General features: G+C 39.9%; 2 protein-coding genes, 2 long non-coding RNA genes and 1 pseudogene across 13 annotated transcripts in view; 2 read left to right on the top strand and 3 right to left on the bottom strand.

The window, feature by feature from the left end:
* Positions 1 to 29,229: 29,229 nt before the first annotated feature.
* Positions 29,230 to 181,315, bottom strand: TRPC1 (transient receptor potential cation channel subfamily C member 1). 7 transcript variants are annotated; one of them, XM_036444188.2, is made up of 14 exons: positions 181,042 to 181,176; positions 175,426 to 175,580; positions 175,120 to 175,144; positions 163,429 to 163,530; positions 158,544 to 158,746; positions 94,370 to 94,501; positions 90,889 to 91,084; positions 86,158 to 86,494; positions 71,814 to 71,953; positions 70,180 to 70,323; positions 33,174 to 33,349; positions 31,510 to 31,711; positions 30,834 to 31,028; positions 29,230 to 29,632 (listed from the first exon to the last, which is right to left on the bottom strand). In XM_036444188.2, exons 2-14 carry the CDS (start codon positions 175,470 to 175,472, stop codon positions 29,405 to 29,407), a joined length of 2,127 nt encoding a protein of 708 aa, XP_036300081.1. In that variant the 5' UTR covers positions 175,473 to 175,580; positions 181,042 to 181,176; the 3' UTR covers positions 29,230 to 29,404. The 7 variants fall into 7 exon arrangements, with proteins under 7 accessions (XP_036300081.1, XP_045440076.1, XP_036300084.1 ...); XM_045584120.1 differs by lacking the exon at positions 175,120 to 175,144 and having other exon boundaries at positions 86,158 to 86,224; positions 181,042 to 181,315; XM_036444191.2 differs by lacking the exons at positions 175,120 to 175,144; positions 175,426 to 175,580 and having other exon boundaries at positions 181,042 to 181,222.
* LOC118722568 lies at positions 164,241 to 185,605 on the top strand. The gene is made up of 3 exons (XR_004989043.1): positions 164,241 to 164,252; positions 178,896 to 178,901; positions 185,512 to 185,605. It is a non-coding gene; the product is annotated as an uncharacterized LOC118722568 (long non-coding RNA).
* Positions 185,606 to 185,963: 358 nt separating this feature from the next.
* PLS1 (plastin 1) lies at positions 185,964 to 412,608 on the bottom strand. 4 transcript variants are annotated; one of them, XM_036444195.2, is made up of 17 exons: positions 368,874 to 369,043; positions 366,582 to 366,658; positions 334,592 to 334,695; positions 322,795 to 322,958; positions 320,539 to 320,668; positions 307,556 to 307,688; positions 291,673 to 291,754; positions 279,194 to 279,359; positions 278,970 to 279,112; positions 261,540 to 261,635; positions 249,043 to 249,238; positions 243,936 to 244,014; positions 236,882 to 236,996; positions 217,833 to 217,966; positions 217,039 to 217,162; positions 187,105 to 187,229; positions 185,964 to 186,497 (listed from the first exon to the last, which is right to left on the bottom strand). In XM_036444195.2, the coding sequence occupies exons 3-17, from the start codon at positions 334,659 to 334,661 to the stop codon at positions 186,362 to 186,364; spliced, it is 1,893 nt and encodes a 630-aa protein (XP_036300088.1). In that variant the 5' UTR covers positions 334,662 to 334,695; positions 366,582 to 366,658; positions 368,874 to 369,043; the 3' UTR covers positions 185,964 to 186,361. The 4 variants fall into 4 exon arrangements, with proteins under 4 accessions (XP_036300088.1, XP_045440078.1, XP_045440079.1 ...); XM_045584122.1 differs by lacking the exons at positions 366,582 to 366,658; positions 368,874 to 369,043 and adding an exon at positions 412,580 to 412,608; XM_045584123.1 differs by lacking the exons at positions 366,582 to 366,658; positions 368,874 to 369,043 and adding an exon at positions 406,937 to 406,957.
* A 9,788-nt stretch (positions 412,609 to 422,396) lies between these two features.
* Positions 422,397 to 424,292, top strand: LOC118722567 (annotated as a pseudogene).
* An 8,981-nt stretch (positions 424,293 to 433,273) lies between these two features.
* Positions 433,274 to 445,000, bottom strand: part of LOC118724159 — a 23,972-nt gene continuing 12,245 nt past the window's right edge. Inside the window, exon 3 of the long non-coding RNA XR_004989506.1 lies at positions 433,274 to 433,444. This is a non-coding gene — a long non-coding RNA (uncharacterized LOC118724159). The remainder of the gene's footprint in view (positions 433,445 to 445,000) is intronic.

Here is a 445,000-nt window from a genome sequence, read left to right on the forward strand (position 1 = left end):
CCACAGTGAGCTGCCCATTGGTGGGAGCGATGGGGCTGGGTGTGGTGGGGTGTGCTCCCCCCAACCCCCAGCTCCGAGGTTCATGGAGGCCCGAGACTGTCCTGAAGGGAGGGCTGGCTGCTCTGCACACGCTTGGGGACTTACGAGGCACCCCCTGAGCAGAGGGCTATGTGCCTTTACATCCCATAGGTGGGGGCTATTCCTCTTTCTTTGGGAGTAGGGCAGCCTGGCAGGTGCTGCTCGCTCATTAGTCGAATGAACAAGGAGGCGGGTCTTCCGGAACAAGAAGGCAGGCCCAGGCCCACAGCTGAGCCTGGTCAAGTAAAAGAGGGGGCGGAACCAGGTGAGCAGTGGTGGAGGTCAGGAGATCAACGGGGCGGGGCCAAGAGAACATCCTGAAGTGGTGAGGTAAGCAGGAGAAAGGGTCCAGGGCAGGGAAAATGGTGACCAGCAGGGTTCTAAAGAGGGGTCCGGGGGCTTGGCCGGGCGCTTAGCTGATCCGCGGGAAGCGGTCAAGGGAAGAGTGGGTTGAGGCCAGTGTCAAAAGCTGGAGGTGGTCCAGTGGGGAAGGCCCTGGTGCCCCTTGAATGTGGACCAGGGTCGCCAGTGGCCACCAAACCCCATATGCCTGAGCTCCAGGCTGGAAGCCAGCAAGCGGGTCCCTTGTCCTCCGGACAGGGCATTCCCAGCGAATGGGGCAGAAAGCAGGCCCCAGGGTCCTGGACACCGCATCAGTGAGAACCTCCAGAGGGCCTGGGCAGGTGCCCCAGGAGCCGAAAGCGATTTCCTCGGACTTGACACAACTCTCTCCGGATGTCAAAGACCATAGACAGTGATGTGGGCATCCCAGGACACTCCGCTGTGAGCTGCCCCTTGGTGGGAGCAATGGGGCTCAGGGTGTTGGGATGGACGCCCTTCCACCCCTGCTCTGAGGCTCATGGAGGCCCATGGCTGTCTTGAAGGGAGGGCTGGCTGGTCTGCACACGCTTGGGGACCTGGGAGGCACCCTGTGAGCAGAGGGCCATGTGCCTTTACATCCCAGAGGTGGGGGCTATTCCTGTTTGTTTGGGAGCAGGGCAGCCTGGCCCGTGCTGCTCGCTCATTGGTCGAATGAACCAGGGGGCGGGGCTTTCGGAACAAGGAGGCGGGCCTGGGGCCACAACTGAGCCTGATCATGTCAACAAGGGGGCTGGGCCAGGTAAACAACTGATGGAGGTCAGGAGATCAAGAGGGCGGGGCCAGGTGAAAAGCATGAAGAGGTGAGGTAAGCAGTAGAAAGGGTCGCGGGCAGGGACAGGGCTGACCAGCAGGGACCTAAATAGGGGGCTCTAGGGCTTAGCCGGGCGCTTAGCTGGTCGGCAGGAAGCGATCAAGGGAAGAGTGGGTTGAGGCCAGTGTCAAAAGCTGGAGGTGGTCCTGTGGGGAAGGCCTTGGTGCCCCTTGAATGTGGACCAGGGTCGCCTGTGGCCACCAAAGCCCCATATGCCTGAGCTCCAGGCTGGAAGCCAGGAAGAGGGTTCCTTGTCCTTCGGGCAGGGCGTTCCCGGCGAATGGGGCAGAAGCAGGCACCCGGGGCCCGGACACCGCACCAGTGAGAACCTCCAGAAGGCGCGGGGAGGTTCCCCCGGAGCCGAAAGTGATTTCCTCGGACTCTCTCCCGGATGTCAAAGCCCATAGACAGGGATATGGGCGTCCCAGGACACTCCACAGTGAGCTGCCCATTGGTGGGAGCGATGGGGCTGGGTGTGGTGGGGTGTGCTCCCCCCAACCCCCAGCTCCGAGGTTCATGGAGGCCCGAGACTGTCCTGAAGGGAGGGCTGGCTGCTCTGCACACGCTTGGGGACTTACGAGGCACCCCCTGAGCAGTGGGCCATGTGCCTTTACATCCCAGAGATGGGGGCTATTCCTGTTTGTTTGGGAGCAGGGCAGCCTGGCTGGTGCTGTTTGCTCATTTGTCAAATGAAGCAGGGGGCGGGGCTTCCAGAACAAGGAGGCGGGCCCAGGCCCACAGCTGAGCCTGGTCAAGTCAAAGAGGGGGTAGAACCAGGTGAGCAGTGGTGGAGGTCAGGATATCCAGGGGGCGGGGCCAAGTGAATATCCTGAAGTGGTGAGGTAAGCAGGAGAAAGGGTCCCAGGCAGGGATAAGGGTGACCAGCATGGACCTAGACAGGGGGCCGGGGGGCTTGGCCGGGCGCTTAGCTGATCCGCGGGAAGCTGTCAAGGGAAGAGTGGGTTGAGGCCAGTGTCAAAAGCTGGAGCTGGTCCAGTGGGGAAGGCCATGGTGCCCCTTGAATGTGGACCAGGGTCGCCAGTGGCGACCAAAGGCCCATATGCCTGAGCTCCAGGCTGGAAGCCAGCAAGTGTCCATTGTCCTCATGGCAGGGCGTCCCCGGCGAATGGGGCAGAAAGCAGGCCCCCGGGGCCTGGCCACAACACCAGTAAGAAACTCCAGAGGGCCCAGGGAGGTGCCCCCGGAGCCGAAAGCGTTTTCCTCGGACTTGACACAACTCTCTCCCGGATGTCAAAGACCATAGACAGTGATGTGGGAGTCACAGGACACTCCGCAGTGAGCTTCCCCTTGGTGGGAGCAATAGGGCTGGGGGTGGTGGGATGGACACCTCCCCCCCTCCCCCCCGCACCGAGGCTCATGGAGGCCCTAGAATGTCCTGAAGGGAGGGCTGGCAGGTCTGCACATGCTTGGGGACCTGGGAGGCACCCCGTGAGCAGAGGGCCATTTGCCTTTACATCCCAGAGGTGGGGGCTATTCCTGTTTATTTGGGAGCAGGGCAACCTGGCCCATGCTGCCCGCTCATTGGTCGAATGAACCAGGGGGCGGTGCTTCCGGAACAAGCAGGCGGGCCTGGGCCCACAGTTGAGCCTGGTCAAGTCAATGAGGGGGCAGGGTCAGGTAAACAACTGATGGAGGTCAGAAGATCAAGAGGGCGGGGCCAGGTGAACAGCCTGAAGTGGTGAGGTAAGCAGTAGAAAGGGTCAAGGGCAGGGACACCGGTGACCGTCAGGGACCTAAATAGGGGGCTCTGGGGTTTGGCCGGGCTCTTAGCTGATCGGCAGGAAGCAGTCAAGGGAAGAGTGGGACGAGGCCAGTGTCAAAAGCTGGAGGTGGTCCAGTGGGGAAGGCCCTGGTGTCCCTTGAATGTGGACCAGGGTCGCCAGTGGCCACCAAAGCCCCATATGCCTCCGCTCCAGGCTGGAAGCCAGCAAGAGTGTCCCTTGTCCTCAGGGCAGGGCGTTCCCGGCGAATGGGCAGAAAGCAGGCCCCCCGTGCCAGGCCACCTGACCAGTGAGAACCTCCAGAGGGCCCCGGGACGTGCTCCGGAGCCGAAAGCGATTTCCTCGGAATTGACACAGCTCCCTCCCAGATGTCAAAGCGCATAGACAGGGATGTGGGCGTCCCAGGACACTCCGCAGTGAGCTGTCCCTTGGTGGGTGCAATGGGGCTGGGTGTGGTGGGATGGGCGCTGCCCAGCTCCCTGTGCTCTGAGGCTCATGGAGGCATGTGGATGACCTAAAGGAAGGGCTGGCTGGTCTGCACACGCTTGGGGACCTGGGAGGCACCCCGTGAGCAGTGGGCCATGTGCCTTTACATCCCAGAGATGGGGGCTATTCCTGTTTGTTTGGGAGCAGGGCAGCCTGGCTGGTGCTGTTTGCTCATTTGTCGAATGAAGCAGGGGGCGGGGCTTCCGGAATAAGGAGGCGGGCCCTGGCCCACAGCTGTGCCTGGTCAAGTCACTAAGGGGGCGGGGCCAGGTGAGCAGCTGGTGAAGGTCAGGAATCAAGGGGGCGGGGCCAATTGAACAGCCTGAAGTGGTGAGGTAAGCAGGAGAAAGGGTCACAGGCAGGGATGCCAGTGATTGGCAGGGACCTAAAGAAGGGGGCCGGGGGCGTGGCCGGGCGCTTAGCTGATCAGATGGAAGCGTTCAAGGGAAGAGTGGGTTGAGGCCAGTGTCAAAAGGTGGAGGTGGTCCACTGGGGAAGGCCCCGGTGCCCTTTGATTGTGGACCAGGGTCGCCAGTGGCCACCAAAGCCCCATATGCCTGAGCTCCAGGCTGGAAGCCCGCAAGAGTGTCCCTTGTCCTGAGGGCAGGGCGTTCCCGGCGAATGGGGCAGAAAGTAGGCTCCTGGGGCCGGCCACCGCACAAGTGATAACCTCCAGAGGGCCCGGGGTGGTGCCCCCGGAGTGAATGCGATTTCCTCGGACTTGACACAGCTCTCTCCCGGATGTCAAAGCCCATAGACAAGTAAGTGGGCATCCCAGGACACTCTGCAGTGAGCTGCCCCTTTGTGGGAGTGATGGGCTTGGGGGTGGTGGGGTTGGCGCCCCCCCATGCTCCGAGGCGCATGGAGGCCCGTCGCTGTCCTGAAGGAGGGCTGGCTTGTCTGCACACGATTGGGGACCTGGGAGGCACTCCGTGAGCAGAGGACCATGTGCCTTTACATCCCTGAGGTGGGGGCTATTCCTGTTTGTTTGGAAGCAGGGCAGCCTTGCTGGTTCTGCTCGCTCATTGGTCGAATGAACCAGGGGGCGTGGCTTCCGGAACAAGGATGCTGTCCAGGGCCCACAGCTGAGCCTGGTCAAGTCAATGAGGGGGCGGGGCCAGGTAAGCAGCTGGTGGAGTTCAGAAGATCAAGGGGTTGGGCCAAGTGAACAGCCTGAAGTGGTGAGGTAAGCAGGATAAAGGGTCGCGGGCAGGGACACGGGTGACCTGCAGGGACCTAAAGAGGGGGCCCTGGGGCTTGGCAGGGCGCTTAGCTGATCGGCAGGAAGCGGTCAAGGGAAGAGTGGTTTGAGGCCAGTGTCAAAAGCTGGAGCTGGTCCAGTGGGGAAGGCCATGGTGCCCCATGAATGTGGACCAGGGTCGCCAGTGGCCACCAAAGCCCCATTTGCCTGAGCTCCAGGCTGGAAGCCAGCAAGAGTGTCCCATGTCCTCAGGGCAGGGCGTCCCTGGTGAATGGGGCAGAAAGCAGGCCCCCGGGGCCCGGCCACCAGACCAGTGAGAACCTCCTGAGGGCCCAGGGAGGTGCCCCCAGAGCAGAAAGCGTTTTCCTCCGACGTGACACAACTCTCTCCCGGATGTCCAAGCCCATAGACAAGGATTTGGGCGTCCCAGGACACTCTGCAGTGAGCTGCCCCTTGGTGGGAACGATGGGGCTTGGGGTGGTGAGAAAGTCCCCCCTCCCCCTGCTCCGAGGCTCGTGGAGGCCCCTGGCTGTCTTGAAGAAAGGTCTGGCTGCTCTGCACACGCTTGGGGACCTGGGAGTCACCCCATGAGTAGAGGGCCATGTGCCTTGGCATCCCAGATGTGGTGGCTATTCCTGTTTGGGAGCAGAGCAGCCTGGCTGGTGCTGCTCGCTCATTGGTGGAATGAACCAGGGTCGGGTCTTCCGGAACAAGGAGGCAGGCCCGGGCCCACAGCTGAGCCTGGTCAAGTCAAGGATGGGGCGAGGCCAGGTGAGCAGCTGGCAGAGGTCAGGAGATCAAGGGTTCGGGGACAGGTGAATAGCCTGAAGTTGTGAGGTAAGCAGTAGAAAGGGTCGGGGGCAGCGACACTGGTGACCGGCAGGGACCTAAATAGGGGGCCCTGGGTCTTGGCCGGGCGCTCAGCTGATAGGCGGGAAGCGGTCAAGGGAAGAGTGGGTTGAGGCCAGTGTCAAAAGCTGGAGCTGGTCCAGTGGGGAAGGCCATGGTGCCCCATGAATGTGGACCAGGGTCGCCAGTGGCCACCAAAGCCCCATATGCCTGAGCTCCAGGCTGGAAGCCAGCAAGAGTGTCCCATGTCCTCAGGGCATGGCGTCCCCGGCGAATGGGGCAGAAAGCAGGCCCCCGGGGCCCGGCCACCAGACCAGTGAGAACCTCCTGAGGGCCCCGGGAGGTGCCCCCAGAGCCGGAAGCGTGTTCCTGGGACTTGACACAACTCTCTCCCGGATGTGAAAGCCCATAGACAAGGATTTGGGTGTCCCAGGACACTCTGCAGTGAGCTGCCCCTTGGTGGGAGCGATGGGGTTGGGGGTGGTGTGGTGGGTGCCACACACACACACACACCCGCTTCGAGGCTCATGGAGGCCCGTGGCTGTCCTGAAGGGAGGGCTGGCTGGTCTGCACACGCTTGGGGACCTGGGAGGCACCCCGTGAGCAGAAGGCCAAGTGCCTTTACATTCCAGAGATGGGGGCTATTCCTGTTCGTTAGGGAGCAGGGCAGCCTGGCTGGTGCTGCTAGCTCTTGGTTGAATGAACCAGGGGTCGGGGCTTCTGGAACAAGGAGGCGGGCCCGGGCCCACAGCTGAGCCTGGTCAAGTCAATTATGGGGCCAGGCCAGGTGAGCAGCTTGTGGAGGTCAGGAGATTAAGTGGGCGGGGCCAAGTGAACAGCCTGAAGTGGTGAGGTAAGCAGGAGGAAGGGTGGCGAGCAGGGACACGGGTGACTGGCAGGGACCTAAAGAGGGGGTCCGGGGGCTTGGCCGGGCGCTTAGCTGATTGGGGGGAAGAGGTCAAGGGAAGAGTGGGTTGAGGTCAGTGTCAAAAGCTGGAGGTGGTCCAGTGGGGAAGGTCCTGGTGCCCCTTGAATGTGGTCCAGGGTCGCCAGTGGCCACCAAAGCCCCATATGCCTGAGCTCCAGGCTGGAAGCCAGCAAGAGTGTCCCTTGTCCTCAGGGCAGGGCGTTCTCGAAGAATGGGGCAGAAAGCAAGCCAACGGGGCCTGGCTACCGGACCAGTGAGAACCTCTGGAGGGCCCGGGGAGGTGCCCCCGGAGCCAACAGCGTTTTCCTAGGACTTGACACAGCTCTCTCCCGGATGTCAAAGCCCATAGACAGGACTGTGGGCGTGCCAGGGCACTCAGCAGTGACCTGCCCCTTGATGGGAACGATGGGGCTGGGGGTGGTGGGCTAGGCGACCCCCCCCCCCAACCTCCCCACCCGCTCTGAGGCTCATGGAGGCTCGTGGGTTTCCTGAAGGGAGGGCTGGCTGGTCTGCACACGCTTGGGGACCTGGGGGGCACCCCGTGAGTAGAGGGCCATGTGCCTTTATATCCCAGAGATGGAGCTATTCCTGTTTGTTTGGGAGCAGGGCAGCCTGGCCTATGCTGTTCTCTCATTGGTCGAATGAAGCAGGGGGCGGGGCCTCCGGAACAAGGAGGCGGGCTGGGCCCACAGCTGAGCCTGGTCAAGTCAAGGAGGGGGCGGGGTCAGGTGAGCAGCTGGTGGAGGTCAGGAGATCAAGGGGTCTGCGCCAAGTGAACAGCCTAAAGTGGTGAGGTAAGCAGGAGAAAGGGTCGCGGTCAGGGACACGGGTGACTGGCAGGGACCTAAAGAGGGGGCCCGGGTACCTGGTGGGGCGTGTAGCTGATAGGCGGGAAGCGGTCAAGGGAAGAGTGGGTTGAGGCCATTGTCAAAAGCTGGAGCTGGGGCAGGCCCTGGTGCCTCTTGAATGTGGACCAGGGTCGCCAGTGGCCACAAAAGCCCCGCATGCCTGAGCTCCAGGCTGGAAGCCAGCAAGAGGATCCCTTGTCCTCAGGACTGGGCGTTTCCGGAGAATTGGGCAGAAAGCAGGCCTCTGGGGCCCAGCCACCAGACCAGTGAGAACCTCTGGAGGGCCCGGGGAGGTGCCCCCAGAGCAGAAAGCGATTTTCTCCAACTTGACTCAGCTCTCTCCCGGATGTCAAAGCCCATAGACAGGGCAGTGGGCGTCCCAAGACACTCCGCTGTGAGCTGCCCCTTGGTGGGAGCGATGGGGCTGGGGGTGAGGGGATGGACACCCCCACACACACACACACCCGCTTTGAGGCTCATGGAGGCCCGTGGGTGACCTGAAGGGAGGGCTTGCTGGTCTGCACATGCTTGGGGACCTGGGAGGCACCCCGTGAGCAGAGGGCCATGTGCCTTTACATCCCAGAGGTGGGGGCTATTCCTGTTTGTTTGGGAGCAGGGCAGCCTGGCTGGTGCTGCTAGCTCTTGGTTGAATGTACTAGGGGGCGGGGCTTCCGGAACAAGGAGGCGGGCCTGGGCCTACAGCTGAGCCAGGTCATGTCAAAGAGGTGGTGGGACAGGTGAGCAGCTGGCGGAGGTCAGGAGATCAAGGGGGTGGGGCCAGGTGAACAGCCTGAAGTGGTGAGGTCTGCAGGAGAAAGGGTCGCAGGCAGGGGCATCGGTGACTGGCAGGGACCTAAAGAGGGTGCCCGTGGGCTTGGCCGGGCGCTTAGCTTATTGGCGGAAAGCGGTCAAGGGAAGAGTGGGTTGAGGCCAGTGTCAAAAGCTGGAGGTGGTTCAGTGGGGAAGGCCCTGGTGCCTCTTGTATGTGGACCAGGGTCGCCAGTGGCCCCAAAATGAAGAAGCTACAGACACTGGGTGAAGGTTAATAAAACTCTGGAAACTCACAAACAGAAGCTAGGTTAATGTCTAAGATCGAGCTTAAACCAGTACGAATTCATCAACAAAGAGCCTTCATATATGTAACACATTGTTTAATGACGGGAGAATCATGCTAAAAAATCAGAGAAACAAGGGGGATACTGGTTACCTTTATACTTCAGTGCCAATGAGTTGGTGTTTTTGAAAGAATCTTGGGGAGGCATTGAAACAGGAAGTGCTGACGTTATCACGTGGGAGGTGCCAGGTGAACAAGCTCAAGAGCTCAGGGTGTTCATTGTTTGGGCCTGGGGAGAAGATGGGAGTATTGATACCACCAATGTGATGTCTAGAGCAGTGTTTCCCAACCTTCTCTCATGATGAGAATCACCTGGTGGAGTTGTTAAACCACAGATTCCTGAATCCCAACTAAGAAGTGCTAAACTAGAATTTTTGAGAACATATAGGTAAAATTGCATACCTAACTTAGTGCTCTGTATATAAAATCTGTCTTAGAGCACTAGTTAAGTATACAATTTTACCTATATGTTCCCAAAAATTCTAGTTTAGCACTTCTTAGTTGGGATTCAGGAATCTGTGTTTTAACAACTCCACCAGGTGATTCTCATCATGAGAGAAGGTTGAGAAACACTGGTCTAGAGGACAGTGTTAGTTTTATGGATAGGGCCAGCTTCAGGGCTAGGTTTAAGGTTAGCATTCGTGTGGTAACCCTAATAAGACCTGCGTGATTCAGGGCCCACTCAGGTTCCGGTTTCTGGAGGCAGCTGCACACTAAAATGAAGAGGGAGACTAGAAGAGTTAATTTGGGACAAATTGGGGGCCAGGCAGGAGTCGTCCTCTAGTGGGAAAACTACCACTAGGCTCTGGCCTTGCTATCCCTTTCATTGAGGCTATGGGATACAGCCATTACCTTTAAGTGATTTTGGTAAATACCCATCACCCTTAGGCAGGTAATAAGCAGATTATCATATTAGTAAGTATTTACATGATTACAAGATGGGGAAGTTGCCTGAGTTACCATTGTCTCAATTAGATAGAGAGTGGTTGGCTCTGACCTTTCAGAGCTTCAAGGTTGACCAGCCTCTTTCTATTAGTGAGACAATGATTGGTTTCCGGCGTCTCCCCAGTTTCTTTCTTCTAAAAAATCTTGTATCTGCAGACCAGAAATAAACATATATAAACAAAAAATGTTTGAGTCCCAATTTCAAAGTCCAAGAGTCTAAGTTTCAATGTCCCAAAAGTTCTTCATTTGTACATGTTAGCAATGATATCTGGATGGTGGACAAATGGTGGCGATGCAGGTCTGACCATCTCTGGTTTGGTCCTGGGCAACCTGCAGCAACGCACAGCTGCTGACTGCTGGCATGGCAAGGCATCGTCAGCGTCTTCCATGTCTTGACTTTCTTCTCTTGTCTTCAATTTAGCTGGAGCATTCCTGCTAATTCCTCTCTGTTGTAGGAATCCACATGGTCTTGGAGTTGTTTTCTGAAAACATGCAAACATATCTAGACCAAAATTAATAAAGGAATATTTTCTGTAAATTTTACTTGGGATCCTTTTAATTTTTGCCCAAACAACTTTTTACTTATTTGATACCATGTGTGTTTTTCATGGCTGTCTTGCTGATAGCATTACAAATGAAAATTGGTTTTCAAAAGAAAAAAGAAAATTTTTCTAGATGTAATTTACTTACAGGACATTTTTTCTTACATGGTATTTTTCCACTATCCCCCTTTTTCTTATTGAATTATTAGGAGGCTTTTGGAAAAATTTTTATAATGCAGTTTTGATAGCTTTTAAATTTTAATTTTTTGCACAAAAACTATGACTGCTTTAGGGTTCATTGCATGTTAAGCGATTTTACCATGAAATGAACTACCAATAGGAATTTTGGTTAATATTTTAGGAACAGCTTTTTGTACAATTAAATTTTCTTGAATATTAACTTATTTCATTTATCCAACTTAAATTAATCTGAAAACTTGACTAATTTACTGTCAAATTTAATACTTTAACAACAATTTTAGTTTACCCTGTAAAAATTAATGGAAAGGATTATATGCATCCTTGAGAAAGCCCTGAGCACTCCTAGATTTAAGCTAGATTTAGATATAGGGCAGTTGCCATCAGCCACTTCTCTGTTGCCTGGGTTTCAATATGAGCTGAGCATGCAAAGGAGCCATGGGGCAGGAGACCTCCCTCAGAAGGGGCGAAGGTTCAAGCCCCTACAACGTTGTAGGGGTTGAGGATCTGTGTCCCACCTCTGTGGACCCCCAAGTTCTTTCTGATGGCCCTCCCTTCAGCCATCCTCTGGGGCCAAGCAGGGTGATGTGAGATTCAGTTCTGTCTCCTTGGTAGCCTATGCCCCTATGGCCTCTATGCCCAGCACCTGCCTTGGGATCCCATTGCCTGCTGGCAGGACCCTGGCATAGATCACATATCTTAGGGAACCCAGGTTTTTTCTCCAGGGAAGGCCCACCTCACACCATTGTGTGAGAGACAGATCCATGGTACCATTCACCATGAGGCTTCAACCTCAGCATGAACTGAAAACTCAAGCAACAGTTGTGGGTAATTGAATTGTGAGAAGAGGGTCCCTCTTTGTAAATAAGGCAAGAAGGGCCAATATAGGATGCTCAAGTGCCTTCCCAGTGAGGCTTTCCTCACAGTGGAAGAGATTAAATCCTTTCATGTCCTTTTAAATTGCTGCCAAACACTAAAAAAAAAAAAAAAAAAAAATAGATTTTTAAGTTTGTTTGGAATAATTGTATAATATGCTGTTGTAAAATACAAAAAATTATCATGACATTGTAGAATAATACCATGCAATTTCAAGTATTTTATATCTGTTTTAAAAAGATTTCCTTTAAGAAGAGAGAATAAATTTCTTGTATTACTCTGGGCACTTGAAGCTTTTCAAGAATCATCTCTGTTAAGGCCTTAAAATTTTAACATGGAAAAATCCATCAAACAAATATCTATATCCATATATGATTTACTAAGTTTTTGCATCAGTCATTCATATGCAAGCTTGTTATCTACTTCCTGCTGGTTACTTGCCTCAGGGCGGGAATTTCAAAAGGGACTGCTTAAAATGCCTTGGGAAACTAGCTTTAATTTGTCTCCCAATTCATCTTCGCCATCTTTAAAGCTAAAAACCTCTAGGGTTTTTATTCTGTACACAGAAAAGTGTCAAGCCCAGCTCAAAAACTATGCGCATTCGTTTTTAAACTGGCTTTTTCGCTTTACATGAGCACAGAAATCCCCAATGCATCATGAATTTGTAAAAGCTTTAAGTCATTAGCTGGAAAAAGGAAAGATGGCGAATATGAGGCCTCTTATGGTGGCTTTCTTGGAGAGTGGCGTCCATATTGGATCACCATGTGTCTCTCCCTTACCCCACATCCTGCTTACTTTGGGAGAAGTTTCTGCAACAGATGTGGCTACACATTTTTCATGCTTAATAGATAAAAATAGATCTCAAATTTTTTCTTTCTTTTTCGCTTTCTGAAGTAATAGCTAGCACCCAGTTTGGCCAAGGCCAGAATTTCCCTGTAAATTCTTTTATAATTTTTAAAAACAGTTAAAGTTCTAGGAATAGGTTCCTGCCTAGTATTTTTTGGTATAATGATGGAGGTATTATATAAAAATTGTAGTAATTTATCTTTTAATAGATGACAGCTAAGTTTTCCTGAATATCCACTAAGCCCAATTTGCCAATTTATATCACTCTGAAATAACATTTCTAATTGCTTCCCAGTGGGGGGGAGTAGATACACTTGGGCTCTTCCCCTCTAAGCTGTTTACAACGTTTTCTAATTTGAAATAATAATTGGGCCAATAGTTCTACATATATAACTGCAGTTTTAGAGGATTGATGTCCTAGGTGAACAGACCCATTCGATAATGGCAGGAGAATTTTTATTTTGAAAGATGACTCCAGTAGGGTTAATTTGTCCCAATAAAGGTAATTCGGGCTGTACCTGTGAGGAAATTGCCTGCTCAACCCTTAGCAACTCATTCCTAGCTTCATCTGTTAAAGTTCGAGGAGAAGAAAAATTAGAATCACCTCTAAGTAAACTAAATAAATTTGTCATTTCTCCTGTAGAGATCTTCAGATAAGGTCTTAACCAGTTAATGTCTCCTAATAATTTCTGAAAGTCATTTAAAGTTTTAAGACAATCTTTTCTTATCTCCACCTTCTGAGGCCTAATGCTTTGGTTTTCAATTAAGGTTCCCAGATATTGGAAAGGCGTTTCTTTCTGTACTTTCTCTGGAGCAATTCTTAAGCCCCATTTAGGGAGCTCCTCTTCTAATTGGGAAAACATGGCCAAGGTCTGTTCTTCCTGTGGACTTGCTAAGAGCAAGTCATCCATGTAATGAATAATGTAACATTGGGAATATTTGTCCCTTAAAGGCTGAACAGCTTGAGCCACATATTGTAGTTTTGACACAAAGTAGGGCTATTGGCCATTCCTTGAGGTAAAACCTTCCATTGATATCTTTTCATAGGCTCTATATTATTAGTAGATGGCACTGAAAATTAAAATCTATTTTTATCTTGAGGTGCCAAGGGAATGGTGAAAAAATAATCCTTAAGATCTACTACTATGAGGGACCAATTTAAAGGGATTTGTGAAGGCGCTGGGAGTCCAGGTTGTAAAGCTCCCATGGTATGCATAATAGGATTAACTGCTCTAAGATCATGTAATAATCGCCATTTTCCTGTGGCCTTTTTAGGGATTGTAAATATAGGTGTGTTCCAAGGACTATTGAAAGGTTATATGTGGCCAGCCTCTATTTGCTCTTGTATTAATTCATGAATATGACTTAATTTCTCCTTGGTTAATGGCCACTGATCCACCCATACAGGTTTATCATCTTTCCATTGTATAGGATCAGTATGAGGGTGAGGAGACTGAGCAGTGGCCACTCCTAAAAAAGGTTGATATCCTATCTGGGTTGTTAACTGCTTTCCTTTGCTGGTAACAATAAGTGCCTGTAAACCTTCTAAAACATCCTGGCCCCAAAATTGACTGCAATTCCAGAAATTATGTAGGGCTGAAACCATCCTGTCTGTCCTTCCTCATATTGCCACCTTAACACTGCAGCACTACATTGTGTATTATCAGGAACTCCTACCCCTTTAACTGAGCCCATAGCTTCTACCATGGACCAACTTGGAGGCCAGAATTCTTTTTTTTTTTTTTTAATATATTTTATTGATTTCTTACAGAGAGGAAGGGAGAGAGAAAGAGAGCCAGAAACGTCAATGAGAAAGAAACATCGACCAGCTGCCTCTTGCACACCCCCTACCGGGGATGTGCCCGCAACCAATGTACATGCCCTTGACCGGAATCGAACCTGGGACCCTTCAGTCCGCAGATCGACGCTCTACCACTGAGCCAAACCGGCCTCGGCTGGAGGCCAGAATTCTTTACTTATAACACTAACATCTGCTCCAGTGTCCACTAGACCACTAAATTGTTTTTCCTCTATTCTTAAATTAATCATGGGACGGGTTTTGCTAATTTCATGTATCCAATAGATGTCTGAGCTTCCAAATCCTTGCATCCTTCTTTTTCTATTTATAGCCTCACCTTGCTGAACATAAGATAGAAGTAGTATCTGAGCAATTCTTTGTCCTTGAGTAATATGATTACATTCTAGTATAACTTTAACTTCCCCTTCATAATCTGAATCAATGACTCCAGGCAGGCCAGTTAGTCCTTTTAGAGAGTTTCCACTCCTCCCTAAGATTAATCCTAAAATTCCTAATGGTATAGGTCCCCAAATTCCTGTAGGAATAGCTTGCTGAGCCATATTGGGGGTCAAAGTGACTGCTATAGTCCTATTAAGATCCAGGCCTGTGCTTCCTGGAGTTGCTTGGATAAGAGAATCCACTGTGGGCTTTTGGAGGGTACCCCCGCAATCCCTATTGATGACGGGATTGCGGGGGTACCCTTTTGGCCGTTTCCAAGCAACTGACCATGCCATCTATCTGGATCTAGCAGCTGCCTATTTCTATAAAATTTTGATTTACAATAATTGGCCTGGTGGTTCTCTTTCTGACATCTAGGACACCGAGAAATGCTTAAATCTTGAGGCGAAGTGTTCACACCTCTTCCTAGAATGTTACCTGTGTCCTTCTCGGTTGCCTATAATACATTCCTTTTGGAAATGTCCTATTTTTCCACACTTATAACACCTCTTATTTCTACCTGTTACTGCAGCAGTGAGTAAATTTGCTTGAAAAGTGCCTGATCCCACATTTTGACATGCTTGAATCATGTCAGTAATGGTACTATTTCTTCTCAAAGGCATCAGGCATTTTTTTTTTTTTTTTTTTTTTTTTTTTTTTTTTTTAGTGGCAAAGTCTCTTTTATTTATTTTTATTTTTTTATAAGTTTTTATTGTTCATATTATTACAAATGTTCCTTTCCCCCCCACCACCATTGCTCTCCTCCACCAGGTTCCCACCCCACCCTCTGCCCTTTCCCCTCTCCCCATTGTCGTCATCCATAGGTGCACAGTTTATGTTCAGTCTCTTCCCACGCCCCCCTCTCCCCTTTTCCCCAAGAATCGTCAGTTCACTCCCCTTCCATACCTCTGATTCTATTATATTCAATAGTTAATATTGTTCATCAGCTTTTTTTAATTTCCTTGGTTTTTAGATTCACTTGTTGATAGTTACATATTTGTTGTTAATAATTTTTATCTTTGTTTACTTTCTCTTCTAAAAGAACCCCCTTCAGCAATTCATATAATTCTGGTTTGGTGGTGATGAACTCCTTTAGCTTTTTTTTATTAGTGCAGCTCTTTATCTGGCCTTCGATTCTGAGTGATAGCTTTGCTGGGTAGATTATTTTTGGCTGTAGGTTCTTGCTATTCATCACCTTGAATATTTCTTGCCATTCCTGTCTGGCCTGCATGGTTTCTGTTGAGAAGTCAGCTGACAATCGTATAGGTGCTCCTTTATAGATTACTACCTTCTTTGCTCTTGCTTCTTTTAATATTCTCTCTTTGTCTTTTGCTCTTGGAATTTTAATAATGATGTGTCTCAGTGTGGTCCTCTTTGGATTCCTTTTGTTTGGAGTTCTGTGCGCTTCCTGGACTTGTAAGTCTAATTCTTTCACCAGGTGTTGGAAGTTTTCTGTCACTATTTCTTTCAGTATGTTTTCGATATCTTGCTCTCTCTCATCTTCTGGGACCCCAATAATTCTGATGTTGGTTCGCTTGAAGTTGTCCCAGAGGTTTCTTACATTATCTTCAATTTTCTGGATTCTCTTGCCTTCTAGCTTCTGTGGAGGAGTGTCTTCTGGCTCTTTATGTTCCAAATCTTTGACTTGATTCTTGTGATCTTCGCTTCTGTTTTTAGGACTCTGTAAAATATTTTTTATTTCAGACAATGTATTCTTTATTTCTTGTTGATCCCTTATCATTTCTCAATGACTCCTTATTAATTCTAGTTGATCTCTTTTCATATCCTCATAGGTCTTATCCATCTTTTCTAGGAAATTCTTGAAAAACCTTATAAGCGTAGATTTGAACTCTATATCCAGATGCTTTTTGTCCTCCATTTCTTTCGTTTGTGATCTATTTTGTTGTCGCATTTTGCAGTTCGGCATCAGGCATTTTTTACAATCAGCATTGGCATTCTCATAAGCTAATTGCTGAATTAAAATATCTCCTGCTACCTCATGTTTAATCTGTGGTCTCACTGCTCGAGTGAGATGAGCCACAAAATCAGAAAATGATTCTGTAGGTCCCTGCATACATCTACTAAAAGATCCCTGCGGGTCCCCTTTTGTTGGGAAAGCATACCAGGCTTTCCTTCCACAAAGTCTTATTTGCACATAATGTAATTGATTTTGTACAACCATATACTGTCCCAGTCCTGCCAGGATTTCATAAGTTATTTGAGCATTTGGCCCATTGTTTGTGTGGGCTTGCGTTTGACATTTCTCCAAGTATTCTCCTTTCCAAAGTAAATAATCTCCTCCATCCAGAGTTGCATGAGCCAGAGTATACCAATCAGAAGGAGTTAATAATGCATAAGGAATATTATTCATGATTTCTCCTGTAAAAGGTGCCATTGGACCATTTTGAACAACGCTTTCTCATAAAATTTATCATTTTAAAATCAATTTTTTCATGGCTTCTTATTATCTGATTTGGGTTCTGTGGGTCAGCTACTTGTATAATGAAATATGGTAGCACTCATACTTGGGTAAAAACTGCTGTTTGAATTTTAACCTTGCTATCTGACTTCGACCTTCGATTACTTGCTTAAACAATAGGGTAGTTACAGGAGATTGACTCTCACTGACTCAGTAGCTTCAGGGGTAGAAACTGTAGATAACCTTTAGTTCTGCTTTTGTATTATGGGCAAGATAGGGCCACATCCAATGTCAAGCAGGGTGTGACTGGGAGCCAACCCTGCAGGCTGTCCCCAGTCTTTAGAATTTAGTCCTGAGGGGCCAATCAGGGTTATCCAAGGCAGTGACATCACCGCCGACATGAGTAAAACCCCTGGACTGGGCGAAATTCGCTCTCTTCCGCCATGCTGCCTGCATGAGTGGGATAGCCCATGCTAGCATGGAGATGGCTCTTTTGTTTATTGCATCGGACTCGGCTCCCTATTTATTTTATTTATAACCTAATTCTTCCCCATTAACCTGGCTGAAAAAGACGTTCCCACCCTACTTACAGTTTGTGATTCTGCAGCTGGTTGTGGGCTTTTGAGTGCAGTGAATTTCCCTCACCTTTTCTTGGTGTATTTTTCCACACCTTTTCTCGGTGTAATTTTTCCACACCTTTTCTTGGTGTAATTTTTTTCTTTCTTAGGCTAAAAATACCTTCTCCTCCAGAAGTCCTGCATTGAAGGCACCAGATGTGGGAAACCTTAACATGACCCGCGTGATTCAGGGCCCACTCAGGTTCTGGTTTCTGGAGGAGGCTGCACACTAAAATGAAGAGACAGACTAGAAAATAGTTAATTTGGGACAAATGGGGGGCCAGGTGGGAGTCAACCTCTAGCGGGAAGACTACTGGCTGCTAGGCTCTGGCCTTGCTATCCCTTTTATTGAGGCTGCTATGACACCCATTACTCTTAAGCAGCTTTGGGAAATACCCATTTATTACCTCAGGCAGGTAATAAATGGATTATCATATCAGTAAGGATTTACATGATTATAAGATGAGGAAGTTGCCTCAGTTACCATTGTCTCAATTAGAAAGGGAGTGCTAAGCTCTGCGCTTTCAGAGCTTCAAGGTTGACCAGCCTCTTTCTATTAGTGAGACAATGATTGGTTTCTGGCATCCTGGTTCCTCAGTCTATGCTTTCTCCATCTCAGTAGCCTGTGAGCCCACTACTCTACTGAGCAGATCCCACTGCCACCACCCTATCTCACATCTGCTCCAGAACAGTTTTCAGGTCTCTTCCTCTCCCTACACCAGCACTAGCCTTAAAGTGCCCCCCTTCGGGAAATTGCTGGCACCAAATCTGGCTTCATGCCTAGGGACGCAGATACCCTCCACTTGCAGGCCGCTTGCCCACACATGTCCCCCTTCCCCCCCCCCCCCAAGTCAGAGTAGATGCTGTCCATAATGGGACCCACAATGGAACTATCAGGAAGGGCAGGCAGGTCGAAGGTCTCAAGATCACATTGTTCTCTGCATAGAAGGACTGAGAAATACAGCCCACAAAGCAGTTAATTATTAAAAAATAATAATAACAAAGGTTACCCAGGAAAGAAATGAAAATCCGGCAGTTTTCTTCTCTCACTTTACACAGGCCATGAGAAAATACACCAATTATTCATACAAACCTAGAAGGGACAACTTAATACCCCCCTCCCCAATGAGACCTTTTAAATATGACCTTGAAGGTCTTTAAAAATAGAGACAAGAAGACCCAAATCCAAAAACAAAAGAGATCAGGCCAAGGCTGAAGCCCAGACAAAGGCCTTTCAGTTCTTAGCCACCACTCTCATGAACCCCAAAGTGACAGTCCTCCAACCAAGAGTAAGTCAGGGGCTAAACCTCCTCCAGGCCCATACCTCAAGAGCAACAAGAGGGAACACTGGACCAAGTCCTGCCCAAACCCATGACTCCCACCCAGGTCCTGCCCAAGGTGCAGGAGGAAAGGCCACTGGAAATAAGACTGTATGTAGTATGGCCCTTCCAGGTCGGACCTTAGCAAGGCTGCCCTCTGGATCTGGTTTGGAGCTCCCAGACCTTGGACTGGCCACCATAGACTGAAGCTGCCCAGACCACAAGAAGGCCTCACAGACTTACATCACCAGGACAGAGCCTCGGGTAACAATTATGTTGACAAGTAAGCCTATCTTTTTTTTAATTAGCACTGGGGCCACTGCCCTCTCTGAACTTGCTGGGACCCTGTCCCCTCCTCAGTCTCTATTATGGGGGTTGACAGATTATTCTCATAGCCATTAACCATCTCACCTCTACATTGCCTGTTACTAAATAACTCCTTATCCATTCTTCTTGCCCAACCAAAATGGTACAGACATCCCCTCATAAAGCCCAGCTATGCCAAACAACATTCACAATACTTCAGTTTCACTCTCTCCTCCACAAAGCCATGCCATTCCTTAGACTAGGGGTGTCGAACTCAATCAGAGAAGGGGCCAAAATATAGTCTAAGGCTTAGACTATAAGTGCCTTATCTCCTCCATCACTGTCCCCTCCTCTAAACAAAAAATACTCTCCTTTCTCAGGCTTGTAAGTACTCTCACCTCTGAGTTTCAAATTTCAGTTTTCTTACAAAGCTCCTCTATAAATGGCAAAGGGACTACTCACTGAACCTTTATATCCTAAGACTAGCATTCTCATCACTTTAGTGTTCTGAAAACTTCTCTGACCTCAGCGCCTTCTCTCACACACACCTCTTCCCAAAGACAACGTTCATTACCGCAAAACTACAAATACTTATGTAACAGTGGGCTACTATCAGAAGCTGAACTCATTATCACCCAAACCTTAGCATATTATCTTTAAGGAAAAATGTGACAATTTTAAATCCAAGAGGCTAGAGGCCTGGGAACAGACTGCTAGACCTGCTCCTTTCTCCCCTGCCTTTTCTCCAGACTCATATGCCTATACATAATTTTCCAAAGTTTTTGGCAAGTTAAACCTTTAAAACATTACTATATTAAATGATAAACATCTAAATATTTAAACAAGTTTTAAGTTCATCTAATTTTAGCTTTTATTATTTAGAAAATCTATAAAGTAAATTTAAAACTGTTAATATAATCTTTTATACTTTTTAAAGATATCTTTTTTAAAAGGCAGAATGTTCATCAAATTGTTTTAATAATAAAGGACATAAGGCATGGACATGCATTTTTAAAGGAAAAAGAAAGTGAATTAAAGTTGTAAAAAATGTTTATGAAAGTTGTAAGGAGGTTCGTGAAAGTTATAGAAAATTTGTGGGAAGAAATGTTAAAAGGAAGTTATATAAATAACACAGGCCAGTAAGCCAGAATAAGCAGAATAGGGAAACTGAGATAGTAAAATAGCAGTCCACAGCCATCTAGTAAATCCTATCTCCCTAAACCAAGGACAAATTAAACTAAGAGAATAAACCTCATTTTGATATTTTAGACTACAACCCTCCAAATTAATGTCTCTTTCCTTCCACCAGACCATTTGTCATAAATCTTATTATTCTAGCTTTTACCCCACTAATACTAAAATGTATATAACAGTTTGTCTCCACTAGGTTACAAGACCCACTTGTACTCAGATAATACCACCACTAGATACCATCACAACCTCCTTTTGTGCCCAGGCTTCATCATCTCTGACCCCCAGAGCAAGGACAACAGGCCAGATACTTATGTAAAAACTCACCAGGGCAGTAAGTTCCAAATGCCTAGCAAGGGGAAAACTGGAAAAAAACAACAACAAAAACTTTGCCTCCAGAATACTTATCCCCCCACTAGCCTTTCTGGAAAAATAGCCCCTCTCGCATATCAGCCACATGACTAATAAATTATGACTTTCACTCTCCTGGAGATTTAGTGACAACATTCCCCTACCTGGCTCAGACTATTCCATCTGAACAGTGCAATATATTTTTTAACTCATTACAGACCTCTGGCTCCAGGGCAATTTGCAGGATTTCTCTCCAGATCACACCTGTTCACAGTGCTTCTAAATCTTAAATTTTATTTCCCTACAATGGTCCTCCTACTAGTCCTAGATGATCTCTTAGCCAAAGATGGAAAAATTTATTTAATTGCTAACCCCCTCTGTTGTTTTTATCTAAACTCTACAGGTCAAATAAAGGAAAAAAAAAAAAAAACACAACGAATTCTACAGACTGCTCAATGGCTCAAGGAAGTCAGTCAGGACAGCATAGAGCAATCCATATAGCCCAGCCTACAAACAGTTTTGCCCAAATTAACCTGACTTTTACCCCCTATGGGCCCCCTAACAGTATTTCTCCTCTTCTTCAGGCCCTGCATTTTCAGAATAGTTATAAATTTTATGCAAACAAGATTACAAGTCCTAGTTAAAACAGTAAGACAATTTGTCCTTACCCAGGTAAATGGGCCCTATAGGCCTGTATCCTAGGAAATAATCTGAATTTACTAATTGGGCATCCACAACAGCCCTTCCAGGCATGAAGTAGAGGAATGGCAACCCCATCCCCTCTCTTTTCCTTTATATATATCCTTTAAGATGGGAATGAAAGGGTTAAAGAGAATAAAACATGGCAGAAGAAAATTTATTGTGCTTAGCAGATATCTTGCAGAAAGCTTGCAGCCTTGAGCACAGCATAGCTCAGATAAACCAGAAGACACCTGGTGTGAGAGGAACCAAGGATGGACCAGACCCTTACATCAGCACAGCAGCTTACAGCCAGCAAGGATTAATAAAAACCATCCCTCCCTGTTCTCTTCATTGATGCCTTTCTTGGTCTCAGCCCACCTGCAGCCAGGTGCCTGGAATAAAATCTTTTTGATACATTATGGCCTCATCTCATTTTATATATGACCCTGGCCCACTTTGAACCTTTTAGTAAGGGCAAAGGCTATAAGAGAAGGATTGAAGAGAAAAAGGTGAATTGGTGATAATATACACAAACTTTTCAAAGAGTTTTACTGGAAAGATAAGCAGAGTAATATGGGGGCTACTGGAAGAAGATATAAGGTGAAAACAGGATTTTACAAGGGACTATATTAAGGCATATTTTCATCCAATGGTAATTCTGTAGAGAAGGCAAAACTGATGAATAGGAGGGAGGGAAATTTGCTGGAGACATGTCATTGAGCAAGCATGGGGAGATGTGATCTAAGGCACAGTTCACCCAATAAGCACAGGGAAAGTGGGCATATGCAGGTTAGTAGGTGAGGCTGTGAGAGCATATGAAGCTTTTCTTCTGATTGCTGTTCTTTTGGTAGTGAAATGGAAAACAAGGCCCCAGCAGCAAGAGTGGATGTGAAGGCAGCTTTGGGAGTTTGAGAACAGATGAGTTTCTTACATTGAGAAGTAATTTTCATGTGTTTTCTAACAATTTTGTCCAGTTTCCTGCTGCTATTCTGTGAATAATTAGTAGATTCCAAGATGCAGGTATGGTGTGTTTACTTCTCAATAGCAAGATTTTCTACCTCATCGTACAGAATTTCTGTACTCATTCTTTACATTGAAAAGACATTTCCATGTGTTTTCTGACTATTTTGCCCAGTTTCCTGTTGCTTTTCTATGACTTTCTAGTAGATTCTAAGACTGAGGTATAGTGTGCTTACTTCTCATTACCAATATTTTATCCTGTATTGTACAAACAGCTTCCTGTACTTTTTTCACATTGAGAAGACATTTCCATGTTTTTTCTAACTGTTTTGTCCAGTTCATTGCTTCTTTTCAGTGAATTCCTAGTGGTTTCAAAGACTGTGGCATATTGAGTTTATTGCTCTATTTCAGTCATTTCCCCAAGATTGCAAGCCCCTTTCTGTACTCGTTCCTAACATTGAGAAGTCATTTCCACGTGTTTTACAACTATTTTATCCAGTTTCCTGCTGCTTTTCAGTGAATTCCTAGTATCCTCTAAGACTGAGGTATACAGTGTGCTTCTGCTCTTTATTATGATTTCCCCCCTTATTGTACAATTGCCTTTCTGTACTCTTCCCTCTCATTGAGAAGTCATTTCGAAGTGTTTTGTAACTATTTTTCAGTTTAAAATTGTTTTCCAGTATATTTCTAGTGGTTTTAAGACTGCAGTATAGTGTGCTTATTGCTATATTACAGTATTTTCCCCACAGTGCACAAATTCCTTCCTGTACTCTTTCCTCACATTGTGAAGTCATTTCCCTTTGTTTTCTAATGATTTTGTCCAGTTTCCTGCTGATTTTCTGTGAATTCCTGTTATTTTCTAAGACTGGTATATAGTGTGCATACAGCTCTTTACCAAGATTTTTTTTCTCATGTTATACATATATCTTTTTACACTTTCCACATGTTCAAACGTGATTTTCACTTGATTTTTTCATATCTGGTATAAGTTATTTCTGCTTTTCCATGAATTCCTAACAGTTTCTTACACTGTGCTATAGGGTGCTTACTGCTCTACTTAAGGGATTTATCTCCATTGCACAGAAACCTTCCCAAACTCTTTTCTGAAGTTGAGAATTGGTTTACACTTGTCTTCCAACTATTTCTTAGAGTTTACTGCTTTTTTTTTTTTTTTTTTTTTTTTTTTTTTTTTTTTTTTTTTTTAATGAATTCTTAGTGTTTTCTAAGACTGGTGTAGTGTGTTTACTGTTCTATTTCAGAAATTTTCCCACAGATTGCAAACTCCTTCTGTACTCTTTTCTCACAATGAGAAGTCATTCCCACATGTTTTCTAACTATTTTGTCTAGTTTCCTGTTGCTTTCATGTAAATTCCTAGTACATTCCAAGACTCAGGTATACTGTGCTTACTGCTCTATACCAATATTTTTTTTCTGCATTGTACAATAGCTTTCTGTACTCTTTCTTCACATTAAGAAGACATTTTTCACGTGTTTTCTAACTATTTTGTCCAGTTTATGGCTGTTTTTCAATGAATTTCTAGTGGTTTCTAGGACTGTAGGACTGAGGTAGTGTGCTTACTTTTTACCAGGATTTCCCCCGCATTGTACAAACAGCATTTTGGACTTTTTCCTGATGTTTACAAGTGATTTCCATCTGATTTCCAACTGTTTTGTACCATTTAGTGCTGCTTTTGAGTGAATTCCCAGGGGTTTCTAACACTGCTATCATGTGCTTTCTGCTCTTTAGCACTGGATTCCCCACATTGTCAAATACATACCTTTCTACTTTTTTTCTCATGTTGAGAAATGATTTCCACCTGTTTCCTAACTATATAGTACAGTTTATAATTGCAGTTCAGTCAATTCAAAGTGGTTTCCAACATGCATACTGTGCTTCATCACTTATTTACCCTCACTCTCAAATACCTTCCTAAACTCTTTCCACATGCTTACTTTCTAATTATCTTGCATGCCAGCCTCTGGAGAGCAAGCCTACAACCCAAGCATGTGCCCTGACCAGGAATCCAACTGGTTACCTTTTGGAGCTGGGTTACCAATTGAGTTACCAACTGAGCAACTCCAGCTGGGCACTTCTAGTCCTCTTGGCAAAGTTGCCCAAGCTCCACTCCTCCTCTTAGGCCATGGCCTCCTCCACCAGTGGGGCAGCATAGCCTTCAGGCTCCATAGAGGTGGCCTCTAGCTGAACTCAGGCTCCCTGGAGGGGAGGTCACAGCTCTGAAGGTGGCCCCAGCTCCAAGGGTGGCCCGACCTCTGAGGGTGGCCCAGGCATGTGTGCAGAGCGCAGGCTGCCACTGCTGTGGGGACTATGGTGCAGGATCCCGCCCTTCCTGCAGCCCTGGAGAGGGACCAACAGCAGTGAGCACAGGAGCTAGACAGGTGTTCTGTTTTAGGACAATGGATGATGACAGTTCTCAACAATTGCCTCTCAACCAGGCATTATGTTGACTACACTAGAGGAAGTCATTATGTGATGCAGCCTTGGGGACAGTGCCCAGGACTGTTGCCCATCAAGACACAGATAGTTAAAAAGAAATTTTCAGAGCCCTAACTGGTTTAGCTCAATGGGTAGAGCGTAGGCCTGTGGAGTGAAGGATCGGGTTCCATTCCAGTCCCCGGCACATGCCTAGGTTGCGGGCTCCATCCCACCCACTAGGGGCTGTGCAGGAGGCAGCTGATCAATGACTCTCTCTCATCACTGATGTTTCTCTCTCTCTCCCCCTCTCCCTTCCTCTAGGATGACAATTTTTTTTTTTTAAGTTTCAGAGAACAAGGTATTTATCTTTCAATTACAAAATAGCAAGTATCATGAAAAATGCTATACCTCACATAGGAAAGATTGCAAAACATGCTAGAGAATGTGTTCAACAGTGTGTGAGCTCATCAGCTTCATGGCACCTGAAGCCGGAATGATGCCATCAGGAGGTAGGAGACAATGGAGAAGATGTTCTCCCTGCCATGTCCACCTTAGGCTTGTAGTCATGTAAAACCTCTGAAATTACAGCTTCAGAAATCCAGAAGCTATGAAAGTAGAGAGGTATTGGTAGAATCACTGCTACAGATGAGCTAAGGAAAGAGCTGTCCCAGTTCTCCGCTGGTTTAGTGACTAAAATGGTTAACAGCATGTTACGGTTTGCACAACATCATAGCAATAGATTTCAACACATTCCATTTTCAGGGCTGAGGAAAGGATGGAGTGGGGAATGTAGATGAGCAGATAGAGAAGGAAAGGCCTGAGGAAAAGATGTTGTTGCATATTAAATTGCCAGTGTGCAGCTTCTGATGTTTGACTATGAGGTATTCATTCTGACTTGACAATCTTTTCCATGGATAATTTTAAAGTTGAATTTAAAAGGTATTAAAATATTTTTATAAGAGTTTGTTACTCTGTGTGACCCCAGTTACACTGTATGTTGCCATTTATTACTGTCAGAGATTTGTAGACAGTTTCTTATTTTCATATTGAATCACATTACTTTTGTAATTCAAGTAAACAGCTGGGTTAATCGTATTTGTCCTTTTAATAAAATACTAGAGGCCTGGTGCACGAATTTGTGAAACAGCGTGGTACCTCGGCCTGGCCTGTGGGATCAGGCTGAAACCAACTCTCTGATATCCCCTGAGGGGTCGCAGATTATGAGAGGGCACAGGTCGGGCCGAGGGACCCCATGGGTGCATGATTGGGGCCAGATTGGGAGGGACCATGGGAAGACTCCAGGGCGTGTCTGACCCATCTCGCTCAGTCCGGATCAGCTGGACTTCAGCAACAAGCTAACCTATGGGTTGGAGCATCTGTCCCCTGGTGGTCAGTGCATGTCACAGCAACTGGTTGACCAGCTGACTGACTGCCCCCTGGTGGTCAGTGTACATCATAGCGACTGGTTGACAGGTTGACTGCCCCCTGGTGGTCAGTGCACATCATAGCGAGCAATTGAGCCGTCTTAGAATATCATTAGCATACTAGAGGCCCAGAACATGAAAATTATGCACAGATAGGGTTGTCCCTCAGTCTAGCCTGCACCCTCTCCAACCTGGGAAACCTCAAGGGATGTCCAACTGTCTGACATCCCTCTCACAATCCAGGACTGCTGGCTCCCAACTGCTCACCTGCCTGCCTTCCTGATTACCCCTAACCACTTCTGCCTGCCAGCCTGATCACCCTTAACCACTCCCATGGCAGCCTGATTGATGTCTAACTGCTCCTCTGCCAGCCTGTTTGCCCCCAACTTCCCTCCTCTGCTGGCCTGGTAACCCCTATCTGCCCTCCCCTGCATGTTGATAGTCTTCAACTGCCCTTCCTTGCAGGCCTGGTCCCTCTCAACTGCTCTCCCCTGCTGGCCATCTTGTGTACCCATAGGGGCAGGATATTTGACCACATGGGGGCAGCCATATTGTGTGTTGGAGTGATGGTCAATCTGCATATTACTCTTTTATTAGATAGGATAAAGGCTTGGTGCATGGGTGGGGGCCAGCTGGTTTGCCCTGAAGGGTGTCCCAGATCAGGGTGGGGGTTTCCTTGGGGCGTGGGGCAGCCTGAGCGAGGTGCCTGAGATTGTTTGCAAGCTGGCTCCCAGTGACCCAAGTAGAGGCCCTGGTATCTGGGATATATTTACTTTCTACAACTGTAACTTTGTAGCCTGGAGCAGAGACAAGCCTCCTGCTCACTCAGTGGTGGCAGCAGTTTCTGTTTGGATTTGTTTACCTTCTATAATTAAAACTCTTTAGCCTTGAGTGAAAGCTTAGGCCGGCAAGGGCAGGCGGAAAGCTTGGCTTTTTCCATTGCTGGGGAAATGCCTCCCTCCTGTTTTCTGTGGCTGTAGCCATCTTGGCTGGGTTTATTTGCATACTCACTCTGATTGGCTGGTGGGCATGGCTTGTGGGAATGGCTTGTGGAGTGATGGTTAATTTCAGATTACTCTTTTATTAGGTAGGATTATGCTTTGATTGGTTGAACAGCTGACCAGTCGACCAGACACTTAGCATATTAGGCTTTTATTATATAGGATAAAGGTAGAGTTTTTAAAAGTTATATGTAATTACCACTGAAGGTAGAAAGGTACTGAAGTTTAAAGTTGATGTTTTGCATTTTAGGACTTTGTTATCACAACTTAGAGACAAAACAAAACATTGAGTTGTATACTTTATTTTATTTTATTTTATTTTGGATGTTTTTTTAATATATTTTTTATTAAATTATTATTTTTGTACATATACCAATGCCCCCCCCCCGTACATACCCTCCCTCCCCAGAGTTTAGTGTCCATTGGTTGTATTTATATGCATGTATACAAGTCCTTCGGTTGATCTCATATCTCCCTCAGATGAGTTGTATACTTTAAAAGAGTGAATTTGATGATGGGAATTCTATCTCAAAAAAAGTATGAAGAGTAAAAAATTTTTCAATAATACAATGGACAGACTCTGTCTATTTACAATCCAATGTTGTTTTATTCACCTTTCTTCTAACAATATACTGTTATTGAAAATATACCACACAAGTAATCCATGCACACCATAGGCACTCCATAAATATTTTTATTTAATAATTAGGTATTTTTTTTATAATGACTAAAAATCCTGATGTGAAGTCCCAATTGGGAATTGCATAATCCTATTGTAGACAAAATATATAACTTTACATTAAACATTTTTATAAGAATTGGCCCCAAAGAGGGAACACTTACAATTTGGAAATTAAAAAGTAAAATGTGAAAAGCAAGCTAAAACACAAAACTAATATATTCAGACAATGATCCCAGGATCAGTGGTGCTTCCAAGATGACCTGTACCCAGTGGCCTTAAGACCACATGACATTCAGTTAAGAAGTCAATTATAGACCTAATAACCTCTTAACTGGAAATTTTGCAACAATATATAAGCCTTTGAAAAATTTTTAACTACATCCTTTGCATAAACATAGGAAATAAATTTTAATATATATTTTATTTTCTAATTTAACAAAATCAATACTTTTCATCTTAAGCAGCAAGAATAATCCACAAATCAACATGAAGTCACTTTTATAGAAGCTATGTTAATTCTATAGAAAATACTTTGGGAGAAAAGCCCAAGAACCTTAATTCAAATAGAACAGATCCCTGCAGGGTTTAACAATGTTTAAAAAATAAAACAGCCTGTGACCACACGTAGTACAAAAATATCTTCTAAGACCTGACTTTATAGCTATGAACATTCACGCCAACCTGAAAAAAAATTATGGCACTATTATAACAAGAAAAAGGTTAAAAACAAATGTCTAATCTTATAAAAGTATCTGGGTAAACCTGTAAACATAAACAAGTACTTTACAGCGACAAATAACAAATCTACTAACCATATATTTAAAAAATGATATGATTCTATAAAATTTAACAGGTAGACTTATATCAATAAATGGAAATCTATAATAATGAAAGTATAATATGCTAATTAGACCAGACATCCTTCCAGACATCCTTCAGGACAAAGCTGAAGTAGGGGGGCTGCAGCAAAGGTGGCAGAGGCCCCCAGCTGGCGGTGCCAGCAGTGGCCAGGGCTAAGGCCCTTGCAGGAATTTCATCCATGGGCCTCTAATGTATTTATAAAATACTATTAAATGGCCAAGGCCAGTTTGGTTCAATGGATAGAGCATCCGCTTGGGGACTGAAGGGTCCCGGGTTCAATTCCAGTCAAGGGCATGTACCTTGGTTGCGGGCATATCCCCAGTGGGGGCTGTGCAGGAGGCAGCTGATCAATGACTCTCTCTCTTTGATGTTTCTAACTCTCTATCTCTCTCCCTTCCTCTCTACAAAATCAATAAAATATATTTAAAAAATACTATTAAATGAACAAAAAAGTAAAATTAAAAATAGAGTAATTACAACCATGTAAAAGTAAATATATTACAATAACAAAACTGAAGTAAATTTAAATTTATAGAGACATAAATAGATTCAAATATTCATTAAGATTGTTTCTTTGTTACTTAGGATTACAATAAAATAAAAACAGATTATCATTTTAGATTAAACTATAATTCCAAACAATAAATACTATATTATATGTAAAGTCCTAAAACACATTTTATAAACCATGACTTCAATACTTCAAATTATTCCATAGAAGACATTTATTGGTCTTCATTTAGCGAATTTCTGGCAATGTTTATAATTATAACTGCCCTTCTTTAACATAAAAAGAAAAAAATTTTAGAGCATTATTCAAATAAGAAAACCAAGCAGCATGCTCACAAAACCTGCTACTAAGTCTGTTTTGCTTCCACAAAAAGCAACCAACAGAAGTTTTAAAAAGCTTACTCTATTTACATATTTTATTTAACATAGTTATGCTCTAAATATTTTGAACAATGCTTTTACATAATTCTGTATTTCAATATATATCTTATGATTTAATTTCAAGTTATGCAATCAGCCTTTCAGATTTATTATTGAAAATTATTCTCTAAGTGATTTAGAAAATGATTAGTTCCTTGGATAAAACATAGCATATTTAGAAGTTCGAAAGCCAAGTAAATCCCTTATCTCATTTTGGAATTTTGACAGATCTTGGCGCAGTTCATTTAGATTTTCTACAGTTGCCTGATCTGTGCTTTGCATCTTCTGTCTCATGGAAGTCAAGTAACGATGTACCAAGCAGCACATCACTTTTTGGTAGTTTTCATCTCTCTTTTGTTTCAAATTTCTCCATTCCTTCAAAACAAGCAATAATATGATACTAACAATGTGCATAAACAATATTTAAAAGAAGTAAATTTTTGAAAAATATTCACAGATACAAACAGAAATCTTCTAATGCTTTATTAGACTATACTTTTGCCACTCTGTTATAAAATAACATTTAACACTTGTTTAAAACAAATGTAGCCTGCATATTTGTTTTATTCATTCACCTGTGTGCTTATTTTGATTCAAAAATAGTCATAGGAGTCATCAGTTTATAGGAAGAATTAGCATAGCTGTAGGAGTCCTCAGTTTATAGAAGGAATTAGCAAACTATTACCTACACATAGGTAAAATTGAACTACTTTCTGGTTTTAATGGCTTGTCACCTAGAATGGTTTTACAGATGAACATTTGTTACTAGATTGATTTTTTTTTTTGAGAAATACAATAGAATAAGGGGGAGAGAAGAGAGAAAGATGCAAAGAGAGAAAGAGGGAGAGATCAACTTGTTCCACTTATTGATGCATTCACTTGTATGTGCTAGCCTGGGGATGGAACCTGCAACCTTGGTGTATCAGAATGATACTCTAACCAACAGAGCTATCCAGCAAGGCTGGGAACAGTAGTTCTGAACCTCAATTAAACAAAAATGTTATCTTCATCCAAATGGAATTCCATTCTTTTCATTAATAGATCCATATTACAAAAATTATTACTCAGTTATAGTTATATTTTTATTTCATTAATAAAAAATTAGTGGAAATTTATGTTCTTTCTTATTCTATTAGTACTCACATAAACTTTTCATTTTGTCTCAGCTTGTAAAGTCTAAATTATTTGCTATCTGGCCCTTTACAGAAAAAAAATTGCCAACTTCTGATTTATAGCAACATGTATTAAATTATTCACATATTGAATAACTTTCAATAACAACCAGAAAAAATATGAGCTGACTATCAGTATCTACACTCACAGAATAGGGATAATGAATATTTTCTCCATGTTTTAAAACTGAGATGAGATTTCATGAAAAAAATTCCAGTTCTATCTCTCATTTTCGAAAATATTGAATCCTTGCTTTATATTTTATCTATGCTGTGCATTAGGGATACAGGAATAAAAAAATCAAGACAGTCCCAGGCCTTAAGAAGCCTACATATTTATGCCTGGGAAAACATTTGAGGTTAGGAATTATTAAAACTTCTATGTTGCAATTCTAGTCTCTTACCTTTAGACTGTTTTGCCGTTTAACCCTGCCTTTTGATGTATGAGAGCAAATCCATTTACTGAGGCTACTAATCATGTAGCAGATGGTTTTTGGTGAAGGAATGATGTTGAAAGGTGGGGGTAATGTACATTTGTCATCAAAGTAACTAAGCCACAACTTTGCGCGGGCAAACTTCCATTCTTTGTCTTCATGATTCTATAAAAGGCAAATGAAAAAGCTGTATAGAATATGAACATGCACATGGGGAGTGGCAGAGGAAAATATATTGTTTTTAAATTGTCCATGTTCCTACATCTTGTAGGTAAAATTTTGCTTCATGATTTGCTTTTACTATACATTACTTGCATTAAAAATCTAATTTTAAAATGCTAGTAATTATTTTTTTTTATTGATTTTTTACAGAGAGGAAGAGAGGGGGATAGAGAGCTAGAAATGTAGATGAGAGAGAAACATCGACCAGCTGTCTCTTGCACATCCCCCACCGGGGATGTGCCCGCAACCAAGGTACATGCCCTTGACCGGAATCGAACCCAGGACTTTTCAGTACGCAGACCAATGCTCTACCACTGAGCCAAACCGGTTTTGGCTGCTAGTAATTCTTAATTCTTATATTTGGTTGCCTTAACTGTGTATGATCTGAAGAGAATATAGAGTTTTTATAAGAATAGACACTTACTGCTATCAACTGAAAGCTCTTGTGCAGCATTGCCACTAGCAGCTTGGTGAGCACAATCACAACCACCACGTTGTACGTGCCAACAATGACAGCTCCCACAAAGGACTGCAATTCTTCTCCGTAGCTGAATCTTGTGACAAAGATTGCCACATGTGCTAAGGAGAAAATATACCAGAACAAAGCAAAGCAAGTGCCAAAGAACCTGTAAAGATGATTACATTTTTGTTTAAAAGAAAGTTAAATAATTAGAAAAAACAAAGAATTCATTTATAAAAACACTATGTAAAGAAAACATTGATAATCTAAGAAAAACACTTTATAAAATAAATGAGGTGAACCCAACAGTAAAGATATGACTTACTTTAAACAAAGAAGTAGACTCAAAAGGAAAAGAAATTATTCCTCTTTAATCTCTTATTGCTTACTGTCCATTTTTAACATACCAATATATATGATCCTGTTAATGCCTAATCAAATTTTGTCACTCCTCTGCTCAAAAATACCAAATGGCTATCTCAATAGGCCAAAATCCTTACAAGGGCCAACAAGGTCCTACATGATCACATTATCTTTCTGACCTCATCTACAGCCCTCACTCGGATTTACCCCCCACCCAGCTCCCCACCAGGCTCCTGACTTTTCCTTGAATTTGCAGCCATACTTCCAACTTAGGGCATTAGCCTTTACCATTCCTTCTCTCTGATGATGCACTTCCTATAGACCCCTCCTTCGCTGTTTGATCTTTCACCAGCTTTACATATTTATCTGAATGTCATTTCTGTAGGCCTTCCCTAATATTATAAATAAAATTGTACCCTTACACATACTTACCCTGGCCCAAGCTTTGTCTCATTAGCCATTATCACTGTGTAATACATTGTATATTTTATTTCTTATTGCCTGTATCACCTCATAATAATATACTAATAAGCTCCATGGGGTGGTCCTGCTCATTGACACTCTACTCACTCAGCACTTAGAACAGTGTTTGGTATGCAGAATGGTTGGATGAACATTTATTATTCATTTAATCTTCCCTAAATAAGATGACATAAAAGTAACTGAAGAAGAGTTGGTACACAAAACAATAAATATGCAATTCCACACCTGTTATTTTATTAAGGAATGAGGGGGCAATATTTTATCTGCCTCACAACTGGTTGTTCAATTTCTTATTGAGCATAATTAAAGTATTATGATAACAGTAAATCAGAGAGAAAAATGTCATAAAATTCTAATAATTGTCCATTCTAATAACTCCTAACAAGCAAAAAATGTGAGAAATTGTTTTGGTTGTAACAGTGAGTGAGAAGCAGAGTGCTGAATGTCTTATATACAACCAATGAAGAGCTGCCCTACACCCCAAGCCAGCAGTGCATGAAGTGCCAAAAGCTCCTTCACTCACACAGCCAGAAGTGTGTGTGTATGTGTGTGTGTGTGTGTGTGTGGGGGGGGGGGGCGCGTAAAAAGCCAATAGAATAATATGGGCCTAGTAATTATTTAAGGTTTTATATGTAAAGATAACTATCAAGTGATACACTAAAAATAAGTATTTCTTATTAAAAAGGAATTTCTTAAAGATTTGAAGTTCCATTTCTGTAATTCCTACACAGCATGTTAGAAAGAGAGCAATATGTCTACTAAAAATTGTAAAAGACACTCACGAATGGAAGGTGTCGTTGCTCTGCTGCTCACAAAAGATGCCCACACAGTCCTTCTGCTCTTTTGGAGTATAGCCTTTATCATACAGTTGTGTCAATCCAATTGTGAATGAAAACAAAACAAGAAGGAACATCCCAAGAAATTTTCCAAAATCTTGCAGCATCTGTCCCATTGAAATCTGTGAAATTAATATTTTTATTAGAATGATAAAAAAAACAAAATATTAAATATTAATAACCAGGCAATAAAAGGAACACAAATATATGAGCCACAAACTACTCCTTTTGAGATGAGTTAGCACTTTTAAGACATCAAAACTCCAGCTATTTTCCAGAGCTCTGTGACTACAAGAGCACCAAGGAACAACAGCCCCACAAGCAGCCTGCCTGAGGCTGAAAAGCAGCAGCCTCACATTGCCTGCTCCTGTCCAAGGAGCAGCAGCTATGTGAGTGGCCCACTCCCCTGTCTGAGGAGCAGCAACCATGTGAGCAGCCTGGATCCGTCCAAGGAGCAGCAGCTGCATGAGCAGCCTGCCCACAACTAAAGAGCAGCACCCCATGCAGCCCACCCCCATCTGACATGCTGTATAGCATCAGCTGTGCTGGCAACCTGCCCCCATCTGAGGCACAGCAGCTGGGTGAGCAGCCCACTCCTGTCCAAAGAAGAGCAGCTCTGCAAGCAGCCTTCTCCCATTCAAGAAGCAGCAGCCACCTGAGCAGCCCGGCCTAGTCCAAGGAGCAGCAGCCACATGAGCAGCCCTCCCCAGTCTGAGGAGCAGCAGCCACACATAGACAACACCTGTCTAATGAGCAGCAGCTGAGTGAGCAGCCCAACCTCATCCAAGGAGCAGCAGCCATGCAAGCAGTCCACCCCTGTATGAGGAGCAGTAGCCCTGTGAGCAACCTGCCTCTGTCCAAGGAGTAGCATCCATGTGAGCACCCATCCCCATCTGAGGAAAAGCAATTACATGCAGCCTGCCCCTATCTGAAGAGTATCAGCCCAGTGATTAGCCCACCCCTGTCAGAGTAGTAGCAGCTGTGTGAGCATCCTTCCCTCTCCAGACAGAGGAGCCATCATTTTTGCAAACAGCACCCACCAGAGGAGCCACTGCCAACTGAGGAGAAGCCACTGCTGCAACTGACCAAGGAGCAACCACAGCCCAAGGAGCCAATTCCATCCAAGGAGTAGCCATTGCATGACTTGACATCTAGATCCATCAGTGAGATAAAACATGGGTAGACAAAGAAACCCCAAAGTAAAGAAAAGGAGGAATCACCAGAAAAGCAGCTGAGTGAAACAGAGGCATGCGATATGTCAGAAAAATATTCAGAATAAGGATCATACATTTCATAAACTAGATAGAAAAAATCAACAACTTATGTAAGAATCAAGAAGAAATGAAGAGTGATATAGCTGCAATATGAAACACTATGGAAAGTTTCAACAATACACTAGGAACGACAAACTCATTAGTAAACAGAGTCAAATATCAACAGTACAATGAAAAACAAACAAACAAACAAAAAACAGTACAATGATTGAAATTTCTTTTGAGAGCCAATTTTTTTAAAAACTTAAACTATATAGGTAGGTTCATTGTTATTAACTTAATTAGGATATCCTAAGTTGGCCTTTGCTAAGAACTCAAGGGGCCAAAGAGCCACATGTGGCTCGCGAGCCGCATTTTGCCAACCACTGGAATAGGAGAAGCATAGAACCAAATTAGTGAATTAAAAGACAGGGAAGCAAAAGACACCCAAGCTGAACTACAATTGGAGAAAAAAATTACAAGAAAGGAGAGCCTACAGGAGTTTTGGGACAACATGAAATGAAGCAACATAGAAATAATAGGGGAGCCAGAACAACAGGAAGAGGAACAAGGGTTAGAAAACTTATTTGAAGAAATAATATCAGAAAACTTCCTTGATGTGGGGGGAAAAAAAGGTCACAAAAGCACAGAAAGTCCCAAAAAAGATGAACCCCCCCAAAAAAACCCACATCAAAACACATCATACTTATGATGGCAAATGTTCAGGTCAAAGAGAGAATCTTAAAGGCTGCAAGAGAAAGACAGACAGTTACATACAAAGGATGTACCATTAGATTATCAAATAATTTTCCAACAGAAACACATCAGTCCAGAAAAGAATGGGAGGAAATTAACAAAGTGATACAAAGCAAGGGACTGAATCCAAGAATACTCTATCCAGCAAGGCTATCATTCAAAATTGAAGGGGAAATAAGGAACTTCACAGAAAAAAAAAAAAAAAAAAAAAAAAAAAAGAAAAAAAAAAAAAAAAAGAGGCTAAGGGAGTTTATCACTACAATGCCAGCAATGCAAGAAATGCTAAACGGACTAATGTAAAAAAGAAGAAATAAAAAGTGAAGAAGGAACACAGGCACAAGAAATAAGAATGTCTACAAACAAGTACCTATCAATAATGACTTTAAACGTAAATGGACTAAATGCTCCAATGAAAAGACATCGAGTGGCTGAATGGATAGAAAAACATGACACATATACATGCTGTATATGAGTCCCACCTCAAACTAAGGTAAACATCTAAACTATTGCATCGTACAACAATTTCAAACCTACAACTAAAAGACAGAATGTATATCATCCAGAACCACAGGATAGCTGGCTGAGTGGAAATTCTATAACTAGAAGGAAATATAACACAAAGAATCAGAGGAGCTGTAAAGGACTGAGGTACAGAGAGGAAGAACGGCTGAATGCCTGGCTGGTGTTCTCTGGCAAGAGAGTGAAGGGAACCCCTGACTGCACTGAACCCCAGTTCCAGGAGAAATGCCATGGACCTAGGCTCATATGGCGGGGGGGGGGGGGGGGAAGTCTGGATGTCATGTAGAGAAAAAGGTGCACAGAGACTCCAAGACTCAGGGAAGCCATGGTGTGCAGGGGTCTGGAAGTGCACACGCTCAAGTGCATGCAGAGAAGACTGACTGTTGAGGTTGCAGCTAACTATCCCCAGCAGAAGGGAGTCAGAAGCACCTTACTGCATTAAACTCCAGTTCTGACAGCACTGAACCCCAGTTCCGGGCAAGCCTGGGGGAATCTAGAGTGTTAGGCGGAAACTCAGGGGAGCTGTGGAAGGCAGAGGTCTGGAAGTGTATGCACAAGGGCAGGGCTTATGGGAAGCCAAAACTGTCTAATCAGCCCTGAGACACTGCCCCATCCAAGCTGAGCACAGATGCTGTTGCAATTTTGCAAGTCTGGTCCTATAAGGCTGTCTTCAGCACAGGAGGTCTCCCAGCGTAGACACAGCTGATACTAAAGCCAATTGGACTGGAGGTCAATTCCTCCCAGTGATACCAACAACAATCAAAATTTAACTACAACAAGGCTATACACACAGACCACAAAAGAGTGCACCAAGAGTGTCCACCTCTGATGACTGGGGAGGCTGACCCACTGGGCCACATAGGAAACCTAGCACACAAAGTACCTTATCAACTCAGAGAAGCAGCAAAATGTGGAGACAAAGTAACAGATCACAAATGAAAGAAATGGATTAAAATAAACGACTAGATATAGAATTCAAAACTATGGTTATAAGGTTTTTCAAGAATTTCCTAGAAAAGGCTGATAAATTTAGCTAGATCCTCAAGGATATGAAAAAGGACTAACTGTTAAACATCTACTGACTGAAATAAAAAAATATTCTACAGAGACCCGACAGCAGACTAGAGGACTGCAAGAATCAAGTAAAATATTTGAAATACAAAGAAGCGGCATAGGAGAAAATGGTGACAGAATAGACAGACATGTTCTGAGCCTTGTCCTGAAGCAGAAAGAAAGAACCTCTGAGGGATGCACTGGGGTTGTTTGTTAGCAAGCTAAGGGACAGGTGAACTCCAGGAGAAGGCAGAGAACTACTGGATGGGGTTCCACTGACAGGGAAGCACCCATAGCGGCTGGGTCCTCTCCTGGAACTATGGGCTCGGATGGGGAAATCTCGCCATCTTTAAAGGAAAAGTGGATCTTGTCAGAGACCTGAATATCCGAGAAGACCACCAAACATCTATGAGCCCTAGAATACTGGTCCCAAGTGGTGCGAATGCTTGGACTCAAAGGAGCTCTCCACTGCACCGTGGAAGATCAGTTTTCGCAGTGATACGGTGAGTCCCGGCAGAAGACAGAAATGCTTGCAAGGCGCACAGAAGCTGGAGGACTGGGGAGGTGTTTACAAGGAAAAGGCCCGGGCTATTGGGCTAGTGTGATCTGTGATTATGGAAGGGGCTCTGCAGAGATGCTAGCAAGGAGGATCTCTAAAGGGCAACCATTTTGATCTGACATGGACGGATAGCTGGCAAGTTTCAAGGGAGTGCAGTATTCTCGGACTTGCCCGCCAGCCTCCGAAAACAGGTTGAGTGTCACAGAGAAAAAAAAAAAAAAAAAGCAAGAGAGGCCTTAGAGACCTGCAATTCAACCCAGAAACACTGCCACACAGAAGCTGAATCGCAAACTGACCCTAGTGTAATAAAAAATAAAAAGAACACCAAAAATTAAGGCACAGACTGCTTAAAAATCAAGACTGAATTACAACACTGAGGAGCGGTGAGACACAGGGAACTACAATACTGTCCGGACTGGAAAAACAGGCATGCCAAAAAAATGATAGAGGAAGTGAATGATCTTTACTACTGCACATTTTATTTTATTTTTTATTTTTGTTTTTATTTTCATTATTTGCATCATTTACTCAAGAAACTACTTTTTCCTTTTTTTGCGTCACTTGATTTTACCTTTTTAAATATTACCTTTTTATTTGTAATAAGCATTATTACTACAACTATCTTACCTTTTTTATTTCATTTACTTTTTTTAATATTATTTTTAAGTGGCATTTTATTTGATCTTTATTTTACCTCAGGATTAGTGTTCTACATTCTATTTTCACCTTTCCTTCACCATCACTTTATTCTATCTCAACTCTACCTTTATGCCATCACTCTCTTCCTAATCTTTCCCCTTTATCTTAACCCTTTTGTGCTCTAGATTTTCCCTATTCTTTCTGTTTACCCCCTGCTAAAATTTTACCCCACTTATTTATATCTAATTTCCAACCCCCTGCTCCAAGTCCATATACACCTCCATTTTTGCTGTTCTAACTAAAAAATAAATAAATAAAAAACAAACAAACAATGTTTTTCTCTGTTTTTTTGTAGTTGTTGGTTGAATGTTAACTATATCAAAGTTTTATAAGATTATTTTGCTTATTCTTTTTATTTGATCGTATGTTTTTGTTTTCTGTGTTTTAGTTTGTTTTTTACTTCTGCTTTCCATTTCCTAGCTTGATATTAGTTGGTATTGTAGAGTGTATTAATCTCCAGGTACTTGTTGAGGGCATTTGCTGTGATTAATGGTTTTTCTATTGGAATTTACACCCCATATACATAGTTTGTTCCTCGTTTCTCTCTTAGTCTCATTCTAATCTCACTTTTTTTTTTTTTGCTCCTTTTCCCGATTTCATTTTGACACTCCTATTATTTTCTTTATTTTTACTCTTCTATCGCTCCTACCCCCTAATTTGCCTTTCTCTTGTGGTCACCATTATTGGAGGTTATTAATATTGAGAATACATCGCTATTCAGTACCTTGTGTGTTGTACCTGGTTGTGTTGTTTGCAAGAAAGAGAGAACTACATACCTAACCAGACATCCTGAGAAGAGAGACCATGGAGAGACAAAGAAACAGCCTGCATATGAAAGAAAAAGCAGGCATCAACAGAAAAGGAAGTAAACGAATTAGAGGCAAGCAACCTATTAGAGAAAGAATTCAGAGAAATGCTGGGACCGGTTTGGCTCAATGGATAGAGCGTTGGCTTGGGGACTGAAGGGACTGGGTTTGATTCCGGTCAAGGGCATGTACCTTGGTTGCGGGCATATCCCCGGTAGGGGGTGTGCAAGAGGCAGCTGATCGATGACTCTCTCTCATCGATGTTTCTAACTCTCTATCTCTCTCCCTTCCTCTCTGTACAAAATCAATAAAATATATTAAAAAAAAGAATTCAGAGAAGTGGTCATAAGGTGGTTGAACAGAATGGAAGACAAATTCAACAATATGAGTAAGAACCAAGAGGAAATGAGGAAGAACCAAGAAGAAATGAAAAATGACATCACTGATGTAAAGAACTCAATAGAAAGCATCAAGAGTAGAGTAGAAGAAGCAGAGGACCACATCAATGAGCTAGAATACAAGATGGGGAAAAATACCAAAGTAGAGCAGCTTCTGGAAAAAAAATTTTGAAAAGCTGGAGAGCCTAAGGGAAGTTTGGAACAACACAAAACAAAACAATATCTGCATAATAGGAATTCCAGAAGGAATGGAAACTGAGGAAGGCATAGAAAACCTGTTTCAAGAAATAACAGAAAACTTTCCTGATATAGGGAAGAAAAAACCCACACAAATCCAAAAAGCTCGCAGAGTCCCAAGCAAAATGAACCCAAAAGACTAATGCCAAGAGAGACAGAAAGTTATATACAAAGGAATCCCCATCAGACTAGCAACTGATTTCTCCCCAGAAACTCATCAGGCCAGAAGGCAATGGAATGAAATATACAAAGTCATGCAAAGAAAGGGTCTGAATCCAAGAATGCTGTTCCAGCAAGGCTATCAATAAAAATTGAAGGTAAAACCAGGAGCTTCCCAGACAAAAAAGGACTAAGGGAATTTATCACCACTAAACCAGCAATGCAAGAAATGCTACAGGGTCTGCTGTAAATAATAAATAAATAAATTAAATTAAATTAAAAAAAGGAAAAGAAATAGGAAGCAAAGCAGGAACACAGAGGTATAGAGTAAAAATGGCGAAAAATAAGTACCTATCAATAATAACTTTAAATGTAAATAGATTAAATGCCCCAATCAAAGACATAGAGCACATGTGTCAAACACAAGGCCCGCGGGCCAAATCCATCCCGCCAGGCCTTGCAATGTGGCCCGCACCACGCTGTCATCACTGCACTCCGCTGCATTTCCATCACAACAGTTATGACTGTTCAGTAAACCATTCGGCCCGCAATTTAGGCTGGATTTTAGATTTTGGCCCCTTCTCTGATTGAGTTCGACACCCCTAACATAGAGTAACAGATTGGATAAGAAAACAAGATCCAAAATTTAAAATGTAAAAATTTAAAAAAAAGAGAAGGAACCAAGATCCATTTATCTGCTGTCTACATCAAACCCACCTCAGAAAAAAAAAGGCACACAGACTGAGGGTGAAGGGATGGAAAAATTTTTCCAGGCAAATGAAAATGAAAAAAAGCTGGGGTAAGCAATACTTATATCAGAGAAATTAGATCTCAAAGTGAAGAACATAACAAGAGATAAGAAAGGCCACTTCATAATACTAAAGGGAACAATCCAACAAGAAGAAATAACTCTGGTAAAATATACGCACCCAATACAGGAGCACCCAAATACATAAAAAAAACTCCTCAAGGATATCAAGGCACAGATTAACAGCAATACAATCATAGTAGGAGATTTTAATACTCCACTATCACCATTGGACAAATCTGCTAACCAAAAAATCAGCAAAGAAACATCAATCCTAAATGACTCACTAGACCAGATGGAATCAATTGAAATATTCAGAACATTTCACCCCAAAGCCACAGAATATACATTCTTCTCAAGTGCACATGGGTCATACTCAAAGATAGACAACACGTTGGGACATAGGCAAAATCTCTTCAAATTCAAGAAGATAGTAATCATATCAAGATTCTTCTCAGATTATAGTGGCATAAAACTGAAAATCAACTACAATAAAAATAATCCAAAGAAATCAAACACATGGAGACTAAACAGCATGCTAATAAACAATGACTGGGTTACCAGAGAGATCAAGGAAGAAATAAAAAACATCACGGCAACAAATGACAATGAAAACACAACAATTCACAATCTATGGGACACAGCAAAAGCAGTCTTGAGAGTGAAGTTCATAGTTCTACAAGCCTACTGCAAAAACAAACAAACAAACAAAGAAAAAAACCCAAGAAATAATTGTAATTAATTACTTAACCCTAAATATCAAAGAGTTAGAAAGAGAGCAACAAGAAAAATGACATAGAGTCCAAAGAAAAAATACAAAAGATCAACAAAACTAAGAGCTGGTTCTTTGAAAGGATAAACTAGATTGAAAGGTTCTTTGAAAGGATAAACTAGAATCAGGCGTCTTCAAACTACGGCCCGCGGGCCACATGCGGCCCACAGAGGAGTCTGATCCGGCCTGCCAGGTTTTTTGGGCAGTGAGCGCAGCCGAGGTGTTACAGTAGGAATTAGTAGTTCATATAGTCCGGCCCTCCAGCTCTCTGAGGGACCGTGATCTGGCCCCCACTTTAAAAAGTTTGAGGACCCCTGAACTAGATTGATGAACCTCTAGCCAGGCTCACCAAGAAGCAAAGAGAGAGGACCCAAATAAACAAAATTAGAAATGAAAGAGGTGAAATAACAACAGACCCTGCCTAAATACAAGGGATTTTTTTAAAAATACCACAAACAACTCTATTCCAACAAACTGGACAAACTGGAGGAAAAATATAACCTTCCAAAACTCAATCAGGAAGAATCCAAACAGCTCAATAGGCCAGTATCCATGGAAAAAATAGAAGCAATCATCAAAATACTTACAGAAAACAAAAGTCCGGGGCCAGGTGGCTTCACGGGAGAGTATTACCATTCAAGGAAGTACTAAAACCTATCCTCCTCAGACTATTCCAAAAATTTCAAGAGGAAGGAACACATCCAAGCTGCTTCAATGAAGCCAGCATCACCCTAATACCAAAACCAGATAAATACAACACAATGAAAGAGAACTACAGGTCAATATCCCTCACGACCAAAGATGCCAAAATCCTCAACAAAATTCTAGCAAATCAGATCCAGCAGTACATCAGAAAGATCATATACCACAACCAAGTAAGATTTATCCCAGGTATGCAAAAATGGTACAATATCCGCAAATCAATAAATGTAATACATCACATAAACAAATTGAAAGATAAAAATCACATAGTCATATCAGTTGATGCAAAAAAAAGTATTTGATAAAATCCAATACTCTTTCTTGATAAAACTCTCAACAAGGTTAAAATAGAAGGATGATACTTCAACATAATAAAAGCCATATATGACAAATCAATACCTAACATCACACTCAATACAAAAACTAAAAACATCTTCACTAAGAACAGGAACAAGATGAATGCTCACTCTCACCACTACTGTTTGACATAGTACTGGAAGTACTAGCCATTGTGATTAGACAAAAAGGAAAAAAGGCATCCAAATTTTTTTAAAAAGAGGTAAATTTGTTAGTATTAGCAGATGGCATGATACTGTATATAGAAAACCCTAAAGACTCAATCAAAAATTATTAAAGTTAATAAATAAATTCGACAATGTAGCAGGATACAAAATTAATGCCAAGAAATCTATGGCTTTTCTATACACCAATAGTGAACTTACAGAAAGATAAACTAAAAAATCAATCCCATTTAACATCACACCAAAAAAATTAAGAAACCCAGGAATAAACTTAACTAAGCATGTAAAAGACCTATGCGTGGAAAACTACAGGACACTGAAAAAAGAGATAGAGGAAGATGTAAATAGGTTGAAGAACATACCATGTTCATGGATTGGTAGAATAAATATCATTAAAATGTCCATACCACCCAAAGCAATCTATAAATTCAATGCATTCTCCATTAAAATACCAACAGCATCTTTCACAAACCTAGAACAAACTGTTAATTAATTAATTAATTAATTAATTAATCTGGAATTAAAAAAGGCTGATAATAGCTGAAGCAATCCTGAGAAAGAACAACAAAGGAGGAGGGATCTCAATACCAGATTTCAAGCTGTATTACAAAGCCACTGTTCTTAAAACAGCCTGGTACTGGCACAAGAACAGACATATAGATCAATGGAATAGAATAGAGAACCCAGTAATTGTTTCAAACCACTATGCCCAATTAATATTTGACAAAGGAGGCATGAACATACCATGGAGTCAAGACAGTTTCTTCCATAAATGGTGTTGGGAAAATTGGACAGATACAAGCAAAAGAAAAAAAGAAAAAAGAAAAAAGAAAAGAAAAAGAAAGAAAGAAAAAAAGAAAAAAAAGAAAAGAAAAAAATCTAGACCACCAATTTACACCATGTACAAAAATAAACTCAAAATGGATAAAGTACTTAAACATAAGATGGGAAACCATAAAAATAGTAGAGTAATCCACAGGCAGCAAAATCTCAGACATATGCCAAAAGAACTTCTTCACTGATATTACTTCTAGGACAATGGAAGCTAAAGAGAAAATAAACAAATGGGACTACATCAAAGTAAAAAGCTTTTCCAGCAAAAGAAACCACAAACAAAACAACAAGAAACCTCACTGCATGGGAGAACATTTTTGACAATGTTATCACCGATAAGGGTTTAATCTCCAACATTTACAGGGAGCTCATATAACTTAAGAAAAGGAAGATAAACAACCCAATTTAAAAAAAAAAAAATGGGCAATGGATCTAAATAGATACTTTCGAAAGAAGACAGAAGGAAGGCGAAGAGGCATATGAAAACATGCTCAATGTCACTAATTATCTGAGATGCAAATCAAAACAACAATGAGATTCCATCTCACATGTGTCAGAATGGCTATCATCAACAAATTAACAAACAACAAATCCTGGTGAGGATGCAGAGAAAAAGGAACACTTGTGTATTGTTGGTAGGAATGCACACTGGTGCAGTCACTGTGGAGAACAGTATGGAGTTTCCTCAAAAATGGAACTCCTATTTGACCCAGTAATCCCACTCCTAGGAATATATCCCAAGAAACTAGCAACACTAATCAGAAAGGATATATTCAGCCTTATGTTCACAGTGGCACAATTTACCATAGCTAAGCTTTGGAAAGAGCCCAAGATTAGTGGATAAAAAACAACAACTGTGGTACATCTACACAATGGAATACTATGCTGCAGTAAAAAATAAGGAATTTTTACCATTTGCAACAGCATGGATGAAACTGGAGCACATTATGCTAAGTGAAATCAGCCAGTCAGAGAAATATAAATATCATATGATTGTACTCATTTATGGAATATAATGAACAGCATAAACTGATGAGCAAAAATAGATCCAGAGACAGAGAAACTTTGATCAGACCCTCAAACCTTAGAGGGAAGGAAGAGGAGAATGGGGGTAAGGAGGAGAGATCAACCAAAGGACTTGTGTGCAGGCATATAAGCTTAACCAATTGATACAAACCACCAGGGTGAGTAAGGGTATCAGTGGGGAGCTTGGGGGCGTTAAAAGGGAAATATGGACATATCTGTAATGCCTTAATCAATAAAGAAATTTAAAAAGTACTCCAAATGCTTAACAGAAAGCCATTCCAATCATAGCACATCTGCAGAGGATTTTGTTGCTATGAAGGAAGAGGTAGAAACATGGAGATCTAAGAAAGAGCCTAATTTGTGAGGCATAAACGGGAAAGTTCTTGTTCAAATCTAAAGGAAAATAAATTATATTTATAACTTCTTAAAGATTATGAACATACTAGAGGCCCAGTGCATGAAATTCATGTACAGGGTGGAGGGGGGTGTCCCTAAGTTCAGTCTGCACCCTCTCCAATCTGGGACCCCTTGAGGGCAGACAGACATCCCTCTCACAATCTAGGACTGCTATCTCCCAACCGGTCACCTGCCTGCCTGCCTCATTTCCCTAAACCACTTCTGCCTGCCAGCCTGATCATCCCACAACCACTGCCCTGCCAGCTTGATTGATGCCTAACTGCTCCCCTCCTGGCCCGATTGCCCCAAACTGCCCTCCCTGCTGGGGTCACCCCCAACTGCCCTCCCCTGCAGGCCTGGTTGCCCCTAATAGTCCTCCCCTGCAGGTCTGGTCAACCCCTAACTTCCCTCCCCTGCAGGTCTGGTCATCCCCAACTGCCCTCCACTGCTGGCCCAGTCACCCTTAACTTCCCTCCCTTGCAGGCCTGGTTCCCCCAACTGTCCTTCCGTGTAGACCTCATAGCCCCCAACTTCCCTCCTCTGCCAGCCTGGTTGCCCCTAACTGCCCTCCCCTGCAGGCCTGATGGCCCCCAACTGTCCTCCCATGCAGGCCTGGTCCATTCCAAATGCCTTCCCCTGCTGGCCACCTTGTTATGGGTATCTTGTTTCCACATAGGGGTGACCATCTTTGACCACAAGGGGGCGGACATCTTGTGTGTTCGGTGATGGTCAATTTGCATATTACTTCTTTATTATATAGGCTATCAGATATACAATTTTTGATAGATGTGGTTTCATATGCACAGGAAGATTCTGGAAGCTTACACAGGGAAAGGAGTGAGAGCTAGGGGTTGGAAGGCAGACTTTCTCACTTTGAATTTTTTTTTACTAGATATATGCATTTTTTACTTTTAAAGTACAAAAAAATAGTGTTTAAAAATAATCATTCCTCAAATTTAACCAGGTCAAATTTATATAATTAAATCCAGCTTCAAATAAAATTTCTAATTGCCTCATGTCTGCCATGATAACATACGCCACTTAATGATACAAAATGATAAGAGCAACTAAGTGGCCAAACTCTCCTAGCCCACTAGAGTGAGCCAGCTAATTAAATATAAGAGGTATGTTAAATATTTTAGGCACACCACAATGCAGGATCTATAATTGTGAGAGGTCTAATATATTTGACTTGCACCTGTGACTAGTCCATGGGCATGTTTCAAAATCTTACACTTACCTCACTTGCCCACCTTGAAAAATTCTGACAGAAATAACCCAGGGAACTTTTAGAATGTGAAAGCTCAAAATGTGTAGGCCTCGTTGGGAAAGAAATAATTTATGAGACCATGAGTGTGCAGAATAAAGCTATAGCATGTCTAGAGAATTTAGTAAGAACTTAGTAAGTTATTTCAGCAAGAATACAGTAACTGCTTTAAGTAACTACAGAAAAGATTGGCATTGAAGAAAACTTAGATGCTGTAAAGTTATAAATAGTATTTTCCAAGAGTGCGCATGTATGATGTTATACTTTTAATTTTAAAAATTTAGTGCCAAATTAGTTTTAAAGAGCAATTCAATTTTAACATCAAGATGAGCAATCTATAATAGTAAAGGTGTAATATGCTAATTAGACCGGATTTCCAGACAACCTTCCAAATGAGCTAGGGCTGCGAGGGCTGAGGCAAGCCACCAAGGCTGAGGGCCAAATCCCTTGCATTTAATAAGAAAACTACAAACTTCCTGACTTGATCTTTATTTTTTTTCAATTAAATATTTATTGTTGAAAATGTATATAACCCCTTTTTACCCAATTGACTCCTTCAAGCTCACCCCACCCCAAGCCTTCACCATGCAATTGTCTGATCCCAGGGGTATATATACAAGTTCTTTGGTTGATCTCTTCCCACCCACCTATTTCTCTTTAAAATTGTGTTATTAGTTATTACATAATAAGGCCAACCAAAAGCAACCACAGTGGAAATCATGGAGGTGACATCAGTTTGAGGAGAACATTAACCAAAGGCAAACACTGACAACAGTACTTTTATGTTAGTCTGAGATAGAATGTTTACTTATACAAAACTTATTAGCAGTTTTACTTGAGAAATATTAAAATTAAGAATAAATGAGGAAGATATCAACATGGTGGCCAGCAGGACAGTACTGAGGGAGAAAGTGTAAGTAAAAAAGTGTGAGGGAGTGTGGACATGTATGGTGTCTGTATGGGTGAGTGAGGGGCAGTCAAATCTCATGGGAGTTTCAGGAGCTGCACATCAGCTCTCCTGGACAGGAACCCCTGCTACTGCCACAGGCATTCCTGGGCTGGTCACAGCTCTGAAGTGGAGACTACACTATCTTGAAGGGAGCAGTGGAGGTTAGGAGGGAAGTCACACCAACACCCAGACTGGCCTTGGAGAATATCCCAAACCTGTGTAGTGAATCGCTCACCAGCCATAACTCACAAGGGACCTCCACTGTACCCCCTCATTGAGTGGTGTGCTATCTTGCCATGGGCTCCCAGATTCAGGCAGTGGTGCATGCCAGTGGGACTTAGTGTGACACTCCACCCAGCCCCTGGAAAGCACACAGAGAGATCTTGTGCACCACCCCACCATGGGCACCAGGGCCATGCAGTGAATTTCATGCCAGAGGGCTCTGGGACTTCACAAGGAGTCACACACTATAGGAACTTTGAACATGCCCCCACTGATGCCTAACCCCTGAAATGGATACCTGAGGGACTAGATCCATCGGGAAAGGGAGTACAACTCAGAATAGAGACAATAAAGGCATGATACTCAAGGAAGACTGGGCTAAGAAATCCCTGACCACTGTACTGCTAGGATATTCAACCTCTTGGCCTTCAATCAGGTGGCCCAGAGCCAGAAAGAGACAGCACTCACATTACATAGAAACATATACAAAGGGACAGCAAAAATGGGGAGACAAAGACACAGTCCCCAAAGGAAAAAAAAAGAGGACTTTCCAGAAAAGGAAATAAATAAAATGGAGGCAAGTAATTTGTCAGATAAAGATTTCAGAATAATGGTTATAAAGATGCTCAAATATCTGATTGAGAGTTACAAGCAGCTCACTGAGAATCACCAACATGGATAAGAATAAAGTAGAAATGAAAAATGATATTGCTGCAATAAAGAACACCCTGGAATGTTTCAATAGTAGACTAGAAGAAACTGAGGACTGAATCAGAGTTAGAAGACAAAGTAGAAAAAAAGACAACCAAACTGAACAACAGTTGGAAAAATAATTAAAAAGCAGGAGGAGAGTTTAAGGGAGCTTTGGGACAACACAAAATGAAGCTATCTATAATAATAAAAGTTTAATATGCTAATTAGACTGGACCACCTTCTGGACTAAACCACAGTGCCACAGGGGCGAAGGCAGAGGCAGCTGCTGTGGTGGTGAGACCTAAGCCCCTTGGACGAATTTTGTGAATTGGCCATCTAGTATCCACATAATAGGGGTGCCAGAGGGAGGAGAAGCTGAAAAAGGAATAGAAAAGGCATTTGAAGAAGTAATAACAGAAAAATTCCCTGACATGGGGAAGAAAAAAGTAACACAAGTCCAGGAAGCAGAGTCCCAAACAAGATGAACTGAAAAAGGCCACAGGAAGACACATCTTAATTACAATGGCAAACATTAGGAAGGAAGATTGCAGGATGGCAGTGAGGGAGAGAGTGAGAGTGAGGGAGCAAAGGGGGAGTCCATGGATGTGTGTGTGTGTGTGACAGTTAGATCCTGCATGATTTTGGATTGCTTTATCTAGGAGAGCCATTGCTACTGCTGAAATCATTCTTAGGGCAGCTGGCTCTGATAGAAATCATGCCATCTTAAAGGGGAGAGTTGCTATAACTAGGAGCCTAGCCTCACCACCACCCAGACTGGCCTCAGATACCAACTTGGGCCCGACAGTCATTCCAGCCAAAGATCCGCTACCTCAGCTGCAGGACTCCAGCCTCCCTGGCTGTGGTCTTCTACGGGTCCCAGAGTTCACCCCTTTCCCGCCAGCCCACCACATCATTTCTGGGCACCCTGCATCCCACCAGTGAGTCTTGAACTATGCTCCCCAGCCACCAAGTCCACAGCACTGGCCCTGCACATCCTGCAGGTGAGCCTCTGACTGCATTCCACTTGCCAAGCCTGCAGCATCAGCCCAGCCTCACGTATCCCACCAGTGAGCCTCTGATTGAGCTGCACCCTGCCAAGCCCACAGTGTGGGCACCAGGCCCCATGCATCCTGCCGGTGAGTCATGGACTGTACTTGCCCACCAAGCATGCTGCATCACCCAGGGCCCCAGGCATTCTATATGTGAGCCTCAGACCATGACTCCTGCCTGTCAAGCCCACAGCATTAATTCTGGGTTCCACATGTGTCTGTTCCTGGAACCATCCATGAGAGCAAAAATTGGGAGACAAAGAAACAAATCCAAAAGACAAGACAAAGAGGAGTCACCTGAAAAGGAACTAAATGAAACAGAGGCATGCAATATGTCAGAAAAATCACTCAGAATATACTATCTAATAAAGGAGTAATATGCAAATTAACCATCACTCAGCTATGCCCACAAGCCACGCCCACAAGCCAATTAGTGAGTATGCAAATAAACCCATCCAAGATGGCTACAGCCACAGAGAGCAGGAGGGAGGCTTGGATTTCCCAGGGAATGGAGGAAGCCAAGCTTTCCACCTGTCCTTGCCAGCCTAAGCCTCCACTCAAGTCTATAAAGTTTCAATTATAGAAGGTAAACAAATCCAAAAAGAAATGGTGGCAGCCATGAAGCTGGAAAGAGTGGGAGGCTAGGATTGCCTCTGACAATGGAAGAAGCAAGGCTTTCCGTACACCCTGGCTGGCCCAGGCCTTCAGGATCAGGCCTAAACAGGCAGTCAGACATCCCTCAAGGGGTCCCAGATTGGAGAGGGTGCAGGCTTGGCTGAAATTCTGTGCACAAATTTCATGCTCTGGGCCTCTAGTAAGGGTTATAAAATTCCTAACCTGGCTGGATGAGAAAATCAACAACTTATGTTAAGAATCAAGAGGAAATAAAGGTGACATAGCTGTAATATAAAACACAATGGAAGGTTTCAACAGAAGACTAGAAGAATCAGAGGATTGAATTAGTGAATTAGCAGAAAAAATAGAAAACACATATAATCTGAACAATATTAGAAAACAGGAGGAGAGCCTAAGGGATCTTTGGGACAACATGAAATGAAGGACCTAAATATACACTTTTCAAAAGAAAACATACAGAAGGCCAAGAGACATATGAAAACATGCTCAAAGTCACTAATCATCTGAGAAGTGCAAGTCAAAACAACAATAATGTACCATCTCAGAATTGCTATCAGCAACAAGTCAACAAATGACAAGTGATAAGGATGCAGAGAAAAAGGAACCCTCTTGCACTGTTGATGGGAATGTGGGTTGGTGCAGCCAATGTGGAAAACAGTACGGTGTTTCATCAAAAAATTAAATATGGAACTGTCATTTTACTGAGTGATCCCACTTCTAGGAATATATCCCAAGAAATTATAATAACCAATCAGAAAGGAGATATGCACCCCTATGGTCATAGCACAATTTACAAAAGATAAGATTTGGAAATAACCTAAGTGCCCATCAGCAGATGAGTAGATTAGAAAACTGTGGTACTTCTACTCAATGGAATACTATGTTACTGTAAAAAAGTAGTTTGTAAAGGGAAGGACGATATCAGTAAGTTCCATAATTCAATATTAATTACAATGTTGAATACATAACTACTTTTTACATATCCTTTTATCTAACTACCACTTTTCATTTACCCTGCAAGGTGGGAAAGTCTAATATTACCTCTGTTTTTCCAAGTGACAAAATGAAGCTCAGAAAGACCCAATGAATTGCTCAAGGCAATAGAATTAAGAGACGGCAGAGGTAGAAGTGAATTCTTGCTTCTAAATCCTTACAAGTGCTTTTCTAAAACATCACTTTGTGGTTTTGATCTTAGCTCTCCCATTAAAAATTTGGGATTGGGTATAATTAAGGATTTAGTTCACAAAACTATTCCCCAAACAGCAGGGTTTGTTGAATTAATACATAGTAAACATCCAAAAAATATACAATTGTTAACATTCCAAGCACATGGAAGTGGACACTCTTGGTGCACCCCTTTGTGCACTGTGTGTGTAGTCTTGTAGTTAAGCCTTGCTTGTTGTTGATATCACTGGGGAGAGTTGACCTCCAGCCCAATTGGTTGTGAGGATCAGCAGTGTTTCAGAGAGTCCACTTCAGGTAACTGGGCCCTGCTAGGACATCTAGGACACAAATCCACTCCATCAACTAGGGAAGCTGTAGAGAGCCGCTGAGAAAGCACATGGACATTTTTTTAATTTTTATCAGCTGAGTCCAGGGACACTGGCAGAATCCTGTTATCAGTACTGTTTTCTTAATCCATGTGCTTGGAATGAGGAACAAATAAGACTTTGACTCACCCAGTTCTCGATATGCTAAATATTGTACCAAAAAATAAGGAGCTTACCCAGATTTTGATGAATAGAATCTGGGCACACCCAAAACTCCTTTTGACCTTACACTAACCTTTGGAAGCCAATAAATATGCTGTGTTATCTGTGGTGAGTGTGGCTGTCTCTCCATCAGAGAGATGGAACCCACCTAGCTCCCAGCTTTAATGAATCTATTTCTGCCTCTTGTCTCTTTCTTTCTCTAATTTCTTAATCCCCAGCTCCTCCCCTCAGGAACCTGTCATTTTTCCATGAGGGATGCAGAAAAAGGAGAAACATCACAAATGTCACCTCGAACAGGGACCTGAGTATGGAGGAAAAAGCGAGGGGTCGCTTCCAAGACATGTGCACAGAGTAAGGTAAGTTTTTGGGAAGTGTATTGTGAATTGTGAATTCACTTGAATTAAACTAGATGTAAAACACTGGGTAATCTTTATAAGTTAAGACTATGCTCAAAGTTCATAGATGCTTTGTTAAGTGTAGTCAAATTCTTGATTTCTTTAAGTTTTGTTGATGAAACCTGGGAAAAACACAGAAAGCAGTTGCATGACCAATACTCAGCAGAAAGTCCAGAGAAAATTCCTGTTTTAATTGGTGATGATCTTGATTCAGCACAGGAGAATATAAGAATGTCTAAGTGGGGTGCAGCCATGGCCTTACAGCCCCGAGTGGCAGGGTGCAAATCTTTAAGAATACCATCTGCACCATCTCTGCTTCCATGTGTAAACTACTTGTAACCAGGTACAAAGGATTAAAGGAATTTTTCAGCAACTGCCAATAATTCTTTATCTTAAAATCTTTCTTTCCTTAAAACTAAAAAAAATAAATAAAAATTGAGAAAAAAAAAAGAAAAAAAAAAAGTAGATGCCAGAACCATCGCTGAAACTTCCCCTAAAGTAAGCAGGATGTGGGGGAAAGGAAGACCTGTGGTGATCCAATATGATATAGAGTTATTCAAGAATCTCCTAGAAAAGGCCGATAAAATAAATGAGACCTATGAGGATATAAAAAGGGATCAACAAGAAATAATAAGGGATCAACAAGAAATAATAAGGGATCAACAAGAAATAATAAAGGATCAACAAGAAATAATCAGGGATCAACAAGAAATAAAGAATACATTGTCTGAAATAAAAAATATTTTACAGAGTCCTAAAAACAGAAGCGAAGATCACAAGAATCAAGTCAAAGATTTGGAACATAAAGAGCCAGAAGACACACCTCTGCAGAAGCAAGAAGGCAAGAGAATCCAGAAAGCTGAAGATAGTGTAAGAAACCTCTGGGACAACTTCAAGCGAACCAACATCAGAATTATTGGGGTCCCAGAAGATGAGAGAGAGCAAGATATCAAAAACATACTGAAAGAAATAGTGACAGAAAACTTCCAACACCTGGTGAAAGAATTAGACTTACAAGTCCAGGAAGCACACAGAACTCCAAATAAAAGGAATCCAAAGAAGACCACACCAAGACAAATCATAATTAAAATTCTAAGAGCAAAAGACAAAGAGAGAATATTAAAAGCAACAAGAGCAAAGCAGGTAGTTACCTATAAAGGAGCACCCATACGATTGTCAGCTGATTTCTCAACAGAAACCATGCAGGCCAGATGGGAATGGCAAGAAATAGTCAAGGTGATGAATAGCAAGAACCTACAGCCAAAAATAATCTACCCAGCAAAGCTATCATTCAGAATTGAAGGCCAGATAAAGAGCTTCACTAATAAAAAAAAAAAAAAAAAAAAAAAAAGCTAAAGCAGTTCATCACCACCAAACCAGAATTATATGAATTGCTGAAGTGGGTTCTTTTGGAAGAGAAAGTAAATGAAGATAAAAACTATGAACAACAAATACATAACCATCAACAAGTGAATCTAAAAACCAAAAAAAATCAAAAAAAAAATCTGATGAACAATATTAACTGTTGAATATAATAGAATCAGAGGTATAGAAGGGGAGTGAACTGATGATTCTAGGGGAAAAGGAGAGTGGGGGGTGCTGGAAGAGACTGAACATAAACTGTGCACCTATGGATGAAGACAATGAGGGGTGGGGAAAGGGCAGAGGGTGGGGTGGGAACCTGGTGGAGGGGAGCAATGGAGGGGGGGAGAGAAACAATCTGTAATAATATGGACAATAAAGATTTATAAAAAAATTAAAAAAATGAAAGAACTTGGAAGTCTATTAAATCAAATGATAAAACCTTAAGTCTAAATGTATTGAGTTGTAGCACTGAAATGTTGATCTGTATATGCCTTGTATGAAGTCTAGATGATGTTAGTTAATCTATTAATTGGATATGTCTTTTATTTGAAATATATCCTTAAAAATGTAAAAGTATTATTGATTTGAGAAAATGCTAAGTATTTGAAAAATATAAAGTTCTGAAAGTTTAAGGTAGAGACTTAAACTTAAGTTTAAGTTTAAGGATACATTTGCCATAAAGAGGTTTTAAAGCTACACCTTATTTTTAATTGAGGAAGGGGAAAACATGCCCTTCCCACCCAATTCCAGCCAGCAGTTATCTTTAAAGAATGTTTTCATTTGCATTTAAACGGCTAAAGGTGACTCCTTTGAAATCAGCTTTCCTCTGGTAGCCATTTTTTAGGACAAGTTTACATGTGAATATAATATAGAACTGCTAAATATTTGACTTGCAAGCTCTGAAAGTTTAAAGTTCAGGTTGAATTGAGAGAGAAGTTAAATAATTGTGGTAAATAAATGCCTAAAATATAACTTGTTTTTGAGAAAATAAATTGTGCTTTCTTTTAAATAATTAGGAATTCAAAATATTTTACTTCTTGGTCTGATTTAAAAGAAAGAGGATTAATTCATTGATCCAGTTTGAATGTAATTGATATTTCTTTAAAGAAATTTAAGTATATAATCTCTAAATCATATATATAAATATATTGTATATTGTATATTTTGATCTTTCCAAGTATATTTCAAGATTCTGAGAGTGACTTTTAGACATTTCATGGGCCCTGAAATGTTAAAAAGTCTGTTCTCTTAAAAGAAATATTTTTTTAATTAAACAGATTGATACTTGAAATCACATAGAAAGCTTTATCAAATAAAAATTAATATATTTTATTTATATACATATATATTAAATGTTATAAAAACTTTTGCCTGTAAGAAAAGCAAAAACAATTATAAAAAACCAATTCTTTGAATGTTTGGCAGTAATTTAAAAAGGACATGAAAGAATTTAATTCCTTCCACTGTGTGGAAGGCCCCTTGGGAAGGACTTAAGCATTCTATATTGGTCCTTCTTGCCTTATTTGCAAAAGGGGATCCTCTTCTCACAATTCAACTGCCCACAGCTGTTGCTTGAGTTTTCAATTTATGCTGAGGTTGAAGCCTCATGGTGGCTGGTACCATAGATCTCTCTTGCCCAATGGCATAAACTGGGCCCTCCCTGGAGAAGAAACCTGGGTTCCCCAAGATCAATGCTAAGGCCCCGCCAGCAGGTGAGGGGATCCCAAGGCAAGTACTGGGTATGGAGGCCATAGGGGCATAGGCTACCAAGGAGACATAATTGAACCTCACATCACCCTGCTTGGCCCTGGAGGATGGCTGGTTATTCAATGACGGGTAAGACTCCTCAAGGGAGGGGCAACCTAAGCCAGGCACAGCCGCAGGGGGCCATCAGGAGGGAACTTGGGAGTCAACAAAGGTGTGGCACAGATCCTCACACCCCCACCCCCACCCCCACCAACATTACAGGGGCTTGAACACTAGCCCCTTCTGAGGGAGGTCTCCTGCCCCATGGCTGCTTCACGCTTCCCATGCCCAGCTCAAATTGGGACCCAGGCAACAAACAGATGTGGCCCAGCTACAAACACAGACTTGGCCCACCCAGCTCACATTGAGACTCAGGCAACAGAGAAGTGGCTGATGGCAGCTGCCCTATATCTAAATCTAGCCTAAATCCAGGAATGCTTAGAACTTTCTCAAAGATGCATATAATCCTTTCCATTAATATTTATAGAGTAAACTAAGATTGTTGTTAAAGTATTAAATTTGACAATAAAATAGTCAAGTTTTCAGACTAATTTAAATCGGCTAAAAGAAATAAGTGAATATTCAAGAAAATCTAATTGTACAAAAAAGCTGTTCCTAAAGTATTAACCAAAATTTCTATTGGTAGTTAATTTCATGGTAAATTGCTTAACATGCAATTAACCCAAAAGTAATCATATTTTTGTGCAAAAATTAAAATGTAAAGTTATCAAAACTGCATTATAAAAATTTTCTAAAAACTTCTAATAAATAAAATAAAAAGAAAGGATAGTAGAATAATAGCCTGTAAGTAATATCCTATAAGTAAATTATATCAGGCCTTAATTTATTTAAAGATCTTTGCTTTAAAAAAATCTTACTCAGAAAATAATTTCCATTTATAATGCTAACAGCAAGACACATATGATATCAAAATAAGCCATTAGAAAATCATTTGGATAAAAATCAAAAGGATCCCAAGTTTAATTTATAGAAATGATTTCTTTATTAACCTTTGGTAGAGAATATGTTCATATTTCCAGAAAACTCCAAGACTGTATGGATTCCTGCAACAATGGATCCCAGAGAGGACCTGATAGAATTGTTCCAGCCACAGAATAAGCAGTGGCTCACAAGAACAGAGAAATAATCCAGATATAAAGATAGTGAAGATGTCTTGCCATGATAGCAGTCAGCACCTGTGCATTGCTACAGGTTGCACAGGACCAAGGGCAAGGAAAGTCTGTGTGCATGCACTTTTAGACCATGTATACACACCCTTCTGCATAGAAATAACAATGTTTAATGTTTTCACCAAGACCCTGACTTGGGGTCTTGCTTTATTTTTAACACAGGGAATGGTATTAACTGCCACATTAAAGGAGGTATAATTCCTCAATTTTATGAATGGATCCAGTTCTAAAAAAGCTGGATCTACTGCAGTTTTGAGGACAAATGTCCTTCAAACCTCTTATATTTCAGTAGAAATACAAGCTCTTATTGATGCCTTAACATATTTTACTTCAGAGCCCATCAACCTATAGTAATAGTGCTTTTGTGATAAGTATAAGCAAAAATTATTGAAACAGCTACTATAAGGCACGCTAATTTAGAATAACTTTTCATTTAATTTTCAGCCTTTAAAATATTAGAGAAGGACAATGTCCATGTTTTATTGGAAGCAATGTCCTCAGTGTGTTATCCACCTCTCTGTGCCAACTTTTAGGGGTAAATCCCCAAGGACTTAAACCTAATTAAATCTGGTAAAATATATGTCACTCAATAGTGGAAAAAGCCAATCGTCCTCTTAAAATCATTTATTAAAACAAAAAAAGGGGGAGACAGATGTTATGTGTCACCTCCAGAGAGGCTCCATCATGCTTTTATACTTTAAATTTTTTTAATTGTTATGCAGAGGATTGTACAGCAGGTAAAAGGCATCAGGCCTCCTGTACAATAGCCTCCACTGAGTCAGCTAGGTAGAAAGGAGTATAAACCACACAAAGGTTTTATCAGATTCAGTAATAATGTAAGGAGCAATGCAGCCAATTCAGGTGCCAGAGTGTTACATCTGTCATCACAATGGACTCAGAGAAGCTCCTGTGTCCCTTTACCCAAAAGGACTGAAAGTTGCCCAGATGACAGCAAAATGGGAGAAGAAAACTGAAAGCTATGCAAGGGACTGTGGTGCCAACATGGAGTCATCTGAAGAAATTAAAGACTGAAGTGGAAGCTACTTCTTTAATCATGTTCCTGATCATGCTAGCATCTGTTACCTTCTAGTCTTCTGCAGTCTTGTGCGGCAAGTCCAAGGACTCTGAGTAAATCTACACCAGCAACAAAAGAGACTGATTTAGTAGCTAAAAATGTTAATATGTCCATAGTTCTGATTTATCATATTGTTGTTTTACATTGGCATTGTTGTTATTATTTAATAGCCAGAGTTTTGCTCTTGACATTCAAGTTTTGAAAATAACATGTATGTAATTTAGTTTATGCATTGGCATTGTTTGCAATTGTTTTTAATTTTAGAGCCCTATTATTAATGTTTAAATTTTATTTTAATTAGTAAAAAAGGGTGAGAAGTAGAGACCGCTGAGAAGGCACATGGACATTCTTTTAATTCTTATCAGCTGAGTCGAGGTCACTGGCAGAATCCTGTTATCAGTACTGTTTTCTTAATCCATGTGCTTGGAATGAGGAACAAATAGGACCTTGACTCACCCAGGTCTTGATATGCTAAATCTTGTACCAAAAAATAAGGAGCTTACCCAGATTTTGATGAATAGGATCTGGGCACACCCTATTGACCTTACACTCCCCTTTGGAAGCCAATAAATATGCTCTGTTGTCTGTGGTGAGTGTGACTGTCTCTCCATCAGAGAGATGGAACCCACCTAGCTCCCAGCTTTAATGAATCTATTTCTGCCTCTTGTCTCTTTCTTTCTCTAATTTCTTAATCCCCAGCTCCTCCCCTCAGGAACCTGTCGTTTTTCCGTACGGGACTCGGAAAGAGGAGAAACATCATAGGAAGCAGCTAAAATGTGGAGACAAAGAGGCAGGCCACAAATTAAGGAAATAAAGGAAAGCAAAAGGTTGGATATAGAGTTCAAAACCACAGTTATAAGGCTTTTCAAGAATTTCCTAGAAAAGGCTGATAAATTTAATGAGACTTCGAGGATATGAAAAAGGATCAACTAGAAATTAAACATACACTGACTGAAAAAAAAAAAAAATTATACAAAGACCTAAAAGCAGACTAGAGGATCGCAAGAATTGAGTCAAAGAATTGGAATACAAAGAAACAAAAAAACACTCCTACAAAAAAGAAAAAAGAACTCAAAAACTTGAAGATAGTGTAAGAAGCCTCTGGGACAACTTCAAGTGTACCAACATTATAATTATGGGGGTCCTAGAAGAAGAGAGAGAGCAAGATATTGAAAACCTATTTGAAGAAATAGTGACAGAAAACTTCCCCCACTTGGTGAAAGAAATAGACTTAAAAGTCCAGGAAGTACACAGACCCCCAAATAAGAGGAATCCAAAGAAGACCACACCAAGACACATGATAATAAAAATGCAAGGGCAAAAGACAAAGAGAGAATATTAAAAGCAGCAAGAGAAAAAGTTACCTACCTATAATAAAAGGTAGCACCCATACAATTGTCAGCTGATTTTTCAACAAAAACTATGTAGGTCACAAGAAATATTCAAAGTGCAAGAACCTACAACCAAGATTACTCTACCCAGCAAAGTTATTTTTCAGAATTGAAGGTCGGATAAAGAGCTTCAAAGATAAGAGGGAGCTGAAGGAGTTCATCACCCCCAAACCAGAATTATATGAAATGCTGAAAGGTATTCTTTAAGAAGAGAAAGAAGAAGGAAAAGATAAAGATAAAAATTATGAACAACAAATACATATATATAGACAAGTGAATCTAAAAACCAAGGGAATAAAAAATCTGATGAACAGTATTAAATGGTGAATATAATAGAATCAGGGGCATAGAAAGGGAGTGGGCTGACAATTCTCAAGGGGAAAGGGGAGGGGGGGGTGCGGGAAGAGACTGAACAGAAAGTGTACACCTAAGGATGAGGACAGTGTGTGTGTGGGGGGGGGGGCGGGGTAAAGGTAGAAGATGGGATAGGAACCTGGTGGAAGGGAGCCATGGGGGAAAAAGAGGAACAATTGTAATAATCTGAACAATAAAGATGAATTAAATTTAAAAAAAATAAACGTGTCTACATCAAACTAAAAAAAATTTTGCACAGCAAAGGAAGTTATCAAGAAAAGACAATCCACTGAATTGGAGAACATATGTGCCTATACATCTGATAAAAGATTAATGTTCAAATTTTATAAGGAACTTATAGAACTCAACACCAAAAAAATGACAAAAACAACCCTATTAAAAAACGGGCAAAAGATCTGAATAGATACTTCTCCAAAGAGGACTAACAGATGGCCAATAGGTACATGAAAATATACTCAACCTCACTAATCATTAGAGAAATGCAAATCAAATTTACAATGAAATATAACCTCACACCTATCAGAATAAACAACAAACATCGTGTTAGCGAGGATGTGGAGAGAGGGAAGCCTGGCACACTGTTTGTGGGAATGCAACTGGTGCAGCCACTATGGAATGCAGTATGAAATTACCTCAAAAAGTTAAAAATGGAACTGCCTTGGTGAACCAGGCAATTCCACCTCTGGGAATTCATACAAAAAAATCCAGGACACTAATTTGAAATAATATATGCACCCTGTGTTTATTACAGTGTTATTGAAAATAGCCAAGATCTCAAAGCAACCCTAATGTCTATCAGTAGATGAGTGGATAAAACAGATATGGTACATTTACACAATGGAATACTATGCATCTGTAAAAAAGAAGCTCTTTGCAGCAGCATGGATGGAGCTGAAGATAATTATGCTAAGCTGAGTCAGAGAAAGACAACTATGACACAATCTCAAGTTACACATGGAATCTAATGAACAGGATCAGGAGGCCTTTCAGCTCCTAGCCACCACCCTCACGACCCCAAACACAGTACGGTACTCCTACCACGCATAAGGCAAAGGCTAAGCCTCTTCCAGGCCCATGTTCAAATGCAACAAGGAAAGACAATGGACCAAGGCCTGCCCAAACCTGAGACCCCTGCCTGGGTCCTGCACAAGGTCCAGAAGAGTAGGTCACTGGAAATCAGACTGTAGTCTGGCCCCTCCAGGTGAGACCTCAGCCAGTCCAGCAAGACTGCTCTCTGAATCCAATTTGGAGCTCCCAGACCTCCTGGGACTGGCCACCGAAGACTGAAACTGCCCAGGCCCTAACAAGGCTCCTTAGACTTAAATCACCAGGACAGAACCTTGGGTAACAATTGTGGTGGCAGGTAAGCCGATCTCTTTTTTAATTGACACTGGGGCCACTTATTCTGCCCATCCTGAATTTACTGGGAACCTTATCCTCTTCTCAGTCTCTATTATGGGGGTTGTTAGATTAATCTCAAAGCCATTAGTCACCTCACCTCTACACTGCATCTTACTATACAGCCCCTTTATCCACTCTTTTCTTGGTGCCCAGTCGGGGCTACCATGCATAAAGCCCAGTTGTCCCGAACCACAGTCACCTACCTCAGTTTTACTCTCACCCCACAAAGCTGAGCCATTACCTGAACCCATTATCTCTTCCATATCTGTCTCCTCCTCTAGACAAGAAATACTCTCCTTTCTTGGGCTAAGTACTTTTGCATCTGGGTTCCCAACTTTAGTCTTCTGGAAAAGCCCCTCTATGGTGTATCAAAAGGACTCCTCACTGAGCCTTTAGATTCCAATGCCAGCATTTTCATCCTTTTAAGGCTCTGAAAATTGCTCTCATCTCAGCACCTTTGTACCTTATCCTTCCCAAAGAACAACTTTTTTTTACTGCAAAACTGCAGACTATTTAATAGTCTTATTCCAATCAGAAGCTGAATTCATTATCCAAACCTTAGGATATTATCTCTAAAGAAAAATGTGAGTTTTAAATCCAAGAGCTAGAGGCCAGGGAACGGGCTGTTGAGCCTATCCCCTCCACCCCATAATTTTCCAAAATCTTTGATAACTTAAAGGCTTTGGAACATTGCTGGGTTAAATGATAAACATCTAAATATTTTAAAATAACATAAAATACTAAAACATTGATTTATAGACAAGTTTTAAATCTGCCTACAGAAGGTCCTTTGTACTTTGTTGAAGGTATATTTTCTTGAAAGTAAGAGTGTATTTAAAGGTTGTTCATAAATGTAAATGCTGGTTGTTTACTTTTTGGCTGGCTTTTTGTGAATGGATAAAAGGCTTGTGAAAACTGTAGGAAAGTTTGTCCAGTGAGTTAAGATATGATCCTCCCTGATGGGATCCCTCTCTCTTAGTAAAGCAACCCCATCCAAACTTGCTCCTATTGCTTATGTCTTTAAGTTGAAGCCTAGACTTTATTTCTACCATTCATTCACAGTCCTTGACACTATCATTGAAAGCTTCAACAGGTCTTTCTTCTTGGTGTTTAGGAATTTCTCTCCGTTTCTAGCCTTAAAAGTCATACACTGCAAAGAACACTGAGTCACAGGACAATATAACAATAGGCCATCTCCAATCATCAGCTTACAATATCACAATCAACCTGGAACTACCAAATGATCATTGGTCCTAAGAGATTGACTACCAAGTCTCCCCAGAAGCCAATGGTTATTTCCTACAGCCAGTCCCTTTTACTTCTTATCCAACCACCTGGGCCTAGGCTTCAACTGCTCCTTTCCTTTATTATCACTTTTCCCTTGGATAACAACCCATTCTAGCATTCCATCCACTTTCACTGCAATAGAATATCAATCACTTATATGTCACCCCTTTATGGTAGCACCATGGCAACTACCCTCTCTGTTTGGATCACAGAACTGGGAAAAGGAACTTCATAACCTTTAGTCTACCTCTTCTCCCTACACTTCAGCTTATTGCCACAGTCAAAGATTTTTCTTCCTCTGTGGGGAAAACGGACATCTGCCCCACCAACTGGACAGGAACCTGTACTCTTGTCTAACTATCACCCAATGTAGCTATAGCCCTCAATAATCAGTCTTTACCTGTCCCCATAACTCATCATATCTGATACAAAGGGGAAGTCCAAATAATTCCTCTCCTCATAACCCTCAGCATCACATATGCTGGACTTAACCACTGCTCTATCATACCTTGAAATCCTGTCTCAGGAACTATAAGAAAACTCTGGATGCCTAGCAAGGTCAAAACTGGGAAAACAAGAACCTCACCCCCAAGGTAACCTATCCTCCCCTTTCATGTAATTACCCAGGCAACTTAGACCCCGGATCTTTTCCTCCCTAAAGATAACATCTAGACCTCAGTTGTATTGCAGCTTCAGGCCCAGAAAAGCAGCAAAACCAGACAAATGATTTTGCTGCTCAGGACCAGCCTCAGGACCAGCTTTTACCTTCCAAATCACTCAACAGGACCACTTTTGAGCCTTCACCAACCAGTCTCTCAGAAAAATCAGACTGATATAACCTCTCATTCCAACCATGAGCCATTTATACTGTGTTCCAGCTGACAACAATCAAATCCATGCCCCTATGATCTCAACACCTCCACTCAGCAAGAAGTAACTATGGGAGACATGACCTTCGTCCCTATTCCATAAAACAAAAAGGCTGGAATATTAGATTTAACCAAATAATTGAATCGATACTACCTCCCCTGGGAAATTAACTTTTAGGTCGCTTCTTAATGGACATTCCACTTGCTTAGACCAATTTCACTTGCTAAGACCATTATTTTTCCCCTCCGGACTTTCCCAGGATCTGGACCTGCAAAGAGAATTCTCCACTCAGAAAAAGCCCGTCTAGAGTCCTTTAAAATCCCCTGACTCTCCATTTTTGGGTATTGGTGCCATTTGGGGACTCATCCGATCTAGTATCCAGATGACCTAATAAATATATAATCCCTTACTACTTTGGCTTCATGTGTTCCTCATTCAGGGATCCTAAAAGTAAGACCATATTAATTCCATTTGTACTTACACATTCTTCAGTTCTGAGATCTATACTAGACAATCTATGGTTGCCTGGGACAAGGATGGGGGAAATACTAAATGAAAAAAGGTATCAAGAAACTTTTTAGAGGAATTAAGATGTTCTGTATCTTGATTATGGTGGTGATTAAACAAGTTTATACATTTGCAAAAGTCATCAAACTATACAGTTAAGATGGGTACACTTTATTCTTTATTTCCTACAAATTATACCTTAATAAAAATAATTTTTAAGAAATCATTTGCTGAACTAGATAATAATACTTAAGCATATATTATGACCTGCAGACATTTTAAAAAAAATAGAAACACAATAAATATTTGTTGGCCTGACTTAAATTATTGGTAAGTTTTATGGCTATTAAAACCCCATAAATTATTTTGCTATAAGATAAAAGCACACACAACAAATGAAATGACAAATGCAGTTTTTGTAAATACATCTATAGTTCTTTTGGGAAGAGACTAAATCAGGAAGACCTGAGTCAACAGTTTTAAGAAATACAAATAGATAATTCAGTAAGAAGTAATAATACACTTTCCCTTTTTCAATTCTTTGTAGAAGTTTATAATAAAATTTCTAGTATGCAAACTTAGTGATACCATTAAGTTTTTAGCTTAAAAAAATCAATGTACATGTAAAAGTACTGTTGACTCTTGACTAAAACATTCATTAAAGGTATTCGTGGCAAAATTAAATCAAAATGAGAGATGGTCTAAATCAGTGTTTCACATACTATGTTTTGATGGAAAACAGATCTGAACACATTTAATGAAAGATGGGTATGGCATTAAACAGATTTAAGTAATAATAGTTTGAATAATGTTAAGTAAGTTTCTGTACTTTCTCACAGGCTTTAATGTGATAATGTGAACTATGAATTCCTAAAAAAAGTTAATGGAATGTTTCAAAGTTATTTCAGTTAGGACTTGTTTAAGGTGTCACACTGTTATAGAACAATGGAAAGCTATTAAAATTCTGGAACAAGTGGAATAGGGAAACTGATTCAAGAAAATTAAACAAATCCAAGAAGCTTCTTGTACCAGGACCTTATCAACAGAACAAAGGGTTAAAATTTCTCACAAAAGAATGCAGGAGAGGGGAAAAGAGAACAAGGAATCTTAATTTAACCTCTCCTTAACCAGACACTACTTAGTGCAAATCATCCTGGATCTGTTAAAACAGCAGGAAGGAGTGGGAAGGAGGAGTGCATTCTTATCTCATCTCACTGTTTAAACAGAAAAGCCAGAGGTCTAGGGATTTAATTGCCAAGTACTTCTCATATATTGTGGAAAAGCCAGGACAAAGAAAAGGGGAGACCTTCAGAGTTCATCTGTATTAGAATATCTAGCAGAGGAATTTTTTTTTTTTTTAATTTATAGACAAGAAGGTATATAAGGCAGAAAACTTGTTCTTCAGATTAGCTGAGCCCATCTGCTCTTCATAAACCAGATGTAGAGATCTGCTTGCCTTACTTAATAAATGTGTAAGTTTTAATTTTTAATAAATTCACATCAACACAACACAATTATTATCTGGATTCACTTATTTGAATTCATTCCTATGAGCATGACAAGAATCAGGTGGGACAGCCCTCTCCCTCTGACTTAGGGGGCTGTCCAATTAACACTTCTCTGGTATCTGTGAGCGGGGCCTGTAACAACACTTCAGGAAACACTTTTGCAGGATGATAGCATGAACCAAATCAATTCAGGTTTCCCCTCCATATTTTATGTTCATGTCTTTTGATAAGGTAATTATGCCTTTTATTTGAAACTAGAGACCCGGTGCATGATATTCTTGAGGGGAGGGGGAAGGGTTCCTCAGCCTAGCCTGCATGCTCTCCAATCTGGGACCCCTCAGGGGATGTTCCACTGTTGGTTTAAACAGCAATCAGACATCCCTCTCACAATCCGGGATAACTGGCTCCTAACCACTCACCTGCCTGCCTGCCTGATCACTCTTAACCCCTCTGCCTGCCGGCCTGATAGCCCCTACCTTGTCCCCTGCTGGCCTGATCACCCCTAACTGCCTCTGCCTTGGCCCCCAACACCATGGCTTTGTCCAGAAGGAAGATGGATGTTCGGAAGAGGGCCAGTTGACCTGGTCTAATTAAGCATATTATCCTTTTCTTAGTATAGAGAGATTATATAGGATAGCATTGCTTAAATGGAGGGGGTGAATCAGTTTCAGCAGGAGGACATGCTCTTGGCAGATAAAAACACATAATCCCTGTATCTGGACTGATATCCAGCCATGTGCATTATACTCCCAAACCTGTCATTAAAAAATTGAACAGCTTTCTTACACCTTACACCAAACAGCTATTTCCCTTAAAACCCCTCCTCAGCCGCCACCTTAGGTTCTGCCTTCGCAGTTCACCCAGATTTGGTTCTGACTGGTCGGTTTCTATGCCAGTCAGTGTCAAAAGCCCCGCCTCTTAGGCAGCCATTGGCTTCCTTGCAATTCACTCAGATTTTGTCCTGTTTGGTCATTTGCTATGCCATCAGCATCAAAAGCTCTGCCTCCTAAGCAGCCATTGGCTCCTCACAATTCACCCAGATTTCGTTCTGATTGGTTTATATGTCAGTCAGCATCTCCAGGACTATCTCTGGGCCTGATCATAGAGGCAGGGCTGATCAACAGCTGTCCCAGGCTGCTGGTGAGCGGCTGAACTGCTGCCATCTGGGAAAGAGAAAGAGGTTTGGCTGCTGCTCCTGATCAGCCCCGCCTCTCTCTCTCCAAGATTTCAGCAGTTCAGCCCGCTTGCCTGCTATGCACGCAGCCTGTTGATCGGTCAAGCCTTCAGTTGTTCTGGATGTTACAACCCTGGCTCGATATAAATATAGATATATATGGATATAGATAGATATAGATATAGAGATAGAGATAGAGATATAATCTCCTGTAAAAATATAAAGGAGAATCTAAATTGTTAGTAAATTTTGATTTCTCAATGGAAAATAAATATTGCTCAGATTTTCAGGCTTTAACATAGAGTATATGTAGAGCCAATTACCTAGCAGAATTGATCCCACCTTCTAAACATAGTCAGCTACTAAAATCTGTGGGTAAATTCTTTAGTGTAATTATGAGTCAAAAAATTGTGAGTCCATTCTTTAGTGTAAAGACACTTAGGATTCAGTCCATCTCAAAAGCACAATTTCTTTAACTATAAAATACTGTAACATATAAAATTGGACTACATGAAATATTAATTATTTTAAGTCTAAAAAAATTAGGTGAGGAAGTATCACTATTCAATATGAGGTTTTCTCAAAAAATTGTTAGGTTTTATGCTATTTTCCAACTTATTGCATTTTAACAATTATTAAACACAATTAAAGAGTATTTTCTAAGATTTAGCTTACATATTTTTAAAATACTATAGTACAAATTCTGTTTATACAACACCTCCCTTAAATTTATCATTTAAAACTTTAAATATGAGCCAGGCTGGCATGGTTCAGTGGTTGAGCATTGACTTATAAACCAGGTCAAGGTTCAATTCCCAGTACAGGCACCTGCCTGGGTTGTGGGCTCCTCCCCAGTAAGTGTTGTGCAGAAGACAGCTGGTAATTGATTATCTCTCATCATTGAGGTTTCTATCTTTCCCTCTTTTTTACTCTCTGAAATCAATAAAAATATATATTTTTAATTATTTTTAAAAACTCTTTATTGTTCAGATTATTACAAGTGTTTCTTATCCCCTCGCCCCATAGCTCCCCTCCACCTGATTCCCCTTCCCACCCCTTACAACCCTGCCACTATCCTCATGCATAGGTGTAAGATTTTTGTCCAATCTCTTCCCACACCCCTCATACCCCTTTCCCTTGAGAATTGTCAGTACACTCCCTTTCTATGTCCCCAATTCTATTATATTTATCAGTCCATTCTGTTCATCAGATTTTTATTCACTTGATTTTTAGATTCACTTGTTGGTATTTGTTGTCATTTTGTTCATAATTTTTATCTTTACCTTTTTCTTCTTCCTCTTCTTAAACAATACCCTTCAGCATTTCTTATAATCTGGTTTGGTGGTGATGAACTCCTTTAGCTTTTTCTTGTCTGTGAAGCTCTTTATATGACCTTCTATTCTGAATGATAGCTTTGATGGGTAGAGTAATCTTGGTTATAGGTTCTTGCTATTCATCACTTTGAATATTTCTTGCCACTCCCTTCTGGTTGAGAAATCAGCTGACAATCGTATGGGTACGCCTTTGTAGGTAACTAATTGTTTTTCTCTTGCTGCTTTTAATATCCTCTCTTTAATTGTGCCCTTGCATTTTAATTATGATGTGTCTTGGTGTGGTTAATTATGTGATGTCTTGGATTCCTCTTGTTTGGGGTTCTGTGTGCTTCCTGGACTTTTAAGTCTATTTCTTTCACCAGATAGGGAAAGTTTTTTGTCATTATTTCTTCTAATAGGTTTTCAATATTTTGTTCTCTCTCTTCTTATGGCACCCCAAAAATCCAAATGTTGTTACACTTAAAGCTGTCCCAGAGGCTCCTTACACTATCTTCATATTTTTGGATTATTTTTTCTTTTTGTTTTTCTGGTTGTGTGTTTTTAGTTTCCTCATATTTCAGATCTTTGGTTTGATTCTTGGGGTCCTTTGATCTACAGTTGAATTTCTGTATATTCTTTATTTCAGACTGTGTATACTTAATTTCTGACTGGACCTTTTCAATTTTTTTTTTTTTTTTTTTTGCATTTTCATTAAGGTTCTTGAAGGTCTCACTAAGCTCCTTGTAGGTCTCATCAAGTTTCTGGGCAGTTTTTAGGAGATTCTTGAGTAACCTTATAATTGTGGTTTTGAACTCTATGTCCAGTAGTTTGCTTTCCTCCACTTCTTTCATTCGTGACATGTTTCTTTGTCTCTGCATTTTGCCTGCTTCTCTGTGTTGATGGAGTGGCTTTGTGTGGTAGGTGACCTATAGGAGCCACTGGCTCAGTCTCCCCAGTCACGCTCTTGGTGCACCCCTTTGTGGGCTGAGTGAAAAGTCTTGGTGTAGTTAAGCCTTGATTCCTGCTGGTACACTGGGAGGAACTGACCTCCAGGCCAATTGGATGTGCGGACCCACTGTATCTATAATAGAACTGCTATGCTAGAGACACACTTATGGGGCAGGATTGCTTCAGTGGTGCTTTGGTGCTCATTGAGTCTGCCTCTTGAAAGTGTCACATAGATGTGAGGATTTGAAATCTGGTGTAGTCTCACACTAATCACTAGGTACACTGGCTTCTGGATCTCCAATGGAGTGCAGGTCAGCTACTATCTGAGGCCACCCAGCAGGCACTACAGAAAGAACTACTGTTTTCTCCTCTTTGCTTGGGGTTTGGAGGTTTTGGAGCTATCTGACCAGAGCTGCAGTTTGTTAGGTTAAGCTGTAATAGGACAGGCCATTCATTGTCAGTACAGCTTAACTGCATGGAGCTTGGGTGAGTTTGTAGATTATGCGGGGTGGGGTCTCAGGGAGGCACTAGGCTAGGGAGTGACAAACAGCAATGGCTGCCAGACAGCCATCTTTGTGTCTCTGAGTTTCCGCGTCCCTGCATCTTTCATCCCAGTGCAGTAAACAATGATTCCTGCATGCAGCTCTGCAAGCAAGCTACTCTCACTTTCCAACCTGATGGCAGACAGTCCAGCTTCTCCCCATAGGAGTTTAGGTCCCCAGTGTCTACCCAAAAACTAGATTTCAGAGTAATTGGGAGCTTGTCTCCCTTCAGATTGGAAAAAGCAATGCCTGCTGGCAGCCCAATTTGTGCATCTCCGTACCTCAGCTTTTCAGTGCTTGTGCAAGTCTCAATGTTCTTTTCTCTTTCTCCACTCAGTCAGCTTTCCCGTGGTTCTGGGTGATAGACGTTTTGTCTTTTAGTTGTAGTTTTGAAATTGTTGTGCGAGGCAGCAGTTTAGGTGTTTACCTATGCTGTCATCTTGGTTTCTCCCAAAAATATATTTAAATAAAAATTTTAAATGTGAGATTCATTTTAAGAAGCAAATTTTTATATGCACTAATGTCTGAAGAATAATTCTATTCAAAAAGACATCTATGTCTATAAACTGGGGAGAGAGTAACAATCAACCACAATTTAGTAAAGTCTGAATACCTGAAAGCTAAGGATTATCATTCAACCATAAGGAAAGTAGATGAACAAACTGTCTTTTCAATTGTTATTTTCAAAAGCAAAGGTTAGCTTTAACATTATTAGGAAAACAATGCTCTAGTGGACAAGTAGAAAGATATTAATAATAATGACATCTAACAAGTATTATTTAAGAAATTTTAATCATCAACAATTGACAAGTGCTGGCAAGGATATGGAGAAAAAGAAATCCTCATGCACTGCTAATGGGAATGCAGACTGGTGCAGCCACTGTGGAAGACATGGAGTTTTCTCAAAAAGTTAAAAATGGGCCCTAACTGGTTTGGCTCAGTGGATAGAGCATCAGCCTATGAAGGGTCCCAGGTTCAATTTTTGTCAAGGGTATGTACCTTGGTTGCAGGCACATCCCCAGTAGAGTGTATGCAGCTGATCGATGTTTCTAACTTTCTATCCATCTCCCTCTCCTTCTCCCTTCCTCTCTGTAAAAAATCAATTATATATATTTAAAAAGTTAAATATGGAACTCCCATTTGACATAGTAATCCCACTTCTAGGACTATATCCCAAGAAACAAAAAACACCAATCAGAAAGCATATATGCACCCCTATGTTCATAGCAGTGCAATTCACCATAGCTAAGATTTGGAAACAGCCTAAATGCCCATCAGCAGATGAGTGGATTAGAAAACTGTACTATATCTACACAATGGATACTAAAAGCAATGCCTGCTGCTAGCCCAATTTGTGCATTATAAAAAAGAAGAAAATTATAAAAATTATATAATTATAAAAAAAAAGAAACTTTTACCATTTGCAACAGCATGAATGGAATTGGAGAACATTATGTTAAGTGAAATAAGCCAGTCTTAGAAAGATAAATATTACATAATCTCATTCATTTATGGAATATAATAAACAATGTAATTTGATGAAGAAGAGATCCAGAGACAAACGGCAGAGGAGGGGGGATTAAAGAGCAACCAAAGGACTTATATGCATGCATATTACCATAACCAATGAACACAGACCCTGGAGCGATGGGGGCTTGTTCAGAGTGGGAATGGCTAGGCGTAAGGGGTCAATTAGGGGAAAAGCAGACATATGTAAAACTTTAGACAATAAAAAATAATGTGTGTGTGTTTGTGTGAATGTGTGTATATACGTATATATGTATATATATATATATATATGTGTGTGTGTGTGTGTGTGTGTGTGTATTAATTACTTACCTGTAATGGACCCAAGATAGAGCTTGTTGTATACATGAAAAAGAGCCGAAGATAACTCAGAACATTTGCAAATGCAAACAGCCCTTCTGCCACCAATGTAGGATGAAATGCATCCCAATCTTTCCGATCAGCAAAGTCATGAAACTAAGGAATAAGCCAAAGGTAAATAGCTCTCTCAATTTAGGAAAATAAAAACTTATTCCAATTATTGAAAAAGGTTTTAATTACATTTCCTTGTGGGAGATCACTATGTTTTATAAATTTCTCTTCTTTTAATAGAAATAACATTGGCTTAACAATAAAATATTTATATACATATAAGGCAATATCACTATTCTATATAAAGTTTTCTCAGAAATTGTTAGGTTTTAAGAAATTAAAGTTTTAAAAACTGTTATTGAACTTTTTATGAATAAATGTTTGCTATTTTTTTCTTAAATTCCACAACACAAATTTTAAGTCAAATTATTAGCTATCCTATTAAATTAACCTTGTCCCTTGATTCAGGATTTTAGAATGAATCATAGAAGTTCTTTTTCCTTCTAAATGCCAAGGAGTACTTTGTTACCAGACATAGAGTGGCCCACATGCTCCAACCAAGCGGAATAATCAGATTATATACCAGTTTTCCTGGCATAATTATTAACAGCATCCATCCCTTTTCATTTTCAAAATGTTTAAAATGCTTGATTAATATATGATTTGGGCATCCCACTTCTAGAGCTAAAAAGACCAGTATATTAAAACAGTGACTTTCAACTCCTTACTTAACTGTACATCTATGTATAACCAATTTTTGTTTCTTAGAAATTTCACAATTCTGGTCACTGACCATATTTAACCTGTCCTACTACTAATTAAGAATAGAGTTTTTAATAAAGTAAAATGATGTTAAATAACCAATTCACGTTTTCTAGTCTATAATTAGCAAAATGAACAACAAAAAGACCCCACACATTAAAAAATAAATAAACAGAAAACAATGTATCATTTAGTTCCTTTTATGAGCCACCTCAGAATTCTAAACTCTTTAAACAAAGACAGTTAACACTAGAATGTGTAAAAAATTAATTCCATTCAGATAAGGCCCCCCCCCCACAGATATAAAGATATCTAATGCTAATTAAGTAACTTTGTGTTTTCATTTTAAGTATATACAGGTTAACGTGGTACATAAACCTAGCTCAGATATAAAGAATCAGCATTTGGTAAAAAGAAAATGCCTAGACAGACCTGGATTTAAATCCAGTCTTGCTTGGTTTATTACTGTGTGGAGTTGGGTAAGTTTATTAATACTTCTGAGCTTCATTTTCCTTATTTGAAAAAAGGGCAAAAGAAAAAAGAGTCTCATAGAGTCCCTGTGAGGATAAAATGAGATAAGTATAAAGCAAGTATTAAACCATGGTGCCTGGCATTTAATAGATAACCAACATTCATAGGTAATTAACATCATTTAAACTATTGCAGAGGAATGAAGCAATGTGCACTCTTCCCTTGCACAAAGATAGCTTTAAAATGAAAACACATCAGATACAGATTTGAGCCAATGGAACTCTGACTTAGGTAGCTAAATATATCAGGTTTCTCTTAGATAAATTTCACTTATGTCTCCAATTGACATATTTAATAGTCACCTTGTTGTGAGCAACCACTTTCAGGGCAAAGGTTGCCAAATAAAGGGAATTCATGACAAAACTGAGTTGATTACGAGATTCTTCTAAAAAATCTTCCAACCCTTCATACCAGAGTCTTTTAATGTCTGACCAAATCATCCCTAAAAAAGGAAGAAAAAAAAATCAAATAGCACTCTCTTACTTAACCTGAAAAACACTTTTATGTCAAAGTATTAAATAAATAATATTTGCATCAGCTGTAGCCTCATTAAGAAGAAAAAAATAACAATAAAAAACCCTTTTCAAAATTTGAAAGAAAATAGTCTTAAGTTTCATATGATAATATCTTTCCCAGAGAGGCAGTCAAACAAGCAGAATAAAAGAAATAAATTGATGCCATACACACACACACACACACACACACACACACATTACAAAGGCTCAGTTACAGTTCCTTTTCTCTATTCAGACTCACTGCTATAGTGACTTCATCCAAGCTAGTCTAATTGCTTTCTAAAATGTGTCAGACTTTCAAATTTATCTCTCTAAATTCAACCTGTATTTATATAATTTTCAATATCTCTAAACCTCTCTAAAATCCCACATGTATAGACACTTAGCTGCTCTGTCTCCAAATGGAAGTCCTACATGTCCAAACTGAACTCTTAATTTCTGACCCTAAATTCACTGCACTTAAGACCTCCCTATTTCATTGGATGGCATTTCCATGCTTCTAGTTGCTCCATCCAAATGAATCATCCTTGACAAATATTTCTTTGAAACCACACTATCAATATATAGCAAAACCTTTTGGTTCTACTTTAAAATGTACTTAGCATCTAACCCTTCTCATTACCATTTCAATTTCAAGCCACCATCATCTCTTGCTTGTATTACTTTAATAGCCTCCCTAGTTTCCCTTCTTTTATTCTGATCTCTCTAAAATCTATTCTCAATATAGCAACTAGATTAATCCTTTTAAAATGCCAAGTTTTACTTTTCTCCTTAAAACCATGTAGAAACTCCTAAAGGAGAAAGGATTGTCTGCAGCTCAGAACTCTTTCTCCATGGGAACATAATCTCATGGTATTATCAATTATGAAAACACTAGAGGCCCAATGCACAATAATTCATGCAAGAGTAGGCCTTCCTCATCCCCCCAGTCCTCCAACCTCCTGCAGGCACCAGCTTCCCTCCGGCACCCGGACCGGGGCTGCTTCCTTCCGGCCGCCTGCAGGCACCCAGGACCCGGGCTGACTTCCCTCCTGCCCAGGCTTCATCAAGAAGAACGTCCAGAAGATGTCCAGTCTAGTTAGCATATTACCCTTTTATTATTATAGGTACCAGGTTAAGAAAAATAAGGACAGCTGTGTTCAACATTGTAACAATAACCACTCACTGGAAACTACCTGACTTTGAGTGAACTCAGAGACCCTGCAGGCACACACAGCAAGAAGTAAAGACATGCTGAGAAGCAGGCTTCAGCTCCTACGTGTGATGTCTCTCCTAATGTGCCTACAGTGGGAGGTACACTCTTTGGGCTTTAGAAGACATTAGAGACCCAGTGCATGAATTCATGCATGGGTGGGATCTGGCCAGCCCACCCCGATTGGGGCCGATCAGGCTGGGCCGACCAGGGGGAGGGAACACGAAAGTTTGGCTGCATGAATTCACCCCCAATGGGGGAGAGGAGAGCAAATTGGGGGTAGGGCCAACTGGGAGGAGGGGCCTCGGGCAGTTGCTGGCCACCTCTGCCTTGGTCAAACTCCCAGTAGAACTCCCAGTCCAGGAGACAATTTGCATATTAGTTTGTTTTTTTTCATATAGGATAGTTCCTGCTAGATTTGAGGCCTCTCTAGCTGGTATAGGTCACATCCATCCATATGGCCTCATCTCATACAACTGAGTGTACCCACTACGGGGTTTTGAAGCAGCCCCAAACTTTTGTTAAGAACTGCCAATAAAGACCTATTTGAAGCTGTCATGTGGCATGCTGTACTTTATGTCTTTCTACAAAGTTCAATACAGCTGGTACCAGGTTTCTGCCTATTGTGTCCTCTGAGTGAGAATGAGATTGGGAACCTAAATCACTGCTGCTGATTATGCAGAGTGGGCATTACATCTTCCTGTATATTTCATTTCACTTGGAGTCAAAACTAAATGCCTTACAATGGTCCACAGAATTATACTACCTCCTCTCCTACAGATCTTTCCTTCCATCACTCTGGTAACACTGGCTTCCATAATACCTTACTGTTTTTTGACTCTTGCCTTCAGGCCTTTACACTCTCACTTTCCTTGGTTGGAAGTTCCTCACACTGATATCATCTGGCTAATCCCTCACTTCATGTCTTTGCTTACCACTTACTCTTATCACCCTATTTTAAACTGCAAACCCCAAGCTCCCCACTCCCAATCCCCCAACTTTGCTCTCTTTTTTTCCCCTTAGTACTTATCATTTTTAAACATTGGATGTAGTTAACTTAATAATAGTATGCCTATTAACTTCTTCCCCTCACTTTGGGTGAGCTCTTCAAGGATAAGAATCCTAAATGTAAATGTCCTGAGTAGTGCCTGACACATGTGGGTACTCAAAAAAAGAAAATTGCTAAATTTTTTGAATAAATACACATAGATAAAAACAAACAAAACGCCCCCTTTTCTGAGCCAGAGGTTTCTTCATAGATTATATATATATATTCCTCCTCACCCCTTGGAGTACCAGAGAAGAGTAATATAATCCAGGGTCATTTTATGATACATTGCTTCATTAAGATTTTTTTTAAAGATCATTAAATTAAAATAAAAGACTTAAATGTTGCAACATAAGATATGGCTGAATATCAAGTTAAGTCAATCAGAATCATTCTCTGGCTTACCAGAAGGTAGAATAGTTCCTCTGAGAAACAAATGAAGCATTCTTGAAAAAAACTGTTCATAAAATCTTAATTCATAATAGTACCCATATTTATATTATATAAAGAGTGATATGACTGAACTCAATGAATTTTTACTCACAGCTAGGAAATACAACTTTAATTTTATTCTTATAGAAATTTGTATAAACTGAATCTTATTATTTTTATTTTTATTTTCTATAAGGCCATATAACTAGTAACTGAGGAGCCGAGATTAATTTTTTATTTTTTATTTTTTTAATATATTTTATTTATTTTTTACAGAGAGGAAGGGAGAGAGATAGAAAGCTAGAAACATCGACCAGCTACCTCCTGCACATCCCCTACCGGGGATGTGCTCACAACCAACGTACATGCCCCTGACCGGAATCGAACCTGGGACCCTTCAGTCCACAGACCGACGCTCTACCACTGAGCCAAACAGGTTTCGGCTGAATCTTATTATAAAACAAAGAAAATATTCTTTCTTTCTCACTATCATTTAAATAGGCTATAAATAAATAACATAAGATTTCCTTTCTTTATGACTAAGATATACACAGCAATCTTTCATAAATAACTTAAATGGACCTGACTGGTTTGGCTCAGTGGATAGTGTCAGCCTGCGGACTCAAGTGTCCCGGGTTCAATTCTGGTCAAGGGCATGTACCTTGGTTGCAGGCACATATCCAATAATGAGTGTGTAGGAGGCAGCTGATAGCTCTCCATCCTTTTCCCTTCCTCTCTGTAAAAACTCAATAAAATATATTTTTAAAAATTTAAATGAGTAGAGAAAATGTTTCTTAGAGATTAGTTTCAGCCCAACATTTTTCAATCTATTCAAATAACCATACACAAATTTCACATTGAAGAGTTCTATAACAATGCAATTTGGAACTATATATGACAAAGTATAAATTATTTCCTAAATTAAATAAAACATAGCATTTTAGAAAAAAGAGCAGAAACAAAGGAAACAAAATGTTAGCAAAAATAAATTATTGTCTTTTACCTAAAGTTTAGATGTGTATTATTTTTACTGTATGTATCTAATGTTATTTTAAAATAGCTTTTATTTTTCAATTACAGCTGCCATATAATATTTCATTAGTATCAGTTGTACACATAAGTGATTAGACAAATAACTCACCCTTGTGAGTCTAGTAGCTATCTGGCACCATACATAGTTATTACTAGAGGCCCGATGCACAAAATTTATGCAAGAGTAGGCTTCGCAGCTACGGTGGATAGCCTCAATCCCTCCCTTGCAGCTGACTTGATCCCTCATAACCATAGTGGCTGCCTCAATTCCGCAGCTGCAGCCCCAGCTTTGTCTAGAAGGTCGTCTGGAAGGATGCCTGGATGGTCGTTGGGTCAATTTGCATATTACTTTTTTATTATTATACATTATTGATCACATTAGCTATATTGTACATCTTCATTACTATTTTTACAACTGCCTATTTGCATATCTTAATCCCCTTCCCCTTTTTAACCAGGACCCTAAACCCCTTCCCATCCAGCAACCATTATTAGTATCTATGAATCTCCTTCTGCCTTGCCTGTTCATTATTTTGTTTTTAGATTCCACATATAAAATCATATGACACTTTTCTTTCTTTATCTAATGTATCCCACTTAGCACAACACTCTCCAGATCCATCCATATTAGTGCAAAAGGCAAGATTTCACTTCCTTTAATGGCTGAATCATATTCCATTGTACACACACACTGCCTGTTCCTTATGCATTTGTCCATGGATAGACACCTAGGTTGACTATCAAACAATGCTGAAATGAACATAGGGAAACATATATCTTTTCAAAGTGAAATAGCTGGGTCCTTTTTTGTCTCGTCTTTCAGCTTTTATTTTAAAGCCTATTTTGTCTAAGGTAAATATTGCCCCCCAGCTTTTTTGGTTTCCATTTCCATGAAATATCTTTTATCATCTCTTTATAATCAATCTGTGTGTGTATTGATACCGGAAGTAGGTCTCTAGTAGTAGCATATATATGGGTATTGTTTTCTTATGTCTTTTGATTGGAGCATTTAATCCATTTATATTTAAAGTAATAGTTGGTAGTTACTGCCATTTCATTATTAACATTTTTTAATTTTATTTCCTTTCTTCCTCCTTAAAGAAGGCCCTTTAACATTTCTTATAATACTATTTTGGTGGTGATGAACTCTTTTAGCTCTTTTTTGTCTGGGAGGCTATTTATCTCTCCTTCAATTCTAAATTATAGTATTGCTGGGTAGTCTTGGTTGTAGGGCAGTAGTTCCCAATGTGGGGCACACAACCCATAGGCGAGCAATTTGATTTTTAAAAGGAGAAATTTGAGAATAATTAAAAATGAATTTTTTGCATTTCTTATGGTTCTAGGGGGTTCATATACAGTATATAAATATATATTGACATATTTATGCATTTCAGTTCTCTATTATGTTTTGAAACTTTATTTGCTATTTTTTTCATATCACTTCATATTATTATTTTAACAATGTCTTAGTGATTTCTTCCTCAGTACTTCAACTGTCCTTTCGTTCTTTTATTTTTCTCTTTCATGAATGCCACGTTCTTTGGAAGCTTGCTTAGAGCAAGTTAATGGACTTTTAGGCTTCCTCAATGTGAATATGAGTTAACTTTTTGTAATAAAAGTTATATGTCATTGGAGTGGGGGGCAATCAGGATTTTAGAGATGCTTAGGTGGGACATGGCCAAAAAAAAGTTGGGAACTACTGTTGTAGGGCCTTGCTTTTCATTTCTTTGAATATTTTGGGCCATTTCCTTCTGACCTGCAAAGCTTCTGTTGAGATATCAGCTGACAATCTTTTTTTTTTTTTTTTTTTTTTTTAATATATATTTTATTGATTTTGTACAGAGAGGAAGAGAGAGAGATAGAGAGTTAGAAACATCGATGAGAGAGAGTCATCGATCAGCTGCCTCTTGCACACCCCCCACTGGGGATATGCCCGCAACCAAGGCACATGCCCTTGACCGGAATCGAACCCGGGTCCCTTGAGTCCCCAAGCCGACGCTCTATCCATTGAGCCAAACCGGTCTCGGCTCAGCTGACAATCTTATGCGAGCTCCCTTGTAGGTAACTAACTGCCTTTCTGTTGATGATTTTAAGATTCTTTGTCTCTAATTTTTTGCATTTCAATTATAATGTATCTTAGTGTGTGCCTCTTTGAGTTCATCTTCTTTGGAACTCTCCACACTTCCTAGACTTGCATGTCTATTTCTTTCACCAGGTTAGAAGAGATTACCATCGTTATTTCTTCAAGTAGGTTTTCAATCCCTTTCTCTTTCTTCTCCTCTGGTACCCTTTGAAGGGAATGTTGGTATATTTAATGTTGTACCAGAAGCCCTTTAAACTATCCTCATTTTTTAAAATCTTTTTTCTTTTTTCTGTTCTGATTAGGTGTTTTCTGTTACTCTATCTTCCAAATCACTGAGTCAACCCTCTGCTTCCTCTAATCTAGTTGATTCCCTGTTATGTATTCCCTAGAGGCCCAGTGTATTATATTCATGCACAGGAGTGTGTGTCCCTCAACCCAACCTGCACCCTCTCCAATCTGGGACCCCTCAAGGGATATTTGACTGCCAGGATAGGGCCTATATGGCCAGTCAGAAATCCTTCTCACAATTCAGGACTGCTGGCTCCCACCCACTCACTTGCCTGCCTGCCTGATTGCCTCTAAGCACTTCTGCCTGCCAGCCTGATTGATGCCGAACTGTTTCACTGCCAACCTGATTGCCCCTAACGGCCCTCCCCTGATAGCCTGGTCACCCCTAAATGCCCTTCCTTGCCAGCCTGGTTGTCCCTAACTGCCCTCCCCTGCCAGCATGGTCCCTGCAACTGCCCTCCCCTGCCAGCCTGGTCATCCCCAGCTCCCCTCCCCACTTTAGGCCTGGTCACCCCCAATCAAAGAGTTCTTGCTGTAGCTCCTGTTGGGTGGCGTCAGACAGTAGGTGACCTGCACCCCATTGGAGATCCAGAAGCCAGTGTACATAGTTGTCAGTGTGAGATGACACCAGAGGAAATATATATATATATATATATATATATATATATATATATATATATAAAACATTTTTAAAAATAAATCTTTATTGTTCAGATTATTACAGGTGTTCCTCATTACCCCCCCATAGCTTTATATATATGAAGCCCTGTAATTTCTAAAAAGTTCTAGCTATCAATACAAAGAACTGATTTTTAGAGTGAGACACAAGGAAAATGTAACTACAAAAGTTAATAGATTTTTTAAAGGAAAACTAATGAATTAACAAAACAAAATACTTAACTCTTCAAAATGCAACCTAGAATAAAACATATTACATTGTAAAATACATATGAAGAGAACCAAGATGGTGGCATAGGTGGCCTGTACTTGCTGCTTCCCACAACCACATCAAAATTACAACTAAAATACAAAACAATCATCATCCAGAACTACCAGAAAGCTGGCTTAGAGGAAGTACTAAAATGAGAAAAATAAAGAAGAAAGCACACTGAGACTGGTAGGAGGCAGAGAGGCATGGAAAGCTGGTCTGGCACCCTGGTCTGTTGCTTTTTTTGGTGGAGAGGGAGTTCACCTCTTTAGAGGCCACTTGGAGGAGAAAGGGGTCCCTGCACAATACCAGACCCCCAACCCAGGATTCAAGAGCTGGGAAAAGAAATCCCTACAGGCAATAAGAACTACTGACTATAAAACCCATGTTGATTGGGGCTGTGTGACCCACAGGCTGCTGGAGTCTAAGCTTCTCTTCTTAAAAGGCTAGAATCACAAACTGAATTCTACCAGTGCCAGGTGAGGCTCTGGGGGACCCAAACATATGTGGGGAGAAACTGGACTGTCTGGCATAGGGGCAGGAACTCGGGGGTGGCTCTCTTCCAGAAGGAGGTGCTCACAGTGATCACTGTTTCCTATGCTGAGACCTCCCTAGTGCAGGGCTGACTGGCAGCCATTTATGTTTGCTCTGCCCCAGTGATGACCTCAGACCCCACCCCACCTAATTTACAACCCCGCCCATGCTGTGCGCAGCAACTTTTGCATATGAATGGTGTGTCCTTTCTCAAGCTACAGTTAGGTCAAACAGGCTGCAGTTGGGTCAGGGGGCCCCAAACATATCAATAAAAGGCTTAAGAACCTGCACCAGCACCAGCACCAGCCTACTTGCTTCACAATGGGATCTCATCTGGGCACTTCCAAACCCAATACAAAGAGGAGGAATATGCAGAACTCTCTGTAGCTCCTGCTGGTGTACCTCCCTGGAGACCCAAGAGCCAGTGTACCCAGTGGTCAGTGTGAGACCATACCAGATTACTACTCTTCACATCCATAAGTGACACAGTCAAGGGTCAGAGTCAGTGAGCACCAAAGCCCCACAGAAGCAAGTCCTGCTCCATATGAGTGTCTCCAGCACAGCAGCTCTCCCATTGTAGTCACAACTGGTCCCCACAGCCAATTGGCCTGGAGGTCAATTTCTCCAAAAGCAATCAAGGCTCAACTACAACAAAACTGTGCACACAGCCCACAAATGGGTGCACCAAGAGTGTCCACCTCAAGTGACTGTGAAGGCTGAGTAGGTATGACACCTACTACACAAGACCTATCTAGCAACTCAAGGAGACTTATCAGCTACCCAATACACAGAAACAAACACAGGAAAGCAGTCAAAATGTGGAGACAAAGAACCATGTCACAAATGAAAGAAATAGAAACTACTGGATATAGAATTCAAAACCACAGTTATAAGGTTACTCAAGAATCTTCTAGAAACCTCCAAGGAACTTAGTGAGACTTTCAAAGATCTTAGTGAGAATGCAAAAATAAATAAATAAATAAATTAATTAATTAATTAATTAATTTTAAAAAAGGAAAGGAAAAGGATCAGTCGGAAATAAAGTATACATTGACTGAAATAAAGAATAATATATTGGGATTCACAGTAGACTAGAGGATCCTGAGAATCAAATCAATGATTTGAAAAACAAGGAAGCAAAAAATACCCAATAAGAAGAGCAAAAAGAAAAATAATCCAAAAATATGAAGACAGTTTAAGGAGCCTCTGGGACAACTTCAAGTGTACCAACATCCAGATTTCTGGGTGCCAGAAGAAAAGAAAGAGCAATATATTAAAAACCTATTTGAAGAAATAATGACAAAAAATTTTCCTCACCTGGTGAAAGAACTAGACTTACAAGTTCAGGAAGTGAGGTGAACCCCAAACAAGAGAAATCCAAAGAGGACCACACCAAAACATATCATAATTAAAATGCCAAATTAAAGAGAGAATCTTAAACGCAGCAAGAGAAAAACAGATAGTTACCTACAAGGGAGTACCCATACGACTGTCAGCTGATTTCTCAACAGAAACTATGCATGCCAGAAGGGAGTGGCAATAAGTATTCAAAGTGATGAATAGCAAGAACCTACAACCAAGATTATTCTACCCATCAAAGCTATCATTCAGAATTGAAGGTCATATAAAGAGCATCACAGGAGTTCATCACCACCAAACCAGATTATATGAAATGCTAAAGGGTATTCTTTAAGAAGAGGAAGAAGAAGAAAAAGATAAAGATAAAAAAATGAACAACAAAGTGACAACAAGTAATTATTTATCAACAATTGAATCTAAAAATCAAATGATTAAATCTGATAAACAGAACACACTGGAGAGTGAAATAGAATCAGAGGCATGGGAATGAAATAGACAAATGATTCTCAGAGGGAAGGGGTATAGGAGGTGCAGGAAGAGATTAGACAAAGATGTTATATGCATGTTTTACCTATGGACACAGACAATAGGGTAGCGAGGAACTAGGGGGAGATGGCAATCAGGTGGAGGGAAACTATGGGGGAATAAAAGATGGTCATCCAACAGAGGGACTATGTGCATGCATATGAGCCTAATCAATGGACACAGGCAATACGGGGGTGGAGAATAAAGGGGGGTAGGGGGTAAGGGGGAAATAGAGACATATATATAAAATAAAAATTAATAAATTAATAAAAATATTATAAGAAAAAATATATTAAATCTAATCTATACAAGTGGTCAGCATAACCTTAAGAGAAATTGTTTCATCTGACAAAGATTTTTAAATGAAGCTCTCTGAAGCCTGAAAATTATCATGGAAGGAAATAAAAAGAGATTTCCTTCAAAAGTTGTAAGGATTGTAATTGAAAGTCAATACATTTGGCCTCTTGAACTAAAGTAAATAATTTGTGCGTTTGCCTCCCTGACAAAGTTTATATAAAGTTACAAAAAGAAATTGACAGCAGTTTGAAATTGAATTGCCAGAGCCCAGAGCAAAGAATATCCTTACATGATATTATCCTACAATGTCATTTAATTTTTGATATTTCACAACAGCATATACCTTCCCCCCTGCAAAAAAAACAACAAAAACACAAAAAGTTACAAACTTATTATCTGAATGTTTGGCAGCAATTTAAAAAAGGACATGAAAGAATTTAATCCCTTTCAGAAGGAACTAAGGCACTGGAGCATTCTATATTGTCCCCTCTTGCCCTTTTGGCCAAGAGGGACCCTCCTCTTACAATCCAACTGTCCACAGCTGTTGCCTGAGCTTTATATTCATGCTGAGGTTGAAACCTCGTAGTGGCTGGTACCATGGATCTGTCTCTCGCCCAATGGTGTGAGCTGGGCCCTCCCTGGAGAAGAAATCTGAATCCTCCGAGATATGTGATCAGTGCTGGGGCCTGCCAACAGGCAAGGGGATCCCAAAACAGGAACTGGACTAGGAGGCCATAGGGGCATAGGCTACCAAGGAAACAGAACTGAACCTCAAATCACCCTGCTTGGCCCCAGAGAATGGCTGGTTAGCCAGAGACAGGTAAAATTCCTCAAGGAAGGAACAACTTAAGACAGGCACAGTCGCAGAGGGGCCATCAGGAGAGAACGTGGAGATCAACAGAGGTGGGGCACAGACCCTTACCCTTCCAATCTTGCAGGAACCTGAACCTTAATCCCTTCAGAGGATTCCCATGGCTGCTTCACTTCCCATGCCCAGCTCAGATGGAGACCCAGGTAACAGACGGATACTTGGCCAGAAGCAGCTCCCTATATCTAAATCCAGCAAAGCACCAGGAATGCTCAGGGCCTACTCAAGAATGTAAATGATCCTTTCAACTAATATTTACAGGGTAGACTAAGATTGTTGTTAGAGTATTAAATTTGACAGTAAAATAGTAATCAAGTTTTCAGGTTAATTTAAATTGGTTAATAGAATTAAGTGAACATCCAAGAAAATTTAAGTCTACTGGACAAAAAGCTGTTCCTAAAGTATTAACTAAAATATCTATTGGTAGTGCATATCACAGTAAAATTGCTTAACATGAAATGAACCTAAAGCAGTCTTATTTTTATGCAAAAACTTAAAATTTAAAGTTATCAAGACTACATTACAAAATTTACAAAAGCATACATTAAAAAAGGAGGGATAGTAGGGTAATATCATGTAAGAAAAAATACACTGTAAGTAAATTACATCTAGAAAAATTTTACTGTAGAAAATTAATTTTTATTTGTAATGCTAACATAAAGACACCATGAAAATCACACATGGTGTCAAAATAAGCCAAAAGAAAATCATTTGGGCAAAAATAAAAAGGATTCCAAGTCAATTTTATAGAAAAGATTCCTTTATTAACTCTTGGTTGAGAATATGTTTGTATATTTTCAGAAAACTACTCCAAGACCATGGGGATTCCTGCAACAGAGAGGAGTTGTTAGGTCTGCTCCAACCATGAAGACAAGAGGAGAAAGAGTCCAGAGATGGAAGAAGCTAAAGACGCCTGGCCACGCTAGCAGTCAGCAGCTGTGCGTTGCTGCAGGTTGCCCAGGACCAAACCAGAGAGGGTTGGACTTACATTGCCACCATCTGTCCATCATCCAGATATCATTGCTGACATGTACACATAAGGAACTATTTGACATTGAAACTGGGTCTCAGAACTGTTGGACACTTAAATTGGGACTCAAACATTTTTTGTTATTATATGTTTATTTCTAGTCTGAAGATGCAAGATTTTTCAAAGAAAAGAAATGGGGGAAAATAGTTATAGAAATAAAGAACCATTGAACAGACTGTCAAACTATAGAGGAAGGAAAGGGAGGTTGGGGGACTATAAGAGATCAACCGAAGGACTTGTATGCATGCATATAAACATAACCAATGGATACAAGACACAAGGGGGGTGGGGGGGGGGGAGGGCCAAAACCGGTTTGGCTCAGTGGTAGAGCATCGGTCTGCGGACTGAAAGGTCCCGGGTTCGATTCCGGTCAGGGGCATGTACATTGGTTGTGGGCACATCCCCGGTAGGGGGTGCGTAGAAGGCAGCTGGTTGATGTTTCTCTTTCATCAACGTTTCTAGCTCTCTATTTCTCTCTCCTCTTCTCTGTAAAAAATCAATAAAATATATATTAAAAACAAACAAAAACAAGGGGGGGGTAGGTGAAGGCATATGTGGGGGGATAAGGGAGGCTGGGGGGAGGTCAAGGGCGAAAAAGGAGACATATGTAGTACTATTTGTAATTCTTCAAACAATTAAAAAAGAGGGAGAAAAAATAATGATCATCTGTAATAATCCTACCTAATAAAATAGTAATATGCAAATTAACCACCACCCCACTACATCCCAAGCCACGCCCCTAAGCCAATCAAAGCGAGTATGCAAATAACTCTGACCAAGATGGCTGCCACCACAGAAAGTAAGAGGGAGGCTTGGGTTTCCCCAGCAATAGAGGAAGTCAAGTTTTCCACAGACCCTGGCTGGTCCAGGCCTCCACTCAAGAATACAAAGTTTCAATTAATAGAAAATAAATCCCAAGAAAAATGGCAGCAGCCATGGAACTGGAGAGAGTAGGCTAGGGTTGCCCCCGGTGACGGAGGAAGCCAAGCTTTCCACCTGCCTAGGCCTCCATTCCAGGCTACAAAGTTTCAATTATAGAAGGTGAATAAACCCCAACAGAAATAGCTGCTGCCACAGAATGAGCAAAAGGCTTGGCTTCGTCCCAGGCTACAAGTTTCAGTTGTAGAAGATAAATAAACCCCAGATACCAGGGCCTCTGCTTGGATCGCAAGGGTGCCTGGCTGGCCTGAAAACCACCACAGGCCCCTCGCTCAGGCTAATCCACGCCCCAAGGGAACCCTCACCCAGATCCAGGACACCTTTCTGGGCAAAACAGCTGGCCCCCACCCATGCACCAGGCCTCTATTCTATCTAATAAAAGAGTAATATGCAGATTAACCATCACTCCCACACACAAGATCAAGATAGCTACCCCCATGTGGTCAAAGATCCTGCCCCCATGTGGACACAAAATGGCCACCACAAGATGGCCAGCAGGGGTGGACAGTTGGGGGCAATCAAGCCTGCAGGAGAGGGCAGTGAGGAGTGACCAGGCAGGCAGAGGAGGGAAGTTGGGGGCAAACAGGCTGGCAGGGGGGCAGTTAGACATCAATCAGGCTGGCAGGTAGAGGTAGTTAGGGGCAATAAGGAATGCAGGCAGGTGAGCAGTTGGGAGCCAGCAGTCCTGGATTGTGAGAGGGATGTCCCAGATTGGAGAGGGTGCAGGCTGGGCTGAGGGACACCCCCCTTTCCCATGCATGAATTTCGTGCACTGAGCCTCTAGTCTCAACAATAAAGATTAATTTAAAAAATTAAAAAATTAAAAAAAAAATAGCAATAGGTTCACACTCACCAAAAAAGCACTCATTAGAAAACTCTGTTTTTAACATTCATAAACAATTTTATAAACTCTAACTTCCATATAATTATGTAATCCTATATAATAAAGAAGTAATATGCAAATTGACCCTTATGCCCTCATGTCACAAGATGGCCATCCTATGTTTTCACAAGATGGCTGCCCCCCACATCATCACAAGATGGGCACCCCCACATTGTCACAAGATGGCCAGCAGGGGAAGGCAGTTGGAGGCAACCAGGACTGCAGGGAGGGCATTTGGAGGTGATTGAGCTGGCAGGGGAGCAGTTAGGTGTCAATCATGCTGGCTGGGAAGGAGTTAGATGTCAATCAGTCCAGCAGGGGAGTGGTTAGGGGACTATAGGGCTGTCAGTCAGAATGGTTAGGGGCAATCAGGCAGGCAGGCAGGCAGGTGAGTGGTTAGGAGCCAGCAGTCCCGGATTAGGAGAGGAGTATTCCAGATTGAAAAGGGTGCAGGCTGGGTTTAGGGACATCCCCCCAGTGCACAAATTTCGTGCACCGGGCCGCCAGTATTCAATAAATCTCTATTCCCTTATCATGAAGTTCAGGAACAGTTATCTATACAAAAATATTAGTTACATATTAAATGATCATGGAAGTGTTCAAATTAAATACAGATGTTTATAATGGCACCGAGCAAAGGAGAATTAATTGTATAAAAAGAGACAGAACCTTTCAAATGAACCTGATACTTACCAATAATCCACAGTATAAGAAGATAGTCTATTCTTTCAAGGGCTGGCCCCATAGTGTTTTTCTTATCCTCATTGTAGACAAGAGAATATAGGTTTAGTAACAGCAAGAATGTGAAATATGATGCTCCATGAATAATAAATTTCATAAAGGGTGTATGAATGATTCTGCCAAATTGAGATTTGGGAGCTATCAAATAGCAAAGTGACAAAAGTGGCCACAAGATGCCAACTGTTAAAACAGTCATTATCTTCTTACAGGTAGGCTTACGTCGGTAACCTGACATCTGTCCGAACCAAACAGTGTTCAAAAACTGTTGGCAGTTAGACTGGGAGACAAACTGAAAAGGAATACACAGATAAAAAAAAAAAAAAAAAAAAAAAAGTGAAGTGAAACCTGTAAATAGGATAATACCATTATTTAACTGATATTCAAAGTTTTAATAATAGCTTAAAATATGGTCCACATAGATTTTTTCTCACATGTAATAAAGAATATAGAGGTTAAGAACATAGACACACTGGAGCCAGATTACCTAGATTCAAATATAGGCTCTATCACTCATTAAATGACCTTGAACAAGTTTTTAAATCTCTCTAACCCTCAAATTCCCTACATGTAAAATGAAGATAGTAATAGTATCTAGTTCATAAACTTGTTACAAAGATTAAATGTAAAGCTCTTAAAATACTGCATGGTTAATAGCATTTACTATTATATAGTGATGGTTATTAACTAGCCTCCTTAGTTATTTTGCAAATTTAATTTATAAATGCTCTTATAATAATGTTTATAAAATTTCAATGTTAACAAGTAAAATTCATAGAAAGAGACTTTAGTCTATAAAAACTAATGATTTCCGTTACAAGAAACAAAGATGTCAAGATAACAAAACTATCTTGTTAACAAGATAACAAAGTATAAAATCAGACATATTTATGTCCATTAAAGCATAAAAACTTAAATGCAATAAAGTTATTCTTTAATCTACTTAAAACTGAATTCGGTGTGACAAAGAAAAATATTCCTAAATAAAAAGAAAATTCTAGTTTGCAAATTCCAGAAGTGTTTCCCCAGTATAATGCTACTTAAAAGGATTCTGATAGCTCTACATAAGTAACAGGATTAGGTTTAAAGTTACTAAAGTCAAGCACAAGTGATAATAACATCATTCAGATATCTAATAATATTTAGCCACTCTTTTGTTTCAAAATGATTTATCCTGAGATAAAATTTAAAACAAAACTTTTAAAAGCAAATTTCTATTGTTTATTATGCTTATTAAGAAATTTCCCAATATATTATATATTTCTTTTGGCATTTAATTCTTACTTAATCTTTTATTCTTTTGTGCAGATTCAGGTGTTCCTACAGAATCTTAATTTGTCTTTCAAGATGAAATATTGAAGAAATAGCCTTTTCCCCCACCAAATACCTAATTTAAAAACATGCCAAATTACTGGTTTTACCCTTCCCCCAAATAGCAAAGCAATCTTAGGATTATTTGCTGTCTTTGCCATTCCTCTATATAATGATGATTTAATTAACAGTAACATTAAATATTTAATTAGAAAAACAAAATTTCAACTGGAAATGTTACAAGTCTGTGGTGGATTTTAAATTCTTTGATACTCTGCTAATCAAGAGATGTGCGATCAATGTTCCCTACCCTTCAACAAGCTTGTGATTACTTTTTTAAAATTTTTGTTTATTTATACTTATTTTGTTGTCGTTAATATTCCCCTGAGGATATTTTTTTCCATTGGTTTTTAAGGATTGAACCTACAAGCCAGGTGTGCCCTTGACTGGGAATTGAAACTGTGACAACTTTAGAGCACAGGCTAGCACTCTAACCACTGAGCACCACTGACCATGTCTGTGAATGCTTTCACCCAGGAGATTCTGAAGAAGTAACGCTATGTGACTTCTGAAGATAGGTCATAAAAGGTCATGCAATTTTTGCTTTGAAGAACACTTGCTCTTGGAGCCATAAACTGCCCTGTATAATGTTCTCCGGCCATGAAACCATCCTGCTGTAAGGAAGCCCAGGCTATATAGAAGCATTCTAGTCAGCCCTCAGAGGATTCTCAGACTATCTCCTTGCAGCCTACCCACCATGAAAGCCATGCCCCTCCTCATTTACAGTTCTCAGGATGCCCACCTCTATGGACCCATCCACCTGAGCATCCAGCCCACTCAGAGTTCCTTGTTTAAGTCCTCAGGCACCAGAAATATGATTGAAAAAGCCTCCAGATGATTGCAGCCCTGATCATTAGAATTAACTCCAGGTGGGCCCTACACATAGTAAGACAGAGACAAATCATCTTTGCTGTGTTCTTTCCTAATTCCAGACCTAAAGGATCCAAGAGAATTATAAAGTGAATTATGAAACTATTATAAAATAATTATGAAATGCTGTTTTGTGCCTGACTCTTTTTTAAAAATATATTTTATTGATTTTATACAGAGAGGAATTAAGAGAGATAGAGAGTTAGAAACGTCGATGAGAGAGAGTCATTGATCAGTTGCCTCTTGCACACACCCCCACTAGGGATTTGCCCACAACCAAGGTACGTGCCCTTGACCGAAATCAAACCCGGGACCTTTCAGTCCGCAGGCCGACGCTCTATCCACTGAGCCAAACTGGTTTCGGCATGTGCCTGACTCTTAAGTATCAGGGTACTTTGTCATTCAGGATGAATTACCTAAATAAAGTTTACCAACTATTTGGGAAAATATTATCTTCTCCTTTAATCATATTTAATTCATCTTTAAAATTATAGAGTATCTTCCTTTCAATTAAAAATATTACTATTTTTTCTTTCAAAAGTAAAGAAGCATTTATTACCAAAAAATGCAAATAATGTTAATCACATACAACCAAAGATCATTGAGAGATTATGCTCCGCTAAGTAAGAGAAAACATCCAGAGTCTGCCTGAAATGAGGAAAGTGTCGGATTCTCACATAAAGGACTGGCTCAGAGCAGTCACTGCACAGTGTGGTAGAAGAACAAACTTCTACATGACTCCTTCACACTGCACCATTGTAGCTATCACAATAGGATCTGAATCACAGCCAGCAGTAGTATCAACAGGACAAATTATATTTAATACAAATGCCACCTAGAGGAGTGCAAAGCCTTCAGGAACCATCTCAACCATGACACTCTACATGTTGCCACCATATGCTAGACACCTATGGGCTTGCAGGAAAATCCAACCTATGCTGGATCTTTAATGTTGAATTCTGAACATCTGACATCAATGGAAGGATATTCTTGGATGGCAGAGCAAAGACTAAAGAAAACAACCTAAAAGCAAATTTACACAAAAGCTCTATGCTTCTGTCTGTCTCTGTTACTTTAAGTGGCTTCAAATCATTCTAAATCTATTGTACTTCTGCACTAAAGTTTAATGTAAGTTAGGCTGTGGTTATTTCTAACATAACAGAGTCAGGAAGGATCATCTCCAACTATCACAGGTATTCTCTTCTTAGTGCAAAGTTCATTGTTCAGATCCCAGCCAAAATCAATGACAAAAAGCAAAAGACAATAGATGAAAATAATTCACATGGGACTCTACAATGACCTTTGAGTACTTACAAATATATGGTAAACATTTATTAAAATAATACCAAATATCAAGTGTAATTGAAAAATTAAAAAATATGAATTCACAAGGCCAATGAAAAAGCACTTTTCTCTTAAAATAGGTATACATGTGGGTAAGGCATATTCATTCAATACTTGCCACAGGAGGCCAGTAGGGAAAAAATGAACAAATACCCAAGAATCATTTTTCAATGTTGCTTTCCTTACAGAACATTACAAATTTATATAAAAGGTACTTATTTACTTTTCTTTCATCTTCTTTTGAATGAAATATTTGATATCTCTTGTGTGTCCTCCAGGGATACAAATATGTCATCAGGAAACTGCCTCTTAGTTTTTTTCTTTCCAAACTAGGGTAGCCCTGGTTCTTTCCACCTCTCTTTGATTCTTTTCCCAATCACTTAAGTTGATTTTGTATCTTGTTATCTCTCTATTCTAACATTTTCTAAAATTTCATGTTTAAGTTGTAGAACAACATAGTAAATAAATTAACCTAAGATTTAGTCAATAATGTCTAGCCAAAATGTATATTAGAGGAAGTTTGCATGTTTCTACTTATATGCATTAGCATTGTATTTCCTTTTGAAATCATATAGGTATTTTATTGATTTATAATCATATAGATAGCTACAATGATTCAAATTATTGTACTTAATTTATTTCCTTATAAATTTTCTACTTTAACTAATGACCTTGGAATATTAAGAGAAAAAACTATTATAACAGATCAATAAAACAAACTAGACAAACAAAACACAAGAGGGAAAGTTTACTGTGAGGTCATGACATAAGATCTTACCTGTGTAGCTAATATTTCCTGTGTAGCTAATGTTCCCAAAACATTAAATTAATACATATTATTATTATTAAAATTAAAAATAATAGCAATTACCCCTGAATACTTGCTTAATACTAGTACTTATTATACTAAACTCTTAACTATATATTCTTAGTTAATTTTTAAAACTAAAGCTCAGACAGATTCAATAACTTTCCTAAGGCTGCACATTTTTATGAAGAAGAACTAAGATCTCAACTTATATGTACTGCTCCAAAGCCTTGCTCTAGCCACTAGACTACTGTGGAGGAAATAATGTAAATACATCACAGAAATCATCATACCTCCTTTTGGTTATATTTTATAGCAAGTTTTAGACGACTTAGATTCATTCTTTCTTCTAATAATCCTCGTTTGTCAAGAGGCTCATCACTCGATGTATGGTTTAGAATAACTTCCAATTCACGTGAATTCCGGGCTTGTGCAAGCAAATCTTTAGCAAACATTTTACATTGCTGGGCTAGTTCCTCATAATCATTCCTACAAAATAGTATGGTTGATTATTAGAAATGTTAGTTCCAACTTCTAACTATGCTAGATTCACTAGAAAACTTTTACTCGGTAATATTTTAGTTCTGATAGTGGTATGTGAAGTCATTATATCCTGACTGTTAAAGGAACCTACTGTGCATTAATTTTCCTCAGATTTGGGAAAAACTGTCACAATTATGTTCATGATGTTCACACAATGTTTCCATTAGAGTGTATATATATATATATATATATATATATATATATATATATCTATCTATCTATCTATCTATCTATCGATATCCCTAGAAATTCTGATATTTGCAACTAGTGCTTCTCTTAATTCATTTCCCTTATTCTTTACTAGAGGCCCAGTGCACCAATTCATGCACAGGTGGGCTCTGACCAGCTGGCCTGGCCCAATTGGGGTGGACTGGGGCTGGGCCTGTCAGGAGGAGGAGATGGCAGGAGGTTGACTGGGCCAGTTGGGGGAGGAGCTGTGAGTGGTTGTCCAGCAGGCCTCATCCCCTATTGGGATTGGGGGGCCAATTTAGAGTGGGGCTGGCCATGGGGAGGGGCTGTGGATGGTGGGCCAGCCAGCCCCACCCCCAAATGGGGTAGGAGGTGCCGATCAGGGGCCACCAGCCTGGGTGAGGAGCCAAGAATGGTTGGCTGGCTGGCCCTGCCCCTGATTGGCCCTGCCCCTGATTGGTGGGGCTAGGCAGGGGGAGGGGTTGCAGGAGGTTGGCCAGCCAGCCCCAACCCCTTTTGGGTGCGAACAGGGATGGGCCAGCTGTGGGGAGGGACTGTGGGCTTATTATGGTGGGGTGAAGCTTGGGGAGTAAGCGTGGGGACATTTGGCTAGCCCCACTCTTGATCTGGGTGGGAAAGTTCAATCAGGGGCAAGCGGGCACGAAGGAGGGGCCTCAAGGTTGGCTGGCCAGCCCTACCTACCCCAGTTTGCTGGCCACAGTGGGCATGATAGCGACTGGTCTTTAGGTTGTTATGGGCGTTACAGTAGCTGGCTTCTTATATATATAGATAAGTTTGGTATAAAAGTTCCTTTTATATTACTTATCTAAACAATATATTTATGGTAACCAATAAATGTTATTCTATAGCTTTTAACTAAACTTTTTTTTTCAATAACAGTCTACAACATGTTTATGCTATTTCTAATATTAAAATATTATTGATTCATTTTTAAAGTGTTCGTATAAAAAAAGTTTAAAAAAAAGATCTTAAAACATGTCAAGAATTCTCTTTCAGAATCACATTTCCTTAAAACTTAGGATTTAACTGTTGTTAAAGTCAGGCCTAAATCAATTTGTGAAGAACTAAGAAGTTTTAGTAGACCATTTTTAAAAAATATATCGATTATATTCAATATATATTTGAGTATAAAATTTTAGAATAAAGTTAGAAATAAATAATTATGAGTCCACTGAACTTCAGAAATTTGTATTCCTTTTTTCTTAAAAGGACAGGAAGGTAAAATAGGAAGATTTCCTATCAATTAATTTTCTATAAAACTGAATCTTTCATAAACTAGCTGCATAAAATTATCATTTAAAAATTTTTAAACTCTTAGGGGCTAACATTTTCCTCATCCATTTTTTGCATTTACTATGTAACCAAAATACCTAAGAATAAGTAGTTGGATTTCTTGAACAACTGAATTAGTACCTGCTTCTTAGTTTAGAAATCTAGTTGCATGTGGGAACATTCGTCTAGAATGTATATTTTTACAAAGATATCTCACCTTTAGATAAAGATTGTAAAACCTTTTTCTATATTCAAAGGTAAAATGAGTACATTTTATAAACCTAATTTGCTTACACTCTAATAGATTCCTGGAAGACTGCAAATAGGCTGTATAATTTAAATGGATATATAGTAGACTAGATGTAAAGAGTTCTCTGATCTAGTTACAACTCTGCTCCTAATATCAAGTCTGTTCCTAATTAACTGTTGGTTATCAGTAAAACAGCTAACCTATATTGATCACATTCTCTGCCTATAAAAACAATGGGTTATAGAAAAGGATTCTATGATCACTTCAAAATCTAACTTTATTAGTCTATGATAATAATTTAATCATAGTAGTTATTTCAAATCACTTTTTTGGAGGAATTGTATTTTATATGGTAACTCAGAACTCTGATTATGAGATTATAATAGAAAGTTCTTCATATTTAAAAGAAATAATTTATTAACAGTCTCATGTGCTAATTAAAGCAGCAACAAATTACATTTTAAGCATGTCTCATGTTCATCCAAGTATATACTTTGTTATTTCAAGTTCAGGTAAATTTTAATGTATCCAAATTAAAATATAGTATTTCTAAACTTGAAAACGTATAAACAGGTATTTTTAAAGATTTCTGGAACTCAGAGCTCTCAAGAACACACACTATGTACTGCTGTAAAGGCAAAAAAAAATTGCAAGCTTCATTTTGCCCTTCCAGTAAGTAGAAATATGAATTTTCTCAGTCTTATCAAATCATTGGAAGAAAGCAATGTAAGACAAGGGCTCCACCATCATCTGGATATGAAAAGGAAGGTGGGAACTGGCAAGAAATCTTGATCAGTTCTTCCTTCTTTGGAAGGCATCAGGGATACTTTAACTTAAGGGAAAGTCTCAAAGCTTTTCCTCATGTTGACTAAATGTAGTTTTCTAAAAAAAATTTTTTTTAAATGTCTATCAGTAGTTTAATAGGCTGCTTTTTCCAAAGGCTCCCTCCCCCAACTTACCTATCTACAAAAAAATTACTAACAACAATTTTTGGGGTATACAAACTGCACATAACTCTTCATTTCAGAAGAAATGTCTACATGCTATACTTCTCCTAACAGAAACTCTCACTTAACAGTGAAAATGAACTAGGTCTCTCTGTGTGAGATATCCCTGACATTCAGAAAGCATTCCATATGCTTCTAAGAGTTATGAATAATCACACTCTAGTGACTATAGGATGTGGAGTAGGGAAGATAGGACAGAGAGTAGTTATAAACGGTTTTGTCCTTCTCAAGTTGCCACTCCCACATCCACTGCCCTTGGATGCTTTTGGCAATGTGAAACAGCAGGGACTCAATAGGGGCAGAGAGCAGATGGGGAGACGTGACCTACATTATACCAGGGTCTATTCCACTAAAAGAGAAGGGAAACATTAGCAGATGGCAGCAAGATCTTGAATAAAATGTAAATATATCTTTTAAATTGCCCTATGAAAAAGGCTGAAAATATTCTGGAAAAAAGATAAAATATAATTTATATTTTCTATTCATTCCCACCTGAATTCCACCTCCACAAGGCTTAGTTCTTTTAAATCAGCACTAAGTTCAAATGCTCTCAGAATTGGATCTTCCTCTGTTAACATTATTAGAGCTGGGCTGGCCAAACAACGATATATATCAAGACGAAACCTACGATAAAAATGTATTCCATAATGTAAAATAAAATTATTATATACACATGATTAGTACTTTAAATTCACAATTTTCACAAATTTAAAATTATAGTATTCTAAACTCAAAAGAAAATAAAACAAATATACTTATTACAGGATCACTTACATAAAAAGAAAGATACTTTGTGATAAAATAATAAAAAATTTACTATTCCTGAATCCAAATTTATTTTAAACTAGAGACCTGGTGCATGAAATTGGTGCACGGGGTTGGGGGCTGTCCCTCAGCCCAGCCTGCACCCTTTTCAATCTGGGGTCCCTCGAGAGATGTCCAACTCACAATCCAGGAATGCTGGCTCCCAACTGCTTGCCTGCCTTCCTGATTGCCCCTAATTGCTTCTGCCTGCCAGACTGATCATCCCATCCAGGGGTCCTCAAACTTTTTAAAGTGGGGGCCAGATCACGGTCCCTCAGAGAGCTGGAGGGCCGGACTATATGAACTACTAATTCCTACTGTAACATCTCGGCTGCGCTCACTGCCCAAAAAACCTGGCGGGCCGGATCAGACTCCTCTGCGGGCCCGCGGGCCGTAGTTTGAAGACGCCTGCAACCACTCCCCTGCCAGCCTGATTGATGCCTAACTGCTCCCATGTCAGCCTGTTTGCCCCTGTTTGATCCTAACTGCCCTACATTGCAGGCTTGATCACTCCCAAATGCCTCCCCTCTGAACTGTCCTCCACTGATGGCCATCTTTGGCGGACATTTTGTGTCCACATGGGGGCAGCCATCTTGTGATGGTCAATCTTCACATTACTCTTTTATTAGATAGTATAGAGGCCTGGTGCATGGGTGGGGGCCAGCTGGTTTGCCCTGAAGGGTGTCCCAGATCAGGGTGGGGGTTCCCTTGAGGCATGGGGCAGCCTGGGTGTGGAGTCTGTGGTGATTTGCAGGCCGGCCATGCCACCCAGCAACCCAAGTGGAGGCCCTGGTTTCTGGAGTTTATTTATTTATCTTCTACAATTGAAACTTTGTAGCCTGGAGCAGAGCCAAGCCTCCTTCCTGCTTTCTCCCTGGCAGCCATTTCTGTTGGAATTTATCTTCTATAACTGAAACTTTGTAGCCTTTAGAAGAGCTCTGGGCCAGATAGGGTGTAGGGAAAGCTTGGCTTCCTCCATTGCTAGGGGAAACCCTAGCCTCCTGCTCTTTCCAGCTCTGTGGCTGCCGCCATTTCTGATTGGATTTATGTATCTTCAATCATTGAAACTTTGTAGCCTTGAGTGGAGACCTAGGCTGGCAAGGGCAGGCAGAAAGCTTGACTTCCTCTATTGCCGGGAAAACCCAAACCTTCCTCCTGCTCTCTGTGGCCATAGACATCTTTGTTGAGGTTATTTGCATATTTGCTCCTGATTGGCTTGTGGGTGTGGTTTGTGGGCATGGCTTCTGGTGTAGCAAAGTGATGGTTAATTTGCATATTCCTCTTATTAAATAGGAAGAAATATGTCAATAACTGATTTTATATTTTTTTATTAAGGTGTTACATATGTGTCCTAATTATCCCATTATCCTTCCTTCCCCCCCACTCATGCCCCATGCCCTTACTCCCCTGTTGTCTGTGTCCATTGATTGGGCTTATATGCATGTATACAAGTCCTTTGGTTGATCTCTCCTCCTTACCCCCACCATCCTTTACCTTCCCTCTAAAGTTTAATGGTCTGATCGATGTTTCTCTGTCTATGGAGCTGTTTTTGTTCATAAGTTTATGTTGTTCATTATATTCCATAAATGAGTGAGATCATTTCTTTCTCCGACTGAGTTATTTCACTTAGCATAATGCTCTCCAGTTCTATCCATGTTGTTGCAAATGGTAGAAATTCCTTCCTTTTTAGCGCAGGGTAGTATTCCATTATAAAGATGTATCACAGTTTTATAATCCACTCATTTGCTGATGGGCACTTAGGCTGTTTCCATATCTTAGCTATGGTAAATTGTGATGCTATGCACATAGGGGGGCATATATCCTTTCTGATTAATGTTTCTAGCTTCTTGGGATATATTCCTAGAAGTGAGATTACTGGGTCAAATGGGAGTTCCATTTTTAGTTTTTAGAGTTAACTCCATACTGTCCTTCACAGTGGCTGCACCAGTCTACAATCCCACCAGCAGTGCACCAGCATTCCTTTTTCTCCGAATGCTTGCCAACATTTGTGGTTTATTGATTTGTTGATGATAGCCATTCTGGCAGGTGTCAGATAGTACCGCATTGTTGTTTTGATTTGCATCTATCGGATAATTAGTGACTTTGGTCATGTTTTCATATGTCTCTTGGCCTACCTTCTGTCTTGTTTCAAAAAGTTTCTATTTAGATCCTTTGCTTATTTCTTGATTGGATTTTTATCTTCCTTTTGTTGAGATGTATGAGTTTGTGTATGGTGGTCAATTTTCTTTTTTTTTTTTTTTCTTTTGCCTGTATCTGTCCAATTTTCCCAATACCATTTATTGAAGAGACAGCCTTGATTCCATATGGCAGTCTCTTCAATAAATGGTATTATATGTTCATGCCTGCTTTGTTGAATATTAATTGGGCATAGTGGTTTGGGTTGATTTCTGGTCTCTCTTTTCTATTTCATTGATCTATATGTCTGTTCTTGTGCCACTACTAGGCTGCTTTAAGAACAGTGGCTTTTGCCAAAACCAGTTTGGCTCAGTGGTAGAGCATCGGTTTGCAGACTAAAAGGTCTCGGGTTAGGTTCTGGTCAGGGGCATGTACATTGGTTGTGGGCACATCCCCGGTAGCGGGTGTGCAGGAGGCAGCTGGTGTATGTTTCTCTCTCATCGACGTTTCTGGCTCTCTGTCTCTCTCCCTTCCTCTCTGTAAAAAAAAAAAAAAAAAAAAATATATATATATATATATATATATATATATATATATGAACAATGGCTTTGTAATACAGCTTGAAATTTGGTATTGAAATCCCACCTACTTTGTTCTTCTTTCTCAGGATTGCTGCAGCTATTCAGGGTCCTTTTATATTCCAGATGAATTTTTGGAGAATTCATTCTAGGTCTGTGAAATATGCCATTGGTATTTTAGTGGGGATAGCATTGAATTTATAGATTGCTTTGGGTAGTATGGATATTTTGATTATGCTAATTTTACCAATCCATGAACATGCTATGTTCTTCCATCTGTTTATATCTACCTCTATCTCTTTTTTTCAATGTCCTGTAGTCTTTTACCTCTTTAGTTAAGTTTATTCCTAGGTATCTTAATTTATTTGGTGAGATGGTAAATGGGATTTCTTTTTTAGTCTTTCTTTCTGTAAGTTCACTGTTGTGTGTAGAAATGCCACAGATTTCTTGGCATTAATCTTGTATCCTGCTACCTTTCCAAATTCATTTATTTAAGTCTAATAATTTTCTGATGGAGTCTTTGGGATTTTCTATGTACAGTATCATGTCATCTGCAAATAAGGACCATACTTCTTTTCCAATTTGGATGTCTTTTATTTCTTGTTGTCTAATTGCAATGGCTAGTAATTCCAGTACTGTGTCGAACAGGAGTGGTGAGAGGGCATCCCTGTCTTGTTCCTGTTCTTAAGGAAAAAATGTTTTAGTTTTTGTCCATTGAGTGTGACGCAGGCTGTGGGTTTATCATATATGACTTCTATGATGTTGAGATATGATCCTTTTATTGCCACCTTGCTGACAGTTTTATCAAGAAAGGGTGTTGGATATTGTCAAATGCTTTTTCTGCATAAGTTGATATGACTATGTAATTTTTCTCCCTCAATTTATTTATGTGATGTATCATGTTTATTGATTTGTGGATATTGTACCATCCTGGGATAAATCCTGCTTGGTCATGGTGTATGATCTTTCTGATGTGCTGCTGGATCTGATTTGCTAGAATTTTGTTTAGAATTTTGGCATCTATATTGACCTGTAATTCTCTTTCATTGTGTTGTCTTTATCTGGGTTTGGTATTAGGGTGATGCTGGCTTCATAGAAGGAGCTTGGAAGTGTTCTTTCCTCTTGGATTTTTTTGAATAGTTTGAGGACGATAGGTTTTAGTTTTTCCTTGAATGTTTGGTATAACTCTCCTGTGAAGCGATCTGGTCCCGGGCTTTTGTTTCCTGGATGCTTTTTGATGACTGCTTCAATTTCTTCCATAGTTATTGACATATTGATATTTTTAGAATCTTTCTGATTGAGTTTTGGAAGGTTGTATTTTTCTAGGAATATGTCCATTTCCTCCAGGTTGGCTTGTTTGATGGAACAGAGTTGTTCATAATATTTTAAAACAATCCTTTGTATTTCTGTGGGATCTGTTGTTATTTTGCGCTATCATTTCTGATTTTGTTTATTTGAGTCATCTTTCTTTGCTTCTTGGTGAGCCTGGCTAGAGGTTCATCAATCTTGTTTATACTTTCAAAGAACCAGCTCTTTGGTTCATTGATCTTTTGTATGTTTTTTTTTTTTTTTCCATCTTTATGACATTTATTTCTGCTCTAATCTTCATTATCTCCTTACTTCTGCTCACTCTGGCCTTTTCTTGTTGCTCTCTTTCTAATTCTTTGAGTTGTAGCATTAGATGATTTATTACCATTTTTTTTCTTGTTTTTTTGAGGTAGGCCTGTGGAGCTATAAACTTGTGCCCCATAGGTTTTAGATTGTTGTGTTTTTATTGTGATTAGTTTCCAGAATGTTTTTAATTTCTTCTGTGATCTGATTGGTAACCCAATCAATATTTAATAACATACTATTCAGCTTCCAAGTGGTTGAGTGTTTTGGATTTTTTTTTTTTTTGTAGTTTATTTCTAATATTGTATCATTGTGGTCTGAAAAGATGCTTGGTTTGATTTTAATCATCTTGAATTTGGGGAGACTTTGCTTGTGACCCAGTCTATTTTTGAAAATGTCTCATGTGAGGTTGAGAAGAACGTATATTCCACAGCTTTGGGGTGAAATGTTCTGAAGATGTCAATTAATTCCATCTGATCTAGTGAGCATTTAGGATTGTTGTTTCTTTGCTGAGTTTTTGTCTAGAGGATTTAACCAGTGAAGCCAGTGGTATATTAAAGTCCCCTACTATAAATGTATTGCAGTCAATCTCTTTCTTGATATCCTCCAGGAGATTTTTTATGTATTTGGGTGCTCCTGCATTGGGTGCATATATGATTACCAGGGTTATATCCTCCTGTTGTATCAAACCCTTTAGTATTATGATGTGGCCTTCCTTAACTCTTGTTATGGCCTTCAATTCCACTCCATTTTTTTTTTTTTTCCATTTGCCTGAAAGATATTTTTCCATCCCTACACTTTCAGTCTGTGTGAGTCCCTTGTTCTGAGGTGGGTCTCTGTAGACAGCATATATATGAATTATGCTTTTTCTTTTTTTTTTTATCCATTTAGCCACTTGATGTCTTTTGATTGAAGCATTTAGTCCATTTACATTTCAAATTATTACTGAAAGGTACTTATTTGTAGCCATTTGTACTTCTTGAGGTTGTGTTCTTTCTTACCTTTTATTTATTTATTTATTTATTTATTTATTTACAGCATTCCCTTTAGCATTTCTTGAATTGCTGATTTGGTAGTGATAAATTCCCTTAGCCTTTTTTTGTCTGAGTAGCTCCTGATTTCCCTTTTAATTTTGATTGATAGTCTTGCTGGATAGAGTATTCTTGGATACAAAAGCTTTGTATCACTTTTGTATATCTCCTCCCATTCCCTTCTAGCTTGATGTGTTTTTGATGAGAAATCATTTTATAATATGATGGGGGATCCTTTGTAGGTAACTCTCTGTCTCTCTCTTGCAATCTTTAAGATTCTCTCTTTGTCGATAACATTTGCCATTATAATTATGGTGTGTGTTAGGTCTTGGGATTCATCTTGCTTGGGACTCTTTGTATTTGAGTAACTTTGTTCTTGAGTATCTTGTCATTATTTCTTCAAATAGATTTTCTAATCCTTGCTGCTCTTCTTGTCCTTCTGGCAGGCCTAGTATAGATATGTTATTTCATTTTGCATTTTCCCAAAGCTCCCTTAGGCTCTCCTCCTGCTTTTTAATTTTTTCTCTAGTTGCTTTTCAGATTGAGCTTGTTTCTGTACCTGATCTCCTTTACTTGCTGATTCTGTCTTCTATTTCTTCTGGTCTACTGTTGAAGCCCTTCCATGGTGTTTTTTATTGTAGCTATATCATTTTTCACTTCTTCCTGATTTTTGCATAGGTTGATTTTCTCATCCATCTGGTGTGTGAATTGTATGACCATTACTCTGAATTCTTTTTATATCATGTTTCATGCTTCCGTTTCACTTATTTACTTACTTGATGATTCCTCCTTTTCTTTCCTCTGGGGATTGCTTTGTTGTCTCCTCGTCCTGACTACCGTGTTTCCCAAAAAATAAGACATCCTCCGAAAATAAGACCTAGCACGTGGAAAAATAAAACATCCCCTGAAAATAAGATCTAGCATATCTGTGGGAGCAAAAATTAATATAAGACACTGTCTTATTTTTTGGGAAACAGGGTATCACGAGAATATTCAGATGTTGAGTTGCAGGGACCTGGACTATGTGCAGTGGGAATTTTGCACCCCCCAAGTGTCACTGAAGAGCTCTGATACTAATACCTGTTGCTGTGGGTTGGTGGGAGCCACGCATACCCTGGATCAGAGTCACAGACTCTTAGTGTGGCCTTGTGTGTGCACCTAGAATCAGGGATGCTGCCTGTGCCATGTTGAAACAGAGAAACCACTGGCATATGCCAAAAATCAAAGTCCCCTATTACATGTCAGGAGTCAGAGGCTTCCTGTGTCCATGTCGAGAATCGAGTATCAAAGCCTCTGTTTCTTGGTGCTACTTTGCACTGAGAATCAGTCCCTGTGTGCATATATGCTAAGAATGTGAGTCACTGGCACTTAGTGTGAATGTACTGGGAATTAGGGATCTCAGGCGCATATAATAAGAAACGGAGTCCAGTCACTGGTGGTCAATGCTGCCTCTTATGTGGAGATTCAGGGTCCCAAATCTGCCCAGGAGACTGGATCACTCAGTTGTCCACTTCTGCCTTGCGGTAAATAGCCTTCTGTGTGTGCTTGCCCTGAATCAAAGTCAGGTGGCACTGCCACTTAGTGTGAGTGTGGGGTCTGGTCCCACAGGTGTGCAAGGTGAAAAACAAACTCCCTGTGTCCATATACTCAGGCTCAAATTCAGTGCTGCCTTCCTATGTGGGCACAGTGTCTGGTCGTGGGGAAGAAACTCCTTGGATTTGCACACCCAGGCTCAAATTCAGTGCTGTCTCCCTGTGTGGTCGTAGGATCTGGTCGCAAAAAACAATCTCCCCAAGGTCATGTGCCTATGCTCAAATTCCACTCAGTCTCCCTGCCTGGGTGCGGAGATGAGTCACAGGAAACAAATTCTCAGAGTTCACAAGTCCAGGCTCAAGTTCAGCAATGTCTCCCTGCCACGTGTGGGTGTGAGACCTGGTCAGAGAAGAACATCTCTCTAATGATGAGCAGCTAGGCTTGAATTCCACTCAGTCTCCCTGCCTGGGCCCAGAGAAGAGTAGCGGGAAACAAACTTGCTGTGTCTGACACCAAGGCTCAAAGTCAGGCAGAGTTGCCACTGCTTTGTGTGTGCAGAAAGCCTTATTGTGCGGATGGGGTCTGGAAGTTTCTATGTTTCTGCCATGGGGGCTGAGGTGGGGGGGGGGGGGGGAAATTAGCTTTGTGACTCACAGAAACCTGCGGCCCAGTGCCTGGAGTTTTGGTGTCCCTGGGTCTACAGCTGTGGTGGCAGGTATTGTCCTACCAGAGTGGCTGTATTGTCCTGGTTTGCTTCTAAGACCAGACTGGATGGTGGCGAGGCTAGGATTCTAGTCTCAAGCAGTTCTGTTCTTCAAGATGGCATGGTTTCTGTGCCACTGGTGTCCTCCTCAGAGTGTTTGCAGTGGCTGTAGAGTTTTGCCATCTAAGACTGCCCAGACTGCCAGCCCCCTGGAAGAACTGCAGGGTCTAACTGTCCCTATTTCACTCTCACACACACCCACACACATCCATACACACCTCCATACCCTCCCTCCCTTCCTTCCAGTCACCATCTTGACTCTGCCTGTCTAGATTTTTTAAAAATATATTTTATTTATTTTTTTAAAGATAAGAAGGGAAAGGGATAGAGAGTTAGAAACACCAATGAGAGAGAAACATCGATCAGCTGCTTCTGCACACCCCCTACTGTGGATGTGCCCACAACCAAGATATGTGCCCTTGACTAGAATGGAACCTGGGACCCTTCAGTCCACAGGCCAATGCTCTATCCACTGATCCAAACCAGTTAGGGTAATAATTAATACATTTTGATAATTAAATTATTCCTTCTTCAATAATAAAGACTAATTAATATACTAAATATATGTAACATATGAGTCATTCAACTAGGTTATTTTTTAAAGATGGTTCAAATCTTAAGAATCTTAAGAATGAAATCATGGGTTAAAAATGACAGAGGAGTAAGTGGATGCTACATGGACACACTCCCATAACCAAACTGGAATTACAACAAAAATATACCCAGGTCAATACTCCCTGGTTGGTGCAACTTGGTGTGCCCAGCCACAGGTCACAGGACCATGCTGCGTGTGTGCTACTAGAGGGAACAAGGGTGCCATCCTGCCTTGGGTGCCAGGGCTGCACAGTGAATTGCATGCCAGAGGTCTCTGAGTTCTCAAAGGGAGTCACACACTGAGAATCCGAAGTAGACAACTGAGGGACCAGAATTGAGGAAGAACGGGGTACAACTCAGAATAGAGACAATAAAAGTGTGAAACTCAAGACAGATTCAGCCTCCAGTCTAGCGATTCCCAGATTATTGAACCACTTCAACACTTCAAACCCAGCAGGGAGCCCAGGGCCAGAAAGAGACAGCAAAAATAAGGAGACCAAAAAAAGAAAGAAAAACCCAAATGAAAAAAGGAGGAATCACCAGGAAAGAAACTAAATGAAATGCAGGCAAGAAATATGTCAAAGAAAGAATTCAGAGTAAGGGTCATACAGTTCCTAAACTGGCTGGATGAGAAAATTACCAACTAATGTAAGAATCAAGAGGAAATGAAGAATGATATAGCTACAATAAAAAAATAAAAATAAATAAAAAAACACAATGGAAGGTTTCAATAGTAGACTAGAAGATGCTGAGGACCGAGTCAGCGTATTAGAAGACAGGGCAAAAAAACATACCCAATCTGAACAGCAATTGGAGAAAAAAATTAGAAAGAAGGAGGAAAGCTTAATGGAGCTATAGGACAACATGAAATGAAACAATATCTATATAACAGGGGTGCCAAAAGGACAAGAAGATGAGCAAAGATTAGATACCTTATTTGAAGAAATAATGATAGGAAACTAACTGATGCAGGGAAGAAAAAATTCACACAAGCACAGAATCCCAAATAAGATGAACCCCAAATGACCCACACCAAGACACCTGGTAATTACAATGGCAAATGTTAATGACAAAGAGAGAATCTTAAGGGCTGCAAGGTAGATAAGAGGATTATCTATATGGAATCTCCCATTAGATTATCAAAATGATTTTTAAAACAGATACAGATCAGGCCAGTAATGGAATGAAGTATACAAAGTGATGCAAAGCATGATACTGAATCCAAGAATACACCAACCAGCAAGACTATCATTCAAAATTGAAGGGAAAATCAGGAGCTTTGCAGACCAAAAACGGCTTGAGAGTTTATTACTAACAAGCCAGCATTGCAAAAAATGCTAAAAGGACTGCTGTAAAAATGAGAAATAGAAAGACAAAAAGGAACACAAGCATAAAAATGCCTACAAGCAAGTACTTATCCTACATAATAAAAGGCTAATATGCAAATAGATCAAATGGTAGAACAACTGGAACAATCAACCAACCAGTCACTATAAGATGTGCTGGCCACCAGGAGGTGTGTGTGGAACATGGCTGCATTGGCCACAGAAGGCCGGTGGAGCAGGTGAACAGGGATACCAGATCAAGGCGGTTGCCAGTCGCTATCATCGGGGAGAGATTCTGGTGATTACTGAAAATTCCTTGCCTGTGCACATCGAGGGCCCGCCCAGCACTTGCACCTGCTGCTGGCACTGTCCACATTCACACCCGCTACTGGTGCCAGAGTCACCACGTGCACCCACTACCAGCACCAGCACCCACAGCCAGTGCTGGAGCCACCACTTGTACCCACTACCAATGCCCAATGCCAGTCCTAATTGCTCAGCACCATCAGCAGGTGTGGTTGCTGGTCCTGATTGCCCCTGAGGGCTTCTACCTCTTCCTATTCCTAAGGGGTGATCAGGGTAGCAGCAGTTGCTCACACTCACTGATGTTGCTGGCCCCACTTGCACCCACTGCTAGCACTGGCCCCAGTCGCTCAGTGCTGTGAGCAGGTGTTAGAGGGGCCAGCGCCATCAGCACGTAGGCGCAGTGGTGGCAGGAGCAGGGCTGCTGGCAGACAGAGAACCAGGGGCCGCAGTTGGAGGAGCCTGGCTGGGGTATGAAGGATGGGCTGAAACCTGCACCTGTGCCTACCACAGCCTTGCAGCCTACAGTTCCTTTCAAGGTGCACAAATTTATACACTGGGCCCCTAATCTATTATAATAAAAGCATAATGTGCTAATTAGACCAGATGACCTTGCAGACGAAGCCATGACTGCGAGAGAAGCCCGGGTCTCAGGTAACGGCTGGCAGCCAAAGGGAAGGCAAGATCCCAGGGGCCTGCCGGTGGCTAGAGGGAAGCTGGGTACTGGGTGCCTGCTGGCGGCCAGAGGGAATCCTGTATCCCAGGTGCCAGAGGGAAGACCGGGTCCTGGGTGCTAGATGGAAGCCAGTGTCAGCAGCCAGGAGAAGGAATGCCTGCTCTTGCACAAATTTTGTGCATCTGGCCTCTCATAGATGCTAAAATCCTCAAAGAAGTTCTAGCAAATAAAATCCAGCATTACATTAGAAAGATCATACACCATAACTATATGGGATTTATTTCAGGGTTGCAAGTCTGGGATAATGTCCACAAATCAATAAATGTGATACATCACATAAACAAATTGAGAGGAAAAATCACGTAATCATATCATTGATACAGAAAAATCATTTGACAAAATCCAACAGCTTTTCTTGATAAAAACTCTCAGCAAAGTGAGAATAGAGGGATTATACTGTAATATAATAAAAGCCTTATATATCAAACTTACAAGCCAACATCATATTCAGTGGGCAAAATTAAAACCATTTCCCCCAGAAAATGAATAAGTCAGGGATGCTCACTTTCATCACTCCTGTACGAAATAGTACTGGAAGTACTAGCCATAGCAAACAGACAAGAACAATAAATAAAAGGCATTCGAATTAAAAACGAAGAAGTAGAACTGTCATTGTTTGCAGATGACATGATCTTGTACATAGAAAATCCTAAAGACTCCATAAAAAAAGTACTAGATTGCCATAGCTGGTTTGGCTAAGTTCCTTTGGACTGAAGGGTCCTAAGTTTGAATCTGGTCAAAAGGGCACATGCCTGGGTTGCAGGCTTGATCCCCAACAGAGAATGTGCAGGAGGCAGCCAATCAATTATTCTCTCTCATCAGTAATATTTTTATCTCTCTTTCTCTCTCCCTTCTCCTCTGAAATCAATAAAGATATATATATATTTAAAAAACTACTATATTTAATTAATGAATTCAGCAATGTAGCAGGATACAAAATTAAAACCCAGAAAACAATGGCTTTTTTATACACCAATAATGAACTCACAGAAAAAGAAACTAAAAAAACAAACAACAACAAAAAAAACCTATCCATTTAACATTGCAACAAAAAAAAATTCTGACAAGTAGGAATAAACTTAACTAAGGAGATAAAAGACCTATACTCAGAAAACCACAGAACATTGATAAAAGAGACAGAGGAAGACATAAACAAATGGAAGAATCTACCGTGTTCATGGACTTGTAGAATCAACATCTTTAAGATGTCCATATTATGTTAAGCATCTACAGATTCAATGAAATCCCCATTAAAATACCATTGGCATAGCACAAACTCTCCAAAAATTCATAGCTGCAGAAATCCTGATAAAGAACAGAGTTGCAGGGATCACAATACCAAATATTAAGCTATATTACAAAGCCACAGTTCTCAAAACTGGTATTGGCACATGAACAGAGATGTAAACCAATGGAATAGAACAGAGAACCCAGAATCATCCCAAGCCCTTATGCTCAATTAATATTTGACAATGAAGGCAAGAGCACACAATGGAGTCAAGATAGTCTCTTCAAAAATGATGCTGGGAAAATTTGACAGATACATGCAAAAAAAATAAAATTAGAACACCAACTTACACCATGCACAAAAATAAGCTCCAAAAGGATTAAGGGCTTAACTGTAAGATGGGAAACCATAAAAATATTGAAAGAATCCATAGGCAGCAAATACCAGACATATCATACCAATCAATCTTTTTACCAATAGAGCTCCTAGGACAATGGAAACAAATGGATCTATATAAAAATAAAAAGCAAAAGAAACCATCAGCAAAACAAGAAACTCCCACTGCATGGGAGAACATGTTTGCTAATGTTATATACATGATGGAGATTTAATTTCCAAAATGTATAGGGAACTCATACAACTTAACAAAATGAAGATAAACAACCCAATGAAACAATAGGAAAAGGTTCTAAATAGACACTTCTTGAAAGTGGATTTACAGAAGGCGAAGGAACATATGAAAACATGCTCAAAGTCACTAATAATCCGAGAGATGCAAATCAAAATGACAATGAGTTTGCATTTCACACCTATGAGAATAGCTATCATGAACAAATCAACAAGTGACAAATGCTGTTGAGGATGTAGAGGGAAAAAGTCTTGTGCACTGCTGGTGAGAATGCAGACTGGTGAACCAATGTGGAAAAAATCATGGCGTTTCCTCAAAAAAATTAAAAATGGAATTGCCATTTGTCCGAGTAATCCCACTTCTAGTGATAGATCTTAAGAAGTCAAAAACACCTATCAGAAAGAATATATGCAATCCTATGTGCATAGCAACATAATTTACAATAGCCAAGATTGGAAACAGTCTAAGTGCCCATCAGCAGATGAGTGGATTATAAAACTGTGGTACATCTACACAATGGAATACTACAGTGCTGTAAAAAAAGAACTGTACCATTAATGGTACAAGGATGGGCCTGGAGAACATTATGCTAAGTGAAATAAGATGGTCCAAGAAAGATAAATATCACATGATCTCATTCATTGTGGAATATAATGAACAACATAAACTGATGAACAAAAATAGACCCAGAGACATAGAAGCATCAAACAAACCATCAAATCTCAGAAGGAAAATAGGGGAAAGGGGATAAGACATCAACCAAAGTACTTGTATGCATGGACACAGGCAGTATGGGGGTGAGTACATGTACTGAGAAGTAGTAGTAGCCAGGGAGAGGTCAATTGAGAGAAAAGGAGAGATATGAATACTTTAAACAATAAATAATTTTTTAAAAGAAAAAGAAAATATAAAAAATGGAAAACTAGCTGTAGAGAACCTAAACAACCAAGAAATGAAAGTGGTACTGTATAGGGCAGCTTCTGGGGGGGAAAAAATTAAAAAGCAGGAGAGTCTAAGGGAACTTTGGGACAATACAAAACAAAACAATATTAGAATAATAGGGGTTCCAGAAAGAAAGGAAACTGAGGAAGACATGGAAAACGTATTTCAAGAAATAATGACAGGTGGAGCTTGAAGATGGCGACTGAACAGTCGGACTTGTTCTGACTCTGGTCCCAGAACAGACAAAAGTAGCATCTGAGCAGCTCAGGGAATGTTGATTGGCAGCTGAGGGGCAGCGGAATTCTCAAAGAAGGTAGGGAGCTGTCCGCTGGACAGGATTTCCTGGCCGGGTGGCCAGCACTGCCGCGGCGGCGGAGGTGGCGGCGAGCTGAGGGCTGCGGCTCGGGGGCTCCGCCACCTTACCAGGAAAGGAGTAGCTTCTCTGAGGCCTGGAAAACCCCCGCGGAGAGGTCCATCAAGCAGCTGAGAAGCCCGACTCGGCACAGACACGTGGATTCAAGGGAGCTCTTCGGTCACCCATGGAAAGGTCAGAGTTTGCGGGGATAGCCTAAGGGTTCCTGGTCCCGAGGTGCAGGCAGCCATAGCCGGAGCTCCGGCGAGGCCCCGCCTCCACTGTAGCGGGGAGCGCCAGCTGAGGTGAGCCCAAAGAAGGCTGCAGCGACACCTAGTGCTGGGTTTGATGTAAGCTTCCCCAGAAGCGGGATTTAAAAAAAAAAAAAAAAAAAAAAAAAAAAAAAAAAAAAACGCCAGGGGACAGGGGACAGAGTGTTAAGAATCGCGGCTGTCCCGCCAAGGGTGGAACATCTGGACACCTTGGCGCCTGATCCCCTTCACCCCCTTGCTTCGGAATACTAGGGAAGGACTGCCCAGTTGGGCATATCCTGGAAATTGCAGGGGGAAATTGCCTTCCTGGAAACAAGGGATCGGAGCCAGAAGAGATAGTCTGGGAGCCAGCTGGCACCCTGCCAGCTAGAGCCATAGAGAAAGAAGGCCAGAGCAACCAAAAAGACTGGGAGGTCAAACCAGTAACACTGACACCTAAGAGCTGAATTACAAACCGCCCTTTTTTTTTTTCTTTTCTTTTTTATTTTAATCAATCAAAAATAAATGGACACTAATAACTAAGATATAGCCTACTTAAAATTAAGGATTACCTTACAAAACTGAGGTGCAGTGGAATGCTGGGAACTGCAAGACTGTCTGGTCCGAGAATTAGGAGTGCCAAATACATTAACTGAGGAAGTGAATGACCACTACTGGACATTTTTATGCTAATTTTACTATTCTTTATTTTATTTTCATTTTTTACATCTTTTATTTAATTTTCATTTTTTCATATATATCTTTTACATAAGAAATAATTTTTTTCTTTTTTCCTTACTTGATTTTACCTTTTCAATTATTACATTTTTCAATCTCTATCATCATTATTACTACTGCTATTTTGCAATTTTTGTTTCTTTTTTTTTCTTTTTTTCTTTTTTTTTTTCTTTTCTTTCTTCTCCAGTACCATTTTATTTTTTCTTTATTTTACATTGGGAGTAACCTTCATTCTATTTTAATCTCTACTATAGCATCATTCAACCCTATCTCAATTCAACCTTTACACCATCACTCTCTTACTAAACTTTACCCTTTAGTCTAGTTTATCCTATCCCTTTCCAGCTTTAGTTTTTCCTCTACTCTTTCTGTATACCCCCTGCTAAAGCTCTCACTATATTTATAGACCTAAGTTCCAACCCCTGATCCAAGTGTATAAATACCAATCTCTGCACTATATTATCTAGTTAAAAAAAACAAAACAAAAAAAACCTGTTCTCCCCTCTATCCTTTTTGCATTGTTTGTGTGAAGGTTGATTATTGTGAATTTTTATGCTTTTTAGTGAAATTGTTATGCTTATTCCTGTATTGTTATTGTTGCTTTGTATTTCTTTTAAATCCCCTGTTTTTGTTTGTTTCTTTTACTTCTGTATATCATAGCCTTACTTAATAATAGTGGATATTGTAGTTTGTCTTAATCTCCAAGTATTGTAACTGGCATTGGCTGGGTTCGGAGGTTGTTCTATGGCAATTTTCTCAACATATATATTGTTTGTTTCCCATTTCTCTTTTAGTTTGCTTCCTCTCTCTCTCTCTCTCTCTCTCTTTTTCCCCTGTTTTCCAACTTCATTTTCTCATTACTTTTTTTCTTCTTTTTCTATCTCTTGATCCCTCTTTTTTTTATTTACTTAATTTTTTAAATTTTAATTTTCATTTTTTTTAATTTCTCTTTATTTTATTTTTACCTTTCTTCCATCTCTCCTATCCCCTAAGTTGCCTTTCTCTAGTGGTCACCTTTATTAGAGGTTATTAATATTGTAAATACATTCTGGATAAGTGCCTCTTGTGTTGTACCTGGTATTGTTGTATTTTGTACCTTTAAATCAACGCAGGAGAAGGAACACCACATAACCAGACATCCTGAAAAGAGAGGCCATGGGGAGACAAAAACATAGTCCGCACGTGAAAGAAAAGCAAGCATCACCAGAAAAGGAAGTAAACGAGTCAGAGGCAAGCAGCCTACCAGAGCAAGAATTCAGAGTAATGATCATAGGATGGCTAAAAAGAATGGAAGAGAAATTTGACAATAGCCAAGAAGAAATGAGGAAGAACCATGAGGAACTGAAGAAGAGCCATGAGGAACTGAAGAAGAACCAAGAAGAAATGAAAAATGACATCGCTACCATGAAGAACTCAATAGAAAGCATCAAGAGTAGACTAGATGAAGCAGAGGACCGCATCAGCGAGCTAGAAGATAAGATGGAAAAAAATACCCAAGTAGAGCAACTTCTAAAAAAAAAAGATTAAAAAGCAGGAGGAGAGCCTACGGGAGCTTTGGGACAATACAAAACAAAATAATATTCGAATAATAGGGGTTTCAGAAGGAAAGGAAACTGAGATAGACATGGAAAAAGTATTTCAAGAAATAATGACAGAAAACTTTCCTGAAATAGAGAAGAAAAAACCCACACAAATCCAAGATGCTCGCAGAGTCCCAAGCAAAATGAATCCCAGAAGACAGTCTCCAAGGCACATTATAATTAAATTGGCAAACAACATCGACAAAGTAAGAATCTTAAAAGCAGCCAGAGAGAGACAGAAAGTTACATACAAAGGAACCCCCATCAGACTAGCAACTGATTTCTCAACAGAAACTTATCCGGCCAGAAGGGAATGGGATGAAATATACAAAGTCATGCAAAGTAAGGGTCTGAATCCAAGAATACTGTACCCAGCAAGGCTATCAATCAAGATTGAAGGGGAAATCAGGAACTTCACAGACAAAAAAAGACTGAAGGAATTTAACTCCACCAAACCAGCAATGCAAGAAATGCTAAAGGGTCTACTGTAAAAATAAAGAAATAGGAAGTGAAGAAGGAACACAGGGGTATAGAATAAAAATGGCGTCAAATGAGTACCTATCAATAATAACCTTAAATGTAAATGGATTAAATGCTCCAATCAAAAGACATAGGGTAACAGATTGGATAAGAAAACAAGACCCATACATCTGTTGTCTACAAGAAACCCACCTCAGAAAAAGAGATGCACACAGACTGAGGGTGAAGGGATGGAAAAAAGTTTTCCAGGCAAATGGAAATGAAAAAAAAGCTGGGGTAGCAATACTTATGTCTGACAAATTAAATCTCAGAGTGAAGGACATAATAAGAGATAATGAAGGCCACTTCATAATACTAAAGGGAACAATCCAACAAGAATAAATAACCCTGGTAAATATATATGCACCCAATACAGGAGCAACCAAATACATTAAAAAACTACTGGAGGACATTAAGAGAGAGATTAATAGCAATACAATCATAGTTGGAGATTTTAATACCCCACGTCACCCTTCGACAAATCATCTAAACAAAAAATCAGCAAAGAAATATCAATCCTAAATGACTCACTAGACCAGATGGAATTAATTGACATCTTCAGAACACTGCACCCCAAAGCCACAGAATATACATTCTTCTCAAGTGCACATGGGACATTCTCAAAGATAGACCAAATTTTGGGACATAGGCAAAGTCTCTTCAAATTCAGGAAGATAGAAATCATATCAAGTATCTTCTCAGACCATAATGTCATAAAACTGGAAATTAACTACAATAAAAATAATCCAAAGAAATCAAACACACGGAGACTAAACAGCATGCTATTAAACAAGGACTGGGTTACCAGAGAAATCAAGGAAGAAATTAAAAACATCCTGGAAACAAATGACAATGAAAACACAACAATCCAAAATCTATGGGACACAGCAAAAGCAGTTTTGAGAGGGAAGTTCATATCCTTAAAAGCCTATTGCAAAAAGCTAGAAAAAAGGGTAACAGATGATCTAACTCTACAACTCAAAGAGTTAGAAAAGGAGCAACAAGAAAAGCCCAGTGTAAGCAGAAGGAAAGAAATAACAAAAATCAGAGCACAGATAAATGACATAGAGACCAAAAAAACAATACATAAGATCAACAAAACCAAGAGCTGGTTCTTTGAAAGAATAAACAAGATAGATGGACCTCTAGCCAGGCTAACCAAGAAACAAAGAGAGAGGACCCAAATAAACAAAATCAGAAATGAAAGAGGTGAAATAACAACAGTCCCCACCGAAATACAACAGATTTTACAAAATACTACGAACAACTCTATGCCAACAAACTGAACAACCTGGAGGAAATGGACATATTCCTAGAAAAATACAAACTTCCAAAACTCAATCAGGAAGAATCTAAAAATCTCAATAGACCAGTGTCTTGGGAAGAAATTGAAACAGTCATCAAAAAGCTTCCAGCAAACAAAAGCCCAGGGCCAGATGGCTTCACAGGAGAGTTTTACCAAAAATTCAAGGAAGAACTAAAACCTATCCTCCTCAGACTATTCAAAAAAATCCAAGAGGAAGGAACACTTCCAAACTCCTTCTATGAAGCCAGCATCACCCTAATACCAAAACCAGATAAAGACAACTCAATGAAAGAGAATTACAGGCCAATATCCCTCATGAACATAGATGCCAAAATCCTCAACAAAATTCTAGCAAATCGTCTCCAGAAGAACATCACAAAGATCATACACCATGACCAAGTAGGATTTATTCCAGGAATGCAAGGATGGTACAATATCCGCAAATCAATAAATGTGATACATCACATAAACAAATTGAAAGATAAAAATCATATAGTCATATCAATTGATGCAGAAAAAGCATTTGATAAAATACAACACCCTTTCCTGATAAAAACTCTTAACAAGGTGGGAGTACAAGGATCATACCTCAAAATAATAAAAGCCATATATGATAAACCCACGGCTAACATTATACTCAATGGGCAAAAACTAAAATCATTCCCTCTAAGAACAGGAACAAGACAGGGATGCCCACTCTCACCACTCCTGTTTGACATAGTACTGGAAGTACTAGCCATTGCAATTAGACAAGAGGAGGAAATAAAAGGCATCCAAATTGGAAAAGAAGAAGTAAAGTTATCTTTATTTGCAGATGACATGATATTGTACATAAAAAACCCAAAAGACTCCATTAAAAAACTAATTGACTTAATAAATGAATTTGGCAATGTAGCAGGATACAAAATTAATCCCAAGAAATCCATGGCATTTCTATACACCAACAGTGAAACTACAGAAACAGAGACTAAAAAAGCAGTTCCGTTTACCATCGCACCAAAAAAATTAAGATACTTAGGAATAAATTTAACTAAGGAAGTAAAGGACCTATATGCAGAAAACTACACAACACTGAAAAAAGAGATAGAGGAAGATGTAAGGAGATTGAAGAACGTACCATGTTCATGAATTGGTAGAATCAACATCATCAAAATGTCCATACTTCCTAAAGCAATCTATAGGTTCAATGCACTCCCCATTAAAATACCAACGGCATATTTCACTGACCTAGAAAGAACTCTCCAAAAGTTCATTTGGAACAATAAAAGACCCCAAATAGCCAGAGCAATCCTGAGAAAGAAGAGTAAAGTAGGAGGGATCTCAATACCGGACTTCAAACTGTATTACAAAGCCACTGTTCTCAAAACAGCCTGGTACTGGCACAAGAACAGACATATAGATCAATGGAATTGAATCGAGAACCCAGATATCAACCCAAATCACTATGCTCAATTAATATTTGACAAAGGAGGCACGAATATACAATGGAGTCAAGACAGTTTCTTCAATAAATGATGTTTGGAAAATTAGGCAGACACATGCAAAAGAATGAAACTAGATCACCAACTTACACCATACACAAAAATAAACTCAAAATGGATTCAGGACTTAAACATCAGACGGGAAACCATAAAAATACTAGAAGCATCCACAGGCAGCAAAATCTCAGACGTATGCCAAAAGAACTTCTTCACTGATACTGCCCCTAGGGCAATGGAAGCTAAAGAGAAAATAAACAAATGGGACTACATCAAAATAAAAAGCTTTTTTATAGCAAAAGAAACCATCAACAAAACAACAAGAAAGCCCACGGTGTGGGAGAACATATTTGCTAATAACACCACTGATAAAGGTTTAATCTCCAACATCTACAGACAGCTGATACAACTAAATAAAAGGAAGGTGAATGATCCAATTAAGAAATGGGCAATGGATCTAAATAGAATATTTTCAAAAGAAGACAGAAGGAATGCCAAAAGGCACATGAAAACATGCTCAAAGTCACTAATTATCCGAGAGATGCAAATCAAAACAACAATGCGGTACCATCTCACACCTGTCAGAATGGCCAACATCAACAAATCAACAAACGACAAGTGTTGGCGAGGTTGCGGAGAAAAAGAACCCTCGTGCACTGCTGGTGGGAATGCAGACTGGTGCAACCACTGTGGAGAACAGTGTGGAATTTCCTCAAAAAACTGAAAATGGAACTCCCATTTGATCCAGTAATCCCACTCCTAGGAATATATCCCAAGAAACTAGAAACACCAATCAGAAAGGATATATGCACCCCTATGTTCATAGCAGCACTATCTACAATAGACAGAATTAGGAAACAGCCTAGGTGCCCGTCAGCAGATGATTGGATCCAAAAACTATAGTACATCTACACAATGGAATACTATGCTGCCATAAAAAAGAAGGAATTCTCATCATTTGCAGCAACCTGGATGGAATTGGAGAACATCATGCTGAGTAAAATAAGCCAATCAATGAAAGAGAAATACCACATGACCTCACTCATTTGTGGATAATAAAGATCATTATAAACTGATGGACCAAAAGATATTGTAGATACAGAGACAGTAAAGCAACAAGCAGATTGTCAAATTTCAGCGGGGAGGGGAGGAGGATCTGGGTGAGATAACAGATCAACTGAAGGACTTGTATACATGCATATAAGTACAACCAATGGACATAAAGCTCTGGGGAGGGAGGGGATGAATGGGAGGGAGGGAGGGGGGAAAAATCAATAAAATATGTAAAAATAAATTAATTAATTAATTAAAAAAAAAAGAAATAATGACAGAAAACTTTCCTGAGATAGAGAAGAAAAAACCCACACAAATCCAAGATGCTCGCAGAGTCCCAAGCAAAATGAACCCCAGAAGACAGACTCCAAGACATATTATAATTAAACTGGCAAACACCAATGACAAAGTAAGAATCTTAAGAACAGCCAGAGAGAGACAGAAAGTTACATATAAAGGAACCCCCATCAGACTAGCAACTGATTTCTCAACAAAAATTTATCAGGCCAGAAGGGAATGGGATGAAATGTACAAAGTCATGCAAAGGAAGGGTGTGAATCCAAGAATACTGTACCCAGCAAGGCTATCAATCAAGATTGAAGGGGAAATCAGGAGCTTCACAGACAAAAAAAGACTGAAGGAATTTATCTCCACCAAACCAGCAATGCAAGAAATGCTAAAGGGTCTACTGTAAAAATAAAGAAATAGGAAGTGAAGAAGGAACACAGGGGTATAGAATAAAAATGGCGTCAAATGAGTACCTATCAATAATAACCTTAAATGTAAATGGATTAAATGCTCCAATCAAAAGACATAGGGTAACAGATTGGATAAGAAAACAAGACCCATACATTTGTTGTCTACAAGAAACCCACCTCAGAAAAAAGGATGGAAAAAAGTTCTCCAGGAGAATGGAAATGAAAAAAAAGCTCGGGTAGCAATACTTATATCTGACAAATTAGATCTCATAGTGAAGGACATAACAAGGGATAATGAAGGCCACTTCATAATACTAAAGAGAGCAATCCAACAAGAAAAAATAACCCTGATAAATATATATGCACCCAATATGGGAGAACCCAAATACATTAAAAAAATTTTTTTTAAAAAACTGCTGGAGGACATTAAGGGAGAGATTAATAGCAATACAATCATAGTAGGAGATTTTATTACACCACTGTCACCTTTGGACAAATCATCTAAACAAAAAAATCAGCAAAGAAATATCAACCCTAAATGACTCACTAGACCAGATGGAATTAATCAACATCTTCAGAACATTCCACAGCAAAGCTACAGAATATATATTCTTCTCAAGTGCACATGGGTCATTTTCAAAGATAGACCACATGTTAGGACATAGGCAAAGTCTCTTCAAATTCAAGAAGATAGAAATCATATCAAGCATCTTCTCAGATCATAGTGGCATAAAACTGGAAATTAACTACAAAAAAAACAATCCAAAAAAATCAAACACATGGAGACTAAACAGCATGCTATTAAACAAGGACTGGGTTACTAGAGAAATCAAGGAAAAAATTAAAAACATCCTGGAAACAAATGACAATGAAACACAACAATCCAAAATCTAAGGGACACAGCAAAAGCAGTTTTGAGAGGGAAGTTCATATCACTATAAACCTATTGCAAAAAAAAACAAAAAAAAATGGTAACAGATGATCTAACACTACAACTCAAAGAGTTAGAAAAAGAGCAACAAGAAAAGCCCAGTGTAAACAGAAGGAAGGAAATAATAAAAATCAGAGCAGAGATAAATGACATAGAGACCAAAGAAACAATACATGAGATCAACAAAACCAAGAGCTGGTTCTTTGAAAGGATAAACAAGATAGATGAACCGTTAGCCAGGCTAACCAAGAAACAAAGAGAGAGGACTCAAATAAACAAAATCAGAAACGAAAGAGGTGAAAGAACAACAGACTCTGAGAAATACAAAAGATTGTTACAAAATACTAGGTACAACTCTATTCCAACAAACCTGGAGAAATGGACATATTCCTAGAAAAATGTAACCTTCCAAAACTCAATCAGGAAGAATCTAAAAATCTCAATAGACCAGTGACTTGGGGAGAAATTGAAACAGACATCAAAAAGCTTCCAGCAAACAAAATCCTGGGGCCAGATGGCTTCACTGGAGAGTTTTACCAAATATTTAAGAAAGAATTAAAATCTATCCTCCTCAGACTATTCCAAAATATCCAAGAGGAAGGAACACTTCCAAACTCCTTCTATGAAGCTAGCATCACCCTAATACCAGATAAAGACAACTCCATGAAAGAGAATTACAGGCCAATATCGCTCATGAACATAGATGCCAAAATCCTCAACAAAATTCTAGCAAATCGGCTCCAGCAGCACATCACAAAGATCATACACCATGACCAAGTAGGATTTATTCCAGGAATGCAAGGATGGTGCAATATCCACAAATCAATAAACGTGATACATCACATAAACAAATTGAAAGATAAAAATCATATAGTCATATCAATTGATGCAGAAAAAGCATTTGATAAAATCCAACACCTTTTCCTGATAAAAACTCTCAACAAGGTGGAAATAGAAGGATCATACCTCAATATAATAAAAGCTATATATGATAAACCCACAGCCAACATCATACTCAATGGACAAAAACCAAAACCATTCGCTCTAAGAACAGGAACAAGATAGGGATGCCCACTCTCGCCACTCCTGTTTGACATAGTACTGGAAATACTAGCCATTGCAATTAGAAAAGAAGAAGAAATAAAAGGCACCCAAATTGGAAAAGAAGAAGTAAAGTTATCCTTATTTGCAGATGACATGATATTGTACATAAAAAAAACAAAAGACTCCATTAAAAAAATAATTGACTTAATAAATGAATTTGGCAATGTAGCAGGATACAAAATTAACACCAAGAAATCTATGGCATTTCTATACACCAACAATGAACTTACAGAAACAGAGACTAAAAAAGCAATTCCATTTACCATCACACTAAAAACAATTAAGATACCTAGGAATAAACTTAACTAAGGAAGTAAAGGACCTATATGCAGAAAACTACATGACACTGAAAAAAGAGATAGAGGAAGATGTAAACAAATGGAGGAATATACCATGTTCATGGATTGGTAGAATCAACATCATCAAAATGTCCATACTTCCTAAAGCAATCTATAGGTTCAATGCACTCCTCATTAAAATACCAACGGCATATTTCACTGACCTAGAAAGAACTCTCCAAAAGTTCATTTGAAACAATAAAAGACCCCAAATAGCCACAGCAATCCTGAGAAAGAAGAGTAAAGTAGGAGGGATCTCAATACCAGATTTCAAACTGTATTACAAAGCCACTGTTCTCAAAACAGCCTGGTACTGGCACAAGAACAGTCATATAGATTAATGGAATCGAATCAAGAACCCAGATATCAACCCAAATCACTATGCTCAATTAATATTTGACAAAGGAGGCACAAATATACAATGGAGTCAAGACATTCTCTTCAATAAATGGTGTTTGGAAAATTGGACAGACACATGCAAAAGAATGAAACTAGATCACCAACTTACACCATACAGAAAATAAACTCAAAATGGATACAGGACTTAAACATAAGACAGGAAACCATAAAAATACTAGAGGCATCTACAGGAAACAAAATCTCAGACATATGCCAAAAGAACTTCTTCACTGATACTGCCCCTAGGGCAATGGAAGCTAAAGAGAAAATAAACAAATGGGACTACATCAAAATAAAAAGCTTTTTACAGCAAAAGAAACCATCAACAAAACAACAAGAAAGTCCAGTGTATAGAAGAACATATTTGCAAATGTAATCACTGATAAGATTGAATCTCCAACATCTACAGACAGCTTATAAAACTAAATAAAAGGAAAATGAATGATTTAATTAAAAAATGGGCAATGGACCTAAGTAGAATATTTTCAAAAGAAGACAGAAGGAAGATCAAGTGGCACATGAAAACATGCTCAAAGTCACTAATTATCCGAGAGATGCAAATCAAAACAACAATGTGGTACCATCTCACACCTGTCAGAATGGCCAACATCAACAAGTCATCAAAAGACAAGTGTTGGCGAGGTTGCGGAGAAAAAGGAACCCTCGTGCACTGCTGGTGGGAATGCAGACTGGTGCAACCACTGTGGAGAACAGTGTGGAGTTTCCTCAAAAAACTGAAAATGGAACTCCCATTTGACCCAGTAATCCCACTCCTAGGATTATATCCCAAGAAACTAGAAACACCAATCAGAAAGGATATATTTCATCCCTATGTTCATAGCAGCACAATCTACAATAGCTAGGATTTGGAAACTCCCTAGGTGCCCGTCAGCAGGTGATTGATCAAAAAACTATGGTATATATACACAATGAAATACTACGCTGCCATAAAAAAGAAAGAATTCTCATCCTTTGCAGCAACCTGGATGGAATTGGAGAACATCATGCTGAGTGAAATTAGCCATTCAATAAAAGAGAAACACTGCATGACCTCACTCATTTATGGATAATAAAGAACATTATAAACTAATGAACCAAAAGATAGATATAGAGACAGTAAAGCAACAAGCAGACTGTCAAATTACAATGGGGAGGGGAGGGAGATCTGGGGGAGAAAAGAGATCAACCGAAGGACTTGTATACATGCATATAAGTACAACCAATAGACACAAAACTCTGGGGAGGGTGGGTATCTATGGGGGGGGTAATGTAAAATATGTACACAGATAATAATTTAATAAAAAAATAAAATAAAAAGTAAGTATATTAAAATTTTATCCCATAAATTGGAAAAGAAAAAAAGCTGACAAAACAAGATGAAGGCCATCTCAAGAGACAACAAAGATCCCTACATAATATAATACTAAAGGGATTGATCAAACAAAAAGATATAATCCTGGTAAACATATATGCACCTAATATAGGAGCACTTAAATATATAAAAGAACTTCTAGATGTCTTTAAGGAAGAGGCCTACAACAATATACAGTCATAATAGTGACTTCAACATCCCACTGATTTCATTTGATAGATCTTCTAGACAAAAAAATAAATAAAAATAAAAATTAACAAGGAAACAGTGACTCTAAAGGACACACTGGACCAGAAAGATTTAATTGAGATTTATAAAACATTTCATCCAAAGCTGAAGAATATACATTCTTCTCAAGTGCATATGGATCATTCACAAAGATATACAACATGTTAGGACACAAACACATCTCTACATGTTCAAGAAGATTGTAATCATATCAAGCATCTTCTCAGATCACGGTAGAATGAAACTAGAAATAAACTATAGTAAATATACCCTAAAACATTCAAACATATGGATGTTAAATAGCATGTTACTAAACAATGAATGGGTTACAAATGAAATCAAGAAGTAAATAAAGATAACTTCCTGGAAACAAAAGAAAATGAACACACAACAATGCAAAAATCTATGAGACATAGCAAAAGTATTCCCGAGAGAGAAGTTCATAGCACTAAAGGCCTATTTGAAAAAAAAAATTATTAATTAACTATCTATCTAAACCTACAACTTAAAGAATTAGAAAGGGGACAATAAGAAAAAATAAAGATTAGAGCAGAAATATTATAGAGACTAAAAAAAATACAAAAAGTCAATGAAACTAGGAGTTGCTTCTTTGAAATGTTAAACAATGTTAGCCATACTCATGAAGAAACAGAGAACCCATATAAACAAGATCAGAAATGAAAATGGAGAAGTAACCACTGACAAAGTGAGAAATAAAAATGAATGAAATGTATGAAAATTCTATGAACAACTATATGCCAACAAGCTGGACAATGAGGATGAAGTGGCCAAATTCTTAGAAAAATACACTCTCCCAAAACTGAATAAGGAAGAATTAGAAAACCCAAATAGGCCAATAACAAGTGATAAAATAGATAATCAAAATCAATAATCAAAAAATTCCCAGCAAACAAAAGCACTGGATGTGATGGCTTCACATGGGAGTTTTACCAAACGTTCAAAGAAGAGCTATCTCCTATACTCCTTAAACTATTTTTTGAAATCTAACAGGAAGGAACACTTCCAAGCTCTTTTACTGACACCAGCATTCTCCTAATTTCAAAACCAGATAGACACTATAAAGAAAGAGGATTGCAGGCCAATATCCCTGATGAGCATAGATGATAAAACCCTCAACAAAATTTTAGTCAATTGGATCTAGCAATATATTAAAAAGATCATGTATTATGACCAAGTGGGATTTATTTTGGGGATGCAAGGCAGGTACAGAATTTGCAAATAAGTAAATGTGATATGGCACATAAAAAGACTACAAGACAAAATCACATGTTCATATCAATCAATGCAGAAATAGCATTCAACAAAATCCAACACCTTTTTTAAAAATAAAATTAAATTAAAAAAACACAACTCTCAATAAAGTGAGAATAGAGGGATTATCCCTCAACATAATAAAGGCCATACATGAAAAACCTACAGCCAACATCATACTCAATGGACAAAAACTAAAACCATTCCCCATTCCCCCTAAAAACAGGAATAAGACTCTTTCACCACTCTTGTACAATATAGTTCTAGAAGTCCTGGCCATAGCAATCAAACAGAAGAAATGAAAGGTATCCAAATTGGAAAGGAGGAAGTAAAACTCTCATTATTCGCAGAAGACATGATACTATACATAGAAAAACTCTAAGACTCTATAAAAAAACTACTAGATTTAATAAATGAATTTGAAAATGTGACAAGATACAAAATTAATACCCAAAATTCCCTTGCATTTATAAGCACAAATAGAAATTAAATAAACCACCCCATATCCCATTGCATCAAAAAAATTAAGATACTTAAGAATAAATTTAACCAAGGAGGCAAAGGACCTGTACTCCAAAAAGTACAGGACATTAAAAAAAAGTTGTTAGAAGAATATAGAAACAAATGGAAGAATATACTTTGTTTCATAGATTGGTAGAATCAACATCATTAAAATATCCATACTACTCAAGGCAATATACAGATTCAATGCAATCCCTATTAAAATACCAACATCGGGTTTCACATATCTAGAAAAAATACTCTAGACATTTATATGGAATCAAAAAAGACTTCAAATAGCTACAGCAATCTTGAAAAGCAGAACAAAGCTGGAGGGATCACAATACCAGATATCAAGTTATACTACAAAGCCACCATAATCAAAACAGTCTGGTACTGGCACAAGAACAGATAGATATAGATAGATATAGATATAGATATAGATATAGATATAGATAGAGATAGAGATAGAGATAGAGATAGAGATAGAGATAGAGATAGATATAGATATAGATATAGATATAGATATAGATATAGATATAGATATATAAATGGAACAGAACAGATGTGGGAACCCTTAACACGACCCGCATGGTTAGGGCCCACTCAGGGTCTGGTTTCTGTAGGAGGCTGCACACTAAAATGAAGAGAGAGACTAGAAAAGAGTTAATTTTGGACAAATGGGGGGTCAGGCAGGAGTCAACCTCTAGTGGGAAGACTACCGCTAGGCTCTGGCCTTACTATCCCTTTTATTGAGGCTATGGGATACACCCATTACCTTTAAGCAGTTTTGGGAAACACCCATAGCCCTTAGGCAGGTAATAAGTGGATTATCATATCAGTAAGGATTTATATGATTACAAGATGGGGAAGTTGCCTCAGTTACCATTGTCTCAATTAGATAGGGGGTGTTTGGCTCTGACATTTCAGAGCTTCAAGGCTGACCATCCTCTTTCCATTAGTGAGACGATGATTGGTTTCCAGCAAACAGAGACCCCAGAAATCTACTTAAGCCACTATGCTCAGTTAATATTTGGCAAAGAAGGCAAGAGCATACAATGGAGTCAAGATAGTCTCTTCAATAAATGGGGTTGGGAAAATTGAACAGATACAGGCAAAAAAATAAAACTAGACTACCAACTTATACCATACATAAGAATAAACTGAAATAAATAAAAGACTTCAATGTAAGTCACGAAGCCATAAAAATCTTAGAAGGAACCATAGGCAGCAAAATTTCAGACATCTTTCATAGCAGGATGTTTATGGATACATTTCCCAGGGCAAAGGAAAAAAAATAAACAAATGGAATTTCATCAAAATGAAAAGCTTCTGCATAGCAAAAGAAACTATCAACAAAATTAAAAGGGACCCCACTGTTTGGGAGATCATCTTTGGCAATGATACATCTGATAAAGTGTTAATATCCAAAGTATATAAGGAACTCATAGATTTTAATAAAAAGAAGACAAATAATTTAAAAATTGGCACAGGACCTAAATAGACACTTCTTCGAAGTACACATAGAGATAGTCAAGAGACATATGAGAAAATGCTCAAACTCATGGATCATCATTGAGAGGCAAATTAAAACAACAATAAGGTGTCACCTCCTACCTGTCAGAATGGCTACTATCAACAAATCAAAAAACAACCAGTGCTGGCAAGGTTGTGGAGAAAAGGGAACACTAGTACATGGCTGGTGGGAATGTACACTGGTGCAGTCATTATAGAAAATAGTATAGAGTTTCCTCAAAAAATTAAATATGGATCTGACATTTGATTCAATGATGCTACTTTGAGGAATATATCCCAAGAAACCTGCACACCAATGAGAAAGAATGTACAGCCGAGACCGGTTTGGCTCAATGGATAGAGCGTCGGCTTGGGAACTGAAGGGTCCCGGGTTCGATTCCGGTCAAGGGCATGTACCTTGGTTGCGGGCATATCCCCAGTAAGGGGTGTGCAAGAGGCAGCTGATCGATGACTCTCTCTCATCGATGTTTCTAACTCTCTGTCTCTCTCCCTTCCTCTCTGTACAAAATCAATAATATATATATATATATATATATATATATATATATATATATATGAGAAAGAATGTACACACCCCTGTGTTCATATAAGCACAAGCTACCAGCCCAAGTGCCCATCAGTAGATGAGTGGATTAAAAAATTATGCTACAATTTTACCATGGAATACTACGCAGCAGTAAAAAATAAGACTCTCTTGCCGAAACTGGTTTGGCTCAGTGGATAGACATCAGCCTGTGGACTGAAAGGTCCCAGGTTCAATTCCAGTCAAGGGTATGTTCAATGGTTGCTGACACATCCCCAGTAAGGGGTGTGCAAGAGGTAGCTGGTCAATGTTTCTCTCTCATTGATGTTTCTAGCTCTCTATCCCTCTCCCTTCCTCTCTGTAAAAAATCAATAAAATATATATTTTTTAAAAATAAGAATCTCTTACCTTTTGAGGTACCAAGAGAATATCATGCTAAGTGAATAAACTAATGGATCCAGAGACATGGAAGCATGGAACAGAGTGTGGAATCTCAGAGGGAAGGCAGGAGAGTGAGTGTGTGTATATGGGGGGGGTAATCAACCAAAGATCTTGTATGCATATTTGCATAACCCATAAACATAGACAATAATGTGATGAAGGCCTGAGGCAAGGGGCAAAGGCAGGATGAAGCAGGTCAATGGGGGGAGGAGGATATATATAATACTTTCAACAATAAATAATTATATTTTAAAAAAGAATGAAGAAAGGGGAAAAATGGCAGCGGAATAGAAAGACGTGTCCCAAGCCTTGTCCCAGAGCAGAAAGAAAGAACAGCTGATGTCGCATGGGTAGTGTTTGTTGGTGAGTTAAGGGACAGCTAAACTCCAGGGGAAGGTGGGGGACTGCTGGACGGGGTACCCCTGACTGGGCAGCCCCCGCTGTGGCTGGGTTCCCTCTCAGAAAGACCGGCTGGGACACAGAGACCACGCCATCTTGAAGGAGAAAATGGATCTTATCGGAAGCCTGAAAATCTACAACTGTGGAAACCACTGAACAGCTGTGAACCCCAGAATACCGGTTCCCATTTGTTGCAAACATGCAGATTCAGAAGAGGTTTACACTCCACCATGGAAAGTCAGATTTTTTCTGGGATAAGGTGAGGCCGCTGGTCCCAGCAGGCGAGAGAAACACACGCACTATGAAAGCTGGAGTACCTGGGAAAGTCTGTGTCTAGAAAAATCCATGACTGAAGGGGCTGGCGTGATCCATAAATGTGGAAGGGGGTACTCAGAGCTTCTAACAGAAAGGATCTCTAAAAAGCAACCCAATTTGATCTGACTCAAAAGGACAGCCTAAAAATTCCAAAAGTGTGCCAGCTGCTTAGACCCAAAGGGGAAAGTGGGACTGCTCAGACTTGCCTGCAGCCCCGTTGTTGACACATGGGCTTTTTCCTGTTCAAATCCTTGCTTCTGATTACTAAGCCCAATACATAGGATTACCCAGTTGGGGACACTCTGGGAGACTGCAGGAGAAAGTTGCTTTTTAGAACCTGGTGATCATAGCAGGGAGTGAACATCAGAGAGCCAGTTCTGGGGCAGCCCACTTCCTACAAACTGGTATTGAGTGCCACAGGGAAATCCTGACTTCCTGATCTATATGGCCTCTCTAAGCACAAGATAGAGAGGCCATATAGATCAGGAAGTCAAACCAGAGACACTGCCACCGAGGGGCTGAATCACAAATTGACCCTTGTGTAATCAAAAATAAAGGAAAAGAGAAATTCAGACAATACCTACTTAAACATCAGGACTGGCTTACAACACTGAGGAGCAGTGGAATGCAGGGATCTGCAATATTGTCCTGACTAGGAAATAGGAGTGTCAAACAGAACAATAGAGAAAGTGAATGATCTTCACTACTGCACATTTTATTTTTTTACTTTTTATTTTTTTATTTTTATCTTTTTCATCTCTACTTAAGAAAAAAAAAATTCTTTTCTCCTCAGTTGATTTTACCTTTTTAATTTTTATTTTCAATCAGTATTATTATACCTCTAGTTTGTGTGTGTGTGTGTGTGTGTGTGTGTGTGTGTGTGTGTGTCTTAGAGTCCTTTTATTTTCTCTTTATTTTACTTTGGGATTAGTGTTCTACATTATATTTTCATCCTTTCTATAGCATCATATTACTCTATCTCAGCTCTTACCTTTATGCCATCACTCTCTTCCTAACTTTTCCCTGTTTGGTGTGCTGTTGCTCTTACCCTTTTCTTGCTTTAGATTTTCCATATTCTTTCAGTTTACCCCCTGTTAAAATTTCAACCTATTTATATATCTATATAATATCCAATCCCCTGCTCCAAATCCATACACACCTCTCTCTTTTCTGTATTAACTATCCAAAAAATTGTTTTTTTCTCTCTTCTTATGTTGTTGTTTGCTTCAATGTTGATAATATTGATTCTTTATGCTTTTTTGTGAGATTGTTTTGCTTATTCTTTTTTATTTGTTTGTTTTTTGTTTGCATTGTTTTTCTTTATTTTTTTGCTTCTGTTTTCCCTCACCTAGCTTGATATTAGTTGGTGTTTGTAGTTTGTATTAATCTCCAGGTATTTCTTGCTGGCATTTGCAGGGATTAGTGGCTGTTCTATTGGAGTTTTCTCCCAGTATATAGAGTTTGTTCCCCTTTTCTTTCTTAGTCTCTTTTTTTCTCTCTTACTCTTATTTCCTTTTCCCAATTACATTTTGGCACTCATTTTTTTTCTTTTTCCTCTTTTTCTTTCTCTCCTATCCCTAATTTGCTTTCTCTGATGGTCACCTTTATTGGAGGTAATTAGTATTGTGAATACATTTCTGTTCAGTGCCTTGTGTGTTGTACCTTGTTGTGTTGTATTTTATGCATTTAAATCAACGCAGGAGAGAGAGAACTACATAACCAGGCATCCTGAGAAAAGAAACCATGGGGAAACAAAAAAAGAACAAAAACCAAACAACTCGCATATGAAAGAAAAGTGGGCATCACCAGCAAAGGAAGTAAACAAAATAGAAGCAAGCAACCTGTCAGAGAAAGAATTCAGAGAAATGGTCCTAAGGTGGCTGAAAAGGATGGAAGATAAAATTGACAATATAAGTAAGAACCGAGAGGAAATAATGAAGAACCAAGAAGAAATGAAAATGGCATCACTGCTGTAAAGAACTCAATAGAAAGCATCAAGAGTAGACTAGGAGAAACTAAGATGGCGGCAAAAGGTAAACACCTAAATGTAGCCTACTACAACAATTTTAAAATTGCAACTGGACCAAGAAACTAGAAACACCGATCAGAAAGGATATATGCACCCCTATGTTCATAGCAGCACAATCTACAATAGCTAGGAATTGGAAACAGCCTAGGTGCCCATCACCAGGTGATTGGATCAAAAAACTATGGTATATATACACAATGGAATACTATGCTGCCATAAAAAGAAAGAATTCTCATCCTTTGCAGCAACCTGGATGGAATTGGAGAACATCATGCTGAGTGAAATAAGCCAGTCAATAAAAGAGAAACACCACATGACCTCACTCATTTATGGATAATAAAGAACATTATAAACTGATGAACTAAAAGATAGATATAGAGACAGTAAAGCAACAAGCAGACTGTCAAATTACAGCAGGGAGGGGAGGGAGATCTGGGGGAGAAAAGAGATCAACCGAAGGACTTGTATACATGCATACAAGTACAACTAATGGACACAAAACTTTGGGGAGGGAGGGTATGTATTGGGGGGGGGGGGCAATGGTAAAATATGCACACAGATAATAATTTAATTTGAAAAAATAGCAAAATAAATAAAATTAGAACTGGAAAACAGAGCTGACATCGTCCAGAACCTACAGAAAGCTGGTTGACTGGAAGCTCTACAAACTAGAATAAAAGAGAAAAGAACGCTGAGCCTCAGGAGCTGTGGAGGTGCAGAGATCCATGAGTGTGAAAAGGGTGGGCAGCTGAATAAGCTGCTGACATACTCGCGGCCTTGAGATTCGAACAGGGATTCATAGGGTGGGCTGATGGGAAACCAAAGCTTGTCTGTGCCATCTTGGAACACCGCCCCATCCAAGCTGAGCACAAAAGCCCTCCTAGCTGAGACACTGCTGATCCCCACAGCCAATTGGCTAAGAGATCAACTTTCCCCAGTGATACCAACAACAAGCAAGGCTTAACTACAATAAGATTTCACACACAGACCACAAAGGGCTGCACCAAGACTGTCCACCTTAGGTAAATGGGGAAGCTGAGCTACTAGGCACTGCTAGGACAACTAGCACAAAAGCCATTCCATCAACTCAGGGAAGCAGCTAAAATGCAGAGACAAAGAGGCAGGCCACAAAGGAAGGAAATGGAGGAAAGCAAAAGAATGGACATAGAGTTCAAAATCACAGTTATAAGGTTTTTGAAGAATTTCTTAGAAAATTAAACGAGACCTATGAGGATATGAAAAGGGATCAACTAGCAATTAACCATACACTGACTGAAATAAAAAAATATATAGAGACCTAAAAGCAGACTAGAGGATCGCAAGAATCAAGTCAAAGGTTTGGAATACCAAGAAGCAAAAAGAACTCCACTGGAAAAGCAAAAAGTAAATAGAATACAAAAAGTTGAAGACAGTGTAAGAAGCCTCTGGGACAACTTCAAGCGAACCAACATCAGAATTATGGGGATCCCAGAAGAAGAAAGAGTGCAAGATACTGAAAACCTATTGGAAGAAATAGTGACAGAAAACTTCCCCCACCTGGTGAAAGAAATAGACTTACAAGTCTAGGAAGCACACAGAACCCCAAACAAGAGGAATCCAAAGAGGAACACATCAAGACACATCATAATTAAAATTCCAAGAGCAAAAGACAAAGAGAGAACATTAAAAGCAGCAAGAGCAAAGTAGGTAGTTACCTATAAAGGAGCACCCATACGATTGTCAGCTGATTTCTCAACAGAAACCATGCAGACCAGATGGGAATGGCAAGAAATATTCAAAGTAATGAATAGCAAGAACCTATAACCAAGATTACTCTATCCAGTAAAGCTATCATTCAGAATTGAAGGCCAGATAAAAGGCTTCATAAAAAAAAAAAAAAAAAAAAAAAAAAAAAAAAAAAAAAAAAAAAAAAAAAAAAAACAAAAAAAAAAAAAAAAAAAAATAAAAAAAAAAAAAAAAGAAAAAAAAAAAAAAAAAAAAAAAAAAAAAGGCTAAAGGAGTTCATCACAGCCAAACCAGAATTATATGAAATGCTGAAAGGTATTCTTTAAGAAGAGGAAGAAGATAAAGATAAAAATTATGAATGACAAATAATGACAAATAAATAAGTATCAACAAGTGAATCTAAAAACCAAGGAAATCGAAAAATCTGATGAAAAGTATTAATTGGTGAATATAATAGAATCAGAAATATAGAAAGGGAGTGGACTGATGATTTTTGGGGAAAAAAGAGAGTGGGGGTGCGGGAAGAGACTGAACAAAAATTGTACACCTATGGATTAGGACAGTGGGGGGTGGGGAAAGGGCAGAAGGTGGGGTAGGAACCTGGTGGAGGAAAGATATGGAGGAAAAAAAGAGGAACAATTGTAATAATCTGAACAATAAAGATTTATTTTAATCATGTAAAAATAAAATAAAATAAAATGAATACTAAAGGGAGCAATCCAACTGGAAGAAATAACTCTGGTAAACATATATGTACCCAATACAGGAGCACCAAAATATATAAAGAAAAAAATAATCCTAGAGGATATCAAGGGAGAGACTGACAGCAATACAATCATAGTAGACTTTAATCTTTTATTATTTTAAAAATATATTTTATTGATTTTTTACAGAGAGGAAGAGAGAGGGATAGAGAGTTAGAAACATCAATGAGAGAGAATCATCGATCAGCTGCCTCTTGTACAGCTCCCACTGGGGATGTGCGCACAACCAAGGTATATGCCCTTGACCGGAATTGAACCTGGGACCTTTCAGTCCACAGGCCGACGCTCTATTCACTGAGCCAAACCGTTTTCAGCATAGTAGGAGACTTTAATACCCCACTCTTACCATTGGACAAATTCTCTACACCAAAAAAATCAGCAAAGAAACATCAATCCTAAAAGACAACATTACACCAGATAGAATTAACTGCAATCTTCAGAACATTTCACCCCAAAGCTACAGAAAATACATTCTTCTCAAGTGCACATGGGTTATTTTCAAAGATAGACCATATGTTGATACATAGACAAAGTCTCTTCAAATTCAAGAATATAGAAATCATATCAAGCATCTTCTCAGATCACAGTGGCATAACACTGGAAATCAACTACAATAAAAACAATAAAAAAAATCAAACACATGGAGACTAAACAGAATGCTATTAAACAATGATTGGGTTACCAGAGAAATCAAAGAAAAAATTTTAAAAAATCATGGCAACAAATGACAATGAAAACACAAAAATCCAAAGTATATGGAACACAGCAAAAGCAGTCTTGAGGGAAGTTCATAGCTCTACAAGCCTACTGAAAAACAAACAAACAACAAAAAAAGAAACAATGGTAATAAGTTACATAACCCTACAACTCAAAGAGTTAAAAAGAGAGCAGCAAGAAAAGCCCAGTGTAAACAGAAGGAAAGAAATAATAAAGATCAGAGTGGAGATAAACGACAGAGAAACCAAAGATATACTATAAAAGATCAACAAGACCGAGAGCTGGTTCTTTGAAAAGATAAACAAGATTGATCAACCTCTAGCCAGGCTCGCCAATAAGCAAATAGAGAGGACCCAAATAAACAAAATCAGAAATGAAAGAGGCAAAATAACAACAGATCCCACAGAAATACAAATGATTTTTAAAAAATACTACAAACAACTTTATTATAACAAACTGAACTATCTGGAGGAAAGGGACATATTCCTAGAAAAATATAATCTTCCAAAACGCAATCAGGAAGAATCCAAACAGCTCAATAGGCCAGTAACTATGGAAGAAATTGGAGCAGTCATCAAAAATCTTCCTGGGACCAGACGGCTTCTAGGGGAATTATGGCAAACATTCAAGGAAGAACTAAAACCTATCCTCCTCAAACTATTTCAAAAAATTCAAGAGAAAGGTACACTTCCAAGCTGCTTCTATGAATTCAGCATCACCCTAATACCAAAACCAGATAAAGACAATACAATGAAAGAGAAGTACAGGCCAATATGCCTCATGAATATAGATGGCAAAATCCTCAACAAAATTCTAGCAAATCAGCTCTAGCAGCACATCAGAAAGATCATAAACCATGACAATGTAGGATTTATACCAGAGATGCAAGGATGGTACAATATCTGCAAATCAATAAACGTGATACATCACATAAACAAATTGAGAGATAAAATTTCTGGATTCAGTCATATCAACTGATGCAGAAAAAAACATTTGACAATATCCAATACCCTTTCATTATAAAAACTCTCAGCAAGGTGGAATAAAAGGATCATACCTCAACATAATAAAAGCTATATAAGATAAACCCACAGCTAATATCATACTCAATAGGCAAAAACTAAAACCATTTCTCCTAAGAACAGGTAAAAGACAGGGATGCCCACTCTTACCACTCCTGTTTGACACAGTACTGGAAGTATTAGCCATTGCAATTAGACAAGAAGAAGAAATAAAAGACCTCTAAATTGGAAAAGAAATAGTAAAGACATCCTTATTTGCAGATGACATGATATTGTATACATAAAAACCTGAAGGACTCAATCAAAAAACCGATAGACAATAAATGAATTCGGCAATGTAGCAGGATACAAAATTAATGCCAAGAAATTTATGGCATTTCTATACACCAATAGTAAACTTACAGAGAGACTAAAAAAGCAATCCCATTTACCATCACACCAAAAAAAATTTAGATAACTAGGAATAAACTTAACTAAGGAGGTAAGAGACCTATATGTGGAAAACAACAGGACACTGAAAAAAACAGATAAAGGAAGATATAAATAGATGTAAGAATATACCATGTTAATGGATTTGTAGAATAAACATCATTAAAATGTCCATAATACCTAAATTATTCTATAGGTTCAACGCACTCCCAATTAAAATACTAATGGCATATTTTATAGACCTAGAATGAACTCTCCAAAAATTCATCTGGAATAAAAAAAGATCCCTAATGGCAACAGCAATCCAGAGAAAGAAGAATAGAATACGAGGGATCTCAATACCAGATTCCAAGCTGTATTACAAACTCACTGTTCTCAAAACACCCTGGTACTGGCACAAGAACAGACATATAGACAACTGGAATAGAACTGAGAATCCAGAAATCGACCCAAACAACTATGCTCAATTAATTTTGACAAAGAAGGCATGAACATACAATGGAGTCAAGACAGTCTCTTCAATAAATGGTGTTGGGAAAATTGGACAGATACATGCAAAAGAATGAAACTAGATCACTAACATACACCATACACAAAAATAAACACAAAATGGATACAGGACATAAACATAAGACAGGAAACCATAAAAATACTAGAGGAATCCACAGGCAGCAAAATCTTAGACATATGCCGAAAGAACTTCTTCACTGATACTGCTCCTAAGGGCAATGGAAGCTAAAGAGAAAATAAACAAATGGGACTATATCAAAATAAAAAGCTTTTGCACAGCAAAAGAAACCATCACCAAAACAACAAGAAAGCCCATTGTATGGAAGAAGATGTTTGCAAATGTTATCATTGATAAAGGTTTAATCTCCAATATCTACAGGCAACTTATATAACTTAATAAAAGGAAGATAAATGATCCAATAAAAAAATAGGCAACAGACCTAAATAGGATCTTTTTGAAAGAAGACAGAAAGGGACACATGAAAACATGCTCAAAGTCACTAATTATCCAAGAGATGCGAATCAAAATGACAATGAGGTGTCATCTCACACATGTCAGAATGGTTATTATCAACAAATCAACAAACAGCAAGTGTTGGCAAGGATTTGGAGAAGAAGGAACCCTTGTGCACTGCTGGAGGGAATGCAGACTGGTATAGCCACTGTGGAGAACAGTATGGAGTTTCCTCAAAAACCTGAAAATGGAACTCCCATTTGACCCAGTAATCCCACTCCTAGGAATATACCTTAGGAAACTAGAAACACCAATCAGAAAAGATATACCGTATTTTTTGGACCATAAGACGCACTTTTTTCCCCCCCAGAAGTGGGGGGAAAAAGTCCCTGCGTCTTATGGTCCAAATATAGCCTACACATATACTTTTAAAAAAAGTTTTTTTACTTGCCCGGCTCTGTGTGGTCTCTGTGTGCTTGCCCGGCTCTCAAATGGTTCTAAATGCTGCTGTTTACTTTACAGGGTTGATTACATGTGTTTATGACTGTGATGTTGGGTTTTAATGCACATAAAATATTTTAGGACACTATTTGTTTCAGAATCTTTTTTTCTTCATTTCCCTTCTCTAAAAACTGGTGCGTCTTATGGTCCGGTGCATCTTATGGTCCGAAAAATACGGTATGTACCCCTATGTTCATAGCAGCACAATTTACAATAGCTAAAATTTGTAAGTGCCTGTCAGCCGATGATTGGATCAGAAAACCATGGTACATCTACACAATGGAATACTATGCTGCCATAAAAAGGAGGAATTCTTACAATTTGCAGCAACATGGATTGAACTGTAGAATATTACACTAAGTGAAATAAGCAAGTTAATGAAAGAAAAATACCACATGATCTCACTCATTTGTGAGTAATAAAGAACACATTATAAACTGATGAACAAAAAGATATATACAGAGGCAGTAAAGCATGAAACAGACTGTCATATTACAGCGGGAAGGTTAGGGAGAGATGGGCAAGATAAGAGATCAACATGAACGCATATAAGCATAACCAATGGATGCAAAACACTGGGGGGTGATGCCATGTATGAGATAGGGGTGGGGGCAATGGTAATATATGTACACATGTAATACCTTAATAAAAAATGGAGAAAAAAAAGGAGTCATCACCAGAAAAGGAAGTAAACAAAATGGAGGCAGGTGCCAGAAGCTGATCATTGGTTTAATAATAAAAAGAAGTTTCCACAGTCAAGCAATATGTCAGTGAAAAAAATCAGAAAAATAATGCTAGGATTGCTGAAATGGTTAGAAGACAAAACAATATGTATAAGAAACAAGATGAAATAAATAACCAAGAAGAAATAAAAAATCACATCAAAAGCTAATCACACAATAGAAAGCATCAACAGTAGACTAGAGGAAGTGGAGGAACACATCAGTGAGCTAAAAGACAAGGTAGAATAAAATACCCAAACAAAGCACCATCTAGAAAAAAAGCTTAAAAAACAAGAGGAAAGCCTAAGGGACCTTTGGGACAACAAGAAATGAAGCAATATCTGCATCATCGTGGTATCAGAGAGAGAGGAAACTGAGCAAGGAATAGCAAACCTGTTTGAGGAAATTATGACAGAAAATTGCCCTGACATAGGAAATAAAAAATTCACACAAGTCCATAAAGCTCACAGAGTCACAAGATGAACAAGATGAACCCTAAAAGACCAACACCAAGACACATTACAATTAAATTGGCAAATACCAACATCAAAGTAAGAATCTTAAAAGCGGCCAGAGAGAGACAGAAAGTTAACTACAAAGGGTTCCCCTTCAGACTAGTGACTGATTTCTCAACAGACACACATCAGGCCAGAAGGAAATGGAATGAAATATACAAAGTCATGCCGGGACCGGTTTGGCTCAGTGGATAGAGCGTAGGCCTGCAGACTGAAAGGTCCCGGGTTCGATTCCAGTCAAGGGCCTGTACCTTGGTTTCGGGTACATCCCCGGTAGGGGGTGTGCAAGAGGCAGGTGATCGATGATTCTCTCTCATCTATGTTTCTAACTCTCTATCCCTCTCTCTTCCTCTCTGTGAAAAATCAATAAAATATATTTTTAAAAAAAGAAATATACAAAGTCATATAAAGGAAGGGTCTAAATGCAAGATATTGTATGCAGCAAGGCTATCAATAAAAATTGAAGGTGAAATCAGGAGCTTCACAAACAAAAAAGGACTAAGGGAGTTTATCACCACCAAACCAGCAATGTAAAAAATGCTAAAGGGTCTGCTGTAAGAAGAAGACATAGGAAGCAAAGAAGGAACACAGGCATAAAAAATAGAAATGGCAACAAGCAAGTACCTATCAATAATAACTTTAAATGTAAATGGATTAAATGCCCCAATCAAAACACAAAGGGTAACTGAGTGGATGAGAAAACAAGACCCATATATCTGCTGTATACAGAAAACCCACATAAGAAAAAAGGTTGCATACAGACTGATGGTGAAGGGATGAAAAAAGATATTTCAGGAAAAGGGAAATGATAAAAAAGCTGGGGTAGCAATACTTAGATCTGACAAATTATATCTCAAAGTGAAGGCCAAGACAAGAGATAAGGAAGGCCACTTCATAATACTAAACGGAGCAATTCAACAAGAAGATATAATTCTGGAATACATTTATGCACCCAATACAGGAGCACCCAAATACAAAAAAAAAACAAAAAAACAAACAAACAAACAAACAAAAACCTTCTCAAGTATATCAGGGGAAAGATTGACAGCAATACAGTCATAGTAAGAAATGATGACAGAAACCTTCTTAATACCCCACTAACACCAGTGGACAAATCCTCTAAACAAAAAATCAGCAAAGATATATCAATCCTAATGATACACTAGATCAGATGGAATTGACATCTGCAGAATATTTCACCCCAAAGCCACAGAATATACATTCTACTCAAGTACACCTGATTCATTTGCAGTCAGGCCATATGTTGGGACACAGGCAAAATCTATTCAAATTCAAGAAGTAGAAATCATATCAAGCATCTTCTCTGATCCCAATGACATAAAACTGGAAGTCAACTAAAATAAAAAAATAAAAAATAAATCAAACACTTGGAGGTTAAAAAGCATGCTATTAAGCAATTATTAGGTAACCAGAGAAAACAATGAAGAAATAAAAACATCATGGTAACAAGCAACAATGAAAACACAACATCTCAAAATGTATGGGACACAGTGAAAGCAGTATTGAGAGGGAAGTACACAGCTGTACAGGCCTACCTCAAAAAACAAGAAAAAAATGGTAATAAATTATCCAACCTTACAACTCAAAGAGTTAGAAAGGAGAGTAACAAAAAAAAACTCCAGTGTAAGCAAAAGGAAGGAAATAATAAAGATCAGAGCAGAGATAAACGCCATAGAGACCAAAGAAACAATACAAAAGATAAACAAAACCAAGAGCTGGTTATTTGAAAGGACCAAGAAGATTTATTATCCTCTATCCAGGCTCACCAAGAAGCAAAATAAGAGGACCCAAATAAACCAAATCGGAAATGAAAGAGGTGAAGTAACAACCAATCCCACAGATACACAAATAATTATGAAAAAATACTATGAATAACTCTATTCCAACAAAATGGACAACCTAGATGAAATGAGCATATTTTTAGAAAAATTCAAACTCCCAAAACTCAACTGAGCAGAATCAAAACACCAGAATAGGCCAACCAATAACTACAGAAAAATTGAAACAGCGATCAAAAATCTTCCAGCAAATGAAAACTCTGGTCCAGACGGCTTTACAGGTAAGTTCTACCAAGCATTCAAAGAACTAAAACCTATCTTCCTCAGATTATTACAAAAAATTCAAGAGGAAAGGACGTTTCCAAGATCTTTCCGTGAAGCCAGCATTACCCTAATTTCAAATCCAGATAAAGACACCACAAAAAAAGAGAACTATAGGACAATATCCTTGATGAACATAGATGCTAAAATCCACAACAAAATTCTAGCAAATCGGATTCAGCAATGCATTAGAAAGATCATACACTATGACCAAGTGGAATTTATTCCATGGATGCAAGGATGGTACAATATCAACAAATCAATAAATGTGATACACCACATAAACAAACTGAGATACAAAAATCACATAATCATATCAATTGATGCAGAAAAAAAGCATCTGACAAAATCGAACTCCCTATTCTCAAGGGCATTCAGCAAGGTGAGAATAGAGGGATCATAAGTCAACAGAATACAGCCAACATCATACTCAATGGGCACAAACTAAACTCATTTCCCCTAAGAACAGGAACAAAACAGGGATGCCCACTTTCACCACTCCTGTTCTACAGTACATTGTACTAGAATTGCAAGCCATAGTGATCAGACAAGAAGAAGAAATAAAAGGCATCCAAATTGGAAAAGAGGAAGTAAAACTGTCCTTATTCACAGATGACATAATACTATACATAGAAAATTCCAAAGACTCCATTAAAAACTACTAGACCTAATAAATGAATTTGGCAATGTAGCAGGATAAAAAAATTAACACCCAGAAATCTATGGCCTTTTTATACACCAATATTGAACTCACAGAAAGTGAAATGAAATAAATAATCCCATTTATCGCCGGGTCTGGTTTAGCTCAATGGATAGAGCGTCGGCTTGGGGACTGAAGGGACCCGGGTTCGATTCCGGTCAAGGGCATGTACCTTGGTTGCGGGCATATATCCGGTAGGGGGTGTGCAAGAGGCAACTGATCCATGACTCTCTCTCATCAATGTTTCTAACTTTCTATCTCTCTCCCTTCCTCTCTGTACAAAATCAATAAAATATATTTTTAAAAAAATAATCCCATTTATCATTGAACCAAAAAAATTAAGATACCTAGGAATAATCTTAACTAAGGATGTAAAAGACTTGTACTCAGAAAACTACAAGACATTGGAAAAAGAGATAGAGGAAGACATAAACAAATGGAGGAACACAAAATATTCATGGGTTGGTATATGAACATCATTAAAATGTTCTTACTACCTAAAGCTAGCTATAGGTTCAATGCAATCCCCCATTAAAATGCCAATGGCATATTTAAAAGGTCTAGAACATACTCTACAAAAATTCATCTGGAAGAAAAATTTAAAAAAGACCCTGAATAGCTATTGTGAGAAAGAAGAACAATGTTGGAGGGGGTTCACAATACCAGACATCAAGCTGTATTACCAAGCTACGGATCTCAAAGCTGCTTGGTACTGGCACAAGAACAGATATATAGACCAATGGAACAGAACACAGAGATTGACCCAAATCATTATACTCAATATTTGACAAAGGAGGCAAGAGCATACAATGGAGTCAAAACAGTCTCTTTAATAAATGCTGCTGGGAAATTTGGTCAGATATATGCAAAAAAAAAAAAAATGAAACTATATCACCAACTTACACCATACACAAAAACAAACTCAAAATGGCTAAAAGAACTTAAATGTAAGATGGAAACCATAAAATTCCCACAAGACTCCATAGGCAGCAAAATAGCAGACATATGTCGCAGTAATATCTTTACAGACACAGATCCTAGGGCAAGAGAGACTAAGGAGAAAATGAACAAATGGGAATACATCAAAATAAAAAGCTTCTGCACAGCAAAAGAAACCATCAACAAAACTACAAGAAAGCCCACTGCATGGGAGAATATATTTGCCAATGATAAGGGTTTACCCTCCAATATTTACAGGAAACTGATACAACTTAACAACAACAAAAATAAACAATCCAATCAAAAATGGGCAAAGGATCTAAATAGACAATTAAAAAAAAAAGACATTCAGAAAGCCAAGAGACACGTGAAAACATGCTCTAAGTCACTAATCATCTGAGAGATACAAATCAAAACAACAATGAGATACCACTTCACACCTATCAGAATGGCTGTCATTAACAAATCAACAAAAGACAAGTGCTAAAGAGGATGCAGAAAAAAAGGAACCCTCTTTTACTGCTGGTGGGAATGCAGACTGATGCAGTCATTGTGGAAAACAATATGGCATTTTCTCAAAAATTTAAAAATGGAACTGCCATTTGACCCAGTAATATCAATTTTAGGAATATATACTAAGAAAACAGAAACACCAATCAGAAAAGATATATGCACCCCTATGTTCATAGCAGCACAATTTACAATAGCTAAGATTTGGAAACAGCCTAAATGCCCATCAGCAGATGGGTGGATTAGAAAACTATGGTACATTTACACGGAGTACAATGCTGCCATAAAAAAGAAGGAATTCTTACCATTTGCAGTAGCATGATTGGAAATGGAGCATCAAGCTAAGTGAAATAAGCCAGTCAATGAAAGAAAAATACCACATGATCTCACTCATTTATGGATAATAAAGAACATTATAACTGGATGAATGAAAAAATAGATACAGAGGCAGAGAAGCATCTAACAGATTGTCAAATTACAGTGGGAATGGTAGAGAGGGTGGGGGGGGGGAGGTAAGAGATCAGCCAAAGGACTTTTATGCTTGCATATAAGCATAACCAATGGACGCAAAACACTGGGGGGTCGAGAGAGGAGTGAGGGCTTGTGCCAGGGGATAGCGAAGGCTGGGGGATGATCAATGGGGGAAATAAAAGAAAATAAAATAAAGTACTACTATTTGTAATACTTTAAACAATAAAAAAGAAATATAAGACCTATACACAAAAGATAATAAAGAATTGCTGAATAATTAGGAAGATATAATAAAATGGAGAGATATACAACATTCCTGGAGTGAAAGATTCAATATTATTAAAATGGCAATTCTTTCCAAGTTGATTCAATACAATCCTTTTCAAAAATTCAAGCAGGCATTTTTGAAGTAATCAAATGCAAAGAACATAGTATAGCCCAAAACTTATATGTATACACACACACACACACACACACACACACACACACACACACACATACTAGAGGCCTGGTGCACAAAAATTTGTGCACTTGGGGGTGGGGGTCCCTTAGCATGGCTTGTGCCCCCTCATAGTCTGGGATCCCTCAGGGGATGTCCACATGTTGGCTTAAGCCCGCTCCCTGGGGATCAGACCTAAGCTGGCAATCAGCCATCCCTCTAGTAGCCTGGGAACCCTTGGGGTATGTCCAACTGCAGTCAGACATCCTTAGAACTGCCAAAGTGGTGGGAGAAAAAGAGGCTGAAGAGGCTCCTGTCATTGCCACTACACTCACAGCCATTAGTTAGGCTTGTGGCTGAGCGAAGCTCCCCCTGTGGGAATGCACTGACTACCAGGGGCCAGCTCCTGTGTTGACCATCTGCCCCCTACACTTCATAGCAACTGGTCTTTCCCAGTGGTTCATTGTTAGAGTTAATTTGTATACAGTATTACCCCTTTATTGTATAGGACTAGAGGCCCGCTGCATATAATTCATGCACATTAAAAGGGAATTAAGGGGAATACAACTAAAATGTAGAGTGGACATTCCCCAGAGCTATAGGTAGTCGACTGACAGAAAATTCTACAACAAGAAGGAAAGAGAAAACCAGAAGGAAAATCAGAGGAGCTGAAAAAAAGCCTAAGGTACGGAGACATGCTGCGCGCCCGCACGCAGGGGCGTGCGGAGAGGTCGCAGCCAGAGAGGAGGAGAGGGCTGGGTGCTGCCTGGCGTTCCCTAGCAGGAAGGAAATAAAACCCCCAGCCTGGGCTGAACCCCCGAACCGGCAGCACTGAGCCCCAGTTATGGGCCAGACCCTGGGGACCCAGGCTACGGCAGGGGGAGACGGGGCTGTGAGGTGGAATCCCAGGGGAGCAGCGAAAAGCAAGGCCCCCGGAGTCGCGCCCACATTGCGCACAGAGGACTGCATGTTGACTCTGATGCTGGATTACCCTAGCCGGAAGAAACAAAGCCTCCGGCGGCGCTGAGCCTCAATCCGGACTGCTCTGAACCCCAGTTCTAGGCCAATCCCTACGGACCCAAACTCAAGCAGGAGACAGGGCTGTGAGGTGGAGTCCTGGGAGAGCAGCGAAAGGCCGAACCCCCGGAGTCGCGCACATTGCTTGCAAGGGAAGGAATGTTGACTCTGATGCGGGATTGCCCTGGAGGGAAGGAAACAGGAGCCCCGGCCCTGTTGGGCCCCAGTTTTGACTGCTCTGAAACCCAGTCCAAGGCCAGACCCTGGGGACCCAGGCTCAGGCAAGGGGAGACGGGGCTGTGAGGTGGAATCCTGGGGGAGCTGCGAAAAGCGGAGACCCCGGAGTCAAACACACTGTGTGCAGAGGACAGTCTGTTGACTCTGATCCTAGACTCCCCTAGTGGGAAGGAGAAAAAAAGCTCCAGACTGGAGGAACACGACGAGGAGCAGGAGCCCCTGCCGAACACCGGCCAGCCAGGCACCAGCAAGGAGCTGGGCGACGGGGCCCCCGGGGGGTGGGTGCCCCTGAGCCATCGACCTCTGAGTGCGGGCAACAGAGCCAAGGCCGGGGGCTGCTTCCTGGGCTGCGCCGACCCTGGCAACAGGCTGAAGCAGCGCAGGAGCCCGTGGAGAACAAAGGGGTGCCACAGGCCAACCTGCTGAGCTCCCAGGACAAAGAGGAAGAAACCAAAGAAGTTCTCAATGTGAAGAAATTAAGTGAGAGCAAAAGATAGTAAAATTACTTAAGAAAGAATACAAAGAAGATCTTGAAAAATCAAAGACTAAGTCAGAACTCAACTCACCAGCCAACATTGCAACATAAATGCATTTAAAAAAAAAAAAAAAAGACAGAATGTTGGAACAGCGGCGGCCAGGCATAGAGTGGCCAGGCACAAGGCAGTGGCAGCCGGGCCCGAAGCAGGAATGGCCAGGCCCCAGAGCAGCAGCAGCCAGAACCAGAGCATCAACAGCCAGCACTGGAGCAGCCAGACCTGGGGCAGTGGCAGCCAGGCCTGAGGCGGAGGAGGCCAAGCCCAGGGTGGCCAGTCCGGGAACACCCAGACCCGGAGTGGCCGGGCCCGGAGAAGCCGGGCCCAGAGCAGCTGGGTTAGGAGCATCCAGGCCCAGAAAAGCAGTAGCCAAGCCCGGAGCATCCAGGCCGGGAGCGGCCAGGCTCGGAGCAGCAGCTGCCAGGCTGGGAGCGGCCAGGCCCAAAGCAGCGGCTGTCAGGCTGGGAGTGACCAGGCCCAGAGCGGCCGAACCCGGAGCAGCCGGGCCCAGAGCAGCCGGGTCGGGTGCGGCCAGGCCCGGAGCAGCAGCTGCCAGGCTGGGAGCGGCCAGGCCCGGAGCAGCCGGGTCTGATGCGGCCAGGCCCGGAGCAGCGGCTGCCAGGCTGGGAGCTGCCAGGCCCAGAGCAGCGGCTGCCAGGCTGGGAGCGGCCAGGCCCGGAACAGTGGCTGCCAGGCTGGGAGCGGCCAGGCCCAGAGCAGTCGGGTCTGGTGCGGCCAGGCCCGGAACAGCGGCTGCCAGGCTGGGAGCGGCCAGGCCTGGAGCAGCAGCTGCCAGCCTGGGAGTGGCCAGGCCCAGAGGGGCTGGACCTGGAGCAGCCGGGCCCAGTGCAGCAGGGTCGGGTGCAGCCAGGCCTGGAGCAGCAGCTGCCAGGCTGGGAGCGGCCAGGCCCAGAGCAGCCGGGTCTGATGCGGCCAGGCCCGAAGTAGTGGCTGCCAGGCTGGGAGTGGCCAGGCCTGGAACAGCGGCTGCCAGGCTGGGAGTGGCCAGGCCCAGAGAAGTCGGGTCTGGTGCGGCCAGGCCCGGAGCAGCAGCTGCCAGGCTGGGAGCGGCCAGGCCCGGAACAGCGGCTGCCAGGCTGGGAGTGGCCAGGCCCAGAGAAGTCGGGTCTGGTGCGGCCAGGCCCGGAGCAGCAGCTGCCAGGCTGGGAGCGGCCAGGCCCGGAACAGCGGCTGCCAGGCTGGGAGCGACCAGGCCCGGAGCAGCCCGGTCTGGTGCGGCCAGGCCCGGAGCAGCAGCTGCCAGGCTGGGAGTGGCCAAGCCCGGAGCAGCGGCTGCCAGGCTGGGAGCTGCCAGGCCTGGAGCAGCCGGGTTGGGTGCAGCCAGGCCCGCAGTAGCAGCAGCCAAGTCCAGAGCAACTAGGTCGGGAGCGGCAGTGACCAGACTCGGGGCAGCTGGTTGTGGAACGAACCAGAGCAACAGAGGCCAGTCCTGGAGCAGCCAGGCCCGGAACAGCCTTCTCCTCACCTGCCCCTGCCCCACAGCTGCCTCTCAGACATGGCTGGAAACTTTTGCGGGAACTTGAGGGTCTGCTGAATCAAGTGATGAAGGCTTAGATCTGGATGTGTTGAGTTAGTATAGCGCTGGGTTGTTGATCTGTGAGTGCCTTGGTGGGGCCTGGATGAGGCTGGTTGACCTATTTGGAAATGTCTTTTGTGTGAAGTGTATCATTGGGCATGTGGAGGTATTATTGATATGAGAAAATGCTAAGTAACTGATTTACTATCTGAAAAGGGATTTACTATCGGGGAAAGGGAGGGAGGAAGAGACTGAACATAAACTGCACCTATGGATGAGGACAATGGGGGATGGGGAGGGGGCGGAGGGTGGGGTGGGAACCTGGTGGAGGGGGGAAAAAATGAGGAACCTTTGTAATAATATGAATAATAAAGATTGATTTAAAAATAGAATTAAATTAAATTAAAATTAAAATAAAAAAATATATAAAAATATAAAAATATGAAAATAAAAGGGAATTAAGCCAAAATCGGTTTGGCTCAGTGGATAGAGCGTCGGCCTGCTGACTGAAAGGTCCCAGGTTTGATTCTGGTCAAGGGCATGTACCTTGTTTGCAGGCACATCCCCAGTAGGGGGTGTGCAAGAGGCAGCTGATTGATGTTTCTCTCTCATCGATGTATCTAACTATCTATATCTCTCCCTTCCTCTCTGTAAAAAAATCAATAAAATATATTTTTTAAAAAGGTAATTAATTAGATGAAATATTTTAATATTGCTACTTGCCCTTTCTCTATAATAGAAGTATCAGAGATGAAAGGAAAAGAGTAAAATGTATATGGAAATATATAAAGTTATTAATAAATAAGCAATCACAGTATGATATAACAACAAAAAATTGATGTAAAAACAACACTGATACAATGATTAACAAATTTTTTTAAATATATTTTATTGATTTTTTTTGCCCACCTCCCTCTCTCCCACACATCTCCTCCCTCCCCAGAGTTTTGTGTCCATTGGTTGTGCTTATATGCATGTATAAAAGTCCTTCGGTTGATCACTTATCTCTCCCAGATTTTCCTCCCCTCCCCGCTGTAATTTGACAGTCTAATTGTTGATATATTGTCTCTATATCTATCTTTTGGTTCACCAGTTTATAATGTTCGTTATCATCCACAAATGAGTGAGGTCATGTGGTGTTTCTCTTTCATTGATTGGCTTATTTCACTCAGCATGATGTTCTCCAATTCCATCCAGGTTGCTGCAAATGATGAGAATTCCTTCTTTTTTATGGCAGCATAGTATTCCATTGTGTAGATGTACCATGGTTTTTGGATCCAATCATCTGCTGACGGGCACCTACGCTGTTTCCAAATTCTGGCTATTGTAGATTGTGCTGCTATGAACATAGGGGTGCATATATCCTTTCTGATTGGTGTTTCTAGTTTCTTGGGATATATTCCTAGGAGTGGGATTACTGGGTCAAATGGGAGTTGCATTTTCAGTTTTTTGAGGAAACTCCATACTGTTCTCCACAGTGGTTGCACCAGTCTGCATTCCCACCAGCCGTGCACGAGGGTTCCTTTATCTCCGCAACCTCGCCAACACTTGTCGTTTGTTGACTTGTTGACGTTGGCCATTCTGACAGGTGTGAGATGGTACCGCATTGTTGTTTTGATTTGCATCTCTCGGACAATTAGTGACTTTGAGCATGTTTTCATGTGCCTTTTGGCATTCCTTCTGTCTTCTTTTGAAAATGTTCTATTTAGGTACATTGCCCATTTTTTAATTAGATTATTCATCTTCCTTTTATTTAGTTGTATAAGCTGTTTGTAGATGTTGGAGATTAAACCTTTATCAGTGGTATCATTTGCAAATATATTCTCCCACACAGTGGGCTTTCTTGTTGTTTTGTTGATGGTTTGTTTCGCTGTAAAAAAGCTTTTTATTTTGATGTAGTCCCATTTGTTTATTTTCTCTTTAGCTTCCATTGCCCTAGGGGCAGTATCAGTGAAGAAGTTCTTTTGGCATATGTCTGAGATTTTGCTGCCTGTGGATGCTTCTAGTATTTTTATGGTTTCCCGTCTGATGTTTAAGTCCTGTATCCATTTTGAGTTTATTTTTATGCATGGTGTAAGTTGGTGATCTAGTTTCATTCTTTTGCATGTGTCTGTCCAATTTTCCCAACACCATTTATTGAAGAAACTGTCTTGACTCCATTGTATATTCGTGCCTCCTTTGTCAAATATTAATTGAGCATAGTGATTTGGATTGATATCTGGGTTCTCGATTCAATTCCATTGATCTATATGTCTGTTCTTGTGCCAGTACCAGGCTGTTTTGAGAACAGTGGCTTTGTAATATAGTTTGAAGTCTGGTATTGAGATCCCTCCTACTTTACTCTTCTTTCTCAGGATTGCTGTGGCTATTCAGGGTCTTTTATTATTCCAAATGAACTTTGGAGAGTTCTTTCTAGGTCGGTGAAATATGTCGTTGGTATTTTAATGGGGAGTACATTGAACCTATAGATTGCTTTAGGAAGTATGGACATTTTGATGATGTTGATTCTACCAATCCATGAACATGATATGTTCTTCCATCTCCTTACATCTTCCTCTATCTCTTTTTTCAGTGTCGTGTAGTTTTCTGCGTATAGGTCCTTTACTTCCTTAAATTTATTCCTAGGTATCTTAATTTTTTTGGTGCGATGGTAAATGGAATTGCTTTTTTAGTCTCTGTTTCTGCAGTTTCACTGTTGGTGTATAGAAATGCCATGGATTTCTTGGCATTAATTTTGTATCCTTCTACATTGCCAAATTCATTTATTAAGTCAATTAGTTTTTTTAATGGAGTCTTTTGGGTTTTTTATGTACAATATCATGTCATCTGCATATAAGGATAACTTTACTTCTTCTTTTCCAATTTGGATGCCTTTTATTTCCTCCTCTTGTCTAATTGCAATTTCTAGTACTTCCAGTACTATGTCAAACAGGAGTGGTGAGAGTGGGCATCCCTGTCTTGTTCCTGTTCTTAGAGGGAATGGTTTTAGGTTTTGCCCATTGAGTATAATGTTGGCTGTGGGTTTATCATATATAGCTTTTATTATGTTGAGGTATGATCCTTGTACTCCCACCTTGTTAAGAGTTTTTATCAGAAAAGGGTGTTGGATTTTATCAAATGCTTTTTCTGCATCAATTGATATGACTATATGATTTTTATCTTTCAATTTGTTTATGTGATGTATCATGTTTATTGATTTGCGGATATTGTACCATCCTTGCATTCCTGGAATAAATCCTACTTGGTCGTGGTGTATGATCTTTGTGATGTTCTTCTGGAGTCGATTTGCTAGAATTTTGTTGAGGATTTTGGCATCTATGTTCATGAGGGATATTGGCCTGTAATTCTCTTTCATTGAGTTGTCTTTATCTGGTTTTGGTATTAGGGTGATGCTGGCTTCATACAGGGAGTTTGGAAGTGTTCCTTCCTCTTGGATTTTTTTGAATAGTCTGAGGAGGATAGGTTTTAGGTCTTCCTTGAATGTTTGGTAAAACTCTCCTGTGAAGCCATCTGGCCCTGGGCTTTTGTTTGCTGGAAGCTTTTTGATGACTGTTTCAATTTCTTCCCAAGTCACTGCTCTATTGAGATTTTTAGATTCCTCCTGGTTGAGTTTTGGAAGTTTGTATTTTTCTAGGAATATGTCCATTTCCTCCAGGTTGTTCAGTTTTTTGAGTAGAGTTGTTCATAGTATTTTGTAACAATCCATTGTATTTCGGTGGAGTCTGTTGTTATTTCACCTCTTTCATTTCTGATTTTGTTTATTTGGGTCCTCTCTCTTTGTTTCTTGGTTAGCCTGGCTAGAGGTCCATCAATCTTGTTTATCCTTTCAAAGAACCAGCTCTTGGTTTTGTTGATCTTATGTATTGTTTCTTTAGTCTCTATGTCGTTTATCTGTGCTCTGGTTTTTGTTATTTCCTTCCTTCTGCTTACACTAGGCTTTTCTTATTGCTCTTTTTCTATTAGGTCTAGTAATAATTAATGTCGTTTTCTAATACTTTTTTAATTCCAATTTAAACAATACAACAAAATTTAATCAACAATATAGTTGCCGTTGTTTTCTACTACTTGTGCCCAATGCTCAGGAAGCATTTTAATCCCTCTGTTGTAAAATTCTTGTGATTTTGATGCAAAAAATTCGGTCAATGCATTTTTGAGGCATTCTTCATTATTAAATTTTTTTCCAAGAAGAAAGTTTTGCAAAGAACGAAACAAATGGTAATCGGAAGGGGCAGTATCAGGAGAATATGCAGGTTGAGGGAGAACTTCCCATTGCAACTGGCACAGTTTTTCAGCAGTGATTCTTGCAGTATGCGGTCGTGCATTATCGTGGTGAAGAATTACACCCTTCCGATTAATCAGCGCGGGTTCTTTTTCTCTTAAAGCTTGGGCTAACCTTTCCAATTGGGCACTATCCACTGCACTTGTAATGGTTTGGGTAGATGGTAAAAGTTCATAATGAAGAATTCCTTTAAAATTCTACCAAACACACAACATCACTTTTTTTGCATGCAAGTCAGGTTTTGGCCTGGGCTGCAGAGCCTCATTTTTGTCCAACCATTGAGGCCGCCTTTTCAAATTAACATACAGTACCCATTTTTCATCTTCGGTAACAATTTGCTCTAAAAACGCAAATGGTTTTAACGAGAGAGGAGCGAACTGCAAATTCTGACTCTTTGATTACGGTTGTTGTCGGTCAACTCATGAGGAACCCATTTTCCAAACTTTTGGACTTTGCCAAGTGCACGCAATTGATTGGAAATTGTTTTTTGTGAACAATTTAAAGTTGTCGCAAGCTCTTGTTGGGTAATTTGAGGATTTTGCACCAAAAGAGCTTGAAGAGCTTCTTGATCAAAATTGGACACACGGCCTCGACCACTCTTGTCATCTAATGAAAAATTTCCCTCGCGAAATTTCTCAAACCAACGCTGGCATTTTCTGGCGCTAACTGCATCTTGACCAAGAGCACTACAGATGTTTTTTGCAGCCTCACTTGCTTTTCTTCCTAATTGGAACTCGGAAAGCATGCAGTGCCGAATATGCTCTTCATCCGCCATCTTCTTAGCCCTAGTTTTGCAACAAAAACCAAACCAAACACAAACTTTTTCAAGCAAAACTTGTTAATTGCACTTCACACGTTCTGTAGATACCACGTGTTTGAAGGTTATGTCAATACAAGTCAACGCCAAGCAAGATTTTAAACGAATGTTTTAAAACGACATTAATTATTACTAGACCCGATAACTCTTTGAGTTGTAGAGTTAGAGCATTTGTTACCCTTTTTTCTAGTTTTTTGCAATAGGCTTGTAAGGATATGAACTTCCCTCTCAAAACTACTTTTGCTGTGTCCCATAGATTTTGGATTGTAGTGTTTTCATTGTCATTTGTTTCCAGGATGTTTTTAATTTCTTCCTTGATTTCTCTGGTAACCCAGTCCTTGTTTACTAGCATGCTGTTTAGTCTCCATATGTATGATTTCTTTGGATTATTTTTATTGTAGTTAATTTCCAGTTTTATGCCATTATGGTCTGAGAAGATGCTTGATATGATTTCTATCTTCTTGAATTTGAAGAGACTTTGCCTATGTCCCAAAATGTGGTCTATCTTTGAGAATGTCCCATATGCATTTGAGAAGAATGTATATTCTGTGGCTTTGGGGTGGAATGTTCTGAAGATGTCAATTAATTCCATCTGGTCTAGTGAGTCATTTAGGATTGATATTTCTTTGCTAATTTTTTGTTTAGATGATTTGTCGAAAGATGACGTGGGGTATTAAAGTCTCCTAATATGATTGTATTGCTATTAATCTCTCCCTTAATGTCTTCCAGCAGTTTTTTTTATGTATTTTGGTGCTCCTGTATTGGGTGCATATATATTTACCAGGGTTATTTCTTCTTGTTTGATTGCTCCCTTTAGTATTATGAAGTGGCCTTCATTATCTCTTGTTATGTCCTTCACTCTGAGATCTAATTTGTCAGATATGAGTATTGCTACCCCAGCTTTCTTTTCATTTCCATTTGCCTGGAAAACCTTTTTCCATCCCTTCACCATCAGTCTGTTTGCATCTCTTTTTCTGAGGTGGGTTTCTTGTAGACAACAGATTTATGAGTCTTGTTTTCTTATCCAATCTGTTACCCTATGTCTTTTGATTGGAGTATTTAAACCATTTACATTTAATATTATTAATGATAGGTACTCATTTGACGCCATTTTTATTCCATACCCCTGTGTTCCTTCTTCACTTCCTATTTCTTTATTTTTACAGTAGACCCTTTAGCATTTCTTGCATTGCTGGTTTGGTGGAGTTAAATTCCTTTAGTCTTTTTTTGTCTGTGAAGCTCCTGATTTCCCCTTCAATTTTGATTGATAGCCTTGCTGGGTACAGTATTCTTGAATTCAGACCCTTTCTTTGCATGACTTTGTATATTTCATCCCATTCCCTTCTGGCCTGATAAGTTTCTGTTGAGAAATCAGTTGTTAGTCTGATGGGGGTTCCTTTATATGTAACTTTCTCTCTCTCTCTGGCTGCTTTTAAGATTCTTACTTTGTCATTGGTGTTTGCCAATTTAATTATAATATGTCTTGGCGTCGGTCTTCTGGGATCCATTTTGCTTGGGACTCTGGGAGCATCTTGGATTTGTGTGGGTTTTTTCTTCTCTATCTCAGGAAAGTTTTCTGTCATTATTTCTTGAAATACCTTTTCCATGTCTACCTCAGTTTTCTTTCCTTCTGGAACCCCTATTATTCGAATATTGTTTTGTTTTACATTGTCCCAAAGCTCCCATAGGCTCTCCTCCTGCTTTTTAATTTTTTTTTTCTAGAAGCTGCTCTAATTGGGTATTTTTTCCATCTTGTCTTCTAGCTGACTGATGCGATCCTCTGCTTCTTCTAGTCTGCTCTTGATGCTTTCTATTGAGTTCTTCATAGTAGCGATGTCATTTTTCATTTCATCTTGAGTCATCTTCATTTCCTCTTGGTTTTTTTTCATTTCCTCTTGGGTCTTACTCATATTGTCAAATTTGTCTTCCATTCTTTTTAGCCATCTTAAGATCGTTACTCTGAATTCTTGCTTGCCTCTAACTCATTTACTTCCTTTTCTGGTGATGCCTGCTTTTCTTTCATTTGTGGGCTGTTTCTTTGTCTCCCTATGGTCTCTCTTCAGGATGTCTCTCTCTTGTGTTGATTTATCTCTCCTTTCCGTGGATGATTGAAGATCTCCCTTGAATCCACGTGTTTGCGCCAACTGGGGTGTCTCAGATGCTCAATGGTCTCCTCTGCGGTGGTTTGTCCAGGCCTCCTGTTCCAGTCTTACCAGCGTACGGAGATCAGGCTCACAAGCTGGGAACTGTGGCGAAACAGGGACAAGCCGCCATCTCAGGATTACACTTTGATTTTGCTCAAAGCGTGGTTCTCTGATTAACAAATTGATCAAAATTATCCTAATATCTCCCTGTATACCACATTAAGAGTGAAAACTCTTTCAGTGTGCTTCACTAATTTCCCTTGTGATGAAGTATTTACAACTTTAACTTTGTCACATGCTCTTCAAACTTGGGAGAAAGCAACATATAACTACCATGTCTGAAAATGGATTCAGGAAGGAATATTCCTTCTCTGTGGTGAGTTTGTCCTTGTTATTTATTTATTTATTAATAGTCATCGCAAATGCTGGCATCATGGGAAACTGTCTTCGAATTAATTTAAATGGGAGGCAAGTGTCAGACAGGGACTAATCAATTCTGGGAATCAGAAAAACCTCCCCTTCTGCAGATCCTGTTAATTCTTCAGTTTCAATAATGTGAGGTCATAATCTTGCTATCTAATAAAAAGGGAATATGCAAATTGACCACAGTGGAAGCGGGGTTCCAGTAACACAAGACGGTGGTGCCCAAATCACACTGAAGAGGTGTCTGTGTAAACTATGAAATGTATGCCCTTAACACAATTCAAGAGGTATTCACATTACATGGAATGAACTGTTCACATTTCAAACTTTATTAATGAATACAAAAACATGTGATGAATCGCATGGGACAACAGGCAGACATTTTGATAAATTCTTTTAATTATGAAAACTTGGCAGCCTTTCCATGCCACTAATTCTATTACATTCACCAGTCTGTTCTGTTCATCAGGTTTTTTATTCATTTGATTTTTAGTTTCACTTGTTGATAAATATGTATTTGTTGTCACTTTGTTGTTCATAACTTTTTCTTTACCTTTTTCTTCTTCCTCCTCTTCTTAGAGAATACTCTTCAGCATTTCATATAATACTGGTTTGGTGGTGATGGACTCCTTTAGTTTTTTCTTATCTGTGAAGCTCTTTATTTGACCTTCAATTTTAAATTATAGCTTTGCTAGATAGAGTAATCTTGGTTGTAGGTTCTTGCTATTCAACACTTTGAATATTTCTTGCCACTCCCTTCGGGCCTGCATAGTTTCTGTTGAGAAATCAGCTGGCAGTCATATGGGTAGTCCCTTGTAGATAACCAACTGTTTTTTTCTTGTTGCTTTTAACATTCTCTCTTTGTCTTTTGCCCTTGTCCTTTTAATTATGATGTGATACTCTTTGGATTCCTCTTGTTTGGGGTTTTCTGTGCTTCCTGAACTTGTAAGTCTATTTCTTTCATCAGGTGGGAGAAGTGTTCTGTCATTATTTTTTCAAATATTTTTTCAATATCTTGCACTCTCTCTCTTCTGGCATCCCCATAATTCAGATGTTGGTATGCTTGAAGTTGTCCCAGAGGCTCCTTACACTATCTTCATATTTTTGGATTCTTTTTTTCTTTTTTCTTTTCCAGTTGAGTGTTTTTTTTGCTTCTTTGTATTTCAAATATTTGACTTGATTCTTGGGATCTTCTAGTCTGCTGTTGAATCTCTGTATATTATTCTTTATTTCAGCCAGTGTATTCTTAATTTCTGATTGGTCCTTTTTCATATCTTTGAGGATCTCACTAAATTTCTTAGAGGTTTCTAGAAAATTCTTGAAAAACCTTATAACTGTGGTTTCGAACTCTATATCCAGTATATTGCTTTCATACATTTCTTTCATTTGGGATTTGTTTCTTTGTCTCTGCATTTTGGCTGCTTCCCTGTTTGTTTCTAGGTACTGGGTAGCTGCTAAGTCTTTTTGAGTGGACAGAGTAGCCTTGTGTTGTAAGTGTCCTATAGGGTCCAGTGGCTCAGCCTCCCCTGTCACGTGAGGTGGATGCTCTTGGTGCACCTCTTGGTGTGTTGTATGCACAGTCTTATTGTAGTTGAGCCTTGATTGCTGTTGATATCACTGGGAGAAATTGACCTTCAGGTCAATTGGCTGTGATGACCAGCTGTATCTATACTGGAAAATCTGTTGCGCAGGAGACACCCTTATGGGGCAGGACTTGCTTCAGTGGGGATTTTGTGCTCACGGAATCTGCCCCTTGAGTGTGTCTCTTATAGATGTGAAGAATTCTAACCTGTTATGGTCTCATTCTGACCACTGGATACACTGGCTCTTGGATTTTCAAGGAGGTGCAAAGTCAGCCACTGTCTGTGGCCTCCCATAAGGAGCTCCAGAGACATCTGCAGATTCCTCCTCTTTGTATGGGGTTGGAAGTGCACAGATGAGAAGATAGGCAGGATGCTGCTGCTGCTAGGCTTTGGGCCTTCTTTTGGAAACTGTGGGGCTCTCTGACCCAGCTTCAGTTTGACAGGTTTTAGGTGGAGAAAGGACAGACGACTCACATGCAAAAGCTGATGCTCACAGTTTGGGTGGGGTTTTAAATTGGATGGGGTAGCATCTCTGGGAATCCTAGAGCAGAGCAAACAGCAATGGCTGCCAGTTAGCCCTGCACCAGAGAGGTCCCCAGGTCTCAGTGTCCCACGCCCCCATGCAGGAACAATGATTGCTGTGAGCACCTCTGAGAGAAAGCCGCCCTCATGTTCCTGTCCCAATGACAGTCCAGTTTCTCCCCATATGTGTCTGGGTCACCCAGAGTCTCGCCCAGAACTGGAGTTCAGAGCAAGCAGGAACTTTTATCTACCTCCCGATTAAAAGAGCAGCACATTCAATTGCCAGCACTTTCTGTGCCTCCTCACCTCTTACCAGTCTCAATGGGCTTTCTTCACCTCTCTAGTTGTGGAACTTCCACCCAGCAAGCTTTCCTATGGTTCTGGGTGGTAGTTGTTCCACCTTTTAGTTGTAATTTTGATGTGGCTGTGAGAGGCAGCAAGTACACGTTTACCTATGCCACCATCTTCGTTCTCTGTATAGAGTATATTTACTCCATTGTATGTTCTTTCCTCATTTGTCATAGGTTAATTGACTTATAGTGTGGGTTTATTTCTGGGGTGTCTATACTGCTTCATTGGTTTTTACTAGTATGTCTGTTTTTATGCCAGTACCATGCTGTTTGGACTGAGGAGTCACATTTCTAACTAATGAGAATATTAGTCATTAAAACATAGATGTAGAACATTAAACTGATAGCAGTTGTTAGCTCAGTAGAGGAGAGGAAAATTAAATTTGGTCAGGAGACTTCTGACCAAAATTAAAGTTAGGAGTTTTATAAGGATTTATTCACACATTACTTTTATAACTAAAATATGTACTTTTTTATAAAAGAATTCCATAGTCCCAAGATTACTCTAATATTATATATAGAGATCACTGATTTTCTCAATGTCAACATCCTATTCTCTTGGGAGATATTACAAATTCAATTGTTTTCAGGGACTAAGTGGGTAATAACATGAATAAAACAGTGTACATAAGGCTTACAGACATTCAAATTCAAAATTATAAAATACTGGGAGAAATCAAGATGGTGGCATAGGGTAGACACCTGAATGCAGCCCACCACAACAATTTTGAATTTAGAACTGGAAAACAGGGTAAACATCACCCTGAAGCACTGGACGGCTGGGTGAGAGGAGGCTCTACCATCTGGGAAGGAGAGAGAAGGCACACTGAACCTCAGGAACTGTGAAAGGCGGCTGCCTGACTTTGCTGCTGGCTTGCTTGCGGAGCATGGAGAGGGTGGGCCAAGTTCGCTGATGGCTTACTCCCTGTGTGCAGAGAGGGCTAACAGCTAATGCGTGGCTAGCTTTCTTGTTCGGGAGGAAAACAGAACCACCCTATTGCTCTGATAGATGGCCCCAGACAGGGAGAGGCCAGACTGTCAGGCAGTGGGGTGAGATCTCTTGGAGGTGTGTGAAGCCAGAGGCCATTACTGCGGGACTCAGAAACCAGACCCTCATAGGGAGGGGCTGACCAAAGCTTGTCTGCACCACCACGGGACACTGCCCCATCCAAGCGGAGCACAGAAGCCCTTCCAGTGGCTAGCTTTCTCGTTCACTGCAAATAGGACTCTCCTAGGGAGGGACAGACAGGAACCCAAAGCTTGTCTGTGCCTATACCAAAGAGGTGTGCACGCCTGCAACCAATCTTGTGGGATTCATTATAGCTTGTCTGTGCCACCCCAAGACTCTGCCCCAACCAAGCAGAATACAGAACCCCCCCCCTCCCCCCCAGCTGAGACACTTCTGATCCTCATAGCCAATTGGCTTGGAATCAACGCTTCCCAGTGATACCAACAACAAGCAAGGATTAACAACAAGACTGCACAAACAGCCTACAAATGGCTACACCAAGACTGTCCACCTCAGGTAATGGGGAGGCTGACCCACTGAACCATATAGGACACCTTAGCACACAAAGCCACCCTACCAACTCAGGGAAGCAGTGAAAATGCCAAGACAAGGAAACATCACAAACAAAAGAAATGGAGGACAAGAAGCGACTGGATATAGAGTTCAAAACCATGGTTATAAGGTTTTTCAAAAACTTCCTAAAAAAGGCCGATAAAATAAATGAAACCTATGAGGATATGAAAAGTTATAAATTAGAAATAAAGAATACATTGTCTAAAATAAAAAGTATTATACAGAGTCCTAAAACCAGAATGGAAGATCGCAAGAATCAAGAAAAAATTTGGAACACAAAGAGCCAGAGGACACTCCTCCACAGAAGCAAGAAGATAAGAGAATCCAGAAAGTTAAAGATAATTTAAGAAACCTCTGGGAGAATTTCAAACAAATCAACATCAGAATTATGGGCGTCCCAGAAGAAGAGAGACAGCAAGGTTCCAAAAACATATTGGAAAAAATAGTGACAGAAAACTTCCCCCAACTGATGAAAGAAATAAACTTATTGATACAAGTCCAGGAAGTGCACAGAACCCCAAACAAAAGGGATCCAAAGAAGACCACACCAAGACACATCATAATTAAAATGTCAAGAGCAAAAGACAAAGAGAGAATATTAAAAGCAGCAAGAGAAAAGCAGGTAGTTACCTATAAAGGACCACCCATACGACTGTCAGCTGATTTCTCAACAGAAACCATGCAGGCCAGACGGGAATGGCAAGAAATATTCAAGGTGATGAATAGCAAGAACCTACAGCCAAAAATAATCTACCCAGCAAAGCTATCACTCAGAATCGAAGGCTAGATAAAGAGCTTCACTAATAAAAATAAAAAAAGCTAAAAGAGTTCATCACCACCAAACCAGAATTATATGAATTGCTGAAGGGGGTTCTTTAGGAAGAGGAAGAAAATAAAGGTAAAAATTATGAACAACAAATACATAACTATCAACAAGTAAATCTAAAAACCAAGGGAATTAAAAAATCTGAACAATATTAACTGATGAATATAATAGAATCAGAGGTATGGAAGGGGACTGAACTGATGATTCTCAGGAAAAAGGAGAATGGGGGGTGCGGGAAGAGACTGAACAAAAACTGTGCACCTATGGATGAGGACAATAGGAGATGGGGAAAAGGCAGAAGGTGGGGTGGGAACCTTGTGGAGGGGAGCAATTGGGGGGGGGGGGAGAAAGAAACATTTGTAGTAATCTGAACAATAAAGATTTATTTTTTTTTAAAAAAAGAACAAAATTATAAAATACTTTGTACAGATTAAACAAAACCCTTCTGCATATTAAACATAATTGGCAGTCCATTACTTTGCTACCTCTCCCAATTTCAATGTTTCTCAACTTGTTGAAATTGCCTTCCTTTAAATAATAGACTCTAAATATCCCTTTGAAAATTTGAGTCTAAAACAAAATCACAGCAATTATATACTGAAATGGTTTTCTAAACTCAATGATCCATCAAGCTTCCATAACCCATTTATAATTATTGCTCCTAGACCTTATCCTCGTCTGAAATTTCACCATCTCTGAAATTTAAAAATACAGATTGCCTCACTTCCTTCATTCTAACATTAACTCTTCAACTTCACTGACCCTACATCTCTTTTTACTTGTTTTGTTAGTCTCCTTTTCTTCTGAAGGTCTTCTTAACAATTCCTGAAAATGACTTCAGTTCGGACCTTTCCTATAACTGTTTTTTCAAACTCTTCTGCAAATATATCAAACCACTTGCAGTTCTCTTAAAAAACTACAATTACAAACTGTACTTTCTGCATCAAATGCCTTTTATCTTTTAATTCTTATTCAAGCTTAAAACCTGCACTCAAGCCATAGTTTCCATACAAACTTTCAGAAAAAGCCAGGCATTGTTCTTGCCACTCCAAACCGAGCCAGGCAGCATTCTTTCCAGTCCCAACCCAACCATCCAATCAGCTCCAACTACAAACATTTAACAATCAAACTATTTGGAAAATATTTATAGTTAATATTAAGAAAGAATTTTAAAACTAGAAGTACTCTTAAGGATAATTTCTTCGTGTCATTTCACAGATTAGTCATTTTAAAACTAAAAACGTAAATAATATAGTCAACTGTCAACCAGATCTTATCAAAGAGAAACATAGACCTTATTGTAAAATAGATTTGAAAACAGAAAAAAATGTTCCAGTTTGACCTTTACACATACAAATTAAATTGATTTCAAGGAGACTTTCCCAATTTATGGATTTTTTACTGTCAATGCACCAAAGATTTGTTCTTATGATGAGGAAACAGAGACGGTGGATATTTTACAGTTTTAAAGCTAATTTCATATACACTGTACAATAATCCTTAATTGAAAACAGTTTGTCAGTGGTCTGCCTGGGACTTCAAAACCATCTATTTCATAGTAAATGTGCGTGCACTTATACTGAAAACTAGACTCTCAAGTCTGGTTCAGAACCATACACCTTATTCAATATGTGTGACCTTATTCAACTTATCCAGGATGGGGTACTTTCTTATTTATTCATTCCTCAGTTGTTTTTCTATTTTCAACTGGGGAGAATCAGAAGAGAAATAGACTTAAATATGTACTATATGAGAGGGAAGTAAGAGGCATTACAGGTTAATATTTAGTCAGATAGTAAATAATTCTAATATATAAAAGGCCAGGGGCCATCACAACTGATACAAACAGATGGAAAACCAAACTCAGGCTATGTGGGGCGATAATGCTGGCAGGGGGGTTAGTGAGGAATGACCAAACAACTGAACATCAGGCTGGTTGGGAAGACCAGGCTGGCATTGGGGGGAAGAGGGGGGGTGACGGCTGTTGGGGTGGTCAGGACAGTTGGGGGCAGTTAGGAGAGACCAGGCAGTGGGGAGGGGGGCAATTGGGGGCAACCAGGCCAGTGGGGGTGGGGAGCAGTTGGAAATGTCCAGGCCGGTGTGTGTGTGGGGGGCAGTTAAGGGCAATCAGGTCAGCATGCAGAGGCGGTTAGGGATGATCAGGCTGGCAGGGGGGCGGTTAGGGGCAATCAGGCAGGCAGGCAGGTGAGCAGTTAGGAGCCAGCAATCCCGAATTGTGAAAAGGATCTGGCCTAAACTGGCAGTCAGACATCCCCTGAGGGGTTCCAGTTTGGAGAGGGTGCAGGCTGGGCTGAGGGAACCACTAACACCCCCTCCCACCCCCATATGAATTTTGTGCACCAGTCTAGTTTTTCTTATAAAAGGATATTCTTCTACTACTTGGAAATTCTTAGACCAATAAATTCTATTTCTAAAAAGTAAACACTGCCTCCAGCCCCATAGGCATGAGTGTGAAATAAATCTTATTCCGAATTTGAAGAAGTTTCCTAATTATTCATTATTTAGTAAACATTTCTAAAACATGCAGAACTTATATTAAGCAAAGGAGCTAGAAGATTGGCTTTTACAAGTCATCCCAGTACCATATTTCTTAAAAGCTACATAGAAAGAACAATAAAACATTTCATTGGCATGCATCCCACCGCATCACACATCTATTGTCAAAAATCTTCATTTTCTAACCTGGAATGTCGGAGGCTGTCCTTTTTGTTTTTTGCAGAACACAATGTGCATTCACAGCCAACTGCATGGGGCTTAGGTAGAGACACATCCTGTTTTAACAGCATTGTAAGAATTTCATAGTTGTTATGATGAGCAGCTAAAATGACAGGTGCAATGTCCATAGTTGTTGAATACTCAGGATTCTGAATCTGCTCCATTAGTTTCTGAAAAATATTTATATAAATGTTCAAAAGTTATTTGTGAATTAAAAAAAACAATTGTTTGAAGAATAAAATGAAAAAAATGGAAAGCAAAAGAACATAATTATTTTAATGAATAAGATAAACATTTTGCCAGGATAAAATTTTTTTGAAACTTCAAAAGTTAATTTTAATTAATTAATGTAATATAATAATGACAAATAAAATCTTCAATAGAAAATATTCATATAAATAACGTTCTGCTTTACTAACAATAAAAGGATATCTAGAAAAATACATTAGGGAAAAGTATTTAATTTTCAAAAGATTATGAAAACATGCATAAGGGTAAAGAACAGGAATTTTAGAAAAGGAATAAAATGAAAAAACAGAAATGTTAAAAATAAACAGAGCATAAAGTTGAGAAAACTTTAAAAATTCCACCTCTGTGGCAAACTTTGTCACACTGATAGCAATAGGTACTTAAAAGGGATAAGTAAATAGGAAGCGCTCTTTATTTTGTACTAGAGGCCCAATGCACAAAATTCATGCAAGGGGCTCAGCCCTCCCAGCCCCAGTTTCATCCAGAAGGTCATCTGGAAGGACAGCCAGAAGGTTGCTCAGCTGTCTGGTATAATCAGTATATTATGCTTTTGTTATTATAGATAAATATCTATATATTTCCAATCACTACCTCTATTACATCTGTTACAAATACACAAAAACACTATCATAGCTAATATAGCCACTTTACCCTTATCATTTCATTTAATTCCCACAGTACCCTGCAGGAATGAGCAGTATTATCTCAAGAAGAAACTGAGACTCAGAGAAGTTAATGTGCCTGAGGTACACAATAGAATGCAAACTGCAAAGCAGAAACCAGATTTATATTATTCCGGAGCCTGAGCACCTTCACTACATGGGCTCATGGGGCTGATGATGGCATGACATGAAGCAAAAATCATTAGCAAATAAAGAATCAGGGTTGCCCTAGCAGGTTTGACTCAGTGGATAGAGCAGCAGCCTGTAGACTAAGGGTCCCAGGTTCAATTCTGGTCAAGGGCAAATGCCCAGTTTTGGAGCTGGATCCTCAGTAGGCAGTGTGCAAGAGGCAGTGGATCAATGATTCTCTCTAATCATTGATGTTTCTGTCTCTCTCTCCCTCTTCCTTCCTCTCTAAAATCAATAAAAATACATTTAAAAAAAAAGAATAAGTGTTAAATAAAAATGTTGACTGTTTCAATACTATTGCATATTCTTTCCACTACTCACTTTTTCACAGAGGTTTCCCTGAGAGTTGTTAGCTGATCAAATTCATGGTTTGTTACATAATTTTTACTAACATTGTAAAATTAGTGCACATACATTATAAAATATTTGGAAAATATAGAAAAACAGAATACAAATACCAATCATTTCTACTACCCAAAAATCATTTTATAGTATTCCTTTATGGGCCTTTCTCTATCTTTGGTATAAATAATTTGGCACCAAATAATTAAAACAATGGTCCCTAATATTTTGAAGATCAATGACACTTTTAATAATCACATAAAGCTACACCCCAGAATCTTCCCCAAAAATCATGTACAGAATCTTGCATGCAATGTAAGGAATTTCATAGACCATATTTTCAAGACATTTTATTATGCTAGTTTAAAAATATTATCACAAACTTCTTTATGAATACAGCTTTTTATTTATATATACTTTTTTTTATTGATTTCATAGAGGAAAGGAGAAGGGAAGAGAGATAGAAACATCAATGATGAGAGAGAATCATTGATCAGCTGCCTCCCGCACACCACACACTGGGGGTCTGGCCTGCAACCTGGGCCCTGACCTGGAATCAGACTGTGACCTCCTGGTTGATATTCAACCACTGAGCCATGCCACCTGGATGAATACAGTTGTTATTGTTTTTTTTTTAATTTAGGATTATCTCATTAACATAGAATCCCCTAAAATGGAATTATACATCAAAAGACTACAAACAGTTTTGAAGTTCTTGATAAATATTACCAAAGTCCTTTAATAACTTATGTTACCAATAATATAGGAATGTACCCTTCTCACTCTTAAGTTTTACTTACCAGTATGATCACTCTCAGTTTATGAATAAAAAATACTATCATGAAATATTTACTTTCTTTTGATTACTGGTAAATTTTAATGTTTTTTAACATATATATCCCATTTTGGTCCTCTTTTATGAATAGTTTGTTTATATACTTGGCATTTATTTAGTGGGGATTTCAAATTAATAAATTTATTTAAAATTCCAGAGAAATCTAAGAATGTATCCCTTTTCCCTCTTATTATTGGCTATAAAAAGGATAAAATTAGCTTGGCCACTCTTCCTCTCTAAAAATCAATTAAAAACATATTATTTTAAAAAGAAGTTTATATTGCCGAAACTGGTTTGGCTCAGTGGATAGAGTGTCGGCCTGGGAACTGAAGGGTCCCAGGTTCAATTCCGGTCAAGGGCATGTACCTTGGTTGCGGGAGCATCCCCAGTGGGGGGTGTGCAAGAGGCAGCTGATCAATGATTCTCTCTCATCGATGTTTCTAACTCTCTATCCTTCTCTCTTCCACTCTGTAAAAAGTCAATAAAATATATTTTTTTTTAAAAAGAAGTTTATATTCAGTCCTTTAAGAGAAAAATGGTCCTCATTTTTCCTATGAAACATTTAACTATATGAAAACTCAAAGACATAGCTAAAAGTTCTTAATTTCATTATTGATAATACAATCTACATGCTAAAAAAAAACACTTCTGAATATGAAAGTCAAAATGTATTAAAATACAATTTTGATAAGCCAATAATACAGAATGAATTCACTGAAATGGTTAAAAAAATATGTAAAATATTTGACATTGCCTGTCGAGAAGTAATATGCTATTAAAATTTGATCTTGCTGTTGCTGGAAGAATTCAAACAAATACTTATTTGTTAGTAATAAAGTATAAAGTGTTCTTTTACTGAGCAGGTGAAGATTACCACAGCCTTGCAACACAAGATTCAATTGATAGTAGTAATGGTAATGAAATAATAGCAGTCATTTGTTCCAATAACACGCTTTCCCCACAAGATAGTAAATGGGTTTAAATGCTAGAAAGTGGAACAGGTATAGCAAAATGTAAGAGTAACTACAGGATAGATGACAGAAAATTAAACAGGATTATAGATATTTCTGATCCTTGGACAAAGGCTACATTCTTAACCCTTTTTTCCCCTCTTTATTCCTGTGGTTTCTTACCACCAGTTACAGTAGTTCACACCATCCTCTGGAAAAAGTCACACACAAACTTTTTAATAGTCTAGATTTCAGTAGAATATTTCAGTTAATACATGTTAAAGTATGCAATTTAGCAGTTTCTCATTGTTCTCAGATAATGTCAAATAATCTATAAGCAATTTATAATTGTTTCTTAAACAATATTTTTCTACTTAGTATAGCCAGTTTACACTCCAGCAGTTTGCTTGTTTCACTACATTTTCACCAATATAATTTAAAAATTTTTATATACAACCAATAAATATCCCATTTTAAAGGCATAATTTATCTGACTATTAATGAATATCTTCCTAATTACAAAAGCAATAAAGAAAAATAGTAAAAAAATATCCTTAATTTGGCAATAAGATGGCTACCACTAGGTAACATTTTGCCACATTTCCATACAGTTCCTTTTCTATGCATATTTTTAACCTTGGATCATATTACATATACAGTTTACTATTCTCATTTTTGTCACTTCCTAGATTTTATTTTTCCATCTTCCTAAATATTCTTTTAAAAGTGCCATTTAAATATATAATATTTATATTTCCAACTTTCTATCTTAAAATATTTAGGTTTTTTTCACTACTACAAGATTACAATTAACATTTTTATCCACATTTCATAGGCAAATCCCTACAAGATAAAGCACTAGGTAAAAGAATATGAACATCTTCCCTTTTTCTGACATATCTTGCCAAAGTGCTATTCAAAAAAGCCCCCTAAACAATGGTGTAGGAGACTAGACTAGTTTTTTGCATTAGTGATTATTATTTTTTAAAATCTTGGCTAATTTGATAAGCAAATAATAGTATCTTGTATTTGATTATAAGTAAAATTTAGAATTTTATATTTTCTTTTCTGAGGATTTTTTCTTGTCCATTCTGATTTTGGTGTTTTTCACCAATTTGTCTATATTAAGATTATAAACTTGTGATATATGCTGCAAATATCTTTTGCCAGTTATTCTGCTTTTTATTTAAATTTTGCTTGATGACTGAATTCCAGAAATTTAACTTCTAAACAGACATTGATTTTATGCTTAGAACATCCTTCTACTCCCAGTCAGTAAACATTCACCTACATTTTCTTCCAGTTTAATGGTTTCACTGTTTACATTTAATTATTAAATTCATGTGGAGACTAATTTTTATCTTAAGCCTAACCTGCAGAATGTTCCAAACTAAAATACTAATCCATACTGACAAAATTATAGAAATATCATTAATTTTTTAAAACTTTCCTGAAAACAATATTATTCTTGCAAGTGTCTACTTACTTTAAAGCAATATTTTACAGAGCAAAAGAGATCTATTTCCCTAAGACAAATAAATTTGGGGGAAGGAAAATATGGCAATGGGGTAGGAGATTTATTTTGATTAAAAAATCCAAATTAATAAACATTTAAGAGTACTAACTACTATAGTTGGTCTTGATGATCGTTTTGGTCGATGATTAAGAAGTATATCAACAGCTCCCACTACTTCAGAGTCGATTGCCACCAAAAGTGCATCTGTGGACTTTAAAAAAAAAAAAGTTAAAAATAAAAATGGAGGAAAAAAAGATAAAGTATTTATTTTACTGATCCTATGTAATAAAAGGTTAATATGCAAATTGACTGAATAGTGGAATGACCAGTTGCTATGACATGCACTGACCACTAGGGGCAAACACTCAATGCAGGAGCTGCTCACTAGTGGTCAGTGTGCTCCCACAGGAAGAGTGCAGCTCAGCCAGAAACCGGGCTCATGGATGGTGAGTGCAGTGGAGTGTCAGGAGACTCCCACTTCCATGGTAGCCCAACTGCCAGCTTAGGCCCACACAATCACCTCCATGTGATTTCAGGTGACAGCTGGAGCATCCCTCAAGGGCTACCAGATTGTGAGAGGGTGCAGGCCAGGCTGAGGAACATCCCCAACCCACAAGTGCACAAATTTTGTGCACCAGGCCTTTAGTTTATAAATAAAACCATTTTTTAAAATTAATCTGTATTGTATACAGTAATACTGAATTTCAAAAATTTAGTCTGTCCAAATAATACATTTTGCCTTACTTTGAATCTTAACATTGCAAATCTATAAAAGAAATTGCCAAGAACTAGAACTACGGGTAAATTGTGTTCAATCTAATAAAAATGATTATCAATGCAATCATGAAAAGAGCAGACAATGGAAAATACGTAGAGGGAGAGCTCATCTCGAAAACATACATAGATGATTGAAATGGTACAGGTCAGAAATTAGTATCAGTAATCTAATCAAGTAAAACCACAAAGAACTAGGCTACAATGTCCTTTGAGACAGTAGGGAAAAGTGACTTTGTGGTTTTACCCCCAAACTATAGCTAATTTTGAAGCTTCAACTTCGACAGCAAGAAAAAATAACCAAAGGCTGAGCAAATGGGGACTTTTAACTCTGTAACAAAGTCTGCATTTTGATTTTATTATAATACTTGGAAATTGTGACATCAAGTTTTGGGGTTTCTTTTCTTTTTTAAAAAATGTTTTATGTTTCTTTATTAATTTCAGAGAGCAGAAGGAACAGGGAGAGAGATACAAACAACAATGATGAGAGAGAACCATTGCATACCCCACACCAGGGATCAATCCTGCAACCTGGGTATGTGCCCTGATCTGGAATTGAACCGTGATCTCAGAGTTCATAGGTCCATACTGAACCACAGAGCCACAGTCTGGGCTTGATAATTTTTAAAGAAAAATCATAAAGGCAAGAAGGAAAGATAAGAGATAAATAATGACTTAATCTAACAAAGTGCCCTGATTATTTTCACTCTGTATATTTTTAAACTGTTATAATCTTTATCAACTATTGATCAACATTCTTTAAAAAAATAAAACTAGCCCTAGCTGGTTTGGCTCAGTGGATAGAGAATCGGCCTGTGAATTAAAGGGTCCCAGTTTCAATTCCGGTCAAGGGCACATACCCAGGTTGCGGGCTGAATCCCCATTGGGGGACATGCGGGAGGCAGCCAATCAATAATTCTCTCTCATTGATGTTTCTATCTCTCCCTTCCTCTTCCATTCTGAAGTCAATAAAAAATATATATATTTTTAAAATAGGTCTAAAAATGACAGACATTAAGTGGATGTCTAAAAAATAGGAGCAAGCATCATCAAAAAATAGTTGGGGGCAATATTCAACCTATGTATTCTCATAGGGAAACTCCTCACCCTCATAAGAAAATTAATTTGTTATTTTATTCCCTAAAACTTTTAAGGTTCATTGGGCTATAACCTATTCTTTAAAGTCTAGCATTATTATTATTATTCTAGCAACCATTTCTCTTGGGTTTTTAGTTTTTACTGTATTTGGTCAGGTGAGGAAAAATAAAAAAGACAAAGAAGAAGAGGAAGAAGAAGATAAAGAAGAAGAAGAAGAAGAAGAAGAAGAAGAAGAAGAAGAAGAAGAACAACAACAACAACAACAACAACAACAAACAACAACAACAACAACAACAAAAACTGTGTTCTTTTCTCTTAACATTTCATTTCTGATTTTAAATGTTAACCTATATAACTAACAAAGTAATGCCACTGCTAAGTCAAAATACCAAGTAACTCCAGTAATCTGAGCTATAACCATGGCTCCAGCTGCACATCTCCCAAAAAAACTATACTGAGTGATTATAAACTAACTTCATGGTCATTATATCCCTGAAGGAATTGCCCCAACTACACTACAAATGCAAATATCTGGTTTTCCCAAGTACCCTTCAAGTCTACTAAATAAGAGAACAACTAGATTAAAATCAACAATGTAGGGAGAAAGAAAAAAATAACTGCTATTGTTGACCATTGAAAAGAAAATATCTTTATAGCAAAATCATTACACACATACACATACACACACACACACACACACACACACACACACACAGAGAGAGAGAGAGAGAGAAGTGAGAAGCCATTTAATGTAAGGACAAATGTGTTTAGTTTCAGGCTATCTGAAGAAACTAAAATGACTACATTATCAGTGATTCCCACTTATGATGATAGAGTTAAATTATATTCAGGTACAGTATTTGGTAAAGGATAAACTTCAAGTATAAAAATATTTACTTATATAGCCACTTCATAATACTAAAGGGAGCAACCCAACAAGAAGAAATAACCCTGGTAAATATATATGCACCCAACACAGGAGCACCCCAATATATAAAAAAACTGCTGGAGGACATTAAGGGAGAGATTAATAGCAATACAATTATAGTAGGAGATTTTAATACCCCACTATCACCCTTTGACAAATCATCTAAACAAAAAATCAGCAAAGAAATATCAATTCTAAATGACTCGCTAGACCAGATGGAATTAATCGACATCTTCAGAACATTCCACCCCAAAGCCACAGAATATACATTCTTCTCAAGCGCACATGGGACATTCTCAAAGATAGACCACATTTTGGGACATAGGCAGTCTCTTCAAATTCAAGAAGATAGAAATCATATCAAGCATCTTCTCAGATCATAGTGGCATAAAACTGGAAATTAACTACACTGAAAAAAATCCAAAGAAATCAAACACATGGAGACTAAACAGCATGCTATTAAACAAGGACTGGGTTACCAAAGAAATCAAGGAAGAAATTAAAAACATCCTGTAAACAAATGACAATGAAAACACAACTATCCAAAATCTATGGGACACAGCAAAAGCAGTTTTGAGAGGGAAGTTCATATCCCTACAAGCCTATTGCAAAAAAACTAGAAAAATGGTAACAAATGATCTAACTACAACTCAAAGAGTTAGAAAAAGAGCAACAAGAAAAGCCCAGTGTAAGCAGAAGGAAGGAAATAACAAAAATCAGAGCACAGATAAATGACATAGAGACCAAAGAAACAATACATAAGATCAACAAAACCAAGAGCTGGTTCTTTGAAAGGATAAACAAGATAGATGGACCTCTAGCCAGGCTAACCAAGAAACAAAGAGAGAGGACCCAAATAAACAAAATCAAAAATGAAAGAGGTGAAATAACAACAGATCTCGCTGAAATACAAAGGATTGTTACAAAATACTGCGGACAACTCTATTCCAACAAACAGAACAACCTGGAGGAAATGGACATATTCCTAGAAAAATACAAACTTCCAAAACTCAATCAGGAAGAATCTAAAAATCTCAATAGAGCAGTGACTTGGGAAGAAACTGAAACAGTCATCAAAAAGCTTCCAGCAAACAAAAGCCCAGGGCCAGATGGCTTCACAGGAGAGTTTTACCAAACAGTCAAGGAAGAAATAAAACCTATCCTCCTCAGACTATTCCAAAAAATTCAAGAGGAAGGAACACTTCCAAACTCCCTCTATGAAGCCAGCATCACTCTAATACCAAAACCTGATAAAGACAACTCAATGAAAGAGGCCAATATCCCTCATGAACATAGATGCCAAAATCCTCAACAAAATTCTAGCAAATCGGCTCCAGCAGAGCATCACAAAGATCATACACCATGACCAAGTAGGATTTATTCCAGGAATGCAAGGTTGGTACAATATCCACAAATCAATAAACGTGATACATCACATAAACAAATTGAAAGATAAAAATCATATAGTCATATCGATTGATGCAGAAAAAGCATTTGATAAAATCCAACACCCTTTCCTGATAAAAACTCTCAACAAGGTGGGAGTACAAGGATCATACCTCAACATAATAAAAGCTATATATGATAAACCCACAGCCAACATCATACTCAATGGGCAAAAACAAACCATTCCCTCTAAGAACAGGAACAAGACAGGGATGCCCACTCTCGCCACTCCTGTTTGACATAGTACTGGAAGTACTAGCCATTGCAATCAGACAAGAGGAGGAAATAAAAGGCATCCAAATTGGAAAAGAAGTAAAGTTATCCTTATTTGCAGACGACATGATATTGTATATAAAAATCCCAAAAGACTCCATTAAAAAACTAATTGACTTAATAAATGAATTTGGCAATGTAGCAGGATACAAAATTAATCCCAAGAAATCTATGGCATTTCTATACACCAACAGCGAATTTATAGAAACAGAGACTAAAAAAGCAATTCCATTTACCATCGCACCAAAAAAATTAAGATACCTAGGAATAAACTTAACTAAGGAAGTAAAGGACCTATACGCAGAAAACTACACGACACTGAAAAAAGAGATAGAGGAAGATGTAAACAGATGGAAGAACATACCATGTTCATGGATTGGTAGAATCAACATCATCAAAATGTCCATTCTTCCTAAAGCAATCTATAGGTTTAATGCACTCCTTATTAAAATACCAACGGCATATTTCACTGACCTAGAAAGAACTCTCCAAAAGTTCATTTGGAACAATAAAAGACCCCAAATAGCCACAGCAATCCTGAGAAAGAAGAGTAAAGTAGGAGGGATCTCAATACCAGACTTCAAACTGTATTACAAAGCCACTGTTCTCAAAATAGCCTGGTACTGGCACAAAAACAGACATATAGATCAATGGAATCGAATCGAGAACCCAGATATCAATCCAAATCACTATGCTCAATTAATATTTGACAAAGGAGGCACGAATATACAATGGAGTCAAGACAGTTTCTTCAATAAATGGTGTTGGGCAAATTGGACAGACACATGCAAAAGAATGAAACTAGATCACCAACTTACACCATGCACAAAAATAAACTCAAAATGGATACAGGACTTAAACATCAGACGGGAAACCATAAAAATACTAGAAGCATCCACAGGCAACAAAATCTCAGACGTATGCCAAAAGAACTTCTTCACTGATACTGCCCCTAGGGCAATGGAAGCTAAAGAGAAAATAAACAAATGGGACTACATCAAAATAAAAAGCTTTTTTACAGCAAAAGAAACCATCAGCAAAACAACAAGAAAGCCCACTGTGTGGGAGAACATATTTGCAAATGTTACCACTGATAAAGGTTTAATCTCCAACATCTACAAACAGCTTATACAACTAAATAAAGGGAAGATGAATGATCCAATTAAAAAATGGGCAATGGATCTAAATAGAACATTTTCAAAAGAAGACAGAAGGAATGCCAAAAGGCACATGAAAACATGCTCAAAGTCACTAATTATCCGAGAGATGCAAATCAAAACAACAGTGCGGTACCATCTCACACCTGTCAGAATAGCCAACATCAACAAATCAACAAACGACAAGTGTTGGTGAAGTTGTGGAGAAAAAGGAACCCTCGTGCACTGCTGGTGGGAATGCAGACTGGTGCAACCATTGTGGAGAACAGTGTGGAGTTTCCTCAAAAAACTGAAAATGGAACTCCCATTTGACCCAGTAATCCCACTCCTAGGATTATATCCCAAGGAACTAGAAACACCAATCAGAAAGGATATATGCACCCCTATGTTCATAGCAGCACAATCTATAATAGCTAGAATTTGGAAACAGCCTAGGTGCCTGTCAGCAGATGATTGGATCCAAAAACTATGGTACATCTACACAATGGAATACTATGCTGCCATAAAAAAGAAGGAATTCTCATCATTTGCAGCAACCTGGATAGAACTAGAGAACATTATGCTGAGTGAAATAAGCCAGTCAATAAAAGAAAAATACCACATGGCCTCACTCATTTATGGACATTAAAAAACATTATAAACTGACAAACCAAAAGATAGATATAAAGACAGTAAAGCAACAAGCAGACTGTAAAATTACTCCAGGGAGAGTAGGGAGATCTGGGGGAGATAAGAGATCAACCGAAGGACTTTTATACATGCATATAAGTACAACTAATGGACACAAAACTCTGGGGAGGGAGGGTATGTGGGGGGGGGGGAATGTTAAAATATGTACACAGATAATAATTTAATAAATAAAAAAATAAAAAATATATATTTACTTATATAAAAAAGCCAAGTCTGAAAAAGAATGTTTTAAGTTATTTTAAAAATATCTATATGCCTGGACAGTGTGGCTCAATATGATCCAGGAGGTCATCTCTGTGGGAGGTGACCAAGGAGCCAATCACCGCCCCCCATCACCCTGCCACTGTCACTGGTGGCCTCCCTCTGCGGGAAGTGACTTGTGGGTGCAGGCCAGTGAGTGGCTGACCGTGCCCCCCATCACCTCACCGCCACCAGTCACCATCGCCCTCTGATCATTGCCCACTCCTCCTGCTCACTGGCACCCGCCTTTGCTGGTCTGGCACCACCACTTGCTGGCTCCACCTCCTGCCAACTGGTCATTCTGCCGTTCAATTTGCATATTGGGCTTTATTATGTAGGATTATGTATTAATGAGGTTGTTATCTTCCTTCTCACCTCGGAATTTTCAACAATTCACATACTCTTTCCTTTAAGCTCGCAGTAATAAACCACTTCCTTTCTGAAGCTAAATAGTCTGCCCTAGCATTCTAGTTAATGCTTTGTCTTCTATAGGACCTTGGTCCTTCATTCACAGACATGCTAGTCCTACTCCCTACCTCCCCAAACATGAGATATTTTCTCACTCTTTGATAACTTGACTTGATTCTATCTTCTTTCCACTCATTTTCTTCCTCTCACTTTGTCAAATTTCTCAAAATCCATGTGCATCATTTTCTTAGTTCTACTGATGGGAATTTCAAAAATTCCTCATTTTCCTTGATTTCTAGGCAACTTATTAAGACTGTTTCTTTAGATTTTTACAATGTTGCACTGTCCTGACTCCTTCAATAACACCCTTCCCTTTTAGTGCCCTTTATTAATATAGAAGATGTCCCCTGAGAAAGAGCTGGCACTAGTAGCCTGCTCTTCTCTGTTGTCACTCGCTCACTCTCACAATGTCCATGGCCATGACTGCTGCTTTTCTTCAGCCTGACCACCACTCCCTAGAGATGAAATTTATAATCAGAATATCTTGGGTTTGCCCTTATTTTAGAACTTTGGGTAATTCATTGAAGTCCATAAGCCTCAGTTTTCTGATCTATAAAATGTAACATCTATATAGGCTGGCTATAATATTCAAATGTAATCAGGGATGTGAAAAAAAATCATGTATACACTGCAGATTATATATAGAGAGTCACATGTGTAAAAAGACAAAAATAATTATTATACGATAATGCCTCCTTTATCAAGAATCATCCAAGACTCCCTTTATAACCTTACTAGGGGCCCAGTGCACGAAATTTGTGTAGGGGGGCGGGGGGGAGGTAGTCTCCTCAGCCCAGCCTGCCCCCTCTCACATACTGGGAGCCCTCAGGAAATGTCCAACTGATGGCTACAGTCTGGCCTCCCTTAGTGGGAGACAACTGGGCTGATCAGGGAAAGGCACCAGCCCCATCACCCCACTGCTGGAGCTACTGCCAGTCACTGCAGCCATCATGTTTTCATCAACATGGACTCCAGTCCCTCCACCATGAAAAAAAAAAATGACAACTTCTTTAGGCATTTTCAAGATGTGTCTTTCATAGGATATGACATTTCTTTCTTTCATTTTTTTTACCCTCACCTGAGGATATGTTTCCATTGACTTTTAGAGAATGTGGAAGAGAAAGGGAAAGACAGAGAGAAACATCAAAGTGAGAGGAATGCTTTGATTGGTTGCCTCCTGCATGAGCCCTGACCTGGGCCCCAGCCAGGGAGAAGCCTGAAACTTAGGTACATGCCCTTGATCAGAATCTAACCTGGACCATGAGGTTGGCAAACCTAGGCATTATCCACCAAGCCAAATCGTCTAGGGCAGGTTATGGCATTTCTTAGCCCTCCAGCAGCGAACCTTCATTTTTTTCCCCAGGAGTGTGGTGGAAAAGCCCTAGGTCACCTTTTTGGATTCTTATACTCAAGTTACTAAGAATATTACCAGTGGCATACAGGGAGCTTAGCCAATGAGCAGTCAGAAAAGGTCTTTCCTCTGTAGTTCACACCTATCTCCTCTGATCTCCAACTCTGCCCCTGCCAAAGCCTAAAGCCTCCAGTCCTGAGCAGGGGACCCCCAGCTGGCTCAATTGCCAGGCTCTTCCCCCAGCCAAGGATGAAAGCCTCTGACCAAAGCTCTGGCCCTAGGCATGGACCCCCAGCTGGCTCCAATCACTGGCAGGGGACCCCAGCTGGCTCCGATCACCTGGCTCCTCCCCCACCCAAGACCAAAAGCCTCTGGCCGAGGCTGGGCCCTGGGCAGGGACCCCCAGCTGGCTCCCATCGCCTGCAGGGGACCGTAGCTGGCTCCCATTGCCCAGCTCTAATGGCCCCACTCCAATCAACTAACTCTGATCATGGCCAAGGCCAGCAAGTGCAGGTGGAAAGCTTGGCTTCCTCCATTTCAGGGGAAACCCACACCTCCCTTCTGCTCTCAGTGGCTGAGGCCATCTTGGTTGGATTTACATATTTGCTCCTGATTGGCTGATGGGCGAGGCTGATGGGTGTGGCTTGTGGGTGTAGTGAAGGTGTGGTCAATTTGCAAATTATTCTTTTACTATATAAGATTTTCTATACCTTTAAGTATTTAACTTTGAAACTAAACTATTTTGATGGAAATTTTCTGCTTTTAGAAGTACTATCAATATATATATATTCTTCCTTTGTCTGAAACAATGGGCACTGAATTGTAGAGGGCCACCTGGGAAGGCACATGGGCAATTTTCTTTAATTATCATCAGCTGAACTCAGGGTGTAGGCAGAGCCACTCCTTGGGAACATGTTTCCCCAAGACGGGCAACATGTTGTCAGCTTGGCTTTCATATCAGCCCAGGTGTCGGCAGGGGCAGCACTAGATATGTAAATCCAGGCATGCTAGGACCTACTTAAGAATGCAAATAAGTTGGTGATAACTTCCTGGTATTGGGGGTGTAAAATAAATGCACTGGACAGGTCATCATTATCTGTCTCTCCAGCAGAAGAGGGCAGCAACCCACCCGGGACCCAGCTTTGAATCTATTTCTGTGTCAGCTCTCTTTATTTCATTTATTTCTCAATTCCCAGCTGCCTCTACCAAGAACCTGTTTCATCTCTCTTACAATGCTGGATGTGGAGGAGGAAGATCCCTGCCAACTGAGGCTCCCACACTGAATATAATTTAATTTTTTCTTACTGACTCTGAGCCACTGTTATAAACATTATTATTCTAACATACAGCTCCCTCAGGGATTACCATGTATGTAATACTGTTGACCTCTTTCATAGTCATAGGCACTGAACTCTGTAGTCATCATGTCCCTTCTGCTGCACTTCTCTCTATGGATTAGAAAACTAAATAATTGAATTGTTTAAAGAAGAATCTAAAATTAACAAATACAGACTTTGAAGAAGGGGTCCAAAAGTATTCCTCTGACCAAAGTTTGTATGTCAGAAACTTCTGGGCTCTGGCCACTCAGAGGTACTTTTTATTTACTTTCTGAGTCACATTGATGTCTAGATAACTGAAATTGCTGGGAAAGCAACTTCTTTATCTATCTAGCTATTATATTCAGAGACAGTACCATGTTATCCATAAACTAACCTATTTATATTTTTGAAGTCTTCTGAGTGTTTCCAACATATATATATGGCCCAGTGCATGAAATTTGTGCACGGAAGGGGGGTGTTCCCCTCAGCCCTGCACCCTCTCCAATTGAGGATCCCTTGGGGGATGTCCAACCACAGGGATCAGGCCTAAACCAGCAGTTGGACATCCCTCTTGCAATCTGGGACTGCTGACTTGTAACTGCTCACCTGCCTGCCTGCCTGGTTGCCCCTAACCACCTCTGCCTGCCAGCCTGATCACCCTTAACTGTGCTTCCCTACCCCAATTGCCTCTGCCAGCCTGACTACCTGCCTGATTGGCCCTAACTGTTCGCTCCCGCTAGCCTGGTTGCCCCAAACTGCCTCCCCTGCCAACCTGATCTCGCCCCCAACTGCCCTCTCCTCCCGGCCTGGTTGCCCCCAACTTCCCTCCTCTGCTGGCCTAATACTAACCCCAACTGCCCTCCCCTGCAGGCCTGGTCTCACCCCCAATTGCCCTCCCCTGCACGCATGATCTCACCCCCAACTGTCATCCTCTGCTGGCCAATTTGGTTCTGATTGGTCAGTTACAATGCCAGTCAGCATCAAAAGCTCACATCCTAGGCAGCCATTGGCTAAACACAGCATACAGATTTGGTTCTGATTGGTCAGTTTCTATGCCAGTCAGCATCAAAAGCTCCATTTCCTAGGTAGCCATTGGCTCCCTACAGCACCCACATTTGGTTCTGACTGGTCAGTTTCTTGCCAGTCATGTCAGAAGCTCCACATCCTAGGCAGCCAATGGCTCCCCACAGCACCCACATTTGGTTCTGATTGGTCAGTTCCTATGCCAGTCATTGTCTCTGGGCCTATCAACAGGGCCTGATCATAAAGGCAGGGCTGATCAGTAGCCACAGTGGAGGCCTGAAGAGAAATGGAGGTATGTCTTTTGGCCAGATTGGGAAAGAAAGAGAAGCAAGTGCTGATCAAAAGCTGCCACAGAGGCAATGGATCAGTCCTTGCTTCTCTCTTCAGGCCTCTCCCTGGCCCCGATTTGTACCCCTCTCAGCAGTCAGTGCTGGGGCACAGCACCTACACTGGAAACAATCAGCGGAAGTCAGGGCAACCCAGCACTGATTGCAGGACTGACTTCCAATTGGTCAAGCCTAGGTCATTACTGGTCATTACAACCCAGAGTTTTTATATATTAGGATGCCTCATTAAGTTAAAGCTACAACAGAGCAATCAATCATATTATGTGAAAGAAAAAAACGCCAGAATTCATGTGCTAAGTCCCATATTAGGCAAACAAACAAACAAACAAAAAATACTCTCTCTCTCTCTCTCTCTCTCTCTCTCTCTCTCTCTCTCTCTCTCTATATATATATATATATATATATATATATATATATATATTATCAGTATTTTCCAGTTTAAAAAATTCACTCACCTTTAGTTTTAAGTAAACATTAAGTTTCAGGCAAAAAGAAAAATTTAATAAAACTTAAGAGAACATCAGAGTCAAATTAAAAATTGCTTTGTGAGTCAGGAGCATTTTGTTCTTATGCTTGTAAATTATATGGTCACAGAAAAATCTTTTCCCCTGACACATCTGGAACACTTGTGTATTTTTAGATATATAATAATATTACCATAATATAAATAAGAAAAACAAAGTCACCTTTAATAAGTCATGGTAATTTTCTCTGTCAGATATAAAACACATAAAATAAGGAAGGGATGTAAAAGTTGGAAGAAAAAAATAAATCAAGTAAAATATTATACTTTGATAAATAGGCTTTTGATTTGTTTTTAAAACTTTTTATGAGTCAAAATCAATTTAAATGTGAAAGAGAAGAAAGAGAAAGGGGGAAAGGAAAAAAAGAAGATAGGAAGGGAGGCAAGAAGAGAGGGAACTAGAAAGAAGAAAATATGGCATATCTAACAGAACTTAGAAGCTACAAAATAAAATTATCTAGCCTTGTACCTGACAACCGTAGTCCAAAAGTAGCTGTAGTATATCCAAATTTTCATTTTCAATAGTTATTGTAACAGCATTTCTCCCAAGCACATCTACGCAATTTATGTTCAAGTCACCTGAACTGCTTTCCTCCAAAATCTTTTTAACCATATAATAGTCACCTAAATAACAAATACAAACACAATTTAATACTCATGACATATTAAATGTGAATGACTGTAAAGAAAACTTAGCCTGTTAATTTAAAAGATTAAAACCTAAACTTGTTTTTTTATATGGAAATGGGCAAAAACATTAACATTTCTTTGCTAAAAACTTTTATCTTGGTAAAATAATATGTACATCAGCTGCAAACATTAAAAGTTGCTAGTTTAAAATTCATAACTGAATGATAAGGAGAGAAACTTTTAGAAGATATTTTAAGCAATAAAGATTGTCCAAAAATACATACTGAAAGCAAGAAAAATTATAAGTTTAAAGTTTTACATCTCAAATACATACCCACATTTACTCATACATCAAAATAGTTATAAATGAGATCTAGTAATAAGCTGAGGATATTATGAAGACATTTTATAGCCTTTGGAAAAGCAGTGTTAATATGTATATGCTTGACAAAAAAAAATGCCTAAATTCCTCTCCTCTTCTCCCCTACACACACACACACACTCATCTCATAAATGAAACTGTTTAGATTATATGATCAGGGAACACCCAACTCACAAAACTCTAAAATAGGAGTGGGGTTAATGCTGGTAGAGGCCAAAGTCAGAATATTTCAAAGTAAAATTTTAACCTGTCAAGAGCATGCAGGATTCCTTCTGCCTAACTCTAGCCAACATCAAAACAGTTGACCCATGGGAAAAAAAATGAGAATAATGACAAAAGCAATCATTTGTCTGCTGACCAATTAGTGCAGTAATAAGGGAAATAAATCAAGAGAAATCTAATTAACTATACAAAGAAAGCAGAGTTTTGTTTCTTTTAATTATTTCTTTTAAAATATAATAGAAACCATTTAAGTGACTTGCAAATACAGTTGTTCTTTAGACATCTATAAATTAAACAAAAAATCAAAACAAAACAACTACCACAAAAGAAAAACTACAGAAAAGAACAGAGTGAAAACCAGAGGAAAAAGATATGATTTCATAATACAGAAAAAGTAAATCTTAAAACTTGACTAAATGGGTGAATTAAAAAAAAAAAAGTAACATTTGGGGAGGGGTAAATTTCAAATAGATTTTCTATTATTATTATTTTTTTAATCCTCACCTGAGGATATGCTCTCACTTATTTCTAGAGAGAGGAGAGAAACATCGATCCTCGATATCAAATCTGCAACCTAGGTATGTGCCCTGACCTGACTGGGAAATTAACCCACAACCTTTTTGGTGAATGGGACAATTTTCCAAAAATTGAACAACCCAAACAGGGAGAGTGATATTATTTGAAATCAATGACTTTAAAGCCCTCCATGCATTTTGGATGAAGCTGAACCATAATTTTCTTGATACCACATCTCCTTAGTTACTTTAAGAAAACTAATCACAAAAAGAAGTATTTTCTTCATAGCACTATGAATAGACACTCATGCTCTATGGCAAAAACTTAACAAACACTTTAGAAAGTGACACTTTTAATCATAAGTTGAACTGATCGTGAATATACAGATAGACCAGTGAAACGGAACGAGAGAGGTAAAAGAGTTAAAAACATCAATGAGAGAGAAAAACCATTGATTGGCTGCTCCTGCAGGATCCCCCACAGAGAATGGAACCTGCAACCCCAGGCATGTGCCTTGACCTGTAATCAAACCAGTGACCTCTTGGTTGCTGGGTCAAAGCTCAACAGCTGAGCTACATTGGCCAGGCTCTTTTCTAGTTTTTTCTTTACTCCTTAATCTGTACATATCTTTCAAAGGCCCACTCATTCACTAAAATACACATTACCACCTTATATCCACAATTTTTACTTTAGGAATTCTTTCCAAATATAATACATTATGAAATGTTGTGTTTTAGAGTAAAATTTCTAAATGAAAAGGATGAGAAACATAGATGTTCTACAGTAGATTTGCTCTGGTGCTATTAAAGATTTTGCTTTTATTGGATAAATTTGATCCACAGAAAGGTTTATAAAACATTCATAGAGAGCGAGTTTGATTTCCAACTAGTAAGTCCAAGTGTGAACATGTCTTTTCTAACATAAATAATTTCCATTCATCCAATTAAAACTAGATCAAGCCGAAGCCGGTTTCGCTCAGTGCATAGAGCATCGGCCTGCAGACTGAAAGGTGCCAGGTTCAATTCCAGTCAAGGGCATATACCTTGGGTGTGGTCACATTCCCAGTAGATGGTGTGCAAGAGGCAGCTGATCCATGATTCTCTCTCATCGATGTTTCTAACTCTCTATCCCTCTCTCTTCCTCTCTGTAAAAAAACAATAAAAAGTCAACCAATAAAAAAATAAAAATAAAATAAATAAATAAAAATAAAAATAAAACTAGATCAATATAACATAGTGGTTAATAGTGCAAGCTAAAATATATCCTAGTTCTACTTCATAACTAATGCTACTTTAGACAAAGGAATTTTAAAATTCTGCTAAGTCTCATTTTCCTTATTTGTAAAATGGGGATAACAACAGATATATTATAGTTCATTGGGTTGTGAGGATGAAATGAGATCATCTATGAAAAGTATATGCACTCAAACCCAGAGTTGTTATAGTAAATAGTTGCCATTTGGTTTGATTAAAGTTTCAATGTAACAGTGGAAACTATAGCTACTTCAGGAAATTTCCACTTGTAGATTTGGTTTGGGTGATACAAAAGAGGTTTAATAATATTAGTGGATACAAACATGTAAAAAAAAAAAAAAAGTACTGCTATAACTCCAATTTATTTTTTACATGTAAAAGGATACTATAGTGTAAGAAATGAGCCATTTCCTCGACCTAACCCAAGAGCTCATTTTAACATACCTGAAACAGAAAATACCTACTTAGTCTTTCCTTAATTTTTATTTATTTAGCTTTTTTACTTTATATGGGCAAAAAAGCATGCATATTTACTTTCTACCCACCCCCAAAAGCCAAATCCCCCCAAAAAATCTTAATGATCTTATAAAATGGAAAACTGACAAATGATACAAAGTTATTTCAACTGCTCTACTGGACAGGCCACAAAACTATCCTATACAAAAACATTCTTTTGTTTTAAATATGTCATGCAATAATCTTAAATACACACAACATACATAAGTACTTACTAAAACCATATTTCTCATTTTGATAGGAACATCAAATTCCCTTTTTGACATACTTTCTGTTTGCTTTAAAATAACCACAGCTAGAGCAACACAATCTTCCATTCCCTCTCTTAGGGAATTTTTTTAGGGAAAAGACCTTACACAATCTACTCCAGTAATACTACATAATTTTACCTAATTTACAATGATTTTTGTGAGGTTATAGACATATGTTACACTTCTTTACATTTCCAAGACAATTCAAAGTTGTGTCCATAGTGGATTTTAAGGAATGTTTTCATAATATAATTTGATACTATTACATAAGAACATAAAAGTGGTTTACATAGGTGGCCTTTATAAGATAATGTATTTGCAAAATATTATGTAAATCAAATCCTACTTCAAAAGCAGTAAGAGGTTAGAGCCGTGGTCAGCAAACTGCAGCTGGAAAGCCACATGTGGCTCTTTGCCCCCTTGAGGGTGGCTCTTCCATAGAATAGCATGGCCTGGGCAAGTCTATTTTGAAGAAGTGGCGTTAGAAGAAGTTTAAGTTTAAAAATTTTGGCTCTCAGAAGAAATTTCAATCATTGTACTGTTGATATTTGGTTCTGTTGACTAAGGAGTTTGCCGACCACTGGGTTAGAGACTGATACTTACTAAAAAAATCAGGCGGCTCAGTGATTGAGCATTGACCTATGAACCAGGAAGTCATGGTTCATTCCCAGTCAGGACACATACCCTTGTTGTGGACTTGATCTCCAGTTGGGGGTAGGGGAGGAGAGGGGTGTAGGAGGCAACCTATGGATGATTCTCATCTTGATGTTTCTATCTCTCCTCTCTTTCTCTCTGAATTCAATGAAAATATTTTTTTAAAACCTTGCACATACAAAATATCCTCTGAAGTTAATCTTTTCATAGTGTAAAAACTGCCCTTTGAGCTTATGTTATCAAAGTCTGCATGATCCTAAACTGAGTTTTCTAAGTGAGCATGGCCATTGAAAGGTGTGAAAATTAACAAAGGGAAATCTTACTTGAAATAGTGTCAGGCCAGACCGGGTGTTCATATGCAGTACTAGAAGTCAAATTATAGGATGAATTGATTATCAATACAGAACCCAACAGAAAATCCTCAACAGGAAAGAATCATCAGTGGTAGGCCCAAACATAAAAGATATACATTAGGTCTCCTACAAGAAATTGACAATCCCAGCCAATGAGAAATCATCCTGCAAGAAATTTATCACCCCAGTCCATGAGAAACTATCATGCCCTTAACTCTCAATTGTCTCCAATGAACTTTTTTCAGAACTACCCCTCCCAACTTCCTTCTTCTCCATAAAACTTTCTTCTCCTTTATTTGTTGGCCTTGCCTATGGCTTTTGCTATAGCTTACTTGTCCTGAATTGCACTTCTTTGCTGTTTCCAAATAAACCCATTTTTGCTGTTAAAATGACTCCTTTTTAAGGTCAACAAAGGCACACTGAATAGATGTAGAAAAATAAATTGTATAGTATTTCACACCGGAAGTAAAATTTAGGGCAATCAATTTCTCATTCCTTTTATTATATGCAACAAAAGAAAGCATGCTTGAGTGAAGAGACTTTATATGACCATAAAAGTGAAGAATCTTTTTTTAAAGAAAAATATTAAATATCTTCCACATTTTTACCCTGTAATTATTTTGCACTACCTTTATGGCTCAGGAGCAATAAACCTTCCTCACTAATAAAAACCACGAACAAAGTTGTTCTGTAAATTTGGAGAAAATTTGGAACTATTTCTTCAGTCCTGTCTTTGTCACCACCTAGGATTATGACATATCTAATTCCAGTCAACAGTCACTTGTACACCAAGGCATTGGGTGGCTGAACTTAAAATATTATAACACAAATAAGATTTTAAGATTTTAATGAAGCGCGGGGGTGGGAGGGAACAACAGGTGAGAGCCCACAAACACGAGGCATCTTAAGCAAGGTCATGGGATTTTCACACTAAACAAGCCCTTTGGGCTTCCAAAAAGGAAACAAACAAACAAACAAACAAAACGTAAGTCCCCCAAGAGAGACCAGGTCATTCGGGTGGTCAGCAGCAGAGGCAGGGCCAAAATCCTAGGGTCCGCGCCCCCAACGCCACCTAAACACAGGATGCCAAAAAGGGAGACCAGGACCAGCGCCGGGCACAGTGGCTGCCAGTGGAGGGCCGCGCCCCCGCCGCCGCCAGCTGCACACTCACAGGTGGAGGCGGCGTGGGGCGCCTGGAGGTCCGGAGCTGGGCGCCAGAAGAGAGAAGGCCCAAGCTGAGGCTGCGGAGAATCTGAGGGGTATGGAGGACAAGAGCATCGGGAGCGGAGAATGGGGCCGAGCTCTCACCCTTGTCGCACGCCAGCAAGAAAAGCTTCTCATTCAGGGTGTTCTCCTCCTTCACCTCCCGCACATCCTTTAGCGCCATCACCTCACTGGGCGATGACGAGGACAGGGAAGAAAACAGGGAGGAGGAAGAGGCGCCAGAAGGATCCATGCTCGGACACAGGGCCGCCACCGCTGCGCCCCACGAAGGGGACAGACCAGGAGACCAGGGCCGCGCCCCGGGACCCCACCCGGCCGCAGGGCCCGAGAACGGATGGGTCGGCCCCGCCGCGGCTCCGAAGAGGGTCCCGTCTCCTGGGAGCCAGCATTCACCCTCCGCCGACAGCCCCAGGTCGGTGGCGGCACCGGCGCGACCCCAGGGCCAGCGACCCCTCCCCAGCCGCCTGCGCCCCGGCCGAGCCGGTCCGCGCCGATCTGGGGACGATAGAGTCGCGGGCGCCAGGGCGGCGAGCGGCCTCGCCAGAGCCGCAGGGGCCGCGCCAGGGGAGGGACGGCGGACCAGGCAGAGGCCGAAGGGGAGATGCGGAGGAAGTCCTGAGAAGCGGCTCTGCAAACGTCGGGGTCCAGGACCGTGGGGACCACCAGCCAAGCGGCGCCCCCAGAAAATTCTCGTGACTCCTCTCGTCACGCTCCGCTGTGTTAGCTACGCAGCCGAGCCAGGCCTATCGCAGGGGACTGGCCAGGCTTGGTGGGCGGGGCCTGTCGGTGAGTCTGTGTCTAGGTCCCTGGGCTATTGCCTGGCCTGGGAGGCTTCGGGCCAGGAGCTCAGCTCAGCGCCAGCACCTCCCCACCGCCTCCTGCGCAGAAGCCCATAGGCCTCTGGGCTGCTGAACCGTGAGGGCTCAGGTCAGTGGACACCCCTGTGTGACTGTGGAGTCATGTCCTGTCCCTGTGTCCACTGCCCTCGCCTCGCTGCAAGACGTCCCTGCTTCCCGAATTTCTGAAGACTCTTAACTCGTTGGTGATAGTAGAAAGTCGCAACATTCCTGATTCATACGTTTATTCGCATGTATCGATAATTCAAGTGTATTGTCACGTAATCATGGATAAGCACGTTTTTAGGATAGACTGTGCATCACAGCCCTTCAATGGCTTTTTCATACACTTTTAAGTCTACTGAAGCTTCTGTGTTTAGGTTATCCCCTCTGGACTTCCACAAGGGGCTGAGTTAATTTCTTAGATTCAGGGAAATTCTGGCCTACTTTAGTGGACAGACCTACCAGGTATTAGAGGGCTTTTCTTCCTTCAAAATGAAACATGGAGTTGGACTGTGGACCCTTCCTTGTGGGTTCTTGTCCTATGAAGTTTGAACAATAAATTCATTAACTAAAAAATCTACACTAATAAAAGAATAGCAGTTTCAAAGGTCAAAGCCCATCTGATACCCCCCTTTTTCTCACCCCCTTATCTTGCAACATTCTTCTATCCTCTGCCAATGTATGCCTTTCCCTTCCCCTTATCTGTGACATCTTTGTTGGATTAACTTGCATACTCATGCCTGATTGGCTGGTGGGCATCATGAAGGTACAGTCAATTTGCATCTTACTCTTAGTTTTTTTGTGGTTGTTGTTAATCTTCACCTGAAAATATTTTTTTCCATTGCTTTTTAGAGAGTGGAAGGAAAGGGGTAGCAGGAGAGGAAAGAAAGGAGAGAGAGAGAGAGAGAGAGAGAGAGAGAGAGAGAGAGAGAGAGAGAGAGAGAGAGAGAGATCTGCTGGTTTCTTTCCCAAACTTACCCAGACTACCGCTGGGGAACAAATCTACAACTTGGGTACATGCCCTTTACCAGGAGTTGATTGGGGACCCTTTGGTGTACAGACCAATGCTCTAATCACTGAGAAAAACTGGCCAAGCCCATTTTAGCCTTAAACAAAAATATTCCCTAGATCATAAATCTCTCCCTTCTAATACTGTTGGGTTCAGTTGCAAGTTTATGCATTTGGTAAAATGTCAAAGTTGCTCACTGTAAATTTGTGGTCATGTTTGGGTTTGTGTGTGAGTTTACCTAGTAAAATTTTTACTCCCCCCATCTAGTGCACAAATTTTGTGCAACAGGCCTCTAGTCATTTATACTGTCCAAACACACATCCTTAAAGAGACCTTCCATGACTATCCAAACTAAAATAATATTCACCCTAGTTCCCAAATCAGTCTCTATCATGTTACCATTTTATTTCTCCTACTATAGTTATCATTATCTAAAATTCCCATTTGTTTATCACATGTCTCTCTTTACTAGGATATGATTCATGAAGTCATATATTTTTCTTGACTAAATCTCCATGTCTAATGTCATACCAGGATCATAATAGGCAAATTTATGTTATTGAATTGGTTGATTCACCCTAATTACTTCCACAAAAACTAAATTTGTAGTAATATGTCGCTGGTTTCTATTAAATTTCTTCATGTTAAAAAATAAAAACAAAAAAAAACATAGAATGACCTTCCCTCTCCCAAAATAACCTAGAGGTGTTTTTTGTTTGTTTGTTTTAATTAGTTTTAAGTAATTATTTTTACTAACTAAAGAATTAGCCAAAACCGGTTTGGCTCAGTGGATAGAGCATCAGCCTGCAGACTGAAAGGTCCCAGGTTTGATTCTGGTCAAGGGCATGTATCTTGGTTGCAGGCACATCCCCAGGAGGCAGCTGATTGATGATCCTCTCTCATCGATGTTTCTGGTTCTCTATTCCTCTCTCTTCCTCTCTGTAAAAAAATCAATAAAATATATTGGGGGGAAAAAGAATTAGGAATTTTGTTTTAGTAATTTTCTCTTTTCTGGAAAATAACCTTATTTTATTTATTTTGTTATTTTCTGGAAAATAACAAAATTCATGCACAGGTAAGGTCCCTAGGCCTGGCCAGTGATCAGGGCCAATCAGGGCCTTCTAGCTGCCAACCAGGGCCTCCCTTCCCTGGCTGCCCAACTCCTGGTCTTCCGGTCAAACTCCAAGGGGACAATTTGCATATTAAGCTTTTACTGGAAGCCACCGTTTGCCGATAGTGTCACAAGAGTGCACCAAAGAATACAGAAGGCCAATGGACCTTGGGTGTTAGCAGGACTGACACTAAGCACCTTGTCTGTTGAGATAGTGGTGGCTCAAGACAATTCCCTAACCTGATAATCCTCTTACTGTTTACCAAACTTTACACTCTATATGCCTGTATGCATTACTAAAGGGAAAATGTGTATCTAAGTAAATAAATAGAAGACTAGGCCAGAAGTCGGTGTTTCTCCTCAAGAAAGAGGTCTCCACATGGCGCCCTATGCCTTTTTGGTGTGTGATTTTTACTTTTTATTATTATCTAAAGTAGGGGTGTCGAACTCAATCAGAGAAGGGGCCAAAATCTAAAATCCAGCCTAAATCGCGGGCCGAATGGTTTACTGAACAGTCATAAACTGTCATTGTGATGGAAACGCAGCGGAGTGCAGTGATGACAGCTTGGTGCGGGCCACATTGCAAGGCCTGTCGGGACGGACTTGGCCCTCGGGCCTTGTGTTTGACACATGTGATCTAAAGTTTTACATACGTACATCTTTTTTCCAAATTGACCAACCCCCTAGCCATTCCCACCCTGGGCAAGCCCCCATCACCCCAGTGTCCAATGCCTTCTAAATACATATTTCTAGTATAGTATTTTCATTTGTGTGTTGGCCCCTCCTTCAGATCCTGAACTCTGCCACAAAGGTTGCGGCAGGCTTTTATATATATAAATTTCAGGGTTATATATTTTGATGTAAATAAAATAAATACTGACACATTTGTACATACAGAGAATTTTTATTAAATATATTTTATGAGAAAAAGAACACCCTGAAGTGCTAAATTTCTTGTAAATCAGATAACTTAGTAAATATATGGTGAAAAAATCAAAAGGGGAAATATGATTTAAATAATCTTACAAAAGAGCAAGAACATATCTTAATCATCATACAGGAGAAAATCATCAAAATATTGAAGGAAAGGAAATCTCTGTTATAGAAGAATATACTTCATAGTTCTACCTGTTCATAATTCCAGTGAAAATCTTACCAATATGTATATTTTAATCAATGATAAAAGGGAAGTAAGACTTCTCATTCATAAAGTGACAGTATTTTTGTTGCACAGCAGTTTACTGGTACTGACAGTGGAAGATGAAGAAAGCTAATTTCTGAATTCAACTGTTAGTAAAGAATCTTTCCACTCCTAAAAATTTAGACAAAAATAGGTCTCAGACTTAGTTGTTCCTAAGCAACACAAGCATTGCGAACTTGTAGGAAGCTGCAGGAAAAAAACATGTGAAAATGCTCTATGTTAAAAAACACTTTGTGTTACTTTCTGCTAAAGAGATTCAGTTGGCATTTTCTAAATTATTTAGGGCTTCAGTAGAAATCAAAATTAGCATCTGTAACATGAAGCTAACATTATAGCATCAAAATATTTTGAAATCCTCTAGCCAAAGTTTGGCTCAATATCTGGAAGAAGTCAGTCACAGCAAAAATGAATATTTCTAAAAGAAATTTTCATGTACCAAATAGCTACAAACTGAAAAGTACACACAGTGGGGGCACAATAAATACTTATTGGTTGGCTGACTCACAAATTTATATATACCATTTAAGAAAACCCAGATAATTCGGTGCAAAATATATACATACACAGACATATTTCCCTAATAACATCTTGCCAACATATATATGTTGCCTGTCATTACCTAACAAGCATATATAAAGCATCAATGGAATTGAAATTAAGTTTTAAGTAAAAAGCTCTGGTTTCTTACATAAGAGAATGAACTTTGGGATTTCTTTAGGAGTTCTCATATAAAAAAAAATTTAATGCTGCTAGAACAATACTTGTCATTTAAAAATTTTAGACAATATAGAAATTTACAGAAAAGATAGTTTAGATCACTGCACATAGAAAGAAAAAACAAAGTGATGAAACTGAATTATGAATTTTAATGCAGTTATAATCAAATTTAACACAAATCAAAACACATTTCACAGGACTTGCAAAAAAAATTGTATTGCTCTTTTAGAACCATGAAAAAGATTAAATTAGTCTTGTTTTAATGAGACTTTCCAAAATGAAGATAATTTAATTGTGAAATATCGGCTTGATGATGAACATATTCTAAGTATCTACTAGTAAATTAATTGTGTTATCCAAAAAGATCGACAAACTCTAACTAGTATGAATAGGATACTGAATTCATTAATGAATTTTACAATTGTTTTGAGCATACAAGTAATCTCTGCTTTTATACCTACATTTCAGAATTCTGTAAACTGTGAGGCATTCCATGTGTTAATGTGGCAGAAAATAATATTAAATGTTTATTTTATTCTGTTTAGTCCTTTTCCCATTAAGCATGCAAACACTGTCATGACCATCTTTGGTTTCACTTCTACAAGGTCGTCAGGTAAGGCATATATCCTGGCACCAATCTTCCGAGCAACTGAAATAGCATATCTTGGGGGGGGGGGGGGGAAACACAAGAAAAATATATTGGTATTTGATATCTACTGTGTTTTCATTTAATATCTATATACATATACGTATAAGCGTGACTGGCTAGTAGCTATGACACACAATGACCACGAGGGGGCAAACGCTCAATGTATGAGCTGCCCAGCAACAGCAACTTTGCAGAGTCCCCTCTCTCACTCCTGGACCCTTTGGGGGATGTTGAACTGCCAGTTTTGGCCCGATACCTACAGACCAGGCCAAGGGACCCCACCTGTCTGAGGGACCCTGCTCACTCTACAGACACCCTTCAAGCTCCAGTGTGACTGGCCAGAGAGGGACCATGGGAGGTTGGCTCCAGGGTGTGTCAGTCCCGTCTCACCACCAGCCACCACTTCTAATTAACTTTTTTTCAATGTGCACGAATATATGCATGTTAATAAAAGAACAAAATATTTTATGATTTACCTTTACAAAAAAAGTTAAGTTTATGAGTAGTTAAATCATATTTTTGTATTTAAAACTGTGAGTCTTAAAGATATATTAACCTTACCTATATGGATTTAAGAATTTAAAGAGCCACTATGTTGTAATACAAACAATAAAAGCTTACTTAGCATTGTTCAGCTTGTCCTCATCAGAGAAGTCTTCTCTCTTTATCATTTCTTGACGAACTGCATTTGGTGCAATGGCATCTATTAAATCTAGGACAGGTAAACTAGTGCTAATAGATTTGTCCTAAAAAATAAAGAATAGATGAAAATTCGTATCAGACTAGAAGATCATGACTATAAAACTGAAAGCAATTTGTAAACTTTCTTTACACTCAACATTCAGCTTCTCTGCAACCAGCACACATCACAAATCACTGAAAATACACTTTCCCTCCCATCTTTTCAGATATTACATTGTAGAGTGTAAGTTGTGGGTGTGACAATTATAAAAGTATACTAACTACAGTATTCATTCTATATAAAATAAACATTTGAAAGGAAGTAGGAGATGAATTTTAAATAAATCATTTTGCAAATTCTAACAGTCCTATAAAATAAAGAGGAAATTTGCAAGTTAACCTGCACACCATCACAAGATGGCTGCAACCACAGTGGAGGCAGGGTTCCCATACTAGCAATCAGCAGGGACCTGAGGCTGCGTGATGCTGGGCCGGGGGACCTGAGCCTATGCCCCCACGCCTAATGGGGAATGACTGGGGATCTCAGTTTGTACTCCATGCCCAGCAGGGCTTGACGGGGGGACCTCAGGCAATGGCCACTGCCCAGCAGGGCTTGATGGGTGCCAGGTGGGGGCTGGGAGTGGGGGGGACTGAAGCTGTATTACCTGCCTGGCAGGGCTTGACAAGGTTGGGGCCAGCCGGGTATGGATCTCGCCCAATGTAGAGGGATAAAGGGAGAGATGTCTGGGTCTGGGTCTCATGCAATTTTTAGGCAAGCACAGGTGGGTGGGAACTTGACTCTGGGTCCCGCACACACCCCAGACTTTGACAGGAGGAAGATTTTCATATACATTTTACTAATTTTCTTTCATCTTTGACTCTTCTATTATAGAGAAAGGGCAAATAACAATATTAAAATATTTCTCTAATTCCCTTTTAATGTGCACAAATTTCGTGCACTGGGCCATTAGTAATATATATTTTTAGACCATGAATTCCTAAGCCTTCACTTAATTTTTTCAAAAGGAAAAATAATAATGGAAAGGAACTAACATTTACAAAAGCATTTTTCTTGTTGTTTTACTTGTTTAGCTTATTTAATCCTTTTAACAAACTGGTATTCAATAAATTATAATCTCTCTTTTAAAGATAAAGAATATAAAATTCACAGAGCTCCAGTGACTTTTCCACATAACCAGTAAGTACAGAATCACTATTTGAATCCATAACTGTCCCTCTCAATATTCTCTTCATTGTTGACATTACCTCCAAGACAAACTAAAAAGGGATAACTAAGTTTTAGTGACTAGAGTAGGGGTGTCGAGCTCAATCAGAGAAGGGGCCAAAATCTAAAATCCAGCCTAAATCGCGGGCCGAATGGTTTACTGAACAGTCATAAACTGTCATTGTGATGGAAACGCAGCGGAGTGCAGTGATGACAGCTTGGTGCGGGCCACATTGCAAGGCCTGGCGGGACGGATTTGGCCCGCGGGCCGTGTGTTTGACACATGTGGACTAGAGCATTGCAATTGAAGTTAGAAATCCTGGTCTGAATTTATTTTACCACTTACCAATACAAATTATCTGTTCTCTCAGCTTGAAGGGTAGCCGCTGTTTTTTGTCTGTTCAAAATCCATTTCTTACTACTTTCTCCATCCTAACAGAACTCACATTTTTGCTGTTACCTCCCACACATGGACATATACTCCAAGGAAGGCTGATCCCATCCACAGTTCCAGAGGTGTCCTAAATTAGTCTAGGCCATGCATTCTGAGGTTGTGGTGATCAAGTTACTCTTTTATGTATAAATCAGACATACAGTAATATCTATGTTCTTAAAATAACATGGGGAAAGGGTGTTTAGGAAGAAAATGTCTAAGAAGACTCCTTGAGAGAATAATAAAAACACATTGAAAAATACTAGTCTAAGGGATGCCCACTCTCACCACTCCTGTTAAACATAGTGCAGGAAGTACTAGCCATAGAGATCAGACAAGAAGAAGAAATAAAAGGCTTCCAAATTAAAAAAGAAGAAGTAAAACTATCTTTATTCACAGATGAAATGATACTATACATAGAAAACCCTAAAGAGTACATCAAAAAATTATTAGTCTTAATAAGTGAATTCGGCAAGGTAGTAGGATACAAAATCAACGCCAAGAAATCTATGGCATTTCTATACACCAACAATGAACTTACAGAAAGAGAGACAAAGAAAGCAATCCCATTTACCATCACACCAAAAAAATTTAGATAACTAGGAATAAACTTAACTAAGGAGGTAAAAGATCTATACATGGAAAACTACATTACACTGAAAAAAAGAGATAGAGGAAGATGTAAACAGATGGAAAAACATAGCATGTTCATGGATTGGTAGAATCAAAATCATTAAAATATCCATACTACCCAAAGCAATCTATAGTTTTAATGCACTCCCCATTAAAATATCTATAGCATATTTCACAGACCTAGAAAGAACACTCCAAAAATTCATCTGGAACAAAAAAAGACCCCGAATAGCCACGGCAATCCTGAGGAAGAAGAATAAAGTAGGAGAGATCTCAATACCAGATTTCAAGCTATATTACAAAGCCACTGTTCTCAAAACAGCCTGGTACTGGCACAAGAACAGACATACAGACCAATGGAATAGAATAGAGAATCCACATATCGACCCAGAGCACTATGCTCAATTAATATTTTACAAAGGAGGTATGAATATATAATGGAGTCAAGACAGTCTCTTCAACAAATGGTGCTGGGAAATTTGGAGAGATACATGCAAAAAAAAAATGAAATGACCTCCAACTTACACCATACACAAAAATAAACTCAAAGTGGATATAGGACTTAAACAGAAGAAGGGAAACCATAAAAATACTAGAGGAATCCACAGGCAGGAAAATCTCAGACATATACCAAAAGAACTTCTTCACTGATACTGCTCCTAGGGCAATGGAAGCTAAAGAGAAAATAAACAAATGGGACTACATCAAAATAAAAAGCTTTTTCTCCGCAAAGGAAACCATCAATAAAACCACAAGAAACCCCACTGCATGGGAGAACATATTTGCAACAATATCAATGATAAGGGTTTAATCTCCAAAATTTACAGAGAACTCATACAACTTAACAAAAAGAAGATAACCCAATCAAAAAATTGGCAACTGAACTAAATAGACACTTTTTGAAAGAAGACAGAAGGCCAAGAGACATATGAAAACATGCTCAAAGTCATTAATAATCAGAGAGATGCAAATCAAAACAACAATGCGGTACCATCTTACACCTGTCAGAATGGCTATCATCAACAAATTAGCAAACCACAAGTATTGGCAAGGATGTGGAGAAAAAGGAACTCTTTTACACTGCTAGTGGAAATGCAGACTGGTGCAGCCACTGTGGAGAACAGTATGGAGTTTCCTCAAAAAACTAAAAATGGAACTCCCATTTGACCCAATGATCCCACTTCTAGGAATATATCCCAAGAAACTAGAAACACGAATGAGAAAGGATATATGCACCCCTATTTTCATAGCAGCTCAATTCACCATAGCTAAGATTTGGAAACAGCCTAAATGCCCATTAGCAGATGAATGGATTAAAAAACTGTGGTACATCTACTCAATGAATTACTATGCTGCGGTAAAAAAGAAAGAGTTCCTACCATTTGCAGCAACATGGATGGAGATGGAGACCATTATGCTAAGTGAAATAAGCTAGTCAGAGAAAGATAAACATCACATGATCTCACTAATTTATGGAATATAGTGAACAGCATAGACTGACGAACAAGAACAGACCCAGAGACTGAGTAACATTGATCAGAATCTCAAACCCCAGGGAAGGAGGGGATTGCTGGGAGCAAGGGGGAGAAATCAACCAAGAGACTTGTGGGCATACATATGAGCCTCATCAATGGCCACAGATAACATGGGGGTGGAGTATGAGTGGAGGGTAGGGGATAAGAGGGGGATAAGAACACATATGTATAATAATAATAATATTAAAAAATTAAAGAGAGAGAGAGAGAATAAAGTGTGAGGTAGCCATAACCCAAGAACACCTGAGAATGCCTTTACTGCCATGCTAGCAGGCATCAGCTGTACGGTAATATAACCTGGGGCTATTGGGTAAATATTTCTGGACTTATGTTCCTGATCCTTCACAGGTGGTAGCCCTTACCTGGGCTGATCCTCCTGCCCAAAGTAGTCACTGATGATACCAAACACTTTGGTCATCCAGGAGGACCACAGGTGGGACAAGGAAGTATAATTACATAGGGGTCACCACCCAGCTGCCCTTTTGTACGACACAAAATTAAACCACTATTCCTTTGTGTGTAAAATTAAAGAGATGTTTCTGGCTTGTGAGGACACCATAGGAAGGGACCATCACTACTTCCTTCTGGGAGAGCTGTAGAAAATGAAACAAAGACCTTGTTTGAAACAAAAAGAAATTGACAGCCAGTTTAAAATGGAATTTCCATGGCCTAGAGCAGTGTTTCCCAAACTTCTCTCATGATGAGAATCACCTGGTGGAGTTGTTAAAATACAGATTTCTGAATCCCAACTAAGAAGTGCTAAAGTAGAACTTTTGGGAACATATAGGTAAAATCGTATACTTAACTAGTGCTCATCATGAGAGAAGTTGGGAAACACTAGCCTAAAGCAAAGAATATCCTTACATAATATTATTCTACAAGGTCATTATAATTTTTCCCAGATTTGGGTTATCTCATTACCTATAATAGTACCTTGCACCATGGGGTATCAATAAAAAATCATTTATTTTATTTTATTATATATATTTTATGTTGGTGCTTGGAGACAAAGGTAACACAGCTCTAGATATTTTATCTTTTTAAATATAGTTTATTGATTTTTACAGAGAGGAAGGGAGAGGGATAGAGTTAGAAACATCGATGAGAGAGAAAAACATCAACCAGCTGCCTCCTGCACCCTACCGGGGATGTGTCCGCAACCAATGTACATGCCCTTGACTGGAATCGAACCCAGGACCTTTCAGTCCACAGACCGACGCTCTACCACTGAGCCAAACCGGTTTTGGCACAGCTCTAGATATTTTAGAATTACAACAGCATATTGTACAATTATCCCAAACAAACATACAAACCAACCCTTTGAATGTCTGGCAGCAATTTAAAAACAACATGAAAGGACTTCATCCCTTCCACTGTGCAGAGGGCCTCCTGGGAAGGCACCTGAGCATTCGATATTGGCCTGTCTTGCCCTTTTAGCCAAAAATGAACCTCTTCTTGTGGTCCAGGTGCCCACAACTGTTGCCTGACCTTTCAGTTCATCCCAAAGCTGAAACACCATGGCGGCTGGTACCATGGATCTCTGGCCCGCCCAGTGTGGGGAGCTGGGCCCTCTCTGGAGAAGAAACAAGAGTTCCCAAAAATATGAGATCAATGCCCCGACCTCGCCAGCAGGTAAGGGGTTCCCGAGGCAGGTGCTGGGTGTGGAACCCGTGGGGGCATAGGCTACCAAGGAGACAGAACTAAACCTCACATCACCCTTCTTGGCCCTGGAGGATCGCTGGTTAGCCAGAGACAGGTAAGATTCCTCAGGGAAGGAACAACCTAGGACAGGCACAGTCACAGAGAGGCCATCAGGAGAGAACTTTGGGGTCAACAGAGGTGGGGCAAGACCCTTACCACCCTCCCTGCAACGTGGAAGGCACCTGAACCTTCTCCCATTCTGAGGGAGGTCTCCTGCCCCATGGCTGTTTCGCTTCCCATGCACAGCTCAAAGTGGGACCCAGGTAACAGACAGAGACTTGGCTGACAGCAGCTTCCCTCTCACTGCAACAAGACTTGTTTGAGAGGTCTTGTAACCATGGTGTGGGCAAGTGGATTTTTAATATCCAAGTCCAGCCTAGTAGCAGGAATGCTCAGGCCCTTCTCAAGAATGCAAATAATCAATTCCACTAATACACACATGGTAAATAAGATTATTGCTAGAATGTTTTTTTTAAATATATTTTATTGATTTTTTTACAGAGAGGAAGGGAGAGAGATAGAGAGCTAGAAACGTCGATGAGAGAGAAACATCGACCAGCTGCCTCTTGCACGCCCCCTACCGGGGATGTGCCTGCAACCAACGTACATGCCCTTGACCGGAATCGAACCTGGGACCTTTCAGTCTGCAGACCTACGCTCTACCGCTGAGTCAAACCAGTTTCGGCTGTTGCTAGAATGTTGAGTTTGACAGATGAATAGTAGTCAATTTCTCAGAGGAAATTAATGTGGCTAATGGAAATAAATGAATATTCTAAAAAAAACTGATTGTACTGTACAAAAAGTTGTTCCTAAACTGTTAATAAAAATTCTTATTGCAGAGCGTCTCATGTAACAGCAGCTGCGTGTTACTGAAGGATGTCCAGGACCAAACCAGAGACAGTCGGACCTAAATCACCACCATTTGTCTACCAACCAGATCTGAAATAGCATGGCTAATATGTACATATAAGGAACTATTTTACTCATGGTAAAATTGCACAACATATTATGAACGTAAAGCAGTCATAGTGTAGCGCAAATAATTAAAATGTAAAAGCTATCAAGACTACATTATAAAATTTCTAAAAGTCTCCTATTATTTAAAGTAAAAAGGGGGGTGACAGTGGAAGAATATCATGTAAGGAAAAATATCCTGAGAATAATTTACATCTAAAAAATTTGTATTTTAGAAAATTAACCTTCATTCAAAATGCTAACAGCAATGAAAATACACACATGGTGTCAAAACACATACATGGTGTCAAAACAAGCCAGAGGAAAGTTATTGGGGGGGGGGGGGGTTGTGAAAAAGAACCCCAAGTCAAATTTAAAGAAAATATCCCTTTATTAACTTTTGGTCGAGGATATGTTTGTATATTTTCAGAAAACAACTCCGAGACCATCTGGAATCCTGTAACAGAGAGGAATAGACAGAAGTGCTCCAGCATGAAGACAGAAGAGGCACAATTCAGAGATGGAAGATGCTGATGACGCCTCACCATACCAGCAGACAGCAGCTGCGTGTTACTGAAGGATGTCCAGGACCAAACCAGAGACGGTCGGACCTAAATCACCACCATTTGTCTACCAACCAGATCTGAAATAGCATGGCTAATATGTACATATAAGGAACTATTTGACATTGAAATTGGGACTCAAAAGAACTGTTGGCCCAGACTGATTCATTTGCCTCTCAGCATAATCATTATGGCTTGTCTCAGTTTTAGTTCTTACAAGGGTATTTCTTGGATCACATGATCCCACACACCTAGAGGAAATAATGAACAACATAAACTGATGAACAAAAACAGACCCAGAGAAAGAGAAGCAGCGATCAGACTCTCAAACCTCAGAGGGAAAGTAGGAGAGGGGTAAGGGGAAGAGATCAACAAAAGGACTTGTGTGCATTCATATGGGCCTAGCCAGTGGCCATGAACAACAGGGGGAGGGGGCATATGTAAGGAGGGGTTTGGGATAGGAATGGGGGGATGAGGACAATTATGTGATACTGTAATCAATAAAAAATAAAATAAAATAAAATAAAATAAAATAAAATAAAAATGGATATTAAAAAAAGAAAAATACTAGTCCAAGCCACATTGATTTAATTTGGGTTTAATTTAATTTAATATGAGGCCCTTACTATTCAGAGAGAATTATGAAAAGCTAGCAAACCCTCCTACTAGATGTGAATGAGAGGATAACACCTCTGTACCAGGAGCTATCCTATAACCAAGAGGAAAACCAGCTTTAGGGTGAAGTTGGCACTTTAGATAGCAAAGAATGAATGGACAAAAACTTGAGTCCTGAATGACATTCTTCAGTGACTAGTTCAACCAACCTTGAAGTCAGTCCTACACCTCTGGATTTCTGCTCTTGTTCTGTATCTTTTCCTTTGACTTAAATCACTTTCAACTTGATTTCTGTTTCCTGAAGTCAAAATTATTCTTTCCAAATTACTACAATGGAAATGTCACAGGAATTCTAGGAATATTAAGATTATATATGTGAAAGCTTCCAGTATAGTTTCTAACCAAAAGTCATTCTTAATAAATGTTTCATAAAACAATTTGAAGCATGGGAAATAGAGTAACTGCCTGCTCTCTTTGGGTCATGATCTATGAGCCACTGCATTTATTAATTTTAGAAAAGTTTATATTCTTCATTTTCAGGAATGCTTATTATATAAAACATTTGGGGAGGAGGGGTAGAAATAGAGGGATAAAAATAGAGTTCTTCAGTCTATCTCCTGCTGGTAACTTGGATCTGTTTTTGTCATCTTCTCTATTTCTGAAAAATTCTCACACCTGTTTTTTCAATGTGTGTTCTGCAAACTACCTACATGAACATCACCTGAGGTGCTTGTTAGAAGCACAAATTTATCCCTATCCTCAAATTAATGAGTCTGTAGATGGGGCAAGAAATCTACACTTTTTAAAAATTTCTTTATTGATTAAGGTATCACATATTTGTCCTCATCCTTTCAGAAATCTACACTTTTAATAAGCTTTCTAGATGTACATTGTTCTACTTCCTAAAATTAAATTTAACACTTGTATAATTCTATTACATAAAAAGCCAAGGTCTATCACAACCTAAATGACAGACGGATAACAAAACACCAGGTTAGGGTCCCAGCCAGCACAGTGGGCATTGGTCCTGGGTCCTGGCTGCCCATGGCATGGTGGCAGGAGGCAGCTATGGGTACCAGACACCTGCAGTGCAGCGGCAGGATGAAGCTGTGGGAACAGAAGCATGCTACCATCAGACTAGCCTCTGAGTCCCTCCACCCCCGTCCCCCTGCCCACAAGCTCCAGGGAACCAGAGCCATGCTGCCATCGGACTGGCCTCTTGGTTTATACCCCTAGCACGCAGGCTCTGGGTAAACAAATCCATGATGCAATTTGGGAATCTTGGTCCCTCCCCATGCTGCAATTGGACTAAACCCTACCCAAGGGGTCTCGGATTGTGAGAGTGTGCAGTCTGGGCTGAGAGACCCCCTACCCCCTAGTGCACAAATTTTTATGCACTGGGCCTCTAGTCCTATATAATAAAAGGCTAATATGCAAATCAACTGAACAACAGAATGACTGGTTGTTATGTTGTGCACTGACCACCAGGGGACAGATGCTCAATGCAGGATCTATCCCCTGGTGGTCAGTGCACCAGAAACCAGGCTCATGGCAAGTGAGCATAGCAGTGTTGGCAGAAACCTCTCCCACATCCATGACAGCACTAAGGATGTCTGATTGATGGGTTAGACCTGCTCCCCCATGGAAGCAGACCTAACTCATCAGTCGGACATCCCCCAAGGGCTCCCAGACTGTGAGAGGGCACAGGCCAGGCTGAGGGATCCTCCCCCACCTGCACAAATTTTGTGTACCAGCCCTCTAGTTCTATAATAAAATTGTAATTTCTATGTGCTTTCTTTTCATAATATTTCTGTGGTGATTCAAAAACAGACAAGTGGAGAGACCCAAGATGACTGCCAATGGGATGGCTGGCTGCAAGATAGTTTATGAGTGAGAGAATGAAATAAGAGTATGTGGACATGTGGGGTGTGTCTATATTTGTTAGTGAGGAACAGCTATATTTCACAGAACTGATTGGAACTGGAAGACCAAACTCCCCTGTCTGGGCAGCCTCTACTGTTGGTGAAATCTCTCCTGGAGTGGCTGGCTGTGCCACAGAGACCACACCTTCTTAAAAGGGAAACTGGCTGTGATAGAGAGACCAGCTGTGATCAGAAGCCCAGCCTTACCTTCAATCGGGAGACCTCGGATACCTCTCAGGACCTTACAACCACAATGCCAAGGGACTAACTGCTCAGCTGCAAACCCACGAACACTGGAATTGTAACCTCCCCAACCACGGGCTGTCCAGAGGGAGACAAAGTGGCACCGAAAACATGGACAGGCCCTGTGCCTTCTCACAGAGCAGATAGAACAACTGAATTGAACAACATCTACCTGGAACTGGCAAATTAAACACAGATGGTGAGGCAACATGTGGACAGAAAGGTCAGATATCACCTAAAGAAAGGTGATATTTGGGATCAAGGCTGGAGGGAGAAACTCATGCAGTGGGAAATAGAGTCTCAGAGGAAGACTAAGCCCCACAAAGTCTGCAACCAATGAGATCAGTATAGCCCTTGAATGTGGAAGGGGATCCATAAGGTTGCAGAAGGGGACTCTAGGTATTAAACCACAGTTATACTGGACCCAGAAAGGCACTGTGAAGAGGGGAAAGTCACACATAGTGCCAGGGGGAAAAGATATGAGTCTGCATGCCTTTTCTGGCCTTTTTTGTTTTGTTTTGTTTTTTTAAATCTTTACTTTTGCTTGCTAAGTACAGTATTTAGGATCTTCCAATTAAAAACATTCAACTAGGGGAAAATAGTTTTTGTGGCAACTGGGGATCAGAGTTAAGAGAGATGAACAGAAAACCAGCTGTGGAACAGTCTGTTCCTCCAATCCAGTATTAAGTGCGGCAGGAAAAGCAAAATTTAAATACAGGGTAGAGAGGCCTTTTAGCCCCATATATTAAGACAGAAACACTGCCACCCAGAGATCATATCAGAAATTGATTCTTGTGTGTAAATACAACTAACAGCAGCCTTAGAACCAAAGAGAACAGAGAGATCTGCCTCATTGAAAACAGGATTGTGGCTTATGACATAGAGGAGTGGTGCATCACAAGGAACTTCAGTACTGTGCTGACTACTAGAAAGGAAACAGACATGCCAAGCAGAACAGTAGAGGAAGTGAATGACCTTCACTACTTCACATTTTTATTTTACTTAAGAAACTAAATTTATTTTTCTCTCACTTGATTTTATCTTGTTTATTATATTGTTAATTTTAACTGTTACTACTAATATTTTACCCTTTTAAAAATTTTATTTGATTTTTTCTTTATTTTATTTTATATTGGGATTAGTGTTCTACATTGTACTTTTAATTTCCCTTTAGCATTATTTTACTCTATCTCAAATTTTCCTTTATGCCAACACTCTCTTCCTCACTTTTCCACTTTCTTGCCTGTTTCTCGTACCCTTTTCCTGCTTTAGTTTTCCTCTATCCTTTCTTTTTAATCCCTGTGAAAAATTGATCTTATTCATATCTAATTTCCTTCTACCTGCTCTAAGCCCATACACACTTATCTCTTTTCTTTCTTCACGATACAATTTTTTTCTTTCTTCCTTCCTTCCTTCCTTCCTTTCTTCTTTCCTTCCTTCCTTCCTTCCTTCCTTCCTTCCTTCCTTCCTTCCTTTCTTTCTTTCAATCTGTATTGTTTCTTTCCTGTATTTGTTTGATTGCTGGTTAGTTTTTGTTTGTTTTTGCTTCTGTTTTTCTTCTCCTTACCTGTTCTTTTCCTCTATTAATAGCTTAATTAATTCCAATCATTAGTCACCAGTCCCTATCTACTCTCTATTCTCCATTTCCAATAGCAAATAAATATATAGATAGATAGATTAAAGAAGGGGAAGGATTTTATTTATATATACCACAGGCCCAGTGCATGAACTTTGTGCATGGGAGAAGGGGGTGTCCCTCAGCTCAGCCTGCAACTTCTCCAATCTGGGATCCCTTGAGGGATATCCAAATTCCAGTAGAATCTGGCCTAAATGGACATCCCTCTCACAATCCAGAACTGCTGTTTCCCAACAGTTCATCTGCCTGCCTTCTGATTGCCTCTAACTGCTTCTGCCTGACATCCTGATCACCCACTAACCACTCCCCTGCCAGCCTGATTGATGCCTAACTGCTCCCCTGCCAGTCTTATTGCCCCTAACTGCCCTCCCCTGCAGGCCTGGTCACCCCTAACTGCCCTCCCCTGCAGGCCTGGTCCACCCCAACTACTCTCCCCTGCAGGCCTGGGTCACCCACAAATGCCCTTTCCTTTAGGTCCAGTCGCCCCCAATTTCCCTCCTCTGCCAGCCTGGTCACCCTTAACTGCCCTCCCCTGCAGGCTTGACCACCACCAAATGCTCTCCCTTGCAGGTCTGGTCCCTCCTAACTGTCCTCCTTTGCTAGCCTGATCACCCACAACTGCCTTACCTTGCAGACCTGGTCCCTCCCAACAGCCCTACTCTGCTGGCTATCTGTGGTGGCCATTTTGTGTCCACGTGGAGACAGCCACCTTTGACCACATGGGGATAGCCATCTTGTGTGTGAGAGTGATCATCAACTTGCATATTACTCTTTTATTATATAAGATAGAGGCATGCCGCATGGGAGGGGGCCAGCTAGTTTGCCATGAAGGGTGTCCTGGATCAGGTGGGGGTTCCTTTGGGACATGAGGTGGCCAGCCACACCCCTTGGAGACCCAAGGGAAGGCCCTTGTATCTGGAATTTATTTATCTTCTATAATTGAAACTTTGTAGTCTTGAGTAAAGGCTTGAGCTAGCTAAGGTGTGCAGAAAGCTTGGCTTCCTCCATTGCTGGGAAAACACAAGGCTCCTGTTCACTCTGTGGCCACAGCCACATTTGTTGGGATTTATTTATCTTCTATAATTGAAACTTTGTAGCCTTGAGCGGAGGCCAGGGCTGCAGGAGCTCAGCTTCCTCCATTGCTGGGAAAACCCATGAATCCTGCTCGCTCCATGGCCACAGCCATCTTGGTTGGGTTAATTTCCATACTTGCTCCTGATTGGCTGGTGGGAGAGCCTTGTGGGTGTATCGCATGTATAGTCAACTTGCATATTATTCTTTTATTAGATAGGATATAGTGGCCCTATGCACGAATACATGCATGAGTAGCTTGCAGCCACTTGCCTCAGCTGGTCGCCCTGCCTACTGCCATTGTAGCTCACTGCCCCACTCTCCTGTAGCTCTCAGTGGCTTGTAGCTTACTGCCACACCCTCCTGTATCTATTCCCTGCTTTTAGCTTGCTGTCTCACCCTCCTGGTAAACGGTCATTACATGTCACAGCATAATGACCATTTGCATATTATCTCTTTATTATATAGGATATATACTACAAACATATATACATATTTTCTTTTTTGTACTTTGTTTTCTACTTATCTTCTTATAGACTCATTTTCTTTCTACATCTTCTATACTGAACTGTGGCTATTTCCCCATTCATTTCATTGCTTGACCTTACAGTCTGGAAATAAATTCTGCCTTCTCAGATTCATCTGGGTGTTTGTTGTTTGGATGTTTGTTGTTTCCATTTTTTTGTTTGTAGTTTGCATTCATCTCTGAGTGTTTGTTGTTTACATTTTGTAATAGTTATTGTTTTATTGGCGTTTTCTCCCTATATACATATATTTTCCACCATCCTTTGTTCTTCTCTTTATTTTCTTACATTTTTTCCTTTTCTCAATATCATTTTTTCACTCTTTTCTATTCCCTAATTATCTTTTCTTTGTTGGTCATTTTTATTTGGGGGAATTATTATTATGAAGACATTTCTGTTTAGTGCCTGTGTGTTGTGTCTTGTATTTTGTGCATTAAGTCAACACAGGAGAGAGAGAGCTACACAACCAGACATTCTAAGAGGAATGAAAATGTGGAGGCAAAGAAACAACCCTCATATGAAAGAAAAGGAGGGATCACCAGAAAAGGAAGTAAACAAAATAGAGGCAAGCAACATAACAGAGAAAGAATTTGGAGCAATGGTCATAAGGTTACTGAAAAGGATGGAACACAAATTTAACAATATCTGTAAGAACCAAGATGAAATTAAAAAGAAATGAAAAATGGCATTGCTGTAATAAAGAACTCACTAGAAAGCATCAACAGTAGACTAGAAGAAGTGGAGGACTACATCAGTGAACTAGAAGACAAGTTACGAAAAAATACCCAAGCACAGCAGCATCTAGGAGGGAAAAAAAAGAAAAAGAAAAAGAAGAAGAAAAAAAAAAAAGCTTAAAAAACAGGAGGAGAGCCTAAAGGAACTTTGGGACAACACAAAATGATAAAATATCCACATTTTAGGGGTGCCAGAAGGAGAGGAAACTGAGCAAGGATTAGAAAACCTGTTTAAGGAAATAATGACAGAAAATTTCCCTTATATTGTGAAGAAAAAACACGCTCAAGTCCAATAATCTCAGAGATACAAACAAGAAGAACCCCAAAAGATCGACATCAAGACACATTTTAATAAAATTGGCAAATACCAATGACAAATTAATACTCTTAAAGGCTGCCAGAGAGAGATAGAAAGTTACCTATAAATAATCTCCCATCAGACTGGTTTCTCAACAGAAACACAGCAGGACAGAAGGGAATGGAATAAAATATAAAAAAACATGCAAAGGAAGGGTCTGAATCCAAGAATATTGTACCTAGCAATACTACCAGTCAAAATTGAGAGATAAATCAGGAACTTCACAGACAGAAAAAGACTAAGGGAGTTTATCATCACCAAACCAGCAATGCAAGAAATGCTAAAGGGTCTGCTGTAAAAAGAATAAATAGGAAACGAAGAATAAACACGGGCATGAAGAATAAAAATGGCAATAAAAAAGTGCCTATCAATAATAACTTCAAATGTAAATGGATTAAATGCCACAATCAAAAGTTATAGGGTAGCTGAGTGGGTAAGAAAACATGACTATATATCTTCTGTCTGCAAAATAGCCATCTTCGAACAAAGGACTCACATAGACTGATGGTGAAGGATGGTAAAGGGCTTTTCAGGCAAAAAGAAAAAAAAAAGCTGGGGTAGCAATACTTATATCTGACACATTAGATCTCAAAGAGAAGGCTATGACAAGAGTTAAGAAGGCCACTTCATAATACTAAAGGGAGAAATTCAACAAGAAGATATAATTCTGATAAATATATATGCACCTAATATAGGAGCACCCAAATACATTTTAAAAAAATGTATGGAGGATATCAAGGGAGGGATTAACTGCAATACAGTAATAATAGTAGAAGACTTTAATACCCTACTATCACCATTGGACAAATTCTCTAAACAAAAAATCAGCAAAGAAACATTAATCCTAAATGACTCATTAGATGAGATGGAATTAATTGACATCTTCAGAGCATTTTACCCCAAAGCCATATAATATAAATTATTCTCAAGTGCACAAGGGTCATTTTCAGAGACTGACCACATATTGGGACACAGGCAATGTCTCTTCAAATTCAAAAAGATAGAAATCAGCTGAAGCCAGTTTGGCTCAGTGGTAGAGCGTAAGTCTATGGACTGAAAGGTCCCAGGTTCAATTCTGGTCAAGGGCATGTACATTGGTTGCAGGCACATCCCCGGTAGGGGGTGTGCAAGAGGCAGCTGGTCAATGTTTCTCTCTCATCAACTTTTCTAGCTCTCTCTATCTCTCCCTTCCTCTCTGTAAAAAATCAATAAACCATATTTTTAAAAAAAGAAGATAGAAATCATATGAAGCATCTTCTCAGATCACAATGACATAAAAATAGAAATCAACTATGATAAAAACATTAAAAAATAAAGCACTTGGAGGCTAAATAGCATGTATTAAACAATGATTTGGTTACCAAAAAGATCAAAGAAGAAATAAAAAGCATCATGGCAACAAATAACAATGAAAACATGACAACCCAAAATCTATTGAACACAGTGAAAGCAGTCTTCCAGGCCTATCAAAAAATAAAAATAAAAAAATAAAATAAAATAAAGAAAGAAAGAAAGGAAGGGAAAAAAAAGAAAGAAAGAAAGAAAGAAAGAAAGAAAGAAAGAAAGAAAGAAAGAAAGAAAGAAAGAAAGAAAGAAAGGAAGGAAGGAAGGAAGGAAGGAAGGGAGGAAGGAAGGAAGGAAGTAAGTTAGGAAGGAAGGTAATAAATTATCTAACCCTACAACTCAAAGAGATAGAAAGAGAGCAACAAGAAAAACTCCAGCATAAGCAAAAAGAAGGAAATAATAAAAGTAAGAGAAGATAAATGACATAGAGACCAAAAAAACAATAAAAAGATCAACAAAACCAAGAGCAATTGAGGGAACCACACATTCGAAAGGATTAAGAAGATTTATTAACCTCTAGCCATGCTCACCAAAAAATCAGAGGACCCAAATAAACAAAATCCAAAATGATAAAAGTGAGATACCAACCAATCCTCAGAAATATAAACATTTATGAAAAAAAAATAGTATGAACAACTCTATTCCAACAAGATAGACAACCTAGAAGAAATAGACATATTCTTAGAAAAAATACAAGCTCCAAAAAACCTAATCAAGAAGGACAAAAAAAAAAAAAATCGAAATATGGAGGAAAATGGTGGCCGAACAGATGGACCCGTACTGAGCCTAGCCCCAGAGCAGATAGAAGGAGCACTCGAGGAGTGTTAGTTGGCAAGCTAAGGGGTAGCAGAGCTCTAAGAGAAGGTGGGGGACTGGTGGACAGGATTTCCTGACCAAGCAGCCCACACTGCGGCAGAGACCTCTCCTGGAGCTACAGACTCAGAGGGAAAACTACTCCATCTTGCAAAGAAAAGAGGATCTTATCTGAGGCCTGTAAAACCCACAACAGTGGAGACCACGGAACAGCTGTGATGCCCCAATTGGTGCAAACACGTAGATTTAAGGGAGTTCTTCAATCACCCATGGAAAGGTCAGAGTTTGCTAGGGATAATGTTAGGGATCTGGGACCTGGTGGCAGTGGCAGCAGCAGCAGCAGCACCTGTGTGACCAAGGCGGCTCCAAAAGTGGCAGCAGCTGCAGAGAGAATCGCCCAGGCACTGTAGGACCCACTGCTGGGTCTGGTGTGATCTTTAAAAAAATCAGGATTTTTTTAAAATGCCAAGGAAAGTGGGACAAATTGTTAAAAATCGGGACTGTTCCACCAAAAGTGGAACATCTGGTCACCTTAGCACAAACCCATCCTACGCCTGTTCTCCTTCATCCCCTTGCTTCTGAGTACTAAACAAAGACTAGCCAGTTTGGCATATCCTGGGAGACTGCAGGGGGAAATTGCCTTCCTAGAAACAGGGGAACAGAGCAGAAAGAGACTATCTGGGAGCCAGCACCGAGGCAGCCCACATCCACAAACCATAGAGAGTGCCATAGAGACAGAAGGCTAGATCAGCCAAAAAGACCAGGAAGTCAATCCAGAAGCACTGTCACCTAGGGGCTGAATTACAAACTGACTTTTTATTATTACTTTTAATTAATCAAAAATAAAGGGACACAGGTAACTAAGAAATAGCCTACTTAAAAATTAGGACTAGCTTACAAAACTGAGGTGCAGTGGAATGTAGGGAAGTGCAAAACTGTCTGGGACTGAGAAACAGCGTGCCAGTCAGAGGAAGTGAATGACCTTCACTACTGCACATTTTTAATGCTAGTTTTTCTATTTTTTGTTTTATTTTCATTTATTACATCTTTTACTTAAGAAACGAATTTTTTTCTTTTTTCCTCACTTGATTTTACCTTTTCAATTATTACATTTTTTTTAGTTTCAATCATCATTATTACTACTGCTATTTTGCATATTTTGTTTCCTTTTTCTTTTTTTTAAGTACCATTTTATTTTCTATTTATTTTACATTGGGATTAGTGTTCTTCATTCTATTTTCATCTCTACTATAGCATCATTCAACCCTATCTCAACTTGATCTTTACAACATCACTCTCTTCCTAACCTTTCCCCTTTTGGTATCCTGTTTATCTCAACCCTTTCCTGCTTTAGATTTTCCCTATTCTTTCTGTATACCCCCTGCTAAAATTTTAACAATACTTATATACCTAATTTCCAACCCTCTGCTCCAAGCACATACATACCACTCTCTTCACTATCTTAACTATTTTTTTAAATATATATTTTATTGATTTTACACAGAGAGGAATTGAGAGGGACAGAGAGTTAGAAACGTCGATGAGAGAGAAACACTGACCAGCTGCCTCTTGCACACCCCCCCGCTGGGGATGTGCTGGCAACCAAGGTACATGCCCTTGACCGGAATCGAACCTGGGACCTTTCAGTCCGCAGGCTGACACTCTATCCACTGAGCCAAACCGGTCCCGGCATATCTTAACTATTAAAAAAAAACTGTTTTCCTCTCTGTCCTTTTGTTGTTGTTTGAGTGAATATTGATTATATTGAATTTTTATGCTTTTTAGTGAGATTAATTTGTTTATTATTTTGTTGTTATTGTTGCTTGGTATTTTTTATTTGCTTTGTTTTTATGTTTTCTACTTCTGTTTCTCCTTGCCTTGCTTGATATTAGTGATATTAATCTCCAAGTACTGTTGCTGGCATTAGTGGTTGTTCTATTGGAATTTTCTCCACATTTATAGATAGATAGATAGATAGATAGATAGATAGATAGATATAGATATAGATATAGATATAGATATAGATATAGATATATAGATAGATAGTTTGTTTCCCTTTTCTCTCTTAGTCTATTTCATCTCTCCCTCTCTTTTTTGTCCTGTTTCCCAATTTCATTTCAAAACTACTTTTTTTTTTCTATCTCTTTCTTAGTCCCTCTTTTTTTTTTTTTTTTTTTTTTTTTTTTTTTTAACTTTTCTTCTTTCTCTCCTATCTCCTAATTTGCCTTTCACTAATGGTCACCTTTATTAGAGGTTATTAATATCACAAATACATTTCTGTTCAGTGCCTTTTGTGTTGGATTTGGTTGTGTTGGATTTTGTGCCTTTAAATCAACACAGGAGAGAGAGAACTACATAATCAGACATCCTGAAAAGACAGACCATAAAGAGACAAAGAAATAGCCCGCACATGAAAGAAAAACAGGCATCACCAGAAAAGGAAGTAAATGAGTTAGAGGCAAGCAACATACCAGAGCAAGAATGCAGAATAATGATCATAAGATGGCTAAAAATAATGGAAGACAAATTTCACAATATGAGTAAGAACCAAGAGGAAATGAAGAAGAACCAAGAGGAAATCAGGATGAACCACGAAGAAATGAAAAATGACATCGCTGCTGTAAAGAACTCAATAGAAAGCATCAAGAATAGATTAGAAGAAGCAGAGGACTGGATCAGTGAACTAGAATACAAGATGGAAAAAAATATCCAACTAGAGCAGCTTCTAGAAAAAAAAATTAAAAAGCAGAAGGAGAGCCTAAGGGAAATTTAAGACAATACAAAAGAAAACAATGTTTGCATAATAGAAGTTTCAGAAGGAAAGGAAACTGAGGAAGGCATAGAAAACATGTTTCAAGAAATAAAGACAGAAAACTTTTCTGAGATAGAGAAGAAAAAACCCACACAAATACAAAAAGCTCGCACGGTCCCAAGCAAAATGAATCCCAAAAGACCAATGCCAAGGCACATTATAATTAAATTGGCAAACACCAATGACAAAGCAAGAATCTTAAAAGCAGCCAGAGAGAGACAGAAAGTTACATATAAAGGAACCCCCATCAGACTAGCAACTGATTTCTCCACAGAAACTCATCAGGCCAGAAGGGAATGGGATGAAATATACAAAGTCATGCAAAGGAATGGTCTGAATCCAAGAATACTGTACCCAGCAAGGCTACCAATCAAAATTGAAGGTGAAATCAGGAGCTTCACAGAAAAAAAAAAAGACTAAAAGAATTTATCACTACCAAACCAGCAATGCAAGAAATGCTAAAGGGTTTATTATAAAAATAAAGACATAGGAAGTGAAGAAGGAACATAGGGGTATAGAATAAAAATGGCATCAAATAAGTACCTATCAATAATAAAATTAAATGTAAATGGGTTAAATGCTCCAATCAAAAGATGTAGCAGGCGTCTTCAAACTACGGTCCGCGGGCCACATGCAGCCCACAGAGGAGTCTGATCCGACCCGCCAGGTTTTTTGGGCAGTGAGCGCAGCCGAGGTGTTACAGTAGGAATTAGTAGCTCATATAGTCCAGCCCTCCAGCTCTCTGAGGGACCGTGATCTGGCCCCCACTTTAAAAAGTTTGAGGACCCCTGACGTAGGGTAACAGATTGGATAAGAAAACAAGGAAACCCACCTCAGGAAAAAAATATGCACACAGACTGAGGGTGAAGGGATGAAAAAAGGTTTCCCAGGTTAATGGAAATGAAAAAAAAAATCTGGGGTAGCAATACTTATATCTGACAAATTAGATCTCAAAGTGAAGGACAGAAAAAGAGATAATGAAGGCCACCTCATAATACTAACGGGAGCAATCCAACAAGAAGAAATAACCCTGGTAAACATATATGCACCCAATACAGGAGCACCCAAATACATAAAAACAAAAACAAACTGCTGGAGGACATTAAGAGAGAGATTAATAGCAATACAATCATAGTAGGAGATTTTAATACCCCACTATAACCTTTGGACAAATAATCTAAACAAAAATTCAGCAAAGAAGCATCAATCCTAAATGACTCACTAGACCAGATGGAATTAATTGACATCTTCAGAACATTTCACCCCAAAGCCACAGAATATACATTCTTCTCAAGTGCACATGGGACATTCTCAAAGATAGACCACATTTTGGGACATAGACAAAGTCTCTTCAAGTTCAAGAAGACAGAAATCATATCAAGCATCTTCTCAGATCATAGTGGCATAAAACTGGAAATTAACTACAATAAAAATAACCCAAAGAAATCAAACACATGGAGACTAAACAGCATGTTATTAAACAAGGACTGGGTTACCAGAGAAATCAAGGAAGAAATTTAAAAAATCCTGGAAACAAATGACAATGAAAACACAACAATCCAAAATCTATGGGACACAGCAAAAGCAATCTTGAGAGGGAAGTTCATATCTCTACAAGCCTATTGCAAAAAACAAAAAAACAAAAAATGGTAACAAATTATCTAACTCTACAACTCAAAGGGTTAGAAAAAGAGCAATAAAAAAAGCCCAGTATAAGCAGAAGGAAGGAAATAATAAAAATCAGAGGGCTCATTCTTGCATGAATCTTCATGTATCAGGCCTCTAATCTACACTAATAAAAGAGAAACATGCAAATCACATCACTTCGCTATGCCCAACAGCCAATCAGAGTGAGTATGCAACTTGAACCAAAAAACATGGCAGCAGCCCCGCCCCACAGCCACTCCCAGCCTGTGGGAGTCCAAGAAGTCAGGCACCAGTGCGTGAAGCTGGCTGCAGCCACAGAGACCAAGAAGCTGCCTGCCCCATGATCCAAGGCCGCACCTAGCCTCAGAAGCCTCACATCTGCCTGCCCCACATCCTGGGGGAGACAGAGAAACTGGGCCCCAGCTCTTGAGACTGGATGTGACCTGGGAGATGAAGAAGCTGCTTGCTCTGTGATCCCAGGCCACAGCCAGCTGGAGAAGCCATCCAACCCATATCCTGGGGGAGACAATACACAGGGTTCCAATGCCTGAGGCTGGCTGCAGCCTCGAAGATGAAGAAGCCACCTGCTCTGTGATCTCAAGACACAGCCAGCCAGAGAAGTCATCCCCAGTGCATCCAAGGGAAGATAGAGAAGCTGCCCGCCTGTGGTCCAGGCACCAGCACCTACAGCTGGCTACAGCTTGGTAGACGGAAAGCCACCCACCCCTAAGTCCTGGGCTGGCTGTGGCCTGGGAGATGGAGAAGCTGCCCAGCCGAAGTCCCAGGCACCAACACTTGTAACTGCAGCATAGGCGAAGCCACCTTCCCACCATCCTCTAAGTCTGCAACCAGCCTGAGCACGTATGGCTGACCAGAGGAAGGCTGACCAGAGGGAGGGAAGCCTGGATCCTGGGTGCCTATGGTTGGCTGGAGGAGGAAATCCTGGGTCCCAAGTGCAGAGCCGAGGCACAGGTGGTTAGGGGCAATCAAGATAGCAGGGGAGCAGTGAGAGATGATCAGGCTGGCAGGCAGAAGCAGTTAGAGGCAATCAAGCAGGTAGGGTAGCAGATAGGATCCATCAGTTCTGGATTGTGAGAGGGATGTCTGACTGCTGGTTATCCCACGAGGGGTCCCAGATTGGAGAGGGTGCAGGCCAGGCTGAGGGACAACAACTTCCCTCCCCTGCCACCTCTCCCATGCATGAATTTCGTGCACTGGGCCTCTAGCTCTACAGGACACAGCAAAAGCAGTCTTGAGAGGGAAGTTCATACCTCTACAAGCCTACTGCAAAAAAAAAAAAAAAAAAAGGTAACAAATTATCTCCCTCTACAACTCAAAGAGTTAGAAAAAGAGCAATAGAAAAGCCCAGTGTAAGCAAAAGGGAGGAAATAATATACATTAGAGTGGAGATAAACGACATAGAGACCAAAGAAACAATACAAAAGATCAACAAAACCAAGAACTGGTACTTTGAAAGGATAAACAAGATCGATGAACCTGTGTCTTGAGATCACAGGATAACCAAGAAACAAAGAGAGTGGACCCAAATAAACAAAATCAGAAAAAAAAGGTGAAATAACAACAAAACCCGCCTAAATATAAAGGATTGTTACAAAATTCTACTAACAACTCTATTTCAACAAATTAGACAGCCAGGAGAAAATGGACATATTCCTAGAAAAATATAACCTTCCAAAACTCAATTCAGGAAGAATATAAAATCTCAATAGACCAGTGACTTCAGAAGAAATTGAAGCAGTCATCAAAAAGTTTTCAGCAAACAAAAGCCCGGGGCCAGATGACTTCACAGGAGACTTTTACCAAACATTCAAGGAAGAACTAAAACCTATCCTCCTCAGACTATTCCAAAAATTCAAGAGGAAGGAACTCTTCCAAAATCCTTCTATGAAGCCAGCATCACCCTAATACCAAAACTAGATAAAGACAACACAATGAAAGAGAATTACAGGCTAATATCCCTCATGGACATAGATGCCAAAATGCTCAACAAAATTCTAGCAAATCGGCTCCAGCAGCACATCAGAAAAATCATACGCCATAACCAAGTAGGATTTATTCTGGGAACACAAGGATGGCACAATATCAGCATATAAATAAACATGATACATCACATAAACAAATTGAGAGATAAAAATCATATAGTGATATTAATTGATGCAGAAAAAGCATTTGATAAAACCCAACACCCTTTCCTGATAAACAAACAAACAAACAAAAAACTCTCAACAAGGTGGGAATACAACGATCATACCTCAAAATAATAAAAGCTATATATGTTAAACCCACAGCAAACATCATACTCAATGGACAAAAACTAAAACCATTCCCTCTAAGAATAGGAACAAGACAGGGATGCCCACTCTTACCACTCCTACTGGAAGTACTAGCCATTGCAATTAGACAACAAGAAGAAATAAAAGGCATCCAAATTAGAAAAGAATAAGTAAAATTGTCCTTATTTGCATATGATATGATATTGTATATAAAAAAAAACAAAAGACTCCATCAAAAAACTAATAGACTTAGGAGAAACCAAGATGGTGGCATAGGGTAGACACCCGAATGCAGCCTACCACAACAAATTTGAATTTAGAACTGAAAAACAGGGGAGGCATTGGCCTGAAGTGCCAGACGGCTGGCTGAGAGGAGGCTATGCCATCTGGGAAGGAGAGAGAAGGCACGCTGAACCTCAGGAACTGTGAAGGTACGGAGAACTGTGTGCGCGAAAAGGCGCTGGCTTAATCCTGGTGCGGAGATGAAGGGCCCGACCGAGATTGCTGCTGGCTTACTCCCTGCACGCAGAGAGGGCGGGCCGGGCTGAGTTCGCTACTGGCTTACTCCTGGCGCAGAGAGGGCGAACAGCTAAGGCGGCTGGCTTTCTTGTCCGAGAGGAAAACAGAATCACCCTATTGCTCTGATAAATGGCCCCAGACAGGGAGAGGCCAGACTGTCAGGCAGTGGGCAGAGATCTCTTGGAGGTGTGTGAAGCCAGAGGCCATTACTGTGGGTCTTGGGGAAGAGCCAAAGGGAAAACAAAGTTTGTCTGCACCAACCCAAGACTCCGCCCTACCTGTGGCTGAGCACAGAAGCTCTCCCAGAGGCTGGCTTTCTCTAAGGAGGGACTTGAAGGAATCCAAAGCTTGTCTGCGCCTTTACCAAAGAGGTGCGCGCACCTGCAACCAATCTTCCAAAACTCTCCACGAACAGGAATTTTCTAAGGCGAGACTGACAGGGAACCAAAGATTGTCTGCGCCACCCCGAGACCCCGCCCTATTCAAGCAGAGTACTGAAACCCTCCTAGCTGAGACACTGCTGATCCTCACAGCCAATTGGCTTGGAGATCAACGCTTCCCAGTGATACCAACAATAAGCAAGGCTTAACAACAAGACTGCACACACAGCCCACAAAGGGCTACACCAAGACTGTCCACCGCAGGTAACTGGGAAGGCTGTGCTACTGGGCTCTACCAGAACACCTAGCACACAAAGCTATTCCATCAAATCAGGGATAAAACTAAAATGCAGACAAGAAGAAGGACACAAAGGAAGGAGATGGAGGAAAAGAAAAGATTGGACATTGAGTTCAAAACTACAGTTATAAGGTTATTCAACAATATCCTAAAAAAGGCCGATAAAATAAATGAGACCTATGAGGATATGAAAAGGGAGCAACTAGAAATAATAAGGGATCAACAAGAAATGAAGAAAACATTGTCTGAAATAAAAAATATTATACAAAGTCCTAAAAACAGACTGGAAGATCGCAAGAATCAAGACAAAGATTTAGAACACAAAGAGCCAGAGGACACTCCTCTGCAGAAGGGAGAAGATAAAAGAATCCAGAAAGTTGAAGACAGTGTAAGAAACCTCTGGGACAATTTCAAGTGAACCAACATCAGAATTATGGGGATTCCAGAAGAGAGAGAGCAAGATACCGAAAGAGTACTAGAAGAAATAGTGACAGAAAACTTCCCCCACCTGGCGAAAGAAATAGACTTACAAGTCCAGGAAGCCCGCAGAACCCCAAACAAAAGGAATCCAAGGAGGACCACACCAAGACAAATCATAATTAAAATTCCAAGAGCAAAAGACAAAGAGAGAATATTAAAAGCAGCAAGAGAAAAGCAGGTAGTGACCTATAAAGGAGCACCCATAAGATTGTCAGCTGATTTCTCAACAGAAACCATGCAGGCCAGACGGGAATGGCAAGAAATATTCAAGGTGATGAATAACAAGAACCTACAGCCAAAAATAATCTACCCAGCAAAGCTATCACTCAGAATCAGAGGACAGATAAAGAGCTTCACAAATAAAAAAAAAGCTAAAAGAGTTCATCACCACCAAACCAGAATTATATGAATTGCTGAAGGAGGTTATTTAGGAAGAGGAAGAAGATAAAGATAAAAATTATGATCAACAAATACGTAGCTATCAACAAGTGAATCTAAAAACCAAGGGAATTTAAAAATCTGATGAACAATATTAACTGGTGAATATAATAGAATCAGAGGTATGGAAGGGGAGTGGACTGACGATTCTCAGGGAAAAGGGGAGTGGGGGTGCAGGAAGAGACTGAACAAAAATTGTGCACCTATGGATGAGAACAATGGGGGATGGGGAAAGGACAGAGGGTGGGGTGGGAACCTGGTGAAGGGGAGCAATTGAGGGGGGGAAGAGGATCACATTTGTAATAATCTGAACAATAAAGATTTATTTTAAAAAAAAGAAAAAAAAAGAAAAGAAAAGAAAAAAACTAATAGACTTAATAAATGAATTTGGCAATGTAGCAGGATACAAAATTAACGCCAAGAAATCTATGGCATTTCTATACACCAATAGTGAACTTACAGAAACAGAAACTAAAAAAGCAATCCCATTTATCATCACACCAAAAAAATTTAGATAACTAGGAATGAACTTAACTAAGGAAGTAAAAGATCTATACGTGGAAAACTATATGACACTGGAAAAAAAGATAGAGGAAGATGTAAACACATGGAAGAACATACCATGTTCATGGATTGATAGAATCAACATCATCAAAATGTCCATACTACCCAAAGCAATTTATAGTTTCAATGCACTCCCCATTAAAATACCAACAGCGTCTACAGCCATACCACCCTGAACACGCCTGATCTTGTCTAAAATACCAACAGCATACTTCACAGACCTAGAAAGAAGACTCCAAAAATTCATCTGGAACAAAAAAAGAGCCGGAAGAGCCACAGCAATTCTGAAAAAGAAAAATAAAGTAGGAGGGATCTCAATACCAGATTTCAAGCTGCATTACAAAGCCATTGTTCTCAAAACAGCCTGGTACTGGCACAAGAACAGACATATAGATCAATGGAATAGAATAGAGAATCTGGATATCGACCCAAACCTCTATATTCAATTAATATTTGAGAAAGGAGGTATGAACATACAATGGAGTCAAGACAGTCTCTTCAATAAATGGCATTGGGAAAATTGGACAGAGACATGCAAAAAATGAAACTAGATCACCAACTTACACCATACAGAAAAATAAACTCAAAATGGATACAGGACTTAAACATCAGACGGGAAACCATAAAAATACTAGAGGAATGCACAGGCAGCAAAATCTGAGACATATGCCAAAAGAACTTCTTCACTGATACTGCCCCTAGGGCAATGGAAGCTAAAGAGAAAATAAACAAATGGGACTACATCAAAATAAAAAGCTTTTTTACAGCAAAAGAAACCTCAACAAAACAAGAAAACCCACTGTATGAGAGAACATATTTGCAAATGTTATCACTGATAAAGGTTGAATCTCCAACATCTAAAGACAGCTTATACAACTTAATAAAAGAAAGATAAATGATCCAAGTAAAAAATGGGCAATGGATCTAAATAGAATATTTTCAAAAGAAGACAGAAGGAACACCAAGAGACATATTAAAACATGCTCCAAGTCACTAATTATCCAAGAGATGCGAGTCAAAACAACAATGTGGTACCATCTCACACCTGTCAGAATGCCCAACATCAACAAATCAACAAATGACAAGTGTTGGCGAGGATGCAGAGAAAAAGGAACCCTCATGCACTGCTGGTGGGAATGCAGACTGGTGCAACCACTGTGGAGAACAGTGTGGAGTTTCCTAAAAAAAACTGAAAATGCAACTCCCATTTGACCCAGTAATCCCACTCCTAGGAATATATCCTAAGAAACTAGAAACACCAATCAGAAAGGATATATGCACTCCTATGTCCATAGCAGCACAATTTACAATAGCTAGGATTTGGAAACAGCCTAGGTGCCTGTCAGCAGATGATTGGATCCAAAAACTATGGTACATCTACACAATGGAACACTATGCTGCCATAAAAAAGAAGGAATTCTTATCATTTGCAGCAACATGGATAGAATTAGAGAACATTATGCTGAGTGAAATAAGCCATTCAATGAAAGAAAATCACCACATGATCTCACTCATTTATGGATAATAAAGAACATTATAAACTGTTGAACAAAAAGATAGATACAGGATACAGAGACAGTAAAGCAACAAACAGACTGTCAAATTACAGTGGGGAGGCTAGGGAGATATGGGGGAGATAAGAGATCAACTGTAGGACTTGTATGCATGCATATAAGCATAACCAATGGACGCAAAACTCTGGGGAGGGAGGATATGTATGGGAGTGGGGGGCGGGGAATTGGTAAGATATGTACACATATAATACCTTAATAAATAATGAAAAAAAAGAAACATCAATGATGACAAAGAATCATTAATTAGTTGCCTCCTATATACCCCCTACTGGGAATTGAGCCCACAACCAAAGCATGTGCCCTGACCAGGAATGGATCCATGACTTCAAGATTCGTAGGTCAATGCTCAACCATTGAGCAACACTGGCCAGGCTGTATTTCCAGTTTTGACATCTCCTTTCATCCAGCTCCTCACCTCCTGAAAATTACCTCAAATTCAACAAGCTTAAAACTGAATTTATCTTATTTTCTAGAAAGCAGCTGAACTTCATGACATCCCCATTTTTGTTATACTTTGTTTTCCGTTTACCCAGGTCCCCAAATCAGGAGTTTTAACCTGTCTCTCTTCAGTGTTCTCCTAAATCAAGAAGCCAAATCATACCTGTTATTTTACAGTAGCAAATACTATTCATTCTTAACATTCTCAGTGACCACTCCTACCTCCAAATCCTTTACTTCATACCTGAGTTCAGCCTCAACTTCTTATATATTGTCCTTGGATTTAAACTATTCTTCCTCTAGTCATCTGCTCACCATATGCAGAACAGTATTCCTAAAATAGTCACTCTTCTTACGTTACTGGCCTTGCCAATATCCTTTATTAAAGGATTCCTCCACAACATTAACTCAGCCTTTATCTTCCATTGTATCCTTAGGAACCTTCTTCTCTAGCCAAACTATTTCTCCCTTTATTCAAGATAGACCTCTTCTAGCTTGTTACACCACTCTTGTTCTCCACCAATTCAAATCCCTCCTCTCCATGGTGCTAAAATCAAATCCAATTTTCTCCATCACTTTTCACTGACCATTCAATTGGAAATGATTAGTTAGATTTATCCATAATAGTAGTTGCATTAATTAATGACTATAATATCATTACTTTCTCAGTTATACAAATTTGCCTTTCAAATAAATGGCAAGCACTCTGAGGGTCAAATAATTTCTTATATTCTATATCTTCTTCTTTACCTGGAAATGTTACTGATAAGAGCTCAATAAATATTTATTAATTTGTTTCTAAATGTTTCCTTACTGTATTTTATTTGATTATACAAAAGCTTACTATTTTTCATAAATTAAAGTATAAAACATTAAGTTAGAGCATAACAATTTTAATAAGTGACTGTCAATTAGAGAATTTTACATGTCTCCTTTTCCTATTTTACATTTCTATATCTAAAATATATAAAGACAAATCATGGACTGAATTTTTTTTTAAATAAGCAATTAACAAAAACTCAATGCCATTAGTTCCTTTCAAGATGGAAAATAAAAAACACACTTGAACCACCAGGACTCAGGCAACAACTCTGCCAACATCCAGTTATCCTATTAAAACCACTTTGGGGCTCAGTTTAGGTCAAGATGAGAAGATAGAATTTTTCAATTTTTGACATTTCTTCTGTTCTACAATGGTGTTAAACACATAGAGTAAAAGCAAAGAATAGAATAAAGATGGGTAGATAAGTCTTAGGAGAACTTAGGGATTCTTCTGTTTGTACTCTTATTTTACTACAAAAATACATATTGCTAATTTTTCACCAATAATGAAATCACAAACACAAAGCTCACTGAATGAATGGGTACAAGCAGACATGCCTAGTTGTAGCTAATATCAGCTTGCATGCAAAAGCAAAACAATGAATAAAATAAAATAAAATAATAATAAAAATAAAAAAGCAAAACAATGGGAATGCATGACAATTAGTGGGTATGCATGTGCAAATTACATTTTGAGTGCTTTATGAATCATCCACAAATGCTTGGAAGTGAGCAGTAAGTGCCATTATGAAGCCACGTGACAAGTTTTCTTTTCCTACCAGTTTTTTCAATTCCCACTTGAACTGGTTTGGCTGGCTCTGTTATGCCTGGTAATGATGTGAATACAATTCTGAGACAGCTGCTAGGGAGCACAAAACATTACATATCCTATATAAGCAATGGCTTTTTAGCTTTCTTTTTCATCTGACAATTGGATTTTATTGCTCTATTCTATTTCTTTTTAATATTAGATTATCAGAATTTTATAACATTAACCTGCATTTATACTTAAAAGGACAACCAATTGAAAATATAAGAATTCGAACTGTATTAAAAATATAAGAATTCAAACTATATAGCATAAGCTCCTTTATAAGGGCAAAAACTATAATGTGTACAAATCTGTATTAAACTGTACAGTTTTGGTTTACACATGCCAAATAATTAGTATTCCTGAGCTCACAAATTGTGATCCAGAGATAGAACATTAATGTGATCCTGAAACTAAACCAAAGTAATTCTCAATGAAGTTTCTTCTTATACTTAATTTCTTACTCAAAATTTAAAAAATAGCTTTTGATTACCTTGAAGCTGGAAATAGAAGTATTTTTGTTTGCATTTTTAAGAGTCTGATTGACCCATTTAATTATAATTTCATCATTGACTTTTTCACCTTCTCCAAGATCTGATAACACATTCAATGTGTACCTGTAACAGAAAAGATGTATATTTGAGATTCAAAGGGGTTAAATTTGCTCCCATATCATTTATATAAATATTTAAGAAATATTCAGTTCTAATAAGTATTTTTAATTTTAGTCTGGCTTTTGCACTTAGTTAAAATCCGAAGTTACAAAGCTCAGTAATGAAAAACAAAAACTTCTAAATGGTATTTAAAAAACAATTAAAACAACTCCATACAAGGTAGTTTTTAAGAGACATTAAGAATAGTGATTGGCCGGGACCGGTTTGGCTCAATGGATAGAGCGTCGGCTTGGGGACTGAAGGGTCCCGGGTTCAATTCCAGTCAAGGGCATGTACCTTGGTTGCGGGCATATGCCCATAGGGGGTGTGCAAGAGGCAGCTGATCGATGACTCTCTCTCATCGATCTTTCTGACTATCTCTCTCCCTTTCTCTCTGTATAAAAATCAATAAAATATATTTTAAAAAAAAAGAATAGTGATTGTTTCTAGAGATTTATCCACTATTTAAAAAAAAAAGATTTACAAAGAATATAGTATCAATACTAAATCATATAAAAATTAATATTTTATAGTATATTTATTCTGTTTGTTATTCTTCCAAATGAACTAAAACTTTAGTTCAAAGGATTTTTTGAAAGAAATTGAGTGTTGCTATAAACATTGCAATCTTTACCTTCTCATTAACTGCCATACCAATGCCAGTGTCAGTGTTGAATTCCCTTCATTTAGGTCCTGCCCAGCAATACCAACCAAGGAGAATTTGGCCTTATTCTTCCCAAGTTCCACTGCATAGTTACAATTTTCAATCTATAAGTAAATAAAAGTTTTGGTATAAAGACAAATTTTAAAGTCATCTGAAAGATAGCTATGATGATACCTTAAATTTATATTATAGAATTTCATCTCATAATAATGCAGTGAAATTAAGAATTAATTATTCCAACTTTAAAGTGGAAGATATCAAAAGCACTGAGGGGTTAACCTAGATAAACAACTATCTAGAACATTTTAAGATCCTCTCTTACCTTAAAAGTTTTGACTGTCCAAGATTAAACAGCTTATTAATGGCAGATCTTTGAATAAAAACCTGGCTTTCCTGCATTCTATTGATAAAGGTAAAAAATATAGTTCTGCCTAAAGTTAAAATTAAGGAAAAGAGAAGAAATTGTTTCATTAAGAGTCTAAGTCATCTCCAATATTTTTAATCTAGATCTTTCTCATCCTCTGAAATTCCACATTTAGCTCACTTATTTGAGCAAAAGCTTAACCTTAACTGAACCAGCTGATGATAATCTATCCCATGTTTAACTCCCAATACTTCTTATTTTGTAATGTTTATGTATCATCATAAACTTATACTTAGCATTTGATGTACTTTCTTTGCTAACCATAGCATAAGCTCTTTTATAAGGGCAAAAACTATAATGTGTACAAATCTGTATCATACTCTTCCCTAACCCAGGCCAGGACCCAGCACAGTCCCCTGCCTATGGTAAGATCTGATTAACGAACGCCAAGTAAAGCCAATCAAGAGTGGGTATGCAAATTAACCAAACAAAGATGGTGGCAGGCCTGCCCCCCAGCTGCTCCAGGCTTCTAGGCAGCACATATGCAGGCATGGAGTAACCAAGAGGGGCAGGACGCCTGCTATGAGGGAGAGGACCAGGAACAGAGGGACCCACAGGAGTGGCTGCTCCAGATGGAGTGAAGACTGAAGGCTCCAGCCAGAGTGAAGGCCAGGTGTTGGAGGAAAACTGGTGCCAGCAGCCAGGGGAAGGAAGGCCTATTGCACAAATCTTCATGCAACAGGCCTCTAGTATATAATAAAGAACTAATATGTTAATTAAACTTGTCAGCAGAAAGACCATCTGGATGACCTTCTGGATAAAGCCAGGGCTGCAAGGGCCAAGCCCCATGCTCAAATTTCATGCATCGGGTCTCTAGTATATATCTAACTATGTAATAGAAGAATATGTAAGTTATCCGGGACAACATAATGTCTCGACCAAACAGCAGGGACCTCAGTCTGCACCCCCTATCCCATGGGGCTTGACAGGGTCCTTAGGCCTCACCCCTTGCTAAGGGAGACCTGAGACTGTGCACTTCACCTGGCACTAGGCCAGGGGACTTGAGGTTGTGACCCCACCTGGCAGACCTTGACAGGGACCTCAGGCTGCGCCGAATCTGAGTCTCCTGCATTTTCGAAGTGTGTGCGGGTGGTGGGTAGGGACTTGACTCTAGGTCCTATGGTACACCCCAGACTCTGACAGGAGGAAGATTTTCATATACATTTTACTAATTTTCTTTCATCTCTGACACTTGTATTATAGAAAAAGGGCAAATAGCAATATTAAAATATTCCCTCTAATTAATTTCCTTTTAATGTACACAAATTTTGTGCACCAGGCCACTAGTGTGTGTGTGTGTGTGTGTGTGTGTGTATGTGTGTATACATATGTATTACATATTATATATTACATGTAATATATAATATATATAGTAATATATATAAAATAATTTATAGATATACAAATTCTTATGAAATTGAGTCTTTGTTCTCAACCCAAATTGTAAGCTCTTATAGTTTAATAGAGGCCCAGTGAATGAAACTCGTGCATGGAGTAGTCCCCTTAGGCCAGCCTGCACTCTCTCCAATTTAGGACATCCCTCTCACAATCCAGGACCACTGGCTCCAAACTGTTCACCTGTCTGCCTGCCTGATCACCTCTAATTGCCTCCCTGAGGGCCTGGTCACCCCCAACTGCCCGCTGCTGGCCTTGTTGCCCCTAACTCTGCCCCCTTTCCCTGCCACCAGCCTGGTCACTCCCAACTGCCCCCCTGCCAGCCTGTTTGCCCTTCACTGCCCCCCCCACCCCAGCCTGGTCGCCCACACAGCCTGCTGCTCAATCGTTTGGTCAATCCCACTAACCCCTTGCTGGCCTGGTTGCCCCATTCATCCTGCTGCTCAGTCGTTTGGTTGATCCTTAACCCCCCTGGTGGTCTGGGCACCCCACGCAGCCTGTTTTGTTGTCTCAGTTGTGATGGTCACTTAGGCTTTTATATAGTATATAGACTTGAGGCCTGGTACACAAAAATTTGTGCACTCATGGGGGTCCCTCAGCCCAGCCTGCACCCTCTCACAATTTGGGACACCTCAGGTAGGGTCCCTAGGCCTGGCCTGAGATCAGGGCCTATCAGGACTTTCTTTCCTCTGGTTGAAGGCAGCTGGCCCCACCCCCGCAACTACCACTGCTTGCCATCTGTCAAGTGCTGCCCTCCTCCTCTGCCACTGGTGGCCAACCTCTACAGGTGACAGACAATGGCTTGGCTGGCTTGGGTCTCCCGCTTTTTTTGCTGGAAGGCATGGCCAGCCTTGCGAGGGGTCATCTGCCTACCTCATCACCCCTAACCACTTGCCTACTTACCTGATCATCCCTAACTGCTGTCTGGCTAGCTGATCACCCCTACACTATACCTGCTTGCTTGATTGCCCCTAACCATTTGCATGGGGGCAGGGCCAGCCCAGCGAGGGGCCACCTGCCTACCTGCTCACCCCTAACTGCTGGCCTGCCTACCTGATCTCCCCTAACCACTTGCCTGCCTACCTGATCACCCCTAAACCTCTGCCTGCCTGCCTGATTGCCCCTTAACACTTGCTTAGGGTAAGGCCAGCACTAACTTCCAGTTGGTCAGCCTCCAATAGTTACTGGTCATTACCACCCAGGGATTTTATATATTAGGGTAATGTATCACCAGTACTAAAAACGTACGTACGAAATACTTTTTAGAATAAACATTAGTTAAGAAATATAGTATAACTGACTTCTCCTGATTTTCTTTCTAAAATTCGTTGAAACCTCATTGGAAAACATTTTAACCTAAGACACACAGATGTTTTTTCTATGAATAAGAAAACATTTCCAGAAAAGATGAGAAAGGGACCACACAATAATAGAATTTACACAAATAAATGGGTATTGTTCTTTAAAAAAGAGAATTCATATTCCCAAAAGTCAGTGTATATAAATAAAAATGCAAGAAGTTCTTTTGAACCTGCTGTAATATCTATTTGGTTCCCTTAATAAATTAAATAAAATCTCTGATATGTATTCATTTTCTGGAAATAAATAATATTCCAATCTTCTTTATTTTTCCTACTAGTCTTATTAAATTATAAATTTAGTCTGCCTATATGCTATAGAAATGCAGAGATTTTTAAAAATGAAACAGATTCCTAATTTATGGAAATTAGGATCAGAGCTCTGAGTATATAACAGTGCGAACAAGGGCGATAAAAACCAGCATATTTTCGACTGACACCCATTTCATTAGGAGACTTTTTCAGCAAATTGTAACAAGCACTTAAATATAAAATGTATTTCAATGAAAGGCCATTTGTTTTATAATTTGACCAAAATTCCTGAGGGGAACAAGGGTGAGAAAGAATATCAGAATTATTAGAGGTCTAAGAAACAATATGACTGACAATGAAAGAAAAGATCAGAATTATTAGAGGTCTAAGAAACGATATGACTGACAATGAAAGGAAAACTAGAAATGGATACTAGCATAAGGGAAAATATCTGTTCTATTTTTTGACAACATGTGATTTCAAATTTGGCAAAAAACTTAATGTTTGAAAATGAAACTAAAGAAAGAATAAGAAATTAGATTCCTATGCCAAAACCGGTTTGGCTCAGTGGATAGAGCATTGGCCTGCGGACTGAAGAATTCCGGGTTCAATTCTGGTCAAGGGCACATCCCCAGTTGGGAGTGTGCAAGAGGCAGCTGATCAATGTTTCTCTCTCATCAATGTTCCTAACTTTCTATCTCTCTCCCTTCCTCTCTGTAAAAAAATCAATAAAAAATATATATATTTTTAAAAGAAATTAGATTCCTAGAGGTAAACTATGTTTATGGTAATATTTAACACTCTAAGAATGAATCTGCTCTCTGAAGATATAAATATACAAAGTTCAGAGCACTGGGAAAGAACTGAGCCTTGGGAATCACAAGAGTTGTCAGGCTAAAAGATGAAGACCCTGTTAAGGATAAGAATGAACACAAAGAAAGCAAAAAAAGAAAAAGAAAAAACTGAAAACACAGTGTTAAAAAAAGAAATGAATACTAAGCAATTCAAATACTTTAGACAAAAATAAAGCTTAAATCATTTGGAAAATGAGACAAATTACACATTGGGATGCAGGATTCCAAGGAAAAAGAAACACTGAAGAAATAATAAAGCTTATTTTTTAAACATACTAAATTTATTTCAAGCCTTATGTTTAATTCTATAAACAGCTAGTATTTTTTAAAAGAAGCACCCTCACTCTGACCGACTTGGCTCAGTGCATGGAGCATTGGCCTGCAGACTGGTCCTAGGTTCGATTATGGTTGGGGCATGTGCCTTAGTTGTGGGCACATCCCCATTGGAGGGTGTGCAGGAGGCAGCTGGTCAATGTTTCTCTCTCATTGATGTTTCTAACACTATATCCCTCTTCCTTCCTCTCTGTAAAAAAAAATCAATAAAAATATATTTAAAAAAAGAAGCATCCCACTTATGATTCATTTGTGACACCTTATGCTTAATATTAAAAAAATTCAGGTCTAATGACTGGTTCAATTTTTGTTTTACTATTATATTTTGCATCTAAAATTTTTATTTAAGTGAAATAAGCCATTCAGAGAAAAGTGTATCACATGATCTTACTCATATGTAGAATCTGATGAACAATGTAAACTTATGAACAAAAATAAATCCAGAGATATAGAAGCATCTAACAGACTGTCAAACCTGAGGGAAGGCAGAAGAAGGTTGGTAGTTGGGAAGAGATAAACCAATGAACTTGTATGCATATATGCATAATCCATGGACACAAACAATCCTATATAATAAAGAGCTAATACATAAATTTACTCCAACACACAAGATGGCTGCCCCATGTGGTGAAAGATGGCTGCCCTCATGTGGACACAAGATGGCTGCCACAGGGGAGGGCAGTTGGGGGTGAACAGGCCTGGAGGGGAGGGCAGTGAGGGGTGACCAGGCCTGAAGGGGAGGGCAGTTACAGGGAGACCAGGCTGGCAAGGGAGGGCAGTTACGGGTGAGTGGGCCAGCAGGGGAACACAATTAGGGGCAACCAGGCCTGCAGGGGAGGACAATTAGGGCAATTGGGCCAGGAGGGAAGGGCAGTTAGGAGAGACCAGGCTGGCAAGGGAGGCCAGTTAAGGGTGATGAGGGCAGTAGGGGGCAACCAGGCCTGCAGGGGAAGACAGTTAGGGGGACCAGGTCTGCAGGTGAGGGCAGTTAGGAGTGACTAGGCTGGCAGGGGAAGGCAGTAAGGGGCAATCGGGCCAGGAGGGAAGCAGTTGGGCATTGATCAGGCTAACAGGAGAGTGGTTAGTGGGTGATTAGGCTGGCAGGCAGAAGCAGTTAGGGATGATCAGGCAGGAAGGCAAGTGATTGAAAGCCAGCAGTCCTGGATTTTGAGAGGGCTGTCCCAGATTGGAGAGGGTGCATGCTGGGCTGAGGGACATACACACTCCCCCTCTCCCCCGATTCACAAATTTTGTGCACTGGGCCTCTAGTAGGGTGATGAAGGTCAGTGGAAGGGAAAGCAGGATATATGTAATACTTTCAACAATAAAGATTTTTTTTAAATAAATGGAACAACTTATGTAAAATTAGATAAAAAAATTTCTGAATTCTAGTTCCATGATTAGAACCATACAAAAACCAAATAAAGCATGAAATTTAGGCAAGTTAAACCACTAGAAATACTGAAAATTGTGATTATATATCATTAACATTATGACACATTTCCTTTTTGTCTTATTTTTAAAAATGTTTTAAGTATAAAGACTATAAATACAGTATATATCGATTCTAGAAATCTCAAGAAGTCCTTTTTTAAATGCATGTCTCTGTGTGTATTTTAAACAAATTTGATTCATACCTATATATGCCATATTTTATCCTGCTCATTTCCATGTCACTATTAGTAAAATACTAAAAATGCTATTTAGAAATATATATATATATATATATATATATATATATATATATATATATATATTGATTTCAGAGAGGAAGGGAGAGGGAGAGAGAGTGAAACATCAATGATGATGAGAATCATTAATCCACTTCCTTCTGCAGGATGACCCCTGCTACCTGGGCATGTGCCCTTGATCAGAATCAAACCTGGGACCCTTCCATACAGCCCAATGCTGTGGATACACTGAGCCAAATTTGCTAAGGCCTAAAAATGCTCTTTTTAATGGTGCATCTTACTTCATTTTACCCTAATTTATTAACCCATTATGGAACAATTACATTGTTTTCATTTTTTGCTCAGCAATATTGCTATGATTAATATTTTGGCACAAAACTTTTTGTCTTTCTGATTGTTTCATAATGATAGATAACAAATGAAATTGTTAAATTAAAGGACTTTTTGAAGATTACTGATAATGTATTACCAAACTGAATCCAGAAAGTTTGTGCATTAACACTGGGTGCAGTGCATTCCAAGATTTTCTTATTTTAAGTAGCATTTCTCTATAGTGGATAAAAAAAAATTGATGTGTATTACCCATCTTACTTCTTGTTTTGTAAATTGTTCACTCATATTTTTCAATATCCCATTTTGTTATTATAATTTTAGTAATAGCAATCAAGTTCTAGATATAGGTTTGTATGAACTATTTATATATTAATGACTAGAGGCACAGGTAGGGTTCCTAGACCTGGCTGGTGATCAGGGCCATTAGGATTCTCACCTACCCTTCTCCTTCTCTCACTCCCTCAGTGCCCTGCCATGTTCTGTGCCACTACCTGGTGGTCAACGCACATCATAGCAAGTGATGGAACTCAGTCTCCCGGTCGAACCCCCAAGGGGATACTTTACATATTAGACTAGATCACATGTGTCAAACACAAGGCCCTCGGGCCAAATCCATCCCGCCAGGCCTTGCAATGTGGCCCGCACCACGCTGTCATCACTGCACTCCGCTGCGTTTCCATCACAATGACAGTTTATGACTGTTCAGTAAACCATTCGGCCCGCGATTTAGGCTGGATTTTAGATTTTGGCCCCTTCTCTGATTGAGTTCGACACTCCTAGACTAGATAGATAGATAGATAGATAGATAGATAGATATTAACTATTTGTCATATTTGTTGCAAATATGTTTCCAAGTTTGTTTTTAATATATTTTATTGATTTTTTACAGAGGAAGGGAGAGAGATAGAAAGTTAGAAACATTGATGAGAGAGAAACATCTATGAGCTGCCTCCTGCCACCTCCTACTGGGGATGTGCATGCAACCAAGGTACATGCCACTGACCAGAATCAAACCCAGGACCTTTCAGTCCGCAGGCCGGTGCTCTATCCACTGAGCCAAACCGGTTTCGGCTATTGTTTTTATTTTTGCTTTTTAATTTTGCTTATGGTGTTTATTTTTATAATAGAGGCCAAGTGCACAAATTGGTGCACAGGTGGGATCTGGCCAGCTCCCCCTGATGGAAGCCCATTGGGCTGGGATGGTGGAGGGGAGGGGCCATGAACAGTTGGCCAGCAGCAGCCCCCTGATCAGGGTGATTGGGGCTGATTGGGAACCGAATCAGGCTGGTTGGCTGCCATAGTGCATGTCATAGCCATTCCTATCATTCTGGTTGTTCCACCATTCTGGTTGTTGGGATTTTATAAATAGACTAGAGGCCTAGTACACAAAATTCATGCACAGAGGGGGGAGGGTAATCCCCCAGCCCAGCCTATACCCTCTCCAATCTGGGACCCCTCGAGAGATGTTCAACTGCCCATTTAGGCCCAATACCACCACCGGGATTGGGTCTAAATAGGCAGTCGGACATCCTCTCACAATCCAGGACTGCTGGCTCCCAACTGCTCACCTGCCTGCCTTCCTGATTGCCCCTAATCACTTCTGCCTGCCAGCCTGATCATCCCTTAACCACTCTGCTGCCACTCTGACTGATGCCTAATTGCTCCCCTGCCAGCCTGTTTGCGCCTAATAGCTCTCCCCTGCAGGTCTGGGCCCTCCCCAACTGTTCTTCCCTACAGGACTGGATCCCACCCAACTGCCCTTCGCTGCAGGCCCAGTCACCCCCAACTTACCTCCTCTGCCAGCCTGGTCACCACTAACTGCCCTTCCCTGCAGGCTTGATTGCCCCCAACTGCCCTCCCTTACAGGCCTGGTCTCTCCCAACTGCTCTCCCCTGCTGGCCATCTTGAGTCCACATGGGGGCAGGACATTTGACCACATTGGGGCAGTCATCTTGTATGTTGGAGTGATGTTCAATCTGCATATTACTCTTTTATTAGATAAGATAGAGGCCTAGTGCATGGTGGGGACCAGCTGGTCCTGAAGGGTGTCCCAGATCAGGGTGGGTGTTCCCTTGAGTTGTGGGGTGGCCTGGGCGAGGGGCCTGTGGTGGTTTGCAGGCCAGCCACGCCCCCTGGCGACCCAAGCAGAGGTTCTGGTATCTGAGATTTATGTATCTTCTACAATTGAAACTTTGTAGCCTGGAGCGGAACCAAACCTCCTGCTTGCTCCATGGCTGTGGCCATTTTTGTTTGGATTTGTTTACCTTCTATAATTGAAACGTTGTAGCCTTGAGTGGAGGCTTAGGCCTGCAAGGGCAGGCAGAGAGCTTTGCTTCCTTCATTGCCTGGGAAACCCAAGCCTCCCTCCTGCTCTCTGTGGCTGTACCCATCTTGGTTGGGTATATTTGCATACTCACTCTGGGTGTGGCTGGTGGGCATGGCTTGTGGGTGTAGCAGAGTTATGGATAATTTGCATATTACTCTTTTATTAGATAGGATGATCACTTGGGTTTCTTTCAAATGTTGGCTATTGTAAATAACATTAAAATGAATATAAGGATGCATGTATTCTTTCAGATTAGTGTTTGGGGTTTCTTTGGATAAAAACTCAGAAGTATAATTGCTGGGTCATACAGCAGTTCCATTTTTAATTATTTGAGGAACCTCCATACTCTTTTTCATAGTGGCTACACCAATCTGCAGTTCCACCAACAGTGCACAAGGTTTCCTTTCCTCCATATCCTAACACTTGTTGTTTGTCTCATTCATCTGTTTTTAAGTGTTATTTATTATATTTAACCCTTTAAGTTTTTACCATGGACACATTTGGAATTTATTTTGGTGTATGATATAAGGTGAAGATCACCTTTTCCCATAATGAAATAGTTAATTAGTTGTCCTTGCATCATTTTTTGGATGATCCTTTCCCTACCGATTTTAGCAAGCACCTTATCATACATTAACTACATGTATTTTAGGATTGGTTTCTAGGCTATTCTAATCCATTCCATTCTTTTTTTTTTTCTTTTTTTCTTTTCTTTTTTGTATTTGCTCAGTTAGGGTGGAAGATTTGTGGTTGTCTATTATATTATTCTCTGATTTTTGTTGTGATTTTCTTTCTTTCTTCTTCTCCTTTTTTTTAACCCATTCCATTCTTATATATGTATTAAACTATTTCAATTACTTTAGCTTTATAATAATTTAAAAATCTTTTCTAAGTGCTCCTCCCTCAATAACCTTTAAAATATTTTTTAAAAGATTTAGGTCTTGTTTTTATTAAATTGTTATTGTTGAAAATATGATATATGTTCCCTTTCCCCTTATTGACCTCTTCTAGCCAACCCCTGTCCCTTGCCCCAAGAATTCACCACCCTGTTGTCTGTGTCCAAGTGTTATGCATACATGCATACAAGTTCTTTGGTTAATCTCTTCCCACCAATCCACCCTCTGAGATTTCACAGACTATTATGTCTCTAGATATATTTGTTCATTAGATTCCAGCTATGAGTGAGATCACGTGACACTTATCTTTCTCTGACTGGCTTATTTTGCTCAGCATAATACTCTCCAGGTCTCTCCACACTGTTGCAAATGTTCCTTCTTTTTTACTGCTGCATAGTATTCCATGGTATAAATGTACCACAGTTTTTTTTTATCAACTCATCTGCTGATGGGCACTTGCGCTGTTTGCAGATTTAGCTACTATAAAATGTGCTTCTGATGAACACAGGGTGCATACATTTCTTCTGATTGGTGTTTCAGGTCTCTTAGGTTATATTCCAAGAAATGAGATCACTGGGTCAAATGGAAGTTCTATATTTAATTTTTGAAGAAACTCTATGCTTTTTCCATAGTGACTGCAGAAGTCTGCATTCCCACCAGCAGTGCACTAGGGTTCCCTTTTCTCCACATCCTCTCCAGCACTTGTCATTTGTTGACTTGTTAGTGACAGCCATTCTAACAGGTGTCAGGTGATACCTCATTATAATTGTAATTTACAACTCTCTGATGATCACTGACTGAACATTTTCATATCTCTTGGCCATCTGAATGTCTGCTTTGGAGACTATTTAGGTACTTTGCCCATTTTTAAATTGGATTGTCTTCTTTTTGTTAAGTTGTTTGCATTATTTGCATATTTTGGATATTAAATTTTATCAGATGTATCACTGCCAAATATGTTCTCCCATACAGTGGGCTCCCTTTTTATTTTGTTGGTTTCTTTTGCTGTGCAGAAGCTTTTCATTTTGATGTAATCCTGTTTATTTTCTCCTTTGCCTAGGAAATGTATCCATAAACATATTGCTATTAAAAATGTCTGAAATTTTGCTGCCTTTGGTTTCTTATAGGATTTTTATGGTTTCATGACTTACATTTTAGTATTTTATCCTTTTGAGCTTATTCTTGTGTATGGTGTTAAGTTGGTGGTCTGGTTTCACTTTTGTGCATGTTTCTGTCCAATTTTTCCAGGACTAGTTATTGAAGAGACTATCTTGACTCCATTGTATGTTCTTGCCTTTGATAAATATTGAGTATAATGACTAGGGTTGATATCTGGGGTCTCTGTTCTCTTCCATTGATCTATATGCCTGTTTTTGTGCCAATAGCAGGCTGTTTTGAGTATAGAGGCTTTGTAGTATAACTTAATATCTGGTATTGTGATCCCTCCAACTTTGTTCTTCTTTCTCAAGATTGCTGCAACTATTCAGGGACTTTTCTGGTTCCATAATAATTTTTGGAGTATTTGTTATAGATCTGTGAAATATGCTGTTGGTATTTTAAAAGGGATTGACTGAATCTGTAGATTTCTTTCAGTAGTTTGGACATTTTAATAATATTTCTACCAATCCATGAACACAGTATATTTTTCCATTTATTTTGTATCTTTTTCTATCACTTTTTTCAACACACTGTAGTTTCCCAAATACAAGTTCTTGATTAAATTTATTTCTAAGTATTTTCATTTATTTGTTGCAATGGTAAATGGAATTGCTTGTTTAGCTTTTCTTTCTGGAAATTCATTATTGTATAAAAATGCCATAGATTTCTGGATGGTAATTTTGGCTACATTGCCAAATTCCATTATTAAACCCAGTGGTATTTTGGTGTAGTCTATAGGGTTTTCTATGTACAATATCATGTCATCTGTGAATAATGACAGTTTTACTTCCTCCTTTTCAATTTGGATGCCTTTTATTTCTTCTTGTCTGATCACTGTGGCTAGATTTCCAGTACTATTCTATCTAATAAAAGAGTAATATGCAAATTTACCATACCTCCACTACACCCACCAGCTAATCAGGAACAAGTATGCAATTTAACCCAACCAAGATGGCTACAGCCACAGAGAGCTGGAGGCTTGGGTTTTCCTGGAAACGAAGGAAGCCAAACTTTCCACCTGTCCTGGCTTGCCTTGGCCTCCACTTAAGGCTACAAAGATTCAATTATAGAAGATAAATAAATCCCAACAAAAATGGTGGCAGCCACAAAGCTGGAGAGAGCAGGAGGCTTGAGTTGCCCATGGTGAAGGAGGAAGCCAAGTTTCCTCAGCCCTGGTTTGCCTTGGCCTCCACTTAAGGCTACAAAGTTTCAATTTTAGAAGTTAAATAAATTCCAGATACCAGGGCCTCCACTTGGGTCACTGGGGGGCGTGGCTGGCCTGCAAACTACGTCAGGCCTCTTGCTCAGGCCACCCTACATCCCAAGGGAACCCCCACTCTGATCCGGACACCCTTCAGGGCAAACCAGCCAGCCTCCACCCATACACCAGGCCTCTGTCCTATATAATTCTTCTATCTAATAAAATAATAATATGCAAATAGACCATCACTTCAATACACAAGATGGCTGCCCCCATGTGGTCAAAGATGACTGACTCCATGTGGACACAAGATGGCCACCACAAGATAGCCAGCAGGGGAGGACAGTTGGGAGGGACCAGGTCTGCAAGGGAGAGCAGTTGGGGGCAATCAAGACTGCAGGGGAGGGCAGTTAGGGGTGACCAGGCCAGCAGAGGAGATAAGTTGGGGGTGACCAGGCCTGCAGAAAAGGGCAGTTGGGGGATACCCAGGCTACAGGGGAGGAAATTTAGGGGTGACCAAGCTGCAGGGGAGGGCAGTTAGGGGCAAACAGGCTGGCAGGGGAGTGATTAGGTGGTGATCAGGCTAGCAGGCAGAAGTGATTAGGGACAGTCAGGAAGGCAGGCAGGCGAAGAGTTGGGAACCAACAATCCTGGATTGTGAGAGGGATGCCCATTATTGGAGAGGATTCAGGCTTAGCTGAGGAACACAAATTTTGTGCACCGGGTCTCCAGTGTTAAATAAGAGTGGTGAAAGAGAACATCCCCATTTAATTTCTGTTCTTAGGGAAAACACTTTTAGTTTTTGCCCATTGAATATGATGTTCACTGTAGGGTTGTTATATATGCCTTTATTATGTTGAGGTATGATCCCTCTATTCCCACCTTGCTGAGAGTTTATTTTTTTAATTTTTATTTTTTTTAAATTTTTTTATTGATTATGGTATTTGCTGAGAGATTTTATAAAAATAAAAAAAAGGATGTTGGATTTGGTCAAATGCTTTTTTCTGCATCTATGAAAGTGATCATGTGGTTTTCATCTTTCATTTTGTTTATGTGATGTATCACATTTATTGATTTATGAATATTGTACCACCCTTGCATCCCTGGAATAAATCTCACTTGGTCATGTTGTATGATCTTGTTACTATATTGCTGGGTCTCATTAGCTAGGATTTTGTTGAGGATTTTAGCATCTATGTTTATCATGAATTTTGGCTTATAGTGCTCTTTCTTTGTAGTGTCTTTATCTGGTTTTGGAATTAGGACAATGCTGGTTTCATAGAAATAATTTGGAAGTGTCCCTTCCTCTTAGATTTTTGGAATAGTTTGAGGACTATAGGTGTTCTTTAAAATTTTGGTAAAACTCCCCTGGGAAGCCATCCGGAACAGAGCTTTTGTTTGCTTGGAGTTATTTTTTTTATTTTTTATTACTGCTTCTATTTCATCAGTAGTTATTGGCCTATCAGGCTTTTTGATTCTTCCCTATCCAGTTTTGGAAGATTGTATGTTTTTTTTAAATTTTATTTTAAATCAATCTTTATTGTTCATATTATTACAGAAGTTCCTCATTTTTCCCCCTCCACCAGGTTCCCACACCACCCTCTGCCATTTCCCCACTCCCCATTGTCCTCATCCATAGGTGCACAGTTTATGTTCAGTCAATTCCCCGCACCCATCACTCCCCATTTCCCCAAGAATTGTCAGTCCACTCCTCTCTCATATCTCTGATTCTACTATAATCAACAGTTAATATTGTTCATCAGTTTTTTTTTTAATTTCCTTGTTTTTTTAAATTAATAAACTTTTATATTTTTAAGAATAACTTTTAAAATCTAATAATTTTAAACCTTGTTTTTTCTGCCCTGGGAACTGAGAAGCAAATTTGTTTACATGTAAACTTGCCCTTGGGTTATCAAAAGGTGTAGCCATTCAAATGTAAATGAACACATTGTTTAAAGATGCTGGCTGGAATTGGATTACCTGTTCTGGGTGGGAAGGGCATGTCCTCCCCTTTCTCCATTAAAATTAAGGTGTTAGCTTTAAAACCTCTTTTTGGCAAGAGACCTTAAAACTTTCAGAACTTTAAATTTTTCAGGTAGCAAATCAATTACTAAGCATTTTCTCAAATCAATAATACCTCCACATTCCCAAGGATACACTTCAAACAAAAGACACATCCAAATAGATCAACCAACCTCATCCAGACCCCACACAAGGCACTCACAGATCAACACCCCAGCACTATAAAAATTCAACACATCCAGATCTAAGCCTTCATCACTTGATTCAGCAGACCCTCAAGTTCCCCCAAAAGTTTCCAGCCATGTCTGAGAAGCAGCCCTAGGCATGGGCAGGTGAGGAGCAAGCTGTTTCAGGCCTGGCTGCTCCAGGCCCCGCTGCTCCGGGCTCAACTGCTCCAGGCTCGACTGCTCCAGGCCCCGCTGATTAGGGCCTGGCCGCTCCTGGCCTGGCTGCTCCCGACCTGGATGCTCCCAGCCTGGCCGCTCCGGGCCCGGGTGCTCCGGGCTCAACTGCTCCAGGCTCGACTGCTCCAGGCCCCGCTGATCAGGGCCTGGCCGCTCCTGGCCTGGCTGCTCCAGGCCTGGCTGCTCCCAGCCTGGCCGCTCCGGGCCCGGGTGCTCCGGGCCTGGCTACTGCTGTTATGGGCCTGGCTGCTAACGACCTGGCTTCTCCAGGCCTGGCTGCTTCAGACCTGGCTGCCCCGGGCCGGGCTGCCACTGCCCTGGGCCTGGCTTCCGCTGTTCTGGGCCCGGCTGCTGTTGCTCTGGGACCTGGCTGCTGCTGCTCCAGGCCTGGCTTCTGCTGCTCCAGGTCTGGCTGCTCCAGGCCTGGCTGCTGCTGCCCCAAGCCTGGCTGCCACTGCCCCACGCCTGGCTGCTCCAGGCCTGGATGCCATTGCCCTGGGCCTGGCTACTCTGGGCCTGGCTACCACCGCTCCAACATTCTGTATTTTTGTTTTTTTAAAAAACGCATTTATGTTGCAATGTTGGCTGATAAGTTGAGTTCTGTCTTAATCTTTGATTTTTCAAGATCTCCTTTGTATTCTTTCTTAATTTTACTATCTTTTTGCTATAACTTGACTTCTTCACATTGAAAACTTCTGCGGTTTCTTCCTCCTCATCCTGGAAGCTCAGCAGGCTGGCCCACGGTGCCCCTTTGTTCTCCACAGCCTCCTGCACAGCTTCAGCCTGTTGCCAGGGTGGGCACTACCTGGAAAGCAGCCCCTGGCCTTGGTTCCATGGCCCGCAGTCAGCAGTTGAGGGCCCAGCGGCACCTCTCCCCCAGGGGCCCTGTCGCCCGGCTCCTTGTTGGCGCTCAGCGGAGGTAGCCACGGCGGCAGCTCCCACTTCTCATCGCACTCTTTACAGTTTCTGAGGTTCAGCGTGCCTTCTCTCTCCTTCCCAGATGGCAGAGCCTCCTCTTAGCCAGCCGTCTGGTGCCTCAGGGGCGATTTTTCCCCTGTTTTTCAGTTCTAAATTCAAATTTGTTGTGGTAGGCTGCATTCGGGTGTCTGCCCTATGCTGCCATCTTGGTTTCTCCTCTCATAGCCTGTATTTTTTTTTTTTTTTTTTAGGTATTAATCCATTTCATCCACATTGTCCAGCTTGTTGGCATATGGCTGTTCATAGTATTTTCTTACAATCCTTTGTATTCTGTGTTGTTAGTTGTTATTTCACTGCTTTTATTTCTTATTTTATTTGCATCCTCTTTTTTCTTGGGGAATAAGGCTAATAGTTCATCAATCTTATTTATCTTTGCAAAGAACCAACTCTTCATTACATTGATTTTTTTAGTTTCTATATAATTTATATATGCTCTAAACTTTACTTCCTTCTCCCTACTTAATCTGGTTTTTTTTCCTTATTGTTCTCTAATTTCTTAAGTTGTAGGGTTAAACAGTTTATTAATAATTTTTCTTGTTTTTTTAAGTAGGCCAATAGTGCTATGAATTTCCCTCTCAGGACTGGTTTGCTCTGTCCCAGAAATTTGGGGTTGTTGTGTGTTTGTTTTCATTTATTTCCAGGAAGTTTTTTTCTTTCTTGATCTCATTGGTAACCCATTCATTGTTTAATAACATGTTATTTAGCTTCCATATGTTTGAATGTTTTTGAGTTTTTTTTACTGTAGTTGATTTCTCATTTCATTCCATTGTGATCTGATCTGCTTTTTGTTATTCAATCTTCTTGAACTTGTAGAGACTTATTTTTTATTTTAATATGTGGCCTATCTTTGAAATGACACATGTGCACTTGAGAAGAATGTATATTCTGCAGCTCTGCCATGAGATGTTCTATAAATATCAATCAAATCATTGTGATCCAGTGTGTCATTTAAAGTCACTGTTTCAATTTAAAAAAAAAAATAGACAAAAATAAATAAATAAATGAAGTCACTGTTTCCTTGCTAATTTTTTGTCTAGAAGATCTATCCAGTGAAGTCAGTGGGTGTTGAAGTCCCCTATTATGACTGTATTGCTGTGAATCTTTCCCCCAAGTCCTCTAGAAGTTTTTATAATATATCATAATTTTTATAATATATTATAATTTTTATAATATGTATTATAATAAGTGCACACATTTTGCCATGGTTATATCCTCTTGTTGGATCTGTTCCTTTAGTATTATGTAGTTACCTTTATTTTCTTTTATGCTATAGCCTGTTTATTCTTCTAGAGGAATTTTAGAATTACACTATAAATTGCATCCCCCAACACATGCATAATAATCTGGCCACTTTGTATATCTTATATAATAAAAGGCTAATATGCAAATTGTCCTCTCAACAAGGAGTTCGACAAGCAGGCAGGCCAGCCAACCGTCCATGTCCCGTATCACCAGGCTGGCCAGACCCCCACCCATGCATGAATTCATGCACCAGGCCTCTAACACACACACACACACACACACACACACACACACACACACACACTGATGGCCAGATTATTATGTGTTCAGAGATCATAATAATCTGGCCACTCAGTGTAAATACACATGTATATACAAAAGGAGAATTCTTGGAATTCTAACTGGAATTATTTTCTACCTAAAATTTAAATTGAAAATATTTAATATCTTTATAATATTTATTCTTTCCAGCCAGGAATATGGTTATATTTCCATTTAGTCAGCTAGAGATAGTTTTTAAACCATAAGAATGAAGATAAATTTCATAACAGCCATGTTAATAAGTTATAGCAATTTGAGTCCATTTATTATTTTTAGATATTTATAGGGTTCACACCATTTTAAATGAAAGAATAAAGTAAAATGAAATTGCAAACACTTAAAAGTCTTAAAAGCAAATCAACCAAACAAGAACTGGTGAGGATGTGGAGAAAAGTGCACTGCTGGTGGGAATGCAGACGGGTGCAGACACTGTGGAAAACAGTATGTAGTTACCTCAAAAAAGTTAAAATGGAACTGCCATTTTACCCAGTGGTCCCACTTCTGGGTATTTACCCAAAGAAATCCAAAACACTAATTCAAAGGAATATATGCACTTTTATGGTCATTGCAGTGTTATTTACAATATCCAAGATTTGGAAGCTGCCCAGGTGCCCATCAATAAATGAGTGGATAAAAAACTATGATACATTTACAGAATGTAATACTAATTGGCTATAAAAAAAAAACACCCACAAGGCAATCTTATCCTTTATGACAGCATGGGTGGATTTGGAAAGTATGCAAAGTGAAATAAGCCAATCAGAGAAAGACAGGTACCATATCATTTCACTCTTATGTGGAATCTAATGAATAAAATAAACTAACAAAAAATTTTAAAAGTCTTAAAAGAAAATGAGCCTGGTATAGAAGATAGGAAAAGCAAAAACAAAACCAAAGCTGAATATTAAAGTAGTACTTCAACAGAACAAACAAGAACTTAGATTAAGGACCCCACATATCCCCTATTTGCAGAAGAAGAATAGTGGAGCTGAGCACTTCTCTTTATTATTCATCTGCCAGATATTCTCCTACCAACTGTAATTAAGTTATTGCCCTGCTCAAAAATATTCAATGGCTTTCCACTGCTTACAATTTAAAATACAAACTCTTTAATCTGACATTCAAGGCTCTGGCTGCAATCAAAACTTTTAGTGTTCACATCCACTTCTCACCTATAAGAAGATGCCCAGAAATACTTTATACTTTCCTATTTCTACTCCTCTTCCTAATACTCAGCCCCTGCTCCAGTCTCCTGACAAATTCTGTCCATTCTTCAAAGAATAACTCAAAAACCACCTTCTGCATGAACCCTCACATGACATGTGCAGCCTGTAATCTTTTATTCCTCAGAAATCATATCACTCACCTCTGTGTAGATTGTGCCATATCGTGATTATTTGTGCACATATCTCCCTAACTTCCTTAAGGCTTCCTGAGGGCCTACTCCATGCCTTGCACTATTTTATATCTTGCATTGCCCTGTACAAGTATTCAATAAATATATGTTGAAAAAATTTACCACAAAGCAGTTAAGATTTGGCAAGTTCTGGTAATTATAAAATAGAAATGCATTTATGATTGCTCTCAAATAGCATTAAGCACTATGACTTGTTAAAGACAAATTATCTATGAGATGTCTCTGCATGGGGAAAACTGCTTTCATCTTTCCAACACTTATTAAAGCACCCTTGTGAAAATGCTTTTCAGCTTCAAACATTTGGTTTGAATCAAACTGTGGGAATAGATCATACTTTACAAGCTTTAAAAAACTTGAAATCCTCTGTTTATATCAGGACAATAAAAACATATCTATTATCATTATTTCATTCACCTTCTTCATGTTCCCTCCAAGGGCAGGGTATGGAGGCTTGTTGACACGGCTCCAGTTGACTGGCACACGGGTCATTTCATAGAGCTGGAAGATCACTAGAGCATCTGCAAGATCACTAAAATAGGAGGAAAATAATATGAAAGAGAAGGAAATGCTGGTACTACCTAGTTTTATTAAGTACACTGAAGATGGGCTTATGTCTTTAAAAACAAAACAGGCTCAATCAATGCTTAAAGAACAACAGGTTACATCATTTGACCCAGAACTTCTAATCTAGAAATCTGTCCAAAATTTTTTCATTAATGTTTACAAACATAATATGTATGAGGACATGTATTGCCAAAGCATTTATACATTTGGAAACAAATTTAATACCAGTTATAGAGGGCTGTTGAATAAACTATTCATACCATACGATAAGACATAATAAGGTAGATTTCTATGTACTCACATGAAAAGCTTTACAAGACTTATTACATTAAAAAAGCAAGTGACAGAACACTGCATACTTTATTAGTCACTAAATTTATTTTAACATTTATTTAAATATTTATATGTACTATTGACTATTTAAAGTGATTATCTATGGGCAGGAAAGAAAGGATATGGAAAGGGTAAGGGACAGATGATCAGGTTTTGTTTTATTCTACATATTTCCTGAAACTTGTACAGTGGGAATGGAGTCTATATGTTGCTTATTTATTATGATTTTTAAAACTTTAAAAAATAATTATAGAAAAATCACAATAGCTACTGAGTAGACAGTTATTCATATATATATATGTCTAAGTGACTGGACTGGCAGACCAGCTGGTAGCTATGACATGCATTGACCACCAGGGGACAGATGCTCAACTCAGGAGTGGAAACCATAGGCATGGAAACATGAACAGACTGATTAATCTGGCCTGGCCTGCTCCCTCTCACAATCTGGCACCCCTTGAGGCATGTCAGACTGTCCGTTTCAGGGATTTAGCCCCATCCCCACAGGCCAGGCCAAGGGATCCCACCAGTGCACGAATCCATGCACCAGGTCTCTGTGTTAAATAATAAGGGTTAAGAGGAAGGAAGTTGCCCTGGGAAGTGCTACTCAGTTGATTGGATCATTATACCATATACCAAAAGGTGGCAAATTCAATTCCTGGTCAGGGCACATGCAGGAGGCAGTGAATCAATGTTTCTGTCTCACATCCATATTTCTCTCTCCTTTCCTCCCTCTAAAATAAATGAAAAAGCATGTCCTCAGATGAGGATTAAAAAAAAAAAAAAAAAAAAAAAAGGAAGGAACTTATGAGCAAGTATGAGTTACTGAAGAATACTACTACTTTGGATTCAGAAAAACATGTTCTAGGAGAATCCAAGATGGCTACACAGGTAAACACCTAGCCGCAGCCACACACAACAATTTCAATAAAATACAACTAAAATATAAAATGGACATTACCCAGAACTACAGGAAAGTCGACTGACTGGAAATTCTACAATGAGAAGCAAGGAGAAAACCAGAAGGAAGCACAGAGGAGCTGTAAAAGCCTAAGGTACGGAGACATGTGGCGCGAGCAGAGAGGACGGAGCCAGAGAGGAGGGCGGCTGAGGTGCTGGCTGGCATTCCCTAGTGGGAAGGAGATAAAAGCTCCGACTGCTCTGAGCCCCAGTTCTAGGCCAGACCCCGAGGACCCAGGCTCACGCAGAGGGAGCTGGGTTATAAGGTGAAACCCTGGGGGAGCGGCGAAAGGAGGTCCCAGAGGTGCGCACAGAGAAGGGAAGGTTGGCTGTGCTGTGGGATTGCCCTGGCGGGAAGGAGACAGGGGCTCCAGACTGCTCTGAACACCACCTCCAACTCCACTTCCAACTGAACTGAACCCCAATACCGGGCTCATTGGGGGAGAGCCTAGACTGTTTGGTAGCAGGCGAAAATCGAGGGCACCTTTCTCTCAGAGGCGCTTGCAATGAGTACTGAAGGACCCTGAGACTCAGGAGCCACATAGGGTGGGGCTGACGGAAGCCAAAGCTGTTGGCTCCACCCTGAAACCCCACCCCATCAGGGAAGCTGCAAAAATGCCGAGACAAAATAGATCACAAACAAAAGAAATGAAAGACAAAAAGCAACTGGATATAGAGTTCAAATCTACACTTAAAAGGTTTTTCAAGAATTTCCTTGAAAAGATCGATAAGGCCTATGAGGATATGAAAAGGGATCAACTAGAATTAATAAGGAATCAACAAGAAATGATAAGGGATCAACAAGAAATAAAGAATACATTGTCTGAAATAAAAATATTATACAGTCCTAAAAACAGAAAGGAAGATCACAAGAATCAAGTCAAAGATTTGGAACATAAAGAGCCAGAAGACACTCCTCCACAGAAGCAAGAAGGCAAGAGAATCCAGAAAGTTGAAGATAATATAAGACACCTTTGGGACAACTTCAAGTGAACCAACATCAGAATTATGGGGGTCCCAGAAGATGAGAGAGAGCAAGATATCAAAAACATACTGAAAGAAACAGTGACAGAAAACTTCCCCCACCTGGTGAAAGAATTAGACTTACAAGTCCAGGAAGCGCATAGAACTCCAAACAAAAGGAATCCAAAGAGGACCACACCAAGACAAATCATAATTAAAATTCCAAGACCAAAAGACAAAGAGAGAATATTAAAAGCAGCAAGAGCAAAGAAGGTAGTAACCTATAAAGGAGCACCTATACGATTGTCAGCTGATTTCTCAACAGAAACCATGCAGGCCAGACGGGAATGGCAAGAAATATTCAAGGTGATGAATAGTAAGAACCTACAGCCAAAGATATTCTATCCAGCAAAGCTATCACTCAGAATCGAAGGTCAGATAAAGAGCTTCACTAATAAAAAAAAAAAAAAAGCTAAAGGAGTTCATCACCACCAAACCAGAATTATATGAATTGCTGAAGGGGGTTCTTTCAGAAGAGAAAGTAAATAAAGATAAAAATTATGAACAACAAATACGTAACTATCAACAAGTGAATCTAAAAACCAAGGAAATTTAAAAAAATCTGATGAACAATATTAACTGTTGAATATGGAAGGGAGTGAACTGACAATTCTTGGGGAAAAGGGGAGTGGGGGGTTGTGGGAAGAGACTGAACATATACTGTGCACTTATGGATGAGGACAATGGGGGGTGGGGAAAGGGCAGAGGGTGGGGTGGGAACCTGGTGGACGAGAGCAATGGAGGGGGTGGGGAAGGAACATTTGTAATAATATGAACAATAAAAATTTATTTAAAAAATAATAATAAAAGAAAAAAAAGAAGAAGAAAAAAGAAAAACATGTTCTCCTCAGATGCTCAAAGTATATTCATCAAGTTTGTTTCCAATTCTGTATGATAAGAACACACACACACACACACACACACACAAACAAAAACAAAACAGCAATTGATCTTAAACTTGCTAAGTCTTTGATGTGTAATGTGACTTTTCTCTCTCAGTAGCTGTTCGCTGAGATATGTTTAGCTAAGATTCCTAATACAGTAGTTACTTTGCATCTGTGAGCACACACACAATGCCCATAAAGGGGCTTGGCCCTGTGCTGAGCAATGGAAGGAGTCTATTATGAAGGTAATTAAGAGTTGACTAGGTTATCTATTAGTACACGGAGAATTTTGTAATAAAAGTCATTAAAGTTATTTGTATATCTCCTGGAATCTCACCTATTTCATGATTTTTCCTTTTAACTTTAAATGAAGTCGTTCTTATTTCTATGTAGTATGGTATTATTATTATTCATATTTTGCAAGTAGTGAAACTGAAACCCAAGGCATGTGAGTCACCGGCCTTGAGTTTGACATGGTTGGTGTACACCCTTGGTCTCTCTTCAATAACTCACTTTAAAAACTTGGCACTGTCTGGGAAAAATGAGTTGCTTTGGTAAATAATTTTAAGTGCTGTGTTATTACCATTGCTGTCAACTGGTTGATCAGCCTTTATATATATAAAAATATGTTACACAAACACACAGCTCTCTTTTATAGCAGGAAACAGTCTCCCTTTATCTTTAAGGGAGGTGATACATGCATTCTGGGGACAAAGTGGAATGGATGTTGTGCCTTAGTGGATAGTGGATAGCTGCTTGTTAGCAGAATGTTTGTGTGTGCATCTGTGTGTATATGTGTGTGAATGTGTGTGTGTTTGTGTGTATATAGGTGTGCACTGTGCCCATAATGGTGTGGGTTTTTCCCCCTTTAATGTCACTGCTGAGAACACATATGTATGGGTAGTTGCTACTACCCATTGTCAAGCTAGGAGTTTAGTGGTGCTTGGTATAATTTCTGGGCACAAATTTATCATACAGTAGGTGTTGGGGTTAGCTTTTCGGCAGATGCCTATTAAGCAGATGGTGCTCAACTGCAATAAGGAAAGATGTAATTTTGCCCAAAAAGATCTACTGTACTGTCAGCAGCAGATCAAAGGGATGTTCATTCCAAACCATTCCAGACCAGAAACTGTAGTGGGGACAGTCTATAGGAGACCAGAGGGAGGGAAACCATAGAGAATCATCCTGTCACACTTGAGTCATTGGCTGGGTGCAGCCACTTGTCATGATGATGTCCATCCAAGTTGGGCCCACTCTGCGTGTCCTCACCATAAAAGGTAGAGCATGTGACATGAATGCATTGTGGGTGGGAAGCTTGTAGTTACTGATCATCCCTCTGGCAGAGTAGTGAGTAGACCTCACAGGTTGGCATAAACACAAATCCCAGAGATAGTCTTGAAAGGAAAGTAACTGTTTACTTCTCCCATCTTTTCTCCCTGTTACGGTACTTCTGGCTTCTGGCTGAGTGGTGTCCCCATAGGAGCACACTGACCACCAGGGTTGAGCGTCTGCCCCTTAGTGGTCAGTGCATGTCATTGCCACCAGTCATTCTGCCATTTGGTCAATTTGCATATTAGAGTTTTATTACATAGGATTCTGAACTGGAGATTAATGCCAAAAATACCAAGATCACTGGCTGAGGACTTATGATGGAGTAATTCTGCTTCTTGGTATATATTCAAAATACTATTTAAAATCTAAAACCAGTAGTGCCTTATTATGGTAATGACTTTGATGTGATACTCACATTTGATGAACTCTTAAGTGCATGTAAATTCAGTTAAATTGCAAGATATAAGCCATTTAGACCAGAACTCCTATAATAGTAGCAGGGCAGTGAAGGTCTCAAATACTGGAAGGGAGGAGCAGCTAAATCTTTATGGATATTTGAAGGAATGTCTATAGTATATAATTAAGAGAAAAGAATAATAGGTCTAGCCTATGGTTAGAGCATTGGCCTACTGAAGGTCTCTGGTTCAATTCCTGGTCAAGGGCACAAATCTGGGTTGCAGGTTTGATCCCCAATCCCAGTCAGGGTGTGTGTGGGAGACAACCAACTGATGTGTTCTCTCACATCGATGTTTCTCTCTCTCTCTCTCTCTCTCTCTCTCTCTCTCTCTCTCTCTCTCTCTCTCTCTCTTTCTCTTTCTTCTTTTCCTTCCCCTCCTTCTCTTCCACTCTTCCTTCCACTATTTCTAAAAATCAATGGAGAAAAATATCCTGTGATTATTCTAAATTTTTTTTTAATTTAGTATATACATATTTGTATATGAATTTTTAAAAGTCTGAAAAAATGAATACCAAACTGGTAGGTAGGATGAGACTTCTATTTTTTATTTTAGTAACTTAAGGTTTGATATTTTATTTTGTTTTTACAATAAGCATGCATTTCTATTTTAATCAAAAAGTAAATATAAAGCCCTAGCTGGTTGGGCTCAGTGTACAGAGCATCGACCGACCAAAGCGTCTTGGGTTTGATTCCAATCAAGGGCAAATACTCCTCTGTAGCCCAGGCCCTGGTCAGGGCACGTACAGGAGGCAACTAATCAATGTGTTTCTCTCATACCAATGTTTCTCTGTCTTTCCTTCCCTCTAAAAAAATTCAATGGAAAAATATCCTCAGGTGAGAATTAACAACAACAAAATTATAACTAATACTAATGGCCCTGTGCACGAAATTTGCCCATCTTGCACCCTCTCCAATCTGGGACCCCTCAAGGGATGTCCAACTGCCCATTTAGGCCTGATCCCACCACCGGGATCAGGTCTAATGGGCAGTTGAACATCCCTCTTACAGTCCAGGACTGCTGGCTCCCAACTGCTCACCTGCCTGCCTTCCTGATTGCCCCTAACCACTTCTGCCTGCTAGCCTTATCACCCCCTAACCACTCCCATGCCAGCCTGATTTATGTCTAACTGCTCCCCTGCAAGCCTGTTTTGCCCCCAACTTCCCTCCTCTGCCAGCCTGGTCACTCCTAACTGCCCTTCCCTGCAGGACTGGTCCCTCCCAACTGCCTTCCCTTGATGGCCATCTTGTGTCCACATGGAGGCAGGATCTTTGACCACATAGAGGCAACTATCTTGATCTTGTGTGTTGGAGTGATGGTCAATCTGCATATTACTCTTTTATTAGATAGGATAGAGGCCTGGTGCACAGGTGGGGACCAGCAGGTTTACCCTGAGGGTGTCCTGGATAAGGGTGGGGTTCTCTTGCAGAGTGGGATGGCCAGGGTAAGGGTTCTATGATGGTTTTCAGGCCAGCCACGCACCCTGTTGACTTAAGCAGAGGCCCTGGTATCTGGAATTTATTTCAGATACAATTGAAACTTTGTATCCTTGAGTGTGTGGAAAGCTTGGCTTCCTCTGTTGCCAGGGAAACCCAAGCCTTCCTTCTGGTAAAGATCTTAGTTGGGTGTATTTGCATACTTGCTCTGATTGGCTGGTGGGCGTGGCTTGTGTGTGTAGTGGAGTGATGGTTAATTTGTATATTACTCTTTTATTAGGTAGGATTATATTATCTTTTAAAAAATACTATACTTTTATTTTAAAATCCATTTCATTGTCAATTCCCAGCATTCTGGAACTCTAAACATTGGCTAAAATTCTTGTGATTTCTATAAATGCTCTCATGTTAACATACCTAGAGCTTAAAACTAGAAAAGTTGGACCCTCAACATAAAGCTGAAACACAGAAAAATGTTTACCTGTACAAATGATTAATGTAAGGGTTTACCCCCAAGGAATTCATCCAGTTTCGAAATGTCCTTTCTTCCTTGCTCTCTCCTAGAGTAGACACAAGTTCACACTGATGATTCAGGACAAAAGGAATCAAGAACCACATTTTAAATCCTCAGGCAGATATAAACTGGTCATACATACTTTGCCATGGTTCCTATGACACTACAAAATTTTTAGGCAAAAAAAAAAAAACACTCATTGCCAAAGTCCCTTTGCTCTCTCTGTCTAGACAGCCTCTATTTGCTCTAAAAATTTCCATCTAGTATTTTTTATTGATGTCTGTGAATTACTGAGGTGTGGGTTTCTCTGTCCAAAAAAGTAACAAATAAATGACAGACGTGTGGTCATATCCATTGTTAGAACTACATGCAATGTGATTGGCTAAAAATAAGAAATGAAAATATTTTAGCAGCCAGGGTAATATCAGCACATTAAACAGAAATAGAAAAGTTGTACTGTTTCCAAAGCTGTATTACTACATCTGTACAAAATGCATTTTACATAGAAAAGTTGCTGAACATACAAACCTAAATTTTAATTACACCAGATAGCAACAAAGGAGATGGGATTACGTGTCATATAAAAACAACCAATGAGGGGGATGTAACTGCTTTACATGCTTCTTGAATTTAAACTGTTCCTATTAAAAATACATAAGGGATACAGCTCCACACAGGGTGCTAAGAGAATGAAACATTTCATCATAGTAAGTTCCTAGATCTCAAAGATCACCTTGAGAAGAAACTCCTGCAGGCATTATTATTTAATCTATGATTACCTAAATTACCTGAGCATTCCTTTCACAGCAGTGTTTATATCATTTATAAGGAAAACGTGGGATATCATGTGACATAAAGGGCGCAGAGAGAGAAGTGTGCCCTCTTGGTCATTTTTGCCTTCTAATCATCCCCTTAATGAAAATGGTCCTCAGTGACTTGAAAATTATTGTTTGTCTTTCAGCAAAGTTAGGGAGACAGTGGAATAGTCTGACCTGCACCTCACCACCAGACTCCTGAAAAACGAAACATTTACAGTACGCCTCACATCACTTCTATACCAGAGATAAGTTCAAGGCACTCTCTAGACTTTGTCTCAGGTGAGATTCCCAGGACTACAACCATCTGAGTGTGCTCTAGGAGCCAATTTCTATAGAGCCAGCCCTGCAATCATCTTCAGACTAAGTAACACAGACAGTAAAAAACTGCATACCCAGAGGAGAAATAAAAACCTTGTAAAGTCTAAAGCAATCTGTTTTTTGTGCCAACTGTTCAGAAAATAATCTTCCTACTGTACTTTCATGTGGTTTCAATGCCATTACCTAATAGCTTTCCCAGAGTCTATTTGAATTCTTGTTCTATTAAATTATGTAACCATATAATTTATTGTCTAAAATTTCCCCCTCTTGTATGCATAAAAGTTAACTGATTATTCTGTTGTATCTGCCACTGCAACTTTATGAGACACTATAACCTATATGAGTACCTTTTTAAAAAGATCCAAGTTAATCTAAATATGTCTAGAAATATGCTTGCCTTATTTTATAGGAGTTATTAAACAGGTGAAAATTAAATATCTGAATTTTCCCCAAAGTAACATAAATACAAACATTGATGTATGTGACTTGGGTTTACCTTTTAGTTTTTTTCTCTATTACAATCTGTTATTTATCTGTATATAAGTATTTTTCTAGTAATTAGATAATTTTTATATTATTTCCACCTCTGAAAATCCAAGTTATCTTTTAAAATAACAAACAGTAGTGTACCAATTGTTTAATTTTTAATTAGAATAATATCTAAATTCTGCTGAACCTGGTAATTTAGTGTATTCTATTTAAAAAGACACTAAGCTTGTATCTTGACTGCAAGTGTAAGTTTCAGAGGTTCACATTTCTTCCTATTATTCCCAACTAATTATATCATTATTATTTTAATTTTTGATACCTGGAAAGTAAAATAGATTTTTAAGAGAGTACTTATTTATCTAATACCATTTCAAGTTGTCTTGGTAAATAAATGCTCAAAGCCAGCAGTGCTATATACATTTGTTTTGTTTTGTTGTTGTTGTTTTTTCATATTTTAAAACATACATATTTATTTATTTTTTATGTTGTATCATAACTGCCTTTTTTGCTATATGCATTTGTGAAAGAGCCATAGTAAACATTACAAAAACATATGTATTCCAGATTATAAATGACTAAAGCAATCTCAAAAGTAAAATCTTAATTGCTGATAGAAAAGATATAAAAAAGCTATAAAACATTCTTTTCATTTTCATAGTCAAACCAACATCTGCAATTGAATTTTCATGAAAAATAACAAATATATTAAAAATAGGCTAGTAAGAGGAAAAGGAATTGGCATATTTAACACTCACAAGCGGTATAAGTGGTTTCTTTCTCTCTCTATCTAACCATTACCGAGTTCATACTGTTTGCTAAATTCTTTCATGAAAAGTCATTTTTAATTATGTGATTCTTCACAATAAGTATTACTGGTCTTGTTTTATATGTGAGAAAACCAAGACTCACAGAGATCACTCAGATATTTAATGGTGGAACTATGATTGAACAGAGTATAATTCTGTGGCTGTACATATTTTCTATTACTATAAATGAGTTCTGATATGGTCTCTCTATACACAGCCTTTGTATTTGGCACAATTTAATATGAAGATTTAATATTTAGTTGGTCTTTTAATTTTTTTAATTCTATATAGATAAAATTCTTTGCCAATGAGAACATACTAATATATGAATATGGGATGTGATAAGGTTAAGCTTCAAACTTCATAAGGATCTATAAACACAAATTTACAGAGAAAAAATTCCAATGACAGTAAAGTCAAATACATTTTGGCAGATATATCAGGACATACATATGTTCTAAATAAAGATTATTGATAAATATTTCCCATGGTATCTTCTTATATAGTAAACTAGAGGCCTGGTGCACAAAATTCATGCACTTGGGGGGGAGTGTCCCCCTCAGCCCGGCCTGCACTCTCTCGCAGTCCAGGAGCCCTTGAGGAATGTCTGATTGATGGCTTAGTCTCTCTCCCCACCTAAGCCGTCACTTGGACATCCTTAGTGCTGCTGTGGAGGTGGGAAAGGCATGCAACAGAGAGCCAGTGCAGGAGTGCACTGTCCACCAGGGGGAAGCTCCTGTGTTGATCATCTGCCCCTTGGTGGCCAGTGAACGTCATAGTGACAAGTTGTTCTGCTGTTTGGTCGATTTGCATATTAGCCTTTTATTATATAGGATACTAATGGAAATATTTAGCAATCTGATTCACACTGAAAAATTCCAAAAACATGCTGAACACTAGCAAAAGAATGCAAACATTACAAATAGGAGAACAAGCAAATTGGAAAAGATATCTAGCAAGAATTTGGTGACTATAAGAAGCAGATCATTTTTAATATGCCACTCTAAACAATGCCTTCTAATGTAAGACACAAAGGGATTTTGAAATTTTCTAAACTCATAAAAACTTAGCAGTCTTCCTTTTTATTTAACTTTTTAAAATTATAATTTATTATATATTTCTCTGCTGAAAATTCTATAGTTTAATCTATCTTCCCTCTTAGTTATGTAAGTAGAGAAGATAGTCATTTTATTTTACTGGGCTTCAGGAAGAGTGAATTCAATTAATCATATTCTTCAAATAATATATTTGTTAACTCTGAAACTTCTCCCATTAATTAAAACAACTGTAATTATAAAGTGACAAAGACATGGGAACTCTGGTTGTGACAGTCAAAGAGAAAAAGATCATGAAACTGATTTCTCTCTCCTTCTGTCTTAGAAAGAGAGAAGGAAGTAACGGTGCTGTTAGTGAATGAACACTGAATCATCAAATTCTCTCCACCAAGAATCCCTATTTGAGCACTACCTTCTCCAAAACAGGTCAACTGTGGGAATATTTTAGGGTTGGTCCTTCAGACAACTGCCACCACTTTTTTACTTTTAGTTGGTACTAAGGTGGGTTTTGGTATGCATGAGTGAGAGGGTGAAAAATGGGAGAAGAAAAGAAGAGAGGCTAGAAAACAGAAGATGAAAAAGAACAAGATATTGAGAATATATTTGTCATTATGACAATTCATATATTATAAGCTTCAATGACATTCAGTAAATGAAACATAGCTAAATAATACAAAATAATCTGTTACAGAATCTAAATAGATCCTTTCAAAAATTACTTGTGATAAAGATGTTTATTTATAGGAGAGAGATAAGGGCTTTGCATCAAATCATGAAATCTAATTGTCAATATTGATTTCTAACGTGCTTACAACTATACTCCCATCATTATAGAGGGCAAATTAGGTGAAATTTACATAACCAACCCTTGCTCTGCTATTCAAATTAAGCTTCATTTGTGTTTCTTGCTTATTATCATTCACTCTTTAGGCATATTAAGACTGAAAAAAAAAAACACAGCATGAACAATGCAAAAAAATAAATATCAACCCAGATAGAAAGAATAAATTGTATTAATAAAAAGAACATTCAGAATTTATATATAGGGAATATAGGAAAGTACTAAATACAGTACCTACATTAGGAGGGGTCAAATCTGCATTTCATGAAGCAAAACAGGAAAGTAATATAAATTATGAGACAGATAACAATAGCCCACACACAAGACAAGTAATGAGTGATGTAAACTTTTTCATGTACAGTAAAAACATTAAAAAGAGAACAAAACTGTAGTCAAACTGTAGCTTTCAACAGAGAAAACAAGCTACAAATAATTATTTTTCCAATAGATAATTCAATGTCCATATTCATGGTGGAGTTATGTTATGTGGTCATTTAAGAAATATTTTTAATGTATGATAGTTTTCACTAACATCTATAGAGAAATGACAGACAATAAGTTTTACCCCACACGTTCTTTTAACCAAAACCAACAACCACTTTTTAAAATTTTAACTTTTAATGTATACACATGCTTATAAACAGTAAACTATGTCTCCCAGCACACTCTCCTACCTCTGAGAGTGAAATAGGTCAATACCACAGGAAGATATATACAACGAATCAATTAAAGGCATAAAGAACATACCTTCCAATAAATTCATATCGATGTCATTATTTTCAGGCTTGTGTAGGCATGGGTATGTATTAAATAGATTAGCTACAAAAGCTAAATTAAGTTTAGGATTGCCTGAAACCACATCTGCAGGAGTAACAAACTGTCTGCAGCCCAGTTTATCTGCTTCTTGAAGCATGAATCCAGCACGCTTCAGGTCATTTTTCTCCTAAAGAATAAAATAAAATAAAAATGGTCAAAATTAAACTTTTTTTGATTTTTTACAGAGAGGAAGGGAGAAGGGTAGAGAGTAAAAACATTGATGAGAAACATCAATCAGCTGCCTCCTGCACACTCCCTACTTGGGATGTGCCTGCAACCAAGGTACATGCCCTTGACCAGAATCAAACCTAGGACCCTTCAGTCCACAGGCTGATGCTCTATCCACTAAGCCAAACCAATTAGGGAAAGATTAAAGTTTTAATTGGCATAACCTTACATTGTTATACATATTTATAGGCAATTTGTTTTCTGGAAATATTTATACATATAAAAGCCTAAATAACTGTCCCACAGTTTGACCATCAGACCAGAAGCTATCACGCGCAATGACCACACCACCAGGGCACAGACGCTCAACGCAGGAGCTGCTGAGTTGTGGAGACTTGGCAGCTGCAGTTCTTGGGTAATGCACTCAGAACCAGAGAGGAGGGAGTCCGATTCCAGGGTGCATTACCCAAGAAACACCTTCTCGCAATCCAGGACCCCTCGGGGGATGTTGGGCTGAGAGAATCCGTGCACTGGGCCTATAGTTGTAAATAAAGTTGCTACAAACATAGGGGTCATATAATCTTTTTGATTGGTGTTTTGAGATTCTTAAGATAAATACCCAGAAGTGGGACTGCTAACTCAAAAGGCAGTTCCATTTTTCATTTTTTGAAGAAACCCCATACTGTTTTCCAAAGTAGTTAAATTAGTCTGCTTTCCCAATAGCAGTGAAATAGGATTCTCTTTTCTCTACATCCTTGCCATCACTTGCTGTTTGTTTTAATCAATCTGGCAGATATGAGGTGATACCTCATTGTGGTTTAATTTGTGTTTCTCTAAAGACCTTGAGCATTTTTTCATATATATTGGCCCTCTGTATGTCCACTCTAGAGAAGTGTCTATTCAGATCCATTGCCCATTTTTAAAAAATATATGTTTTTACTGATTTCAGAGAGGAAGGGAGAGGGAGAGAGAAACATCAATGATGAGAGAAAATCTTTGTCTGCCTCCTACACACCTCTTACTGGGGATCGAGCCTGCAACCCAAGCATGTACCCTTGATCAGAATTGAACCCGAATGCTGGGGTTAAGTACAGTAATTAGCATAATAAATGTGAGGTGTTCCTCAGAAGGCTGATGGACAACTTCAGCAGGGCTGAAGACCTGCATATTATATAGTACCTGCTGCAAAACAGCTGAGGGCAATTCCTCTAATCTGATGGTACTTTATTGTTTACCAAACCTTTCCTTTGATATTTATATCTGCTTTGCTAAAGGGAAAACATGTTAATAAAAAGCTGTGGGTCTAGAAATTCAGGGATCTTAGTAACTAGAGCTTTTCCATCTGGATCCCCCAAAATGTCTCCCAAATTTATATTTCTTGTCTAGTCTCTATTCATTTATGCACAGCTCTTCTCCATATTCCTGAACCTTTGCTGCTAAGAGAATGCAGCATTTATGGCGCCTCAATGAAAGTCATCTGGAGAAGAAGATTATTTGCCTGAGTGAAGGAAGAGGACCACTGGTAAAGGTGAGGATTACTGGTAAAGGTGGGGATCACTGAAAATTTGGTGTGGAAATTCACTGTGCATAAAGCTCGTACCAGCTTTGGAATTCAAGATCCAAAGAGAGTAAGGACGTCTTTTTCAAGCTAGGCCATAATGGGGAAGAATTTGATTAAAAGGCAAAAGAACTTAACATGTAAAAAGTTATTCTTAAATCAGGCTCAAGGTAAAAGAGTGCTGTTGTCATCTTTAACTATATGGGGTCTTGTTCAAATTGCAAAATATCTAATTTGTATTGGGGATCAAAAGTCTTTAAAACTAAAAAAGACCCCAGATCCTCAGCCTCAGATGTGGAGAGACTGAGCAGCTAGAAGGGTAGAGCTGTTAACACTCTTGCAGGGACCCTCTGATGCTTTGTTTAAAAATTACCATATGACCCATTGGGACAGGCAGAGTTTAGCTAAAATAACTTTAGAGGCCAATCAATGCTGTAAAAAGCAGGTTAAGATAAGATCTGTGAACAATAATCTGAGATCTAGGTTACATCCTGGCTGTAAGCACCAGGCAAATATAAAACATCTGAAAAGATCCAGGAAAAGAACTTTGATTTATTAAGTCTTGTCTATATGTTATCTATTGAATGTAGTTTTTTCTGTTATTTTTATTTGGTTTTAATGTGTTTATTGTTAGTTTATTAAGCATGATTTTAATTTAATTTGGTAAGAAATGTAGCCAGACCATTTACTGAATTTCCCCAAAGCAAACAGGATGTGGGGGTGGTAAGAGAGAATATGAGTAGTACAAGTGGCCAAGGGTGTCCTAGGAGACAAAGGAAGGTAGAGATAAAATTTAGCAGAATTCAAGGGAGATGTTTGGGATTTCCGTACTCAAAGAGAAAAAGGCCAGTTTAAGAAAAAAGTGAGCTCCTTTCAATCTTGGATGGCTTCTTAAACTGAGCTCAATTTCTTTGCAAATGTTATAGAATAAACCCGGACTACTTTTCTCAAAAAGATGGCAAAATGACCCAAGAAAAAAAATTATATGCTGTGTTTAAGCAATAAGATTGATGTTTTCATAATAAAGGGTAGTTATTGAATAATAATAAACTGAATTCCTCACAGTCAGTAAGTTATTTTTGTTACAGAATTTGCCAAAGTAAATGCCTTGAATAATAACAATTAGCTTTAAAATATCAAAATTACTTAAACAAGGATAAATAATGTAACTAAGATAAAGGATTTGTAGTGAAGCTTTTCGGTTATAATTATGGTTATATTGATAGTGGGGATTCCCTCCTTGTTAAAGAAGGGGGCTTGTCCCACAGCAAAACCTCTAAGGAAAGAATGTGGCAATTTTACATTTAAATAGCTACAGGTTTGCTTCCAAAGTTGTTGGCAACTTAAAACTTTGGAGTTTATTAATTAAGTAATAAAAACTTATTAAATAACTAGGAATTTTGAAAAGACAAAATACTGAAATGTTAATCTAAGTTTGCCTCAAATGAAAAATCTAGAGGATAGAATTGAATCAACTAAATATGTCTTGTATTTTATTTCATTTTTTAAATAAATCTTTATTGTTCAGATTATTACAGGTGTACCCATAGCTCCCCTCCATCTGATTCCCCACCATACCACATACCCTTACCCCCTGCCACTGTCTTCATCCATAGGTGTAAGATTTTTGTCCAATTTGTTCCCACACCCCTCAGACCCTCTTCCCACTGAGAATTGTCAGTCCACTCCCTTTCTATGTCCCTGATTCTATTATATTCACCAGTCCATTCTATTCTTCAGATTTTTTATTCACTTGGTTTTTAGATTCACTTGTTGGTAGGTATGTATTTGATGTCTTTTTGTTGTTCATGGTTTTTATCTTTACTTTTTTCTTCTTCCTCTTCTTAAAAAATACCCTTCAGCATTTCATGTAATCCTGGTTTGGTGGTGGTGAACTCCTTTAGCTTTTTCTTGTTTGTGAAGCTCTTTATCTGACCTTCAATCCTGAATGATAGCTTTGTTGGTTGTATGTTCTTGCTATTCATCACTATGAATATTTCTTGCCACTCCCTTCGAGCCTGCACAGTTTCTGTTGAGAAATCAGCTGACAATTGTATGGGTGCTCCCTTATAGATAACTGTTTTTCTCTTGCTGCTTTCAAGATTCACTCTTTGTCTTTTGCCCTTGGCATTTTTATTATGATCTCTCTTGATGTAGTCCTCTTTGGATTCCTCTTGTTTGGGGTCCTATGCACTTCCTGTACTTGTAAGTTATTTCTTTCACCAGGTAGGGAAAGTTTTCTGTCGTTATTTCTTCTAATAGGTTTTCAATATTTTGCTCTCTCTCTTCTGGCACCACCAAATTTGGATGTTGGTATGCTTAAAGTTGTCCCAGAGGCTCCTTACACTATCTTCATATTTTGTAATTCTTTTTTCTTTTTTATTTCTGGTTGGGTGTTTTTTGTTTTCTCATATTCCAGATCTTTGGTTTGAATCTTGGGGTATGTTGATCTATAGTTGAGTTTCTGTATATTCTTTCAGACAGTGTATGCTTAATTTCTGACTGATCCTTTTCCTTTTTTTTTTTTTTTTTTTTTTTTTTTTTTTTTTTGCATTCTCATTAAGGTCCTTGAGATGTCTCTTCAAGTTTCTCAGCAGTTTTTAGAAGATTCTTGAGTAACCTTATAAATGTGATTTTGAACTTTGTGTCATCCAATAGTTTGTTTTCCTCCATTTCTTTCATTCGTGACATGTTTCTGTATCTCCTCAATCTGGATGCTTCCCTGTACTGATAGAGTGGCTTTGTGTGGTAGGTGACCTATTGGGGCCAATAGCTCAGCTTCCCCAATCACCTGAGGTGGTTGCTCTTGTACACCCCTTTGTGGGCTCTGTGCAAAGCCTTGGTATAGTTAAGCCTGATTGCTACTGGTACACTGGGAGGAATTGATCTCCAGGCCAATTGATTGTGAGGACCCACTGTGTCTATAATGAAAGAACTGCTGTGCTAGAGACACACTTATGGTGCAGGCCTTGTTTCAGTGGTGCTTTGGTGCTTACAGAGTCCGCCTCCAGAATGTGTCACTTATGGATGTGAGGAGTTGAAATATGGTGTCTCACACTGACCACTAGGTACACTGGCTTCTGGATCTCCAATGGGGTGCAGGTCAGCTACTGTCTGAGGCCACCCTGCAGGAGCTACAGGAAGAACCACAGTCCTCTCCTCCCTGCTTGGAGCTTGGAGGCTTTGGAACTGTCTGTACCAGGTTACAAGTTTGCTAGGTTAAGCTATGATAGGGAAGGTCATTCATATACAAAAGCCACTGCTTGGAGCTTGGGTGGGCTTGTAGGTTGTGCAGGGCAGAGTCTCAGGGTGTCACTAGGCTAGAGCGTGGCAAAGAGCAATGGCTGCCAGCCAGCTGTCCCTGCGCTTCCAACTGCATCCCCATGTCCCATGCCCCAGCACAGCAAGCAATTATTCCTGCGTGCAGCTCTGCAAGCAAGCCACCCTCACTTTCCGATCTGATGGCAGACAGTTCAGCTTCTCCCCATAAAACTCTGGGTCCTCCATGTCTCTCCAGAAACTGTATTTCAGAGAAATCATGAGTTTGTCTCCCTTCATGTTGAAGAATGCAACACGCGCTGCCAGCTGGGATCCACTGCCAGCCGGGATTTGCTGCCAGCTCGGATAGTGCATGCCTCCGTACCTCAGCTTTTCAGCACTTGTGCCCTGAATGCTCTTTTCTCTTTTCTTCTAGTTGTAAAACTTCCACTCAGCCAGCTTTCCTGTGGTTCTGGATGATAGACATTTTAGTCTTTTAGTTGTAGTTTTGAAATTGCTGTGCAAGGCAGCAGTTTTGGTGTTTACTTATGCCACCATCTTGGATCTCTCAGTATGTCTTATATTTTATTTGAAATACATTCTTAACAATGTGAAGTTATTGCTAATCTAAGAAATGATAACATTTAACATTTAACTTGTCACCTAAAAGTTGAGGCTTCTAAGAGTCTAAAGTTCAAATTAAGTTAGGAGAAATCATATAGTTGTATGACAAAATGCATAAAGTATATAAATTTATTTTGAGAAAATAATTCTTGTATTTTCTCTGGAGAAATAGTAGTTTAAAATACATTGTAGTCTTTATGTGTGGTAATATTTCAACCTAGGTCTAATTAAAGAAAAGGAGGATTAATTCTGTGGTCTGAACAAAAGTTTAAATATAAAAACCAGTTTAAATGTAATTGCTATATTTTAGAATAATTATAAAATTGATATATATATTTGATGGTCTTTCCAAGTTAAATTTCAAGACTTTAACTGAGAGATAACTTTGTAACATTCCATGGGCCCTGGAGTGATTCAAGAATTTATTCTCTCTTCTTAAAAGAAATATTTTTAAACTAAATTATACTGGAAATCATGTGAAAAGCTTTATAAAAAATTAGAGGCCCGGTGCATGAAATTCTTGCACGGGGGCAGGGTGGTATCCCTCAGCCCAGGCTGCACCCTCTCCAATATGGGACCCCTTGAGGGATGTCGGACTGCCCGTTTAAGACTAAACATTCCAGGACTGCTGAATCCCAACTGCTCACCTGCCTGCCTTCCAGATTGCCCCTAACCACTTCTGCCTGCCAGCTTGATCACCCCCTAACCACTCCCAGCCTGTCTGATGTCTAACTGCCCCGCTGCCAATCTGTTTGCCCCCAACTTCCCTCCTCTGCTGGCCTGGTTACCTCTAACTGCCCTTTCCTGCAGGGTTGATCACGCCCAAATTCCCTCCCTTGCAGGCCTGGTCCCTCCCAACTGCTCTCCCCTGCTGGCCATGTTGTGGTGGCCATCTTGTGTTCACATAGGGCCAGGATCTTTGACCACATGGGGGCAGCCATATTGTGTGTTGGGGTGATGGTCAATCTGCATATTACTCTGTTATTAGATAGGATAGAGGACTGGCGCCTGGGTGGGAAACAGATGGTTTGCCCTGAAGGGTGTCCTGGATCAGACTGGGGTTCCCTTAGGGTGTGGGGCAGCCTGGGCAAGGAGCCTATGGTGGTTTGCAGGCCATCCACGCCCCTTGGTGACCCAAGTGGAAGTCCTGGTATCTGGAATTTATTTACATCTACAACTGAAACTTTGTAGCCTTGAGTGGGGTCAAGCCTCTTGCTCACTCTGTGGCCAGCAGCCATTTCTGTGGGGACTTATATATCTTCTACAATTGAAACTTTGTAGCCTTAAGCAGAGGCCTGGGCTGGCCAGGGTGTGCAGAAAGCTTTGCTTTTTCCATTGCCAGGGGCAACCCTAGCCTCCCATTCTTTCCAACTCCATGGCTGCCCCTTTTCTGTTTGAATTTGTTTATCTTCTATAATTGAAACTTTGTAGCCTTGAGTGGAGGCTTAGGCTAGCAAGGGCAGGCGTAAAGCTTGGCTTCCTCCATTGCCTGGGAAACTCAAGCCTCCCTCTGGCTCTCTGTGGCTGTAACCATCTTGGTTGGGTTTATTTGCATACTCACTCTAATTGGCTAGTGGCCATGACTAGTAGGTGCAGCAGAGTGTTGATTAATTTGCATATTATTCTTTTATTAGGTAGGATTTCAATATATTTTATTTATACACATATATTTTAAATGTTATAAAGGTTTTAACCTCTAAGGAAGGGCAAGACAAGATTGTTGAATATTTCTTAAGCAGAACTAGATCATTCAGCAGCAAAATTTTAAAAACAAAAGCCCTCAGGCAGCCTGCACTTCAAATAGGCTGGGAAGTAGGGTGGCTTTATACCTCATAGGTCAAATATATAAGTTTACTTGCTCTGCTTTTTCAATAAAGATGCCTATTTTAATTATTTAATAAATTGGCTTTCTATAATATAATCAAGGTCTCATATAAATTAAGTTATATGAGAAGCAAATATTTTTATAAACAATTGGTACTAGTAAAAGTCAAAGTAAAAATTTACATACACCCTACAAGCAAGTCCTCTGAAATAGTTCCTGAGACCTCCCATAATTACTTTGTGCATGCAAATGAACACTAGTCAAAAAGAATACTGTTTAAAAGTAAATTTGAAACCTAATAAAAAGGAGAAATTTTTAAATCTCTTCTGTTACTATTTATAGGGTGAGCTGAAGGTTATCATTCAAGCATTAAATTTGATCATTAATCAGTCAACATAAATAGAGTCACTTAAAATATATGCATGGCAGTATGAGCCAGCATCTGAAAAGCAACCAAATGTATTGCTCAGTTTAAAAGAAAGAAAAAAGGTTTTTAAAAGAAACTCCCTAAATGAGGCCTAGAAATTACTCTGGGAAAAAACAAAGGGAAATGTCCTTCAAATATGTAAAAAACTGTAATTAAAAGTTAATGTATTAGGCCTCAAAAATAAAAGAATTTGCATTTTTGCTTCACTAAGCAAAGCTTATATAGATATACTCAAAGACTGATAGCAGAAATTCAATTAGTGTCATTTACTGTCCATACCCAAGGACAAATAAAGTTAGAAAATAAGCCTTATTTTAGACTGATTAAAATTGGCAAATTGAAATAAGTCAATATTCAGGGAAACTTAATTATACTAAGCAGGCAACTGTTCCTAGAGCATTAACTATTTTTTATCGATAGTTCATTTCACAGTTAAAGCTGCTTAACAAGCAATTAATCCAGAAAAGTCATACTTCTGTACTAAGAATTAAATTAAAAGCTATCAAGGCTGCATTGCAGGATTTCCAAAAGCCTCTTAATATTTTTTTAAATGGGGTGGGGGGAGATAGTGGAGCAATATCCTGTAAGAAAATTACATCAAGCCTTAATTACTTTAAATTTTTTCACTTGTAATGCTGATGGCAAGACACATACAGTGTCAGAATAAGCCAAAGGAAAATACTTTGGGCAAAATGAAAAAATCCAGAGTCTAGTTTATAGAAGGATTCCTTTATTAACCTTTGGTTGAGAACATGCTTATAGATTTCCAGAAAACTCCTCCAAACCCATGTGGATTCCTGCAACAATGGATCTGAGAGAAGAACTGACCAGACTACTCCAGCCCCATATAGCAGTGGTCCCAACCAACATGAGACAGAGGAAAACCAGTCCAGAGATGGGGGATCGTGAGAATGCCTTGCCATACTAGCAGTCATTAGTTGTGCATCCCTGCAGGTTGCCCAGGACCAAGCCAAAAAAGGTCAGACCTGCATTGTCATTGCTCACCATCCAGAATTATAGTATCATTGTTGTCATGTCACAGGGGACAGTGATTGAGAAGGGAGCCCATAAAAAACTGTTAGACAGTGATTGGAAAGGGGACTCAAAGAACTGTTGGCTCAAAAAGAAACTTATTACAGATGGATTCATTTGATGCCTGTCAGCAATTTAAAAGGACAGGAAAAAACTCAATCCTTCTTATTGAATATAAAAATATTAAAAGGACCCGAGCTCTGTAAATGGCATACATTCTTGCTAAATTAATTAAATCAAAAAGGGGGATATGTTGGAAGCTAAGTACAGTAGTTAGCATAATAAATGCAAGAAGTTTGTCAGAAAGCTGATGAACAGCTTCAGCAGGGCTGAAGATCTGCATATTATTACCTGCTGCCAAACAGCTGAGGGTAATTCCCCTAACCCAGTGGTTGGCAAACTGTGACTTGTGAGCCATATGTGGCTCTTTGGCCCCTTGAGTGTGGCTCTTCTACAAAATACCACGTGCGGGTGCACACATACAATGTGATTGAAACTTCGTGGCCCATGAGCAGAAGTTGGGTTTCGGCCTGAGCGAGTCTATTTTGAAGAAGTGATGTTAGAAGAAGTGGAGGAGTCAATCATATGTGGCTAGTGAGCTGTGGTTTGCCAACCACTGCCCTACTCTTTTTTGTTTTCCAAACCTTACCTTTGATATGTAATATCTGCTTTGCTAAAGGGAAAAACATGTTAATAAAAAGCCATGGATCTGGAGATTTGGGGAACTTAGTCACTAGAGTTAAATTTCCATCTGGCTCCCACAAAATGCCTTCCAAATCTATACTTCTTATCTAGTCTCTATTCATTTATGTGCAGCCCATCTCCAAATTCCTAAACCCTTGCTGCAAAAATACTGCGGCACCAGGACCCTTCAGTCTGCAAGTCGATGCTCTCTCCACTGAGCCAAACTGGCTAAGGCCCATTGCCCATTTTTAAATTCCTTGTGTTGAGTTGTATAGATTCTTTATATATTTTGGAGATTAACCCCTTATCTGATGAATCGTTGGCAAATATGCTCTCCCATACAATGGGCTCTCTCTTCATTTTGTTGATGGTTTCCTTTGTTGTGAAGAAACTTTTAGTCTGATGTCAACTCATTTGTTTGTTTATTTTTCCTGTGTTTCCCTTTCCGTTGGAGACATATTGAAGTGTCTTTATATTTTAGAAATACACGTTGAAATATTTATTGATGAAAAGATATGATATCCATCCTGGCTGGTTTGCTCAGTGGTTAGAGTGTCATCCCAAGGACTGGACGGTTGCAGGTTTGATTCTCAGTCAAGGGCACATACCTCAATTGCAGGTTTAATATCTGACCAGGGGAGGATGCATGAGAGAAGCAAGCAATCAATGTGTCTCTCACATCAATGTCTCTCTCACTTCTCTTCCTCCCCCTCTCTAAAAAAAATCAATGGAAAAATATCCTCAGGGGAGGATTAACATATAAACAAACAAATGAACAAATCCTATATAATAAAGAGGTAATATGGAAATTGACCATCACTCCAAAACACAGATGGCCACCCCCACGTGGTCAAAGATGGCCACCCAATATGGACACAAAATGGCCACCACAAGATGGTCTGCAGGGGAGGGCAGTTGGGGATACCAGGCCTGTAGGGGAGGGCATTTGGGGGTGACCAGGCCTGCAGGAGAGAGCAGTTTATGAATGACCAGGCCTGCAGGGGAGGGCAGTTAGGGGCAATCAGGACGTCAAAGGAGGCCAATTAGGAGCAACCAGGTCGGCAGGGGAGCAGTTAGGCATCAATCAGGCTGGCAGGGGTGTAGTAGGGAGTGATAAGGCTGGCAGGCAGAAGTAATTCAGGGTAATCAGGCAGACAGGTGAGCCTTTCGGAGTCAGCAGTCCTGGATTGTGAGGGGGATGTCCGACTGCTCATTCAGGCCCAATCTCATCAGGATCGGGCCTAAACAAGCAGTTGGACATCACTCAAGGGGTCCCAAATTGGAGAAGATGCAGGCTGGGCTGAGAGACATACCTCCCCCTGCCAGGGCACAAATTTTGTGCACCAGGCCTCTAGTAAATAAATAAAATAAAAGACATAATGTCTAGGATTTGCTTCAAAATAATATGGGAAAGGAAAGAAATAGGCAGATGATAAAAGTGACAAAATATTGACCATGAGCTAATAGTTATGGAACTTTGGGGATGGACACAGGATAGATAGTTCAGTATACTCTGTTCACTTATGAATATATTTGACATTTTACATGCTTTTCTAAGTTGCTAATATTTTGACTCGAACTAATTTTCTAATTTGTATCCTATATAATAATAGTGTAGTATGCAAATTGTCCCCTCAACTGGAAGTTCTTCTGGGAGTTCTACCAGGGAGTGGGGCCAGCCGGGGGAAAGGAGGGAGGCTCCAGCTGGTACCACCAGCATCTAGGTGCCCTATCAGTGCACAAGTTGTGTGCACTGGGCTTCTAGTAGTTTATAATACTAAGTTTCTTAGATGTTTCATTATAATAATGTGAAATATAATTAAGTGATGACTTAAGTTGCCTTTAAAACTAAATATTGTGGATATTATACTTTAAATACTTACTAGATTTTCATATCAACTATAGTCTGACATGATTTTAATGTTTAGATAGAACCATCTCTAATATTTAAAACTTTTGCTAAAAGAATGGGCTTCCTAGGAATTGTGTTAGATAGATCAGGGTCTGTATCAGCCCTTCCTATATCATAAATACTGGAACTGTCAACCTTTATTTTGTGTATTTACAAATATAAGTTGGAAAAAATTGATAATCAGTTAATTGATCAGTGATCTCAAAATGGCTTGTTGCTACCTTTCCTAGTGTACAGTGATAGTCACAAAAAGACGCTGTGAGTTCCAGTTGTGTTGCACCAGGGAAAGTAAAGTAGAATTGATTCCACACATACTCAAGATTGGAATTCTGCAATTCTCTTTCTTTATGACAATCAGATGACTTAGAATGGAGATTTGGATCATAAAAGAGTTCTGAAGATTAAGCTTTAATGTAGGGCTGAGGACTCCACATGGAATGTTGCCTATTGGGAATTGTATTCTAAATTTGACTATACTCACTCATCAAATTCTGGGACTCGGGGTGAGAAAAATGGGGAGTTATCATTGGGTACAGATTTCACTATGGGGTGATGAAAAATTCTAGATATGGTTAGTGTTTTGTTTTGTTTTGTTTTTTAATATATTTTATTCATTTTTTACAGAGAGGAAGAGAGAGGATTAGAGAGTTAGAAACATCGATGAGAGAGAAACATTGATCAGATGCCTCTTACACACCTCCTACTGGGGATATGCCCGCAACCAAGGTACATTCCCTTGACCTGAATCGAACCTGGGACCCTTCAGTCCGCAGGCTGACGCTCTATCCAAACCAGCTTCAGCTAGATATGGTTAGTGTTGATGATTGCATAGCATGGGAACATATTTAATGTCACTGAATTTTACATTTAAAATGCTTAAAATGGTAAAATTTATCTTAAGCTTATTTAGACAAAATTTTAAAAATTAAAAACTACTCACATTAAATCCTGAAAGATCAATGGCAATGGCAGGTCCATCATCCCTGTCACCTTTAGGTGCAATCTGATTAAGCAGATGAAAATAGGCTCTTGAATCCTTCAAGGAAAGAAATGAAATAGAATTTTTAAAATGAATAAAATCATTGTTGGTTTTAGGGGAAAAGTGCTCAAACTTAAGAAATAATCCTCATCTCAAAGAATGGAATAATAACTATTAACTTTACTTATTATTTTATGCATTCCTCAATCACTGCTATTTTGCATTCCAGAGCAACAATATTCACTACACTGGAATACCCTTCCCTACCTTTCTCATTTGTTTACACCACCAAGCATTAGCATCAGTTAAGATTAGGGTTAAGTATTACCTTTCAGAAGCCTTCCTAGATTCTGTTAGAATGTGACCACATTGTAATAAATTAATCAATTAAGTCATATCCAAAGATGGCTATCATAATTCTTCCCTGTGCATATATATATATATATAGCTCCTCCAATTAAAAGGCAGCCTATTCGCATTCCCCTTTTACTTAGTCTGTACTTGTGACCTGCTTTGACCAATAGAATGCAGTTAAAGTGGTGTGCTGGGGCCCCAAGCACAGCCTGAAGAGCTTTTGTGTGGGTCCTCTTGAACTCAGCTTCCACATCACAAGTCCAAAGACTGAAAAGCAATGATTCACTAGACATGTGATTGGTGCCCTTGCCACATTCTGGGCCAGCCCAACTCTCACTGAATAAAATTAGTGAATTATTAGACTAAATAAGTGAATTTGGCGATATAGCAGGATACAAAATTAATGCCAAGAAATATATGAAAAGACTATCATGAGGGGAGAAAAATGGTGGAAAAATAGACAGTTGTGTTTCAACGTACATGCCCTTGACTGGAATAGAACCCGGGACCCTTCAGTCCCCAAGCCGACGCTCTATCCATTGAGCCAAACCGGTCTCGGCTGACAGTTGTGTTTCAAGCCTTGTCCTAGAGCAGCTGAAGGTCACATAGGGAGTGTTTGTTGGCAAGATAAGGGACAGATAAACTCCAGTAGAAGGTGGGATTCCCCTGACTGGGAAGATGCTACAGCAGCTTGGTCCTCTCCTGGAGCTACAGGCTCAGACAGGGAAACCACGCCATCTTGAAGGGGAAGGTTGATCTTATTGAAAGCCTGAAAATTCACAACTGCAGCAACCACTGAAAAGCTGGGAGCCCCAGAACACCTATTCCCAATCATTGCAAACATGCAGATTTAAGGGAGCTCTTCACTCCACCGCAGAAGGTCAGATTTTGCTGGGGATAAGGTGAGGTAAAAAATAAAGGAATATGAGAAATTAAGACACCACCTGCTTAAAAATCAGGACTGGCTTACAACACTGAGGAGCAGTGGAATGCAGGGAACTGCAATATTGTCCTAACTGGGAAACAGGCATGCCAAACAAAACAATAGAGGAAGTGAATGACCTTCACTACTATACATTTTTAATTTTTATTTTAATTTTAAATTTTTTGCATCTTTTACTTAAGAAACTATTTTTTTCTTTTTTCATCACTTGATTTTACCTTTTTAATTTTTACATTTTTATTTTCAATCAGCATTATTGCTACTGCTATTTTACCTTTTTCTTTTTCTAAGTGCCATTTTATTTATTCTTTATTTTACTTTCAGATTAGTGTTCTACATTCTATTTTCATCTTTCCTTTAGCATCGTCTTACCCTATCTCAACTCTACCTTTATGTCATCACTCTCTTCCTAACCTTTCCCCTTTTTGGTGTCCTATTTATCTTAACTCTTTCCTTCTTTAGATTTTTCCTATTCTTTAATTTACTCCCTTCTAAAAATTCACCCTACTTATATACAATAATTTCCAATCCCCTGCTCCAAGTCCATACACACCTTTCTCTTCGTTGTCTTAACTATCCAAAAATTGTTTTTCTCTCAGTCCTTTTGTTGTTTGCTTTAATGTTGAATAAACCAAATTTTTATGCTTTATCATGAGATTGTTTTAATTATTCTTTTTGTTTGTTTGTTTTTATTTGTTCTTACTTCTATTTTCCCTTACCTTGCTTCATATTAGTTGATATTGTAGTTTATATTAATCTCCAGATACTTGTTGCTGGCATTTTCTGGGAATAGTTGTTGTTCTACTGGAGTTTTCTCCCTATATACATGGTTTGTTCCCCTTTACTTTCTTAGTCTCATTCTTTTCTCACTTACTTTTTTCCCCCTGTATCCCAATTTCATTTTAAAACTCCTCTTTTTTCTTTTATTTTCTGTCTTCCTTTTTAATCTTCTTTCTCTCCTATCCCTTATTTAACTTTCTCTGTTGGTCACCTTTATTGGATGTTATTAATATTGTGAATACATTTCTGTTAAGTACCTTGTGTATTGTACCTGGTTGTGTTGTATTTTGTGCCTTTAAATCAACAAAGAAGGAGAAGATCCAAGATGGCTGCTCGGGTAGACACCTAACCACAGCAGCACACAACAATTTCAATGGAATACAACTAAAATGTAGAGTGGACATCGCCCAGAGCTACAGGTAGTTGACTGACTGAAAATTCTACAACAAGAAGGAAAGAGAAAACCAGAAGGAAAATCAGAGGAGCTGAAAAAAAGCCCAAGGTACAGAGACATGCTGCGCGCCGCACGCAAAGAGGTCGCAGCCAGAGAGGAGGAGAGGGCAGGGTGCTGCCTGGCATTCCCTAGCAGGAAGAAAATAAACCCCCCAGCCTGGGCTGAACCCCCGAACCGGCAGTGCTGACCCCCAGTTATGAGCCAGACCCTGGGGACCCAGGCTCCAGCAGGGGAGATGGGGCTGTGAGGCGGAATCCCAAGCGAGCAGCGAAAAGCAGGGCCCCCGGAGTCGCGCGCACATTGTGCACAGAGGACTGAATATTGACTCTGATGCTGGATTACCCTAGCCGGAAGAAACAAAGCCTCCGGGGGCACTGAGCCTCAGTCCGGACTGCTCTGAACCCCAGTCCTGGACCAGACCCTGGGGACCCAGGCTCGGGCAGGGGGAGACGGGGCTGTGAGGCAGAATCTCAGGGGAGTGGCGAAAAGCAGAGCCCCCAGAGTCGCGCGCACTGCGCGCAGAGGACAGTCTGTTGACTCTGATCCTAGACTCCCCTAGCGGGAAGGAGAAAAAAAAGCTCCAGACTGGAGGAATGTGACAGGGAGCAGGAGCCCCTGCCGGACACCAGCCAGCCGGGCGCCGGCAGGGAGTCGGGCGATGGGGCCCCCAGGGGGGGGGGTGCCCCTGAGCCATCGACCTCTGAGCTCAGGCAATGGAGCCAAGGCCGGGGGCTGCTTCCTGGGTGGCGCCAACCCCGGCAACAGGCTGGAGCAGCGCGGGAGCCCGCGGAGAACAAAGGGGTGCCACAGGCCAACCTGCTGAGCTCCCAGGACAAGGAGGTCGAAACCAAAGTTCTCAATGTGAAGAAATCAAGTGAGAGCAAAAGATAGTAAAATTACTTAAGAAAGAATACAAAGAAGATCTTGAAAAATCAAAGACTAAGTCAGAACTCAACTCACCAGCCAACATTGCAACATAAATGAGTTTAAAAAAAAAAGACAGAATGTTGGAACAGCGGCGGCCAGGCCTAGAGTGCCCAGGCACAAAGCAATGGCAACCGGGCCCGGAGCAGCAACGGCCAGGCCCCAGAGCAGCAGCAGCCAGAACCAGAGCAACAACAGCCAGCACTGGAGCAGCCAGACCTGGGGCAATGGCAGCCAGGCCTGAGGCGGAGGCAGCCAAGCCCAGGGTGGCCAGTCCAGGAACACCCAGACCCGGAGAAGCCGGGCCCAGAGCAGCCAGGTTGGGAGCAGCCAGGTCCAGAACAGCAGTAGCCAAGCCTGGAGCATCCAGGCTGGGAGTGGCCAGACTCGGAGCGGCCGGGCCCGGGGCAGCTGGGCCCAGAGCAGCCGGGTCTGGTGTGGCCAGGCCCGGAGCAGCAGTTGCCAGGCTGGGAGCGGCCAGGCCTGGAGCAGCCGGGTCTGGTGCGACCAGGCCCAGAGCAGCAGCAGCCAGGCTGGGAGCGGCTAGGCCCAGTGCAGCAGCTGCCAGGCTGGGAGCGGCCAGGCCCGGAGCGGCCGGGCCAAGAGCAGCCAGACCCAGAGCAGCCGGGTCGGGTGCGGCCAGGCCCGGAGCAGCAGCAGCCAGGTCCAGAGCAATTAGGTGGGAGTGGCAGTGACCAGACACAGAGCAGCTGGTTGTGGAACGAACCAGAGCAACAGAGGCCAGGCCCAGAGCAGCCAGGCCCGGAACAGCTCGCTCCTTGCCTGCCCCTGCCCCACGGCTGCCTCTCAAACATGGCTGGAAACTTTTGTGGGAACTTGAGGGTCTGCTGAATCAAGTGATGAAGGCTTAGATCTGGATGTGTTGAGTTAGTATAGGGCTGGGATGTTGATCTGTGAGTGCCTTGGGTGGGGCCTGGATGAGGCTGGTTGACCTATTTGGAAATGTCTTTTGTGTGAAATGTATCATTGGGCATGTGGTGGTATTATTGATATGAGAAAATGCTAAGTAACTGATTTACTATCTGAAAAGGAATTTACTATCGGGGAAAGGGAGGGAGGAAGAGACTGAACATAAACTGCACCTATGGATGAGGACAATGGGGGATGGGGCGAGGCGGAGGGTGGGGTGGGAACCTGGTGGAGGGGGGAAGAAATGAGGAACCTTTGTAACAATATGAACAATAAAGATTGATTTTAATAAATAAATAAATAAATAAATCAACAAAGAAGAGAGAGAACTACATAAACAGACATCCTGAGAAGAGAGACCATGGGGAGACAAAGAAACAGCCACATATGAAAGAAAAGCAGGCATTACCAGAAAAGGAAGTAAACAAATTAGAGGCAAGCAACCTATCAAAGAAAGAATTCAGAGAAATGGTCACAAGGTGGCTGAAAAGAATGGAAGACAAACTTGACAATATGAGTAAGAACCAAGAAGAACTAAAGGAGAAACAAAGAGAAATGAAAAAATAACATCAATGCAGTAAAGAACCCAACAGAAAGCATCAAGAGTAGAGAGAGGAAGCAGAGGACTGCATAAGTGAGCTAGAAGACAAGATGGGAAAAAATACCCAAGTAGAGCAGCTTCTAGAAAAAAAATTTTAAAAGCAGGAGGAGAACCTAAGGGAACTTTGGGCCAACACAAAACAAAACAACTTCAACATCACAGGGGTTCCAGAAGGAAAGAAAACTGAGCAAGGGATAGAAAACCTGTTTGAAGAAATAATGACAGGAAACTTTCCTTCTATAGGCAAGAAAAAAACAAACACAAATCCAAGAAGTTCACAGAGTCCCAAGTAAAATAAACCCCAAAAGACAAATGCCAAGGCACATTACAATTAAATTGGCAAAGACCAACAACAAAGTAAGAATCTTAAAAGCAGCCAGAGAGAAACAGAAAGTTAGATACAAAGGAACAGAAAGTTAAATACAGAGGAACCCCCATCAGACTAGCAATTGATTTCTCAACAGAAGCTTATCAGGCCAGAAGGGAATGCAATGAAATATACAAAGTCATGCAAAGGAAGGGTCTGAGTCAAAAAATACTATACCCAGCAAGGCTATCAATCAAAATTGAAGATAAAATCAGGAGCTTCACAGACAAAAAAAAAAAAAAGACAAAGGCAATTTATCAACACCAAACCATCAATGCAAGAAAGGCTAAAGGGTCTGCTAGGAGAAGGAGGAGGAGTAGGAGGAGGAAGAGGAGGAGGAGGAGGAGAAGGAGGAGGAGGAGGAGGAGGGGAAGGAAGAGGATGAGGAGGAGGAGGGGGAAGAAGAAGAAGAAGAAGAAGAAGAAGAAGAAGAAGAAGAAGAAGAAGAAGAAGAAGAAGAAGAAGAAGGAGAAGCAGCAGCAGCAGCAGGAGCAGGAGCAGGAGAAGGAAGAGGAGGAGGAGGAGGAGGAAAAGAAAGAAGGATGAGAAAGAAGAAGGATGAGAAAGTAGAAGGAAGGAAGGAAGGAAGGAAGGAAGGAAGGAAGGAAGGAAGGAAGGAAGGAAGGAAGGAAGGAAGGAAAAGTGAAGAAGGAACACAGGGGTATAGAATAAAAATGGCGACAAATAAGTAACTATCAATAATAACTTTAAATGTAAATGGATTAAATGCTCCCAAACAAAAGACATAGGGTAACGTATTGGATAAGAAAACAAGACACATATCTGCTGTATACAGGTAACCCACCTAAGAAAAAAAGATGCACACAGACTGAGGGTGAAGGGATGGGAAAAGATTTTCCAGGTGAATGAACATTGAAAGAAAGTTGGGGTAGCAATACTTACAAATTAAATCTCAAAGTGAAGGACATACAAGAGATAATAAAGGCCATTCCATAATACTAAAGGGAGCAATTCAACAAGAAGATATAACTCTGGCCGAAGCTGGTTTGGCTCAGTGGTGGAGCGTCAGTCTGCGGACTGAAGGGGCCCAGGTTTGATCCTGGTCAAGGGCTTATACCTTGGTTGCATGCACATCCCCAGTAGGGGTGTGCAAGAGGCAGCTGGTCGATGTTTCTCTCTCATTGACGTTTCTGGCTCTCTATCTCTCTCCCTTTCTCTCTGTTAAAAATCAATAAAATATATTTTAAAAAAAGAAAGAAAAGAAAAGAAAGAAAGATCAGTAATAAATAAAATTAGTCTTAAAAAAAAAAAAGGAATATAACTCTGGTAAACAAATATGCACCCAATACAGGAGCACCCAAATACATTTTTTAAAGTTTCTGGAAGATTTAAAGGGAGAGACTAACAGTAATACAATCGTAGTTGGAGACTTTAATATCCCATTATCACCACTGGAAAAATTATCTGAACAAAAATTCAGCAAAGAAACATTAATCCTAAAAGACAACATTGCACCAGATAGAATTAACTGCAATCTTCAGAACATTTCACCCCAAAGTTATAGAAAATACATTCTTCTCAAGTGCACATGGGTCATTTTCAAAGATAGACCATATGTTGGTACATAGACAAAGTCTCTTCAAATTCAAAAATATAGAAATCATATCAAACATCTTCTCAGATAACAGTGGCATAAAACTGGAAATCAACTAAAATAAAAGCAATCCAAAGAAATCAAACATATGGAGATTAACAGCATGCTATTAAACAATGACTGGGTTATCAGAGAAATCAAGGAAAAAATAAAAAACATCATGGCAACAAATGACAATGAAAACACAGAAATCCAAAGTATATGGAATTCAGCATAAGCAGTCTTTTTTTTAATATATATTTTATTGATTTTTTACAGAGAGGAAGAGAGAGTGATAGAGAGTTAGAAACATAGATGAGAGAGAAACATTGATCAGCTGCCTCTTGCACACCCCATACTGGGGATGTGCCCGCAACCAAGGTACATGCCCTTGACTGGAATCGAACCCAGGACCTTTCAGTCCACAGAACAACGCTCTATCCACTGAGCCAAACCAATTTCGGCCCCGAAAGCAGTCTTGAAAGGGAAGTTCATAGCTCTACAAGTTTACTGCAAAATAAAAAAGAAGAAAGAAAAAAAAAAAACAATGGAAATAAATTGCCTAATCCTACAACTTAAAGAATTAAAAAAGTGAGCAACAAGAAAAGCCCAATGTAAGCAGAAGGAAGGAAATAATAAAGATCAGAGCAGAGATAAATGAGAGACCAAAGAAATAATACAAAGGATCAACTAAACCGAGAGCTGGTTTTTTCAAAGGATAGAGAACATTGATGAACCTCTAGTCAGGCTCACCAAGAAGTAAAGAGGGAGGACCCAAATAAACAAAATCAGAAATGAAAGAGGTGAAATAACAAAAGACCCTGCCGAAATACAAAGGGTTGTTAAAAAATACTATGAATAACTCTATTCCAACAAACTGGACAACCTGGAAGAAAGAGACAGGTTCCTAGAAAAATATAACCTTAAAAAAACTCAATCAGGAAGAATCAAAAATCTCAATAGGCCAGTGACTTCAGAAGAAATTGAAGCAGTCATCAAAAAGCTGCCAGCAGGAGAGGGACAAGATTGCAACCAAACAGACAGACTTGTTCTGACCCTGGTCCCAGAACAGATAAAAGCAGCATCTGAGTTGCTCAGGGAATGTTGATTGGCAGCTAAGGGGCAGCTGTACTCTCAAGGAAGGTAAGGAAGGGAAGGACAGGATTTCCTGACCAAGCGGCCAGCACTGCGGCGGCGGTAAACTCTCCCAGAGCTACAGGCTCGGAGGGAAGGCTGCGCCATCTTACCAGGAAAGGAGGATCTTCTCTGAGGCCTGGAAAACCCAAAGCAGAGGAGTCCATCAAGCAGCTGTGACGCCCCAATCGGCGCAAACACGTGGAGTCAAGGGAGTTCTTCAATCACCCACAGAAAGGTCAGAGTTTGCGGGGATAGCGTGAGGGCTCTGGGTCCCGCGGCGCCAGCAGCAACTAGCCGCGGAGCTCCAGCCCCACCTCCACTGTAGCCGGGGAGCACCCGAGCTGCCGCCCACGCTGAGCTGCGCCCAAAGAAGGCTGCAGCGAGAATCCTGCCTGGCAACACCCAGTGCTGGGTTTGGCGTAATCTTCCCAAGAAGCCGGACTTTTTTAAAATGCCAGTGGACATGGGAGGAATTGTTAAGAATCGAGGCTGTCCCGCCAAGGACGGAACATCTGGACACCTTGGCACCTGATCCCCTTCACCCCCTTGCTTCTGAATACAAGGGAAGGACTGCCCAGTTGGGCATATCCGGGGAAATTGCAGGGGGAAATTGCCTTCCTAGAAACAAGGGATCAGAGTCAGAAGAGATAGTCTGGGAGCTGGTAGGCACTCTGGCAGCTAGAGCCATAGAGAAAGAAGGCCAGAGCAACCAAAAAGGCTGGGAGGTCAAACCGGCAACACACCTAGGAGCTAAATTACAAACTGCCTTTTTCTTTTTCTTTTTTCCTTACTGGATTTTACCTTTTCAATTATTATATTTTTCAATCTCTATCATCACTATTACTACTGCTATTTTGCAATTTTTGTTTCTTTTCTTTTCTTTTTCTCTCCAGTACAATTTTATTTTTTCTTTATTTTACATTGGAAGTAACATTCATTCTATTTTAATCTCTACTATAGCATCATTCAACCCTGTCTCAACTCAACCTTTACACCAGGGGTCCTCAAACTTTTTAAAGTGGGGGCCAGGTCACGGTCCCTCAGAGAGCTGGAGGGCAGGACTATATGAACTACTAATTCCTACTGTAACACCTCGGCTGCGCTCACTGCCCAAAAAACCTGGCGGGCTGGATCAGACTCCTGTGGCCCGCGGGCCGTAGTTTGAAGACGCCTGCTTTACACCATCACTCTCGTACTAAACTTTACCCTTTTAGTTTCTTGTATATCCTATCCCTTTCTGGCTTTAGTTTTTCCTCTATTCTTTCTGTATACCCCCTGCTAAAGCTCTCACTATACTTATAGACCTAAGTTCCATCCCCTGATCCAAGTGTATAAATACCACTCTCTGCACTATATTAACTAGTTATAAAAAAAAAAAAAAAAAAAAAAAAAACTGTTCTCCTCTCTATCCTTTTCTCATTGTTTGTGTGAATGTTGATTATTGTGAATTTTTATGCTTTTTAGTGAAATTGTTATGCTTATTCTTGTGTTGTTATTGTTGCTTTGTATTTTTTTAAATCCTTTCTTTTTGTTTGTTTTTTACTTCTGTATATCATAGCCTTACTTAATGCTAGTGGATATTGTAGTTTGTATTAATCTCCAAGTATTGTTACTGGCATTGGCTGGGTTTAGTGGTTGTTCTATGGGAATTTTCTCCATATATATATATATATATATATATATATATATGTGTGTGTGTGTGTGTGTGTGTGTGTGTGTGTGTTTCCCATTTCTCTTTTAGTCTACTTCTTCTTTCTCTCTCTCTCTCTTTTCTTTTTTCCATGTTTTCCAACTTCATTTTGTCATTGCTTTTTTTTTTCTATCTCTTTATCCCTCTTTTTTTATTAACTATTTTTATAATTTTTCTTTATTTTATTTTTACTTTTCTTCCTTCTCTCCTATCCCCTAATTTGCCTTTCTCTAGTGGTCATCTTTATTAGAGGTTATTAATATTGTAAATACATTCCTGTTAAGTGCCTCTTGTGTTGTACCTGGTGGTGTTGTATTTTGTACCTTTAAACCAACTCAGGAAAAGGAACACCACATAACCAGACATCCTGAAAAGAGAGAACATGGGGAGACAAAGAAATAGCCCGCACATGAAAGAAAAGCAGGCATCAACAGAAAAGGAAGTAAACAAGTCAGAGGCAAGCAGCCTACCAGAGCAAGAATTCAGAATAATGATCATAGGATGGCTAAAAAGAATGGAGGAGAAATTTGACAATAACCAGGAAGAAATGAGGAAGAAACATGAGGAATTGAAGAAGAACCTAGAGGAATTGAAGTAGAACCAAGAGGAATTGAAGAAGAACCAAGAATAAATGAAAAATGACATCGCTACCATGAAGAACTCAATAGAAAGCATCAAAAGTAGACTACATGAAGCAGAGGACAGCATCAGTGAGCTAGAAGACAAGATGGAAAAAAATACCCAATTAGAACAGCTTCTAAAGAAAAGATTAAAAAGCAGGAGGAGAGCCTATGGGAGATTTGGGACAAAAAAAACAAAACAATATCAGAATAATAGGGGTTCCAGAAAGAAAGGAAACTGAGGTAGACATGGAAAAAGTATTTCAAGAAATAATGACAGAAAACTTTCCTGAGATAGAGAAGAAAAAACCCACACAAATCCAAGATGCTCTCAGAGTCCCAAGCAAAATGAAACCCAGAAGACAGACGCCAAGGCACATTATAATTAAATTGGCAAACAACAAAGACAAAGTAAGAATCTTAAAAGCAGCCAGAGAGAGACAGAAAGTTACATACAAAGGAACCCCCACCAGACTAGCAACTGATTTCTCAACAAAAACTTATCAGGCCAGAAGGGAATGGGATGAAATGTACAAAGTCATGCAAAGGACGGGTGTGAATCTAAGAATACTGTACCCAGCAAGGCTATCAATCAAAATTGAAGGGGAAATCAGGAGCTTCACAGACAAAAAAAGACTGAAGGAATTTATTTCCACCAAACCAGCAATGCAAGAAATGCTATAGGAAGTGAAGAAGGAACACAGGTATAGAATAAAAATGGCGTCAAATGAGTACCTATCAATAATAACCTTAAATGTAAATGGGTTAAATGCTCCAATCAAAAGACATAGGGTAACAGATTGGATAAGAAAACAAGACCCATACATCTGTTGTCTACAAGAAACCCACCTCAGAAAAAAGGATGAAAAAAAGTTTTCCAGGCGAATGGAAATGAAAAAAAAGCTGGGGTAGCAATACTTATATCTGACAAATTAGATCTCAGAGTGAATGATATAACAAGGCCACTTCATAATACTAAAGGTAGTAAACCAACAAGAAGAAATAACCCTGGTAAATATATATATACACCCAATACAGGAGAACCCAAATACATTTAAAAAAAAAACTGCTGGAGGACATTAAGGGAGAGATTAATAGCAATACAATCATACTAGGAGATTTTAATATGCCACAGTCACCCTTCGACAAATCATCTAAACAAAAAATTAGCAAAGAAATATCAAACCTAAATGACTCACTAGACCAGATGGACTTAATCAACATCTTCAGAACATTCCACCCCAAAGCCACAGAATAGACATTCTTCTCAAGTGCACATGGGACATTCTCAAAGATAGACCACATTTTGGGACATAGGCAAAGTCTCTTCAAATTCAAGAAGATAGAAATCATATCAAGCATCTTCTCAGATCATAATGGCATAAAACTGGAAATTAACTACAATAAAAATAATAAAAAGAAATCAAACACATGGAGACTAAACAGCATGCTATTAAACAAGGACTGGGTTACTAGAGAAAACAAGGAAGAAATTAAAAACATCCTGGAAACAAATTACAATGAAAACACTACAATCCAAAATCTATGGGACACAGCAAAAGCAGTTTTGAGAGGGAAGTTCATATCCTTACAAGCCTATTGCAAAAAACTAGAAAAAATGGTAACAAATGATCTAACTCTACAACTCAAAGAGTTAGAAAAAGAGCAACAAGAAAAGCCCAGTGTAAGCAGAAGGAAGGAAATAACAAAAATCAGAGTGGAGATAAACGACATAGAGGCCAAAGAAACAATACATAAGATCAACAAAACCAAGAGCTGGTTCTTTGAAAGGATAAACAAGATGGATGCACCTCTAGCCAGGCTAACCGAAAAACAAAGAGAGAGGACTCAAATAAACAAAATCGGAAATGAAAGAGGTGAAATAACAACAGACCCCACCAAAATACAGCAGATTGTTACTAAATACTCTATTCCAACAACCTGGAGGAAATGGACATATTCCTAGAAAAATACAAACTTTCAAAACTCAATAAAAAAACTTCCAGCAAACAAAAGCCCAGGGCCAGATGGCTTCACAGGAGAGTTTTTCCTAACATTCAAGGAAGAACTAAAACCTATCCTCCTCAGACTATTCCAAAATATCCAAGAGGAAGGAACACTTCCAAACTCCTTCTATGAATCCAGCATCACCTTAATACCAAAACCAGATAAAGACAACTCAATGAAAGAGAATTACAGGCCAATATCCCTCATAAACATAGATGCCAAAATCCTCAACAAAATTCTAACAAATCGGCTCCAGCAGAGCATCACAAAGATCATACACCATGACCAAGTAGGATTTATTCCAGGAATGCAAGGTTGGTACAATATCTACAAATCAATAAACGTGATAAAAAAAATTGAAAGATAAAAATCATATAGTCATATCAATTGATGCAGAAAAAGCATTTGATAAAATCCAACACCCTTTCCTGATAAAAACTCTTAACAAGATGGGAGTACAAGGATCATACCTCAACATAATAAAAGCTATATATGATAAACCCACAGCCAACGTCATACTCAATGGGAAAAAACTAAAACCATTCCCTCTAAGAACAGGAACAAGACAGGGATGCCCACTCTCGCCACTCCTGTTTGACATAGTACTGAAAATACTAGCCATTGCAATTAGACAAGAGGAGGAAATAAAAGGCATCCAAATTGGAAAAGAAAAAGTAAAGTTATCCTTATTTGCAGATGACATGATATACTACATAAAAAACACAAAAGACTCCATTAAAAAACAAAATGACTTAATAAATGAATTTGGCAATGTAGCAGGATACAAAATTAATGCCAAGAAATCCATGGCATTTCTATACACCAACAGTGAAACTACAGAAACAGAGACTAAAAAAAGCAATTCCATTTACCAACGCACCAAAAAAATTAAGATACCTAGGAATAAATTTAACTAAGGAAGTAAAGGGCCTATACGCGGAAAACTACAGGACACTGATAAAAGAGATAGAGGAAGATGTAAACAGATGGAAGAACATACCATGTTCATGGATTGGTAGAATCAACATCATCAAAATGTCCATACTTCCTAAAGCAATCTATAGGTTCAATGCACTCCCCATTAAAATACCAATGGCATATTTCACTGACCTAGAAAGAACTCTCCAAAAGTTCATTTGGAACAATAAAAGACCCCGAGGAGAGATCCAAGATGGCTGCACCCAGGTGAACACCTAGCCGCAGCAGCACACAACAATTTCAATAAAATACAACTAAAATATAAAATGGACATTGCCCAGAACTACAGGAAGGTTGACTGACTGGAAATTCTACAGCGAGAAGCAAGGAGAAAACCAGAAGGAGGTGCGGAAGAGCTGGAAAAGCCAAGGTACGGAGACGCGGTGCGCGGAGAGGACAGAGCCAGAGAGGAGGGAGGCCGAGTGCCTGGCGGGCGTTCCCTAGCGGAAAGGAGATAAAACTCCAACTGTGCTGGGCCCCCGACTGCTCTGATCCCCAGTTTTAAGCCAGACCCCGGGGACTCAGGCTCAGCCATAGGGAGCCGGGCTGTAAGGCAGAACCCTGGGGAAGTGGCGAAAGGAGGTCCCGGCGGTGCGCACACTGTGCACAGAGATGGGACATTCGGCTGTGCCGTGGGATTGCCCTAATGGGAAGGAGACTGGAGCTCCAGACTGCTCTGAACGCCACCTCCAACTCCACTTCCAACTGAACTGAACCTCAATACCGGGCTCATTGTGGGAGAGCATAGACTGTTTGGCAGCAGGCGAAAATCGAGGGCACCTTTCTCTCAGAGGCACTGGCAGCGAGCACTGTCTGACCCGCATAGGGCGGGGCTGACGGAAGCCAAAGCTGCAGGCTCCACCCTGAAACCCCGTCCCATCTGTCACTGCGAAATGCGACAACAAAATATATCACAAACGAAAGAAATGGAGGATAAAAAGTGTCTGGATATAGAGTTCAAATCTACGCTTATATGGTTTTTCAAGAATTTCCTAGAAAAGATGGATAAGGCCTATGAGGATATGAAAAGAGATCAACTAGAATTAATAAGGAGTCATCAAGAAATGATAAGGGATCAACAAGAAATAAAGAATACATTGTCTGAAATAAAAAATATTTTACAGAGTCCTAAAAAAAGAAGGGAAGATCACAAGAATCAAGTCAAAGATTTGGAACATAAAGAGCCAGAAGACACTCCTCCACAGAAGCTAGAAGGCAAGAGAATCCAGAAAATTGAAGATAATGTAAGAAACCTCTGGGACAACTTTAAGAGAACCAACATCAGAATTATTGGGGTCCCAGAAGATGAGAGAGAGCAAGATATCGAAAACATACTGAAAGAAATAGTGACAGAAAACTTCCCCCACCTGGTGAAAGAATTAGACTTACAAGTCCAGGAAGCGCACAGAACTCCAAACAAAAGGAATCCAAAGAGGACCACACCGAGACACATCATAATTAAGATTCCAAGAGCAAAAGAAAAGAGAGAATATTAAAAGCAGCAAGAGCAAAGAAGGTAGTTACCTATAAAGGAGCACCTATACGATTGTCAGCTGACTTCTCAACAGAAACCATGCAGGCCAGAAGGGAATGGCAAGAAATATTCAAGGTGATGAATAGCAAGAACCTACAGCCAAAAATAATCTACCCAGCAAAGCTATCACTCAGAATCGAAGGCCAGATAAAGAGCTTCACTAATAAAAAAAAGCTAAAGGAGTTCATCACCGCCAAACCAGAATTATATGAATTGCTGAAGGGGGTTCTTTTAGAAGAGAAAGTAAACAAAGATAAAAATTATGAACAACAAATACGTAACTATCAACAAGTGAATCTAAAAACCAAGGAAATTTAAAAAATCTGATGAACAATATTAACTATTGAATATAATAGAATCAGAGGTATGGAAGGGGAGTGAACTGACGATTCTTGGGGAAAACAGGAGAGGGGGGCGTGGGAAGAGACTGAACATAAACTGTGCACCTATGGATGAGGACAATGGGAAGAGGGGAAACGGCAGAGGGTGGGGGTGGGAACCTGGTGGAGGAGAGCAATGGTGTGGGGGGGGGGGGAAGGAACATTTGTAATAATATGAACAATAAAAACTTATTAAAAAAATTAAAAAAAAATAAAAGACCCCAAATATCCACAGCAATCCTGATAAAAAATAGTAAAGTAGGAGGGATCTCAATACCAGAGTTCAAACTGTATTACAAAGCCACTGTTCTCAAAACAGCCTGGTACTGGCACAAGAACAGACATATTGATCAATGGAATCGAATCGAGAACCCAGATATCAACCCAAATCACTATGTTCAATATTTGACAAAGGAGGCATGAATATACAATAGAGTCAAGACAGTTTCTTCAATAAATGGTGTTGGGAAAATTGGACAGACACATGCAAAGGAATGAAACTAGATCACCAACTTACACCATACACAAAAATAAACTGAAAATGGATACAGGACTTAAACATCAGATGGGAAACCATAAAAATACTAGAAGCATCCACAGGCAGCAAAATCTCAGACGTATGCCAAAAGAACTTCTTCACTGATACTGCCCCTAGGGCAATGGAAGCTAAAGAGAAAATAAACAAATGGGACTACATCAAAATAAAAAGCTTTTTTACAGCAAAAGAAACCATCAACAAAACAACAAGAAAGCCCATGGTGAGAACATATTTGCAAATAATACCACGGATAAAGGTTTAATCTCCAACATCTACAGACAGCTTATACAACTAAATAAAAGGAAGATGAATAATCCAATTAAGAAATGGGCATTGGACCTAAATAGAATATTTTTAAAAGAAGACAGAAGGAAGGCCAAAAGGCACATGAAAACATGCTCAAAGTCACCAATTATCCGAGAGATGCAAGTCAAAACAACAATGCGGTACCATCTCACACCTGTCAGAATGGCCAACATCAACAAATCAACAAAGGACAAGTGTTGGCGATGTTGGGGAGAAAAAGGAACCCTCGTGCACTGCTGGTAGGAATGCAGACTGATCCAGCCACTGTGGAGAAAAGTATGGAGTTTCCTCAAAAAGCTGAAAATGGAATTCGCATTTAACCCAGTAATCCCACTCCTAGGACCATATCCTAAGAAACTAGAAACACCAATCAGAAAGGATATATGCACTCCTATGTTCATAGCAGCACAATTTATAATTGGTAATATTTGGAAATAGCCTAGGTGCCTGTCAGAAAGGACATACTATGCACTCCTATGTTCATAGAAGCACAATTTACAATAACTAAGATTTGGAAACAGCCTAGGTACCCATGAGCAGATGATTGGATCAGAAAACCATGGTACATCTACACAATGGAATACTATACTGCCATAAAAAAGAAGGTATTCTTATCATTTGCAGCAACCTGGATGGAATTGGAGAACATTATGCTGAGTGAAATAAGCCAGTCAATGAAAGAAAAATACCTCATGATCTCACCCATTTATGGGTAATAAAGAACATTATAAACTGATAAATAAAAATATAGATACAGAAACAATAAAGCATGAAACAGACTCAAATTACAGTGGGAAGGTTAGGGAGATGTGGGGGACATAAGAGATCAACCAAAGGACTTTATGCAGTCATATAAGCATAACCAACAGATGCAAAATCTGGGGGGTGAGGGCATGTATGGGAATGGGATGGATGGGGGCAATGGTAAGATATGTACACATATAATACCTTAATAAAAAAAATAAAAATAAAAAACATTTTTATTGCTTTCAAGAGGAAAGGCTCTAGAGAGAGAAAAATAGAAACATCAATGATGAGAGAGAATCATTGATAGGCTGCTTCCTTAGTGTCCTTTACTAGGAATGGAGCTCACAACTCAGGCATGTGCCCTACAGGGAATGGAACTGTGACCTCCTGCTTCATAGGTTGACATTCAACCACTGAGACACACTGGCCAGGCAAGTCTATAACTCTTTTGTTTTTACTTTCTGCATCCTTACTTTCTGTTACAAATTTGAAAATTAAAATATAAACCTTAATGTCTTGGCTAAAGTTGTTGATGGTATGCCATCCTGCATTGGTCAAATGGTAGTTCACCCATCGCAACAATAACTCCTCTGGAGAAAGCTTCATCAGCTCTTCTAGTTCCTCACCTTCATTTAGCAATGCAATCAGAGCTAAGAGGAAAACACAGAAATATAAATTCTTCTTGCAGTAAGTGTATGTAAATGAAAAGTAAATATTTTTTATGATCATACCTTCATTCCTGGAAATCTCAATATCAGCAAAAAGACCAACTTTGATGATCTGCCAGAGAAGTCCCAAGACCAAGTGAGGTTTTCCTTCTTTGAGATCCTGTGCACCAATATTAACCACTGTACATCCAATGGCTGAGGCAGAATTCAGGGCTAGGTTTAAATTTTCCTGAATTGACACAAAGAAAAATACCCATGAGGAATACTTTCTAAAGTTTTATCAACAAGTTAAGAAGTTAAATAAGAAACAAATAACTGTGAAATTTCAGATTTTTAAACATAATATTTAAATAGCAAAACACCGCTATTCAAAAGAAAATTTCAATGGTTTTAACTATTACCTCTATATGCCAATGACTTTCAAATCCATATCTTCAGCCCACACTTTCTCCCAGATCCCACTCTAAACTCTATACCTATACACTCACTTGGTTAGGTCAAATATCTCAAACTCAGTATGTCCAAAACTGAAGCAATTTTCCTGCCATGCTTCCTTGGTCTTCCTCTATTTATTAAAACTGTTTTTTCTGTATTTCCTATCTTGGTTGATAGGACCAACATTCATTCTTGCATTCTTTCTTCCTAAGTCAGAAATATGAGCAGCCGAAACCGGTTTGGCTCAGTGGATAGAGCATCGGCCTGCAGACTGAAAGGTTCCGGGTTCGATTCTGGTGAAGGGCAAATACCTTGGTTGCGGACATATCCAGTAGGGGGTGTGTAAGAGGCAGCTGATCGATGATTCTCTCTCATAGATGTTTCTAACTCTCTATCCCTCTCTCTTTCTCTCTGTAAAAAAATCAATAAAATATATTTTTAAAAAATATATGAGCAGAATCCTTGTTCTTCCTTGCTTATAATATCTAGTCACCGATATCTGTTAATTCCACCTTCTAAATACCTGTGGAAATGGTCAGTGCCTTTCTTCAGGTTTCTTAGCTCCTTCCTCATACCCATCTCAAACTATCTATAACCCATCTTCCACAATACTGTGCATCAATGATCTTTTTTTTTTTAATTTATCTTTATTGTTAAAAGTATTACAGATGTCCCTTTTTTCTGCATTGACCCCCTCCTCCCCACTTTCATCTCCTCCCCAGGCTTCACCACACTATTGTCTGTGTTCATCAGTTATGCATATATGCCTATAAATTCCTTGGTTAAATCTCTTCCTGCCACCCCACTTCCTCTGAGATTCATCAGTCTGTTGCATGCTTCCATGTTTCTGGATCTAGTTTGTTTGTAAGTTTATTTTGTTCATTAGATTCCACATAAAGGGAGATCATATTTGTCTTTCTCTGATTGGCTTATTTCACTTAGCATAATCATCCCAGGTCCCTTTATGTGGTGTCATAAAGGGTAATAGATACTTCTTTTTATAGTTTCATAGTATTCCATTGTAACAAAGTACCACAGCAGTTTTATCCACTCATCTACTGAGGGGCACTTGGGCTGTTTCCAGATCTTAGCTATTGTACATAATGTTGCTATGAACATAAGCATGCATATATTCTTTCTAATTGGTGTTTCAGGCTTCTTAGGATATATTCCTAAAAGTAAGATAACTGGGTCAAATGGAGCTCCATTTTCAATTTTTTGAGGGAACTCCACACTGTTTTCTATAGTGGTTGTACCAGCCTGAATTCCCACCAGCAGTGTACTTGGGATCCTTTTCCTCCACATCCTACATTATTGATGGTAGGTGTGATGTGGTATTTTTAAATCCATGGCATGCAAGCAGTCATCAATTTCCTTGATGACTTTGAATTTTCCCTTGAATTTTCCCAGAGGTGAGATCCTACTACATCATGAAGTTCAGATTGAGCTGCAATTCAACTTCTTACAATGTGCACTAATTAATCAAAAATCATCTGTGAACTACATAAAAGCAGTTCTTTATAAAAAAGTAAACAGCTTAATAAGAGAATCCTTTAAACAGTGAGACAGTTATTAGATAACTATATAATTTATTATCCAAAATGGGAACAATTTTTTAAGTAAAAGATAATTCCAAAATAATTTTTAAATTATAATTTTAAAAATTTGTGTTTATTATTTTAATGTTAGGGTTTAGTATATTGGGAGAGCTATAAAAATGTTCTAATACCAAAGCATTTAAAAAATATTTCTTTCTCAAAATGTGAAAATAACCTATATGGGACATATGCTAAGCCAGATTGGGAACTGAGAAACAGAAATAAACAGGGAATGACCCTGGTGAACCCAAACATATGGTCACCCTAGTTACAATGTCTCATCACAACTTCTCTTGTTCTGGTTAAACATCCCCAATTCTTTGAACGTGGTTTTTCTTCATTATCAAATTTTCTTCATCTGACAATATCCGCTTAAAATATGGCACCAAAAATAACACAATATTCCTGATGCGTTCTGACCAGTGCCCATTACAATGAAGCCATTGTCATCATAAATCCAACATTATATTCTCTTTTTTTCCTTTTTTTTTTAATTAAGGTATTACACGTGTACATATCTTCCCATTCTCCCTGCCCCACCTCACTCCCATATGTGCCCTCACCCCCCAATGTCTTGTGTCCACTGTTTTGCATCAATGATCTTAGTAAAATAGAAACGTGATGGTGTTCCCTCACTAGAAAACCATTCAAGTTCCCTATCATTCCTACTATGTTTTCTCACTCACTATATAGGACCTCTGAACTAGCTATTCCCTCTGCCTGGAACATACTTCCCCCAAATAACTGCAGGTCCTTTGGTGTTGCACTTAATGGCCTTCTCTCATTATCCTATACAAAATAGCAAGCATCACTACACCTCTGCTAGCACTCATTATTCTTGATTTTAAAAAATATGTTATTTTATTGATTTTTTTTTACAGAGAAAAAGGGATAGTGATAGTTATAAACATCGATGAGAGAGAACCATTGATCAGCTGTCTCCTGCACACCTCCTACTGGGGATGTGCCCACAACCAACGTACATGACCTTGACCAGAATAGAACCTGGGACCCTTCAGTCTGGAGACCAACACTCTATCCACTGAGCCAAACTGGTCAGGGCTTGATTTTACTTCTTAGCATTCTGTGACATCTATATATATAAAAGCCCAAGCAACCATTCAACCTGTAGCTATTACAAACACTGACCACCAGAGGGCACATGCTTAATGCAGAAGCGGAAACCACAGTCATAGAAACATGGAACAGACTGATGAATCTCAGAGGGACGATGGAGAGGGAAGGGCAGAAAGAGATTAATCAAAGATCTTATATGCATACTAGAGGCCCAGAGCATGAATTCGTGCACTGGTGGGCTCTCTCAGCCTCTCTTCGGGGACCTGGCTGAAACCAGCAGTCTGACATCCCCAGAGGGGTCCTTAATTGCAAGAGGACACAGGCCAGGGAGAAGGACCCTACCAGTGCACAAATTTTTGCACTGGGCCTCTAGTATTATATACTTACACTAGATGCCTGGTGCACAAACTCATGCACTGGTGGGGCCTGCACCCTCTCCAATCTGAGACCCCTTGAGGGATGTCCGATTCACAATCTGGGACTGCTGACTCCTAACAACTTGCCTGCCTGCCTGATTACCCCTAACCGCTTCTGCCTGCCAACCTGACCACCCCCTAACCACTCTCCTGCCAGCCTGATCACCCCCAAGTGCCCTCCCCTTCACATCTGGTCACCCTCCAACTGCCCTCCCTGCCAGCCTGATTGCCCCCAACTGCCCTCCTCTGCTGGCCTGTTCACCTCAAACTTCCTTCCCCTGCTGGCCTAATTGCCCATAATTGCCTTCCCCTGCCGGCCATCTTGTGGTGGCCATCTTGTGGTGGCAATCTTGTGACAACGTGAGGGCAGACATCTTATTACATGGGGGTGGACATCTTGTGATGACATGAGAGCATCGTGCGAGGGCCACCTAGGCATTTATTAGTATAGATGTTTATTATTATGTATATCATATTTATATACACTGAGTGGCCAGATTATTATGATCTCTGAACACATAATAATCTGGCCACTCAATGTGTGTGTGTGTTTATGAGGCCCGGTGCATGAATTTGTGCATGGGGGTAAGGGGTGTCCGGCCAGCCTGGCCAGGGGGAGGGGTTATGGGCAGTTGGCCAGCTTGCCTACAGGTCAAATTCCTGGTGGAGGGGACAATTTGCACATTAGCCTTTTATTATATAGGACTAGGGGCCCAGTACACAAAATTCATGCAGGGTGGGGAGGGGTCCCTCAGCCCAACCTGCACCCTCTCCAATCTGGGAGCCCTCAGGGGATGTCCTACTGATGGCTTAGGCTGGCTCCCCGTAGTTCTCTGCTCTCTGCAGACTTGCTTGCTTCATGCCACTGCAGGCCATGGTGTCTGCTCTCTGTGAGGGCCTGCTTGCCCTTAGCCACCAAGGCCAGGGGCAAAGAGGGCCCGCTGACTGCTCTCTGGCTTGCCACCACAAGGGAAAGCATGGTCCTGGTGTCTGCTCTCTGTGGGGGCCCTATGGGTAACTGCTTGTCCCTTACTTCCATGGCCAGGGACAAACAGGGCCTTGCTGTCTGCTCATTCGCTACAAGGAACATTCCTACCCTGCCTCCAGCCACTTGTGCATGCACTGGCTCTAAGTGCCTGGAGTCCTGGAATGTTTCCACCCTACCCCTGGCTGCTCTGTGCCTGACTGCATAAGCTCAAAGTGGCTTGGGGGTCGTTCTGGGACCCCAGCCACTCCGTACCTATGCACAGGTCTACAGACTCAGAGTGACCTGACTCCCAAGGATGCCTGTCCCCAGGACACAGGCTGCTTGGTGCCAGCAAGCACACAAGCGGCCACCCCACCCCCAGCCGCTCCGTGTCTGCATATGCAAGTTAATCTTCCATCTTTGTTGGGTTAATTTGCATATTCACTCCTGATTGGCTTGTGTGCACTGTGGAGGTATGGTCAATTTGCATATTTCTCTTTTATTGGTGTAGATATACATTGAGTGGCCAGATTATTATGTGTTCAGAGATCATGTTAATCTGGCCATTCAATGTATATAAAAGCCTAAGCAACTAGTCATCTGGTCAACCGCTTTACTATAGTTGACTGGTCGTTATGACATGCACTGGCCACCAGAGGGCAGTGCCATTCAGCTGACTAAGATGTGAGGGACTCCCAAGCAGGAGCCCTCCTCAGTTGACCTGGATGACCATGGCAGGGAGTGGGAGTGGCTCCTCCCCAGATCCCTACAGGTCATGCTGAGGGACCCCACCAGTGCATTATCTGTGTACCAGGCCTCTAGTATAAAACATAACAACAGAGGTTTTTTATATGTGTGGGGCTGTTTCCCAGGTACTAACACATGGTACACAAAATCATTGGCTCTACAAATACAGCAAATGACTTATAAGTTATTAGCTTAAAAAAAAAAAAAGATTGAAAGTTAGAAGCTAAAATTTGCTTCATCAAATAAATGGCAAATGGCACTTTCTAATTGGGAAATACAATATTATTGGCCTACTAGTATGTAGGGAATAGGACAACCACTACTGTCTAAAGCCAATTTCAAATACTGTAAGACCAAGAAGTAACAGAAGAACTCCATAAAAAGGTTGTTCTCCAAGTCTTGAAATGGACAACCACCCTGAGTGCTCAGCCTCCCTTCCTGAAGATCTATGTTAGTGGGGAGAGACATGGACAATGGGAAAACTCCACCAACTGGGTCATGAGGGAGGTGTTGTTTCCTTGAGTTTCGTAAAATGGTATCTTACAGAGATGCTACCAAAAGACACAAGAAAATATCACAGTTTATCTTGGATTATCCATCCATTTTCTCCCATCTTTTTTGTACATCACTGACTGTCTATGCCTAAGATATAAGCCACTTTACTAGGCAGAAAAATTTATACTGCTATTTCAGATGGCTTTTCATGTCACTTCTATTTTGATTAACTATTTGATTCTCTACTAACAAGCTCATCTTATCTAATAAAAGAGTAATATGCAAATTGACATACCTCCACTACTCCAACAAGCCAGCCCACCAGCCAATCAGAGTGACTATGCAAATTATCCCAACCAAGATGGCTGTGGCAACAGAGAGCAGGATGGAAGCTTAGGTTTCTCTGGCAATGGAAGAAACCAAGCTTTCCGCCTGCCCTAGGCAGCCTAGGCCTCCACTCAAGGCTACCAAGTTTCAATTATAGAAGGTAAACAAATCCAAACAGAAATGGCAGCAGCCATGGATGGAGCAGGAGGCTTGGCTCCACACCAGGCTACAAAGTTTCAATTGTAGAAGGTAAATAAATTCCAGATACCAGGGCCTTTGCTTGGGTCGCCAGGGGGTGAGGCTGGCCTGCAAACCACCATAGGCCCCTCGCCCAGGCTGCCCCATGCCCCAAGGGAACCCCACCCTGATCCAGGATATCCTTCAGGGCAAACCAGCTGGTCCCCACCCAAGCATCAGGCCTCTATCCTATCTAATAACAGAGTAATATGCAGATTGACCATCACCCCAACACACAATATGGCTGCCCCCATGTAGTCAAAGATCCTGGCCCTATGTGGACACAAGATGGCCAGCAGGGAAGGGCAGTTGGGAGGGACTAGGCCTGCAAGGGAGGGCAGTTGGGGGTAATCAACCCTACAGGGTAGTGCTGTTAGGGGTGACCAGGCCAGCAGAGACGGGAAGTTGGGGACAAACAGTTTGGCAGGGGAGCAGTTAGACATCAATCAGGCTGGCATGGTAGTGGTTAAGGGGTGATCAAGCTGGCAGGCAGAAGTGGTTATGGGTAATCAAGAAGCCAGGCAAGTGAGCAGTTGGAAGCCAGCAGTCCTGGATTGTGAGAGGAATATCTGACAAGCAGTTGGACAACCTTCGAGGGGTCCCAGACTGGAGAGAGTGCAGGCTGGGCTGAGGGGCACTACCACTACCTCCTCCCCTCATGCATGAATTTCGTGCACCGGGCCTCTAATATCTTATATAAATAAAAATGTAAATGTTCATTTGTTCAAAATCTTAAATCTCCGAAAGTTCACCTATTGCTTTTGAAATTTTGATACAACATTGCATTCGAATATGCTTGTTTTTATATACCTTATACTTATTATTATATAGATGTCACACCTGTGACAGGTAAAAACATGCTTTTTTGAAAAACATTGCCATCTGTTGAACATAAAAGCAACACATGTTATACTAAATATTTTATGATTCAATTTCAATGTTGATAATGATTGAAGATTTGTGCTTAGAAATCGCAAACAAAGTTCTCTATCAATTGGGAATGCCATCACTGAATTGATCTGCTGCTGCTTAGTTTGATGTAGAATTGCATCGTGAACAAAATTACAACACGGGTAAGCTTTAGTTGTATGTGCAATCAAATATTCCTAAACTAATGCTTGAGCAAAAAGGCATTTACAATCAAATAATACAAACTGTCAATAACAGGGTTGGAGAAATCTTCTTAGTTGCGCCAGGAGAAACTGGTAAAACGTTCCAAATTAGATTGATTCTGGCAGCAATTCGATCCCAAAATGACATAGCCTTTGCTGTGACATTGCTAGTAGGTGGCAGAACTGCTCGTTCTGCTTTGAAATTGTCATTAAACATGCAATTCATTGAAACTTCCACATGCAACATTTCCAAAGCATCCGGCATAGCAAAAGTTTTGCAGTAATGCAAAGTTATTGTTTGGGATGAATGCACAATGGCACTCAAAAAATCGCTTGAGGCTCCTGATTGATCATTACAAGGGTTGCATGGAAACATCAGACAATTTAGGAACACATTATTACTGATTTCAGGAGATTTCAGGCAAACATTACCTGTAATTCCTCAATCGACACCAGTGGACAAAATAAATGCTTGCCTAAAATACTCTACTTTGTGGCAACACGTAAAGACATTAAAATTAACTACAAATATGCGTGTCCAGCTGCAAAATGATCTATCAGCTAAGATATTCTCACATTAATTGCTGGAAACTGGGAAGGGAAAGGTGCTGGTTGATCTGACCTCAGGACGAATTTCATTGCCTCATAACTTCTGCAATTTAATGATATCAAAAGAAGAATTGGTTGAAAACGTATTTCCCAATATTCAAACCAATTATAAGAATGGCAATTGGCTGAATGAATCAGCTATTCTTGCGGCCAAAAACAAAGACGTCTACAAACTTAATACCCTGTTTCCCCGAAAATAAGTGTCTTATATTAATTTTTGCTCCCAAAGATGTACTAGGTCTTATTTTCATGGGATGTCTTATTTTTCCATGAAGAAGAATACGGTACACATTTATTGTTAAATGAAAATAAAGGAAATTTATTACCTGTATACGGTACAGTAGTACAGTAGTTGTCAACACAAACCAGACAAACTGTAAATCCTATAGTATCAAGAATTTACTCATTTATTCAATGACAATCATGTCATCATCTTCTGGAACATCATCATAACAATCCAATTCCTGAATTTCCTGGTGAATTTCTTGTGACTCCATTTCAGAATCAGTGGACCAAATCTCTCATGTTTAGCCTAGGGGGGGCCTTATTTTTTGGGGGATGCCTTATATTTCATTCAGAAGGAAACCTGTAAGTAGGTCTTATTTTTGGAGGATGTCTTATTTTCGGGGAAACATGGTATTATTCAGTCTAACATTCTAAGCGAGGCAGTATCATACAAGTCCATCAACACTGTTGTGGAAACAGATGAAGCGGTTAATTATCCAAAAGAATTTTTTAATTCACTCAATCTGCCAGGGATGCCACCACACGTACTGCAATTAAAAATTGGTGTGCCAATTATCATGTTGCAAAATATCAACTAGCCAACGCTTTGCAACGGCATGAGGCTTGCAGTACAAAAATTGTAGAAGCAAAAATCTTGATAGGGCCTTTCAAAGGTGATGCCTTCATTCCTCAGATTCCTATGATTCCAACAGATACGCCATTTCAATTTAAGAGATTGCAATTCCCCATTCGATGGTGTTTGCAATCACCATCAACAAAGCTCGGGGCCAATTTTTAGAATTGTGCAGTTTAGATCTAGACACGGATTGCTTCTCACATGGACAATTTATATGTTGCATGCTCTAGAGTCGGCAAACCAGACAATCTCTATATCTGCACAGACAATGGAACAAAAAATATTGTATACACACAAACATTGTGAAATTAAACATATTAGAAATGTGCGCTTTCTTTTTTCTTTCTTTTTCATTTAACCAGACTGAGCCACAGCAAGGCATGGCCGGGTACACCTAGTAGGTAATGAAATTCTTCTCATTTATTGCACTTTGCAAATTTTCATTTTTCACTAACTTCCAATTTCATATGAGTTCACTTTAGTTAATAATTTTGAGAGGGGTGTGCTAGACAATTATTGGGCCAATAAAAATAAAGGCATGATTTGTTACTCAGATTTCATAATTTTATATATCATCACTTTTACTTCATTTGAAATGTCCAAATGGGCTCTATAATTTCCTACTTTAACTATAACTATTATATATGTAAAGTAAAATTAAGGTCATATTTTTATGTGTACATTTGTACATATGTGTACTAGTAAGTATAAAGGATATATCTCTATATGTATGTGAGTATATTATTTTACTGGATTTCAATTTCCCATACCAACTCTTGTTAATTTCCTTATTTTTGTATCCTTAAATCACTAATCTGCTTTTCAGTCTTATTTATATAATTCACTTTTCTTTCAATGATGATAAGAAAATGCAGCTCAGAAGTAGACTGAGTAGGAGAAATTCTCTAAGATTAAAAACAATGAGTCTTGCTATTAACCACCTGATGTGTCCCTTTCCCTTGCTTTTATAGTTATGGTATATCATTTTCATACTTTTTATCTCTCTTTTTCTAAACATCATGATACTATATAATTCTATCATCATAAAGTGTAAAAAAAAACTGTATTATCACTATCTTTACAATCTTTTACAAATGAGTTACACCTCTTTGGGATAAAATTTCATGAAAAACTGGTAATTTTCTAGCAGACCTATTTCCAGAGCTCTAAAATTACTGAATAAACAAAACAAATTTAATATCCACAGTAATACTTTGCACCTTCTCAGAGTCGTGTCTTTTCTCATTTTACATTAGCACACTCTTTCAAGCATCTTTGAGATCTAGACTATTTCACATACTCTTATTAGAAGAATGCACTCTCTAAAAATAAAACTATAAAGGACTTAGCTCCTTGGAACCATCCTGTGGCTATTGAAAAATAGTTACAGAATATTTTTTCTTTATTTTCTTGAGTACATGGCATATAAATATTAAAAGTAAAATGAAATAAATTTATACAACAGTAAGAAATGTTGAATTTCAGATTCAGTGCCATAAAAAAATTGTGTGACATATATTCTAGAAATAAGACATAAATGAATGTTTTCAACAATCATAGATATTAGATGAAGCATCCTGACACAAGATGAAAACAAAAACAAAACAAAAAAAAACCACAATCTGGCAATTATAATCAGAAATGGGCTTTTTTAAAGAATAGTAGCATCTGCTAGGGATATACAACAGTATTGCAGGAGGGGCAAAAAGTTACATTGGTCAACATCTTACTCTATAATTCTCAAGGATGACCGGAAATGAGAGTAACCCTTGGATAGTCTGGGATTAACCATTTGCCACTGCCCTAAGGTCATAGTTTCCTTATAGGAGAGACTTAACAATTTCAGCAAAATCAAGGATTGTACTTGCCAACAAAAAAAGAAGGAAACAGCCGAAACCGGTTTGGCTCAGTGGATAGAGTGTCGGCCTGCGGACTGAAAGGTCCCGGGTTCGATTCCAGTCAAGGGCACGTACCTTGGTTGGGGGCACATCCCCAGTGGGGGAGTGCAAGAGGCAGCTGGTCGATGTTTCTCTCTCATTGACGTTTCTAGCTCTCTATCCCTCTCAATTCCTCTCTGTGTAAAATCAATAAAATATATTTAAAAAAAAAAAAAAAAAGGAAACAGCTCAGCTTTAGCTCACAGCTGCAGTTGTGAATCACACATGAAATAGTTGCTGCTGCTCACACCATATGAGAAGCAGTATGGCACTGGGATGAAAAGGCTGGGTTTTGGAGCCAGACCATTGGGACCAGACCCTGACTTGGACACTGTGGACCCTCTCAATGACACAGTCTCATTCTATTTAAAGTCATAGTATCTTATTTTAAAGCTGTGGAAAGGAGTCAAAGGGATAATTCATGTAGTATGTTTAGAAGAGTGAGTAGTATCTAGTTAATACTTGATAAATATTGATATCCAAGCACTGATCTAGACATTTTGATAGAAAAGTGTGGTAACTATAAATTCCTGAACTTTAACAATATGTGAATGGGCAAGCTGACTACAGAATAGTTTAGTTCAAAAAGAATAGCTAAAGCCCAGCTGGCATAACTCAGTGGTTGAGCATTAACCTATAAACCAGGAGGTTACCGATTCCTTCCTATCAGAGCACATGCCCAGGTTACAAGCTCGATCCCCAGTGTAGGGTGTGTAGGAGGCAGCCAATCAGTGATTCTCTCTCATCATTGATGTTTCTATCTCCCTCTCCCTTCCTCTCTAAAATCAATCTACAAGAATAAAAGAGAAATATGCAAATTAACCATACCTCTGTGATACCCACCTGCCAATCAGGAGCGAGTATGCAAATTAACACAATAAATATGCTGGCTAATTTGCATATGCAGGTGCAGTAGCTGGGCAGGGTTGGACACCTGCTGTGTGGGGGATAGTAGAGGGAGGTGGGAGCTTCAGGCATTCTGGCCAGAGAGGAGAAGTCTGAAGGCTCCAAACACTGAAGGCTCTGGCCGGAGCAAAGACTCCAGCTGACCAAATTGGAGACTCTGGCCAGAGCAAAGGCCTGGGTCCTGGGTGCTGGAGGAAAACCAGTGTGGGTAGCCAGGGAAAGGAAGGCCTATTCACGAATCTTCATGCAACAGGCCTCTAGCAAAAATATATATATATTTTAAATAGTTTAAAATTTTGTGAAGTGATAAAACTATGCACTTCCCCCCAACCAACCAATAAAAACACCAGCACCCAGCAAATATTCATTAATAAAAATAACATTATAATGTTATAATAATATAACTTGAATACTATTATATTAAGTTAAAAATTTCATTGATTACAAAATGCAGCTAAATTTTTATTTAATAAAAACCTAGTTTTTATATGAAACTGAAATTATAATATATTAAGTCATAGGTTTTACTTGGGTCCAAACATCCATTAAGAAAGGCCTTCCAACCCTAGCCAGTTTGGCTCAGTGGATAAAGTGTCAGCCTGTGGACTGAAAGGTCCCAGGTTCAATTCTGGTCAAGGGCACATGGCCAGGTTGTGGGCTTGATTCCAAGTAGGGTCCATGCAGGAGGCTGCCGGTCAGTAATTCTGTCATCGTTGATGTTTCTATCTCTCCCTCTCCCTGCCTCTCTGAAATCAATAAAAATATATTTAAAAAAATAAAAGACTTCCATTTTACACTTTATAGTATAAATACTTACAGAAACAGTGAAAGGGGTGAGCTTTTTCTTATTAATGGCTCTTTCATCAATTGTATCTGGTTCAGATAAGTTGATCATTTTGCTAAAGAGGAAATAGGAATAATTTAGTGTAAGAATTCCAGAAATGTTTTTAGTTCATTTTTGCAAGCAGATAAAAATAGTTAAATTTAAAAAATAAAAACTATATTTGTTTACAATATTATACTGAATTCATGTTAGGGACTTAATTTTTAAAATCTAAAAAATATTCCCTAACTTAAAACAAATACATCATTCACTCAGTAGTAATCTTAGCATTTCCTCCTAACTTTTCAAAACATTCCTGCATTTCCTTTGTGAGTCTTGTTTTGATTTTACTTACTGATTGTCAACATATAGCACTGAAAACAAAAAAAAACAAATGCTTGAGAAGCCATTTCATAAAGCAAAATCAATTATGTTAAAACTAGTGGGATCAGTACATAGATTTGTGCACATTGAAAGAAAATTAATTACAAGAAATATTTTAATATTGCTATTCACTCTTTCTCTATAATAGAAGTGTCAGAGATGAAAGAAAATTAGTAAAATGTATATAAAAATAATATATATATTGATTAATAAATAAACAATAACATGATATAACAAGAAAGACATAATATGAAAAAAAACAAAAACATGATATAAAAACAACATTGATAAAAACAATGTCTGATAAGTTGATTAAACTTGTTCTAATATTTTCCTGTATACCACATTAAGAGTAAAAACACTTTTAGAGAGATGACTAATTTCCCTTGTGATGAAGTATTTACAACTTTAACATCACACACTCTTCGAACTCAAGAGAAAGCAACATATAATTGACCATGTCCGAAAACAGGTTCAGGTAGGAATATAATTACCGTGTTTCCCCGAAAATAAGACATCCTCCGAAAATAAGACCTCCTTACAGGTTTCCTTCTGAGTGAAATATAAGACATCCTCGGAAAATAAGACACCCCCCCCCCCCCCAGGCTCTGTCTCAGAATGCTATTGCTAAACATGAGAGATTTGGTCCATTGATTCTGAAAGAAATGGAGTCACAAGAAATTCACCAGGAAATTCAGGAATTGGATTGTTATGATGATGTTCCAGAAGATGACATGATTGTCATTGAATAAATGAGTAAATTCTTGATACTATAGGATTCACAGTTTGTCTGGTTTGTGTTGACAACTACCATACTACCGTACCGTATACAGGTAATAAATTTCCTTTATTTTCATTTAACAATAAATGTGTACCGTATTCTTCTTCATGGAAAAATAAGACATCCCATGAAAATAAGACCTAGTACATCTTTGGGAGCAAAAATTAATATAAGACACTGTCTTATTTTCGGGGAAACAGGGTACTCTGTCTTGAGTTTCTCCTTGTGATTTATTAATAGTCATTGCAAATGCTGGCATCATGAGAAACTGTCTTCAAATTAATTTAAATGTGAGGCTAATGTCAGACAGGGAGAATTGTGCCAATAGTTGGTCTTCATACATATCCTGTCAGTGACACTGCTTTATTTCAGCTTCAGAATGTCAACAAAAACAACCAAATTCACGATCAAAACACCATTTGCGACTAGTGCCAGCGAGAGTTTCATATGGATCACACATCTATAAGTAAACGTTTATTTTTAAACTAGAGGCCAAGTGCACGAAATTCACATGGAGATATGTGTCCCTCAGCTCAGCCTACATCCTCTCCAATCTGGGACCCCTCAAGGGATGTCCAACTGCCCTCTCACAATCCAGGACTGCTGGCTCCCAACAGCTCACCTGATTGCCTGTCTGCCTGCCTGATAGCCCATAGCCGCTTCTGCCTGCCAGCTTGATTACCCCTAACCACTCCCCTGCTAGTCTGATTGACACCTAACTGCTCCCTTACCTGTCCGATTGCTCCCAACTGCCCTTCTCTGCAGGCCTGGTTCCCTCCAACTGCCCTCCCTTACAGGCCTGGTCCCTCCCAATTGCTCTCCCTTGATGACCTGATTACCCACCACTGTCCTTCCCTGCTGGCCTGATCTCCTGCAACTGCCCTCCCCTGCCAGCCATCTTATGGAGGCCATCTTGAGTCCATGGGGGGTGGGGGAGACATCTTATGTGTTGGAGTGGTGGTTAATTTACATATTACCTCTTTATTATATAGGCTTTCCAGTGAACATCATATGTACTGGCTGGCTGGTCAATCAAATGGTTGGACAGACATACGGTCAGTCACTTAGCCTAGAGGCCCCATGCATGAAATTTGTGCAAGGGGCTTGGCCCTCGCAGTCCCAGCTTTGTCCAGAAGGTCATATGGCTGTCTGGTCTAATTAGCATATTACGCTTATATTATTATAAATACTATCACTAAAATACTGAGAAAGGAGCCAGAGACTTAATCTTTCTAAAACTTCTATAATTTAAACATTTTTTTAAATAAATTAACAAGTTTTGCTGAATCCAGTTTGGCTCAGTGGATAGAGCGTCAGCCTGTGGACTGAAAGGTCCTTGGTTCAATTCTAGTCAAGGGCATGTAACTTGGTTGCGGGCACATCCCCGGTAGGGGGCGTGCAAGAGGCAGCTGATCGATGACTCTCTCTCATTGATGTTTCTAACTCTCTATCTCTCTCCCTTCCTCTCTGTAAAGAATCAATAAAATATATATTTTTTTAAATAAATTAATTAACAAGTTTTATTTTCATATTTTAGAATGTATTTTGGAAAATGTCCTTTCAATTCATACTAGAAATTTCTTCTAAAGGTCAGGGAAAGAGACTAGAATTGTAGGTCAAGGTCATAGTATATATACTTTTTTTTTTCTTTTTAAAACATGAAACCCTGCTTTTAAGGTCTGTATTCCTATTAAAAATCAAGATCAAGGGGGAGATATCAATGGGGGGAAAGAAGACATATGTAATAATTTAAACAATAAAGAATTTTAAAAGAAAATCAAGATCAAGAGAGCTTTTGCCTTTCTGCTCCATGGGAAGTTTCTGTCCTTCCTGAGCTCAACTTAGAACACTTTAACAGGTGTAGTGCCACATTTAAACTTCCTACCTCTCTTTGTCCCTACACCCCACTCTGTGAGGAGAGGTGGTTGTGGCCCACAAGGGTCTCCCATTCATAAACCTCTCCCATCTCTTTGACTTGCCAGACTAGAGTCAAACTCATCAGGGTCTTCCTTCTCTGCTGATTCTGCTAAGCCCATTTCCTTGGGTGGTTTCACTGGATAGTAGGTAGGGACAGTGGGACTCTCCTTCATCCAATCACAGTATATATTATATGTAATGTCCTAAAAATGAATCCAGAAGGAAGAAGATAGCTGGCAGGATAGCAGTGAGGGAGAGAGTGTGAGTGAATGAAAAGGGTGTGTTTGAGAGTGAGGGACAGTTATTAGATTCCACAGGACTTTTGGGGGCTGGGAGACAAAGTTCCCTAGCCAGGCAGCCTCTGCTACCACTGCAATCTCTCTTGGGGAAGCCAGCTCTGCTTCAGAAGCTATGCTATCCTAAAGGGGAGAGCTGCTATGACTGGGAGCCCAGCCAGGGATCCCTTGGACACCACCCAGGAGCCTACAGCCACTCTGGACAGGGACCTGCTGCCTCAGCTGTGAACCCATGAACACCAAGACTACAGCCTCCACAGCTGCAGGCTCCTGTGAGTTCTAGAGCATGCTCCTCTCTTTCTGGCCAGATGAGTTAGCCCCAGGGGTTGCAACCACACACAAAAAGCCAAACTTAATGCAGCAACACTGGGCACCCCATCTGCATGAGAACAGCCAAGCCTTATGTAGCAACCCCAAGCTCTGTGACTGGGCATGTACAATCAAGCCTTATACAGCAATCCAAGCCTTATGCAGCAACCCCAGGTTTCCCATCCTTGTGCAAATAGACAAACCTTACACGGCAACCCTAGATTCCATGGCTGCATACAAACACCAAAGCCTTATGCAGCAACCCCAAATACCACAACACTAGCCACCTCCAAGCCTGACACAGCAATCCTGGGTTCTGCAAACAAGCATGAGCAGCCAAGCCCCAAACAGAAACCCCAAGTGCTCATGCAGCAACCCCAGGAGCTGCATTTGCTTGAATTGCTGCCAAACACAACACATCAACCCCAGTCCTGGTGAACAAGTGAGCCACCACCAAGCCTGTTGCAGCAGTCACAGGCCCAGTACAACTAGATGACTAGATCCTTCAGTGAGAGCAAAAGCTGGAAGATAAACAACCCCCAAAGTAAATAAAAAGGGAAATCACAAGAAAATGAACTAAATAAAACAGAGGCATGCAATTTGTCAGAAAAAGAATTCAAATTAAGGGTCATACAGCTTGTAAACTGGATAGATGAGAAAATTAACAACTTATGTAAGAATCAAGAGGCAAAAAAAGAGTGATATAGCAACACTAAAAAACACTATTGCAGGTTTCAATAGTAGACTAGAACAGCAATTGCCAACCAGTGGTCCACAAACCACTGGTGGTCTGTGAGGTCTAAAAGCTTAGCAACAGCTGGTTTAAGGAAACCTTTGGAGCAGCAGTTGCCAAAGAGTGGTCCACGTACCACTGGTAGTCCATGAAGTCCAAAAGATTGGTGACCACTGGACTAGAAGAAGCAGAGGATCAAAACTACCCAGAACTACTGGAAAGTCGACTGACTGGAAATTCTACCATGAGAAGGAAAGAGAAAACCAGAAGGAAAATCAGAGGAGCTGTAAAAGCCTAAGAAACGAAGACACATTTCACATTCGTGGAGAGGACAGAGCTGGAGAGGAGGGGCGGCTGAGTGCCTGGCTGGCATTCCCTAGTGGGAAGGAGATAAAAGTTCTTGACTGTGGTGAACCCAGTTCTGAAAGCACTGAACCCCAGTTCTGGGTGAGAGCCTGAGGATCCAGACACATAAGGAGGGAGTCTGGGCTGTAAGGTGGAAACTCAGGGGAGTGAAGAAAGGAAGTCCCAGAGGCATGCACATTGCACACAGAGAATGGGCTGTTGACTGTGCTGCTGGATTGCCCTAGTGGGAAGGAGACAAAAGCTCCAGACTACTCTGAACCCCACTTCCAATCCCATTTTTAACTGAACTGAACCCAATTCCAGACTCATTGGAGGAGAGCCTAGACTGTTTGGTACCGGGCAAAACTCGAGGGCACCTTTCTCTCAGAGGTGCTTGCAGTGAGTACCAAAGGACACTGAGGAACACTGAGACTCAGGACCTCATAGGGTAGGGCTGATGGGAAGCCAAGGCTGTAGGCTCCACCCTGAAACTCCACCCCATCCAAGCTAAACACCGAGACTTTTAAGGCTACAAACTCAGGGAAGCTGTGAAAATGCCGAGACAAGGAAACAGATCACAAACGAAAGAAATGGAGGACAAAAAGCGACTGGATATAGAGTTCAAAACCACGCTTATAAGGTTTTTCAAGAATTTCCTAGAAAAGGCCGATAAAATAAACAAGACCTATGAGGATATGAAAAGGGATCAACTAGAAATAATAAGGGATCAACAATAAATAATAAGGGATCAACTGAATACATTGTCTGAAATATTAAATATTATATAGAGTCCTAAAAACAGAATGGAAGATCACAAGAGTCAAGTCAAAGATTTGGAACATAAAGAGCCAGAAGACAGTCTTCCGCAGAAGCAAGAAGACAAGAGAGTCCAGAAAGTTGAAGATAATGTAAGAAACCTCTGGGACAACTTCAAGCGAACCAACATCAGAATTACGAGGGTCCCAGAAGAAGAGAGAGAGCAAGATACTGAAAACATATTGAAAGAAATAGTGACAGAAAACTTCCCCCACCTGGTGAAAGAAATAGACTTACAAGTCCAGGAAGCACACAGAACACCAAACAAAAGTAATCAAAGGAGGACCACACCAAGAGGCATCATAATTAAAATTCCAAGAGCAAAAGACAAAGACAGAATATTAAAAGCAGCAAGAGAAAAGCAGGCAGTTACCTATAAAGGAGCATCCATACGATTGTCAGCTGATTTCTCAACAGAAACCATGCAGGCCAGACGGGAATAGCAAGAAATATTCAAGGTGATGAATAGCAAGAACCTACAGCCAAAAATACTCTACCCAGCAAAGCCATCACTCAGAATTGAAGGCCAGATAAAGAGCTTCACAAATAAAAAATACCTAAAGGAGTTCATCACCACCAAACCAGAATTATATGAATTGCTGAAGGGGGTTCTTTACGAAGAGGAAGAAGATAAAGGTAAAAATTATGAACAACAAATACGTAACTTTCAACAAGTGAATCTAAAAACCAAGGGAATTAAAAAATCTGATGAACAATATTAACTGGTGAATATAATAGAATCAGAGGTATGGAAGGGGAGCAATGGAGGGAGGGGGATGAGGAACATTTGTAATAATATGAACAATAAAGATTTATTTAAAAACAAAAGAGAGAGAGAGAGAGAGAAGGAAGGCTACTTCATAATACTAAAGGGATCAATATGAAAAGAAGATATGACTCCAGTAAACATATGTACCTGATACAGGGGCACCCAAGTACATAAAAAAATTCTGGAAGAAATCAAGGGAGAGATTGAAAATACAAGTATAGTAGGGGACTTTAATACAGACTGACATACTGGATAAGTCGTCTGGGGGGAAAATGAGCAAAAAAACAAAAATCCTAAATGACTCACTAGGTCAGATGGAATTAATTAACATCTTAAAACATTTCACCCCAAAGCCATGGAATATACATTCTGCTCAATGAACATGGGACATTTTCAAAGTAAGACCACAGCCTAAACTGGTTTGGCTCAATGGATAGAGCGTCAGCTTGGGGACTGAAGGGACCAGGTCAAGGGCATGTACCTTGGTTGAGGGCATATCCCCAGTAGGGGGTGTGCAAGAGGCAGCTGATCGATGACTCTCTCTCGATGTTTCTAGCTCTCTATCTCTCTCCCTTCCTCTCTGTACAAAATCAATAAAATATATTTTTTTAAAAACAAAAAAATAAAATAAAAATAAAAACAAAGTAAGACCACACATTGGGTCATAAGCAAAGTCTCTTCAAATTCAAGAAGATTGAAATCATATCAAGCATCTTCTCAGACCACAACTGCATAATATTAGAAATCAACTACAATGAAAACAAAAAAAAGAAAAGTTTAAACACCTGGTGACTGTATAGCATGCTATTATACAATGATTGAGTTACCAAAGAGATCAAAGAAGAAATTAAAAAAAAAAAACATCCTGAAAACAAATGACAATGAAAACACAACAGTCCAAAATCTTTGGGACACAATGAAAGCAGTCCTGAGAGGAAAGTTCATGGCTCTACACGCCTAACTCAAAAAATAAGAAAAAATGGTAATAAGTAATCTAACCTTGCAACTTAAAGAATTAGAAAGAGAGCAAACAGAAAAGCCCAGAAAAAGCAGAAGGAAGGAAATAATAAAGATCGGAGCAGAAATAAATGACAGAGACAAAAAAATACAAAAGATCAATGAAACTAAGAGCTGGTTCTCTGAAACGATAAACAAGATTAATGAATCTTTAGCCAGGCTCACAAAGAGGCAAAGAGGGAGGACACAAATAAACAAAATGATAAAGAGGGAGGACACAAATAAACAAAATGATAAATGAAAGAGGTAAAGTAAAAACTACCCCACACACATACAAGAGATTGTGTGTGTGTGTGTGTGTGTGTGTGTGTGTGTGTGGTGTGTGTGTGTGTGTGTGTGTGTGTGTGTGTGTGTGTGTGTGTGTATTGCCATAAGCAGTTCAGATCAGTGGATAGTTTGTTGGCCTTCAGACGGAAAGGTCCCAGGATTGATTCCAATCAAAGACAAGTAGCTTGGTTGCAGGCATATCCCCAGTGGGAGGTGTGCAGGAGGCAGGCAGCTGATCGATGTTTCTCACTCATCAATGTTTCTAACTTTCTATCCCTCTCCCTTCCTCTCTGTAAAAAGTTAATAATATAGGGGAGAAACCAAGATAGCAGCATAGATAAACAACAGAAACTGCTGCCTTGCACAACCACTTTAAAACTACAACTAAAAGACAAAACAGACATCATCCAGAACCACAGGAAGGCTGGATGAGTGGAAATTCTACAATTAGAAGGAAAGAGAAAAGCACACTGAGACTCAGAAGAGCTGCAAAGTAAAGTGCAGAGGTATGGAGGTGTGTGCGGAAAGGGGCTAGCAAGTGAGTTCCCGGCTGGCTTTTTCAATCCAGAGGGAGACACAAGCTCCTGACTGCTTTGAACTCCAGTTCCAGGTGAGACTCTGGGGTCCCAGACTCATATGGGGAGAAACTGAACTGTCTGACAGCGGGCGGAACTTGAGAGCAGCATTCTCTCTAAGGTGCTTGCATCAATTACCAAGGAAAATTGACACCAAGGGGCCTCTTAGGGCAGGGCTGAAGGGAAGCCATTGTTGTTTGCTCTGCCCTGAGACCCCACCCCACTTAAGCTGTGCACAGAGGCTTTTGCATATGAATGGCCTGGTCCTTTGAAATCTAAACTTACCTAACAAACTGCAGCTGAATCAGAGAGACCCAGAATATCCAAAAGAAGGCCCAAGGTCCCATAGCAGCTTGCAATGCTTCACAGCTGGGCCTCATTGGGGCACCTCCAAAACCCAAACAAAGAAGTGGAATCTGCAAATCTCTCCATAGCTCCTGCTGGGTGGCCTTAAGCAGAGGCTAAATTTGCACCTCCTTGGATCTCCCAATGGTCAGAGTAGGACCATACAGATTACAACTCCTCAGATCCATAAGGTACACACTCAAACTACAACTCAGTGAGCACCAAAACCCAATGAAGCAAGTCTTGCCCCATAAGGGTGTCTCCAGCACATTAGTTCTCTCATTGTAGACACAGCTGATCTTCACAGCCAATTTGCCTGGAGGTCAATTCCTCCTAGTGATACCAAGAACAATCAAGGCCAAACTACAACAAGACTGATCACACATTCCAAAAAGGATTGTACCAAGAGTGTCTACCTTAGGTAACTGGAGAGGCTGAGTCACTGGCCTCTATAGGACACCTATCACACAAAGCCATTCTAACAATACAGGGAAGCAGCCAAAATGTGGAGAAAAAGAAACAGGTCACAAATGACAGAAATGAAGGAAAGCAAGCTACTGGATATAGAGTTCAAAACTATGTTTATAATGTTTTTCAAGAATCTTCTAGAAACCGCTAACAAATTTAGTGAGATCCTAGACCTAGAGGATATGAAAAAAAAAAAAAATCAACTAGAAATTAAGCAAACACTGACTGAAATGAAGAATAATATACAGAGATCCAATAGATGGCTAGAGCAGTGGTTCTCAACCTTTCTAATTCCGTGGCCCTTTAATACAGTTCCTCATGTTGTGGTAACCCCCAACCATAAAATTATTTTCATTGCTACTTCATAACTGTAATTTTGCTACTATTAATGAATCGTAATGTAAATCTGTGTTTTCCAATGGCCCTAGGCTCTTCAGCAGCAGTTTAATAATCTGAACAATAAAGATTTATTTATTTTTAATTAATAAAATATATTTTTAAAAAATACTATGAATAACCGTACTCCAACAAACTTTTCTTTTTTAAATTTAATAAATCTTTATTGTTCAGATTATTACAATTGTAACTCTCTTTCCCCCCATAGCTTCTCTCCACCAGGTTCCTATCCCACCCTCTGCCCTTACCTCCCCCCCACTATTCTCTACCATAAGTGTATGCTTTTTATCCAGTCTCTTACCACACCCCCACTCCTCTTTTCTGTCAAGAATTGTCAGTCCATTCCCTTTCTATTCCCCTGATGCTATTATGTTCACCAGTTAATACTGTTCATCAGAATTTTTATTCCCTTGGTTTTTAGATTCACTTGTTGATACAGATTTTTTGTTCAAAATTTTTATCTTTACTTTTTTCTTCTTCCTCCTCTTCTTAAAGAATACCTTTAAGCATTTCATATAATTCTGGTTTGTGGTGATGAACTCTTTTAGCTTTTTCTTATCTGTGAAGCTCTTTATCTGACCTTTAATTCTGAATGATACCTTTGCTGGATAGAGTAATCTTGGTTGTAGTTTCTTACTATGCATCACTTTGAATATTTCTTGCCACTCCCATCTGGCCTGCATAGTTTCTGTTGAGAAATCAGCTGACAATTGTATGGGTGCTCCCTTGTAGGTAACTGTTTTTCTCTTGCTGCTTGTAAGATTCTCTCTTTGTCTTTTGTTCTTGGCCTTTTAATTATGATGTGTCTTGGTGTTGTCATCTTTGGATTCCTTTTGTTTGGGGTTCTGTGTGCTTCCTGGACTTATAAGTCCATTTCTTTCACCCGGTGACCGAAGTTTTCGGTCACTATTTTTTCAAATAGATTTTCAGTATCTTACTCTCACTCTTCTTCTGGGACCTCCATAATTCTGATGTTGGTATTCTTGACATTGTCCCAGAGTCTTCTTACACTATCTTAAACTTTTTGGATTCATTTTTCTTTTTGCTTTTATGGTTGAATATTTTTTGCTTCTTTGTATTTCAAATCTTTGACTTGATTCTTATAATCCTCTAGTCTGCTGTTAGGTCTCTGCATTATATATATATATATATATATATATATATATATATATATATATATATATATATATATATTTCAGTGTATGCTTAATTTCTAGTGTATCCTTTTTCATATCTTCGAGGGTCTCGTTAAATTTATCGGCCTTTTATAGGAAATTCTTGAAAAATCTTATAACCATGATTTTGTACTCTAATCCATTTGTTTACTTTCCTCCATTTCCTTCATTTGTGGCCTGCCTTTTTGTCTCTGAATTTTTTAAAAATATATATTTTATTGACTTTTTACAGAGAGGAAGGGAGAGAGATAGAGAGCCAGAAACATTGATGAGAGAGAAACATCGACCAGCTGCCTCTTGCACACCCCCTACTGGGGATGTGCCCGCAACCAACGTACATGCCCCTGACCGGAATTGAACCTGGGACCTTTCAGTCCGCAGACCGACGCTCTACCACTGAGCCAAACTAGTTTTGGCTTGTCTCTGAATTTTAGCTGCTTCCTTGAGTTGACGGAGTGAGTGGCTTTGTGTGCTAGGTGTCCTATAGGGCCCAGTGGCTCAGCCTCCCCAGTTACCTACGGTGGATACTCTTCGTGTGCCCCTTTATGTGCTGTGTGTGCAGTCTTGTTGTAGTTAAGCATAGATTGTTGTTAGTATCACCAAGGGGAATTGACCTCCAGGCCAAGTGGCTGTGAGGATCAGCTCTGTCAGTGGACTGGGAGAGCTTCTGTGCTCAGCTTGGATGGGGCAGAGTCTCAGGGTGGAGCAAACAGCTTCCCCCCCACATAAACCCCACCCTATGTGGCCCCTGTGTCTCCTTTCCCACAGCAATGGCTGCACACACCTCTGAGAGAAGGCTGCCCTGAGTTTTGCCTGCTGCCAGACAGTCCAATTTCTCCCTTAATGAGTCTGGGTATTCAAAGTCTCATCTGTACTGGATTTCAGTGCAGACTAGAGGTTTTGTTTCCCTCCCAAACAAGAACACTAGCCTCGCGCTTGCTGTCTGCCCTCTCCAAGCACTGCAAATAAGCCAGCCGCATATTCAGCTGCCTACCCTTTCTGTGCACATAGGGTCTCCACACCCGTCTTCCACAGCTCCTCTAGGTCTCAGTGTCCTCTTATCTTTCCTTTTAGTTGAAGAATTTCCACTCAGCCAGCTTTCCGGTGGTTCTGGATGATGTTCACTCTGTCTTCCAGTTGTGGTTTTAAAATCATTGTGCAAGGCAACAGTATAGATATTTACCTCCTGCCACCATCTTGGTTTCTCTCTCTTTTAAAAATCTGTTCACTTTCTTCTGGTCCTTTATGCTAGTAGCTAGGAACATCCTCTTCACTCAAAATCTGAAGTTTCTCATTTAAGAGTGAGGCAGAGAGAGGAACAAGGAAGTGAAGGAACCACAGCTCCAGCTACTCTTTGCCTTACTTTGAAAGCTTTTCTCCACTTCTTCCCAGATCCTGAGACTTCTGAACATCTCCTCTCCCTGCCCTCTATCTCCATTTACTACAACAAACTTTGATGTAATGGACCTATTCCTAAAAAAAAATACAAGCTTTGAAGAAATTGAAAAAGTAATAAAATTTTTCCAGCAAACAAAAGCCATTGATGGCTTCACAGGGAAGTTTTATCAAACATTTTATCAAACATTCAAAGAAGAACTAAAGCCTATCCTCAGACTATTCCATAAAATAAAAAAGGAAGGCACACTTTTAAGCTCTTTCTATGAAGCCAGCATTGCCCTAATCCCAAAACCATATAAAGACACTATAAAGAAAGAGAATTGCAGGCCAATATCCCTGATGAATATAGATGCTAACATCTTCAACAAAATTCTAGCAAATCAGATCAAGTATTACTTTAGAAAGGTCATACACCATGACCAAGTGGGATTTATTCCAGGGATGCAAGGATGGTACAATATCCACAAAGCAATAAATATGATACATCACATAAACTAATTAAGAGACAAAAATCACTTAATCATATTAATTGATTCAGAAAAACATTTGACAAAATCCAACATCCTTTCTTAATAAAAACTCTCAGCAAAGTGGGAATAGAGGGATCATACTTCAACATAATAAAAGCCTTATATGACAAACCTACCGCCAACATCATACTCAATGCACAAAAACTAAAACCATTTCCCTTAAGAACAGGAACAAGACAGAGATGCCCACTTTCACCATTCCTGTTCAACATAGTACTGGAAGTGCTAGCCATAGTGATTGGACAAAAAGGAGAAATAAAAGGCATCCAAATTGAAAAGGAAAAAGTAAAATTGTCATTATTCACAGATGACATGATATTGTACATAGAAAACCATAAAGACTCCATCAAAAACTACTAGAATTAATAAATAAATTTGGCAATGTAGCAGGATACAAAATTAACACCCAGAAATCTATGGCTGTTTTATACACCACTTAGTGCCTGGTACATGGATTCATGCACATTGACAGGAAATTAATTAGGACATGGCTGGCAGGGAGGGACTGGACGAGATGGGCCAGTCATATCCTGGAGCCAACCTCTCATGGTCCTTCCCCAGCCAGCCACACCTGGGGCAGTGCCATGTCTCAAATGGCATCTACTGAGTGAGCAGGGTCTTTCCAGCAGGTGAGATACCTCAGCCTGGCCTGTAGTGATCTGGGCCTTATCCTAAGGCCCAGAACAAGCTCTGCGACATCCCCCGAGGGATCCCGGATTGCAAGAGGGCAGTTCTCGAGTGATGCACCCCAGAATTGGGCTTCCTATTCTCCAGATCCAGGGTGCATCACTCAAGAACCGCTGCTTCCAGGTCAATGCAGCTCAGTAGCTCCTGCATTGAACATCTGCCCCTTGGTGGTCAGTGTGCATCATAGCTACCAGTCAAACACTTGGTCTTAGCTTCTTATATATAAAGATAATAAACTCACAGGAGGAGAAACAAACAAACAAACAAAAAATCCCATTTACCATTGCAACAAAAAAGTTAAGATGCCAGGAAGAAACTTAATCGAGAAGGTAAAGGACCTGTACTCAGAAAATTACAGGATGCTGAAAAAAAGAGATAGCAGAAGACACAAACAAATGGAATAATATACTGTTTTCATAGATTGGTAGAATCAACGTCATTAAAATATTCATACTACCCAAAGTAACCTACCAGTATACATTCAATGCAATCCCCATTAAAATACCAACAGCATATTTCAAAGACCTAGAACAAACTCTCCAAAAATTCATCTGGAATAAAAAAAAGACCTGAATACCTGCAGAAATCTTGAGAGAGAAGAACCAAGTTGGAGGGATCACAACACTGGATATCAAGCTATACTAAAGCCACTGTTCTCAATACTGCCTGGTTTTGACATATAGATCAATGGAATAGAATAGAGAAACCAGAAGTCAACCCAAGCCATTATGCTCAATTAACATTTGATAAAGGAGGCAAGATCATACAATGGAGTCAAGACAGTCTCTTCAATAAATAGTTTTTGGAAAATTGGACAGATATATGCAAAAAAAAAAAAAAAAACTAGACCACCAATTCACACCATACCAAAAATGAATAAAGGACTTAAACATAACATGGAAAACCATAAAAATCTTAGAATAAGCCAGAGGCAGCAAAATAGCAGATATGTCTCATAGCAATATCTTTACAATACATCTCCTAAGCCAATGGAAACTAAGGAGAAAATAAACAAATAGAACTATATTTTTAAAAAGCTAAACAAAAGGAAGATAAACAATCCAATAAAAAAACAGCCCAAGGACCTAAATAGACACTTTTCAAAAGAGAACTTACAGATGGCCAAGAGATATATGAAAACATGCTCAAAGTCACTAATCATCTGAGAGAATCAAATCAAAACAACAATGAGGTATCATCTCACACCTGTTAGAATGGCTATCAACAAACAACATGTGCTGGAGAGGATGTAGAGAAAAAGAAACCTTCCTTCACTGCTGGTGGGAATACAGACTGGTGCAGCCACTATGGAAAACAGTATGGCATTTCCTCAAAAAATTAATGGAAGTGCCATTTGACCCAGTGATCCCACTTCTAGAAATATATCCCAAGAAACTAGAAACACCAAACAGAAAGGATGTATGCACCCCTATGTTAATAGCAGCAAATTTATAATAGCTAAGATTTGGAAACAGTCTAAGTGCCCATCAGCAGAGGAGTAGATTAGAAAACTGTGGTACATCTACACAATGGAGTACTACGCTGCTGTAAAAAAAGAAGGAATTCTTACCATTTGCAACAGCATGGATAGAATTGGAGAGCATTGTGCTAAGTGAAATAAGCCAGTCAAAGAAGAATAAATATCACATGATTTCACTGATTTGTGGAATATAATGAACAATATAAACTGATGAACAAAATTAGAACCAGAGTCATAGAAGCATTGAACAGATTGTCCAGCCTATGAGGGAAGGCAGAAGGTGATGGGGTAAGAGATAAATCCAAGGACTTATATGCATTAATCTGAACATAATCAATGAATACAGACAATAGGGGATTGAAGGCAGGTGCTGGGGGTGGGAGCAGCCAGGGAGAGGTCAATGAGGGAGAAAGGAGACTTATGTAATACTGTAAATATTAATAAATTAATTTAAAAAATAAAAATAAAATAAAAACATATACAGTACTCATGAGTATGTGTTTCTTCTATTCAAGTAAAAACACAGAAACCCAACTGGAAGAAATATTCCTGAATACTAATAATGGCTAAATATGGGTGATAAGACTGTGATGGTAAATATTCTGTATTTTTATAAACTTAAAACACACACACACACATTTGTTTTGTACCAAGAACTATGCTAAGACTATAGTACATGCAACAAAGTAAGACATACTCTTTGAGAGTTTCCAAACGAGTAAGCAGAAACAGTCTGCAAAGAATCAAGGAATAAGCAAAGCTGAACTACAACATTAATGTCATTCAAGTATAAATGTGATATATTTTTACATTATATCATTAACTTCTACATTAACTTATGTTCCTGTCCCCGTCAACTGTCAGCACTCCCCTATTGAAAAGTAAAAAGAGAAACCCTGTGAACATTGTAAAATACATCAGAGGAAGATCTCAAAAGTGTCCGAATAAAAGTTTCTATTAAGGTAATAGAATAAAAAGACATCAGAAAATTAAGAAGTTACATTTGAAAGAAAATTCTAGAAAATATATAGCACTTAATTTTCTATGTGATATAAATTTTTCAAGACCTATGTAGCTTACTCATTAACTAGTTCCAAAACACAATGGATTTGCTGATTATAATTTTCTTTGAATGCTCTTCAATGGATACTGTGAGAACAGAGCTCCCTCATCCCAATGCTCAGCTTACCAAAGAAGGATGCCATCTGCAAGTGATTTGAAAAGACTTCCATCACTGGGATTCATGGGTATGAGATGCTTACAGTCAGGGTCATCCTCCAGGGCCTTGTTTATCCAGTTAACAAATGCCACCTTTTCTTCCTCTGAAAACAGAACATTTCAGTAGCAAAGCTCATCTCACAAAATTCATTGCGCTATTAAAACATTTCTAATCAAAGATTATAAATGCCAATTATTAAAACTATACTAAAACACTAAAAACTTTAAGGAGAAGGGGGAATTCATTCCAATTTTTCATCTGATATATTAGGGAGGAGTAAGGTGCCTATCTTAAATGAGCTCAATAAACATTCAGTTTTATTCTGTAATATTTCCAAATACATATTGCTTCAAAGAGTGTATGGATCAGAAGCCAACTATCATAGGTCAGATACACACAGGCACACACACAAGGGGAAAAGTACAAGAAACAAATTTCCACATCAATATAGTCCACCTGCCATCATCCCTGAAAAATTTAGAGTTGTTCTTTTGGGCTTACAACAGAAATACTGAATTTAATATAGAATTATTCAAATGAATAAAATAGGTCAATTTTGTGAAATTTCTGAAAGAAATCTGATATAAACCTAAATACCAATACTACTTCCAGCCACTTTCATTGTCATCTACTTAACACGTGTCTTCTAGCATGAATAACTTGATCTTTAAACAGAATATTACTGCAGTGGGAAAAATGGGAAGGAACTTAAAAATAAAAGTGTTCTGTTGCTTTATTGTTATTATGTAAATATAAAAATCATTTAACAATATAGAATCTAAAAGGAAATAATCCCCGTTTCCATCACTGGATAACATAGTAAGCTGAACTTCCCCATTTTTGTCCTAGTTCCTAGAATTAGGCAGTTTTCCTAATTTTGGCAGGTAACCCCCAAATTTAATCCAACACACACACACACTCACACAGGGGTGGGAAGCATGAGCAGAGAGAATAAAAAAGACCCAAGTAATTACTAATATTTCTTTTTCACATATCATAATCTGCCTTCTTATCTCTTTACCTCACGATACCTCCCCAGGGACTTAGAGTATAGGGCATAGGTAAAGGATGTCCAGCCCACAGGCCATATAAGGCCCACAAAATTATTTGGTCTGGCCTTGCCATTGCATTCGGGATGAGTTAATTAAATGTTTGAACAAATATAGCAGGCAATTTTTAAATTGATAATTTTGTATGGCCCACAAATGATTCTATAAATACCCAAATGGTCCATGGCAGAAAAAATGTTCCCTATTCCTAGGTATTTAAAGATCACTAAGGGGAGAAACCAAGATGGTGGCATAGGTAAATGCCTAACTGCAGGCTCAAACAACAATTTCAAAAAAATACAACTAAAATATAAAATGGACATTATCCACAACTACAAGAAAGTTGACTGGCTGGAAATTCTACAACTAGAAGGAAAGAGAAAACCAGAAGGAAAATCAGAGGAGCTGTAGAAGCCTAAAGTACGGAGACACAGTGGGCGTGGGGAGAGGACAGAGCTGGAGAGGAGGGGGCAGCTGAGTGCCTGGCTGGCATTCCCTAGTGGGAAGGAGATAAAAGCTCTGGACTGTGCTGAGTCCCAGTTCTGACAGCACTGAACCCCAGTTCTGGGTGAGAGCCTGGGGATCCAGACACATAAGGAGGGAGTCTGGGCTGTAAGGTGGAAACTCGGGGGAGTGAAGAAAGGAAGTCCCAGAGGCGCGCACATTGCACACAGAGGACGGACTGTTGACTGTGCTACTGGATTGCCCTACTGGGAAGAAGACAAAAGCTCCAGAATGCTCTGAACCCCACTTCCAACCCCATTTCCAACAGAACTGAACCCCAGTTCCGGGCTCATTGGGGGAGAGAGCCTAGTCTGTTTGGTAGCGAGCAAAACTCGAGGGCACCTTTCTCTCAGAGATGCTTGCAGTGAGTATCAAAGGACACTGAGGAACACTGAGACTCAGGAACCTCATAGGGTAGGGCTGATGGGAAGCCAAGGCTGTAGGCTCCACCCTGAAACTCTGCCCCATCCAAGCTGAGCAGAAGCTTTTGCAATTTTCCAAGTCTATTCGAATAAAGCTGTCTCCTGGCATAGACAAAGCTGATCCTCACAGCCAATTGGCCTGGAGGTCGGTTTCTCCCAGTGATACCAACAACAATCAAGACTTAACTACAACAAGGCTGTAAACACAGTCCACAAAGGGGTGCACCAAGAGTGTCCACCTCAGATAACTAGGAGGTTGACCCACTGAACCATATAGAACACCTTAGCACACAAAGCCACCCTACCAACTCAGGGAAGCAGCGAAAATTCCAAGACAAGGAAACAGATCACAAATGAAAGAAATGGAGGACAAAAAGCAACTGGATATAGAGTTCAAAACCATGCTTATAAGGTTTTTCAAAAATTTCCTAGAAAAGGCCAATAAAATAAACAAGACCTATGAGAATATGAAAAAGGATCAACTAGAAATAAAGAATACATTGTCTGAAATAAGAAATATTATACAGAGTCCTAAAAACAGAATGGAGGATGGCAAGAACCAAGTCAAAGATTTGGAACATAAAGAGCCAGAGGACACTCCTCCACAGAAGCAAGAAGACAAGAGAATCCAGAAAGTTGAAGATAATGTAAGAAGCCTCTGGGACAACTTCAAGCTAACCAACATCAGAATTACAGGGGTCCCAGAAGAAGAGAGAGAGCAAGATACTGAAAACATACTGAAAGAAATAGTGACAGAAAACTTCCCCCACCTGGTAAAAGAATTAGATCTACACTCCAGGAAGCGCACAGAACACCAAACAAAAGTAATCAAAAGAGGACCACACCAAGACGCATCATAATTAAAATTCCAAGAGCAAAAGACAAAGACAGAATATTAAAAGCAGCAAGAGAAAAGCAGGCAGTTACCTATAAAGGAGCACCCATACGATTGTCAGCTGATTTCTCAACAGAAACCATGCAGGCCAGATGGGAATGGCAAGAAATATTCAAGGTGATGAATAGCAAGAACCTACAGCCAAAAATACTCTACCCAGCAAAGCTATCACTCAGAATTGAAGGCCAGATAAAGAGCTTCACAAATAAAAAATACCTAAAGGAGTTCATCACCGCCAAACCAGAATTACATGAATTGCTGAAGGGGGTTCTTTAGGAAGAGGAAGAAGATAAAGATAAATATTATGAACAACAAATATGTAACTATCAACAAGTGAATCTAAAAACCAAGGGAATTTAAAAAATCTGATGAACAATATTAACTGGTGAATATAAAAGAATCAGAGATATGGAAGGGTAGTGAACTGATGATTCTTAGGGTAAAGGGAAGTTTGTGGGTGCGGGAAGAGACTGAATATAAACTGTGCACCTATGCATGAAGACAATGGGGAGATGGGGAAAGGGCATAGGGTGGGGTGGGAACCTGGTGGAGGGGAGCAATGGATGGGGGGAAATGAGGAACATTTGTAATAATATGAACAATAAAGATTTCTTTAAAAATTTTTTAAAATAAAGATCACTAAGATATCATCTATAGTAATAATAGCCTAGAGCCGTCAAGACGTAAACGACCAGATGGATGATCTGTCACCAGGAAGTGCATGAAGCACCTCTCAGTCCCTCCCCTGCAGCTCACAGGCTCCTATCACAGCAAGGCAGCAGGTGATGGGGTCGGCAGGGTTCAGTGGGCACAGTAGGTCGTTAGCCTCCAGCCCAGAATTAGGCAGTTTTCCTAATTTTGACAGATCTGGATCAGGCCCAGAAAGAGGCCTGGAGAGAGAGGCAAGGCCTGATCCATAGCCTTAGTGCAGGCGTCTTCAAACTGCGGCCCGCAGAGGAGTCTGATCCGACCCGCCAGGTTTTTTGGGCAGTGAGCGCAGCCAAGGTGTTACAGTAGGAATTAGTAGTTCATATAGTCCGGCCCTCCAGCTCTCTGAGGGACCGTGATCTGGCCCCCACTTTAAAAAGTTTGAGGACCCCTGCTAGTGGGTGCTGGTGAGGCCAGGAGAGAGAATGGGTGGGGTCTGATCAGCAGCTGCCATGGCTGCTGGTGAGATATGGAGAGAGAGGGGGGCAGGGCCTGATCAGCTGCTGCTGCTGAGGTGGCAGATCAGGCCCAGAGATAGGCCCGGAGAGAAAGGCAACTGTTAGCGGGGACATTATGGGTTTCCCAGAAGAGCCAATAGCTGACCGGAGGCAGAGCTTTTGATGCTGACTGGCATAGAAAGTGACCAATCAGAACCTAACCTGGGTGAACTGCAAAAGCAGAACCTAAGGTGGGGGCTGAAAAGGGGTTTTAAGGACAACAGCTGTTTGGTGTAAGGCAGTGGTCAGCAAACGCATTAGTCAACAGAGCCAAATATCAACAATACAACGATTGAAATTTCTTTTGAGAGCCAAATTTTTAAACTTAAACTACATAAGTAGGTACATTATTATTAACTTAATCAGGGTACTCCAAAGCTGGAGTGGAAGAGCCACACTCAAGGGACCAAAGAGCCACATGTGGCTTGCAAGCCACAGTTTGCCGACCACTGGTGTAAGGTGTAAGAAAGCGGTTCAGAGAAGGATCAGCTGAGGGTCGCACAGGGAGTGTTTGTTGGCAAGCTAAGGGACAGCTGAACTCTAGGAGAAGGTGGGGGACTGGTAGACGGGGTTCCCTGACTGAGCAGCCCCCACTGCAGCTGGGTCCTCTCCTGGAGCTATAGGCTCACACGGAAAACTGTGCCATCTTGCAAAGGAAAGTGTATCTTATCGGAAGCCTGAAAATCCACAACTGTGGTGACCACCAAACAGCCCAGAGCCCCAGAACACTGATTCCCAATCAGCACAAACACGCAAATTCAAGGGAGCTCTTCACTCCACCACAGAAAGGTCAGATTTCGCCGGGGATAAGGTGAGGTCTCTGGTCCCAGAGGCGCGGAATGTGCTGCAGGACATGGAGGAACAGTGAAGTCTGTGCCTAGAAAAGTCCGAGGATGTTGGGGCTGCCATGATCTGTGAATGTGGAAGGGGGTCCTCAGAGCTGCTAACAGAAGGGATTTCTAAAAAGAAACCCATTCGATATGACACAGAGGGTGAGCATAAGAATTTGAAAGGTGTGCAAGCTGCTTAAACTTGTGACTGACAGGGAACCAAAGATTGTCTGCGCCACCCCGAGATCCTGCCCTATCCAAGCAGAGTACAGAAGCCCTCCTAGCTGAGGCTCTGCTGATCCTCACAGCCAATTGGCTTGGAGATCAAAGCTTCCCAGTGATACCAACAATAAGTAAGGCTTAACAACAAGACTGCACACACAGCCCACAAAGGGCTACACCAAGAATGTCCACCGCAGGTAACTGGGTGGGCTGTGCTACTGGGCTCTACCAGAACATCTAGAACACAAAGCTATTCCATCAAATCAGGGAAACAACTAAAATGCAGACAAGAGGAAGGAGACAAAGGAAGGAGATGGAGGAAAAGAAAAGATTGGACATTGAGTTCAAAACTACAGTTATAAGGTTATTCAACAATATCCTAAAAAAGGCCGATAAAATAAATGAGACCTATGAGGATATGAAAAGGGAGCAACTAGAAATAATAAGGGATCAACAAGAAATGAAGAAAACATTGTCTGAAATAAAAAATATTATACAAAGTCCTAAAAACAGACTGGAAGATCACAAGAATCAAGACAAAGATTTAGAACACGAAGAGCCAGAGGACACTCCTCTGCAGAAGGGAGAAGATAAGAGAATCCAGAAAGTTGAAGATAGTGTAAGAAACCTCTGGGACAATTTCAAGCGAAACAACATCAGAATTATGGGGATTCCAGAAGAAGAGAGAGAGCAAGATACAGAAAGAATACTGAAAGAAATAGTGACAGAAAACTTCCCTCACCTGGGGAAAGAAATAGACTTACAAGTCCAGGAAGCCCGCAGAACCCCAAACAAAAGGAATCCAAGGAGGACCACACCAAGACACATCATAATTAAAATTCCAAGAGCAAAAGACAAAGAGAGAATATTAAAAGCAGCAAGAGAGAAGATGGCTGCGCCCAGGTGAACACCTAGCTGCAACCGCACACAACAATTTCAATAAAATACAACTAAAATATAAAACGGACATTGCCCAGAACTACAGGACGGTTGACTGACTGGAAATTCTACAGCGAGAAGCAAGGAGAAAACCAGAAGGAGGCGCGGAGGAGCTGGAAAAGCCCAAGGTACAGAGACGCAGCGCGCAGAGAGGACGGAGCCAGAGAGGAGGGGGAGGCGGTGTGCCTGGTGGGCGTTCCCTAGCGGGAAGGAGATAAAACTCCGACTGTGCTGGGCCCCTGACTGCTCTGAACCCCAGTTCTAGGCCAGACCCCGGGGACCCAGGCTCAGCCATAGGGAGCCGGGCTGTAAGGCGAAACCCCGGGGAGCAGCGAAAGGAGGTCCCGGAGGCACGCACACTGCGCGCAGAGAAGGGACTGTTGGCTGTGCCGCGGGATTGCCCTGATGGGAAGAAGACTGGGGCTCCAGACTGCTCTGAATGCCACTTCCAACTGAACTGAACCCCAATTCCGGGCTCATTGGGGGAGAGCATAGACTGTTTGGAAGCAGGCGAAAATTGAGGGCACCTTTCTCTCAGAGGTGCTGGCAGCGAGCACTGAAGGACCCGGGGCTGACGGAAGCCAAAGCTGCAGGCTCCACCCTGAAACCCCATCCCATCTGTAACTGCGAAATGAGACAACAAAATAGATCACAAACGAAAGAAATGGAGGACAAAAAGCGTCTGGATATAGAGTTCAAATCTACGCTTATAAGGTTTTTCAAGAATTTCCTAGAAAAGATGGATAAGACCTATGAGGATATGAAAAGAGATCAACTAGAATTAATAAGGAATCAACAAGAAATGATAAGGGATCAACAAGAAATAAAGAATACATTGTCTGAAATAAAAAATATTTTACAGAGTCCTAAAAACAGTAGGGAAGATCGCAAGAATCAAGTCAAAGATTTGGAACATAAAGAGCCAGAAGACACTCCTCCGCAGATGCAAGAAGGCCAGAGAATCCAGAAAGTTGAAGATAATGTAAGAAACCTCTGGGACAACTTCAAGCGAACCAACATCAGAATTATGGGGGTCCCAGAAGATGAGAGAGAGCAAGATATGGAAAACATACTGAAAGAAATAGTGACAGAAAACTTCCCCCACCTGGCGAAAGAAATAGACTTACAAATCCAGGAAGCACACAGAACTCCAAACAAAAGGAATCCAAAGAGGACCACTCCAAGACACATCATAATTAAAATCCCAAGAGCAAAAGACAAAGAGAGAATATTAAAAGCAGCAAGAGAAAAGAAGGTAGTTACCTATAAAGGAGCACCTATACGAATGTCAGCTGAGTTCTCAACAGAAACCATGCAGGCCAGAAGGGAATGGCAAGAAATATTCAAGGTGATGAATAGTAAGAACTTACAGCCAAAGATAATCTATCCAGCAAAGCTATCACTCAGAATCGAAGGTCAGATAAAGAGCTTCACTAATAAAAAAAAAAGCTAAAGGAGTTCATCAACACCAAACCAGAATTATATGAATTGCTGAAGGGGGTTCTTTCAGAAGAGAAAGTAAACAAAGATAAAAATTATGAACAACAAATACGTAACTATCAACAAGTGAATCTAAAAACCAAGGAAATTAAAAAAAAAAATCTGATGAACAATAGTAACTGTTGAATATAATAGAATCAGAGGTATGGAAGGGTAGTAAACTGAAGATTCTTGGGGAAAAGGGGAGAGGGGGCCGAAGGAAGAGACTGAACATAAACTGTGCACCTATGGATGAGGACAATGGGGAGTGGGGAAAGGGCAGAGGGTGGGGTGGGAACCTGGTGGAGGAGAGCAATGGTGGGGGGGGAAAAAGGAACATTTGTAATAATATGAACAATAAAAACTTATTTAAAAAAAAGAAGAGGAAGAAGAAAAAAGTAAAGATAACAATTATGATCAACAAATACATATATATCAACAAGTGAATCTAAAAATCAAATAAATTAAAAATCTGAGAAACAGAATAAACTGGTGAATCAGGGCAAAAAAAAAGGAGTGTATTGATAATTATCAGGTGGAAAGAGGTATGAGGGGTGCAGAAAGAGACTGAACTAAAATCATACACCTATGGATGAGGACAATGGGGGGGGGGGGGGTAAAAGTAGAGGGAGGGGTCGGAACCGGGTGGAAGGAAGCTATGGGGGAGAAAAGGAGAAACAATTGTACTAATCTGAGCAAAAAAGATTTATTACATTTAAAGAAAATTTTTTAAAAATTTAAAAAATGGTATTGGATTTTGTCAAATGCTTTTTATGTATCAATGATATTATTATATGGTTTTTATCTCTCCAAAAAAAATAAAAAAATAAAAAAATAAAAGCAGCAAGAGAAAAGCAGGTAGTTACCTATAAAGGAACACCCATACGATTGTCAGCTGATTTCTCAACAGAAACCATGCAGGCCAGATGGGAATGGCAAGAAATATTCAAGGTGATGAATAGCAAGAACCTACAGCCAAAAATAATCTACCCAGAAAAGCTATCACTCAGAATCAAAGGACAGTTAAAGAGCTTCACAAATAAAAAAAGCTAAAAGAGTTCATCACTGCCAAACCAGAATTATATGAATTGCTGAAGGAGGTTATTTAGGAAGAGGAAGAAGATAAAGATAAATATTATGATCAACAAATACGTAACTATCAACAAGTGAATCTAAAAACCAAGGTAATTAAAAAAATCTGAGGAACAATATTAACTGGTGAATATAATAGAATCAGAGGTATGGAAGGGGAGTGGACTGATGATTCTCGGGGTAAAAGGGAGTGAGGGTGCAGGAAGAGACTGAACAAAAACTGTGCACCTATGGATGAGGACAATGGGGGATGGGGAACCTGGTGGAGGGGAGCAATTGAGGGGGGGGGAAGAGGATCACATTTGTAATAATCTGAACAATAAAGATTTATTTTTAAAAATTAAAAAAAAAAAAAAAAAAAGGATGTCAGGGGAAAGAAGTTAGGGCAATCAGGCCAGCAGAGAAGAGCAGTTGGGGTAAATCAGGCCAGCAGGGGAGCAGTTATGGATGATCATGTAGGCAGTCAGAAGTGGTTATGGCCAATCAGGCAGGCAGGCAGAGGAAATTAGGGAAAGCTAAAGAGAAAATAACTTAATACAACTTAATAAAAGGAAGATAAATGATCATGCAGACATAGAGGTTAGGGGTGATCAGGCAGGCAGACAGAGTAGTTAGGGGTGATCAGGCAGGCAGGCAGGTAAGTGGTCAGGAGCTAGTAGTCCCAGATTGCAAGAGGGATGTCCAACTGCCAGTTTAGGCCTGATCCCTGTGACAGTTAGACATCCCCCAAGGGGTCCCCAATTGGAGAAGGTGCAGGCTGGGCTGAGGAAACCCCCTCCCCAGGCTCACCTCCTGTGCATGAATTTCATACAACTGGCCTTTAGACTATAATAATAAAAGCATAATATACTAATTAGACCAGATATCCTTCTGGATGAAGCCGGGGCTGTGAAGAAAGCCTGGATCCCAGTGCCTGCTGGTGGCTGGAGGGAAGCCCGGATCCCAAGTGCCAGATGGAATCTGGTGCCCACAGCCTCAGGAAAGAAGGCCTAGACTTGCACAAATTCTGTGCATCAAGCTTCTAGTAGATAATGATAAGATAAAACAGATATATAAGGAAATGTATTACAAGGAAAATAAACACATCACAAGAGAGATATAAGCAATGTTTGAAGAATTTTTTAAAAGAAATGATCAATTCTGGTTGATATAAATCAAGTAAATGTTTTATGGAGAAGGTTCTACTTCAAAGACAGATTTTTAATATGTGAAGATAGGCAGGGAAAGGAAGGATGTTCCAGATATAGGAACCAGAAATGAGACACCATTTCATACCACAAACAATGGCTATAATAAAGAAAATGGAGAAGTACTGGAGAAAAGTAAAAACACTAGAACTCCCATACACTGCTTATGGGAATGTAAAATGCTGCAGATATTTTGGGAAACAGTTTGGCAGGAATCTTCTTTTGTAATGCTAAACACAGATTTACCACATGACCTGGCAATTCTACCCCAAGGTATATAGTATCTAAGAGAATTCAAACACATGTCTACAGAAAAGTGAAGACACAAATATCCATACAGCAACATCATAAAAGCCAAAAAAGTAGAAACAACCCAAATGAATGGATAAACAACATTCTCCACAGAATAGCAACAAAAGGAATGAAGTACAATATATGCTATAACAATAGGAATGAAGTACAATATGAATGATCTTTGCAAATATTATGCCAATGAAGAAGCCTGTCAAGTGAAAGGACATGACTATCTGATTCCATTTGTACAAAATTTCAAGAACAGGTAAGTCTATAGAAATAGAAAGTTGATTCATGGCTACCAGAAGCTGAGAGAGGAGAAATAGGGAGCTCTTCAGACTGCTAAAGAGCATGGAATTTCTCTTTTGGATAATTAAAGGATTATAGATTAGACAGTGAAGATCACCGAACAATTCTAAATATACTAAAATCTATTGAAGTGTATACTTAAAAAGGGCAAATTTCATGCTATCTCAATTATATCTCATTACAGCCTGTTCTTTTTTTTTTAAGCTATTAAATATTCTACATCTTGGTCTAGATTAGGGGTGTCGAACTCAATCAGAGAAGGGGCCAAAATCTAAAATCCAGCCTAAATCGCAGGCCGAATGGTTTACTGAACAGTCATAAACTGTCATTGTGATGGAAACGCAGCGGAGTGCAGTGATGACAGCGCGTTGCGGGCCACATTGCAAGGCCTGGCGGGACGGATTTGGCCCGCGGGCCTTGTGTTTGACACATGTTTCTAGATAATGGTTAGATGGGTATATTCATATGTAAAAAATTTCAAACCATATACTTAAGTAAAGAACTTTTTGTTCTTTACTATGTGTACCTTATCTTATCTAATAAAAGAGTAATATGCAAATTGACCACACCTCTGCTACACCAACAAGCCACACCCACCAGCCAATCAGAGCGAGTTTGCAAATTAACCCCAACCAAGATGGCTGTGGCCACAGAGAGCAGGAGGGAGACTTGGGTTTCTCTGTCAATGGAAGAAGCCAAGGTTTCTGTCTACCCTAGCTGGCCTTAGCCTCCACTCAGGGCTACAAAGTTTCAATTATAGAAGGTAAACAAATCCAAACAGAAGGCTTGACTCTGCTCCAGGGTACAAAGTTTCAACTGTAGAAGGTAAATAAATTCCAGATACTAGGGCATCCACTTGGGGTGCCTGAGGATATGGTTGGCCTGCAAACCACCACAGGCCCCTCCCTCAGGCCGCCTCAGGTCTTAAGAAATCCCCCACCCTAATCCGAGACACCCTTCAGGTAAAACCAGCTGGCTCTCACCCATGCACCAGGCCTCTATCCTATCTAATAAAAGAGTAATATGCAGATTGGCCATCATTCCAACACACAAGATGGCTGCCCCCCTGTGGTCAAAGATCCTGCCCCCATGTGGACACAAGATGGCCACCACAAGATGGCCATCAGGGAGGGCAATTGTGAGGCACCAGGCCTGCAAGGGAGGGCAGCTGGGGGTGATCAACCCTACAGGGGAGGGCAGTTAGGGGTGACCATGCCGGCAGAGGAGGGAAGTTGGGGGCAAACAGGCTGGCAGGGGAGCAGTTAGACATAAATCAGGCTGGCATGGGAGTGGTTAGGGGGTGATCAGGTGGCAGGCAGAAGCAGTTAGGGGCAATCAGAAAGGAAGGCAGGCGAACAGTTTGGAGCCAGCAGTCCTGGATTGTGAAGAGGGGTCCCAGATTGGAGAGGGTGCAGGCTGGGCTGAAGGACACCACCACCTGCTCCCCCCATGCACGAATTTTGTATACCAGGCCTCTAGTACCTTAATATACAACTAAAAAAAGGTACAGTGATAGAAACCAGAAAAGTGGTTACCCCTAGGGAAGACTAGACATGAGGAAACTACTCAGGAGATGGAAGTATTCTATCTTTAGCTAGCAGGCAGCTACATAGATTTTGCTATAGGATAAAATTCATTTAAAGATTTCAGCACTTTTCTAAATGTACATATTACCTCAATTAAAAGGTTTTTTTTAAAAAGGAAGAAGCCTTTTCCTTAGAATGGACAGGCAGAAATAGTGTAAAAAAGCACATACCTGCCACTCTCAATTTTTCACTGGGCAATAGCTCAGTGATTCTATCAGATCAAACAATCAGGTACTGGGTTCTCCAGTCACTGGCTGCTTGATAAAAGATGAATCAGGAATCTCAGCTCCCGGAAAATGAAAAGAGAAAGTCCTTGAAACACAAATCTTCCCATGTTCCTAGATCAGGTCTAAAGGAAAACTCACACCACCAATCAAGATGAAAAAGCCATTCAAATGTTATGATTAAACACAATCAGTGCTGAAAATAAATGATACTTTTACTGTTTCTAATCTCTTTGTTGTACACTGTACCTGACACATAGAAATCAACTTATTGATTTTCTAAGATTTTAGGATTTTTCATTCTGGCATCTCTGAAATTAAGAGGCATTTCAAATTTGATGGCATGTTATAGTTTATTCTTATTTTCCTCAATGGTACACAAAACAATGGTGTGAATAACTAGAGGCCCAGTGCATCAAATTCATACATGGGGGATTGGAGGAATCCCTCAGCCTGGCCTGCAGTCTGGGACCACTGGCTCCTAACTGCTGACCTGCCTACCTACCTAATCGCCCATAACCACCTCTGCCTATCTGCCTAATCGCCTCTAACTACCCTTCCCTATGGGCCTGATTGCCTCTAATCACCCTCCCCTGCCAGCCTGATGGCCCCTAACAACCCTCCCCTGCTAGCCTGATTACCATATTATGCTTTTATTAGTATAGATGGCATTTTAGATTTGATGAATATGAGAGTTGAATGGAGTGGGAAATTACCTGAATAGGAATGCTGTGTGCCCTCACTGGAAATGGATGAAGTTCCTCCAATAGCAGTAATCCCTTCCCTCTTGTTAATTATTTTTCGGAATGTTTTGCTGATGTCTTTGCTTTTTAACTCTTGCATTAGCTGGAATGGGATAAAAGTAAAATAAGCCTTCATCAGATAATCATAGAAAACTTTGCAGCATGAAGGAAAATTATTTAGACTTCTTTATTTGGAATGACACCAAAATAAATACTAATAGATAACACACAGGTCATTTTACCAATAACATAAAATGGACAAATTTTGGTATCCCAACCACTAGAAAGAAATTTTGTTATAATAAACTTTAAATTGAACACATTGAAATTATTCTTCTAAATTTCCCATGAAACTAAAGAATAGCTACACGCTAGAGTTATGTTTTTCTTCTCCCCCTCCTCCTCCTCCTCCTCCTCCTCCTCCTCCTCCTCCTCCTCCTCCTCCTCCTCCTCCTCCTCCTCCTCCTCCTTCTTCTTCTTCTTCTTCTTCTTCTTCTTCTTCTTCTTCTTCTTCTTCTTCTTCTGCTAATCCTCACCCCAAGACATGCTTAGAGAGAGGAAGGGAGAGAGAGAGGGATAGAAAATAAAAAGAGAGAGGGAAGGAGAGGGATGGAGAGAAAAACATCAGTCTGAGTTTTTGGATGCAGTCCAACTGGAGGCAAACCTGAAACCCAGGTGTGTGCCTTGATTAAGAATGGAAATGTCAACCTTTTGGTAGATAGAAAGACACCAAACCAACTGAGACACGCCGGCTGGCTACATGTGAGTTGAAAATGCCTTAATGAAGGTGTTGTCTTGGCTGGACATCTCCAATATACGTACATGTGTCAGTGTAAGTTAGCTCTTGTAGAAAATAACATAAGCTTAGAGAAACACACTCCCAACCACCCTTTCACTGGATTTTCTAGAGGACAGTTATACTGAATTCAACCAGTTCTTCAAGTAGCACCAGAATGAGTTTTTAAAATGCAGACCTGATCCCACTCTATTATTCCCATATCACCGGATTAATATTGCACTTAGGCTAAAAATAAACACCTTGCAGGACCCTGCAGGACCTGACCCTGACTTACTTCTCTAGGGAATTCCTTTTCCCTTAACCACCTCAGCTCCAGCCACTCAGCTCCTTTTCCCCAGGTGAGGAATAATTAGCATATTACCATCCCTATACCTTCCCTAAAGTGACAGAGCCTCCGCACAGGATGTCACCTCTGCCTGCCTCACACATTATTCATTCCCCCTCCTTCCTTTTTATCTGTTTAGCATTTTTCTTCAGATCTCTGCTTAGCCTTTATAGCTTCTGGGACACCTTCCCTAAGTCCCTTGGTTCTCCAGCCTCCCCACCAAATTCAGTTCCTTCTACTATAAACTCTTAAGGAGACCTGTACTGCTGTCATTGCAATTGTCAGTTTTCTTCTATCCATTCTGTGATTCTGTCTTCCCCACAACATGCAAACTCCACAAAAGCAGGGACCATATCATTGTTTGGCACATTATTCGCAGTGCCTAGCAGAGCTCCTGGCAAGAAAGGAGCTTGAATATTTGCTTAACCAATAAAAAATGCAAAAGCAGATAATTTACATTTCATAGGTGTTTATTTAATTGTATTAACAGTTACATTTTTCATAAGAAAAATGTAGTCATGGTGGTAATGATAAGAAGAAGCAACAAACAGCCTTTGCTCAACTGCCAATTGGTAGAGTCCTATGTTATTTTTCATCTTGTTTAGTTCCTTGAGCCTTGAGGTAGTTTAACAATGAAACAATGCTCTCAGAGCATCAACATTTAACTGGCCCTACAGGTGTAATTGACCAAAAGGAAACAACCAGTTTCTAGAAGATATTGCTTCTATGCCTTAGCTATTTCAGCTAAAAACAAACAAAAAAACAAAAACAAAAACACTCCATTTCTCAAGACCAAATAATAGCATTAAATATTCTGCACACAGAGTCAGTCATTGAGCAATGAATGCAACTATAGTTTTACTAGGGTATAAAACTGTTAATTGTACTCTAAGCCGGACTTCCATTTGAGAATGACTTTTTCTTTTGTTTTATTATTTATTTTATTAATTATTTTTGGACATCACTGTAGTTATTATCCTCATCAATTTTAAAGCAGCACCTTTTCTGGTCTCTGCAGCTATATTTAAGTAAAGAGACAATGAAATTATTAAAAATTTTCTCAAAGCAATATATTCAGTAGCCAAGACAGGATTCAATTACTTACAGAGACAAATTCTTCAAAACTGATTTTGCCATCTTTGTTGTTGTCAGCAACTGCTAGAATTTTCTCCACGATCTCTCGGACTTTGTAACCAGGCAGAGGAAGGCTTGCTTCCTTAAACAGGTCCTGAAGTTCATAGTCACTGACATACCCACTGTTGTCAATATCTGTAAGATAAATTATGAACTGTCAAATATCAATTGTTCTCTGTTGGAGAGGTGCATTCAGATGGCTGTTTGTGAGATTCACAGGCAGGCAGAACCTTTTAGGTTTGTTTTGCTAGTGGCAGTAATATTTTCTCCTGCACCTGAATTGTGCAATGCAAAAAAAACCCACTCATATTCAAATACACTTTTTCCCCATATATTTAGGACTACCATACATATTTTAAGTGGATAATACAGATACTGCCCTAATAGATGAAGTAGCACTCAGGTGTAGCACATGACTAAGCTTCCAAGAACTAAGTATTTGGAAGTCTCAAATATCTAGAAGAAATACAGCATCAATGGTCACAAGGAAAAACCCACTAGACTTCAACTTCTTTACAGAATTTACAGAAAGGGTCTGCTGGACCCACATTTCATATAAACTATGTATGTGCAAAATACACATAAGGCATTTCTGGCCTATATTTCTCTTGTGGAGTCCTGTTTCATGCATTAATAATTCACTGCCTCTTTATAATATATTGATGATACCATTATGTAGGCTGAATCATGTTGGATATTATTTTGAGTTTAAATGTTCAAGAAATAATTTCACACCTATGTGGACTTTTGGAAATAAGTTCCCTAGCATTTTCACATCCTCAATTAAATACCCTTCCCTGGGTTTTCCCTAGAGACTGCATGTCACTTGTTGACACAGAACAAGTGACAGAAAGCACTTCTGCCAAGAGTTGGCAACAGAGCTCTGAAGTGTTTCGTTAGTTGCCTTGCTATACCTTGTGTAGGCTCTCATGGCACATTTGATAATAGTTGCTTTGGTTCATATAATTTTTTCCTTTCAGTAAAAGAGCTGCCCTCACTATAACTAAATTAATTATAAAGATAGAAACTTTTCAAGTCTCATGCATGAGTTTCCAGAATTAATACTCTATACTCTTTAGAACGATGAAAAATTTCTGAACTAGAACCTACCAATAACAACAATTTTACTGTATCTCAGAAGTCAGTTAACAAGCTAAATTGCTTGCCATTGTAGTAATTACTACTGCTTTCTTTGGAATCATATAGAAATTATTTATTATATCACCATATACTCATTATTTAGTATATCATCAATTCAGAATTGTTTCCTATAATTCCACAATGGAAAAATAAACTAGGCTGGCTTACTTCTGTGCTGTGGTAGGGAGTACTATAAAATAAATATTAGCTCTGTCCAGGTGGCTCAGTTGGCTAGATTGTTGATCCATACACCAAAAGATTGTGGGTTCGATTCCCAGTCAGGGCACATACCTAGGTTGCAGATTCAATCCCCTGCACGTAGAGGCACCTGATTGTCTCTATCTCTGTTTCTCAAAATCAATAAACATATTCTTGGATGAGAATTAATATATGTATGACTGAGAAAAAGTTATTTACCTGCTAACCATCATGCTTAACTAATAAGAATAGATTAAGGTTAGGACTCTAAAGACAGAAATATGTGTGTGCTTAAATCCCAGCTCCATCCCTATGACCTCTGTGGTTTGGGCTCGAAGTGGCAAGAAATAATAGATACTTTTTTATAAGCATCTACTCGAGGCCCAGTGCATGAAATTAGTGCTGGGGGAGAAGGGGGGGTGGTGTCCCTCAGCCCAGCCTGAACCCTCTCCAATCTGGGGCCCTTCAAGGGATGTTAAATGGGCAGTCGGACATCCCTCTCACAATCCAGGACTGCTGGCTCCCAACCACTCACCTGCCTGCCTGCCTGATTACCCCTAACCGCTTCTGCTGCCAGCCTGATCACCCCCTAACCTCTCCCCTGCCAGCCAGATTGACACCTAACTGCTCCCCTGCTGGCCCGATTGCCCCTAACTGCCCTCCCCTGCTGACCATCTTGTGGTGGCTACCTTGGTCCACATGGGGGCAGCCATCTTTGACCACATGGGGGCAGCCATCTTGTGTGGAGTGACAGTCAATTTGCATATTACTCTTTTATTAGATAGGATTCTGTGCCAATATCTTTTAAGAACTTGACTTATTGCCAAAACTGGTTTGGCTCAGTGGATAGAGTGTTGGCCTGCGGACTGAAAGGTCCCAGGTTCAATTCCAGTCAAGGGCATGTACCTAGGTTGCGGGCACATCCCTAGTGGGGGGTGTGCAGGAGGCAGCTGATCGATGGTTCTCTCTCATCAGTGTTTCTAACTCTCTGTCCCTCTCTCTTCCTCTCTGTAAAAAATCAATAAAATATATAGTTTTTTAAAAAAAGAACTTGACTTATCTTATCTCATGAAATCCTTACAACCTTGAGTTAATATTACTATTCTACATTTAAAAATGAGGATATCACCGAGACCGGTTTGGCTCAGTGGATAGAGCGTCGGCTTGGGGACTGAAGGGTCCCGGGTTCGATTCCAGTCAAGGGCATGTACCTTGGTTGCGGGCACATCCCCAGTAGGGGGGTGTGCAAGAGGCAGCTGATCGATGACTCTCTCTCATTGATGTTTCTAACTTGCTATCTCTCTCCCTTTCTCTCTGTACAAAATCAGTAAAATATATTTTAAAAAATTTTAAAAAATGAGGATATCAAGGTTTAGATTAAATAACCATAAATATCACATTTTCAAAAGAAACAGGACTTTCCTACAACTCAACAACAACAACAACAACAAAAAAAAAACTGACCTGATTTAAAAATGGGCATAGACACGGGGATGTTAAGTACAGCAGAGGCAGAAGAAAACCAAGGTGGCAGTGTAGATTAAGATGGGTACTTGCTGCCCTCACAAGCATATCAAAATTCCAATTAAAATACTAGTACAGAACAACCATGAGTCCTCCTGAAAGCTGGATGAACAGAAATCCTATAACTAAAGAAGTAAAGAAGAAAGCACATTAAGACTGGTAGGAGGGGCAGAAGCTCAACAGGCTTGTGGCATTTATTTTAATCAGGAGGGATATCTCTGCTGTGGAGGCCACCTTTGAGGAGCAAGAGGTCCCAGTTCCACATCAGATCCCTGAGCTCAGGGTTCCAGTGCTGGGAAGAAAAGCCCCTGTAACTTCAGGCTATAAAAACAAGTGGGGATTATGGCTGAGTGACAAAGAGGCTTCTGGAGACCCAGGAATTCCCTCTTAAAGGCTGGTGCACAGGCTTACTTGAAATCAGTCCCTCTGGGCTCCAACACTGGAGTGGCCACTTAAAAGGAACCTGGAGGCCGATAAAATAAACAAGACCTATGAGGATATGAAAAGGGATCAACTAGAAATAATAAGGGATCAACAAGAAATAAAGAATACATTGTCTGAAATAAAAAATATTTTATGGAGTCCTAAAAACAGAATGGAAGATGGCAAGAACCAAGTCAACGATTTGGAACATAAAGAGCCAGAAGACACTCCTCCGCAGATGCAAGAAGGCCAGAGAATCCAGAAAGTTGAAGATAATGTAAGAAACCTCTGGGACAACTTCAAGCAAACCAACATCAGAATTATGGGGGTCCCAGAAGATGAGAGAGAGCAAGATATGGAAAACATACTGAAAGAAATAGTGACAGAAAACTTCCCCCACCTGGCGAAAGAAATAGACTTACAAATCCAGGAAGCACACAGAACTCCAAACAAAAGGAATCCAAAGAGGACCACTCCAAGACACATCATAATTAAAATCCCAAGAGCAAAAGACAAAGAGAGAATATTAAAAGCAGCAAGAGAAAAGAAGGTAGTTACCTATAAAGGAGCACCTATACGATTGTCAGCTGATTTCTCAACAGAAACCATGCAGGCCAGACAGGAATGGCAAGAAATATTCAAGGTGATGAATAGCAAGAACCTACAGCCAAAGATAATCTATCCAGCAAAACTATCACTCAGATTCGAAGGTCAGATAAAGAGCTTCACTAATAAAAAAAAAAAGCTAAAGGAGTTCATCACCACCAAACCAGAATTATATGAATTGCTGAAGGGGGTTCTTTCAGAAGAGAAAGTAAATAAAGATAAAAATTATGAACAACAAATACGTAACTATCAACAAGTGAATCTAAAAACCAAGGAAACTAAAAAAAACAAAAAACTGAGGAACAATATTAACTGTTGAATATAATAGAATCAGAGGTATGGAAGGGGAGTGAACTGTTTATTCTTGGGGAAAAGGGGAGAGGGGGATGTGGGAAAAGACTGAACATAAACTGTGCACCTATGGATGAGGACAATGGGGGGTGGGGAAAGGGCAGAGGGTGGGGTGAGAAGGGGGGGAAAAGGAACATTTGTAATAATATGAACAATAAAAATTTATTTTAAAAAATTAAAAAATTAAAAAAATTAAAAAAAAATAAAAGGAACCTGGGACAATCAGGAAGGAATTGGATTATCTGGCATCAAGGCAAGAACTCAAGGGGATTTTTCCCAGAGAGTGGTGCTCTCAGGGGGTCACTGTTCCAGTGCTGGGACTACCCCAGTTTCAGAGCTGACTGGCAGCCATATCTGAGTTTCCATCAGTATGGCCCACACTTCTGCCCTTGTGACTACTTGGGATCCTGGCCAATAAAATTTGCAGCCCCATCCAAACTGTTTGTAGGAGCTTTTCCATATAAAAAAGTATCTATTATTTCTTGTCACATCAAACCCAAACCACAGAGGTCATAGGGATAGAGCTGGGATTTAAGCACACACATATTTCTGTCTTTAGAGTCCTGACCTTAATCTATTCTTATTAGTTTAGCATGATGGCTAGCAAGCAAATAACTTTTTCTCAGTCATAATATATATATATTCTCATCCAAGAATATGTTTATTGATTCAGGCTTCAAACTTTTTAAAAATCTCACAAATAAGCAGCAGCTGGTGTCAACATGAGGCATACCTATCAATAAAAGGCTTAAGACCTAGCACTAGCACCAGCCTGCCTTGCTTCACAGCTGTCTTTCCTGGGCACTTCCAAGCCCAATACAAGTAGCACCCATTTGCAGATCTCTCTGTAGCTCCTGCTGAGTGGCCCTAGGCAGTGGCTGACTTTGTACCTCCCAGGAGGACCCAGAGCCAGTGCACCTGATGAACAGCTTCAGACCATATCAGATTACTACTCTACACATCCACAAGTAACACACTCAAGGGGCAGACTCAGTGAACACCAAAGCCCCACTGAAGCAAGTTCTGCTCCATAGAATAGTTGCAACTAGTCTTCACAGCCAATTTTCCTGGAGGTCAGTTCATCCCAGTAATGCCAACAGCAATCAAGGCTCAAATACTACAAAACAGTGCACACAGACCACATAGGAGCTCACCTAGAGTGCCCAGCTCAGGTGACTACACAAGGCCACTACCAATTCCAGGGGGAAGTTTTTTTTATCATTATTTATTCAAATAATGATTTCTATATGCAATTATTGATAGAAATATTACACAAGGTCACTACCAATTTCAGGATACATAGCAGTCTACCTAATACATTGAAACAAATACAAGGAAGCAGCCAAAATGTGTAGACAAAGAAACATGTCACAAATGAAAGAAATGGAAGCAAGCGAACTACTGGATACAGAGTTTAAAACAATGATTATAAGGCTGCTTCAATGGACCCTATGAGAGCTTCAAGGGACTTAGTAAGACTTTCAAGGATCTTAATGAGAATGACAAAGACATGAAAAAGGACTAATCAGAAATTAAGCATACACTAACTGAAATAATGAATAATTTACAGGGATTCAACAATAGAGTAGTGGATTTAGAGAATTATATCAATGATTTGGAATATGAGAAAGCAAAAAACACCTAATCAGAAGAGCATAAAGAAAAAATAATCCAAAAATATGAAGATAGTATAAGGAGCCTCTGCGACAACCTTAAGAGTACCAACATTTGCGTTAAGGGGGTGCCAGATGGAGAAAAGAGGGAGCAAGATATTGAAAATCCATTTGAAGAAATAATGATTAAAAAAAAAAAAAAAAAAAAAAAAAAAAACAACTTCCCCCACCTGGTGAAAGAAATAGACTTACAAGTCCAGGAAGTGCAGAGACTCCCAAACAAGAGGAACCCAAAGAGGCTCATACCAAGACACATCATAATTAAAATGCCAAGAGTTAAAGACAAAGAAAGAATCTTAAAAGCATCAAAAGTAAAACAATTAGTTACATACTAGAGAGCACCATCCGACTGCTAGCTGATTCCTCACCAGAAACTTTGTAGACCAGAAGGGAGTGGCAAGAAATATTCAAAGTGATGAATATCAAGGACTACAACCAAGCTTACTCTTTCCAGCAAAGATATAATTTAGAATTAAAGGTCAGATAAAGAGCTTTACAGAAAAGAAAATGCTAAAAGAGCTCATCACCACCAAACCAGTATTGCATAAAATGTTGAAGGGTATTCTTTAAGAAGAGAAAGAAGAAGATAAATAAAAGATAAAAATATGAAAAATAAAATGGCAATAAATGCATATCTATCAATAATTGCAAATAGAAATCAAAATAAACAGACAAGAAATCTAATGAACAAAATAAACTGGTGAATAAAATAGAATCAGAAGCATGGAAAATGGAACAGACTGATGAATCTCAGAGGAAGGGGATAAGGCGGCAGGGATTAACTAAAGATCTTATATGCATTACCTATGGACAAAGACAATAGGGTGCTGAAGGCCTGGGGTGGGGTGGGTAATGGGTGGAAAAAGGGAGACATCTGTAATACTCTCAACAATAAAGATTTTTAAATAATCAAGAACAGCTCAGGGAATATAGTCAATAATATTGTAATGGCTATGTATGGTGTCAGGTGGGCACTGGAAATATCCAGAGAAACACTTTGTAAAGTATATGACTTTCTAATCACTATGCTGTATACCTGAAACTAATCTATACATATAAAGAGGTAATATGCTAATAGTCCATTATGGTGTCCCAGTAATGACCAATTTGCATATTGACAGACCAGCAGGAGGATGCACACACAGTAGGGGGCAGGCGGCCAGAGCCAAGTTTCTGGGGGGTCTGAGGAGAGTGCCTGACAGGAACCTGGACTGCAAAGAAGGAAGAAGAAGGGGCCATGGGGAGCTCTTCCAATACCCCTGCATGGACGCCCCTGCACCCCCAGAGGGACGGGGAGGATGACCAGATGGAGAGAAGACCCAGCCTCAGGGGTAGCTGCAGCCTGAACCTTCCACTCCTGATCTCTTCCTCCGCCATCCCTGCCTGGGGCGCCCACAACAATAGCACACCAGAGACCACTGGTCAGAGCCCCAAGGCACCCAGGGTCCATGGCTCCCACTGCCAGGCCCCCTCGGCAGGAACTGGGCACACCTCTCCTCCCTACAACTCCAGACCCCGGTGGAGGAAGGCCTAAGCGACCCTCCAGGGTCAGACTCTTCCCTCTCCAGACATCAGCAGTGCTGTCTCCACAGCTGAAGCTCACTGAACCTTACTGGAGGCGCTGCTAAACCCGCCCTCCTAGCCCACCTGGCTCAGCCCTGGCCCAGGCCCCACCCCGCTCCAGGAAATTGAAGCCCAAACCTGAGCAGGTACAGCTGCTAAACAGCCAAGTACAATTTAAAGAATGGGAAGGTTTGGCAGTTACTCCCCCTTCTGCCTCGCCACCCCCAGAAGTCCCCATAACATCCCCCCCCCCACCAGTGTCTCAAGGGAAGACCACCCCTACAGGGCTGCTGGCCAGAGACCGCCCCTCAGAGGCCTGCAGAACCCTCTGCAAAGCTTCCATAGCTACAGTCCCAGGAAACAATCATGACCTCCTCCCTAATCAGCACCTGCTACCTGCGAGGGTATCCGTGAGCTTAAAAATAACAATTCCTTCCCATTTAGACATCACTTACTCATGAAACATTTCTAGGTTTATTAGCTCAGAACCTCCTCATGACAACCCAGTGAGGTAGGCGGAGAAGAGATTACAGTTCCCATGGTATATGTGTATGTATTCAGAAATGAAGCTCAGCGAGTGTCAAGCCCAATGGTTTCCAAGGTGCAGCACACGCCCCCCTGGGGGGGGTGCATTTTGATTTTAAGTGGGGGTAATTTGAGAATGAGTTAACAGTGAATTTTTTGCATTTCTTATGGTTCTAGGGGGCCTCATCTACAGCTTTTCCTACATAATAAAAGGCTAATATATTCAATACAAATGACTAAATGGTGGAATGACTGTCATTATGATGCACACTGATCAGCAAGGAACAGACACTCAACGCAGGAGCTGCCCCCTGGTGGTCAGTGTGCTCCCACAGGGGGAGCGCTGCTCAGCCAGAAGCTGGGCTCATGCTGGTGAGCACAGTAGCAGTGGTGGGAGCCTCTTCCACCTCCATAGCAATGCTAAGGATATCTGACTGATGGCTTAAGTCCACTAAGCTTCAGTCAGACATCCCCCCAGAGCTCCCAGACTGTGAGAGGATGCAGGCCAGGCTGAGGGACTGCCCCCAAGTGCATAAATTCCGTGTGCCAGGCCTCTAGTACAAAATAATAATGAATGTAAACTGTAATTTTAAAAAAATCTTGGAATTAAAAATATGGGCAAAGAACTTAGACATTTCTCCAAAAAAAGATACACAAATGGCCAATAAGCACATAAAAAGATGTTCAACATTACTAATTATGGAAAAGCAAATCAAATTCATCATGAGATTCCCCTACCTAATATAGTATGACTACTATATTAAAAACAAAACAGAATAGGAAATAACAGTGTTGGCAAGGATTTGAAGAAATTGGAACCTTGTGCACAACTGGTGGAAATATGAAATAGTGCAGCTATCATCTAAAGCAGCATGGTGATTCCTTTAAAAATTCAACATAAAATTAGGTAATACTATATTTATACAATATAGTATTACTATATAGTATTAAATACAGTAATACTATATTTATACAATACTATTTCTCAATATACTGAAAACAGAGACTTGAACAGATATTTGCAGACCCATGTTCATAGCAACATTAGTCACAAAAGCCAAAAGATAAAAACATCTTAAGTGGCCATCAACTGATGAACAGGTAAACAACATATGGTACAGACATACAATGAAATATTATTCAGCCTTGAAAAGTAAGGAAATTTAGCCCTGGCTGGGTAGTGCACTTCGTTAGAGTATTGTCCCATACACCAAGGTTACAGATTTCATGCCTGGCCAGTGCACATATAAGAATCACCCAAAATGAAGAAGAAATTAGTGGAACAACAAAGAGCGATATCTGTGTGTGTGTGTGTGTGTGTGTGTGTGTGTGTGAAAAATTTAAGGAAATTCTGATACATGATATGACATAAATGAACCTTGAAGACTTATGCTAAATGAAGTAAGACAGTCACACAAAAAATATTTTATGACTGCACTTATAATAGGTTATAATAGAGTAGTCAAATTCATGGCAGTAAACCCAGTGGGGCTGAGCGTTAGTATTTAATGGACATAATGATAGTATGGGAAGATGAAAACGTTCTAGAGATCGATGGTGGTGATGACTACATAACAATGTGAATGTATTTAATGCCACTGAATTGTACACTAAATGATAAATTTTATGTCTATCTTACCACAATTAAAAAATAAGACAAATATTTTAATCTCCCACTTCTCCCTAGAGAACCCAAAATATCCCATCTAGTTAGGTTGGGTTAACTCTGAGAAAAGTTTGTTGTAAACAAATAAACAGAGGGATCACGGAGTTTATGAGTAGCCATTTACCTTGTAAATAAAGTAACAAGTACATACATGCTCAGCTGCTGTCAGCACTTCTCTCACACAGCAAGTTATCTTGCTGTTAGAATTGTTCTATCAATGAATTATTTATTCAAAATATTAAATAAGTACTACAGGATTGTATGTCCATGAGTCACAAAGGTTAAAGTGGGTGTGCTAAACAAAGAAAATTTATTAATAATTCATTTATTTTACTAAGACCTAGCTTTTATGCAAGCTACCAAACTGCACCTATAAAATAACAGAAATGCCAAACTAAAGAAATACATTTTAAAACATATATAATTTTATTGATTTCAGAGAGGAAGAGAGAGGGAGAGAGAGATAGAAACATGAATGGTGAAAAAGAATCATTTATTAGCTGCCTCCTGCACAACCCCTACCATGGGAAAGACCTTCAGTCAAAAAGTACTATTGTTAATGACAAACACATAGGCCAAAGTTCAGCTTATAGACAAGGAAGTGTTTCTATATTTTTTTTCTCTGTAATGAGGATATCATAGTAAGCATATTCAATTACCCGGGCATGTGCCCTGACTGGGAATCGAATGTTGACCTCTTGGTTCACAGGTCGACACTTAGTCATTGAGCAATACTGGCAATAAAATTTTATTACTTCTATTTCAATGTTCAAAATAAGCAGAATATCCCAATAATTGCTTAATTTCTGTCTTGAAAAGACTCTATGCACTCCTTACAAAACCCTATAAAAGTTATTTTTAACAGTGAGGTTTTAGAAAACATAACATCTTCATACAATGCCTTAATGGCAAATATATGGTGCCCAAAATAAAGACAAGACCAAGATTAAGGCATGCCCTGTGAGCCTATTCAGCCACCATGCAGACTGTATTCTGAAGATTGGAGTTATTCTGGAGCCAGCGATACATGGAGAACGGGCGGGGGGGGGGGGGGGGGGGGTGTCCAGAGATTTATAGAATTCATAGCAATCATTTGTAAGACATAAGTTTCCCAAGAGCTTTACTTTTTATTTTTGAAGAGCTTTAGTTTTTAATCTTAAATTTTTTTCTTTGTGTTAGTCTCTAAAACTCATTCCAGATTGCATTTCACCTACATTGGTTTCCGTCATTATTCATTAGGTTTGTGAGCAGTATAGGCACAAAACTGCTTATTCTATCCTCCACGGTCTACCACCTTACTACACTAAAGAAAGGCCTACTGAAGAAGGGCAAGAGTACTGGTGTCAGCATCCCCCTGTCTACAGACTGCTCAGCTTGCGTGTGCTTGCAGATTAGAGCCAAATATGGCATTTATATTCTCCTGGTTTGTCACAGGTTTCTACAAGCAAAATGCAAAAGAAATGTAATCAGAGATGAGGAAGATTTTTGGGGTGAGAAAAATAGAAAGCTGTTCAAATGATAATATCATAAAGACAAAACACTGAATGGCTTTAAATAATGAAAGAAGAAAAATAAGACATAAAGACCTTTAAAAATGACACTAAGATTTTTAAATTATACACAAGGGAGCAGGAAAATAGGTCCTATGGCCTTTAAAAAGAATATTAAGATTTAAAATACTCTAAATGAAGTAAAAAAGTGTTATTGTTAATGAAAAACACATAAAGGCCAAAGTTCAGTTAATAGACAAGGAAGTATTTCTCAATTTTTTTTCTTTGTAATGAGGATATCATGTTAAGCATATTCAATTACACTGTCATTCATTAACCTGGATTATTCTTTGCAAAGAAATGATCAAAGAATTGAAAGTACAATTGTCCTAGAAATTCAAGCCTACTTTCAGTTTATCTTTCAGAAAGAAAGAAAGAATCCAGTGAAACCTAGATGAAAAGGAAAAAAAAAAAAAAAAAAAAAAAAAAAAAAGAATACATCTTGGGGTAAATGGGTGATGGTAGAAGTAATAAAAGGTATTGTTCTATTCTTGGAAGTCTGATACCAAGCAGAAGAATAACATCATATGGAGTTTTTCTCAAGCATACCTATTTTATTAAATGCTTCTTGTAGTTCCTCCAGCTCCTCCCGAGAAATGGTAGTGGTACTATTTTCCATCTTGACAGGAAAGACTTCCCTCAGGTCTTTATACCTAAAAATAAATAAATAAATAAATAAATAAAAGCAATGTTATAAAAAGAGGCTTTTGGACATTTATCTAAACAGTAGAGTCTGCAAGCAGTAAAATATCTAGAAGGAATTATCTGAGAGGTCTGGCTGGCAAGGAAAAAATAAAAATCCATCCCAGAGTAACAAATACCTGTTTTTCACACCTTGTGCTATTTCATAATAGCCCACCTTATTTTCATTTACATTTTACCCATCTATTTCAGTAAAATATGCACTTCAAGTTTGAGGGAAATGTAACATTTGTAAACATAAAGATCAGAAAGCAAAAATTTAATACATGAGCCCCATCCACAAATATCAATAGAATTTTACAATAAGAAGAGTCTGCACATCTGGAGGTGGAGCTGTGGCTTTCATGGTCAGCTTGACAATATGCGGCCACTGCCACCAATTCTCCCTTCTCCCAGGGAGAGGTCTTTCCCAGATGTTCCACCAGTCACATAACCTATTAGTTATAGGTTATGATGTGCACTGACCACCAGGGGGCAGATGCTCCAACCAGTAGGTTAGCTTTGTGCTGGGGGTTGGCTGATTGGGACTGAAGGAGAAAGGCTGGACATGTCCTGGAGCCTTCCCACAGTCCCTCCCTAGCTGGCTAACCTCCTGTTTTTCTCTCTCCCCAGCCCCTTTACCTGGCTTGCAATCTCTGGCAATCCGGGACCTCTTGGGGGATGTTGAAGAGCCAGTTTTGGCCCAATCCCACAGGCCAGGCCAAAAGACCCACTGGTGCACAAATTTGTGGACCAGGCCTCTAGTATAAATATAAATTGGAATACCACTAACTTTGTTAATCTCTTACTCTACATACTAGCTGGACTGCTCTTTGGACAGAGCAAGCTATTAAATGGGTACAATATAATTCACATTTTTCTAAGCATATTTCTACTCAAAAGAATTGAGCTCAGTTTTCTCACTCACTCTACAAGGTAAATTTTCCTAAAAAGTGATTACTTTTATTGTCAACAGCCTGGATTTGCCAAACCCCAAGCTTTTTTTTCTTTCTTTCCATTTTTTTTAAGGTATTATACGTGTACATATCTCACCATTCCCCCCCCCCACTCCAAGCTTTTTAAAAAGGTAATTGTTGAAAATTTAACTTTATTCTTAAGTAAGCAAAATAATCTTCTAAGTGCTTGCACAATCTCAAAAACGATAAGTATGTACCATCACAAAGAGTTAAGGCAGTATAGCACACCTTGGATGAAGTAACATTATTCCAAACTGCATGACTCACTTGTGACATCTTAAAAGAAGGCTAGCAATAGCTTGCAAAAACAAAGAAAATATCGATACAATTGACCCTTCAATTGCATGGGTTCACTGATATGCAGATTGTTTTCAAGAAATACGTTGGGGGAAAATTTAAGACATGTAACAGTTTGAAAAACCTCACAGCCTAGAAATATCAAAAATTTAGAAAAAGTTAGGTATGTCATTGAATGCATAAAATTTAACTATAAAATATATACAAATATATCATAAAATATTAAAATTTATAAAAACGTATACACAGAACACACATGGTGCCATTTGCAGTCTAGAGAACTGTAAATAAACACAAAGATGCAGTATTAAATCATAGCTGCATAAATTTAACTGTAGTATATAACTTCATAGCTACCCCACTGTGGTAGGTGCAAGTATTACAAAAAAGTTACATGCATATTTTTTATTGCAGAGGGGTCAGTTTCCCTAAACTCTGAGTTGTGCAAAAGTCAACCTTATAATGTTATCTTGATGTTGGTGCTCTTTTATGCTTCTGTTTTCCCAAGTATTAACCATCTCATTACTACCTACATAATGTGCTCTGCACCCTTCTCTCAATTCAACCACTTGGACTTCCACACACCATTCCCTTTGTGTCCTTAACTTCTTCCCAATTGCATTAGACATAATCACCTCTGTCCATACCTGGCCTCTAAGTATTTTTCAGTTCACTGTGATTAATTTATTCTTGTAGTAGAATATTTTGCTATTTTATTATCATTAACCTTTCTAACTTCATTATTTGTTCTTTGCAGAGTTTCCCTCACTTTGATCTCCCTCACCTCTCTAATCTACCACCAAAATATTTCATGTAACCCTCTTATGCCTTCTCCTTTGATTCTAATGTGTAAAATAAGATGCAAAATTGCCATTCTTCAGAGCATTTTCTCAAACCATTGAAATTTTGTTTCCCAGCGATTGTTGTCAGTTTGGCTCAAATGAACTCATAAAAGTTCTCTACAGGTTTGGACATTTCTTATGTCAACACAAGGCAATTGCAGTATATAAAATGGCAATATTAGAAGGAAGGCTCAAAGGTGTGGGTATGTGAAGACATATGCATTTAAGAGAAAAAAAGAATAAGAGAGACAGAGACCAAAAAAAAAAAATTTTTGGGGGGGGGGGGGACACAACACTAATAAAAAGAAACAAAAATTCTTGTTAAAGTAGTTAGCATGTGAAGAATTCCTTTTGTGGCCTAACTTGTTCATATTAAAGCAACTGTAGGCCAGAGGGGCATGGTCCAGATCAGACACCAGTGTATAGGGGCACAGTTCAGGCCAGAACACCAGCGTAAAGCATGGTGAGTCAACAAGTATTTTGAGTCCAGAAACGAAGTCAGACAAAACAAACAAAAAAAGATTATATTTAAAGGACTATGGAAAAAAAGTAACTTTCCCAAGGAAAGAAAGACCATATTGAAATGAAAGGTGCTAGTACCATAACTCTGACCTTCATTACTTTGAATGTGAGATCTGGTCATCCAAACGCAGAGATTCAAAAGTTATTTCACTTCTTTTTTTACCCAACTGAATGAATAGGTGTGAAGAGTTAAGAGCTGCTGGATTGAGAGTAGGGGAAGTAAAAGAAGGTAGAGAGAGGATAAATGATGATGGAAGGAGACTTGACTTGGAGTGGTGAACACACAAATATAGAAATGGTATATTATTGAATTTACACCTGAAATCTATATACTTTATTACCGTATTTTTCGGACCATAAGACGCTCCGGACCATAAGACGCACCAGTTTTTAGAGAAGGGAAATGAAGAAAAAAGATTCTGAAACAAATAGTGTCCTAAAATATTTTATGTGCATTAAAACCCAACATCACAGTCATAAACACATGTAATCAACCCTGTAAAGTAAACAGCAGCATTTAGAACCATTTTAGAGCCGGGCAAGCACACAGAAACCACACAGAGCCGGGCAAGTAAAAAAACTTTTTTTTTAAGTATATGTGTAGGCTATATTTGGACCATAAGACGCAGGGACTTTTTCCCCCCACTTCTGGGGGAAAAAAAGTGCGTCTTATGGTCCGAAAAATACGGTAACTAATCTCACCCCAATAAATTCAATACATTTTTTTTTTATTTAAAAAATATTTTTATTGATTGAGAGAGAGAGAGAGAGAGAGAGAGAGAGAGAGAGAGAGAGAGAGAAAGGGAGAGAGAGAAACATCCACACAAGAGTGCAATATTGATAGGCTGCCCACAACCCGGGCATGTGTCCTGATTAGAAATCAAACCAGCAACCCTTTGGTGCACGTGATGACACCCAACCAACTGAGCCACACCGGCCAGGGTACTTCAGGTTATTTTTTATAGTATGATAGTATATTATTTCTGTCTTAATTTCTTCATTTTCATTTTTTTCTTTTGTTAAACCTCAAGGGGGCAGACCCCCAATGCAGGACCTGCCCCCTGGTGGTCAGTGTGCTAACAAAGTTGGAGCATCACTCTATAGACCAGGATGAGTAGCTGTTCCTGTTGAGAACCTTGGGCTGACGGGCAGGAACCCAGGCTGTGCTCGTTGTCTTCTTGCCCCAAGTTCCTCCTCTTCGTTCCCTGCCCACTCCTTTGGACACCTGCAGACTGCACAGTGCTGCCACAGGGCTTGCAGAGCTGACCCCAGAGGCTGGGAGGCTGGTTATGGCTGCCACTGGGCTGAGGCCTACTCTGCCACCCTTCTGTTGTTACTGGGCCTGGGCCTGACCAGGTCTCCTGGAGAGGCGAATGCTCTGGCTCCACGTAAGATGCCGGACCAGAAAGCAGCCACTCTGAGGGCGGTTCCATAGCTGCTTGGCTGACCTGGATGAGCAGTGCTCCCACAGCAGGCCAATCCCCACAGGCCACGCCCCCCACCGGTGCATGAATCCCTTGCACCAGGTCTCTAGTTTCTTATATAAGCAGTTGATATTCTTCAGTTGATAATTGCACTCTTTTTTTTAATTAATTTATTTATTTTTTTACATATTTTAATGATTTTTTTTGCCCCCCTCCCTCCCTCCCCCATATCCCCTCCCTCCCCATAGTTTTATGTCCATTGGTTGTACTTATATGCATGTCAATACATTTTTTTTAAAGTTGCTCAGAGATAATAGGGAAGTGAGGGCCTCTGCTGGGAGAAGGGAATGGGAGAAGCAGGCTGGGAGAGGTCAATGGTGTGGGGGGGGGGGGAGGGGCGGGGGGAGGGGGAATGGAGACATCTGTAATACTTACAACAATAAAGAATTTAATTTAAAAAGAGTTGCTGCACCAAGCCCGGAGCCGCCAGGCCGGGAGCGGCCGGGCCCGGAGCAGCCAGGCCCAGAGAAGCCGGGCCCAGGAGCAGCAGCAGCCAGGCCAGGAGCGGCAGTTGCCAGACCTGGAGCAGCTGGTTGTGGAACAGACCAGAGCAACAGAGGCCAGGCCCGGAGCAGCCAGGCCCAGAACAGCTCACTTCTCGCCTGCCCCCACCCCAGGGCTGCCTCACAGACATGGCTGGAAACTTTTGGAGGAACTTGAGGGTCTGCTGAATCAAGTGATGAAGGCTTAGATCTGGATGTGATGAGTTAGTATAGCGCTGGGGTGTTGATCTGTGAGTGCCTTGTGTGGGGTCTGGATGAGGTTGGTTGACCTATTTGGAAATGTCTTTTGTGTGAAGTGTATCCTTGGGCATATGGAGGTATTATTGATTTGAGAAAATGCTAAGTAACTGATTTACTACCTGGAAAATTTAAAGTTCTGAAAGTTTAAGGTCTCTTGCCAAAAAGAGGTTTTAAAGCTAACACCTTAATTTTAATGGAGAAAGGGGAGGACAAGCCCTTCCCACCCAGAACAGGTAATCCAATTCCAAACAGCAGCTATCTTTAAACAATGTGTTCATTTACACTTGAATGGCTACACCTTTTGATAGCCTAAGGGCAAGTTTACATGTAAAGAAGTTTGCTTCTCAATTCCCAGAGCAGAAAAAAACAAGGTTTAAAATTATTAGATTTTAAAATTTATTCTTAGAAGTGTAAAAGCTTATTAATTAAAAAAAACACACACACAACAACAACAACAACAAAAAAATGATATTGAAAAACTTGATGAACAATATTAGCTGTTGATTGTAGTAGAGTCAGAGATATGGGAGGAGAGTGGACTGACAGTTATCCGGGAAAGGAGGAGTGGTGGATGCTGGAAGAGACTGAATATAAACTGTGCACCTATGGATGAGGACAATGGGGGGCGGGGAGGGGGCGGAGGGTAGGGTGGGAACCTGGTGAAGGGGGGAAGAAATGAGGAACCTTTGTAATAATATGAACAATAAAGATTGATTTAAAAATAAATAAATAAATAAATAAATAAAGAGTTGCTGCATAGTTGAATGATTAAAATCAGCATGTGAAAACACACACACACACACACACAAAAAACAACAACAACAACAACAACAACGCAAAAAAGATCTCTTCTCACAAGGCTTTTACCCAAAAATTTTCCCCATTATCCCTGGCTAACACCAAACAGATGCCTCCTCAGTTTTGAAACCCAAACACAGAGTTACAAGTGTAGAAGTGATGAGAAAAAGGTAGTCTGGGCAGACATGGATGAAGTGTAAAGCTTACTTCCCACTCTGTGCCCTCAGCTCCACCCAGACAGGTGCAGTAATGGGTCTGTCACACCTCCAATGGTATTGAGATAGGGTATGTAGCAAAACAACTATAACCAATAAAAGCTATTGGAACTGTCAAGGAGTTAATAAGACCAACCCCCAAAGGTTATATGGCTTTAAACCAGCAGAAAACCAGCTTGATTCAACATGGTGACTAAATCACCTTGTAGTAACTTCATAATATGCACATTGTAAGACATTAGCTTACTAAATGACAATCCTGATCCACCATATTTCCTAAGGACACAAAATAGCCAACAGTACTCTTCTGAACAGTCTCCAGCCCTTTTCCAGAAAAATCCTGAATATTGCTTCCCTTATTGAATGCCCTGCCCCTCGATTAAATGAGCCTCATAAAAAAAAGTACATCCCAACCCAGGCAGTGTGACACAGTGGTTGAGCATTCACCCATGAACCAGGAGGTCACCAGTTCAATTCCTGGTAAGGGCATATGTGCAGGTTGCGAACTTGATTCCCAGGAGGGGGGATACAGAAGGCTGCAAATCAATGTTTCTTTCTCATCAATGTTTCTATCTTTCTGCTCTCTCTAAAATAATCAATAAAAACATAAAAATAAATTTTAAAAAATAGATATCCCAACAAATTCAGAGAGAACAGACTGACAGCTGTCAGAGGGCAGGGGTTTGAAACTGGGTAAAGATAAGTGGATTAAGCAAAAACAAAACAACCGCCCCAACACACACACACACACACACACACACACACACACACACAACTAATAGACACAGACAACAACTGTAGTGACTACCAGAGGGCAGAGGGAAAAAAGAGTTAGGGAGGTAGAAAAGGGTACAGGGGAATAAATGATGATAAGAGAATTAACTTGGGGTGGTGAATGCACAATGCAATATACAAATGTATTATTGAATTGTACACCTGAAACCTATGCAATTTTATTAACCAACTAGTGGCCCAAAGCATGAAATTCATGCACGGGGGGTGGGGCACGTGTCCCTCAGCCCAGCCTGTACCTTCTCCAATCTAGGACCCCTTGGGGGATAACCTGCAGTTGGACATCTCCTCTCACAATCTGGGATCACTGGCTCCTAACCACTCACCTGTCTGCCTATCTGATGGCCCCTAACTACTCTGCCTGTCAGCCTGCTCACCCCCAACTTCCCCCCACTGGACTGCTCTCCCCCAACTTCCCTGTCCCCTGCTGGACTGATTGCCCCCAACTGATTCCCATGCCAGCCTGATCACCCTCATCTGTCCTCCCCCTTCTGGCCTAATTGCCCCTAACCACCTCTGCATCAGCCCCGCCACCATGGCTTTGACCAGAAGGACATCAGAAGGTCTCCTGGTCTAATTAGCATATTATCCTTTTATTAGCATAGATGTAACCCCAATCCTAATATATAAAAACCCTGGGTCATAATGACCAGTAACGACCCAGGCTTGACCAATTGGAAGTCAGTCCTGCAGTCAATGCTGACTGCTTCCAATGCAGACACAGTGCCCCTGCACTGACTGCTGAGGGGGCTGCAAATAAGGGCCAGAAAGAGGCCTGAAGAGAGAAGCAGAAACTGATCCATTGCCTCTGTGGCAGCTTTTGATCAGGTCTTGCCTCTCTCTTTCTCTCCCAGTCCTGCCAGTAGCCACATCTCCATTTCTCTCCAGGCCTCCACCAGGGCTATTGATGAGCCCCGCCTTTCTGATAAGGCCAGGTTGATAGGAACAGAGACACTGACTGGCATAGAAACTGACCAATCAGAACCAAATCTGGGTCAACTGTGAGGAGCCAATGGTTGCCTAGGAGGCAGAGCTTTTGATGCTGACTGGCATAGAAACTGACCAATTAGAACCAAATTGGCCAGCAGAGAAGGGTGGTTGGGGGTGAGATCAAGCTAGCATAGGAGGGCAGTTGGGGGAGAGATAAGGCTAGCAGGAGATGGCTGTTGAGAGCAAGATCAGGCTAGCAGGAGAGGCAGTTGGGGGTGAGATCAGGCTGGCAGGGGAAGGCAGTTAGGCACAATGAAGCAGGCAGGCAGGTGAGCAATTAGGAGCCAGCTATCCCAAATTTCGAGAGGGATGTCTGACTGACAGTTTGGGCCCAAGCTAAGAGAACCCCCACTCTGTGCATGAATTTCATGCACTGGGCCACTAGTAAATTTAATAAAAAAAGAAAAACAAAAAAAAATGGGGAGTGGGAGTAACTCAGACAGGGAGGAGCTGTTCTACCTATGAAGTTGCCCTCATTCTGTATCAGTCCTTCAGTAATAAAGTCTCTTTCACTTTAAACTTTATGCTGGCTTATATTTTAATTCTTTCCTATGTGATCCCAAGAAGTGGGTAGCAGCCTTAAACACCTGCATAAGTATAGGCATCACTCACCCACTGCAGCCTGTCTAGGAAGGAGGAAAATCAGTTTATGGTTGCCCTCAGAGCAATCAGTAGTGTTGAAGACTATATTCCTTGCCTAACAATTTTCAGGGCCATTGCTTCTTTTAACATTTTCCCCTTTTACCTTTATACACAAAGATTTTTCCCATTTCTCTCTCAATTCATCTGTTGCTAAAGATGACAAACTGAGTAGTACTATATTATAAGAAATGGCAGGTCTTTCTGATTTAAGGCAAAGTACAATAAAAATAAACATTCTGTAAAAATAAACATTCTACCTGTAAAAATAAACATTCAAATACAACAAATCATTGAAATCAGGAAGTTACTAGCATTGTGAGTAAAGGGGGAGAGTGTAATTTACCCAGTCTGTGAAAATGAAAAAAATATGCAGGGTGGGGCAAAAGTAGATTTACAGTTGTTCACATGGAAAACAAGACAATAATTAATAAATAATATAAGAATAAACTCTCACATGTTCACAACTGTAGATCTACTTTTGCCCACCCTGTAAGTCACATATGTTCTCAGATTTATCCCCAAGCATCATGTCCCTGCAAATTGGTTCAACTGCCAAAGAGCAGTTTGTTCTATACTGATCAAGACCTCAGCAGGAGCCATCCTATATCACTGTGTGTCACTGTACTGTATTTCGACAGTATCGAGGGAACAAGAAAAGTACATCCAGACATTGAGTATGGCTGAAAAAATAAAACTCTCCATCTATTTTTATAATAGCATTTTTATACACAATCAGATATCTAATGTAGTTATATGGCTTCTCAAATAAATTAGCCTGTAAGAAACTTTAAGTGGGCACATTAAAAAAAATGACAAGCTTCTCTGTCACATCTATTTGCTGCTCTTATTGTTCCTTTGGACTTCCAGCTTACAATAATTTCATGAGATGTCACTATATCTCTGTTAAAAATTACAAACTGTCTAGTTATTCTCTATTTAAATTCTAGAGGAGTATATTCCAAAAGCTGATGAACATTTTACAACTGAATTTTCTCCTTTTTGTTGCCGTTTCTACAAATTTTAATTCAAACCATTTCCTTCATCTAATTATGGCCTCACCAATTCAGCTAAACCTATGTCTCTGGACTTTAATCCTTAACCTATTAACAGTTCTTGTTTCCTCTCATGCCCTGACAAAGGCCTTCTCTTTCCCTGGGAGTCACTTCCTGATAACTTTCCTTCATGTCATTTCCTCTCCCTAGAACATTCTCCCACATCCAAATCTTCACCTGCCCTTGAAGCACAGCTCAAATTTCACCATGAATTTCTTTACTGTCCTCATTTCATTTGAGCACATGTTTATTGTTAACATCTAGGGTGCCAGGTGTTGAAGGCAATCAAATGGTGACTAACCCAGGGGCCTGGTTCTCAAGGAATCTGCAATCTACTAAGGGAGTCAATAAACTGTAGATAACAGCAATGGCAAACACACAAGACTCCCTCACCCATCATAATTCTTTCAAATTGAGCCCTGAGTTGCTTCAGGATCCCCTTTTCAACATGGCCCCACCCACGGGTCATATCTAATGTCCAGCCTTCAGAGTGAACCAGAATGCCACCTCCAGAACCACAATACAAGTTGAGAAGAAATACTAGGAAAGGAAAAAATCTTCTCACTGGAAGATTCAATGAAGACCTTAGAGAGTAGGTATCATAATGAGCAAAAATCTTGAAAAATAAATAGGCAAAGAGAGAAAGATACAAATACCAGCTAACAGAGATTATTCTTAGCAGTCTCCCCATAGAGTGCTCAATGTGGCAAAATGGAGTTTTGTTTGTTTTTTGTTTGTTTTAAATATACTTTTATTGATTTCAGAGAGAAAGGGAAAGGAAGAAAGAAACATCAATGATGAGAATCATGATCAGCTACCTCCTGCACACCCCCTACTGGGGATGGAGCCCGAAACACAGACATGTGCCCTTAATCAGAATCAAACCTGGGAGTCCTCAGGATGATTCTCTAGCCAAACTGACTAGGGCACAAAATGGGAGTTTTTAATTAAGTATCTATAGTGTGACCTTCTTTTTGGTCAAGTAGTGGAGTAGGTATACCATGTGCTTGCCTCCTTCCACAACCACATCAAAATTACACTTAAACTAGAGAACAACCATCACTGATAAATGCCTGAAATTTAGCTGAATCCTATACCTAAGGTTAAAAGAAGCATAATGGAAACTGGTAGGAGAAGCAGAGACATAGAACAGTTTAATCCAATATCCACCCATGATGGTTAAGAATTGGGAGGGATAGCTATACTGTGGAGATTCCCCTAAGGAGTGAGGGGTCCCAGCACCATATCAGGCCCCCAGCCAAGGGTTCCAGTGCTGGGAAGAGCAGTTTCTATAACTTCTGGCTGTGAAAAACAGTGGGGACTAGGCTGAGAGAGATGAAAGGCTGATGGAGTCCCAGGAAGTTCCTCTTAAAGAGCCTGCAAATTGACTCACTTGCTCTGAGTTCCAACACTGGGGCAGCAACTCAAAGGGTGCAAGGGCCTTATGAGGAGGAAATAAACTGTCTGTCATTAGGGTGAAGACAGAAATGCTGGCAGAGGCCATTATTCCTTTGTTGATCCCTTGTCCTGCAGGTATAAATGGGTGGTGCCATATCTGAGTCTCCATCAACCTGGCTCACACTGTTTTCCCTGCCATAGTGAGACCTTAACTCACCCAACCTGCAGATCCAGCCAAGCTGCTTCCAGTGTTTTTTACATACAAATGGCCTGTCTTGGTTCATGCTGTAGACTTTCCCAAAGTTTCACAAGCCTCAAACAAGCAGCAGCTAACCCGTGTATTACATACTCTTGCTAAGCAGCTCCAAGCATGGCAATAATGACAAATAGGCTAAGTTTGCAGCTTAGTCTCTCCCATGTACCTCCAAGCCCCACACAAGAAGCAACCATCCACAGATTGCTTAGTAGCTCATACCAAGTGGCCCTGGGCAGGGCACAGGCAGTGGCTGACTTTGGCCTGCATCTCCCAAGAGGTCCCAGAACCAGCACACATGATGGCTAGCTTCAGACCACACCAGAGCATCACCCAGGCACCTTCATAAAAAATATACACCCAAAGGGAAGACTCATCAGGCACCAGTACCTCACTAAAGGGAATCCTGCTGCAGGTTCGGTCCCTGCAGAGTTCCTCCATGGCCAGTGCTCACAACCTATCAGTCTGAGGGTCAATCCCTTCCATTGACATGCCAACAGCAATCAAGGCTCAACTACAACAGGAGGACACACAAAACACAGACAATGGCATCGAGCTCAGGTGACCAGGGAGATTGCAACACTGGACCCCACAGAATACCTACTACATAAGACCACTCTTCCAAAACCGAGCAACATAGCAACTCTAATACATAGAAACAAACACAGGGAGGCAGCCAAAATGGAGTGACAACAAAACATGTCCCAAATGAATGAAAAGACCAAAACTCCAGAAAAAGAACTAAATAAAATGGAGAAAAATAATCTACCAATGCAAAATTCAAAAAACTGGTTATAAGAATGCTCAATAATCTCAGTGAGAATTTCAACAAAGAGATGGAAAATATAAAAATGGAGATAGGAAACATAAAAAAGAACCAGTCAGAAATGAAGAATACAATAACTAAAATGAAAAATACATTAGAGGGAATCAACAGTAGATTAATTGAAGCAGAGGATCACATGGGAAATTTGAAAGATAAGATAGCAAAAACATCCAATTAGAACAGCAAAAAGAAAAACAAAAAATGAGGATAGTTTAGGGCAGCAGTCGCCAACCTTTCAGATCTCATGGACCACTGGTTGGAGACTGCTGGTTTAGGGGATCCTCTGGGACAGCATCAAGCATACCATAGGGGTACCAGAAGAAGAAAGAGAGCAAGGAATTAAAAACCTATATTAATAAATAATGATAGAAATTTTCCCTAATCTGGTAAAAGAAATAGACATATAAGTCCAGGAAGTACTGAGTCCGAAACAAGATGAACCCAAAGAGGCCCACACCAAAACACATCATAATTAAAATGTCAAAAATTAAAGACAAAGATCTTAACAGCAGCAAGAGAAAACAGTTACCTAAAAAGGAGTTCCAAAAATATTGTCAGCTGACTTCTCAACAGAAATTTTTCAGGCATGAAGGAATTGGCACAAAATATTCAAAGTGATGAAAACAAAGGACGTACAACACTTCTTTCCCCAGCAAAGCTATCATTTAGAATGGAAAGACAAAGTTTCCAAGATTAAAAAAAAAAAAAAAAAAAAAAAAAAAAAAACCTAAAGTTCATCATCATCAAAACAACGCTAAAGGAAATGTTAAAGGAATCTTTAAAAAGTAGAAAAAAGCCGAAACCGGTTTGGCTCAGTGGTAGAGCATCGGTCTACAGACTGAAAGATCCCAGGTTCGATTCTGGTCAAGGGTGTATACATTGGTTGCAGGCACATCCCCGGTGGGGGGTGTGCAAGAGGCAGCTGGTCGATGTTTCTCTCTCATCGACGTTTCTAGCTCCCTATCTCTCTCCCTTCCTCTCTGTAAAAAAATCAATAAAATATATATTTTTTTAAAAAGTAGGAAAAAAAACTATGAATAATAAAGTGGTTATAACTACGAACCTACCAATAACCACTTTAAATGTAAAAGACACAAGGTGGCTGAATGGATAAGAAAAAAAGATTCTTACATATACTGTCTACAAGGGACTCATTTCAGAGGGAAAGGCACACACAGACTGAAAACAAAAGGCTGGAAAAAGATATTTCATAAAAATAAAAAAGCTGGGATTTAGGCACAAGATGGCGACCAAACAGAAGGACTTGTTCTGACCCTGGCCCCAGAACAGATAAAAGCAGCGTCTGAGTCGCTCAGGGAATATTGATTGGCAGCTAAGGGGCAACGGAACTCTAAAGGAAGGTAAGGAAGGGAAGGACAGGATTTCCTGACCAAGCGGCCAGCACTGCCGCGGCGACAGTGACCTCTCCTGGAGCTATGAGCTTGGAGGGAAAGCTGCGCCATCTTACTAGGAAAGGAGGATCTTCTCTGAGGCCTGGAAAACCCACAGCAGGGGAGTCCATCGAGCAGCTGTGATGCCCCAATCAACGCGAACATGTGGACTCAAGGGAGTTCTTCGATCACCCATGGAAAGGTCAGAGTTTGCGGGGAAAGCGTGAGGGTTCTGGGTCCCCGCGGCACCAGCAGTGACTGTAGCCACGGAGCTCCCGAGAGGCCCCGCCTCCACTGCAGCCGCGGAGCCCCCCTGCCGGCTGCCCACACCGAGCTGCGCCAAAAGAAGGCCGCAGCGAAAATCCTGCCCTGCGACACCCAGTGCTGGGTTTGGCGTAATCTTCCCCAGAAGTGGGACTTCTTTAAAACGCCAAGGGACACAGGACAGATTGTTAAGAATCGAGGCTGTCCCGCCAAGGGTGGAACATCTGGACACCTTGGCGCCTGATCCCCTTCACCCCCTTGCTTCTGAATACTAGGGAAGGACTGCCCAGTTGGGCATATCTGGGGAAATTGCAGGGGGAAATTGCCTTCCTGGAAACAAGGGATGTGAGCCAGCAGGCAGCTAGAGCCATAGAGAAGATGGCTCTGGCAGCTAGAGCCATAGAGAAAGAAGGCCAGAGAAACCAAAAAGACTGGGAGGTCAAACAAGAAACACTGCCACTTAGAGGCTGAATTATAAACTGCATTTTTTTCCCCTTAAACTTTTAACTAATCAAAAGTAAATGGACACAAATAACTGAGGTGCAGTGGAATGCTGGGAACTGCAAGACTGTCTGGTCCGAGAATCAGGCTTGCCAAATACAATAACAGAGGAAGTGAATGACCACTACTGGACATTTTTATGCTAATTTTTACTATTCTTTATTTTATTTCCATTTTTTACATCTTTTATTTTATTTTCATTTTTTACTTCTTTTATTTTTTTTATTTTTTTAATAAATTTTTATTGTTCATATTATTACAAATGTTCCTTTCCCCCCCCTTTTCACCCCACCCTCTGCCCTTTCCCCACCCCCCATTGTCCTCATCCATAGGTGCACAGTTTATGTTCAGTCTCTTCCCACATCCCCCTCTCCCCTTTTCCCCAAGATTAAACAGTTCACTCCCCTTCCATACCTCTGATTCTATTATATTCAACAGTTAATATTGTTCCTCAGATTTTTTTTTTAGTTTCCTTGGTTTTTAGATTCACTTGTTGATAGTTACGTATTTGTTGTTCATAATTTTTATCTTTATTTACTTTCTCTTCTGAAAGAACCCCCTTCAGCAATTCATATAATTCTGGTTTGGTGGTGATGAACTCCTTTAGCTTTTTTTTATTAGTGAAGCTCTTCATCTGACTTTCGAATCTGAGTGATAGCTTTGCTGGATAGATTATCTTTGGCTGTAGGTTCTTGCTATTCATCACCTTGAATATTTCTTGCTATTCCCGTCTGGCCTGCATGGTTTCTGTTGAGAAATCAGCTGACAATCGTATAGGTGCTCCTTTATAGGTAACTACCTTCTTTGCTCTTGCTGCTTTTAATATTCTCTCTTTGTCTTTTGCTCTTGGAATCTTAATTATGATTTGTCTTGGTGTGGTCCTCTTTGGATTCCTTTTGTTTGGAGTTCTGTGCGCTTCCTGGACTTGTAAGTCTAATTCTTTCACCAGGTGGGGAAAGTTTTCTGTCACTATTTCTTTCAGTATGTTTTCGATATCTTGCTCTCTCTCATCTTCTGGGACCCCCATAATTCTGATGTTGGTTCACTTGAAGTTGTCCCAGAGGTTTCTTACATTATCTTCAACTTTCTGGATTCTCTGGCCTTTTTGCGTCTGTGGAGGAGTGTCTTCTGGCTCTTTATGTTCCAAATCTTTGACTTGATTCTTGCGATCTTCCATTCTGTTTTTAGGACTCCATAAAATATTTTTTATTTCAGACAATGTATTCTTTATTTCTTGTTGATCCCTTATTATTTCTAGTTGATCCCTTTTCATATCCTCATAGGTCTTGTTTATTTTATCGGCCTTTTCTAGGAGATTCTTGAACAACCTTATAAGTGTGGTTTTGAACTCTATATCCAGTCGCTTTTTGTCCTCCATTTCTTTCCTTTGTGATCTATTTGGTTTAGGCATTTTCGCAGGCAGCTTTCCTGATGGGGCGGGGTTTCAGGGTGGAGCCTACAGCCTTGGCTTCTGTCAGCCCCGCCCTATGCGACTCCTGAGACTCAGGGTCCTTCAGTACTTGTTGCGAGCGCCTCTGAGAGAAAGGTGCCCTCGATTTTCGCCTGCTGCCAAACTGTCTATGCTCTCCCCCAATGAGTCCGGTATTGGGGTTCAGTTCAGTTGGTAGTGGGATTGGAGGTGGCGTTCAGAGCAGTCTGGAGCCCGTCTCCTTCCCGTCAGGGCAATCCCGCGGCACAGCCGACCGGCCCTTCTCTGCGCGCAGTGTGCGCGCCTCCGGGACCTCCTTTCGCCGCTTCCCCGGAGTCCCGCCTTACAGCCCGGCTCCCTATGGATGAGCCTGGGTCCCCGGGGTCTGGCCTAGAATTGGGGTTCAGAGCAGTTGGAGCTGGGCCCAGCACAGTCGGAGCTTTTCTCTCCTTCCCGCTTGGGACCGCCAGCCAGGCACTCAGCCTCCCTCCTCTCCGGCTCTGTCCTCTCCGCGTGCGACGCGTGTCTCCGTAACTTGGGCTTTTACAGCTCCTCCGTGCTTCCTTCTGGTTTTCTCCTTGCTTCTTGTTGTAGAATTTCCAGTCAGTCGACTTTCCTGTAGTTCTGGGTAATGTCAATTTTATATTTTAGTTGTATTTTGTTGAAATTGTTATGTGCGGCTGCGGCTAGTTGCCTACGCAAGCAACCATCTTGGATTCTCTCTTTTACTTCTTTTAATTAAGAATCAAATTTTTTTCTTTTTTTTCTTACTTGATTTTACCTTTTCAATTATCACATCTTTCAGTCTCAATCATCACTATTACTACTGCTATTTTAAATTTTTTGTTCCCTTTTTCTTTTTTTTTCTCCACTACCATTTTATTTTCTCTTTATTTTACATTGGGATTAGTCTTCATTCTATTTTAATCTTTACTATAGCATCATTCAACCCTATCTCAACTCGACCTTTACACCATCATTCTCTTACTAATCTTTACCCTTTTTGTCTCCTGTTTATCCTACCCTTTCTGGCTTTAGTTTTTCCTCTATTCTTTCTGTATAGCCCAGGCGTCCTCAAACTTTTTAAAGTGGGGGCCAGATCACGGTCCCTCAGAGAGCTGGAGGGCCGGACTATAAGAACTACTAATTCCTACTGTAACACCTCAGCTGCGCTCACTGCCCAAAAAATCTGGCGGGCCGGATGAGACTCCTCTGCAGGCTGCATGTGGCCCGCAGGCCGTAGTTTGAAGACCCCTGGTACAGCCCCTGCTAAAGCTCTCACCATACCTATAGACCTAATTTCCAACCCCTGGTCCAAGTGTATAAATACCACTCTCTTCACTATATTAACTAGTTAAAAACAAAAAAACAAAAAAACAAAACAAAACAAAAAAACCTGTTCTCCTCTCTATTTTTTGTCATTGTTTGCGTGAATGTTGATTATAGTAAATTTTTATGCTTTTTAGTGAAATTGTTATGCTTATTCTTGTGCTGTTATTGTTTTGCATTTTTAAAAAATCCCTTCTTTTATGTTTGCTTTTTACTTCTGTACATCATAGCCTTACTTAATAATAGTGGATATTGTAGTTTTTATTAATCTCCAAGTATTGTTCCTGGCATTGGCTGGGATTAGTGGTTGTTCTATGGGAATTTTCTCCACATATATAAAGTTTGTTTCCACTTTCCCTCTAAGTCTGCTTCTTCTCTCTCTCTCTCTCTCTCTCTCTCTCTCTCTCTCTCTCTCTTTCTCTATCTCTCTCTTTCTCTCTCCCTTTTTTTCTATTTTCCAACGTCATTTCATCATTACTTTTTCTTCTTTTTATATCTCTTAATTTATCCCTCTTTTTCATTTTATTTTTTATATTCAATATTATTTTTACCTTTCTTCCTTCTCTCCTATCCCATAATTTGCCTATCTCTAGTGGTCACCTTTATTAGAGGTTATTAATATTGCAAATACATTCCTGTTAAGTGCCTTTTGTGTTGTATATGGTAGTGTTGTATTTTGTGCCTTTAAATCAATGCAGGATAAGGAACACCACATAACTAGACATCCTGAAAAGAGAGACCATGGAGAGACAAAGAAATAGCCCACACATGAAAGAAAAGCAGGCATCACCAGAAAAGGAAATAAACAAGTTAGAGGCAAGCAACCTACCAGAGCAAGAATTCAGAGTAATGATCATAAGATGGCTAAAAAGAATGGAAGAGAAATTTGATGATATAAATAAGAAACAAGAGGAAATTAAGAAGAACCAAGAAGAATTGAAGAAGAACCAAGAGGAATTGAAGAAGAACCAAGAGGAATTGAAGAAGAACCAAGAGGAATTGAAGAAGAACCAAGAAGAAATGAAAAATGACATCGCTACTATGAAGAACTCAATAGAAAGCATCAAGAGTGGACTAGAAGAAGCAGAGGACTGCATCAGTGAGCTACAAGACAAGATGGGGAAAAAAATACCCAATTAGAGCAGCTTCTGGGGGAAAAAAAATTAAAAAGCAAGAGGAGAGCTTAAGGGAATTTTGGGACAATGCAAAACAAAACAATATTAGAATAATAGGAGTTCCAGAAGGAAAGGAAACTGGGGAAGACATGGAAAAAGTATTTCAAGAAATAATGACAGAAAACTTTCCTGAGATAGAGAAGAAAAAACCCACACAAATCCAAGATGCTAGCAGAGTCCCAAGCAAAATGAATCCCAGAAGACTGACACCAATGCACATTATAATTAAATTGGCAAACATCAACGACAAGATAAGAATCTTAAAAGCAACCGGAGAGAGGCAGAAAGTTACATATAAAGGTACCCCCAACAGACTAGCAACTGATTTCTCAACAGAAACTCATCAGGCCAGAAGGGAATGGGATGAAATATACAAAGTCATTCAAAAAAAGGGTGTGAATCCAAGAATACTGTACCCAGCAAGGCTATCAATCAAAATTGAAGGGGAAATCAGGAGCTTCACAAACAAAAAAAGATTGAAGGAATTTATCTCCACCAAACCAGCAATGCAAGAAATGCTAAAGGGTCTACTATAAAAATAAAGAAATAGGAAGCGAAGAAGGAACACAGGGGTATAGAATAAAAATGGCATCAAATGAGTACCTATCAATAATATCTTTAGCCAGGACCAGTTTGGCTCAGTGGATAGAGCGTCGGCCTGTGGACTGAAAGGTCCCGGGTTCAATTCCGGGCAAGGGCATGTACCTTGGTTGTGGGCACATCCCCGTTAGGGGGTGTGCAAGAGGCAACTGATCGATGATTCTCTCTCGTCGATGTTTCTAACTCTCTATCCCTCTCTCTTCCACTCTGTGAAAAATCAATAAAAAAAATATATTAAAAATATATATATCTTTAAATGTATATGGGTTAAATGCTACAATCAAAAGACATAGGGTAACAGATTGGATAAGAAAACAAGACCCATATATCTGTTGTCTACAAGAAACCCACTTCAGAAAAAAAGACACACACAGACTGAGGGTGAAGGGATGGAAAAAGGTTTTCCAGGCGAATGGAAATGAAAAAAAAGCTGGGGTAGCAATACTTGTATCTGACAAATTAGATCTCAAAGTGAAGGACATAACAAGAGATAATGAAGACCACTTCATAATACTAAAGGGAGCAATCCAGCAAGAAGAAATAACCCTGGTAAATATATATGCAACCAATATGGTAGGACCCAAATATATATTTAAAAAAAAAAAAAAAAAAAAACTGGAGGATATTAAGGGGGAGATTAATACCAATACAAACATAGTAGGAGATTTTAATACCCCACTGTCACCCTTGGACAAATCATCCAAACAAAAAATCAGCAAAGAAATATCAACCCTAAATGATTCATTAGACCAGATGGAATTAATCAATATCTTCAGAACATTTCACCCCAAAACCACAGAATGTACATTCTTCTCAAGTGCACATGGGACATTCTCAAAGATAGACCACATTTTGGGACATAGGCAAAGTCTCATCAAGTTCAAGAAGATAGAAATCATATCAAGCATCTTCTCAGATTATAGTGGCATAAAACTGGAAATTAACTACAATAAAAATAAACCAAAGAAATCAAACACATGGAGACAAAACAGCATGTTATTAGACAAGGATTGGGTTACCAGAGAAATCAAGGAAGAAATGACAATGAAAACACAACAATACAAAATCTATGGGACACAGCAAAAGCAGTCTTGAGAGGGAAGTTCATGTCCCTACAAGCCTATTGCAAAAAAAAAAAAACAAGAAAAAATGGTAACAAATTATCTAACTCTACAACTCAAAGAGTTAGAAAAAGAGCAACAAGAAAAGCCCAGTGTAAGCAGAAGGAATGAAATAACAAAAATCAGAGCGGAAATAAACGACAGAGACCAAAGAAACAATACATAAGATCAACAAAACCAAGAGCTGGTTCTTTGAAAGGATAAACAAGATAGATGAACCTCTAGCCAGGCTAACCCAGAAACAAAGAGAGAGGACCCAAATAAACAAAATCAGAAATGAAAGAGGTGAAATAACAACAGACCCCACCGAAATACAACAGATTGCTACTAAATACTACGAACAACTCTATTCCAACAAACTGAACAATCTGGAGGAAATGGACATATTCCTAGAAAAATACAAACTTCCAAAACTCAATCAGGAAGAATCTAAAAATCTCAATAGACCAGTGACTTGGGAAGAAATTGAAACAGTCATCAAAAAGCTTCCAGCAAACAAAAGCCCAGGGACAGATGGCTTCACAGGAGAGTTTCTCCAAACATTCAAGGAAGAACTAAAACCTATCCTCCTCAGACTACTCCTAAAAATTCAAGAGGAAGGAACACTTCCAAACTCCTTCTATGAAGCCAGCATCACTCTAAATAGGGGTGTCGAACTCAATCAGAGAAGGGGCCAAAATCTAAAATCCAGCCTAAATCGCGGGCCGAATGGTTTACTGAACAGTCATAAACTGTCATTGTGATGGAAACGCAGCGGAGTGCAGTGATGACAGCGTGGTGCGGGCCACATTGCAAGGCCTGGCGGGACGGATTTGGCCCGCGGGCCTTGTGTTTGACACATGTGCTCTAATACCAAAACCAGATAAAGACAACTCAATGAAAGAGAATTACAGGCCAATATTCCTCATGAACATAGATGCCAAAATCCTCAACAAAATTCTAGCATATCGGCTCCAGCAGAACTTCACAAAGATCATACACCATGACCAAGTAGGATTTAATCCAGGAATGCAAGGATGGTACAATATCCGCAAATCAATAAACGTGATACATCACATAAACAAATTGAAAGATAAAAATCATATAGTCATATCAACTGATGCAGAAAAAGCATTTGATAAAATCCAACACCCTTTCCTGATAAAAACTCTTAACAAGGTGGGAGTACAAGGATCATACCTCAACATAATAAAAGCTTTATATGATAAACCCACAGCAAACATAATACTCAATGGGCAAAAACCTAAAATCATTCCCTCTAAGAATAGGAACAAGACAGGGATGGCCACTTTCGCCACTCCTGTTTGACATAGTACTGGAAGTACTAGCCATTGCAATTAGACAAGAAGAGGAAATAAAAGGCATCCAAATTGGAAAAGAAGTAAAGTTATCCTTATTTGCAGATGACAAGATATTGTACATAAAAAGCCCAAAAGACTCCATTAAAAAACTAATTGATTTAATAAATGAATTTGGCAATGTAACAGTATACAAAATTAATGCCAAGAAATCCATGGCATTTCTATACACCAACAGTGAAATTACAGAAACAGAGACTAAAACAGCAAATCCATTTACCATCGCACTAAAAAAATGAAGATACCTAAGAATAAATTTAACTAAGGAAGTAAAGGGCCTATTTGCTTTGAAACAAGAGAGAGAAGAAGATGTAAACAGATGGAAGAACATACCATGTTCATGGATTGATAGAATCAACATCATCAAAATGTCCATACTTCTTAAAGCAATCTATAGGTTCAATGCACTCCCCATTAAAATACCAATGGCATATTTCACTGACCTAGAAGAAACTCTCCAAAAGTTCATTTGGAACAATAAAAGACCCCGAATAGCCACAGCAATCCTGAGAAAGAAGAATAAAGTAGGAGGGATCTCAAAACCAGACTTCAAGCTGTATTACAAAGCCACTGTTCTCAAAACAGCCTGGTGCTGGCATAAGAACAGACATATAGATCAATGGAATCGAATCAAGAACCCAGATATCAACCCAAATCACTATGCTCAATTAATATTTGACAAAGGAGGCATGAATATACAATAGAGTCAAGACAGTCTCTTCAATAAATGTTGTTGGGAAAATTGGACAGATACATGCAAAAGAATGAAACTAGATCACCAACTTACACCATACACAAAAATAAACTCAAAATGGATACAGGACTTAAACATCAGACGGGAAACCATAAAAATACTGGAAGGATCCACAGGCAGCAAAATCTCAGACATATGCCAAAAGAACTTCTTCACTGCTACTGCCCCTAGGGCAATGGAAGCTACGGAGAACATAAACAAATGGGACTACATCAAAATAAAAAGCTTTTTTACAGCAAAAGAAACCATCAACAAAACAACAAGAAAGCCCACTGTGTGGGAGAACATATTTGCAAATGTTACCACTGATAAAGGTTTAATCTCCAACATCTATAAACAGCTTATACAACTAAATAAAAGGAAGATGAATGATCCAATTAAAAAATGGGCAATGGACCTAAATAGAATATTTTCAAAAGAAGACAGAAGGAAAGCCAAGAGACCCATGAAAATATGCTCCAAGTCACTAATTATCCGAGAGATGCAAATCAAAACAACAATGTGGTACCATCTCACACCTGTCAGAATGGCCAACATCAACAAATCAACAAACGACAAGTGTTGGCGAGGTTGCGGAGAAAAAGGAACCCTCGTGCACTGCTGGTAGGAATGCAGACTGGTGTGGAGAACAGTGAGGAGTTTCCTCAAAAAACTGAAAATGGAACTCCCATTTGACCCAGTAATCCCACTCCTAGGAATATATCCCAAGAAACTAGAAACACCAATTATAAAGGATATATGCACCCCTATGTTCATAGCCACACAATCTACAATAGCCAGAATTTGGAAACAGCCTAGGTACCCATCATCAGATGGTTGGATCAAAAAACTATGGTACATCTACACAATGGAATACTATGCTGCCATAAAAAAGAAGGAATTCTCATCATTTGCAGCAACCTGGATGGAATTGGAGAACATCATGCTAAGTGAAATAAGCCAGTCAATGAAAAAGAAACACCACATGACCTCACTCATTTATGGATAATAAAGAACATTATAAACTGATGAACCAAAAGATAGATATAGAGACAGTAAAGCAACAAGTAGACTGTCAAATTACAGCAGATAGGGTAGCGAAATCTGGGGGAGATAATAGATCAACTGAAGGACTTGTATAAGTACATAAGTACTTGTATAAGTACATAAGTACTTGTATAAGCATATAAGTACAACCAATGGACACAAAACTCTGGGGAGGAGGGGTATGTATGGGAGGGGGGACAATGTTAAAATATGTACACATATAATAATTGAATAAAAAAATGGGAGGGGGAAAAAAAGCTGGGGTAGAAATACTTATAGATCAATATACTTTAAAACAAAAGCTATAGCAAAAGACAAAGAAGGACCCAGCAATTCCACTTCTTGAAATTTATCCAAAGAAACCTAAAATATTAATTTGAAAAGACATATGCTTCTGTATGGTCAATGCAGCATTATTTGCAAGAGCCAAGATATGGAAGCAGCCTAAGTGTCCAACAATAGATGAATAGAAAAAGGAGAAGTGGCCGAAACCGGTTTGGCTCAATGGATAGAGCGTCGGCTTGGGGACTGAAGGGTCCCGGATTCGATTTCGGTCAACGGCATGCACCTTGGTTGCGGGCATATCCCTAGTGGGGGGTGTGCAAGAGGCAGCTGATCAATGACTCTCTCTCATCGATGTTTCTAACTCTGTATCTCTCTCCCTTCCTCTCTGTACAAAATCAATAAAATATATTTTAAAAAAAGAAAAGAAAAAGGAGAAGTGGTACATATACTACAATGGACTATGACTCAGCCATAAAAGAAAAAGAAATCTTGCCATCTGAAATAACATGAGTTGACCTAGAGGGTATTGTGCTAAGTGAAATAAGTCAAACAGAGGAAGACAGATACCACATGATTTCGCTTATATGTGGAATCTAGAGAACAATAAATGAACAAACAAAACAGAAACAAATTCATAGATACAGAGAATATTTTAATGAATGCCAAAAGAGATGGGGCTTGGGGGATAGATGAAAAAGAGGAAGATATTAAGAAGGATAAATTGTTAGTTACAAAATGGCAGGTGTTTTGATTGGGTGAAATGAGTTTAGGTCAGAAGACTGGTAGGATAGTAGACTTGCATTTACTTGGGAGTCAGATTTGACTTTTATCTTTGTTTCATGCAAACATAGACACTAGAAGGCAAGTGAACCTAGAACAAAGAGATTCTCTATAGTTGTAGATCTTATTTTTGTACTGTAGTATCCCCTGACCACAGAGATGGGCATGGGACCTGAGCTATGACAATCAGACTAGCATCCTGGTATTTAGACGGTCATTCACTGATAGTAGTGGCTGAGGCATCTGGAGACAGTGCCTTACAATGGCATGTAATAGTCTCTACTGTGGAGTTTATAGAGCTGTCTGGCACCTATCCTTTCAGAGCCTGCTTGTTTAGGCCTTCTGTGATTCTTGATCAAAACTTCAGTGCCCTTCCAGTGTATTCCTTTTTTTTGGGCAAATTTTGCCAGAGTCAGTTTTTGGTTCTTACGATAAAAAATACATTAACTGGAACAAATACCAGTGGATTAAATATTTCTATTGTTAGTAAGGGGCACAAATGAACCAAAAAGTCTTGGAAGTTATAGAAAATTCCTCCTTAGAAAATATGGCTTGCAATGAGAATAACACTTGTTTTCTGGGGTGTATAAGAAGTGAGTTGTTGACCTACTTGGGTGGAAAAAAGGAATCTATAATCTGAACATCAATGGTCTGTTACAAATTGTAGCACGCAGGAGTCTTTGGAGATGGTGGGGTTATTTTTCATCAGGGGATACTATGATACAAAGACAAGATCTACAACTATAGAGAATCTCTTTGTTCTAGGTTCACTTGCCTTCTGCAGTGTCTATGTTTGCATGAAACAAAGATAAAGTCAAATCTGACTCCCAAGTAAATGCAAGTCTACTATCCTACCAGTCTTCTGACCTAAACTCATTTCACCCAATCAAAACACCGGAAATCTCCCCAAAACTTTCCATCCAAAAAAGCACAGAAAATACATACACAACGAATAATCTAGGAAATCAAGGCCAAAAGCTTCACAATAAGTGGCAGCTGGGATCCAAATTCAGGGAGTTTGCCAAGTTCAGACCCTTAATTATATACTTTCTTCACAATAGTGGTTTCCATACATCCTTCCCATCCCTGTATCTCAAGTAATATACCCCATGACCATTTCCTGTTACAGCTGTCCTAGAACTCGAATTATCAACATAAAAGTTAATGTAGTATGTGCACACAGTGAGATCTGTCCTCTTATTAGAAACTCAAGAAGTAGAAGGATTTAAAATAAGATTTGTGAGAATGATATAAATTATTTTATATCACACTTCTGTTTTTCCTTTCTTTTCTTTTTCTGTTTGTTTGTTTGTTTCTTTGTTTGTTTTTTGAGGTCTCTGGAAAAGTACCTTGTTCCGATTTTCTGAGTGTTATTTAGTCACAGGATATTATACATTAGGGTGGTAACTGTCCAGATTGTAACTAAGTTTAATGCAGTATCTCCTTCAGAAAGAAGACCTGGATACCAATACCAGAGAACTGATGCTGGGAGACATTTCCTAGTGCTCTGAATACCCAACATTACTACCTAGATTATCATCTGTGTTCCCCATTTCCAGGCAAGAATTTTTATGTAAATGATTCATAGAACAATGATATTCTGGTACAACTTGTATCTTGGTGAGCAGAGAATTTCTACCCAGTGTGTTTCTGTGTCTGGGTTTGAACTTTAACATCCAAATCAGACATTGGTTTAAACTTGAAAGTTTTTTACACAAATAAATTAAAACTATTTTCAGGAGTTGAAACTCTGAGGTACTTAACAACTTGAAGAATGCAATTCTGGCCCTCTTTATTAACTGGCAAAGTAAGAACTTGTCATACATATGTGTGTTTTCATTTTAAAATATGAATAGGAGATAATACATATAAAAATAGTAATAGAAGCCATTTTGGAAGTGAGATTACAAGTGACTTTTTTTCTACATATAGTTGCATATTTTCTACAAAGTCTATATATTACTTTTATAACAGACAAATGAAAACAAGGAAGAAAAAAATGAAAATTCACATTTAACTATCCCTACATAACAGCTATAAGAATTTTTAAAAAAAGAAAGGGATAAATTTTGATATGCTACTAAAACAAATCCAAACTGGTATCTAATGAAATGCCCTACACCCCAGCCATGTTGTCAAAAACTCACTTGCCCTTTTCCTGGAATTTCCTTCATCCTTTCCTCACCCTGGAAATTCCTACTGTTTAGTACAGATCCAGGTTTAAAGCCCACTGCCCAGCCAGCCCAGCCAGTGTGGCTCAGTGGTTGAACATTGACCTATGAACCAGTAGATCAAGATTTGATTCAATGTTAAGGTTGGATTCCCAGTAAAGACACATGTCTAAGTTGCTGGCTCAATTACACTATAGATACTTAATTAAAAACTCCATTTTGTGCCCTAGTCAGTTTGGCTCAGTAGATAGAATGTCAGACTGCGGACTAAAGGGTCCCAGGTTCAATTCTGATCAAGGGCAAGTGTCTGGGTTTCAGGCTCCATCCCCAGTAGGGAATATGCAGGAGGCAGCCAATCAATGATTCTCTCTCATCACTGATGTTTCTATCTCTCTTTCCCCCGCCTTTCTTCACTGAAATCAATAAAAATATATATATAATTTTTTAAATGAAGAAAAAAACCCACTGCTTGAACATTTACTTGAACAATGGCCACCACAAAGACTACTGGTCAGGCTTTTTATCTTTCTCGTCTTGTATTGTTTCCTCTCTCTGACACAACTCACATTCACTTTGTATTCTATAAAAATCTCCTGGCTAATTTTATTCAATATCTCACATCATTTTTTTCTTTTTCTATTTATTTATTTGTTTGTTTGTTTGTTTAATTTTATTTATTATGGTATCACATAATTGTCCTCATCCTCCCACTCCCACCCTAAGCCCCTCCCCACATATGCCCCCAACCCCCTGTTGTTCATGGCCACTGGCTAGGCCCATTTGCATGCACACAAGCCCTTTGGTTGATCTCTTCCCCTTACCCCCACCCTCCCCTACTTTCCCTCTGAGGTTTGAAAGTCTGATCACTGCTTCTCTTTCTCTGGGTCTGTTTTTGTTCATCAGTTTATATTGTTCATTATTTCCTCTGGGTGTGTGGGATCATGTGATCCAAGAAATACCCTTATAAGAACTAAAACTGAACCAGGACCGGTTTGGCTCAATGGATAGAGCGTCGGCTTGGGGACTGAAGGGTCCCGTGTTCGATTCCGGTCAAGGGCATGTACCTTGGTTGCAGGCATATCCCCAGTAGGGGGTGTGCAAGAGGCAGCTGATCGATGACTCTCTCTTATCGATGTTTCTAACTATCTCTCTCCCTTCCTCTCTGTATAAAATCAATAAAATATATATTTTTAAAAAAAAGAACTAAAACTGAGACAAGCCATAATGGTTATGCTAAAAGGCAAATGAATCAGTCTGTAGTCTCACATAATTTTCAATGGGTAGTCTATAGCAGACATGCTTGTTCTAGGCCTTCATGTGCACCAGAAATACATGTAGAATACTCACATGAGTCTTCAATTAAATTAAGTAAATAGCTCATGACTGCTCAGTGTTTAGCACAATGTTAAGCATCACAGGAGATATAAAAGAAATATTGGATTTTTTCTCTGTACTCAAAACATTTAAATTCATTCATATATTCATTTAGATGAGCATCTAAATTTTTAATATCCAGTTTAGATGTCCCAGAAGTTTATAATCTAATGGGGGGGTGGGGAATGGTAAGATACACAAATAGAAAGTAAAATGGCAATGTTTGTGTTTTATGTGTAATTAATAATATCCATCAGAAAACAAATGTTAAGATGATTAAAATGATAAAATCATTTTTAAGGTGTCACAGGGTAGTGTGGCCTGGCCAAAAAGAATTAAGAGGAAGGCCCTGGCCAGTGTGGCTCAGGTGGTTGGGTGTCATCCAGTGCACCAAATGTCACCAGCTCGATTCCCAGTCAGGGCACATGCTTGGGTATGGGTTTGATTCCCCAAAAGGGGGTGGGGGGTGTTTCTCTGTCATATTGATGTTTCTCTCTCTCACCCTCCATTCCTCTCCAAAATCAATAAAAACATACTTTAAAAATTTGCCCTGGCTGGTGTTGCTAAGTGATTAGAGCATTGGCCTGAACACCAAAGGGCTGCAAACTCAATTCCCAGTCAAGGGCTTGTACCTGAGTTCAGGTTCAATTCCCAGCCTGATTGGGTTGGCAGTGGTGACAGCAGGAGGGTAGGAGAGGAAAAATATGTAAAAAGATAGAGTTTTGACAGTTAAAAGCAGTTTTATATTTTATATATGTAGAGATGTCTGGAATGTTTACCTATGGGTAAAAATAGAAGTGTTGGAATTTTGAATAACCTTTAACAAAATCAGAAATGAAAGAGGTGAAATAAAAACAGACCCCCACAAAAATAAAAAGGATTGGTAGAAAATACTATGAACAACTCTATTCCAACAAACTGGACAACCTGGAGAAAAGGGACAGATTCCTAGAAAAATATAACCTTCCAAAACTCAATCAGGAAGAATCTAAACAGCTCAATAGGCCAGTAACTATGGAAGAAATTAAAGCAGTCATTAAAAAGCTTCTGGACAATAAAAGCCTGGGGCCAGATGGCTTCACAGGAGAGTTTTACCAAACATTCAAGGAAGAACTAAAACCTGTCCTCCTCAGACAAATAAAAAATACCAAGCAACAATAACAACAAAATAATAAGCAAATTAATCTCACTAAAAAGCATAAAAATTCAATATAATCAACATTCACGCAAACAACAACAAAAGGACAGAAAGGAAAACAGTTTTTTTAATTTTTTTTAATAGTTAAGATAGCGAAGAGAGTGGTATGTATGCACTTGGAGCAGGGGGGTTGGAAATTAGGTATATTAAGTAGGGTGAAAATTTTAGCAGGGGGTCTACAGAAAGAATAGGGAAAATCTAAAGCAGGAAAGGGTTAAGATAAACAGGACAACAAAAGGGGAAAGGTTAGGAAGAGAGTGATGGAGTAAAGATCGAGTTGAGATAGGGTTGAACAATGCTATAGTAGAGATGAAAATAGAATGAAGAACACTAATCCCAATGTAAAATAAAGAGAAAATAAAATGGTATTTAAGAGGAAAAAAAAAAGAAAAAGGAAACAAAAAATGCAAAATAGCAGTAGTAATAATGATGGTTGCAACTAAAAAATGTAATAATTAAAAAGGTAAAATCAAATGAGGAAAACAGAAAAAAAAATCATTTCTTAAGTAAAAAATGTAAAAAATGAAAATAAAATAAAAGGTGTAAAAAATGAAAATAAAATTAAAAAATATAAAATTAGCATAAAAATGTGCTGTAGTAAAGGTCATTCACTTCACCTGTTATTCTATTTGGCACGCCTGTTTCTCAGTCCAGACAGTATTGCAGTTCCCTGCATTCCACTGCACCTCAGTTTTGTAAGCTAGTCCTTAATTTATTTTTTTTAATATATTTTATTGAATTTTTTACAGAGAGGAAGAGAGGGGGATAGAGAGCTAGAAACATCGATGAGAGAGAATCATCGATCAGCTGCCTCTTGCACACACCCTCCTGGGGATGTGCCTGCAACCAAGGTACATGCCCTTGACCGGAATCGAACCCGGGACTTTTCAGTCCACAGGCCGACGCTCTATCCACTGAGCCAAACCGGTTTCGGCATAGTCCTTAATTTTAAGTAGGCTATTTGTTAGTTACTCGTGTCCTTTTATTTTCGTCCCCGATTTTTAACAATTTGTCCCACGTCCCTTGGTGTTTGATTAAAATAATAAAAAGTCAGTTTGTAATTCAACCCCTAGGTGGCAGTGTTTCTGGATTGACTTCTCTGTCTTTTTGGCTGCTCTAGCCTTCTTTCTCTATGGCATTCTCTATGGTTTGTGAAGGTGGGCTGCCCTGATGTTGGTTCCCAGATGGTCTCTTCCTGCTCTGATCCCCTGTTTCCAGGAAGGCAATTTCCCCTTGCAGTCTCCCAGGATATGCCAAACTGGGTAGTTTTTGCTTAGTACTCAGAGCAAAGGGATGAAGGGGAACAGGCACAGGATGGGCTTGTGCTAAGGTGACCAGATGTTCCACTTTTGGTAGGACAGTCCCAATTTTTAACAGTTTGTCCCACGTCCCTTGATGTTTTAAAAAAGTCACGATTTTTGGAAAGATCACGCCAGACCCAACAGCTGCTGCCACTTTCGGAGCCACCTTGGCTGCACAGCCACCGCAGCCACTTCCACCGCAGCTGGGACCCAGATCCCTCACATTATCCCTGGCAAACTCTGATCTTTCCATGGGTGATTGAAGAACTCCCTTGAATCCACGTGTTTGTTCCAATTGGGGCATCACAGCTGTTCGGTGGTCTCCACTGTTGTGGGTTTTTCAGGCTTCAGATAAGATCCTCTTTTCTTTGCAAGATGGAGTAGTTTTCCCCCTGAGCCCGTAGCTCTGGGAGAGGTCTCCACCGTCGCAGTGCTGGCTGCTTGGTCTGGAAATCCTGTCCACCAGTCCCCCACCTTCTCTTAGAGTTCTGCTATCCCTTAGATTGCTAACTAACACTCCCCGAGGGACTCTAAGACACTCCTTCTATCTGTTCTGGGACTAGGCTCAGAACAGGTCCATCTGTTTGGCCCACATTTTCCTTCTCCTTGAGTCTCTTTTATATAGATGACAAAATTAGATAACTTGATGTTTACAGAACAATTCTATACCTGGTCTCTAACTTAATCAAATCTAATTTAACTCCAAATTCTCCATTTTTCAGAAGTAAAATATTATTTACTTATTATATTCAACAAGAATTAACATTCTTGAGCAAGATAATTTCATGAGGATGTAAGCCAGTAGGAATAAAGCATGGGGTTTTCAAAGGTATAATATTAAGCATTATTAATATTACTACTGATTTTCATAATAATAAATGTTGTAGGGCTGAAAATATACAAAAATTATAAAAATTAGGTTAGAAAATAAACATAAATTTAGATGAATAGGTTATATTTGAAATGCCTATATTTCCCATATGGCATTGATAGTTTCAGTTTTTAGCCATTTTACTTAAGAGTTGCAAACCTTCCACCCAGAAAAACTCACCAGATATTATTTTTTCATGTGATTTCACGGACTTGGTGGATGCCCAACCCACCCTCAAGCCCACAGGACCTTCTAGAGGTCTACAGGCTCCAGGTTATGAATTCTAGCCCCAGGTTTTCCAAAAGTTCCCTTGCTAGAAAACATTTTAAAATAACTTCTTTGAGAATTTGTTCTCAACATGAGACTTCAACGTTTTCAGAGGAAAACAGTTAACCATCAAGGATTGCTGATATAAAACTGAGCGATAAAAAATAGTGCTTCATGAAAGGCAAAAATGTACTCATATAACCATGATTCATGACTCATAATTGTACAAACAGAACTATATGGAAGAAAAAAGAGGAAGCAAATACTTCAAAATGGATCTGACAAAGATTTTCCCAACAGGGTAATTGTTTAAACTGGTTGACAGTTTAAGCATAAGGAGACTTCTACAATTGTGGTGTAGGTATAGCAGATATTTCTTAAATCTTGACTTAAAAAGTATATCTTGCTTTTCTATGTGGCTCAGTGGTTGACCACTGACCAATGAACCAGCAGGTCACTGGTTGATTCCCAGTCAGGGCACATGCCGATTATGGACTCAATCCCCAGGGTGGATATATATCCTATCTAATAAAGAGGAAATATGCTCATTGACCATCACACCCTCACAAAGATGGCAACATCCACAGCCACAAGATGGCAGCATCTAGTCCCTTCAGCCCCGCCCATGAGGGCTCCCAGACTGTGAGAGGGGGCAGGACAGGCTGAGAGAAACCCCCTCCCTCCAGTGCATGAATTTTCATGCACCGGACCTCTGGTAGATGTACACATACCTAACATATGCATTTTCACTAGCATCCCAACTTGGTCCTTTTGACAAATGATCTCATGTCACAAACAGTTCAAGCAAACTCCAGGGGATGAGAGGACATGCCACAGGCAGAGGCTGGACAGTGGCTTGTCACTCCTTTGATCATTACCAGTATTTGACAGCCTGCAGTTTATGCATACCTGACTGGGTAGATTAATGGATTATATAATTTAGCTGGTATTAAACCTCTCTTCACCAAATAGCCAAGTATCTTTAAAAGATGCCTGCAAAAAAACTGGATACTGAAAATATATACAAGCAACAGAAAATAGCAGAGTTCTACTCTGGTATGAGTCTTCACCAACTACATTAGAAAATAAATCAGAGGCAATGTGACCACAAGTTGGACATACAATTCAAAATTATCAAGACTATTGAGTTACACTTTACATAGTAATTGACGATAAACAGTGCACTGTGTGTACGTTGTCCCATGAGATATTAGTTAAGGCCATATTAAATCATTCTAACTAACAGAACATTTTACTGGTTGAATAACACCATTTCTTCTACCCTGCAAAACTTTGGATTTGAAACATTTGGGAGGAAAGAGAGCAAAGGAACACTAAAACCTCCATTTCAAAAGAAGGACGTGGCCAGAAAGGTCAATAAACTTTTATAATTTTTGAAGTAATTCAAGCCCAGACCTACTGAGCAATAGAGGTTAAAACCAGCACTTAGAAGAAAAAGCAAGATGTTCCATATATATATAATTCCAGTGCACACCTAACCCCAGGGCTGATCAGTTCTCCACAGGCTTCCATGGCTAGATCCTCAGCAAGAGTGCTTCACAGCACTCTCAGTCAGCATGAACATGGACTTTTTTAATGGCTAGAAAAGGCCACACCGCTAGTAACATTTGTAGCTATGCAAAGTAACATAATAAGGGTAATCAAATATCATGCTTTGGCTAGTAAGCTGATCTAAACTGGGTATCATAAAGGAATGCTATCCCCCTCCTCTGAAAGAACACAAGTGAGCATTTGGGCTGGTTCATTATCAAAGGACTTGCACAAGGCACAGCCTTTGTTTGATTCTAGACATAATACAGGAGTGAGAATCTGGTTCCTAACAAAGTCATAAAATGTGTGTGGGGTTTTTTTTTTGTTTGTTTGTTTGTTTTTTTTATTATAAGAACTATGTGAAATTTGTCCATAGCACTCACTTTCCAGAGTTTATTGTTCATGATGTGTTTATTTCTTTAAGAAGAGCTACAGTGTATTTATTCTGACACATATAAATAAACTTAAATGTTTGACTGCTTCCCAAAGCTGAGCTTTCTACTTAGGTTTAAGAGCTCGGGTCGCTGCAAAGGGGAGCATACTTAACTTTTTAAAAGCTGGCCTCTTTTAAGAAAACTCAGAATATTTAATTCGTTGGCACTAAAACCTATGCAAATTGCCAGCAGTATCAGTAACCAAGTTTCCTAGACATGCATCATTTAAGACCTTCTCAGCTTTACACGGGCTGGGAACTGCTTGTTTTCTGTTTTACTAAAAAAAAGAGCTAAAATAAGACTGCCGCAGCTTCCCGGGTAAAAATATATGATTCTCAATCAACTTCAGAAACCACTGAAAGTGCTAAAGTGAAAGACAGCATGCTTATCTGTACACTATTTATAAGGGAATTATCTTTATGAAAGTCTCTAGCTTCTTCCAAAATTCAATAAAACACTGAAGAAAGCTTTCAAGCAAAAGCACTATCTCCAGGTACTTAACAATGGAAAGAGCAAAAGTAAAAAGAAAGGTAATTTAGATATTTTCTACAGACCAGATGCTTGCATAGATCTTTCCATATCCCTTGTACTAGCAATATTCCCTATTACCATTTTTTGTTCAATGTATCGGTGGAATCCCTTTAACAAAAAGAGTAGTTTTGTTTATTCATGATTAAACTATGGACTGGGAGAGCTGTTTCATCAACTGAAAGAATCAGGCTTGGAAGCAATAATACACATACATCCTAGATGGCATTGAAAGAGTATATTCAGCCACTTCCTCATTTTTCTAGGACTTGGTTTGTATATCTAAAGGAACATGAAAGCCAAATCAAAATTATAAATTAAAAAAATTTACCCACTCCTAAATAAACCTAAACAGTCTTTACTTACCTAACAAGTATTGCTTAAGGTGGTAGTTTTTTTAAACAGAAAAATTAAAAGAAAATTAAGAATTATGTGATCCTTTCACCATGTTTACTATTTGCATTGTTTATGCAAAGTACAATCCCAAAAGTAAAAAATGCCCTAGAAAACATACAAACAATTTATCTCAATTTAATAATTATTAAATAAAAAGCAGCTCTAGAATCTGAGGTTAGATTATTGCTATTAACCTAAGGGAAATTTCTGCATACCTGCTTCTGTTGGTCTTGTCACCTGAGATTTGGAGGTCCAAGAAAACAAACCCAGAAGATTTAAAATTCAGTCTTTCTAAACTGTGTCTGTTCTCAAATAATTCTCTGCCAAATTCAGCGTCTGACCAAAGAAAGCAAGCAGCCCACACTGAAGTGTCCTGCCTACTACTACAGATTTTAATCTTAAAAGAACTTGGTCTCAAGTACAAAGGCCAATTTGCAACATGGGTGTGGTTTGAAATCAAGAGGCAAAATGTAGATGTCATCGACAATTTCGTTTGGATTAGGACTGTGCTTAAAATACATTAGTATATTCACACTGCCCCTTAGAGCCAGTAGATCAAGTAGATCTCCTTCCTATAGAATAGGACTGCTTTAGGAGGTCTTGCATTTTTATAAATATTCCTTTGCCATTTTAATTTTGAAATGGCAATTTGATTTTCATCATGTGAAAAATCATTTAGCAATTAAACATACACTAAGATTCCTGTAAAGTATTAGAAACTTGTGTTAAATGTTAAAAAAAAAAATACACCCTACTTTTTTTTTTTACAGTCAATAGACTAATTTCAAGCAAATATACAAAATTACCTCTGAATGGTAACTGGAAACATAATATAGAATTATATAGTGTTAGAGGCAGGAAATGCCTTAAGGGGTGTAGTCCATTCTCTTTAAATGAGGCAAGAACAAGTTCACTTAAAATCTATAATCTATTTTCACTAACTGGTTAATTCTCTGAAAAGGAAATCTGAAACACCATTTACGATGGCTCCATAAAAGTAAAGAATGGCTGTTATAAAACTGCTTTACAAAGTGAAAGAAAACGTTAAGGATTTGTATGTTATAATCCGGTTAAAAGGAAAGTACATACTGTAAAATTTCATTTATATGAAATTCTAGAAAATGCAGTTTAATGTATGTCACATGCCCTTCATGCCTTTCTTGAAACACAACCAAATTTCCAGAGAAAATATACTGATTTGATCTCAATAATGACTATGTAGAAAATGATGTGGTGCCAAGTTACTAATCAGGGCTAAGTACATGGTGCAGTCTTAGCATCTTGTGAAGACAAAAGTACAGTTTAAGTTATTACGAGAGCTCAATAAACACGGAAAAACAATTATCAGATTCAGAGTTGCTTATGTAACTGAAACTATTTAATAAAACAAGAACATTTAGAAAATGTTCCGTGTCTGCATCTTTTGGGAATGAGCCACATTTTTTTCAATCTCTGTAAACCCACACATACTTATTTGGAGACTTGCTGGTAAGAAGTATTTCCACAATATTTAAAGAATTTTTTTCTGTACTTTAGAAATATCCCATTTCTCAAACTTTTGAAATATCAGTTTAGAAGGAAGCAAGGAGGTCTCTGGGGTTCTGGTAATAATTTGATTTCTAGGTATTGATTTCGTGAAAAATCATCAAGTTATACACTTAGGATCTGTACATTTTTCTGCCTTTATACTATCCTTCAATTAAAGATTCAAAAACACACACACACACACACAAAAAAACTCAGTAAAAGATTAATTGCAAACCTCATCTTTAAAATCCTATTTTTTACTCACTTTAAATTAAACATTCTTAGCTATGTTCTTCTATTAACAACATTGTGAGAAAACAATAAGTATACATACCTTGCAGAATTTGGGTACATAAATAACATACTCAAGTCACTTAAGTTTAGTATTTGAAACCAATTCAATCATTGGTTCTAAGTACCCCAGATGCTGCAGGGCGTCTCTCATGCTCCACAAATTTAGGGAGGACATCATCATGGAGAACTCATGAACCACCTTGGGAAGACTGGCAGATGACATGGATGGACTCTTCCCACCACTTTAATTCAGCTACTAGTAAAATTGAATAGATGTCATATTTTAGTACCTTGGAAAATGTTTCCTAGAATAAGTAGGTGTTAAAACTTGTCATAAATATGTTGTTATAGATAAATGGACAGAAAGGGTGTTTGTTTTTTATATATTTTAAAGGGTGGACCAGGCAGTTGAAAGTATATGAACAAAGCTATGCAAGCGAGAGCATGTGGCAAGCAATGGGTGAGGGAAGGGAAACATCCTGGCTGGAGGGGTGGGCCTATTTCACATCCTAAGAGGGTTTTTTTCTGAATGTAAGTTACCAAAGGAGCAGGCAACCCCAATCACCCCACTTTGAGGCATAGAGGTAGTACAGTTGGAGCTCTGCCTGACATGTTAAAAAATCCTGGTACATTCTTTCCCTGGCCCTGAGCTAATTTCAGTTTAGAAAAATATCCATTAAGTCACATTTCCTCATACACGTCAATATTAATGCCTGGTGCCCTGATGTCCTATTTGTCAACAAAGGCAGACAGTGTATCTGTGGCAACAGAATAATTCCCCCCAACCAGGCTCCAAGCCCCAAACCCCAGAACATGTTACCTTACATGCAAAAGGGATTAAAGGTTAGGGCCTTGGAACAGATGGATTACCTTTGGATATCTAGACAGGCCTAATCTAATCACATGGGTCAAAGAGCAAAGAACCTTTCCCTGCTGAGTGAGATGAAATAAAAGGACAAGGAGGAAGAGAGAGTCAAGATGTGAGAGGGCTGGACCCACCCTTGGTGGCTATGAAGATGGAGGAAATGGGCCATGAGCCAAGAAATGCAGGTGGAGATGGCCTTCAGTTTACATCTAGTGATAGAAGTGGGATCTCAGCCTACCCCTTCAAGGAACTGAATTCTGCCAAACTAAATGAGCTATGAAAAAGGTCCTCCCCTAGGGCCTCCAGAGAGGAATGCAGCCCTGCCAACACCTTGTTTGCATTTAGCCCTATGAGCCCCTTGTTGGACATCTGACCTACAGAACTGTTAGTTAATCAATGTGGTACCATGTTTCCCCGAAAATAAGACCTACTTACAGGTTTCCTTCTGAGTGAAATATAAGGCATCCCCCGGAAAATAAGGTCCCCCCTAGGCTCTGTCTCAGAATGAAAATTAATTTACCATAAAGTGGTCGCTAGGGCTGCCCTGACTGGCGTCTAGCAACCAGTGACGTTACGCGGAGTCCTGACATCACTGCTGTGTGGAGGCGGAGTGGAGGTCAGAGTGAGCAGTGAATGAGGGGCGTGAGAGAGGAGGAGACTTTCGCAGATGCATGTAGAAGAACAGGAGGGTTAGAGCGGACAGGACATGGCGAAGGTGGTGAGTGCTGGTCTGTCTCTGATGACACTACCTGATGCTCACGGCCGCCCTCATGATGACTGAAGGTTCTCAGTCAGTGGCAGAACCTGCTCCAGCCCAGATCCAGGCCCCAGCAAGCTGAGTGACAGTCCCCAGGCAGGCCCCAGGGGGTAAATGTCTGATAAAGGGGTAAGGGGATGTCTGGTGAAGGTGTTCAGTGGCATAGGGGTGGGGGGAGGGGGTTCACTAAAAATGACACAGGGGGATCAGAGGGGGCAATCAAAATGACACGGAAGGATCAAAAGGGGTTACTAAATGGTTATCCCCCCTCTGATTCTCCTGTGCCATTTTGATACCCCTCTCTGATCCCCCCCCCGGTGTCATTTTAAGTGATTCCCCTCCCCCCACATTGACACCCCAATTCCTTTTTTTTTAATCCCTAGAAATGAGCGCAAAAAGAAAAAGCTACTCACTCCGTGGAGTACAAGAAAGGAATCGTAGATGACTTTTGGGGCCAAAATCTTACTGCTTTCTGCAAAGAGAAGATGTTGAGTATCCGATTGGTCCAAAAATGGCGAACAGAGTATGGCAACCTCATTGAACAAGTGGACAAAGGAAATGCTAAAAAGCGCAAGTGTGGATCAGGTCGGCAACCATTATTTTCTGAGCTGGAAGACCTGATCTGTGAATGGGTTGTTGACAGGAGAGCAAAGGCTTTGGTTGTGAATAGGGCTCAGATTCAAGAATTTGCCCTTGTAATGGCACCACAGTTTGACATAGCCCCCCGAAACTTCAAAGCATCACAACACTAGCTGGATAATTTCCTTCAGTGAAGTGAACTGTCTTTAAGAAGATCTACCAGTACAACATTGTTTAGGCTGTAAGATACTCAAGTTATTAGTCCTTTATTGATGATGCTGACTTCTCTAAATACAATCTTTCCAACATGATTGCTATGGATGAAACTGCAGTGTTTATGGGCCAATCATCTCAAACAACGTCCTTAGTGTACATTCCCTCCACTGCTTACGAAAGTGCACGTGTTTCCTGTATTTTGGCAATTCGTCTGGATGGCACTAAAATCCCACCTTTAATCATTTCTAGGGGCAAGAAGGAAAAGATTGAACATGGTTTTGGCCTTTTTATTCTTGAAACTGAAAAAGCCTGGGCCACACAAGCAGTTATAAGGAAGTGGGTCAATTTAATGTTGCCGCTTGTTATGCAAGGGAGACAAAGAAGTCTGCTAGTATGGGATGCAGCCAGCACTCACTGCACTAAAGACATGAAGACATTTCTTCACGAAAGAAAAATAGATCAGATAATGATTCCAGCAGGAATGACAGCCTATCTCCAGACTCTTGATATTGCAATAAACAAGCCATTCAAAGACAATTTGCACATGGAAATTAATGACTACATTGAAAATAGAATGGAGAGAAATCAGCGTGGAAACTTTGTGAAACCTAACTGCAAGAAGTTGTGACTTGGGTAAAGAATTCGTGGGAGAAAATCACTGACAGTTGCATTGCAAATGCACTGCGAGCAGGCTACCTTGACAAGAAGTACTCATTTAAAGACAGTGCTATTGCTAAACATGAGAGATTTGGTCCACTGATTCTGAAAGAAATGGAGTCACAAGAAATTCACCAGGAAATTCAGGAATTGGATTGTTAAGATGATGTTCCAGAAGAAGATGACATGGTTGTCATTGAATAAATGAGTAAATTCTTGATACTGTAGGATTCACAGTTTGTCTGGTTTGTGTTGACAACTATCGTACTACCGTACCGTATACAGATAATAAATTTCCTTTATTTTCATTTAACAATATATGTGTACCATATTCTTCTTCATGGAAAAATAAGACATCCCCTGAAAATAAGACCTAGTGCATCTTTAGGAGCAAAAATTAATATAAGACACTGTCTTATTTTTGGGAAAACAGAGTATTTAAGTTACTAAATTTGTGGCATTTTGATATGGGATCAATAGAAAACTAACATAGGCTCAAACAGTTTTATTCAGTCCAGGATGTTCTCATCACCTTGGCCTTACATTGCCCATTTGGGAGAAGAAGAGTGTGTTTGGGAGGAGGGGCCAATATTGGTTTACAGCTCTCCTCAAATAAATTTCCCTCTGATAGGATGTACTCACATATGAGAAGTCAAATATTCAGCTTAGCAGCTTAAAAAAATTAAAATATTCAAGATTCCACCAATAATAATGATCAGGGGTGCCTCCTTGTCTTAATCCTCCATAGCACACCAGGGCCCAGAGATTACTATAATTGACACTAACTACTCCCCAGCAACTAGGTGCAGTGGTTCTCATTAGTAGTTCTAAGATCACCTTTTGTAGGTTGATTTCTGAATGACAGTCCTCCTCCCCAATGATTGTATTCAGAAATCTTAAGTGAAGTGTAGCTAAGGAATCAAGATAGGATCAAAATTAAGAATTTCTAAATTCTAAATGACTAATATTGCTGGAAGCATTGTCCACTTCCACCAACCACCTGAGACCTCTCCTATTCTGACGAAGGCCTAAAATGCAATTCTTGTCAGGAGTTAGCCTGATAGCTAGCACACAGAACAGACTAGATGGTTAAGGGTATAGATCTGATATAAACAGACATGGATTTGTTTCTGCTACTTATCAACAGAGTGTTTTTGGCAAGTCTCTTAAGTTCTCTGTACTTCACTTTCCTCAACTCTATAAAGGGAATGACAAGACCTACCTACCCATTAGGTTGCTATTGCAGATTTAGAAGTTCTTAAAACATAGTAACTGAACAATTATTAATACCAGCATAATTTCATTTTTGGATGAAGTCAGAGCAAAATATTTATAAACAGAAGTAGTTTGAATTCCTTAGCATTTTTCATTCCTGAAAACATTAAGTATTTAATAGAAACAAGCTTACATTCTGGTCTGCATGGAATTGAGTGTGTTTATAAGACGTTGTGTTGTGGGAAGTAAATAATGGGAACCATAATATTCCTGTCTCTTTGAGGTTATAATACCCAAGGAAGCATAATTTTATACCATACCTCTAAAATGTTGGCTAAAGCAAAAATATATATTTTCCCCAACATAGACATTTGAGAAATTTATCTCTTTTTTCACCTTGGATTATAAAATGGCAACTGTATTGATTGTTGAGACAACAACAATCCTAAGTATTTGGTGACTAATCAGGCCTCCTTTCTGATTTGAAAACTGCTGAGAGTGAAACTGAACCACCTGCTCAAGGTTACAAATCAAGTTAAATAAGCTTCTCTGCCAATAGAAATGAAGGACATAAAAAATCATGATCCTAAACAGTTTATAGAAATCAATAACTTGAGCATGAATTGACAAACAGAAAGCAAACAGTAATGTGATTGAGTTAGGGCTGATGACTGAGGACATTATCACAGTAAAATGGCCAGTAGTTGGGGACACAACTAGAAAAATAAATCCAAGACTAAATTTTTAATTAATAAAACACAAAATAAATTAACTGTAAAGGATGATATTGGGAAGAAATACAATACCTATTTCATTATTTTTTTATATATATCATTTAGTGTTCTTCCTGTCTCTACTTGTGTTCATTCCTTCACCATTCTTTTTTGTCTCGTTTACCTTTTATCAAAAAGGTAGGAAACATTAACCAATGAGAAAAGGGGCATCTAAAGAATGTCTTCATGTTTTCACCTGTTGATTCTCAGACTGTAGTCCTCCACACTAGAGTCTACAGAGAGCTGGGGGGGAAGACCATTCTCCTATCTTTATATTTCTCTCAGGGCCTATTGCGAAAGCAGCACTCTGGCCTCTTTCTTTACACTCCTTCTCACTCTCCCGAAAAGAAGGGGGACTGATTCATCTTACTTGTAAGAGGATAAGTGTCTAGGGTCCACAGGAACTTCATTCCTGTACTGAAATGATTCTCAACCTTTAACTGCAACAAAATCAAGACAGGGCTTGTTAAAACATAGACTAGATTAGAGACTACAAATCTGCATTTCTAACAAGTTATATAAGGTGTTGCTGGACACTGCTTGTCTGGGGAATCACACTATAAAAAATACAACTTTACTGAATGTGGCAAAATGTTCAAGGTCATTGTCCACACAAGGTTTGCCCCTCCCTCTTTAGCAGTAGCTTGTCTTCAGAACACAAAAGCTCTCCAATTCTTTTTCTTTTTTTAAAATATTTTTAAAAATACATTTTATTGATTTTTTTACAGAGAGGAAGGGAGAGAGATAGTTAGAAACATTAATCAGCTGCCTCCTTCACACCTCCTACTGAAGATGTGCCTGCAACCAAGATACATACTCTTGACCAGAATCGAATCTGGGATTTTTCAGTCCACAGGCCGATGCTCTATCCACTGAGCCAAACCGGTTAAAGGCAGAGGCTCAATTTCTCCTATATATCAAGCAAACCAGAGGCAACTGTCCAGCAGGTATGCCTGTGATGAGATGGGTAGAAGCTAAAATTCTGGGAAGAAAGGTCTGAGGAAGACCATTTTCCACAAAGGACCTGGCTACAATCCTAGTTTAGCTGCACCAGGAATACAGTCATTATTTTGAACTCTGTCTGAAAGGCCTCTATTACTTAATCATTTCAGAGAAAAAAGAAAGAAGAGAATGAATTATCAGCTCTTTCAATACAAGAGCATTCAGCATAATGACTATGGGAATGATAAGGAATATGACTAGGAATTCCAAAGGTGTGACCTCATTCTGGAAGCACTGTGACGCTGTCTTATCTAAGCCAAAGAGCTGAAGTCAGATATCAGTTGTGCTACTGAATGATGTCCCTGTTCATGAAGAACATGCAGTTACCACTCAAGTGGTGTAGGTGGAGAGAAGATCCAAGGCCTTCATAAAATGCAGCCTACATGACTTACTATTATAGTACCTGAGTTAATCAACAACAATCCAGATCAGGCAACAATCCAGATCAGGTTGGCTGGCTCAACAGTTCCCTCCCACCCACACAAAGCAGAGCCGCCATCCCCATCCCCCACACCCGTTCTTCAGGGCTGCAGACACCTCTTGACCACTCCTCCTGTGCCTACTTTCCATATTTGAGTCTGTGCCATATTCTGCCCACCTATCTACATCCAGTGCATGATGATTTTGATGGCTCTCAAATGACCATCAAACCCTGCAGTGGAGCCAGTTTTGCCCAACCTCTGCTCAGTCCCACTAATCTCCTGCAGCCCCCAACCGGGTTCAACATCCTAGTCCCTCCTTTTTCAAGAGATTAATCTAATTAGAAGGTTTTTAAGAAGAGCAACAAAATTAAAACACACTCTCATCAGCCAAACAAAAAAAGAGGGTGAAAACCCATGCCAAGTTTTTAAGAGACCTTAATGAGAATACCAAAGAAATGAAAAAGGACCAGTCAGAAATTAAGCATATACTGTCTGAAATAAAGAATATACAAAAACTCAACTGTAGATCAACATATCCCAAGAGTCTAACCAAAGATCTGGACTATGAGGAAACAAAAAACACCCAACCAGAGAGGCAGAAAGAAAGAAGAATCCAAAAGTGTGAAGATAGTGTAAGGAGCCTCTGGGACAGCTTTAAACGTACCAACATCTGGATTTTTGAGGTGCCAGTAAAAGAGAGAGAACAAAATATTGAAAACTTATTAGAAGAAATAATGACAGAAAATTTTCCCTACCTGGTGAAAGAAATAGGCTTACAAGTACAGGACCCCAAACAAGAGGAATCCAAAGAGGACCACACCAAGACACATCATAATTAAAATGCCAAAGGCAAAAGACAAAGAGAGAATCTTACAAGCAGCAAGAGAAAAGCAGTTAGTTACCTACAAGGGAGCACCCATATGATTATCAGCTGATTTCTCAACAGAAACTATGCAGGCCAGAAGGAAGTGGTAAGAAATATTCAAAGTGATGAACAGCAAGAACCTACAATCAAGATTACTCTACCCAGCAAAGCTATCATTCAGAATTGAAGGTCAGATAAAGAGCTTCACAGACAAGAAAAAGCTAAAGGAGTTCATCACCACCAAACCAAAAGAATTACATGAAATGCTGAAGGATATTCTGTAAGAAGAGGAAGAAGAAGGAAATGGTAAAGGTAAAGGTAAAAACCATGAACAATAAAAACACATAAAATACATACCTACCAACAAGTGAATCTAAAAATCAAGAGAATAGCCGGGACCGGTTTGGCTCAATAGATAGAGCGTTGGCTTGGGGACTGAAGGGTCCCAGGTTCGATTCCGGTCAAGGGCATGTACCTTGGTTGCAGGCATATCCCCAGTAGGGGGTGTGTAAGAGGCAGCTGATCGATGACTCTCTCTCATGGATGTTTCTAACTCTATCTCTCCCTTCCTCTTTGTACAAAATCAATAAAATATATTTTAAAAATAAAAAAATAATAAATAAAAATCAAGAGAATAAAAAATCTGAAGAACAGAATGGACTGGTGAATATAATAGAATCAGGGACATAGATAGGGAGTGGGCTGACAATTCTCAGAAGAAAGAGGGTCTGAGGGGTGCAGGAAGAGATTGGACAAAAATCTTACACCTATGGATGAAGACAGCGGCAGGGGGTAAGGGCATGGGGTGAGGTGGGGAATCAGGTGGAGGGGAGTTATGCGTGGGGTGGGGCGGAGGAACACCTGTAATAATATGAACAATAAATATTTATTATATAAAAAAAAAAAAGAAAGTCTGAAGGTATGGCAATACTAAGCCCACATCTCCACATGACCACAGAGGGTCAGTGACTGTCACACCCTTTAGATAAGGTGTAAACAAGCTTGTCACAATTCTTTTGATCTCCTGCTATCCTTACTCTCCCACTGTCTTTCCTCCACAGAGCACCCAAGAAGAAACATTAGGTAAGCTCTGCTTCTTGCCACTATTTATTTCTTGAGATGTCTCTGAACTCAAATTATAGTATTGTGAGGTAGAAATAAAGAAATGTATTTCATTTTCTCTGCAGCTGATTGTTTATCCCATTATCAGCCATTAAGCCATAATTGTAGGAATCATGAACAAATGGGGAAATGTTTATCCCAAAGTGGCCCAGATCCTAGAGAAAGAGGTGATAGAGGATAAAGGGACTCAATAGAAAAAGGCAATCTTCTTTTCAACATCCATAGTTTCTTAAAAGATCAGGAATCATGACAGAAGAAACAGCCATTATCTTATGTTTTTATAGGACAAAAGTTCCACAACCCAAAGTTACCAAACAGAATGTCATGACACACTTAATTTTTTAAAATTACATATAAAGCAAATAAATATTTATCATTTTTGGAAAGATCCTATTGCCTGCTAGCCCTTTTAATTTAGCAATAAACTAGATTACAAGAAAACTTTGATAATTGTTAACTAATTAGAAACTGATTACTGTGCAATAAAAGTATATAATGATCTTTTCTTGTCTCAAATCATCTTTTATTGTACATACTCCAGAGGAGTACAATTTTGTGGACCTCTTGAATTTCTGCTATTTGCCCACAAGATTAGACTAGTTAGTAGTATCGAGAGGTAAATATTTGATTTTCAAAATTCCTCTTTCTCTTTCTCACATCTTTCTTTCCAAAGCCAACACTTAAGTGGAAAATAAAATATATCACATTTACTTGCCTATCTTCTCAGAGACTTCCTAGGACAAGAATGGATTCTATAGTCCTTGTCTTTGTGGTTCAACATAGCAAATTAGCAGAAATTTTAAATATTCCACCAGGAATCTTTCAAAGGTGTGTTCACTTAAGATCTAACCTTTTCTACTGATTAAACTGAAGAGAATATGAAACTAAGGCTAGGTCTACAGTGAAATGGCCCACTGAAATGATTAACAATAATTCCTTTGCACTACAACTTTCAGGTTACAAAGTGCTTTCCCATAATGTGACCCATGCAACAGAATATTTTGTAAACTGTATATACGAATACAAACCATCTGTATTATTATTTTTGGGCTGAACATGATGCAACATTCTATTGTAAATCCAACCCTAACCTAATTCTCAGTATTAATTCAGGAAGCTCAAAAAAGAGAAAAATCTCAGCACACCATATTTATTCCAAATTAGTCTGAATGATTTATCTTTACTCATGGACAAGATAAAACTAAATAGCAAAAACTATTAGAACACTCACTTCTTAAATGTTTCCTTTTTTAATTATATACTTGCTTTTTAGGAAAAATAGTATTTTAATCTTTATTCACCACTTATATTTTCTTACACTGAAATTACAAAAAGCATTTTAACTACTTTAATGCATATATTTCAGTAGTAGGAAGGCACAGTAAATATATCATTAGGAGCCCTGGCTCTGGAGTCGTAAATCTTGGGAATGAATATAGACTCTTATTTTTAACCTTGCGTGTCATTCTGAATTTTGTTTTTCATAACCCTAAAATAAAGATGATGATAATAATAGCAACTTCATAGAGTTTTGGGAAGCATTAATCAAAATAAACAGCAAAGGGCTTAAAAAAGGACCTGACATATAGGAAGTGCACACAGATGTTAAGTATCATTTTAAATACTAGAGACTGGGTGCACCACATTCATGCAATGTGGAGGTGGGGGGGGGGCGGTTCTCTCAGCCCAGGCTGCACCCTCTTGTAGTCCAGGACCCCGCAGGAAGATGTCCACCTGCCAGCTTAGGCCTGCTGCTGAGCCTACGCCAGCAAGTGGACATCCCTTGAGGGGTCCTTAGTGCTGCCACAGAGCTGGTTTCTGGTTGAGTGGTGCTCCCTTGTTGGGAGTGCACTAACCACCAGGGGGTAGCTCCTACATTGAGCATCTTGCCCCCTGGTGGTCAGTGCACGTCGTAGGGACCAGTTGTTCCCTGGCTCAATCGATTTGCATATTAGAGTTTTATTATAATATATAGGATTGGTGATTATGATTTTCATAAAATTAATGGTCCTCAATAGTAATATATATATGTGCTCACTTGTATATTATGTATTTTGTGTAATATATGAATTTGCATATTATATGTTAAAATTTGCATATTATGCAAAATACAGGATTTGAAGAAATGAAATTCACCAATAACTGATGGAAGAGTTGTTTTGGGGAGAAAGACCTGAATGAAGTTAATTATGTTTAAACACTGCACTTGAGTAATTTAAGTAATCATTAAGGCACTACACTATCTATTTGTGAGAATAAACCACAGAAAGCTGGTTCTAGACCAGGCAAACTCAACCTGCAGGCCAAATTGGGCCCACTGCCCACTCACACATAACTTGTATGTATGATTTTTGCATACTTAAAAAGTTGAGAAATTTTCAAAACAATGATAGTTTGTGATATGTGAAAATATAAGATTTTAATTTTAATGCCCATAAATAAAGCTCATTGGAGCACAGCCATGCTCAATCATTCATGCATTGTGTGGCTGTTTCGGTGGCATCAGAGCAGAGTTCAGTAGCTCAGACAGACCACATGACCCTAGAACACTTATTATCTATCTTTTCACAGAAAACGTGTGCCAACCTTTGGTCTAGACGGTTGTTTCTATGAGGGCAAAGACTGCTGGGCAAAGACTGCTCAGTGACTGGCCCAAAACTGTGTTCAGTAAATATGGGATAAAACGATGGTGTCAGCATGAGGAGTCTGAGGTAGGTGGTGGCATGTACTAGAGACAGTTGTTCTCAAGTAAAAGAGAACCTTTTTCAAACAGAGCAAGAGATGACTTCTTCAGTCAGTGCAAGCTGACTATGGTCTTTGTTATCCTGTTATTCTAATGGTGGATTTTTAGGCCACACTGAAGAGAATAAGGAAGGACAAACCATGAAGATAAACTAAACAGGAATTCTGCATTTTCTAGTAATATATCTTTAATTTTTTTTTAAAAAAGTCTTCACAAAAATATAACTGAAGAAAATTATTAGTTTGCAAAAAGCATTTATTTAAAAAAATACATATGTCCTCAGTTCACCATAAATTTATTTCTAGGAGTAGCAGCTAAAAAGGTTTGAAAATCTTAAGTTGGGTGCATGCCCAAATCACAATAAATATTAAGTCTCTCTGTAATCTAGGCTAAGTAGACAATATCTAGAGTGTTGTCTTGAACCTAGGAAGCCTCATTTGTAAGGAATACAGAGTCAGTCATTCCCAGAAGAGAGCTACAGCATGGTGACGGCTCTAATGTAAGCACAATTTCAAACAAGACAAGTTGATGGAACTGGAAAACATTTACCTTGGAGATGAAATCATAGTCCTCAATCTGAATTAACTGAATTAATTACTAAATATTTCAATACACCTTTCTGTGTTTACTGGAACAGTTTTGTTTTTGTTTCTTTTGCAAACTGGCCAGTTATCTAGCCTGGAAGTTGAGGCAGCAGCATTTATTGCTCACTGAATGTGTTCTTCCTCACTTCCTAGGGTCATGTGACTTGTTCTGGCTAATGAGCTGTGAGAAGTGTTTTATGTCCTTTGAAGCCAAATTCTTTCAGCATGTGATCCTTCTTCCTCTGTTAAAGACAATCTGGAAGCCCCACGTAAAACAATGAAATCACAGCAGCTTGTTTCTATGAGACACTGCATGGAAAAGAACCATAAGCACACTGACATTTATGTGAACCAGAAATCAATGGAGAGCTCAGTGCTGGTTTGTTACTGCAACAGAGCATACACTATCATGACTTCTAAAAAAAATCTAAGCAGAAAGAAACCTTATATCAGTCTGTGATCAACCAATGGGCCGTTTATAAGGATTAGCTAAATAAGTAGAAAAGTTTCCAAACCTTCCTCAGACAGGTATCTGTGCAACTTTATTATTTCATTTCAAGTGTGTTCACAGATCATTACCACACTTAATTCTATTCAAAGGTAAATATTAAAAACCAAATGCTTTATGCCACTCACTTATCAAAAAAACTTAAGAGCTGACTGAAACGTCCCTTGAGTGATGTGCATTGAGTGACACAATCACTGACAAGCCTTGGCAGATGCTGTTCACCCACACAGTTTCTCCTGCTTTATGACTGTAAGGATTCTTTTTCAGGAAACACATGTGGCACTGGACTGCAGTGCCCTGGGCAAAGCTGGTTCAGTTTTCCTGTGTTAGCAGTTAACAAATATGCTGTTTACTGGACTGACTGATTTCAGTGGGCCTTGAACACACAGAGAAAGATGCTATCTCATTTGGCTGGCAGTAAAAATGTCCAGTAAGAGAAAAACTCAAGCTTAGGTTCTTCGATATATTTCTGATTTAAAACCATTGGAAACTCTGGAGCCTTACAGACAGTGGGCTATAAACTTGTACATGCCTAGATTTAGTTCTCAGCTCAACTACTGACAGCTGTGTAGACTGAGCCACAGTTCCACCTTCTTCACAAGGCATCTGTCAAAGTTAGTGGAACAGATAGAGATGGAAGTACTCACTGTATATTGGACTCTTGCTGCCTTTTATGCCATGGAATTCTTAACATTGATAGAATTTCTATTAACTTTATGTCTTGTTACAAGCAAAACTATTTTCAGTTACATGTACAGCAGTGAAAAATACACCATTTGCTTTACCCTTTTAGGGGTGTCGAACTCAATCAGAGAAGGGGCCAAAATCTAAAATCCAGCCTAAATCGCGGGCCGAATGGTTTACTGAACAGTCATAAACTGTCATTGTGATGGAAACGCAGCGGAGTGCAGTGATGACAGCGCGGTGCGGGCCATATTGCAAGGCCTGGCGGAACGGATTTGGCCCGTGGGCCTTGTGTTTGACACATGTGGATTAGATGCTATTTAATGACAGTCACAAAAATAAATTCTATTACTTAATCTGATCCTCTGTAATGTGATCAAGTCCTCTCTATGAAAATATATCTTGAACTACATTTCTGGTCGTCTTTCAGGAGCAGCTGATTGTTAAATTCCTAAGAATTTCTTAACAATACTTCCACTAATTTTCAATTCTGTGATTGTGTATTTTTATACTTCAAATAAATTGCTTTTTTTATATGAAAAACCAATGCCATCACAATATCACAATTCACTCATTAAAAAAAAGAGAGAGAAAGATAAATTCCAACAGAGGAGCATTTTACATTGTATCTACTATAAGGACCACTACCCCTCAAAATTCTCCCAGTCATAAAAAAATCAACAACAACAACAACAACAACAAAACAAGAAAAGTCTGAGAACTGTCACAGCCAAGAGGAACCTATGAAGAAACAAAAGTAAATGTAATATGATCTTGGAACAGAAAAGGGACTTTAAGTTAAAAACCTAAGAAAATATGAATAAATTATGCATTTTAGTTAAAAATAATATAACATGCCCTGGCCAGTGTGACTCAGTAGTTGAGTGTTGACCCATGAACCAGGAGGTCATATTTGAATTTCTGGTCAGGGCACATGCCCAGTTTGCCGGCTCAATCCCCAATATGGGCATGCAGGAGGCGGCCAACCAGTAATTCTCTCTCATCATTGATGTTGCTATCTCTCTCTCCTTTTCCCTTCCTCTCTAAAAACAAACAACAAAGAAAACCAAAAAAAATATGAATAAACTATGCACTTTAGTTAAGAATCATATAATAGCCGGCATGTACACATAAGGAACTATCTGGCATTGAAATTGGGATTCAAAAGAACTGTTGGCCCAGAAAGGAACTCACTACAGACTGATTCATTTGCCTCTCAGCATAACCATTATTGCTTGTTGCAGTTTAGATTCTTACAAGGGTATTTCTTGGATCATATGATCTCACACATCTAAAGGAAATAATGAACAACATAAACAGGCCCAGAGAAAGAGAAGCAGCGATCAGACTCTCAAACCTCAGAGGGAAAGTAAGAGAAGATGGGGGTAAGGGGAAGAGATCAACCAAAGGACTTGTGTGCATACATATGGGCCTAGCCAATGGCTAGTTACAGGTTTTTCTGGCCCTGGTCAAGATACATGAAGGAGGCAACCAATCCATGTGTCTCTTCTCACATAGATGTTTCTTTCTCTCTCTCCCCTTCCCTCCCTTCCATTCTCTCTAAAAATCAATGGTAAAAATATGCTCCAGTGAGGATTAACAACATCAAAAGAATAATATAACAATATTGGTTCATTAATTATAACAAATACTAGAGGCCCAGTGCATGAAATTCCTGCACTTGAGGGGAGAGTCCCTCAGCCCGTCCAGGATCCCTCACTCCTTACTGCCCACCTGCTCATAGCTTCTTATCTCTTGGCTCGCTGCTCCTCAGCATGGTCGGCCACAGAGTCAGGAGAGGCTCCTGCCACTGCACTCGCCAGCCATGAGCCTGACTTCTGGCTGAGCGGCACTCACCCTGTGGGAGCACATTAACCAGCAGGGGGCAGCTCCTGCTTTGAATGTCTATGCCCTGTTGGTCAGTGTATATCATAGCAACCAGTCATTTTGCCATTTGGTTGCTTTGCATATTAGGGTTTTATTATATAGGATACCATACTAGTATAAATCATCAATAATAGGGTAAACTGTATGTTCATGTGGGGGCACACAAGAATCCTCTGTACTATCTGCTTAATTTCTCTATAAACCAAAGTGATTCTAAAATGTAAAGTTTAATACAGAAATAAATGTCACCACAATGAGACACCACTTCCCACCCACTAAGCCGGCGTTAATAAAAAACACAGCTGAGACCGGTTTGACTCAATGGATAGAGCATCGGGCTTGGGGACTGAAGCGTCCCGGGTTCGATTCTGGTCAAGGGCATTTACCTTGGTTGCAGGCATATCCCCAGTAGGGGGTGTGCAAGAGGCAGCTGATCGATGACTCTCTCAGCGATGTTTCTAACTATCTCTCTCCCTTCCTCTCTGTACAAAATCAATAAAATATATTAATAAAAAAAAAAACACACAGATAGCTGAAACCGGTTTGGCTCAGTGGATAGAGCGTCGGCCTGCAAACTGAAAGGTCCCAGGTTCAATTCCGGTCAAGGGCATGTACCTTGGTTACGGGCACATCCCCAGTGGGGGGTGTGCAAGAGGCAGTTGATCGATGATTCTCTCTCATCAATGTTTCTAACTCTCTATCCCTCTATTTTCCTCTCTGTAAAAAATCAATAAAATATATTTTAAAAAAATAAAAAACACAGATAATAATAAGTGCTGATGAGGATGTGGAGAAATTGGAACCTTCAAACATGGCTGGTGAGATGTAAAATGGTATGACACTTTGCAAAAACAGTCTGGCAGTTTCACAAGACATTAAACATTGAGTTAACATATGACCTAGCAATTCTACTTCAAGGTATATGCACAAGAGAATAAAAACTAGTTCACAAATGTTCATAGCAGCATTATTCATAATAGCCAAAATGTGAAATAACTCAAATATCCATCAACTAATGAATGGATAAATAAAATGTGGTATATCCACACAATGGAACTTTATTTAGCCATCAAGAACAAAGTATTGACACTACAAAGTCAATGAATCTTGAAAAAATTTCTGCTAAATAAGTAAGCCAGACACAAAAGGTCATATATTTTATGATCCATATGTAGTATATGAAATTTCAAGAATATGCTAATTTACATACAGAAATTAGATTGTTGTTGCCTATATAGGGTGAAGAAGGGGTGCAGTAAGAAGTGAGGAATGAGTGCTAATTGATAAAAGCCAATGAAAATATTCTAAACTGACTGTAACTTTAAACGAGTGAATTAGACCTCAATAACGTAATGGTTTAAAAAGACAAAACAGTAACATCATGTGCACCAAGAACACTGCTGGTACACCATTTAATACTATTCAAGGTAAAGATTTTCACAATGTCTGGTTGATATGAAACCTTTAATTTCCATGAGGAATCTTACTGTTTGAGTTTGTAATACCCTTAGTAAAATGTCTAAGGGCATAATATAGTGGAAAAAAACCTATGCACATAGAAGGTCTGAATGAGCCATGGTATCCAATTTAGATTAAAATAAGCAACATCTGTAACATAAAGCCTCCATACATTATACCCAAGATGTGAAATGGGATTCAAAAGACTATTCCCACTGATATTTAATAAATTAATTCGCTAAAAAATGTATATCATTGTGTACCCTTTCAGTACACCATCTCAGAATGTAGTCATTTTCTTTGAATTACTAGAAAATTACAATGTTTTCACTTCTAATATTTACTATTCTAGAGCTATGAGAAACATAATACTTACCTTGCAGAAATATGTCAATAAAGATTTAATGTTCCACAGCACAATATACATAAGTAGAATCCATCAGTAAAAATTTAGAAAGCTTAATCTTTTTTTATCCTACATATTTCCAGATGCATATTAGTAGGAAATAAAATTTTAAAAATCAAACTACTTTGTTCAAAATGGAAGAGATAAACTAATCAAGTCTAATTTAAGTAATCAAGAACTAAATTACTATTAACATTAAAGAAACTAGAACTAAGGTAGAATAAAGTAACTTCTAGTTTTTGTTTCATTAAACTGCTGAAAAAAATATATATTCAAGCTTCTAGCCAACCAGTTTATTCATACACATTGCTGTTACTCTCCTACTTTTAATCTGATTTCTCTTAATAAAAAATACTTTGAAACAGAAACTCAGTTCAAAGATGAATCAGTTTTACATACGAGGATTTATATGTAAAATATTATATACATCATTTATTTCTGGAATAGTTTAGAATGCATATGAATCTTACAAAGATACTTATACTTTGAATTCAAGTTATGCAACAGTTTCTTGGATAAGGCTGGAGTATCTCTCAAGATTTACTGTCAGTAAAATACAGAAAGAGGTTAATAGTATAAATATAATGATCTTAAGTCTCTATAAGCAAGTACAAGCTAGGAAGTATTAGGTATGTGGGTGAGGAGGGTATTGGAATAGTTCCATATATTCATTCATTCCTTTTTATTTTCCATTTCTTCAGCAACCAAGCAGCAGACAAAGAGGATTCAAAGCAGAAAAGACATGATCCTGCCATATGTGGCCACAGATATAGACAGAAAAACTTACAACAGAATAAATATTAGTATTGGAAGATTTTTATCTAAAATGTGCATGGTAGTTATACATTTTATTTTATGAACAACAAAACAGAACAACCAACCACCTCCAAGGTTCATACAGACTGAATGACCTGAGATTCTCCCACATATTGGAACTCTCAGCTATGGATTTTTGGGAAAGGGAGTTAGTCAGTCAACTTTGTTTCACTCACTCACTAAGCTGCTGCTTCTATCAGTCAACTAGCAAGGGACAGCACCAGGGTGACAACTTCTACTTAAAAATCAACCATTTTTGACGCCCCCCCCCCCCCCCCCCCCCCCCCCCGGAGCTAGAGCTCAGATGCAGAAACAGTGCCATCTTGAAAAATAAAGTGGATCTTTTTGGAAGCCTGAAAACCCACCAGCAGCAACCACCAAACAGCTGGGAGTCCCAGAACATTGGTCCTCAATTGGAGCAAACACATGAAGCTCTTCACTCCACCACGGAAAAGTCAGACTTCGCCTGGAATAAGGTGAGGTCTCTGGTCCTGAAAAACACACACAGGAGCTACGGGAGCTGGAGGACAGGGGAAGTCTATGTCTAGAAAAATCTGTGGCTGTTGGTGTTAGTGTGAATGTGCAAAGGGGGTCCTCAGAGCTGCTATGAGAAGGGATCTCTAAAAAGGAACCCATTTTGATCTGATGCAGAGGGAGAGTGTAAGAATTTCAAAGGTGTGCAGACTGTTTAGACTTACGTGAAGACCCATACTCCACACACTTGGGCTTTTTCCTCTTCAAATCCTTACATAGCCCAATACCCAGTTGAGGACACCCTGGTAGGCTGCAGGTGGGAAGCTGTTTCTCTGGAATCTGGGGATCAAAACGAGGAGTGACCATCAGAGAGCCAGCTCTGAGGCAGCCCACCTCGACAAACCAGTAATGAGTACCACAGGGAAAGAAGGCTATAGAGCCCACAAAGTCCCGGAAGTCAACCAGAAACACTGATACCCAGGGGCTAAATCACAAATTGACTGTTGTGTAATCAAAAATAAAGAAATACGAGAAATTAAGACACCGCCTGCTTAAAAATCAGGACTGGCTTACAACACAGAGGAGCAGTGGAATGCAGAGTAGGAAGTGAATGACCTTCACTACTGAACATTTTATTTTTATTTTTTATTTTTATTTTTTATTTTTATTTTATGCATCTTTTACTTGAGAAAATATTTTTTCCTCACTTGATTTTACCTTTTTAATTATTACATTTTATTTTCAATGAATATTATTACTACTACTATTTTATTTTTTTTTAAGTGTCATTTTATTTTCTCTTTATTTTACTTTGGAATTAGTGTTCTAAATTTTATTTTCATCTTTCCTTTAACATCGTTTTACTCTATCTCAACTCAACCTTTATGCCATAACTCTCTTCCTAACTTTTCCTCTTTTGGTGTACTGTTTAACTTATCCCTTTCCTGCTTAAGATTCTCCCTATTCTTTCTGTTTATCCCCTGCTAAAATTTCACCCTACTTATAAATCTAACTTCCAAACCCCTGCTCCAAGTCCATACACACCTCTATCTTCACTGTCTTAACTATCCAGAAAATTGTTTTTCTCTCTGCCCTTTTGTTGTTGTTTGCTTGAATGTTGATTATATCAAATTTTTATAATTTTTTGTGAAATTGTTTTCCTTATTCTTTTTTTTTTTTTGCTTTGTTTTTGTTTGTATGTTTTTTACTTCTGTTTTCCCTTACCTCGCTTGTTATTAGTTGGTATTGAAGAACAAAGTAGGTGAGATCTTAATATCAGATATCAAGCTGTATTACAAAGCCACAGTTCTCAAAACTGTCTGGTATTGGCACAAGAATAGACATATAGTTAAATGGAATAGAATAGAAAACCCAGATATCGACCCAAATCACTATGCTCAATTAATATTTTACAAAGGAGGCATGAACAAACAATGGAGTCAAGACAGTCTCTTCAATAAATGGTGTTGAAGCCGAAACCGGTTTGGCTCAGTGGATAGAGTGTCGGCTTGGGGACTGAAGGGTCCTGGGTTCGATTCTGGTCAAGAGCATGTACCTTGGCTGCGGGCATATCCCCAGTAGGGGGTGTGCAAGAGGCAGCTGATCGAAGACTCTCTCTCATCGATGTTTCTATCAATAGCTCTCTCTCTCTCTCCCTTCCTCTCTGTACAAAAATCAATAAAATATATATTTTAAAAAATAATAATAAAGTAAATAAATAAATAAATAAATGGTGTTGAAAAAATTAGACAGATCACAAGCAAACTTACAAAACAATTTTTTGAATGTCTGGCAGCAATTTAAAAATGACATGAAAGGATTAAATCCCTTCCATTGTGTAGAGGGCCACCTGGGAAGGCACCTGAGCATTCTCTCAGTCCCTCTTGCTCTTTTGGCCAAGAGCAAAAGTCAAAGAGAGAATCTTACAAGCAGCAAGAGAAAAACAGTTAGTTACCTATAAGGAAGCACCTGTAAGACTATCAGCTGATTTCTCAATAGAAACTATGCAGGCCAGACGGGAGTGGCAAGAAATATTCAAAGTGATGAATAGCAAGAACCTACAGCCAAGATTATTCTACACAGCAAAGTTATCATTCAGAATTGAAGGGCAGATAAAGAGCTTCACAGATAAGAGAAAACTAAAGGAGTTCATCACCACCAAACCAGTATTATATAAAATGCTGAAAGGTGTTATTTAAAAAGAGAAAGAAGAAGAAGAAGAAAGGTAACGATAAAAATTATGAACAACAAATACATATCTATCAACAAGTAAATCTAAAAATCAAGTGAATAAAAAATCTGATGAACAGAATAAACTGGTGAATATAATAGAATCAGAGGCATAGAAAGGGAGTGGACTGACAATCCTCTGGGGGGAGGGGGGAGAGAAGCGGTATGAGGGGTGCAAGAAGAGACTAGACAAAAATCATACACCTATGAATGAGGACAGTGGGGTGGGGGAGGCTAAGGGCATGCGGTGGTGTGGGAACTACGTGGAGGGGAACTCTGGTGGGGGGGGGAAGAGGAACAACTGTAATAATCTGAACAATAAAGATTTTTTTTAAAAAAGAATGCTGATAGGCATACAACCCCTCTCCACAGTGAAAATTAGTAAATATCCTGTCAAGTGAAATTTGAAGTTTAGGGAGCAATCATTGGAGGCACCTATAGTAACAGAGACATCACTTAAGAGCTCCACAGTCAAAAACACATATAGGATTTTATAAAAACCAAACATAAATTTCAAAAAAATTATTCCCTTTGGTAAGTAAAAGCAAAAATGTAGGTTAATTGGAAGGCACTAGATTTGGGACTAGACTGAAGTTCCATGAGGATAGATAGGGACCCTAGATCTGTCTAGGAGTCCTTCACTATGGTCCCAATGCTGAGCACTGACTTTCTGTCAAATTAAAAGACAAAGATGTGAATCTCATCTTTGCCTCTTCCAAGCCAAGTAATCTCAAACAGGCAAGTCATTCTCAAAGTATTGGCCACTTACCAGTGAAAGACAACATATCAGACATTTATTATAAATATATTAAATACCTTACTGCCTAATTTTACAGTTTACTAATTGCTTTCACATCCAATTTCTTGTTTAATCATCAAACCTGTCAGAAACAGAATCCCAGGCTTTGACTTTCCATTCATAGGCATGATCATTGGCCAACTGACCTCAGATCTCTGAACTGTAAATTATCAGAAGCAGCTCATTTTGATTGACCACTAAACATTCAAAGATTCTTAGGTTACTTCTTTCCACTAATGGTGATCCTACTTTAATGTGGCCTGTTTGAGGCTTAAAAAGGGGAGGATCAAGCAAATTATTTTTTTTCTAATATTTTTATTAAGGTATAATATGTGTACATATCTTACCAATCCCCACCCCCCACTCCCAAACATGCCCTCCCTCCCCAGTTTTTCATCAATTATGCTTATCTGCATGCATACAAGTCCTTTGGTTGATCTCTTATCTCCCCCATATCTCCCTACCCTCCCTACTATAATTTGACAGTCTGTTTATTTCTTTACTGTCTCTGTATCTATCTTTTTGTTCATCAGTTTTTTGTTTTGTTTTTTTGTTTTGCTTTGTTTTGTTTTTAAATCAATCTTTATTGTTCATATTATTACAAAGGTTCCTCATTTCTTCCCCCTTCCACCAGGTTCCCATCCCACACTCCGCCCCCTTCCGACCCCTCCCCCATTGTCCTCATCCATAGGTGCACAGTTTATGTTCAGTCTCTTCCTCCCTCCCTTTTCCCACTCCCCTCCCATATCACCGACTCTACTACAATGAACCGCTATTATTGTTCATCAGGTTTTTCAATCTCCTTTTGTTGTTATTTTTTTTAATTAATAAACTTTTACACTTCTAAGAATAAATTTTAAAATCTAATAATTTTAAACCTTGGTTTTTTTTCTCCTCTGGGAATTGAGAGCAAACTTGTTTACATGTAAACTTGCCCTTAGGCTATCAAAAGGTGTAGCCATTCAAGTGTAAATGGACACGTTGTTTAAACATAGCTGCTGGTTGGAATTGGATTACCTGTTCTCGGTGGGAAGGGCTTGTCATTCCCTTTCTCCATTAAAATTAAGGTGTTAGCTTTAAAACCTCTTTTTGGCAAGAGACCTTAAACTTTCAGAACTTTAAATTTTTCAGATACTAAATCAGTTACTTAGCATTTTCTCAAATCAATAATACCTCCACATGCCCAAGGATACACTTCACACAAAAGAAATTTCAAAATAGATCAACCAACCTCATCCAGGCCCCACACAAGGCACTCACAGATCAACACCCCAGCGCTATACTAACTCAACACATCCAGATCTAAGCTTTCCTCATTTGATTCAGCAGACCCTCAAGTTCCTCCAAAAGTTTCCAGCCATGTGGGGCGGAAGCAGGCGAGGAGCGAGCTGTTCTGGGCCTGGCTGCTCCGGGCCTGGCCTCTGGTGCTCTGGTTCATTCCACAACCAGCTGCTCCGGGTCTGGCCACTGCCGCTCCTGACCTGGCTGCTCCAGGCGTGGCTGCTGCTGCTCCGGGCCTGGCCGCACCCAGCCTGGCAGCTGCTGCTCCGAGTCTGGCCACTGCTGCTCCTGACCTGGCTGCTCCGGGCATAGCTGCTGCTGCTCTGAGCCTGGCCATACCCAACCTGGCCACTCCGGGCCTGGCCGCTCTTCCGGGCCTGGCTGCACCCGACCTGGCTGCTCTGGGCCCGGCTGCTCAAGGCCCGGCTGCTCCAGGCCTGGCTGCTCCCAGCCTGGCAGCTGCTGCTCCGGGCCTGGCCGCACCCAACCCAGCTGCTCTGGCCCTGGCTGCTCCCAGCCTGGCAGCTGCTGCTCCTGACCTGGTTGCTCCGGGCATGGCAGCTGCTGCTCCGGGCCTGGCCGCACCCGACCCAGCTGCTCTGGGCCCAGCTGCTCCGGACCCGGCCACTTTGGGCCTGGCCGCTCCCAGCCTGGCAGCTGCTGCTCCAGGCCAGGCCACTCCCAACCTGGCTGCTCCAAGTATGGTTGCTGCTGCTCTGTGCCTGGTTGCTCCCAACCAGGCTGCTCTGGGCCTTACTGCCCCGGGCCCGGCAGCTCTGAGCCTGGCAGCTCCCTGCCTGGATGCTCCAGGCTTGGCTGCTGATGTTCTGGGTCTGGCTGCTTCCGACCCGGCTGCTCCGGGCCCGGCTTCTCCGGGCCCGGCCACTCCGGGCCCGGCCACTCCGGGCCCGGCCACTCCGGGCCTGGGTTGTTCATCAGTTTATATTGTTCCCTATTATCCATAAATGAGTGAGATCATGAGGTGTTTTTCTTTCATTGACTGGCTTATTTCACTCAGCATAATGTTCTCCAATTCCATCCAGGCTGTTGCAAATGATAAGAATACCTTCTTTTTTATAGCAGCATAGTATTCCATTGTGTAGATATACCATAGTTCTTTGATCCAATCATCTGCTGATGGGCACCTAGGCTGTTTCCAAATCTTAGCTATTGTAGACTGTGCTATATATGAACATAGGGGTGCATATATCCTTTTTGATTGGTGTTTCTAGTTTCTTGGGATATATTCCTAGGAATGGGATTACTGGGTCAAATGGGAGTTCCATTTTCAGTTTTTTGAGGAAACTTCATACTGTTCTCCACAATGATTGCACCAGTCTGCATTCCCACGAGGAGTGCATGAGGGTTCCTTTTTATCCGCATCCTTGCCAGCACTTGTCATTTGCTGATTGGTTGATGATAGCCATTCTGACAGGTGTGAGATGGTACCGCATTGTTGTTTTGAATTGCATCTCTCAGATAATTAGTGACTTTGAGCATGTTTTCTTATCCCCCTTGGCCTTCCTTCTGTCTTCTTTTGAAAAGATTCTATTTAGGTCCATTGCCCATTTCTTTGTTGGATCATTTATCTTCCTTTTACTAAGTTGTATAAGCTGTCTGTAGATGTTGGAGATTAAACCTTTATCAGTGATAACATTTGCAAATATGTTCTCCCATACAGTGGGCTTTCTTGTTGTTTTGTTGGTGGTGACTTTTTCTGCGCATAAGCTTTTTATTTTGATGTAGTTCCATTTGTTTATTTTCTCTTTAGCTTCCATTGCCCTAGGGGCAGTATCAGTGAAGAAGTTCTTTTGGCATACATCTGAGATTTTGCTACCTGTGGATGCCTCTAGTATTTTTATGGTTTCCCATCTTATGTTTAAGTCCTGTATCCATTTTGAGTTTATTTTTCTGTATGGTGTAAGTTGGTATCTAGTTTCATTCTTTTGTATGTTTCTGTCCAATTTTCCCAACACCATTTATTGAAGAGACTGTCTTGAGACCATTGTATGTTCATGCTTCCTTTGTCAAATATTAATTGAGCATAATGATATGGGTAGATATATGGATTCTCTGTTCTATTCCACTGATCTATATGTCTGTCCTTGTGCCAGTACCAGGCTGTTTGGAGAACAGTGCTTTGTAATACAGATTGAAATCTGGTATTGAGATCCCTCCTACTTTATTCTTTTTCCTCAGGATTGCTGTGGCTATTCGGGGTCTTTTTTTGTTCCAAATGAATTTTTGGAGAGTTCTTTCTAGGTCAGTGAAATATGCTGTTGTAATTTTAATGGGGAGTACATTGAACCTATAAATTGCTTTGGGAAGTATGGACATTTTAATTATGTTAATTCTACCAATCCATGAACATGGTATATTCCTCCATCTGTTTACATCTTCCTCTATCTCTTTTTTCAGTGTCGTGTAGTTTTCTGCATACAGGTCCTTTACTTCCTTAGTTAAGTTTATTCATAGGTATCTTAATTTTTTTTGCTGCGATGGTAAATGGAATTGCTTTTTTAGTCTCTGTTTCTGTAAGTTCACTATTGGTATATAGAAATTATATACCAATATTAATTAATTTTATATCCTACTATATTGCCAAATTCATTTATTAAGTCAATTAGTTTTTTAATGGAGTATTTTGGGTTTTCTATGTACAATATCATGTCATCAGCAAATAGAGACAATTTTACTTCTTTTTTTCCAATTTGGATGCCTTTAATTTCTTCTTCCTGTCTAATTGCAATGGCTAGTACTTCCAGTACTATGTCAAACAGGAGTGGTGAGAGTGGGCATCCCTGTCTTGTTCCTATTCTTAGAGGGACTGATTTTAGGTTTTTGCCCATTCAGTATGATGTTTGCTGTGGGTTTATCATATATAGTTGGGGTGTCGAACTCAATCAGAGAAGGGGCCAAAATCTAAAATCCAGCCTAAATCGCGGGCCGAATGGTTTACTGAACAGTCATAAACTGTCATTGTGATGGAAACGCAGCGGAGTGCAGTGATGACAGCGTGGTGCGGGCCACATTGCAAGGCCTGGCAGGATGGATTTGGCCCGCGGGCCTTGTGTTTGACACATGAGATATATAGCTTTTATTATGTTGAGGTATCATCCTTCTATTCCCACCTTATTAAAAATTTTTATCAGGAAAGGGTGTTGGATTTTATCAAATGCTTTTTCTGCATCAATTGATATGATTATATGATTTTTACCTCTCAATTTGATTATGTGATATATCAAGTTTACTGATTTGCAGAAATTGTACCATCCTTGCATTCCTGGAATAAATCCTACTTGGTCATGGTGTATAATCTTTCTGATGTGCTGCTGGAGCCGATTTGCTAGAATTTTGTTAAGGATTTTGGCATCTATGTTCATGAGGGATATTGGCCTGTAATTCTCTTTCATTGAGTTGTCTTTATCTGGTTTTGGTATTAGGGTGATGCTGGGTTCATAGAAAGAGCTTGGAAGTGTTCCTTCTTGAATTTTTTGGAATAGTCTAAGGAGGATAGGTTTTAGTTCTTCCTTGAATGTTTGGTAGAACTCTCCTGTGAAGCCATCTGGCTCCAGGTTTTTCTTTGCTGGGAGCTTTTTTATGTCTGTTTCAATTTCTTCCCAAGTCACTCGTCTATTGAGATTTTTAGATTCTTCCTGATTGAGTTTTGGAAGGTTGTATTTTTCTAGGAATATGTCCATTTCCTCCAGGTTGTCCAGTTTGTTGGAATAGAGTTGTTCATAGTATTTTGTAATAATTCTTTGTATTTTGGCAGGGTCTCTTGTTATTTCAACTCTTTCCTTTCTGATTTTGTTTATTTGGGTCCTCTCTCTTTGTTTCTTGGTTAGTCTGGCTAGAGGTTCATCAATCTTGTTTACCCTTTCAAAGACCAGCTCTTGGTTTTGTTGATCTTTTGTATTGTTTCTTTGGTCTCTATGTCATTTATCTGCGCTCTGATTTTTATTATTTCTTTACTTCTGCTTACACTGGGCTTTTCTTGTTGCTCTTTTTCTAACTCTTTGAGTTATAGAGGTAGGTAATTTATTACCATTTTTTCTTGTCTTTTGCAATAGGCTTGTAGAGATATGAACTTCCCTCTCAAAACTGCTTTTGATCTGTCCCATAGATTTTGGATTGTTGTGTTTTCATTGTCATTTGTTGCCATGATGTTCTTTATTTCTTCCTTGATTTCTCTGGTAACCCAGTCCTTGTTTTACAGCATGCTGTTTATCTCCATGTGTTTGATTTCTTTGGATTATTTTTATTGCAGTTGATTTTCAGTTTTATGCCACTACGATCTGAGAAGATGCTTGATATGATTTCTATCTTCTTGAATTTGAAGAGACTTTGCCTATATCCCAACATGTGGTCTATCTTTGAAAATGACCCATGTGCACTTGCAAAGAATATATATTCTGTGGCTTTGGGGTGAAATATTCTGAAGATGTTGATTAATTCCATCTGGTCTTGTGCGTCATTTAGGATTGATGTTTCTTTGATTTTTTGTTTAGATTATTTGTCCAAAGGTGACAGAGGGGTACTAAAATCTCCTACTATGATTGTATTGCTATTAATCTCTCCCTTAATGTCCTCCAGCAGTTTATTTTTTTTAATGTATTTGGGTTCTCCTGTATTGGGTGGATGTATGTTCACCAGGGTTATTTCTATTTTTTTATTGCTCCCTTTAGTATTATGTAGTGGCTTCATTATCTCTTGTTTTGTCCTTCACTTTGAAATCTAATTTGTAAAATATAAGTATTGCTACCCCAGCTTTTTTTCATTTCCATTCGCCTAGAAATATTTTTCCATCCCTTCACCCTCAGTCTGTGTGCGTCTTTTTTTCTGAAATGGGTTTCTCGTACACAGCAGATATATGGGTTTTGTTTTCTTATCCAATCTGTTACCCTATGTCTTTTTATTGGGGCATTTAATCCATTTACATTTAAAGTTATTATTGATAGGTACTTATTTGATGCCATTTTTATTCTATATTCCTGTGTTCCTTCTTCACTTCCTATTTCTTTATTTTTACAGCAGACCCTTTAAAATTTCTTATATTGCTGGTTTGGTAGTGATAAATTACCTTAGTCTGTTTTTGTCTGTGAAGCTCCTGATTTCCCCTTCAATTTTGATTGATAGCCTTGCTGGGTACAGTATTCTTGGATTCAGACCCTTCCTTTGCATGACTTTATATATTTCATCCCATTCCCTTCTGGCCTGATGAGTTTCTGTTGAGAAATCAGTTGCTAATCTGATGAGTGTTCCTGTATATATAACTTTCTGTCTCTCTCTGGCTGCTTTTAAGATTCTTACTTTCTCATTGGTATTCGCCAATTTAATTATAATGTGCCTTGGCATCGGTCTTTTGGGATTCATTTTGCTTGGGACTCTGCGAGCTTCTTGGATTTGTGTGGGGGTTTGTTTTTTTTTCTTGCCTATATCAGGAAAGTTTACTGTCATTATTTCTTGTAACAGGTTTTCTATGCCTTCCTCAGTTTCCTTTACTTCTGGAACTCCTATTATTCTAATATTGTTTTGTTTTGTTTTGTTTTGTCCCAAAGTTCCCTTAGGCTCTCCTCCTGCTTTTTAAATTTTTTTCCCAGAAGCTGCTCTAATTGGGTATGTTTTTCCATCTTGTCTTATAGCTCATTGATGCAGTCCTCTGTTTCTTCTAGTCTACTCTTGATGCTTTCTATTGTGTTCTTTACAGTAGCAATGTCATTTTTCATTTCTTCTTGGTTCTTCTTCATTTCCTCTTAGTTCTTACTCATATTGTCAAATTTGTCTTTCATTCTTTTTAGCCATCTTATGATCATTACTCTGAATTCTTGCTCTGGTAGGTTGCTTGCCTCTAACTCATTTACTTCCTTTTCTGGTGATGCCTGCTTTTCTTTCATTTGTGAGCTGTTTCTTTGTCTCCCCATGTTCTCTCTTTTCAGGATGTCTGGTTATGTAGTTGTCTCTCTCCTTTTCGTCATGTGGTGGAGCGCTCCTTTGAGTCCAAGTGTTCATGTCACCCAGGACCAGCGTTCTGGGACTCACAGCTACTCGGCGGTCAATGCAGCTGAGGATATTCAGGCCTCTGAAAAGATCCACTTTTCCTTTAAAAATGCTGAGATTTCCCCGTCCAAGACCGTATGTAGCTCCAGGAGGGAACCCAGCCCCGCCGTGGGTGTTTCCCTGTCAGGGGCACCCTGATCAGCAGTCCGCTACCTTCTCCTGGAGTTTGCCTGTCTCTTAGCTTGCTAACAAACACTCCCAGCACGACCCTCAGCTGCTCTCTTTTTCTGCTTCGGGTCAAGGCTAAGAACCCATCCATCTATTCATCTGCCATTTTGTCTTTCTTCAAGCAAATTATTTTTCTAAAATTAGTTCATTAGCATGACTTTTGCTAAATTAATAAATAAATAAAAAATAAAATTGTGTTTTTGTGAACTGAGTTTCACAGTTGACTCCCCATTGACCTGATAATAATACTTAAAAAAAAAAAAAAAGTATTGGGGTGAGAAACCAAGATGGCAGCATATGTAAATGCCTAACTGCAGCCTTACAAAACAATTTTTAAAAAATACAACTAAAATACAAAACAGACATTATCCAGAATACAAAAAAGTTGACTGACTGGAAATTCTACAACTAGAAGGAAAGAGAAAACCAGAAGGAAAATCAGAGGAGCTGTAAAAGCCTAAGGTATGAAGACAAGGTGCACACTGGGAGAGGATGGAGCCGGAGAGGAAATGAGGCTGAGTACCTGGTTGGCGTTCCCTAGCGGGAAGGAGATAAAAGCTCTGGACTGTGCTGAACCCCAGTTCCAATAGCACTGAACCCCAGTTCTGGGTGAGACCCTGGGACCCAGGATCATACACAGCGAGTCTGGGCTATAAGGTGGAAACTAAGGGGAGGGGTGAAATGCAGAGCCCCTAGAGGCACATACATTGCACGTAGATGATGGAATGTTGACTGCTGCTAGATTACCCTAGCAAGAAGGAGACAAAAGCTCCAGACTGTGCTGAGCCCCAGCTCCAACTGCACTGAAACTCAGTTGTAGACCAGACCCTGGGGACCCAAGCTCATATGGAGGAAGTCTGGGCTGTAAGGCGGAAACTCAGGGGAGCGGAGAAAGGAAGTCCCAGAGGCGCGCACATTGCACGCAGAGACTGCTGCTGGATTGCCCTAGCGGGAAGTAAACAAAAGCTCCAACTGCTCTGAACCCCACTTTCAACCCCACTTCCAACTGCACTGAACCCTAGTTCTGGGCTCATTGTGGGAGAGCCTACACTGTATGGTAGCAGGCGAAACTCGAGGGCACCTTTCTCTCAGAGGTGCTAGCAGCAAGTACCAAAGGACCTGAGAAACACTGAGACTCAGGAACCTCATAGGGTGGGGCTGATGGGAAGCCAAGACTGTAGGCTCCACCCTGGAACTCTGCCCCATCCAAGCTGAGCAGAGGCTTTTGCAATTTTCCAAGTCTAGTAGAATAAGGTTGTCTCCTGGCATAGACACAGCTGATCCTCACAGCCAATTGGCCTGAAGGTCAGTTCCTCCCAGTGATACCAACAACAATCAAGACTTAACTACAACAAGGCTGTATACACAGTCAACAAAAGGGGGCACCAAGAGTGTCCACCTCAGGTAATTGGGAGGTTGACCCCCTGAACCATATAGAACACCTTAGCACACAAAGCCACCCTAACAACTCAGGGAAACAGCAAAAATTCCAAGACAAGGAAACAGATCACAAACGAAAGAAATGGAGGACAAAAAGCAACTGGATATAGAGTTCAAAATCACGCTTATAAGGTTTTTCAAGAATTTCCTAGAAAAGGCCAATAAAATAAACAAGACCTATGAAGATATGAAAAGGACTCAACTAGAAATAAAAAAGGATCAACTAGAAATAAAGAATACATTGTCTGAAATAAAAAAATATTATACAGAGTCCTAAAAAACAGAATGGAAGATAACAAGAATCAAGTCAAAGATTTGGAACATAAAGAGCCAGAAGACACTCCTCCGAAGAAGCAAAAAGACAAGAGAATCCAGAAAGTTGAAGATAGTGTAAGGAGCCTCTGGGACAACTTCAAGCGTACCAACATCAGAATTATGGGGGTGCCAGAAGAAGAGAGAGTGCAAGATACTGAAAACCTATTTGAAGAAATAATGACCAAAAGCTTCCCCCATCTGGTGAAAAAAAATAGACTTACAAGTCCAAGAAGCATACAGGACACCAAACAAGAGGAATCCAAAGAGGACCACACCAAGACACATCATAATTAAAATGCCAAGAGCAAAAGACAAAGAGAGAATCTTACAAGCAGCAAGAGAAAAACAGTTCATTACCTATAAGGGAACACCTATAAGACCATCAGCTGATTTCTCAACAGAAACTATGCAGGCCAGACAGGAGTGGCAAGAAATATTCAAAGTGATGAATAGCAAGAACCTACAACCAAGATTACTCTACCCAGCAAAGTTATCATTCAGAATTGAAGGGCAGATAAAGAGCTTCACAGATAAGAAAAAGCTAAAAGAGTTCATCACCACCGAACCAGTATTATATGAAATGCTGAAAGGCATGCTTTAAGAAGAGGAAGAAGAAGAAAAAAGAAAAAAATTATGATCAACAAATACATATATATGAACAAGTGAATCTAAAAATCAAGTGAATAAAAAATATGATGAACAGAATAAACTGGTGAATATAATAGAATCAGGGGCAAGGATAGGGAGTGGATTGATAATTATCAGGGGAAAGGAGTTCGGGGAGTGCAGGAAGAGACTGGACTAAAATCGTACACCTATTGATGAGGACAATGGGTTCTGGGGGATAAGGGCAGAGGATGAGGTGGGAACTGGGTGAAAGGGAGCTATGTGGGGAAAAGGAGAAACAATTGTAATAATATGAGCAATAAAGATTTATTAAATTTGAAATATATATATATTTTTTTTTCTTAAATATAGTCAAAATTTTCAACACAAAAGCCTCAAGCAGCCTGCATTTTTGAATGGGCTGGAGGTGGGACAGTGTTTATGCTTTTGGATCAGATCAAATAAGTATCAAACCCATAAGTTTACTGAATAAGTTTCTTTGCCTTTTTTATTTTTATTTTTTGGTTTTTTTTAAATATATTTTATTGATTTTTTACAGAGAGGAACAGAGAGGGATAGAGAGTTAGAAACATTAATGAAAGAGAATCATCGATCAGCTGCCTCCTGCACAACTCCCACTGGGGATGTGCCCTTGACTGGAATCGAACCCGTGACCCTTCTGTCTGCAGGCCGACGCTCCATCCACTGAGCCAAACTGGTTTCGGCTACATTTCTATTTATACATTGCAATCAAAGGAGGGACATAGGTGGGTTACATGAAATCCATTAGTGACTGATTAAGGAGGTGGGATAAAGCAAAGCAGTCTTTGCCTTTTTTAATTAAAGACACCAGCTTAAGTCACTTTATAAATTAGATTTTTAAAATATAATCAATGTCTCATATAAATTAAGTTACATAAGAAGCCAATGTTTTTGTAAGTAATTGAATCCAAGTAAAATCTAAGAAAAGATTAGAAGCCACCATTTATTGCCTGACAATGGTGGCCTCCTGCATTCTTAATTAAGCTAGAGGTGGGGCAACATTTGCGGCTTGTGAATTCAGACATAAATTTGCTTTACTTTTTAAATGAAAATAACCTACTTTAATTACTTAAATAAATTATGATCAAGGTTTTCAGCAAAACGAAAAGCCAATATTTTTTATCAACAATTCTATCAATAATAAAGACCAGAAACAGCACATGATAGTTTGTCTGCAACGTGATTTTTTTTACAGTTTCATTTAATAATTTTATTTTTTTAATCAATCTTTATTGTTCATATTATTACAAAGGTTCCTCATTTCTTCTCCCCTCCACCAGGTTCCCCCCCACACCCTCTGCCCCCTTCCACTCCCCCATTGTCCTCATCCCTAGGTGCACAGTTTATGTTGTCTCTTCCTCCCTCCCTTTCCCCGATAGTAAATCCCTTTTCAGATAGTAAATCGGTTAGTTAGCATTTTCTCATATCAATAATACCTCCACATGCCCAAAGATACACTTCACACAAAAGACACTTCCAAATAGGTCAACCAACCTCATCCAGGCCCCACACAAGACACTCACAGATCAATACCCCAGCGCTATACTAACTCAACATATCCAGATCTAAGCCTTCATCACTTGATTCGGCAGACCCTCAAGTTCCCGCAAAAGTTTCCAGCCATGTCTAAGAGGCAGCCTTGGGACGGGGGCAGGCGAGGAGCGAGCTGTTCTGGGCCTGGCTGCTCCGGGCCTGGCCTCTGTTGCTCTCGTCCATTCCACAACCAGAACAGATTGAGCAGCCACCATGATGGCCGCAAGGTTTAGGGGTTGCCATCTTGAAATAACAAAGGCCAACCCCCTTTCTTTGAATAAGCCAATGTCTTTTTTTTTTTTTAAGCCAATGTCTTTATAAGCAATTTAAATAAGTCCCATGATCCTTCTGTATATGTAAATGAGCCTAAGAAAATACTTTAAAAATATAATTATAAACTTAATAAAAAGGTGAAATTTTAAATTTTTGAATTCTCTTTAACTAATATTTACAGTATAAAGTAAAATCATTATTAAAATATTAAATCTGATCCGTATCAGTGGTTACAATAACCTTAAGAGAAAGTGTTTCATATGACATGGCCTGGGATAGAAGGTTGTATATTGTAAAAAAGGAAGATAAAGATTCTTAAATGAAATACTCTATAGCCTGAAAATTATTCTGAAAGGACATAAAGAGGCTTCTGTCAAATGTTGTAAGAATTGTAATTGAAAACCTACATATTTGAGCTCTTAAAGTAAATAATTTATGTTTTTGCCTCCCTGATAAATTTATGTAAAATTAAAGGCTAATATTAATGTCATTTACTGTCCATACCTGGATAAATAAAGTTAAAGCTAATGAGGAAATTAACCTTATTTTAGATTAGGTTAAATTGGTTAATTGAAATAAGTGAATATTCATAAAAGCTTAATTGTACTGGATAAAACACTGTTCCTGAAGTATTAACAAAAACTTTTATTAATGGTTCATCTCATAAAAAATTATTTACTTTAAGAGGTCAAATATGTAGGCTTTCAATTACAATTCTTACAACATTTGACAGAAGCCTCTTTATGTCTTTTCAGAATAATTTTCAGGCTATAGAGTATTTCATTTAAGAATCTTTGTCTTCCTTTTTTACAGTATACAAAGCAATCATATTCTGTGTAAAAATAAAAGACTGCATTAAAAATTTTTTTACAAAAGCCTCATAATTAAATCAAAAGGGAAGATTAATAGAATAATATCTTTAAAGAAATATCCTGTAAGTAAATTATATCAAGCCTTAATTGCTTAAAATTTCTACTCAAAAATTATTTTTCATCTATAATGCTGATAATAAGACACCCATAAAATCTTATGGTGTCAAAATAAGCCAAAGGAAAATCATTTGGACAAAAATCAAACAGATCCCAAGTCTAATTTATAGAAATGATTTCTTTATTAACTTTTGGTTGAGAATATGTTTATATTTCCAGAAAACTCCAAGCCCATGTGGATTCCTGCAACAATGGATCCCAGAGAGGACCTGATAGAACTGTTCCAGTCACAGAATAAGCAGTGGCCCACAAGAACAGAGGAGAAATAGTCCAGATATAAAATAGTGAAGATGCCTTGCCATGCTAGCAGTCAACACCTGTGCATTGCTGCAGGTTGCCCAGAACCAAGGGCAAGGAGGGTCGGTGTGCACCCGCTTCCAGACCACTTGTGCACACACTTCTGCATAGAAATAAAAATGTTTTGTGTTTTGTGTTCTACCAGAACTCCTGGCTTGGGGTCTTGTCTTATTTCTAACACACGGAATAGTATTAACTGCCACATTGAAAGAAATGTTATACTTCAGGCATTAATCATTTTTACAGATGGATCAAGTTCTGAAAAGGCTGAATCTACTGCAGCAGGGGAGCAAAGGGCCTTCAAACTTCTTATATTTCAGTAGAAATACAAGCTCTTATTTATGCCTCAACAAATTTTTCTACAGAACCCATCAACCTATAGTAATAGTGCTTATGTGGTAAGTATGGCAAAAAATACTGAAACAGCTACTATAGGCACACTAATTTAAGAGGAACTTTTCATTTAATTTTCAGCCTTTAAAATGTTATTAGAGAAGGATAATTTCCATATTTTATTGGAACCAATGTCCTCAGTATGTTATCTGCCTCCCTGTGCCAACTTTAGGGGTAAATCCCCCAGGATTTAAACCTAATCAAATCTGACAAAATGGATGTTACTCAATAGTGGAAAGAGGCAATTGTACTCTAAAAATCAATTACTAAAACAAAAAGAGGGGAAACGGATGTTATGTGTCACCTCAAAAGAAGCTCAGTCATGCTTTCTATATTTTAATTTGTTTGAATTGTGATGAGAGGATTGTACAGCAGGTGAAAGGCATCAGGCCTGTACAATAGCCTCCACTGAGTTAGCTAGGTAAAAGGAAGCAAAAAAAAAAAAAAAGACAAAAGTTTTATCAGATTTAGTAATAATGTGGGGAAGAGGTTGTTTTTTATATCTTTCCAGAAGGAGCAATGTAGCCAATTCGGGTGCCAGAGTATTACGTCTGTCACTACAATGGATGCAGAAAAGCTCCTGTGTCCCTTAACTCAAAAGGACTAAATACTGCTCTGATGACAGCAAAGCAGCAAAAGAAGAAAACGGAAAGCTACAAGGGACTGTTGTGCCAATATGGAGTCATCTGAAGAAGTTAACAACTGAAGCACAGCAGATTGTGGAAAAACAAGAAGTTGAAGCTACTTCAACTATGTTCCTGCTCATGCTAGCATCTGTTAGCTGCCAGTTTTCTGTAAAATTTTGCACAGCCAAGTCCAAGGACTCTGAGTAAATATATACCAGCAGCAAAAGAGACTTTCTTTCATTTAGTAGAGAGAAAAAAATGTTAACATGTCTATGGTTTTGATTTCTCTCTTATTGTTGTTTTTGCTTTGGCATTATTTTTTTTTATTATTTAATAGCCAGAGTTTTGCTCTTGACATTCAAGTTTTGAAAATGATAACATGTATGTAGTTTAGTTTTGCATTGACATCGTTTGCAACTTTTTTAATTTAGAGTTTTATTATTAATGTTTAGATTTTACTTTTATTATAGTAGCTTAAAAAACAAAAAAGGGTAAGATGTAGAGGGCCCCCTGAGAAGGCACTTGGACATTTCTTTAAATTGTCAGCTGAGCCCAAGGCAATTGACAGAGCCACATCATGGTTACACCACCCCCAAGATGTTATTCAGTTCTGACTTACCGTTGTCCAGATGTTGGCAAGGGCAGGTCTAGAAATGTAAATCCAGTAATGCTAGTGCCTACTTAAGAATGCAAATAAGCTCCTTTGATCCTGTGCCTTAGCAGAGTGACAGCATCCCACCCAGCTCCCAGCTTATTTTCTGCCTCTTGTGTCTTTCTTTCTTTTATTTCTTAATCCCCAGATCTTCCACTCAGGAACTTGGTCTGTTTCCTTTTCTGTGCTTGACACAGAAAAGAGAGCAACACCCCCTCTATACTATCTGTATGCATTCAGTTATATCAATATTCTTATAGTTTTATAGATCTGAACTACTCAAAAGAGTAAGCCATACAAATTAAGTTTATTATAAAGTCCCCTTCACCACTTGGCTTTAAGAGCAAGCTATCTGTAAATCAACTAGAAAATAAAATACTTTCTCATTAAACAAGCATTTAAATAAAAAGCTCTTTCAATCACCATTCTAATTCCCACCCTTTCTGTGTGCTCAGTATTACTTAAAGGCAGTTTGTTTTTACAGAACCCATGCTGTATTAAAAAAAAAAGGCAAAACTTTCAGACACAGCAGTACTGAAAAGAAATAAGATGATTAAAGTTAACACAGCCTCAAATCTCAAGTGATTTATATATCAGCAAAAATTTCCAGCAATCAAATTGTATAACCATTTTATAACCAATAAACCTATATGGAGCACAAAGGCCTCTTTCTCCTTCTCCCTGATTTTATCATGATCCAAAATAAAATGTTGATTCACACCTTTGTTCAGGGAAAGAGCTTGGATGTTGAGATGAGTAAAGAGGACAGAAGCAGGCAGCCTTTCTTTTAACATCTGAACACAGGCTCTGCCCAGGAAAAGATGAAATAGAAGCAGGTAATGGAAAGAAGGCTCACCTAGCACAGGGAGGGGAAGAATGCTTTCAGCTGGATTCCATTTTGAAACTCTCAAGAGAGATTAATTAGGTTCATATGGAAGGGAGAGGTTAGCATTTTCTCACAGCCAATTTCACTGGTCAAATTTGGGGCCTGATAGTCCTGTCTCCAAATTACTTGTCTCTGAACAGAGGCCTTACCTGAGATATCTACTACACACACGTCCAACTGCAACTCAGGAGAAGGTGCTCAGGTCTGGATTCTCCCTGGGGATTCTGACCAATTCACAGTCCTGAGATGAGGGAAAGGGTCAAGACTCACAGATATCCCAAGGCTTCCAGCAGTGGATCCCGCCACCCCAGGGGCAAATCCTTACAAACAGGGCCACTCTGCAGTCCTCAGGCTCATGCTCAGGGTTTCCCATGTAGTGTCAACCCCTGAAGTATCTCCTGAATCATTATCAACTAACCTCTATCACCCAAGTTTCTCCTAAAGGAGGGAACACAATAGAAATAACTTTATAGTGCTGTCTCTGCCTCTAGGAATGTTCCAAGAGTATAAAGGTGATAATTACTACTAAGAATAATAAAAATTAAAAATAAAAAAAGAAATATTCATCACTGTTATTTGTTCCTCAAAGTCTGGCTCATAGAATGTTGACAGTTTCACCACCTAAAATCTGTGACTGTTCTCAATGGGTGCAGCCTAAGCATCTGTTAGGGTTGCCACCAATAAAGTTTTGCATTTTAAGATATTTAATTAAGTTATTTAAGCTCTCAGTGCCTAAAGTCAGGCAAGGTTGGGATCAAAGCTCAATTCAGCCACTTGTCAACTGTGTGACTTCAGAAATGTGATTTTTAGCTAGGCCCCAGTTTTCTCATCTATAAAACAGGAATAATAATTGCACCAATTTGACAAGAGGATTTGTAAAGCCTACATTTTTTATAAAGCAATACTTTATATTGCTTATAAAGTATTCAGTACACTGGTGATGGGAAACATTCTATACTACTAATTACTAATATTACTTTTATTATTTTGAGAAAGTTACATAATATAATCATTTTATATAGGATTGTAGTATATAACTCTAGATTTCAATATTTGGGCATTTTTAAATGTATGTGACATTAACCTCAACAGGTGGTAACCTGATTTTGCATTTGACTGTCCAATCAATTTTTACAGAGGAATAATTTTTTAAAAAGTAATCCCGCTATACCAGCCCAACCTTTCACTTCCCCTCAGGAAGCTGTGTCTCTCTCCTCAATTGCTCTCTTCTCTTAATATTTTTATGAGAAGCACAACACTGGCAATTGAAGACAGTGATCAACTTGCCTGTGAAGGTGCTAACAGCTCCTTTAATGCTGTGTGCAGCTCAATGGAAAGGCTGGGTTTTGATTTGCAAAATGACTATTTGCAACATTTGTTCCTACTGAACAAGTATTCCAAACTGGAATTGGGAATTCTGAAGGACTACCTTCTGTCTTGTTTTTCCAGGTAGAGAATCTGATCACAATCCTCTCTCTCGACCTTATCCCCACTTTCCTGGGTCATAAACAACATGGCTAGCGCTCACCACTTCCTAGTAGTGTGGAATGTTTCTCCAAATACACTCTCAATCTAAGGACTTAGAGCAGATCTGTTTATGTCTTCTGCCCTGACAAGTTAAGCTACACTGGCCTTTCCAGACTCCTCATCAACTCAGCCTCAGCCTCACTCTGTGCACTCAACCTTGAATTGGTTAGTTACCTCTTATCTCATCTCTTCCAGTGACAAGACATCCACCCCTTGGCCACCAAGCTCCCCCCTTTATATTGGTTTCCAATGGCTTTAGATCTACAAAACATTTCAAGCTAGAGTGTCCTGCTGCCATTTCAACTTCATCTTGAGGCCAACAACCTTGAAAAGGAAGGGTCAACAAAACAAGCCTGGTGCTAATAATGAGGAAACTTGAGTAGAAGCTCTAGTTACACCACTAACTAGCTTAGTTAGTGGTTTGGATAAAGTGATACTTCACAACTCTAAGATCCTAAATGCCCACCACTATTTCTTCATTTATTTATTAATGCAATAACTAGTGAGTATCTAATACTGCAAAGCTACTGTGTTTGGCATTATGAGGGGTTAATGATCATCCCCCAAAGAACTTATCTAGAATGGGAAATAAGACAATCACACCAGTAACTGTAAGAAACAAAATGATTGTAATGATTGGAGGGACTTATAAAAAGAACATTACAACCCTATTACCAACATACCAAGCCTGAAACTAAAGTAATTTTTAAGATGTCTTTCCTTTTCTGCCTCCTAGTCTTTCACCAAATTTTTCCTTTATACCATTTCTTAAATTTGTGCTCTCCACCCTGAAGTTGGAGTGACATACTTAAATCCAGGCCTTGGGCAACACTCCCCTCTTATGATTTTATCCCTGTCCCCAACATTTCCCTGATGTGTGATCTCCCATCAAAATAGGAGAATCACCCCATCAAGCTGTTTTGACTTGACAATTCTCTTGCTAGAACTCTAAGGTGGCCTTCCCATATTACACAACATCCACATCAAATCCCTTTAAAACCTATCCATGCTTTACTTCCTCCCTCTAGCAAGCAGTAGCTGAGAACAAACTTTGTACTTTGTGCTGGGTGGGATATCTAAATCATAGACTTTAACCTCCAAGAGCTTACACAGTGGTCAAGAAGTTGGAATTGTATTAAAATTCAAAAATTCAGAAATCTAAAGATGAGTTGCCTTCTAGCTGCACAGAAAACAGTAATAAATACTAGAGGATTAAGAACATGAAGAGCTACTTTTGGGCCACAGTACTCAAGGGAAGCTACTATGAAGAGTTCACACCTGAGCTATCCTGGCAGCATGGGCAAGACTTCAGGAGGGAAGTAAACAGGTGGTTCAACGTGACTGAGACAGGAAAGGAAGGCAGGTTCAAGACTAGCAAATAGTTAGGTGGGACTTGGGTGAAAGGATATTTATATATAATTTATTGGTGGTCTGGTGCATGAAATTAGTGCACATTAAAAAGGGATTAATTAGAGGAAATAATTTAATATTGCTATTTGCCCTTTCTTTATAATAGAGATGTTAGGAATGAAAGAAAATTAGTAAAATGTATATAAAACCTTCCCTCCTGTCAAGAGTATGGGGAGCACCATGGGACCCAGAGTCAAGTCTCCGCCCACCCACATGCACCTCAAAATCACGTGAGACCCAGACCCGACCGGCCCCAGCCCCATTAGGCTAGATCCAGACCTGGCCAGTCCCACCCTTGTCAAGCCCTGCCAGGCAGGGGACATAGCCTCAAGTCCCCTGGCCTGGTGCCAGGGCAGGGGACTCAACCTAAGGTCCCCTGTCAAGCCCTACGGGGGCGGGGGAGGGCATAGCCTCAGATCCCTGCTGATGGCTCAGTAAGGCTCCTATGGGAACTTGTCTTCAGCTGAGGGTGCATCCATCTTTGTGACAGTGGTGGTCAATTAGCATATTCTCTCATTATTAAATAGGATAAGTATTTATATATTTATACTTATTTATATTTTTTTAGAGAGAGGATACTTTTTGAAAGAACTTGAAAAGGTACTAGCAAGTTGAGTAGCAGGAATTTTAATTATCTGGTTACACAAGACTACATGGTATAAAAATGTAGATGTTTAACAATCTAAACTGTGAGGAGAGTTACCAGCAGGAGGATGGTAAAAAAAAAAAAAAAATAGGCCCTGAAAATCAGAAAACCTGGGTCCCTGGCCCAGCTTTGTCAAGGAGGGGGGATTCCAGCAGCCACAGTAAGTCATTTAACCTCGTTGGTCTCAGTTTTCTCATTTGTAAACTGAAGCAACTGAACTGGCTGACCTAGAAGGTCTCTACATTCTAAAACTAAACCATCTGTATATTATTTCTGTCATTAAAACATTCATCATGGGGGGTGAAGAGAAAGGCAGGTATCCGTATTCCTTTCCACATAGGTTTCCCTTCCAGAACTAAAATTTTCTTTTTCCTAAACTTATTAATTCTATGTATATGCCCACCACATCATACATTTAACACTTAAACTAAATAATATTCAGTGTGTGTGTGTGTGTGCCCCATCGTCTAAAATTTTGTTTTTGGTTCATAGGTTATCCAAGAAATTTGTGCATCACAGCCTTAGTCTTGTAGGACTGTAACCAATACCGCAGCCCCAGTGTAAAATATCTCTGTATGAGACACAAAATGTGACAAGGTAAAGAAAAAGAAAAAAATGAGAACTGTTACTCACCTAAAAGACCACTTCCTGCCCAATCTAGTGCCTCAGTGACTGAGCCTGGACATAGCAGGAGGTAGCCTATCAATGATTCTCTCTCATCATTGATATTTCTATCTCTCCCTCTCCCTTTCTCTTTGAAATCATTAAAAAATATATTTTAAAAGCATTTTTTAAAAATATTAAATATTTCTTTTTTCAAAAGACCACTACCTTTTAATAGCACCAAATAAGACCTGAAATAGCAACAATGCAAAAAAAAAAAAAAAAAAGTAAGGTGGTGGGGCTTTAATGTAGTAAATTTTGGAGTCTCCACTTATATATAGCTAGCCCTGGCCAAGTAGCTCAGCTGGTTAAAGTGTCCTGGGATATGCTAAGGTTGTGGCACAAATAAGAATCAACCAATGAAGGCATAAATAATCTCTCCCTTCCTCTCTCTAAAATCAGTAAATAAAAAGTGTTGCTGGAAGTTTACTTTTAAATATATATATATATATTTAAATATATATTTGATTTTTTTAATTTTTTATTTTTAAGAGAGTTTGAAACATCTATGAGAGAGAAACACTGACCAGCTGCTTCCTGCACACACCTCCTCCGCCCGCAACCTATCCACAGAGCAAAACTTGTCAGGGCGGAAGTTTACTTTTTAAAGCCTCACCCCGAGGCGCCCTGCTCCAGGAAAGGCACCAACACCAGAAACCGCGGATGCGATTTCACTCCAGCCCTATTGATCCTATTTAGCAAAAAGTCCAAAGGCTCATAAACCCGTCATAGAATTCACGCGAAACAGGTTGAATCCAAAAGCCTCAGCAGCAGCCATCCACCCAAAGTTTGAGAGAGAGGAAAACAGCAAAGTTAACAAAATACCTAACTTCATGCAGAGAATCATAACACAGTTCTCAAGCTGTAGTAAACAGCATAAACACACAGTGTAACACCTGCAGGCTACCGCTTGCCCAAAATGGGCAAGGAGAGCGCCCGAGCCGCAGGCGAACGAGGGAAATCTGAGAGACTCCCGCTAGTCTCTATGAGCCAGCGGCAAAGTGAGGCTTTGTCTTCTGCCTACGTGTCCAGCCCTTCCCTGGTATCCCACCACCGCGCACCCAAACCTACCTTAGTGGTCCTGCAGCGCCCGCAGGTCCGCTCTACCACTATCTCCCTGCGCTCGCCCTTCTGCTGAGCTCGCCCTTCTGCTGCGCTCGCCCATCTGCTGCGCTCGCCAATCTGCGCATGCCCGTCGGGCACCCAGGCCAGCCCAGTCGTAATCCACTTACCGGGGTTTGGCCATGGCTCCCAGGGAAAAGCACCCAAGTCCAAGAGCTTGGGCTCTGCGGACCGGAGAGGTGAAGGGGAAAACTAGCCTGGTGCCTGCTGCCCAGTTACGCTGGACTTAAGCTTCTCTCATACTAAAGATGACCACCTACATCCCTGGAATGAGTTTAGCACGTGGTTGGCAAACTTGAGCTTCGATCAGAATCACCTGGACTGCTTGTTAAAAAACCATCCTGCCCTAGCTGGTTTGGGTCAGTGGATAGAGCCTGTGGCTGTAGTGTTCCAGGTTCCATCCCAGTGCAGGAGGCAACCAATCCACGTGTTTCTCTCACATTGATATTTCACTCTGTCGTTTCCTCTCTTCTACACTCTCTGAAAATCAATGGAAAAAAATATATTTGGATGAGGACAAAAAAAACAACCCACACCCAGAGTTTCACTCAGTATGTCTAGAATGAGGCCCAACAATTTGCATTTCTAACGTTTCTTGAAACTCTTGCTACTGTTCCCCCTACCATGCTTTGCGAACTGCTAGTCTAAAAGGGGAGGAAGTTTTCTTTCTCTTTCCCCTTTTTGAGATTTCACAAAACATTTCCTCTTCATTTAACAGCCACGCCTGTTTTAAAAATAAGTAAATAGCTACACCTAGCACTCAAACAAAGGTGGAATATTTCCTCTAGCATGTGAATCAAATAAATGGAATGCAGCCCCAAGACTTCTCATAGAGTTTGCCCAGCATAATCTTTCCTGTGGTCACTTCAGCTTTGTCTCCAGAGACAACAGGAGGGGTCCCTATTTTGCTGCCCCATTAACTCAAAGTCCTATGTGCCCTCTCATTACCTAGCACAATACTGGGTACAAAATAGATACCCAATAAATCCTGAGATGGTATCAGTAGGGCTGGAGAGATGAAAAGAAAGAAGGATGTTGAAATTATTTTAGGAACCCAAAGGAATTGATAAGCAATTAAATATGAAAGTATGTAAGCCAGGTTTGGGGAGGATAAGGATTTTTCCCCTGCCTTTTATCTAGAGAAATTGATGGATTTAGTATCCTTATCTGAGCCCAGATATACAGAAGGAGTTGAATATATAAGTTCTCACAAAATATTTCTTTAAAAAGTTAAGCACAAGCCAGCCATTTCATTTGTGAATGATAAAGGGTTTCTGTAATAAAACTGATAAGTCCAGTGGCAGAAAGTAACCCCACAGGGTGATTTGATCATAAACTCCTAAATGGGCATGTCATGGTGGGTAGTCACCCTAGGCATATCATTCTTTTAGTAAAAGTTTACTTCACCTTAAGCAAGCCCTGTCCAGTTGTCCTTAGGAACCTAAATTAACACATTTGAAATGCCAGAGTGTTTTATCTTTTTACAAATTCCTCTCAAGCAACCACCCTCTAGAAAGCCCATAATCTTGATAACTATCCTGTAATCAAATTCCTGCTTTGCTTTCTCCCACCTCCAAGTAAGCTTTCTTACCCCAACTCCCTATTCCAAATGTATAAAAGAAACTGCAAAACTATCGTTCTCCAGAACAGTTGAGATCTTGCTTCCCTGAAACTGTCCTAAGTTTGGCTCAAATAAATTAATATATAGATTCTCTACAAGTTTAGACGTTTCTTTTTTTTAAAATTGTTTTATTTTATTTTTATTGTTGACACTATTACAGATGTCCCCTATCGACATTTATTACATTGACATATTTTACTTATTATCCAAAATAAATTAAAACATATATGTTGCTGAAATCAGTTTGGCTCAGTGGATAGAGTGTTGGTCTGAGGACTGAAAGGCCCCAGGTTTAATTCTGGTCAAGGACATGTACATTGGTTGCAGGCACATCCCCTGTAGGGGTTGTGCAGAAGGCAGTTAATCGATGTTTCTCTCTCATCTATGTTTCTAGCTCTCTATTCCTCTCCTTTCTCTCTGTAAAAAAACCAATAAAATATATTTTTTAAAAACATAGATGTTCACACAAAGACTTGAACACAAATGTTTATTGAAATATGGTAGCAATCATACTTGGGTAAAAACTGCTGTTTGAATTTTAACCTTGCTATCTGACTTCGACCTTCGATTACTTGCTTAAACAATAGGGTAGTTACAGGAGATTGACTCCCACTGACTCAGTAGCTTCAGGGGTAGAAACTATAGATAACCTTTAGAGATTAACCTCTGAGTTCTGCTTTTGTATTATGGGCAAGATAGGGCCACATTTCAATGTCCAGCAGGGTGTGACTGGGAACCTACCCTGCAGGCTGTCCCCAGTCTTTAGAATTTAGTCTTTAGGATTTAGGAACAGATAAGGACGGCCAGCTCTTTGTCCTGAGGGGCCAATCAAGGTTAGCAGAGGCAGTGACATCACCACTGACCTGAGTAAAACCCCTGGACTGGGCAAAATTCGCTCTCTTCCACCATGCTGCCGGCGTGAGTGGGACAGAGCCCATGCTAGCATGGAAAAGGCTCTTTTGTTTATTGCATCAGACTCGGCTCCCTGGTGGTCCTTGGGGATCACGAATTCGTCTGGGATCCCCAGCCAGGACCATGAGGGACCCCGATCCGGAGAGCCTGACTGGCCGCGGTAGGTGTGTGTTTATCTGTGTTTTTGTGTGAGCACTCTGGAGGGACTGCCCCTCCGTCAGGGCTCTTACCTGGGTGTTTGCCGGCTGCTGCGTCAGCCACGGTTTGAGCCCTGATTCGAATCTGTAATAAATTCTTGCTGGCTTGATCAAATTGGCTTCGGTGGTCCATCTCTTGGGGACTCGCTCCATAACATTTATAGCAGCTTGTTTTCACAATAGCACCAAACAGAAGAAATTCAATGCCAATCAATAGATTCTTGGATAAACAAATTGTTTAATCTATGCGATGGAAACAATTACTCATACAGGCTTCAACATGAATAAATCCAAAAATCATTATGCTGACTGGCAGATGCCAGAGAAAAATGTATTATTCCATCTATACTATCAATAATAAAAGAGTAATATGCTAATTAGACCAGATTGACCAGACATCTTCCAGTCATACTGCCTTCCTTCCAGACAAAGCCATGGTGGCAGGGGCCAAGGCAGAGGCAGTTAGGGGCAATCAGGCCAGCAGGGGAGAGCAGTTAAGGATGATCAGTCCAGCAGGCAGAAGTGGTTAGGGGAAATCAGGCTGGTAAGGTCCTGGATTGCAAGAGAGATGTCTTGCTGGAAACCAATCATTGTCTCACTAATAGAAAGAGGCTGGTCAACCTTGAAACTCTGAAAGGTGAGAGCCAACCACACCCTATCTAATTGAGACAATAGTAACTGAGGCAACATCCCCATCTTGTAATCATATAAATCCTTACTGATATGATAATCCGCTTATTACCTGCCTAAGGGCTATGGGTGTTTCCCAAAGCTGCTTAAGGGTAATGGGTGTATCCCATAGAGGCCTCAATAAAAGGGATAGCAAGGCCAGAGCCTAGAGAGTCTTCCCACTAGATGTTGACTCCCGCCTGGCCCCCCATTTGTCCCAAATTAACTCTTTTCTAGTCTCTCTCTTCATTTTAGTGTGTGGCCTCCTCCAGAAACCAGACCCTGAGTGGGCCCTAATCATGTGGGTCGTGTTAAGGGTTCCCACAATGTCTGACTGCCAGTTTAGGCCCAATCCCTCAGGTAGAAGGTGTAGGTTGGGCTATGGAACCCCTCTCCCCCATTCATGAATTTTGTGCACCAGGCCTCTAGTTTATATATAAAGTTCAAACTAACCTCTCATCATCAAAGCAAATCAGTAATATGTTGAAGCTAGGGCTAGAGGGAGGGATGGGCCTTAATGGGGCAATAAAAATATTTGGAGGATAATGGAAATCATCTCTTGATTGCAGTGAAGACTTTATAGGAATACACACTGTCAACAGTAAATTGTACACTTTATTTAAAAATATATATATTTTTATTGATTTCAGAGAGGAAGGGAGAGGGAGAGAGATAGAAGCATCAGTGATGAGAGAGAATCACTGTCTCCTGCATGCCCCACACTGGGGATAAAGCCCAAAACCTAAGTATTATAAGTGTCCTGACCCAAAATTGAACCCTGACCTCCTGGTTCATAGGTCAACACTCAACCAGTGACTCAATTGGGCCAGGCTAAATTATACATTTAAATATAAAGTCTATAACAACCCATTTCTAAAAATTGCAAACTTTAAGATGTGATTTGTAAATTTATTGCTAATAAAACTAACATAGTTCCCAAATGTATCTCCCAAATTAAAACAGTAAATAGAATATATCATTAGAAATGCACAACCAGAAAATAATAATTATAAATAAATTTATCTGGCATACTGGTTATATCACTAACAATGAGAAATAAGGTTTTCCAATAGTGTTTCCAAAAGCCTGGATGTCATGGAGATGTTAAATGAGTAGGGCTCTGGGTCAAGGACTCCAGTCCTGCTAGCACATTTTTACTCCCATATTGGGATATCACTGAGATTTTGCTTGATATATGATTCCCTCTGATAATTAAAAGAGCAATATTTTAAAAGAAATGGCAACAGGTAGGAAAAATTAACAAAAAAAAAATGCTATATTTGGTGGGCACAAGCATTCTGGTGATCAAAAGAAAACACTCTAGACATAATAACCAAATGTTTCAGTTTTCCCAGAATAGTTCCAATTTAAAATATTTATTTTATAAAATGAATTTATGTCTAATAATGTGTTCCTATTGAGAATTGAAAAAAATAAAATCAACTTAAATTGAAATAGGGATAATGTTCTGACTCTTCTATAGCTTATATAAAATACCCTACATAATAAAAGAGTAATATGCAAATTAACCATCACTCATCTCCATAAGCCATGCCCACAAGTCAATCAGAGCAAGTATCCAAATAAACCCAACCAAGATGGCTACAGCCACAGAAAGCAGGTGGGAGGCGTTTCCCTAGCAACAGAGGAAGCCAAGCTTTCCACCTGCCCTTGCTGGCCTAAGCCTCCACGTTAGGCTACGAAATTTCAATTATAGAAGGTAAACAAATCCAAACAGAAATGGTTGTTACCACAGAGCAAGCAGGAGACTTGGCTCCACTCTAGGCTACAAAGTTTCAATTGTAGAAAGTAAATATATCCCAGACACCAGGGTCGTTGTGGGGTGTGGCTGGCCTGCAAACCACCACAGGCCCCTCGCTCACCCCAAGGGAACTCCCACCCTGATCAGGGACACCCTTCAGGGCAAACCAGGCCTCTATCCTATCTAATAAAATAGTAATATGCAGATTGAGGGCAGTTGGGAGGGACCAGGCCTACAAGGGAGAGCGGTTGGGAGTGATCAACCCTGCAGGGGAGGGCAGTAAGGGGTGACCAGTCCAGCAGAGGAGGGAAGTTGGGGGCAAACAGGCTGGCAGAGGAGCAGTTAGTCATCAATTAGGCTGGCATGGGAGTGGTTAGGGAGAGATCAGACTGTCAGGCAGAAGTGGTTAGGGGTAATCAGAAGGCAGGCAGATGAGCAGTTGGGAGTCAGCAGTCCTGGATTGTGAGAGGGGTCCCAGATTGGAGAGGGTGAGGCTGAGCTGAGTGACAACCCCTCTTGCCCCCATGCATGATTTCATGCACTGGGCCTCTAGTCCTATCTAATAAAGAGGGAATATGCTAATTGACCCTCACACCATCACAAAGCCAGCAGTCGCCACATCCAATAAGGAGGGAATATGTTAATTGACTGCCCTGCCCTCAAAGATGGTGGCACCCACAGCCACAGATGGCGATTCCCAGGGCATCTGCCTCTGGAATCCCCCAGTCCCCTCAGTCCCCAGCCACCCAGGGCCAGCCCAAGTCTCAGGTAACCAGGGCTGGTCGAGGCTTACACTGCCAGCAGTGGCAGCAGCAGAGGTGTGATCACCTTCACCTGATCACCAGGTCATCCCCTACCCTTGAGGGCTCCCAGACTGTGAGAGGAATCAGGCTGGGCTGAGGGAACCACCCCACCCCACCCCCTCCCGCCAGATGCATGAATTTTCATGCACCAGGCGTCTAATCCTAGCTAATAAAAGAGTAATATGAAAATTAATTATCACTTCGTGATAAAGATGGTGGCACCCACAGCCAATAAGGAGGGAATATGCAAACTGACACAACAAAGATGGGTGCATTGGCTGGAGCCATGCAGCTGGCCCGAGAGCAAGTGGGAAGGTTTGGCATCCTGGGTCACTGGGGCAACCCAGGACACCAAGCCTGGCTGGAGAGCAGAGCAGAAGAGTGAGCTGGAGTTCCAAGTCCTTTTGGTTTCTGTAACCCCTGGACCAGAAGCTCCCCAAGAGTGTGGGGAGCACCAGGAATGCTGAGAATTGTAGTTCTGGTGGCAGACTACATGATCTCCTAGTCACTGAAGTAAAGTGAGCCTGGGGCAAGTTACTGTTATTGATGGAGGGACAGCAAAAGTGAGAGACATAAGTAAAGTCAGAATGTCAAGGAAAAATTAAAAGGAAGATAACCTTCAACTTCTAGGAAATCTCCACAAATGAAAAAAGAAAAAAGAAAAAGAAGATGTCTGTTATTCTGTGAGTACCAAGCCAGACTGGGCTGGAGTCTCAGACAATTCACTCATAGGATTGAAAAGACAGACAGAAACTTCACTTTTGTATGTAGTCAGGCAGATACAATGCACAACATGCATGTTTTCATGGAAGAGGACTTAACAGCACCATTTGTTATACACCTTTTGGTAAGTCACCTTTTTGGTGGCCATCTGTGTTAGTTAATTGCCATAATCAAGAGTAAACATTAGCCGAGACCAGTTTGGCTCAATGGATAGAGCGTCGGCTTGGGGACTGAAGGGTCCCGGGTTCGATTCTGGTCAAGGGCATGTACCTTGGTTGCGGGCATATCCCCAGTAGGGGGTGTGCAAGAGGCAGCTGATCGATGACTCTCTCTCATCGACGTTTCTAGCTCTCTATCTCTCTCCCTTCCTCTCCATACAAAATCAATAAATATATTTTAAAAAAAAACTTTTCTATCTCTATAACAAGCAGGTTCTTACAGCTTGGAGCAAGGCAACTATCTATAATAATAAAAGTGTAATATGCTAATTAGACCGGATAGCCAAAAGACCTTCTGGACATCATTCCAGACTTCCTTCCAGACAAAGCTGTGGTGGTGCAGTCAAGGCAGAGGAGGTTAGGGGCAATCAGGAAGCTTCCCAGATTGTGAGAGGGTTCAAGCAGGGCTGAAGGACTGAACCCCCCCATGCACAAATCTTGTGCACCAGGCCTCTAGTTAGTAATCCTATCTAATAAAAAAGTAATATGCAAATTAACCACCACTCCACCACACCCACAAGTCATGCCCACCAGCCAATCAGAATGAGTATGCAAATTAACCCCAACCAAGATGGCTTCAGCCACAGAGAAAAGGAGGGAAGCTTGGGTTCCTCTGGCAATGCAAGAAGCCAAGCTTTCCACACACCCTGGTGGGTCCAGGCTTTCACTCAAAAGTACAAAGTTTCAATTATAGAAGGTAAATAAATTCCAACAGAAATGGAAGCAGCCACAGAGCTGGAAGAGCAGGGGGCTAGGGTTTCCCCAGGCAATTTAGGAAGTCAAGCTTCTGCAGCCTTGGCCGGCTCAGGCCTTTACTCCAGGCTTCAATGATGTCCAGGGCAGCTGGACATCCCTCAAGGGGTCTAAGATTGGAGAGAGTGCAGGCTGGACTGAGGAACACCCCCTTCCCCCATGCACAAATTTTGTGCACCAGGGCTCTAGTATAATAATAATAAATATTAATATCATACCTGGAAGTTATTTAATTATTGCTATGTACCAATAACTATTTTAAGCACTTTAGAATGTTTTCTTTTAAAAAATTTTTTATGTATTTATTTTAGAGACAGAAAAACATTGATTTGTTGTTTCCTGGAATAAAGGAAACAAAGTTTCAATTATAGAAGATACATAAATTCCATAAGAAATGGCTGCAGGAGGCTTGGCTCTGCTCCAGGTTAAAAAATTTCAATTGTAGAAGATAAATAAATTCCAGATGCAGGGCCTCTATTTGGGTCACCAGGGAGCCTGACTGGCCTACAAACCACTACAGGCCCCATGCCCAGGCCACCCCACACCCCAAGGGAACCCCCACCCTGATCCGGACACCCTCAGGGCAAACCAGCTGGCCCCCACTCATGCACCAGACTCTAGTCTATCTAATAAAAGAGTGATATGAAGATTAACTATCACTCCAACACACAATATGGCTTCCCTCAGGTGGTCAAAGATCCTGCCCCCATGTGGACACAAGATGGCCACCACAAAATGGCCAGCAGGAGAGGGTAGTTGGGGGGAACCAGGCCTGCAAGGGAGAGCAGTTAGGGGTGATCAAGCCTGCAGGGGAGGACAGTTGGGGGCAAACGGGCTGGCAGAGGAGCAGTTAGACATCAGCAGTTAGGCATCAATTAGGTTGGCAGAGAAATGGTTAGGAAGTGATCAGGCTAGCAGGCAGAAGTGGTTAGGGGCAATCAGGAAGGCAGGCAGGTGAACAGTTGGGAGCCAGCAGTCCTGGACTGTGAGAGGGATGTCCACTGGGATCTGGTCTAAATGGGCAGTTGGACATCCCTCGAGGGGTCTAAGATTGGAGAGAGTGCAGGCTGGACTGAGGGACACCCCCTTCCCCCATGCACGAATTTTGTGCACCAGGGCTCTAGTATAATAATAAATATTAATAGCATACCTAGAAGTTATTTAATTCTTGCTATGTACCAATAACTATTTTAAGCACTTTAGAATATTTTCTTTTAAAAAAATTTTATGTATTTATTTTAGAGACAGAAAAACATTGATTTGTTGTTTCACTTATTTATGCATTCATTAATTGATTTTTGAATGTACCCTGACTAGGAATCTAACCTTGGTGTATTTGGATGACACTCTAACACACACGTGTCAAACACAATGCCCGCGGGCCAAATCCGTCCCGCCAGGCCTTGCAATGTGGCCCGCACCGCACTGTCATCACTGCACTCCGCTGCGTTTCCATCACAATGACAGTTCAGTAAATCATTCGGCCCGCGATTTAGGCTGGATTTTAGATTTTGGCCCCTTCTCTGAATGAGTTCGACACCCCTACTCTAACCAAATGAGCTACCTGGATAGAACTCAAATATTTTCTCATCAAATATCCATGACAACCCTTTTAAGTTTTTCTAATTTTATAGGCAAGGGAGACACTAAAATACTAATTATTTTTCTCATAATACAACTAAATAAAGACCATATTATACAAATAGAATCTTTGCTCATATCACACTTCACAAGGGTTATTAATTTACTTTTTCAGGCTCATTGACACTGGGAAGGGAACCACACAAAGCAGACCTCCAGTAATCATCACCACCATCATCTTACCATCATCTCTAATGTCTATTCCATGTTCCCTATGTGCTATCTGCTGTGCCAAAAACTTCATAGTTTTGCTCTTATTTATTCACAAGGACAAAAGTAGCGATTCAGAAATATTAAGTAACACAGAGACAGAGAGTGAATAAATGGTGGAGCCAGGATTCCAATTCAAGTCCAACTCCAAAATTATGTTATTTATCGGAAGTAGCCCCTACAAAGTTATAATATATCATGTACTCTTAAAACAAGAAAAGCATTCTGTGTTATAAAGTGAATCTCTGTGAATGTGGTTAGTGTTAGTTCCCCAGAGCCTTATGGTTTTTAAAATGTTTATAATCAGAGCCGAGGATGGGAGAAAAGCACTCCCAATTTCCTCTCTTCTCCTCTCTGAACCTCGCTCTCACGCTCTGCCCACCCTGCCCCCCTGCCGCCTGCTCCCCCCCCCCTCCCCAGAGCAACTTCCACCATGTCCACCTCAGTGAGTTCCTACTTGAACAAAGGCATCAATCAGATGTTCATGTCCCTGCCTCAGGGGAATAAAGTCCAAGCTATGTATATCTGGATTAATGGTACTGGAGAAGGACTGCGATGCAAGACCCGGATCTGGACAGTGAGCCCAAGAGTATAGAAGAGTTGCCTGAGTGGAATTTTGATGGCTCTAGTACTAGCCAGTCTGAAGGCTTCAACAGTGACATGTATCTTGTTCCTGTTGCCATGTTTTGGGACCCTTTCTGCAAGGACCCCAACAAGCTGGTGTTCTGTGAAGTCTTAAAGTACAACCACAAACCTGCAGAGACCAATTTAAGATATACCTGCAAACGGATAATACACATGGTGAGTAATCAGCATCCCTGGTATGGAATGTAGCAGGAATATACTCTCATGGGCACAGATGGGCACCCTTTTGGTTGGCCTTCCAATGGCTTCCCTGGACCCCAAGGTCCATACTACTGCAGCATGGGAGCAGACAGAGCCTACAGCAGGGATATTTTGGAGGCTCACTACTGGGCCTGCTTGTACGCTGGCATCAAGATCGCAGGGACATATGCCAAGGTCATGCCTGCCCAGTGAAGGAATCGACATGGGAGATCATCTCTGGGTGGCCTGTTTCATCTTGCACTGAGTGTGTGAAGGCTTTGGAGTGATAGCAACCTTTGATCCCAAGCCCATTCCTGAAAACTGGAATGGTGCAGGCTGCCACACTAACTTCAGCACCAAGGCTATGCGAGAGGAGAACAGTCTGAAGAACATTGAGGAGTCCATCGAGAGGCTGAGCAGGCAGCACCAGTACCACATCTGAGCCTACGACCCCAAGGGGGCCTGGACAATGCCCGGCGCCTCACTGGATTCAACAAAATCTCCAATATCAATGACCTCCACTGGTATGGTCAACCGTAGCGCCAGCATCCGCATTCCCCAGGCTGTGGGACACTTTGAAGACCTGCACCCTCTGTCAACTGTGACCTCTTCGCAGTGACAGAAGCCCTCATCCGCACGTGTCTTCTCAATGAAACTGGCGATGAGCCCTTCCAGTACAAAAACTAAGTGGACTGGACTTGCAGCCATCTAACTCCTTATAATTACTTCATCCTGCTCCCACTCTCTCCCCTCAGTTTTTATAACAAATGTAACTCAAAGGGCAGAATATCAAGGTCCTTTTTTATTTCTCATGCCCAGTTAATATCTCTTGCTTTCTTTGGCCAGGTTAGAGGGGTCAAGTTCTTAGTTTCTCACACACACACACCCTTCCCCCCCCCTCCCATCACTGAAGCTTTCTAGTGTGTTAGTGGGAAGGGTGGGCGGGGAAACATAACCACTGCTTAACTTAATCAGGTGTTTGTCCGACAGGCATAGCTATCTGGACAGTGAGCATAGTATTTGTGAAGGGAGGGGGAGGACCTTTTTCTTCTTTGAGGTAGCTGAAGTGGATAGGAGTGCTGGGCTTGCTCTGGGATTAGGTTGCTGGGCTTTGCTTGGGAAGTTCCATAAAAGGTTATAAGCAGCTTCCTAATGAAAGTGAGAATTAGGAAAGGTGGGAGGCAGCGGACAGGAAGCCCTCTTACCTGCCAACTGTGACCCCTCCCTTCGCGGTGACCTGCTTCGCTGGCCTGGGGTTGAATGCCCTCACTGGGAGGCAAGCTCAGCATAAAGGGATGGGATGGGTAGCCCTACCTTCAAAGAAAAAGTTCTCATTGCTTGGTCCTCCCATTTGAAACACAAATCAGAGTAGTATTTTTATATTTAAATGCAAAAACAAAAAAATTATATATATATATATATATATATATATATATATATATATATATATATATATGGGTGTGCAGATATGTGTGCTTTTTCTAAAGGAGAAAAACCATATGGTTACTGGAAGCCAAATTTGAGGCAAGAAGTCTTGTTAGAAATAAGGCTCTCCTTTTGAGGCGGGTTGAGGGTGGCAGTGTTTGAGAAGTCGGCTGTTAGGGGCCATTAAACCCTCACTGTCATGTAACAGTTTATCTGTGCCCTGCCTGCCCTTCTGGACATGGGTTGGTTAATAGGAGCAAACAGCAGCAGACACCCAAGCCCATAGTTTTGGTTTATAAAGACACACATATGCACAGGGGCTTAGAAATATGAGTTGGCTGGTCAACTTGAGCATGTATGTTACTAACAAGGGGTATTGGGTTATTTTCTGGGGGACTAGCAGGTCACTAATATATCACTTTTGATATATTAAAAAATTTTTAAAGCAAAACAAGTTTAGATTTTAATCATATTTGTAGGGATTTGAAGTCTCTGACAGAATTGCTTGTTTGCTTCCACTTCCTCCTTCCTGGGGAGGGGGACAGGACTGGGGTTAAACACTTGTAATTTTGGTGTCTGTTCTGAGTGTGAAATATTCTTTTTCGTTCGTTAAGATTCTGAGGAGTTATTTTTTTCTTTTATAATTAAAAAAAAACCTACCTTCAAAAAAATAAAAATAAAATAAAATGTTTATAGTCACAATGACCAACAGCCACCGAGCCTAATCCTAATCTGAAAATCAGGTGCTACTCATGAGCACACCAATTTTACCTCCAATTCAGGAAATATGGGTAAATTTTTAATGACATTGGGTAACCCCAGGAAATATGATGATAAAATAGTTACTCTATTTGACAACTTTTACAGAATACAGGAAATAGAGAAAAATTATAGGTGAAAAAGGTTAAGATTTAGTTCAACTCTGGCCTTATTTCTTTTAAATCGTTTAGAGAAAAGAATAATCTGAGAACTAAAAAGACAAAATAATGCAAAAATATCTCTCTCTCTTTCTCTCTCTCTCTCTCTCTCTCTCTCACACACACACACAAACACACACACACTATTTAATGGAGATTGGATCAAAATAGCTAATCAAGTGCATGAACCTATACCCTATTTTCCACACAAAATCCCATGAAATGATAGATACTTTTTAAAAGTAAAAAAGTCTGGAAAACAAGAAAAACTTCCATCAATAAACCAGAAATATTAAGAAACTATTAAGAAATACTAAGAAAAGACAGAATACAGAGTAGGTTCACATCTTAGAAAAAGACAATAGAAGGAAAGTTCAGATCAAATCACACAGTGGAGGAGCATTGGAAGAAGAGTGTGCAAGCTCAACATTAGCAGACCAAGAAGTAGGGAAAAAACCACCATGGCATTGGTCAAAGTGGTTGAAGAAAGACCACTAAAGCAGCTAGCCTAGTCAATAACTTTCTTCTATGCACTGATTCTAAATTGTGGTCCAGGAACTACTAACTTTTAGGAAGAACATGAATCTTCCACACCTTGATGGTAAGCTAGCAATACATCCTTACCTTTTGGTTGCTGTTCCTTACCTTCAATTGGCTCAACTATTAAAAAGAGAAAGTGGGGCGAAACCGGTTTGGCTCAGTGGTACCGGATCCAGCCAGTACTACAGGTCCTGAAGATCGGGCTAGGTGGATTTCTCCAAGGACATGATGCTACGTGCCAGTTCCTTAAGACCTACACAGGGAAATAGCTGCCTGGGAAAGTTCATCCAGCTGTACTCTGCTATGTTAATTCAAGGACATGTTTGCAGATTCCAATTTTGCACGCACAGCAGAACGAAGGACACTGTTGCTTGCCACGTCCCCAAGTGACCCGACTCCTGGGGGAGAGCAGGCAGGGCTACCTACCCTTGCTCCATCCCCCGATTCTCAGGTTGGCAGGGGACTCTGCTCCCAACAGTTCCCCCTTATTAACTTTATATATGCATGCACGCGTTATCCTTATTTTGATACAATTGTATCAGTTTTATATCAGTTGCCAATTGGTAAGTCTGCCTGCATATAATCTTAAGGAGGACCGGCAGAAGTGCACACAACAAAACCAGTAGCCCAGGGGTTATTACCAACCCAATAAGGCCATACATTGTGGAGGTTACAGATGGAAAATTATTTCGAAGCTGAGTGATGAAATCTGAGGCTGCCTTGGCAAAATCAATGTCTAATTTGGGCGCATGCGCCAATTCCTGAATCTCCCCATGTAAAAGTTGGAGATCCAGAGACGTATTTGCATAGTGCCAAATGCCGGTTAAATGTCGTTTAACATTCTCCCAGGGAAACTGGGTGTGTACTCTTTTGGAGTAATACAAACCCAATTATATGCTGCATGACAGCGCAGATTTCCTTTAATTTCAAGGGCAACTATCTCATCTCCCAGAATCTGGACAGTGTCATAAAGGGCGTTTAACCTTTTTTCTACTTTCTGGTCCCAATCTTCTTGTACTTGTAAGGCTTTTGTCATATTAAAGGATAGCATGTTAACATACTCAGCTGTCTGGATCGTTGGTGTTAAAGAGATGGCAGATGCAGTAGGAGAGGCTATTAAGGTTACTAATGCAGTGATACCCGCTATAAGCAATCCAACAAACGGTTTCAGGCGGCTTAGGGCCTTCTCTACTTCCCGCAGGACTTCCAGACCTGAGTCATCATACCATGCACGAGTAGTGCTTACAGGGAGCATAACAAAGGTAGGCTGCTGCAGTATCATCAAGGCCATGGTAGAACCATTAATACAGTTAGTCAAGCTGCAAGAAGGGCAGCTTATGTTGTATATGCTAATGACATTGTCATACCTCACACTGAGATTAGCCCCTACCAAAAGGACATAAGGATCGGGTACATACCGGTAGTTATAACTATTCCCACTCCCACTAATCACTCCAAGCGGGGCAATGGAGACATTTTCTTTTTCAACAGTGACATAGTCCATGGTGGCAACCAATTTCCACAATTCTTTTTGAAATGTGATGTTGTCCATAGTCCATAGTCCAGCCACCAGGTTCTGGGGGCGAAAGTCGTTATCAGTGTTGGCCCAGTCGCACAGCTTTCCCTGGCATACTGTCACATTACTGTGGCAGGTCCTCCACATTAGTCCCATTTCATTTCTAGATGGCCCCAGCCGCAGGTGGTCCAGTCGATCCCTCAACTTTGCCACCTGACTTCGAGGCATGGCGCACACACCACTCGGGTAGCCACCGAGGATTCTTGTCTCCTGCTGGGAAAACACAAACATAGCCTCTCCCCCACATTAGTACGGGGTTGGGACCATGCATTTCATTAGTCAGCGGGTTTCTCCAAAACACCTCAGGGAATGCCCTTGCCTGTGGGTTCCAGAACCTTTGGGCTGCCGACCGGCCCTCGTTATTCACTTGCAGAAAATTTAAAATGAATATAGTATGATTAAGTATATTTTGAGGAGTTGGGGGGTAATACTCCCCCTTCTTAACTTTAAAAATTTGATTCTTAAGAGTCTGATGTGCACACTCGACAATCCCCTGTCATTGTGGATTATAGGCGATGCCGTGCTTGAGTTGGATACGGTATTGATGACAGAAATGAGAAAAGGCTTTGCTACAATAGGCAGGGGCATTGTCGGTCTTCAGTTGTTGGGGGACCCCTAAAATAGAAAAACAGTAAAGCAGATGGGCGATGCAATGTTTAGCTCCTTTACCCGCCCTGGCAGTAGCCAGAATGAAGTGAGAAAATGTGTCAATAGTTATATGAACATAGCATGAACGGCCAAATTCAGGAATGTGAGTGACATCTGTTGTATTTGCCATAGTTGATTGGGTTTTAGTCCTTGAGGATTAACCCCGTAATGCAGTACGGGAAGTATTTGGGGGCATCGCGTGCACGTCTTTACTATTTGTCGTGCAGTTTCTCAGGGAATCTTAAATTGCCATCGGAGGGCTCTAGCTGATTGATGATGGATAGAGTGGGATCGTTTGGCTTGCTCGATATTATCTAGAGCCTGAAGAACACAAACCTAAGTATGTAAGTCAGCTGCTTGATTACCAGTAGCTAGGGGCCCTGAAAGGTTAGAGTGGGCCCGTACATGTCTAATAAAGCAGGGGCTAGACCGGGAATGTAGGATCCCTTGTATATCTTGAAATAGCTGTTGAATGGTGTCAATACAAGCTGAATTAATGTGCCTTATAATAGCTGTTTTAATAATTTTTGCTATACTTACCATATAAGTACTATTATTATAGATTGATGGGCTCTGTAGTAAAATCTGTTAAGGTATAAATAAGAGCTTGTATTCCTACTGAAATATAAGCAGTTTGAAGGACCCTTGCTCCTCTGCTGAAGTATATCTAGCCTTTTCAGAACTGGATCTATCTATAAAAATGGTTAATACTTGAGATTAAAAAAAATTTATTTTTAATGTGGTAGTTAATACTATTCCCTGTGTTAGAAATAAATCAAGCCCCTAAGCCAGGGTTCCCGGTAGAATATAAAATATTAAGTATTTTGACTTCTATGTAGAAGGGTGTGTACATCGACCTTCCTCTTGGGCAACTTGTAGTAATATACAGGTGCTGACTGCTATCATGGTAAGGTATCTTTACTTTAAAAATAAAGCAAATTTACTTTTGAATTCATAAGCCACAAATGTTGCCTTGCCTTTAGCTTAATTAAAGTGTAGGCGGCCATATACAGTTAGAATTCAATTATTTATAAAACATTGGCTTCTCATGTAACTTAATTTATATGACATTGATTATATTATAAAGGCTAATTTATAAATTTATAAAAACTTAAGTAGATATTTTTAATTTTTAAAAAATGGCAAAGAAACTTATTCAGTAAAACTTATAGATTTGATACTTTATTGGTCTGATCCAAAAGCATGGCTTTTATCTTTCTTGAAATTCTATTGCTGTTGAAAAATTTGGCTATATTTAAGAAATATATATTGTTTTTGCCTTTCTTATAGGCGAAAACTTTTATAATATTTAATATATACCTATTAATTTTTATTTGATAAGGCTTTCCATGCAATTTCAAGTATATTAGATCTGTTTTAAAAAGTTTTCCTATAAGAAGAGAGAATAAATTTCTTGTATTACTCCGGGCCCTTGGAGCTTTCCAAGAATCATCTCTGTTAAGGCCTTGAAATTTTAACATGGAAAAAACCACCAAACAAATATCTACATATGATTTAAATATTTTAATACCTGTTATTATTATCTATTATTATCTTAAGATATTAGATTTAGACTAGTTTTTGTATAGAAAATTTTTGGTTGAGATCACAGAATTAATCTTCTTTTTAATTAGATCAATAATAAGCAACTTATTTTGAATTCCTAGTTATTAGAGGAAATATAATATTTTATTTTCTTAAAAATAAGTTTTTATGCTTTAAGTATTTAATTACCACAACTCTATAATTTCTTCTAATTTAATTTGTACTTTGAATTTTTAAAGCCGGTAAGTTAAATATATTTAGTAGTTCTTAGACTAATAATACTTTATATTTCTAAGAAAAATATGACATAATCAATTAATAGATTCAATTCTGTTCTTTAGGTTTTTTATGAGGCAAGTTTAAACTTTAATTTTTATTTGCCAGTGGTTCTGGGAAACTAGGTTTTGTTTATTCGACTGTAAATTATCACATTCTTTAAGATGGCTACTGGCAGGACACTATATTAACTGTCTGCTGGGGGAAGGGCCTCTATCCTTTCCTCCCTCAACAAAGGATGTAGCCAGTTACCTGGACTACTTAGATCTTTATAATTTATATATTATTTATTTATATTTCAATAATCTCTTTGAGATTCTAGAATCAATTATAATTATTTTAAAGTATTTACTTTGGATAAATTCTATGACAGAGACAAATTTATTTATTTTCTTGAAGGCCTTAAAAGTTAAGGTTCACTAGCATTTTGAAAACTACTCCTTATTATGGAAATGCAAATCTTGTTGCTGGAATTAGCTTGAATTTTTTTTCAAGACTTTTTTCGCTGTTTTTCTCAGGAAAAAGAACCAGCTCTGGGTTTTTCATTTCTGTAGCCCTTGTAAAGAGTTAAGTCTAGTTCAAGACCTATCTAATATCCGAAATCGGGTGTGTGCACATTTTGTCTTATACTAGCTTTCTCTTTACACGTGTACAGATATCCCAGACGTATTTCTAAATTTTTAAAACTTTTTTTATGGCGAGAAAGGAAACTTTTAATTTATTATACTAGGAGAGCGGGCTTCTATATTGGATCGCCTCATGTCTCTCCCTTCCCCCACATCCTGCTTACTTCAGGGGAAGTATCAGCAACAGATCTGGCTGAATTTCTTTTCATGCTTAAAAGATAGACAGATCTCAATTTTTTTTTCTTCCTTTTTGGCTTTCTGAAATAATAACTAATACCCAATTTGGCCAAGATTTGCATTTCCCTGTGAGTTCTCTTATAATTTTTAAACAAGGTATTAAGTAGTCTTATTGCAAGTAATCTTAATGTGGGAGAGCAGATAGCCCTGCCCTCTCCAGCTGCCTTTGAATTTATCCGCATCAGAGGCAGTTTCAGCAGTGGAGTTCCACTTATTACAGATTTTAAATTCCATACATATACTAAGATTCTAATTTCAAGAATAAACAACATTATTTTGTGATCACATAGACTTCAACGTTCACTCTAAAGAGCGCTTTCACTTTGTCCCATGCTTTACCGACTGAGCTAGCCGGGCTTCTATATTGTTAATTTCCTCAGCTTTGCCTGTCGGAGTGACAACTGTAAGGGGGACAAATAATCATCCAGAGTTGACTTCAAGCCACCCATCGGCAAACTCCGCTTATGGGGGTCAACCTTGACAGTAGCTATAATAGGCATAGAAGGCACTGGAACGTTGGGCGCCGGTAGTGGGGGTGGTTCCGACAAAAGTGCCTCCTGTGAAGCCTTCTCTTGGGGAGTCGGGCAGCTTTCAGGCCGCTGCTGAACTAATTGCTTTATTAAATCTGTCATGGCCGTGAGCTCTTGCTGTATCTGGTAGAGTTTCATGGATGCCGGGCCACTTAATGACTTAGTAACCGTGACCCCGGCAGCCAACTTAAATTCATCCTTCGGATTGTACCGGGCAGCTTGCTCCGCCAAATCCTCCCAGTCCCCTGGATCTAACTCGTCCCTTGGCCTCTGGCCCAAGGGAGCTGTAGCCGCGGGAGGAGGGATTTCAGGATAAATCCTTGGAACCTGCTCTAAGGCCTTTATAAATTGATCGTAAGTCTGTGTGGCAGCGGCTTGAACGTTTCTCAAGGTCTCATAGGTCTGCATCCCCCTTTCTGTCTTTATTGTTACCTCGGGCTGCTCATACCTCGGAGGTGAAGCTGAAGCCCCCAAAGCCGCTAAGGGCGGAGGAGGTAAAGGAATGTTAGGAGGAGCAGATGGAGCAACCAGCGGAGATGGTGGTGGGTCAGCAGGAGGTGAGTCTAAGGACGAAAGGGAGCGCGACCGAGCCCTAAAGCTTTTCCTAGTTGCTTTCTGCCACTTAGTAAGCTCAGTATCTGTGCCAAGACAATCCTTTATAAGAGACCATAAAGCAAAAACATCTACAGTACCTTCCCCGGCCCGTGAACACTATAGTAATTCCTAATTTCTTCCCCGATACGCATCCATACTCGGGAGTTGATGGTCCCGTCTTCAGGAAACCAAAGACAGACAGTTTGAACAAATTGCACGCGTAAGCTGAGTCTTATCTACAATACACGGGAAGTTAGCACGTTATACAGCACTTGTATAAAAAGGTCATTGCTAGAAGCTTGCCCCATTTTTACTCCCGAATCTCTAATCCACCGCGTCTACTCACAGTTTCTGTCAACAGCACCCCAGCGGTGGCCTTCCTAGAATTTCCCAAGTATCCTCAGGACCCTGTTTCGGGCGCCACCTACCGAATCCAGCCGGTACTACAGGTCCTGAAGATCGGGCTAGGTGGCTCAGGAAAAGAAAGAAAAGAAAAAAGAAAAGAACAGGAACAGCGGGGCTTCAGGAGGCTGGAATGCTCAATGGCACTGCAGCAAGTTTATTAAGGGCGCAATCTCTTTTATACACTAAAGCTGGGCGTTCCTCCAAATGGCTTTCTCCAAGGACATGATGCTACGTGCCAGTTCCTTAAGACCTACACAGGGAAATAGCTGCCTGGGAAAGTTCATCCAGCTGTACTCTGCTATGTTAATTCAAGGACATGTTTGCAGATTCCAATTTTGCACGCACAGCAGAACGAAGGACACTGTTGCTTGCCACGTCCCCAAGTGACCCGACTCCTGGGGGAGAGCAGGCAGGGCTACCTACCCTTGCTCCATCCCCCGATTCTCAGGTTGGCAGGGGACTCGGCTCCCAACACAGTAGTAGAGCGTCAGTCTGCAGACTGAAGGGTCTCAGGTTCGATTCCGGTCAAGGGCATGGTTGCGGGCACATCCCCGGTGGGGGGTGTGCAAGAGGCAGTTGGTCGGTGTTTCTCTCTCATTGACATTTCTAGCTCTCTATCGCTCTCCCTTCCTCTCTGTAAAAAATCAATAAAATATATTTTACAAAAAAAGACAAAGTGGGTAGAGATTCTAAAATACAAAATTTAACAGATAACTAAACATTATCACACATTTTGGGGGGAAAGTATCATGAAAGAAGCACCTTTTCTACAATTAGCATTAGGAAAACAGTCTGAAGAAGACATTAATATCTTCAGAGAACCATGAGATGTATAGAATATGCAACTAGATATTTTGGAATTTAAAATTTTGATGACTGAGATAAAAACTAAATTATGATCTGGGTTTCAGAATAGATGCAGATGGTGAGCAGTTAGGAACTGGAGGATCAAGCTTAATTATCTCAGAATGAAGTCCATCTAATAGGAATTGGGGGGGGAAAGTGACCCTTAGAGCATAGAAGAGTGATTGGGCAGCTTCCCCCCAAACCTTGCCAACCTTTATTTGGGAAAAAAAATCTACTGAGTCAAATCAACTAGGGCAGGATATGACATTTCTTAGCTCTCCAGCAGTGGACCTTTGTTTTTCTCTCCAGAAGTGTGGTGGAAAAATCCTAGATCACCTTTTTGTATTCTTATTACCCAAGTTACTAAGAATATTACCAGTGGCATACAGGAAGCTTAGCCAATGTGCAGTCAGAAAAGGCGTTTCCTCCATAGTTCACACCAATTGTGGGCTGGACTCAGCCCAGGCCTAAAGCCTCTGGCCATGGACAGGGGACCCCAAGCTCCCTGTGATCCCAGTCTCTGCTCCTGCCCCCTCGTTCTGAGTGTAGGCTTGGCCCTCCCCTTGAGCCCTTCCCAGGCTGTTCTGAGCCAATGTGGCTTTACCTCACAGTGATCTGGGTGCCAGGATGTTCCTGGACACAGGCACTGGGTGCCTATGTATGCAAAATAACCACCATCTTTTGGGGGGTTAATTTGCATACTCACTCTGGCTATGGGTGAAGGTACAGTCAGTTTACATGTTTGTCTATTATTAGGTAAGACTAGAGGCCCAGTGTACAAAATTCATGCACAGGTGTGGTCCCTAGGCCTCATTGGCAATCAGGGTTGATCAGGTTCCTCACTTCCCTCCCTCTCCACTTCCTCTCCTCCTCCTTCCCTCACCACCCATAACACGGTCACCCATCTTCAGTTCCCCGTCTCAGCCCAGGGCCCAGCTAAGGGGAGGGACCAGGAGGTTGGCTGGCAGGCCCCAATCACATGATCAGGCTGGAGGAAGTTTCTGCTTTGAGCATCTTCCCCTGGTGGTCAGCACACATCATAGTGACCAGTTATTCTGGTCTTTCCGTTGTAAGGGTCACTTAGGCTTTTATGCATATAGACTAGAGGCCCAGTGCACAAAATTTGTGCACTTGGAAAGGTTCCTCAGCCCAGCCTGTGCCCTCTCACAGTCAGATATCCTTTGTGCTGCTGCAGAGCATGGAGAGGCTCCCACCACTGCCGATGTGCTCGCCAGCCATGAGCCCAGCTTCTCATAGGGGGAGCACCACTCAGGCAGAAGCTGGGCTCATGGTTGGCAAGCACAGCAGCAGTGATTGGTGCTCCCCCTGTGGGAGTGTGCACTGACCACCAGGGGACAGCTCCTGTGATGAGCATCTGCCCCCTAGTGGTCAGTGCGTATCATATCAACCAGTCCTTCCACAATTTGATTGATTTGCATGTTAGAGTTTTATTGTATAGCATGGTGTATCTCCACTTTTGTAAAGTTCTCATGATGCCACTTTACTTTTATTAAAGACCTACAATGGTACTTGTTTTCACTAACTGAAAGAAATCTGAAGAATATCCTTGGTTTTAGGAAGAAAAAAAAAAAAGCAAGAAAAAAAAAGATAAAGATGAAAATAGCGATGAGCATTTGTTTTGCAGCAGTTCTTACAGAGGCATCATGCACCTGAGCAGCAAGGGCACTACCAAGCTCCCTTACCAGGAACCGCAGTCAGCATCTCAATATCAAGCTTCCATAGCTTTGAACATAGTTGTGCATCATTTGCAAGATTGTCCAAGATATCAAAAAAGTCTAAGTCATAAGGGTGTTATGTTTATCATAAAACTAAAATTAGGTGTATACAGTATGATTTGTTAGCTTATTTTGGGGGGAGGGGTCTGGGAATGCTTACAAATTTTTCCATATAAATCAATAGTATTTGTTTCTTTGCTTTACTCCATTTTGACATGAAAGCTCTACTTTTGGATATTGGGGGAAACCTGTACTTATGAAATTATGGGCTATCAAAATAATGGGAAATTATGGAATAGTAAGTAACAGATATTGTGGACTGCTCCAACTCTCTCATTGGATGACTTCTTAGATAGACAAAGTTATGTTTTGAGATTCACTTGTAGCTAGGGTTCCATATATGATTTTGGTTCCACCAAGTCAGGTAAGACTTATTGATAGTTGAACATTGAATTGCATGAGATAGAAGCAAGATGTGTCCCTATTTTGATAGTTTCTTAATATTTTCAGAGTTAGTAACTGCCTTGACAGGAAATTTGGGTAATTCTCATGATAAAGTCTGTTTCTCCCAAAGATTCTATATATTATCTATATCTCTTAACAAACCTCTTTTTTCTTAAACTAGTAAAAGAGATTTCAATCTTGAAAAATGCATTATCCATCTGGAAAACAGGTTGGCTTATTAAAAAATAATCACTAAGTAAATGAGAAAATGAATACTAGAAATCTGAAGTACAAAGTTCTTAGTAAAAGTACAGAACACTTTTACAATTAGGATTAACTTTCCTAAGCAAAACTCAAAACCCAGAAGCCACAAAGGAAAAGATGAACAGATCTGATATAATAAAAATGAAAATTTATTTAGGACAAGAGTCAAGTGACAGACTAAGAGAAAATATTCTCAGAATATAAATCAGAAAAGGGTTAACATTTATAATTTATTTAAAACTAGAGGCCTGGTGCATGCAATTCATGCACCAGTGTGTGCAGAATCCCCTCAGCCCAACCTGCACCCTCTCCAATATGGGGTCCCTCTCACAATCTGGGAATACTGGCTCCTAATTGTTTGCCTGCCTGCCTGCCTGGACACCCCTCACTGCCCCCTCTGCTGGCCTGGTTGCCCCCAACTGCCCCACTGTGTGCCTGATCGCTCCACACAGCCTGCTGCTCAGTCATTTGGTCACCCCTCACTAACTCTCCTGCCAGTCTGGTCACCCTACACAGCCTGCTACTTGGTCATTTGGTCGACCCTCACCCCACACAGCCTGGTGCTGGGTCGTTAGGTCACCCCTCACTAGCCCCCATGCCAGCCTGGTTGCCCCACACAGCCCGCTGCTTGGTCATTTGGCTGTTCCTCACTACCCCCACTCCTGCCTGCCGGCCCATGCAGCCTTTTCAGTCATCCATTTGGTGGCCATGGTCCCTTAGGCTTTTATATATATATATATATATATATATATATATATATATATATATATATATATATATATATATATATATATATATATAGATGCCCCTGTAAATCAGCAAAAAGACCCAACCAAGTTAAAATTCATAAAGTTTTAAAATGATAATTTATAGAAAAAAATACACAAAAGATTAATAGACATATGAGTAGATACTTGAACTTGTTGGTAACTAAAGAAATGCATGTAAATATATATAAGTGCCTTACCCTAAAACCAATCAAATCAGAACCTCTGGGATTAAAAGCTTTCCACTCACATAATTTCAATGTGTAGCCAAACTTAAGAAACATTTCTCTAAAACATTAATTCAAAGTGTAGTCCAAGTAACATCAGCATCATCTGCAAAGGAGTTTGTTAAAAATGCAAATTATTGACTTTTTTTTGGAAACATTGCATCAGAACATCTGGGGCTCAGGAATTTGTTTTAATAAGCCCTCCAGATGATTCTGATACAACCTCAAGTTTGAGAACTCAGAAATCTCTCTCCTCAGGCATGTCAGGGGCATGTTAGCTAGATATCCTCTGTGCCCCATCATTTCTGAGTTGTCTAGCAAGAATTTGCCTATGAGCTGAAACAGTTTGGCTCAGTGGATAGAGCGTCAGCCTATGGACTGAAAGGTCCCAGGTTCGATTCCGGTCAAGAGCATGTACCTTGGATGCGGGCACATCCTTGGTAGGAAGTGTGCAGGAGGCAGCTTATTGATATTTCTCACTCATTGATGTTTCTAGCTTTCTATCCCTCTCCCTTCCTCTCTGTAAAACAATCAATAAAATATATATTTTTTTAAAAAGAATTTGCCTACCATGTGTGCTCCTCTCATCTTCAACTACTTGTAAATTGTCCATTCTCACTTCTGAAATCCAAAACTTTGTTCTTCCCTCACCTTTCTCCTTTGTCTGTATATGTCATATACACCCAATGTTGACTCACTCTCTTTAGCATTTTCATGCATATATGAATTCCACATGCACATGTATTAAAATTTTAATTTTTCACTTGTTAAAAAAAAAAGAGAAGAAACCTTTCTCCACAGCCTTCACTTATATTGGGAAAACAACAGCAGATAAAACAGATTAAAATATTTTGAGGAAAGTAAAAGTAATTATTGCAATTGCAAATAATCATTACCATTCAAAAAATTCAATATAAATTTAGTGTCATACTTAACAATATAAGTGACAATAATTCATTAGAGATAGAAATCTTTTGAACATATGGGAAAGTAGTCCATGTCCTAATTTCTGATTTATCTTCAAATATAGTGGATTCCTAGTTTTATAATATAGCCTTAGTAGAGAATCCAAGATGGCAGCATAGGTAAACACTTAAATTGCTGCCTCGCACAATTTCATAACTAGAACTAAAAGACATAACATCTATCACCCAGAACCATGGGAAAGCTGGCTGAATGGAAGATCTACAACTAGAAGGAAAGAGAAAAGAGCATTGAGATGTGCACAAGCACTGAAAAGCTGAGGTACAGAGGTGCACAAATTGGGCTGGTGGTAGGCAACGGGGTGTGCTGCTTTTTACAACCCAAAGGGAGAAAAGATCCCAATTATGCTAAACTCCAGTTTCTGGGGGATCGCTGGGGAACCAAACTCCTATGAGGAGAAGCTGGACTGTCTAGCATAGGGCTGGAAAGTGAGGGTAACTTTTATGCAGAGGTGCACCCAGCAATCATTATTTATTGCACTGGGGTATGGGACTCAGGGACTTAGAAATGTGGAAACACAGAGATGGCTGACTGGAAGCCAGCACTGTTTGCCATGCCCTAGCTTAGTGACTCCCTGAGACCCCACCATGCACAATCTACAAACCCACCCAAGCCCCACGCAGCTGCTTTTGCATATAAATGGTCTGCCTTATCCCAGATTCACCTAACAAACTGCAGCTCTGGTCAGATAGCTCCAAAACCTCCAAACCCCAAGTAAAGAGGAGAAAAATTGTAGTTCTCACTGTAGCTCCTGCTTGGTGGCCTCAGACAGTAGCTGACCTGCACCCTATTGAAGATCCAGAAACTAGTGTATCTAGCAGTCAGTGTGAGATGACACCAGATTTCAACTACTCTCATCCATAAGTGACACATTCAACTTATGGATGTGGACATCAAAGCCCCACTGAAACAAGTCCTGCTCCATAAGTGTTTCTCCAGCACAGCGCTTCTTCCATTATAGACACAGTGGGTCCCCACAGCCAATTGACATGGAGGTCAATTTCTCCCATTGACACCAACAATAAGAAAAACTTAACTACAACAAGGCTGTACACACAGACAACAAAGGGGTGCACCAAAAGTGTCCACCTCAGATAACTGGGAGGTTGACCCACAGAGTCATATAGGACACCTAGCACATAAATCCACCCTACTAACTCAGGGAAGCAGTGAAAATGCCGAGACAAAGAACAGATCACAAATGAAAGAAATGGAGGAAAATAAATAACTGGATATAAAGTTCAAAAAACCACGGTTATAAGGTTTTTAAAGAATTTTCTGGAGACCGGTTTGGCTCAGTGGATAAAGTGTCGGCCTGTGGACTGAAAGGTCCCAGGTTTGATTCCGGTCAAGGGCATGTACCTTGGTTGCGGGCACATCCCCAGTATCGGGTGTGCTGGAGGAGGCTGATCAATGTTTCTCTCTCATCGATGTTCCTAGCTCTCTATCCCTCTCTCTTTCTCTCTGTAAAAAAAAAAAAAAAAAAAAAAAAAATCAATAAAAATATATTGCCGAGACCGGTTTGGCTCAGTGGATAGAGCGTCGGCTTGGGGACTGAAGGGTCCCGGGTTCGATTCCGGTCAAGGGCATGAACCTTGGTTGCGGGCATATCCCCAGTAGGGGGTGTGCAGGAGGCAGCTGATCGATGACTCTCCCGCATCAATGTTTCTAACTCTCTATCTCTCTGTACAAAATCAATAAGAGAAAAAAAAAGAGAATTTTCTGGATAAAGCCAATAAATTTAACGAGACCCTCAAAGATATGAAAAAGGACCAACTAGAAATTAAACATACACTGACTGAAATAAATATATTATACAGAGACCCAACAGCAAACTAAAGAATCCTGCAAGAATCAAGTCAAAGATTTTAAATACAAAGAAGCAAAAAACACTCAACTAGAAAAGAAAAAAGAAAAAAAGAATCCAAAAATTTGAAGATAGTGTAAGGAGCCTCAGGAACTACTTCAAGCATACCAACATCAGAATTATGGGGGTGCCAGAAGAAGAGAGAGAGCAAGACACTGAAAACCTATTTGAAGAAATAATGAGCGAAAACATCCCCCACCTGGTGAAAGAAATAGACTTACAAGTCCAGGAAGCACACAGAACCCCAAACAAAAGGAATCCAAAGAGGACCACACCAAGACACATCATAATTAAAATGCCAAGAGCAAAAGACAAAGAGAGAATCTTACAAGCAGCAAGAGAAAAACATTTACTTACCTACAAGGGAGCACTCATACAATTGTCAGCTGATTTTTCAACAGAAACTATGCAGGCCAGATTGGAGTGGCAAGAAATATTCAAAGTGATGAATACCAAGAACCTACAACCAAGATTACTCTACCCAGCAAAGTTATCATTCAGATAAAGAGCTTCACAGATAAGAGAAAGCTAGAGTTCATCACCACCAAACCAGTACTATATAAAATGCTGAAAGGTATTCTTTAAGAAGAGGAAGAGTAAAAAAATAAAGATAAAAGTTATGATCAACAAATACACGTCTATCAACAAGTGAATCTAAAAATCAAGTGAATTTAAAAAATCTGAGGAACAGAATAAACTGGTGAATATAATAGAATCAGGGGCATAGAATGGGAGTGGGTTGATAATTCTCAGAAGGAAATGGGTGTGGGGGGTACGGGAAGACACTTGATAAAAATCATACACCTATGGATGAGTACAGTGGGAGGAGAGGTAAAGGCAGAGGATCGGGTGGGGACCAGGTGGAGGGGAGCTAGATAGGGGAAAAAGAGAAATAATTGTAATAATCTGAACAATAAAGATTTATTAAATTAAAAAATATGTATAACAAATTTGCCATCTTTTTTCTTTTTTGATTGATTGATTTTACAGAGAGAGAAAGGGGGAGAGAGATAGAAATAAACATTGATTTGTTGTTCCACTTATTTATGCATTTGTTAGTCAATTCTTCTATGTGCCCTGATTGGAGATTGGACCCATAACTTTATTATATCAGGATGACATTCTAACCAACTGAGCTACCATGCCAAGGGCAAAATTTGATGTCTTTAAAGTAGATAAATAAGTAATAAAAATTTAAATAATATTTTTGGACAATAAAAACATTTGGGAGAATCGCAGTATAGAGAATACATTGGAGTGATACAACCCTAAAGGAAGAAAGGCAAGCTATAACAGTGTTGAAGTAATTTTGTTAAGAGACAGTGATATTTTGAAAGTAGATGATGGTAATAGAATTTGCAGGGAAGTGGATAGCTTTGATATTTAGTTCATATATTTAAAAGAAACAAACTGAAGTATTTATAGGTAAATATATATGATGTTCAAATTTTCTTTAAAATAATCCAATCAGGGGCAGGAGAAATGGGACGGGTGGTTATAGATGATATTCAGACTCTCCATATGCTGATAACTGTTAAAGTTGGGTGATGGGCATAAGGGAGTTCTCTAGTCTCTCTATTTTTGTATCTATTTGAAACTTTCCATAATAATAAGTTAAACAAAAATAAAGTGCCTGTGAATAATTCAAGAGAAAAAATTCAGGCAGAAGAGAAAAATTCAAACCTCAGCTGAAGCAAAGAATTTGGGAGTGGAACATTAATGGAAGCTTTAAGAGTAAATGAAGTCACTTAGGAATAAAAAGGAGAAAGGAAGTTAAATTAGAATTATGCAGGCCAAAAGAAGAATAAAGTGCTCCAAGAAGGAGATATTAGTCTATGTTGTCAAATGCTGCTGAGAGGTCAAGAGAGGAAGGGCTGATAAATGTCTTTTGGGAATCACTGGTGACTTTGGTAAGAAGGTCCAGCAAGATAAAGAGTGTAGTGTATGTAGGTTTTGGACTGAGTGGGAGATAAGCAAATAGACTCAGCTGTATGAAAAACTTCAAAACTTTAGTGGAGAGAAATATGTGGGAACCTGGAAGAAGTATTCCTGTTTAGAACATCAACTGCTCATTTATTGATATACTGTGAAAGAAGTTTGATTTTTTTAAATGATTTACTACCCTCCGTTTATTCTGTCCTGCACACTCCTGCCAGATTTGAGTGTAGCTTTGACTGTGTTACTCTTCATATAAAATCTTGCAGTGTGTCTCTGTTGTTTACTAAGGTCTGCACAAGCATCCCAGACTACTTCAAATGTTCTTTAAAACCAGCCAAAGTGAATCACTCATCTTTCCTTCAGTGTGCTTTTTGTTCATACTATTGTTTCTAGTTAGAATATATCCTTCTCCAATCTTCATCTCTTCAAATCTAGCTCATCTTCCACACACTGTCTCAGATATTGCGTACATTTTCATGAGCCGCTTCCTGATCTGACTTCTCTCCACTGGCGTAGATATGATCACTCCCTTGTCTATATTTTTTCTTTTTTTTAAATATATATTTTATTGATTTCTTACAGAGAGGAAAGGAGAAGGACAGAGAGTTAGAAACATCGATGAGAGAGAGAATCATTGATTAGCTGCCTCTTGCAACCTCCTACTGGAGATGTGCCTGCAACCCAGATATATGCCCTTGACCAGAATCGAACCTAGGACCTTTCAGTCCACAAGCTAATGCTCTATCCACTGAGCCAAACCGGTTTCGGCTCTTGTCTATATTTTTTCCAGTGCATGATATTTACAAGTTTCATCTGGCACTCATAGGATTTTGCTTTGCTTATAATGTTCTGGGTTATTATATTTTTGCCTACATCCACAGATTGTGCATACTTGAAACTAACTTTGTCTTTCTCATCTTGGTGTCACATAAATAACACAGTATCTTACAAAAAAATACCTTTTTGAATTAAATTGGATTCCCAATTTATTTTCTCTAATGTTTGTTCTAATTCTGCCTTTTAGAATTACAATGCTATTTAGCTATTTCCTTCCATATAATAGTTGTAATCTTTCTTCATATGATCCAAAAATAATATTAAACATTTGTTCTTTTCATTGATCATTTTTCATCTTAAGCTTTAAAAAGTATATTTCCATACATTTTGGGATATCTTTTTAAAAAAAAATATATATATATTTTATTGATATTTTACAGAGAGGAGGAAGGGAGAGAGATAGAGAGCCAGAAACGTCTATGAGAGAGAAACATCGACCAGCCGCCTCCTGCCCACCTTACGGGGATGTGCCCGCAACCAATGTACATGCCCCTGACCGGAATCGAACCTGGGACCCTTCAGTCCGCAGACCAAGGCTCCACCACTGAGCCAAACCGGTTTAGGCCATTTTGGGATATCTTAACCATATAGATACAAATCCTATCTAATAAAAGAGTAATATGCAAATTAACCATCATTCCAACACACAAGATGGCTGTCCCTGTGTGGTCAAAGATGGCTACCCTCATGTGGACATAAGATGGCTGCCATAAAATGGCCAACAGGGGAGGGCAGTTGTGGGCAATCAGGCCAACAGGGGAGGGCAGTTAGGGGTGACCAGGCCAGCAGGGGAGGTCAGTTGGTAGGACAAGGTCAGCAGGGGAGGTCAGTTGGAGGTGACCAGACCAGCAGGGGAGGGCAGTTGGGGACTGCCAGCCCATCAGGAGAGGGAGTTAGGAGCGACCAGGTCAACAGAGGAGGGCAGTGGGGGAGACCAGGACAACAGGGGAGGGCAGTTGGAGGTGACTGGGCTGGCAGGGAGGAGAGTTGGGGGTGACCAGGCCTGCAGGGGAGGACATTTAGGGAAGACCAGGCCTGCAGGGGAGGGCAGTTAGGGGCAATCAGGCTGACAAGGGAGCAGAAGGCATTGATAAGGCTGACAGGGGGTGGTTAGGAAGGCAGAAGCAGTTAGGGGCAATAAGGCAGGCAGGCAAGTGAGCGGTTGGGAGCCAGTAGTACTAGGTCGGATATCCCTTGAGAGGTCAGATTGGAAAAGGTGCAGGCTGAGTTGAGAGACAACCTCCTCCCTCCATGCACAAATTTCATGCACAGGGCCTCTAGCAGTAATATAACATCCATCCAAATATAACCAATGTTAAATATATCATGCTTCATTTATGTCAAATTACAAGAAAACCCTCACATGGAGAGAGAATCCGAGATGGTGGCATAGGTAAACACCTAACTGCAGCCTCACACAACAATTTCAATAAATGACAACTAAAATACAAAATGGACATTACAGGATATGAGGGCGATCTGGCTACGACATCTGTCACCCCATTGATTGCCAGGGTTGATTCGGCTGATCTGGCTGGCTAGGCAGGTGTCCCCCCTCCTCCCTCACCAATCCATGTGCATCCCTCCTGAAGCTGCATGCTCGGTCAAAGAGAACGACTTTCCCCCAAGAGGAGAGGACCGGTCTTTGGTCAAGGGTATACGAGTAGCTGTGCTCCCCTGCTAGAACCTCCAAACAAGCTCTCAAAATGGACATTACCCAGAACTACAGGAAAGTCGACTGACTGGAAATTCTACAACGAGAAGGAAAGAGAAAACCAGAAGGAAAATCAGAGGAGCTGTAAAAGCCTAAGGTACAGAGACACGTTGCGTGTGGGGAGAGGACAGAGCTGGAGAGGAGGGGGAGGCTGAGTGCCTGGCTGGCATTCCATAGCAGGCAGGAGATAAAAGCTCCAGACTGTGCTGAACCCCAGATCCAACAGCACTGAACCTCAGTTCTAGGCCAGACCCTGGGGACCCAGGCTCATACAGAGAGAGCCTGGGCTGTTAGGCAGAATCTCAGGGGAGCAGCGAAAGGCAGTGCCCCCGGAGGAGCGCACATTACGCACAAAGGACAGACTGTTGACTCTGCTGACAGATTGCCCTAGTAGGAAGGAGACAATAGCTCCAGACTGTTCTGAACCCCACTTCCAACCCCACTTCCAACTGAACTGAACCCCAGTTCCAGGCTCATTGGGGGAGAGCCTAGACTGTTTGGTAGCAGGCGAAACTCGAGGGCACCTTTCTCTCAGAGGTGTTTGCAAGGAGTACTGAAGGACGCTGAGGAACACTGAAACTCAGGAACCTCATAGGATGTGGCTGACAGGAAGCCAATGCTGTAGGCTCCACCCTGAAACTCCACCCCATCCAAGCTGAGCACATCGACTTTTAAGGCTACCAACTCAGGGAAGCTGCGAAAATGCCAATACAAGAAAACAGATCACATATGAAAGAAATGGAGGACAAAAAGTGACTGGATATAGAGTTCAAAACCACACTTATAAGGTTTTTCAAGAATTTCCTAGAAAAGGCCGATAAGACCTATGAGGATATGAAAAGGGATCAACGAGAAATAATAAGGGATTAACAAGAAATAATAAAGGATCAACAAGAAATAATAAGGAATCAACAAGAAATAAATAATACATTCTCTGAAATAAAAAATATTATACAGAGTCCTAAAAACAGAATGGAAGATCACAAGAATCAAGTGAAAGATTTGGAACATAAAGAGCCAGAAGATACTCCTCCGCAGAAGGAAAAAGACAAGAGAATCCAGAAAGTTAAAGATAATGTAAAAAACCTCTGGGACAACTTCAAGTAAACCAACATCAGAATTATGGGGTTCCCAGAAGAGGACAGAGAGCAAATACCAAAAACATACTGAAAAAAATAGTGACAGGAAACTTCCCCCACCTGGTAAAAGAAATAGACTTACAAGTCTAGGAAGCTCACAGAACCCCAAACAAAA

The sequence above is a fragment of the Pipistrellus kuhlii genome, unplaced genomic scaffold, assembly GCF_014108245.1.
Source record: "Pipistrellus kuhlii isolate mPipKuh1 unplaced genomic scaffold, mPipKuh1.p scaffold_m20_p_2, whole genome shotgun sequence".
Classification (NCBI taxonomy): Eukaryota; Metazoa; Chordata; class Mammalia; order Chiroptera; family Vespertilionidae; genus Pipistrellus; species Pipistrellus kuhlii.

Excerpts from the sequence above, each read along its gene's own strand:
- TRPC1 (XM_036444188.2), bottom strand. The coding sequence starts at position 175,472 with ATGAAAATTTGGATATACTACAGCTACTTTTGGACTACGGTTGTCAG. Across the intron at positions 94,502-158,543 it reads GACAGCCTCCGACATTCCAG|GTTTCGTCTTGATATATATC; the intron begins GTTAGAAAATGA and ends TTTTTATCGTAG. Across the intron at positions 86,495-90,888 it reads TAAAATATAACCAAAAGGAG|TTTGTCTCCCAGTCTAACTG; the intron begins GTATGATGATTT and ends ATTCCTTTTCAG.
- PLS1 (XM_045584122.1), bottom strand. Across the intron at positions 261,636-278,969 it reads ACTTTAGCCAAGACATTAAG|GATTCAAGAGCCTATTTTCA; the intron begins GTTTATATTTTA and ends CTTTCCTTGAAG. Across the intron at positions 244,015-249,042 it reads CGATATGAATTTATTGGAAG|GAGAGAGCAAGGAAGAAAGG; the intron begins GTATGTTCTTTA and ends TGTCTACTCTAG.